Source organism: Hemitrygon akajei, chromosome 1, assembly GCF_048418815.1.
Source record: "Hemitrygon akajei chromosome 1, sHemAka1.3, whole genome shotgun sequence".
In the NCBI taxonomy this organism is placed as follows: domain Eukaryota; kingdom Metazoa; phylum Chordata; class Chondrichthyes; order Myliobatiformes; family Dasyatidae; genus Hemitrygon; species Hemitrygon akajei.
In genome coordinates, this window is record NC_133124.1 from 120,227,820 (window position 1) to 120,804,535 (window position 576,716).

Sequence of the window (576,716 nt, forward strand, 5' to 3'; positions counted from 1 at the left end):
TCTTGACCTCAGTCTTCAGTGAAATATGTAATCCTACAATGATCAAAGAATTACAATGGGCTCAATATATTTGGTATGTCATTTTGTCCCGCTTGCCTACCAATGCAAATGTAACTTTGCATAATCATTTATGAGTTTGGTCTTCGCCTAGGAATAGGGGATAAAATATATTGTTTGCAAACAAATCCATCAAACAATGATGGACTACTGTACCCCTAATGAGTATGTGGAATCATTATGCTGGGGAAATAAAGCACCGTTGAAGTAGACTATTAGTATTTCTAGGATTATTTTTATGCCTTTACCAGGGCTGAAGGAATATTTATTTATTTTTTACTTAACATACGGAAGTTATACTTACAGCTTTGTCACTTCATAATCCTTGCAGTGGCAACTGTCTGCCAATGTTTGTGGACAAAGATGAACAACATAATTAAGGAAACATATGAATATTACAGTGAGGCTTCAGATTAATTAGCTTTATGTCAACACCTCATCAATACCCGATTTACAAATGACACATCATTGAATGAAACATATTGATTTATGTACTGTGTTATAATATTGCAGTTGCTGTACTAAAGTAGGAATTTAGTAATACAAATAAGGAAAATAGTTTTATGAAGCTATTATTTTTTGCTTTGTTGAGCCAATTAATGAAATAGCTTCTCACTTCTATTAATCTGTTTTCCAATTCATCAGTGAAAAACAACCATGTGTTGGTTATGGTTAGTTTGACTGAATTGAACTTCTGACATTCCAAGGGAATTAATAATGATTCAATAATGAACTCACTAAGCAAGAAAACACAGTTAGTGATAAATACCGAAAAGTCCTTGGGTCTTGGAGGCTTTCCCCATTATTATAAATGAGTGCACCTTGACTTTAGACATGATCTTCGAAAGCACTCTCACTTCAAGGAATGAGATTGGAAATTGCAAATGTAAATACTGCTGAACTGAGGTGTGAGAGAGAAAACAAGAAATGGTAGTCTACAGTCTTTTACAGGAAAGGTGTGAATGACTAGGCACAGAGTAAGCAAGCTGATTAGGGGAGTCATCATGGATTTATAATGACCAGCTCAAAGTTTATTTAGTAATTGAATAATGTCAGGCTCAGGTGAATGTCAAATGATGTATTTGATATAGATTTTCAGGCTGCATTTCATAAGTTTCCACATAACAAACAACTGGTTAAAATCAAAGCCTAGGGAGAAAAGACATTTATGTGACATCTTCTACATTCCTTTGCTAAACACTTTTGAAATGTGATCACTGATATGGAAAACAATGTTGGAAATGCAGCAGCCCTCTTGCACAAAGCAAGTGCCCATAAAGAGCAATGTGACCAGTTATGTTAAGCGGCAAATAAATATTGGCCAGGATGGCAGGTTAGGATCTGCAGCTTTCTACTAAAATGATACTATGAATGCAGTAGGCACTTCAATTTATCATCACATCTGCAAAACAGGTCCCCTGACGCTCCCTCTGCAAGAGTCTAGAATTTTCATACTCAGGTTTCCGCAGTGGGACAGGAACCCAGAATTTTCTCTGATTTCTAGCCAAGAATAAATTTCCCAAAGAAAGGCAAGTTATTGGCCTGTTAGGAATATTGCTTCAGGGATAGATGACAAAGAGTAGAGGTGTATACAAACTGTAATGAATGCCTGGAAGAATTCCAAAATGGATCATTGCTGAAGCCATAATTAACAATATTTTTAGCAACATTGATAGAAATACAATTGTGAGCAATGAATTCAAATTTCTGATGAAACAAACTAGTGGTATTAAAAGTACAATTAGTAGAGCAATTACGAAGAGACATTTGTAAATCAGCTGACTGGGCAGAACTGTGCTGGATATATTTCAGTGAACAGGGACGTGAGGCTATTCATGGTGAACTAGAAAAGAAGTTATCTGAATATTTTAAAACATTGGTAAAAGCTGGAAGTCCAAAGATATTTGATAGTACTTGTTTATATAGTTATACTGTGGTGGTCAAGTGCAGATATAATTAGCAATAGTATTAGATAAACAAAAGTGTAGGAATATAATAATTTAACCAATGTGGCAAATGAAGAAAACAAGATGTCGTTAATAAAATGAACATTTTGACAGCAGGTAACCGAAGTATTTAATTGAAGTTATATGAAACCATTCTGCCTTTGATGCCCCTAAAATGGTCCAGCAAACCAGTTAAGTTCCAGGGCAATAAGGAACAGGAAACAAATGCTGGACCTGCCAGAAATCCCCATATCTTAAGGAAATTAATACTAACAAAAGGAATTCTACCATGAGAAGGAATCACAGAGATTACATTTGTAGTCCCTGAGAATGTCTGATTTATGCTTTTCAGATTGTGGCAGGGGTTGATATTGAGGAATAAAACTGCCCTCAGAATAATGGAAGATAATCATAAAATCATAGTCGGGCCATTCAGGGGATAAAGTAAGATTTGTACCCTCACAACAATACCGTATATTAGTACTTTGGTTAGGCTGCACATTTGAGTATTGCATGCAGTCCTGGCCACCACATTACAGGAAAGATGAGGAAGCTTTGGAGAGGGTCAGAAAAGATTCAACAGGATTAGAGGGTATGAGCAATAATGATTTGGATAAACTCGGATTATTTTCCATGGAGCGTCCATGGAGGCTAAGACGAGACCTGACAGAAGTTTATAAAATTATGAGAGCTATAGATAGGGTAGATATTCTGAGTCATTTTCTCAGGGTAGAAACATTGAAATGTAGAGGGTATAGTTGTAAAACAAAAAGGGAATAGTTTAAAAGGGATATTCAGGGCCTTTTTTTACACACAGAGTGGTAGGGGCCTGGAATGTATTGCTGGCAGTGGTAGTAGAAACAGATACAAAAATGGCACTTTGGAGGCTTTTAGATAGGTACGTGAATATGCATGGATTGGAGGGATAGAGATCATGTGCAAGCAGAAGGGATTTATTTGATTTTATATCATGCTCAGCACTAACATTGTGGGCCAATACCTCAACTGCACTGTTCTCTGTCTATAAGTGGGAAAGGAAAGGAGCTTTTTGCTACAAAAGAGCACAATTACTCAATATTAAATTTCATAGGGACTGATCGATTCTTGCTCACAGTGTATGAATGAAAATGGAGCCAAAACTGAACAGTTAATCATCAAGCTTCTGAACCAGCATGGATAACTTCACTCACCTCAGTGCTAAACGAACTCCACAACCAATAGACTCACTTTCAAGGACTCCACAATTCAGTGTTATTTATTTACTTTATTTTATTATTTGCACAATTTATCTTCTTTTGCACATTAGTTGTCCGTCTTTGTTATTTATAGTTTTTCATAAATTCTGTTGTATTTCTTTATCTTCCCACAAATGCCTGAAATAAAATGAATCACAAGCTAGGATATGGATATATATAAGCGCTTTGATGATAAATTGGCTTTGAACTTTGAATTTTGAGAGAGCCAGAAATGGGACACAAAACCAGCCACAAACTCATGAATCGTGTACTATGGCGAAAGGGCTGAACAATCACCTTCAGTTTCTATGGTGCATCTTGCACAGTCCTTTACAACTCAGGAAAGAAACAGAATAACTGAGACGTAGTAAATTATAGTTCAAACTATCCTTCAGTGAGGCCTAAATAACACAAAATTCTGCAAGGTTACAATATAAGACACATGTGATACTGTAAATTCACAGCATGCCATACATTAGGAAGGAATAAAAGTAGAAAGAAGATAAGCTGTAAAGTACTTGTACTTGAATGTAGCACCTTTCTGGATGTCAAGATATCCCAAAGGGCTTTACAGTCTTCGAAATACATCTTTCAGTGGCATCTTCCTTTGGGATTGCAGGAAATGGAAATGAGAAACATACTGTGGGGCAGTCAGCTTTGGATTAAAGATCTGCATCACATGCTTAGAGTTGTTGTTGTTGCTGTTCCTTTCCGTGTCTTGTGGTGCAATGGGCAGCAGACTAGCCATTTTTTTAGCATATTTTCTTTGGTTTTATGAGGCCAAGTTGCTCAGTCTACACTCAACCCAACACGGATGGAAAGTGTGCAAGGAAATGGCCGGATTTGAACCTGGAAACACTTACCTCGAAGTCCGGTGTGTATGCCACTACACCACCAGCCGGCAATGGTTAGGATAGCTGCTGGGATTTGATACTACGGTATGGAGAGAGATCATCAGATACCAGCTTGTGGTTCACTCTTAATCCAATGGCCGCTGCTGTTCAATCCATACACGTGGACTAATACCAAACCCAGTCGTTATTCTCCTCGTGATCACACAGCGTTCACAAAAGGGAATAGGGATAATTAATAATGGTGTAGTTAGCATAGTGGAGACACGACAATGGCAATAGATTGAACTTCCACACCACAACCCTTGAACTTGAATCAGGAACTTTGGCAGAAAAGGGGATGGAAAAAGCCACCAACTGATTCAGCAAAGAATTCCACTGTAGTCTCACAAGTTAAACCCTGCTGGTTTGAAATCACAACATGCAATATCATACATTCAAATCCCCGAATGAATTATTTACCCATCATAAAATAAACAAGTTAATGCGTGTTAAGATAGCAGTCAAAAGGATTTCACAGCCACATGCTCACATCCCTGTTGCTAATATTGCACAGCAGAAATCTTAACCACACTAATTTAGCTGCTTTGAAACACGCCTGCAGTATGAGGAGACCTCAGTGTCAAAAAGCATATCACAGCTAATTAAAATACTCGGAGTCTCCCCTACCCCCTCCTTTAGTTGGACATCTCAGAACAGTTTGAGTAAATTGTATACAGGTGGAGAAGGAGCTTAATTGGACCAGGGATCAGTGATTGACACAAACTTGTCTCGTCAATAAGACTGAGTGGCTGAAGGGGTATATTAATGACATTTCAATGAAATCTTCTGTTGCTTTCAGCGCACTCTGCAGACAGCTGATAGCAATAATAAGTTTAAATAATTTTAAAAGGCAGTACAGGGGTGAAAATATTCACTGATTGCTCTGCTGACGGGGGTGAAGAACACCATGGAGTTTGGAATGAAATGAAATGACCTGCTATCAACTCGGGTCCTCCAGATGAGAACTATCAAGCAGAAGGCATAAATTAATTCCTCAGGTTGTTCTCCTCCTCCTCCAGTAATTTCCATTCTACAGATTTATCTTCAGTCGTTGAATCACAGAGTCATACAATGCAAAAACAGGCCCTTCAGCCCGACTGGTGTATGCTGACAAAGGCAGCCATCTTTGCCAGTCAAATTAGCCTTAATTTAGCATATTCCTCTAATCTTATCCATTTCCACCTACCTGTCCAAGTGTCTATTAAATGCTGTTAACGTACCTGCCCCTGACAGCTCATTCCATATATGGACCACCTTGAGAGGTGAAAAAGCTGTCCCTTAATTTCCCATCGAGTCTCTCTCCTCTCACTCTAAACCCATAGCCCCTAGTTCTTGATAACTCTAACCCTGGGTAAAAGACTGTGTGCATTTATGCCCCTCACAATTTTATATGCCTCATTCTCCTATGCTTTAATGAATGAAGTGCCAGGCGCTCTCCATAACTCCATTCCTCCAGCCCCAATGACTGAGGTCATAATGTTGAGACACTTTTCGTTTCCTCCTTGATTTTTGTTCAACATCCTTCTTCCCGTGGAGTGGATCACGTGGCGTTGCTGAAAGGAGGTAGACAAATGACACAAACTGTCCGTCAAAGTCAATGGGGCTTCTTGTCGAGAGAGATGTTGTCTTGCACAGCTGATTCTCTACCAGTCAGGGTATTGTAAGCATTACCTAGCCTCATCTAGGAAGCAGTAACAGATGTTACGCTGTCAAAAACCCCAGCTAGATCAAAATGCAGAAATGATTCCATGCAAGTTGGAGATTCTGCAAAACCAAATTGGGAAAAAAAAAATCATGCAGAAAATTAGCTGTTCATTTTTGTTCAAAACTGTACGTTATACCCCAAAAGAATGTGGCAAAGGATCATAGAGTCAAAGAATCATGGAGAAGTACAGCACAGAAACAGGCCCTTTGGCCCATCTGCTGAACCATTTAAGCTGCCTACTCCCATCGACCAGTACCGGGACCATAGCCCTCCATACCCCTACCTTCTATGTACCTATTGTTAGGGTTAATGTTAGGGTTAATTCGAGGCTGCCACTACAGGTCAGGAAGTGGCTCACGTGATATTAGGAGACAGGAGTACAAGGGAGGGAGGAAGCGAAACTGGGGATTCCGCTACACCGAAACTGCTAGTGTCACGCGATTCAATAAACAAAAGAAACAGGTAACTCGTGAGTGAATGGCATCGGGCCAATAAGGGGGACACAAGTGCCCGATATTACCTAATATGTACAACAAAGTTCGGCCTTACCAAATATGTGTAGCGAGGGGTTGGAATGGGGAAAAGGGGTATAAATAAGAGTAGAATGTAAGGGGAAGGCGGAACGCGCCTTCTCCAGCGACTCCGTGTATTCGCTGTGCCAGTTACGATTCACCATTAAAGCCAAGTTTTGTAATATTCCGGTGTTGGTTGTCTCTCTTCCTAAACGAACACAGGGCAGAATTTCAAGCCCAACACTATTCAAACTTCTCTTAAATGTTGAAATCTGCTTGCATGTACCACTTATGCTGGCAACTTTTCCACATTCTCATGGTCTGTGCAACGTTCGCCCAATTTCTACTTTGGCTCAGCAACATTTCACTTCCAGTGATGTTGCAAATGCAGAGACTTATAAGACATAGGAACAGAATTAGGCCATTCAGCCCATCGAGTGTTCTCTGCCAGTCCACCTTGGCTGATTTATTATCCTTCTCAACCCCATTCTCCTGTCTTCTCCCTGTAACCATTGACACCCTTACTAATCAATAATCTGTCTATCTTGTCTTTATGTATGAAACTGTACCAGGTAAATATTTGGTTTTGCACTACCATTCACCTTTGAACATAGAACAGTTCAACATTGAACAGTCCTTCAGCCCATGATATCTGTGTCAAACACAATGTCAAATTAAACTATGTCTCTTCTGTCTGCACATGATCCACATCCATTCATACCCTACATATTTATTTATCTTTCTTAAAGCTTCTTAAATGCCTCTAACATATCTGATTGCAATACTACACCTAGCAATCTGATCCAGGCTCTTACCACTGTGTAAAAATAAAACTAGCCCTACAGATTTCCCTTAACTTTTCCCCCTCTCATCTTAAATGCATGATCTCTAATATTTAAAATTTCACCCTGGGAAAAAGGACAAAGGACTATTCATCTGATCTATGCATCTCATAAATTTGTAAACTTCTGTCAGATCTCCATCCTCACCGTATCCACTCTATCTAGTCTTTTCAATATTCAGTGTGTTTCAATGAGTACAGACCTAGGGTCATTAGATGTTCCTCATAAGCTAACCCTTCAATTCTCATGATCATTCTCATAAGCGTCTTCTGGATGTTCTCCAATGCCAACACATCATTTCTTAGATATGAGGCACAATACTCCAAAGTGGGTCAGACCAAAGCCTCATAAACCCTCAACATTACATCCTTGCTTTAATATTCTAGTCATCTTGAATTTAATGTTAATATTTTATTTGTCTTCCTTACTACTGACTCAACCTGCAAGTTAACCTTTAGGGAATCCTCCACTAAAACTGCTGAGTTTCTAAATTTGCTCCCCTTTAGAAAATAGTCCATGTGTTTATTCCTTCTACCAAGGTGCATTAACTCACACTTTCCTACACTGTATACCATCTGCAGCTTCTTTGCCAATTCTTCTAATCTGCCCAAGTCCTTCTGCAAGCACCCTGCTTCCTCAACACTACTTGCCTCTCCACCTATTTTTGTACTACCTACAAACCTGGCCACAAAACTATCAATTCCATCATCCAGATCATGAATGTATAGCATGGAAAGTAGTGGACCCAACACAAACCCCTGTGGAACACCACTAGTCACCGCCAACCAACTGGAAGAGGCTCCCGTTATTCACACTATTTGCCTTCTACCAGTCAGCCAAACTTCTGTCTATGCTAATATCTTTCCTTTAATATGATGGACTTGTTTAGCTGCTTCATATAAGGCACATTGTCAAAGACCTTCTAAAAATCTAAATAAAGAACATTCATTGGCTCATTTTTGTCTATCCTATCCATTATTTCTTCAAAGAATTCCAACAGATTAGTGAGGCAGATTTTCCCTTAACGAATTTGGCCTATTTTATCGTGTGCCTCCAAGTACCCTGAAACTTCATCCTTAATAATAGGCTCTAATATCTCGCCAATCACTGACGTCAGGCTAACCAGCCTATAATTTTCTACCTTTTGCCTCCCTCCCTTCCTAAAAAGTAGAGTGACATTTGCAAGTTTTGCAATTTTCTAATTCTCCGGAACCATTCCAGAAGCCAGTGATTCTTGGAAGATCATTACTAATCCTTCACAATCTCTTCAGCCAGCTCTTTTAGAACCCTGGGGTATAGTCCAGCTGGCCCAGGTGACTTATTTACCTTCAGAATATTCAGTTTCACAAACACCTTCCCCTTAGTAACAGTGACTACACTCAGTTTTGCTCTCTGACTCTCGGATTTCTGGCATACTGCTGGTGAGATCCACAGTGAAGAATGAAGCAAAATACTTAATCAGTTCATCCATTCTCTCCTTGAACCCCCCCTCCCTCCCCATTAGTATCTCTCTAGCATCGTTTTTCAATGGTGGCATATACATTCTTGCATGTCTTTTACTTTTAATGTATCTGAAAAATGTTTTTGAATCCTCCTTTACATTATTGGCTAGCTTATTTTCATATTTCACCTTTTCTCTCCTTGTTGCTTTTTTAGTTGCCCTCAGAAGGTTTTTAAAAGATTCCCTCTAACATTTGTTGTGCTCTAAGCTCTCCCTTGCTTTTATGCTGCCTTTGCCTTTCCTTGTTTGCCATGTTTGTGCCTCATCTCCCCGACTTCTTTAGGATGAACTACTCCTGCATCTTCTGAATAACTCCCAGAAACTCCAGCACTGTCATCTCTGCTAGTGTTCTCTTCCAATCTATTTAGTCCAGCTTTTCTCCAGTGGCTTTGCAATTACCTTTACCCTTCTCTCCCCTCCCCTCCTTGATTCAGTTGCTTATGCTTCCGAAAGCCCCACTCTCAGCTCCCATGAAGAAAGAGATCCAATTGAAGGGCTTGCTGGTGTGAGTTTGAAGCCAATAGTTAATGATATTATTAAGCGTGAGATAATATATGCCACCAACAAGCTGAAAAGTCCAGACGTGTGGTATTGGTATTTGTTTATTATTGTCGCTTATGCCAAGATACAGTGGTAAAGCTTAGTTTTATTAGCTATCTGTGCAAGTTATTTGAGACCAAGTTTGTATCAAGTAAAGATAAACATGCATTTTTATCAAGTAAAGTAAATGTTTACAATTTTACCAAGTAGCGCTGTTAATTGTGAAGCTACAGTGCTATTTTTGTTTGTTTGACATTTATGTTTTATTATGTGAAATATTTTAAGCCTGCCTTGTAGGTAGAGGCTGGAATATTCTAACTGCTGCTCTGCTGCCATTCAGAACAGATATTAAGCTGATGATTTATTGGCACTTCTGGTTAGGATTAAGGGACCCCTCTACGCTATTTTATGGAAGAGCAGGATGTGCTGTGCCTGGCAGTCTGGCTAATATTTTCCCTTAGCCACCATCGTCACATATATAAAAACACTGTTTGTTACCACATGGCTTATTGTGGGACTTGCTATATACAAATCTACCGTGTTTCCTACTTTCCAGAAGTATTTCATTGAGCCTGAAGACGTGAAGGTGCTTTAGGAATGCAAATCCAAAGATTGCTTTCATGGCGCATTGAGCAATGATTAATTCCCACATGCATCAAGTATATTCAGATAGCTTCACACAACAGACTATGGTGACTAGTAAAAGTTCATCATGCAATTAGGACGGAACATCCATGGCCAAACCGGCCAACAGGGGGGCCTCTAAGTTAGGGCAAGGGCTCAGGGGCAAGACATTTGCCTAAGAGCAAAATACTACAGCTATTGCTAACCTAAGATATATCAGAATAGGCTGGAAATGCTCAGCAGGACAGGCAGCAAAAGGAAACAATTCAGGTCAATAACATTTCATAAGATTAGGGTGTACAATGGCTGCATTGAGGGAGGAAGAACTAGGGTTCTGAGGGTTTGAGGGAGCGAATGATGGAAGTGGATAAAGGTGTTAATCAATCCATGACTAAAGCTGGTATTTACTCCACTTCACAGTGTAGGACAGGTCCTGATCTAAAGCCTGCCCTGGTTTTAAATATCTACCAGCAGATGTCCTGCATCATTCTGTCAGTAGAAACTGTTCCACCGGGCTTGGTTTCTAAGCCACACATGAGGGCCAGGAACTGGATTTGGCTGTCAGAGGCTATTTGAGGCACAAGCCATTGGGAGCATTTCGTAGATAGTGGGAGATTATCCCCACTACTCCCCCTCCTCCCCCACTTCTCCCACCCTCACCCCCCCCCCCCCAGCTATGACAACCTTAAAGAGCCAACTGTCTGTAATATTAATGCTGACACCACAGGCATCTGATGCTGACCCAGATGGCCCACAGCCTTGATGTTAAGTTTGAACTTGAGGTAAGCTTTGGATCACCTGTCAATCATTAAAATCACCTAATTTTTTCCGAATAGTATTGCCCACTCCGACCCCAGTCTCTGTTAGAATCATCTGCATATTTGTTAGCTGGTGACCTGACTGTTCCAACACACTCCTGACCTCCCTGTCATACTCTACGTGTCCATCAACTTTGGTCCAAAATTCTGCAGGGAGACTCCTCACTCATACTTTGTTCCGATGAGATTTTATCTGAATAATGAAGAGGAAACCATGGTGAGATTGTAAATAAGTGACCACTTAACCTTTCAATCTTCTTCCTTTGAATCTTCTTCAGAGCGCAGCCTCCAATCCCTCCCACCTCCTTTGTGTATTGGCTCTCCTCTCTTCTTTCAGTATAGATGAAAGATCTCAACCCAAGAAATTGAATGTTCTTTCCCTCCCACAGGTGCTACCTGATCCATTGAGTTCTTCCAGTGCTTCATGTGTTGTCCCACATTCCAGCATCTGAAGTCTTTTGTGTCTCCTTTTCTCTCCCTACTCCTTTCCTTTACCACCCACCCTCTTCTTGTCCCTCTTTGCTTCCCATTCCGTTTGTTGCAAATTTAGTAGCAAATTCTTGGGACTGAATATGTTTGTATGTTCTGAAGTACATTTTGATATTATTAGTTGATAATTTTGAGAATCCCGTTGGGATCTTCTTTTCATTTGCATGGTATCACTTAAAACAAGGTTTTGGTTGCTGTTTGCTGAAGAAATTGATGTATTGCTTTTCATTTCCATAAGACCATAAGATATAGGCCATTCGGCCCATTGAGTCTGCTCCACCATTCAATCATGGGCTGATCCAATTCTTCCAGTCATTCCCACTCCCCTGCCTTTTCCCCATACCCTTTGATACCCTGGCTAATCAAGAACCTATCTATCTCTGCCTTAAATGCACCCAATGACTTAACCTCCACAGCCACTTGTGGCAACAGATTCCATAAATTTATCACCATCTGACTAAAGTAATTTCTCCACATCTCTGTTCTAAATGGACGTCCTTCAATCCTGAAGTCATGCCCTCTTGTCCTAGACTCCCCTACCGTGGGAAATTAACTTTGCCGTATCTACTCTATTCAGGCCTTTTAACATTCGGAATGTTCCTATGAGATTCCCCCTCATTCTCCTAAACTCCACAGAATACAGCCCAAGAGCTACCAGATGTTCCTCATATGGTAACCCTTTCATTCTTGGAATCATTCTTGTGAATTTTCTCTGAGCCCTCTCCAATGTCGGTATAACCTTTCTAAAATGAGCCCAAAGTTGCCCGCAATACTCCCAATGTGGTCTCATGAGAACCTCAACATCGCATCCCTGTTCTTATATTCTATACCTCTAGAAATGAATGCCAACATTGCAGTCTTCTTCACCACCAACTCAGTTACTGGAGGTTAACCTTTAGGATATCCTGCGCAAGGACTCCCAAGTCCCTTTGCATCTCTGCATTTTGAATTCTCTCCCCATCTAAATAATAGTCTGCCCATTTATTTCTTCCCCCAAAGAGCATGATCATACACTTTCCAACATTGCATTTAATTTGCCACTTTTTTGCCCATTCCCCTAAACTATCTAAGTCTCTCTGCAGGCTCTCTGTTTCCTCAACACTACCTGTTCCTCTGCCTACCTTTGCATCATTGGCAAATTTAGCCACAAATCCATTAATCCCATAGTCTAAATCATTGACATACTTCGTAAAAAGCAGTGGTCCCAACACCAACCCCTGTGGAACTCCACTGGTAACGGGCAGACAGCCAGAATAGGATCCAAACACGAGGAAGTCTGCAGATGCTGGAAATTCAAACAACAACACACACAAAATGCTGGTGGAACACAGCAGACCAGGCAGCATCTACAGTGAGAAGCGCTGTCGACGTTTCGGGCCGAGACCCTTTGTCAGGACTAACCGAAAGGAAAGATAGTAAGAGATTTGAAAGTAGTGGGAGGAGGGGGAAATGCGAAATGATAGGAGAAGACTGGAGGGGGTGGGATGAAGCTAAGAGCTGGAAAGGTGATTGGTGAAAGTGATACAGAGCTGGAGAGGGGAAAGGATCATGGGACGGGAGGCCTCAGGGGAAAGAAAGGGGGGGGAGCACCAGAGGGAGATGGAGATCAGGCAAACAACTAAATATGTCAGGGATGGGGTAAGAAGGGGAGGAGGGGCATTAACGGAAGTTAGAGAAGTCAATGTTCATGCCATCAGGTTGGAGGCTACCCAGCCGGTATATAAGGTGTTATTCCTCCAACCTGAGTGTGGCTTCATCTTGATAGTAGAGGAGGCCATGGATAGACATATCAGAATGGGAATGGGATGTGGAATTAAAATGTGTGGCCACTGGGAGATCCTGCTTTTTCTGGCGGACCGAGCGTAGGTGTTCAGCGAAACGGTCTGCCAGTCTGCGTCGGGTCTCACTAATATATAAAAGGCCACACCGGGAGCACCGGACGCAGTATACCACACCAGCCGACTCACAGGTGAAGTGTTGCCTCACCTGGAAGGACTGTCTGGGGCCCTGAATGGTGGTGAGGGAGGAAGTGTAAGGGCAGGTGTAGCACTTGTTCTGTTTACAAGGATAAGTGCCAGGAGGAAGATCGGTGGGAAGGGATGGGGGGGATGAGTAGACAAGGGAGTCGCGTAGGGAGCAATCCCTGTGAAAAGCAGAAAGGGGGGGAGGGAAAAATGTGTTTGGTAGTGGGATCCCGTTGGAGGTGGCGGAAGTTACGGAGAATTATACGTTGGACCTGGAGGCTGGTGGGGTGGTAGGTAAGGACAAGGGGAACCCTATCCCGAGTGGGGTGGCGGGTGGATGGGGTGAGGGCAGATGTGCGGGAAATGGGAGAGATGCGTTTGAGAGCAGAGTTGATGGTGGACGAAGGGAAGCCCCTTTGTTTAAAAAAGGAAGCCATCTCCTTTGTCCTGGAATGAAAAGCCTCATCTTGAGAGCAGATGCGGTGGAGACGGAGGAATTGTGAGAAGGGGATAGCCTTTTTGCAAGAGACAGGGTGGGAAGAGGAATAGTCCAGGTAGCTGTGAGAGTCTGTGGGCTTATAGTAGATATCAGTAGATAGGCTGTGTCCAGGGATGGAGACAGAAAGATCAAGAAAGGGGAGGGAGGTGTCGGAAATGGACCAGGTAAATTTGAGGGCAGGGTAAAAGTTGGAGGCAAAGTTAATGAAGTCGACGAGCTCAGCATGCGTGCAAGAGGCAGTGCCAATGCAGTCGTAGGAAAAGAGGGGGATGGATACCGGTATAGACTTGGAACATGGACTGTTCCACAAAGCCAACAAAAAGGCAGGCATAACTGGGACCCATACGGGTGCCCATGGCTACACCCTTGGTTTGGAGGAAGTGGGAGGAGCCAAAGGAGAAATTATTGAGAGTAAGAACTAATTCCGCTAGACGGAGGAGAGTGGTGGTAGAGGGGAATTGGTTAGGTCTGGAATCCAAAAAAAAGCAAAGAGCTTCGAGACCATCTCGGTGGGGGATGGAGGTATATAGGGACTGGACGTCCATGGTGAAAATAAGACGGTGGGGGCCAGGGAACTTAAAATCATTGAAAAAATTCAAAGCATGAGAAGTGTCACGAACATAGGTGAGAAGAGATTGAACAAGGGGGGATAAGACAGTGTCAAGGTAAATAGAATAGGATCCCTTTATTCCCATTTGCTGTTTTCTGCCAACCAACCAATGCTCCACCCATGTTAGTAATTTCCCTGTAATTCCACGGGCTCTTATCTTGTTAAGCAGCCTCATGCATGGCACCTTGTCAAAGGCCTTTTGAAAATCCAAGTACACCACATCTGCTTCATCTGCTTGTAATTTCCTCAAACAAATTGCAGTAGGTTAGTCAGGCAGAATTTTCCTTTCCGGAAAATGTGCTGGCTTTGGCCTATCTTGTCGTGTGTCTCTAGATATTCCGTAATCTCATCCCTAACAATTGATTCCACAACTTCCCAACCACTGATGTCAGGCTAATTGGTCTATAGTTTCCTTTCTGCTCCCTCCCACCCTTCTATCTATCTAGCAGAGTAACATTTGCAATTTTCCAGTCATCCAGTACAATGCCAGAATCTATCGATTCTTTAACGATCATTGTTAATGCCTCCACAGTCTCTCAAGCTACTTCCTTCAGAACCAGAGGGTGTATTCCATTAGGTCCAGGAGATTTATCCACCCTCAAACCATTAAGCTTCCTGAGCACCTTCTCAGTCATAATTTTCACTGCACATACTTCACTTCCCTGACACTCTTGAATGTCTGGTAAACTGAAGATGTCTTCCATGGTGAAGAGTGTCTTCCACATTCAGTTCCTCTGCCATCTCTGCATCTCTCATTACAATATCTCCAGCGTCATTTTCTATTGGTCCTATATCTACCCTCAACTCTCTTTTAACCTTTATATACTTAAAAAAGCTTTTAGTATCTTCTTTGATATTAGTCAACAGCTTCCTCTCATAGTTCATCTTTTCCTTCCTAATAACCTTTTTAGTTTCCTTCTGCAAGTTTTTAAAAGCTTCCCAATCCTCTATCTTCCCGCTAGCTTTGGCTTCCTTGTCTGTCCTCTCTTTTGCTTTTACTTTGGCTCTGACTTGGCTTGTCAGCCACTGTAGTGTCCTTCTTCCATTTGAAAATTTCTTCTTAGTTGGAATATATCTGTCTTGCATTTCCCTCATTTTTCGCAGAAACTCGAGGCATTGCTGCTTTGTTGTCTTTCCTGCTAGTGTCCCTTTCCAGTCAACCTTGGCCAGTTCCCCTTTCATGCCATTGTAATTCCCTTTATTCCGCTGAAATACTGACACATTGGAATTTAGTTTCTCCTTCTCAAACTTCATAGTGAACTCGATCATTTTGTGATCACTGTTCCCTAAGGTTTCCTTAACCTTAGACTATCTTATCACCTCTAGATCATTTCATAACACCCAATCCAGCACAGCCGATACCCTAATGGGTTCTAAAACAAGCTGTTTTGAAAATTCATCCTGTTGACATTCTACAAATTCTCTCTCTTGAGGTCCAGTACTGGTTTTCCCAATCCACTTTCATGTTAAAATCCCCAACGACTATCATGGCATTACCCTTCTGAAATGCCTTTTCTATCTCCTGCTATAATTTGTAATCCACATCCCGGCTGCTGTTTGGAGGCCTGTATACAATTGCCATTAGGGTCCTTTTACCCTTGCCATTTCTTAACTCAATCCATAGAGACTACACCTTACAATCCTATGTCATCCCTTTCTAAAGATCTAATATTATTTCTTATACACAGGGCCATACCAACCCCTCTGCCTCCTAACCTATCTTTCCTATGCACCGTATATCCTTGGACGTTCAGCTCCCAAAGGCAGCCATCCTTAGCCAAGTTTCAGAGATGGCCACAACGTCATACTTGCCAATCTGTAGCTGAATTTCAAGATCATCCATTTTATTTCTCATGCTGCGTGCATTCAAATACAACACTTACAGTCCAGTATTTGTTGCTTTCTGTTTTAACTGCACCACACCTCTACTGCCCTGTAACTGATTCCACTGGCTGTGATAATGCCTGTTCTTTCTATTATCTCTGTTGCATGCTATCTTTGATTTATTTCTTTTTTCCCCTACCTCAGCCCTATCACTCTGGTTCCCATCCCCCTGCCAAATTAGTTTAAACCCTCCCTAACAGCTCTATTAAGCCTGCCTGCTAGGATATTGGACCCCTTTGGGTTCAGGTGTTACCCATCCTTTTTTACAGGTCATACGTCCCCCAAAAGATGCCCCAATGATCCAGGAACCCGAAGCCCTGCCCCCTACACCAGACTCTCAGGCACTCATTAATATGCCTAATCATGCTATTCTTGTGCTTGTTAGCACATGGCACAGGCAGCAAACACAAGATTACTACCCTGGAGGCCCTGCCTTTCAGCTTCCTACCCAACTCCCTGAATTCTCTCTTCAGGACCTCCTCTCTTTTTCTATCTATGTCATTGGTACCAACATGTACCAAGACTTCTGGCTGTTCACCCTCTCCCTTCAGAATGCTCGGCACCCTGATCCGAGATATCCCGTACCCTGGCACCTGGGAGGCAACACACCATGCGGGTATCTCTATCAGGCTGACAGAACCTCCTGTCTGTTCTTCTCACTATGGAATCCCCTATGACTACCACATTCCTCATTTTCTTCTCTCCCTTCTGCCCCACGGAACCAGATTCAGTGCCGGAGACCCGATGCCATGGTCATCCTCTGTCAGGTCACCCCCCCCCCCCCCCCACCCACAGCATCCAAAACGAGATAACGATTACTGAGGGGGATGGCCACAGGGGTGCTCTCTACTATCTGAGCTCTTCCCATCCCTTCCCTGACAGTCACCCACTTATCTAACTCCTGCAGCCTTGAGGTGACTAACTCCCTGTAGCTCCTATCTATCTCCTGCTCGCTATCCCTAATAAGCTGTAAATTATCGAGCCGCAGCTCCAGGTCCCTAACACGGTCTCTCAGGAGCTGCATCTCAGCGAAGATATGGCCATCTGGGAGACTGTAAGGTTCCCAACATTCCTACATCTGACACCCAGAGCAGAGTACTAACCCTACAGACATGCTCTTTATTCCTCTAAAAATAATCCCTACACGACAAACACTTACCGGTATATATAAATACAAACATATTTTATTTATTTCATTTTGATATACTGCATAGTAACAGGCCCTTCTGTCCCAATGAGCCTGCTCTGTCCAATTACACCCATGTGACCAATTAACCTATCAGCCTCTACGTCTTTAGGATGTAGGATGAAACCGGAGCTGATGACACGGCCATAGTGGGGTGTGTCAGGAATGGACAGGAGGAGGAGTATAGGAAACTGATACAGGACTTTGTGATATGGTGCAACTCAAACTACCTGCGTCTCAATGTCACCAAGACCAAGGAGATGGTGGTGGACTTTAGGAGATCTAGGCCTCATATGGAGCCAGTGATCATTAATGGAGAATGTGTGGAGCAGGTTAAGACCTACAAGTATCTGGGAGTACAGTTGGACGAGAAGCTAGACTGGACTGCCAACACAGATGCCTTGTGCAGGAAGGCACAGAGTCGACTGTACTTCCTTAGAAGGTTGGCGTCATTCAATGTCTGCAGTGAGATGCTGATGATGTTCTATAGGTCAGTTGTTGAGAGCGCCCTCTTCTTTGTGGTGGCGTGTTGGGGAGGAAGCATTAAGAAGAAGGACGCCTCACGTCTTAATAAGCTGATAAGGAAGGCGGGCTCTGTCGTGGGCAAAGTACTGGAGAGTTTATCATCGGTAGCTGAGCGAAGGGCGCTGAGTAGGCTACGGTCAATTATGGAAAACCCTGAACATCCTCTACATAGCACCATCCAGAGACAGAGAAGCAGTTTCAGCGACAGGTTACTGTCGATGCAATGCTCCTCAGACAGGATGAAGAGGTCAATACTCCCCAATGCCATTAGGCTTTACAATTCAACTGCCAGGACTTAAGAACTTTTTTAAAAGCTATTATTAATGCTTTTTGAGTTAGTGATTTAGATGCATATCATATTATTACTGAGTTAAGTATTGTATGTAATGAGTTTTTGCTACAACAAGTGTATGGGACATTGGAAAAAATGTTGAATTTCCCCATGGGGATGAATAAAGTATCTATCTATCTATCTATCTATCTATCTATCTATCAGCAAGACCCAATGCAGTCATGGGGAGAACAAATGTATTCCTTACAGACAGTGGTGGAATTGAACCTGGGTTAACGACAGTGTAACAACATCACGCTAACTGCTAGGCCATACCTTTACAATTATTACAGTTGCATAACACCGTCTCTTCTATTTAGTAAGCCATCATTTGATGGAACGTTGCTTTGAGTATTTTGTTACAGTAGCCAAAATAAATTGCTGATAAAATTCCAATTGCCAGCATAACACTGGGAATTAGTCTAAGTTTAGTCGGCTACAGTCTCTACTTTAGTAAATCTTGTCTTTTTGAAAATACCATGCTGCCTATCTTATTCAAATTGTTATGTTCTATTTTGTGTCTTTATGGCATTCAACATGTTATAAGTAGTCGATTTGAATAATTCATGAGAATATTGTAAATATTGTTAAGTTGGGTAATAAATTATTTACTTGGATATTTGTGGATCTACTGAAGCGGCTTTGTATTATACACTAGGTAATATGAACACAAAGGTCTTTTTCCATGAAATCACTCATTGTAAACACAGTTTACTGAAAACTGCTATGAAAAACTGTCTCAATAAATTCAAATTAACATTAATAATAAAACAATACTTGTATTTTTGCAGTTTGCAGGCACACTATTGTGAACATGTGGTAGATATACTGTTAAGTAAGAGCAATATATTCAAGTGTTTTTGTAACCTGTGAATGTTTTTGTTTTATTTTATTAGTTTCATATGTTTAACAGTTAAGGCAGATTTTTTTTTAGCCTCTCAATTCTCTCCTCTGTTCCTCCATGAAAATCATTGTCATTTTGAGATTTTGAAGACAGCTTCATTATAATCCACATGGAACCACAGTATGTCACAAAGGCAGGTCTGCTGGAGGAATTGTACAGGAGCCTAACCCTGTCCTCTTTTGGTGCCTATATGTTGAATTTGCAAAAGGAATCAGGTTTATTATCATTGTCTATTTAATGTGAACATTGTTGCTTTGCAGCAGCTGTCGAATACAAAGACATAAAATTACCACAAATTACAAAATGAATAATTACTGCCAAAAAAAGGAATGATAAGCTAGCATTCACAGGTTCATGGACCTTCTGATGGCGGAGGGGAAGATGTTCCTAAATTGTTGAGTGTGGGTTTTCATGCTCTGGAGTTTTCTTTGGAGTGTGGGTTTTCTTTGCTGATGGTAGGAATGAGAAGATGGCACGTCCTGGATGGTCAGGGTCCTTAGTGATGGATATCACTTTCTTGAGGAACCTCCTGTTGAAGATGACCTTGATGGTGGGGAGGGAACTCTTTGCAGCCTCTTGCGATGCTGTGCGTTGTAGCCTTCATAAAGCATTAAGTCTGATGCAATCAGTCAGAATGGTTTTCATTGTACATCTACAGAAATTTGCCAGAGTCTTTGGTGACATGCCATATCTCCTCAAACTCCTAGCAAAGCAGAGCCACTTTATGATTGTATTAATGTGTTGGGCCCAGGCAGGTCCTCAGAGATGTTGATGCCCAGGACTGACAGTAAGTTGACGCATGTTCTGCTGTTGTCTAGGTGCTCCAAAGCGGAGTAAGAAGAAAGCTCACCAACATCTTTACTTTATCAGAAAGCTAAAGAGAGCCTGTTGACTCTTACCAATTTTTACCGATGCGCTGCAGAAAGCATTCTGATGGATGCATAATGGCCTGGCATGGTGACTGCTCTGCACGTGACAGCAAGAAGCTGCAGAGAGTTGTGGGCACAGTTCAGCGCATCACGGAAATCAGCCTCCCCTCTATGGACTCCGTCTACACTTCTTGCTGTCCAGTAAAGCAGCCAGCATAATCGAAGACCCAAACAACCCTGGACTTTGTCTCTTCTCCCCTCTCCCATCAGCAGAAGATACAAAGCTTGAAAGCAAGTTCCACTATCCTCAAGGTCAGCTTCTATCTTACTGTAATAAGATTATTAACTGGTTTCCCAGTACAATAAGATGGACCCTTGACCTCACAATCTACTGGTTATGATCTTGCACTTTATTGTTTTCTATTGAAATTTCTCTATAGCTGCTACACTTTATTCTGCTTTGTAACTGTTCTGCCTCAATACTCTGCGCAATGATCTCATCTGTATGAATAATATACAAGACACCCTTTTCATTGTATCTTGGTAAATGTGACAATCGTAAACTAACACCAGTACATCTCATCTGAAGAATGGTACCTCTGACCCTGACCCTGCTCTGGGGTGTTTGTCTAAATTTTCCATTCAGGATTGGAGGGCTGAGTGGCCTACTCTTGTTTCTAGTTCATGAGTCTCTGGAATGGGACTGAACCTCAACCTGAGGCAGGAGGACTACCAACGGTCTGAGTACCTGGCAGGGCAGTATAATGGGAAAGAGCCAGGACACTGGGACTGTTTCAAAATCCCAACAGCTAGGGTTTGTTCCTGAAATCCAGTGTTGTCTGTGTGGAGGTTGCAAGTTCTCTCTGTGACTGTGGGTTTTCCATGGATACTCTGTTTTCTTTCCATATCACAAAGCTCGGCTTGTGGATGGTTAATTGTTTCCTGTTGGCCTGGGTGGAAAATCAGGAGGGGGATTAATGGACTGAGGGAAAGGTTACAGGAAAATGATTCAAAGGTTCGAAGTACGTTTATTATCAAAGTTTGTATGCAGTGTACAACCCTGAGATCCGTCTTCCCACAGACAGCCATGAAACAAGGAAACACCATGGACCCCATTCAAAGAAAAACATCAAACACTCGATGCACAAAAAAAAGAACAAGTTGTGCATATGACCAAAAATGAGCGAAAAGCACACAGAATATAAAACATCAAAACCACAACGTCATTGAAGCAGTTGAGGAATATTCAGTTCAGTTTAGCACTGTCGTTTGTTGCCTGCAGACTGCAGAACCAGTCCGCTCCGATCAAGATCATGCAAAATAGCAATACAAAAGAGTAAGCAGAAACCAGAAACACATATAACGCGAGCTGCAGAATCCAACCACAAAACGTGTTAAACCTTGCCCAAGACCAAACACTCCAGCACCATCCTCCAGCAGCAGCGCATGAGAGGGAGACAGGGACCGTTCAAACACAAGCACCTTCCTCTGGGAGCAGCGCGTGAGAGTGGGAGAGACAGGTCAAATGCAGGCAGATGGCACTGAGCACCCGCTTGCCTTCCGTTCTCAACCTCATTAACTTCAATCTTGCTCGATGCTTTGCAGCGAGGTCTGTGAGAAATGGAGTTGATCAATGGCTTGAGCCCTGTCTCTAAGCTCCTTGACCTCCAGGCCACACAGTCCGCTTGAAACCTCACCGAACTCCCTCGGAGGCAGCAAAGTGCCAGATCGCTCAATTGGCCTGAAACCACACCATCAAAATGTAAATCACAAGGTCCAATAGTAGCAGAATCATATTTGAAAGAAAAGGAGGTAAAAGAAATAGTTTTGTGAACTGTCTGAAGGACGTCGCTTTTGGTCACGTTGTTCGCTGGCGCCATCTTCTGTGGGATCACCGAGTATTCTCTGAGATCTGACATGGGATGACAGATCTTCTTGGGTATGTGAGAAAGAGTAGGTTAAGGGAAATAACTGAGAGCATGGAATTTAAAGGAATGCTCAGTTAACTGGCATAGACACAATGGGATGAATGGTTTCCTTCTAGTCATTGTAGATACGAACAAAAGCACAGTAGGGAACTGGATGCAGTAACTAAGGGCCAAATATCTCCATTTGATCCATTATTTTTTATGATTTGAACAAATGATTATGAACATACTTAAGTTCTTCGTTATTCACCTGCAAGGCCAAACCTGCAAACACAGATAAGATTGAAAGATATGCATATATCCCAAAGAAGAATGAGAAGGAAAACATAACTGTGGAACAAAGAAGAAAGAAAAACAATCTGATTATTTTAGAAATAGGTTTAGACAGTTAATCCTCTAATGAATGAATGGGAACTCTGTTGTAATAATGTTTGCAATAGTACTGCAAGAAGCAATGAACTTTTCATTAAAAACAGGTCTGAATCTTTCCCTCTCCCCCTATAAAAAACTCTGACATTCAGTCATTCAAAAATCAGAATCAGAACCAAGTTTATATTACTGACATATTTCATGAAATTTGTTGTTTTGTGGCAGCAGTACTTTGCAATACATAATAATAAAAACTATAAATTAAATTAATAAGTACTGTGTAACATGGAAATTAATATCCAATCCAAAAGTAACTTTTCTCTTGGAATGGTAATAATTACAGTAAGACATTTAAAAATCTCTGAAAACATTACAAACTTTAAAAGTTGCTGAAAATGCTAAGAAGTAATTTAAAAGATTGAATAAGATCAGAACAATTTAAGAAATGGAATTCCTTTTAAGACCATAAGAAATAGGAGCAGAATTAGGCCATTCAGCCCATCGAGTCTGCTCCGCCATTCTATCATGACTAATCCTGGATCCTGCTCAACCCCACACACCTGCCTTCTCACCATATCCTTTAATGCCCTGAACAATCAGGAAATGATCAGCTTCTGCCTAAAATATATGCACAGACTCGGCCTCCACTGCAGTCTGTGGCAGAGCATTCCACAGATTCACTACTCTCTGGCTCAAACAATTCCTCCTTGTCTCTGTTCTAAGGGGTCGCCCCTCAGTTCTGAGGCTGTGCCAATAAACCGGGTTCTGGATACACCCATCATAGGAAACATCCTCTCCACATCCACCCTACCTAATCCTTTCAACATTCAGTAGGTTTCAATGAGGTAACCCTGCATTCTTCTAAATTCCAGTAAGTGCAGTCCCAAAGCTACCAAACGCTCCTCATAAGTTAACCCCTTCATTCCAGCGATCATCCTCTTGAGCCTCCTCTGGACTCTCTCCAATGACTACACATCCTTTCTGAGATATGGTGCCCAAAATTGTTGACAATACTCTAAGTGCAGCCTGACTAGTGTCTTATAAAGCCTGAGCATTATCCCCTTGCTTTTATATTCTATTCCCTTTGAAATAAATGTCAACATTGCATTTGCCTTCTTTACCACAGACTCAACCTGTAAATTAACCTTCTGGGAGTCTTGCACACAGAATCCCAAGTCCTTCTGCACCTCTGATGTTTGAACCTTCTCATTTAGATAATACTCCGCACTGTTGTTCTTTTTGCCAAAATGCATTATCATACATTTTCCAACTCTAATCCATCTGCCACTTTTTTACCCATTCTTCCAACTTGTCTAAATCCTGCTGCAATCGCATTGCTTCCTCAGCATTACCTACCTTTCCACCTACCTTTGTATCATCTGTAAGTTTTGCCACAAAGTCTCTAAATCATTGACAAACAATGTGAAAAGTTGCAATCCCAATACTGACCCCTGAAGAACACCACTAATCACCGGCAGCCAACCTGAAAAGGCCCAGTTCATTCCCACTCACTGCCTCCTGCCTGTCAGCCATTCCACTATCCATGCCAGTATCTTTCCTGTAACACCATAGGATTTTATCCTGTTAAGCGACCTCATGTGAGACACCTTTTCAAATGCCTTCTGAAAATCCTAGTAAGTGACATCCGCTGCCTCTCCTTTGTCCACCCTGCTTGTTACTTCCTCAAAGAACTCTAATAGATTTGTCATTCAAGATTTCCCTTTTCAGAGCCATGCTGACTTGACTTATTTTATTATTAGTCTCCATTACCTCAAAACCTCATCTTTAATAATAGACTCCAACACCTTCCCAACCACTAAGGTTAGGCTAACTGGCCTGTAATTTCCATTCTTCTGCCTTCTTCACTTCTTAAAGACATTTGTAATCTTCCAGCCCTCTGAACCATGCCAGAATCAAGTGATTCTTGAAAGATCATGACCAATGCATCTGTTATCTCTTCTGCAGCCTCTCTCAGGACTCTGGGATGTGGTCCATCTGGCCCAGGTGACTTATCCACCTTAAGACCTTTGACTTTGTCTAGTACTTTTTTCTTTGTAATAGTAATGGCACTCACTCCTGCTTTCTGACATACATGGACCTCTTGCACACTGCTCGTGTCTTCCACAGTGATGCCAGATGCAAAATATTCATTAAGTTCATCTGCCATTTCCTTGTCCCCCAATACTACCTCACCAGCATCATTTTCCAGTGGTCCAACATCAACTCTCACCTCCCTTTTACTTTTTATAACTGAAAACTCTTTTATATTATTGGCTAGTTTGTCCTCATATTTAATCTTTTCCCTTCTTATAGCTTTTTGAGTTGCCTTTTGTTGGATTTTAAAAGCTTCCCAATCATTCAACTTCCCACTCACTTTTGCTACCTTATATGCCCTTTCCTTGACTTTTATGCAGTCCTGAACTTCCTTTGTCAGCTATGTTTGCCTACCCCTGCCATATGAAAACTTCTTTCTCAGTGGGACATATCTATCCTGCACCTTGTGAAATATTTCCAGAAACTTCAGCCACCTCTGCTCTGCCGTCATCCCCACCAGTATCCTCTTCCAATCCACCTGGGCAAGCTCCTCTCTCATGCCTCTTAATTCCCTTTATTCCATTGTGATACAGATACATGTGAGTTATACTTCTCCCTCTCAAATTGCAGTATGAATTCAATCATATTATGATCACTACCTCCTAAGTCTGTAGGTACTACCTCCTAATGTCTGTAGTGAAATGCTGAAGATGTTCTATAGGTCAGTTGTGGAGAGCGCCCTCTTCTTTGTGGTGGCGTGTTGGGGAGGAAGCATTAAGAAGAGGGACGCCTCACGTCTTAATAAGCTGGTAAGGAAGGCGGGCTCTGTCGTGGGCAAAGTACTGGAGAGTTTAACATCGGTAGCTGAGCGAAGGGCGCTGAGTAGGCTACGGTCAATTATGGAAAACTCTGAACATCCTCTACATAGCACCATCCAGAGACAGAGAAGCAGTTTCAGCGACAGGTTACTATCAATGCAATGCTCCTCAGACAGGATGAAGAGGTCAATACTCCCCAATGCCATTAGGCTTTACAATTCAACCGCCAGGACTTAAGAACTTTTTAAAAGCTATTATTAATGCTTTTTGAGATAGTGATTTAGATGCATATCATATTTTTTACTGAGTTAAGTATTGTATGTAATTAGTTTTGCTACAACAAGTGTATGGGACATTGGAAAAAAAAAGTTGAATTTCCCCATGTGGATGAATAAAGTATCTATCTATCTATCTATCTATCTATCTATCTATCTATCTATCTATCTATCTAAGTGTTCCTTTACATTAAGCTCCAATAAGATCTGGGTATTACACAACACCCAATCTGAGATAGCCTTTCTCTTCCTTTCATGCTACAATCCCTATTGGCATTAATGAGGTCTTCCCTCCTGACATCAGATCCAAGGGCTACCACCTGAGGGTAAACACTGGGACTCTCCCCTCTGATATAGTGAAAATCAAACTGTAGATGCCGGAAGATCTCTGCAGTCAGGCAACATCAGTGGAAAGGGATCACAGTTAATATTTCAGGTTAAAAGAGTTTCATCATATCCTTGGAAGGTTTGCCGAAGGGTTTTTGACTTGAAAACCCTTTTTTCTTTTCACAGGTGCTGTCTGGCTTAGTCAACTGAGTCTTAAGCATACATGAAATGAGCACTTCTGCCCTTTTAAATGTCATTGATGTTCCATCTCCTACACTTCCTCTGGTAGTTCATTCCTTCCTTATATTGACCTCAATGGGTAAAAATGTTGCCCCTCAAGTTGTTATTATATCTCTCCCCTCACACATTAAGCTGTGTATTGGTGCAGTTTCTGTTTTTAGGAACTTGAGGTAAGGTATTGCCATTGGATTACATTACATGGCAAATCTAGTACTGAAGCATGTTTGCAGATGTAACACTTTCTACTGCTCAATGAGATCAAGACAACTGCATGTGTTCAAGTTCAAATTGATCATCATGAACATTTACATAAGGCTATAAATGCCACAAAAATTAGCTTCCTGCAGTAGCAGCATAATACATTACAAAATCAACATCTACTGAAGTTACACGATTAATAAACATAAGGAGACTAGTGCAAGTTGAGAGAGATAAAAAGAAATACATAGTTCAAGGTAGTATTAGGGTTTTTCATATTGGTTCAACAACCTGATGGCAGTACGGAAGAAGCTGTGGTTGAGCTTTAAAGTGTGAGTCTTAAGGCACCTGTACCCCCTGCCTGATGGTAACAATGAAGGGCATGGCCCAGATTATGTCGGTCTCAGATAATAGGTGTTGTCTTCCTGAGTCACCATTGCCTCTTCTAGGTGCTCTTGATGGAGGGCAAAGCTGCACCCATAATGGAAATGGCTGAGTGCACCACTCTCTGTTGCCTCATTGAAGTTTCCGTATCAGCACAATGCAACCAGTCAGAATGCTTTCCACTTCACGTGTCTTCACTTGTATTCTGAACTATTTATCCACAAAATCTGGGTTACTGTTTTAAAGGTTCTGAATTTATGGGAATCAATGGTTTTCTTAGGCCACATTACTGGTTTAGATGCAATGGAGGGTTTCTGCTGTGATTTATTCCATGAGGATTAAGTTTCATCTTTCCCTGATACACTTTGCTATTTCCTTAAAGCATGTGCTTCTTCGTCATTTTATGTATTCCCATTTTAAGAAATCAAACTCTCTGTTATTGGGCCCTTTGGGGCTACTGGTGAGGACTTGTTTTTGAAGAACATGTATTTGTAGTTCCTGAGCTGTTTTAATGAGGGTGAATATTCCTGCTGTTTCTTTCTTGACCTCTGACAAGATGGCATAGGCTGATCAAAAATCTGGCAATAGTTTTTTTTTAAATACATGTCATGTTACCTTTCTAATGGCAAAGATGAGGAAAAGTTTAGTAGACAAAATGTAAAGAGAAATATTGTTTGGTAGTATTGTTGTCGGGGCATTCTGGTTCACGGTTCACTGTCGGGTCCATGTTCCTTATTCCAGGTTTTCCAGTTTTCCCCAGTTTCTGTTGAGGCAGCTGATTCTCGTTTGGGCTGGCTTCATAAAGAGCTTCAGGATTCAGCGTCTGGCAGCTGGATTGTCCTGTCCTAACCCCCTATCTGTATCCCATCCCTTCACCTTCTGCCTGGAGCCTCGCCTTGCCTGTAACCCTTGCCTTCACTGCTGTCAAGTTCAACCACCGGAGCAAGATAAGGAACTGTCTTTTGTTGTTTTGAACTGTCTCTGAGTCCACGCCTTCGCTAGGTAGGCCCGGCCGTTTGCCACTACCTAGTGTTGTGAACCGTCTTGTCGTATTCTGCATTCTGTGTAATGAGTCCCGGCCCTACGTCCTGCACCCAAGGAGGGGTCCCGGCTCTGCATTCTGTGTAATGAGTCCCGGCCCTATGTCCTGCACCCAAGGAGGGGTCCTGGCTCTGTGTTCTGTGTAATGAGTCCCAGCCCTAAGTCCTGTACCCAAGGAGGGGACCCGGCTCTGTGGTCCATGTTCCTGTCTCTTCCTCGACCAAGGCTCTGCATTCCTGTCTCTTCCTCGACCAAGTCAAGGCTTTGGGTTCTCGTCCAGTCCTAGCCATGTCCTAGAACCTTGTCCTGTCCCAGCCACAACTTTGTGTTCTCGTCTTGTCCATGTGCCTCGCCAAGCCCAGTGGTACCTTGCCCAGCCCGGTGCAGGGGTTCCCTCGTCCTGTGCTGGGGTTCCCTTGCCCTGTCCAGGAGACTCAGGTTCAGTCCTGTTGCCTCTCCTCATCCTGTAGCCACGTCCTGTTCCTCGCCTAGTTCTGGGGTCCGAGCCCGAGTCAAGACCCAGGTTCTGGGTCCTTGTCCAGTCTCTGGCTCAGAGTCCAAGCCCAGGCTCCTAGCTCCCAGTTCCATGTCCTGGTTCCGCTATCCTAGTCAAGTCCTAGCCCAGGCCTGGAATCCTTGTCTCGTCCAGGGCCTGTGTCATGTCCAGCATCCTTTCTTCCCCACTTTCTTTGCTTCCTTTTCATGCCTAATCCTGTTCCTGGTAGTTCAGTGTCTGTGTCTTCCATTTGGGTCCGCTCCCAGTACCCCCATTATGGCAGTTGTATTTAATGCTGTCTTAGTGTTCCTGAAGTCACTATGCAACTGCATTGGTCAAGCCCTTGAACACCTGGTATATTGGGACTGCCTTGTGGCAGTCTCATTGTAACCTTTTATTATTGGAATTACTGACACTGCATTTGTGGAAAAAGCTGCTTGCCTTGGCTGATCAGTCTAGAGCTGAAGAATGTGTTTATACAATTGGGACCTACACAGGACTGAATGGTATTGAAGACACTGCCGATTTCTTTTCTCACCACCAGCCCCTCTCTCAGCTGTCAGAAGTTACCATGCACTTGTGCTGAATGCATTGTGTCCCATGCCAAAAGATACCATGCAATGTTTCTGAATATATTCCTTCTCTTGCCAGATGATGCCATGCAGTGGCACTTAATACATTCTTTCTTTGTCACATGCTAGAGGATATCAAGTACTTGTGCTGAATGTGTTCTCTCTCTCTTTCATTCATTCTTTCAAAGAATGAAATTCTTTGCTCCTATGAACCTCAGAGTGACTTGTGAACATGGTAACAATAAATACAGAGACAAGTACAAAAACAACAGATTGATGCAAAGTTAGCAGTGCAATCAGAAGCAGTGCAGAGCTAAATGCGGAAGTCACAATAATAAGTAAGAGCCATGGGGTTAATGAAGCCGAGAACGTGGCAGTACCACTGGGAAGGAATGTGAAAGAGGTGATTGGTTCAGAAGCCTGATAGCAGTAAGGCTTCTAATCATTCAGGCTTCCCGGCTTCTGTATCCTATCCCAGAAGACAGAAGAGTGAAAAGGGGATGGTTGGGGTGTCAGGCACCCTTGACGGTACCGTTAGCCTTCCTGAAGCAATGAAGGTGGACTGGAGCGATGAAAGCGATGAGCCTGTAATGGATTGAACTGTGTTTACCATTCGTCGAAGCTTCTGTCAGTCCAGAGCACAACAGTTGTCATATCAAGCTGGATACTTCCTATAATTCACGCATAGAGGTTCCAGAAAATCGTCCTGGACCAGCCAAATCTTCTCCGATGCCCAAGAAATTACATACATTGTTGAGCTTTCTTGATCACTAAGACGGCCTGCCAGTGGATGCTGCCACAGCAGTGCACTGGTCGTGAATGCATCCTTTAACCGTCACAGAATATCATGCATTAGAAATCAGTGCATTTCCCCCTCGCACCTGTCAAAAGGAACTAATCACTGGTGCTAAATGCATCCTCTCCTACGAACCTGTCAAAAGAAACCCTGCACTGGCGCTCAAGGCACCTACCATCTCGCTCAGCTCTGGTGAGGATTCCACGCACTGGTGCTCGTTGGCACCTGCAGTAGAAATCATGAATTGGCGCAGACCTCCCCTATTCCTCTCTCTCTCTCTCTCATCTGTCATCGAGATCTGTCCGGTGTCTGTAACAGGATCCCTTGGTTTAGGAGAGCGGTGGCGTCACAGTTACCAAGGTGCTCAAAGCCACTGAAGTCGGCGAGGGGACCCGGGTCAAATTCTGGATCTCCAGTACACCGCCCAGGTAAGACTACAACGCTGCAACAAATGCAAGTTTGCTAATAATTTTATATTAAATATATCAGGAAGAAGAGCAGACGCAACTCCTCCCATTGTTTCGCCAAAGAAAAAGGCCCAGGTAAAACCCCAGGCTACTGGGGTTATATAGTATGAAGTGGAAAATGACGCGTGGATTCAAACCTTTCTCGGAGCGATGCACGGATATTTGCAAGTGCAGTTGTTGGACCGTGGAACTGCATTGTTGCAGCAATTTGGGGAGGGGGTTATTTGCATTATGTGGTAAATGTAGTATAAATTGCAAAATCTGGGAAATGGCTGGCGAACAATCGAGCGACTGTACAAGAAAAAAAGGGAAAACGTCTTTCCTGTGACTTCTTTCGCCTCAAGGAATTAATTTTATAATTTATTTGCATTTAAGTTGTTTTTCTAATATTTGTCAAAAATGCAACGTTGAACTGAATTTTTTAAAAAAATAGCATTCTACTCCTAGAACCCTAATAGTATTTTCTCATCGTCTTGCCAAAACAACTTCCTACATGCGAGGATTCCCGCTGTACGCACCATAGGGGTATAAAATCGTGTTTTACATTTAAACTTTTTTTAAAACAAAAAAGGAACAGATTATTGCATTTTCTTGTAAGCTGAAGAATAATTATACTTATTAAATTGTTGTTCAGCTCACTGTCAGAACTGTTCAGTGATATGGAATTGTTTAATATATGTGTTCAAAAGATATATAGAGTCCCGAACACTACAGCCGAAATATTGATCTGCCTTTGTCCTATGGACCTGCGTCTGAACTATATCCCTCCCATCCATACATCTATCCAATGTTGTAGTCGAACCCTAATCCACCACTTCCGCTGGCAGCTGGTTCCACATGCTCACCACCCCATCATGTTCCTCTTAAACATTTCACCTTTCACCCTTAACCCATGACCTCTAGTTCTTGACTCACCCGACCTCAGTGGAAATAGCCTGCTTGAACTTACCCTATATGTGCCCCTAGTAATTTTGTATACCTTTATCGAATGCCCCTTCATTCTTCAATGTACTAGCAAACAAAGTCCTTACCTATTCAATCTTTCTCTATAACTTAGGTCCTCAAGTCCCAGCAGTATCCTTGTAAATTTTCTCTGCACTCTTTCAATCTTATTTACATCTTATCTCTAGGTAGATGACCAAAACTGGATACAATACTCCAAATTAAGCCTCACCAATGTCTTACAGAATTTCAACATTACATCCCAGCTCCTGTGCTCAATACTCATCTGCCATTTTCAGCCCATTTTTCCGACTGGTCCTGATCCTACCGCAAGCTTTGACAGCCTTCCTTGTTGTCTTCTACCAGTTCTGGTGTCATTTGCAAATTTGTTGATCCAGTTTACTACATTATTGTCCAGATCATTGATATAGATGACAAACAACAATGGACCCAGCACCGATCCCTGTGGCAAACCACTTGTCACAGGCCTCCAGTCAGAGAGGCAGCCATCTGCTACTACTCTGACTGTTTATTCATTTCCATAGATGCTGCCTGACCTGCTGAGTTCCTCTAGTAGTTTGTGTGCTTTGCTTTGGATTTCAAGCATCTGCAGTCTCTCTCAAGTTTACGATTTGCTGTCCCAGTTCGTGCTTGCCAGGCCTTACTGACACCATATCAACCGGCTTTTCTCCAGTTTAGAATCTCAACCCATGGACTGGATTGAGATTCTACCTACTACCTCCCTGCACGTCCTGTGATCAAATGATCTGGAGTTCATCTCCTTAACACAGTCTGTAAGAAGCTGCAGCTGGATGTGCTTATTGCAGGTATAGTTGTCAGGGATACTGGAGGTCTTCCCACAGCCCCTGAGAGGAGCATTCCACTATCCTGCATGGCATCCACACTGATCTAACTGTGCAAAGAAAAATTAAATGAAAAAAATCTACCTATAGTCTCTGCTTCTTCTTACTGAAGCCTCATGAGCCAAAGCCTGAACTTCCAATTCTAACACTGGCCCTCTCACACAATGGCCCTTCCTATAACGTCTGTTCTATTTATACCTAACTTTTTATGTATGTTGTAAACTCAGTGACATTGTTAAAATATTTCACTAATGTATTATTATTTTTCACATGAAAGCACAGGTAGCAAAGCATTTGTAATCTATTTCCCAAGTTATAGAGTCACAGAGGAACACATGCCTTTGAACCAACTTGTCCACACTGATCAAGCTGCCCATCTAGTCTAATCCCATTTGTTCGTGTTCCACTCCTAACCCTCAAAACCTTTGCTGTCTGTGTACCTGTCCAAATATCTTTTAAATATTGTTATTGGACCTGCCTCAGCCACTTCCTCTAGCAGCTCATTCTATCTGCGTGAAGATGTTGCCCCCTCAGGTCCTTTGTTAGCAGCTCTTTGACTTTTAATGTCTCAACCATTCTATGATTACATGATTCTATAAAGAACATGCAAACCATAGAGTCATTGAGTTATTCATTAGAGAAACCAAGTCCTTCAGGCCAACTCGTCCATGCCAAATCAAGGTAGACCCAGGTACCTGCATTTAAAACATATCCCTCTACATCTTTCCTACTCTGTGTATGCGTCCAAATGTTGTAATTGTACTTGCCTCTTCCACTTCTTCTGACAGCTCATTTTATTATACATACCATATTATGCAAGAAAAAAAATTGAGGCTTTTTTTTTTATCCAGAGTGCCTCTCTTATTTGTTCTATAAGATAGAGGAATTAGTTGGTGTTTGAAACGATCATGATGGATCTTTATTATTGAAAATATATATATGCATACCCATAGTGCCTTCCCTTCAAAGACAGGCGTTCCTTGATTTACAAAACCGATGAAATTCTGAAAAACATTTTGTTAAATGAGATTATATAAATTGAAAAAGTTGTGTATTGAGTATAGAAGAATGAGAGGGGATCTCATAGAAACATTTCGAATGTTGAAAGGGTTGGACAGAATAGATGTGGAAAGGCTGTTTCCCTTGGTGGGTGAGTCCAGGACAAGAGGTCACAGTCTTAGAATTAGAGGGTACCCATTTAAAACAGAGATGAAGAGAATTTTATTTTAGCCAGAGGGTTGTGGATTTATGGAATTCGTTGCCACATACAGCTGTGGAGGCCCAATCATTGAAGGTTTTTAAGGAGGAGATTGACAGGTATCTGATTAGTCAGGGTATCAAGGGGTATGGGAAAAAAGCCGGAAATTGGAACTAGACGGGAGAATAGTTTAGCTCATGGTGGAATGGCGGAGCAGACTCGATGGGCCGAATGGCCTACTTCTGCTCCTTTGTCTTGTGATCTTGTGTAAAATGCAATATAAGTAGTTCAGTACGATGTACTCCAGTGCAGTGAATACAAAGTGTAGCTGTAAATGAAAGGTGCATACACTCAATAGTCGAGAACTTAATAGCAAAGATTCATAAGTAGAATGTTTTTCTTACATCCTCAGTTTTCTTAAGCCTGAAACTTTGAGTTTGTGTTCCTTGGATCTTGTACCATTTGTGTTTGGGAACAGCTCCCTCTGTTTACCCTGTCTAAAGCAGCCAATATCTTGTACACCTCCAATACATCTCTCTTCAACTTTCTTTATTCCACAGATTCACAGAAAACAACTTGCACCATCCCAAGGTTCTTGGTCATCTGATGTTGGTTCCCTTTCCACCTTCCGGAGTGGGACTGTTCCTCAAACATGTACTCCTGAAGTTCTGGCATTCCATGAGCTTACCAACATTTGGTTCTGCCCAGGTTCCTTGTCATTCCAATGAAATTAAATGTTTCAATTTAGATTTTCGTTGCCACCATCAAACACTACTGCCTGAAGACCTGATGATTACTGTGACTGTAAGTCTTCCTCCTCTGGCGTGTGATTCATTTGGCTCATCGTTTCCTCAGAACCTAATTCAATTGTCAGAAATATACATATCAAGAAAATTCTCTTGAACACATTTTAAAAGGCTGTCCTCTTCCAATGGAAGCAAATTTCAGTTACCGGAAGTTTATACCTCTAGAACATTTCCTAATGGATTTGCTCCTCCTCTCTCTTTCTCTGTCTCTCTCACTTTCACTGCATTTTCTTTCTCACACTTTCTCTCTTTTTCTTTTTTTCCGATTCTCTCTGACTTCTTTTCTCTCTGTCTCACTTCCTCTCATTATTTAGTGGTCTACAGAATCCCCTCTGTTCCTCTGTTGTACAGTTACCTCCTCTTTGTGTCTTGACTCTAATCAGATGGATTCAATACCTGTCCTCAAGATCATCTTGAACATATACTTCCTAATCAATACCACTGCTGCACCTTCCTCTGTTTCTCCTTTCCCTTTTTCAAATACCTTGTATCTACAAGAATTGAGTGTCCTTTTCTGGCCTTTAGGGAATATTTTGGTTTTTGCCATCACATCATAATCGTACTTGAGTATTTGCAGTTTTTGCTTACCGACCTTCCATGCATTAACATGTTCTGAACAAGTTTACTGTTAAACTAAACAGAAATGCAAATGCTGGAAATCTAATATAAAATATAAAAAATGTTGGAAGCACTCAAGAGATGAATTCTTGATCATTTGATCTACCTCGTCATCACTTTACTGTATTTATCTACCTGCACTGCAATTTCTGGTCAACTGTAACTCTACATTCAGCATTCTGTTACTGTTTACCCTTTTGTACTACCTCAATGCACTTGTGTTTGGAATGATCCCTGGAGAGCATACTTACAACAATAATACACCAATTGCATTTCAGGTAGCATCCATGGAAAGAGAGAGGTAACAAAGGAACTCAGCTTGAAATGTTAACCCCCCTTCTCTTTCCTTAGATGAGTCTTTCTGCATTTTCTGTTCATATTCCTGCTTTTCTATTCTTTGCAGTCTCTATCTTGGTCTGCTATAACGTAGTATATTACTAGTGAAATTTTTATTCACTATTCTTGCCAAGGACAGGATTAGATAATGAAACTCTTAGGGAGGATACTGACTTTTTCTCCTTTACCATGTATCAAAAAAAGTCACAGAATTTATCATGTTATACACCAAGTCTACCGTTTCTCATTTCAAAAGATGAAATTGAGTAAATCAACAAGCCTAGCAAATATACAGACAGGGAACAGATTCAATGAGACATAAAAACAGGAGATATTGGAGATGCTTGCAGGTCAGGCAGCATCTGTGGGGGGAGAAACAATTATGTTTCAGCCCTTCCCACCACTGACAACATCTACAGGAGTTATTGATTCAAGAGGTAGCATTTATTGTTAAGGACCCCCGCCCTCTTCGCCCTGCTACTGTCAGGTGGGAGGTACAGAAGCCCGAAGTCCCACACCACCAGGTTCAGGAACAAATACTTCCCTGCAAATGTCAAGTTCTTGAACCAACCCTACCTCAGCAATGGAACAGTACAGACCACCTCTTACACGACCATGGAATTGTCATTGATTGCGTCTTTTTTTGGCACTATCGTCTTGCACAGCTTTTTAATCCTCTGCCTGGTGTAATTTATATAGTCTATAATTTATGTTATGTGTGTCATCTGTGCCTGCGTATCCAAGATGCTACTGTGGGCAAGTTTTTCATTGTACCTGTACCTCACTGTAAATTCGACTTGACTGATCCTGTTGCAGGGTTTTGACCCAGCCATCAATAATTCCTTTACCTCCACAGATGCTGCTTGACCTGCAGCGTTCCTCCAGCAGATTGTGTGTCACTAATGTTTCAGTTCATTGGCCTTTCATTCAGAAGGTATGACGTTCCGGCATTTCTGATGTGCCAAAAAGCTGTATTGCACTTTTTTTGACTTTCTGCATGACTTAATTTAAATATATAGTTCAGGGGGAAAAATCTCCCTTTGAATTTTTATGGAAGCCTGCTTTGTGAAAGTATAACATCTCTTAATGGAAAATGAAGGAACAGAACATGATGGCTCTGTTACACCTTTATAAATACTAATCTATTCATTTGGCTCATTTCAATGAACAATTAACACCTCATTATTCAGTGTCTGCGAGAGTATTGCAGTGTTAATTGTCATACTCCAGTGTTTATGTTGCGGAAATTGCTTTAAATTGAAGTGGTTTTGCATTGTGCTCATGTTGTGGAATTAGAGGACCGATTATAGTTCTTGCATTCACACAGAATCAGGTTTTAAAATCCCTTGCTGTGGATAAATGGGATTGAGATTTATCTGTGGGAGGGGCCGAGCCAGTGTTAGGCACATGGGAGCACTCCTCAATTCTCCACTAAAGTAGAGGAACACTTCATATTCTACTGGGTAGTCTACAGGCCATCAGCATGAACATTAAATTCTCCAACTGCTGGTAAACTGCATCGCCTCTGTCATTTATCTCGCACCTCTTGAACAATTTAGCCCCACATCGGCATGTCTATTTACCCTACTCTATCCTTTCCATTTGCAAAACTCCCACATACTCCTCCCTACTGCTCTCATCTGCCTTTCCCTCTTCCCTGCCTGTCTGGTTCCAGGCTCCACCTTTCTCTCCTGTGAGATGCCACCATCTTCAGAACCCTGCCACTCACACCTATCACTCTGAGTTTGTGGCACAGTTCCCACTCTCCCCTTCCCATCTGCCTTTCACCCCTCTTCAACTGGATCCATCAATACCTTGCCAAATTTTCCTCCTTCCTCCTTTTTTATACTGGCTATCTCGCCTCTGTCTTCCAGTCCAGATGAAGGGTCTGAACCCAAGACATTGACTGCCCGTTTCCCCCCACAGATTCTGCCTGACTGGCTGAGTTCTTTCAGCTTCTTGTGTGAACTGATATGTTTTACAGCAGCAGTACAAGACATAAAAGTTACTATAAAGTCACGTAAATAAATAAATATTGCAAAAGGCAAATAATAAGATATTGTTCAAGGGTTCATGAACTGTTCAGAAATCTGATGGCAGAGGGGAAGGAGCTGATTCTAAAACACTGAGTGTGGTTCTACAAAGTCTTGTACCTCCTCCCCGGTGGTAATAACGAGAAGAGGGCACGTCCTGTCTGGTGAATGATTGGGTCCGCCATTTTGAGGCGTCGCATCTAGAACATGTTCTTGATCAGTGGTAATGCTCTTCACCGCGCATCTGTAGAATTTTGCAAGAGTGTCTGCTGACATTAAATCTTCTGAAACTCCTAGTGAATTACAGCCCCTGGCATTCCTTCTTCATGAATGCATCAGTACTTTGGGCATAGGATAGATACTCTGAGATATTGATGCCTAGGAACTTGAGGCTGCTCACTCTTTCTTCTGCTGACTCCTCAGTGAGGACTAGTGTGTGTTCCCCCGACTTCCCCTTTTCTGAAGTCCGCAAATCAGTTCCTGGGTCTTGCTGATGTTGAGTTGCTCTAGAATTCGGCATCTGCAGTCTCTTGTGTCTCCAGGAAACTCCTTTCTTGTGTGTCACCACTCTCATTACTCTTCATTGTTCAGTTGAGCGTTAGTCGATGCTGTACATTGGGAGCACACTCAAGATCTGGGATCAGCCATAATGGAATGGCGGAACAGACTCGATGGGCTGAATAGCTTGATTCTGCTCCGATGTCTTATGGTCTTGGGGACCTGTGTAAGTGGTAAAAGGTGTAGATCAGCTCACAGATTAAACCCCCCCACCCCACCTGCCCTGTCTGTAGAAGATCTTACAGTTCCCACATCGGCCTCACTAGTCACTTCAGGATGCACAAAACCAGAATGGAAGCAGGTCATCCTGGATTTTGAGGGACAGCCCAATAACTTCTGGAATTCTCTCCTAAATTACTTTGCCATCCCTTTAAGACTTACATTAGAAATGAACTCTTTGTGTAAGCTTTAGATCATTTGTCTTACAGGGATTTTAATCAAGTTTTTGTTACAGAACTATCAAGTTATTGCCAATCAGGCTGTTTCTCTGCACATGCTACTGGACCTGTTGAGTGTTTCCAGCATTTCCTGCTTTCTATTTGGATTTCCAACATTTGCAGTTTTGAGGCCAAAGAGACTGTTGATACTGGTACCTGGAGCAATAAACAAAAGGAGCTTGGTAGTGTAGTGGTCAGCACAACGCTTTACAGTATCAGTAACCCAGGTTCAATTCCTACTGGTGCCTGTAAGGAGGTTGTACATTCTCCCCATAACCATGTGGGTTTCCTCGTGGTGCTCCAGTTTCCTCCCACAGTCCAAACACGTATCAGTTGGTAGGTAAAATGGTCATTGTAAGTTGTGCTGTGATTAGGCTAGGGTTACATGGGGTGTTGTTGGGCAGCACAGCTCGAAAGTCTGAATGGGCCTGTTCCACGCTGTATCACAATAACTGAGAAATAACTGAACTCAGCAGGTCAGACTGCATCTGTGGAGGGAATTAGAGAGTCAATATTTTGGGTGAGATCTTTCATCTGAAGTGAAAGAGTTAAGTGGATATAGCTGGTATAAGGGAGTGCAAGAGCCGGCAAGCAATTGTGGATGCACATGAGATGGGGGTGGAGTTGATAGGCAGATGGAGGAGGAATGTGTGAAACTAGTGACAGAAGCCAAGAGGTGAAATGTGAAGGCATCAGAAAGCTGCAGGTGCGGGAATCTGATCGGAGATGAAGGTGGAGTATAGAATCAAATGAGGGCAATGGTGTGGGTAGATGGGAACAGTCGGGGAAGGGCACCCAGTGGGTGATGGGCTGATGCAGTGGAAAAAACATAGGAAAATGGAGGGCTGGGGGGTGGTGTGAGATGAACTGAGTAAATCAAGAGGAGAGAACAAAGGAACAGAGGGTGAGCAGGCATTTTAGTGGTTTTCAGTTGCTTTCAAATTATGTTTTATAATACCACATGAAAGATGTCTATGATTGCAACTAGTAATTGTGCACATTTCTCAATACCTGACTTGGATTGAGTGTGGATATGGTGGAATCATGATAAGGTATTGAGGTTGTAGTCATGAGATCTATCATGGGGTCACGACTTCAGATCTCAACAAGACAACTGGGGATATTAAATTCAGTTAACTAAACTGTGCTTGAAAACCTAGTGAATGTGAAACAACTAATTTATTACAAAAACTTAAAGTGCTGGTAATATTTGTCAGGTTAGGCGGTATCCTATATCAGATTAAACAGGGTTCATGCTTCAGTTCAATGAGTCTTCTGTTCTCTCTCCACAGATGCTAACTGACTTATTGAGTATTTCCATTCAGATTTCTGACATCTGCAGCTTACTAGTTTTTATTTTTTGTAAAAACTTGTACAGTTTGGTACACTTTTTTTGTGAAGTAAGTCTAAAAACCAAGAACACTGCAGATCCAGGCACTGGAAATCTGCTTGTTGGGTGTGGAGAGGATGTTTTCATTTGAAGGAAAGTCCATTAGAAAGACAGGAATCTAAAGGTTGAGCACGATCTGTGTATATTTCAATGCAATAAGTATTGTAGGAAAGGCAGATGAGCTCAGAGCATGGATCAGCAAATGGAATTAAGATATTGTAGCCATGAGAAAGATTTGGTTGCTGAAGGGGCAGGACTGGCAGCTCAATATTCCAGGGTTCTGTTGTTTTAGATGCAACAGAGCGGGAGGGATTAAAGGAGGAGGGGTGGCACTACTGGTGAGGGAAAATATCATGGCAATGCTCAGTCAGGACAGATTGGAGAACTCGCCTAGTGAGGCGTAATGGGTGGAAGTGAGGAATAAGAAAGGTATGAACACGTTAATAGGGTTACATTACAGATCACCCAATAGTCCACAGGATTTAGAGGAACAAATTTGCAGAGAGATCGCAGACTGTTGCAAGAAACATAAGGTTGTTATAATAAGTGATTTTAACTTTCCACACATTGACTAGGACTGCCATACTGTAAAAGGACTAAATGGGATAGAGCTTGTCAAATGTGATCCAGATGCTGGGAGAGTCCAGTACCAGAGGGCATGGTTTGAGAATAAGGGGTAGGTCATTTAGGACAGAGTTAAGGAAAAACTTCTTCTCCCAGAGAGTTGTGGGGGTCTGGAATGCACTGCCTCGGAAGGTAGTGGTGGCCAATTCTTTGGATGCTTTCAAGAAGGAGCTAGATAGGTATCTTATGGATAGGGGAATCAAGGGATATGGGGACAAGGCAGGAACCGGGTATTGATAGTAATTGATCAGCCATGATCTCAAAATGGTGGTGCAGGCTCGAAGGGCCGAATGGTCTACTTCTGCACCTATTGTCTATTGTCTATTAATCAGTACATAGAAGTCCAACAAGAGATGGTGTGATACTTGATCTGCTATTAGGGAATGAGACACAGCAGGTGACAGAAGTTTGTGTAGGCAAACACTTTGCATCCAGTGATCACAAAGCCATTAGTTTCAAAGTAAATACGGAGAAAGATAGGCCTGGTTTACTGGTTGAGATTCGAATTGGAGAAAGGCCAATTTTGATGTTATCAGAAAGGATCTGGCAAGTGTGGATTGGGACAGGCTGTTTTCTGTCAAAGGTGTACTTGGTAAGTGGGAGGCCTTCGAAAGTAAAATTTTGAAGGTACTAATTTTGTACGTGCCTTTCAGAATAAAAGGTAAAGATAATACGTTAAGGGAACCTTGGTTTTCAAGAGATATTGAGGTCCCATTTATGAAGAAAGTGTGTATAGCAGGTATAGGCAGATAGGAATAAATGAGATGCTTATGGAGTACAAGAAATGCAAGAGAACACTTAAGAAAGAAATCAGGAAGCATGAGGTTGCCCTAGCAGATAAGGTGAAGGAGAATCTTAAGAGATTCTACAGTTAAGATAAAAAGGACAGCATGGGACAAAATTGGCCCTCTGGAAGATCAGAATGGTAATCCATGCGTGGAGCCAAAAGAGATGGAGGAGATGTTAAATGGGATTTTTCAACTGTATTTACTTAGGAGGATTGGCACAGTGTCTACAGAAATGAGACTAAACAGCATTGACTTCATGGACCCTATATAGATTACAGAGGAGGAGGTATTTGCTGAGTTGAGAGGCAAATTAGGGTGGATAAATCCCCAGGGCATTACAAGATTTTTCTCGGACCCTATAGGAGGCAAGTGTAAAAATTGCAGGGGCCCTAGTAGAGATATTTAAATCACCCTTAGCAACACGTGAGGTACTGGAAGATTGGAGGATATCTAATGCTGTTCCTCTGTTTAAGAAAAATGGGGCTGCATAGTAGCATTAGCACAACATGTTACTGCATAAGCGACCCAAGTTTAATTCGCACTGCTGCCTGAAAAGTTGATGAAGGCAAGGCAGTGGATTTTGTGTAAGTGGACTTTAGCAAGGCCTCTGACAAGGTCCTGCATGGGAGGCTGGTCTAGAAGGTTCAATCCCTTGGCATTCAAGATGAGACAGCAATTTGGATTTAGACTGGAGGCCTGTGACTGGTGGAGTGCCTCTGGGATCTGTGCGGGGTCCATTGTTTGTCATCCATATCAATAATCTGGATAATAATGTGGTAAACTGGATCAGCAAATTTGCAGATGACACCAAGATTGGGGGGTGTAATGGGCAGCGAGGAAGACAATCAGAGCTTGCAGCGGGATCTGGACCAGCTGGAAAAATGGTCCGAAAAATGGCAGATGGAATTTAATGCAGGCAAGTGTGAGGTGTTGCACTTTGGGAGGACCAACCAGGGTAGATCTTACACAATGAACGGTTGAGCACTGAGGAATGTGATAGAACAAAGGGATCTGGGAATACAGGTTTGTAATTTGTTGAAAATGGCGTCACAAGTAGATAGGGTTGATAGGGCCTTCATAAATCAAAAATATTGAGTACAGGAAATTAGATGTTATGTTGAAGTTGTGTAAGATATTGGTGAGGCCTAATTTGGAGTATTGTGTGCAGTTTTGGTCACCTACTTCCAGGAAAGATGTAAGTAAGGTTAAAAGAGTACAGAGAAAACTTACAAGAATGTTGCTGGGACTGGAGGACGGGTTATAAGGAAAAATTGAATAGGTTAGGACTTTATTCCTTGGAACATATAAGTTTGAGGGGAGATTCGATAGAGGTATACAAAATTATGAGGGGTATAGATAGATGCAAGCAGGATTTTTCCACTGAGGTCATCAGAGTGGAAGGTGAAAAGCTTAAGGAGAACATGAGGGGAAACCTCTTCACTCAGGGGATCAGGAATGTGTGGAATGAGCTGCCAGTGCAAGTGGTGCGTGCGAGCTCGATTTCAGCGTTTAAGATAAGATTGGAAAGGCACATGAATGGTAGGGGTAGGGAAGGTTATGGTCACGGTGTAGGTTAGTGGAGTTGACTGTTTAACTAGTTGAGCATGAGCTTGTTTCTGTGCTGTAGTTTTCTATGATTCCATGACTCTGGAAGGATAGTCTAGGATCTGAAGGCACAGCCTCAGAATAAAGGACTATCCCTTTAAAACTGAATTGAGGATTTTCTTCAGCCAGTGGATCGTGGAGGCCAAGTCACTGAGTGTATTTCAGGTAGGGATTGTTAGGTTCTTAATTGGTAAGGAGATTAAAGCTAACAGGGAGAAGGAGGGAAAATGGGGGTGAAAAACAAGTCAGCCATGATTGAATCGTGGAGCAGACTCAATCGGTCCAGTGGCCTAATTCTGTTTATCTGTCATGTGGTCTCATTTTCTTATCTGAAACAAAATCTGGAAGTGCTGGAAGATTGTTGTAGGTCAGACAGAGTCTATGGAAAGAAGAAAAAGCTAACGTTTGAAGTCAAAAGCTCTTTGTTCAGTGTGGTGAACTACATATACCTGTCTGGACTGCTCCTGTGGCTCCTCCCACAGACCCCTGTATAAAGGCGATTGAGGCCTGATGCCCGGCCTCATTCTCCAGGATGTAGTGTTGTTCATTCTTCCAGTCAATAAAAGCCGATATCTCGCTTCTTACGTCTCAGAGTGAGTTATTGATGGTGCATCATTCAGTTTATACCTGAAATGTTAACTGTTTCATTTTCCACAGGGAGGGAAACTTGCCTTCCTAAACCAGCTTGGACTAGATGTGGCTCCAGACACTTCGTAAAATAGTTATTTTTAACTGCCTTCTTAAATAACCCAATCGATAATTAGTTGAAGGGCAAATTTAAAATAATGTAAATTTGAAATTAAAGCAGAAAATGTGGGGGAAACAGGACAAGTCGAACAGTATTTGAGGCACGAGAAACAGTTAATGGGCCTGATTTAAGAGGAATAATTTAGAGTTAGAATTGGCTGAAAATGGGAATGCAAACCAAATTTATGTAAATATGACTTTATTTCTTTCAGGTTCAATAAGTGCACTGTTTCCAATTCCAAACTAAAGGAATGGACTCCAATTTAAAGATGGAAGCTGAGGACCTTGAGTTGGTAGGTGTTGCAAGTGACTTCATGGGTTGTTAGTTTAATCCTGTGTACTTTACCTGTTAATTACAAAAAGTCATTGTTGACTTTTTTTGTTATTGAAGGTAGATATAATGGACTGACCTTGTATAATGGTAGAGTTGATATTCCCGTGACTCTTGCCTGTGAGAGTAGAATGAAACTGTAGCAAATTCCTCTTGGCGACATTAATAAAAACATAAAAAGTAGGTGCAGGAGTTGACCGTTTGCCCCCTGAGCCTGTCCCTTCATGGCTAGTCTCACCTTTGGTCACAGCTCCTCTTTCAGCCTGATCCCATGACATCTGATCAAAAAATAGGTGTGGTTTTTACAATAATAGATTCTGAAGAAAATTAAATTTATAGTACTGTCAAAATAATGCCATCTACGTTAAGAATAAGAGTGTTTGTGGTTATTGAGGCAATGTTACGGTTGTTCATTCTGTTATACTGGCTTAGTGATAGGTGATTGCTGCATTTGTCAGATGCCATTAATCTATTTATAGTTTTTTAGTATTTGTCTTTTTAATTGTACAATTCTACAACCTATGATGCATTGTGTCTTCTTTGATTGACAACACAATACTACTACACCCTTCTTCTTTCCTTGTCTTCAGAGCATGACAATGTCCTCACATCTCCTTCACTTCCACCTTGTGTTGGATCACTGCACTCTGCATTGCCTCATTTTCCTATAACAGTATTTAAATAAATGCTAGGAGTTTGAATTGTACTTCCCAATAATCCTCACAATTGACATTAAAATCAGCTTCCCATATTTGTTAGCTGCTAGCTTGACTCTTCTACTCCATCCTTGACCTGTCTTCAAATTCCCTCAAACTGCACACTCTTGCTGCTTGTTCAACCAGTTCTGTTCAAAGTTCAAAGTACCTTTCTTATAGAAGTATGCATGTATTATACAACCTTGAAATTTGTCTCCTTACGGGCAGCCAGAAAACAAAGAAACCCAAAAGAACCCATAAAGAAGGCCATCAAACACCCAATGTGCAGAGAGATTTTTAAAAATTGTACAAGCAATAAAAGAAAACAAATAGCATTCATAACAAAATGAGTCCATAGACTCATTAACCCTATGCTTGATGGCCTTGTATCTGCTTAAGCAACACATTGTTCTTAGAATTTTTGTCCTTTTTAAATGTCTGCAAGTCTTCGCCCTACACTCTTTTTGCAATCAGTCTAGCCCTTTGACTTTACAGGAAATCATTGCTACACCAATTCCCTGATCTAGATTGCTTTCAAATTTAATTGCTGGATTGTGGTGACTACAGGCTCAAAGGCTCTTCCTTATGGAATTTCATATCTAAATCTCTCTTGCTCTCTCTCCACCTCTAAGTCACTCCCTAAGACCTACCACGTAAACCAAAATTTCAGTCATCTGCAGTATATCCGGGGCGCCTATACCATGGATGACCAGAACAGAAGCTCTCCTTGAAAATGATGGAAATCATCAAATATTCTCGTTTTAGCCTGCAACAGCTGAGAACCATAACTGCATCTATGATCTGTACAGTCAGTGATGAAGTTTTAATGTGATTAAATTATCTTTTGCTACTTAAGACAGATGTTAATAGATTGGACTGTGGCTGGCACACTGCCCCTTTGAGAGGTGCAGGTGAAAGAGGGATCGATGTGCTGGTCTGATGGTGCATTTAAAGAAAAGAGGTTTTCAAATCCCAGCACCAACCTGTCTTGCTGGCAAACCTACAGTCTCTGGTAAATAAAATTGACGATCTCAGAGCTTTATCAGAGGGATGTTAAGATTGAGCGCGTCCTTTGTTTTACAGAATCTCGGTTAACCCCTTCCATGCCAGCCGCAGTGATTCGAATTGACGGGTTCACAATACATTGTCAAGATAAGTTGGTCGGATCTCTCAAAAACAGAGGTGCAGGTGTACTAAAGTGTTGGTGACGTCGCAATATGGTTCACCAGACCTAGAATACGTTGCAATTAAGTGCTGTCTATTTTATCTGCTGTGGGAGATTTCAGCGATCATTTTGGTAGCGGTGTATATTCTACCCCAGGCTAAAGTCAAGCAGGCTCTAGACGAACTGACCAATGTAATTAACAGGCATGAAACGGATTTGGGATGATGCTGCCGGTGCTTCAAAAAACCCAAATCATCGGTAGATACACTTGAAATTTTGTCATAGAGCATATCTAACACCGAGAATTGGTACAGAGGGATCAGAAATGAGGAGAATGAGAAATTTCAGGTTCCTGGGTATTGATATCTCCGAGGATGCAATATATTGATGCTGCTATAAAGAAAGCAAGACATCAGTTATATTTCGTTGGGAGTTTGAGGAGATTTGGTTTGTCACCTAAAACACTCAAAAATTTCTACAGCGTACCATTCTGACTGGCTGTATCACTGTCTGCTATTGGAGGTGAGGGGCTTCTGCACATGATTGAAATAAGTTGCAGAAAATTGTAAAATTAGTCAGCTCCATCATGGGTACTAGCCTCCATAGTATCCAAAACATCTTCAGGGAGTGGTGCCTTAGGAAGGCTGCATCCATCATTAAGGATCTCCACCACCCAGGATGTGCTCTCTTCCCACTGTTACCGTCGAGAAGGAGGTACAGAAGCTTGAAGGCACTCACTCATGATTCAGGAACAGCTTCTTCCCCTCTGCCATTTGATTTCTAAATGCACATTGAACCCATGAACACTATCTCACTACTTTTTTATTTCTGTGTTTTTTGCACGACTTACTATAACTTAAATATAATATGTGTATAGTAAAGTAAGCATGTGCTGATAATATTAAACCTGATTCTGATTATTTCCTTATTGCCAATGAGAGATTTTTTTTATTGCGCTGGTATTACATAAAATACTGCATGCTGTTACAAAGCTCAGTTATTCTCTTAAAGAATACATCAGTATGTTTCAAAGGTAAGCATTGTTGGAAGCTCAAAATGGTTTGCTCTTGTCAAGATTGATATTTTAATAATTACTCAGTAGACATTTTTGCATAAATGCAGTCCAAAGGCAATAGTTGAAAAAATTGCATTGTGTAGAAATTTTTGAGCAAACTAAAATTTCATCCAAAAATCTGATATTTATATAGTGACAGTTTTGACCTTCTCTTGGAGCCTGATCCACACACCACCAGTCTGATCTTACCTATATCTACACTTGCAGGCTTTTCCATCGAGGTTCATGGATGGAAATATCTTGGGCTGTGTGTGGTCTTTCAAGACAGACTTTGTGGTATGTGCCCCTGCCTTGCAAAAGTCTTCGCCAGGTGCACAGGTTGCAAATCCTCTCACTATGGATAGCAAGAAGGAGGCTTTACAGCCCTTTGTAACTGACCTAGCTCTTTGAATATGCAGCCATCTACCTCATTATAACCTTGCACTGAACATATTCTTCAGCTGTTACACTTTATTCTGTTTCAGTTTGTTCTACCTCATTGCACTGTGGAATGTTCAGATTTGTATGGACAGTACGCAAGACAAGCTTTTCACTGTATCTTGGTATACATGACAGTAATAAACCGATTCCAACTGCAGTTCCAAGCAGCTTGTTGTCTGTAAGCTTGTGTCTTCCTCCAAGCTGCTGGCCAATCCTCTTTAAGGTTTGTTCTCAGAATTAACTATCAATTCCCATGGAAAACACTTATGCAAAATTCAGGGGAAAAAATATAAACCTTTCTCTTTTATCTCTCATTCTCAGTCTGATATGGTCTCTAAATTGAATTTTAATTCCTGTTCCTCTCCACAGATGCTGCCTGACTTATTGAGTGTTTCCAACATTTTGTTTAGTGTCAGATTTTTAGCATCTGAAGATGTGTTTTGATGTTCAAGAGTATTCCAGATTTTAACAGCTGTCTTGTGTAAATTTAATGAAACTCCAATAATCTGTTATTTGACCATGCTGGAAATCTTAATGGTTTGACATATGGCTCACCAGGTGATGTTTGTTGTGTTCCCTTCTGACTCCAGGGGCCCAGGGTTCCCATATGCCCTATAAACTCACCACACTGTCTTCTGCCCTTCCTTTCTACTCAGTGGGGTCCAAGTTCCCATGCACCTTTCCCAACATCAGTGTCCTAGTTCCTGTGCTCCATTTCGAGCTCTGGATCCCCAATTCCTACCTGTTGTTCCACTAAGTGCCACTGTACCTGTGCAGGCTCTCTTGAAACTTACTGTGACTTTGTTTCCCACATTTCCATGAACTATCAGAGCTTTTTTGTTAACTAACAATCCCTTTAAACCTGTAAGATTCACTGGTACACTTATCATTCTACTATGACATCTTAAAAATAATGAAATTGGATGGCATAATAATATGAATAACATCCAGTAGTCTGGAGAATTTAATAGTCTGGCACCACCAAAGTTTCAAGTGTGCTGGATTAATGAAGTTTTGCTTGCTGAAGAATATCTTCATCTCCCCTCTGGACAGTCTTCAAGTGATTTAAAATACTGATGTACTCTCCAGATGGACCCGTGTCTATTCTAGGTCCTAAATACTGCATGGTTCTCCCAATAGGACAATGGTCCTGCCCTTTCCAACATTTTCTAATCAAACACCGTCCTTCTTGGGAGCTTCTTGGCAAGTCATCTTGATAGTTTTACTGTTTTCAGGTTAGATTGTCTGGGTATGCATTAATAGTTTTATAAGGTGCTTTCTGCCCTTGGTTTGCATATGGTGGGGAACCATGGTGAGGTGGAGGTGATTGTAAATGTGAGTGAGTTTACAGCTTGTCCTGCCTATGGGTTTGTAACTTGAGCTCAAGTCCTGGCGCCTCCCTTTCATCGTGCTGGCCACCGAAGGTGGGCTTGGCCAAGGAGAAGAGAGGGGGAGGGGAGCTAAAAAGTTGTGGTAGGCCAAGATCATGGGGCTTGGTGCTCCGATACCAGCACCACATTAACTGGTGAGGAAGAGGGTTAAAGCCATTCTGTGAATGGGGGAGGAAGGGTGGGTGGGGAAGGGGATTGAAGCTATTTTGTCAGGGTGGGGAGTCTGAGGTAGCCTTCAGATGGGCTTTCCCAGCAGGTTTCATTGAGATGGGTTCCTATGCCCCACATCCTTTTGGCAGATGCCTTGAGTCCTATTAACTATATGGGTATTTGTGTATTAACGAAGCTCCTGCTTATCACTGGCTTCAGGATCCAGGGGAAATGGATGAATTCTGGATCTATAGCAGAGCTGTTTTAACCATGTGTATTTAACTCTATGGGGAGGGGGTTTAGTTGAGCCCCAGTATTTGTGAACGCTGTTGTCTAGCTCCAAACAGCAGCAGCTTTAACTTGTTTGACAGTGGAATTGGCCCACGGACATTCCAAGTGAACTTATCTAAGACAACATACTTAGAGTTTCTTAAGGTGGTCCTGCCTTGATTAAATGGCACCAGGCTGCCAATCTAAGCCCTGATAGTGAGCAAAGTGGCCGTTAATTAATAGTCCCTTCCTTTCTGCCTTCTTGTCTACTTGTTTCACTCACAACGTCAGGAGTCTTTTAATCTCTGAATTACTCCCATGCCGTGTGCTAGTCAAGGCAGGAACAGGATGATAGTATAGATGAAAGAGTGGCTGAGGGACTGGTGCAGGGTTTCAGATTTCTGGATCACTGGGATCTCTTTTGGGGAAGGTGTGATCTGTATTAAAAGGACAGGTTAAACCTGAACCCAAGGAGGAATCAATATCCTTGTGGGCAGGTTTGCTAGAGCTGTTGCGGAGGATTTAAAACAAATTGGCAGGGGGATGGAAACTGGAGTGGGGTTGAGGAGGGGTCCGTTAGTATACAGGTAGGTGCCGTGTATAGTGAGATTGTGAGGAGAGACATACAGATGATAGGACAAAATTGTATTCAGTGAGATGAATTGAAGTGTAACATGGGGGAGTGTTGAAAAAAGTGATGAATACGGGACTGAAGGTGTTATATTTGACTGCATGCAGTGTAATGAATAAGGTTGATGATCATGTAGTGGAGTTAGAGATTGGCTGGTGTGAGGTTGTGGGCATCTCTGAAGATATATATTGTATTGAAAGGACTGTCAGGTAGGTGGAGGGGATGGGGTGGCTCTGTTGGTAAAAAATGAAATCAAGTTCTTAGAAAGTAGTGACATGGGATCAGAAAATGTAGGATCTTTCTGGGCAGAGTTAGGAAACTGCAGAGGTAAAAAGACACTGATCAGAATGATGTAGAGGCCTCCAAACAGTAGCCAGGATAGGGGATATAAATTACAATTGGAGATAGAAAAGGCATATAAAAAGGGCAATTTTATGATCGTCATGGAGGATTTCAGTATGTGGGTAGATTGGGGAAAATCAGGTTGGTCCTGGATCCCAAGAGAGGGAATTTGTATAATGCCTATGAGATGGCTTATTAGGGCAGCTTGTGGTTGAGCCCACTAGGGGAAAGACAGTTTTGGATTGGCTGTTGTGTAATAAACCAGATTTGATGAAGGAAATTAAAAGTAAAATAACCCTTAGGAGACAGTGATTATAATATGATAGGACTCACTCCACGGTGTGAGAAGGAAGAGATAAAGTCAGATGTATCAGCATTACAGTGGAGTAAAGGGAATTACAGAGGCATGAGAGACGAGCTTGACAAATTTGATTGGAAGTGGACACTAGCAGGGATGGTGGCAGAACAGCAATGGCTGGAGTTTCCAGGGGCAACGCGGAAGGGCAGAATAAATACATTCCAAAAATGAAGAAGTATTCTAAAGGGAGGATAAGGCAACTGTGGCAGACAAGGGAAGTCAGGCAGCGTAAAATGAAAAGAGAGGGCATATAATATAGCAAAAAATTAGTGGAAAGTTCGAGGATTTGGAAGCTTTTAAAAAGCAACAGAAGGTAACTAAAAATCCATAAGGAGGAAACAGATGAAATATGAAGTTAAGCTAGCTGGTAATATAAAAAAGTATACCAGAAGTTAAATAGTAATAGAGATGTGAGAGTGGATATCAGACCACTGGAGAATAATGCTGGAGAGGTAGTAACAGGGGACAAAGAACTTAATTTTGTATCAGTCTTCACTGTGGAAGACACTTGCAGTATATCAGAAATTCAAGAATGTTAGGGGGCCGAAGTGAGTGGAGTTGCTGTTACTAAGGACAAGGTGCTTGGGACTGAAATGACTGAAGGTGCAGTAGGTAAGTCACTTGAACTACACCCTAGGGTTCTGAAAGAGGTAACTAAAGAGATTGTGGAGGCATTAGTAATGATCTTTCACAAATCAGTACATTCTAGAATGGTTCCAGAGGATTGGAAAATTGCAAATATCACTCCACTCTTTAAGAACGGAGGGAGGCAGAAGAAAGGAAATTGTAGGCTAGTTCACCTGATTTCAGTGTTTGGAATTCATTATTAAGGATGAGGTATTGGGGTACTTGAAGGCACATGATAAAACACACAAAAGTCAGCATAGTTTCCTTAAAAGAAATCTTGCCTGACAAATCTGTTGGAATTCTCTGAGGAAATAACAGGCGGGATAGACAAAGGAGTCAGTGGATATTGTTTATTTGGATTTTCAGAAGGCCTTTGACAAGGTACCACACGTGAGGCTGCTTAACAAGATAAGAGCCCATGGTTTTACAAGAAAGGTACTTGCATGGATAGAAGATTAGCTGATTGGGAGGAAGGGTACAGTGGGAGTAAAGGAGGCCTTGTCTGGTTGGTTGCCGGTGACTATTGCTTTTTTGTAGGCATTGGTATTGGGACTGCTTCTTTTCAAATTATATGTCAGTGATTTGGATGATGGAATTGATGGTTTTGTGGCCGAGCTTGCAGACAATATGAAGATAAATAGAGGGGCAGGTAATGTTGAGGAAGCAGGGTGTCTGCAGAATGACTTAGAAACATTGGGGGAATAGGCAAAGAAGTGGCAGACAGAATATCGTGTAAGAAAGTGCATGGTCATGCATTTTGGCAGAAGGAACAAAGGTGTGGACTGTTTTCTAAATAGGGAGAAGATTCAAAAATCAGAGTGGAAAAGGGACCTGGGAGTCCTCTTGTGGGATTCCCTAAAGGTTAACTTGCAGGTTGAGTCGGTGGTAAGGAAGGCAAATGCAATGTTAGCCTTCATTTCAAGAGGACTAAAATACAAATGGAAGGACATAATGCTGAGGCTTTATAAAGCATTGCTCAGAATATTGTGGGCAGTTTTGGGCCCCTTATCTAAGAAAAGATGTGCTGGCATTGGGGAGGGTCTAGAAAAGCTTCGTGAGAATGATCCTAGGGATGAAAGGATTAAGACATGAGGATCGTTTGATAGTTCTGGGCCTGTACCTGCTGGAGTTCAGAAGAGTGAGGGGTTTTCATTGAAGTGGATGTGGAGGAATAGAGGGGCGTCCATTTAGAACAGAGACGAGGAATTTATTTAGCCAGAGGGAGGTGAATCTGTAGAATTCATTGCCTTGGACAGCTCGGGGAAGCCAAGTCAATGAGAATATTTAAAGCAGAGGTTGATAGCTTCTTGATTAGTCAGAATATTAAAGGTTATAGAGATGGCAGGAGAATGGAGTTGAGAGGAATCGGCAATGATGGATAAATCATAAATCAGCCATGATGTAACAGTGCAGCAGACACGATGGGCTGAATAGCCTAACTCTGATCCTATATCTTATGGTCTTATGGTGCTTTGGACCAATAAGGTTTTTCTACTTTGAGGAAGCTGCACTGAGCTGTGCTGTTTGGGGTGTGCGAAGCTGCTTGTAGGTGCCAGGATGTGCCTTCTAGAAGATTCTCTGATCATCTTGGCCCCAGCTGCTCCTCGGGTTCCATTCTCCCTGCTGATTTGACCCTTCCTCTGGGTATGGAGCCTACTCTGGCTCAAGGGTCATTGACTAGTAGATAAAGTGTTGATGAAGGAATATGGGATGCTTGACATCATTAGCTGGAACAGTGAATGTAAGAACGGGGAGGTCTTGTTTGTGCCATGGGTAGAGTATTTTGTGTCTGGTGTCGCCTGTCTCACTGTAGGAAGGTCGTGATTGCTCTGGAAGGGTGCAGAGGAGATTCACCAGGATGTTGTCTGGGATGGGGAGTTTTGTGTGTGAGGAAAGACTGGGTAGACTGGGCTTGCTTTTTTTTTGGAACAGAGGAGGGAGGGGGACTTCATATACAAACTATGAGTGTGGCACTTTTCCCCACTGTAGAGGTATCAGAGAGCTTTGATTTAAGTTGAAACTCAAGGTGCTGTGACACCACCCAGGGCCCCATCATTCACTGTGAATATCCTTCCCTGGTTTGACATTACAAAATGTAACACCTTCGCTGGTGGTCTTAAGAAGCTGGTACATTTATGAATCACCAAAGTATAGGAAGCTGCAGTCCAAATGCTGAGAAAGGAAATTATGAGAGATGGGTATTTGATGTTTGGCAGTAACATGATAGATTGACAGGTGTGTTTCTGTGCTGTAATGGATCAGTCTAGGGTTCACTGGCTTTGTGTAACGATCATGCAATGAGGAAGAAGGAAGTTTAACCTCATGAGCTTACCAAACAGTGTAGGGAAGATGAACAGTGAAAAAGAAATACTTTTAGAATATTAATGTCCTTGTGTTCATTCTGAGCATTCATACGACGTTTTGATTACTGATGTTGCTGCACTGCTGTTGGCTCATTATGGAGCGGCCTCATGGCCAGCTCAGTGTGAAACTGCCGGGACTCATTAAGTATGGGTCTTTTGAAAGCTGGTTCCTGGGAACTTGTTTATGCAAAGCTGCTGCTTCTATGGAGCTAGCAGTTCTGGTGCACACCATGAAACCAAGAGATGTGTCATTCGTGGGTCAGATAGGGTTGCTCTCACTTTCTAAGCCGGGAGATAGACCAAGAACATATGGCAGAATAGCACAATAGAAGAACAAGCTCTTTTGCCCACGATGTTGTACCAAGGTAATTAATGACACCTAATCCCTTTGCCCACAAAAGGTCCGTATCCCTCCATTCTCTGCACATTCCCCGGCCTGCATAAGAGTTTCAAAGCCCAATTGTGCTTTACACACACAAATCAGGGCTGATTTCCTACAGCAGGGCTCAGTATTGTAGGTCTAAAGTATTGGAAATACTCAGCAGTTTAGACTACATCTGTGGGAAGAGAAATAGAGTCAATTTTACAGGTTGAAGACCTTTGGTGAGACCATGATATCATCAGACTACATTGAGTATTAGAAATACTTCTGGGTTTCGTCCCAAAATGTTAACAATTCCATTCTACCCACAGATGTTACCACAAAACATGCTGAGTTTCTTTGGCAAATTGTTGCTACAGAAACTTGTAATTTTATTTAATGTGGTAATATAACCATTATGAAACAAAATCTGACAAGAACAGTGTGTATTATCCCCATAAGGATGTAGCTGCAGTTCCAGCATGAGGTCTTCAAGTTGAAACATTAACTCAGTTTCTCTTCCCATGAATGTCTCCTGATTGCTGAGTATTTCCAGGAGTTTGCTTTTGTTCTGAGATCCTGTCTGCCTTCTCAGGCAGACTAAAGACACTCAAAGGCTACATTTTGAAGACAAGGAGAGATTCACTTGGTTTCCTGGATAATACCCAGCCCCAGTCAAGATCACAGAAGGGTTTTTTTTCTTCTTCATGGGCAGTCCCGTGGGATTGAGGCTGACTTGCTACCACTCCATCGTTTAAGATAGCACTACTGGGGGCAGTGTTTACTTCGCTATGTGCTGAACTGAGGCTGTGGCTTTGGGCCTTGCTCCGGTTGCTCCAGGCTGAAGACTCACTCTCTTTCTAAATGCAATTTGCTTACTTTAATTGTTTGCACTATTTGTTTTTTTTCCTCTCTCTCTGCATATTGGGTGTTTGTTGTTTTTTTTATGGGTTCTTTTGGGTTTCTTGTTTTGTGGCTGCCTGTAAGGAGACCGACCTCAAGGTCGTATAATGTGTGCATACTTTTATAATAAATGTACCTTGAACTTTGTGAGAACTGTGGTGCTGATGAGACCAATGAACGTATAGCAGTCTGTTCCATGGACGTGGCTGTTGGGATGGGGTTGCATACTTTTGATACTAACACCATGCTTTTGATGCATAGATTTGAGCTTCTCAATATCATAAGACCATAAGGCAAAGGAGCAGAATTAGGCTATTTGGCCTACTGAGTCTGCTTGGTCATTCCATCATGGCTGATTTATTATCCCTCCCAATCCTATTCTCCTGCCTCCTCACCATAACCTATGATGCCCTACTAATAAAGAACCTATTAATCTCCAGCTTAAATATATCCAATGACCTGCGATGTGGCCATTCTACGTTGACAAGAGCAAGCGTAGACTAGGTGGCACCTGCACAATGGTCAACTTGAGCTTCTGGCTGTATGTCACTTCAGCTCTCTTTCCCATCGCAAGACCAACCTGCTTGTCCTCAGCCTTCTCTGCTGCAATGATGAGGCCAAGTGCAAACTAGAAGAACACCACTCCTATTCTGCTTGAATAGACTACAGTCAATTGAATATTGAAGCTTCTCATTTCTGGTAACTCACCTCCCTCCTCCCTGTGTTTCTTTTCCATTCTCACTGGTCTACCCAGCTTTTCTCTCTCCTTGTTGACCTTTTCCATGCCTTACCTCTTCATTATTAAGACTCCTCAACTAATTCCATCTGTCCTCTCCCACATAACTGTTCACGTGGGTTTCTTCTCTCTTGATTCCCCTTTCCTATTACCTCTTCCACCTAAATCCGATTGTCTTTCCTTTATCTGGTTCCACTTATCACCCACCAGCCATTGCCTCATCCCTGTATATACTGCTATCTTCCTACTATACTCTTGGTCTTGATGAGGATCTTATAGCAGTTTAATTTTTTTCCAGATTCCAGCATCTGCAGTCTCTTCTGTGTCTGTTCCCAGCAATTAATTTGGTCTTCATGTCCTGTACCCTGTGGAGAGCGTGAGCAGTTTCACGTTCCTGGGTGTCAAGATCTCTGAGGATCTAACCTCATCCCAATATATCAATGCAGTTATAAAGAAGGCAAGACAGTGACTATACTTCATTAGGAGTTTGAAGAGATTTGGTATGTCAGCAAATACACTCAAAAACTTCTATAGATGTACAGTGGAGAGCATTCTGATAGGTTGTATCACTGTCTGGTATGGGTGGGGGGGGGGGGGTCTACCGCACAGGACCGAAAGAAGCTGCAGAGGGTTGTAAATTTAATCGGCTCTGTCTTGGGTATTAGCCTACAAAGTACTCAGGACATCTTCAGGGAACGGTATCTCAGAAAGGCAGCGTCCATTGTTAAGGACTTCCAGCACCCAGGGCATGCCCTTTTCTCACTGTTACCATCAGGTAGGAGATATAGAAGCCTGAAGGCACACACTCAGCGATTCAGGAACAGCTTCTTCCCCCCTGCCATCAGATTCCGAAATGGACATTGAACCCGTGAACACTAACTCACTTTTTTTAAATATATATTATTTCTGGGTTTTTTTTGCATGATTTTTAATCTATTCTATATATATATAGAATAGACTGTATTACAATATATATACTATAATTGATTTGCTTATTTTTTTTCTTCTTCGTCTATATTATGTATGGCATTGAATTGCTGCTGCAAAGTTAACAAATTTCACAACACGTGCCGGTGACAATAAACCTGATTCTATTCTGATTCTGATTCTGTGTCTGTGGGTAACTATGTCTCTGTAAAAAATACCCTTCCCTGTAACCCCCGTTAATCATCCAAACCTCCGTACCTCTCACACATCCCTGATTTGAATTGCTCCACCTTGCCTTTAACTGCTTTGACCCTAAGCTCTGGAATTCCTCCAAAAACCCTCTCTCTTACTCAAGGCAGTTTCTTAATATCAGCCATTTTGACTAAACTGTGAACACCTACACAGATATTTCCTTGCTGAGCTTTGTGCCAAGCTTGGTTTGATATTGGACTATATTATTTTCAGGGAAGTACAATAAATAAAAGGAGATTTTTGATGTTTTTTGACTCAAGAATTACATTATATAAAAGGAAGTTCTTGATGCATTGTGATTCAAGAATTACAGTATATAAAAGGAAGCTGTGACTCAAGAATTCTCTGTGCTGGGAGGGGGAATCAGTAACATTGAGATTGACAGTGTGTTGCTTTGTGCATGAGCTTAGGTAGTTACCTGATAATATTTACTTCTGACATAGAAGGAGGCCTACAAGCCCTTCAGGTCTATAGTCTGTGGTCAGCCCATTCCCTGAACCTATATATTCTTGTGTGAACATTAAATCTGGTTGATTTTTCTATCATTCATCTACCCCAGGTGGTAAGTTAAGGTGGCCAATTAACCTCCCAACCAGCATGTCTTTTGGTTGTTGGAGGAAGCTGGAGCACCTGGAGAAAGTTACTGAGGTCACCAGGCGAATGTGCAATATGCACAGAGTACGACTGAGCCTGGGTCACTGGAGCTGTGAAACTGAATTATGCTACTGGCAATGAACTGAGCATGCCGAATGGACCAATAGAAACCTGAACTCCCCCACAATTATCCTGTCATTCCTTAATGCAATTGATTAAAGGTAATGGCTTCAAACTGACTACAAGTCAACTGGAACTGAAACACAAATATTCTGCTGGTGGGACTCAGCAGGTCAAGTAGCATCTGCGGGAGGAAAGGAATTGTTGATTTAGGATGAAACACCTCAGAAAGTCAGAGTTGCTGTCTGACCTGCTGAGTTTCTCCAGCTTTTTATTTGCTGCCTCAGACTGTGCAGTCTCTTGTGCCTTAAGTGGAACTGAAGTTATTTTGGCTGTGAAAAAGAGCTGTGGGTACCTTTGCAGCCGCAGCCTAGGAACTGTTTTATCTGTATGAACAACCTCACACCAATTCATCAAAGAAACTTGCTGAAGGAACTCCAGAGGGTCAGGCAGCATCTGTGGAATTGCTGACATTTTGTGTCAAAATCCTGCATGTTTCAGCCGAGGGGCGCACTGAGTGAAAACATTGGTTTGGAAAAATTCCTGTGTTACAGCTTGGGCTTGGTCTCCATTGAAATGAGGGTTTGTGCAATATCTGGTGGAGGGCAGGGACATTGGGGAGAGCAGGTAAGTGAAGCAAGCTGACAGGCGATCTCTTGTGGCATTTGGCATTGATTTGGAACGAGGGAGCAGAAATTGTTGATGTTTTGTGTTGAAACTCTACAGTTCCTGTCCCCTTCACAGATGCTGGCTTTGCTCAAGTTCCTCCAGCAGACAGTCTCTTGCTCCAGCATCTGATCTTTATCTTCATTAACTAAATGCTCGTTGCAGTGTGTATGATATTTCTGGAGTTATGTTCTTGAGAATGTATCTAGGACTGGACTATAGATCTGCAGGCATGAAGCTGAACCACCCAGTGGTCAGATGGGAATTTAAATTCAATAATTAATTAAATTTGGAATAACTAAGTAAGCAAGAAATCAGCAACAGTGACCCAAAGCTTTGAGGTTATTGTAAAAGCCCACCTGTTTCACTGATACTCCTTCAGCCAATTTAATCCTTATCCTGTCTGCTTATGGAAATGCTCAGTAGGCCGGGTGCATCTGTGGAAAGAGAAACAGAGTTTTCGGGTGAGAGTGTTAAAATTTTTCCAAAACATTTTTATACCAGGTTAGAAGACTGGTATGAAATAGATGCTCAGCACAAGTGCTATTTGTATGCTGGTTCTCTTCACATAGACAGAAGTCTTCAAATTCTAAGCAAACTAATTCTTCACACCAATGGAGGAGATGGTTCCAAACATTAGTGTCAGAGCAAGCAGAGCTGATAACAAAACATACATAGGCCAGCACTTAGCATAGTGTGCTTACTGTACCTAAAGGGATATGTAAATGAAGTGCTGTTGCTATCAGTCAGAATTACTTTTGTGATGGATCATTATACATGTTTATGAAGCTCCCTCGTTTTCTAATCCACGGCCTCAGCATTCCTTCACAGTTGTACAATTGAATCTGAGGAGCTTTTCCCAGATGTTTATCATCTTGCAAAGTTAAATTTCCACCTCGCTGGATTTGCAGATTTGTGCTTGTCTTCTAAACAAAGCCTCATTCCAGCCTCTTCACCAGGTGCTCCGTGCTTAATGCTGTCTCTCTCTTGGAAGGCCACTGAGCCTTGATTCTTCACTTCTCCGTGTGTTATTTAGTAACTTGCATGGGAGGAAGAGCGGTGACATCTCAGAGCTGCACCAGAATGAAGGTTCAGTGAACCCTCCAAAGTAATATAACCTTCAAGCTCAGCTTCTGCACCTGCTTACTTCGGAAGGGCTTGCAGAAGAAGAAACTGTGCTAATTATAGATCATGAAAATAAACATGATTTCACTGGCACTTAACAATGAAGATGCTGCTGTGTTTCCACTGTCTTAGTATGAAATATGAACTTAACGAATGACTTCCAGAAGAAATTTTTTATACTCCCATTTTAGTTACCCACTAACTAGCTTAGCCTCACATACATAGTGAAGAGAATATCTGAAAATAAGTCACTGACTTGCAATTACTCCCAGAATGAGTGCTTTATTCATCAAGTGTGTTGCAGGTTGAATTGGTAATTGGTTTATTATTGGCACATGTACTAAGATACAGTAAAGGTTTTGTTTGCATGCCACAGACAGATCATTCCAGACACAACTACATCGAAATATTACAAAAGGAAAACAAAACAGAATGCGGAATCACAAATCAGAGAAAACCTGCCGATGCTGGAAATCCAAGCAACGCGCACAAAATGCTGGAGGGACTCTTTTTCATGGATGATGCCGGGCCTGCTGGGTGACGAAGGGTCTGGGCCTGAAACGTCGACTGTTTATTCTTTTTTCCATGGATGCTGCCTGGCCTGCTGAGTTCCAAAAAATGTATTGCTACGTTTACAGAGAAAGTGCAGCACAGGTAGACATTTCAAATTCAAACGTTATGATGAGGAGGATTGGGAGATCAAGAGTTCATCTTTATCTTACAAGAGATCCATTCAAGAGTTAGGTCTGGCATGTTTTGAATGAATAGTATGGATCTGTACTAATTAACTAATTCTCACTAAGAGTGAACTAAAGTCTATACTAACCTATCACTAATTATCCTGCTTGTGCAAGTTTTTTGGCCTCACCAACTTACGAAAATTTTGGATTATTGATGCTTCCATCACTTCACAGGACTGAACCACCATACTAAAAAAAAAGCAATTCTGCTCAGGGGAAGATGATAAGGGGGAATTTCTGTGGTCTGGCTTTGGTTAAGACTCAAGGGTGCTGGTTGTGCGAGATTCAACCTGCATTATAATACTGCTGCACTTTTTAAGAGATGAGGAGATGTGAAGACGTACACACAGGATTGAGCACTGCCAGTAAATTGCTTACACATTTAAAGCTAATTGTGGTATAAACTCAACTTGGCATTACCCTGTCCTAACAGAAAATCCCCTCACATAATTGACCCCAATGACTTGAAGTAGAAACATAAATTGCTGAAAATTTTTGATATAGATTGTGAATAGCAGGGACTAAACATTCATTCCTGCAGCACCCCTCCATTTGCAGCCTACCTACTTGAGAAGGATGTATTTACTCCCACCTTTGGCTTTATGTCCAATAACCAATTCTCGTTCCATGCCAGTGTGCTGACTAACCTTCTATATGGGACTTATGGAAATCCAAATTCAACTGGCTATCTTTATCGTTTCCCCCTTTCCCAACTTCATTGAACTCTGTTGAGTGATTTTATTCTTTGCAAGGTATTTTGCTATTAGCTCTTCCACTATACTGTATATTCCAGCAGTTTCCCAGTGACTGATGGAGAATGGAACTGGTCACCGTGCTGGTTGAGCCACTGCCTCACAGTGCATGAGATCTGGCTTTAATCCTGTCTTCTGCTTGTGTGGAGGTTGCATGTAGTTTGTGAAAAAGAAGGTTGAGCCTTGTATTTAGATGAGCACTGCAACTAGTAAAGTAAGGCTTACTTTTCGAGTGATGGGCTGGTAATTGTTGACGTGGATTCTAACAAGATTTGTGTTTGATTGGTCTTGAACTTAGTGAGATAGTCACATTTTATGAAGTAGGCTCCACAGTTAGATGATGAAGATATACATTTTGATATGCGTTGTGACCAGTCTGTTATGGATGACTTTTAGTGACACTGGGCCTCACAGTAGTAAATTTGGTGCGAGGGGGTTCATGCTTAGTTAGATAAGGCTCACTATTTCAGGTGAATGGCCTTAAATTTATCAAGACTATCTGTGAAGTAGGTTAAGGCTCCCAGGGGGAAATTTCTGGGCTATGAATTAGGTAGCTGGAACATTGCCACTTTGACCATGTACCACTAAAATGGACTTAGTTTTCCTTTGTTCTAATTATGTTTTCATGTAAAAATTGTATATAATTTATGGTCATTTTTTGTTTTTCTGGTGAATGCTGCATATATGATGCTACAGTATGTGCCCATGGTGCTGCTGCAAGTACATTTTCCATTGCAAATTGTACATATAGGTAGCTGTGCATATAGCAGTAATCTTGACTTTGATGCCAGAATATCATGTTGAATGCTAGAGGCCATAGCTTTAAGGTTGGAGGGGAAAGGTTGTAGCTTGTAGGAGATTTGCGGAGTGAAGTTTTTTAACACTGAGGTAGATGCTTGGAACGCTCGGCCAGGGCTAGTGGCATTTAAGTGGATTTTAGATAAACACATGGAGGGATATGAATCATGTGCAGGAAGAAGCGACAGTTTAAGTTAGCATAGTATTTGATATAGACGTTGTGGGTGATGAGCTTGTTCATGTGCTGTACTATCCTGTTCTAGGTTCGCAGTGGATGCTAACAGTGACTGCTTACACAGCCATTGTTTTTTTTCAGATTTGATTGGTTTGCTGCGTACAAATTCTGGTCACTGCGTTAAGGGAAGGGTACGATTATCTGGAGAGGGTGCAGCAAATATTGACAAGGACATTGCAGGGACGTTGTTGGGACTGGAGGGCTTGAGTTATGAGGATGAGACTGGATAGGCAGGAAATGTTTTTCCTGGAGCAAAGGAGGCGGGAAAGGGGGGGGAGAGTGACCTTAAAGAGGTTTATAAAGTCATGAGAGGCATGAATAGGGTGGATAGTCATAGTCTCTCCCCCCCCCCCCCCCCCCCAGGGTAGGGGAGTCTGAAACTAGAGAGTTTAAGATGAGAGGGAATGCTGTGTGCCTGTGGTGCTGCTGCAGATAAGTTTTTCATTAAATTCATGCATACATCTTTATACAAATGACAGTAAACGACTTTGAGGGTATAAAGACGGTCTGAGGGGGCAAGTTTTTCCACACAGAGGATAGTGATTGTATGGGACAAGCTGCCAGAGGAAGTGTTAGAGGCAGGTACAATTACAATGTAGAAAATACACCGAGTCGGGTGCTTAAATAGAAAAGGTTTAGAGGGTTAATGGCCAAACTGGCAGGTAGCTCAGGGAGGGATAAGTTAGAGTCAGTGGCATGATTCACACCAGCCTTGCCCTTGTTTATGTTGGCTTTCGCATGTCCTGAATATTGCAAACCATCCCTCCCTGGCCACAGCTTCCATGAAATTGCTTCCCCTCATCCCTACCTGAGCCAATCCTATCCTCATAGCTCAAGCCCTCCAGTCCCAGAAACACCCGTATGAATCTTTCCTGCACCCTCTCTATAGTTTGATCATATCTTTCCTTTAGCACAGTGACCAGAACTGCACAATACTCCAGGTGAGATCTGACCAGCATCTTGTGCAGCTGTAACTTGGCTGTCCCTGCCTGTTTCTGCACTGCTTTGCTCTCTGACTCTAGGTGCCTACAAGTAGCCGGTTGATTGGTGTAGGTTGATAACTTGGAAGCAGTTTAAAACGGATGGTTTACTTATGTGACTGTTACCTGGAGGAACTCTGAGAAGTTCTGGCCTTCTGGAATTCGGAAGTTGGTGCCTGATGACGGTAACATGAGCATGTTATCATATGTGGAATGGGGGCATGCACCTGAATGGTGTGGCAGTGGGATCAACATGCAAATGCTCTTGGAAAAATACAACAAAAAAGTGGGATGAGATTGACTCTTCCTAGGTTAATGGCACCTTTCCTTCAGCAGGATGATCAAAACTGAACACAGTACTATCTAATGACTTGTATGCCTGTAACAAAACATCCTAACTTCTGGACTCAGTGGCCTGATTCATGATGGCCAATATGCCAAATCCCTTGATCACCACCCTGTTTACCAGTGACACTACTTTCAGCAACCATGTACATCCCTAGGTTCCTCTGATCATTTCTTTGGAGCATCAAGGGATTGAGGACTATGGGGACCTGGCACAGTAGAGGATTGGGGCTGAACAGCCGTGATTATGTTGAGTGGCAGAGCAGGCTTGAGGTGCTGTGTGGGTACCGCTGTGCCTACTTTCTTGCATCCTTGTCTGTGCTGAGTAGGGTTCACCCTGGAGTTGGTTTAGAAGAAGCCCAGTGTTTCATGCACTACGGTGCTGACTACCCCCACCACACCACTTTGATAGCCTCGGAATATTTCGATGCTGTTTGTGGGGTTTTGCCATTTACCTTGAGGAACAAGGGGAAGGAATTTCATGCGAAGTAGGGCCAGGGGGGGATGGCTAGCAAAATGTGAAATGTGTGTGGGGCCATTAGAAACAGCTTTTAATACTAGTGTGAATTGGGCCACTGTGTTTCAATGCGATCCAAAACTAGAGAGGTGGGTAACACTCAGTTGGTGTGGAAATAGGACACTGAGCCATGGGCCTTCTCTTCCCAGTTTACCCTCCAGAATGACGAAAATCATCTTGTGCCTTGCAGTGGAGGAACTTGACTTCTCGAAACAATTAAGCATCTTAACATTAATGAGGTGACGCTTACCAGGCTGGGTCAGGAGCCAAAATGTGGACGGCTCAACTGAACTAATTTTTTATGCCACTGTGAACTTACTCTTCTCTTTGACATATAATTTGCACATGGACTGCTGTCGGGAAACAGTAACTTTGCGTTTTGCTCCTAAGCTGTTGATAGGGTCTGTCTGTGTGATCTTTGTAAGGAGATAAGGGCAGTGTGGACAGCTTAAAGCAGAGCTTGTTTACAACAAGGCAGGCGAAAACAGACACAAATTAGGGCTGACGGTTTCATGAAGCACAATTGGTTGATTGCAGATTCAATGTGACTACCTTGAACTGAGCGTTGATCCGTACAGTATGCAAAACTCACTTCCTTACTGGTCTGTGCCCACCAGCCTCCAAGCAACTTTCCCAAAGCCCTCAGCCACTGCTTTGAGTGGAACCAGAACTGAACATGCCATTGTTGTCTCCAAATTCTTTTTGACAACAATCACGTTATTTTAAAAACTATATAGATTCTACTTGTCACTGGTTATAAATGAATTTTTTGCTACCAAGCAAGTATTCACCAAATTTTATTTTCAAATGCTACACTGTAACTGAAACACATATTTGCAGTTAAAACTTGTCTATTACTAGAGCCATTTAACGTTCTCTGTTTTTATTTGTAATTTTAAAACTGGCTGCAAGTTGAATATATTTATTTGCTTGTTGCATAAATCCTGGATTCTCCATAACTTTTTCTGTAAGCAGATATCCTGATATAACCATATTAGGCATGGTAGAAAAACAGCATTGCTTGTCCAAATTAGCAACCAGTGGGTGATTGATGATGAAAATTCAAGTCTCCATTTGAAATAAATGATATTTGTGCCATATGCTTATGTATAATGACTATTAGGCATGCAGTACTAATGATAGCTATTGTAGAAAATTCTAAATGATCATGACAATTATTTGCTTTAAAATTCGAACATTTTATCTGTGAAGGAAATAAAATTATTCTTGATTGTGTTTAGAGACAACACCTCAAAGCACTTTGCACGATGAATTAATTGTTTTTTGGAGCACTTTCACTGTTGCAAAGGAACGTGATATCTCATCAGACTTCAGTGAAAGTACTTTCTATAATTTCCACTCTGCAGTGAAATCCTTCAGTGGAATGTCTCTTTCTGTGAAGCACTTGATGAGCCAACAATTTATTCCTTGTGGCTCTGTATTCTTAAGTGACTGGGTAAAACATGAGTTGATCAGATTTTTTTGCCTTAATCATTGAATGATAAGCAACAAATACATGAGGGTATGTATACACAGAACAGCTTGATGCTGTGCATTGATAAACATGCTCGATTGACAACCAAGTACAAAGGACGCTTGTGGGATATATTGTGCTCCGATACAACAATCACACCTAGAATATTAACTCATCCCATTTTCTTTCACTGCATTACTGTTTGGACTAATTACTAATGAGCTTGCCTGTTCCTTTTCTCCTCTCTGTGATTAGAGTTACACTTAACATTAGACTTGAAAGAGTGTTTTAGGAATTGCCCCCAACTGGGATGAGCGGAATGGGAATACATGACAGCAATTCTCCAGACTGTTCACAGTGCAGTAAAGGAATTATCTAAAGAGCATAAAGTCAGAGAGTACAACAGAATAGAAACACACCCTTCAGCCCATCTTATCCATGATGACCAGTGTGCCAATTTAAGCTAGTCCCATTTGCCTGTGTTTGACCCATATCCTGCTAAGCCTTTCCTATTCATGTTCAGAAGTTCAAAGTAAATGTATTATCAAAGTACATATATGTCACCATATACAACCCTGAGATTCATTTTCTTTCAGGGATACACAATAAATCCAATAGCCATCATAGAATCAATGAAAGATCGTATCAACAGGGCGGACAACTAGTGTGCAAAGGACAACAACCTGTGCAAATACAGAAAGAAAAAAAGATATTATAATAATAACAGTAATAATAAATAAGCAATAAATATCAAGAACATTGATTGGAGTACTGCGCAGGCGCAGTGGAAGTACGGCGAGGAACTGTAAAAAGTAGGAAGCTTTTTCAACAGGAGTCATTCATTGGAGTACCACACAGATGCTGTAGAAGCATTCCTGAAGAACTTTAAAAACTCAATCTCCATAAAAGAGGGCTACCGTCTAGCATGGGGTTGGTGCTTGTTGGTTTGAGTCAGAGTGGTAAGGCTTTGACTCCATAGGGTTTTGGCAAGAACAGGCGGAGGCAAGGCATGTAGCCTGGGAAGCATAGGGAACTGACGAGGATAGCAGTGGTAAGAGGGGACTCTATAGTTAGGGGGACAGATAGGCGATTCTTTGGATGCGGAAAAGAAACGGAAGTGGTAGTTTTCCCCCCACGTGCCAGCTTCTGCAATGTTTCTGAATACATCCACGATATCCTGAAAAGGGGGGGTGAGCAGCCAGAAGACATGGTACATATTGGTACCAATGACATCAGTAGAAAAAGGGAGGAGGTCCTGAAAACAGAATAGAGGGAGTTGGGAAGGAAGCTGAAGGGCAGTAATCTTGGGATTGCTGCCTGTGCCACGTGACAGTGAGGATGGGAATAAAATGAGGTGGCAGATAAATGCGTGGCTGAAGAATTGGAGTGGGGGCAGGGATTCAGATTTCTGGATAATCGGGACCTCTTCTGGGGCAGGTGTGACCTGTACAAAAGGGACAGGTTGCACTTGAATCCAAGGGGAGCCATTATTCTTGTGGGCAGATTTACTAGAGCTGTTGGGAGTGGTTTAAACTAATATGGCAGGAGTATGGGAACCAGTGTGGTAGAGCTGAGGATGAGCCAGCAAGTTCACAAGTAGATAGTGGATGTAAATGAATGTAAGGAAGGACAAGCCAGTGACTGAGTACAAATGCAGACAGGGCAAAGCGTTAAATTGTACCACAGAGGTAAGATTCAGAGAACCGAAGATGCTGTATTTAAATGTGCGTAGCATTTGGAATAAGGTGGATGAACTTGTGGCACAGTTAGAGATTGATCGATATGACATTGTGGGCATCACTGAGTGGTGGCTGAAAGAAGGCCATAGTTGGGAGCTTAACATCAAAGGATATACTTTGTATTGAAAGGACAGGCAGGAAGTCTTATGCAGTGGTGTGGCTCTGTTGATAAAAGAAGGAATTACATCTTTAGAAAGAGGTGACATAGGGTCAGAGAATGTTGAATTTTTGTGAGTGGAATTCAGAAACTGCAAGGGTAAAAAAAAAACATGGGAATGATATACACCTGGCATCAGTCTTTACCCATTCCTTCACTGTGGAAGACACTAGCAGTGTGTCAGAGGTCTGTGAGTGTCAGGGAGCTGGAGTGTGTGCCTTTGCTATTACAAAGGAAAAAGTGCTAGGCAAACTCATAGGCCTTACGGGAGATAGGTCACCTGTACTTGGAGACTAATGATAAAATAAGTAAAAGACAGCGTGGTTTCTGTCAAGTGAAATCTTGCCTGACAAATCTGTTAGAATTCTTTGAGGAAGTAACAAGCAGAGTAGACAAAGGAGAGGCAGTGGATGTCACTTACCTTGGTTTTCAGAAGGCATTTGATAAGGTGCCTCACATGATTAAAATCCTATGGTGTTACAGGAAAGATACTGACATGGATAGTGGAATGGCTGACTGCCAGGTGGAAGTGGGTGGGAATAAAGGGGGCATTTTCTGGTTGGCTGCCAGTGACTTGTGTTATTCCTCAGGAGTCAGTATTGGGACTGCTGCTTTTCACATTGTTTGTCAAAGATTTGGATAATGGAATTGATAGCTTTGTGGCAAAGTTTGCAGATGAGAAGAAGATAGTTGGAGGGGTAGGTAATGCTGAGGAAGCAATGCAATTGTAGTAAGACAAACAAATTGGAAGAATGGGTAAAAAGGGCAGATAGAATATAGTGTTGGGAAATGTATATTAATCCATTTTGGTAAAAGGAACAATAGATTAGACTGTTATCTAAATGGTGAGAAGGTTCAAACATCAGAGGTGCAGAAGGACTTAGGAGTTCTAGTGCAAGACTCCCAGAAGATTAATTTACAGGTTGCGTCTGTAGTAAAGAAGGTAAATGTAATGTTGGCATTTATTTCAAGGGGTATAGAATATAAAAGCAAGGAGATAATGCTGAGCCTTTGTAAGATGCTAGTCAGGCTGCACTTGGAGTATTGTCAGAGTTTGGGGCCCCATATCTCAGAAAGGATATGTTGTCATTGGAGAGAATGGTTCACAAGATGATTCCGGGAATGAGGAGGTTAACATGTGAGGAGCCTTTGGCAGCTTTGGGCCTGTACTCACTGGAATTTAGAAGACTGTGGGAGGATCTCATTGAAAACCACCTACTGCTGAAAGGACTAGATAGGGTGGATGTGGAGAGAATGTTTCCTGTGGTGGGGGAATCCAGACTTAAAGGGAACAGCTTCAAAATTAGAACAGAGGTAAGGAGAATTTTTTTTTTCACCAGAGAATTGTAAATCTGTGGAATACTCTGCCACAGACTGCAGTGGAGGCTAAGTCTGTGGGTATATTTAAAATGGAAGTTGATTGTTTCCTGATTGGTCGATGCATCAAAGGATATGGTAAGAAGGCAAGTATATGGGGTTGAATGAGATCCGGGATCACAGAGCAGCATTGATGGGCTGAATAGCCTAATTCTGTTCCTATGACTTACAGTCTTATGAAAAGTCCTTCAAAGGTTATGGAAACAGTTTAGTGTTGGAGCAAGTGAAGTTGAGTGAAGTTATTCCATGTGGTTCAGGAGCCTGATGGTTGAGGGGTAATAACTGTTCCTGAATCTAGTGGTGTGGGTCCTAAGGACCTGTGTCTTGTTTGTGATTGCAGCAGCGAGAAGAGGGCATTACCTGGGTGGTGGGGGTCTCCGATGATGGATGCTGCTTTCCTGTGACAGTGCTCTGTGTAGGTGTGCTCAATAGTGGGGAAGGATTTACCCATGATGGATTGGGCTGTATCCATTACTTTCTATAGGATTTTCTGTTCAAGGACATTGGTGTTTTCAGGATGTGCTGCAGCTAGTCAATATATTCCCCACTACAAATCTGTAGAAGTTTTAGATGTCATGCTGAATCTTCACAAACTCCTAAGGAAGTAGAGGTGCGGCTGTGCTTTCTTCATAATTGCACTTACGTGCTGGGCCGAGGACAGGTCCTCTGAAATGATAACACTGAGGAATTTAAAGTTGCTGTCCCTCTCCACCTCTCATCTCCTGATTAGGACTGGCTTATGCACCTCTGGTTTTCTCTTTCTGAAGTTAATAATCAGCTTCTTGAACTTGCTGACATTGAGTAAGAAGTTGTTGTGGCACCACTTAGCCAGATTTTCAATCTCCCTCCTATGTGCTGATTAGTTAGCCACTTTAATTTGGCCAGAGTAGTGGTGTAATCAGTCACTTAAGTATGGTATTAGCAAGTAGAGCAGGGGGCTAAGCACACAGCCTTGTGGTGCACCTGTGCTGATGGAGGTTGTGGTGGAGATGTTGTTGCCAAGTGAGGAAATTGAGGGTCCAGTTGCACAAGGAGGTAATGAGGTCAAGGTCTTGAAGCTTGTTGATTATTTTTGAGGGGGTGATTGTTTGAATACCATGCTTGAGTGAATAAAAAGCATTCTGATGTATGCATTTTTGCTGTTATAAGGACTGAGTAAAGAGCCAAGAGCGAATGTTGTTATTATGCCTGCCTCAACCGCTTCCTCTGGCAGCTTGTTCCATATTCCTCAGGCAACTCATTTCATTGAAGAAATTGCCCCTCTGATCCCTTTAAAATCTTTCCTTTTTCACTTTAAGCCCGTGCCCTCTAGCATTTGATTCCTTTCTCTGGGATAAAAATATTTACTTATCCCTCTGTGTGCCCTCATGAGTTTATACACACTGTGAGGTCAACCTTCAGTCTCTTGCGGTCCAAGGAATAAAGTTATAACCTGTCTAACTCCTACCTGAAAATCAGGCCCTCAGGTCTTGGCAGTTGTCTTGTAAATCTCAACACACTAGTTAGAAAACAGCAATTGGAGATTCGGTCTCAGAAAGTGTAATCAGTTAACTGCATCTGCTTTGCTGTTTTACTTCCATGCACCATAGTCTTTCGCCATTAAAGCTTACCAGTTCGCCTTGGTGAGATCCTGCACCATGCAGGGTCCCTCCTTGCGAGCAGTGTACAATCGAAAGGTCTTGGATGGACCACCTCTGCAGTGGCTTTGTTGGCTGTCGAAGAATATTTGCAGATTTTAGAAGCACTGATGAATGTTAGCTATCAATGAATGTTTGCATTAAATATATATGCCTATTTGAACTAGTTTTCTATCCTCTGCCAAGGCGGATAAATCATTCAAGTGTTCTGGCTCAAGGTTAATGATCCCAAACTATCTGTAAGCAGCATCACGGGCCATATAGAGTCTGAAAGCTGCTTCTCTACAGTTTACAGATAACTTTCCAACACAAACACATTGGCAAGAAAATTAGAGCCCCATGCATTGAATTTATTGAAGGATCGCAAGCATTAACGTTTGGCCAACCGTCACTGTCATCTGGGGCTTGGCTCACAGGCTACCCAGTTTCTGTACATCTGTATGTTGACTCTATGTTTCTGAGTATAGGAAGTGATGTTGTTAATTGGTCAGAAGGCTTGAAATGAAGAACATAATCACATTAGAAAGTGTACATTTTTGGAATTTATTTTCATGTAGAAAGAAGGAGTCACAGATGTCACTGTGAAGTGGTGTCTGAAGGAAATAGTGGGATTTTCAAAGACATTCAGGGCTTTTCCAATGAATCTTGGTCCGTAATGATCAGTAGCCCGATTGAAGTATTGGTTAATTACAAATTTTAGGGTGCCACTGTTGGGTAGTGGTTAGCGTGACACTATTACAGCTCGGGATGTTCCAGTTTTTGGAGTTCAGTTCTGGTGCCATTATATAAGGAGTCTCTGTACATCCTCTTTGTGGAATGCAAGAGTTTGCCCAGGTGCACAGGTTTCCTCCCACAGTACAAAGACATACCGGTCAGGGTAATTGATCATTGTAAATTGTCCCATGATTAGGTGAGGGTTAATTGGGTTTGACATGCTCAAAGGTTTGAAAAGGCCTACTCTGCACGTGTATCGTAATAAAATAAATTCAACACAAATCAGGAAACCTTGGAGCAGTCAACTAAAATCTGATTTAGGAATACAGTTAGAAACATTTGTGGATGTTTAAATTTCAGACCTCTGACATTTATATATCTAAAAAAATACAGTGAAGAAATCTAAAGCTGTTGACCTTCATTGTATATTCAGTTTTAAGGATTTAATTATTGGGGCTATTTCTGCAATAAATTTTCCATTCCTGTTGTTCAATTACTGTTTGACCCTTCAGCAGAGATGTAAATTAAGTGACATTTCCTTGTTGTCCTGTATTTAAAATGCAATGTTAGTTGTGGATCATAAATGATGATCTTCATTCTGGAGCTAATTTATTCATTTAACAATTTCCCCCAAGAAGTTCCAGCACAAGCCTCGAAAGCAAACTGAGCAGAAGAAATCAAAGTCGGCTGAATTTCTGATGGGTGAGCTTTGCTTGATGAGTTATTGCTCATAATTTGTGTAAGGATTAATTAACTAATTACAGACAAATGGCTGTAGGCTAAATTTTCTTCTTGCATGTCAGGGCACAGTTTGTAATTATTTTAATCATTTATTTTTTTAAGCTTCAGATTTAATTTTAACCTAATTGTGTTTTGGTGCCATTCGAGAATGATGTGTTTGTCTGCATATTTGATAAAGGAATGTTAAAGGAATTACGGGGAAAATTTTCTCTGGTTGTCATATGCATGTATTTCTTGTGTGTCGTGCGATCCTGACCTTCCTGTTTTTTTGACGGTTGCAGTAAAAGACATCAGATCTGGAGCAGACGGCATTGAAAATCCTGCTTTTAACATCAGTATGAGAAATCTTTCAGCATATCATAATTCAGCAGAAAAAGAAATTAGACATGACAGACATGATAGTACCCTTGCAGCTCACCAACAAAAACTCCTGCTTCGAAACTATGATCAAGCGAGAGGTGAGGTTTCAGCCTTGATTAACCTCAAAGTGACTGACAGCAGTTTTGTTCTCGGTCTAAACATCACATTCCGGTGTCTAAACCTTACATTCCAACTTTGCGTGCTGGAGCACGTTCTTTCGAAATCCGTTCTGTGAAATGCAAAGAAAGAAAAAAAGTTAGCAAATCCATTTGGAACCAGGGATGTATTTAACATGCAAACCTGGAGAAAAAGCTCCACTGGAATAGTTGATCTTGAGTGTCTTCTCTTTACCTACTTAAACTAATTCTTTTAAAAGGGACTGTGAATAAGGTAATGAAAGTGGGCACCCTTTAAATACCTGTATGTAACTTCACACACCTTTTCAAAGGACCTTAATCACAGAGCTTACCTCAGTTTTCCTTTTATTTTCAGGCTAAATCCCTTAATTATTTTGCCAAAATGTTCACCTCTGAGTGCTAAAAAGTGCAATCATTGGATTAAACAAGCTTACAGCTTCTAAAGAAAAATATGCTGTACGCTGACAGGTTTTTTGATGGCCCAAGTAAATCTTCGGATAAGGAGTCTATCTTGCAAATGATTTTTTTTAGAGAAGGGAACCCTATAATTTCTTTTATAAATGTTGCATTTGTTTTGGTGGCTCGAACAAAACACAACACCATCATTAATGACCAAATCATGCCAATCATTTTACAGTATGCTTGTGTGACATCTCTCCCCTTTATAGAATAGTCTCTTTTAAGAACAGAGAGCGTAGCCTATTAAATTTGTCACAGTTTTACACTCTCGTTGCCCAAGTAGTCAAGATGACATGCTTTCTTGAAGATATGTGTAATGTTCATCACAGCTGTCAGTTCCAAATCATGTGCTTGCTGTTGCAGTGGAATAATATAAAGGGGCACACTTCTTTCAAAGAAAAAATAAGTACGTATAAAGTAGCAAAATACAATTCTTCAGAGGTGATATGGAAGATCTAATATTATCTGTAACAGTGATCCATGCATATTGTTCAAAGTAAATCTGTCATTTCGGAGTAACAGTGCCATGGAAATTGCCGTGTGCCTAACAGTGACAGACTTGATGTGAAGTTTGTTAATAGCTCCGGTACATTGATCTCTGAAGTAAATTATACCATATTGTGCATAACTGCTGTAATGCGTTTCTTGGTCTAGTCATTTTTTGTTCCCGCATTTGTCATTCTGTTTGAGGCCACTAATAACCCAGTTAAATAACCAATTTTCCATTCTTTTTAAGAAATGCAAATATTTTATTACACCACTGATTGTAAGTTAATAAAAAAATAACTGATGGAGTACTGGAGACCAGGACATGAGTTGAGATAAAGACCCATTTTCTTCACTTACATCTTTTGGGAAAAGAATTTAGCCACCTTTACCTAATATGTGACTCCAGCACTTCCCAAAGTAGTTGGTGCTAAATTGTCCAGTGAAATGCCCCAATATCCACTCAGTTTGATGGTAATTAGAGACGGACAGTAATCTTTTTCCTGGATTAGAGAGTATGAGCTATAAGGAGAGGTTATTTACTCTGGAGTGTCAGGGGCTGAGGGCAGACATGATAGAGGTTTATAAAGTTATGAGAGCATGGATCTGGTGCACAGTTAAAATCTAGAGCAGCATGATAGCATAGTCGTTAACGCATCGTTCTACAGCACCAGCTAGCTGCAAGATCGGATTTCAGTTCCCAGTGTTGCCTGTAAGGAGTTTGTATGTTCTTCTTGTGACCGTGTGGGTTTCCCCCGGGTGCTTCAGTTTCCTCCCACATCCCAGAAATATATGGGTTAAGGTTAGTGAGTTGCGGGCATGCTGGAAGCATGGTGCCAGTGTGGGCTGCCCTGCAGAATCCTTGCTGATTTTATTTGACACAAAATGAAGCTTTTCAATGTACATGTGATTAATAAAGCTAATTTTTCTTTCTTTCTTTCTTTTTCCTGAAGTTGATATGTAAAATCCTAGAGAACATGCATTTAACATGGGAGGGTATTTTTTTTAAAGGGATGAGATTCTTTTATACAGAGAGTGGTTGAGGCCTGGAATGGGGTGCCAGGGGTGTATGGGGTGGAAGCAGATTTGATAGTGGCATTTGAGAGATGAACAGAAGGGACATAGATGAGCAGGAAATGGAGGATATGGATAATGTGCAGGCAAAAATGATCTGGTTTGGATCATGGATGCATTGTGTTTGGCTTCATTATCATGGGCTGAAGGATTTGTTCCTGTGCTGTTCTGTTCTTTGTGGTTGGTCTCAGTGCCCTGTGATCAAACATTGCAAATGTTCTGCTATCATGGCTTAAAAAATATTTCAAGGGGCTTGACCAAAGGTAGCCCAACTATTCAGATGATACCATACCTTGGCAAAAACTTCTGGCCACCTTGATGAGTTTAAAAGAATTAAAATTGGCACTGATGCTATCACTCAGTTGGGGTTGATTTGCAAATGCATTACAACTGATTTCAGTGTGGACTTTAGGTTGACCGGAATCATCTTACAGTAGGTTTTGGCAGGAGTCTAATGTGCTTCATTTAGCCGAGAAAGTGTTTGATAAAAGTTTTATAATTGACAGTATTCAGAAGTGATGTTTATTTTAAGTAATCCAGCGTGTGTCATCATTGAGATGCGCGAAGCCCCCTTTTCACATGAGCTGCAATGTTAAGTTTTTCGTTGAATGAGCAATAGGAGATGCTCCAAACCTTGGAATGCAGGAGACCAAGCAGTGTCCTTCTGAGCTGTGTAAATTCATAGAGAGGGTCACGCACCCAGTCTTTTACCCTGGGAAAGGGAATCAAAACTTAGAGGGAATAGGTTTAAATTGAGAGGGGAAAGATTTTAAAAGGATCTGAAGGGTGACACAATGCAGGGGATGGAGTTTATATGGAATGAGCTGCCAAAGGAAGATACAGTAACAACATTTCAAAGACATTTGGATAGGGATATGGATAGGAAAGGTTTAGAGGGATATGGGCAAAGTACAGCAAATGGGACTAGTTTAGATAGGCATAGTGGTCAGCATGGATGGGTTTGACCAAGGGGGCTATGCAACTCAATGAACAAATATTATATTCTGCAAATTGTAGGTTAGGACTCAGCTAAATTAAATGGAAGGTAGAACATAAACCCAAAGAACAGCTCCTCATCTTCCACCTGCAGCCTTCTGCTTTCGATATCAAGCTATGATAAACTTCTACAGATGTAGTGTTGGAAGTATCCTGACTGGCTGCATCTTAGTCACTTTGAACGTGCAGGAATGTAAAAAGCTGCAGTGAGTAGCAGTCTGATGCTCTCAGTCTGATGCATCAGTGGGCACATCCCTCCCCACCGTGGCAAGTACCTACATGAAGTGCTGCTTCATTCTGGTTGCTGACTTCAACTGCATCATTGATGTGGCTGGACAATCCAGCAGTGACAAACAGCCAACTGGACAGCTTCTCCACATTCTTGTTGGAAAATGTTAAAGTTGCCAAGTTGCATAATGGCTTCAGCAGCCTTACAGGAAGACCTAAGCCACAACCCACCTGGTCATGATCGGACGGCTCAGCCCGGCCTTGGATCGGCTTCCTCGACACGTTGGAGCCCATTGCGGTCAGATGCACTCTGCCCACTCTACAGGAGGACCAGAAGGCAGGTGGGGGACTTGGAAGCTGAACATCAAGCTGCTGACCCCAGAGAACACTTGAGGAATTAACAAAGGAGTATGCAGGCTGGAGAACCTCGAAAGCCCTCTTTGACTCCCATGTTCATTGGCGGGAAGTGACCAAGGAGACCATTAAGAGGTTTCTCATCCACAAAAATGTTCAAGCAGCAAGGTGGGGTCAGAGGGAACTGCACAAACTCTTGACAGAGTTGCAGAAACTTCAGCTGCAGATGAGAGGGGTGGACATGAGGGAGGAGTTGCAAGTGGTGAAGAGCCAGGAATTTCCAGCTCTCCTCTGCAGAATCTACTAAGATCATCTTCCAGTCCAGCATCTGCACCATGCAACAAGATAAGATGTGCTTATGCGTCTTCCAAAAGGTTGACAGGTGGTTTTTCTTTGATCTACAGCCTTACGGAGGAGGACAGCTCAGTAGCATCCTCTCAGACAGGCATAGTGAGGATTTGCATTTTCCATCTTATCATCTAAAATAGATCAAATTGATGATCTATTTTATTTTCAGAATCAGGCTTAATATCACTGGCATACGTCGGGAAATTTTATTTAACAATACAGTGCGGACTAGGCCTTTCTTGCCCTTCAAGGCATACCGTGATTAACCTTAACCTAATCGTGGGACAATTTACAACCTGTCATGTCTTAGGACTGTGGGAGGAAGCCAGAACACCCAGGGGAACCCTGCATATTCTACGGGGAGAACGTGCGGACTCCTTATGGAACGGTGTTGGGATGCTCCGAGCTGTAATAGCATTGTGCTAATCGCCATGCTACTGTGGCGCCCAATGCCAGTTAGTACGACAAAAAGGCCACAGACAGCACAGCCTCCCAAATCTTCCTGTCCTCTATCATAGAGGTCTTAGGCAACAACATGCGAGGGAGTCCGAATCAGCCACTTATCCTGGAGGAGCTGACTGGCTCCATCCGTTCCTTCAACTTGAATAGAACTGGAAGTGATGGCTACTGGTTGAGTTATACTCGCCATTGTGGGACTGGATGGTCCTTGACCTGCTGGAAATGTACTTCTGGCTGGTAGCATGTTTGACCTTGAGGAAGGGTATTATTTCCCTCATCTACAAGCAGAAGGGGGAAAGGGAAAATATCAGGATTGAAGACCCATCTCACTGTTGAATGTAGACTACAAGATCCTGTCCAAGGCCATTGCCAACAGGATTAAGTCTGCTCTGGGATGGGTAGAGTATTGGTGCTGTACCTGGTAGGAAGATATTTGACAGCCTCACACTACCATTGCTTATGTGAATTACAGAGGGGTTGATGCCTGCCTGGTCATTTTGGACAAGGAGAAGACCTTAGACAGGATATCACACACATACATGATGAATTTGCTCTTCAAAAAGGGAATCAGAAATTGCATCTAATTGACCTACGCAGATATCAAATCAGCGGGTGGGAACGCACAACTTCCCTATTGAATCTGGAGTCAGGCAGGAGTGCCTTCTCTCCCCTGTCCTGTTTGTGTGTTGGCAAAGCCATCTGGAAGTATGACAACATAAGAGGGGTGATATTGCCAGGCAGTGGAGGCATCCAGATGAAAACCTCCCTGGACAAAGACAGCTCAAAGCCCAAAATTGGTTTGCAGATTGATCGGCATCTGCAACCAGCTTGAATTGGCCTCAGGCCAAAGTTAACTGCTCTTCAGTGACTGACCCAACCGATCTAGTGTCCCCTTCGTCGTCAGGTCTGATTTCCTGAAGGTTCTAGGTATCCGGGTATCTGGTTCAGAAGAACCATGGTGTGCAACAAGGATTGGCTGGAGCAGATTGGGAAAGTAAAACAGTAATTGGGACTGTGGGGAGGATGCTCGTTCTCAATAAGTAGAAAGAACCTGGTCATCAGGTGTGAGGTTGTACTTGGCAGCTTGGTAATCACCTGGGCCATCTTACCGTTCATCTGGAAATCCACCATGGAACAATTCAGATGGGTCATGGTGCACAAGTCCCTGGAAAATGGGGGCAAAAATGTACCCAACGTCACCCTCATCTGATGACTATTTTTGTGTGTGGCGGTGTGCAGAATCTTAACTATGTAGACACCATGCATCGCTACTTGCTGAGGTTCTATCTGTTCCCAGTGTTGTGAAGGACAGGTCTTGACTGGTTGCCGTACCAAATTCCAATCAGTTTCTGCACTACCCGTCCTTCATGGAAAAGTTCTTCCAGACCAACACCATTAACCACAAGTCCATCAGGCAGTGGTCATCATGGAATGTCCTGCAGACTCTAGAGGAGAGGACTTGATGTATATAGTGGGGTGTTCTCTGAGCAGGTTGTCCAGATCATTTGGTAGAATGCTTCATCACCAGATCTCAGCCACAAGCACCAAAATCTTGTTTGGTTGGCAGTCAGATCCTTCCTGCGTGCCCCGCGCATCACTCCCACCATGCGCTGCCTCCAAGATAACCCGTGGTGTCATGATGGTTGTGCACCTCTTTGTTGGCTGTAGGTTTGCGAAGAGCGTATGGAGGAAAATGCATGGGCCTATGTCATGGTTTGTCCTGAGCAGCTGCATGGCAGAGGACTACGTGTTGTCCCCGGCGATGGGCATCACGTGCTGCTGGAAGATCATCAGCTCAGTGAAAGGTGCCCTTTGCTCCGTCCGAAACTTGCTGGTCTGCCAGCACATCGAGATGCCCATAGAGAAATGCTACCGATTGGCACGCTCCAGGCTGCAGGAGTACGTGCTGAGGGGCGCACTGGTTTGATGCAGACTATTGCATAGTGTTCTTCCGCTACTTGACAGGCAGAGGATGAATTGGGTGAGGAAGCTGCTCAATTATTGTAATCGTGTTCCACCCCAGGGAGCCACATGAGTGGCAACAGTCTTACTGGTTGTAAACAATGTAATTTAACACTAAACACATTGTCTACAAATGTAAGAATAAAAAGGCAATACATGGTTTATTCTTGTAAATATTTTTATTATGAATATCGTTTTTTTTGGGTAAAAATAAAAGCTCCTACACTGCACAGCGATGCTGGAAGATGGTGTCCACACAAGGCTGGTGTAAAACATGCAAAAGTTAACACCTGCCAGTTTGGCTTCTCTCTACACCTTTGTTTCCATTGACCCGAGGCTGTCGACGATTTCACACATTTACGCTAATCTGCCAGGGCCTTTGGAGACACAGGAGACCGCTGTTGCTGGAATTTGGAGCAAAACATAACCTGCTGGTGGAATTCAGTGGGTCAAGCTGCGTTTTTCGGGCAGAAAGGAATCTTCCAGTCCTGATGCAGCATTTCCTTCCCCCAGCACAGATGCTGTTCGATCTGCCGAGTTCCTTCAGCAGATTGTTTGTTACTGTCAGGGTCTTTGCCGTTATTGTTACTTCTTCTTTATAGTAAATAAATTTTCTTTGGGTAAACCTAATTCTCAGGGGCAGAAATGCATTTCTGAGGGATTAGTAGCAGGTATGTCAGAGTTAGCAGTGTGCCTTGTTAAATATTGCCACAGGAAAGGTGCATTGAATACGTGCCACATCATTCCTTGGCAGTCGCAGAATGTGTTTATACATTTAGCGTTCTGGGCTTGTGAAAAGTGACAAAGCCAGTGCAGAGGCAGCTTTGATACGATTTCAGAATGGTACTCTGTAAGACCCCTTGGGCTTGACTCTTCATGGCGCTCGACTCATATACCATGTCAGGTTGAGGTTATGTAGTGCTTAGGCAGTTCACTGGTCTTCCTAGACAGTATGGGAACTTCCGTCCGACTTTGAAACGATTCTGACAAAGCAATGAAACTAATCTAGCTCCGAGATGATTTGATAGAACCCTTACACATGTAAATGTGCTGAACTCTAGGAAAAATGGGGATTCATCTCTATAGAAGCTGCACACTATTCTTTGTAACTGTCAGTCTGGAACCACAACAAAATATAGACTTGTCTCTGACCAAAACAGAGGCGAGTCGTGCACGACTGTGGTGATGTACAGGTACAATGAAGGATTTACTTGCAGCAGCATCAACTCAGAAAGGTACAACACACAAAACAATTTATACATAAGTTATACAAGACAGTGAGGAGAGAGGAAGGAGACTGTCCAAAACAAGACATTGTTGCAGAAAAAGAGACAAGGCCGTGGTAGTGCACGAGGTGGTCTGTGGTGTTCCATAGCTGAAGGAGGGGGAGGTGGGTGGTTAAATTTAAGGTTGTGCAGCTTGTTTCAGGAACCTAGTGGTTATAGAAAGGTACAAGAAGAGGGCAAGGCCCAGATGGTGGGGATCTTTGAAGACTGATGCCGCTGTCTTGAGGCTGAACGCTTGCTATCTACAGCAGTCAGTGGTGAGGAGGCTGTGCCTATCATAGACTGAGCTGATTCCATGACTCTTTGTAAACTCCTGTGCTGTTGTGGATTGGAACTGCTAAACAGGCATCTAGTATCCGTGGTGACACACACAGTGGATGGTCAATCATCTGAGTTGGGACTCTTCATCTGGACTAAAGGGAGATAACCAGTATAAAAGCACTTGTACATGATTCAGCAGCTCCACTCAACTGAACACAAGGGTCAGGATGTGGCATACAACTCTGGGTGCCTTAATGCACATACTATTGCGTAAGAATAAAACCGAGGAGGAATTAGAAAAATTCTGTTAGTACTTAATGTAGCAAACATATGACAATTAAATCAAATATTCATAAGAAATTAGGAATATATGAACATGAGAAAGTCTGCAGCTGCTGGAAATCCAAAGCAACACACACAATATTTTGAGGACCTCAATAGGCCAGCAGCATCTATGGAAAAGAGTAAACAATTGATGTTTCTGGTCGAGAGCCTTCTTCAGGACTCAAGAAGGGTTCTGAAGAAGGGTCTTTGCCCAAAATGTTGTCTGCTTATTCATTTCCATTGGAATATATGCAGCTAGAGTTATATATAAAATAGCCAAAATTATACACAACGTGAGTAAACAAAGTTTTAAAGTATGTGACAAGATTATTCTCATGTAAACATTCATTAAATTACCAAGGCCAATCAAACACTATACCAATCATCGGGAATAAACTTTTATGTAATATTAACACAAAATATTGCTCAGAAAGCATTTTCTGTTATGAACTAAGCCAATACTTGCAGATGATAACTTACGATGGCATCAAGAAAGGAAAGACAACACAGGACTGTGTAAATGTGCTTCATTCTGACTGAAAAATGCCACCAAAGCAAAATGGCTGCTCCCCTTACATGGTCCAACTGAATTTCAAATATAAAGGCGGCAGCAGCATTGGAATTAAAGTCGGCCTGGCTATATTTCAAAATAAAAGCAGGAACAGCACTCATTCTTTTAACCGCAAGAGGTGTAACATCTGCCTCTATACCTTCTTCCTTTCCATGATCCAGGGCCCTAAATGGCCCTTCCAGACTTTCATATGCATTTCCTCCAGTGTTATTCATTGCATATTGCAAAGGTGCTCCCATTGTAGCTTCTACGGTCGGTGGCGTCAGATGCAAACTGGGCAACTGATTCCCTAAGCACCTTTGTTGTCTTCCATGGCCATTTGGATCTCCTGGCTGTCAGCCATTTTAATCCTCTTCCTTGTGTTCATACTGACGTATCAGTTCACGGCCTCCTCTGTTGCCAAGTTGAGGCTAAAATCAAACTTAAGGAACAACACCTCATATTTTGTATAGGTAGTCTGTAACATGAAATTCTCTAGCTTCTGGTAACTATTCCCCCTTGTTCCTTTTCTCTTTCCTACTGGCGCCAGAATCCTATCTCTTACCCCACCTCCGCTTTCGCCATCTTCCCATCACCCACACGTTCCTCTGACCTACTGTTTCCCATCTGCCTTTTCGATCTCCCTCCCTTTATGCAATTCCCCACTTCCTCTCCTATCAAATTCCAGCATCTTCAGCTCTTTGTCACTTACACCAATCAGTTTCCAGTTTCTGGCACAATTTGCACTCTTCCCACCCCTATTTCCCTATCACCCCACTGTACCTGCCAGCTGTTGCTCCACCCATTCCCATAACCTCTTCATGCTGGCCTTGTCTCCTCTATCCTTCAGTCTAGATGAAGGGTCTCACCCAAAATCTAAATTGTCCGTTTCCCTCCACTAATCTGCTTGATCTGCTGAGTTCTGCAGCATTGTATGTGTTGCTTTGGATTCCAGTCTCTTGTGTCTCCATTAAGGGGGTGATTCAGATTATTGAGGTGTGGTAAATGGGTCGCTGCCTTGGTGGATAGCCAGCAATGTCGATCAACCTCAATGCCTGTGAAGTCACTTTCTCCTTACTGAGATCAAAGAAGATGAAACAATCTCTTCATCTGTGTGGCCTCTGTTGTATTTGTGATGCAGCAAATTAAACAATGTGGTGGGGATCTGCTGGGGTTGCTTGGAAAGATCATGCGGTGAGAATGCTGAGAGTCAGTATGGCCTTGAACATCACTGAGAGAGCAGTCCATATGGCCGTGTGTCTTCCCACAGCAGGATCTTGCTTTAGCCAGCCCTGGAAAAGCAGAGCCTGTGTACTTGTTGATCATCAGAGAGTTCTTGGTAAGCTGTGATGTCTCTGCAGATTGGGAGAGAATGCCACACAAATTGTTCCCGGCTGACCTTGACAATGCCTGCAATATCTGAGAGCCACCACTGGTGTCTCCACTGAGCCTCCCACTGAATGAGTACCAATCCAATTAAATGCTGGAGAAAACACCAGCTTTGGTTTCACCAAACTCTTTGTACTTTGGAAGCCTGTGGCATTGCTGAAGCTGCGAGTGAAGTTTCCTGATGTCAGCAGAGATAATGAGTAAGCAACGCATATGCTAAAGTTGGAACATGAGTGAGGGTGCCATAGCCCCTGCACAAGGAAGACACAGCGTTCTGTGGCAGATTGACGAACACCAGCCTCCTTCTACTGGAAAATAGCTGATGCAGAGTTTGAGAGACTATTTAGGTTGGAGATTACATCAAAGTGGATGGAAATAGGCAGGTGTGTTTATGACACTGGTGTGAGCTCTCATACAAGTGTCACTGGAACTGAAGATTGCTGGTCTAATTTAGCTCTGGTGGTAGCATATCTGAGGCAGGAAACTTTTCTTTTAAGTCCTGCCCAGACTCTGGTGCAGAGAAATCTGTGTTGAGATTGCAGTGCAGTTTGGAGTGCTGTGCTGATAGAACTACAGACGTTTTGGGCGAGATACTGAATTGGGGTTGAAGATGTCCTCTCAAGTGAGGTTAAGAAACTCCACTTTGAAGAACACACTTGTAACCAGCATTTATGTCAGATGCATCATTACTGAAGCCAATTATTTAATCATACATGGAAACAGGCTCTTCAGCCCCACTCACACAGGTCACCAAGGATGCCCATTTTAACCAGCCCCGTATGCCTGCATTGTTCTCGTATCTCTCTCGACCTCTCCTATCTGAGTGTCTTTCAATTGTTGCTTTTGTACCTGCCTTAACTGCTTCTTTTAACAACCTGTTCCAATAATGCACCACCCTCTGCATGTAAAAGTTGACCCTCAGATTCCTAGAGTCATAGAAAAGTATAGCACAGAAACAGGCCCTTTGGCCCATCTAATCCATGCTGAACTATTTAAACTGTGTACTCCCATGGACCTGCACTGCGACCGTGACCCTCCATACTCCTGCCATCCACATACCTATCCAAACTTCTCTTAAATGTTAGCACCATTAGTTTCAATGACATGGTTCATTTAGTTCCCTATTAAATCTTTTCTCTTTGACCTTTAACATATTTCCTCTGGTTCTTGATAACCCAACCCTGAAAATCATTGCAATGCCCCTTATGATTTTATGCACCTCTGTAAGATCACCTCTTAGTCTCTTACATGCCAAGGAATAAAGTTGTTGCCTGCCCAACCTTTCCCTTGAAACCTGACAACATCCTCCTAAATCTTTGCCACTCTTTTGACAATCTAATGGTGAGAAAACTGGGTATAATATTCCAAGTGTGGCCTCACTAAAGTCATGTACAACTACATAAGACCATCTATGCTCAGTCCCCTGACTCATGAGAACTAACTGCTAAATGCTTTCCTCACCACTCTGTCTCTGTGATCTTTATCGCCGTCTGAACCCATTGTGCCTAGGTGGCACACTCTTTTTTTCGGTTTCTGTAGCAGTAAAGATTTTTCAGGGTAGGGTTGCTGGCCCTACGCCCAACCCCTAACCTGGAGGACCAGGTGCTGTATTCGTCTGGCCCTTCACCTGGAACCTGCCCGGCAAGGTTGAACCTACCAGGGACCGAAATCTCAGCTGGTATAGCTCCCAGGATCATTAAGGCACAGAAACGTCCCCACCACGATAAGGAACAGCACATGGGGAAGTGATCTTTATCACAATGCTGTTATTGGGGAGTTCCTTGCCCACAAACGACGAATGGGTTTCCTGCTTTAAATATATGACTCATCGAAGCAGGCCATTTGGCCCACATTCAGCACCTTGGACACCATGGTCTCGTCGTGGTTAGTGCAACGCTATTACAGCTCGGGGTGTCGGAGTTTGTAGTTGAATTGAAGCATCCTCTGTACGCGGGGGGGGGGGGAGGTGTGTGTGTGTGTGTGTGTGTGTGTGTGTGTGTGTGTGTGTGTGTGTGTGTGTGTGTGTGTGTGTGTGTGTGTGTGTGTGTGTGTGTGTGTGTGTGTGTGTGTGTGTGTGTGTGTGTGTGTGTGTTTCTTAGAGATGCTTGGGTTTCCTTCCACTGTCCAAAGATATCCTGGTTAGTGGGTTAATTGATCATCGTAAATTGGCTCGTGATGAATAAATAAATAAATGAATGAATGAATGACTGTTTCATTTCATTGTCCTGTACTTGGCCCTTTGCCTTCTATGCCAAGGGATTTCAGTGCTCATCTGGACACTCTTTAAATGCTGTCAGTAGCCCTTTTTTCACCTCTCCCTCAGGCTGTGTGTTCCTAGTACTCATCACTGTAGGTGAAAAAGGTCACTCTCAAACTGCCGCTACTTCTTTCAGCCCTTACCCTAGATCTGTGTTCTCTAATTTTATCTGCCTCTGATCTGGATAACAGTATGCTGCAGCGAACGCTATCTATAACCTCTTATGATTTTATTGATATGAACATATCGATGCAGACACAAAGAAGGTACGACAGCAGCTATGTATCATTAGGAGTTTGAGGAGATTTGGTTTGTCACCAAAGACACTCACTAATTTCTACAGATGTGCCATGGAGAGCATTCTATCTGGCTGCATCATCTTCTGGTGTGGGTGGGTGGGGGTTTGCTACTGCCCAGGATCAAAAGAAGCTGCAGAAAGTTGTGAACCCAGTCATCTCCATCATGGGCACTAGCTTCCATAGCATCCAGGACATCTTCAAGGAGCAATGCCTCAGAAAGGTAGCATCCATCATTAAAAGCCCCCACTACCCAGGATATGCCAGGATTGCTACCATCAGGAAGGAGGTACAGGAGCCTGAAGGCAAATACTCAACAATTCAGGAACAGCTTCTTTCCCTGATTACTCCTGACTTCTGAATCTGATACACCTCAGTGATGTCTCCTTGCAATTCTGTGTAATGGCTGTACAACCTCCTCTGTGTAATGGCTGTACAACCTTCTCTGTTTAATGGCTGTACGATCTCCTCTGTGTAATGGCTGTACAACCTCCTCTGCTGTAAGGAAAGTATTGCTTACTTACTGTGGTCTTTAGCTCCCAATCAAGCATGGGCCATCGATGACCACCCGGCTCCATTGTCCTCTGAGGTTGATGGTAGGTTTGGAGTTCATCAATGCTTCTGCAATCCATTGCTTCCACTGTGCTATAGAACTTCACCAGAGTCCTATTAGCCGGCTTTACCCATTTCCACTTCTCGCGACAGGGACGTAAGGTTGGACTTTGAGAGGCTAAAATGAAAGTATAATTGTGTCTAAAGGGTTTTGGGACATTCTGAAAGAGAAAAGGAAGAGAAGTTACAAGCAAGAGAAGATCTGCAGATGCTGGAATCAGAGTAATATATGCAAAATGCTGGGGAAACGCATCAGGCCATGCAGTATCCCTGGGGAAGAGTAGACAGTTCATGTTTCAGGCCAAGACCCTTCATCAGCACTGGAGAAAAAAGCTATGAGAAGAAGAGTAAGAAGGTGGGGGGGGGGGGGAATGGTAGGTGATAGGTGAAACTGGGAAAGGGGGAGGGATGAAATAAAGAGCTGGGAAGTCGATTGGTGAAAGAGATAAAGGGCTGGAGAAGGGGAAATCTGATAAGAGACGACAGAAGACCATGAAAGAAAGAGAAGGGGAAGGAGCACCAGAGGGAGGTGATGGGATGTAAGGAGATTCGGTGAGAGAAGGTGTTGCTCCTCCAACCTGAGTGTGGTCTCATCGCAGTAGTAGAGGAGGCCATGGACTGACATGTTGGAATGGGAATGGGAAGTAGAATTGAAATGGTGATCCAGCTTTTTCTGGCAGATGGAGAGTAGGTGCTTGCAAAGTAGTCTACCAATCTACATCGGGTCTCACCGATATACAGGAGGTCACAGCGGGAGCATCGGATACAGTGACCCCAACAGACACACAGGTGAAGTTTTGTCTCGTGGAAGGACTGTCTGGGGCTCTGAATGGTAGTGAGGGAGGAGGTGTTGGGACAGGTGTAGCTCTTGTTCCGCTTGCAAGGATGTGCCAAGAGTGAGATCAGTGGGGAGGGATAAATGGACTGGGGAGTCGAGTAGGGAGCGATCCCTGTGGAAAGCAGCAAGTGGTGGGGGGCGGGGGAAGGAAAGACGTGCTTGTTGGTGGGATCCCATTGAAGATGGTGGAAGTTATGGAGAATTATGTGCAGGATGCGGAGGCTGGTGTGGTGGTAGGTGAGGAGGAACCCCATCCCTGGTGGGGTGGTGGATAGATGGGGTGAGGGCAGACATGCGTGAAATGGAAGAGATGCGGGTGAGAGCAATGTTGATGGTGGAGGAAGGAAAGCCCCTTTTTTTGGAAAAAGGAGGACATCTCAGTTCTGGCATGAAAAGCTTAATTCTGAGAGCAGATGTGGCGGAGGTGGAGAAACTGAGAGAAGGAGATGACAGTTTTACAAGTGACAGGGTGTAAAGAAGTATAGTGCAGGTAGCTGTGAGAATCAGTAGGTTTATAATAGACATCAGTAGATAAACTGTCTCCAGAGATAGAGTCAGAGAGATTAAGTAAAGGTGTCGGAAATGGACCAGCTAAATTTCAGGACGGGGTAGAAGTTGAAGGCAAAGTTGATGAAGTCGAAGAGCTTGGCGTGGTTGCAAGAAACAGCACCAGTGCATTTGTCGATGTAGTGTAGGGAAAGGTGGGGAGTGTAGGCTTGAATGTTCCATGCAGCCGACAAAAGGCAGGCATAGCCGAGACCCATGAGAGTTCCCATGGCTACACCTTTTGTTTGATGGAAATGGGAGGAGCCAAAAGAGAAATTATTGAGAGTGATAACCAGTTCTGACAGACGGAGCTAAGTGGTGGCGGAGGGGAACAGGTTGGGTCTGGTGTCCAGAAAGAAGCAGAGAGCTTTGAGGCCCTCCTGATGGGGGATGGAGATGTATAGGGACTGGACATCCATAGTGAAAATGAGATGACCAGAGCCAGGGAACTTGAAGTCATTGAAAAGATCAAGGGTGTGTGAAGTGTCACAGATGTAGGGAGGAAGGGACTGAATTAGTGGCGATAAAACAGGGTCAAACTATGAAGATATAAGTTCAGTGGGGCAGGAACAAGTGGAAACGATGGGTCTACCTGGTCAGGTAGGTCTATGGATCTTGGGTGGGAGGTACAGGTTAAGGGAACTATGAGATTGGTGGTGGTGGATGGAATTACCTAGAGTTAATAAGATCAGTGATGGTGCAGGTGATACTAGCCTGGTGCTCCTTAGTGGTCTCCTGTTCAAGGGTAGGTAAGAGGAGGTATCTGAGAGTTGTCGCCAGGCCTCAGCAAGGTAATGGCCAGTCCGCCAGACTACTAGCGCATCCCCCTTATCTGCGAGTTTGATGGTGAATGAAGACAAGTTCTTGTTATGACATTTAATTTCTCTTTGCCTTTTCATTTCCATTTCTACTCCTTCCTGCGCACTAGCTCAAAACTCGTTATTTGTAGAAATGTGAGTGCTTTTTCTCTCCCCAGAGCTACTGCCCAACTCATTGAGCGTTGCCAGTGCTTTATTTCATGTTTTCACCATCTGCAGTATTCTATCTTTGCTGTGTATTTGGATCTTGTCAGCACACTCGATATGTGGTGGTTCTTAGCTTGTTTTTTTGGATAATCTTGGGGAAGTTAGAAGAGGTGGTTTGAGTTGCTGAGAACCACATTCTGTTGTCACTTTCAGGAGAAGGAAAAGGAAGTGTCTCTTGAGCATTGCATGATACATTTGGTTGACATATAAGTCTTAAAAGTTTTCAATTTTAACTGACAGGGAAACTCCAAAGGCTTGCTTGAAAATGTCATGTTGTTTTTGTCTCTGATAAAACTCAGTCCTGAGAATAAATGTCAGTTGTGCTGAGCCAGATGCTTTTGTTTCAGGATGCTAAAAGATCAAAAAATACCAACGCTGGAAATGTAAGATAAAAGCAGAAAACGCTAAAAATACTCAGCAGGTCAGGCAGCGTCTGTGGGAAGAGAAACAAAATTAATAAAGAATCAGATGAAGAGTCTTCACCCTGAAATTTTAACTCTGTTTCTCTTCCCATAGATGCTGCCTGATCTGCTGAGTATTTAGAACATAGAACATCCAATTTCCACCTCATCTTAATACCCTCTGAGCTCCACCACGTGCTTAGGCAGTGTGTCCCAGACTGCAGTCGTCTCTGGGTGAAAGTTAGTTTCCTCAGATCTTCTCTAACCCTCTTATTTCTCACTTTAAATGTACACACCTTGGTCTCCTTTATGGGGAAAAGTTTCTCACTCAGGACTATCTGTGCCCCTTATAAATTGCATACAAGTCCTCCTCAGGTTATGGCAGGGGTTATGACCGGTGTGCAAATTGGAAAGGCGGAGACAAGCAGACGATGCCTGTAGCCCCAATAAAGCTGGCAAATCCATCCTGCTCCAGAACGCTCGCTCGGATGTGGGGCTGTACATATGTCGGTCTTTTGTAACCTGGGGTGGGCCTGTATTTTGATTGTGCCTTCCTTCAGCCTGGGTTAGGTCTTATTCCCCCGCTAGCCAGTGAGGATGACCTGTGCTGTTTAGATTTGAAACCTGTTACAGGGTAATTGTGGGAAATCACCTATCAGGGTAAGCTGGTCTCTCTCCATGGCTTTAACAGGTATTTTTAGCTCACTATGTTAGACAGCATTACAGAAATGACCATGAGAGGCATTTCAAATGATCACACGGGAGGAACCTTCTGTTGTGGTGTGCTCCTGTGTTTGTTTTATATATGCTAACTACATGCTGAGTGTTCAAGTACCACAACTCCCTTTCATTGTTATAATGACGGCCATTGTAATGATGAAGATCATCGATCTGGGCACAATCCAGCCTTTTGCATTCAATATGGAGCTCCAATAAACTTCTACAGACATACTATTGAAGGAATCCTGACTGGGTGCATCATGGTCTGCTAGGGCACTTTGCATTCACTGGAGTGTAAGCTGCAGAGAGTACTGGACTCTGTAGAGTACGTCGTGTGCACATCTCTCCCCACGTCCCGTGATACCTACAGGAGGTGCTGCTTCAGGAAGTCAACATCTCATTACAAATTCTACCTTCCACCTCACAGCTACCATCGGGCAGAAGGTACAGAAGCCTGAAGTCCCACACCGGCAGATCCAAGAACTGTTGCACCCTTCAGCTATTCGGTTCGTGAACTGGACTGCGCACCCCTAATTGTTACCTTGGTATAGCTGCACTATGACCACTTTGAGCACTTTGCTCGACAATAGGTTTTGTTTTTGTTCTAATTGTATTCTTTCTTGCATAATTTATGGTTCCATTATGAATGATGTATGTTTGGTGCTGTGTGCCCGTGATGCTGAAGTAGGTTTTTCATTACACATGTGCATAAAACTATAACCTTGTCTTTGACTTTGACTTCTGACTTCAAGTTCTCTAGTTTCAGGTAAGTTGCTCTTTGTATTTTTATTGGCACTAGCCACTTCTGTATGTCATTATTTTGGCACTGATTTTGTTTTGATACCAGTTCAGCTGACCTGCAGGGCATGTTCCTCAGCGTTGGTAATACATTACACCTAGAATCATGTAACTGACTATTGACACATTCGGTTTTGCTCTATCAGACATGTTACCTTTGTTTTACTCATCCTTTCCCTACCGCGTCTGCTATTGTTTTCCTTCTTTCATTGTCACGACAAAGGGTCTCAGATCTGACATGTTAATTGTTTATTTTACCTTGGACTTTGCCTGACCTGCTGAAGATGTTGGCAGCATTTTCTGATTTTATTTCATCTCTCCGCCACCTGCAGCAGTTTTGATCTTCAAGGAAACTCACAATGCTATTCCAGAACTGTTAGCAAGAAATGCGAATTATTTATTGTAAAGAAGTTGACACTTCTTTTAATTCTCATTTATTTTGACTCAAGGTTCACAGTGATGCTTAAAAGGTATGGAGTATTCATGTCGGGGAACCCACTCCTGCATTAACTCAGTAACACACCTAATGATGCGGACATAAGATCGCTTTTAATTGAATGCAAGCAGGGAGAACAGACAGAGGAAGGGCAGACTGTTTTGTTTTGCAGCACAGACAGCAAGGGCTATTTCCTACAGGGAGGAACAGCAGTGCTAGATGTAATAGCTTAGTGGTGTTATTACAGTACATAAGCCTTTGATTAGAACACAATCTGAAGGGGTTCCCAGCTGGATCAAGCTGCCTGGCCTCATAGTGGCACTTGTTACTCGCTGACAGATATAGAAATGAAGTTTAAAAACATTTGGATTTTCACTCTGTTTTTCTTTATTGAGCCCTGATAGCGAAGTGACTTTTACAACCCTTATTTACTGCTGTTATGTATTTTATGACTGATGTCCGGAATTCAGCTGTGCCCGATAACAGAGTTGGTGCAATTTGCCTTCAAATCTACTATTGAGCTGTGGAAAGTGGCGGTTGTTTACATCTGCCTGCTTTTGTACAATATTCGGAGGTCAGGACTTTGGAAATTATGCTTACAAAGCCTGCTTGACCCCAGCTGCTTTTCTGCTGAAAGATCCCTTTGAGAAAATGGCGACTTTATTTTAGAGCCTGTGCCCTTTCCCTTTGCAGTTCCACTCTTATCATTGGCCCATTTCAGTGCAATTGGGTATCTAGTTTGACATCCAAATTTGTCTTTGCTCTGCCCCTTCACGTCTCTAGGCAACGAGGGGACATCAGCATGATGACTTGATGTTTCGTAGTATGCAGTTTGGTGAACACTACTGTGTTCTGATCTCCACAGCAAGCTGTCAAATATCAGAGCTCTTCTCATCGGATGCGATTGTAAATCTTAACTTGGGAGTTATATTTATATACAAGACAGGCATTTATAGTGTATGAGTAATTCTGATCAGTTGTGTTTCAGGGTGTTTGATTTCAATTATATTGCTTTCACTATATAATCTGCAGTAGCATAGAATTCTTGTTTAGTCATAAAGGTCAAGATACAGTCAGTTTCAAAAATAATGGATGCGTGCAGACATGAAGCAGCTTTCTACAGTTTTAAAGTGCTTTCAAGTAGCAATTGGTACTGCTGCCTCACAGGTTCAGCCACCCAGGCTCGAACTTGACCTTGGCTGCTGCCTGTGCGGAGTTTACATGTTATCGCTGTTTCCCGAAGATGTAGTTTTTGCCAGCTGTAAGTTACTTCTCAGTGTAGATGAATGGCAAAAGAAGTCAAACTAGGGTGAATGGGCATGTGTGAAAGAGAATAAGTTGCAGGTGGACAGGGAAACAGGAAAAAAAGGAATGGGATGGATAGGATTGCTCATTCAAGGAGCACGTATGGACCCAATGGGCTGAATGGCCTCCTTCCTTGTCATTATAAATGTAGGAGAAGAAAACTCTTTGCTTTACAAAATTACTTAAAGATATAGAATAGTTAATCACATCATCTTGGTCCCTAGTTTTTTTTTAAGATTGCACACGTGCTACGATGAGGGGTTTAGGCTCACAGTCTAAGGACTGATGGTAGTTATGAAGTTAATGAAGGAATAAATTTCCTTCATCATGTACAGCAATGAAGTGCAGTAGCCAGCCAAGAGGATAAACTGTTAAAGAGTCCAAGAATCAAAAGAAAGAATTGTTTATGAAGGAAAGTGTCAGGAGAAATAACACTGAATGATTGTAATTCAAATCTAGAGTGGTTTGGGCACATATGATTCACTTTAAGGATATATTTGATATATGGATGGAGCCTCAATCATTGATGCTAGATAAATGTTAAGAATCTGCAGAAATATACTAAACCTTTGAACCCCCTTCATTTAAAGGCTTTTTCTCGAACTTCAAGTTATGATATGGTTTCAAAGATTGTCTTCTCCGACCTTTCCATTTTTGATAAGTGGGGCAGTGAATGTGTGAAAATCATTAAGTACAGAATCTAAAACTTACAAGGGAGCGGAGCTGACATGCTGTACTGGTATCAGCTTTAGAATTAACATTTTGGTTCATGTGCTTCTAATAATCAGTGACCCCTCCTTCGTGTGCTTTCCACAGGAAATGAATACTGCAGAAATTACTTTGACCTACAGATGTATGAGGGAATAGACCCAAGGCAGTATGGGATAGAGGTCGGCACAGAAGATGAGTGTGAATTAAGTATGTAATTTCTTGTCATTATATTCTCTTCAAATCGCTTTAATGAGGTGGGAATGACCGTTTTTTACTCTAGCCTACTTTTACGGTTTAGGACTATAATTTGTTTTCTTACTAAAAGCGGGACTAAATATTGTTAATACCAAAAGTGCATTTTCAAAATGTTTCTTCGGATATGTGAGACATCTGTGATTGTTCATAACCTGACATTAATATGTTAGATCAAACTTAGTGTTAGTTCCAATTCTCATTTTAAATTAGAGCGATGTCTTCATTTCCCATTTTCTTGAAGCTTATGAAACATTGCAGCAAACCGTGGTATTAAAAATGAATTAAATTGGCCCACATTTTAATTCTTGTATCAATTATCATAACATACCATTTCATTTCTCCAGTTCAGTGAAAAGCCAGTAAATTGTTGGAAAAATTTATGAGCATTAAGTAGATTTTGACTAATTTATAGGATGTAATAGGATGATTTCTATAAGCCAAACAAAAAAAGATATGCTGTTTAATGGGGCAGATAGATGTGGTTCACTGAGAAAGAAGTTTGATAGGGGAAGATGTAAGAATAATGTTTGCCCTGGCAGGGGCATCTTAAACCAAAACTTCAAACAAAAGCAAAAATACTGGAAGAACTCAGCCAGTCAAGCTACATCTGTAGAAAGAGAAACCAGTTAACCATTCGGGTCAGGGTCCTTTCTTCATAATTTTAAAGTAAAGGCTCAGCCTCTTGGGACAGAGTTGAGAATAAATGTCTTCATCCACAGATGGTTGTCCATAAGGGAACTAAAAGAGCCCAGCAAATGGATATTCTATGCAGGGATTGATAGCTTTTCGGATTTTCAGGGAGCCAGGGATATGAAGTTAGTGCAGGTAAGCTATGCTGAGGTAAGCGCTCAGCTGTAATCTCACTGAATTGCAGAACAGCAACAAGGAGAAGATTGGCTTACTTTTGCTCTGTTTTTTGACAACTTTAGCTCTTATGAGAGAAATCTTCCCCTCCTCACAGCAGCTAGGTGCACGTAACAGCATTGGTCACTGAGTATACTTACTAGCATATATTTGGTTGAGTTGACAACAAAGGACCAAATAGATTTGAGGCAAGTGCAGCACTTATGCACACAATCATGCAAGTCCCAGTAGGTAAAAAAAAAAGAATTAATTCTATAATTATGATATTCAAAGTAATCATCTACTTAACCCTTAGTATACTGTCATGGCCTTTCCGATGCAGCTGTAATTTTAAAGCATTGATTCCTGATAAAAAGTACACTGGCTTTGAAACACATAGCATGTGCTACAGTGCAACTCACATTACGGTGCAGTTCTGAATTGCATTGGTGGAGATGCTGCCATTTGGGGTGAGGTTTTAAGTTGAAGCTTCTCAGATGAAAATAACAGACTTCACGGCATTACTTTTAATGACCTCTGATGTATTGGTCCGTATTTATCCTCCAATCAACACAATAACAGCAGGTAATCTGGTCAGTTTGGCAAGAAAGCAAAGCAAACCTACTTCCTCAGAAAGATCAGGAAATCCATTATGCCGCTAGTGACGCTTATCAGTTTTTACCTATGTGCCTTTGACAGCATCACAGCTCTGCCCAGGTGCGGCAGTTGTTCTGCCCGTGACGACAAGAAGTTGCAGAGTTGTGGATGCAGCTCAGTGCATCATAAGAAGCAGCTTCCTCTTCATTCACTGTCTGCACTTTGCACTGCCTCAGGAAAGGAGCCTGCGCAACTAAAGATCCCTTCCACCCCTTCCACCCCATTCCATCAGGCTGAAGATAGAAACATGCACCACCAGGCTCAAGGAGAGCCTGTATCCACTCTTATCAGACTCCTGAATGGACCTCTTCTACATCAATGATGAACTCACAGTCTGCTTCATCACTTTCCTTTGTAGCTTATTGTCTACCTACTTCGCACTTTCTTTGTGACAGTATATTCTGCATTCTGTAACTGCTTTTCCCTTGTACTACGTAGGTGTACTTATATATTGAGATGATCTTTCAGAGCAGTTTTCACTGCATCTTGGTACATGTGACAATAATAAACTAATTCCAATTTCATTAAAATGGTTGTCCACTTAGCTTGCTGTGTCCACGTTACCTGCTGTGTTTCTCCTACCACAACTGTATACATAAAAAACATGAGAGTGAGAGCCACATGAGAGTGTGAGCAGCGAGAGCATGATATGTGTGAGGGCAGGAACCTTCGAAAGGAGCAAGTCTCGTTGCTTGTGTGTTTTAATCCGGCCAATAAAAAGATGTGAGGTTTAAACGGAGCGACAGTTGTGTGGGAGAAGGCCATTTTTGAAGTAGGACAGGGTTAGTATGGGGAACTGAGGCTTTGGTGAGAAGAGGTGGAGGCCAAGGTCCCAGAGATCATTTTGGTTCGGCCATTGCATGAGTAGTGGAGGAGTTGAAGATCTGAAGCTTTGTCTCAAAAGGCTTCAGCAAGGAGGCACAGGTGAGTAGCAGGTGAGAACAGGTAAGTTTTTTTTATATAGAAGTTAGCTAAAAGTACAGCATTACAACAGATAATTAAGTAGGGGTGCGGGATCAGGTGATGTGTTGTAGCTGTATGATGTGGCAGCTGGTTGACCCTATTGTGGTTGCTTGTGACCACGTCGACACCAAGTGATGGTTGCACCAGAAACTCAGGCTGGGAGTTGATGACCTGGCATCTGAGCTGCAAACGCTGTGATGGAGCAGGGAGGAGATCTGCTGCCTGCACATAGTCACAGCCATCAGATCTGGTCTGTGGCTCGGGGCTCGGTGGTGAGACTGGCAGGTAGGGGGAATCTCAGAAGTAGTGCTGGAGGAGCCGCAGCCCTTGAGCTTGACCAGTGGGTCTGAGATCGTCGCTGCCTCTGAGGATATGGGTGGGAGCCGCAGAAGGAAGGACAACTGAACTATGGCATTGCGGTTCAAAGAACCATTCAAGAGGGGGTAGAGACGAGAATTGTAATTAGCGATTATATAGTCAGAGATATAGACAAATTTCTGTCACAGTGATCAAGAGTCCAGAAAGCTTTATAGTCTGCCTGGTGTCTGGGTTTGGGACATCTCATCTGACCTGCAGAGGAATTTGGAGTGGGAAGGGAAAGATCCTGTCGCTGTAGTCTACGTTGTTACCAACCATGTAGGAAGAACAAGAGAAGAGGTTGTGCTGAAGGAATTTGAGCAGCAAAGTGACTAAATTAAAATGCAGAACCAATAAGGTAATCTCTGGATTGTTACTTGTAGCATATACAAGTTGGTACAGGGTTAACAAGATCAGAGCTGAATGTGTGACTTGGAAGTTTGGGGTAGGAGAAATAAGCTTGAATTCATGGGACCAGTATTGGGGAAGGAGGCAACTGTTCTGATGGGATGAGCTACATCTGAACAATGCTGGGGTGAAGGTTCTGGCAAATCACAAACCGGGCATATAGTTTTGGACTACATATTAGGGCGGTGGGGTAGGATCTGCTTGAAAAAGTGTGGATAAAGTAAATGAGGAGAGTGCAGGAGAGGTTGCAAAGTCTGTAGAATAAAGAATAAGACAAAAATCAGAAAGGGATAAGAATTTAACTTCAGTTGACAATGAGACAAAATTGGAAAGGGTGATGAATGCAGGATTGAAAATGTTATGTCTGAATGTGTGCAATGTACGTAACAAAGTAAATGATCTTCTAGTGCAGTTAGAACTAGGCAGGTATATCATTGTGGCATCACTGAGTTGAGGCTGAAAGAAGATCATGTAGTAGGTGGGAGCTTTATATTCAAGGATACGCATAGTATTGAAAGGACAAGCAGGTGGGGTAGTTCTGTTCGTAAAATTGGAGTCAAATTCTTAGAAAGGATCGACATAGGATCTGAAGTGTATAATCCTTGTGGATAGAAACTGGACCCTGGTGGATGTTAGATATATACATGTCTCTGAACAGTAGCCAGGATGTGGGTACCAGTTACAACAGGAGATAAGAAAAGGCATGTATAAGGAACCATATTATGATGGTCATGAGAAATTTCATTATGCAGGTAGATTGGAAAAATCAGATTGGTGCTGGATCCAAAGAGAAGGGATTTGTACAATGCCTACATCAAGAGCAGCGTGAGTCGAGTCCACTGGGGAAAAGGCAAATCTGGATTGGGTGTTGTGCAATGAACTAGATTTGATTTTAGAGCTTAAGGCAAAGGAACACTTAGGAGTCAGTGATCATAATTTCACCCTGCAGTTTGAGAGGGAGAAGCTGAAATTGGATGTACAATATTACAGTGGCGTGAAAGGGAACTACAGAGGCATGAGAGCAGAGCTGGCCAGAGTTGATTGTATTCATTTCGAGAAGACTAGAATATAAAAGTGAGGATGTAATGCCAAAGCTTTAAAATACATTGATCAGACCACATTTGCAGTATTGTGAGTAGTTTTGGGCTCCAATTCCAAGGATGTGTTGGTATTACAATGAGTCCAGAGGAGTTTTTTGAGAATGATCATGAAACTGAAAATGAAAACGTGAGGGGCATTTGATGGTTCTGGGCCTGTACTCTCTGGAGTTTAGAAAAATGAGGTGGGGGGGGGGGTGAATCTCATTGAAGCATACTTAATATTGAAAGATCTAGATAGAGTGGACTTGAAGAGGATGTGTTATGTCATGAGCTAGATTTGATTAGAGAGCTTAAGGTAAAGGAACATTTGGAAGTCAGTGATCGTAATATAATATATATATATATATATAAACATAATATAATATTACAGTGGAGTGAAAGGAAACTACAAAGCATGAGAGTGGAGCTGGCCAGAGTTGATTGCATTCATTTCCAGAGGACTAGAGTACAAAAGCAAGGATGTTATGCCAACGCTTTAAATGACTATCGTGAGCAGCTTTGGGCCCCATATCAAAGAAAGGATGTGCTGGTATTGGAGAGGATCTGGAGAAGTTTTACGAGAATGATTATGGAAATGAAAGGGGTAACATGTGATGGGCAATTGATGGCTCTGTACAATGCCTACATCAAGTGCAGCTCATTCAAGTTTAGAAGAATGACGGTGGAATCTCATTGAAACATACTGAATATTGAAAGGCCTAGATAAGGTGGACTTGGAGAGGATGTTTCTAAATGTGAGAGAGTCTTGAACTAAAGGGCACTGCCTCAGAATATAAGGACATCCCTTTAGAACAGAGATGAGGAGAAATTTCTTTAGCAAGAGGGTGTGAATCTCTGGAATTCAATGCCACAGACGGCTGTGGAGGTCAAGTCTTTGGGTATATTTAAAGTGGAAGTTAGTAGGTTCTTGATTCAGAAAGGTGTCAAAGGTTACAGGGAGAAGGCAGGGATTGAGAGGGAAAATAAATCAATCATGATAGAATGATGGAGCAGACTTGATGGGCCAAATGGTCTAATTCTGCTCCTATGTCTCATGGTCCAATGGTCTGACGCTCATTAGTTGGAGAGCATTATACAATGACTGAATCTCCCCATCTCTACATACCCTCATGGGGTACCTAGACAATGGAGAGGTGGAGTCATTTGTATAGATTCATGTTAGGCAGCTTTTGGAACTTGAGAGGAAGCTAATTTTCTCTTTTCCTAGTGACACCCCACCAGGATGTTTTTAGCAGGTTGCTGCATGAACTTGTTTACGGATTTCCCAAAGCCCTTCAACCATCTTTCTGGCACAGGTCAGAAGTTTAGTGGAACATGTTTCATTTCCTGTTGAAGTAGAGTACCAATGGCTCTAAAGAGCCTTGATACCACCCAGAACAAAGCAGCCCACACGACTGTAACCCCATGCTCCACCTTCATGCCCACTTCTTTCTCTCCCCAGCTGGTACGCTGTGGCTTGATTGTGAACTGTCAACTTAGACTACTCTGACAGCACCTCCCAGCCCCAGGGCCCAAGGACAAGGGCAGCAGGCTCATGAGAAAACCATCATCTGCATGTCACAATCTGACTCGGAAATACCCCAGTTTTGTTATTGTTGCTGGGTCTAAATCATGGCTTCCAACAGCATGGAGACAGCACCTTCTCAAGGACAATTAGGGATAGGCACTAAATGCTGGCCTTGCCTGTGATGCCCAGAAAGGGCATCTGAGAGCAAGTTCAGATCAAGCATCAACTTTATTCACCCTATACATGTATTAGGGATTTACTGTGGAGTGGTGGTGCTGCTTGCAACTAAAATACAACATATAACAATTATGAAGTATAAAGAATTATATAAAAATAAAATCAGAAGTATGGATATGGAATACAATGTGCATAAATACCAGCTTGTGTTTATAACATAAACAGCATTATAAAAAATGTTTTAAAGTGTTTATGTGCAATGCTGTGACTGAAATAATAGATAACGGGGGTGGGGGTGTAGTGGGATAACTGGAATAGTTGATCTGATCATCTGCCTTGGGGAAGAAACTTTTAAGATGGCGTGAAGTTTTTGTCTTAATAGCTCTTTCCATAGGGAGCTGTTGGAAAAGGCAGTTTGCTGGATGGGTAGTGTCTGTAATAATCTTTTCATTATCTTATTTAATGGCGGATCGGGTTCAAAGGGTGGACTAGACAAGACCCACTTCTATTTCTTTTATTCCTGTGGACAGGGTGTTAGAACAATAGTAGACCCCAATTACTGAGACTGTTTCATTATGCAGCACATTTGAATAATTACCAATAAATAATTGTAATAATTAGATGTGCTGCAATGTCAAGCTGCTGCCTTCTTGTTTTCTGTGTAAAGTACTTCAAAAGCATCAACGAAGGTTGTTTATTCTCCCCAGCTTTTTCATAACAGCATGTCAGTCATATTGTACTTCAGTAATGCAGAGTGCAGTGTGTTCCTGGGATTACTTTTGCAATAATCATAGCCTGTTTCACTGTTCCTGTACTCTGCTGCCAATGGGTTCTGCAAAAAGGACATGTCTTTCATTATTCCATCTCTTTTGCGATAGCATAATTTATTGCACATTTTCCAGAGGTATTAGATTTCATTAGTATATTTCCTCTGTCCATTATTAAGTACAAAAATGCCTTGAGGGTTCTTTCCCAGCCTGTCATGTCTATTAAATATTGTGCACCCACAAGTAAAAATTTACTTGAGCAAACAACAGGTTTGAAATACAAGTGTATAATTACATCATCCTGTTTTGAATATGATGATATTCTCTCATTTTAATTATGGAGCTCAAAACCCAACTTACATGTAATGACAGTCCAATTATATGAGGCTTGGTTCTATATATTTTTTCGCAATTAATGTTAAATAATGTGCTTGAATCCTGAATTTAGTTCAGTGAATAAGGTGTGAAACAAATTAATTTAACCTCATTTGAAATGCTTATATAGGAAAGAAAGATGGTACTGAGGGGTGAATTCCTCAGCAGCCTTTCACAATTCAGACTATGAAGCATGGAGCTGAGACTGGAAAATTAAAATAACCTCACTTAAATTTAAGACAAGCTGCCATTGCCATTGCAGATCAGAGATCTGCCAAAGTTTTACTCACATTTGTGATCTGGGAATTGGTTCTCTATCAGTGTGCTAAATATGGATATGTCAGAATCTGTTATACACTTGGTTCTTAAATTCAGTTTCTTTGGAGCAGAATTTCATCAATGGTAGTGTGATGTTTGACTTAATTCATGGGCAAGGCAGAGATTCAGAGTAATGAATTGGAGATGTGTATTCGATTGCCACAGTGACAATTGAGAGGACTTGTTTAAGTTAACTCAGTGCATCTGCAGTAAGAAAATAGCGCCAATATTGATCATAAAGCCATGGTTTATGATAGAAAGTTCAAGTGGCTCACTGATGCCCTATAACAAGGAAATCTGCCCATTCTGGCTTTGACTGGGATAGCCATGACTTAGATCCTCATGTGACAGGACCCACTTTTGACTCTGTGCTGTCATTTGACTCAGGGCCATCACATGACTCTGCACTCACACTAACCTGACAGGTATAAAAGCTTAAAATGCGGAGTTCACCTGTGACATGAGAAATGGTTCTAGCTCAGAACTATTCACTGTTATTGCTCCCTGAGATGCTGAGCATGTTTAGCAATTTCCCTTTTTACTTCAGATTTCCAATATCTGCAGTATTTAACCTTTGTAATATGGTTAACGACCGCAACCCCTCTTCAAAATACTCCAATTTACACAATTGCAAAAAGCAATTCTTTCTCACTGAATTAATACCGCCAACATTTACACTGCACGTTTAGCATAAGAGAATTCTTTCCCCAGTACCTTTACTTACATAATCATACTTTGACATCACCTTTGTGTTTTAAATTATTGTCCCCTTTTCAACATTTGCATCTCAGGGAACAGCCCGTGACTGAGATCTGCTTATCTCTCTCCTTTGAGAACACAGCTGGCAGAGCCATATACTTTAGGAAAATATAAAGTTGTGAAGTCATACAGCATAGAAACAGACCCTTCAGCCCACTATGTCCATGAGAATTAAGGATCTGTCTATGCTAAACTAATTATTAAAGTCCTGCAGCATTGAACTGCATAGGTGTGTCATAACAATTTTGTTGCCAAGGGCAAAAATTGACATTGGAATTCTGACAACACTCATAAATGATGTAAAATCAGACCCATGTTTAATGTGGGTGAGGGTAATGCCTGCATGAAGAAAGGGGGCATATAAAAGGAGCATATGTGATTTTGTTCTTCAGAACTTGACACCGGTGACGATATGAACTTCTATCGAAAGCTTCTGAAATTTACAGAAGAAGAGGTGGAATCCATGGATGAGAGGGATACAGGTAGGAGTTCAGAAGGTAGCTCCTGATGGTATTAACATATTTATGTTACCCTCTGTACCCTTATGTTCTGAGACTGGATCATCGCGCTGAGTGTGGGGAAACATTTCCCTTATGTTTCGAGATTGGTCCACCAAGCCATGACTCCGAAAGGAGGGGAAGTGCTGAGACTGGAAACACCTTTTGGAGATGGGGGCATGGTGGCTGAGGATGTGGGAGTGAGGAAATGGGTGTATTTATCAAAGAAGTGACTGGGAATAGACGCTGAGCCTTACTATCTCAGCTGTATGCCCCAGGTAAATGGAAGAGCACACAAATGCGGAAAATTAGAAAAAAAACCTAACCAGGAAATAAACAGAAGGAAGTTTAATGAAGAAAGTCTGTCATCTTACTGGTTGGGTGTCCAATTGGGGCTTGCTATGTTTTTATTATTTTGGAAGACACTATTATTATGCACACTTTTCTTCCCTTTACAATAACTTGCAGCACCCAAAGCTGTTCTATTGTAGGCTAGAGACAGTGATTAATACTGTCCCACAAACATAGATGTCAGTGTGGGAGGTATTTTTCCCACAATACTTTAGGAAGGATGAGGCAGACCTCATCGTGTAGTACTCCTTTAAAAAAAAGCCCAGTGTTTGTACGGGAAATATTTCAGCTAGTTAAAAATAAAGAAGCCCCAGCCCAAGTAATTCTGTTTAAGTGTACATAGGTTGATGGTAAAACCACATTCCATCACACACATGGTGTAAATTCTTGTGTAATTGGTGCGAGGATTTGCAATATTGTGGCTGACAAATCATCCATCTTTTTTTTTGATGAGGGTTGGGGGGGGGGGGGTGGGACATGTGGGGGAGGGTAGAAGGGTCGTAATCCTGTAATCTGAAAAGAAAATTATGTTTTGATATTATGCCAGATGCGTGCTGAACTAATTTCAAGGACCATCAGACTATTATTTTCTCTGGAATCCATTGCTTGGACAAGAGCAAATAATGCAACAGAAATAACAGCTTGTGTTTGACACCTCACCATATGATTGAACTTCAGATTCTGGAGACACGGTCCATAGAAGTCCATGTGAATCAAATGTATGAATACATTTGGCTAGTTTTGCTTGAGAGGTGTCACTGGGTATTTTATTAGCAAACAGTTTAAAGATCATGAATGCAGAACATTATACTGCTGTTAACAGTATGCTTTATACTGAAATAGAGAGTACACAAGCTTAAGATTTAATAAACTCATTTCCCTGCATTTACAAGAAAAAAAATGGAAATGACTATTCCAGCCGCTGTCAAAGGGCTATTCTCCAGTTTAGATATAAAACATGATATATTAAAGGCAAATTGTTTGTATTTGTCAGAGGATAAAAAAAACCCATTACTTACAGCTTCACCTTCCTTATCCAAGTTAAGACGAGGAAGGTGAAGATGAGGAATATTCTGAGGGTAATGTCAGCACATCAGAATATTTTTGTGAAATAGAAGCAGGAAATGACAGAGATAGTGCATCAGGCTATGGAGGGAGAAGGAGAGTTAACCTTTCAGGTTGAAATTTCAAGTCAGTGCTCTTCCTGTGGATATATGTCGTGGGAGCAATGGTTGCTTTCTTCCCCAGCGTTGACTCAAGTGGAAATGCTGTCAGTCTGAATAACACCTGTCTCATGTGCATAGGAAAAACCATGACAAGGTTGTTTAATTTTGTGGTTGAGAGAAAGGTGTGGATGTGTTAGTACTCTCTCCATTAGATGTACGGAATTTAATCGAAATACACTTTGGTAATCCTGAGTTTCACTTGTCTTTGATTAGGTTTCATGTAATGTAAACCTCATAACTTTGCTCAATAGCCAATAACTGCAAACACTAATTGGAATCTTACCTTGACATTCAATAAATACTGGCTGTAGTTTTTGGCAGGGCCCCCCTGCTATACATCCTGCTAGCATGCAGCCCGGTTCTTAGATTACCACTGATCCCTTTGGTGAACATTAATGGCAATTGTGCCCATGTTTCACACACTTGTAGGCCTCTGCTGCTGTGGCTGCGTGAGTAACACACTTCCCTTTCAGTTAGTGGATGACGGGCTCAAGACTCGCACAACGAAATCCCGGCTGACACTCCAACGCAGTAATGGTGTTAAACTGAGGACCTGCCTGCCCTGTAAAAGATCCCATGGCACTATTTCAAGAAACTGAAGAGTCATTTCTGGTGTCCTGGCCACTATTTATCCCTCAATATTGCTACAGTAGATTATCTGTTTGCCATCATATTGCTTCCTGTGGCTATGTTTCCTACATTATAGCAGTGACCACACTTCAAAACATATTTCCATGGCTATAAAGTACTTCATGGGGCTCTGAAAGAGATGTGAGGTGCCCCTTATAAATGCAGACCTTTATTATTGTGGTCACCCTACTGTCGATGAAGTCAACTTTATTTTAATTGTGAAGACAGAGGAAGAGATTTAACTTGTGAGACTGAAGTAATAGTAATGCCTTTTATTTGCTGTCGATTCCACTGTCCAGTCGTTAAGTTTTTAAAAATGTTCTGATAGCCCAGATCTGTCTGATTTTGGAACTATACCGAGGCAGACTATAGAGCATACTGTGTGATGGATTCGGAATTATCACGAGGGAAGCATAAATGGCTGCTTTAGATAGTTGGAGTTCTTGAGGCTACCACTTTAACTATAAAGGTCAGCCATAAGGCACCTGTAATGAACCAGGCTCAGCAGTTTTCTATATATCTGACGACAGAAACCGCTGGAGCTTGCATGAGGTGCAAAAGCGCTGGAGTATGCAATAATATACGGGGCCTGCGGCAAGAGGTGGAGAGAGAGATGATCCCTCCTTATGTCGAACAGTTCGAGACGAGTGTGCAAGATGACATGATTCTGGTTGGCAGCCTTTCACTTGAACAGGTCAGACTTCAAAACTAAACAATGCAATCTTACTCCTTTCTGTTATTGTAATGTCAACGAGCGGCCTAACAAAACCATTCTTTCTTTGTCAGAAGCTCTGCGTTGTTATAATAATCCATTAAAAATAATGCAGAAGAATGTACTTAATATGTAGTAACCAGAATTTTAATGTTGTAATTGCTATTTTTAATCACAAGTTACTAATGAAGGTCATTTACAGTTATAAATTAAGGATGTATTAATTGAAAACAAATTGAGAGAATGCTAACAGGTAGATTCGCAAATAATTTCTCTGTTTCCTTAAAAAGTACAACGATTAATTTGTAATATTGTACTGCTAAATAGCAAGTACCTTTTTGATTAATGGTACAGATTAACAAGTATATTTTTTGTATAGAGACAGCTTCCCCTACTTGAACAAAGGAATAATTATGGCTAAAAGTATTAAAAGCATTGAGTAATATAATAATTACCCTTCCATTGCAATCTATAATCTGTCATGCCTGAGTAGGCCCAAGATCAACGACGGAGATTTCGTGAAACACACATGAATTGCTGGTCGCAAGAGGAGCATCTGGTTCAACAGCAAAAGCTGTCTGTCAAAACACAGGAGGAAGACACCAAGCAACGAGTAATGGCATTTTCAAGGGAAAAAACAAAGGTATCTAGATCCCTTGCTGTGCATGTTTCAGTTGTAGTTTGTTCTAGTCTGTATCCAATTTGTTTACTAAGGTTTACCATTAATTTCTCAGCAACTTAGTGATTATTGGAGCACAATACAGCCAGAATTAAGGGCTTCTTTTAGCTCAGTTTTCTCAGACTGATGATCCTTATTTGTTCTTAGCATTATTACTCTTGTAAAACCACTGTAGAATCAATTTTTAGTGGCTTTATTGACAGTATTGTATTTGAGAGCAATTCCACTGAAAATGTAAAACCCTGAAACTGGAACTATGGATGTGTTAAGCAACCAATGTAGGCCCAGAAGTAGGGAGTTTTTGAGTTGTGTGTTTCCAGTGATTATTCCATTATGTTATTGTTTGTTTTCTGTAAATTACAAGTTAAACTCACTAGTAGTCTTTATTTCAAAGCCATTTTTCATCAAATGGATTCAAAATGTTTAGAGATATTTTATCAGAACACAAAGCTTAAATGTAATATAAGTAGATCTTATGTCTGATTGGATTTAGCAATTGTGTTATATGACTCCTTTTGACAGTTGTTTGTTTTTTTAAGGATTTAAGGATTAGCATTATTTGTCACGTGTACATTGCAACATTGAATCATACAATGACATGCATTGTTGTGTCAACGACTAACACAATCCAAGGGTATGCAAGCGTCGCCATGCTTCTGACGCCATCATAACATGCCCGAAACTGATTACTCTAATCTGTATACCTTTGGAATGGGCGAGGAAACTGGAGCACCTGGAGGAAACCCAAGCGATCATGAGAAGAACTGAACAAATTCTTCACGGACAGTGGTGGGGATTGTACCCTGATCGCCGGTGCTGTAAACATTACACTAAACATTACGCTACCATGCTACCCGGCAATGTTTATATTCTTATATAAAGGAAAGTACTGCAACTTTTTAAAATTCTACCTATTTTCCACCGTGGAGGAGCTACTACACAGCATCCAAGTGACCTTGGTCAACTCCATCACAGGCACCAGACTCCATAGTATCCAAGTCATCTTCAAGTAGTGATGCCTCAAAAAGGCGGCATCCATCTTTAAGGACCCCCATCATCCACGTTATTCCTTGTACTCATTGCAACCATCAGGAAGGAGGTACAGGAGCCTGCAGGCAGACACTCACACTCAACAATTCAGGGACAGCTTCTTCCCCTCTGCCATCTGATTTCTGAATGGACATTGAACCCACCATGAGCACTACATTATACTTTTTAATTTCTATTTTAGCCCTACTTATACTAAATGGTAAAATTAAAATTACACACACACACACACACACACACACACACACACACACACACACACACACACACACACACACACACACACACACACACACACACACACACACACTTACAGTAATTTGCTTTTTCTATTATTATTTATTTCATTATACTGCTGTTGCAAAGCCAACAAATTTCACAACATATGCAGGTGATATTAAACCTAATTCTGATTCTGATCTTTCTTAACTTCAGTTGAGTGTTTGGGTTGTCTTCTCCTTGTTTAACAGACAGTGCAGAATCATTCTAAGGAAATGTCTCTATCCACGACAGACTCTGAGCATTAATACGATTGAGCCTTAGTCATGTAGTGGTTATATTTATGGTTGGTTTGTATGTTCTTCATGCAACTGCATGGGTTTCCTTCAGGTGCTCCAGATTCCTTCCATGCCCCAAAAATGTGCAAATTGCAGATTAATTAATTGGTCACTGTAATTTGTCCATAAAGTGTGGTTGAGTGACAGAATCTGAGTGGAAGTTCACACAAATGTGGGAAGAATAAATAAAGTGAGAGTAGGATTAGTGTAAAAATGGGTGTTTGATGATTGCCATGGATATAGTGGGCCACAGGGCCTCTCTCCATTTTGTATTGCTTAATGATTGTATGAGAACCAAAGGATTGCTAATTCATATAACACTATTGAACAAGACCACATAAGGAAATATCAGGGCAGATGACCTTGATCCTGGTGACGCAAAACATCTTCAAGAGAAGTGTTGTGTATGTGGCCGTTTACACAACAATATCATTAATAAAAACGCTGGAGACTGGAGCTACGTTAACAGGGTTCTTTACTAACTAAAACCGAACTGAACACATACATACAGATCAATACGCGCCCAATAGCGCATGCTCAATAACGTGTTCCTGCGACATAAAATAGTCCCATATTTTACAGTAGGCTATATGGTACACTCCTCCCCTTTTATTTAAAAAGTGTATGAACTGTTTTTTTACGTTAAACAAATACTGTATGTGTACCCTTAATATACAAATGCCCACCCACTGTTTGGTTAATAACTTAATGATGTGAAATTATAACAAAGTAACGTAATAATAATTATAACTCAAGTCTTTGGGGGGGGGGGGGTCTTTTTGGCCTCTCCGGGTAACGTCTGCCTTGCAACGTTTTCTTTGGGGAATTAGTCTCCACAGGTACATCAGATGGGTCCTCAGCACTGATGACAGGCTCATCTGTGGGCGAGGCTGATGTGGTCACATCAGGAGTGTTTGCTTCTATGTCTGGGAAGTCAGGACAAGATGTTGTTGTGTTTTCCACCTGAACATTCAGGATTTGATCCACATGACGTCTCCACACATTCTCTCCCACCCATACTCTATACATCAGTGGCCCGTCAATGGCAGAAATTATACCTGGCTGCCACTTTTCAGTCTGGTAATCCCGTGCAAGAACTGACTGTCCCACATTGAAGCTCCGTGTGGACTTAGCATTGAAGTGTTTGAACTGTCTGTTCTCTATATCACGCTGTACATTTGGTTTGAGAAGATCCATGCGGGACCTCAGGTTCCTGTTCAGAAACATCATCGCTGGAGTCTGGTTAGTGGGTGCATGTACTTTATTATGATAGGCAAGGAGGAAGTTGTCTATCTTCTGTTGGAGTGGTCGATTTTCGCGGTCCCTTGCCTTGATGGCTTTCTTGAATGTCTGTACAAATCTTTTTGCCAAGCCATTTGTGGATGGATGGTAAGGAGCCGATGTAAAGTGCTTGATTCCATTGTTCTTCACAAAACTTTGGAATTCTTCAGAGACAGATTGACATCCATTGTCTGTGCAGATTTGCTCTGATATGCCATTCCTGGTGAACATGGTCCTCAGCACTGTAATGGTCTTTTCCAATGTGGTTGTCTTCATTTTAATGACCTATGGCCATTCAGAATGTGCATCAACGGCGATTAAAAAGATTGAATCCATGCATAGTCCAGCAAAGTCAATATGCACTCATTGCCATGGTGATGAGAACCACTCCCTCTGATGGAGAGGGGCTTGTGGTGGTGTGTTCTGGATCTTTTGACATGCAGCACAGTTCTTGATCACATCCTCAACTTGTTTATCGATTCCTGGCCACCACACATAGGCACGGGCAAGACCTTTCATGTTCACAGTACCCAGGTGCCCCTCGTGCAGTTCCTTCAGCACTCTGGTGTATAGCTTGGGAGGAATCACAACTTGTGAGCCACACATTAGTGTTTCCTGACACATTGACAACTGCTCTTTCCTCACTGAGAAGGCTGGAAACAGTATGTTACCCTGTGCTGGCCATCCCTTTACCATGATGTCATACACTTTTGACAACGTAGGGTCATTGTGTGTTTCCCTTTCAATGAGGCTGTTTGTAACTGGTATTTGTTCAACTATTGTTGTGTGAAAGATCTCTGTTGAGTCCATTTGAGTAGTTACCTCAGAAGTGGGCAATGGTAGACGTGACAAACCATCTGCATTGCCATATTGCCTGGCCCCCTTGTATTAAATGTCATACCTGTGACCTCCTAAGTAAAGGGACCATCATTGCAGCGTTTGTGCTGTCATCACTTAACGCCTTTTCTTGGGTTGAAGATTGACATGAGAGGCTGATGGTTAGTCAACAGAGTAAACTTTTGGCCATACAGGTAGTGACTGAATTTCTTGACTTCTCACACGAGGCTTAGGGCCTCTGTCAATCTGTGCATAGTTACGTTCAGCTGAAGTTAGTGTTCTTGAGGCAATGGCTGTTGGTCTTTCTGAGCCATCTGAGTCTATATTCTCCTAACCTGGTGAGCACTTGTTCAAGGTTAGAAAGATGTTCGTCGTCATCTTTGCCGGTGACAATGATGTCATCCAGGTAACACTGAGTCCCTGGAATCCCCTGCAGGACCTGATCCACTGCCCTTTGCCCGATTGCAGGAGCTGATGCTATCCCAAACACCAACCTGTTGTACTGGTAAGGTCCTTTGTGTGTATTTATTGTCGGATATTTCTTGGATGCTTCTTCGATTTCCATTTGGGGGTAAGCCTGGGTCAAACCAATTTTTGTGAAATGTTCCCCTTCTGCCAGGGAAGCAAAAATGTCCACAATATGGGGTAGGGGATACTGTACTGTGCAGAGCACTGGGTTGACAGGCACTTGAAAGTCACCACATTGCTTGGCTTTTCTGGTTTTGTACTGGAGGTTTTCTTCATTACTGGAACAATGGACGTGGCCCATTCACTCCAATCCACCTTTGACAGGACCCCAGTCTGCTCCAGAAGTTCAACTCTGCCTCTACTGTAAGATGGACTGCTTATGGCGCTAGTCTGGCTTTGTGAAATTTTGGACCTGCATTTTCCTCAATCTCAGTCCTTGCCTTCATGCCCTGAAGTGTTCCTGTTCCTTTTATGAACACTTCCTCAGAGTCAGCAAGTATTTGTGACAGTCTCTCAGATGTAGCCTTGCTGCCCTCCTTTGCTGACGCATCTAGGGCCTTGATGGTGTACCAATCCAACTGGATTTTCCTGAGCCATTCACATCCCAGCAACAGTGGTCCTCCATTTTTCAGTACATAGAGGTTCAGCGGCTGTGTTTTGTCTCCGTAGTCACTGTCACTTTAATTTTACCTTTGGGACGCACTTTCTGACATGTGTAAGTCTTTAGCAGTAATATAGTTCGTTTCAGAGGTATGTGAAAAAACAGTCGATTGTAGTCATATACAGAGATTATTGTTAAAGCTGAGCCTATGTCCAACTCCATTTTCAGTCTCACGCCTGCCACTTCTGGTGTGATCCATATTACTCTTCGATCATCTGTGTCTTTCACGGTGTGCAGTTGCAGACAAGACAATTCACTTTTGTCTGAGTAGCTTTCATCAGCATTGTTTTCTTTTATTTTGTGCACATTGTTGTTGTGTTTTCCTTCCTGGGGTTTCTTGTTTCTCTGTATTTTGTCCTTTTCCTGCTGTTTACTAGCTTTGCATACTCTGCCAGTGTGGCCCTGTTTGCCACAGTTTCTGCATTCTTTGTCTTTAAACCAACAAACATCAGGGTCATGTGACCTGTTCCCACAACGGTAACATTTCTTTCCTTCATTCCTGTGCAGTGACATTTTATTTGTAGCATATTCTGGAGACTTTTGTTGTATCAGTGAAGCACTTCGTGTGGCTGTTTCTAATGAGATTGAGATGTTTAGCGCTTTCTCGAATGTAAGGTCTTTTTCACACAGAAGCTTATTCTGTGTGGTTTCACAGTACATGCCACACACTAACCTGTCCCTCAATGCGTATGATAGACCAGCTCCAAATTGATAATGTTCTGATAATTTGCACAATTCAGCACAATATTCAGAAATGCTTTCATCTTTGCTCTGATTCCGTTTATGGAATTTAAATCTTTCAGCAATGACCAATGGTTTGGGGTTTAAATGCTGTTGGAGAGTGTCTATTATTTGCTTGAACGTTTTCTCAGTTGATTTTTCAGGGGTTAATAAGCTCCGTAGCAACCCATATGTTTTTGCACCCATTACACTAAGGCTACGTCCACACTAGACTGGATAAATCTGTAACCAAAGCTTCATTTTGATCCTCCATCAACACTGCAATGGCCTTTTTCTCCCCCAAAAACAGAGTTTTTCTAAAACATCCTCCACAGTGTGTAAATTTGAAAACGTTGCTCGGGCAGAGCAGTGTGGACAGGGTAACCAGAGATTTCTGAAATCTGTTCTGACATGCCAGAACAGATGGTGGCGGCAGCGCGGCACTTCATTGTTTTCTTGAATGCAACCCCCCACACAACCTAACAATTTCAGAACAGATGGTAACGAGACTGAAGCCAGAAGAGTTAGAAATGTACTCACCAAGTACTTTGACCCATAACTTACTGAATAAATAAGTGTACTCACTTTGCCCTGTTTTCTGTCCTTGCTTGTATGAAGGTGGTTTACCTATTTATGCAAGTACTTCTCTGACAATAGATGTGTAACAGCCTAATGTAACATTGTATGGAAATACAATGTTTTATACTTGTTTTATACTTTTATCAAGGTGCTTTGTTAATGCAACAGAGTTAGTCAGTTTTTCAATGTTCGTCATCAGCCGGGTCATACTGTCCGTGAACCCCCTGTCGGTTGCCTCCATAAGCTCCAGTATTTGTTTTTTTTAGTTTTAAGTCCTCCTGCGCGAGGGCCAACAGCTGTCTGTCATTTGGCAATTTCCTTTTAAGTTTTTCTAGTCTGTAACTGCACAAACGTGCACTTTCACAGCGAGATTCGACACCAAACATGTTGCTTGTTTTCTGTAGATGTGTCCTGCGCATGCCCAGTAGGAGGAGATTTGCCCAAATACCCACTTTAATGTGGACGGAGGTATTTTCAAAAACACTTGGTGTGGATGCCTATCGTTTTTACGCAAAATTGGCGTTTTCAATATTATCCGGTCTAGTGTGGATGTAGCCTATGTAAGACGCTGGCTTTCTTTTCTTCATTAGCATCATTAGCATCACTACATAACTCTATTCTTTCAATATAAGTTGCCCAGTCTTCAATGACACTATCAAAGGCCGTAATGGTTCCAATTAACGCCATCCTTGTTATGTTAATTTATCCTTGTTATGTGAATTTAGCCTTGGTCCCTTGTTAATTTAGCTCCGGTCCCTTGTTAATTTAGCTCCGGTCCCTTGATTTATTCTTGACTCACGTGACCTTTTTTTGTTAGCGTTGCGAGCGTACTCTGGCTAGAAGTGTGAGTTGCTCCTTTTTCTCCCTTCTGGGGCAGGCGGACCCTCAGCCCCTGAGGTCAGCGCCGGCTGGTCTTGCCTAGACGTGCTGCAGCTCTGACTGTGTCTTTCGGTCTCCCGACGTTCCCAACTCCGGCTTAACTCCTGCTTCTTTTCCAGACTCGCGGCCTCACTCTGCCTCTTCTGAGTGCTGTTAGCAATTAAAACACGGCATTCTGATACGATGGATGTTCATTAACCTCGTCGCCAATTTGTTGTGTATGTGGCCATTTACACAACAATATCATTAATAAAATGCTGGAGACTGGAGCTACGTTAACAGGGTTTTTTACTAACTAAAACCAAACTGAACACATACATACAGATCAATATGTGCCCAACAGCGCATGCTCAATAACGTGTTACTACGACATAAAATAGTCCCATATTATACAGTAGGCTATATGGTACAAGAAGGACAACCTATCAAAATGGAGAGGCTTAGAGGGAGTTTAATGCTTAAACAGTTGAAAGGAGTGCCACTGATGGTGATTAAACTTAGCAATAACAAGTAGCCAAAATTACAGAATGTGGAGGAGGTTAATAAAATTCCAGAAATGATAGGTGTAGGGAGGTGGGAGACCATGGATGAATTTGAAAACATTGGTGAGAATTTTGAAATTGAGATATTACCTAACTGGGAAACAATGTAGGTCAGGGTACATTTGGGCCATGGGTGAATGGGATTACTTTGACATCTCAAGGATAATAGCTGTAGGGATATTTGCTTCCTTCTTTCCTTTGGCAAGGTGATATTTATGGCATAGATATGGAATTCTCTGTGGAAATTTGTCCAGCTTTAAAATGAGGAAGAGGTGAATATGAACTAGGAATCAGAGGCAGAGAATGAGCCAGATGAGGTGTTCCCAATAATTTACAGGCCCTGCTAATCTCGGTGAGGAGTGGTGTGATAAATGAAGGTACTGAACTATGGGTCTACGCCTGAAGATCAGAGGATGATGATATGTATGTGCAGAGTAGGATTACAATTGGCTGTTTACCCAATGTTTGCAGTGCCTAGCTATTTCAAGCAATCACAGGACTCTATTATTATGAGAGCCAGGGTGCCAGCTGACTGGCAAACTCATCAGATGAAATGACGGAATTGGTCTGTGCAGTAAGGTCACAGGGGCACATCCTTTAATATGGTGACCTCCAAAGTGACTGTGACCCAGCTCCCTGTTTAATGTACTATGAATTCCCCTGGTGGAACCGGAGCAGTGGGCTAACGGAAGTTTGTAGGGCTGAAGTGCTTACATTTTCCTGCCAGTGGCTGTGTTGGAGGTTGCCAGTGCTGCTGCCCTGTGCTAATGTGAATGTGTAGCTGTCACCCCTCACCCCTGCAGTGAAGCCCCATCAACCACCCTACACAACACAGAGGTGGAGGCGGAGTTAAGATGGCACTAAACGGTGACTCCTTTGCTTGCATCTTCCGAAACAGCTCTATTTCCATCTTTAATATCTTTATTTTTTTCCCTTTCAGGGTTCTTTTGAAGACCCTAACCTGGAGTTATACGCTGACTTCGGTTCTTTGCGGGAATGGGACCCGTACTCGGGGTTTCAGGACTGGCTGTTGTATGGCACGCTAAGGGTTCGACCTAAGAGTCCGACTCGAATTCGGAAGCCTAAGATCTCAGGGCTTTGGAGACGGGTGGATTGAGGGTCGGTGTCACAGCAGGAGACCCATGTGTCATCGGAGGAGTCGGAATATCTACTGCTGTGGGCCCAAAGACCCAAGATCTTTGCGATCTTCAGGCACAGAGCTTGAAAAAAGCAAATTAACGGACTTTTAACATCGTAAACCAGCGAGTTGTTGTTATGTCTCCCCGCTCGCTGGGAAAATGGAGACACCTCCCTCTTCCATATTAGGGAGAGAGAACTTGTGGTATGTCAAAAGCCGGATGGAATGCAAAGTATTTGGGGTAACTGCAAGACTGTGTCTTTGCTATTGCCTTGCTCACGCTTGGCTGCTTGTTGGCAGTGCTGATTATTATTTGCCAGTGGAGGGGTGTTGTTGCTCACCACCGCTTACACGTGGGAGGGGGGAGATGGAGACTTTGGGGTTCTCACATTTAACTGTTGTTCATTCTTTGGGGCACTTCTCTGTTTTCGTGGATGTTGGTGAAGAAAAAGTATTTCAGGATGTATATTGTGTATATTTCTCTGTCATTAAATTGGACCTCTGAACCTTTGAGTGTTCCAACTCACACAGTACGTAGTTGCTGTGGTAATGATGAATTGACTGCATTTTCAGATTTTGTCTCTGGGAATTTTGGATGTACAGCAGGATCTTGGAATGTAAGTCTATAGCTCACTGAAAGTGGTGATGCAGGTGGAGAGGATAGCGAACAAGAAATTTGGTATCTTTGCTTCCAGGGGCATAATAATTGGAATGTCATGTTGCAGAGATACAAAACATTTGGAGTATTCTATACAATACTGGTTGAAACCCTGCAGGAAGGATGTGGTAGTAATAGAGAGAGTTCAGAAGAGAGGTGTTTGGAATAGAGGGCTGTACTAGAGGAACAGGTTTAGAGTTAGAGTGGAGACATTTAAAGGAGATCTGAAGCATAAGGTTTTCTACACAAGGTGCAGTGGTTATCTGGAACAAGCTGCCAGAGGAGTTGATAGGGCAGGTGCAATTATGGTATTTAAGAGTCTTCTGGACAGGTACAGAAATGGTGGCAATTAAATGGAGTAGCAGAGGCAAATGGGATTAGCGTAGATGGACATTACTGTGGCATAGACGGATTGGACCTCTTTCTGTGCTGACACCAGATCTCAGTGGATTCAACAGCATCAGGAGTTCCAGTCATGAGGCAGGGTTTCCACCCTAAATGTTATGTTGAAGTTCTACAGGACATTGGTGAGGCCTAATTTAGAGTATTACATGCAGTTTTGGTCACCCACCTATAGTAAAGATGTAAATAATGTTCAAAGAGTACAGAGAAAATTTTCAAGGATGTTGTTGGGTCTGGAGGACCTGAGTTATAAGGAAAGATTGAATAGGTTAGGAATTTATTGCTTGGAACGTAGAAGATTGAGAAGAGATGTGATAGAGGTATACAAAGTTATGAGGTGTGTGTGTGTGTGTGTGTGTGTGTGTGTGTGTGTGTGTGTGTGTGTGTGTGTGTGTGTGTGTGTGTGTGTGTGTGTGTGTGTGTGTGTGTGTATGTATGTATATATATAGTAAAGGCAAGCAGGCTTTTTCCATTGAGGTTGGGTGGGACTACAATCAGATGTCATGGGTGAAGGGTGAAAGGTGAGAAGTTTAAGGGGAACATGAGGGGAAATTTCTTCACTCAGAGGTCTGTGAGTGTGTGAGTTGCCTGCACAAGTGGTGCATTCGAGCTTAATTTAATCATTTAAGAGAGGTTTGGGTATGTACGTGGATGGTAGGGGTATGGAGAGCTGTGGTCTCAGTGTAATTCGATGGAATTAGGCAGTTTAAATGGTTCAACATGGACTAGATAAGCTGAAGTACCTATTTCTGTGCTGTAGTGTTCTATGACTCTATTACTCAATAAAATGTGGACAATTCCTTTGCTCCCATCGAGCCAAGGTGGCAGTGCGACGCAGTTTGCAGCGGCCTCTCCGCAGTTGATATCTGTTATTTGTCAAGCGGGGTGCCGTGCACAATCCTAATCTGATGAAAAACAGACGTGGGAGCACGGAGGAACATTTGGAAATCTCCAGGAAGGCCTTCTTCGTTGCTGCTGCTGCTGTGAGGTCTGGGTCTCTGCTGAGAAGAACAGGCCCCCAGTCCTTGGGGTCGTGTTGCCGGTGGCCATCGGCGGGGGTGTCTTAATACGCTCAGTAGAGGATGGTGCTCAGAGAAGCTGTGCCAGAGGCTCGGAGGTTCAACGGACTCGGAGTCCGCTGCATTTGGGGTGCTTCAGTGTGTGTTGTGTCTGTGAGGCTGAGTCAGGCAGCGCCGTGAAAGTCCATAGTGGGAGTATTTCCTTTTGTCGCCTGCGTGGGATAACAAGTCTATCGGGACCCTGAGGACTTGTGGAAACTGTGTGGTGGTTTCTTTCGAACTTATAGTCTTTTAACATCTTTGGACTATTTTTACTGTGCCCATGGTCTGTTTTTTTAAATCAATTATGGTATTGTTTGCACTGTTGTAACTATATGTTAACTATAACTATATGTAACTATGTGGTTTTGCGTAGGTCTTGTAGCTTTAGTTTTTGGTTTGTTGGGCGGTAGAGTTGGTCTCCTGACTTGGTGTGTCTGGGTAGTCTTGTTTTATCTGGTGGATTTGGAACACGCTAAGATGGTAGTGTGATATTAATACGCAGCAGCCTCTCCGGACTCTAGATTGGGGATTGCCAAACGTTATGTGGATTTTCTGGTGTAGTCTGTTTTGTCATGTGCTTTTGTGATATAATTCTGGAGGAACATTGTCTCATTTTTTAACTGCATTGCATCTGTGATTTTTAAAGGACAATAAACTGAATCTGAATCTGAATTTGAATCTGAATGCTGCTCGACCTGCTGAGATCTTTCAGCAGGTTGTATCTTGCTCCAGATTCCAGCATCTGGAGTCTCTTCTGTCTCCATTCATTCTTTGCTGTGCTTTTTGTTTATGATGCTAAGTTCCAGGGGCATGATTAAAGGCTTCTCAGTCAGCAATTAAAAAAACACTTCTTTCTCTCTTGAAATTGACCATACAAACACTGAGATCTTATTGCACAGTGCTTCAGTGAATGAATCCTTAAAAAGAGGCCTTCAAAAGATTCTTTCTTTACTACCTGTTACACTGCTGGAGCTTTGTGCAGCAATGAAGATCCTCCATCTCGGTCTGTCCTTGGCGGCAGTGCTCAGTGCTGCCTTTGTGGAGTCAGAGGCTTCCTCTCGGTTTTCACTACTGTCAGCCATGCAAGTCCCGGGTGGAGATGCAGGAATACTGTCATACACAGAAGTAGAAGAATACTTCATTGCTTTTTCCATAACTGTTCTGTTCGACCAGTCAAGGTTAGCCCTGAGCTGAACCCCCAAATCTGGAGGACCGGTGGACCATTCTTAGTCTGGCCTTTACCCTTTGACCTGTCTGGCATGGGTGACCCTACCAAGAGCCAAAGCATAAGGCCCTGACTTCAGCCAGCATAGCTCTCTGACCTATTGAGGTAAACAAGCCTCCAAACCATGACAAGATTGTGGTCCTCTTGCAGGATTCTTTCATTAGTGTGATGTGACGTGGAGTGTGATTGGTGGAGATGGGGGCTGTCTACAGTACCCTCCAGATCTTGCATACTGATGTTCAGAGTTGACAAATGCAGAAGCAGATTTTCAGTGAGGCTTGGGTCATGGTGATGGCATCTGATTGATGTCAGGGCCTCTTTGCTGTGGAGTGACCACATGTCTGCATGGAAAGTCTCAGAGTTCTTGACAAGGCTTCCGTGACCTTCAGGATACAACTGTAGTTCTGCTCTTTGCAGGGGACATGGCAGTTTGAAAGGTCACAGAAGCAGTAAGCTTGACAGCCTGTGATGGAAGTATACTCCAGATGTGGCTTCAGCAGCGTACAGATTTATGTGGCTGCTTGTTTGCAAAGTGCGCTCTCCTCCGTGAAGGTGATTTCCTGCATGTGCAACCAGGAATGTCTGACCCTGTAACGACATAATGACGGATGAAGCAGGTGCAAAGAAGGTGCCAACGTACCCGTCTGACATGTTTCCTCCGACCCTCCTTGTACGCAGCCTGTAAAAAGTAGAGAATTTCAAAGAGACTTCCTGCACAGTATGAAGACAGACCAGACCGCCTTTGGTGGTGGTTGCAAAAAGAGCTTATCATGGAAACAGAAATTTACAGCACAGATGGAGATCATGTGGAGCACTGTGTTGATCCTGGATGAGAAAGAGTTATCCAGCTTAATTCCACTTAACCAGATCTTAGCTCCCTGCAGGTTACAACACTTAAGCTTTTTTAAAAAATGAGATGCAGATATTTTCCTTAATTATCATTTGAGGCAGTGAACTCTGCACACTCAAGTCCTACCCAGTCCTTCCCCCAATCACCATCTTCTCTGGTAAGGAGAACAGATCACGCCTCCCTGTTCTATCTGGTTCATTCACAAATTTTATGCAGCTCCTTTAGATCTTCCCTCAGCTTGCTCCATCCCACATCTTGGAGAATCTATCCTGCACCCAACACATTGATGCAATCACGAAGAAGGCACGGCAGGTGGATCTACTTTGTTAGAAGATTGAGGAAATTTGTAAGGGTCACCAAAGACTGTGGAGAGCATTCTGATTGGTTGCATGGTAGCCTGGTGTGTCGGCTCCAACGCATAAGATCGCAAGGCATCGCAGAAAGTTGTCGGCATAGCCCTTCCCACCATTGAGGATATCTTCAAGAGGCAATACCTCAAGTGTATCCGTCACTGAGAACCTTCACCATTCAGGGCACCCCATCTGGGAGGAAGTACAGGAGTCTCAAGGCCCACAGTCCATAACTCAGAAACAGATTCTTCACCTCCACATTAGATTTCTGAATGGTCTATGATCCCATGAACTCTACCTTGTAGTCAAAGGTCTTGCTAAAGTCCATGTAGACAACATGCAGTGCCTTGCCTTCATCGACTTAGATAGATAGATACTTTATTCATCCCCATGGGGAAATTCAACTTTTTTTCCAATGTCCCATACACTTGTTGTAGCAAAACTAATTACATACAATACTTAACTCAGTAAAAAATATGATATGCATCTAAATCACTATCTCAAAAAGCATTAATAATAGCTTTTAAAAAGTTCTTAAGTCCTGGCGGTTGAATTGTAAAGCCTAATGGCATTGGGGAGTATTGACCTCTTCATCCTGTCTGAGGAGCATTGCATCGATAGTAACCTGTCGCTGAAACTGCTTCTCTGTCTCTGGATGGTGCTATGTAGAGGATGTTCAGAGTTTTCCATAATTGACCGTAGCCTACTCAGCGCCCTTCGCTCAGCTACCGATGTTAAACTCTCGAGTGCTTTGCCCACGACAGAGCCCGCCTTCCTTACCAGCTTATTAAGACGTGAGGCGTCCCTCTTCTTAATGCTTCCTCCCCAACACGCCACCACAAAGAAGAGGGCGCTCTCCACAACTGACCTATAGGCTGATAGGTTCAACTTGGCTGATAGGTTCTTCCAAAAACACTATAAGATTGGTTAGACACGACTTAACATGCACAAAGCCATGCTGATTATCCCTAATTATGCCTTACGTATCCAAATACTTATATACAGTGCCTATAAAAAGTGTTCACCCCCTTGGAAGTTTCATGGACTGATCATCCTATGGGTGACAAAAGTTTAAACTCAGGTTTGTATTAAATGTATTCCATCTGACCTTAAACCTATGCATCATGTTCTCGATCTCCCAAACCTGGGCAAGAGACTGTGTTCATTCATCCAATCTACAGTGTCTATAAGATATATCAACTCGCCTTTGGAAGTTTTCATTTTTATTGTTTGACAACATTGAATCACAGTGGATTTAATCTGGCTTTTTTGACACTGATCAACAGAAAAGGATGTTTTTGTGTCAAAGTGAAAACAGATCTCTACAAAGTGATCGAAAGTAATTACATATATTAACACAAAATAATTGATTGCATAAGTATTCAGCCCCCTCCCCTTTGGATATGACACACCAAATCACCACTGCTGCAGCCAATTGGTTTTAGAAGTCACATAATTAGTTAAATGGAGATCTGTTTTTGGACTCTATGTGCAGTCAAGGTGTAGCAATTGACTGTAGTAAAAATATACCTGTATCTAGGAGGTCCAGCTGCTGGTGAGTCAGTATCCTGGCAAAAACCACAGCATGAAGACAAAAGAACACACCAAGCAACTCCACAAAAAGGTTATTAAAAGCAAAACTCAGGAGCTGGATACAAGGAAATTCCCAAGTCACTGAATATCCCTTAGAATACGGTTAAGTCAATCATCAAGAAGTGGAAGGACCATATATGACACAACTGTAAATCTGCCTAGAGCAGGCTGCCCTCAAAAACTGAGTTACTGTGCAAGAAGGGGACTAGTGAGGGAGGCCACCAAGAGACCTGTGACAACTTTGGAGGTTACAAGCTTCAAGCAAGTCGAGATGTCCCTGACCCTAGTATATGGGAGGCACCATACTATCTGGGAATCTCATTCTTGTCGACAGAACCTCCATTCTGTTCCCCTAATCAATGAATCCCCTTTCACAACAACTCACCTCTTTCCCCCCTTCCCTTCTGAGCCACAGAGCCAGACCCAGTGCTAGAAAGCTGACTGCTTTGTCTGTCCTCTGCTAAATCAACCTCCCAACGGTATCCAAATCAGCATACCTGTATTCTCTCCCTCTACGCAATGCAGCATCTCCTGTTCTCATCCAGCCTTATATCTTGGTGCACCTTCCTTCTTACCATGCTCAGTTCTCATCTTTACAACACTGGCTGTCATGTCCTCACCTCCCTGGGCCCTAAGATGTAGAATTTGTACTGAAACATTTCTATCTCTCTGCATCTCTTTCCTCAATTGAGACCCCTTTTAAATCCTATCTTTTTACATCATCTGATAGGTAGGGAACCAGTAACTCACTGTAGTGTGTGAGGTCATAACCTTCAGAACTGTTTAAAGCAGTTAAATAGTTAAAATAAATGTTATTTTATTTCAATTACTTAGATCCCATAACACCCTCACTCACCCTGCACTACTTTCTGTGCCTCCACTCAGTCACAGACCATACGTGTATGTTCAAGCTCTTTTCATCAGCACGTGATAAACTCAGATTTTGACTCAACTTTTTCTCCCCAACAACCCCCCCACCTCCCTGATATTGATGTGTCAGTTATTTCTCACACCATGCTTTTCCACATTTTTATTATATTCCTTTGCTTGTCCGATGTCTCACTCTCTCTCTCAATCTCTCTCTGTCTCTCCATCTCCCTCCCCCTGCCTGCTTCATTAATCTATCTACCAGCTTATCACTGGGAAAACGCTTATCTCACACTATCACAGATATTACTTAGAATCATAGAGACATTGAAAAAGTACAGCACAGAAACAGTCCTTCGGCCTATTTAGTCCATGCCAAACCATTTAAACTGCCTACCCCCATCGACTGGCACTGCGACCATGGCCCTCCATGCCCCTACCATCCACGTACCTATCCAAACTTCTCTTAAGTGTTGAAATCAAGCTCACATACACCACGTGCTGGCAGCTCTCTACACACTCCCACAGCCCTCTGAGTGAAGAAGTTTCTCCTCATGTTCCCCTTAAACTTTTCACCTTTCGCCCTTAACCTATGACCTCTGGTTGTAGTCCCACCCAACCTCAATGGAAAAAGCTTACATGCATTCATCCTATCTATACCCCTCAATTTTTGCATGCCTCTATCAAATCCCTTCTCAATCTTTTACATTTCAAGCAATAAAATCCTAACCTATTCAACCTTTCCTTATAACACAGGTCCTACTTTTTTCCTATCTATCCCTGTTCCCCTCTCTCTGCAACCGAAAATGAAATTACTTTTCACTTCCCAGCTTTGTCGGTGTCTTTGATCTGATATGTTCTCCGTTTCTCTCTCCACAGATGCTCTTTGACCTGATGAGTGTTCCCGGCATTTCCTTTCTTTAGATTTGTGGTGTCAGCAGATTTTAGATTTCTAATAGTTGAAAAGAAAACAAATGCATTAGCTTAAACACGTTACAGTCTAGTGGAGGAAAGGGTTTCGTGAACTGCTGAATTTGTCATTGAAAGAATCTCAGCTGCCCATGAGATGAGCCAGTTCATTTTCTGTAATGCTTCAATTCATTGTTGAGCTGTCAGTGGCACCTCCTGTTGTTCTATCATATCTCAATACCATCCTCTTTCACCATCCATTCTCTGCCCTCCTTATGAGCCCAAACCATCCCCTATATGTATTAGCTCCTTGTCTCACCATCATTTTACCATCTGTTCATCTCCAACTTCTTCCAGTCCTGATGACATTTGTTAACTCGAAGCCCGCTGTTATCTCCACAGGTGTTGCTTGACCCGCTGAGTATTTTCAGCATTTTCCTTAACTTCGTAAGGCAACCCAGTGTACATTTCTGTGTCACCCTCTTGCTTTTGTTACGTTCCCCAGTAACCGGGGACTTATCAGCAAAGATAGATAGGTCCGCTGAAGCCTGATGCTACTATTTTCAAACGTTTTTATTTATAACGGGGCACAAACGTATGGTTAATACAAAACATTCAGATCATATACGTTGTCACTACTCAATCTAAAGCACAGGTATAGTAATAATCAATCAGAAATAAGCTCTATCGTTGTCTAGGGGTAATGTAGATATATATTGTTTGCTGGATATCAAAGTCTTTTGCGGTCACTGCAGTTCCACCAGCTGCCGTCGTTGTAGTGTCGCGTTGGTGCACTCTTGTTAGAAAGAGAGAGATTGAATGAAACATTTACCCGACAGGTTTTCCAACCTGTAGGAGTTCGTCGGAAGTCTCGTTGGGGAATGGACTCTCATCTGTGGCCTCCCCTATAGCTAGGCTGTTCTTCCGTGGTGAGGTCGCCAATCCCAGGCAAGGAAAAGATGCACACGAACCCCACCACCGGCTGTCGCTATCAAAACGCTGTCGCAGGATTTCTAGCGTGTCTTCTGGTGCGTCTTGGCCCCGCCTCGGCAGCCCACCTTTTATCTTCCTCACGGGATCGCCGGTGTCAATCTCTCTCTCAACCAGCCCACGTTGCCCGAGGGCTTTACATGTGGTCTTCATGAGACAATAGTCAGAGTCACTTTATTCTGCTTCCCGGGGGAACGTGGTCTTCCGCACGTCTCCCTCTCTCTCCCATTTTCCTGTGTCTATTCAGCATGTCTCTCCCCCTCTTGGGTCATTTGACCCCCCCTTGACTAGGGCTCTTGCGATTCTCACAAAGGAGGGGGCTAGGGTCATAACACTTTTTAGTTCAAAGCTGTTTAGTTCAGATGTGAGTGTTACACAAAGCCCCTATCTGCTCTCTCAAGTAGATGCTAAAGATCTCATGATGCTATTTCTTTGAAGAATAGGGGTGTTATCCCTGGTTTTGGGTTGATATTACCTAACACTAGAAAACAACACGGTACTGTTGGTGGGTGCTTGCTGTATCACATTTCTAACATTATTTTAGTGACTATCTGTCATTACTCGTAAAGCAGTTTGGGTACTGAAGTCAGGAGAGATGCAGTAGAAATGTAAATTTGACTCTTGTCTTCTTGTCACAAACAAGAGAAAACCTGCAGATGCTGGAAATCCAAGAAACACACACAAAATGTTGGAGGAACTCAGCAGGCATCAACGGAAGAGAGTAAACAGTCGATGTTTCAGGCTGAGACCCTTCATCAGATGAGTACAGGGTGGGAACAGGAGCCATGGACATGGTTTAGATAGAGGGCTGGGTACAAGGCCATCCAACTTTGTTGCAAAGACGTCTCTGGAGTTGCACAGCATAGAAATAGGTTGACACTAATCGTTGCATGAGTCTGTAGTCATCCCATGTAATGTATTAGCCATCCTTGCGTTGTTTGTCCATAGAAAGTAGAGCGACATATACCAGCAAATGACACAAGGTGCACAACATTGTACATAAAATTCACACACAAGTATTATTACCATACTGAAACTAACAAATAGTAAAATATATTTTAGATATTTGACATTTAACACAAGGTGCATTTATAATACAAGTTTAAAAGTAAACAATATAACACTCCTGATGCTTCATACGACTCAAGATCTGGGTGATGGCAGGGAGTTCATTCGTCTCACGGCCTGGGGAAGGAAGCTGTTTCCCAACCTAACAGGGCTTGTCTTAATGCCATGGTACCTGCTGCCTGATGGTAGGGCTCAATGAGATTGTAGGATGGATGGGAGAGATCCTTGTCAATGCTAAGGGCCCTGTGTGTCAGGAAATATAGATGAGGCATGACCCAAATGCATATCAGTGGAGATGATTTAGCAATCACTTTAAAATAATAAACTGCAAAATAGCAGGTCATGAAGGGTCACAAAACAAGGGGAAATGATACTTAATGTGATAAGGCAACAAGATAACTGAAGGCCAGGAGCAACTGGTTGAGGCTGGCTGGTTTGTATATATGAACAAGGGTCGTGGACGAGAGCTGGGTTTAAATAGGTTGCAGGTGATGAGGTGGAAGCAGGTGGCAGGTGACTCCTGTTAGCTGGGTGGAGGCTGGGAGGAGCTTGCTTGTGCAGGCCTGACACTGCGGATGCAGTACTCCTGATAAATACCTTGGATGGGTGGACAAGGGACCCTGCTGATCCTCTCAGCAATCCTTTGTTTGGCAGTATAGGATCTTGTGGTGACATGCATTGCTATTTCTGTACCAGATGTACTCTGAGTGGTGCTCCTGTAAAAACTGGTTAGAATGGCAGGAAGGGGGAACTTTGCTTGCTTCAACTTCCACAGGAAGTGGAGACGCTGTGATGTTTTCTTCGCTATGGAGGTGGTGGTGAGGAACCAGGTGAGATTATCTGTTATGTGCACTTCCAGTAATTTGGTGCTCTTAACTCTCTAATGAAGATGCTATTTATATGCAGTGAGGAGAGGTCAGCTTGCACCTTCCTAAAGTCTACAATCATCCCTTTAGTCTTGTCCATTTTGAATCTCAAGTTGGTGAGCTCATACCAGTCACTCTACCTCCTCTCTGTACACAACCTTCTTGTCTTGTTGATGAGACCAACCATTGTTGTATCTTCAGCAAACCTGATGATTCGCTTTGAGGTGGATCTCGCAGTGCAGTCATGCATCAGCAGAGTGAATGAACATCAGTGGACTGAGCACACTGTCCTGGGAGGTGCTGGGGCTCAGCGTGCTGGAACTAGAGACGATGCTGCCAATGCAGACTGATCGCGGTCATTCTGTTAGAGAGAGGTGTGGAGAGCTGTCCTTCAGCCAACGGTGTTTTTGCCAACTATGATGAAAATCCGATTTATCCCATCAGCCTGCATGTGATCTATATCTGTCCATTCCCTACCTGTTCATGCCTCTTTAACTTTGCTTTTTTATCTTTTTCCACCACCTTCCAGACACCTACCACTCTGTGTAAAAGAAAACTTCCTTCATTAGTCTGTATTAAATTTGTATCTGACTTTTCCACTCTGGGAAAAAGGCTCTGACTATCTACCCTATGTCTCACATAGTTTTAAACACAAGAGTTTCTGCAGATGCTGAAAATCCAGGGTAACACATACAAAATGCTGGAGGAACTCAGTCGCTCAGGCAGTATCTATGGAAAGGAATAAACAGTCGATATTTTGGGCTGAGAACCTTCATCTCAAAGTTTAAAATAAATTTATTATCAAGTACATATATGTCACCATATACAACTTTGAGATTCATTTTCTTGTGAACATACTCAGTAAATCCAAGAATCATAATGAAAGGCAGCACCCAAAAGGGCAGGCAACTAGCGTGTAAAAGACAACAAACTGTGCAAGTACAAAAGGTAAGAAAACAAGAAATAATAATAATAAAAACATGTAAATAAGCAATAAATATTGAGAGCATGAGATGAAGAGTCCATGCAGTGAGATCATATGTTGTCAGAACAGTTCAGTGAAGTTGAGTGAAGTTATCCCCTCTGGTTCAGGACTGAAAAGGGGTGGGAGAAGAAGCCAACATAAGAAGCTGGGGGGGGGGGGGGGGCGGGAAGGGAAACTGGAAGGAGTAAATAAGCTAGAAGGTGATAGGTGAAGCCAGGTGAGGCAGAAGGTAGGTGGGTGGGGGAGCGGGGATGAACTGAGAGGCTGGGAGGTAATAGTTGGAAAAGTTAAAGGACTGGAATCTGAAAGGAGAGATGACTGGACCTTGGGAGAAAGGGAGGAGAGGGGCACCAGGGGGAGTTGATAGGCAGGTGAGGAGAAGAGAAGAGGTAAGAGAGGAGCCAGAGTGTGGAGTGGAAGAAGAGGGAAAGGGGAGGGAGAAAAATTACTGGAGGTTAGAGAGGTAGATATTTATGCCATCAGATTGGAGACTACCCAGACAGAATATAAGGTGTTGCTCCTCCAAGCTGAGAATGGCCTCATTGTGGCGGAGAGGAGGCCATGGACTGACATGTCGGAATGGGAATGGAGATTGGAATTGTAATGGGAAATCCTGCTTGTTGCAGATGAAGTGAAGTTGCTTGAGAAAGTGACCTCCCCACCCCAACCCAGTCTGCTGAACGTTGGGTCTCACCAATGTAGAGGAGGCCACACTGGGAGCACCGGATACAGTAGTTGACCCTGACAGACTCTTAGGTGTAGTGTTGTCTCACCGGTTTGGGGCCCTGAGTGAAGGCAGGTGTAGCACTTCTTCCACTTGCAGGGATAAGTGCCAGGAGGGAGATCAGTGGGTAAGGACAAATGGACAAGGGAAATATGGAGTGAGTGATCCCTGTAGAAAGCAAGGAGTGGAAGGGGGAAGTAAAAATGTGTTTAATGGTAGGTTCCCAGTGAAGGTGGCAAAAGTTGTGGAGAATGATGAACTAGATGATCCAAGATGGCGGCACGACGCAGCTTGCAGCGGCCACTCCGGAGCTGATTATCTGTTACTTGTGAAGCGGGGTGCCGTGCGCAATCATAATCGGTTGAAAACGGACGTGGGAGCACGGAGGAACATCGGGAAATCTCCAGGAAGGCCTTCTTCGTTGCTGCTGCTGCTGTGAGGTCCGGGACTCTGCTGGGAAGAACAGGTCCCCAGTCCTCGGGGTTGCGTTGCCGATGGCCGTTGGTGGGGCTGTCTTAATACACTCGGCAGAGGATGGTGCTCGGAGAGGCTGTGCCGGAGGGGATGGTCGGAGGTTCAATGGACTCGGAATCCGCTGCGGTCAGGTCGCTTTCACTGTGTGCTGCGTCTGCGAGGCTGAGTCGGGCAGCGCCGTGGAAATCCATAGCGGGGGTATTCCCTTCTGCCCGGCGGCTGGCGTGGGATGACGAGTCAATCGGGACCCTGAGGACTTGTGGAAAATGTGTGGTGGTTTCTTTCGAACTTAAAGTCTTTTAACATCTTTGGACTATTTTTACCGTGCCCATGGTCTTTTGTAAAAATCAATTATGCTATTGTTTGCACTGTTGTAACTGTATGTTGTAACTATGTGGTTTTGAGCAGGTCTTGTAGCTTTAGTTTTTGGTCTTGTTTTGTCTGGTGGATTTGGAGCTCCTTTCCGGGGAATGCGCTAAGACGTGATATTAATACACAGCTGCCTCTCCGGACTCTGGATTGGGGATTGCCAAACGTTATGTGGATTTTCTGGTGTAGTCTGTTTTGTCATGTGCTTTTGTGATATCATTCTGGAGGAACGTTGTCTCATTTTTTAACTGTGTTGCATTTGTGGTTTCTAAATGACAATGAACTGAATCTGAATCTGAGCTGTGGAGGATCATGGGGTGCTCGGTAAGGACAAGAGGAACTCTATTCCTGTTAAGGTGAGGGCAGATGTTTGAGAAGTAGAGGAGATGTGGGTGAGAGCAGCATCAATGGTGGAGGAAGAGAAACACTGCTCTTTAAAGAAGGAGGATATTTCTGATGTTCTGGAAAGGACAGGGCTCGTTCTGGGAACAGATGCAGCGGAGAGTGAGGAACTGAGAAAAGCGAATGGAACTTTAAAAAGTGACAGGATGGGAAGAAGTATAGTCAAGGTAGCTGTGAGAGCCAGTAGGTTTATAGAATATTCCAGTAGACAGTATGCAGAGGTGGAGACAAAGAGCTTGAGAGGTGAGAGGTGTCAGAAATGGACCAAGTGAATCTAATGGGAGGGTAGAATTCAGAGGCAAAGTTGATGAAATTGATGAGCTCAGCATCTGTGCATTTAGCAGCACCAATGCAGTCAATGTATCACAGAATAAGTTCAGGAATGTTACTGGTGAAGGCTTGGAACATAGACTGTTCCACACAGGCAACATTAAGGTAGGCATAGGGCAAAACTTCACCTACGAGTCTGTTGGGATCATCAATGTCGACTGTACATTCCTTTTCACAGGTGCTGCCTGATTTGCTGAATTCCTCCTGTATTTTCTATGTTTTACTTGCATAATTTTATCTACTTCTGTCAGGTCACTCAAGCGTCCGATGCTTCAGCGAGAACAATTCAAGTTTGTCTAGCATCTTCTAGTATTTAATACTATCTAACCAGGTACACTCTTCTGTATCCTCTCCAACTTCTTCTGGTAATGTGGGAAACACAATTACACGCAGTATTTCAAATGTGACTAATCAAAGTTTTGTACAACTGCAATATGACTTTTCAACCTTTATCCTCAACAGCCTGGCCAACGAAGGCAAATGCATTGTGTGCTTTCTTTACCACCCTCTCGCTTGTGTTGCCACGGTCAGTGAGCCGTGAACTTGCACCCCAACATTCATCTGTATATCCTTTAAGGTCCTGCCATTTACTGTATAAAAGTGCTTGTTCAAGTTTCAAGTGCTTGTTTAGATTCTTCATAAATATGGCGAGAGTACCAGTCTCCATCACTTCCTCAGGCAGCGTGCCCGAGATTGTAGCCATTCCCTGTGTGAACTTTTCTACCAGCCTTCTTGCACCTGTCAAGGCATTCACCCAGTTGCCATTGAACTGTAACAGAGCTCCATCCATCTGCCTTCAATAGACTAAAAGGTGAATGAATTCAAAATACTTGCGGATAAAAATTTTGGGTAAATATGTTAAGGCAGTCAAAAATTTTTCCCCCAGGGTAGATGTTCAGGTACTAGAGGACATGCTTTTAAGATGAGTAGGGGAAAGTTTAAAGGAGATGTGACGGGCACGATTTTTACACAGAAAGTGGTAGTTACCTGGAATGAACTACCAGAGTGAGTGATGGAAGGAGATAAAATAGTGACGTTTAAGAGGAGATTAAACACATGAATATGCAGGGAATGGAGTGATGTTGATCATGTGCATGCACTGAGATTTAGTATAATTTGGCATTATGTTTGGCACAGACATTGTGGGCTGAAGGGCCTGTTCCTGTGCTGTACGGTTCTGTGTTTTAATATTTACTGCAGCATTCATTAAAGAAGAGAAAATAGGTTAAGAATTCATTGTGTGTCAACATGTGCATAGAAACTGTTTAACACAATAAAAACAGTCATACAAATTATGTTAAATTATCAGTATTACACCAAGTTTATTAAAACTCTGGTTTAATGATGTGTTTTATTTGCTGAAAGCAGCTTAAATATTAAGCATTTCCTTGTACTGTACAGATTTGTAGTTAAATTAAAATGTCAGGATAAAGTGTATTTACTGATTTACACATTACATTTCAGTTGCACTCTACTGCATGTGGGTGGTTTTGATTTTGCTTTTAAAAGCATTTATTAAGTATGTGCATATGTTTCCATTTTTAAGAATTGCAATGTATCATGCACCCATTTTGTCATTGTGCTTTATCCTTTTGATAAATTTGTGTTAAGGAAACTCGGTTGAAAATTGAACTAATTTCAGGATATGTCATGTTGCTTCAACTTTACAACCTAGTACTAATACAGTAACAAATCTCAGGCACATCGCCTGTCTACATATATCTTCATTTATGCATCATAGAGTTTAGTACTTTGTTTCCTTGTCAATGATGTAAGGAGAAACCCGGCTTTGAGATTCCACATTGATCTTGGGATTATTGTCCTCATTCTGTCTGATACTGCCCTGGATCAAAGACACAGCTAGTCGAGCTGCTAACTCATAGCTCCAGTGGGTCATCTGAGCTCTCAAGCTCCTGTATCTTCTCCCAGAAGGTAGGAGAGAGAAGAAGTAACAGCCAGAGTTGCAAGCATCTTCGGCAATGCTACTAGCCTTCCTGAAGCAATGCAATTCTGAGCACTGAGGAGGGAACTTGCATTGTGAGAAAAGTCATAAAACTAAAACGGAAATTTATCCCCCTTCTTCATATTCTAAAACCACTTGGCATTTGTTTCATGCAAGGCCTGGAATGGGAACAGCCAACAGAAAGAAGTCTCAATGGGCTCATTAGAATTGATTACTACCTAGCATTGGAGGTAAGAGTTTTGGGTGGGTATAACAAGCACATAACCCCAGTGGTCTGCAATTAGTAAACTATCAATAGAGTACAAAACTGGTAGACCTGACTTCACCTGCAAGTGACAGCAACCATTCCCTGTCTCCATCCTACCCATGCATAGTCCACACATTGCGCTGTGGTGGGATGCCACCATTCCTCAGTCGTGTGAGTTTTCTACCCCGCGGCACTTTGGGCAGCTGTTTCTCTTCTGTTCCAGTGGCACCTCACTCTGTACTGGTTTCTATTTTATTCAGGGTGTGAAGCCGCAGGAGATCAACTCTGAGCAGTTAGAGTTTCTACAGGCAAGTCTTCGTTCTGCCTTCCAGAAGTAAGTCCCATCATTGCGAGGCATCAGCTCTGTGTGTATATGGATGTGCGTGTATGTGTGCATGTTGCTGTGTGATTGTGTGCCTCCTATGTTACACACATTTGGGTGTGTATGAATGTCTCTGCCTGTGTCCATATGATTGTGTTTAATATATGTGTTGTGTGTATGTGAGTGTGTTGAGTATAGAATATAGAACCGTACAGCACAGTATAGACCCTTCAACCCACGATGTTGTGCCAACCTTCTAACCTACTCTAACTTCCTTCCCACAAAGCCCCCCCACCCCATATTTCTTTCAACCATTTGCCTATCTAAGAGATTCATAAATGTCTCTAATGTACTGTATCAGCCTCTCCACCACCCCTGGCAGTGCGTTCCACACACACACGACTCTAAAAATTTCCCACCTTAAATATGTAAAGATAGCAAAAGTTACAATCACCTCTTTGCTGTTGCACAGAATTTTATTGCTAAAACTTAATTAAAACAATGAACACTAAAAATAAATTATTTTCATTAATAAGTGGAAAATACTTTGCAGCCAAAGATGATTGTATCTGTTCCACTCTCTGCCTTATTGCTTGGATAATTTAATAAAGACAATTGAAATAATAATCTTGTGAAGTATTCAGGTAAGTTGTGTGCGTCCGGTGTTAATTCCACATACATTTTAGAAAGAGAACCCTTCCTGATCACATTGATTTCTAAAAATTTCTATGAAGCAATTGTATGAGAGAAGCAGCTTTCTAGTTTGGACACATACATGGTAGTACCACCCACAAAATGCAGCCCGAGTTTTCTTCAGCACCTCCAAAACCTATTGGTAATGGAGCAACAAGCTAATGTGAACACCATCATTTGCAGGGTCCTTCGAAGTTTTGATATGTCATTCCCTCAGAACTTAGGGATCAAAGGTGGTGGATCTCCAATTAATAGCATCCTGGGAGGCCTATTACTACATGGACTGCATAGTTCAAAGTTGAAAGTAAATTTATTATCAAGGTACATATATGTCACCATCTACAACTCTGAGATACATTTATTATTGTGTTGCAGTAATACAAGAAGAGAGTGATGTGCCAAATACACCTCTGAGCACTTCACTTTTGTGTCTGGAGGTGTATCCGTCTCAAAGTTTCAGCCCTCCGTCAGTCAGAGTTGACTATGGTTATTCCATCCTAGCTGTCTAGATACTTAAGCCTGGGTGGTATGATACGGAGAACAAGCTGTTGCCCATGTAGCAAGCTCCCTCTCTCCATACAACTGACAAACCCAAAGGAACAGCACAGATCTGTACAGTTTGGTACCTGCAGCATTGCAGGAGTTGTCAGTCAGCATTGAACTCAATTTAGGATTGCCTTAGGCACTCCTTCTCTGGATTTTCCCTCAGGGTTTACTCCCGAAGCCTTCACCATGAGTGGGTATAGCCGCAAGGCAGCGGAGGTTTGAGATCAGAGTTTTCCTTCTCCTAGATGAGCTGTCAAACACGGCTGATGAGCCCCATCTGCCCAAAGCGACTGGTTCTAAGGCACCAGTAACCCGCCTTTGCCCCTTCTCCTTGTCACTAGAAATGGTTCCATCGGCTAGTGGCTAAGCCACTCGTGAAGGTCAGGAGCTGGACTTGGTTGTCAGAGGCTATTTAAGGTGCAAACCAATGGGAACATATAATAGGTAGTGAGAGCCTGACCCCATTACCACCCCCAGCTGGAACAACCTTAAGGAGCCAAACTCTTATCGGGCTATTTACCCATAAACCCATAGCTTGATGGCACTCATCGGTAAGTGTTGAGTTTGTTTAACCTGGTTTCCACGTCTCAACCCTCCCCTTCTCAGTGTTCTGCAAGCCTCAGATTTATCAGTGCTTCTCCACTTCAGGGTTTTCCATTGTCACTGAAATTAATCATTCTGCCTTTGGTAGCTGTGGACCTAGGATCTAGAATTTGCTTCCACTTCTAATCCCATGCACACCTTTAAGGCGCTCATCACACTTCCTTGAGCAGTAATGTAGTTTGACGTAAATTCTTGTTTGTGAGTTGTTTCTGTGAAGCATCTTTGGATGTCCTGATCTCTCTAGTTGTACATTCCACACAATATTTATCCAACAGTTGTGGTTGAAAGCTACTTCTGGGAATGTGTCCAATTGTTACTGTCAATCACAACGAAAGGCATTTTCTCCCAAATTAACTTCTTAATGAATCTGTCATTCTAGTGAACGGAAAGGAATTGTGGATAGGCGCAGTGCAGAAGGTGGAAATGCGGCCCTTCGTTAGAGCCAACCTATGAAGTTCTGCATTTTCTGTTCTGTTCCTGCACTGTGCCAAAGTTTTCCTTTTAATAAAATATTCTGTTATTAACAATTAAATCTTCTGGTTTGAGATGGGCTAGTGAAACGCAGTGACACCTCACTGGCATCAAACAAATCTAACTGCTCTATTAATCCCACTTTTTGTGGACAACAATCACTGCAATCAATAGCTTGTAACTTCCTTTTTGGAGATGAGCTTCTGAACTGCCCGTACAACCTGGCATTTTTGCGGTGCGAAATGAAGTCTTGAAGGTTCAGGACGATTGCGGCATGACCTATATCAGCCGAATCGAGGTGGCAGGGCCCGAGTCCAAGAGCAAAGAGCTAGCTAATATTGGCCATTGCTGGAGCAGATGTGAAGCTGATATGAAGCAGCCGATCCGAGGCAAGTGGAGGCAGTGGGGCCCAGGAATGAGCCGATGTCTGACCGATTTAAGCACCCAGTCAGATTGGAAAGGTTGGATATGGCCAAATCAATCTGGTGGGGTCTGAGCCTGAGAGCGCATTGAAGTGTCAGGGCCCAGGTCATTTAAGTGCTGGGTCTGATTGAGAAGGTGAGGCTGTTGGAGCGGGAGGTGAGGGTCAGGCCAGTGTTCAGCTCACTGCTCAATGAGGTTTACTCATCTCTGTACTGAACTGAGGCTGTGGCCTGCAGCTAATAGGCTCCTGGACTGGCTGCAGCGATGACTAGCTTCGTGGCTGTGAACTCACTTTCTGAACAGTGACGTAAAATTGCATGGTCAGAGAATTTTGGGATTGTGCATTACAATTTTCTTTTTTTTTTAGTAATTGTTAGGTGGTTCCACTTGCCAACATGTCCCAGTCCTGATACAGAGCTTCAACCTGAAAGTTCCTTTCCCATTATGAATGCTGGTCTGTAGATGTTCCTCCATTGCATTGTTTATTGCTCCAGGTTCCAGCATCTTCAGTTTCTTGTGTCTTAGTCATGCCATCTTGGCTTCAATTTCCTTGGAGTATGTGAACAAGTAGTCCCTGAATTTCCTTTTTGTGGCATATGCGTGAGCTTGAGGAAGACTGCACTCAGCAGGCTAGTGATCTCTGTCCCAAGGGTTTCCTTGTTTCTCGTTTTGGATGCTGCTGTCAAGCCTCAGATCGGTGAGACCCAGCCATTACAGTGGCGTGCAAAAGCTTGGGCACTCCTGGTCAAAGTCTTTGTTACTGTGAATCGCTAAGCGAGTAAAAGAGGACCTGATTTCCAAAAGGCATAAAGTTAAAAATGGCTCATTTCTTTAATATTTTAAGCAAGATTACTTTTTTATTTCCATCTTTTACAGTTTCAAAATAACAAGAAAGGAAAAGGGCCCGAAGCAAAAGTTTGGGCACCCTGCATGGTCAATACTTAGTAACACCCCCTTTGTCAAGTATCACAGCTTGTAAACGCTTTCTGTAGCCAGCTAAGAGTCTTTCAGTTCTTGTTTGGGGGATTTTCACCTATTCTTCCTTGCAAAAGGCTTCTAGTTCTGTGAGATTCTTGGGCCGTCTTGCATGCACTGCTCTTTTGAGGTCTATCCACAGATTTTTGATGATGTTTAGGTTGGGGGTCTGTGAGGGCCATGGCAAAACCTTCAGCTTGTGGCTCTTGAGGTAGTCCATTGTGGATTTTGAGTTGTGTTTAGGATCCTTGTCCTGTTGTAGAAGCCATCCTCTTTTCATCTTCAGCTTTTTTTACAGACGGTGTGATGTTTGCTTTCGGAATTTGCTGGTATTTAATTGAATTCATTCTTCCCTCTACCAGTGAAATGTTCCCCGTGCCACTGGCTGCAACACAAGCCCAAAGCATGATCGATCCACTCCCTGCTTAACAGTTGGAGAGGTGTTCTTTTCATGAAATTCTGCACCCTTTTTAATCCAAACATACCTTTGCTCATTGCGGCCAAGAAGTTCTATTTTAACTTCATCAGTCCACAGGACTTGTTTCCAAAATGCATCAGGCTTGTTTAGATGTTCCTTTGCAAACTTCTGATGTTGAATTTTGTGGTGAGGATGCAGGAAAGGTTTTCTTCTGATAACTCTTCCATGAAGGTCATATTTATGCAGATATTGCTGCACAGTAGAACAGTGCACTACCACTCCAGAGTCTGCTAAATCTTCCTGAAGGTCTTTTGCAGTTAAATGAGGGTTTTGATTTGCTTTGCCTAGCAATCCTATGAGCAGTTCTCTCAGAAAATTTTCTTGGTCTTCCAGACCTCAACTTGACCTCCACCGTTCCTGTTAACTGCTATTTCTTAATTACATTACGAACTGAGAAAACGGCTACCTGAAAATGCTTTGCTATCTTCTTATAGCCTTCTCCTGCTTTGTGGGCATCATTTATTTTAATTTTCAGAGTGCTAGGCAGCTGCTTAGAGGAGCCCATGGCTGCTGGTTGTTGGGACAAAGTTTGAGGAGTCAGGGTATTTATAAAGCTTTGAAATTTGCATAACCTGGCCTTTCCTAATGCTGACTGTGAACAAGCCATAGCCCTAACAATCTAATGAAGGTCTGAGACGTTGGTAAAAGTTATCTGAGAGCTCAAATCTCCTGGGGTACCCAAACTTTTGCATCGTGCTCCTTTTTTATTTTCACTCTAAAATTGTACAGAACAAAAATAATACACTAATCTTGCCTAAAATGTTGAAAAGAATGTTTCATCTTTAACTTTATGACTTTTGGCGATCAGTTCATCTTCTACTCACTTAACTATTCACAGTAATAGAAATTTTGACCGGGGTGCCCAAACTTTTGCATGCCACTGTAACATCAAGCAGCAGTCACAGTAAATAAATAGTGCAGATTTCAGCAAATCAGGAAGCAACAAGATGCTTTTATTGAATTGTCTTTAGCAATAATTAGAGTGTTCCAATGTTTATGATTATAATATCCAGGTTGGATTATGGTAAAGTTGAACTGTTGGATTTTTTAAGATCCCTATTATTTTTAAATATTAATTTGAAGGAATTATAATGCACGTACAAATACAGGTGGAGGGTTAGAGAGGCAGGTCGGGGGGATAGGTATATGAAGGCAAAATGATGTCAGAAGATTGGAGGAGATAGGTAGAAATGACAAAGCTGAAATTAATGGAATCAGATAGGAGAAGATGTTGGGGGGGTGGACTAAAGGCAGAGAGGTGGGGAGGGAGAAAGGGTGGGAGAAGTATGTGGTTGAAGGGCAGATGGGAAATGGAGAGAGAGAAGGTAGGTAGGGAAGAGGGAGAGGCTGGGGGAAAGGAAAGGCATGGAGAGCTGTGGCCCAGTTAGAACAGGAGGAGGGAGAAAAAATGAAAATAGAAGAAAAGAAACAGTAGTCACTGTAAGTTTGAGAATTCAATAACAGTGTTGTTGAACAGAAGGATCTTGGGGCCCGAGTTCATATATCCCTAAAAGTGGCTATATAAATTAATAGGATGGCTGAGAAGGCAAATGACATTGCTTGTCTTTATTAGTGGAGGCACTGAGTTCAAGAGTCAAGAAGTTAAGTTGCAGCTTTATAAGACTCACGTAAGGCCACATCTGGAGTACTGCGTACAGTTCTGGTTGCCCCATTATAGGAAGGATGTTGAGGCCTTGGAGAGGGTGCAGTAGAGGTTTACCAGGATAGTTTTCTCTGGAGTGGTGGCTACCGAGGGGCGATCAGATAGAGGTTTATAAGATTATGAGAGGCATGGACAGAGTAAACAGACAATATCTTTTTCTAAGAGTTGAAATGTCTAATACCAGAGGGCATAACATCGAAGGTGAAAGGGGTAATTTCAAAGGAAAATGGGCAAATTTTTTTACACAGAGAGTGATGAATGCTTGGAAAGTGCTGCCTGGGTTGATGGTAGACGCAGAAATATTAGAGACTTTAGATAGACACATGAATGTGAGGAAAATGGAAGGATATGGACATTGGGTAGGCAGAAGGGATTAGTTGAGTTAGTTATTGTTTTGGCGTGACATTGTTGGCCGAAGGTACCTGTTCCTGTGCAGTACTGTTCTATGTTCTTTGTTCTATGTAGTCATTCTGCCCGGTTAGAGACTCTTCAAGCGGAACTTAAGTGTTGTTCTCTAGTTTTCACTTAGATTTGATCCGGCAGTGGAGGAGGCCGTGGACAGACTTGAGAGTGTGGGAATGGAAAGGGGAAATCAGGAGATCCCAGCCGAAGCAAAGGTGCTCAATCAGTGACTTCTCTGAGGGATTTTACTGGCATTCTCTTGTGTGCAAAGTGTTTTGGATGAAAGTTTACAGCACCACGGTAGCGTAGTGGTCAGTGCGATGCTAATCCAGCTCGACGTGTTCTGGAGTTCAGAGTTCAATTTTGGTGCCATCTGTATGTTCTCCCCGTGATTGCATGCATTTCCTCCTGGTGCTCCACTTTTCTCCCACAGTACTGGTTAATAGGTTAATTGGTCATTACGAATTGCCCCATGATTAGGCTTGTGTTAAATAGGTTGTTGGGTGGTGCGGCTCATTGGGCTGGAAGGGGCTGTTCCATGCTATATCTCCAAGTAAGTAAATAAATAAATATGTCTTAATATGCAGAATTTAGAAAGGTTGAAGTACATTAATGCATTTATATAATCATAGGACTAAAAGTAATTATTTAATAGCATAAAATCAGTTTCCAAAAGTTCTGGATTCAATGTGAAATGATTGTCATTGTACATTGCAGAGCAGAAAGCCAGTTACTAAAAGCTCTTGAAAGCCGCAGGGGTGAAGTGGTGACTCTGTACGGTGACCTGACTGAAGTCAAACAGCAATACAATGGCGTGCAGGGCTGTCGCTGGAAGGTAAGGGGACTACATCTAGGCTCATCTGTAGCTTTATGACACCCCTTCCCTCCGTGCAGCACTAGAGCTGGTTTGAGTGAAACCTTTCAGCAAATGAGGAGCATATCTGTCGCCTTGCAAATGAGACACGCCTGGAGATGTAATGAATCCTCCATCAACCTTTCCTACCAGGGTGACAGCTTGCTTTGAAAAAGGTTGTAAATGCAAGAGAGATTGTGGTATAATTCCTCAGACTGGCATTTCTGCCCCCCAGTCAGTATTCGATAATCTTCCAAATTGCTGTGTTTCAGAGAGATAAAGATTTTTTTATGGCTTCCCGTCTTGAAACATACAGTATAGTCAGAGAAGCAATGGCAATCTTGCCTTGCATAGCAATTCCATTGGTGAAAGACAAGATCTTCATTTATATAATTCTGAACTTAGGACAAGGGTGGGTGATGGGAAGTTGCTGGGAGTCGGGAGGGTGGTGGTGGTGGTGGGGGGGGTGAAGAAATAATATAAAATGTCATGTTTGGCATGCAAAATTATCCAAATATATTTCTGCACAAAATTTGTTGGGGGTGTTTAATTTAGAATGTGTTTAATATCTTTAGACTGCCTGCACCAGTAATCCTGCCTAGAGGTTTTAAATAAAGATTACCTCCATTTTTCATATAATGTTAATTTTGGGTTTCAGCAAGCAAAATATAAAATTTAGATTTTTTTTCTTCATTAATTAAAATTTTGCAATTAGAATGAAGGTAATTGACATGTTGCTCAGTGCTTTAAAAATGAGATTTAAGTGTACAAAAGGATCTGGGAACTGCAGACAATTTCTTGCTGAAATTTACAATTTGTAACCTTTAAAGGTGTGAAGTAATGCTGCATAAAATCCAAACCAGCTTTTGGAGACACACTTCCCACAATTTGCCCATGAAATCCTGTAAGGAAATGATGACGTAGTAAAATGATTGAGGGTGGAATTCTGGACTGGATTTACAAAGACATATGCCGTAAAGGCTATTTTTTTTTCCAAAGGAGAGCAAGTGCTTGTAACATATTTAGGATTTGATTTTGATAGTCTCTTGGCTACACTGGTTCTCTACCCTAGAGGGTTATGGAGGAGAGATCACTGGGGATATTTAAAGAGAAAATAAACGTATTTTCAAAAGATCAGGGAATTGAGTACCATGGGGAACTGGCACAGAAGAGGAGGCGAGGCCTAAGGCAGAACAGCCATGATTGGTAAGGCGGGATTGAGTGACATATTTTTGCTCCTTTTTTCTTATATTTTAATTGCTGCCCTTGCATGCTGACTTGCTACATTTTGAAGTTTGCGAAGATAAATCTTAGAAAGTGGTAGAAATGTTCAGCAGATTAGGCAGCATCTGTTACGAGAAAAGCAGAGTTCATGTGTTAGGCTGGGGAACTCTTGGAACAGGACCGGGAAAGAAGAGAGAACCCTTTAGATGGGAAAGACATGGATGGAACAAAAGGAATAACTGGGATTGGCTGAGGCCAAGGTTGCCTTGACAATAAGATGTTGATGAAACCATTGGATCGATGGTTAATGAGAGAAGCTAGAAAGAATATGGAGAAACCGGTGGAGTACAGGATTTTAAGAAATGCCCAGCTAGCAGAGAATACTGATGGATGGTCAACAGGAGAACTGACCAGTCCTGATGCAGAAAAAGTGAGCCTTTGAAGTTGTTGTGAAGTTTACCTTTATGTTAGCTTTGTGACGTTATCACATGTGGATATAACAACAGTATTCCCCTTGCTATCAGAACTGGGTTCTGCAGATAACAATGACCACACTCTCTAGGTGAAGAATCAACACTGAACATCCAGCATAGTGACAATAGAAAGAGTACAGAATATATTCTGGGTAAGGAACTTCAAATCACCAGATATCACCAGTGTTCACCACTTCATGTTCCTAAATGTAGCTTGGCCAAGTACAAACCACAAAGAATCACTGTGGCCAAGAAATTACCCCTGTACCTGTGCTTTGTCCATTGACCTTCATCAATTTTTGTGGATGCACCATGGAAAACATCTTATCCAGATGCATCACAATCTTACCAAGACAGCGAGAAATTACAGAGAACTATGAACGTAAGTCAGTCTGTTACGCAAGCCAGTATCCCCCTCCATGGATTCTATATGCACTTCCCACTGCCTTGGAAAAGCAGCCGACCCCTCCCACACTGTGCATTCTCTCTTCTCCCTCTACCAATTGGGCAGAAGGTACACAATCTTGAAAGCACATCAAGCTTAAGGACCGTTTCTATCTCACTGTTCGAAGGCTATTGAACAGATCATAAGACCATAAAACATAGCAGTAGAGTTAGGCCATTCAGCCATTGGGTCTGCTCTGCCATTCCACCATGGCTAATTTATTACCCTTCTCAACCCCATTTTTTTGCCTATTCCCTGTAACCTTTGATATCTTTACTGTTCAAGAACCTATCAACCCTGCCTGAAATATACCCAATGACAGCAGTCTGTGGCAATGATTTCCACAGATTCACCATCCTCTGGCTAAAGAAATTCCTCCTCATCTCTGTTCTAAAAGGATGTCCCTGTATTGTCCTCTGGTCCTAGACTACCCACAATAGGAAACTTCCTTGTCATGTCCACTCTGTCTAGCCCTTTCAATGTTTGATAGTTTTCAATAAGATTTCACCCCCAGCTCCACCATTCTTCTAAACTTCAGTGTGTACAAGCCCAGAACCATCAGTGGCCTCATATGTTAACCCTTTCATTCCTGGGACTATTCTTGTGAACCTCCTCTGGACCCACTCCAGTGCTAGCATATCCTTTCTCAGGTAAGGGGCTCATGATCTCAGAACTGCTCACAATACTCCAAGTGCGGTCTGACTAATGCCTTACAAGGCCTCAGCATTACATTGTTAATTTTATATTCTAGTCTGTGAAATGAAAGCTAACATTATATCTGCCTTTCTTACCACCAACTCAACCTGCAAATTAACCTCAAGGGAATCCTGCACGAGGACTCCCAAGTCCCTTTGGACCTCTGAATTCTGAATTTTCTCCCTGCTTAGAAAATTGGCTACTCTTTTATTCCTTCTACCAAAATGCACCACCATGTACAGTACTTCCCACTACTATATCGCATCTGTCACTTTTTTACCCATTCTGAGTTTCTTCTATGGACTCCCTGCTTCCGTAGCACTACTGGCTCCTCCGCTTATCTTTGTATCATACACAAATGTGGCCACAATATCACAAGTCATGTCATCCAAATTATTGACGTAGCGGGAAAAGAAGTGTTTCCGGCATCGCCCCCTGCAGAACACCATTAGTCACTGGCAGCCAAGCAGAAGAGGCCATTGTTCCCACTCTTTGTGTCCTGCCATTCAGCCAGTCTTCTACCCATGCTGGTATTTCTCCTGTAATACCATGTGCTCTAATTTTGTTCAGCAGCCTCATGTGCAGCACCTTGCTAAAGGCCTTCTGAAAATCCAAGTAAACAACATTCACTGACTCTCCTTTGTTCATTCTGCCAGATATTTCCTCAAAGAATTCCAACAGATCTGTCTGGCAAGATATCCCCTTAGGGAATCCATGCTGACTTCGGCCTATTTTATCATGTACTTCCAAGCACCCTGAAACCTCATCCTTAATAATGGACTCCAACATCTTCCAGAAAACAGATTAACTGGCCTATAGTTTGCTGTCTTTTGCCTTTTTAAAGAATGGAGTGATATTTTGATCTCTTGACCTCGCAATCTACCTCTCCATAACCCTTACTCCTTATTGTGTACTTGCACTGTACTTCCTTTATAACTATATTCTGCATGTTATTGCTTTTCTTTTGTACTACCTCAATGTACTTATTTTGTGGATAGATGGCATGCAGAACAAAGTTTTTCTCTGTGTCTTGGTAAATGTGACAATAATAAATCAATTAGCAATGACCAATTCATGCAGCCACAGGGAGAATATGCAAACACCATGCAGGCAGGGCTCAAGATCGCGTACTGACCCAGATCAGATTTCCATCTGGATTCTGCCATCTTGGCATAAGAATATCGCCTTGAAAAAAATACTGGTAAAACCAAAAGCAGGTTTTTTTTTTTGGGTACATCATAGAGTCTCTCAGCATCAAAGATTTGGTTGTCAGCTGAAAGATTTTCCCAGAGCTGAGATTTGAACCCAAACATTTGAAGCTACTTTAATGATTTATATCCCTCTTCCTTCTTGGCCCCAGAGATGGGGAGGTGCATTCTGGGTAAAAAGATTTCCCAACTCTTCTCTTTGCACAATCACTTTCACAACATGTACAGGTTTCCCCCGCTATTCGAAGGTAGAGCGTTCCTTTGAAATGGTTCGTAAGCCGGAATGTCATAAAGTGAAGAGGCAATTACCATTTATTTATATGGGAAAAATTTGTGAGAGTTTGCAGACCCAAAAAATAACCTACCAAATCATGCCAAATAACACATAAACCTAAAATTACAGTAACGTATAGTAAAAGCAGGAATGATCTGATAAATCCACAGCCTATATAAAGTAGAAATACTTTTCTGCAATTATTGTAGCACTGTCCACCGCAGCGAAAATTTCACGCAGGCGCTCTCGGCAGCACTCGTAGCAAAAACACTCGGCGCAAGCACTCCTGGCAGAAACACTCTTTCCAGTAACCTTTAAGCTATGAAGCTACCAAACAACACATAAAAGTACACAGCCTATGTAAAGTAGAAATAATGTACGTCCAGTGTAGTTTCACTTACCGTAATCGGGAAGACAGTGAGCACACTGCTGATGGTGTGTTAGGCTAAGTCGTCGGAGGTTGGGATGGTGGGAGGTAGAGGAGACTGGTGTGTCATCTCATCGTCGTCTGTTTCCATCAGGGCAGGCAGGTCACCTTCTGTATCTGCTTGCCTCGATGTCGAAGGTCGAGGTTTGTCGTCTGCTGTGGCTGATGTGGAAGGCTTGAAAAACGACAGTATGCTTGACTGCTTAGCCTCGCGCATTTTTCTATCATACAGTTCTTTGTAAGCACTCAAACCACCCTGCAAATATGCCCTAAACCTACGTACCCTTTCAAAATTGAAGTCATACTTTTCTGCAATCATTGCAGCATTGTCAATCGCAGCGAAAATCTCACGCAATTGCTTCACGTTCAGTTCCCGGACGTCTTCACTTTCGGGCCGTTCGCTTCTGCGTTCAGCTTCAATTGTTATCCTTTCCTCTTCATCAGCTCTTCATCTGTCAGTTCTTGGTCACGGGATGCCAAAACCTCTTCAACATCATCTTCGTCAACTTCCACAAACCCTTAGCCAAACTCACTATATCCTTACTTTGTTCACCACAATCGAAACGCTTTATTTTGTCTAGTTTTACGCTAAATGTAACACCCTTATGCGCTCTTCTAGGCTTTTCCGATACCTTAGAACTCATCTTGCTAACGGATGCACAAAATAAATTGACATAAAGCACAGATGCTCACAGGCACGTGTTTAAGTAATGCTGGCTAGAATGCAGTTCCGGGGGAGGAACTTGGCTGCTCGGCGCGTGCATTGCCTTTTTTCGTAACAGTGAAAACACCTTCTGTTAGCGAAAACAGGTAACTAATGTAGGTCTTTCGTAACAGCGAACGTAAAATGAACGTTCGAAAAATGGGGGACTCCTGTACCTTCTAGTTGTCTACCTTTACTCTAAGAGAAATGGATTATTCCTCTCCACTCTAAGACAATCACAAATTTATGTGTCAAAGCTTCCTCTTCTGAGGAAATTAACCCTGAAGCACTGAGTTTTACGTACAGAAGTAGGGCCACCATATCCAAGACAATCATTGTATGTACCTGTACTAATTCTATTTCCCTTTTATCTACCGGTCTATCGAATCCTTCCTCGTACCTAAAATTCTCCAATCCTCTGAGAATGATAGTGAGAAGGATTTCAGATGAAAGTGTTATGGATTTCTGAACACTGTTCTGTGCTAGTGTACTTATGCAAAGTGTTATATTTAGGTCGAGTGGTCTGGGACTCCTCAGCCAGTGCAGATCCGTCTGAAGTGCCTACGAGGTGTGAAGGACAAACTGCCTAAAGGACGGTACATCCTCAGAGTTTGCCTGCACAGCCGGCTCGGAGGCTCTCCTCTGCACTGGTCTAATTCGAAGGACCGGCACTGGGCACAGGCAACTCTACCTGTCCACCATGACGGCAACTTCTATGACGTTGAACTAAGTTTCAATCAAAGCATTGCCATGGTAAGCAACGTTCAAGTGTTTACTTTGAGGGAAATTCATCCTTTGTTAGTGGTATCCTGCACGTTCAAGACAGAGATTCATGGGTTTTTGGACGTTTAAGGGGATCAGAGGATATGTGTTAGTGGAGAAAAGGGGTTTGAGATAGCCGCTTCTGCAAGAATTTGTTACTCAGTTAAACAGTAACTGAGTAACTGAGTTTCCGCAACTTCCGCCACCTTCAACAGGACCCCACCACCCAGCACATCTTTCCCTCTCTACTCCTCTCAGCTTTTCGCAGGGATCGTTCCCTCTGCGACTGCCTGGTCCACACGTCCCTCCCCACAGAACTCCCACCCGACACTTATCCTTGTAAGCGCAAATGCTACACCTGTCCCCACACCTCCCCCCTTACCACCATTCCAGGCCCCAGACAGTCCTTCCAGGTGAGGCAACACATCACCTGCGAGTCTGCTGGAGTTGTCTATTGCATCCGGTGCTCTCGGTGCGGCCTCCTCTACACCGGCGAGACCCGACGCAGACTGGGGGACCGCTTCGTCGAGCACCTCTGCTCCGTCCGTCACAATAGACAGGACCTCCTGGTTGCTACCCACTTCAACTCTGCCTCTCATTCCCATCTAGATATGTCCATACATGGCCTCCTCTACTGCCATGATGAGGCCAAACTCAGGTTGGAGGAGCAACACCTCATCTACCGTCCGGGTAGCCTCCAGCCTGGTGGTATGAACATTGAATTCTCCAATTTCCGGTAATTCCCTCCCCCTCCCCCTTCCCCTATCCTAGGTCCCTCTCTGCCTCTCTCCCCTTTCAACTTTCTGCTCCTTTACCTCTACAGTTCTTTCATGCTTATCCCCTCCCCCCTTATCCTTCCTCTGATTGGTTCTCCACCTAGCGCCTCTAGCCCTTCCCCCTCCCCTATCTCTATTACTGTGCTTCGGCCCTCTCTTCCCCCCCCATTCCTGATGAAGGGTCTCGGCCCGAAACGTTGGCTACTCTTTTCTCACGGATGCTGCCTGACCTGCTGAGTTCTTCCAGTGTCGTGTACGTACTCTTTGATCCACAGCATCTGCAGTTGTATTTTTGTGTTCAGTTAAACAGTAGTTTTCCCTTTTTAAACCTTTTTAACTATTTCCATGAAGCTTAAACTGGGGCAGCCGCATAATTGGTCCAAAATGTACTGGTCTCGATGCAGCCCAATAAACCGGAATCCAGACGAGAAACCAAACGCTGGAAACACCCAGTAGGTCAGGTAGCGCCCACAAAGAGAGAAACAGTTGGCATTTCAGGTCTGGGAGCCTCCCGCAACCTGGGTTTGATCCTGATCTCAGGTACTTTTTTTTGTGGCGTTTTCAGGTTTTCCCTGTGACTGTGTTTTTCCTGTCTGCTTTGATTTCCTTTCACATCCAGAGGACATGTTGGGAGGATAAGTGGCTGCTGCATTTTACACGTAGAATAGGTAGGTGTCAGGAGAATTAGGGTAGTTGAGTGAATGTTATTGGGAACTAAGCAGGGGGCTGTGACTGATGCAAATATTCTGAGAACTGGCAAGGACTTGAAGGGTCAAGTTGCCTCCTTTGTAGTAAAACATGAAAGTACATGCTCTCTTTGATTAGTAGAATAGGAAATTTGGGCTTTGTTATTATGTTCTGCTGAATAAGGTGAGTTGTTTGTTTGAAGGAATTCAGTCTGCCCGGCCTCTCGTGGAGTTGTACATGCTCATGTGTCTATCAGCACTCAACTTGGATTGATTATTTTGTCAATTGAGCAGTTGGAACTGCACACTCCTTAACGTCAGTGTATGAGCGCGCCTGAGTCCCATCAGATTGATGGGTAGAGCAGCCCACTGCAGTGAGGTGAACACTGCTGAAGAAGAATTGACTAGACCAATAAAGCTCTGTAAAATCATATTGTTTTTTATGGAGTTACAGGGGAATAAATTGAGCCCCAGTCAGTAACACTAAATGCACTCTGTTGTCATAGCACCATGTCGAGATCTGCCTCTGAAATCCAGTTCAGGGGAATGGTTTTTGAGTCAGCAGGTAATACCCTGACATGCTTGTGTAGCAGGGGATGAGTTTCTAAGTGCCTGCTCTTGACTTTCTCACTGCCTACTTGTGAATGCTTCCAAGAGAACCAAAATGTTGTTATAGGATTTGGAGGCTTCTGTGCTTTGAGGACTTTATGCTTTGGCTCTTGGTAGGCTGACCCATGCCAAAAAGGTCAAAGGGTAGATGACAGACTAAGTCCACTGGTCTTCCAGGTTTGGGGGTTCATCTCAGGGCTAAACAACACTGACTGGTAAAACAAAACTGTTATGGAAACAGCAATGAAGAATCCTTCTACATCTGAGTGTGATGGTATTCCCGAGTCTGATAAAATGAATAAATGTAATTTTGTTTGTTTTCTCTACAATTTACCTAGGAATGGCAGCTTCCAATTACATTAATTGATAAGTGCTGAGCTGCTATGTTGGTGTTGCTTGTGAACTGCAGGTGATTTGAAACAGAGTGGCTGTCTTTTTATTTCTGGGGTGTCAACATAACCGACAAGGCCAGCATTTATTGCTCATCCTTGATTGTTCTTGAACTGAGTGAGTCGCCAGGTCATTTCAATGAACACTGAAAAGCAGCCACGTTGTTGTTGTGTCGATGAAGGTCAATTTCCTCCTTCTGTGCATAGACATTAGTTAACCAGATGGGTTTTACGAGCAATTCATTGAATCATGATTGTTGTTAATAATGCTAACTTTAGTTAACTTTATTAAGTAGCATAGTTTTGTTAGGGACATTTAAACTTCCATCTCTGGATCATTTGATGTGGATTGTTTCAATTGTCACAATTGACAGCATCCAAATAAACTTACTTGCACAATAATTGTATTTTCAGGAAAGCGCTGTCGATCCATGATTTTGATCTTATCCTTGCTATCTTCATGATTTCTGTGCTCCACTAATTCCAGCTTCTTGGCCATCCTGGAATTCAAGTACTCTGTAATTTTTGGCAATGTAGGTTTTCGCAAATAGAACGAAGTGAGGCGTTTTATGTGTAATGAAAACCATAAAACATTTTATTGAACTTCAAAACCTACACAACAATAGCGTGCTAAAAACCTTTTACATAATAACATTATCTCGTCAGACCAGCCTCTTAAAGCGAAAATCTGACTCAGTGTCGGTAGTTGTGAATTATGTCCATTTCTCCCAGTTACGTTACCCTACAGCAGTACCTTCAGCTGGCAAGACCTCAAACTCTGGACTACCATCCCCACACTTAATTTCTCTCTTCTCCTTTAAGATGCACCTTGGACATCTACTCTTTGACCAGGTTTTCAGTTACGTTCCCTAATTACCATCTTGGCTCTGTAAATTTGAAGATGGTTGTTAGTTGTATCCAATGATGACAGTTAGATTTGTGCAGTTCTGTTGGATGTCCGTAGATGGCTGCCTAGACCAAGTTGTGAGTGACATAGAAGTCCACAATAAGGACATGAGAACTCAGCAAGGTCTCAGAAGTAGAGACCTTCCTTCTTTGTCAAGCAGGGATTAGTACTGCTCGGCGTCTCTCCTCCAGTTAGTTGTCAGTGGTTCTAACCAAGGCTCAGCAGCCACGCTGGTTTTGCGCATTCTGTTCCAGCCATTTTGGTACAAACACGGCGTTTGCAATGTTAGTTTTCACGCAGTCCTTGAACATTTCACAAGGCTTGCTTGATACCTCTAGTCCAGCAAAAGCTCACCATATGGTAGCTGCCTGGGGATCCAGGAATCCTGCATGTGTATGACATGCCCCGTCCACTGAGGCTGTGCTTTTACAATCTTACCCTCAACACTTGTGGTCCTCGCGCTGTTGAGGACCTCTAGGTTTGTGACTCAGTCCTGCCAACGGATAACAAGGACTGACCTCGGACTATGCATATGGAATTCCTGTAACTTTTTGAGCTGTCTTCTGTACATGTCCAGGTTTCGCATCCACACAGGAGACAGCTGAGGACAACAGCTTCATACACCTTTAGCTTTGTGCACAGCCAGATGTTGTGCTGGTTCAAAACATGTGATCGCAGTTGCCCAAGGCTCTGGCTGGCCTTGCAGAGCCTGGTGCTGATTTCCCTGAGCACTGCCGAGCTACTTGAATTCATCCACTGTTCTCAGTCTTGATTGTGATAGAGAGGGGTGGTAGCAGCTGATCCAGGACCAGGTTGAAACAGGACTTCTGTCTTGTTTAGGCTGATGGTTAGACCAACGAGACACGAGGCTGTGGCAGATTTACTGACAATTAGCTGAAGGGTGGACTCAATATGAGCCATCAGAGCACAGTCGTCAACGTAGAGGGCTTCAAGGATGAGTTTCTTGACGATCTTTGTTCTGGTGCTCATAGTGCAGATTGAACGGTGATCCATCAAGTCTGTACTTCAGGTAGGCACCACATTCGAGGTCTTCGATTGCATGGTTCAGCACATATGTGAAGAACAGGTTGAGCAGCACACACCCTTGATTCACTCCATTTGAAATATTGAATTTTTCTGAGGTGTCACCAATTGTGAGGACTTAGCCGGTCATATTGTCATGAAAAAGGTGGATGAATTTGAAGGTATTGCCATGTCAATAGATCTGTACACCAGTCAAATTCCAATTATCTGGAATGTTTGGGACTTTGATTGCACCAGACTAGCAGATTTTCCAGAATATTGAATGTTATTTCTCTTAATACCCCAGCATAATTGATTTAATTAACTCCCCATTCTTCCCAATATCCTTATGTACACCAAAACCACAACACCTTAATGAGCTTAATTAAATAATTGACTTTTATTGGGTGTTACATAGTATAATAAGTTTTCGGCTGAACTAGTTAAGTTTACAGGGAACACTAGGACCAGGGCTCCGTTGAGTGGGAATTGTGTGTGGAATCCAGGGTGCCAGTCAGCAGGGAAACAGTGCAGGAACTGGGGTCTTTGCGAATGGAAAATAGTTCAGCAAATACATGCTGGTGAGTCAGGTGCTGAACCATGGGGATCTTCACATAATTGGAGTTTGACTGTAATTGGAAGATTATATGAGGCAACAGCTGTAAAACCATAACAAATCTGGAGGATACTAGATTTCTCCACAGGCAGGACCTGTGGAGAGAAACAGAATCATGCTTTTAACTCTTTGATTAGAATATTCATGCTATCAGAGCAGGACCACCAGATAGTACCATGCTAAGGATAGCTAATGTTTCTTTTGTGGAAAATAAATAGATTTATAAGAAACAACAAACACGAGGAAATCTGCAGGGGCTGGAATTTCAAACAACACACACAAAATGCTGGTGGAACACAGCAGGCCAGGCAGCATCTATAGGGAGAAGCGCTGTCGATGTTTCGGGCCGAGACCCTTCGTCAGGACTAACTGAAAGGAAAGATAGTAAGAGATTTGAAAGTAGTGGGGGGAGGGGGGAAATGCGAAATGATAGGAGAAGACCGGAGGGGGTGGGGTGAAGCTAAGAGCTGAAAAGGTGATTGGCGAAAGTGATACAGAGCTGGAGAAGGGAAAGGATCATGGGACGGGAGGCCTCAGGAGAAAGAAAGGGGGTGGGGGGAGCACCAGAGAGAGATGGAAAACAGGCAAACAACTAAATATGTCAGGGATGGGGTAAGAAGGGGAGGAGGGGCATTAACGGAAGTTAGAGAAGTCAATGTTCATGCCATCAGGTTGGAGGCTACCCAGCCGGTATATAAGGTGTTGTTCCTCCAACCTGAGTTTGGATTCATTTTGACAGTAGAGGAGGCCATGGATAGACATATCAGAATGGGAATGGGACGTGGAATTAAAATGTGTGGCCACTGGGAGATCCTGCTTTTTCTGGCGGACCGAGCGTAGGTGTTCAGCGAAACGGTCTCCCAGTCTGCATCGGGTCTCACCAATATATAAAAGGCCACACCAGGAGCACTGGATGCAGTATACCACACCAGCCGACTCACAGGTGAAGTGTCGCCTCACCTGGAAGGGCTGTCTGGGGCCCTGAATGGTAGTGAGGGAGGAAGTGTAAGGGCAGGTGTAGCACTTGTTCTGTTTACAAGGATAAGTGCCAGGAGGGAGATCGGTGGGAAGGGATGGGGGGGACGAGTGGACAAGGGAGTCGCGTAGGGAGCGATCCCTGCGAAAAGCAGAAAGGGGGAGAGGTAAAAATGTGTTTGGTAGTGGGATCCCGTTGGAGGTGGCGGAAGTTACGGAGAATTATACGTTGGACCTGGAGGCTGATGGGGTGGTAGGTAAGGACAAGGAGAACCCTATCCCGAGTGGGGTGGCGGGTGGATGGGGTGAGGGCAGATGTGCGGGAAATGGGAGAGATGCGTTTGAGGGCAGAGTTGATGGTGGACGAAGGGAAGCCCCTTTGTTTAAAAAAGGAAGACATCTCCCTTGTCCTGGAATGAAAAGCCTCATCTTGAGAGCAGATGCGGCGGAGACGGAGGAATTGTGAGAAGGGGATAGCTTTTTTGCAAGAGACAGGGTGGGAAGAGGAATAGTCCAGGTAGCTGTGAGAGTCTGTAGGCTTATAGTAGATATCAGTAGATAGGCCATCTCCAGAGATGGAGACAGAAAGATCAAGAAAGGGGAGGGAGGTGTCGGAAATGGACCAGGTAAATTTGAGGGCAGGGTGAAAGTTGGAGGCAAAATTAATGAAGTCGACGAGCTCAGCATGCATGCAAGAGGCAGCGCCAATGCAGTCGTCAATGTAGCGAAGGAAAAGAGGGGGATGGATATCGGTATAGACTTGGAACATGGACAGTTCCACAAAGCCAACAAAAATGCAGGCATAACTGGGACCCATACGGGTGCCCATGGCTACACTCTTGGTTTGGTGGAAGTGGGAGGAGCCAAAGGAGAAATTATTGAGAGTAAGAACTAATTCCGCTAGACGGAGGAGAGTGGTGGTAGAGGGGAATTGGTTAGGTCTGGAATCCAAAAAAAAGCGAAGAGCTTCGAGACCATCTCAGTGGGGGATGGCGGTATATGGGGACTGGACGTCCATGGTGAAAATAAGACGGTGGGGGCCAGGGAACTTGAAATCATTGAAAAATTCAAAGCATGAGAAGTGTCATGAACATAGGTGGGAAGAGAATGAACAAGGGGTGATAAGACAGTGTCAAGGTATGCAGAAATGAGTTCAGTGGGACAGGAGCAAGCTAAGAATAGGTCTACCTGGACAGGCAGGTTTGTGGATCTTGGGTAGGAGGTAGAAACGGGAAGTGCGGGGTGTGGGAACTATGAGGTTGGTGGCAGTGGATGGGAGATCCCCAGAGCTGATAAGGTTGGTGATGGTATAGGAGACAATGGCCTGGTGCTCCTTAGTGGGGTCATGATCAAGGGGTAAGTAAGAGAGTGTTATCAGAGAGTTGTCACTGTGCCTCGGCCAAGTAGAGGTCAGTATGCCAGACAACAACAGCTCCCCCCTTATCAGCAGGTTTTATAGTGAGGTTGAGATTGGTGCGGAGGGAGCGGAGAGCAGAGCGTTCGGAAGGAGTGAGGTTGGAATTGGAACAGGGTGTGGTGAAGTCAAGACAGTTGATGTCCCGTCGGCAATTAGCAATAAAGAGATCCAGAGCAGGCAGAAGACCAGAGCGGGGTGTCCATGAAGAGGAGGAGATTTATAAGAAAGATGCTATTAAACTGGAAAGAGTGCAGAAAAGATTTGCAAAGATATCACCATGACTTGAGGGACTGTGTTATAGTGGGGTGGCAAACCTTTATGAGAGTGTGTCCAAATTGGTGATAATTAAAAAAAAATTCAAAAATTATGAGATATAGGATCTTCTATACAATTCTCCTGCAGGTAGATTGGGAAAATCAGTTTGGTGTTGGATTCCAAGAGGGGAATTTTCTAGAATGCCTATGAGATGTTTTTTTTTAGAGCAGCTCATGGTTGAGCCCACGAGAGGATCAGCTATTCTGGATTGGGTGATGTGCAATGAACCAGAATTGATCAGAGAGCTTAAGGGACAAGAATCCTTAGGTAAAGTGATTGTGATATGATTAAATTCACCCTGCAATTTGAGAAGGAGAAGTTAAAGTCAGATGTATCAAATTACAATGGAGTAAAGGGAATTACAGAGGCGTGAGAGAGGAGTTGGCTAGAATTGATCTGTAAAGAACACTGGCAGGGATGACGGCAGAGCAGTAGTGGCTGGAATTTCTGGAAGCAATTTGGAAGTCACAGGATATATACATCCCAAAGATGAAGAAGGATTCTAAAGGATACCGTAGTTAACAAGAGAAGTCAAAGCTAATATAAAAGCCAAAGAGAGGGGATATAATAGAGCAAAAATTAGAAGGAAATTAGAGGGTTGGGAAACTTTTAAAAACCAACAAAAAAAAAATGTTCATTAAGAAGGTAAAGATGGAATACAAAAGTAAGCTAGCCAATAATATTAAAGAGGATACCAAAAGAAGATCTCAATGGTTCAGCACCTGACTCAGTGGTTGTGGAGAGGATGTCTCCTATGGTGGGATTGTCTAAAACCAGAGGTCACAACCTCAGAGTAGAGGAGTGTCCTTTTAGAATGGAGATGAGGAGGGATTTCTTTAGTCAGAGTGTGGTGAATCTATGGAATTCTTTGCCACAGGCAGCTGTGGAGGCCAAGTCTATATGTATATTTAAGCCAGAGGTTGATAGATTCTTGATTGGTCAGGGCATGAAGGGACACAGGGAGAGGGCAGGAGATTGGGGCTGACAGGACAAATGGATCAGCCATGATGAAATAGCAGAGCAGACTCAATGGGCCAGTGGCCCAATTCTCCTCCTATATCTTCTGGTCTATGCAATGGTATATGCAAAGGTGTATACATCAAGGTGTTCTTCATCGACTACAACTCGGCAGTCAATACTACCATCTGCTCAAAACTAATCAATAACTTCAAGTTCTTGGCCTCAAAGCACCTTTGTGCAATGGACCCTCGATTTCCTCACTTGCAGACACCAGTCAGTTTGGATAGGCAATACTATAGATGTGAGATGGAGAGTATATTGACTGCATCACAGTACTGTTTGTATGGAAACACCAATGCCCTTGTACAGAAAAGCTAACAAAAAGTAGTGGAGCAACACACACAAAATGCTGGAGGAACTCAGCAGATCAGGCAGCTTCTACGAAAAGTATGGGTGACATTTCAGACCGCGATCCTTCAGCAGGACTGGGGGAGAAAAAGCTGAGAAGTAGATTTAAAAGGTGGGAAGAGGGGAGAGAGAAACACAAGGTGATAGGTGAAACCTGAAGGGGGAGGGATGAAGTAAAGAGCTGGGTAGTTGATTGGTGAAAGAGATACAGGGCTGGAGAAGGGGGAGTCTGATAGAAGAGGACAGAAGACCATGGAAGAAAGAAAAGGGGGGGGGGGAAGGAGCACCAGAGGGAGGCGATAAACAAGCGAGGATGTAAGATGAGAGAGGGAAAAGGGGATGGAAATGGTGAAGGAGGGGGGCATTACCGGATGTTCGAGAAATTGATGTTCCATGCCATCAGGTTGGAGGCTACCTAGGTGGAATATATAGTGTTGTTCCTCCATTCTAAGTGTGGCCTCATCACAACAGTGGAGGAGGCCATGGATAGAGATAGCGGAATGGGAATTAGGAGTGGAAATAAAATGGCTGGCCACTGACAGATCCTGCTTTTTTCTGGTGGTTGGAGCATAGGTGCTTGCAAAATGGTCTCCCAATCTATGCTGGGTCTCACCGATATACAGGAGGCCACACGGGGAACACCAGATGCAGTATATGACCCCAACAGACTCATAGGTGAAGTGTTGCCTCACCTGGAAGGACTGTTTGAGGCCTTGAATGGTAGTTAGTGAGAAGGTATTGGGGCAGGTGTAGCATTTGTTTCACTTGTGCCAGGAGGGAGATCAGTGAGGAGGGTCGAATGGACAAGGGAGTCGCATAGGGAGCGATCCCTGTGGAAAGCAGGAAGTGTGGGGGAGGGCCCCATTCAGTTTCACTTATCACCTTGTGTTTCGCTCTCCCCTCTCCTCACCTTTTAAATCTACTCCTTAATTTTTTTTTCTCCAGTCCTGCTGGAAGGTCTTGGCCTGAAATGTCAACTGTGCTTTCTTCCATAGATGCTGCCTGGCCTGTTCAGTTCCTCCAGCATTTTGTGTGTGTTGCTTGGGTTTCCAGCATCTGCAGATTTTCTCTTGTTTGGAAAAAGTAGTGGACATAGCCCAGACCATCACGGGTAAAACCCTCCCCAACACTGAGCACATCTACATGGAGCACCATCACAGGAAAGTGGCATCCATTATCAAGGACCTCCACCATCCAGGCTATGCTCTGTTCTTGCTGCTGACATCTGGAAGGAGGTACAGGAGCCTCAGGACCAGCACCAGCAGATTCAGAGAGTTATTACGCACAACCATCAGGCTCTTGAACCAGAGGGGATAACTTCACCCACCCAATTACAGTTCCACAATCTATCGCTTTAGAGGACTCTTCATCTCATGCTCTCGATATTTATTGCTTATTTATTTATTATTATTTTATTTTCTTTTGTATTTGCACGGTTTGTTGTCTTTTACACATTGGTTGTTTGTCTGTCCTGTTGGGTGCCATCTTTCATTGATTCTATTGTGTTTCTTGGATTTACTATGTATGGCCACAAGACAATGAATTTCAGGGTTGTATATGGTGATACATATGTACATCAATACCAAATTTGCTTTGAACTTTGAACTTTTGAGGTTGGCAAATGGGACTAGCTTAGAATGGTATCTTGGCTGACATGAACCATTTGGGGCAAAGGGCCGCTTTCTACACTGAGTGGCTCTATGACTGTTTATTTTTGTTTTGCTCCATGTTCAGCAGTCTGAGATATTTGATCTTGTCACTTAAAGGTGGTTATACGTGCGATAGAATGGGTGCAGTATGAGGTGACTAGATTAATTCCAAGAATGAAGACTTAAGAATCATAAAACCATAACCCACCAACAGTCTTCTGTTTGGGGAGGTAAAATCCCACTGGTTGAAAACCTGAAGCTTTTGGGCAGCTTTGGCAAAGATAGATCAATATGGAAAATCTATAATCAGATGAGTATACAAATGACATTATTTAGAAGCAGGGAAATAACAGATCAGTATTTCAAGAAAAAAATTGCTGGAAACTTTCTGTAAAACCATATAAACCATGCATGGGATTCTGCTGAGTAAATTATTCTGAAATTAGTTTAGCTTCGCCAAGAATGGTGAATTTTAAGTGCTGATTCTAAATTTTATGCAATTGTGTATTTTGAATTAATTTTATATGCATTACAGATTATTATTTTATCCGTTTGAGCCTGAGTGAGATATATCCAATTACATTTTTATAATACCACCATGATATTGTACAACGTTAGTCACAGAGCACGTTCTCTCTGGTTTGCCACATTTAATACATTATTTCCCCAAATTATAGAATGATAAAAACAAAGGCCATTCAGCCCATTGTACCTGTGCCCACTCTTTGAAGGAACAATTCAATAGTTGCTGCAACTTTATTTTTGTTTTTCATATAGTTTTTAAATTATTTCTTTCTGCTTTCTCTCTTTTGCTTGTCCTGTTTTTGTACCCTGCCACTGCAGTGTTGGATCAAGGAGTGCAATACTGTCAAAAGCCCCGTCTTTTTGAGGAGACACTGAAGGCAAAAGATTGCATGGCACCATAGTAATGAAGGATATGTGTTTCCAGAATGGAAATCTATGAAGAAATGAGTACGTAAAATACATTAATTGGAAGCAAGAAAATACCAGACCAATATGAAACAAAAGGTTAAAATGCTGGAATCACTGAATAGGTCAGACAGAATTTATTGGGAGGGAAGTATATGGAGCATAAAAATTTAACAGTACAGCATGGGCTTCTTCTCCCTTCCTTTCCAGTCCTGATGAATGGTCTCGGCCCAAAATGTTGACTCTTTATCCTCTCCATAGATGCTGCCTGATCTGCTGAGTTTTAGTAGGAACCAGCATTTGATGTGTCTAACAGAGGAACAGGCACGTCTGCTCACGATGTCTGTGATGACCATGATGCCCACTTAAACTGTGCATCTACATGCATGTGGTCTATATCCCTCAATTTCTTGCCTGTTCATGTGTCTGTCTAAACGCCTTTTGAACAATGGTATCGTATCTGTTTCTACCACTTCCCCTGGCAGCCTGTTCCTGCTACCTACCACTCCATGTAAAACACCGCCCCATAAATCACCATTACAGTTTCCCATCCCATCTTAAAGCTCTTTCCTCTGGGTCAGGGGTTCCCAACCTTTTTTTGCCATGGACCAATACTATTAAGCAAGGGGCCCATAGACCCCAGGTTGGAAGCCCCTTTTCTAGTTTCACATCAGTGAACCCTCACTAAAATGGTGAAGAAGGGTCATTTTTGATGAAAAGTTATTGACTGGAAGAGCAGATCCAGTTTCACCATGGATGTTGAATGGCCGTGTTATTTCAAGTATCTGCAGGCTTTTGGTCCAGTTTTGGCCCCTGTTATCCTGGCCAATATTTAGCCTGTATTCATTAATCATTATGTGCTGTGTTGCATGATGGGGCAGTCATGGTCTCATGATCATGATTACTCTTGGCAACTTTAGCTACAGAAGTGGTTTGCCATTGCGTTCTTCTGAGCAGTGTCTTTACAAGACAGCTGGCCCCCCAACATTATCAATACTCTTCAGAGCCTGACTGCCACCTGGCGTCTGTGGTCGCGTAACCAGGACGTATGATATGCACCAGCTGCTCATTCAACCTTTCACCACCTGCTCCCATTGACCGGAGGTGGGTGGAGCTAAGCAGACGCTACACCTTGCCAAGGGTGACCCGCAGGCTAGCGGAGGGAAGGAATGCCTTATGCCTCCTTTGGTTGAGATCTATCTCCATCCTGCAACTCTCAAACCTCATTTAACATCTCTAAAGCAGATTATTTAGCCATTGTTGATTTCAGTTCATGGCCATTTACTCTGGTGTTTCCTGTGCTATCGCACTGATGACAAGGCTTCATTGGCTATATAGAACTTGTTATAGAGTCATACAGTACAAAAACAGACGATTCTGCCTCACTGGTGTCTACTGACCAAGAGTTCTCATTTTAATCCCAGTTAAGGTAGTCCCATTTGCTAGTATTGAATCCATATCCCTCTAAGCCTTTCTTATCCACGTATCTTTTAAAAGTTGTTAATGTATGTGGTGAACTACATATACCTGTCTGGACACCCCCCCCCCCCCCCCCCCCCCCCCCCCCCGCTGACTGCTCCTGTGGCTCCTCCCACAGACCCCGGTATAAAGGCGTTTGGAGGCACGGCTCCTCCCTCAGTCTCCAGGATGTTGTGTGGTGGTCGCTTGCTGCTTGTGCTTTCTTCCGGCCAATAAAAGCCTACCTTAACTCACGTCTCCGAGAGTTATTGATGCTGCATCAATGTACCCGCTGCAGCCACTTTCCTTGGCAGCTCGTTTCATATACTGACCATCCTCTGGGTGAAAAGTTTGCCATTTGGGTTCCTATTAATTCTCTGCTCCCTCCCCTTAAACCTATGCCTTCTAGTTCTTGATTCTCCAACTTGATGAGTAAGTGTGAATTCCCTCATAATCTTATACACTGTCCTGAACCCATGAAGACCTTTGAAGTGTCTTGAAAGGGATGTGAAAAATGATAAATGTACCAGAGAATCTTTTTGATGCCGGAATATTTTTGTTTCTGTGCCTTTAGCCATTCACTTTTTGTATGCCAAATTTGTTTAATTGGGCAGCATTCCTATAATGAGTGAGAATATTGTGAGTTCAAGTCCTACTTCAGCAATTCAAGCATAAGATGTAAATTGACACTGCAATGCATTGCTGAGAGAGTGCTCCCTTTCCAGAGGTGCCCTTTATAGCATTATATATAGCATTATAGCATTAACTTTATAGCATTAAAGTGAGGCCCTGTCTGTTCAGGTTCGGTGGACTTCCTATAAAAAAAAATTACATTTATTACATCAGTGAAAGGAAAGGCAGCATCTAGTATCCACCAACATTTACCCTTCAACCAGCATGTCTGAAAGCAGTTTCTATGTAATTACTGACATGCCTCTGTGTAGATGTGACTTCAGGATTTCGAGATATGTCAAGGCAAGTTAAGTGCAGTTCATTGTGATGTGCACAGGTACAATGAGGTGCAGATGAAAGGCTTGTTTGCAGCAGCTTCACATGCATGCAGAATATAGATGACCTATAAGACAAATTGGTGAAGACGGAGAGGAAGTAGGTTGCGTAAAAGGAAGACCTAGTGCAAAAAGCAAGGAACAACTGGAGCCAAGTCTACGATGGTGCAATCTTCCATTTGCTGAGGTTAGGCTTAAGGTTGTGCAGGTCGGCTCAAGAACGCAGTGGTTGTGGAAAGTAGCTATTATCATATGTTTCAATTAAAGTGTCGGCACCATCTTAGAGATATGCCTCCAAGCTCAGGCAAACACATGCACTTGCCTGCATGTTGCAGCTCAGCCAGTGAGGCTTGGATAACCCCGGTTCTGCAGTGCAGTCACTGCAGACTGAACAGCTGTAGGTTGAGTTTTCAGAACTAAGGGGAAGCAGACATGCACAGTGAAGAAGAAAAAAAACTTTGCATGCAAATTTAATCAATCCATCAGAAAAGACAAAAATCTATCAAAAAGCAGGTAGTGGAAGTGGCAAATAACCCAGAGACAAACCAAAAATGAAAGAAGCATTTAAGTATCCCAAAGGGCAGAAAGAAATGTCATTCTGACATAAATATTTAAGTGCACATTTAAATATTCTTATGAAAACTACATGATTTTGTATAATTACAAATATCTTATGGCACTGCTCACGGTAAGTCAATATTCTGTGAGAAGAGGTATTATGTCAAATTGTATTATGAAGAACACTGATTTATTAACGTTTCACCCCTGGTATTTTCTGACTTGTTGGGTATCCAGAATTTTAAGATCCAGGGCCCATGGCACTAGGAAAGAGTTCCCATTTTTCGGGAGAGATTGGGGGGGGGGGGGGGGGGGGTGCTGAGCATATCTCAAAATATTAGGGACGAGATATGGGAGATTATATTATAGGTTATGTTATGTCCTTGTGTTCCAGGAACTATATAAGAAACAAGGAAAAATAAGTGGGGTCCTGAAATCAGCATTCACTTAGATTTGTATCTTTCTATTCCTTGCCTATTCAAATACTCGTGTAAATGTTTCTTGAATATAGTGATTGTATTTGATCCTGCCATGAGTTCCAGGTATCAACCAGTCTCACTGTAAAAAAAAATAACTTTCCCTTTAAATCCCTTCTGAAACAATGTTGTCTCACCTTAAACCCATGCCCTCTTGTTTTTGGTGCAACCACCACCGGAAAAAGACTGTTGACAATTTATCCTACAGATGTCACTCAATAACTTATCACGTCACTCGTCAGCCTCCATCACACTGGGAAACACAAGGCCAACCTATCCAGTATCCTCTATCTCTAAAATCCTTCAATCCTGATGACTCTCTCTCTTTCTGCTCTTCCCAGAACAGCCAGATAGAGTCATCGAGTTATACATTCCTGTTGGCCCAACCTATGCCCGCTGACTGTGTTGCCCAGTGAACTAGTCTTATCCGCTTGTGCTCACATTGCAAAGGTGATTTTAAAAAAAGATCATATGCTCTATAATGGAATTCTGGATAGAGTAATAGAAGCAAATTTAAGTGTGTGTGTGTGTGTGTGTGTGTGTGTGTGTGTGTGTGTGTGTGTGTGTGTGTGTGTGTGTGTGTGTGTGTGTGTGTGTGTGTGTGTGTGTGTGTGTGTGTGTGTGTGTGTGTGTGTGTGTGTGTGTGTGTGTGTGTGTGTGTGTGTGTGTGGTGCGCCAGCAACCTGGCCACTGGCTGCAGGAGTCTATACGCTCTCCCTGTGACTATCTGCTGCTCCACTTTCCTCCCACATCCCACAGATGTGTGGTTTAGTAGGTTATTTGGTCACTTGAGTGCAATTGAGCGGCATAGGCTCCTTGGCCCAGAAGGGCTTGTTACTGTGCCGTATCTCTATTTCTCTAAATAAAGTAACATCCAAGAGAATCATATAAATCGCAGCTGCTCTGTTCTTGCAGTTTGTAACAAGCTACTCATTCTCACTGTCATCTACAGGACAAAAATGCGAACATACTTCATATTTACGCGGAACCTGCTGAGCAGTGGGAGCCTCAGGCCCATGATCCCTCAGAGGAGCAGGAGCATTTGGGTTGGTTTTGAGGACCTTGAGTGCCTGGATCAAGAGTATGATAGAAACAAGGGATGGACCGTTCCAAAACTACCCACAATTCACCCCCTCAGCAAGCCCTTTCCCATCTGTGGAAGTGTCTACAGTTCCAACATTCGCCAAAACCACCTCAGAATCAGAATGGAAGCTTGTCATTCTCGTTTCTGTGAGAGCGCATAAGAGGAAGGGGAAGCATGTCAACCATAGAACATGCTTCAGGTGAGAAATTGCAGCAAAGTTGCTGACGGTGAAATGATGGATTCAGGGAATGAGTTTGAGGACATAATTCCACTGTCAATAAGGTTATAGGTGTTGATGAAGTTGTTAACAACACATAGAATCCTTTGTTTCAGAGATGTATAGAATTGATGACCTCAAGGGTTAAGCACGGCCTGCAATACCACATTCACATGCTGTTTCACTTCCAACCTCCAGCCCTGCAGACTTGCAGATTTAAGGAGGAGTCTGCACAAATTGAATTCTTAGTCCACGCAACTCAGGACAAGACTGCAAACCTGAGGAAGTTTTGCTCAACTTTCACATAAATGGCAAATTTACAGTTCCTTAATTCATGGTATCTCATTCTATTTTCTCCTTTGGCGTGAAGAGTGGAAAACAGTTTTTCAGAGTTGGGACAAAAGAATAAGAGACTTCAGTTATCTGGAAGGACTAGAAATACCAGAAATAGTTACTTTTAGCCCAATGAAGAGTTGCAGGAGTAACAATTACGTTCTAAATCAAAAGGCATGGGGAAAAACTAGTTCTACTGACAAAAGAGTTGGTAAATCACAAACATAGATCAAAGGCATTGTATGTGGTAGTGGTGTTCAGATAACTTTAAGATAGGCACATGGATGTGTAGGGACAGAGAGATATGAATCGTGTGGACAGAAGGGACTACTTTAATTTGGTATCATGCTTGGCACAGACACCATAGGAAGAAGCACCTGTTTCTATGCTGCGCTGTTCTATGGTTAAAGAATTGGTGAGGCAAATAAAAGATTCTATGACCTATAATGGATTTTGGACAGTGTAACAGGAGCAAATTTAATTATGTTTCTGAAAAATGACGGGTTTATAGAACGGTGGGAGATAACGAGGTGAAGATTGATTGGAAATTCTAATGTTTATCCAACACAGACATGATGGGCTGAATGATTTTCTCAGTGCTATGCAGTTTTATCAAATTTAGATAAGACGGACATACTCTCAGGCGATGAGCTCGGATGAACTGTTCAGCCAGGTGAGGGGAAAGGGTCCCACCTGGATAAACCACAGCAATGTAGGTTGAACCACATGATGTTATGAGATTTTAGTGGCTGTTCCAGAGGATGAATCCATTGCTTCCGTGCTAACCATCACATATGTTTTCTTAAGTTTCTGATAAGGACCCACTGTGCATACTGAAATAATTCAGTAGGATTTTAATTAAACACAGGCATTTTAATTGTTTTAACCACATCCTGAAAACAAGCTCTGGAGTCATACTACTAATGCAATCAAACATGGAACATTTAATTAATTCAGTCTCGAAACTATATTTGAAATTTGTCAGATTAAATGATTTTCCTGTCAGGTTGATAATCCAGCTTTAATGAATTTCTGCTGTTTGTCAGAGAACAGAATAAACATAATAATTCGCTTTTTAAAACAAATGACTTAAAGCAGTTCCAGTTTCCGGTCTCTCAACGAACAATAATTTCAATTTATAGTTTTTTTTGTTTCTTGAATTTAGTTTTTGCCCTATTGGTGCAGGTCCTCCCAGGTCGTGGCAGGGCTCTCTTCTTGTGAACTGTGTTTAACCCGCCAATGGGGCCAGAAATAAAGTTTGCACATGTGAGATGATGCCAACAGCCTCACATCTGCTGGTAAATCCATTCCACTGGTCTCTCAAATGCTCCTTTATATGTATGGGATGTACTTAAGATAGGTATTTGTAACTGTGGGAAGTCTTGGAGGTGTAAATTTTGTCTCTGCAGTTGTGCGAGAAAGCAGACTTTTTTTTAACTTTCAGATCATTTCCTTGTCTGGCATGACATAAGATCATAAGACATGGGAGCCATTCAGCCCATCGATTCTGCTCCACCATTCCATCATGGCTGATTTATTATTCCTCTCAACCCCATTCTTCTGCCTTCTCACAATAGCGTTTGATGCCCTGACTAATGAAGAACCTATCAATCTTCACGTTAAATATACCCAAAGATTTGACTCCACAGCGACCTGTGGAATTGAATTCCTCAGATTCACCATTCTCTGGTTAAAGAAATTCCTCCTCATCTCTGTTCTAAATAGACATGCCTCTATTCTAAGGCTGTGCCCTCTGGTCGTAGACATCTCCACTATAGGAAATATCCCCTCCACATCCACTCTATCTGGACCTTTCAATAAGTTTCTATGAGATCCTCTATCATTCTTCTAAACTCCAGTGGGTACAGGCCCTTGGCTATCAAACTCTATGATAATTATATGCCCTCTCTTTTGTTTTTGTTACTTTATTTGCTTGTTGAAAGAAGACTCAATGCAAAGCAAGGTGCATACCAGTGACTTTTCATGTACGCTTGGTGTTTTTCTTATACCGTAACTTAAACCCAAACGTTGAAGTAATAATATTGAAAAAGTGCCTTTCAAGGTAGTTGAGAACTAAAGTAAAGGAGCTATTTTAGGCCACTTATTTTTTAAAAACATCAGGAACTGAAGCAAGAGGAGGCCACTGAACTCTTTGTGCTTTTCTGCATTTTGATGAGCTAATGGTGGATCCTTTACCTCGTTTCCACATCCTGCCCTAATTCCTTATTTTCAAAAAACTGTCATAACCACACACAGTGACTGATGTCCAAAGTTTCACTAAGCTCTGGATGATTTAATTTATTTTGTATCCCCACCCTGAATGTGTCCTTGTATTTAAGACGGCAACCCATTTCAAAGTTTGAAGTTCAAAGTAAATTTATTATCAAAGTACGTGCACTATATGTTAATATGCATTACTTTAAGGTTCAATTTCTTGCAGGCATTTGCAAGAAAAATAAACTCAGATTTACAAAAAAAACTATACATACTCGACAAAGATCGACAAACAACCTACGTGTTACTTTACTTATTTTACTTTATTGTCACCAAACAATTGATGCCAGAGCATACAATCATCACAGTGATATTTGATCCTGCGCTTTGTGCTCTCTGAAGTACAAATCAAAGTAAATATAATAAAAATTTATATTATAAATCATAATTAGAAAATAGAAAAGGAAAGTAAGGTAGTGCAAGTCAGGTCTGGATAATTGGAAGGTACGGCCCAGATCTGGGTCAGGATCGGTTCAGCAGTCTTATCACAGTTGGAAAGAAGCTGTTCCCAAATCTGGCCGTACGTATCTTCATGCTCCTGAACTTTCTCCTGGAGGGAAGAGGGACAAAAGATGTGTTGGCTGGGTGGGTCGTGTCCTTGATTATCCTGGCAGCACTGCCCCAACAGCGTGTGGTGTAAAGTGAGTACAAGTATGGAAGATTGTTTTGTGTGATGTGCTGGGCTATGTTCACGATCTTCTGCAGCTTCTTCCGGTCTTGGACAGGACGACTTCCATATCAGGTTGTAATGCACCCTAGAAGAATGCTTTCTACGGTGCACCTATAAAAATTAGTGAGGGTTTTAGGGGACAGGACAAATTTCTTCAACTTTCTCAGGAAGTAAAGGCGCTGATGGGCCTTCTTAGCAGTGGACTCTGCTTGGTTAGATCAAGTCAGGTCATTTGTGATATTCACCCCGAGGAACTTAAAGCTTTTGACCTATTCCACCTGCGCACCACCTATGTAGATGGGGTCGTGTGGTCTGTTACTCCTTCTGAAGTCAACAACCAATTCCTTCATCTTGCTGACGTTGAGGGATAGGTTATTGTCTTCGCACCATGCCACCAGGTTCTTAATTTCATCTCTGTACTCAAAAAATACAGAAAGCATGAACTGTAAACAGTCCCTAAAGGCGAGTATGTAGGTTCAGATTAGAGGGATTGTAGTTATTCCTGTTGGTTCACGAGCCTGATAGTTGTAGGGTAATAACTGTATCCGTACCTGGTGGGGCAGGACCCTAGGGCTTCTGCAGCTCCTGTTTGATGGTAGTAGTGGGAAGAGGGCATTGCCTGAGTGGTGATGATCTCTTGATGATGGATGCTGCTTTCTTGTGGTAGCACTCCATGTTTTGCCAATGCACTGGTGTGATGAAATGTTCTCATGGATTTTATGCAGATTAAAGTTTCTTACTGTACCTTGTTACTTGTAAAAATAACAAACCAATTCATCCGTTCTTCTAAACTTAAGAGAATAAATGTCTATTTATTTTATGTTCTCATTGTTGGACAACCCCACCATCCAAATAATCGATCTGCTATCCATCACAGTGATGATCTTCCTTTGAGAAAGCACACAAGATGGTGTGCTGTCATCATAACTCCATGTGAGAATACGTTTGTAGCCTTTTACACAAATCATCTTGCAGTGAAGGCCAATATACTTTTTGCCTTTCTGATGGCTTGCTGCAGCAGAATTGTCAGAGGTTTGTGGACAAAGACATTCAGATCGTCCTGAGTATCAACTTTCAATCACTTATTAAAAAAAATATCTTTGCCTTTCTATTTTTTTTCTACCGATGTTGATAACTTTCAACTTTACACTTCATATTTCATCTCATTTACTGTAGCTTGCCAATATCTTTCTGAAACCTTGCTGGGTTTTCCTCACAATCCATACTAGCACACAGTTTCTATTATCTACAAACTTAACAATAGGCCCCCTAGTAAGGGTTGGGTCAGCTTGTTGTGACTTCAGAAGAAAATGCACGACTCAAAAAATAAATGTAGTATTCACATGTCCAGGGCGATTGTATAGGAGTGTAACCTTCTCACCGTGGCCCATAATAAACCAGGCTCTTTAGCTAACTCTGGCTAACAGGCACGTGACTCAGTATTAAATGGGTACCAGTGAGAAGGCCAACTTCAATAAGCAACACAAGTCTAGGGTTGGTATGATTTAAGTTCAACCAAACAGTAAAGTTGGAATGTTCCGAAAAGTGAATGAAAATTGTGGTGAATGCTGTGTAAATACTGCCCCATGCAAAGTTGCCCTTCGGCAGGAAGTAACAAATCATGCACTGGCATAAAATAAAAGTGAAAGTATATTTACATATATTTGAACTTTAGCAAGTGGTTAATAGAAAAAGAAAAGAAAATGGGCCCATTACAGTTAAACCACTCTAACTGTGCACATAAACATTGGAGCTCATTTCTGAAGCAGTTGAGTATATCGCTTTTCTCACGGTGCTGAACCTACGTCAACCACCACAGTTCAAACTTCCCTTGAAGAATGTTATGAACTAACTGGCTAACTCAGAAGTATTGGCAATTCCTCCTTGGAACCATTCATCTGTTCAAAGCACTTCTTGCAATAGGTTCTCCCCTTCGGGCAGCGTTTTTCAAGCATCTTCCCTTGTGCTCTTCTCTGCACCCACTTCTCTTCCAAAACCTCCCAACAAAAGATACAAACCCAGACCACCATCCCTCAGAAATCTGATCCCACCCAGCTCTCTCAAATGTTCCATGGCATCCACTGAACAGAATGTCACAAAACATTAACAAGACAAACCCGATTGCCTGACACAACATTCCTAAGCTAAGCAAGAAGTTTAGCCAAAGCCGAAGCTTGACAATGCATCTGCAGAGAAACTGCTAAAATAAAATATCTAACAGCATAGCAGTAAAACATGTCCTAAAGCAGGAGTCTGCAGGTTAGATGCATGTTTTGTGTTGTGTGGTAAAGCCAGAATAGGCTGGGACTCAGGATACCAATGGTCTGGTTGGGTCAGGCATCAATATAATTGCTGCGGGTGGTAAGAAGTGGATGGGATCTGGTCAGTTTCTGGTTTTAATGTTATTACCCTGAGAATCTCTACAAAAGAGGGTAAATTTCAATTCCAGTGTGCTTTCATGTGGCAGTACACCTTGCCTGCAATGTCTTCTATATTTTTCTGTAAAGCAGTACTGCAATACTTCACATTTTGTTATAAACTTATCGTAAAGGCTTACCTTGTCCATAAATGTTCTGAGCTTTGTGCCTGAGGATGATCCTCTCAAAGCATCTTCATTACTCCTGTTCATACTCCAGAAATAAAGTAGTAATCCAAAATGAGCATGAGATCACAAGCCCAGGAAGGATATCTGAATCTGCATTTGATTAGAGAGATTAAGGTAAAGGAAACTTTAGGAGGCCATGATTATAATATGAGAGAATTCACTTGCAAATTTGGAGAGAGAAGCTGAAGTCCAATGTATCAGTACTACAGTGGAGAAATTTGATTGGAAGGAGACACTAGTAGGGATGACAGCAGAATAACAATAGCTGGAGTTCCTGGGATAATTCAGAATGTGCAGGATACAATATACACATCCCAAAGATGAAGAAGTCTTCTAAAAGGAGGATGACAAGGGAAGTCAAAGCCAACATAAAAGCAAAACTGAAGACATATAATAGGGCAGAAATGAGTAGGAAGTTAAGAGGATTGGGAAACTTTTGTAAACAAACAGAAGGCAACTAAAAAAACCATAAGGAGGGAAAAGATGAAATTGAATGTAAGCTAGGGAAAAGATAAAATTGAATGTAAGCTAGCCAATAATATCAAAGAGGATACCAAAAGTTTTTACAAATATAAATAGTAAAAGAGAGGCGAGAGTGGATATCAGACCCCTGTAAAATGACTCTGTAGAGGTAGTAATGGGGAATAAAGAAATGACGGCGGAACTTAATAAGTATTTTGCATTTGTCTTCACTGTGGACTACACTAGTAGAATACAGGAAGTTCGTGAGTGTCGGGGTAGAAGTGAGTGCAGTTGCTATTACTAGGAAGAAGGTGCTTGGACAGTTCAAAGGTCTGAAGGTAGATAAGGCACATGGTCCAGATGGATTTCACCCAGGGTTCTGAATGAAGTAGCTGAAGAAATAATGCCCTTTAAAGAATCACTAGATTCTGGCATGGCTCCGGAGGACTGGAAGATTGCAAATGTCAGTCTACTCTTTAAGAATGCAGGGAGGCAGAAGAAAGAAAATTATAGACCTGTTGGCCTTACCTCAGTGGTTGGGAAGATGTTGGAATTGATTGTTAAGGATGAGGTTTCAGGGTACTTGGAGGCACGTGGTAAAATAGGCCAAAGTCAGTATGGTTTCCTTAAAGGAAAATCTTGCCCAACAAATATGTTGGAATTCTTTGAGGAAGTAACAGGCAGGATAGACAATGGTGAATCGGTGGATGTTGTGCACTTGAATTTTCAGAAGGCCTTTGACAACGGCTGCACATGAGGCTGCTTAACAAGATAAGAGACGATAGTATTACAGATAGTAATGTGGATAGTGCCTTGGCTGATTGAAAGCAGGCAAAGAGTTGGAATAAAGGAAGCTGATTGGCTGCTGGTGACTAGTGGTGTTCTGCAGGGGTTGGTGTTCGGACTGTTTCTTTTTATGTTGTTAATCAGTGATTGGGATAACAATTGATAGATTTGTAGCCAAGTTTGCCAATGCTACGAAGATAGGCAGAGAGGCAGGTAGTTTTGAGGAAGCAGTAAGGCTGTAGAAGTATGAACAGATTAGGAGAAGGGGCAAAGAAGTGGCAGGTGGAGTACAATGTCAGGAAATGTATGGTCTTGCACTTTGGTAGGAGAAATAAAAGGGTTGACGATTTTTTAACTGGAGAGAAAATACAAAAAAAATTGACATACAAAGGGAATTGGGGGTGCTTGTGCAGGATTCCCTAAAGGTTAACTTGCAGGTTCAGTCAGTGGTGAGGAAGGCAAATGCAATGTTCACATTCATTTCAAGAAGACTAGAATATAAGAGCAAGAATGTAATGCTGAGGCTTTATCAGGCATTGCTCAGACTGCACTTGGAGTATTATGAGCAGCTTTGGGCCCCATATCAAAGAAAGGATGTGCTGACATTGGAGAGGGTTCAAAGGAAGATGATGAGAATGATTCCTGGAATGAAAGACTTATTATATGAGGAGTGTTTGATGGCTCTGGGCTTATACTCGCTGGAATTTAGAAGAATGAAGGAGATCTCATTGAAGCCTATCGAATGTTGAAAAGCCTAGTTAGAGTGGATGTGGTGAGGATGTTTCCTATAACGGGGGAGCCTCGGACCAGAGGGCACCACATCAGAACAGAGGGACACCCATTCTGAACAAGTGAGAAAGAGTTTCTTTAGCCATAGGGTGGTGAATCTGTGGAATTCGCTGCCACAGGTGGCTATGGAGGCTAAGTCATTGAGTGTATTTAAGGTGGAGGTTGATAGATTTTTGATAAGTCAGGGCATCAAAGGTTACAGGATGAAGGCCGGAGAATGGGGTTGAAGGGAAATGTATCAGTCATGATGAAATGGTGGTGCAGACTTGATGGGCTGAATTGCCTAATTCTGCTCAATGCCTTGTGTGCTTGTAGAATTGGATTTCTTCTCTTTCATTGTGCTGAGATATTGTTGCATATGGGCATGTCTTCACAATCATCCACTCGCTCCACCAAAGTACAATAGCAGTGGTTTGCACCATTTATTGCATGCCGTGCAGTAAACCACCAAGGTAACACCTTTCAATCCCACAACCTCTATCAGTTAGAAGGATAAAGGCAACAAAAATATGAGAACTCCATTACCTGGAAGTTGCTCTCTAAGCCACACACAATCCTGAAATGGAAATATATTGCCATTCTTTCACTGTCGCAGGATCAAACTCCTGGAATTCTGCCTTTAACTGCGTTTTGTATACCGCTACTCAAGGACCACAATCATTCAAGAAGGCAGCTCACAACAACCTTCTCAAAGGCATTGAGGGCTGGGCAATTAAATGTGACTCACCCTGAGAAGCCCTAATCCCTTGAATAATAAATATGTTTTAAAAAATCATGGTATTCACTGTAAAGATTACTTCCCTTTGCAGTATTTGGTTAAACTGCTGTTCAGTGAAGGGAAAGTGGAAAATTAAGTAGTAAATTTACTTGATATACACATTAAACAAAGCAAGAATTTGGATGTTAACCTGCATAACTAACATCCTTCTAATCTGATTTAGATAGTGCAGCAGGATATTCTGTGAGTGACATTCTGTGAGTGAACATGTAATAGGCCGTCAGTAAATACCTTCCCTGGGTTTGGTTATGCAACAGACTAATAAATAGATTGAAATTAAGTGGCCGTTTTCAAACAGGTGATCGGGGATTGTTAATGTCCTTGTTCTGCTTCAGAGTGGTGCTCAGAATTCATGCTGTGAGACTCACCGTTGTCTCGAATTCACTGAAAAATATCTGCGCCTGGAACAATGTGGCAGCATATATACCTTTTACACACTGTAATATTTGCTAATTACCTTTTCTTACCCAGAGTGTTCATAGAAGTTCCTAATACTCTGGACACCTTCAGAGCAAATTGCACGGCCTTTAGTTCTGGCTCCAGCCTGGACCTCAGCCATCAGCATGTCCAGGCCGAGGGTTTCCTCGCTGCTGAGTTCTCCATCCCCCATTACCACTCTCCAACCCCAGGTCTGTCAGGCTCCACCATCACTCCTTGGGTTTTTGGAGCCTCCATCTTCCTCCCACCCCCTTCCCCTTTGGCACTAGCAACTCTCCTCGCCTTACTGATCCCTGCTCTAATCCTTTCCATGTGTTCACCATTCCCTCTACACTACCCCTTTCTGAGCTGGGACCTTCTGTCCTCAGCAAGGGTCTTGCCTTTCTCCCCTTCACCCGCACCCCAGCAAGCTCCACGCCTGCCATGATGCCGAGCTCTTCTTCTGTCACCTCCTTCTCCAATCCCACTTCTTTGGCAAGAGTTCCACACCCCGGTCTGAAGACCACTTCTGCCGTCTCCAACCCCCCTCCTCTTGTTGGACACCCGCTCTGGATCTTATCATCGTCAATTGCTGACGAGACATCAACCGGCTCGATTTCAGCACTCCCCTCTGCTCCTTGAATGTTACCCGCTCTGAATGCACTGCCCTCCACTCTCACCACACCAATCACAGCCTTACCATGATAAAGTGGGTGCAGTTCTAGTGTGGCAGACTGAACTCTGTATTGCTGAGCCCAGACACCTCCTCATACCTACCCTGTGAAGAGGACCCCACTCCAGACCATCAGAAAACCACCTCTGACACTATCACTGACCTCAACAACTCTGTAGAACTCCCACCCACTGCCCCGAAACTCATAGTACCCTTACCCCACTTCTAACTCCTACCCAAGATCTACAAACCTGACTGCCCGAGTAGGCCTATTGTCTTTGCCTGCTCCTGACTTACTGAACTCGTGTCTTCTTACCTCGATTCCATTCTGCCCCCCACTGGTTCAGTCCATTCCCACCTACATCCATGATACTTTTCATGCTCTTGATCTCCTCACTAACTTTCAATTCCTGGTCCTGACTGCCTCACTTTCACCATGGACATACAGTCCCTATACACTTCTATTCCCCAACAAGAAGGCCTTAAAGCTGTCCGCTTCTTCCTCAATAAAAGAACCAACCAGTTCCTCTCCACCATCACTCTCCTCCATCTTTCAGAACTGGTTCTCACCCTCAACAAGTTTTCCTTTGGCTCCTCCCACTTTCTTCAGACTTAAGGGGTAGACATGGGCACCTGCATGGACCCCAGCTCTGCCTGCCTTGTCGTTAGCTACAGAGACCAGTCCGTGTTCCAAGCCTCCCCAACTCTTCCTCTGCTACAGTGACAACTGCATTGGTGCTGCTTCATGCACCCATGCTGTACTCATCAATTTCATCAACTTTGCCTCCTAACACCCTGCCCTTAAATTCACTTAGTTCATTTCTGACACCTCGTTTCCCTTTCTTGGTCTCTCTGTCTCTGTCTCTGGAGACAAATTGTCAACCGATATCTTTTATCAACCTGCCATTTCCCGGGGTTATCTTGACTATGCCTCTTCCCATCCTGTCTCCTGTAAAAATGCTGCTTCCCTTTCTCAGTTCCTTTGTCTCTGCTGCATCTACTCCCAGGATGTGTCTTTCCTTTCTGGGACGTCAGAGATGCCTTCCTTCAAAGAATGGGGATTCCCTTCCTCCACCATTGATGCTGCCTTCACCTGCATCACTTCCATTTCCCAGACATCCATGCTCACCCCGTCTTCCCGACACCATATTAGGGATAGAGTTCCTTTTGTCCTTACCTACTACCCCATGATCCTTTGTATTCAAGACATCTTCCTCCACAACTTCCACCATCTCGAAAAGAATCCTACTACTAAATATATCTTTTCCTCCTAACCTCTCTCTGTTTTCTGCAAGGATTGCTCCTCAGTGATTCCCTTGTTCATTCGTTCTTCCCCGCTAACCTCCCTCCCGGCACTTATCCCTGCAAGCAGCGAAAGTTCTACACCTGCCCATTCACCTCCTCCCTCACCTCCATTCAGTGCCCCAAGTATTCCTTCCAGCTGAGGCAACACTTCAGCTGCTGGCCATCTATTATGTTTGGTGCTCTCGATGCAGGCTCCTCAACGTTGATGAGAACCTTCGCAAACTGGTGAACTGCTTCGTCAAGCACCTTCACTCCGTCTGCCAAAAGCGGGACTTGCCGGTGGCCAAACATTTTAATTCCAATTCCCATTCCTGTTCTAATATGTCCGCCCATGGCCTCCTACTGTGTGATGATGAGGCCACTCACAGGGTGGAGGAGCAACACCTTATATTCTGTCTGGTAGTCTCCAACCTAATGGCATGAATATTGATTTCTCCTTCTGGTTCAAAAAATGCACACTCCCCCTCCCCTCTTCTATTCCCCATTCTGGCCTCTTACCTCTTCTCACCTGCCTATCACCTCCTCCTGGGCTGCCTTCTCCTTCTGTTTCTCCTGTGGTCCACTCTCTTATCTGATTCCTTTCTCTCTGGCACTTTACCTTTCCTACCTACCTGGCTTCCCTATCACCTTCTCGCTATCCTCCCACCACCTTTTTATTCTGTCATCTTCCCCTTCCTTTCCCGTCCTAAAGAAGGGTCTCAGTCTGAAACGTCAACTGCTTATTCATTTCCAGAGATGCTGCCGGACCTCCTGAGTTCCTCCAGCATTTTGTGTGTGTTGCTTTGGATTTCCAGCATCTGCAGATTTTCTCATGTTTATGTTGATGAAGTGTTCTGTTTCATTCCTCAAAACTGTAAATTGTTTCTGGAGAGATTTTTAAAATGTCAAAACAGAAATTGGAAACAATCTTCTCTATCCTTTCTCTATTTCTGTTTCTATTTATTCTTGTTATTCATTGGACTGCAGCGCAGTGAGAGGTGATCTTGTAGAGGGACATAGATATGATCAATGTGCACATTCTTTTTTGTAGGGTTGGAGAATTAAGTTGTCATGGTCGCGACTGAACAGCGGCAGGTATCCAAGTTTCGACACTCCAGTTCCCCGGAGTGTGGTTAGCTGCCTCTCTCCCTTTAACACTCAGAATGCCAAATATTGCCTGCCACATTCCTTCATGGGATGCCTTTACTTAAAGGCCTCGTGCCATGCAGTTGTGCTCAATTGTAGGAGTTCCATTACTAATTCTACTGTTTGTGATCTTGTTTTTGGATTTTTGTTGTGTCATCTTGTTCACTTTGAGTCTGAGTTAAGTCTAGACCTTACTCTATAGGAGTTCACATAATCAGAGGGCACAGATTTAAGATGAAAGGGGAGAGATTTAATACAAACCTGAGGGGCAACTTTTTTATCCACAGATTGATTGATATATGGAATGAGTTAACAAAGGAAGTGGTTGAGGGAGGTACCTCAAAAATAGTTAAAAGTCTCTCAGACATATGTAGTACATGGATAGGAAAAGCTTAGCGGGATAAGGACCATTCTCAGGCAAATGGACATCTTAATCTGCATGGAGCTGTTGGGCTAAGATTCCTGTTTGCTTTCTATATGACCTGATAACTCCATGACACTGATCTTTTTTTTCCTCTCACTTTATTTCTCTGTCCATCTCTCTTGACACTGAATTCATTGATTCTAATTCACTCTCTTGATCTTCCATCTATTTCTTAATCCTATTACCAAGCTTCAGCAAGGAATCAGATTGCATCATTATCAGCTTACTCATGCAAAAGAAAACTTGCTAGGCAACATGTTTTTGAAACCTAAATGTGTCCAAACATGTTTAAGTAAGGACATCTACTGCAAGGTATTGAGCCACTGTCATAACTTGACTTCACATAACTTTGTAACTTTATTAGCTCTTAGACACATCAGAGTTGATTCCTGTCAATATCTTGACATAAACCCAATAGAGTAGGTTTCCTGACTCGTACAGAAATGTATTGAAAGCAGTATAATGAAAGTACAGAGCAACAAACGACGCTACAGGAACTCAATTGATCACAAGTCTATAAAATATTGGAGAAGAATAAGGCCATTCGGCCCACTGAGTCTGCTCTGCCATTCCATCACGGCTAATTTATTATCCCTGTTAACTGACTTCTCCTACCTTCTCTCTGTAACCTTTGATGCCCTGACTAATCAAGAATCTATCAACCTCTGCTTTAAATATACCTTGACACTTAACCTACACAGCCATTTTTGGCAAAGAATTCAACAGATTCACTACCTGCTGGCTAAAGAAATTCCTCCGCATCTCTGTTATAAATGGATATCCCTCTAGCCTGAGGTTGTGCTCTCTGGTCTTAGGGTCACCCACTGTAGGAAATATCCTCCCTATATTCACTCAAAGTTCAAAGTACATTTATTATCAAAGTATGTACACTTTATACAATCTTGAGATTCATCTCCTTACAGACAGCCACAAAGCAAAGAAAATAAGTGCACATTTTTATTCTTTCTACCAATGTGCATGGTCATACTCTTCCCTGCACTATATTCCATTTGCCACTTCATTGGCCATTCTCCCAATCTGTCTAAATCTTGTTGCAGACTCTCTGCTTCCTCAACAGTACCTGTCTTCGTATCGTCGGCAAACTTGGCCACATCAATTTTGTCCTTCAAATCATTCACATATAACGTGAAAAGAAGCAGTCCCAACACAGACCTGTGTGGAACACTACTAGTCATTGGCAGCCAATCAGAAAAGGCTCCATTAATTCCCACTCTTCGCCTCCTGCCAGTTGGCCAATCTTCTATCCATGCTAGTATCTTTCCTGTAATACTATGAGCTTTTACCTTGTTAAGCAGCCTCATATGTTACACCTTGTCAAAGGCCTTGTGAAAATGCAACTAAACAACATGCATTGACTCTCCATTGTCCATCTTGGCTGTAATTTCCTCAAAGAATTGCAATTGAGTTTTCAAGCAAGATTTCCCCTTAAGGAAAGCATGTTGACTTTGGCCTATTTTATCATGTGCATCCAAGCACCCCAAACCTCATTGTTAGTAATGAACTCCAATGTCTTCCCAACCACTGATGTCAGGCTTAGATTATAATTTCTTTTCTTCTGCCTTCCCTCCCCTTCTTAAAAGTGGAGTGACAAATTTGCAATTTTCCAGGCCTCTGGAATCATTCCAGAACCTAGTAATTCTTGAAAGCTCATTACTAATGCATCCACAGTCTCTTCATCTACCTCTTTCAGAACTTTAGGGTGTAGTCCATCTAGTCCAGATGATTTATCTACCTTAAGACCTTTCATCTTCCCAAGCATCTTTTCCCTAGTAATAGCAACACCTCTCACTTCTGCTCCCTGACACTCTCAAATTTCTGGTATACCGCTAGTGACTTCCATAAGTGAAGACTGGTGCACAATTCTTATTAAGTTCCTTTGCCATTTCTTTATCCCCCATTACTACCTCTCCAACGTCATTTTCCAGTGGTCTGATATCCACTCTCACCTCTCTTTTACTCTTTCTATATTTAAAAAAGTACTTTCGTATCTTTAAATAATACTGTATTTAAATAATACTTTTACATTCTTAGCTATCTTGCCTTCATATTTGATTTTTTCTCTCTTTATGGCTTTTTAGATGCCTTCTGTTGGTCTTTAAAAGCTCCCCAATCCTCTAACTTCCCACCAATTGTTGCTATGTTGTATGCCCTGTCCTTTGTTTTTATATTGAGTTTGACTTCTCCTGTCAGCTATGGTTGCCTCAACCTCCTTTTAGAATACTTCATCTCTGGGATATTTCTATCCCACACATTCAAAATTGGCCCCTGAAACTCCAGCTATTGTTGTTTTGCCGTTATCCCTGCTAGTGTCCACTTCCAATCAACTTTGGCCAGCTCTTCTCTCATGTCTCTGTAATTCCCTTTACTCCACTATAACACTGATACATCTGACTTTATCTTCTCTCTCTCAAACTGTGTGGTGAATTCTGTCATATTATGATCACTGCTACCTAAGAGTTCCTTTACCATATGCTCCCTAATGAAATCTGGTTCATTACACAACACCCAATCCAGAATAGCTGATCCCCTATTGGGCTCATCCACCAGCTGCTCTAAAACACCATCTCATAGGCATTCTACAAATTCCCGCTTTTGTGATCCAGAACCAACCTAATTTTCCCAATTTAACTGCATATTGAAATCCCCCATGAATATTGTAACATTGCCATTTTGACATCCCTTTTCTATCTCCCATTCTATTTGTATCCCATGTCCTAGCTATTATTAGGATGCCTGTATTCAACTCCTATCCATTTCTTAACCCTTGCAATTTCTTAATTCTACCTAAAAGGATTCTAGATTGTCTGATCCTGTGTCACCTCTTTTGAAGGATGTGATTTCACTTTTACCAACAGTGTCAATCCACCACTCTGCCTACCTGCCCTGTCCTTTCAATACAGGGTGTATCATTACATGTTAAGCTCCCGACATTGATCTTCTTTTAGCTACTACTCAGTGATGCCCACAATGTCGTACCTGCCAGTTGTGCTGCAAGAGACACCTTGAGTCCTGCATTCATCCCCCTTTTCGATTTTGCCCTCACGTTACACTTCAACTCATCCCACTGACTGTAATTTTGCCTTACCATTTGCCTGTCCTTTCTCACAGTCTCTCTGCACGCTGTACCTACTTGTATACCAACTGCCCCATCCTGAGCCCTATCGTTGGAGTACCCATTCCCCCTGCCAAATCAGATTAAACCCTCCCCAACAGCTCTAACAAACCTGTCTAATCAGATTACATCTGAGGAGGGAAACAGAAAATTGACGTTTTGAGTTGAGACCCTTTGTGTGGACTGTAATGAAGTGTTGATTGCCTGTGTAATGTCTCTTCCATTGACCTACCAATGCCCTAAATGATACCATTAGCTCTCCCCTGGAAACGTGGCAGTGCCCCTTCAATCTCACTGTGACTTGGATGAGCCATGTCTTTTCTTCATCACAGCCAGGTCAAAATGCTGAAGTTTGCTCTCTAGCAGAGTGGAAGAGCATCATCACCACAAGTATTGCAGTGATTCAGAAGGCAACTCAGCACCAAGGAGAACTAGGAATGGGCCTCCAGTCTCGCTGTGATATACTTCAGGATAGGTACATCACTGACAAGATAAACTTTTGTTAGCCGTGCATAGATGATCTGGAGAAGGTGGTGGTAACCATCTCCTTGAATTGCTTCAGACCTCTGGTGAAGATACGCACATAGTACTGTTGGGGAGAAAGTAGCAGGATTTATGCCAGCAGTCATAAAGAGACAGCAATGTATTTCCAAATCAGCATTTTGTATGTGGTATATATTGTGGCCGCAGTGCACTCGTGTCAAAGGGAATGATTAAATAACCAGAGTGGTCAGGAGCTTATGTGAATCAAAACATTAACAATGGGTAGATGAGTCAAGACACAAACCCATGTAAATAACTAAGGGTGCCTTGTGCTGGATAATGCCAAGCTTCTTGAGTATTGATGGAACTACTGTCTTTCAAACAAATGCAGAGCATTCTGTCACACTTATGACTTAGGCGGGCCTTGTAAATGTGGGAAGCCTATGTTGTGTCAAAAAGTGAATCCCACACCAGAGGACACCCTGCCTGTGACCTCCTCTTGTAACCACAGGATTTACGTGGCTGGTCTTAGTTGAGTTTCTGGTCAGTGGCAACCTCCAGGATATTGAAGGCGATTGATAGTAAATAGAGGACTCTTGTTTGACACGACAGTTTTTTAATTATTAATTTTGATGTTTATTATTGGAGATGATAAGCATCTGACATTTTTGTCCCACAAATTTTGCCATTTATATGCCAATTATTGTTACTTAATTTGCTAGCTGCTTACTTTATGAGAATTCTGTCTATGTAAATCATATCAATTCTTAAATAAGCCACGTGAAGGCATCACACGCATCGCACAGGGCATTCCTTATCTTAGTTCCCAAAGAAATTATGAGCAATTATGTGTCCCATATCTAAGAAAAGATGTGCTGGTCCTGGAGTGGATCTGGAGGTTTACTAGAATGACCCTGGGAATGAAATGGTTATGCATGAGGAGCATTTGATGGTTTGTAGCCATTACTCGATGGACTTCAGAAGGATGAGGGGAGGAACATTGAAACATACCAAATACTGAAAGGCCTGGATAAAGTGAATATTTCCATTACTAGGAGAACCTAGGATCTGAGGACGCAGCCTCAGAATAAACATGGAGGAATTTCGTCAGCCACAGAGGGATGCGAAGAGCAAGCCATTGGGTGTAATCAAGGCATAGATTGATAGTTGTTTGACTGTAAGGAGGTTAAGGGATTTGAGCAGAAGGCAAGAGAGTGAATAAAAACATCAGCAATGATTGAATGGTGGAGCTGACTCGATGGGCTGAATGGCCTAATTCAGCTCCTATATCTTATGGACTTCTTGGAACATTAATCAGACTCTGATGCTATAGTTTTTTCCAAAAGTTCATTCAGTTAAAATGCATTGGCATAACAAATACAGACAAGAAACTGAACAGCATTCCTCCATCATTGTCTACAGGCATCAAGCAACTGCTGAATTATAATTCAAATATAAAAAGCATTATTTTACTAATACATTTCCTTTTCCTAAAATACTCATTTATAAGCAAAACTGTCTTATATATTCCTTGATCCAATAATTACATTCTTGTCTATGGTACTTTTATGCTGTGTGTGATTGGGAAAACTTGTGAGGTAGTGTTAAGAAATCTGCAGAAATGACATTACATATTTCACTGCATTTGTATTTCATTTTATTCATAATAAAAAATACCGTGCCCTTATAATAATGAATAATAGGTCCTGAGTGATTTATAGACAAGGATTAAATGTCAAGTTTGAAAAGTTGCTGTTTAAATCATGGTGGACCCCCTAGGGTGAATCGTGAAGTATCTAAATACAATCTAATCCTCTGCATTTGTCCAGATTCCAGATTTATATATGAAATAAATTAGAATTAGAGTGGATTTTTTTAGATTGCATTGGTATCTATTTGTGATGTTAAAGTGTGGTATTAACTAACAAGCTTAAATCATTGTAAAATACAAACTTGGACATTACACAGAGTGATTTAAAGAAATAACATTGACCACTCATTCAGCTTTCCCAGTGAGTACTGATGGTAATGATTCACATAAGGTTCTGGTCACTCTAGTTATTGCATCCCATGACATGAGCATGTCCATCTATTTCTTCCTCCTTCATCCCTATTCCAAGTTCCTCTTAAGCTCCACTGGACGTACAACTCTCACACAAAATTTGATTCATTCCAAGATTATGTCAATGGCATTCTTTACTGTTCCTCCTAGTGTCTTCAAATTGGATGGCTTCCAATTCAGAGGACATTTGAGACTGAGCCACGTTGCTGGAGGTTTAGAATCACACACAGGGCAGACCAGGTCATTCTCCTCACCTCTTTGTACTGGTTATCTCCCCTCTAGTTCAGATTAGTGGTCTTGATTAGAAATGTTGATTGTCCATTTCCCTGTACAGATGCTGCCTGATAGCTGAGTTTCTCCAGTATCTTGTTTGTATCTCCATATCCTGTTAACCAGTAATGTGTATGGGGACTTGGAGGTGGTTGTCCCCCTCCCCATTTTTTCAGTGAATGATACTGGTGTCATTTAAGGAAAGTGGTCAATGCAGGAAGCTAATGTTGTAAATCACACTACACAGTGGTGACCTGCCTCAGTTTATCACCCAGTTGCACTTACATGCACAGAGATGAAGTGTTTGAGAAGTTCATGATAAAACATATCAGCTCCTGCCTGAGAGAGGCGACCTGGATCCGTGCCAATTTGCCAACTGCAGTTGTCGTTTCATTGGCTATTCACTCAACACTGGAACATCTGGACAGCAAAGATGCATTCATCAGGATGCTCTTTATCAACTACAGCTCAGCATCCAATACCATCATCTGCTCCAAGACTTTAGACTCAGTATCCCCTTGTGCAATTGGATCCTGGACTTCCTCACTTGTAGACCCCAGTCAATTTTGATTGGCAATTACATCTCTTCCGCAATCTCCTTTAGCACAGGTGTGCCACAGGGCTGTGTGCTTAACCCCCCTGCTCTACTCTCTTTACACATATGACTCTGTGGCTGAGCACAGCTCCAGTGCCTTATTCAAATTTGCTGATGACACCACTGTCATGGGCAGAATCTTAGGTGGTGATGAATCAACATATGGGGGAGATTGAAAATCTGGTTGAGTGCTGTCATAACAACAATCTCTCACTCAATGTCAGTAAGAGTAAGGAGAGGGAAACCTGCCCTCGTCAGAGGATCAGAGGTAGAGACGGTTAGCAACTTTAAATTCCTGGGTATTACTATTCCAAAGGACCTGATCTGGACCCAGCACACAACTGCAATTGCTTCTACTTCCTCAGCAGTCTGCAGAGATTTGGCATGACATCTAAACTTTGACAAACTTCTATAGAGGAGTGGTGGAGAGCTGCCTGATATTGGCTGGCTGCATCACAGCCTAGTAAGGAAACACCAATGTCTTCGAACAGAAAATCCTACAAAAGTAGTGGATTCGACCCAGTCCATTGAGGTAAAGCCCTCCCCACCATTGAGCACATCTATATGAAACGATGTCGTAGGAAAGCAGCATCCATGATCAGAGATCCCCCGACCCAGGTCATGCTCTCTTCTCCTTGCTGCCATCAGAGAGAAGGTACAAGAGCCTTAGGACTCACACCACCAGGTTCAAGAACAGTTAATACCCCTCAACTATCAGGCTCTTCAATAAAAGTGGATATCTATACTCAACTTCACTTGCTCGATCATTAAAATGTTCCTACAACCAATGATCTCACTTTAAGGACTCCTTTTCTTATTATCTCACGTTCTCATTATTTATTGTTATTTACTTATATTTATATTTGCACAGTTTGTTGTCTTCTGTACTCTTGGTTGATCTTCTATTGACTCTGGTATAGTTACTGTTCTGTAGATTTACTGAGTCTGCCCACAGGAAGGTGAATCTCAGGGTTGTATATGGTGACATATAGGTACTTTGATAATAAAATTTATTTTGAACTTTGAATCCAGATGAAGGGTCTCAATTTGAAACGTTTTCTGTGAGTCTCCCTCCACAGATGCCGCCTGACTTGCTGAATCCCTCCAGTATATTTCTTGTTCTATATTTTAGCTCTCCAGATGAAGATTGTTGTTTCTTTTTACTAATTTACAGTTGTGAAGCAAATGTAACAATCCAGTAGCTTCACAGTTGCTAAAACAATTATTAGCTTTTAGGTGTATTGCATTGAGATCCGAATTTGTTTCTGTAGATCAGTGATATTACTAGTATAACAACCATCTCTATTAACAGGCACGGCAACACATTACAGCCCAGAAAGTGTATTGCATACTGCTTGTTTCTTCAAAGCAACATGATCTAAAATTGATCTAGCCCGAAGTGTACCTCATTGCTGATCACTTCCAGGTGAAGTGTTACGCCATTAGCAAAAGTGTAGGGGCCATTTTCCATCAAGATCCATGCCAGCTTATGTGACATTTTCAATGCATCAGGTGCACATCTTGTGACATCATTTGTGAAGAGCAGTGACTGGTGTTTATGTGTTCTATATCTGTGTTTACATGCATGTCTGCCAATTCTTGTGTATGGCAGTGTGCCTTCCACTGTGTGTGTGCATCCACATCTATCGGTCTACGTGCACTTAGTGTGACTGTGTGTGTGTCTTGTCCATGCTTGTGTACACCAGTGACGAGGCTCAATCTTGACTTTGACTTTGTTCAAAAGAAGAAATTTGAAGCCTACTAAGTGTAAACTGGGGCTTCAAGCTCCACAAAACAGCAGTCATAAAAGAACAAATTACATACATAGAACATAGAGTTCTACAACACATTACGGCCCTTCGGTCCACAGTGTTGTACCGACCATGTAACTACTCTAGAAACTGCCTAGAATTTCCCTACTGCATAGCCCTCTATTTTTCTAAGTTCTATGTACCTATCTAAGAGGCTCTTAAAAGACCCTATTGTATCAACTTCCACCACCACTGCTGGCAGTGCATTCCACGCACATCACTCTCTGTGTGAAAAACTTACCCCTGACATCCCCCGATATCTATTTCCAGATTAAAACTATGCCCCCTCGTGTCAGCCATTTCAGCTCTGGTAAAAAGCCTCTGGCTATCCACACGATCAATACCCCTCATCATCTTATACATCGCTCCAATCCCACGGTTGATAAATGCCAACACATCATACGCCTTCTTAACAACACTGTCAACCTGTTCTATAGACATGGACCCTAAGATCTCTCAGATCCTCCACATTGACAAGAGTCTTACCATTAATATTATATTCTGTCTTCAAATTTGACCTACTGAGATGAACCACTTCACACTTATCTGGGTTGAAGTCCAGCAGCCACTTCTCAGCTCAGTTCTGCATCCTCTCGATGCCTTGCTGTAACCTCTGACAACCCTCTAGACTGTCCACAGCACCCTCAACCTTCGTGCCATCAGCAAACTTACTAACCCACCCTTCTACTTCCTCACCCAGGTCATTTATAAAAATCACAAAGAGGAGGGGTCCCAGAACAAATCCTTACGGAACACCACTGGTCACAGATCTCCATGCAAAATATGAACCATCTACAACCACCCTTTGCCTCCTGCAGGCAAGCCTTGCCTGGATTCACAAAATAAGACCTTCTTGGATCCCATGCCTCCTTACTTTCTGAAGGAGCCTTACATGGGGAACCTTATCAAATGCTTTACTGAAATCCATATACACTACATCTACAGCTCTACCTTCATCAATGTATTTTGTTACTTCCTCAAAGATTTCAGTCAGGCTCATAAGGCACTACCTGCCCTTGACAAAGCCATGCTGACTATCCCTAATCAGATTATGTCTTTCCCAAGTGCTCATAAATCCTGCCTCTAAGGATCTTCTCCAACAACTTGCTCAGTACTGAAGTCAGACTCACTGGTCTATAATTTCCTTGGTTATCTCTATTCCCTTTCTTGAACAAGGGAACAACATTTGCAGCCCTCCAATCCTCCGGTACTTCTCCCATCCCTATTAATGATGCAAAGATCATAGCAAGAGGCTCAGCAATCTCCTCCTTCACTTCCCACAGTAGTCTGGGGTATATTTCTCATTTGGTCCCAGCAACTTATCTAACTTAATGCTTTTCAAAAGCTCCAGCACATCCTCTTTCTTAATATCTATATGCTCAAGCGTTTTGGTCTACTGAGAATCATCCCCACAATTGCCAAGGAATTTTTCCCTGGTGAATGCTGAAGCAAAGTATTCATTTAAGTACCTCCACTACCTCCTCCAACTCCATGCACACGTTTCCACTATCGCTCCTGATTGGTCCTATTCTCACACGGCTGATCCTCTTGCTCTTCACATACTTGTAGAATGCCTTGGGCTATCCTTAATACTGCTCACTAAGGTCTTTTCATGGCCCCTTCTGGCTCTCCTAATTCCATTTTTAATCTTCTTCCTAGCAACCTTGTAATTTTCTAGAGCTCTAACAGTACCTAGTTTCTTGAACATTTTATAAGCTTTTCTTTTCTTCTTAACTAGATTTTCTACATACTTTGTATACCATGGTTCTTTAACCCTACCATCCTTTCCCTGCCTCAATGGAACATACCTACGTAGTACCCCATGCAAATGTTCCCTGAACATTTGCCATTTTCTGCCGTGCATTTCCCTGAGATCATCTGATCCCAATTTATGCTCCCAAGTTCCTGCATCATATTTCCCCCTACCCCAATTAAATGTTTTCTCAAATTGTCAGTTCCTCTCCCTCTCCAGTGCTATGATGAAGGAGATAGAGTTATGGTCACTACCTCCAAAATGCTCTCCCACCAAGAGATCTGACACCTGACCAGGTTCATTTCCCAATACCAGATCAAGTACAGCCTCTCCTCTAGTTGGCTTACCTACATATTGTGTAAGGAAACTTTTCTTAACACACCTACCAAACTCCACCCCATCTAAGCCCCTTGCGCTAAGTGATACCAATCAATATTGGGAAAGTTAGAATGACACAACTTGATATTGTTTATTTTCAGAGGCTATTTAAACCTCAGCTGAAATGTTTAGAGATCTCCCAGATTGATCAGATGGTGCTGCAAAACTACCGAAGTTTACTTCATGGAAAAGTGCTGAGGAACTTGGTCTCAGTGAGTCTCTCCATCCATGAGGACGAGGGCCCTCTTCTCCAGCTGAGTGAGGGACCTTCCCATCTGGAAGCCCTCCTTCCTGTCCCTGCCGGATTCTGACTAGAGCTTTTTTTATTTATGGAACCTGATGGGGAACTGGAAAGGAGGGGGATTATTGGGAGTAGGGACTGGTGTGAAAGCCATAGGATTCTTGGTCTCATAGCCACATTATTATGCATCTGACTACCATAGTAGTCATATTCCCGATCGATGGTAACCTACAGGAAAAGACCAAAAGACCACAAAATATAAGAACAGAATTCATTCCGTTTGGCTTGTTGAGTCTGCTCCGCCGTTTCATCATGGCTGATTTATTACTCCTCTAATACCCATTCTCCTGCCTTCTCCCTGTAACCGTTGATGCTCTTACTAATCAATAATCTATCAACCTCCACTTCAAATATACCCAATGACTTAGCCTCCACAGTGGTCTGTGGCAAAGAATTTCACGGATTCACCACTTTCTGATAAGGAAATTCCACCTGATCTCTGTACATGAAGGGACCTCCCTCTATTCTGATGCTCTCTAGTCTTATACTCTCCCACTATCAGAAACATCCACTCCACTCTGTTGAGGCCTTTCAATATTTGATAGGTTTCAATGAGATCCTCCCTCATTCTTCTAAACTCCAGTGTGTACAGACGTACCTACATATGCATTCATAAGTTAACCCTTTAATTCCAAGAATCAGGATAGTTTGGGAACTCAGTGGTGGTAATTCCATTGAATGTCAGGGGATGCGATGTGGATGCCTGGTACATGTTTGCTTTGAATATTACTTGTTTATTTCCTGAGTGTTGAACCAAGATTAATAAGCGCAAAATCCTTGATGCTAATGAAACAGTTGATCACGGGGGAACAATATTTGATCTATAACATAATGCCTGTCATCTTGATTCCAATAGATGATTGAAGAATATGCTATAAATATTCAGTGAAAATAATCTTTATTAAAGTACTCTTTTCAGGTCTTCTCGATGAGTTATGAAAACATCAGAATATCAAATTTGCAATCAATAGTCTTGTGAGCAGCTGCTCGGACTTACCTTAGTATTCATTCTCCATTTTGCTTGGGTGAATAACTTTTTGGAGAACCTAACTAGGTGTAATTACCTCCTTTGTATATGAGCTGATCTAGAAGTTGATGTCAACAATATCTATACTCTTGACAGCAAAAGAAATTTTTTTAAAGCTTGGGAGAGAAAAGACAAAATGGAACAGGAAATGAGAGAATCCCTTTTCTAAGAAGTTGGAGTTTGAGTATAGAAAAATGGGAAAATTAGAAATAAAACATTGTTAAACCAGTGGGGCTTGGAATGCTAGTGGACTGGTAGATTTTCTCCACTGTTGGATCTTGTTCCCATTAATGCCCAACACACTTTTCTCATTTTGTTTTGAGAATTATGCATTAGCACAATACATTTTTCAATAAACCTGACAGGTTTAAAGAGAACACTGGAAAGGGGGCACTGGTGAACTAAGAGGGAGTTGGAGGAAATGGGGCCCCAGAGAGTTTAGAGCAGGGGTTGCCCAACTAGGATCCACGGACCCCTTGGGGCCCAGGGCATACCGAAAAGTTGGGGACCCCTGCTTTGGAGGGAGAACAGGAAATGGTGCCCAGGAGTGGTTAAAGGGTATGCTGGAAATGGGATCCCAGTGAATTTAAAGGGAGCACAGGAAATAGAGTCCTGGTGACTTTAAAGAGAGTGAAGGAAATTGGATTTTGATGTGTTTAAAGGCAGTATGGGAAATGGACTTTAGAAAGTTTAAAATTAATGCAGAAAATGGGGCCCAAATGAGTTTAATGGAATTGCAGGAAAAAGGGTCCTGGAGTGTTTAAAGTGAGCATGGGAAATAGGACCCTGGAAACTTAGAACAGGAACACTGGAAATAGAGTTTGCTGAACCAGGTGCTGAGGCTTTGGGATTTCCGAACAATACGATAATGGAATTTTATTATCATGCCTGCCTCACTCAACTTTAGTTGTAACATTGGGGCAAGGAGAAGGCTCTTTCTATTCACCATGTATTCTTTGTATGCACTTTTATGATATGGAGTAGCAGAAATTTGTCTCTCGCCTCACTGCATGGTTTTAATTAACCAGTCCCAGTGAGGCAAGCTCTATCCTGAACTGCTGTGTACACTTCTGTAGAATAAAGAATACAGCATGGATGGAGGCCATTCAGCCCATTTTGAGTATGTTAGAAAGAATGTTTAATGTAAACATGAATCTAAAAGATATAATATTTATCTCTCCCACTAGGTGTTACCCTCTGTGAACAATACCAAACCAGGAATGACCTTAATCTTTGATCTCTTCCTACTGCATGGAATTAGTAGCAGCGTTGACCGGGCAGTGGCATGGGGTGCATTTCCCATCTGTAACGGCAAGTTGGAGATTTTGGACGGAAAATATAAATGTCCCCTTTTGAGAGGCTGCCAGGATCTCAGAATAGATGAATTCAGAAAAATCGAGGATCTTATGTCGTCAGATATAGATCACTGGCTCTGCAACCTCTATTTTCAGGTACAGAGTTGTGAAAATGGTAATTTTGTTTGTTACCAAGCTTTAGTACAGTGAAACCACAACACTGTCACCTTTGCAAGTCTAGCAAGTAATGAGCTTCAGTCACCATTAACACCTCGGCTATTCCTTAAAGGGTTTTCTAACATTTTACTTTGATTGCTAAGTAATGTGGTGCTCTGTACATTTAGTTCCTACTGAAGCTGTGGTTATATAATAAAAGTTAACAGTAAGATAAAGTTGAAGGGATTGTGTTTCCTTGCCATCTAGTATGCTGGGAAAGTGGGAATGAGTACATGCAGCATTTCTGGCATCCCTGCAGTACTCTTCTGGGAATTTTGTGACATTCCAAGAAGAATTGTGGTCAGATTTGAACCAGGGAGGAAGAACTGGTGGAGCCCAGGTTCAAAACAACAGACTATCTACTGGAGGAATTCAGTTGGTTGAACAGCATCTGTGGTAGGAATGAAATAGTCGAGATTCTGATCCAAAATGTCGACAGTTCCCTTCCCCCACAGACGCTGCTTGACTTGCTGTGTTCCAACAGCAGATTGTTTGTTGCTCCAGATTCCTGCATCTGCGTTCTTTTGCGTCATCGATCCGCTGTTGAACCTCCTGTTTTCACAGAATTGCGGGATGGATTTTTAAGTCGCAGAATGTGGCCAGTCATCTCATTGAGTCTAATGTCTTCCCTTAGAATTCCATTAGCACCCCCCTCCCCAGCTCCATCCATGTTGTCCAGTAAATTATTCTTTCTCAACTACCTTTCTAATTTACTCTGTTCTGGTACCACACCCCAGTGAGTTCTGCATTAAAAAACAGATTTGCCCAAAATTATAAATCTCTTCCTCCCTGGCACCTGACAATCCTCTGAAAGCCAACTAACTTTGTTCCTCTTTTTAGCCAGTTTAAATTTCACTCTATTTCTCAGTGTGACTTTCCTCTGACCCTGTGTGTGTGGGTGGCAGTGTGGAGGGGCACCACAAGAGCCTGGGCACACAAGGGTGTCGGTGTGAGCATTTGCTGCCATAGGCGTGATGTGGTTCAGATTGCAAGGTCGCCGCAGGAAAAACTTTGGTAGGGGTGAGCGAGTCTTGTTAGAATCATACTAATGTTGAATGCCACTAATGAAGACCAGAGGGCTCGGGATCATTGGCACAAACTTAGAAAAGCAAAAGGCAAGAACAAGTAGAAGCTGGAAGGACTTTACTGGAGGCGTGTGGAGATGCCTGCTCCCTGTGGTTAACAGATTGGAAATGAAATGATACAGATAGTAGGAAGGGGGAGGAATAACAGTGGGGCTGGGAGTGACAGCGGGAATGGAAGGATTAGCAAAAAGGTGGAGGGAGTGACAGTCGATGTGAAGGGAGTGACAGTGGGGGGATGAAGGGAGTGACGGTGTGATGGGAGGGAGTGACAGTGGATGTGAAGGGAGTGACAGTGTGATGGGAGGGAGTGACAGTGGGGGGGGGTGAAGGGACTGGCAGTGGGAGTGGAGAGAGTGACAGTGGGGGGTGAAAGGAGTGACAGTGGATGTGAAGGGAGTGATGGGGGTGAAGGAGTAACAGTGGGGGTGAAGGGAGTGACAGTGGGGGGTGAAGGGAGTGACAGTGGATGTGAAGGGAGTGACAGTGGGGGGATGAAGGGAGTGACGGTGTGATGGGAGGGAGTGACAGTGGGGGGGGTGAAGGGACTGGCAGTGGGAGTGGAGAGTGACAGTGGGGGGTGAAAGGAGTGACAGTGGATGTGAAGGGAGTGATGGGGGTGAAGGAGTAACAGTGGGGGTGAAGGGAGTGACAGTGGGGGGTGAAGGGAGTGACAGTGGATGTGAAGGGAGTGACAGTGGGGGGATGAAGGGAGTGACGGTGTGATGGGAGGGAGTGACAGTGGGGGGGGGTGAAGGGACTGGCAGTGGGAGTGGAGAGAGTGACAGTGGGGGGTGAAAGGAGTGACAGTGGATGTGAAGGGAGTGATGGGGGTGAAGGAGTAACAGTGGGGGTGAAGGGAGTGAAGGGAGTGACAGTGGGGATGAAGGGAGTGACAGTGGAGGAGGAGGGAGTGAAGGGAGTGACAGTGAGATGGAGGGAGTGACAGTGGAGGAGGAGGGTGCAACAGTGAGATGGGAGGGGTGACAGTGGATGTGGAGAGCATGGCAGTGGGGGTAAAGGGAGTGAGCAGGGGTGGAGGAAGTGACGGAGTAGAGAGTGATTGGGGAGTGGAGAAAGAGACAGTGGGGGTGGAAGGGTGGATAGTCGGATTGGAGGGAGCAGTTGGACAGGAGTGTTGGGGAGATAAGTGTGACAGTATGTGAGTTTGGGATGACCTGTAACTAAAATCAAGGGTCTCAGCTTGAACCGTTAATTGTTTATTCTCCTCAGTAGATGCTGCCTGATTTTCTGATTGCTTCCAGTACCTTACGTGTATTGATCATTACCAACATGTTTCCCATTTAATTCACAAGCCATAATGCTGAGTTGTTAGCAAAGTACTGTCAGTTGCATGAGTTGTACTGGTTTGTTGATGATTCTCATTCTACCTCCCTTTGTCCATCTCAAGCACCATCTTGCTGTAAACTTGACCTGCCCTCTGATGATACGCTCTGTACTGAGCTTGATTCTGAATTTAATTTATTTAACTTTAGCTCTTTAAATCCATCAGGCTGAAGCAAATGGAAACCTAAGTCCTAGGGTGAAAGAACTGTAGTCTGATCCATTTTGCCATTGAGATCCACAACCATGATGATTATCATATAAAAAATGCAAGTGACACTCTCCCAAATCAATACAAATACATTTAATACGCGAGTCTTACACAAGGGACGTATAAGTTAGCCCTGGCTAGATAATTAACATTGAAGCAAAAATGTAATCTATCAACTTTATATGCTGGTAAGATTAAAGATTTTAATAATAAGAAATCAAATTAACATAACGTATTACCCTCTGTTTATCGGTGATGAAGTGTACATGCAAAAGCAAGTGTGTAGGTTTTATCCTGATAATGGTTGGCTCTGTGAATTTATGCAGAGGGACCACATGGCAAAAAATGGGCACAGATCTCATATCTTAAGGGTTTTGAGAGGGCAGTCCATGCACATTAAGTCATACTTCCATCATTTTGGCCAGCAATAGAAAGCATTAAGGTTGTGCTGACACCACCATAGTAGGCCAGATCTCAGTCGGCAATGGGATGGAGTCCAGGAGTGAGATAGAGAGCCTGGTGTACTGTACAGTAATGGCTAGCTTAATGCTCTACCGTGTCAGCAGAAGGGAGATCAGGGTTTAATTCCCATTGTTGTCTGTAAGGACTTGTACGTTCTCTGTGTGACCACCTTGGTTTCCTCTGGGTAGTCAAAGTACAAAGTTCAAAGTAAATTTATTACCAAATTTGTCGCCATATACTACCTTGTGATTCATTTGCTTGTAGGCATTCAAGGCAGAACAAAGTGTCAAAGAAAAATTGCATGCAAACAAAGACTTACAATCAACCAATGTGTAAAAGAGGACAATATGTGCAAATAAATAAATAAATAAATAAATAAATAAATAAATAAAAGGTACTGAGAACTTGAGTGTAGAGTCCTTGAAAGTTAGTCCATAGATGGTGGAATCGGTTCAGAGTTGAGGTGAGGGAAGTTATCCATGCTGGTTCAGGGGTCTGATGGTTGAAGGTTAATAGCTGTTCCTGAACCAGGTGGTGCAGGATCTAAGGCTCCTGTACCTCCTTGCTGATGGCAGCAACAGGAAGAGAGCATGGCCTATACGTTGGGGCATCCTTGATGATAGATGCTGCACTTCTTGTTGCAGCACTCCTCAGTGTGCTCAGTGGTGGCGAGGGCTTTGCCCACGATGGACTGGGCTGTACCCAATTTCTGTAAGATTTTCCATTTTAGGTCCATGGTGCAACCAGTCAGGATACTCTCTGCTGTGCACCTACAGAAGTTTGTCAAAGTTTTAGAGGTCATGCCGAATATGCGCAAACTTAAAATAAAGTAGAGGTGCTGTTGTGGCTTTGTGATGCCACCTACATGCTGGTCCCAGGACAGATCCGCTGATATGATAACATCGAAGAATTTAAAGTTACTGATCTTCTTCACCTCTGATCCAATGAGGACTGGCTCATGGACCACCAGATTTTTCTGTCTGTAGTCAGTAATCAGCTCTTTGGTCTTGCTAAAGTTGAGTAAAAGATTGTTGTTGCACCACTCAACCAGACTTTCAATCTGCCTCCTATATGCCAATTTGTCACACTCTTGACTAGGCAAAACAATAGTGGTGTCATCAACTAATGTAAATACGGCATTGAAGTTGTACTTAGCCATGCAGCCACAAAATAGGTCAGTTTCCTCCCACATTCCAAAGGCAAGTGGGTTATGGTTAGTAAATTGTGGGCATAACATGTTGGTTCCGGAGGCGTGGTAACACCTGTGGGCTGCTCCCTGCATATCCTTGGACTGTGTTGGTTGTTGATGCAAAACATCGCATTTCACCGCATGTTTTGATGTATGTGTGACAAATAAAACCGACTTTATCTTTTGTGGCATTGTGTCAAGTAAACAAACTCTCTCTCAATATCAGCAAAACAAAAGAGCTGGTCATTGAGTTTTGGAAATGGGGTGGAGCATGCACCCTTGTACATTATGTCTGAGAGTTTCAGGTTTCTAGGTGTAAAGATCACTAGTAGCTTCTTTTGGTAGACAAGAAAGCATTCCAGGCTTTCAGCATGTCCCTAATGACTCTTACCCTTTAAAAAAAATGCAGCATAGTAAATATTCTATCTGGATACATTACAGGTAGGTATGGCATTTGTCTGCCCAATACTGTAAGGAATTGCAGAGAGTTGTAAATGCAGCTCTAGTCCTGCACTTGCTGGACATTAGATGAATTGGGAGGGGGAGGTTTCTCATTGAAACCTATTAAATATTGAAAGGACTAGATAGAGTGGACATGGAGAAGAGGTTTCTTATAGTAGGGGGAATCTAGGAACAGAGGACATAGCCTCAGACTAGAAGGATGTCCCTTTAGAATAGAGATGAGAAATTTCTTTAGCCAGAGGGTGGTGAATCTGTGGAATTCTTTGCCAGAGATGGCTGTGCAGGCCAAGTCTTGGGTATATTTAAAGTGGAGGCAAATAGGTTCTTGATTAGTAAGGGTCATAGAGTCATAGAACATTGTAGCACAGAAACAGGGACTTCAGCCATCTAATCCATGCTAAACCTTTAATCTGCCTCATCCAATCAACCTGTGCCCAGATCATAGCCCTTCATATCCCTCTCATCCACGTACCAATCCAAATTTTTCTTAAATGTTGAAATCGACCCCACATTCACTGTTTACGCTGGCAGTTCGTTTCACACTCTCAACATCCTCTGAGTGAAGAGGTTCACCTCATGTTCCCCTAAAACATTTCACCTTTTGCCCTTAACCCATGACCTCTGGTTTTAGTCCCACCCAACCTCAGTAGAAAGACGCTGTTTACATTGACCCTGTCTATACCCCTCATAATTTTAATTCCTCTATCAAGTCTCCCCTTAATCATCTATGTTCTAGGGAGTAGCTAGGTGACTGTTGGGAGAAATGGAAATGTGAATAGGCAGTTAGTGCAGAGCACCGCTGTGGCCATTCCCCTCAATAATAAATATACCATGGGGAATGGCAGGGAGACCAGGTTAATAGCTCTGAGCATGGATCCGTGGTGCAGAAGGGAAAGAGGGAGAAGAGGGGAGTGGTAGTGATAGGGGACTCAATGGTCAGAGGAGCAGAGAGGAGATCTGTGGATGTGAACAGGACACCAGGATAATATGTTGCCTCCCAGGTACCAGAGTCAGGGATGTTTCGGATCGTGTTCACAGCATTTTGGAGGGGGATGGACAGCAGCCAGATGTCTTGGTACATATTGGTACCAATTACACAGGAAGAAAAAGCAATGAGGTCCTGAAGAGAAATTTTAGAAAGCTAGGCAAAAAGCTGAGAAGCAGAACCTCTAGGTTAGTAATTTCTGGATTGCTACCTGTGCCGTGCACCAGTGAGGGTAGAAACAGGGTGATTTGGCAGATAAATGTGCGGCTGAGAAGCTGGTGCAGGGGGCAGAGCTTTGATCATTGGGATCTCTTCGAGGGGAGGTATGACCTGTATAAAAGTGATGGGTTGCACCTGAACTCTGGGGAATGATATTCTTGCGGGCAGGTTTTTAAGAGCTGTTGGAGAGGGTTTAAACTAATTTGGCAGGGGGGTGGGAACCGGAGTGAAGAGACTCAGAATAGGAAGGATGGTAAAAAAGCAAAGATAGTGTACAGTCAGACTGCCAGGAAGGGTGGGCAGATGATAGGACAAAATTGCAGCCAGCAGGGTGAGTATCAGTGCCTTAGCAATGCAGAATCAAAAGGGGTAGTAAAATACTCAAAGTGTTATATCTCAATACACGGAGTATAAGAAATAAGATGGATAATTTTGTTGCACTATTACAGATTGTCAGGTATGATGTTGTGGTCATCACTGAATCATGGCTGAAGGATGGGTGTAGTTGGGAGCTGAATGTCCAAGGTTACACATTATATCAGAGGGATAGGCAGAGGGGGTGACATGACTCTGCTGGTAAAGAATGCCAATAATTAGTAGAAAGATGTGACATAGGATTGGAAAATGTTGAATCCTTGTGAGTTGAGTCAAGAAACTGCAAAGATAAAGGGACCCTGATGGCAGTTATATGCAGGTCTCCCAACAGTGGCTGGGACGTGAACCACAGATCACATTGGGAAATAGAAAAGGCTTGTCAAAAGGGCAAGGTTATGATAGTTATGGGAGATTTTGCCATATAGCTCGATTGGGAAAATCAGGTTGGAAAAGGACCTCAAGAGAGTGAGTTTGTTGAATGCCTACGAGATGGCTTTTTAGAGCAGTTTGTCGTTGAGCCTACTAGGGGATCAGCTATACTGGACTGGATGTTATGTAAGGAATCAGAGGTAATCAGGGAGCTTAGGGTAAAATAACCCTTAGGAGATAGTGATTATAATATGATTTGAGTTCAATTTGAAATTTGATAGGGAGAAGGTAAAGTCTGATGTGGCAGTATTTCATGGGAGTAAGGGAGATACAGTGGTATGAGAGGGGAGTTGGCTGAGGGAAGTTGGAAGGAGATGCTGGCAGAGATGACAGCAGAGCAGCAATGGCGTGAAAAATGAGAAAGTGTAGGATAGCTGTATTCCAAAAACAAAGAAATACTCAAATGGCCAAATAGTACAACCTTCGCTGACAAGAAAAGTCAAAGCTAATGTAAAAGCAAAAGAGAAGGCATACAACAAAGCAGAAATTAGCAGGAAGATAGAAGATTGGGAAGCTACAGAGAACAGCTAAAAAAAAAATCATTAGGAGGGAAAAGATGAAATATGAAAGCAAGCTAGTAAACAATATCAAAGTGGATAGTAAAAGCTTTTTCAAGTATGTAAAAAAATAAAAGAGACATGAGAATGGATACAGGACTTTAGAAAATGAAGCCAGAGAAATAATAATGGGGGACAAGGTGATGGCAGATGAACTAAATGAGTATTTTGCATTGGTCTTCACTGTGGAAGACACCAGCAGTGTGCCAGATGTTGAAGGGTGTGAGAGAAGAGAAGTGAGCGCAGTTACTATTACAAGGACAAAGGTACTCTAAAAGCTGAAAGACCTAAGGGTACATAAGTCACCTGGACCAAAAGAACTGCACCCCAGGGTTCTGAAAGTGTTAACGGTAGAGATTTTGGAGGCATTAGTAATGATCTTTCAAAAATCATTGGACTCTGGCATGGTGCCAGAGGACTGGAAAATTGCAAATGTCACTCCACTCTTTAAGATTAAGATTAAGATAAAACATTATTTATCCTGAAGAAAATTACTGTTTCAAGGTTGCTCAGTCAGAAAAACATATTTTAAAATACAAAATGTAAGTATTGAGGTACGGAAAAGAATGCAGAATGTGCATTAGAAAGTAATAGTGCAAAATACAGATGTGCAATGTAACCATATACTTATATACTTAAGGATGGGGAGTTGTAGAGTCTTATAGCCACAAGGAGAAATGTTCTCTTGTGGCATTCAGTGGTGCTCCTCTGTTTGTCCGGTATGTCATGGTGAGAGGGTTTGTGTAATGCTCCATACTGAGGCCATGATCACTCAGTGTCAGTTGCAGTGGCTGGGGCACGTGATAAGGATGCCCCCATGTCGGCTACCCTGCATAGTGTTATATGGCCAGCTACCTCACGGTCGAACCTCAGCTGGAGGGCGGAAGAAGCTCTATAAGGATCAGATGAAGAATGCTTTAAGGAAGTGCAAGATCAGGCCCGAGGACCTGGACGATGTTGCTGCTGACCGTAACACTTGGCAACAGCTGTGTAGGGATGGGGTTCGTATTCTGGAGATGGAAAGAACAACCAGAAGACAGCAGAAGAGAACCATGAGAAATGCAGCCATGGCTGCCATCACTACCACATATACATGTCCCACCTGCAATAGAACTTGTGGGTCCAGGATCGAACTGTGTAGTCATCAAAGATCTCACCGTTAAAGGAGTGGACATCGTCATCGGATTCCGATGGAGAAACGAAGAAGAAGAATGGTGCATAGCTTCTGCAGCATCCTCCTCCCAGTCACAACCACCAGAGAATCCATTTCCACCCCCAGAACAGAACCAGCCTTCCTGATGGACTTGTCAATCTTTCACCCTGCTGCCCCAGCATAGACTACAGTGTAGGGTAGAATGTTGGCCACCACTGAGTTGTAGGACATCTGCAGCATAGTACTGCAGACGTTGAATGAGGGGAGCCTCCTCAGGAGGTACAGTCAACTCTGTACCTTCTTGTACAGAGCCCCTGTATTTTTAGAAAAGAGGAAGACAGCAGAAAGGAAATTATAGACCAGTTAGCCCTACCTCAGTGGTTGTGAAGGTATTGGAGTCAGTTGTTAAGGGTGAGGTTATGGAGTACTTGGTGACACAGGACAAGATAGGACAAAGTTAACATGGTTTCCTTAAAGGAAAATCCTGCCTGATGAACCTGTTGGAATTCTTTGAGGAGATTACAAGTAGGATGGATGAAGGAAATGCAATGGATGTTGTATGTTTGGACTTCCAGAAGGCCTTGAAGTGGATTAAACTAATATGGCAGGGGGATGGCAACCAGTATGATAGAGCTGAGGATGAGCCAGCAGGCTTACAGGTAGATGAGGTCATATGTAATATGAATGTATGGAAGGACAAGCCGATGATGAGTACACCTGCAGACAGAGCAAAGAGTTAAGTTGTACCACAGAGGCAAAATTCATAAGGTTGAAGAATGCAGGACCGAAGGTGCTGCTAGTGAAGAACAGCTTGCACTTGAGCCTACTCAGGGAAAGGCTGTCTTACATTGGGTATTGTGTCATAACCCAGATCTTATTAGGGAGCTTAACATAAAGGAACCCATAGGAGGCAGTGATCATATTATGATTGAATTCTTACTGCAATTTGAGAGGAAGAAGCATAAGTCGATGTGTCAGTATCACAATGGAATAAAGGAGATTACAAAGGCAAGAGAGAGGAGCTTGCCCAGGTGGATTGGAGGGGGATACTGCCAGAGATGATGGCAGAGCAGAGGTGGATAAAGTTTCTGGGAATAGTTCACAGGGTGCAGGATAGATATGTCCCACAGAAGAAGTTCTCAAATGGCAGGATAGGCAACTGTGGGTGAAGTTAAGGACTGCATAAAAGCCAAGAAAAGGGCATATAAGGTAACAAAAGTGAGTAGGAAGTTGGATGATTGGGAAGCTTTTAAAATCCAACAAAAGGCAACTTAACGGCTATAAGAAGGGAAAAGATGAAACACGAGGGCAAACTAGCCGATAATATAAAGCAGGATACTAAAAGATTTTTCAGTTATACAAAGAATAAAAAGGAGTTGAGAGTTGATGTTGGACCACTGGAAAATGATGCTGGTGAGATAGTAATGGGAGACAATGAAATGGCAAATGAACTTAATAAGTTCTTTGCTTCTGTCTTTACTGTGGGGGATGCTAGCTGTATGCCAGAGGTCTATGAGTGTCAGGCAGCAGGAGTGAATGCCATTACAAAGGAAAATGTGTTAGGCAAACTGAAAGATCTTAAGGTGGATAAGTCTCCTGGACCAGATGAACTATATCCTAAAGTCCTGAAAGAGTTTACTGATGAGATAATGGATGCATTGGTTATGATCTTTCAAGAATCACTTGATTCTGGCATGGTTCCGGAGGACTGGAAGATTGCAAATGTCACTCCACTCTTTATGAAGGGAGGAAGACAAACGAAAGGAAATTATAAGCCAGTTAGCCTAACCTTAGTGTTTAGGAAAGTGTTGGAGTCCATTATTAAGGAGAGGTTTCGGGGTACTTGGAGTCTAATGATAAAATTAGTCAAAGTCAGAATGTTTTTTGTAAAGCGAAGTCTTGCCTGACAAATCTGTTAGAGTTCTTCAAGGAAGAAATAAGCAGAACAAAGGAGAGGCAGTGGATGTCATTTACTTGGATTTTCAGAAGGCATTTGAAAAGGTGCCTCACATGAGGTCGCTTAACAAGATAAAATCCTATGGTGTTACAGGAAAGATACTGGCATGGATAGAGGAATGGCTGACAGGCAGGAGGCAGCAATTGGGAATAAGGAAGGCTTTTTCTGGTTGGGTGCCATTGACTAGTGGTGTTCCTCAGGGATCGCTACTTTTCACATTGTTTGTCAATGATTTAGATAGTGGAAATGTTGGCTTTGTGAAAAAAGTTTGTGGATGATACAAAGATAGGTGGAGGAGCGGGTAGTGCTGAGGAAGCAATGCAATTGCAGCAGGACAGACAGATTGGAAGAATGGACAAAAGCATGGCAGATGGAATACAGTGTTGGGAAATGTATGATAATGCATTTGGTAAATGGAACAATAATCCAGTCTAATATCTGAAAGGGGAGAAAGTTCATATATTAGAGTTGCAAAGAGACTTAGGAGTCTTTGTCTAAGACTCCCGGAAGATTAATTCAGAGGTCGAGTCTGTGGTAAAGAAGGCAAGTGCAATGTTGGCATTTATTTCAAGGGGAATAGAATATAAAAACAAGGAGATAATGCTGAGGCTTTATAAGACACTAGTCAGGCCACACTTGGCGTATTGTCAACAGTTTTGGGCCCCTGATCTCAGGAACAATATACTGTATTGTCATTGGAGAGAGTCCAGTGGAGGATCACAATGATGATTCCAGGAATGAAGGGGTTAACATATGAAGAGCATTTGACAGCTTTAGGCCTGTACTCATTGAAAATTAGAAGAAAGCAGAGGGATTTCATTGAAATCTACTGGATGTTGAAAGGACTACATAAGGTGGATGTGGAGAGGATGTTTCCTCTGGTGGGGGTATCCAGAACTAGAGGGCACAGCCTTAAAATTAAAGGGCAGCCTTTTAGAACAGAAGTAGGGAGGATTAATTTTAGCCAGAGAGTGGTGAGTCTGTGAAATGCTCTACCACAGACTGCGGTAGATGCCAAGTCCGTGGGTATATTCCAAATGGAAGTTGATAGATTTCTGATTGGTCAGGACATCAAGGGTAATGGTGAGAGGGCAGGTATATGGCTTTGAAAGGGATCTGGGATCAGCCATGAAATGGTGGGGTAGACTCAATGGGCTGAATGGTCCAATTCTGCTCCTATGTTTTATGGCCTTTGACAAGGTGCCACACATGAGGCTGCTTACCAAATTAAGAGCCCCATGGTATTACAGGAAAGGTACTGGCATGGTTAGATCATTGGTTAATTGATAGGAGGCAGTGAGTGGGAATAAAAGGATCCTTTCCTGGTTGGTTGCCAGTGATTAGTGTTATTCTGCAGGGGTCCATGTTGGGACCACTTCTTTTTATGCTGTGTATTAATGATCTAAATGATGGAATACATGGCCTTGTTGCCAAGTTTGCAGATGGTATTAAGATTTGTGGAGGGGCAGGTAGTGTTGAGGAAACAGGTAGGCTGCAGAAGGACTCAGAGAGATTAGGAAAATAGGCAAGAGTGTGGCAAATGAAATACACTGTTGGAAAGTGTATGGTCATGCACTTTGGTAGTAGAAATAAATGTGCAGACTACTTTCTAAATGGGGAGAAAATCCAAAAATCTGAGTTTAAAGGGACTTGGGAGTCTTTGTGCAAAGCACCCTAAAGGTTAACTTGCAGATTGAGTCGATGGTGAGGAAGGCAAATGCAATATTAACATTCATTTTAAGAGGTCTACAATACAAGGGCAGGGATGTGATGCTGAGGCTTTATAAGACACTGGTGAGGCCCCACCTTGAGTATTGTGAACAGTTCTGGGCTGAAAAGATGTGCTGGCATTGGAAAGGGTTCAGACGAGGTTCATACAGATGATTCCAGGAATGAAGGAGTTATTATATGAGGATCATTTGATGGCTAAGGGTCAGTACTTACTGGAATTTAGAAGGATGAGGAGAATCTTATTGAAATCTTGTTGAAAGGCCTGACAGAGTTGAAGTGGAAAGGATATTTCACATTGTTGGGGAGTCTAGGATAAGAGGGCACAGCCTCAAGATAGAGGAGCATCCATTTAAAACAGAGATGCGGAGAGATTTTTTTAGCCAGAAGGTGGTAAATTTGTGGAATTTGTTACCACAGGCAGCTCTGGAGGCCAGGTTGTTGGGTGTATTTAAGACAGTGATTGATAAGTTCTTGATTGGACACGGCGTCAAAGGTTGCTGAGGATGTTCTACGAGGCTGTGGTGGCCAGTGCTATCATGTTTGCTGTAGTGTGCTGGGGCAGCAGGCTGAGGGTAACAGACACCAACAGAATCCACAAACTCATTCGTAAGGCCAGTGATGTTGTGGGGGTCAAACTGGACTCTCTGACGGTGGTGTCTGAAAAGAGGATGCTGTCCAAGTTACATGCCATCTTGGACAATGACTCCCATCTACTCCGTAATGTACTGGTTAGGCACAGCAGTACATTCAGCCAGAGACTCATTCCACCGAGATGTAACACTGAGCATCATAGGAAGTCATTCCTGCCTGTGGCCATCACACTTTACAACCCCTCCCTCGGAGTGTCAGACACCCTGAACCAATAGGCTGGTCCTGAACTTATTTCCACTTGGCATGATTAACTTATTATTATTTAATTATTTATGGTTTTATATTGCTATATTTCTTCACTATTCTTGGTTGGTGCGGCTGTAATGAAACCCTATTTCCCTTGGGATCAATAAAGTATGTCTGTCTGTCTGTTATGGGGAGAAGGCTGGGGAGTGGGGCTGAGGAGGGGACAAAAAAGTTCAGGCATGATTGAATGGCAGAGCAGACTTGATCTGCCAAATGACCTAATTCTGCTCCTATGTCTTATGGTCTTATAAAGTCCTAGCCTATTCAATCTCTCCCTATAAATTAGGCTCTCAAGTCCCGGCAACATCCTTTGTAATTTTTCTCTACTGTCTTTAAATCTTATTTACATTTTTCCTCTATGTAGGTACCCAAGACTGGACACAATACTCCAAATTAGACCTCAACAACATTTTATATCATTTCAACATAATATCCCAACTCCTGTACTCAGTACATTGATTTACGAAGGCTAATGTGCTGAAGCTTTCTTTATGACTCTATCTACCTGTGAAGTCTTTTTCAAGGAATTATGGATCTGTATTCCCAGATGCCTCAGTTCTACCACACCCCTCAGTGACCTACCACTCACCACGTACCTATCCTCATTGGTCTTCCCAAAGTGCAACACTTTACGCTTGTCTGTATTAAATTCTATGGATCATTTTTCCACCCATTTTTCCAGCTGGTCCAGATTCTGCTGCAAGTTTTAATAGTCTTCTTTGTTGCCCATACACCCCTAATCCTGTTGTTATCTGCAAATTTGCTGATGCAATTTACCACATAATTTTGTCCCTTTCTGTCCTTTTGCTCTTAATATATCTGTAGAAGCCCTCAGGTTTCTTCTTCACTTTTGCTAGAGCAACCTCATGTCTTCTTTTAGTCCTCTTGATTTCCTTTCCAAGTGTTCTCTTGCATGTCTTACACTCCTCAAATACCTCATTTGTTCTTGCCTGCCTATATCTGCTATGCAGCTCCTTCGTTTTCTTAACCAGGGCCTCTTGAAAACCATGCTTCCCTAAATCTGTTATTCTTGCCTTTTATTCAGACAGGAACATACAAACACTGTACTCTCAAAATTTCAGTTATGAAGGCCTCCCATTTACTAAGTGCACCTTTGCCGGGAAACAATCTATCCCAATCTACACTGGCCAGATCCTTCACCATTAAAATTGGTCTTCCTTCAAGCTAGAATCTCAACCTGAGGACCAGACCTAACATTTTCCATAATTACCTTGAAACTAATGGCGTAATGATCACTAGATGCAAACTTCTCCCCTACACAAACTTCTCTCACCAGCCCTGTCTCATTCCCTAATAGGAGATCTAGTTGCGACTTCTGTGTATTGATAAAGGAAAATTTACTGAACACATTTGACAAACTTTATCCCATCCAGCCCTTCTACAGTATGGAAGACTGCAGGATTCCAGACTGTATGATTCTACTACTGTCTGACTCCTTAAATTTCATCTTATCCTTTATGTCATTGTCCTCTCTTTTAAGTGAATTTGTCTATTCATTCTGTCTTGGCCTCCAGTTCCAAAATTTATATCTAACATTTAAGATACATTTATTAGCAGTTATCACTGTCATCATTTATTTATGTATTGAGATTCAGCGTGCAGTAAGCCCTTCTGGCCCTTTGAGCCAACCGCCCAGCTGTCCCCCAATTTAATACTAGCCGAATTATGGGACAAATTACAATGATCAATTAGCTTACCAACCAGCGTGTCTTTGGACTGTGGGGGCAAACGGGGTCACCCACCTGGTCACAGGGAGAATGAACAAACATCTTAAAGCAGCGGCAGGAATTGAACCCGGGTCACATGTACTGTAAAGCGGCGTGATAACTGCTACGCTACTGTGACACCCTACTTTTATATTCACCTTCCCCTTTCTTCTATAATGAATAAAGTAACTTAGCACTTTCAATGTCCTCATTTCTCATAGAATTGATCTCCGTAAATCTGGCTGATAATAGATTCCAGTGAAGTACTCTGGAGTTTGGAGGTTACAATTACAGCCTGACAAGCTTACAATGGCCAGTGCAGAACATGAAGACAGTTTAATGTATCAGGCACCGAAGTCTTTGACACATGTGTATTTAATACTTTCTATAGCTGCTGCCATAGAAGTGCTACAATCTGAATATACTTGTAATATGGAAGGCCATCTATCTGCATTGACAAGTAATATTTTGATTTGGAACTCATTCACAGATAATAAAGCTCCCCAGATCTCTTTTAGGACAGGAGCAATGTGCACTAGAACTGCAGCTTCCTCCGCAACTGCTCACTTCCCATGAGGGCTCTCACTCCGCAAAGCAGCTGGGGACCAGTGAGAACACAGTGGACCCTACCCATGAGCTGAAGGTTGTCTGGACCCAGCAGACTGAATTTAGAGATCTCCACCTGCTGCCTAAATGCTGCTGGCCTTCTGGTCAACCACAAGGTTAGTGACCTGAGTGACTGAGTCAATGTGGGCACTGTGTCTTTGATAGTGGTTTCACACTGGTTCTCTGTAATTGGAGCATGATGAGTTATTCATCTGGCTATTCTTTCCACCTCTCCAACAAATGATATCTTCACCTTCACAGTTAGATTTGTTCCCTCTGAAACTCTTGCATATAAGGATGGTTACTGAAAAGTACCGATAGGAACTTACCTGGCATGGTAAAGTGTCCAGATAGTTCATAATGGCTAAATAATTATGACATATGATAATTTAATTCAAATGAAAAGACTTTGTTTGATATATCCTTATCATTAAAATGGTAATGTGGGACAATTTTCAAAGGATAGACTGAAGTAATAACTGCTTTTCTTTTTGGATAATCGTGACCTGGTTTATCGAATTATAGATAATCCTTTTATTGGTCATTTTGTGAGAATGCACTTCAGCCGCAGTATGTAATTATAGTATTTTCTTGGAATTCTTGACTATCTTGTGCACAGTATCTCATGTTCTTGTTAAGCAAAAAGATGAGCACTTATGTAGTACCTGTCCATCTCAAAGCACATTATGCTTCCAGGTCTTTGATATGGGTCTTTGATCAAGGGACTTTGACATGAGTGTTACCTCTATACCTCTTTCCATGGATGTGGCATGAACTGTTGAGTATTTACACCATTTTGTTATTTTATTCTGGATTTCCAGCATCTGCACCTTTTTACAATTTCACTTGAATCGCAATGAATTGAAGGAATGTAAGAAATGTATGGCAGATACTGTAATTTTCACACAACCTACTCCCAAAACAAGTAGCATAATAATGATCAAACAAACTTTCTTAATGCTTTATGTTGAGAAATAACAGTTGATCCAGATTCCATGAATAATTCCCAGTTCATTCTCACCATGAGTGGCTATTGATTTCCCAATCCACCTCTAATGTAGTACAGGCCCTTGGTTTAGCTTCTCATTATGGAAGGGGCGTCATGGTAGCATAGTGGTTAGCACAACGCTTTACAGTCCCAGCAACCCAGGTTCAATTCCTGCCGCTGCCTGTAAGGAGTTTGTATGTTCTCTTGTGACTGAATGGGTTTCCTCCAGGTGCTCCAGTCTCCTCACACAGATTGGTCATTGTAAATTGTCACAGGATTAGGCTAGGATTAAATCGGGGGATTGCTGGGCAGCACGGCTTGAGGACCGGAACGGCCTATTCCATGCTGTAAATTAAGCGTAGTTGCTTGGTGAAGGGCCTCAAACTATCCCTTAAGGTGAGGTAACACTTCACCTGTGGGTCTTTTGGGGTCAACTACTATATCCAGTGCTCCTGGTGTGACCTTCTGTATATCAGTGAGACACAACATAGATTGGAAGACCGCCTTGCCGAGCACCTACGTTCCATCTGCCAGAAAAAGCGGGATCACCCAATAGCCAACCATTTCAATTGTACTTCCCATTCCCATTCCGATATGTCAGTCTCCTCTACTGCCACAATGAGGCCACACTCAGGCTGGAGGAGCAACACCTTATATTTCATGATGGCATGAAAATCAATTCCTCAAACTTCTGTAATTGCACTCCCCCCTTCACCATTCCCTATTCCTGTTTCCCTCTCTCGTCTTATCTCCTTACCTGCCCATCACCTCCCTCTAGTGTTCCTCCTCCTTCCCTTGTTTCCATGGTCTTTTACCCTCTCCGATCAGATTTCCCCCTTCTCCAGCCCTTTATTTCTTTCACCAATCAACTTCCCAGCACTTTACTTCACTCCCCTTCCTCTCTCCCAATTTCACTGTCACCTGCCACCGTGTACTTTTTCCTCCGCTCCCTCCACCTTCTTATTCTGACCTCTCCTCTTTCTTTCTAATCATGATGAAGGGTCTCGGCCCAAAACGTTGACTGTTTACTCTTTTCCATAGATGCTGCCTGGCCTGCAGAGTTCCTCCAGCATTTTGTGTGGGTTGCAGTGGATGGGGTACATTTAGGTTTACTGAAGCTCTTTGGTAAGATTCCACATAAGAGATTATTAAACAAAATTAGAGCACGAATATTGCGAGTAGTGTACTGGTACACATTTCTGGCTTTATAAACTGATGGAGGTTGGAGATGGCTCAGGTGTGACAGTCTAGCTGGCCCACTCTTGTTCCTATTTCTTAACTCTTGTGATTCAAAGTCTGCTACTCTATCAGTGCCAGCCTAGATTTCTGTGCTCAAGCATCCAGATCACGACTTGAACCCCATGATCTTCTAACTCAAAACAAAAACTGTTACCGAGTAATATTATGATCACTAAGAGAAAATTGGACTCGTTGGATGTGCGTATTGCATCTATTTTTACAATCGAAGGAAAAGATAAATAAAATCTGCAGTGCAAGGAAATATAAAACCAGTGAAAGGGAAAATGTTCATTGGGTTAAACAAAAGCAGCAAGAGAAAGTAATGGGATAAGTTAGGCAGATCTCCAGAAGCTACATCATCAATTGTTCATTTCCTTCTCTCAGGCACTGCCTAACCTGCTGAGTTCCTTTAGCACCTGATTGATTGTATCGGTATGCAGGAAATGGAAGAAAAATTAGACACTCTCTGGATTTAGGAATTGTACAATTTAGGTGGAAAATTGCAAATGTCAATCCATTATTTAAGGAAAGGAATTGAACAGAAGACATATTTTCAAAAGAGAATTTCATATTAGTTTGAATTACTCAGTGGATAAAGCACTTTATCTAGATTTCTGAAGAGTATGCATGTTTGATTCAGTGAGTGGAATTTCTATTTTGTGAGGACTGGTTGCAGCCGAATGAATGTTTTCAGATGGGCTGCCCCAAGACTGTTGGTAAGGTTCCTCACGAGAGACTATGAGCAAGAAGTGTGAGCCCATATAATGGGAGGTAAACTTTGGCATAGCTTACAATTGTAGGGAAGGAACAGAGCATAGTGGTAATGGGTGAATCTTCCAACTGACGCATGGTGACATGTGTTATTCTATCTGTAATGCAGCCTTAACATCGAGCCAAGAGTCCTGGAGGAAGAATTATAGCTATAGTCACAAATTTACTGAAAATAATTGGACATCATGATTTACATTTATGGGCAAATCTAAGGACATATGTAAACTCACCCATTCTGGATCTGAGAAGAACAAATCAAATGATTCCAGTAATTATGTAAGTGTAGGGTGTTATCGAAATTTGGTGTTCTTCTTTAAGGAACCTCTCAGCAGATGTTGGTCACAAAGACCCATGCTTTACTTGTCCAAGGTGGGCACCTGGATAAATATCCTGCTTACTGAGTATATAATATTTTGATTAAAGGCCTAATGCATGACTTCTCTCAGGAACTAAATCCATGGAATCAGTCTTTTGCACGGTTGGTGAATCGAGAACTAGAGGGCATAGGTTTAATGTGAAAGGAGAGGGATTTAATAGGAACTTGAGGGGCAACTTGTTTTACATGGAGGGTTGAGGTGTATGGAATGAGCTGCTAGCTGAAGTGGCTAAGACAGGTGCATTAACAACTTTTAAAAGACGTTTGGACAGGTACATGGTTAAGAAAGGTTTAGAAGTTTATTGGCCAGACGTGGGCAAAGGGAACTAGTTTAGATGGGCACTTGGTCAGAATGGACCATTTGGGCCAAAGGGCCTAGTTCAGTGCTGTATAACCCTTTGGCTCGATGACCCAGTCTGCTCTCTCACTAATTGTTGGCAGTAGACAAAACAGCCCAACACTCAGTCCCAGGTGAGGTTTCTAAATTCTGGGTTGAATCAGCAATCAAACTCTCAGGTCCTTGGAGAGCACGAGGCCTTTGTGAGGTAAACATAAGCTATTTCTGATAATTGACTAATATTATGGATAAATTTAATGATATTGCTTCCATTTTCCCTACCAAATTATCTTCTCTTGCAGATGTTTTTTAACTAAATGTACCGGCCTGAATGGGAAATGAAAATGTTAATCATGGTAATTGAATTATTTTGTTGTTGCTCGTTCTGGATTACTGGGTTTAAAAAAAAAGATTAATTTGATTAGATGGCTTTGCAGTGCTTGCTAATTGATGGTTGGTAGCTTTTCCCATGAATTGTCAATGGAAATGTTTTTTTACTTGGGTCATTGGGATGTTCATGCCATTGAGCATGGTTAATGTACTAGATAGTTATCTGAAGTAGTCATAATATAGCCTGATTTTTATGTGTTATTCTTCTGTAATGCCGTACAGAAGCGTTAAGCACAAGGCTTTTCAGTTCATAGATAGACATTCACGGCTGTTGAGATAAATGCAGTTGTCTTAGTTGCAAGTTTTTGATGATTGTTGTGCATTTGGAAGAAAGTAAATATAACATTGTCACTATAAAAGCCTTGTAATTTGCTCAAACACAAGTGAACCAATGTCAATATTCTCTGTCAGGCCTGCATCCCCTGATAAATTACAATAGCTAAACCAATTATTTGCATGCCCAATACCAGACTCCAAATAAAATCACTTTGTTCTGAGCTCTTCCTTTGAAAAAGGTGATCAGGCAGAGAGAGAGATTGATTCAGGGCTGTGCTAAGTCTCCTTGAAGAACTGCAACATCTTCTCTGACTCACGAAAATCCCAATGACCATTCAAGGTGGATGTGGAATATTTGGGATGGTGTGGATAATCTCGAGGTCAACCATCAAGAACACATGGAGGAAATGATACACCATCTCTCGAACTACCCACTTCCCTGTCCCTTTGGTAAATCTCCTACCCCAATCTGTGGCAGCGACACTGGTACTCATATTTCAGAATCCATCAAAGTAGAGTGAACATAATCATTCTCAATCCCAAGGAGCAACATTTGAGAAGGAGTGGCTACTTGAAACTAGTCATTTAATAAATTCCATTGATGTCCCTATATTTGCTGTAGACAGGTGCCAGGCCATGGTTGTTTCCACTATGGATAGATCTCACTACTTACTCTTTAACTAACATCATTGAGTGCTCCACTGACAATATCTTGAAGTTCACTATTGACCATGAAATCAATTGGACCAGTCACTTGACCTCTGCTCTGTCCTTGTGGCTACAACAACCCTCATGACTGTTGTTTGCTTCAGTTGTTTGAATGACTTGTATTTTTTTCTTTCTCTTGAGCATCAAGAGTCGGTCTTTTATTTTTATTCTTCTTTTCTTTATATTAGATTATTTCAGGTTTCTTGCTTTGTGGCTACCCGTGAGCAAACCAATCTCAAGGTTGTATAATTCATACATTCTTAAATGATAAATATACTTGAAATGAAATGAAAAGATTATGTCAAGAGATGGGGTATCTTGCAGTGAGTGACTCACCTTCTGACACTCTTTCCACCATCTACAAGACACTTGAAATACTCTCCACTTCCATGGATGGGCAGAACTTCAACAATACTCAAGAGCTTGATACCACTAAGGCAAAGCAGCCACGTGATTGTCACCTCATCAAACATACTAAACATTTATTCCATTGACCAGCAGCACACAAAGTCTGCAGTGTATACCATCCACAATACGCACTGCTGCTGCTTGCTCTGGCCATTCCAAATGCTCCTTTCGAACACATGATCCCAACCACCAAGAAGGACAAGTGCATCTGTAAACATCAGCAGCTACAGATTACCTGTCATGACTTGAAAGTATATTGGTATTCCTTCACTGTTACGTGTGATAACATAATTCTGAATCTGAATCTGAATTCTCTACCCAACATTATTTTAGGAGCATCTTATTAAGAAGGAGTGTGGGTATTCAAGAATGTTGCTCACCATCACCTTCTTAAGAACATTTGTGGTTGAGCAACAGTAACTGTCCATGCAGGAGTGATTGGAGAATGGTTCAAGTAACTACTGTATTAGGATTTTCTACCGTTTTCTGGTTTTGTATTGGTAGCAAAGCATTGTAAAATTCCAATGAACCTGGATGTGTCCTGCACAAATTTTCCAACAAATAAATCAAATGGCCTTGACATTTCACTGGAATATGAAAGGCAGCTTGGTGCCTAACTGAGACTTTTATCTGTATCAGGTTGGTGTTGAATCACAAGAGAGGGAATTTGTTGAATGTCTGTGAGATGGCTTTTTAGAGCTGCTTGTGCTTAAGTCTACTCGGGGAAAGGCTATCTTAGATTGGGTGTTGTGTAATAACCCAGATCTTATTAGGGAGCTTAATGTAAAAGAACCCTTAGGAGGCAGTGATCATAATGTGATTGAATTCATAGTGTAATTTGTGAGGGAGAAGCATGTCACATGAGTCAGTATCACAATGGAATAAAGGGAATTACAGAGGCATGAGAGAGGAGTTTGCCCAGCTGGACTGGAGGAGGATAGGAGCAGGGATGATGGCAGAGCAGAGCTAGCTAAATTTTTTGGGAATAGTTCACAAGGTGCAGGATAAATGTGCCACACAGAAGAAGTTCTCAAATGACAGGGGAATGCAACCGTGGCTGACAAGGGAAGTTAAGGCTGAATAATAGCCAAGGAGAGGGCACATAAGGTAGCAAAGGTGAGTGGGAAGCTTTTAAACTCCAACAAAAAGCAACTAAAAAAAGCTGTAAGAAGGAAAAAGATAAAATATGAGGGCAAACTAGCTAATAATATAAAGCAGGGCACTAAACATTTTTTCACTTATGTAAAGAGTAAAAGGGAGGTGAGAGTTAATATTGGACCACTGGGAAATGATGCTGGTCAGATAGAGGAATGGCTGACGGGAAGGAGGCAGTGAGTGGGAATAAAGGGGGCCTTTTCTGGTTGGCCTTTTCTAGTGGTGCTCCTCAGGGGTCAGTATTGGGACCACTACTTTTCACATTGTCAATGACTTAGATAGTAAAATTGATGCCTTTGCGGCAAAGTTTGCAGATGATATGAAGATAGGTGGAAGGGTAGGTAGTGCTGAGGAAGCGATGCGATTGCAGCAAGAGTTAGACATAATGGCAGAATAGGCAAAAAGGTGGCAAATGGATTACAGTGTTGGGAAATGTATGATAATGCATTTTGATAAAAGGGACAACAGTACGGACTATTATCTAAATGAGGAGAAGGTTTAAACATCAGAGTGTAAAAGGACTTAGGAATCCTTGTGCAGACTCTCAGGAAGTTAATTTTCGGGTTGAGTCTGTGGTAAAGAAGGCAAATACAATGTTGCAATAGAATATAAAAGCAAGGAGATAATGTTGAAGCTTTATAAGACACGATTCAGGCCACACTTGGAGTATTGTCAACGGTTTTGGGCCCCATATCTCAGAAAGGATGTGTTGTCATTGGAGAGAGTCCAGAGAGGTTCACAAGGATGATTCTGGGCATGAAGGGGTTAATATATGCGGAGCATTTGGCAGCTTCAGTAGAATTTAGAAGAATGCATGGGGATCTCATTGAAACCAACTGAATGCTGAAAGGACTAGATAAGGTGACTGTGGAAAATATGTTTCTTATGGTGGCGTTATCCAGAACTAGAGGGTATAGCCTCAAAATTGAGGGCAACCTTTTAGAACAGAGGATCTTTTTTAAGCCGGAGAGTAGTGAATCTATGGAATGCTCTGCCATAGACTGCAGTGGCGGCCAAGCCCGTGGGTATGTTTAAGGCTGAAGTTGATAGTTTCCTGATCAGTCAGGGCATCAATGGATATAGTGAGAAGGCAGGTGTATGGGGTTGAGTGGGATCTGGGATCAGCCCTGATGGAATGGCGGAACAGACTCAATGGTTTGAGTGGGCTAATATGTCTTAAGTTTTGTGTCTTATCACTTGGTAGGCTGAAGAAAGGTTAGCAAGCAGGCAATAACTTTCATGACCCCAACACATCTGAAAGCCATTGGAGTAGGTAATGAAGTGAAAACTCTCTGATGCACCACACATAGTTGCTAGTTTTCAGAATAGCAAGCTCCCATGAGTAGCGAGGGCTTATTAATTAGTCTATTTTAGCAGTGTTAACTTTACAGAATAAGTTTTGGCTGGGAGATTAGTGATGACACCTCTGTTGTTAAAGATAGAACAGGTTTGTTTGATGTCCTATTCAAAGGATAGCAGCTCTGGCTATGCCTCACATCCTTAGTACTGCTTTGGATCACCAGGTTAAGGGCTTGTGTCTGGAGTGGAACTCAAGCCTTTAATTTTCTGTTTATAAACAGAATCACAGCTGACATGAATAACCCTACCTATATCCCAAGAAGCATGTGCTTTTTTGTAGAGTGAAAGGTTAACATGGATATTCAGCTATCGCATATTGAAAGAAAAACTTATGCACTTGAATTTTTTTTCATTTAATTGATGTTGGTTAGCACACAAACATTGGATTAGTTCTTGTTTAAAAATTTTTTTTAAGTGCTGTAATGCCAAGAAATACCTCAAGTTCCTAGCTGTCTGTTGCCAAATTGATCTCTGGTGAGAGATAAATATTTTCCAGCCTCTTAGGAGACAAATGAACTCTTGCAATATTATGTGATGCAGCCAGAGAAAATAGTGGGATACATGGAGTTATAAAAATGTGATAACCATTATTGGATTACATTGTAATTGTTGTATTTGTGATGGGTTGCAAGGGAAATCTAAAATTACTGCTAGAGTACAGCTGTGCCACAGAACTTAAAGTTTTTTTAAACTCAGGACCTTTCCCAGATTAAAGCTCTTGGTGAACAGACTAGCAGTCATTTATATTAATGTGTAAGTCCACTTAGGGATCATTATGCTGCCTCTGAGGTTCAGAGGTCTATGCTAACTTGAGTAAGATCCCATTAAGATATCAACAAGGAGCCTATGATGTGTGTGGTCATTTGACATGAATATTACTTACATCCTCATCTATTGCAGTGAGGTTACCAAGTTGCTTCTGGCGGTTGGCTTTTATTCTCGAAGGACAGTTTTTCATCTTGCAGTGGAACACTTTTGTGGATCTTAAATGTAATACATTTTTAAACATGTGGTCTGAAGATATATGGAATCCTTTGATTAATTTCTTAGCAAATTATTTGAAGAAAATTATTTGAGCTGAGGTGAATTGCTTTTGTGTCCAAAATGCCTCCTTCCAATCTTTACAAGGGAAAGTCTCCTGTCTCACAGGCACAGTCATCTTGAGGATTTCACTGGTCGCCGTACAGGCAGAAACAATAGAAATGGTCTTATATTTCAGAGAAATCCATCTTCAAAGCAATCAAAGTAGAAGGTGATGTTAAAGAAAAGTTTACCAATATTTTGAGTGTCAGTTTGTGATACGTCTTGCAATCTTGAAAATTCAGATGAAGAATTTTTTTCACCTTGGTGGTCTTATCAGTCATTAAAATACTTTCTTTGCAGCACTGCTTGTTAAGTATATATTTTTTCAGCTATATCCTCTTTTAGCAAGTATTACAATTAACACGGATTCCCTTGTTTTTATTAAATAATATTTGTGTGTTTGCTACCCTAGGTTATCTGTGGGAAAACAATTCGAACATATTGTGTACATACAATTCGAACAAATCCTAACTGATTTATTGTGTATACTGTAGTGGAGGTAAAGAGGATGTTCATCCCATCATCCCAGTGCCAGCCCTTTGAAGACTATCAAATATTATCTTGCTTTTTCATTACAGCCCCACACATTTTTCCATTCAAGTGTATATGACTTGACAAGTAACAACATTCCATAGTTTATTTGTATTCTATCCAGATACCTCTCTATATAAGGCTTATATAATGTGCTAGCATAGAAAAGACTTATTCAATGCAGTTAGACTTTTTTTTACCTGAACACAATTAAGTTCCTCAGTCATCATGTTTTCCTTAACTGCTGAGTTTGGAATTTGTACAGTTAAATTTGAATTTGCACTCATTTGCACTTTGAAGTTGGTTGTACAGCAATCTACTTTATGGGACTTGTATATTTAATTTTGTTATTCTATAGCATGGGTGTTAGTAGTTTAAATTTATCACTACATGCGCCAGAGTGATGTATGGGAAATAGCAGACCAGTCTGCTCAGGGCCCCTAACCTGGGGTCCATGGACACCTTGCTTAATGGTATTGGTCCAAGGCATAAAATAGGTTGGGACCACCTGAGTCAGCTATCTGTTTACAGAGGTGGTATAAGATGAGTTGGACTATCCTATTTAAAGGAAGATTAGTACCTGACCAGGGGAAGGTTTCCATTAGTGATCTTGCGGACTCTTCTGAGCATCTTGCAAAGTTCCTGGAGAAGGGCTTGGCAGTCTCATCCAGCCTATTACTGATAAACTTTGTCTGCTTACGTCTGCACAGGGCCACATGGAATCAAACCCATGTGCTGCAGAGTGATGTTGACAGCAACAAAAAAGACATTGAAGACTACTGTCTCACATTATCAAATCCATAGGTACAAATCATGATATGTTTAAATAAGCAATTAAACATTGGAGTTGTATTAAAGTCAAGGAATGGTACAATAAAATAAACAAGCAGATTAACAATTTTAAAGTTCTCAGAAGAGTAAAGGAATGCTTAATTGGCTTCGATGAATAGCTGAGTTATGATGAGTTTTAGTTGTGCTGCATCTTGAGAAATTGTAAGCTCAAACATAGGTTATATTGCCTTCTTGCATGTAGATACAGACTGTACTAATAGGAGTCTTTCTCAAAGGAGCTCCGTCTAACATCTCCCACTATAAAATGCAAATATATGCAACAATGTATTGAATAAAATCTCCTCTCAGTGCCAAAGGAAGCAAATGGATTGATTTATATCCTGCAGTTAAATCTGATCCTTGTGCAAAAAGGAAAAATTATTTTTCTGTTTAAACAACTTTGAAAGTTTTCAAAGTTAACTTCAAGCATCATTTGCTGATATATACGGCATGTAGATTTAACCTACTAGAACAGTAAAACTTCATAACTAAATACAGCCACTCTAATTATAAATTGAATTTGACAGGCATGTTATATTATAACCTGGCCCATTTTAAAATGATATTGGCTGACAACCCCATACAGCTTTTAGAGCACAAGAACATGTGGAAAAAATTGTTCTTTTACATTTCGCAGCTTGTCACTTCCTCTCCGGGGCAACCTTTGACCCTCCCAAAGAGATCCTATCACCCACAAGGGAAGTATTCCCACTGGTGTAAAGGAAGTGGAGAGAGATTTTCATGTTGTGTGTGAGAGAGAGACGCAAAACAAGCACAAAGAGAAAGTGAAATGGTAAAAGAAAAAGATATTAAAATACCTCCATCAGGTTGGACATCTGACTTTATTTTGATGTCATAGGTATCACCACATACCTTTGGATACCAAATGAATTGTGATTAAATTAGCATTGTTTTCTTTTTGGTGAGTAGGAGCTGCAACAAGGAATGTTTTGAAAAAGTGATGTGAATTTAAGCTTTTAAGGCATAGCTAACTGTTTGGTGGACCTTGGATGTAATCATAAAACCATATTGCATAGAAATAGGCTCTTCAGCCTAGCACAATCAAGTGCAGTCATCCTATACCAACAAATAATTCTCAATAGCATTATTCTAAATGTTAACAAAGCTAAGGCTACAGAAACTGTGAGTTTCATGTCTGCTGTTGGTTTAACCAATTGCATTAAATGAATAATTTCATCCCTGTTAAGGGAGAGTTTGGCCAGATGTTTGCAGATATCGTACAGATCACCTTCTGCAGCACATAATTTAGTATTATTGCAGCAAGCCATTTATTATAAAGGCATGCATCAATTTACAGTTTAAAAAGTCTTCCTTTGTAATTTAAGTTATGACGAAATTATCCGACAGAAAATTCTCCCTAATCATCACTGTCAATTCTTGGCAGGAGAATGTTCCTGATGTGTGAATCTTATGCCTTATTCAGCTAACAGGATTTAAAATGTTGCCTCTCTGCATTGGCCTTTACAGAGCACTCATTGTCAAATATTTCACTATTTCATTTTAAGAGGATTCAAGAGGATTGCAGTTAAATACTTCTTCCAGTTATTCATGCCCCCCCCCCCCGTAACAATTGACTATTTAAGGGTTTGATTCATTTCTTTGGAATTGTAAATTGTTTGAGAAACTAACATGCATTATTCCAGTTTTTGCATTAAGTAACTGTTATGGTTAGTGAGCTTGTTTTGATTAAAGTGTGATTTTGGTAATCAGTTTTCCAGTCTGGCTTTGAGTGAAATGTTAACTCTGTTGCTCTCTTTGCAAACACTGCCTGACCTGCTGAGCATTTCCTGGTCTAACTTTAGTAATATTGGAGGCTACTTCCATGTTAAGGTAATTCGATTATGGAAATTTACCCTCACAGAATTCGTAAAACAATGCCCAAATATTTGCGAAACAGTTTGCTCCCTCAGACTTTATGTGAAACAAAGTGTAAATAAATAAATACACAAAATTTATCTTTCTTCAACTTGTTTTTCTTGACATATGCATTACAGAAAATCGCAATACAGCTTGTTTTAAAACATAGAATATGGAACATAGAACATTACAGCACATACAAACCATTTGGCCCACAATGTTGTTCTGACTATTTAGCCTACTCTGAAATTAATTTAACCCTTCCCTCCTACATAGCTTTCTTCTTAGGAAAGCTTCCTGAAATGAGAGACCACCTTAGTTAGCTGTCACAGTATATGAGTGTTGCTAGGAACACCAGAACTTATTGACCATTCCTTACTGCCTTGGAACTTCGGAGGCAGTTAAGGGCAAATCTTATTGGTGAGTCTGGACCCACTCATGGATCAGATAGGCTAAGGAGAGGGGATTTCTTTCCCAGTTTGACATGATTGACCCAGAAGTGTTATTTCAATAATTCAGTGTTTAATGAAACAATGTTTTTAATGCAGATTTATTTAATTACTTGAATTTATATTCTCCAGTTATGACAATAGGATTCAACTCACTTTTCTGACCAGTGGGACAAAACTCTGATTGCATAACTTGACTGCCATGTTTCTATTCCCAGATCACAACAGGTGTTGAACACATTTTATTCCATTCTTGAAGAAAATTTTGTTAGCTTATACAGCATGGAAATGAACCCCTTCAGCCCTTGTGGACCTTTTTGGCCAGCTGCACTAATCCTATTTGCAGGCATTAAGACTGTATCTTTTGTTCCTTATCCATTTATGCACACGGATTGGAAAGGTTTAGAAGGATATGGGTAATTGGGAATAACTTAGATGGACATCTTGGTTAGCAGGGATGAGTTAGGCCAAAGGGCCTGTTTCCATGCTGTATTACTCTACAACTATTTAACTGTAAGTTTAACCACTTGTCTGCTGGAATGTTCCAATGCAGCAAAATTCCATTGTAAGTTTGGGTGCTGAAGAAAATCTAAGTCAACAATTTACAGTTGAAATATGGGCTAGCTATGTAGAAATAATCATTGATGATAGATTTATTATTCTGGTTTGCACTCATTTGTCATGCAAAGAGGGTACTTTGTCTGAAACATGAATTGGTTGTTAAATTTGGTTTTACAATTTTTCTTTCCAAATGCAACTATCTCCAGCTGCCTGAGGAAAGGTTGTTTGCTAGTCCTGTTGAATTTGGTCCAGCTAACCAGTCTCTGTGGGTGAGCTGTTGCAGTGGATGTCCTTCAAGTATCTCTCTTCCTCTTATTTGAGAAGCTTAGTGAATACTGACCATGGCTGGGACTTCGTGTTCATTCTTTCCCTTTAGATCTTGGCTCATCAAAAGCAATGGTTCAGTCTATGGATGAGGTCTATACACCTCATAAGTATATGCACTCTTCATTTAACATGTGCATTACAGGGAAGCTTTCAAATTCGTTTCAAGAAATAAAGGCATAGATCATATAGACGATGAGAATCTTTTTTTTTGTTTCTAAGGTTGCAAGTTCAAATATTAGTGAACATACATTTAAGGTGAGAGGAGGGAAGTCTAATAGAGATGTGCATTTCATTTTATTACACGCTGAATGGGCTGCTGAAGTTGTGGTGGAACCAGATGTGATAGTGGCATTTTAGAGGCTTTTAGATGGGCACATAAAATGCACGGAATGCAGGGATATGGATCGTGTACAAGCTGAAGAGGTTTAGTTTAATTTGGCAACATGTTTGGTGCAGGCATCATGGGCCAAAACGGCTGTTCTGTTTTATATTTGATCTGTGTTCAGTAAATAATTCTGTAGAAGTGCATGGAAACAGGCCATTGAGCCCAAATCATGCATGCCATTATCTCTGCTCCAAATGAGTTTCCCCATTCGGTCCAAATGGCTCTCAATATCTCTTTATTCATTATCTCTATTCATAAGCTGAACTAATTACCTTTCAAAAGTAAATTTGCTTTAACAGTTTCCTATGGAGTTCATGTTCTTTATTCTGAATATTCTTGGACCAAAGAATTTTTCCCAGTTAGATTTTTTTCCATTAGGTGTTGCCAACTTATGAACCTTATTTTTATTTACATATTTTTGACGTTCGCCACTTCCACAGGTTTACAGTTTTAAATAATTTCTTCGCTTCTCTGGAAAAAGGGCAGTAACTGTTCAATCTGGATCCCTGTAGAGCATTAGATATTCAGGATCATGGTCCTTAAATATTACGCCCACCTTGAGTTCTCCATAAGTTCATCTTGCACTCGAACCTGCTTAAGTGCTTTCAGCATTTCAGGTTTTCAACTCCAACTTCTACAGCACTTTTGCTTTTTGGCTAAACTTCGTACATGAAGCTCGCCATTTTATTGGCAATTTGCAAATTGAGGAATTTGGGGAATAAAAACCTCCATTGGTTGCATGTGCTAAATCTGTTTAATTGTGCCTGTGCACAGCTTGTAGTGAAGTCAAAGGGGCCATATTTTGGAAATGAAAGTACAAATGCAGAAGCTGCATCAGATTATGCATTTAACAGCTCTTGATGCGGTAGAAGAGATCATGCAGCAAAGTTACTCTGTCACGCAAAGTTGAGATCTTTGGAAAATGCCACAGATAACTAAGTTTAAACTTATGTTTTGTGAATACTGCGTGTGAAATGTGATATTCATTTACTATTACACAAAGTATGTGGATGTTAACCTAAGTGCTTTAGGTCTCTTGTTGATTGTTTGCCTTTATTCCGAGTAGCTGATTATAGTAGATATATTTGAATCCTGAAGCAAAAGAAAAATTATATCGGTTTAGAATTTTCCATATTTATTATATTGCTGGGACTGACTGCAAAAAGAAATTTCTTGTATTGCAATTTTTGCATGCATCAAGCAAAGGTTTACTTAATTAGAACCTCGAGGCAATGAAGAATTCTTTTTTTACATTCTGTGGGTCTTAATATGCTAAATAATGCAAAGCTTCAACTCTTCAAGCATGAGACACACATCTGGTGGCTTAACATTTAAATTACAGAAAAAACACTTTGGTAGTAATTTTCTAGCAAGAGAAGAATGGAAGTTGTATTACAACTAAATTTAATTTCTTTTTAGATTTTTCATCTTCTTTAATTGCGAGTGTTTGACTGATTTTCCTTATATGTTTTATTCAGATCTCAGTGCAAATTATATTGAACTTCAATTTGAGGAGCTCCTTGCTGTTGTTGCGGGAGAGAAATTATTGTTATTGCGTTTTATTTAGCAAATTATTACAAGATATTTGGAGAGTAGGAGTTGAAATGAATTCAGCCAGCCAGTTTTGCAGCATTGGGTAATATTACTGAATATCAAACAAAAGGGAGAAGAAAGGAAATAATGGCAACCTTGTTAAAAAGAAATTGAACTTACTAGATTATTTTTTAATTCTATCACTGTATGCTGTGTCAGTATAAAGCCAATGCATACAAAGGAAAACTGCCCACAGAAGCAGTAATTGCTTTGCTTGTTAGTGTGCCTTGCTTTACAATGTTTTAAATAGGATGCGACACCCTCCAGTTTAAGTTTCATTAGTGTAAGATCCTACACTGGATGGGAACAATTTCACTTGAAAAGGAATAACATGTAACCTGAGAGCCAAGCGTGGTTGCCCCAAACATTTGTTATAGTCCTCTTTCTATCAAACCATAATATCTTTAACTATTTGTGTCAGCTTGTAGGTCAAAAGATACATTAAAACACTGTAAGTGAATAACTAATTATTGTTTGATTCATAGGTTTAGTATATCCTTTTGATTTAAGTGAAGCACAGTGGGATGTAATGGAGGAAGAATTAACAAAATCATAAGCCCTTTGCAAAGAATTAATTTGGATGCTACCATTATACACTGTGCAGATTTTTCTCTTAATTAAGAACGTTGGCTCACAGAGCCAGGCATAAAATGTGCAGATTTCTTCATTGAGTTCTCGTACATCTTGGGCTGTTGCATTGCCTCCGCAACTTTCAAAAAGCAAAACATTTGATGTTTGCAAATGTTGTAAAATAGCCTAAAACAAATACATGCCATGGCTCCGTGTGTGTGTGTGTGTGTGTGTGTGTGTGTGTGTGTGTGTGTGTGTGTGTGTGTGTGTGTGTGTGTGTGTGTGTGTGTGTGTGTGTGTGTGTGTGTGTGTGTGTGTGTGTGTGTGTGTGTGTGTGTGTGAGTGTGTGTGTGTGTGTGTGTGTGTGTGTTTTACAATGTTCTTGGAAATATACAATAAAAAAAACATTGGTCCTTACCCTCAGAGTGCTCCTTCTCAGATAATTTTGACTCTTCTGGTTGCCAATATCAATATTCAATGTGCTTTCTAAAACCATGTGTTTGATTCTGTAAGAATACTAAATGGGGGAAATCTGTATAACTGGGCAGAGTGACCAGAGGAATGTTTGCTCCCTTTCTCTGGAACCTCATGAAACAAAAGCGGTGAACAATCTTGTAATATTAGAATATCAGCATCCAGCTGATTTGCTTCACCCTTTTTAAAACTTTATTCATCTTTGTTTTCTTTCTTCTTCATCATTGTGTTTTTATCTCACTTTAAGCATTCTACACTGGTTTGGTTTACCAGTTAAATGCTGGTCTCTTGCATACTCTACACTCTCCAACTTTTGCCCTCTGTTTTATAGATGCGATACCTCACTTATTGCTTAGTGTTTTCAAACATTTTTCTCCAAATACCCATTGAGAAAACTTGCCAGAATTGCTTCTAATATACATTCTGGTCTCTGAATCCATTCTAAATTACTTTACCTGATTAGTTCTAGTTGTAATGGAAATCTCTTCACTTTCAGATTCTGATATAAAGGAAAAGAGAGTGTTTCATGGATGCTGGTGAATTGGACGCTGGTATTCTTCTTCTGGCAACCAGTACCATTGAGGAGAAAGGGTGTCGTTCAATAGCATATGCCAATAGTCTGGCAGTTGCTTTGCCTAAGAATACATGGAATTGTGGAGTGGTGAACACAGCCCAATCTATCATGAAAACTGTCCTCCTCTTCATTGACACAGTCTGTAGTTCTTGCTGTACCCAGGAAGCACCCAGCATAAGCAAGGAGATCTCCCACACTGGTCAATCTCTCTTCTCCTGCTCCCATTAGGCAGAACACAAAAGCCTGGGGAAACACTCCACAAGGCTCATCTCCCATTGGTACGACACTTGAATGCACCACTTCAAAGTAAATTTTTTATCAAAGTACATATATGTCACAAATGAGATTCATTTTCTTGCGGTCATGCTCAATAGTAGAATCAATGAAAGACTGCACCAACTGGATGTGCGAAAGTCAACAAACCGTATAATTAAAAAAATAAGAAAGAAATAATAATAATAAATAAATAAGCAATAAATATCGAGAACCTGATATGATGAGTGCTTGAAAGTGGTTGTGGGAACATTGATGGGACAAGTGAAGTTATGTGAAGTCAACTCCTTCTGTTCAAGAGCCTGGTGGTTGGGAGGTAATAACCGTTCCTAATCCTGGTGGAGTGAGTCCTGATGCTCCTGAACCTTCTTCCTGATGGCAGCAGCGAGAAGAGAGCATGATCTCAATGGCGGTGGTCCCTGATGTTGGATGCTGCTTTCCTGCGACAATGCTTTGTGTAGATACGTCCAGTATTGGGGAGGGCTTTACCTGTGATGGACTGGGCTGTATCCATGACTTTTTGTAGGATCTTCTGTTCAAGGGCATTGGTGTTTCTATACCAAGCTGTGATGCAGCCAGTTAATATACTCTCTACTACACATTTCTGGACGTTGGTCAAAATTTAAATGCCATGCTGAATCTTCACAAACTCTTAAGGAAGTAGAGGCACTGCTGTGCTTTCTTAGTAATTGCCCTTACATGTTGGCCCAGGATAACTCAGAGGAGTTTAAAGTTGCTAACCCCCTCCACTTCTGATACTCCAATGAGAACTGGCTCATGGTCCTGTGGTTTCCTCCTCCTGAAATCAATACTCAGCGCCTCAGCCTTGCTGACATCCAGTAAGAGGTTGTTGCTTTGGCCCCACTCAGCCAGATTTTCAGTCTCCTTCCTATATGCTGATTCGTGGCCACCTTTGATGTGGCCTACAACAGTGGTCTTGTCAGCAAACTTGAATATGGCATTGGAGCTGTGCTTATCCTCACAGTCATAAGTATAAAGTGAGTAAAGCAGAGGGCTAAACACACAGCGTTGTGGTGCATCTGTGCTGATGGAGATTGTGAAGGAGGTGTTGTTGCGAATCCAAACTGACTTGTACGATGAAGTTGAACTCTTGATCTCAGCCTATCTTGTCGTGACCCTCACCATTAATTTTCTACCAGTATAGCACTTTCTCTGTATAACTATTACTATATTCTCCATTTTGTTAATTTTTTACCCTTTAATACTACCTTGACTTTTGGAATGATCTGTCTAGATAGCATGCTAAAATGTTTTTCACTGTACCTAGGTACATGTGTCAATAATGAATCAATGACCAATTAACCCTATTTACCATTAAGAGGAAAAAACTAAAATGAATTTTATTTAGAGATACAGTGTCAAATGGGCTTGAGCCATAGCACCAGCAACCCCTGATTTAACCCTAGCCTTTTTACAATGACCAATTAACCTACCAACTGGTATATATTTGGAATGTGGGAGGAAATCGAAGCACACAGAGTAAACCCACGCGGTCATGGGCAGAATGTACAGAGGACGCTGGGATTGAACTTTGAACTCTGATGGCCCGAGGTGTGACATCGTCATGCTGACCGCTACACTACTGTGTTGCCCCGATGTCATCTTGACTACATTTTTGCTTAATTTTGCATTGCAGATCACAACACCTATGGAAGCAGCTCCAAAAGTGCAAAGAAATTTGACGAGCTAATTGGAGTCAGTGGCGAGAGCGGAGTGTTCTTGAAGGTGAGAATGCTGACTGTACACCTGCACGCATGACTGCTATTGTCAGCTTAAGATCTGTCATTTTTTTTACACCCAGCTGTTGTAGTGATCTTCAAAGGTGCATTTGATATGTTTGACAAGGTGAACAAAGTCACAGTTGGCGAAGTTGGTAATGCCAACAGTTTATTGTTAGAACATGTCTATACCAGGGCTTCAGGAAGGCTTAGCTAAAATTAACTAGTCAGTAGTTAACCTACATGTTTTTGAAGTGCTGATCATATTTTTCTCACATATATTGTTACTACATATCCTTCATGAAATTGTTGTGCAAGTGTTTTGGCTTTGACATGCCTCACTGTATAAAATGAGAAGATTGTTCATACAGAGACACAATTCTGCTTCCTGACAGTGTAGCTTCCTCAAATATTTTTCATTTCCATCTTTTCTTTAGCTGCTGTGTTTCCTTCCACTTGGACTTGATGCGTGGTATGCATATAGTGATGGAGACCTTACAGCTGGCAGCCGTCAGAAATCAGAAACGTTGTAAATGTTGTTCACCCTCATTGACGGGAGTTTCCTGTCAAATGTTGCTTCTCATAATAAATCCTGCCATGCATGGAAGACCTAGCACCCACCATGAAGGAGGAGAAATTCACCTTTCACCTCCATCATTAAATGTGCGCATACTCCTGACCTGGACGAGAAATCGCAGTACAGCCTCGGCAAAGATCTCAGAGATGCCGAGAGACAGCAGCAGTCCAAGACTGAGTTGCAGACCAGTTGCAAGTTGTGCCAGGGCCTTATGCTGTAATGGGCTACAGGACGGCATGGCCGTTTGTGCATCCCTTCCTGACGAGCTTCATGCATTCTGTGCTCATTTTGAACAGAATAGGATTGGAGCATCACTACCACCCTGAGAGCATCTAATGCACTTGAACTCACAGTCACCGTTAAGGATGTCAGATCAGTCACGCCCTGTCTATGTCCTTAGATCCTGTGTAGATCAGCTGATGGGTGTGTTTGAAGGTATTTTTAACCTCTCTCTCTGCTTCAGTCACATGATCACAGTTGCTTCAAGAAATCCACTTTCATCCAGGTACCAATGAAAAATAAGGTTGTGCCAGGTGGCTCTGACATCCCCCATCATTGTAGTTTGCCTACACTGAAAACAAGTCTACAGTGGACGCTGACTCTCTGGCCCTATACTCATCTCTAAAGCATCTGGACAGTAAAGACACTTTCATTAGACTATTGTTTACTGACAGAAGCTCCACCTTCACTACCATAACACCCAACAAGCTCATCTGCAAGCTCCTAGACCTGGTACTCAACACCTTCCTTTGCATCTGGATTCTTGACTTCTTAATCAACAGACCACAATGAATAAAAAGAGGCAGTAAAACCCTTGTCGCGATGATTTCCAACACTGGTGCCCCACAAGATGTGTCCACTGCTCCTATCCTACACATTCGTGATTGCATGGCCAGATTCTGCTCAAACTCAATCTACAAGTTTGCAGATGATACCACTGTGGTGGTCCTGGAGATACAGGGCCTAGTGTAATGGTGTCATGACAACAGCTCAATATCATCAAAGCAAATGAGTGGGTCATTGACTGCAGGAAGGCAGGAGGAGCAGTATGCATGCACCTGTTTACATCAGTGATGCTCAGGTAGAGAGAGTTGAAAGCTTCAAGTTCCTAGGAGTGAACTTCACCAAAACCCTGTCCTGGTCCAGTCACGTAGACACCATGGCCAGGAAAGCCCACCATTGCTTCTTCCGGAGGCTAAAGGAATTTCCCTTTCACTCTAATCAATTTTTATCGATGAACCTATCCAGATGCATCACGGCTTGGTAGGGCAACAGCTCTGCCCGTGACCATAAGAAAGAGCTGTGTGAAAACAGCTCAGCACATTAAAGAAACCAACCTCCTGTCTGTGGACTTCACCAGTGGTTTTTGCTGTTTCGATAATGCACCCAACACCCCCACACTCCCCAAAAGTTCTCTCTTCTCCACCTTCCCATTGGGCAAAAGATACAAAGGAAGCATGAACCACCAGCCTTAAGGAGGTTTCTGTCCTGCTCTCATAAAGATTACTGTGCAGCCCACAGTATGATAAGATCCTGACATCACAGTCTGCCTTATTATGGCCTTGCATCTTATTATCTGCCCGCACTACACTTTCTCTGTACCTGTAACACTTTATTCTGCATTCTGTAATTGTTTTTCCCTTGTATGACCTCAATACATTCTTGTAATGAAGTGATTTATATGGATGGCATACAAGTTTTTCAGTGTATCCCAGTACACTTCCCTCATGCCACCCCCCACTCCTGAGTTAAAGTTGTGGTGACTCTTCGTATTTAATGGCTTCTTTTCTCTCTCCCTATCACAACAGAAATTGCACTCTTGCTAGGTGGGTTCAGATATAAGCTTCACTTTCCAATGAATCCCACAACTGGATCCTGAAGAATCACAATGTGGGCTGTGCCCTTCCTTCTGGATGTTCATCGTCTTTCTCACTGATCCGATCCACAATCTTTTCCCCAACAGACCCTCCCAGACGTCCAAATTGCAGAAGAAGGGCTGAATGTGCATGAGAACACCTCCAGTGGCAAGTTCCACTCCAAACCACAGAACATTCAGACTTTGGCATTTATTACTGTTCCCTCATGGAGTCATACAGGCCCTTCAGCCCAACTGATCCATGTTGACCAAGATTCCCATTTAGGCTAGTCTCACTTACTTGCATTTGGATCATACCCCACAAAACTTCTCCAATCCATCTACCTATCCAAGTATTTTCTAAACATTGTCAAAGTACCTGCCTCAATCACTTCCTCTGGCAACTCATTTCATGGACTGATCCTCCTATGGGTGACAAAGTTTATCCTCAGGTTTGTATTAAATGTGTTCCATCTGACCTTAAACCTATGCATCCTGTTCTCGATCTCCCAAACCTGCGAAAAAGACTGTTCATTCACCCAATCTACAGTGCCTATAAGATGTATCCATCCGCTTTTGGAAGTTCCCATGCTTATTATTTTACAACATTGAATCACAGTGGATTTAATTAGGCTTTATTGACACTGATCAACAGTAAAATACTCTTTTGTGTCAAAGTGAAAACAGATCTCTACAAAGTGGTCTATATTAATTACAAATATAAAACACAAAAGTAATGGATTGCATAAGTATTCACCCCTCCCCTTTAATATGTCACACCAAATCATCACTGGTGCAGCCAACTGAATTTAGAAGTCACTTAATTAGTTAAATGGAAATCTGTTTTTGGAGACCTGTGTGCAGTCAAGGCATTTTGATTGATTGTAGTAAAAATACACCAGTATCTGGAAGGTCCAACTGCTGGTGAGTCAGTATCCTGGCAAAAACTACACCATGAAGACAAAAGAACTCTCCAAGCAACTTTGCAAAACAAGTTATTCAAAAGCACAGGTCTGGAAAAGGATACAAGAAAATCTCCAAGTTACTGAATATTCTTTGGAATACAGTTAAGTCAATCATAAAAGAATGGAAAGAATATGGCACTGCTGTAAATCATTTGGCAAGTTGGAAATGCAAGTACCCACCCCAAATGTTCAGTTTACAAACAGTTCCCATGAAGATAGTCCTGGCATAACCTTGGGAGGACCTGACAAAAGAGTTTGTCAAGCTAAGATTGCTAAAAATACTCAGCAGTTCATGAGGTGTCTACAGGGAAACTGGATCGATGTTTCATAGTAGGGGCGCTTTTGGTTGGAAGAAAGTTGCCCATAGATAGGCAGAGTGGGGATGATATGGAGAAAACAGAAGGGTAGTCTGTGATGGGATGCAGATGAAAGTTGTCAAGGAAACAGTAAAAAAAGCAGGCAGTTGACAGAAAGGAACGAAAAAGGAAGCAACTTGTAACATGGAGATCAAGTCAAGTCAAGTCACTTTTATTGTAATTTTGACCATAACTGCTTGTAGAGTACATAGTAAAAATGAGACAATGTTTTTTCAGGACCATGGTGTTACATGACACAGTACAAAAACTAGACTGAACTACGTAAGAGACAACACAGAAAAAAAACTACACTAGACTACAGGCCTACCTGGGACTGCATAAAGTACACAAAACAGTGCAGGCATTACAATAAATAATAAACAAGACAATAGGACGGTAAGGTGTCTGTCCAGGCTGTGGGTATTGAGGAGTCTGATAGCTTGGGGGAAGAAACTTTTACATAGTCTGGTCATGAGAGCCTGAATGCTTCGGTGCCTTTTCCCAGATGACAGGAGGGAGAAGAGTTTGTATGAGGGGTGTGTGCGGTCCTTCACAATGCTGTTTCCTTTGCGGATGCAGCGTGTAGTGTAAATGTCCGTAATGGCGGGAAGAGAGACCCCGATGATCTTCTCATTTGACCTCACTATCCGCTGCAGGGTCTTGTGATCTGAGATGGTGCAATTTCTGAACCAGGCAGTGATGCAGCTGCTCAGGATGCTCTCCCTGTAGAATGGGATGAGGATGGGGGTGGGAGATGGACTTTCCTCAGCCTTCGCAGAAAGTAGAGACGTTGTGGGCTTTCTTTGCTATGGAGCTGCCATTGAGGGACCATCTGCAGAGACAGAGAATAAGAAACAATGATTACCAAAAATTATTAAATTCATTATTAAATACTAATGACTCTGACATGTAGACCAAAGGTGAGGTGCTGTTTCTCAGACTTCTGTCAGGCAGTGTTCGTGATGTAGAAGGCTGGAGAGATTGGGATTGGGATCCAGACTTGCAGAATGTGATGCTGGGGACCACCATCTTTGCATATTAGCCATAGAGCAGATAAGAAGGAAAATCTTGATCCACAGTGAATTCCCAATTCTTTTTCCTAGTATTTTTTTTCTGATCAAATTTATATCACGTAGTACATATACACTTTGCCCAACATGATAGAATTTCTTGGCCCACAAACTGAAAACTTGTTCATTTCTGCTTAAGAGTTACAGCCTGGAGGGTGCAAGTCAGATGTGTTTGGTGCAAGGCTGAGTACTCGGCTTTTGCTGTTTGTGGGGGTTTGTGTGATCTTATCACGAGTGACACCCAGTCAATGGGGTAAAGGATTAACTTTTGCAACTGCAGCTTGCCATTTCACACTGGTCTTGAAACTATAATCATCTGATTGCATTCTTTGGAAGTAGGTACAGAGGAGATGTCAGGGGTATGTTTTTTATGCAGAGAGTGGTGAGTGCGTGGAATCGGTTGCCAGTGATGGTGCTGGAGGCTGATACAATAGGGTCTTTTAAGAAACTCTTGGAGAGGTATATGGAGCTTAGTAAAATAGAGGGCTCTGGGTAGCCCTAGGTAATTTCTAAAGTAAGTACCTGTTCGGCACAGCACTGTGGGCCGAAGGGCCTGTATTGTGCTGCAGGTTTTCTATGTTTGTATAAAATAAAGGCAAATCCAGGAGGAAAGCCTGATGCAGTCCACAAAAGAACTGTAACTTGGGAGATTTGCTTTCCATCAAGACAATGACCCTGAGCATAAAGCCAAAGCTACCAGGAATGCCTTAAAATCAACAAAGTTAATGTCCTGGAGTGGCCAAGTCAGAGTCTAGACCTCAATCCAATTGAGAATTTGTGGCTGGACTTGAAAAGGGCTGTTCAGTCATGATCCTCATGCATTCTGACAGAGCTTGAGCAGTTTTGTAAAGAAGAATGGGGAAAAATTGCAGTGTCCAGATGTGCAAAGCTGATAGAGACCGATCCACACAGACTCAAGGCTGCGATTGCTGGCAAAGGTGCATAGAGTAAATACTTACTGGAAGGGGGTGAGTAATTATGCAATCAATTATTTTGTGTTTTATATTTATATTTTATATTTTGTGTTTTAATTTAGATCACTTTGTAGAGATCTGTTTTCACTTTGACATGAAAGAGTCTTTTCTGTTGATCAGTGTCAAAAATGCCAAATTAAATCCACTTTGATTCAATGTTGTAAAACAATAAAACATGAACTTCCAAGGTGAATACTTTTTATAGGCAATATATGTCCCTCGCAATTTTGCACACCTCTATAAGATCGCCTCTAGATCTCCCATGCTCCTATGAAAAAGGTCCCAACTTGTTCAACCTTTCTCCAACTCAATTCTTCCAGCCTCAGCCAATCCTCATGAATATCCTCTTTCCAATTCAATGACATCTTTCCAAAAACAAGGTGACCACAACTGAACACACAACGTACCAAATAAACACAATATTCCACAAATTGCTTGTCAGAATGTCCAGATCCTGGAGCTCCATAAACTGTATTCAGCATTAAAAATGCAGTACATCCTGGGAATGTGTGCACAAGTTCCTCCTGTTAATGGGATTAGCATAAGCAGATGTAAGATGGCTGGTGCAGACTCAGTGGACTGTGGGGCTTTATTTATTCTCTATTTATTGAGATACGGCATGGAATAGGTCTTTCCAGCCCTTTGAGCTCCGTTGCACAGCAATACCCCGATCTAATCCTAGCCTAATCATGGAACAATTTACAATGACCAATTAGCATACCAACCATTAAGTTTTTGGACTGTGGGAGGAAATCAAAGTATGTGGAGGAAACCCATGTGTTCGCAGGGAGAACATACAAACTCCTTACAGGCAGCATTGGGAATCGCCTGTATTGTAAAGTGTTCTGCTAACCACTAGGCTACCATGCTGCCCTTGTATTATTTATTTCAATATGTGCTGTTAGAGACAGCTATTAAGTCTTAGAATTAGATGGAGATAGAGCATAGAAAGAGGCTTTTCAGCCCATCTGGTCCATGCTGGCCACTAAACACCCATTTTCTTTACACCAATCCTGCCCTAATTCTATTCTGTTATCCACGTTCTCATGAGCTGCCCTCTAGATTCTTCTGCTCACTGAAACAATAGGTACAATTCACAGAAGCCAATTAAATTTACAACCCACACATTTTTGGGATGTGGCAGGAAATCGGAGCACCTGGAGGGAATTCATATGGTCAGAGGAAGAATGTACAGCCCTTACATATAGCATCGGGGGTGAGGATTGAACCCATAATGCAGCAACTATGATGTAGTGGCACTACCAACTGCACCTCCATATTGCCCTATGGGTTTGACTGGCTAGGGTCTGGGAAGAGCCTTCATAAAGCTAGAGCTTTGTGGGGACTAAATCTTTGTTCTGCACACCAAAATCTGTTGACATTGCAGCTTGCACAATGTGCAAATTAATGGGAATATTCACTTAAACCTAATAGTCTAGAGATTACTGTTGGCAATATTAACAGAAAAACATTTAATTTGCTTTTCAGGTGGATGTTCTAATACTGATGTTAACCCTCTGCCTGACTTCCTCTGTTTCTATCAGTGTGTCCCTCCTTTTATGTCCTTGTCCTGTGACACTGTCCTGTAAATTTTACATTGCACCTCTTAACCGTTTCCTATTGTTGCTGTTGCAATATATATTGGAATGTAATGGGCCTGTTTGTAGTTGTAATAACAGCGAAATGACTATTTTCTGGATTTCTAGTCGATGCATCTTTCAATCCATCACGAAACCCCTCCATGGACTCTATCTACATTTCCTTTTCCCTCAGGAGCATAATCTAAGGCCCCAGCCACCCTGGTCTTTCTCTCTTCTCCCCCTTCCCATTGGGCGGAAGATACAAAAGAAAACACACACCACTGACCTCAAGGCCAGTTTCTCACCACTGTTGGAATACCGCTGAATGAATCTTTTGAATGATAAAGAGGAAATCTTGACCTCAGATGTCTTCTTCCATTACTTTGCAAATGTCAACTATTAGGGGACATGCAGTTGAGGTGAGATGGGGAAGAATTGAAAGTAGATGTGCAGAGCGATTTTTTTTCACATGGAGTGGTAGGTGCCTGGAATAGGCTGTTACGGAGTAGTGGTAGAAGCAACATGATATAGGCATATAAGAGGCAGATGATTGGGGTGGGTGGAATATGGATTTTATGCAGAAAGAAAAGATGATTATTTGTTCCTGTGCTTTCTATTGTATGTTCGTAATCAAGAGGGTTCAGTTATAATGATTTATTAATTAGACAGGTTTCAGTAATTCCCTCCCCCTCCCTTCCCCCATCCCAGTTTCACTCTGCCTCCTCCTCCAGCTGCCTATCACCTCCCTCATGGTTCCACCTCCTTCTACTACCCATAGTGCTTTCCCCTTACATTCCTTCTTTTCCTTTCCTGCCTATCCCCTCCCTGCTTCCTCTCCCCCACCCCTTGATCTTTCCCCTTACTGGTTTTTCACCTACCAGCCTTCTCCTTCCCACCTGCTCCCCACCTTCTTTGTAAGGCCCCTGCCCCCTCCCTCTTCAGTCCTGAACTTTGACTGTTCATTTCCATGGATGCTGCCTGACCTGCTGAGTTCCTCCAGTGTGTTGTGTGTGTTTTTTTTGGTTTTTTGGTGTATCTATGTGAGTAGACATACTGTGAGCCCATGCAGTAGCCATGTTGTGGGCCTTCTTTGTAATAACGTACATTAAAACTGCAATAATCCCTCTAACTATTCAAAATCCCTGTAGCTCCCTATCTGGGCTACAAGGTAGTATTTGCAATTTCCTTTCACCAGAGCCCCGGTATCTGCATTCCTTTTAAGCTCACCTGCTTCTGTTGGCCGCACTTCCTTGAGATTTAGCCAGTTCTGTTTCTCACACTCCCTTCAAACTAATTGGGTTTACCAAAATTTGTCTTTTAGAAAAGTGAATTAAGAATGTGTTGGATTGTTAACAAATTGCCCAAAAACCTGATGAGTCCAGTATTGCCAAAGTACCAAGCATACTGGATTATTGGATCTTTGCTCTAACACCTCAAGGTTTGAAGTCTCATTATGCACATAGTGTAAGTTTACAGCCATGGGTATAAACCAGTATCTCTTTCATTGAACATGTAGTGGCATAATGCATTGGTAAAAATATCGCAAGTAATTACAAATGTTCTTGCTGTAATATATCCAGAAAGTACGCTTTGTTACATGAAGTCTTACTGTTTTTAATGGTGCACAATGCCATAATTACAGATTGGCAAACTACTTTTTAAGTATGTTTATTTTTCATTCAAAAAACTTAAACCTTTCAAATAAAATAATTATACTTTTATCATGATATTCCATCATCTGTCTTAACCTTACTTGTTAGTGCATGACTTCCAGTGGAACTGAATTTGAAGCAGAATCATTTGGTACAAATGACTGAGGAGGAATTTTTTACTCTAGTCTATCCACTGAATAGCCTTTTGATTTTTCTGATCCCTTCCTTAGAATATTTAATTGATCACCTCAGCCTCTCTTATAGACCTAGGCTTGGTAGTTTTGCAAAGAGCTCGGTCTCTGTTGTGCTGCCTGAGCCTTTACTATGTGGCTAATGTTAGCCGTTTACAGGACTATTGAGCACAAAATAATTATTCAGCCGACTTCTGGCCCGTCTTCTCCATGCTACTGTAACTGTAGGAGCCATGTATCTGTAAAAGGATCCAGTGCTTCCCCGGTGCATTTGACAAATAAACTCTTTTCGGGCTTTCAGCTGGATACGCACGTCGATTATAATTGATGTTTCAATGACAAACTCTGCCATCTTCTTCAGGGATGATGCCTGGGCATGTCTTGCCTGGTGGTATTTATACTCCTATAGTCCATCCCTTCTGATTGGTTAGTCCTCATCCAATCAGACTTCCATTTCTCCCACCTTGTTTACAATCGAATTTCAATTCTTGGAGCGAGACCTTTATCTTCGTTAAAATTCTTGTTCTTTAGTTTTATTACCACGGCTTCTTTCACCAAGTGGTCCCAAAAGCCATTGGCAGGGCACCGTAGGTTTGTGCCCAAACAGATACATCGAGGTGCACAGGAGGTGTATCCATTTGGGTTACCCAGAGAAATCAGCGGTAGCAGAATATAGCATTCGCAATGGTCATAGGATTGACATCGGCACAAATGCTAATCCTGTCTGCCCACCTTAGACCTGTATCTCTTTATGCCATTCCTGTCCAAGTACCCGAGAATAAAAATCTGTTTAAAAGGAAATTTTAATCTGTGATTTTTTTAAAAAAGTTGAGATTGTATGTGTGGCCTACTCCGTACAGTGTTAGGTGATGGCCCAAGAGAGACACAGCAGCAGAACAAACAGTTCACCGAGTATTAATAAGCACTGTACAAACAAAAGGAAATATAATAAATGTTAGGCCAACAGGACCACCAACTAAAACTCTCAAATTTAAATCTAATGCTGTCACCATGTCTCAGAAGCAGTAACTTAATACTAAACTAATACTGCTCCTTTGCAGCATTAATCTAAATTGTAAGCTTCTTTCCTGGAACATGGACAAGGTAGACGGGGATCACTGCTGTCACTATGCTTTGGTCAAGTCTGAAACAAGAGGAAGAGTTAAAATACAAGCACAAAGGAACTCTAATAGCCTGGAACGTGCATACTCACGAGACTCCGGAGACACTGGAGACCTGTGCCCACTGGGTGAAAGGCTTGTTCAGATGTTACGAGCCAGAACACAAAAACATTCCTTTGGACCGTACCCCTTTCAATCAATGAGATACTAGACCTCGCTATGCGCTCGGTGGGATTTCAGGAGTCACCACACAAAATAGGTCAGGGACCCATCTATGAAGAGGAGAAGTTGAGGGGGGGTGGGGCGGCGAAGGGAGGAAGTCACCAGCTTGAGCTGGGAAGCATTGAACACTGGGTGAATCTTCATGGATGATGGTAGGTGCAGCCTAATGGAGGCTCCATTGATGGTCTTCTCCACAATGAATGGCCCTACGTAGCATAGGGCCAACTTGCAGCTCTCAACTTTCAAAGGTAATCACCGGATGCCAGTTACATGTTTTACCCTGGTTTTTTACCCTCACCTATCGGCGGAGCTGAGCAACTTCCCATGTATATTCTTTCCAGTGTGCAGCAGAGTAGCCCTGGCCCATCTCCAAGTGCACTTGTGGTGTTGGAACTCCCACGTCAATCTCTTGGTCAGGGAAGATTGCTGGCGGGGGTGGGGGGAGCAGGGGGGTGGTGGGGACATGCCAGAGGAGGATGTCTGGAGGTTATTGTGGATAATCTCTATGCAAACCAGTTGGGAGCTCCAGGTTGTGGGGTTGGAAGAGACAAGACAGTACAGGGTTGTCTTAGGCTCCTGATTCTCTTTCTCAGTCTAGTCTTTAGATTGGAGGTGGGGGGAACCAGATGAAAGGCTGGCTGTGGTTCCCAAAAGGGAGCAGAAAGCCTTCCAAAATCGAGACATGAACTCTGGCCCTCAATCAGTCACTTTCCTGAGGGAAGACGTGCACCCTGAACACGTGCTGAACTGTGGGGGTGGCAGTTTCCTGTGCCCTCAGGGGCGTGGGGAGAGCAATGAACTAGGCAGTCTTGGAGAACTGGTCTACAACAAACAGAATGGCAGTGTTTCCATTGGATGGAGGCAGGCCAGTGATGAAACCCACCGAGAGGTGGGACCAGAGGTGGTGAGGCACTGTCAGCAGGCAGAGCAGACTAGCAGGGAGCTGTTGTGATGTTTTGTTCAGGGCACAAATGGGACAGGCAGAGGTGGAAGTTGAGGATGTCCTGGGACATAGATAACCACCAAAATCGTCTCTATAAATTCCAGGATTTGTTGAATCCCCAGATGTGAAGAGTGACCCCACTGCAATACTCTGGGGCACACAGTGGCAGTGACAAGTGGTCAGTTGGGACAGGGGACAAACAGCCACCTGGGCCTGGATCCAACCGTTGGGCAGCCCTCACCTCTGCTTCTATTCCCCCACATCATCAGGGGAACTTTGCATGAGTGAGGAAGGATGTACTGTGGCTTGGTGTTGTCCGCAGTGATAACAAACTGGCGGGAGGGAGCTGTCTGCCAGGGTGAAATTAAACCGGCTGAAGAAGAGAGCCCAGTGGGCTTGATGGGACACCGATGCAGGAGAGGTTCTTCTGCTCTGTCTATGCCAGAAAGGGCTGCTCTGCCCCCCTCCAGTGCCCCTTGACTGCCTTGGTTCTTGCTTTCTAACATCATAGTTACACTCTGCAGGAGTCAAAGGGTGGGAAAGAAAAGCACAGGGCTGCAGCTGATTTTTCAACAGAAGTACACTGGGAGAGTGCAGCTCCAATGCCATTGTTGGTAGAACCAACATTATTGGTATGGGGGGGCTACTGCACAGGACTGAAGGAAGCTGCAGAGGATTGTAAATTTAGTCGGCTCCATCTTGGGTACTGGCCTACAAAGTACCCAGGACATCTTCAAGGAGTGGTGTCTCAGAAAGGCAGTGTCCATTACTAAGGACCCCCAGCACCCAGCACCCTTTTCTCACTGTTACATCAGGTAGGAGGTACAGAAGCCTGAAGGCACACACTCAGCGATTCAGGAACAGCTTCTTCCCGTCTGCCATCCGATTCCTAAATGGACATTGAACCCTTGGACACTGCCTCATTTTTTAAATATATAGTATTTCTGTTTTTAGCACAATTTTTTATCCGTTCAATATACATATACTGTAATTGATTTAGTTATTTATTATTATTATTATTTTTTGGTTTTTTTCTTCTGTATTATGTACTGCATTGTACCGCTGCTGCTAAGCTAACAAATTTCATGTCACACGCCGGTGATAATAAACCTGATTCTGATTCTGAACATCTGATGCATTAACTTTGCTGATGAATGGGTAGGATGGGTCCAGATGTTGCAGGACTGGGGAGGTGGTGAAGCGTCGCTTTAGTTCTGAGAAAGCTCGGTCTGCTTCACTTGTCCATCGAAATCCTGCCGAGGTCTGCTTGGTGAGTGCATTTATGGAGGCTGCAATGAAACTGGAATTTCTGATGAAGCAGTGACAAAAGTTTGCAAAGCCCATGAAACACTTCACCTGTTTGACTGTAGATGGTTTGGGCCACTCTGTGACTGCCTGAAATTTACATGAGTCCATTTGAACACTGGAAGGGGTGAGAATATAGCCCAAGAGTAACGCCTGCTCTTTGTAGAACTCACACATCTCTGGTTTGGTATACACATCTCAGGACCATGCTGGATGCATTCCTGATGAGAGCGGTAATAGATGAGAATGAAGTCCAAGTACACAAAAACAAACTGATTCAACGTGTCCTGGAGCGCGTCATTGTCCAGGGCCTGAAAAGTGCCCAGGGATTTGGCCGGATGAAATGGTATCACAAAGTACTCATAGTGGCCGGCGGAGGTGTTGAATGCTGTCTTCCACTTGTCCCCTCCTCGGATGTGAGTGAAGAGGGTAGCGATTCTTCACCATGATGTTGTTGAGGGGCTGATAATCAATGCAGGGACTGAGCTTGAAAAAGACAAAGAAGCATAGGCTCCTCCGCCAACTGTGTACTATGTAGTGAGGGAGAGGGTGAAGACTGACCATGATCTGAAAATGTAGGAGGCTTGGGGCATTCTCTCACTCTGCCATTCGGTTGCCCAGTTGTGTATTCAAATTGCCAGGTTTATCAGGTCATCCAGGCTGTCCAGTTCATCATGCACTATGGTCTAATGCAGGGCACCTTTCCTTCAGTCCTCATTGGAAAGCAATGATGAGGGATCTCTCGTTCCACCCCTTCTCAACCACAGTCGCGCATAACTGTACTGCATCGTCCCTCACTGTCCCATTCCCCTGATGTAGGTCTAGGAGTTGGTGGACAGCCTTACTGGAAGATCAGACACCCTCTTGAACTCAACTATGAATTGTTGAAAAGACTGGATTGCAGGGAAACCTTGTTCTTGTAGAGAATAAGACAGGTTGAGTGTGGGTCCATCCAAGAGATTCTCCATGTAAGCCAGTTTACACGCATCATCACCGAACCAACCTGACTGGGCGTGGAAAGTCAGCTCGCACTGGGTAATAAAGTTGCTGTAGCCTTTATGGTCACTGGAGTATCTGCCCAGTGGAGGAGTAACTTAATAATAAACTAATACCGCTCCTTTGCAGTTATAAGTTGTAATCTTCCTTCCTGGGACATGGACAAGGTGAGTAGGGAGTGTTGCCATCACTATGCTTCAGTCAGGACTGAACAAGACTGAGGTGAAAGGAAAGGAGTGAAATGCAAATGCTAAGTAACTAATTGGCTGGAACATGCTCACTCAGGGTGAAAGAATTCTTCCTCTGAGCCCTTTCAGCTCCCCGCTTGCGAGGGTGCCCAGACTCCGTGGCTGTGGCAATTTCTACTCCTGTTTTTAATTGTTCTCTATCCTGGAACCAATCTAATGAATTTTTGCTGCACTCCATCTCTGGCAAGTATATATTTTAGATATGTCCCTCTTAGAGCAAGTTGTTGACTTTCCCCAAAACATCCCCAATGGGAGGCTTTGCATCAGCTTTCTTCTGATAACGTTGAAGGGGTATCAAAATGAATGTTTTTAGTTGTGAAGCATCTGTTGCTAGTAGTGCAGCAGTTTTACAGTAATGGACATTCCTCATTTTGCCTTTTGTTTGCAGGGAAGTCGTCATAACCTGGCTGAGTTTAGTGGGAAGGACAAATGCCAGAGCCCTGTTGAACAAAGCAGATCCTCTGCAGAGTCACCATGCCTAGACGACTTGGACCAATACCGATTCTCTGTTGTGTGAGTGCTGGTTTAAGACTATCCATTCTTAAATGTAGTCAGAGCTTTGCAGTGCAATCTTCAAAAAATGTTTTCATTACCTTTATCTAGGTTATCCTTTTGGCACCTAGAACTGGGTTTAATTGGTTCCTTTCCTAATCTGCTGCATAGCTCAAAGCAGGAGGATTATGGTACCTGTTCTTTGATTGACTTCTCTATTATGAAAAGATCAGTGTTAAAAAATTGTGTTAATTAGATTAGCTAGGTACAAGAATAAAGTTAAAAGTGCCATTGTCTAAAAGAAACTAAATCTTACCTTTGAATACTGATTATGTGAGGAAAAAGTGTATGCGTGTAGTTTAACTGTGTACAAACCAGAAGAAAATACATTCTGATCTTACAAAGAGTCACACAGCATCAAAACAGTTTGTACAATCCACCGTGTGAATGCTGACCACCAAATACTTTTCTAATTCCATTCAACATCTGTAGCTTTCAATATGCTGGCCATTTAATTGCTCATCTAGATACTTATTAAATGTTATAAGACTGCATACCTTCACCACCCGCTGAGTCAAAGTATTCCACATTCCACCCACTCTCAGGGTGAAAGAATTCTTCCTCAGAATCTTTTTAAACATGTATATCGTTACCTCCCCCCTTCTACTTTCCACACTCACTCCATCTGTGATTCCCTTGTCCATTTGACCCTCCCCACTAATCTCCCTCCCAGCACTTATCCCTGAAGTGGCCTAAGTGCTATACCTGCCCAAACATCTCCTTCCTTGCCTCCATTCAGGGACCCAAACAGTCCTTCCACTCTTCACCCGCGAGTCTGCTGGGGTCTTCGCCTGTGTCCAGTGCACCTGATGCTCACTTCCTCTACATCGGTGAGACCCGTCGTAAATTGGGGAACCATTTCATTGAGCACCTCCGTACCATCCGCCACAACCTGGACTTCCTGTTGGCCAACCATTTTAATTCTGATTCCCATCCCTGGCCTCCTCTCGCGCCAAGATGGATCCACCCTCAGAGTGAAGAAGCATAACCTTGTATTCTATCTGGGTAGCCTCCAACCTGATGGCATGAATATCGATTTCTCCTTCCAGTAAGCTTACCCCCCCCCCCCCCAATCTTTCCTCTATTGCCCACTCTGACCTCTTACTTCTTCTCACCTACATATCACTTTTCCCTGGGCCCCCTCCTCCTTCCCTTTCTCCTATGGTTTACTCTCCTCTCCTATCAGATTCCGTCTTCTCCTGCCTTTCCCACCCACCTTTATTCACCTATCGCCTTCCAGCTAGCCTCTTTCTCCTCCTCCCTCACCTTTTTATTTTGGCATCTTTCCCTTATCTTCTCAATCCTGAAGAAGGGTCTCGGCCCTAAACATTGATTATCTATTCATTTCCATAGATGCTGTGTGACTTGCTGAGTTCCTCTAGCATTTGGTGTGTGTTATCTTAAATCTTATCCTGGTTTCCTATTCTCAGTCCTATCTATGCCCCTCCTAATTTTGCACTCCTCATTCGGGTACAAAATTGTCTGCACCAAGGAAAACCAAGCCAGCTTCTCCAGTCTCTCCTGATAACGGAAACACTCCATTTCAGGCCACATCTGGTGGATTTCTCCAGTGCAATCATGATCACAGTGTCTTACTGTTAACATCTAAGGGATTGACTTGCAGTACAGAATTAACAGCGAACCCCAATTGCATGTGAATATTTAGTTGCTTGGTTGTAAGTGTTCTTGTGTATCATTCGTATGGAAAGCATTCTGGGGCATGGATTACCATCCCGTGTCAAACATTGTACATTTCCTTCTGCTGCTGCCTCTTTGGTCTACATGTGCAGAATGGAAACAGTATGGACCACAAACAGAGAGGCAGGCTTTAACAAATTTGGCACAACACACAAGCTGCTGGAGGAATTCAGGCTCATTTTGAACCAAAACACTGAATGTCCATTTCCCCCCACAGATGCTGTCTTGCCCACTGAATCCCTCCATCAGTTCGTGGTTGCTCCGGATTGCAACATATGCTATCTCTCGTGTCTCCTCTTAAAGTGACCCAGCAGTAACTTGTATCTTTGATGGGGGTGCAATTAAAGTGACTACTCATAGGGTCAATTCTGAAAATCTGAAACCATCTTTTGAGTTCTATATTAGCACAAGTGCCCAAGGGTTCAGATCCTCTCTCCGATTATACAGCTTTGTTGTCATAATTTCAGGGTGGTGTTACGAACCCCGTAACTGGGTGTCTTACCAGCAAAGATAGAAGTATCCATTGGAGTCTGGTGATACTATTTTCAACAATATTTATTAGTAAAAATACACAAAAATAATATCAATGTAAATATACAGATAACATACGTCATCAATACTAAACCTAAAAGTGTGGGTATAATAATAATCAATAAGAAGTAAGCTCTATCGTTGTCTAGGGGATAATGAATTGTCAGATGGAACTGTAAAGCTCAGTTCAGTTCATGCAGGCTGCGGTAGTTGTTGGTCGCTGTGTTGCAATTGTTGGAGAGAGAGAGAGAGAGAGAGAGAGAGATAACAGTAACAGTTATTGACTTGCCAACTTTCCTTTACGATCTTGATCCATCAATGCGTTGTTGTTGTGGCCATTCACGTATGACCCCTCCGTCCTTTAGCTAGACCGTTTTTCCGTGTTGGACTCGTCACCCAGGCAAGGGTGGACACACACACAAGCCCCCCACCGGTCTCGTAGCGTCTCTCCTGGTGCGTCTGAGGGGTGTTCCCCAGACCTTACTTTTATCCCCACTCATGGGGTCTCAGGTGTCAATCAGGTTGGGATGATGCAACCCATCAAACCAGCCCACTCTGGTTGCCCCCTGAAGGGTTTCAATGAGTAGAACAGTACCTAGTACACAAACCTTCTCCAAAAGACAATAGCAGTAATCAATGGTTCCGTTCTCTTTTGCTAGCTGGAGACATTCCACCTTAGCTGTGCCTCTCTCTCTCATAAATTTGTATGAGCTGTTACCAATAACAACTGTCTTTGCAGCTTTCCTGTGTCTCTCTCATCTCCCCTGATAACAGCATCGGAATAGTAGCGATTTGCGATTCTTCAAAAGGGGGGGGGGGCATTGGCGATTCTGTACCCTTCTGCCCATCAGAGTTGTTCATCATTCGTAACAGTGGGAAACCAGCTTCTGGTATTTCTCAGCTTCAGTCCACCGAAAGACTTCTGACTCTTCCAGCATGCTACTATTCTAAGAGGTCCAGATAGTATGCCAAGTAGTGTAGTTTTGTTAGCAGCAGTGAGCAAACAAGAGGTTGTTGCTCTACCTCCTCCCCAAAAGCCTGACATGACGTGTGCTTGGAAATCTTTCTCTAGTACGCGCAGACAGTTCACTGGAGCATATCTGTGCACTGTCATCTAGTGGAGCCCCTTACCCACTATTTCAATTTATGGTGATCTAAGTGACTTTGACTGTGGAATGACTGTTGGTGTTAGATGGGGTGGTTTGAGTATCTCAAAAAGTGCTGATCTCCTGGGAGATTCACACACAGCAGTCTCTAGAGTTTACAGAGAATAGTAAAAAAAAAGTCCAGTGAGCAACAGTTCTGTGGCCGCAAATACCTTGTTAATGAGAGAGGTCAGAGGAGAATGGCCAGACTGGTACAAGCTGACAGGAGGGTGACGGTAACTCAAATAACCACATGTTACAACAGTGGAGTGCAGAAGAGCACCTCTGGATGCACAACATGTTGAACCTTGAAATGGATGGGCTACAGCAGCAGAAGACTACAAACACATACTCAAATGGCCAATTTATTAGGTACAGGCGGTACCTGAAGTGGCTGCTGAGCGTGAATCTTCTATTGTATGAAACTGAAAAATCTAAATGCTTTCTAATACTTGGAGAATCCAGTAAATTGAATCTCTGTGCTAGTTTCCTTACTCATTGACTGTAACTTTATTGAACTGTGGTTATAGTTAGTTATACAGGATTGAAAAGGGGCCCTTTGGCCCAACTTGTCCACGGTAATGAAGATTCCTAACTAAGCTGGATTCATTTGCCTGCATTTGGCCCATGTGTCTCTAAACCTTTTTAAAAAATCTATGTACATGCCTTTTAAATGCTGTAATTGTTCTCACCTCTGCAAATTCCTCTGGAAGCTTGTTCCATGTAACCCCCATCATCAAATCCTGCTCCTAAGATCACCATAAGAACATTTTCCTCTCACCTTAAACCAATACCCTGGCGTTTTTAGGTTCCCCTCCCCTGGAAAAAGATTGTGCCCATCACCGCTCATGATTTTAGAAGCATCTATAAAGAAATCCTTCATCCTCCTTCTGTTTGTGGAAAACAGTCTCTCCTCAAGCCCTCCAGTCTCTGCAGTAGCCTTATGAATTTTCACTTTACCTTCTCTGGCTTATGCGTTTCCTACTAGATCTGCTCACATTATGCCAGGTGTTGCATCACCAATGTCTCATAGAGCTGCCATATGACATCCCAGCTCCTGTGTCCATTGCAAGTATGCCATACACCTTCTTCACCTCTGTCTAACTTTGCCACCACTTCAGGGCACTATGTACAGTATTGTGCAAAAGTCTTAGGTCTAGTACTGTATTAATTTATGTATTGCACTGTACTACTGCTACAAATAACAAATAAATTTCATGACATATGTGAGTGATATAAACCCAATTCTGATATGGGTCTCTGTTGTGGACTGAGTGTGTGGTGGGGAAGGGAGCGGGGAGTGGGCTGGAAGCACCGGAGAGACATTCTGCAATGATCAGTAAACCAAGTGCTTGGAATCAGATGACCTTGCTGGAGTCTCAAGACTGGGTGCACCTGCACCCACACCACCCCCTACCCCTGACACTCCTTTTGTACTGCCAGTTCTGCACCCCTCCCACGGCACTCCGTCCTCGCCATGCCCAGCCACATTTGCTCCTGCCAGATTTACAAACCCGCTCTGATCCGCATTGACAAATAGTACCGTATTTTCAATCACTTCTAGCTCTGGATCAGAAGCAAAGGCTTCCTTTTGGTACTATGAATAGTATCATCTCTAGGCAAGTAGTGGAGCTGGTATCTTACTGACAGCATCCTGGGTTCAGCTCTGACCTCGAGTGCTGTCAGTACGGAATTTGCACGCTCTCCTTGTGACCATGTGGATTTTATCTAGGTGCTCCAGTTTCCTCCTACACTATAACACAATGATAGTTTCCCCTGGTGTGTAGATGAGTGGTAAAATCCATGGAGAGCTGATGAGAATGTGGATTGATGTAAACGGTCCATGTGGATTTGGTGGATGGAAGGACCTGTTTGCATGCGGTATCACACTGTGATTATGATTAGATACCCATGGGGGTAATCCTGCCGCACAGTGCCTGCAGGTTCAGCTGGCTGCAGTTATGAAGACTCAGGGAAAGGCCACACATCTTTCTACTCTGCGCAATCTCATCCTGATCCAAGTGGGGTTCTGGTATCTGCCCCCGTGGAGCGGATTCTAGCTGTAAATGAATAGTGATGTGCCACCCTCGAGCTGTTTGATGAGTTGATTGAGCAGAAAGATGCCACTTATAACTAGAGAGAGTCTACAATGTAGTACTACCGTAGGTTCTCGTAGAAACAAGTTGGACTCAAGAACTGGGCAGGTACCTGAAAGGACAGAAATTGCAGGGCTGTGGGAAAATGGTGAGGGAGTAGCTGGATTGCTGTAGGAACAATACTAACTTTTTGGGCAGAATAACCTTCCATGCTGTAATCATTCCATGATTCTGTGATTGATTACCAATGTCGTTCTAGACTCAAAGATGATGGGATCATCCTACCAGCAGTCAAGCACAGCTATAGTCATTCAAAACCCATATAAAAGGCACAAGGCTATGAAGGTTTAGATCCAACCATTATAAGATTTGACTTTTGTGATAATTGATTTTTTTTGTAGTTATAAATGATTCTGAGCACATGAACACTGTTCAAAGGCACCTTCCTTCAGGGGAAATAACATCATTTTGCAGAGGTAAGTGATGCTAGTGTGGCAGCTGCTGATGCCTGCTAATCGAGTGTCTCCACCCAGCCACCTATTGACTGAGTACAACCGCAGCTAAATGGTGACTGAAGAACCTGTTGTCATTTGCAGTGCCTATGTGAAGCTTGGGAGCTGTTCAAGCAGGCAATCAGTGGGTTCTGAAACTGCGCACTCAGGTCAATAAATAACATAAATAACAAGAAAATTAAGTAAAGCATCAAGATAGTGCCCTCTGCTCCTAGATGTACTGATGATACTGTTCTACTGTGATTGCAATTTGCTTTCTAAAGATTCACAGGCAGATGGAATGATTAAAAGGACTTTTGGCACACTGGCCAAATGTCATCAGTCAAGGGTCTGAGCATTGAGCATAGAAGTGGGGATGCAGTTGGGTAGGACAGTGGTGAGGCCGCGTTTGCAATATTGTGTTCAATTCTGGTCACTCTACCATCGAGTTGGAAGGAGCGCAGAAAAGATTTACGGGGATTTTCCCAAGACTTAAGAAATGAGTTTCAGGGAAAGGTTGTGCAGGATGAGGCTTCATTCCTTGGAGTGTAGGAGAATAAAGGGTGATCTTATGTATAAAATCATGAGTGTATAGATGGAATGAATGCATGTAGTCATTTTCCCAGCTTTGGAAAATCAAAACCTAGAGGGCAAAGGTTTAAGGTGAAAGGAAAGAGGTTTAATAAGAATCTGAGGGGCAACTTTTTCAACCAGATGATGGTGTGTATATGGAATAAGCTGTCAGAGGAAATGGTTGGGGCAGATATCATAACAACATTTAAAAGACACTTGGATAAGTATGTGGATAGGGAAAGATTTTGAGGCTTATGGGCCAAATTCAGGCAGATGGGACTTGTTCAAATAGGTAAGTTGGTTGGCATTGACCAGTGAACCAATGGGCCCTTTTCCATGCTGTATGACTCCGATATTTGTTGGGAAATGTGGATATGAGCATTATACACATAGTGACATCGCTATACCTGTACGTGTCCAGTTGAATTTTGCGATATGCAGGATTTCACTTGGAAATGATTGCTGGCATGATCTCCTGCAAGTCAAATGGATTTTAATGTGATTGATGCAGAAAAAGAATGTGAATTAATTGATCCAAGTTCTTGATTTCTATGTGAGGACATTGATAGCAGTATCTCACTCCAGGCAAAGGAGGCTTTGTATTCAAATTCTATCTCTGAGACTTGGCAGGACAGAACTGAGGAAGTGCTGTCTTTTGATGAGAAAATAATACAAGGGCTTCTCTAGCATCCTGGTGAATTTTATAGGTGCAATGTCACTTACTGAAAGGAGGGAAGATGTTAGACCTTGAGTCTTGCTCTGTACTTGCACTTGAAATCAATTTATCCAGTCCTAATTCCGTTGTAGGATTTTGTAAATAAACCAGCAGAGGCATTTTAAGTTTAAGGGAAACTGTAACACCTCGCTGTAATGTCGACCAAACACAAAGCATAAAGCGTGGTAACAAAAACTTCATGTCATTATATCATCATGTCAGACCAGTCCCTTAAATGAACCCCAGTTTAAGAATAGCGTTTGTGAATTATGCATATGGTTCCACCCCTACATTACCCTAAACAGGCCCCCACCAGAATTAACCAAAACCAGCATTGTGAGCCTGTCCGGATTTCGGACAAGCCGGCCGGCTTGGCTCTTGTATTCCACGGATGGAGTAACAGCAGGTGCGTCTGGTTCATCCAGAGGTTCTTTGACACACTTATGGACCTGTTGTAACGCTAAGGGCATGGTAGTGGAACCCAACTCTTGGTGGGCTGGTTTAAGGCGATCTATCGAAATACCTTCCTCTGTATGATAAATATCTTTTCTCTCCAATCCAAAACGGGCCATTGTAAGGGGGCCTAAGGGGATGCAGGTGTGTATCATGGCAGAGGAGAATGAATGAGGCGGTGTGTAGGTCAACATTGACACAAGAGTGCTGTACTCTCTGATGGGAGGTAGGAATTGAGTTTGCTGTGAGGAGGGTGGAACACTCCAGGCGGTCGTGGTGTCAGGAATAAAATCAGCTGGCACTTGTAACGACTGCCTGTATACCAACTCACCAGGAACTACTGCAGGTCCTCCTTTGAAGCCATTTAGAACCCCAGGACCTGCTGGAGGCAACATGCCAATACTCATTGTTATGGAAACCCTCAGAGCAGCCTTTAAGGAGTGGTGAAACCACACAGGACTGTGAGTGATACGCCATGGTGTAATGTAGCCTTACACCGAGGTTCTGGCCATTGCATCCCAGAGTTCTGATGTGAATTGGAGACTGCGGTCAGAAAAAATATCAGATGATGTGCCAAACTGGTCAACTGGAGTGCTGATGAACGCCTGGGCCATGGCTGTGGCTTTTGTCGATGGTAGAGGGACAACCTCTGGCACCTGGTGATGGCGTCCACCTTGGTAAGGAAGTGCATGAAATCGTGGGGTGGGGGGGGGGGGTGGAAGAGGACCAACAAGGTCCACATTTGCATGGTCAAACTATCGCTCAGGGATCTCAAAAGGAGTCAATGGTGCCCGAAGATGATGGTTAGTTTTTGACCGCTGGCGCTCAACACAGGCTGCACTCCAGTCATGCACGTCCTTTCTAAGGCTGTGCATCACAATCTTTCGTGCAGCCAGTTTCTGTGAGGCCTTTGGGCCTGGATATGAGAGGTCATGAATGGAGCCAGAAACAGTACCCCTCCAGTTTGTGGACACCATGGGGCGAGAACGACCAGTTGAGACATCGCACAGGAGAGAAACCCCAGATTCCCCAAACTTAATGTCAGCTAATGGCACGCCTGTGACTGCTGTTCGGTAAGCCTGGACCTCTGGCTCAGTAGCCTAGTCGGCTGACATACCGGCCTAGTCAACCCTTATGTGTATGGCCTCAATAGCTGGCCGTGAGAGGCAATCAGCCAGGGCATTATTTTACCCCTTGATGCCACTCGTGAACTCTGACTTGTCAGCCAGGTTGCTGCCATGCAGGCCAAGGGTCTAATATCTTGGCTATCACGTGCACGAGGGACTTGTGGTCAATCAGCACTGTCAAATGGCGACCCTATGGTAGAAAATGAAAATGGTGGACAGCCAGATAGAGTCGAGAAGCTCACGGTCAAAGGTGCTGTACTTCCTCTCGGGAGTGGGAGCTACCAGCTGGAGAAGGCGAGGAGCTGCCACACGACTCTGACTCGCTGTTCCTGCACAGCACCCACAGCTCAGCCTGAAGCATCGGTAGTAACGGCGATGGGTGCATTTGGGGAGTGGCTGTGCTTTGGACAGAGCTCGTTTGGTGTCATCAAATACTCTGGTCTTGTCCATTGACCAGTCAAGTACACGATTTAGAGCATTGCAAAGGAGCACAAGTTCAGCAGCTTGTGGAATGAAATGGTGATAGAGATTCACTATACCTAAAAACACTTGTAATTTTTTAGTAGTGCGGGGCGGTGGGAAATCCGTAATAGCGGTGACTTTTGCCGGGAGGAGTTTCTCACCTCCTGTGGAGATGTGATGGCCAAGAAAGTGAATGGTTGAGAACCGAAACTGGCAAATAGCAGGGCTAGTGATCAACCTGTGTTGGCTTAAATGCTGAAAGTGTGCGGAGATGTGATATGTGTTTGGATTTGGATGCACTGGTGACAAATATGTCCAGGTAAACAAAAGGAAAATCTTAAGTCATTACCAGCCATTGGAAAGTCTGTGCTGCAGTTTTCAGCCCAAATGGGCATGTGCTGAAAACTCAGAGGTCAAATAGGGATATCACTGCCATCTTGAGAATGTCCTCCAGAGCACACAGGCATCTGACGTTAGCCCCTGTCTAAATCAACTTTAGAAAATAATAAATTCCCAGCTAAACGTGTTGAAAAGTCTGGGATGTGTGGGACTGGGTGACAGTGAGAAGTGTGGCCTTGTTAAGCTAATCACCACATGGGCGGCAACCACCATCGGGCTTCGGGACCACGTGGAGTGGTGAAGCCCAGGGAATATTCAACCTGCGGGTACAATGCTAAGCCTTTCCACGTTGGCAAACTCAGCCTTCACGGTTGCCAGCTTTTCTGGGTCCATTCTGTGCACAGGGGCATGGAGTGGCAGACCAGTTGTGGAACTGTGGTGCTTGACCCAGGTTTTGTGACTGTAGTTGAGAATGTGGGCTTGGTAAGGTTTTGGATTTCGCCCAGCAGTCGAGTGAACTCACATGCGGTGGTGCATGTGCTTGACAGAGCCGTTGTGGGGAACTTACTGGGGGAGCAGGATAAAGACCCAAGCTCCTTGACACCTACAAGCCGGCGTTTCTTAAGGTCAACCAACAGTCCTTGGGCACACAGGAAATCTGTGTCGAGCTGAGGTCTAGCCAGGATAAAGTCTCTTGTATAATGTCATCCACTGAAGCAGAGCATCACCCGTAGTGTCCCGTAAGTCTGGATCCTGCTGCCGTTGGTGGCTTCCAGTGAGGTTTTGCGCTCTTTGCCTTCTGATCAATAGGTGATGCTGGCAGCACACTCATTTGAGCAGCCATGTCCCATAAGAAGCGTGGCCCTGAAAGGGTCTCCATAATGAACAGTAGATGACCCTGGCAGCTGGAACCCACAGTACTCACAGACCTCTGATGTCCTGACGTGCTGGAACTTTTGAAACTGTAAAAGGGTCAGCGCTTCCTGGCGTTCGTACCAAAGGGAGCGTGGTAAAAGCACAGACCTGATGTCTGTTTCACTGGTGTGGGAGTGCATGCATTGGAGTGACCTGCTGACCGAGGTAGGGAAAGGAGGAGGAATTCTGTGCATCTGCCTGGCTGAGTGTAGACTAGCAGCCATTTTAGCAAAGCTTCCTGTAGTTTCTCATGGGTGCGTTAGCGAGGGCAGTGTGAACATGATCGGGCATTAACTGCATGAAGAGTTCTTTAAAAATAAAGCAAGGATGATGATTAGCAGGAGAGACAGCACGTGGTCCATTCGCTCTGAAGGCCGAGCATCCTCAGGCAGAGAGAGGAGAGCAACTGTTAGGCGTGCCCAGATTCTGATAGTCCAAAAGTCTGTAATAGGTGAATTTTCAATGTGCCATACTTATCGCATTCAGGCCTGTTCAAGCAGATTCACCATTCTCACTGCCATGGAACTACTGAGTGACATTACTACGTAGTAATATCTGGTGTCATCTGTGGAGATTTCTCGCAGTGTGAATTGGACCTTGCTTGTGCAAACTGAACCATGGCATTTTGCTCCCAAAACTCCCAACAGTTTCAAAGTGACAGTGTTGGCTGACATGTTGAATAACTATGGAAATGTCCTAGAACATCCACATCATCAACGTAGGTTTTCCTAAATAAAACGACGCAGGTTTTTTAAGTTTAAGGGAAACCATATCAACTTATGTTATTTTCAACCAAACATAGGACATAAAGTGTGGTAAGAAATCTTAATATCAATACACCAACACGTCAGACACAGCCTCCTAAAGTGAACTCCAACTTAGTGCTGGTGGCTGTGAATGATGCGTGCATTTCCACCACTTACATTACCCTACACTGTAATGCATAAATTGGTGGTAGCATTTCTGACATTTCAGACATTACAGACTACATTTAATTGACTGTGATAAGTTTTGTAATGTCCTAAATAGGATCTGGAAGGGACTACATTAAAACACTTTGCAGCGCACACAAAATGCTGGAGGAACTCAGTTGGCTAGGCAGCTTCTATGGAAAAGAGTAAACGGTCAATGTTTCGGGCTTAACCCTTCGTCAGGTCTAGGGAAAGAAAATGAGGAGTAAGAAGATGGGGGTAGGGGAGGAAAAAGTACAAGGTGATAGGTGATAGGTGAAACTGAGGGAGGGGGTGAAGTAAAGAGCTGGGAAGTTGGTCAGTGAAAGAGATAAAGGCCTGGAGGACAGAGAATCTGATAAGACCATGGAAGAAAGGGAAGGAAGTGGAACACCAGAGGGGTGAGATGGGTAGGTAAGGAGGTAAGTTAAGAGAGAGAAATAGGAATGGGGAATGGTGAAGGAGAGTGGGTGGGGAGGGGTAGGGTAAATATTTTTACTCATTCTTTCTCCTTTAACCCTGGCATGCAAGTGTTTCCTGCCGTGGCTGTGGTTTCTTGCATTATTTCTGTAAAGCAAATTGAGTTACGTTTGCATAGCAGTAGACACTTTACAAAACATCCCTGTGTGCCACAAAAATAAGGGCAGGTTACAATTCTATATTTTCATGTATTTTATGCCCACCTTGAGAGGACCACTGGATTAATGAGATGGCGGTTTCCTTCAGGCAACTATGTTGGTTCATAACATTTAAGTGATATTTACACACCAATTTGAAAAATTACTCTGCTGTGAGGGCAAATTATCGACTAATATAATATGCTCCTGAATTCTTACTTCCTATTGCACTGAGACCTTAATGCTGCCGTTTCATTATTCCGATGCGTAAGTGCGTATCACAGTTGCAAATCTCAGTAGTAAAGATTTGCAAAGTTTCAATTGCACCATTCGACACTGATTCTGCCAAGCCACGTGCGTACGTTGCGATCGTGACACGGTTGATTGCAAAGAAGATTAAAGACACTGATTAAAAAAGCTATGAACACTTCTTTGCATATCTGGGCCTGCTAAATTACCATGGGTTTAATAAAGTAAATTAGAATGAATATCAGGTCATCTGTACTCTCCAGGCCTAGATGGTTGGACATTTGTTTGTTGGTTACATGTAGCGTTAGTAAAGATAACATGGGGAAGAGCATAGTCAGAGATCCCGTGAGTGACTTTTACACAGCTGAGGAGTCTGGACATCATTTTGTGTACTAAAGTCGTCCACATTCTTCAAGGAAGCAAAGCCTGCTAGTTTGAACATTTTTTTTGTACTTACACCAGTCATTACATGGGTCTTGGAAGGAGTATGTGGCAGACACAATGAGCATAAGAGCCGTTAAATGGCTTAGTAGAGTCACATTGTTTGATGCATGTGGTTCTCACACCCAGTCACTGGTTGTGTGTTATGTAAGCATAAAGAAAGCACAGATACATGAAGCAGGGAGCACAAGAGTCAACATATTTACTTTCTATCTGTCCCTTTTTTCATGTTTCTGTAAGATCCCTCTCTGAATTCCAGTAAGTATAGTCCCAGGTGACTCAATCCCTCCTCATAAACTAACCCTTTCTTTTCCAGAATCAACCCTGTGAACCTCCGCTGTACCACCTCCAAAGCCAGTATATCTTCCCTCAACTAAGGAGACTAGAGCTGCACGCGGTACACCAGATGTGGTCTCACCAGTACCTTGTACAGTTGCAGTTGGACGTTCCTGCTGTTAAATTCAACAATGAACACCAATGTTCTGTTTGCCTTCTTGATAATTGTTGCAGCTGCAAACAAGCATTTGAAGTTCATGCACAAGTACTCCCAAGTCCCTCTGCACAACAGCATGCTGCAGTCTTTCACCACTTAACTAATAATGATCTATTTTCCTCCCAATGTGATGAACTCTCCTTTACCAATGCTGTACTCCATTTGCCAGAACCTTGCTCACTTACTTAACCTATCTATAACTGTCTGCAGACTCTCTACATCCTCTGCACAATTTGATTTAGTGTCATTGGCACACTCAGATTCACTACACTCTGGCCCATCTTCCAAATTGTTAATGTAAATTGTGTACAGTTGCAGGCGCAGTGCCGATCCAGTTAACATTCCACCCACCACTGACCATCAACCAGAGAAACACCCATTTTTCCCAACTCTCTGCCTCATATTGGTAAACCAACCCTCTATCCATACTGATACATTGCTCCCAACTCCATGCTTATGATAAGTCTTTTATGCGCCACCTTATCAAATGCCTCTGTACTTCCTATACCTATTAATGTGGCCACTGAGTGCAAGTTCATGGTCTTCTGCTGCTGTAGCCCATCCACTTCAATGATCAATGTGCTGTGCATTCAGAAATGCTCCTCTGCATATCACATGTAACACATGATTCTTTAGGTTACTGTCACCTTCCTACCTGCTTGAACCAGTCTGGCCATTCCCCTCTGACTTCCCTAATTAACAAAACATTTTTGCCTACAGAACTGCTGCTCACTGAATGATTTTTTGTTTACTGGACCATTCTCTGTAATCTCTAGAGACCGCTGTGTGTGACAATCGCAGGAGATCAGCGGTTTCTGAAATATTCAAGCTACCCTGTCTGAAACCAACAATCATTCCACGGCCAAGGTCACTGAGATCAATTTCTTCCCCATTCTAATGTTTGCTCTGAACAACTACTGAACCTCTTGACCATGTGTGCATGCTTTTAAGCGTTGCGTTGCTGCCACATGATTGGCCGCAGATTACATATTTGCATTAACCAGCAGGTGTACCTAATAAAGTGGCCACTGAGTGTAAGTGTACAACATCCTTCTGTTCCCCTCTATCCTTTGCACTCATTGTTTCCTTCAAGATCTTCAGTAAGTTTATCAAACATAAGCCACCCTTCATGAATCCATACTGTGCCTCCCTGTGTGAATACTTCTATCCAGATGTCTCATTATTTCTTCCTTAATGATAGGTTTAAGCATTTTCCCAACACAGGCTAACATAACATAACAGGCAGCTAACATAAAAGGTGGGTAACTATAGCTAATTATGGTTACTCACCTTTTGCCTACATCCTTCTTTAAACAGTGGCATGACATTTGCTGTCTTCCAATCCGCTGGGACCTGTCCAAAGTCACCGATCACTGAATCTCCAGTCTTGATTAAAAACCTTTTGTTTTACAGCATGAAGAGTTCTTCTGGGAGGGCATGATTGTGTTCCCTGGGCCTGGTGCACCATGTTTGTCTCTGTATGCCCATAAGCTGAACAAAGGAAACTTCAAGTTCAAGTACATTTATTACAAAAGAATGTATAAATTATACAGCCTTGAGATTTGCTTGCTCACAGGTAGCCACAAAGCAAGAAACCTGAATGAACCCAATTTAAAGAAATAAAAAGAATAAAAATAAAAATAAAAGACCAACACTCGATGTGCATTTATAACAAGATCAGTTAATTAAACATCTCGTCACTGTTGGCCTTCAGACTCCGATATTGATTTAGCAATTTCAGAAATGATCCTGTTACTCCTATTTACACCTCTTCCTGATTATTCTTTTGTTTCTTTACCTCTCCCGTAACCTATCCTCAAAATTGTGCCAACACCCCTTCACGTTTTCTCTCTCCGCGTTTGTTGTGTGATGTGGAGCATTCTGTTTAATTCCTGCTGTTAATGCAGTATATGATTTTGTTCAACAGTTTGATCCTGAAATAAAATTAGCCTCTGGACAGCAATAGAATTTAGTTCCTGGACTCCTGCCAGTGGTTTAACACCAGTCTGGCAGAATGGACCAAAGTTCTAGATTCAACAGACTGGATCATAAGCTGCATTTTTTCAGTTGCTTATTGCCTTGATGTTCCCCTACATGGTCATTGAACTTCCAGGTGAAGCAACACTTTACCCGTGAATCAGCTGGGGTCACTTATTGTGCCCATGATGCGGCCTCCTCTACGTTGGGGGGAACCACTTCGTCGAACACCTCTGCACCATCCACCACAAGTGTGGTGGCTAAACAAGTCAAGTCAAGTCAAGTCCACTTCTTTTTATTAACCAGAGCCTCAATACCTCTCAAAAGCCAAGGTTGCCTTAAACTGTTATCCTTGCCTTTTATGCTGAGAGGAACACACAAACCCCGTATTCTGAAAATTCTACTTTCAAAGGCCTCCCACTTACCAAGTATACTTTTGCCAGAAAACAACCTGTCCCAATCAACACTTGATGATACCATCCTTTCTGATACCATTAAAATTGGCCTTTCTCCCATTTAGAATTTCAACCCAAGGACCAGACCTATCTTTTCCCATAATTACCTTGAAACCAATGGCATTGCGATCAGAATTTCTATAATTGTACCGTGGAGAGCATTCTGACAGGCTGCATCACTGTCTGGTATGGAGGGGCTACTGCACAGGACCGAAAGAAGCTGCAGAGGGTTGAAAACCTAGTCACCTCCATCTTGGGCACTAGCCTACAAAGTACCCAGGACATCTTTAGGGAGCAGTGTTTCATTCAGAGGAACACTTGCCTGACAAATCTGTTGGAATTCTTTGATAAAATAACAATCAGGATAAACAAAGGATAGTCGGTGGATTTTGCTTACTCAGATTTTCAGAGGGCCTTTGACAAGGTGCTGCATAACAAGCTGCTTAATAAGATAAGAGCCTGAGGTGTTACAGGGAAGAAACTACCATGCATAGAAGATCAGTTGACTGGCAGAAGGCTAAGAGTGGGATTAAGGGGCCTTTTCTGGTTGGCTGCCATTAACTAGTGGTGTTCCACCAGTGTCGCTGTTGGAACCACTTCTTCTCATGTTGCATGTCAATGATTTAGATAACAGAATTGATGTTTTTCAGGACAGATTTGCAGATGATACGAGGATAGGTGGAGGGACAGATAGTGTTAAGGGAAAGGAGGCTACCTAGAAGGTGATAGGTGAAGCCAGGTGGGTGGGAAACGTCAAGGGTTCTTCCAACCCCCTCCCCCCCAACCTTCCACTATTCCCCACTCTGATGTTTTTACCTTTTCCACCTGCCTATTACCTCCCCCTATGTCCTCTCCTCTTTCCCTTTCGCCTATGGCCCGCTCTCCTTTTGTATCCGACTCCTTCTTCTCCAACCCTTGACGTTTCCCACCCACCTGGCTTCACCTATCACCTTCTAGGTAGCCTCCTTTCCCTTAACACTATCTGTCCCTCCACCTATCCTCGTATCATCTGCAAATCTGTCCTGAAAAACATCAATTCTGTTATCTAAATCATTGACATGCAACATGAGAAGAAGTGGTTCCAACAGCGACACTGGTGGAACACCACTAGTTAATGGCAGCCAACCAGAAAAGGCCCCTTAATCCCACTCTTAGCCTTCTGCCAGTCAACTGATCTTCTATGCATGGTAGTTTCTTCCCTGTAACACCTCAGGCTCTTATCTTATTAAGCAGCTTGTTATGCAGCACCTTGTCAAAGGCCTTCTGAAAATCTGAGTAAGCAAAATCCACCGACTATCCTTTGTCTATCCTGATTGTTATTTTATCAAAGAATTCCAACAGATTTGTCAGGCAAGTGTTCCTCTGAATGAAACACTGCTCCCTAAAGATGTCCTGGGTACTTTGTAGGCTAGTGCCCAAGATGGAGCTGACTAGGTTTTCAACCCTCTGCAGCTTCTTTCGGTCCTGTGCAGTAGCCCCTCCATACCAGACAGTGATGCAGCCTGTCAGAATGCTCTCCACGGTACAATTATAGAAATTCTGATCGCAATGCCATTGGTTTCAAGGTAATTATGGGAAAAGATAGGTCTGGTCCTTGGGTTGAAATTCTAAATGGGAGAAAGGCCAATTTTAATGGTATCAGAAAGGATGGTATCAACAAGTGTTGATTGGGACGGGTTGTTTTCTGGCAAAAGTATACTTGGTAAGTGGGAGGCCTTTGAAAGTAGAATTTTCAGAATACGGAGTTTGTGTGTTCCTGTCAGAATAAAAGGCAAGGATGACAGTTTAAGGCAACCTTGGCTTTTGAGAGGTACTGAGGCTCTGGTTAATAAAAACAAGAAGTGGCATAGCAGAAAAAGGCAGGTAAGAAGAAGTGAGGTACTTGAGGTGTATAAGGAATGCAAGAGAACATTTAAGAGGGAAATCAGGAAGGTTAAAAGAAGGCAAGGAGATGAGGTGAAGGAGAATACCAAGGGCTTCTACAGATATATTAAAAGCAAAAGAATAGCAGGGGACAAAATTGGTCCTCTGGAAGATCAGAGTGGTAATCTATGTGTGGTCGAGAGAGATGGGGGAAGATCTTGAATGGATTTTTTGCATCTGTATTTACTCAGGAGATGGGCACAAAGTCCATAGAATTGAGGAAAAGCAGCAGAGAGGTCATGGTTAGAGAGCTGGAGATGTTTGCTGTCTTGAAGCAAAGTAGGGTGGATAAATCCCCAGGGCTCAGCAAAGTGTTCCATTGGACCATGTGGGAATCTAGTCCAGAATTTGTAGGGGCACTAGCAGAGATATTTAAAACATCTTTAGCCATGGCTGAGGTGCCAGATGATAGGAGGATAGATAATGTTGTCCCATTGTTTAAGAAAGACTCTAATATTAAACTAAAAATTATAGGCCAGTGAACTTTGCATCAGTAGTGAGAAAGTTATTGGAAGATATTCTAAAGGATTAGTATATAAGTATTTGGATAGACAAGGACTTAAGGGTTAGTCAACATGGCTTTGTGCTTGGTAGGTTGGGTCTAACCAATCTAATAGAGTTTTGAGGAAGCTACCAGGAAAGTTGATGAAGGCAAAGCAGTGGATGTTATCTACATGACTTCAGCAAGGCCTTTGACATGGTCCTGGGTGGGAGGTTGGTCAAGAAGGTTCAGTGCTTGGTGCTCAAAATCAGGTAGTCAATTGGATTAGACGTTGGCTTTATGAGAGAAACCAGAGAGTGGCTGTAGGTGGTTGCCTCTGTGACTAATGGTGTGCTGCAGGGATCGGTGCTGGGTCAGTGGTTCATCGTTTGTCTCAACGATCTAGATGGTAATGTGGTAAACTGGATCAGCAAATTTACAGATGATACCCAGACTGGGGCTGTAGTGAACAGTGAGGAAGACTATCAGCTTGCGGAGTGATCTGGACCACCGAGAAAAATGGGCTGAAAAATGGCAGATGAAATTTAATGCAGACAAGTAGATAGGGCCATAAAGAAAGCTTTTGGCACATTGGCCTTCATGAATCAATGCATTGGGTACAGGAGTTAGGATATTATAGTGAAGTTGTATAAGACATTGATGAGGCCTAATTTGGAGTATTGTGTACAGTGTTGGTCACCTAACTACAGGAAAGATGTAAATAAAATTGAAAGAGTGCAGAGAAAATCTGCAAAGATGTTGCTGGGACTTGAGGACCTGAACTATATGGAAAATTGAATAGTTTAGCACTTTTTTCTCTGGAACATGGAAGATTGAGGAGAGATTTGATTGGGCTATACAAAATTATGAGGGGTATAGATTGGATAAATGCAAGCAGGCCTTTTCCTCTGAGGTTGGGTGAGACTCGAACCAGAGGTCATGGGTTAAGGGTGAAAGGTGAAATGTTTAAGGGGAACATGAGGGGGAAACTTCTTCAGTCAGATGGTGGTGTGAGTATGGAACGACCTGCCAATGTAAGTAGTGGATGCGGGTTCAATTTCAACATTTAAGGGAAATTTGGATAGGTATGTGGATGTTATAGTTATGTTCCGGTTGCAGGTCCATGCGCCTAGACAGATTAATGGTTCAGTATGGACTAGATGGCCGAAGGGCCTGTTTCTGTGTTGTAGTGTTCTATGATTTTATGGGGGTGTTATGGACAGTGTAGAATGTTGTGATAGGTTATAAAGGGGCAATGAGAGGATACAGTGGGACTTAGAAGTACATGTTCTTAGTTCCCTGAAAATGGCAGTACAGGTAGATAGTGTGCTACAGAAGGCAGTTGCCATGGAGGCCTTTATCAATCAGAGCATTATGTGTTTAGACTTTGTTTATATGACCAACATTGGTAATGCCACACTTGGAGTATTGCAATAACATACGTAGCACGAGAGGAACTCAGTGTGCCAGGCAGCATCTCTGTGGGGAAATGGCCAGTTAATGTTTCATGTTGAGATTCTTCATCTGGGTGCTGTCAGACTTGCTGAGTTTCTCCAGTGCTTTGTGTGTAGCTCCAGATTCCAGCATCTGCCGTCTCCGGTGGCTCCTGGAGTTTTATACACAGTTTATGCTACCCTGTAATGGAATGGACATTCCTGAGGAGACTGAGGTCCTTTAACATCTGCCAGACGATGCTGTGGATGTTCTCTGAGTCTGTGATGGCCAGTGCTATCATATTTGCTGTTGTGTGCTGGGGCAGCAGGCTGAGGGTAGCAGACACCAACAGAATCAAAAAACTCATTCGTAAGGCCAGTGATATTGTGGGGGTGGAACTGGACTCTCAGACAGTGGTGTCTGAAAAGAGGATGCTGTCCAAGTTGCATGCCATCTTGGACAATGTCTCCCATCCACTCCATAATGTACTGGTTAGGCACAGGAGTACATTCAGCCAGAGACTCATTCCACTGAGATGAAACACTGAGCGTTATAGGAAGTCATTCCTGCCTGTGGCCATCAAACTTTACAACTCCTCCCTCGGAGTGTCAGACACACTGAGCCAATAGGCTGGTCCTGGACTTATTTCCACTTGGTATAATTTACTTACTATCATTAATTATTTCTGGTTTTATTTTGCTATATTTCTACTCTATTATTGGTTGGTGCAACTGTAACGAAACCGAATTTCCCTCAGGATCAATAAAGTATGTCTGTCTGTCTGACATCACTAAGTTGCAAAGAGTGTAAAGATGATTTACAAGAATGTTGCCAGGTGTCAAAGGCCTGAGTTATAGGGGCAGGTTGGTTGGTGAAGACTTTATTCCTTAGAACATATGAGATTGAGGAGTGATTTAAAATCCTCAGGAACATAGATAGGGTGAATGGACACAGTCTTTTTTTTCCCAGGGAAAGGGAAAGAAAAACTGGCAAAAGTTTAATGCAAGATGGGGAAGATGTAAAAGGAACTGGAAAAGAGGGTGCTAACTCTTTCATGCAGAGGATGGTACCTACCTGAAATGAACTGCCATAAGAAGTGGTTCAGGCAGATACAATGACAATATTTAAAAGTTATTTGGACAGGTGTATGCATAGGTATAGGGATAGGAATATTTTTGGCTCCATCCACCAAAAATCAGACTCCTTCTTCTCCAGCCCTTGATCTTTCCCAGCCACCTGCCTTCACCTAACACCTTCCAGATAGCCTCCTTCCCCTCCCACCACCTTTTTTTTCCCGGCATCTTCCCCCTTCCTTCTCAGTCCTGAAAAAGTGTCTCGGCCTGAAATGTCGACTGTCTATTCATCTCCATGGGTGCTGCCTGGCCTGCTGAGTTCCTTCAGCATTTTGTGTGGGTTGATATAGATTGGAAAGGTTTATAAAAGTAAAAGACAGGGAAAGATATGGGCCGTAACTGAGGAGGATGGGGCTAGCTTAGATGGGCATCTTGGTCAGCATGGATGAGTTGGGTTGAAGAGCTTGTTTTTGTGTTGTATTATTCTATAACTTGATGCTATTGTATTACACTGTGGCCTTTAGCAAATCAGTAGAGAAAGGATCTCCAGCAGTATGTTACACTATTCTTTGTGTACTCCACATAGAAATGTGTGGAAGTCACCGACTTCATGGAGAAATCCATTAGAAATTTGATCCATTTTATTCCAGCATATTTTAATTGCTAATTGATGTAGTTAGATTTTTGTATGTACTAAATAATACCAATGAACACCATGGTCTCCTGCCTATCAATGTGGTGTCAGCACGCTACAGTGCATTGTGTAGCAGAACAGCTGTGCTGAAATGGAATTTCATCTCCTTGCTGTAAAAGTGACCTCAATGTCTTGCTGTCAAGAGGCTGAGAGAGAGAAGGACTGAATCAATTCTTGATTCTGATTAGTTAAAGCTTCAAATTTTTAGTTTTCTTTTGCTTCATTTCTGGGATGCTTTGTCATTTTCTAAATGTATTTGCAAAAAATTAATTAATTTTTGTTATTAAAAATATTTCCTGAGGATCAACAATCAGGCTATTTAAAGTTCAACAATAGTTGAAACTGTTCAAATGATAACAATTACAGGTCAGTTCAGACATGACCCATGTTACTCCTTCAGCGGTAACATCAGTTTACTTTAGTGTTTTGCTGCAACTTGTTACTTTATTCCCTGTCGCCACTCACAGTGTAAGGCTTCTGGATTTTTACACCATCTATTGTTTGGTAGTCCATATGAGGATTTTCAGAAACACGTATGACGTTCATAAAGCAAAACAAATGGGCTTAATCGTACTGGATGTGGATGGGTTGTTCTCCTTGCTGCATGTGCTTTCTGGCACTTAGGTGACTGTGCTGGTGGAAGCTTCCTTCTGATCTTGCTGAAGGAATGACAAGGGCTTCAGATGACAAAACCTCAGACCTTCCTTTCAGCTCGATCTCCGAAAGTCCTTCTCACCTGTCCTTAAATGCTTCTGATGAGATATTTAACAAAGGAACTTCAACATGCTTCTGTTGATCCTCACCAGTTTTTACAGATGCATCACTGCATCACTGATTTTTACAGATACATCAGAGAAGGCATTCTACTTAGATGCACCACAGCTTGGTATGGCAACTGCTCTGTCCAAGACTACAGTATGTTGCAGAGAGTTGTGGACATGGCCCAGTCTATCATACAACCCAGCCTCCCTTCCATTGAGTCTGTCCGTATTTCTCACTATCTCAGGAAAACATCCACCCTCAACCTTTCTCTTTCTTCTCATTCCGTTAGGCAGAAGATCCAAAGGCTTGAAAACGTGAGCCACCAGGCTCAAGGGCAGCTTCTGTCCCACTGCTATAAAACTCTTGAACGTACTTCTTGCATGCTAAGTATGAACTCTTGACTTCACTGTCTATCTCATCACAGCTCTAGCACCATATTGTCTACCTGCACTGCACTTTCCTTGTAACTGTAACACAATATTCTACACCCAGTAATTGCTTTCCCTGAATCAGTTTCAGATTCAGTTTATTGTCATTTAGAAACCACAACTGCAATGCAGTTAAAAAATGAGACAATGTTCCTCCAGAATGATATCACAAAAGCACATGACAAAACAGATGACACCAGAAAATCCACATAACGTTTGGCAATCCCCAGTCCAGAGTCCGGAGAGGCTGCTGCGTATTAATATCGCGCTACCGTCTTAGCGCGTTCCCCGGAAAGGAGCTCCAAATCCACCAGACAAAACAAGACTACCCAGACACACCAAGTCAGGAGACCAACTCTACCACCCAACAAACCAAAAACTAAAGCTACAAGATCTGCACAAAACCACATAGTTACAACAGTGCAAACAATAGCATAATTGATAAAAAACAGACCATGGGCACAGTAAAAATAGTCCAAAGATGTTAAAAGACTATAAGTTCGAAAGAAACCACCATACAGTTTCCACAAGTCCTCAGGGTCCCAACAGACTCGCCATCCCACGCAGGCGGCAGAAGGGAATACCCCAGCTATGGACTTCCACAGCACCACCCGACTCAGCCTTGCAGACGCAGTACACAGTGAAAGCTTCATTGAACCCAGCCTCGCAGATGCAGCACACAGTGAAAGCGCCCCGACTGCAGCAGACTCCGAGTCCGTCGAACATCCCAGCCTCCGACCATCCCCTCCGGCACAGCTTCTCTGAGCACTATCCTCTGCCGAGCGTATTAAGATGCCCCCACCAACGGCCACCGGCAACGGGACCTCGAGGACTGGGGGCCTGTTCTTCTCAGCAGAGACCCGGACCTCACAGCAGCAGCAGCAACGATGAAGGCCTTCCTGGAGATTCCCAGATGTTCCTCTGTGCTCCTACGTCCGTTTTCAACCGATTATGATTGCGCACGGCACCCCGTTTAACAAATAACAGATAATCAGCTCTGGAGTGGCCGCTGCAATCTGCGTCATGCCGCCATCTTGGAATTACCAACAATGTACTTCTACTTTGAGATAATCTGTATGGACGGCATGCAAAACAAGGTTTTTCGTTGTATCTTGGTAGAGGTGATAATAACAAGCAAATTCCAGTTGCAATGGTTATAACAGATTTAAATTATTAAAAATATTTCAAAGCGTATTTGAGCCCAAGGTTAACTCAAGGCATTAAGGATATTTAAGGGCAACATAATGAGTACACCCACTGCCTCGGAGCATCAATGACCAAGGTTCAACCCTGACCTTTGGTACTGTTTCTATGAAGTTTGCATGTTCTCTCTGTGACCACATGGGATTCCTCTGGTTCATCCAGTTTTCTTCCACATCCCAAAGACAAGCAGGTTGGTAAGTTGATTGACCACTGTAGACTGACCTTGTGTTTTGGAAAGTGGTGGAAATCTGAGGGTGGCTTAAGAGAATGTGCGCGGTGAATAAGAAATGGAGTTGATATAGCATGAGTGTAAATGGGTTGTGGATGATTGGCACAGATTAAATGGGCTGAAGGGTCTTTATTAGTGCTGTATATCTTTGATTCTAACATTATGATGCTAATTAATTTATAAAAATACACCTACTTGCACTTGGATGGTGCTGATTCCAGTTTAGGAGTAGGAACTTGGATTCTGCTACTGTCTGTAAGGGGTATGTACATTCTCCCCGTGGCAACATGGGTTTCCTCCGGGTGCTCTGGCTTCCTCCCACGGCCCAAAGACGTACCAGTCGGTAGGTTAATTGATCATTGTAAATTTTCCTGTGTTTAGGCTAGAGGTAAATTAGGGTTTGCTGGGCAGCAGGGCTCAAAGGGCTTATTCTGCACTGCATCCCGATAAATAAATAGATAATAAAATGAATATTCTGGAATCTGATCTCCAGATAGTTCTTCACTTCCGCATTGCAATACGCAGAGCTCAGGAAAAAAGTCACACATGCTTTGTACCCTACTGGCGATTCTCTGCACAGCCGATGTGTGGTCTAGCCCTGTGAACACATATTTTCAGCAGGGTTGAATTTTACTGACGTCTTATTGGTGAATTAAAACTATGCTGTCTTGTTCAGTTTTTATTCATCTGAAGCATAAAAGAAACAAGCCACACATATAAAAAATGATGTGAATCAGGTCAATGAGAACTTGTAGTGAATGGTAGAACAACGGACCTCACCATTACCCTTGCAACTATGAAAGGTCTCTGCAGACTGAACTTCCACTGGTGAGATATCTGCTACTGTCAGGGTTTCTGGTGATCTGCAGCCGTGCCGTCATCAAACTTGCAATCACGTTAAACAACAGAAATACTCACAGAGGCAGGAAACAAAAAGCCCAATTGTTAATTATGTCATTGCCAAATTCAATCAAGGTAAGATCTTGGAAATCAACTATGAAAAAAACTAAAAATATCTTTACATTGTTTTGAAAGCCAGTCTCCCCTTTATTAACACTGTCCATACTTGGCAAAGCTGCCAGCATAATCAAAGACCCCTCCTACCTCAGTCATTCCCTCTTCTCCCCCCTTTCATCAGGCAGAAGATACAAAAGCTTGGGAAACATGTACCACCAGCCTGAAGGACGGCTTCTATCCTGCTGATATAAGGCTCTTGAAAGAATCTCTTGTGTCACAACGATGGCCCCTTGATTTCTCATTCTACCTCATTGTGTCTTTTGCAACTCATGTATCTACACGTGCCGCGTTTCCGCTGTAAATGAAACCCTAATCCTACATTCTGCATTCTGTATCTCCTGATGTACTTCTGTTTGCAATGATCTGTCTGGATAGCTCGCTAACAAAACCCTGACAGTGTGTTTCAGCTCAAGTGATAATAATGACTCAATTATCAATGACCAATTTCTATTTTGCAAAACCTGTCAGGGATTTACAATACCACTGTTGAAATTGCTATTTAGGGCCAGATAGTTTGCTGAGCAGTATTTCTGACTAACTATACTACAAGGACTCTTGACCATCATCTAATATTGAGTAAGAGTTTCAGGATATCTGAATGGGAATGTCTTTTTCAAATGAATCTGGCACTTACATACAAGAGAATATCTGCAGATGCTGGAAATCCGAAATGCTGGAGGAACTTGAATATTTTATTTGGTGGAATGTTCTAGAAAAACTGCAAAAGGTATAAGCTACAGAAGAGCATTAAGTTACTGACAGCAATTTTCAGATTTTCTGTCTTAATCCCACTTGTGATTAAATACAGAAATTGTTACTAGTTTATTGGATTAATTATCGTGAAATAAAACCAGAAACAGTCAGCAACTCATGCAGCATTTGGAGAAAGAGACAGCTAATGTTTCAGGATGAAGATCTGATAAAGAGTCTTGGACCTGAAACATTAACTCTCTTCTTCTCTCCTCAGATGCTGTCTGACCTGCTTTTATTTCAGACTTCCTGCCTCCGAAGATGTTCTTTGTCATAATAATGGAAAACACTTGGGATGTTACATCCATCATTAGGGTGAAATTTCACATTAATGATGGATGTGACATATCAAATGGCACTAGTTCTGAGTTAGGCCAAAATTAGCATGCTACTTTTGCAAAAAGCGCATTTGAATACATTTCCAAAAGAGATGTAAAATACACAACAGTGTAAGTTATTTCACCTGCTTCGTAAACTTGTTTTTAAAATATTGGACTGAATTGCTTCTTTCCTTGTTGTATGACTCCATGACTCTAAATATATTACCAATTCTTACCTTTTTAACATACAAACTACTTGAGAAATATTGGTTGAAGACTGCATCCGGGTGTTCAGTTTGACAAAACAGCACGGGATAACTTACCGTAGTTGCCACTTCTCATCATTGGTTTAATAGTAATGACCTGCTTGTGAAGTTTCAAAACCATTTGCTTAACTCTTAATCCACAAGAGTGCTTGCTCGAACCTAACAACTGTATAATTTGGTTAAATCCAAATAATCTAATTATGCAGGCCCTCCATAATGAAGCTGCTCTTACAGGCCTTTTGGCAAATCTGTGATGCATTGTTTGACAGATCAAAAGGCTGTGATTCCTTTTTCCTTTCTTCTTCAATGTTCGATTGAAGAAGTTAAGTACACTTGCTAAAAGTTTCATGAAGGAAAATTAACACATTGTTTGTGAGGTTTTGATGTTCACAATTTACATGTATTTTAAAGCAAGAAAAGACATCTGTGGGTAGTGACTGCATCTTGTCTAATCTGCATTTTGCTGCTTAGCTTTATTTGAATTCCACTGCAATTGTAATAATATCAAAACTGAAGCCAGGCCCTTTGGCGAAGGGATTAGTTATTTGTCTGCAGTGTTTGATTAATATGAGACACACTATTTTCCAGGCTGTGTTTTGCAAATGCATGAATAAATCTTATGTGCAAAGAAAATATAAGAAAATTGGTAAAGTATTGTTGGCATAATTAATTTTTTCTGCCTGTCAAGAATGTCGCACAATGTCTCTTACTCACTTATTGGTATTCATTACAACACCTTGGGGCATGCAGTTAATCCACACAGGTGTGCACCCTTTACAGAACTTGACTCATGGTTTTCAAATTTGTTTATTATACTATATTATAAATGACCAGTCTGTCGCAAAGAAGTCCACTTAATTCATAACCTCAGCTGGCATGCTCTGCTAAGACAAAGAAAGCCTTTCATTTATCCACATCTTCAAAGTGCATAAAGGACATACTGTTGAATTGTAGTCACTGATGTAGTATGGGAAATGTAGCAATCAATTTGCACACAACAAGCTCCCAGCTGCGGTGATATGAGCAAGATGAACTGGTTTGCAAGATGAAACGTAAAGGATTTAAAGGATGTAATTCTCCTTCACCTCTTCAGAAAACCTTATTTGTGTCACCCTTTGAGTGCAGTAAGGGCTTCAGCCAGCATTGCACGTGGAAGTGACGATGCAGCACTCCCTCAGTATTGGCCTCATTCTTTGTATCGGGAGTGGGACGCGAACTCTCAACCTTCAGACGTGGAGGCGAAGAAGCTACCAGATGACTGGCGATGGCTTAATAATTGTGCAATGATCACACCCTTTGTTACAGCATCATCAGCTTTAACTTTTTGATAGTTGGCCTGGTTTGAAGTTCTTAGCTTTGACAACTCAGTAGTAACTTCAGTCTGAACAAGTCTGTTGGATCGGTCTTTATTTACATTGAACTGCAGAGACAGCTCGTTCAGCCCAGTTGGTCTACAGCATTTCCAACAAAGCCTCCTCCCACCACACTTAGATCAAACCATTAGGAAATCATTATTTTCTCCTTCATCAGTTCTTGCCTGTAAATAGTCAGAGTTGTACAATACAGAAATGAATCCTTCAGCTCAACTCATCCATGTCATCTGTGTCCTCTAGTTGACTCTTCCTAACCAATCCCCACCTTTCCAAGTGAACTTATATCCTATCCCTTAGAATGTTTTTTTTCTAGTAATTTCTCTCCTATTGACATCAGGATCACTGCCCTGCAGTTTCTTGGCTTATTCCTATTGATTTTTTTTGAATAAGGGAAAACCACTGACAGTTTGCCAGTCACTGGTATCTCACCTTTGGGTAATGAAATCCGTTAGAGTCTGAGAAATGTCCTCCCTTGCTTCCCATAGCATACTGGGATTGGTCCCATCCTGCCCCAGAATTTAACCGCCTTAATAGATACCAATATCTCTCACACTTCCTTCTTCATGACATAGACATGTTCCAGAATATCAGCACATTCTCTCAATCCTCTGCATTTTTCTTCCTGTTGAATACCGTGAAAAAATACTCATTTGGGATTTCTCATGTCCCCTGGCTCCTCAGATAGATTTCCCTTTGGGTTCCTATAGGGATTGAACTCTTTCCCGAGCTACCACACTTTTTGCCCTCTTCTCATAGCAACTTCCACATTCTTACCATTCCCGAGTTGAAGAAATTTAACCTGAATTCCTTCTTGGACAACAAGTAACACCACTGATCCTGGAACTTGAAACATAAACCACTGTTGGAAGAACTCATCCAGTCAAGCAACATCTATGAAATGTGAAACCAATCGACATTTCAGGTCATCTGGTAAACCCTCCACTTTCCATGCGATCTGAGGAAGGGTCATTCACTGAAAGCATTAACTGCTTTCTCTTTCTGCAGATACAGTTTGATTGGGTGAATTCTGATTTTGTTCTTTATTGAATTTATTAGCATCTATTTAATATTTCTGACACACAGATTTGCATTTCTTTCAACTATATATACCGTGTGCATACCTGTCAACCCCTTCATAATTGCAAAGATCTTTTTTCATTTACCCTTTAACCTTCTTTGCTGTTTAATGCCAACATGTCCTTTAAAGTAATTTCTTTATAAGCTGCCTTTTATGATGGATGTTTTTTTTTGGTGATTGTATGGTATACATGCCTTCACCCAGCCCTCCTTCATTCCCAGCAGCCTCTTCCCCTGTGTGTTTCACTCATTCGGACGAGACTCTGGTGACATGCAGGAAGGTATGCTCGTGCATTTGGAACAGGACAACAACTGGTCATGGGACAGATTTCAGATGAGTGCCAGGTCCTCTGCTGTTCTCGGAGTTGTCTCATGGACTCATGGTTTTGTGTCTTGATAGTTCATTGGCCCCTCAAACCAAGCAGGGACCAGGTACACAGCACATCTGTAATTTGCACCTGAACATCTGCTGTACTTTGCCTCTCTCCTTAGCATGCAAAAGCAATCATTAAAATTAATCCTTGTGGGGAACAAATGGAATGCATACAGGGTAGATCACTTGGCAAGATATTGATGTAATCAGCAGAATTCTGAAACAATGGACTAAACTTATATACTTGGATAGAAACACTAAGGTATACAGTAGAGTTAGAGAAATCAATAGAAATCATTAGAAAGATTAAACATTATCTGCTTATACCTTTACCTCCAATTCTGACTCTAGTTAGCTATTGCACAAGTATTGATTATTCCCCATATTTAGCAGGCAGTGGTTATTGGTATTGGTTTTATTATTGCCACATGTACTAAGGTGTTTGCACTTTCGTTTGCATGCCAGTCAAATCATGCAAATACATCAAGACAGTTAAAGAAGACAAATAAACAATGCAGAAGACTGTGTTGCAGCTAGAGAGAAAGTGTAGTGCAGGTAACTAATTGAAGTGTAAGTACCACAGTGAGGTAGACTGGAAGAACAGCAGCAGGATAGAAGCTGCTCTTTGAATTATCAAAAGTTTTTAGTGACCATCGTCACTTTAAAATTAATGGATGTCTTTCTGCCGTTAATCTGACAAAAACATAGGGTCACATCGAAACTGATCGAATCTGTGACTCCACCTGCAAAGGATTTAGCTACTATTGTTCATCTTTCCACTGGTCCTGAGCATATTGTGTTAGCCAAAAGACAAGTGGTCTTTTTTACTTGGTCTGAACATGGCGAAACAAGACATATCTTCCCATGAAGAGGTATTTGAAAATGAATGACACAACCCAATCAAAGAGCCAGTTAGAAAGAAAATTAGAGTAAAGGAAACAACATGCAGACACTATTAAATCATATAAGGTTAGGAATGATGGGTGGTGTGCTTTGGTTATGAAAAGCTGGTTGAATTAACTCGGCTGGTCCTAGCTATAGTGCTGCCTATTCACTTCATTGTGAAGTAAGACAATTTATATCTGGTTGTTTCTTACCAAGTTTGGACTCAGCCCAGCCTTGGAGAATTCATTAAACAAAAATATTTTCTTCATGCCAGGACTTTTGATGTATTGCCAGGTTTCTCACTGACCTTACACAGCTTTTGGTTACGTTTGGAAGTTTCAAACTCTGATACAAGTGTCTTTTTAGTGTCCTATGGTAGATTGCTCTTCAAACTTCATTCTAGATGATCTTAGTGCCATTATTCACTTCTTATGTGGATCCCATGAACTGGAGTATGTCTTTTTCTATTCAGCATCTTATTTATGGGGTACAACTGAATGCTAAAGACAGTACACAATTGTTTTACTTTAGTTAACCTTTCAATATTGTTCTATCTTAGGCAATTAATCCAGGTAGTATGGCATGGTACTGTGTTAAAAACATAGTATTTAGCACAGTACAGGCCCTTTAGCCCACTATGTTCTGCCAACTCTTTAAGCTATTCCGAGATTAATCTAAACGTTCCCTCCCACACAGCCCTCAATTTGTCTAAGAGCATCTTAAATGTCCCTACTCTATGTGTCTCTGCACACCCCTAGCTGTGCATTATACCACTTATACCAGTCTCCATGTAAAATACCTACCTTTGGCATCTCCTCTGTACTTTACTCCAAACACTTTAAAGTTATACTTTTCTGCTCTGGCTGTCCACTCTGTCTATGCCTCTTATCATCTTGTACTCTTCTATCAAGTCACCTCTACCGCATCCTCATTCTCTCCAAGGAGAAAAGCACTAGCTCAGTTAAACTATCCTCACAAGACATACTTTCTAATCAACAGCATCCTATTAAATTTCCTCTGCATTCTCGCTAAAGCTTCCTTTCATACTGAAGTGACCAGAACAGAACACAATACTGTACTCCAAATGTGGTCTAACCAGAGTTTAATAGAACTGCAGTGTTACCTTATGAGTTTTGAACTCAGTCCCCTGACTAATGAAGACCAACACACGATACACCTTCTTAACCACCCTATCAACTATCACGGCAAATTTAAGGGATCTACAGATAAGAACCCCAAGATCCCTCTGTTCCTCCACACTGCTAAGAATCCTGCTATTAACCCTGTATTCTCCCTCTGAACTTGACCTTTCAAAGTGAATTGCTTCACACTTTTCCAGATTAAATTCTGTCTGCTACTTTTCAGCCCAGCTGAGTTCTTATTGTCTCTCTCTCTATTCTGCCATTACAATAATGTTATAAATTAAAATATTCAACTTAAGCCACATCCACAAAATACAAACCTAATGGTCAATGGGATTATGCATCAGCATTGCATTCTTCATCTCTGATAAAGCATTCACAAAAAACTTTGAGAAGTTGATGGAACTGAACGACTGGGGCATTGCAAGAGGCAAAGACAAAGTCCTCATTTGGGCCATGACTTGATCCATAATGGAAACAAGTGAGAGCAAAGTTAGAAGGGTATTTATTGAAAATAGAGAATTAATGATAATTTTAGAGAGAATGCTACTGTCTGTGTGTGGTGTATTTGAAAACATTTGGAGGAGTTAATATAATTCAAGTTCAAGTTTATTGTCATGGGCATACATATTCTCAGTATAAACATCACAGAAATTAGCTTTTTGCATCAGCAGGACAGTACATTATAAATATGACAAACATAAATTACTCAAACTTAAATTAACATAAATTATACATAACTTGCATTAAAATGCAAAAATAAACATGACAATATTATTGGAAGTTGAGGCAAATGTATTCTGAGGTCAAATTTTTGAAAATTGAGCGTTGCAGGTCAATGCAATTTGAAATCAGTGTTAATCATTGGAGTGTCACCCTTAACTTCAGAATGGTCACAAAAGTGGAGTTAAGACATTCCATGTTACAATTTTGATGGATAACTTGGGATTATCCCTGGTGTTGATGTCTGTATTTATCCCTCAGTATACATTACATCAATTAATTACTTAGTGATTAGTCCATTGCTGTTTGGAGGAACTGAATTTGTAGAAATTGTCTGCACTCTTATCTGCATTGTAGCAAAGTACTTAGATGGCCATAAAAAACCTGAGTAAGTTTTATGGAGACAAGAGGTGATTGAGCTGAAACATTACCACTGTTTCTTCTTCCAGAGCCAACTGTGTGATTTGCTGAGAATTTACTGCATTTGTTGTTTTTATTTTTTTTACTTTTACGCAGAATACAAACCTCTTAAAGTGCTAATTATGAATGTTACAGCAGGAATTAATATTTTGTCAGCATTGACAGCTTAGGCAATAACTTCAGAAAGGTGTATTATCAGGAAAAGGATGAGTGGTGCAATACAGAGTTGTCACGGAGTCAATTTACCTCCAGTTATGAACTATTTTTACATTCATAAGCCAAAGCTAAAGTTGTTAATTTATCCCCATTGGAGAACTCCTTCAGGGCCATAACCAGACAATTATATTGGATATGGTGTGGAAATTTAGAACTACAGTCCGATAAAAAGTATTCACTCCCCTTGGAAGTTTTCACATTTTACTGGTTTACAACATTGAGCCACAGTAGATTTAATTTGGCTTTTTTTAACACTCTTTCATGTCAAAGTGAAAACAGATCTTGACAAAGTGATCTAAATTAATTGCAAGTAAAAACACGATTGCATAAGTATTTACCCTCTCCCTTTAATATGACACGCCAAATCATCTCTGGTGCAGGCAAAGTCACATAATTAGTTAAATGGAGATCTGTTTTTGGAGACCTATGTGCACTCAAGGTGTTACAAATGATTGTAGTAAATATATACCTGTATCTGGAAAGTCCAACTGCTACTGAAGTCAGTATCCTGGCAAAAACTACACCATGAAAACAAAAGAATGCTCCAAGCAACTCCGCGAAAATGTTATTGAAAAGCATAAGTCCACAGACGGATACAAGAAAATTTCCAAGTCACTGAATATCCCTTGGAGTACAGTTAAACAATCATCAAGAAATGGAAAGAATATGGTACAGCTGTAAATCATTTGGCAAGTTGGAAATTCAAGTACCCACCCCAAATGTTCAGGTACCAAACAGTTCCCATGAAGGTAGCTCTGGCATAACCTTGGCAGGACCTGACAAAAGAGTTCGTCAAGCAAAGATTGCTAAAAATACTCAGCAGTTCATGAGGTGTCTATAGGGAAACTGGATCGATGTTTCATAGTAAGGGCATTTTTGGACGGAAGAAAGTTGCCTGTAAATAGGCAGTGTGGGGATGATATGGAGAAAACAGAAGGGAAGTCTGTGATGGGATGCAGATGAGAGTTGTCAAGGAAACAGTTAAAAAAGCAGGCAGTCGAAGACAGAAAGGAACAAAAAAGGAATCAACTTGTAACATGGAGATAGAGCCATTTGCAGAGAGAGAATCAGAAACAATGATTACCAAAAATTATTAAATTCATTATTAAGTACTAATGACTCTGACATCTAGACCAAAGGTGAGGTGCTGTTTCTCAGACTTCTGTCAGGCAGTGTTCGTGATGTAGAAGGCTGGAGAGAGATTGGGATTGGGATCCAGACTTGCAGAATGTGATGCTGGGGACCACTATCTTTGCATATTAGCCATAGAGCAGATAAGAAGGAAAATCTTGATGCACGGTGAATTCCCAATTCTTTTTCCTAGTATTTTTTTCTGCTCAAAATTAAATCACATTGTACATATAAACTTTGCACAACATGATAGAATTTCTTGGCCCATAAACCGAAAACTTGTTCATTTCTGCTTAAGAGTTACAGCCTCGAGGGTGCAAGTCAGATGTGTTTGGTGCAAGGCTGAGTACTCGGCTTTTGCTGTTTGTGGGGGTTTGTGTGATCTTATCACGAGTGACACCCAGTCAATGGGGTAAAGGATTAACTTTTGCAACTGCAGCTTGCCATTTCACACTGGTCTTGAAACTATAATCACCTGATTGCATTCTTTGTTGAAGCTGTAATACATTTCTTGACAACTGGAATAGTTCTGGAATATGATTTATTACTTAAGCAAACGAAATTGGTGAATTTAATGAGTTGAGTAACACTTCAGTTTGACAAGTTTTCTTGTACATGTAGTTCCCCTTAACTATTGGCAAATCTCATTAGAACTAAATAAATATTTAATTGGGAGAGAAAACAGCAGGAACTGTTGGATGCAAGGGTACGTACACTTTGGGATTTTTACTGACACGATTATTACTTTGACAGTTCTTTATTGTTGATATTAAACTTTGAATTATTTGTGGAGTTGTGCTCATTCAGAATTATATACAAATTTTCCCTCCTCCGCCACTCACAACATTCTATATTGGAAGTATCTTCTTTCCTTGTCACTGGGTCTAACTTCTGTGATCTCCTCACCAATAGCACAGTGGGAGCTCCTTCATCAGAGCTGGTCCAAAGAGATAGCTCACCACTGTCTTCTCATGCTCAATGAGGGCACTATGATGGAGTGTTGTCTCCTGATGCAGAAAATTCTGACGGAGATAGCAAATCATACTGAAGCTGGCATTCATAGACTCTCCTAGTTACAAATTTGCCACTTGGGCAGTCATTTGACCTGGATCACTGAGAGGTTGAGTTGTGTACAGTAAAAGGCACAGATACAGAGATTCCTGAGGCAGCTGCGGTTAAAGGATTGCAGTCATTAGAAGGGCTGATGTTAACTACTGCAGGGGCAATATTTGAGTGAGTTAATGCTCCATATTGGCCGCATGTTGACAATTCTGCTTGGAGCTGGAGATGGTATACAGAAAGAAGGTGGACATTGCTGAATGAAGATCAAAAATACTTTCAATGATGTCTAATAGAGACATCCCATGAAGAAATATGTTGCTATTAGGAGAAGATACTCTTCTCTTGCACAGATATTTTATGGGGTATATCAGGCTTGGCACATACATAAGTTGGGAACTATTGCAATCTCTGTAAGCTAGCGTTTCATCTTTGTGTACAAATGTTGCCCATCTGTTTGTGCTGCAAGATGGAGTTTACAGATGATGGGCAAGGAAGAGGAAAGATACCTGGACTGTTAACCCAATGGTTTGCCTGTATTTATAGGGTGTTTCAGAGTAGCAGTGGCCATGTGTGGCATATCTGTATAAGTGTGCTATATGTTTTCATTCTGCATTTGAGACTTGGACAGAGAATCCAGATATGTGTTACTGGGTGAGTGCTTTTTTTTTTGGAGAGGACAATAGACTAATGCCCCATATACTCTCTCAAGGTCCCCTGATACAACATAATCTCTTGGCCATATCGTATCACTGAATTTAGATTGCAAACAGCAGATGACCCTTGGGAGTCTGTCAAATGCATATTGGCTGGTGTGTTTTTTTTTAATCATTACAGTTATTGAACTTTAAAAGTACTTCACTGTAAAGTGATTTGGGAAGGTGTGCATAATGCACATTCATTGCCTTAATCTATATTACCTGTAATACTTAAGATATGCAAATGCAAACTCTCAACAACATAAATACCTGAATTACCTTTATCCCCTTTATTCAGAATTCAGTATTCAGAATCAGGTTTATTATCACTGGCATGTGTCGTGAAATTGGTTAACTTAGCAGCAGCAATTCAATGGAATACATAATATAGAAGAAAAATACAACACCTGTAATAATAATGATGATGATGATGATGATGATGATGATGATGATGATGATGATGATGATAATAATAATAATAAATAAGTAAATCAATTACAGTATATGTATATTGAATAGATTAAAAATCATGCTAAAACAGAATTAATACATATTAAAAAAGTGAGGTAGTGTCCAAGGTTTGAATATCCATTTAGGAATCATATGGAAGAGGGAAAGAAGCTGTTCTTGAATCGCTGACTGTGTTCCTTCAGGCTTCTGTACCTTCTACCTGATGGTAACAGTGAGAAAAGGGCATGCCCTGTGTGCTGGACATCCTTAATAATGGACACTGCCTTTCTGAGACACCGTTCCTTGAAGATGTCCTGGGTGCTTTGAAGGCTAGTACTCAAGACGGAACCAACTAAATTTACAAGCCTCTGCAGCTTCTTTTAGTCCTGTGCAGTAGCCCTCCCGCCCCCCCCGTACCCCCACAGCCATTCCGGACAGTGATGTAGCCTGCCATAATGCTCTCCAGAGTACATCTATAGAAGTTTTTGAGTGTATTTGTTGACATACCAAATCTCTTCAAACTCCTAATGATGTATGGCCACTGTCTTGCCTTCTTTATAACTGCATCGATATGTTGGGACCAGGTTAGATCCTCAGAGATCTTGACACCCAGGAACTTGAAACTGCTCACTCTCTCCACTTCTGATCCCTCTATGAAGATTGTTATGTGTTCCTTCTTCTTACCCTTCGGGAAGTCCACAATCAGCTCTTTCATCTTACTGACGTTGAGTGCTAGGTTGTTGCTGTGACGCCACTCCACTAATTGTCATATCTCGTTCCTGTACGCCCTCTCGTCACCACCTGAGATTCTACCAACAAGGGTTGTATCATCAGCAAATTTATAGATGGTATTTGAGCTATGCCTACTCACGCAGTCATGGGTAAATAGGGAGAGTAGAGCAGTGGGCTAAGGACACACCCCTCAGGTGCACCAGTGTTGATTGTTAGTGAGGAAGAGATGTTATCACCAATCTGCACAGATTATGGTATTCCGGTTAGGAAGTCAAGGATCCAGTTGCAGACAGAGGTACAGAGGCCAAGGTTCTTCAACTTCTCAATCAGGATTGTGGGAATGATGGTATTAAATGCTGAGCTATAGTCGATGAACAGCATCCTGATATAGGTGTTTGTGTTGTCCAGCTGGTCTAAGACCGTGTCAAGAGCCATTGAGATTGTGTCTGCCATTGACCTATTGTGGCGTGAAGCAAATTGCAATGGGTCCAGGTCCTTGCTGTGGCAGGAGTTCAGTCTAGTCATGACCAACCTCTCAAAGCATTTCATCACTGCAGATGTGAGTGCTACTGGGTGATAGTCATTAAGGCAATTCACATTATTCTTCTTAGGCACTGGTATAATTGTTGCCTTTTTGAAGCAAGTGGGAGCTTCCGCCCTTAGCAGTGAGAGGTTGAAAATGTCCATGAATACTCCAGCCAGTTGGTTAACACAGGTTTTCAGAACCTTACCAGGTACTCCATCAGGACCTTCACCTTGCGAGGGTTCACTCTCTTTAAAGACAGCCTAATATTGGCTTTTGAGACAGAGATCACAGGGTCATCAGGTGCGGCAGGGATCTTCACAGCTGTAGTTATATTCTCCCTTTCAAAGCGGGCATATAAGGCGTCAGTTCATCTGATAGTGAAGCATCGCTGCCATTGGGTTTTGCTATGTCGGAAGTAATGTCTTGCAGACCCTGCCAGAGTTGTTGTACATCTGATGTCACCTGCAACCTTGTTCAAATTTGTCTCTTCACTCTTGAAATAGCCCTCCACAAATCATACTTGGTTACAGTTCTGAGTCTTATTCCTATAAAGTGCGAAGGGTGGAAGGTGAAGATGGATGTTTGGGAATGAAAGAGATCATTGGTGATTATATTGAGAGGAAGATTACAATGTGGTTTATTCATCTGACAACTGCTTAAGCAAATTACCTGTTTCCAGGTTTGCACTGTTCAATTGGTGTCAGAATTTCACAGACTACTCAATTCTCCTGTGATAGCAAAAGGCAGTTATTCATATAATATTATTATTCACTACTATGCAGTCTTATGTGCTTTTTATGTTATTGCTATTTCACGAAGTGCATCTAGTATCCATGCTGCTTCATAATTATTCTTGCCAGGCGTAGCATCATGTCGTTAGGAAGAACAAACATTTTAGCTCTTAAAAGCTCTAATTCTGTTTGATTTAATGATTCTTCCAATAAAGGATTGGAAGGCCTTGAAGTAACATTGAAAGTTCTAGTGCAATAGCATATCCTAAGCAAGCTATCTGCATGGCAGAAGTGCATATATTCAGACTATTTTTCCATCTGAGGTCATTACAATGCATGCTTCAATAGGCCCAAATAAATTTAGAACACAGCATTTGTGACACCTGACCTAGACTTGCAGAATGTTTGTAATGATGCTTCTTAAAAAAATGTAGAGTTATTGTTTCAAAGTTCAGTATCATTGCCTGGTAAAAGACCGTATTTGTGTTGTAACTTCCAGCCACCTACACAATTCCCTTGCTGTTTTTTTGTAGTTAACAAAGAGATGATTGACATCTGACTAACATTAAATTGTTTAAAATTCAAATAAGAAAAAATATAAGTTGAAATTATTGAAGGAAATCGTGCCCGGGAAGCATTTTATTGATCAATTAATTAATTGAAAAACAGCACAGAATAGGCCTTTCTGGCCACTCGAACCACGTTGGACTGTGGGAGTAAACCAGAGCACCCAAGGAAAAGCCATGCATTCCACGGGGAGACTCCTTCCAGTCGGAATTGAACTGTGAACTCTGAACTCTGATGCCCCGGCTGTAATAGTGTCATACTGAGGTATACTTAAACTGAAAAAAGCAAAAACTGAAAGGATTCATGGGAATGGATGTTATGGGGTAGGTTAAGTGGAAGGGGCAGAATAGTTGTGCTGCTGTCACAGCTATAGTGATCTGGGTTTGATTCTGCCATCTTTGCATGCTATTTACATGTTTTTTGTGTGACTGCATGGGTTACCAGGTTAATTAACTACCATAAATTACCTCTATTGTAGATGTGTGTTACGAGAATGGGAAGGGCAAAGATTGCTAATGTGTGCAAAAATTGGTTCAAGGGAAATAATTGTGGCAACAAAATAGATGGGATTAAACTGAAAGATAGCACAACTTGCTGGACGATACAGTCTCCTTCTATGCCTTCAGGCGGTGTGAATGGGATCAGTTCTGAGTTAACCATGCAGCATGTATTGACGTGAAATATTGCATCAACACATGATAATAATTTGAGGGAAACAAGTTTCAGTTAAACTGCTGAGGCTTTATAAGGTATTAGTCAGACCAATTTGGAGTACTGTGAGCAGTATTGGACTCCTTATCTACGAAAGGATGTGTTGGCATTGGAGAGAGTCCAGGGGAGTTTCATGAGAATGATCCTGGGAATGCAACGGTTAATGTATGAGGAGTGTTAGATAGGTCTGGTACTTGATTGCTGGAGTTCACAGGAATGAGGGGGGATCTCATTGAAACATACCCAATATTGAAAGACCTAGATAAAGTGGACATGGAGAGGATGTTTCCAATAGTGGAAGAGTCTTGGACCAGGGACACTGCATCACAATACAAAGAGGACTCCTTTAGAAAAGAAATGAGGGAGAATTTCTTTAGCCAGAAGGTGGTGGATTTGTGGAGTTCATTACCATAGAAGGCTGTGAAAGCCAAGTCATTGGGTATATTTAAATCAGAAGTTGATAGCTTCTAGATTAGATACATAGATAGATAGATACTTTATTGATTCAAAGAGATTTGCAGTTTCGCAGTAGCATTATAAGTGCACAGATGTAAATATTAGAAGAGAAGTAGAAAGAATAAAAAATAAGTTACCTCAAACAGTCTAACAGGTGGGGATCATTATTTCCCTGACTCAATATAGAGCCTAATTGCGAAGGGTAAGAATGACCTTATATAACATTCCTTAGAGCAGTAAATATTACAGGGAGAAGACATGAGAATGGGGTTGAGAGAGATAATAAATTATGGAATGGTGGGGTAGACACGATAGGCCTAATTCTTCTCATATGTCTTCTGGTTTTACGGTTGTAATACTCTGTAGGATCTTCCCTGAGCCTCTGACACTCCCAGAAAATAACCAGAGTTTGTTCAATCTTTCCTTATAGCACATGCCCTCTAATCCAGGCAGCATCCTGGTAAAATTCTTCTACAGCCTTTCCAGTGCCTCCACATCCTTTCTACAATGGGGTAACCAGAACTGGATACAATATTCTAGACGTGTCAGCTCAGTAGACATTATGAAAATGATGGAATATAAAAAGTGCTTGGAATCAGAAGGGCAATTGAAGTGAAGTGAAACAGACCTTGGCATTTTTGCAGGAGCTTTATGAGTCAAATGTAACACTGGGTCATAAAAGGAGATAACTGTGTAGGTGGCACATTGCCTGCATGGAGAGCTGAGCTCTAAGGCTCCTTTATAGAGAGGCATGGGACGCAAAAATGTTTAAGAAAACTGTTTGACTGTTTAGGGATTGGCCAGCCCTTCGCTGCCCGTGGTAGAATGATTTAATTCAAGGATTGGAGAAGTGCATACGCATGTGGTGTGGTGATAGGGAGGGAGCGAGTCCATGGTGGGATGTGATAGCAACTTCCAAACAGAATCATTGCTTAGCCAGGCTCCAACATCAAGCAGTAAACTCAGACACGCTGAGTCTATCTTGAGCAGCCAAAGGCTCTTCAAACTAGTTTTGCCGATTAATAACCTAATAATGACTTAATGATCAACCCTTTGTCTCAGCTCAAGCTCTGTGCTCTAATCCACATTTCATTTCATGTCTGAGTATATGATGTAAGGTTATTGCAAGAACAATGGAAAACGGTGGGGGCTGAATAGAGAACATTGGGACATAAAGAATAGAAGTAGGCCACTTGAATCGGTGCTGTCATTCGTGAAGATTATGGCTGTTTCAATTTTTGATCTCAACTCCACATTGCTGTAAGATATCCATACCAATTACAGTCCAAATCTCTCTCAGCTAAGGACATGTGCAGTGACATACTCATTAACTGTTCCTCAGCTCTCTGGGAGGAGAGAAGTCCAAAGAATTACGGTCTTCTGCTTTGGAAAAAAATATATTCCTCCTCATATCACTCTTATATCGGCAAACCTCTATCCCAAGAGCCTGCCCTAGGTCTACATTGCTTCTTAAATAGAACAGCACAGGAACAGGCCCTTCAGTCCATGAAGTCTCTGCTGAATCCAGTGCCAAATTAAACTAAATCTGTTCTGCCTGTACATGATCCATATCCCCACAATCCCTGCATATTTATGAGTCCACCTAGCAGACCCCTGACATCAACATCATATTTGCTTTCACCACAACCACCTCCTCTGGCAGTCTGTTCTAGGGATCTTCACTCTGTGTAAAAATATTTGCCCTGCACATCTTCTTTAAACTTACCCCTCTCTCCCCTTAATTGCATGTCCTCTATTACTTGACATTTCTATCCTTAGGGAAACAGATTCTGTCTGCACTATTTTTGCCTTTCATAATTTAATAGATATCCATCAGGTCTCCCCTCAGCCGCTGACAATCCAGAGAAAACAAACAGAAGTTTGTATAACCTCTCCTTATCACTCATTCCCTCTAATCCAGGCAGCATCCTGCTAAATCTCTTCTGCACCCTTTCAAATTCTCCACATCCTTTCTGTAAGGGAGCAACCAAAATTGCACAGAATACTCCAAATGCAGCCCAACCAAAGTTTTAAATAGCTGCAACATGACGTATAATTAATGTTTCTACCAATGAAAGTAAGCACCTTCTTTACTGACCTATACAGGAAGCAATGGACATCGCCTGAGTATTTACCCTGTCAAGCCTTTGAAGAATCCTTTATTTTTCAATAAAGCCACTGCTTGTTCTTCTAAATGTCAGTAAACAGGCCTAACCTGCTCAATCAATTTGCATTAGATATACTCTCTGTTATTTCTGAGCCAAAGGAGACTAAAATCAAATGCAGTGTTCAAGGTGTGGTCTGACCAGTACCGGGGTAGCAAGACTAGGTATTTTTACTATTATTGCAGTAAAAGCTGTTTTTTTTGCCTCGCGTTAAATCAGAAAATGTTGGAAACAGTCAGCAGGTCAGGCAGCATCTGGAAGGAGAAGCTTCAGGTCAGAGAACTTTTGTCAGAACAAGGAAAGAGAAAACAAGTCAGCTTTGGAACTTGCTCAGTTTTGGCCAGAACCAGAAATATTAATTGTTTGTCCCTCCACAGACACTGACTGACCTGTTAATATGTCTTGCATTTACTGTCTCTGGCATTGCAATTTTAGTTTTGATCTCTCATTACAGTTGTCTTCATAATTACTTCCTGTGCCTGTACATAAACATAGCCAGCTAACTGGAAAAGTGTTATCCCAACTCAATAGTTTCTTTTGGTTAACCAATCAGCTATCCTTGTATTTAGATACCATAATCCCTCATCTTGTGGAGTAACCACTGTTAATATGTTGTAGCGCACTGAATGACAGCCTTCGTAAGAGGCCCTGAAAATGGAAAGTATTTTCCTTTTCATCACTGATGCCCTCACCTTGATCAGTACTAAAAGGAAAGTAACTCTGAGTGCAACATTGACCTGAGCATCTGCTATAACTAATTAGCCGCTAATTAACCTGAACACGGAACAGCAATTACACCTTGCTGGCTCACAGGGACAGAGCAAGTTGTACACGACTACATTGTGAGCTGTGAGGTAGAATGCTCCTGTCTTTGTGAACCAATGTGCCCTCCAACCTTCAAGGAACTTATCAGCAGCTTAAAAATTAGGCATGAGCAAGACCTTGCCCAAAATATTTCCTGCTTAATTCAAGGTGATTGTACTGGATGGCAGGGAAATAAATCAATTTTACAGTAAGGGTGCTGCAGCAATAGGCTGGAGTTTTGCTTGCCAACTTTTGTTGGATACTTTCCAAGAGGTATCTTGACCCTCCCCCCCCCCCCCCCCCCCACCTTCAGTTTCACATCACTTCTCCCAGTCAAACAGCCTTCTTTTCCCATTTTCAACATTTCTATAACTGGTCAGCAGAGATGTTCTAAAATGAGAAAAAAAGGTGCCATGCCACTTCTTTCATGCTTCGACAATTTTTTCTCTGTGGAGTTCCTGGACTCTGGAAAAACTGATGTACAAAGTGAGATTGGGTTGATAAGGCCAATATTCACCACAGTTAAAGTATAATGAAAGGGAATCTCATAAAAACCCTTAAAATTTTAACAGAACTGGACAAAGTAAATATAGAAAGATGCCCTGGGTGGCCATAAGGTCCAAGATCAGAGGTTATTAGACCTCTACAGATAAGAGCCATCTTAGACTAAGATAAGAAGTAATGTCTTCTCAAGCGGTGAACTTGTAGAACACTCTACAACAGAAAGCAGTTGCAGCCAGATATATTCACAGCGGAGTTAGATATTGTTCTTAGGGCTAGAGGGATTAAACAACATAAGGATCAAATGTGAATAATGCATAGAATTTGGATGGTCAGCTGTGATGATGTTGAATGGTAGTGTAGGCTCAAAGAGCTGAATAGCTTATTCCTGATCTCTGTTTCTGTTGATGTAGATCCTGGTGATTCCGGGACAGTCCTGGAGAGTTGGAGAACTTCTGCTCTGTGTTGGTCAAGATTGATGATGACCTCTTGCTGAGCAGAATGTGTACAAGAGAGATCTACCAGTTAAGTGCAAGGAAAAAAAACAGGCCAATGAATCCCTTGAATATTGTTGCCAATTATTCTTCTCTGCCTATGGGTTAAGGTCACAATAAGAGACATTTGTCTGTACTAATCAGGATTAAGTATTGCAAGATGGCAGCTGTTAGATGCATTCATCTTTGCAATTTGGTTCCATTGACTTCAATGTAGTCAAATGCATCCATGGCTTCACTATCACACTAGAATTTTACTATTATAGTAGACTTGTATACTGAAAGCATGCACCATCAGGCTCAAAGTCAGCTCCTATCCCAATGTTATCAGACTCTAAAACAGACGTCTTGAACGATAAGATAGACCCTTGACCCCACAGTCGACGTCATCGTGATCTTGCACTTTATTGCTTGCCTGCACAACAGTTTTCTCGGTAGACTTCACATATTATTCTGCATTGTTATTGTTACCGCACAAAGAACCACCTATACAATGAAGGCTCTTCAACCAGACATTTGTCCGCAGGTGCTGTATGACCTGCTGAGCGTTTCCAACATTTTCTGTTTCTAGATTGCCAGCATGTATTCTTTTTAAATCTTCATCCATTTACCTATGGATAAGTATTAGCATCAATATATTAGATATTTTACAACTAAGGAGAAACAGCAGTTCATTGTGAAATGATTTATAGTGTTTGTACCCTTTCAGTGATAGACTACATCATGTGGAATTTCCTTTGCAGAATTCCCCAATGACATTTCAGCAGAAGTTCTGTGGTCCTAAACTAATAAGAAGTTAATGTTATTTTCCTGCCATTGTTAAGTCAACTGACTGTGTAAGCCATCTGGGAAAATTTTAAGTGAAGCATTTTGGGAGGCATTGGGATATAAAGAACATCTTGCATTCGTTACCTGTTTATCAGCTACGTGGAACGGTCTTATGTTCCAAGCCTACACTGGTGACCGCCCTGCACTTTTCCTATGCTACATCGATGACTGCATTGGTGCTGCTTCCTGCACCCGTGCTGAACTCATTAATTTCATCCACTTTGCCTCCAACTTGCACCCAGCCCTGAAGTTCACCTGGTCCATTTCCAAAACTTCCCTTCCTCGATCTTGCTGTCTCTATCTCCGGAGACAGTTTATCCACCGATGTCCAATTATAAACAAACGGACTCTCACAACTACCTGGACTATACCTCATCCCACCTTGCTACTTATAAATCCGCCATCCCCTTCTCTCAATTCCTCCACCTCTACCGCATCTGTTCTCAGGATGAGGCTTTTCATTCTTGTATGAAGGAGATGTCCTTCTTTTTCAAAGAAAGGGGCTTCCCTTCCTCCACCATCAATGCTGCCCTCAACCACATCTCTTCCATTTCACACACACCTGCTCTTACCCCATCCTCCTGCCATGCTACCAAGGACAGGGTTCCACTTATCCTCACCTACCACCCACCAGCCTCTGCGTCCAGCATATAATTCTCTGAAACTTCTCCCACCTTCAACTGGATTCCACCACCAAACACATCTTGCCCTCCCCCGTACTTTCTGCTTTCCACGAGGATTGTTCTCAACATGACTCCCTTGTCCATTTGTCTCTCCCCACTGATCTCCCTCCTGTCACTTAACCTTGCAAGCAGAACAAGTGCTACACCTGCCCCTACACCTCCTCCCTCAGTACCATTTAGGGACCCAAACGGTCCTTCCAGGTGAGGCAACACTTCACCTGTGAGTCTCTTGGAGTCATATACTGTGCTCAAAGCTCCTGGTGTGGTCTTTTGTATATCAGTAAAATGCAACGTAGATTGGGAGACAGCTTCGCCAAGCATCTACGCTTTGTCTGCCAGAACAAGTGGGATCTCCCAGTGGCCATCCATTTTAATTCCACTTCCCATTCCCATTCCGATATGTCCATCCATGGCTTCCTCCATTGTTGGGATAAAGCCACACTTAGGTTGAAGGAACAAGACATTATATTCTGTCTGGGTAGCCTCCAACCTGCTGGCATGAACATTGATTTCTCAAACTTTCAGTAATGCCTTCACCGTGGCCCCCCCTTCACCATTTCCCATCCGCTTATCCCTCTCTCATGTTATCTCCTTGCCTGCCCATCACCTCCCTCTGGTGCTCCCCCCCCCCCCCGACTTTCTTCTTTCTTCCATGGCCTTCTGTCTCTTTCACCAATCAACTTCCTAACTCTTTGCTTAATCCCTCCCCATCCAAATTTCACCTATCGTCTGACATTTCTCTTTCCCCTCCCCTCACCTTTCAAATCTACTTTTCAGCTTTTTTTTCTCCAGTCCTGCCATAGGGTTTTGGCCTGAGATGTCGACTGTACTCTTTTCCATAGATGCTGCCTGTCCTGCTGAGCTCCCCCCTGCATTTTGTGTGTGTTGCTTGCATTTGTATAGTTCCTTGTACACCTCCCTGCCTGAAAAGTGCTAATAGGTTTAGTATTCTCACAAGTACCAAGACACAGTGAAAAGCTTTTGTATGTATGCCATCTTGACAGATCATTCAGTAAACTGAGGGAAAGCAATATGAAAATCAACAAACACAAAATGCTGGAGGAATTCAGCAGGTCAGGCAGCATCTACAGAAAAGAATAAACAGTCGACATTTTGGGCCGAGACCCTCCTTCAGGGCTGAGAAAGTAGGAAGAAGATGCCGGAATGAAAAAGTGGAGTGAGGGGAAATTGGCTAGCTGGAAGGCGATAGGTGAAGCCAGGTGGGTGGGAAAGATCAAGGGGCTGGAGAAGAAAGAATCTGATTGGAGAGGAGAGCGGACCACAGGAGAAACAGAAGTAGGAGGGGATCTAAGGGGAAGTAATAGGCAAGTGTGAAGAAGTAAAAGGTCAGAGTGGGGATTAGAGGAAGCGTGGGGGATTTGTTTACCAGAAGGAGAAATCAATATTCATGCCTTCAGATTGGAAGGAAATCAGATGGAATATAAAGTGTTGCTTCTCCACCCTGAAGGTGGCCTCATCGTGGCTCAAGAGGAGGCCATCGATAGATACAACAATGTCAAGTACCGAATATAGTGTCGCTGTTACCTGTTGAGCAGGTAGACAAATAGAGTGCAAGTGCCATGATGAGGTAGACTGAAAGAACAAGGGTTAATCTTTATTGCATTGGATCAGTTAAATAGTCTTCTAACAGCAAGGTAGAAACTTGTCCTTGAGGGTGGGAGTTCATCATTTCAAGCTTTTGTATCTTCTGCCCGATGGAAGGAGAGAGGAGCGAGAGTGACTGGGGTGGGAGAGACATTATGTTGATTGTTCCCAAGACAATAGGAAGTATAGACAGTGTCAAAGGAGGGGAGGCTTGTTTCCATGGTATATTGTCATGATATTTCTATCGATTGATTGATTTAGATACAGCATGCAGTAGGCCCTTCCAGCTGTTTGAGCCACGCCGCCCAGCAGTCCCCAATTTAATGCCAGCCTAATCACGGGACAATTTACAATGACAATTGACCCACCAACTGGTGCGTCTTTGGACTGTGGGAGGATGCAGAAAAAACCCTCACAAAGCCATGGGGACAACGTACAAAATCCTAACAGACAGTGGCAGGAATTGAACCCCTGTCACCTATACTGTAAAGCGTTGTGCTAACTACCACACAGTCGATATGTGTCTTCCTTCGGGGGAGGTCCAGCCAACCAAGGTAAGGGTAAATTCAAGTCTGGAGGCAGCATCCTTGTTATCTTTACAGCAACAGCTTTTGGCGAAGGTCAGGCAGCTGGTTGATTGGAACTGGCGTGGTTCCCGCTCTGTTCAGCAGCATTAGCAGAAGAGGGAGAGACAGGAGCCAATTTTGCCAGTCCCTATCATTAACAAATGAATAACTCAAACCAACATCCAATTGCTTTCAAGCATCTTCCCCTCACAAGTGCCACAGATTGCTCCTGTATTACGCTCACAGAGTATCCAATTTCTGTCCCAGTTTAGTTGTCTGCTGGCAGTGTGTAGGAATTGAGGTATAAAGAGATATAGGATGAAAATAGGCCTTTCAGCCCATCAACCTACTTCCTACATTAATCCTATATTTTATATTCCTCAGTTCCTCTCAGAGACTACTCCTCACATAACAGACTAAGAACAAATTTAAGGCAGCCAATTAAACTGCCAAGTGACACGGCTTATTGATGTGAGAGGAAATTGGAGTGGCCAGGAAAATCTCACAGGTCGGAGGGAGAATGGCCAAACAGAACCTGAGGTCAGGATCGAACCGGAATCTCTGCCGTCAGAGGCAGTGGCTCTACTAGCTGTGCCACTCTACCTGTGTGAGCATCTTTTGAGAGAGGTTCGGAGGGAGACTTTAACATAAGTAAATTTTACGAAGTATTCTTCTCTCTCACTGGGTCTCGGAACTGCCCACATCATTCCATCAGTTCAGGATATGCTTGAGTCATTTCAGTGCACCATATTTATGGAAAGAGGGATGCCTAATTAAAACCTAGAATTATGATTTCCATCTTAAATGCCTTGAAATGCATCCCTGTTTGTTTGCAGTAAGGGCAGCCACTAAGTACTGACAGTTGTATCGAGAGGTCCGATTGCTAATTAGCACACACACAGCCGTATCAAATAGCATGAATTTCTAGGCATGTTTTTTGACTTTATTTTGGAATACAATGTCATCGTAACTTTCCAGGTCAGATCCTTGCCCCGACAAGACCACGGAAACTCTGGCCTGGCACGCTTGGTTCGTGAGCCAGATATTCCTGGATCAGCTCAGAGCTTCGTACTGGTGTTCATCGGAGACTATGCTGCTCCTGCTGCTCGTGGCCTTGGTCTGGTTTGTGCGGCTCTACCTGCATTACTGCAGCCAGTGGATCTACCTCCAGGCGATCGGTGTCACCGTCAACAAGTGGGTCCTAATGTTTATGTATGATGCTAGGGATCTGCTTTAAGCAAACTTAGTAACTGGTTTATTGCTCTTCATCGGAGGAATCAAAATGACATGACGAATGTATTTGTGTAGAAAAAAGACACAAGGTATCAATTTTATGTATTTATTATACCACATTGACCTCTGGAAGTGTTTATTCTGAGAATTCTTATTTATTTTTGAAACATTGCTCATAACCCGCTGGGTGGCAGTTGTAGGATAAAGTTTGCAAAGTAACCACAGACCGGTTAGAATTTTAAAGTTGACAGAGACTTGCTTTTCTTGTGACAATGCCACCTAATTAATGTTCCACCATCAATCCCAGATGGTGTGCACCATTCTGCTTTCATTTAAAATTGCTTGAAAGCGTGATTTTCATCCATCAAATGCACACCTTACATCCCTTCTCTGCCTTTGCAGAATTTAGCATTCAAGACTTAGAACAGTCACTGCAAAAGGGAACTGTCTTCATGAAAAAGTGTCTTCATTTCTTTTCAAACCTATGGCATCAATCCCATTGAAATGCTACATCCCGTAACAGGCACGTGAGATTGGAACACAAATCATGCTCAGCTCATTCTGCCTCTGTGCTCTCTCTCTCGCTCTCTCTCTCCCTCCACTCTCTGTCTGTCTCCATTTCTGAAACATACTGCCACACAACAATTTCTCCTCCAATTAAAAAACAATATATATAAACAAGCTCAGAATTACACTGTGGTGTGCGACAAAGTGAATGCTTCAGACCTTCATTTGATGTTCACGTATACACTGTTTGACCAGAGCCAGTAATCTGTTTAAATTAAATAAGATAATGCCTTCATTGGGATAGTGCAGAGAGAGAGGAGCCTATGGCAAATCTTGCGCATGGTAATTTTAAGCCCTGATAGTTTACAGATTCAATTTGACTTTATGGAATGTGGACAGCCGAGATTTATTGCCTATCCCTACTTACCCTTGAGAAGGTGAAGCCTCGATGGTGTTTTATCCTTTCGATGTAGAGATTGGTACATCTGTGCACTGCCAAATCACTTCAGGTGGCACTCAAGAGCCAACCTATTGTTTCAACTCTGGAGTCAAAGTGGGTGAAGCTATTTCCTTCAAGAAAGGACATTAGTGAATCCAAAGGATTTCTTGCCAACCGTTACATTTAATTCTGAGACATTTAACTGAATTTTAAAATTCTGTGTAACTATGTTGAGGTATTTCTTGTTGTTTATTATCATATATGCCAGTGTGCAAAGGAATTCCTTGCTCACACGAAGCTCACACGGTTAACATGTTAAAATATAAATACATCAATAAATGTAGACACAAGGGCAAAACAGTAGACAGGTGCCAAGACAGTAGTGCAGGAGGCTATTCTAGGAGGAGTTGCATACAAAATATTGATGCTTTCTAATACATCAAATGCTTTTGATCACTACTTTTGAACTAATTACTGCTCTAGTGCTCTTCCTAACGCTTACGTTAAATGTAATCATCCAAAGTAGAAATGAAAATTTTTGGATTCCTTGAAATCTTTTCTAAACACAATTTATCCAATAAAAAGGAAGGAAAACATTTTGACTGGGAACCCAGCAACATTTACTGCAATGGTATACGGTATGTCTTCTCTCCTTACAGTGTAGAGGAACGTTGTTTCTGGCGAGCTCTTGCAAAATAAATGTATGGTTGTTGCTTTTCTAATGAGTTTACTGTGCTAAACATTTATATGTAAGCGGATGAAGACCTCCAGTCTGAATATAATGTTCAAACAGGTCCAAAATATAAATGCTTGCACTTTGATGGTTCCTGAAAAAAAGACTTTGTAAATGTCATTGCTTGCATTTTCAAATACTGTTCTCTGAATCCCATTTTGTAAATACAAAAAGTAAGTGTTTTTGGATATTTATAGTGTAAACAGGAGTGTTGCAAATAAATACTACTTAAAATGAACACTGCAGACACAGCAAAACTTCAGCTAAAGATTGATGAATATCTGTAATCTGAATATGCCAATACTTTACGTATTGGAATGGAGATCTGGAATTGTGTATATTGCAGGGCAGCTGACCCAGAGGCGTGTTAGAAATATAATACCAAAACCTAAAACATTTCATATAAATGGATCATTTTCATTTATATTTGTACCCAATTTTTTCTTTAACCATTTCCTCATGTCTCTCTTCCCCTGGGTTTCTCTCACTGGTGGACCATCTGCTACCAAACTACTATTAATGATGCTACATATCTGTCCTCTTGGAAATGTCAGGTGGGCTGAGGTGACTCCACCCACCCATTAAAATCTTCCTTCATGTGGAAAGATGTTGTTTTCCTGATGATGCAGCCAATTGTCCCCATGGGGACAGCGTGGCAGTGAGCTTACCTTGGCAAATCAACCATCTTGCCATTTATGAGGACTCTATAATTAACCATCAAAACAGTTAAGCTGATCATAAAGATTGTTATACATACACTCAGGGTGAATGCACGCAGTCTTTCTCCCCAGGTTCGGTAATTAAGATCTAGGGGATGTAGGTGTACTTTGAAAGGGGAAATATTTAATAGGAATCTGAGGGGCAACTTTTTCATCCAGAGGGTAGTCCATATATGCAATGAGTTGCTATGGGAAGTGGCTGGGGCAGGTACATTAAAATATTTAAGGGCAGGTATATGGATTGGACAGGTTTAGAGCAGGGGTTCCCAACCTGGGGTCCACGGACCCCTCAGCTAATAGCAGGGATCCATGGCAGTAAAAAGGTTGGGAGCTCCTTATTTGGAGGGATTTGGGCCAAAAGCCAAAGGAGGATAGCTTAGTTGAGAATCTTGTCAGCATGGACTGGTTGAGCCAAAGGGCCTGTTTCCTTGCTCTGTGAATGTACCCTTAAATTCTTGATAAATGAAATTATACACAGAGGCATAATCATATGTATTTCACTTGTCTGTTTTCTTTTTAAGATTCCACTTTTATCCACACACAGTCGAACTTAGCTACCAGAGTTCTCTGCTGGAGACATGTGCGGAGTTGACCATTGTAGCCCTGGGACCCCTGTCCTTGAACGCTATGCTGCTTATTATGGCTATAATCAGATGGGTCTGTCATCGACAATTTGGCTCATTCCCATCCTGCTTGTCAAGGTTTATCACAGCAATGGGATTTTGGACAGTGCTTGACCCCCTGGCAACATTTATTGTGGATGGTATCCTCGGGGTAAGTCAGTTAAAATAACTCCTATGTACAGACTTAAAATATATTTCTGTGTATCTCAAAAGAAAAATTGAATGCTAGCTGTACTGTGAGGAAATTGTTACAAATGATTAACATTTTATCAATAGGTGGAAGATCAACATCTCCAGGGGCTGGAAGCTCTAACCCAGATTTGGCTGTTAGATCCATACTTACTGAGACCTCTCCCCATCAACCCAACCTTCAATGATTTAGATCCTGGGTGAAACTACCCTGAAGCTGTGTATTTTGGCCATAATTAGCACACGGGCCTTGAGTGCTGTTGTCGGCTGGTGTGGGTGGACTGGAACAAGCAGCTCCCATTAAACTGCTGCGTTTTTCTATTGTGTCCAGTACACTCGATGTGGCCTCCTCTCTTTCAACAAGACCCATCGGAAATTGGGGGACCACTTCCTCAAGCATCTCTGCTCCATTGCTAAAAGCAGAACTTCCTGGTAGCCAAACATTTTAATTCCGATTCCCATTCCAGTACTGACATGTCAGTCCATGGCTTTGTCTTGTGCCAAGATGAGGCTACCCTCAGGGTGGAGGAGCAACACCTTATATTCCATCTGATTAGCCTCCAACCTGATGGCATGTATATCAATTTCTCTCCCCCACCCTCTTCCTCTGTTGCCCACTCTGGCCTTTTACCTCTTCTCACCTGCATATCACTTCCCCCTGGATCCTCTCCTCCTTCCCTTTCTCCTATGGTCCACCCTCCTCTCCTATCAGATTCCTTCTTCACCAGCCCTTTAGCTTTACCACTCAATTGCATCACCTATCACCTCCCAGCTAGCATCTGTCCCATCCCCCCACCTTTTTTTCCTGGTGTCTTCTCCCTTTCTTCTCAGTCCTGATGAAGGATCTCAGTTTGAAATGTCATTTATTTATTCATTTCCATAGATGCTGTCTGATCTGCTGGGTTCCTCCAGGATTTTGTGTGTGTTACCCTTTAAACTACTCAGGAATGCTCTGTCAGATGGCTAAGCCACACCCCACATACCTACCTCTGAAGCTGCCAAGTTTGTTCAATGCTGCTCATTTCCCTGACATTTTGAAACATTCAAAGCTATTAAAGTAAAAAAGTACAATTAGAACCATTAAAATTACTAAAAGTAGGCAAATGATTATCAATATTTTTAAAAAATTATAGCAAACACAGTTAAAATTGTAAGTTATCGTCTTTATATTGTGCCGGGCAGATCAAGTATTACTAGCTTGACTGAGTTTTTCAAGGAAGTGACTAAAGTGATTGATGAGGATAGAATGGTGGGTGTTATCTACATGGATATTACCATGACATTTGATGAGGTTCCTCATGGTTGGCTTCTCCAGGAGATTAAGATTCATGGATCCAATGTAACTTGGCCATTGGACTTGGGTTAGAGGCATTAGATTCAGAATTGGCTTGTTCTTAGAAGATAGAGGGTAGTGACCGATGGCTTTCTGGCTGGAGATCTGTGACCGTAGTGTTCTGCAAGAATCCATACAAGGACCTCTGCTGTTTGAGATATATGTAAATGACCTGGACAAAAATGTAGATGCTGAAGGGTCTTGGCCTGAAATGCCAACTGTACTCTTCTCTAAAGATGCTACCTGGCCTGCTGAGTTCCTCCAGCATTTTTTGTGTGTTGCTTGGATTTCCAGCATCTACAGATTTTCTCTTGTTTGGATGGGTTGGTAGGTTTGCAGATGATATGAAGAGTGGTGGTGTAGTGGATAACGTGGAAGACTGTCATAGGATACAGTGGGATGTAGGTCAGTTGCAGTTATAGGCAGATGGAGCTTAACCTGGCCAAATGTGTGGTGCTGCACTTCAGGAGATTAAATATTAAGGGAAAGTAATGGCAGGACTCTTGAACAACATTGGTGTACAGAGCGATCTGGTCCAAGTACATGGTCCCTAAAGGTGCTCACACAAGTCAATCGGGTGGTAAAGGCATATGGCATGCTTTCCTTTATTTATTAAGGCATTGAGTTCAAGAGTTAGGAAGTTATCTTGCAGCTTTGTAATACTTTGTTTAAACAGGATCTAGAGTATTGCATTCAATTCTGGTCACCCCATTTTCGGAAGGATATTGAGACCTTGGAGGGGGTCCAGAAGAGGTTCACCCGGATGCTGCTTGAAACAGAGAGCATTTGTTACGTGGAGAGGCTGGACAAACCATGTTTGTTTTATCTGGAGTGGTGATGGATGAGGGGACGACTGATAGAGGTTTATAACATTATGAGAAGCACAGATAGAGTAGACAGCTGGTACCTCTTCCCCAGCTTCAAAATGTCTAAAACTAAAGGGCATGCTCGGCCCGAAACGTTGACAGCGCTTCTCCCTATAGATGCTGCACCAGCATTTTGTGTGGGCATGCATTTAAGGTCAGAGGGGGAAAGATTAAAGAAGATTTGTTTTACACCGACGGCCGTGGGTGCCTGGAATGCCCTGCCAGTGGTGGCGGTGAAGGCAGAAATGTTAGAGTCATTTAGGTAGGCAGATGAATATGTAGAGAGTGGACCATAGACCATGGGCCATTTGCAGGCAAAAGAGATTAGGAATAATTAGCTCAATTTGTTTGGCACAACATTGTGGGCAAAGGGTCTCTTCCTCGGTTGTACTGTTTTATGTTCTATTTCTTGCAGCCAAACAGTGAATAGCGCAGACTGTTATCTAAATGGGGAGATGGTTCAGACATCAGAGGTGCAGAGGGACTTAGGAGTCCTCATGTAAGACTCCCAAAAGGTTAATTTACAGGTTGAGCCTCTGGTAAAGAAGGCAAATGTAATGATGGCATTTATTTCAAGGGGAGTAGAATATAAAAGCAAGGAAATAATGCTGAGACTTGTTAAGACACTAGTCAGGCCCCACGGAGTATTGTCGACAGTTTTGGGCCCCGTATCTCAGGAAGGATGTGTTGTCATTGGAGAGAATCCAGAGGAGGTTCATGAGGATAATTCCAGGAATGAAGGGGTTAACATATGAGGAGCATTTGGCATTCTTGGACCTGTACTCACTGGAATTTAGAATAATGTGTGGGGATCTCATTGAAACCTACTGAATGTTGAAAGGACTAGATAGGGTGGATGTGGAGAGGATGTTTCCTGTGGCGGGGGCATGAAGAACCAGAGGGCACAGCCTTAAAATTGAGGGGTGACCTTTTAGAATGCAGGTAAGGAGGAATTGTTTTTTCAGTCAGAGAGTGGTGAATCTGTGGAATGCTCTGCCACAGACCGCGGTGAAGGCCAAGTCCATGGGTATATTTAAAGCAGAAACTAATTGCTTCCTGATTGGTCAGAGCCTCAAGGGATATGGTGAGAAGGCAGGCATATGGGGTTGAGTGGGATCTGGGATCAGCCATGATGCAATGGCAGAACAGACTCGATGGGCTGAATGACCTAATTCTGCTTCTGCGTGTTATGGTCTCATGGTCTAATATTTAATTGGTGTATATTAAGCCCTCAAAGGAACAAAGGATCACAAGTGCTGAGGAATTTTTCCACCAGTGTGGAATCCTTTGGTGAAGGGTGAGCAGGAAGTGATCAGCGAACATAGTTGGCAGGGTGACAACTTCCCCGTTTTTTTTTGTGCAGGAGTCTCAGAAGTTGAAAGACCTGTTGTCATATCACACAATTTCTGGGCTGTTGCATTATTTGCGCGTTTCACTGAATCAGGCAATTGATCCGGAATGCTGATAGCATGCAGAGGACTGAGTCTGCAGTGTTGTCATGTTACTTGTCCTTCGGCACATCAAATCTGTGTAGTCACTCAAGAACAACAATAAAGCAAATTAGTTAAATTCCAAAGCTGGATTATAATGAGAGGTTCTAAAATATTCCTCTTGGGGCACCCTTTCTTGGAAAGAGCTAATCCAGGTAAAGCCATTGGCAATGCTTTATAATACTTATTGTTCCACCTACCTGTGCTTACCGTGATCTTCATGCCCAGTCTGTGAACTGTTCCAAACAACAGTTGGTCTCGTGTTCTTTTTATGACTGTGTGTGTTTCCTTGGATGTTCCAGTTTCCTCCCAGATCCCAAAGTTGTGCAGGCTCATGGGTTAAATGGCCACATTAAATTGCACCTAATGTGAAACAGCCTTGGGTGAATTGACAGAATGTTCTGAATCAGAGGCTGTTTTAGATCTACAGTCATTCACCAACTATCAATTGATTTCTTCATCAGACAGACAGGCCTGTTGTATTCTCCTCTTTCAATAGTCCATCAGTTATATCTCCAATTTCCTTCTGTTTGCCAGGGACACAGTATTGTTTCATGCTCTTAACTTTAATAGGTGGAGGATTTAGCAAAACATTTAACAAAGGCCCTTCTGGCCTTTGGGGATTTCTCCTTGGATAGTGCCAGAATCATCAAGAACTCCAGACCAGTTGACGTTCAAGTGGACTCCATGATGGCATTAGTCTTGTTGCTTTACAGTTTGTTAACTATTTTGCAAAATTGCTTTTCTTTTATTAAATTAATTAGAATTAATTTGTAATTCTTTAATATTCTCCCAGATATAAAACATCCTCTGAATCAAAGCATACGATGGTGAACTTTTGAAGCCAGACTGTTTTGAAATGGATAGAATTTTGTGGCTTTATGATCTTTTGTGCAAGGCTCTATGACCATGTAACACATTTGATGTAGTGCTCCCAGTGAGACCCAAAGCAAAGTTTTATTCAAGGTCAATGTCGTATGTTTTGCCTTATATTGAATCCACTCATGATGTACCTTCCAACTATTAATTACTCTGCTCGTACATCTGAAAAGAATTTAGCAATTTTTTTAAAACTGCTTAGCGTAACATCTTTCCAAATAGTCATCAGCTTGTACACAGTAGGGAGTAGAAACACTGATTGTTCATACCTAGGCACATAATATGGTATTTATCCAAAATCCAAATGGAGGTCCTTAATCCCCCATTTCACTGAGTGTCTGTAGTGTATTCTCATCCACATGATCATTACAAGTGTGTGGTAAACCATGTATATCTGTCTGGACAAGCCTCTCTGCTGACTGCTCCTGTGGCTCCTCCCACAGACCCCTGGATATAGGTGATTGTGTCACTGCTCCTCCCACAGTCCAGGGCAGTCATTCAGCATGGATGTGCTCCATTTTACTGCTAATAAAAGCCTTTCAGTATTTACTCTACTTCCAGTCTTTTGGAGTTATTGATAGTGCATCAATTTTATTAGCAGTAATTTTAAAGCATGGAACATGTTTTGAGGCCCAACAAATTGGACATTGACCCACAAACACCTGAGGCCGGCAACGCTTTCGAACTCTGGCTAGCCTACTTTGAATCATACCTGGAGGAGATTGAAGTGACCGAGTCCGCCGCGAAGCACAGAGTTCTCCTCTCCAGGGTCAGTCCAAGGGTCAACTCGATGATTAGAGACCAGCCGAGTTACGACAGCATGATGAGTGCCCTCGGAAGACAATAACTGCGGCCAGTAAACACCGTCTATGCAAGACATCGCTTAGCGACACGGCAGCAGCGGCCTGGAGAGTCGAGCGCTGAGTTCGTCCGGGCCCTACAGACACTTGTGCGAGCCTGCGATTGCCGGAGGATGACGGCCGAACGGCATGTGGAGCTCCTAGTATGAGACGCCTTCGTCACAGGGATCAGGTCAGTGTACGTGCGCCAGCGGCCACTGGAACACACCGCTCTTACCTTACATTCAGCGATTGAGCTGGCCGACACGCTGGAGGCCACTCTGCACAACGCTGACGCTCTCCAGGCTCGTGATCTCCCAACGGCCTTGTGGACGCAGCAGACCCCGCAACCCACCGGCGAATCGACCACGGCTGCTGCCAGTTGCGAGTCCGCGAAGTGTTACTTCTGTGGGCTCGAAAAGCACCCCTGAAAACTCTGCCCGGCCCGAGAAACTACCTGCTCCAGCTGCGGAAAGAAGGGCCACTTCGCCAAGGCCTGTAAGTCCAAACCGCGAGTGGGATCGAGCAGCGCCGCATGCGAGGCATGGGAGTCGCTATCTTGCCTGCCCGACACCGCGTGCGAGACATGGGGCGGCCATCTTGGTCAGCGCCACTTTGCACTGCCTACGACCCACGGGTGCTTACCGGGCACCCCACCGCGCCGGACCAAGACAGCGATTCAACTCTGGCCTCCGTGACCCTCGACTAAAGCGCTCCCCACCAGCTCGCAAGGTCAATGTTGGACGTCCTGGTGGAGGGGCACAGGACAAGCTGCCTGTTTGACATGGGCAGCTTGGAGAGTTTTATCCACCTGGACACGATGCAACGCTGCGGACTTGTGACACGGTCGGTAAGCCAGAGGGTCGCCATGGCTTCTGGGTCGCATACAACAGACATCCGGGGGGGGGTTGTGTAGCGACATTGGTGGTGCAGGGCACAGAATATCGAGACTTTACATTACTGGTCAAGCCTCAACTGTGCGCCCCTGTGCTATTGGGGCTCGACTTCCAGAGCCACCTGAAAAGTGTGACAATGGAGTATGATGGGCCCCTCCCACCAATCACTGTCAGAAATCCCCGGTTCTGTAGGAATTCGTCACATACCCCGCTACTGACCACACACACACACCGACCCGCACATCCCACCCACACCATGCCAACAGCCGCACTACTGACACCACTTGCAGCCTCTCCACCTCAAGATCCCTCCCCCACTGCTGTTCGCCAACCTGACCCCCGACTGTAAACCTGTGGCAACTAAAAGCAGGAGGTACAGCGCGGGGGACAGGGCCTTCGTTCAGTAGGAGGTGCAGCGGCTGCACAGGGAGGGGATCATTGAGCCAAGTGCAAGTCCTTGGAGGGCCCAGGTGGTTGTTGTTCGGAACGGGGAGAAAAATAGGATGGTCGTGGACTATAGTCAAACCATCAATAGGTTCACGCAGCTTGACGTGTACCCCCTACCCCGCATCGCGGATATGGTCAACCAGATAGCTCAGTACAAGGTGTACTCGACCAGAGACCTGAAATCCGCTTACCATCAGCTCCCCATCCGCCTGGAGGACCGCCCCTACACCGCCTTCGAGGCGGGTGGCAGGCTCTATCACTTCGGTGTCACGAATGGTGTATCTGTCTTCCAGAGGGAAATGGACCGGATGGTGGACCAGTGCCAGCTGAAAGCCACGTTCCTATATCTGGATAACATCACCATTTGCAGTCATGACCGGCAGGATCATGACAACACCCTCCAAAAAATTTTCCAAGCGGCCAAAGCTTTTAACCTTACCTATAACAGGGACAAGTGTGTGTTCGTAACCACCCAACTTGCTATCCTTGGGTGTATCGTGGAGAATGGAGTCATTGGCCCTGACCCCGACCATATGTACCCCCTGTTGGAACCCCCTCTTCCCAACACCCTCAGAGCCCTCAAAAGGTGCCTGGGCTTCTTTTCCTATTACGCCCAATGGGTCCCTCACTACACAGATAATGCCGCCCCTGGTCAAGTCAACCACATTTCCCCTCTCAGCCGAGGCCCACGCGGCCTTCAGCCACATTAAAGGGGACATTGCCAAAGCAGCAATGCATGCGGTGGACGAGACCATTCCCTTCCAAGTAGAGAGTGACGCCTCCGACTTCGCACCGGCTGCTACCCTCAACCAGGCGGGAAGACCAGTGGCGATCTTCTCCTGTACCCTTCAAGGCCCTGAAATTTGGCACTCTGCGGTGGAGAAAGAAGCCCAGGCCATAGTGGAAGCTATTAGGCACTGGAGGCACTATCTTGCCGGCAAAAAGTTCACCTTGCTGACCGACCAGCGCTCAGTCGCATTCACGTTTAGCAACCAACAGTGGGGCAAAATCAAAAATGATAAAATTTTGAGGTGGAGAATTGAACTCTCCACCTACAACTATGTACAGGCCTGGTAAGCTCAATGAGCCCTCCGATGCCCTATCCCGGGGAACGTGTGCCAGTGCGCAGATCGACCTGCTATATGCCCTACATGCAGATCTTTGCCACCTGGGGGTCACCTGGCTTTTCCACTTCATGAAAGCTCGGAACCTGCCTTACTCCCTTGAGGAGATCAGGATGATGACCAGGGACTGCCAAGTCTGCGCTGAGTGCAAACCGCTCTTCTACTGACCCGAAAAGGCACAACTCATCAAGGCCACCTGCCCCTTTGAGCGACTGAGTGTCGACTTTAAAGGCCCCCTTCCCTTCACCGACCGCAATGTGTACTTTCTTAACATAATCGTCGAGTACTCGCGGTTCCCCTTCGCCATCCCCTGCCCCCATACCACTGCCACGTCAGTCATAAAGGCCCTGCGCCAGCTCTTCACTCTGTTCGGATATCCCTGCTATATCCACAGTAATAGAGGGTCCTCCTTTATGAGTGACGAGCTGCGCCAGTACCTGCTGGCTAGGGGTATTGCTACTAGTAGAACCACGAGCTATAATCCCCGGGGTAATGGACAGGTGGAGAGGGAGAATGCCACAGTGTGGAAGGCCACACTCTTAGCCTTTAGGTCAAAGGGGTTGCTGGTCTCTCGCTGGCAGGAGGTCCTCCTCGACACACTCCACTCCATCCGCTCCCCGTTATGCACGTCCACCAATGCCACCCCCCATGAGCGACTCTTTTCTTTTCCCAGGAAGTCTGCCACTGGGACCACCCTACCGGCTTGGCTGACGTCCCCGGGGCCAGTGCTGCTCCAGAAACATGCGAGGAGCAATAAATACTCCCCGATGGTCGAGAGGGTTCATGCAAACCCCCAGTATGCCTACGTGGTTTTACCTGATGGGTGGGAGGACACGGGCTCCATCCGCGACCTGGCACCCGCAGGAGCACCAGACCCCTACCCCGAACAATCCACAGTGACTATGAACCCCATACCCACTGATGTATATACCCACGAGACACCGTGCACTCCAAGCCCTACACAGACACCTCACGACACTCCCATACCGGGCGCCACGGGCACGCATGAGGGATTACTGATGCCTAACGGGCTGGCACCTCAAGTCAGGCCGGAGCCAGCACAACCACCGTCACCGGTGCAATCACCACCGGTGCTACGTAGATCGCAGCGACGGACTCGACCGCCTGATAGACTTGACCTGTAAATATACTTGTCTTAAATATTGTCAGTCACTTCACCCCGCGGGACTCTCTTTTTAAAAAGGGGGCTGAATGTGGTAAACCATGTATATCTGTCTGGACACGCCCCTCTGCTGACTACTCCTGTGGCTCCTCCCACAGACCCCTGGATAAAGGTGATTGTGTCTCTGCTCCTCCCACAGTCCAGGGCAGTCATCCGGCATAGACGTGCTCCATTTTACTGCTAATAAAAGCCTTACAGTATTTACTCTACTTCCAGTCTTTTGGAGTTATTGATAGTGCATCAAAGTGAAACTTTGTATCAGCCACAAACCTGTTGATTAATCCATTCATAGAAGTCATCACTACAGAAAAACACCATAACTCGTCCAGAATTAATTCCAAACATTAGGCATGCCCCATTCGCTCATCCTGGTAAATTCATAACAACCTTGTTTGTGCATAGACTTGTTGTGAGTCTCTATCTGATAAAACTTTCTCCAGCCAAGTGCTCATGAAAACTATTATTATTCCATTTGACTGCTTGTGATTGAAATAGGTTTCTTTTTATCGTTAGTCAACCGGAATGCAAATGACATCGACAAGAGCACTCTTTCAGACAAGGTTCAATTCCAACAAACTCCTAAACTGTGTGCCCCCATTTGTTCAAGTATCCACAGATTTCAGCCATATATTCTGGAGGAGAATTGGAGGCAGGCACCACTTACCCTTCCTCTCCACCATCTTGCAGATTTAGTGTCTCAGACAAAGCCAGTGGTCTATGAGGAGCTTAATCAGATAATAAATCTATCCAGAGACACACTAAACTATACCTGCAGACCCAAATATTAAATACATGCTTGATTACCAGGGCACTAAGGCAGATCTGGTACCAGGTGCTGTAAGGTCACCAGAGACTAACCTATAGTTACATTTGTTTAAATTGGCAAAATTCAAGTTAAACTCACATTTAAATTTTATCACTTCTTTTGTAGGAAGTGAGATCGTCAATAAAGTCAGCATTTAATGTTCACCCCTAAATGTACTAATTAACTGAATTTAGGGGAGCAGAGTGGAGGGGGGGGGGGGGGGGAGTGTGTGTGTGTGTGTGTGTGTGTGTGTGTGTGTGTGTGTGTGTGTGTGTGTGTGTGTGTGTGTGTGTGTGTGTGTGTGTGTGTGTGTGTGTGTGTGTGTGTGTGTGGTCTGCACGCACTCCCTATGTCCATGTGACTTTCCTCTGCGTACTCCCATTTCTTCCCACATCCCACAGATGTGCAGGTTGGTAGATTTATTTGCAGCCGTAAATCTCCCCTTGTGTGTCGGTGAGTGATGGAATCTTGGGGGAGCTGGTGAGAACGTGCAATGGGATTAATGTTAGATTAACACAAATGATTGGTTGTCGATCAGCACAGACTTGGCAGGCTAAAAGTGCCTGTTTCTCTTTGATTCTGACTCTTAGGTTACTCAGCTGCCCTGGTAGATGTAAACTTGGGTCTTTGGACCATTCATCCAGGTTACTCTGGATTACTACTTCAGTGACGTGCCTCCTATTCCACCAAACCCAGCTTACCTTTACTTTGTCGAAGTCTAGGTTTGTGCATTCATGCTCTGTGTTCAGCAATGGACAATTTCCCATTCAGCATCCCTTATGAGATTTTTTTTGCACATCTTGTTTCTCTCTGTAATTCTGGCAGGTAAAGAATTGGCTTTGGATTTGGAAGAACACTAAAATAGGAATTGATGGCCTGTTACCCTACCTGTTCCTCCACTTGCTCCTTAAGGTTTTTAATTCAGATAAGAATACTTGGCTATGGCATGGTTTTCTGTGATTCAGAGCAAAAATGCTTTAGGGTATCTCAGACTAAAAGGAGCTACAGCGTGAGGAAAACCATCATATAACTCCAAATGGCAAGCAATATCATTATGTAGTACTGCACAAGACAAATGAATAAAAAACATGTTTCATGTTGGCCAGCTCAACATACTTTTTACTACAAAGTGATCATATGTGATTCTGAAATTTCTGAAAACACTAAATGATATATTACTGACTTCTGCATTTTGCTTCCTGGATTGTCTGAACAATTTTGGTGCAATACAAGAGATTCTGCAGGTGCTGGAAATCCAGAGCAAAACACACACAAAATGCTGGAGGAACACAGCGGGTCAGGCAGCATCTATGGAGAGGAATAAAAAGTCAACGTTTCAGGCTAAGAGCCTTTATTAGGACTGGTAAGGAAGGGGGAAAGATACCATAATAAAAAGGTGTGAGGAGTGAAAAGAGGACAAGTAGAAGGGCAAGAGGGGTGTTGCAGTAAGAAACTGGGTAATTGGAAAAGGCAAAGGGCTGGAGAAGAAGGAATCTGATAGGAGAGGGAAGTGGACTATGGGAGAAAGGGAAGAAGTAGGGGCACCAGAAGGAGGTGCTAGACAGGTAAGGAGAAGAGGTTCCAGAGTGGAAATAGAAGAGTGAAGGGGGACGGAAAAAATACCAGAAGGAGTCATCATTGTTACTGCTTTCAGATTGGAGGTTACTTAGACAGAATATCATGTGTTGCTCCTCCACCCTGAGAGTGGCCTCACTGTGGCAGAAGAGGAGGCCACAGACCAACATGTTGGAAAGGGAATAGGGATAAGATTTAAAGTGTTTGGCCACCAGGAAATCCCACTTTTTGTGGATGGAGCGGAGGTGCTCGACTGAGCGGTTCCCCAATTTATATCAGGTCTCACCAATGTAGAGGAGGCTTCATCGGGAATCACTGGATACAACAGATGACCCCAGCAGATTCGTAGGTGAGGTGTTGCCTCACCTGGAAGTACTGTTAGGGTCCCTGAATGGAGGTGAGGGAGGAAGTGAATGTTCAGGTGTAGCATTTCTGTTGCTCGCAGGGATATGTGCAAGGAGGGAGATAAGTGGGGAGAGACAAATAGACAAGGGAATATGGAGGGAGTGATCTCTGCTGAAAGCAAGGAGTGGGGGGTGGTGGCAAAACTGTTTGGCGTTGGAGTCCCTTTGAAGCTGGTAGAAGTTGTAGATAATGATATGTTGGATACGGAGTCTCATGGCCTGGTAGTTGAGGACGAGAAGAACTCTATCTCTGTTAAGGCGGTGGAAAGATGGTGTGAATGTGGATGTTCAAGAATTGGAGGAGATGCAGTTGGGGGCAGCATCCGGGAAATAGGTATGGTGAAGAGGAAGGAACTGAGAAAAGAGAATAGTGTTTCTTTAGAAGGATTATAAACTATGTTGGTAGACAGTTTGTCTCCAGAGATTGAGACAGGGGAGAGAGGTGTCAGAAATGGACCAAATGAATTTAAGAGCAGGGTGAAAGCTGGAGGCAAAATTGATGAAATTGATGAGCTCAGCATGGGTGTAGGAAGCAGCACCGATGTAGCACCAATATATTGGTCTAAGAATGCATTTCCTTTAAATGCAAAACTAATAGTATTTTTATATAAGTCTCAGCCATAACCCTTAGCAAATCAAAGTACATCAGCAATTTTTAAATAGCAAGCATTTTAAAACTTGGAAATGAACAGAGTTTAATCTCTAATAGGAAGTTTAATATCTGTCATAAGAGTAAAGAGGAAAGTGCTTGCACTTCTGCAGAACCTCCATGACAATAGTGTGCAAAGTGCATTAGAACTAGTGATGCACCATCTCCATTGTAATGCAGGAAATACAACAGCCTATCCTAGGCAGAAAGCAAACACTTGACAGAAATGGGATAAGAGATAATTAGGTGAATACAGCACAGAAGCACTTTATAACCCGGCCACTCCAAGCCCTCATGTATCCATCCTCAAGCTGCTGTCTGTCATTCACATCTTTCAGTGTCACCCTGTACCCCCTTCTCCCTTAAGCGCCTATTTTGTCTCTCATTAAACGTGTGTTTCTATCATAGGCTTCAACTATTCTATGTTGTGGTGAGTTCCATATTACTGTTCCTGTTTGGCTAAATATGTTTCCTCTAAATTCTCTTTCCCACATATGGACACATTCGCTCTGAATCCATTCATTAGAACAGGGGTCCTGGAGCTGAACTGTTAACTGTTTCTCTTACCACTCAATATATTCATGCTTTCCTGAAATGTGTACCATTGCATTTTTGGTATTACTCTTCTCTGCACCCTCTTGTTCCTCTGTGTTCTTGTTAGGTGGCAACCAGAACTCTAAGACACAAAGGACTGCAGTTGATGGCATCTGAAGCAGCACTGAAGGGTCTCAACCCGAAACGTAGACTCTCCATTTCCCTCCATAGAAGTTGCCTGGGCTCCTTCAACATCTTGTTTGCTGCTTCAAACTTTCAGCAGCACTGGTTGTGCACAGAGTTATCATAACTTCCCTACTTTTTAATGTCATTCTACTGTAGAAAAATCCTATTGGTTGATTTGCTTTATATCTTAATTTTGTTTTATTTATGTTATATGCTGATAGTGTTGTCCAGAAAAGTAGGTAGAACCTCGATGCTTGGCTCTGAAATGATGCCCTTTGGTCCATTTTGAAAGGCAAACAGGACTTTGGTTCACTATATTATCCCAAGGGCAATATTTTCTGTGATCCTCTCTTGTGTGTCTGGATTTTGTTCTCACATAAGATTTGAAATCTAACTCAGTGAGTGCTACCAAACTACCTAAAAGAGTGGTGTTCATCCTAATGTACCATTACTAAGAACTATGAAATAATTTCATGGTAACTGGTCATGAAAAATATTCTGCAGATATCATTAGATGTGATGGGGGATATTCCAGTGCAGGATCAGGAGCACAATATATTGGTTGTACATTGCCCGTTGCTTCCAAAATTTCCTGTTATCAACTGCAATCAACTTTTAGTAGAGGATAATGTGCAGCCACAACTATACTGCACAATTCTGTGAGACTTAAGAGTGAATGTTAGCACAATGCTATGCCATTGAAAATGTCAGTTCCTTTCCTTCTTAAGGGGTAAACTTGACTTAGCAAAAGTAGGGACCACTATGGGCAAGAGCAAAAGAGTGAGCGTAAATAAGAAAGTAAAAACTGTGGATCTTAAGAACCTGAAATAAAAACAGAAAGTGCGGGATGTTCTTTGCTGGTCAGACAGCATGAAGGGAGAGAAACAATGTTAACATCTTTGGTCAATTCCCCTTCATAGAATCATAAAAAGTCCAGCACAGAGCAGGCTCTTCAGCCCATCTAGTCCATTCTGAACCATTTAAACTGCTCCTGGACCATAAGCCACCGTACCACTGCCATTCATGTACCTATTCGAACTTCTCTTAGATGTTGAAATTGAGCTTGCATGCACCACTTTCACTGGCAGCTTGTTTCACACTCCTCTGAGTGAACAAGTTTCCCCTCAAGTTCCCTTTAAACTTTTCACCTTGCACCCTTAATCCATGACCTCTAGTTGCAGTCCTACCCAATCTCAGAGGAAATTGCTTGCTTGCTTGTACCTGATCAATAAACATCATAATTTTGTATACATCTATCAAATCTCTCCTTAAACTTCTACATCCCAAGGAATAAAGTCCTAACCTATTCAATCTTTCCTTATAACTTAGGTCCTCCAGTCCTAGCAACATTGTTATAAATTTTCTCTTTACTCTTTTAACCTTATTTACATCCTTCCTGTAGGTGACCACAACTGCACACAGTACTCCAAATTAGGCCTTGCCAACATCTTATACAACATCAATATAACGTCCCATCTCCTATACTCAGTATTTTGATTTATGAAGGCCAAATTGGCAAGAACTTCCTTTATGACCCCTATCTATTTATGCCACCACTTTCAATGAATTATAGATCTGTATTCCCAGATCCCTCTGTCCTACCACATTCCTCTGTGCCTTATCATTCACTGTGTAAGACCTACCCTGGTTGGTTCTACCAAAGTGCAACACCTCACACTTGTCTGTATTAAATTCCATCTGCCAATTTTCAGCTGGTCCAGATCCTGCTGCAAGTTCTGATAGTCTTCCTCGCTGTCCACTACACTCCAATCTTCTTGTCATCTGCAAACTTGCTGATCCAGTTTACCACACTATCATTCAGATAATGATATAGATGACAAACAGTAACAGACCCAGCACAATCTTGGTGGCATTCCACTAGTCACAGGCCTCCAGTCAGAGAGGCAACTATCTACTACCATTCTCTGACTTCTCCAACAAAGCCAGTGTCTAATCCAATTTACTACCTCATCTTGAATACCAAGTGACTGAACCTTCTTGATTAGCTTCCCACGCAGGACGGTTTAGATTATGAATGATGATGGATCTGAAAAATTAACCCAGTTTCTCTCCTTGGCTTGCTGACTACATCAAACACTTTTGTTTTTATTTCTTATAGATTTAAATCCAGACACTGGATGTGTGCCAACTAATGGCTGCTGTTAAATGCTGGCCATGGAAAAGAATGATTGAAATACAAAAGAGAAAGACAGGAAATAAAACACTTGCTTAAAGGTGTAAATGTTCTCAGCCCTGTAAAACATAGGCTGATTTAAAACTCAGCCAGAACTGCAACGTTGTAACTGGATAATTGTAATTTCTTTTTTGTCCTGTAGTAAGTTGCTTTCAGTAAATTTAAACTTGTCCTAACTCATACATAACTACTGAGATTGGCATACAGTAGTAATCACCCACTGTTCCAGTTTGAACTTTCAGGATACATGGACAAGAAAAAGAGTTCAGAAACTATTGTTATACATGTGAGCTTTTTGAGATATCACATGATTCAGTATCAAGTCACATGCTCCACTTCAAGAATATATCCAACCTGTGTCAGCATTCACTGAATAAGGGAGCAGTGTAGTGCATTCAGCTACTAAAACTTTTTCCACCGCTCAGTTAGATTTTGGAAGACTTATGGCTTAACTACTGTTACCCACCTTATTCAGTAATATATGCTAGTCTAATAAAAATCCACCTTCCTCAGTTTTGTAACCAGAACCAAATCTTCACTCCCAACATATTTTGAGATGGAGTGTGTTCCAGTGTTCCACATAGCCACTGATCAATATTTTAGCACAATTCCTCAATAAATTATCAGCACCAATTTATATGCTGCCTGCATGATGGCAGTTTCAGTATTAAATACAAAATAAGGCAATGTACATTTATTATTAAACAGAAGATAGTCTTCTAGCTTTACCATTACTGAATATTATAGAGTTAAGACAAACTGTTATATGTATGTCAACGTCTCCAACTCATTTCTCTGCTTGAGCCTTCTTTCATTCATCAGCTTACTCTTCCTATTTCTTTCTCCCTCACATACTTATTTAACTGTCTCTCCGAGGAAGTTGGATTGTCCTTACAGAGAGCTGGCATTAACTCAGTTGGCCAACGGCTTCCCTCCTATTGGACCTATGATTCTGTGAGCCAGTTGTACTTGTGCCAGGTTCTAAGTGGTCTACGGATAACTAGGTTACTTTCGAAAGATATTGAATTAATATTGAACTTTCTGTCAAGACTGATACAATATATACTGAATAGTTACGTCCAGCGATTTCTTGTCTCAAGGAAAACAGAAGCTTATGGCGATGCCAAGGAATTTTCAAGCCAGTTCATTACTTTCAGTTGAATCACGGTGCTATTGGTGAATTGCTATCTTATTTTGCCAAATAAAATTAACATTATGCAAAATGGACTAGGAACAATGTCAAGTACCTGCCAGTGAATTTGTTTTAGTGAGACAGATACTGAAATACATTTCACCATTCTCAGCGTGGTGTTGCAGAAAGATACTTGTCACCATTTTAGTTGATATGTATGGGACATTGATGACAGTTATCAAAAGACAAGAGCTTTCCTGTCAGTTCCTAGTTGCTCCAAGGAACTTAAAACGTAAAGAAGGAGAATCAAGACAATAATTTCACTGAAAGACCCGGAGATACAATAAAGTGGGCAGTCATTACGGTAAGGCAAAGACTCCGCAAGCTTGGATGACATTGGAGCTGACCTTGAGTGAAAGACTCCCAGGAAAAGAGCCATGGTTTCTCCAACTGCCATAGGGCGAGCTTTGTAATTGCCAATTACCTTTGGAAGTCTTTGTCATGTTGAAGCTTTTACTGAATTTGAGCCAGCTCCTCCATTCATTGTTTCCATTGCTTGTGCAAGTCACCACCTGTACCTGCTGAAATTAGACAACCTATCCATACTGGCCAGCAAGATCAGCTTTTCCATTCTCCATAAATATCTTCAATGAAAGCTTCACGTACATAGTGCCTGAGGTATTGCACAAAGACTGTGGGGATTCTATGCCACAAGCTTTATTTATGGTTGTCAAAATGTGTTTTTTTTTCCTTTTTTCTTATTTCTTTTCCAGGATCTAATTTGGAAGGCCAGTGTGTATTACTTATACCAAGATATCCTTTAGAATTTTCCACAGTGTAAGAAGATGCCCATATTGTAGCTTACTGAAACAGCTGATCTGGAAGCAGGGCTACTCCTGGAGTCATGTCACAGGATACTCAGCTACTGCTGTGCTGTAATGGCCAGAATATTTATGTAGCTGCTTCAAACTGAGGTCATTCCCAGGGGTGACACCTTGCCTGGATGATGATGAATTACTTGGCAATGGTTGAAGACCAAGGGTAGATGGTTAGACTGGCTTTTAATGGAGATGGCCACTCCCTGGCGCTTCTTTAGTATGAATGTTACTTGTTGCTTATCATACTGTGTCTGAATGTTGTTTAGGCCTTGTTTTGCAATTCACTCCCATTGACTGCAGTTTCGTCGTTGCTTCTTTATGCTATACTTGGTTAAATGCTGCTTGGATGCAACTCACACCACATGCCTCGAATTTATGTCCCTGGTCTATGTTTGGGGAAGGCTGAGGTGAAACCCTAACTGCTAGGTAGTGCTACTAGTAGCACAGTTGATGGTGTTTTGCATCACCTTGATGATTGGCCAATTAGATGGTGCTTATCCAGATTAGATAGGATTGTCCTGTTTTTCATGAAGTAGACATTCCTAAGTAATTTCCACAGAGTCTAGAAGGTGCCCAAGGCAGCTCTACTGAAAAAGCTTATCTGGAAACAAGGCTATTCCTGGAGTGCAGGCCTGAAGACCAGTCAGGGTGTGGCCTGCCTGCATAGTGCTTGCTGTAACCAGTGGCCTTTGCTACACTGTTATACCAAATAGGCTGAGTCAAACTGGCTTCAGAATTAATGGAGATCTAAGGAGAAAGCAGGAATGGCTCATCCAACTGAGTGCTTCAGTTTTGTCTGATGTGCTCTCTCTTATCAGGCTGTGAAATTGTTAAGAATGAATACTTGGAGCCTCCTGTAATTGGTGGATGAATTACCTATTATCATTCAGAATGAGATGTGGCAACATACCAGACTTCAATCTGATTCTTTTGTCATGGAATTCCATAACTCTGTCCGTTGCATTCTGTCTTTGTTGCTAAGCATGTAGCTATCCCTGCACTTCCTGTGCAGGCATCGCTGGTTTTGTTCCAGGATGGCCTTTTGGACTTTGATTCAGGTCGATCCCTTAACTGCTGTAATGATAGTGTGAGGGACATGCCTGATGTAAAGTTACAGATCGTAGTTTGTATATTCCTGCTGCTCATGGTTCATAGTAGATCATGGATACCCAGTTTCGAGCTGCTAAGTCTATCATGATGGACGGTGTCCTTGTAGTGAAGGTGGGACATTGTCTCTACCAGGACCATATAGTGGTCAATTTTACCAAAATCGTCATTAAAAGAAACATCTGATTGGTAGATTGGTGAGGATGGAAGCAAGTGTGTTCATCTTTTGAGTTGGTTTCCTCACTAATTAATTAGCACAGGCCCGATCTTCAAACTTAACAACGTACTGAGTGGTAGTGCTACAATTCACACTTAGCAATCAATATTGCAGATCCTCCCCAAGGATTTGTTATTGTTTTTTTGCCTTGTTCTACCTTAATGTACTTGTGTTTGGAATGGTCTGGATGGTGTGCAATGGTTTTCAGTGTATCTTGGTACATGTAACAATAATAAACCAATTGCATACTACTGATTTTTTTTAAGGATGACCATGTTAGGCTTATAAAAATAGAAAATGCTTGGCAGGCCAGGCAGCATCTATGGAAAAGAGTACAGACAACACATCAGGCCGAGACCCTTCATCAGGTCCCATTAAACATCAACTGTACTCTTTTCCAGAGATGCTGCCCAGCCTGCTGAGTTCCTCCAGCATTTTCTGTGTGTTGCTTGGATTTCCAGCAACTGGAGATTTTCTCTTTGTGAAACACTTAAAAGGTCAGGCAGCATGTACAAAGGAGTTAATGTTTCAGGTAGATTATCTTTCAACAGTTATTGCCTTGAAATATTAACCCTTTTGCCCTCTTCACAGATACTGCCTGTCCTCCTGAGTATTGTAGTAGAGTAGTAGATTTGTACTGTCAGCTTGAAATGTCGACTGTTTATTCTTTTCCATTGATGCTGCCTGACTTGCTGAATTCTTCCAGCATTTTGAGTGCGTTGCTTTGGATTTCCAGCACTTGCAGATTTTCTCTTGTTTATAACTAATGTTTTGAGTTTTTATTTCAGATGAACAGCATCTGCTGTCATTTGGCTTTTGCTTTACCTCTGGCTGTGACTCATCTGTGAGACAGCTCTGCCAGAATTTAGACAGTAGTCTTCAGATTTTAGCGAGAGCTTTGCAAGATTCACTAGGTTGCTTGCTGGTGGACTAGCCAGTCTTATCCTTTCTCCATTTCAGTGTAACAGTAATTATTCAATGGAGAAGCTTGCCAAACCTTTTTAGAGGGTGTTTATGAGCAAACCATTATTGGTCTGGAATCACATTATCATCTTTTTGGGATAAGGCCATCAGATTTGCTTCTCCAAAGGGTACTCTTGTGAGTCACATTGACTTAAACAACAATCCTGTGGCTTTTGGTTATCATTTTTGATGCTAAACCTTCTTTTAAGTTACGAAGAGTAAGGTGTCTCTAATAGTTCTAGCATCGTCTTTGTACTGCTCAAAGTCAAAATGCTTGTTACCTGATCTTGTCAAAGTTAAAGATGAGATTATTGCCATATGCACAAATATATGTGTGTACAGGTGGAATGAAAAATTTACTTGCAGCAGTATCACAGGCTCACGGCATCAGAGACAGAACATTCACAAGTGAAACATAAATTAAACATCAGTTTTCCCAAAGAACTTCTTCCACTCCAATCAGGCAAACAGCCAATCAACAGCATGAATGTGCCTTTACTCCTCCCAGCCCATTCACTGAAGCCCCATGGACCAATGGAGTATTTCATTTGTACACATGTGATTAAGTGCAGGTGCCAAACACCTTGCTGCCCAAACGAGTTCCTCACGCATTGAGTACACTTTGGATATTGGGTAGGTTATATGACCTAAGGAAACAACTTATAACATAACAACCAGAAAAAATGGGGCTGAAATAATGCTGCTAAAATCAGTATTGCTGGGTAATACTGCAGCATGCGTTAGTAAAACCACAAAGGAGAGGAGGTAACTGCAAGATTATTACCCACTGCCCAGGTTGTACTGTGGATGTGTCTGGAGCTCATTGTAAACAGAGGAACAGAGAGAAGTCATTGTGTTCAACACTGATTGCGTGTCTTTCTTTTCAGCGACTGACTTACAGCACAACCCGTCCAATAGGAGATGCAGCCAAGCTCTATTGGCTCTTTTACAGAACACAACATTCTGGCATCCCTGGCATACTGATTACAGTCATCTTGTACATTCTGAATTCCCTCTGCTCCCTCACTATACTGTATTTGCATTTATTAAGGTAAGAGTGTTTAAATTAAAATCTAACGATATTTAGGATGAAGTGTGTTATTGTGTTTAATTTTCTCTCATTTAGCCCACAGATTAAGGGAAGACCAGCTAAAGAAAGTATCAGCTATAGTTGGGAATCTAGACTTGAGAGTAACTTTGATTTTACTGTGATTTACACCGGTGTGTCCTGTCTTGAAGCGAGCAACCTTACTCAGGGACGGATCGCCACAGCTTTCGAGTGTCTGTTAAATCTTAAAAATATTGAGATGTTTCAGATGGGGAATTCACAAAAATGAAAGGATAAATAGAGCTCCACACTGGTTACCTGGCCATAGGAGTATGGACAGTTCCCCCAGAACTTCCAAGAAGAACTGGTCTGTAGCTTAATCTGGTGTTTATGGGTGGAGTGTATAATTTACTGAGTGAAGAACAAACACAGCTTTCATTCAAAAAGGTTGTGGACCAGTGATTTACAGAATAGCAGTATGTTTGACTTAGCACAAACATTAATATCTGTCAACGTATGTTTAAAACTCTTCTTGGAGGGTTGTGTACAAATACAGCAACATACGCTGATAATTCTACAATCTGCACTTCAACAGAAGGTTGGGTTTGCATGTGAGGGGGAAGAAGTCTGTCAAAGTGCTTTGCACTGCTTTGAGCCGAAAAGCTGTCTGGCCAATCAAGCTGGTACTTTGTGGCTTCTGTTTTACATTATTCCTTCACTGTTTCTTTTGTATCTCACTGCAGTCTTGTTCTCATTAGACAGATTGATGTTGAATTTATACCAGTTTGATTTGGAGCTCTGTACTTTATTGGAGGTCTTCTCTGATCGAAACTTGTATCACTATATTAATTTGATTGCCCGGAAAATGCATTTCTAGTTGGAAACATTAATTGGCAGTTACACTCATGTGCTCTTCATTGCTTCTGAAACTTTGTTTTATTGACTCAATGGGTAAAACATTCCGCTGCCACCATGTGGTGCACTTGGCATTGGGGTGATTTTTGAGGCTTAATGATTTTATCTTCCCCTCCTCTACTTATCATCTTAAAATGACTGACTGCATTTCATCTCATCTGGATCTAAATCCTGCGACTCTCAACCCAACATTGTTGGAGGATCACCTTCCCTTGGATGGCTTTAGCGATGAACAAAACAGAGAAAGGGGTCTTTAAGAAAAATCAGAAAAGGGAGGAAAAGAGGAAGCATAAATGAGAGATACTGACAGTTGAAAGGGACCGAAGAGAAGGGGACTATAGCCCTGGAAAGACGAAGAGCCAAGGAACGGCTTGGTGAAATGAAAGGGTTAATAGGGTTGATGTAGAGAGGATGGCTCACCACTCCCTTCTTAAGGGCAAAGAGGGACTGACACTAAACTCTGGTCTTGACAACAATGCTTACATGCCAACAAACTTATTAGAAACAAATTGTGTGTTTGCTCTAGAACAGTGGCTCCAACCTTTTTATGCCATGAACCAATCCCTCTAAGCAAAGAGTCCATGGACCCCAGGTTGGAAATCCCTATTCTAGAAGAAAGTTCCAATTGGGAGCTGGTTCTACAGTATGTTCTAACAACTGTCTGGGTAAAGAAATTTCTTCTGGTTCTACAGTATGTTCCAACAGCATACAAATTTGGAGGAACAAATTTGTAGAGAGATTGCAGACTGTTGCAAGAAACATAACGTTGGTATAGTAGGTGATTTTAAATTTCCACATATTGACTGAGACTCCCATATTGTAAGAGGATTTGATGGCATAGAGTTTGTCAAATGTGTTCAGGAACGTCTCAATCGGTACATAGAGGTCCCAATGAAAGAGCATGTGATACTTGATCTGCTGTTAGGAGTGAGTCAGGGCAGGTGACAGAAGTTTGTGTAGGGGAACACTTTGCATCTAGTGATCATAAAGTGATTAGTTTCAAAGTAAATATGGAAAGGGATGGGTCTGGTCCTCAAGCTGAGATTCTAAATTGGAGAAAGGCCAATTTTGCTGGTATCAGAAATGATCTGGCAAGTGTGGGTTCGGACAGGCTGTTTTCTGGCATAGGTGTACTTGGTAAGTGGGAGGACTTCAAAAATAAAATTTTGAGAGTTCTAATCTTGTATGTGCCTTTCAGAATAAAAGGTAAAGACAACAAGTTTAGAGAACCTTGGTTTTCACGAGATATTGAGGCACTGGTTAAGAAAAATGTGAGGTGCATTGCAAGTATTGGTAGGTAGGAATAAACTAGGTATTCCTGGAGTATAAAAAAAATCCAAGAGAACACTTAAAGAAATCAAGAAGACTCGAGATTGCCCTAGCAGACAAGGTGAAGGAGAATCGTCAGGAAGCAAAAGGATTGCAAAGGAGAAGGTTAAGGGTGAAAGGTGAAAAGTTTAAGAGTAATATGATGGGAAACTTCTTCACTCAGAGAGTCTTGAGGGTGTGGGACGAGCTGCCAGTGTAATTGGTGCATGCGACTTCGATTTAAACGTTTAAGAGAAGTCTGGGTGAGTGCATGAATAGTAGAGGTATGGATAGCTATGGTCCGGGGCAGCCCGATGGGACTAGACAGTTTAAGTGGTTCGCCATGGACTAGATGGGTCGAAGTGCCTGTTTCTATGCTGTACTTTTCTATGACTCTGACGGTCTGGGTAATGAGATTTCTGCTGGATTCAACTGAATAATAGCAGGTATCCAAGTTTTGGCACTTCAGTAACCCAGAGTATGGTTAGCAGCCACTGTCCCTTTAAGACTCAGACTGCTAATTACTGCCTGCCATATTCCTTCATGGAAAGTCTATACTTAAAGAACTCGTGCTGTTCTCTCCTTTCCAGAAGAGCTCTTGGTGATGGCTCTACATTTTGTTGTCCCCAGAGAGAAAAAGCCATGGAGGACTACATCCAAGAAGCCCTGATGCAGGGTTTATTCAACTGTCCTCCTTTTGGGGCTGGTTTTTTCTTTGTCACCAAGAAGGATTGTGGACTAAGGCCTTGCATAGACCAGTGGTCCCCAACCAATGGGCCGCGGACCTCTGCCTTCTAATTTAGACACCTTTTTCCCATGGGGTCAAACTATGACTTTGGGAATTGGGAATTGTTGGCTGTTAAACTGGCACAGGAGGAATGGAGGCATTGGTTGGAATGGTCCAAACATCCATTTGTGATATGGACCAACCACAAAAATCATGCCTTCATTGAGGATGCAAAGAGGCTGAATTCTAGACAAGTACATTGGTCCGTGATAAGGAAGATGAACCTATTATTTATTATTACTTAGCACCCAGGATTAAAAACCAGATGTCCTCTCGACAGTTTGATGCACCTAGCAGGGAAGAGAATCCTTCAACTATAATTCTCAGCTCCAGAGTGTTGGTGCCCATGTGCTGAGCCGAAGAGCAAAATGGGACAGACCTGGGTAATGGTCCTCTCAGATGTAACTTTGTTCTCAAAGCTGTTCATTTGGAGGTGCTCAACTGGGGACACACTTCAAACCTGGCTAGGCACCCAGGGGTGGCTTGCACCCTAGAGTTCATCACAGGCCATTACTGGTAGCCAGGCATGACTAAAGATGTCTGGGAATATGACTTGGTGTGTGATATCTGCACATGAAATGAAGAACCCTGAGCACAGCTTCAAAGTCTGCTTCAGCCTCTCCCCATTTCTACTCACCTTTGGCACCACAATTCTATGGACTTAGTTACAAGTTTTCAAGCATCTTGGAGTAATATAGTAATCACGGTGGTCGTAGACTAATTCTCCAAGTCTGCCGCTTCGTACCCCTTCCCAAACTGCCATCAGCTTCAATGACCGCCAAGCTCATGTTACAGCACAACTTCAGGATTCATGGTTTCCCCCAGGACATTGTCTCTGAACATGGCTCCCTGTTTGCCTCTAGGTTTTGGAAGGCCTTTTGTGAGCTTACTAGGGCCTCTGCAGGTCTGTTGTATGGATTCCTTCTGCAGACCAATGTACAAACAGAGGTCAACTGGGACCTAGATTAGAACATACACATGTCTAGCCTCAGGGACCTCTACCACCTGGAGAGGCAACCTTATCTGGGCAGAGTTTACACACAACATATTTCAACATTTGTCAATTGGGATGTCTGCTTTTGAATGCCATTTCGGGAACCATCCTCCGCTGTTCCTGGAACAAGAAGTGGAGATAGGGATTCGATCAGCAGACCAACTGGTCCAGAGAAGTCACCAGGAGTAGGTTAAGAGAGAAGTTGTTGGTCAATTTGTGGCAGCAACAACAAGACCAGGCCAACTGCTGGAGAAGGCAAGGACAAACACTTCTTCCCAGTCAGCAGGCCTGGTTCTCAACTAGAGATTTCCCAGATGAATCCAGAAAATTGGCCCTTCATTACATCTGCCCAGTCTAAAACCTGTGACACATTAACCCAGTTACTCTTGAGCACTATGTGGATTTGTCCCTCATTCTGTGTGTCCCACCTCAAGCCCTTGAGTGCCCGCCCCTTGGCTCCAGTTCCTAAGCTACCTCCATCTCCCAGAATTGTTGAGGGACAACCCGCCTACACAATCTGGCGAGTTTTGGACACTTGCCTTGTTGGATGTAAAAGGCAGTACCTCATGGATTGTGGGGGGGATATGGCCGAGAAGAAAGAAGCTGGGTTCCTGGACCCTACCTAGATAGAGTACTTCCACCAGCACCATCTTGATTGCCCTGGGCTGTCAGGAGGCAGCTGTAGGAAAGGGGTTACAATCATGGTTCTGAGTGAACAGCGGCGGGCATCCGAGTTTCAGCACCCCAATTCGCCTGAGTATCGTTAGTTACCTCTTTCCCTTTAAGACTCAGACTGCCAATTATTACTTGCCACATTCCTTCATGGAAAGTCTGTATTTAACGGCCTCGTGCTGACCACTCAGCTCAATGGTAGGAGTTCCATTCCTCTTACTACTGTTTGTGATTTTTGCCTTTGGATTTCATTTGCTTATTTCAAGTCTGAGTTAATCCTAGATCTTACTCTGTATGGGTTCACCACCATCCGTAGCTCTCTTGCTACAGAGGGATTTTAGTAATGATTATTTCACTCCTAATTTCAGTTTCATTTTCCCACCCCTCCAGCTGCACCCCATCTCTGTTCCCTTCTCCCACCTGGTTCTATCCACCCATAGGTTTTGCCCATCCACACTTTTGTTCCATCTGCCATTCACCTCTCCCCTACTGATTGCCATTATTACCTCCTTGAGTTATCGGATTCCAGCACCGGTAGCTTTTTATGTTCTTCCTTATCACACTGCAGCAGCCGTCTTAAAATTGCTCCCACCTCATTCCACCTGCCACTCATTTTATTTTTTTCTCTTTGTCTGCCTCCATGTATCATCCACCTGCCACTGTTTTCCAACCCCACCCTGACTCTCCTCCTCTATTTGGCATAAATTGCCAGTCATCTTTCACCCCTCCTCAGTCCAACCAAAAGCTCAAGCTCCTGTCTCACCCCCTCACTCACCCCCTCCCTTTATATTAGCCGTTAGGCTTCTTTACTCTCAGCCAATATATCTGGGCTTAAACAGTGGAATAACTTTTTTTTCTTGTGTTTCTATCACTTTCTAAGTGGAAGTACCTTCTCTACACCAACCTTCACTTATCTGCCATTTTTTCTTTGGTTTCATTAATAATGGCATTTTGAATAAAGTATATGCCCCATTGTCTGATAACTTGACCCATATTGGCAGTCTATTTCCTTTAAAATATTTCATGCCAAGTAGATAGTTAGTCCACTACATCCATGCAAATACTACAGGCACCCTCAATCTGATGCCAACACAGTTGTGTTGCCAGTCTTTGTAGATTGCTAGAGTCGACACATAAAGCACTGGATGAACCAAATGAGTCATACAGTATCTACAGAGGGAAATGGACAATCAATGTTTTGGGTTGAGATCGTTAATGTGGACTGCCTAATCCACTGAGTTCTTTGCACTTTTTATGTAGCTTGGTATTCCACTATTTGTAGTCTCTTGGATTGTCTTAGGGTCTTTCTAGATGAAATATTTGATTGGAATTTGCAGTCAGCAAGGAAGCATCAGGTTTTTGTTTTCCGGTGAGCTTGAAAATTAAAATCAAATAAATTTTGTTATTTTAAATTCCAGTACATTTTGTAATGTCATCACAAACAAGAGAAAATCTGTTGATGCTCCTGGGACTCAATTACAATCCACACACAAAAAGTTGTCTTGTAAGATGTAGAGAATAGTTAAAATGTGGAATCTGCTATTAGAGTATTTTTAGATTCACTTTATATTTTTGTTAATGCACATGATTGAATGATCAGTTGAATTACAATAAAGTCAGGGTATCTTACAGTAAAGCCTGTTTGTAAATAGCAAAATTCATGCTGATTTTGCTGATTTTTCCTTGATGACAATGCAGAAGTCTGCAAAGAGTTCTGTCTCTGGAGATAACTGAATCACTGACAGCAACTTTGGGATATTCATATCAATATTATATTGTTAAAAAATCCTAAAGCTTCAGACAGTTTTACAGTCTAGCAACAATGAAGGCTCGGTAGTTTCAGGGATATTAACTTTATTAACTCAAGGCAAATAATCTCCAACACGCCAAGAGACATACAGGGAAAGAGAATGGAAATTGGCCCTTCCATTTCATGCTAAGCACTAAGCACCCATTGACAATAATCCTATTTAATCGACTTTTACTGTTTCATATTCCCATTGAACCCATCACTCACTCCCCAGCCTACCATTCACCAGCACACTAGCAGCAATTTACAGTAGCCAATCAATCTTTCAGCCTGCCTTTGAGATATGGGAGGAATCTAGAGCATGCACGGCCCCACACAGTCACAGAAAGCAAATGCAAACTCCACACAGGCAGCAGTCAAGGTCAGAACTGAACTACTATGCCCCCTGATAAATGCCACTATACTGATCTGGAAAAATTAACAGGGCAATAAAATATTTACTTTTTCATCACTTTTCTTTAACACTTTTGTTTATTAATTAATAAACAGTGCCTGGCATTAAATTATTTTTTATTGATCTAATGTATTTCAAAAATTATAAGATCCTAAAGTACTTAGAACCAGGGAAATATTCTTGAATTGTCATCGCGATAATGTAGTTAATTTGTACCCGAACAAATGCTCCCTAGAAGCAAAGTGCTAAGTTATCAAACAGTCCCATTTACTCATACTGGTTAACCAGTAAGAGTATATTGATGAAGACATTCTTGGAGTGATTGTGCATGCACTTCTACATAGCAAGATGTGTTCATTTGGTTACAGCATCAAAATCTGTTCAGTTGTGGCCGGGAAGAATTACATGACCAATTTGATTTTCAAACCATTTATCTAATTATCACTGAACACTTTTTAGTTTTGACCTGACCAACAATTCTACTAAGAAATGGTAGAATCATAAAGCATAGAAACAAGCCCTTTGACCCATCTAGTCTATGCCTGAACTATTACTCTGCATAGTCCCATCAACCTGCACCTGGATCATACCCCTCCTTATCTCTCCCATCCATGTGCATATCCAAATTTCTCTTAACTATTGAAATTGAGCCTGCATCTACCACGCCTGTTCCACACTCTTGCCACCTTCTGAATGAAGAAGTCCCCCACCACCCCCCTTCAGTGTTCCCTTTAAACATTTCACCTTTCACCCTTAACACATGACCTATAATTCTAATCTCACCAAGCCTCAGTGGAAAAACGTCTGCTTTCAGTTACCCTATCTATACCCTCATAATTTTGTATACTTCTATCAATCTCCCCTTATTCTCCTACGCTCCAGGGAATAAAGTCCTAACCTACTTAACCTTTAGCCCCAGGATCTCAACCCCAGCAACATCCTTGCAAATTTTCTCTGTACTCTTATTGATATCTTTCCTATAGATAGATGACTAGAACTGCATACAATACACAAAATTAGGCCTCTTTAATGTATTATATACAGTAACTTCAACGTAACATCCCAAATTCTGTACTCAATACTTCTATTTATGAAGGCCAGTGTGCCAAAAACACACTTTATGACTTATCGATCTGTGAAGTCATTTTAATGGATCTGTATTCCCAGATCTCTTTGTTCTACCACTCTCCTCACCGCCCTACCATTCAGTGTGTGTAAATCCTATCCTGATTTGTCCTCCCAAAGTGCAACATCTCACATTTGTCTGAACTAAATTCCATCTGCCAGCCAATTTTTCTACCTCTTTCAGATTCCACTTCAAGCTTTGATTGCCTTCCACACTGTCCACTACGCCCCCAATATTGGTGTCACCCTCAAATTTGCTGATTTAGTTTACCACATTATCATTCAGATTGTTGATATAGATGACAAATATCAATGGATCCAAGATAGATTCCTGTGGCACACCACAAGTTACATGCTCCAGTCAGAGATGCGACCATCTACAACTACTCTCTGTTTATGCAGTAAAGCCATTGTCAAATCATATTTACTACTGTATTGGGTTTGCTGATTGGAAAGATATAAACTCACAAGATCTTAAGCCTTATCCAATAATGATAGGTATGAGTATCCTCACTAAGGCGAGGTTATACTGTAACTACCCAATCTTCAAAGTCTAGTTCAATTCCCTGCTTATCCTCCTTGGTGATTTTAGCAGCCAATAACCACTATTTAAATGATGGGTTCCCCCCTCCTAACCAAGGAGGAGATACCTCCAGCTAACAAAATAGTTTAAACATAGTTCATACACATTTAAATTTAGATGAAAAAACAAATTTAAAACTCTGAGGATTTTATCTTGTAAAAGATTTCTAAATTGCAAATGCTTTCTAAAGCATAAAGGATTTCCAAAACTTAGGTACAATTCCTATAAGCTAAACGGACATACCAATGAGTTGCATGTGAATGAGCTGTCCATTGTGGAAATTGAAGGCAGGGGAATGGATTCCAGTTTTCCCTGTCTTTCTGTTATTCTTGACGTTCCTTGACCATTCCTAACAACTTTGACTGCTTTCTTACATTTATACTATTTTTTTGCCACATGGGTGACTTCACACACATGATAGCTTTTTCAAATACCTTTCACATAAATAGTCTAAAAACTTTTGGGGACAGATGTCTCATATACCGCAAATTAATGCTGTGAGAGGTGGCCCCCTGAGTCCACATGTCATCCAACTGTTAATAGATCAGCTATTCGATGTGCTAAATGATAGTATCAATCTGGTCTGCAAGCTTCCCTGATCTATATACAGGCCAATTAACAGACCCTCATTGTTTTACACTTCAACTAATTCCATGCTGTGGACCAGCATTCTGTGCTCTATAGACAGTACTGTTTATTTGCAAAGCTGTCCTTTAAACTACAGATTGATTATTGCTTGTACTTACGTTAAGCACTGAAGACTGGCTCCCGTTTACAACAAGTAGCGGAACAAAGAATATTATTTGGAAGTTTAAAGAATGTTTAGTTTTCCACAAGGGTCAGATGCTATATTAGAAAGCTGAACTTGGCAAAAAGAGCCACCTGGCCCTGAACAGTGAATATTCATCACATTGCCCTAAATATCAAGTGACAAAACCTTCCTGAACAACCTGCCTTGTGGGACCTTGTCAAAGGCCTTGCTAAGGTTGCTCACTGTTGGAAAATATACAGAAAGATATTGTGGATTTGATTAGGGTATTTTATAGAAGCCTTTTTTTCTACCAATGTGAGTGATTTCATGTTATTCTCTTTCCTCACCCAATCATTCGTCAATATCCCCTTAAAATATTTCTGAATTATTTGCCATTCAATTCCTTATTATCAGTGAATTCCAGATAGTTGATTGAGATTGTAAGCAGGATGGCCCAGCAATAATCCGTGTGTGCCAGTAGAATACATTTACCTTTTTATTGTCATGAAGGGCTCACACATTTTGATGTCAGTCATAAACAATCTTTATTACATGTCCCAGGACAACTGGAAAGTACAAGAAGTAACACAATATTCATCCTACAAGCAGCAGACTGAAAACCATAATGGTCTGTGGGCTACCAAAATCTGTGTTGATTTACTAAATTTTAGTTCTTTAAAGCAGAGGAAGCGCTATGTATTTCTCTGTGGTAGCTGTTATTGCAAAATTATTCCAATAGATGCCACTTGTATCTCTGTAAAAGGCTTCCCTTAAGGACTAGTCTTGAAGTCTAAATCCAGTCTTGAGGTGATGAACGTGGATTATTTTCCTTCAATTTTTATGTGAGCTTCATTGGCAATGCCTGCATTTAATGCCAATCCATAATTGCCCATGCAAGGAAAATGGTGAACGGTAGCAGTGGTGAAGGTATTACTATACTGTTGCTGGGTAGAGAAAAGAGTTAATAGTCAATATTTCAGGCTGAGATGAAAGGTCTTGGCCTAAAATCTCAACTGTTAATTCCTCTCCCTGGATGCTGTCTGACCTCTGAGTTCCTCCAGCATATTTTGTGTGTTAGGCAATTGTGCTGCACTGTGTAGATGGCACAGAATGGTATTGCCTAAAACAATCCAAAATGCTGGAAGAACTCAGCCAGTCATGTAGAAATGGTGGAAAGAAAAGACTTAGCAATGTATAGTGTCTGTGACCCTTCAGAACTACCATGCCTGTTGACACCAGTTAATAAATATTTGATCCTGGCAGTTCTTAGATGCTGGGCAGAATGAGGCCTAGATGGAGATGACAGTGTGCTACCTAAAAGCAAGAAGCTTGGTAGATGGAAGACTCAATCATGAAGTAAAGAGTGCTGGCTTTTTTGGCTTTTGGCTGATCTGCTGCAGAAGTCCTAACAAGATTAATGTCTTCGAAGCTAAAGGAAGTGGAGGAGCCCAGCATCGGCGTGCGTATCTCCTTGAGATGCAACCACTGAAGCAAAGTTGGCATAACTGAAATCCTGTCCTACGTGTAGTCTGAATGAAGGTTGCCATATGCCCTGTGGCAGACTGTGGTAATAGGTGACACCTATTACCACAGGTGTGACGGGCACTAACTCCCTCCACACCTTCCAGCAGGTTACATCGCCCCATGACCAGCACGCCACTAAAATTGATAATCCTGTGCTGTGCAAACCCACCATTACAAGTCCACTTATCTGCCTGCTACAGGGGAGGGCTAAAAGATGTGTGTATTCTCTAAAGCCACCCGCCTTGCTCGACCACCTAGTTATCCTCTAAGACACAGGCTGGTGATTGTTAGGATCAGAGGGAGTGGTGACACAATCCCAGAAGCAATCTTCCTTTTCCTCTACTGCCTTCTAGATCTGGAAGGAATGGTGAAAGTGGTTGCTTGGTGGGGGCACTGGTTCAACACAAATATCAAGCAGTGATGAGTCAAATGAGGACAAGGACGAGTGAGGAGAGGAATGATTGGTGATTTGACCAGAACTCCTGTTGAACAATTTCTCATATTTCACTCACTGCTATGAGTCTGACTCCCCACAATCCCCCCCCCCCCACCCCCGAAAGGATTCCTACACGGATCTCCTCAGCAGATAAGAACAAAAAAGACTGTGTATCTCCCTGTCCCTTGTGCTGGGAGATGGTTCATCCCAGTGGTGTGATGGGAGACACACTACAAAGACTGTTCCTCGTTGGAAGCCTCCAGATGGATCCGGATCTTCCTCACCAGTTATTTCCAAAGCTCTGGAAGGACAAGGGCATAGATGGGAAACACTGCTGTCAGGAAACGTAGCAGAGACTTGACCCAAAAGCAGAGCAGCGGAGAGAGCTTAGCAAAAATGATAACGTACTGATAATTTGCAAAATAACAAGTCACGAGGGTCATCAAAACAAGAGAGAACAGGTACTTCACTCGACAAGGCAACTGAAGGCTAAGAGAAACTGGTTGAGGCTGGCTGGTTTAATGGGTGAACAAGGTTTGTGGATGAGAGCTGGGTTCAAATAGACTGCAGGTGATGAATGGGAAGTGAGTGACAGGTGACTTCTATTAGCTGAGTGGAGACTGGCCGGTAGTTGCCTGTGTGGTCGTGACAAATGCTACTGACCAATGCTCTAACGTGACAAGTCTGAAAGTCTTTCACCGGTCCTTCCAGCACAAATGCCAGCTTCATTTCAGGTCTGCTTTCCTCTTAAGAGGGGCATGCTGCAATGTCTGGTGTTATGTCTGACAGAAGCCCCTCGATCTATTGGATGAGCTGATCCATTTTCCAGTCAGATTCCAGCTAGTTGTTCCTGCATAAATGAAAAGGAGAAACTAAAGTTATTATTCCTGCTTATCCCATTAATTGATGATATTGAAGGTCTCCCCAAATCCCTCACTCCATTCAAATTTTAACATAAATTTTATGATTGGAAATGTAAATTTCAACTCCACATGATTCAGTTGTCAATTAAACACCTTAAAATATATTATACTTGTTACAATCATAGTCATATGCTATCAACTTATCTATTACAATTTAAATATTTTGCTTGGAATCTTATTTAATTCAGGTTTTGATACCCATCTTGTTATCCCATTCAATCAGATAAAGCAATTAATGGGTTACAGGCTGCCTCCTTGCAGTGAACATAGTGAGGAGTGATGTCTGAAGCACAAATGGAGTGTGTGATATTTAAGTTAGCATTTCTGGACTCTGTTGTGTGACCACTAATGACGATCAAAAATTTAAAAGCCACTGAAAAGCTAAAGGGGGCCTTACTTACTAATAACCCTTAACTAACATTGAAAAGCAGAATAAAAGTCCTTGAACTCTTTTTGTTCTTTGCAAGCAAGCAAGATGGTCTGTCAAAGAGAGAGAGTACGTAGACTAAACACACACACACACACACACACACACACACACACACACACACACACACACACACACACACACACACACACACACACACACACACACACACACACACACACACACACACACACACACACACACACACACACACACACACAATAAATATATATATATATGGCTTTCAGGCATCCAGAATAGCTATAGCATACCTCTGGGTTTCTGTCTTTGAATATACTCTTTCTCATTTCTTCAATATCAGTCTCGGGCATCAAAGCTGAGTCATTTCCCGATTAATATCAGAAGCACATGTTCACTGCCTAATGTCAGTTTTATCTAAGTGACCAGTGTTAAAACACAAGACAAAAATAATGGCTTTTGCCACTCACAGTGCAGTGAATTGTTGTAAATGTAGGCCACTGATGTGTCTTGACTCAGAAGCTGCCGCTTCCTATTGGCTGCTACCAGAACTTGTGACATAGTGTATGACCTATTTCTAAAAGAGAAAGGCCTCAGGCAGCATACCAAGATGGGCTGTGCTGTTATCCTGGTTTTAATTACATATTAAAGAGGTACACTGTTTTCTTGAAACATTGCACTGGTTTCATATCACATTTTTAGAAGAAAGTGAAGTTATATTTGGATGTTGGTAGAATATAGTGAAAGATGGTAGACTGGAATGTTGTCCATTCACACATGTCAAATATGCATTGTAGTAAGGTATGTAATGACAACATCCCCCCACCCCACCCCCAGCCTCCTCTGAAAATCAGCTCCATTGAGTCAGTGAAAACAAACTTAACAACTGTGGTTCAATGGTCACTCACTGTGCATCTGGCACATACATCTGAGGAAAAGTCCCAACTTTAGTAATTCACATTTTTTTTATTGTAATTTTTAATTGTTATTAAACCATAAGACATCATATCAGATATAAGCCATTTGGCCTGTCAAGTCTGCTCTGGCATTCAATAGTCCTTATGTCGTCTGACCAATGCCTTATAAAGTCTCAGCATTCCATCCTTACTTTTATATTCTAGTTCACTCAATTTGAACAGTAACATTGCATTTGTTGTATTTATTACTGAATCGAACTGCACTCGGGCTCCCATGTCCCTTAACACTTCCGATTTCTGAATTTGCTCCCTATTTAGAATATAGTCTGTGTTTTTATTCCTTCCTTTGGAAATGTTGGTGTCAATAGCAAGGCCAGCATTGTAGTTAAGAAAGTGATGTGATTTCATATCCAGCTGCTGGTTTGCATTGACAGGTAGTTGTCCTGTGGATTAAAGGACCAGAGGGGGGAGATGCACCCAGTTCATTAATATTACAGTAGTGAACACAAAATCAGATTAATCAATTTTAATCCAAAAAGCAAAGTTCTGCAGATGTTGGAAATATGAAATAAGTTGCAATAAATTTTAACACATTCCTACCTTTTCAAGCCTGCAGGCATCTGGGCAGCTGGTAGATACCTTCTATCGACTGCACTCCACTGAAGAGAGATTCTTTGTTCCTCTGGACCTGGAGCTGTCCAATCAGGAGCTGAGCCTCATAGTGAAAAGAGCCGAGCAGTGGAGGGGGATTGACGGTGAGAGAAGGAAGGTGAGTATACACATAAACAGAGCTGCTGAATGCATTAGGGTGGGTAGCAAATTAACGTTTTAGCAATGGAGAAGAACATACTGTAGCTTTATTCCATTTGCGAACAGCTGAAGCTTAGTAGGCAGTTGAAACAACACATGTGCCCATCCCCTGCTCAAGAGCCACTTCATCAGAGTACTGGAGACCGAGGATCAATCCTAATTCAACCACATGGGCTTTGAAGGAGCCCTGGTTTCCTCCGTATCCCAAAAATGGCTATTGTAATTGGCCACTGTAAATCATTCTGGAGAGTAGAAGAATCTGGATGGAGTTGATGAGAATGTGGGATCAAAGTCAAAGTTGAGTTTATTGTTGCATTGGAATGAAAAATGGGATTAATAGACAATTAGTGTAAATAATTGTGGCTTTTATTGTTGGCCTTTATTTTAATAGCTATAGAGTACAAAGTTAAGTCTTACTGTAGCTGTGCAGGTTGTTGAGATATACATGCAGACTTGGACTTTTTCAAGGGTTTGGGGTCTTTTCATTGAAGGCAATTCAGCAAAAGTTCTTGAGGTTGGGCCTCGAGAATAGGTTGGGCCTGTTTAGATTGGAGCATAGGTGAATAAGGAGCAACCTCATTGAAGCATAAAAGATCCTGAGGCATCCAATAAGATGAGAGAATAATTCCCCTCATGGAGATAATAATGAACTAGTGGTCGACCATTTAGAATTGAGAGTAGAAAGTTATGAACCTTTGGAATTCTCAATCTAGCCCAGCTGTGGAGATAGAGTCATTAAATATATTGGAACTGAGATACGCAGAGTTTTGGACTATAGGGAAATGGTAATGGGAAACAGGCAAGAGGGAGTTGAGGCTATGATCATATTGAATGGTTGAGCATTCTCGCTGGGCTGTAAGACCTACACTTGCCCTTATTTTCCATTATCTTATGAATGGTTATTCAGACCATCTTCAGAGCATCTCAGTGATCGATGGTTCACCTCCACCCAGAGGCAGGCCTATTGAAACTATGTGTTTTCTCTAGCTACAGTGTGATTTTTGGAGATACTTTGCATTTATGCTACCACTCACCTGCCAATTCCATTGACAGTGTCCAGTGCTGCCAGCTTCCAAGCAAGGCCTGCGTTTTAGAGGATGCTTTGTTTGAGCCAACATTACATTCAAGGCAGGCTACACTCACGTGTTCATCAGCAGACCCTGAGAGCCAAGCTTGCTGTGCAGGATTACATCAACAGAGTCACATCTTTACTGAGCCCCCAAATGGGCTTCTCACTATTTCCTCCCACAGTCTGTGAAGGCCAATTCCAGACTATCTTTCTCGGGTCCATTTGTTGTTGGAACTTCAGGCAGAAAAGGGTATCCAGATAGTAGATGGGACTACGTCACTGCTTGCTGTAGCAATGGCTTTTCCAAGATTGAAACAAGTTGCAAGAAGTTGTGAACGCTGCCTAGTCCATCACACAAACCAGCCACCCCTCCATTGAGTCTGCGTGCACTTTCAGCTAACACCATCAAGGATCCTTTCATTTCTGGTTATTCCCTCTCCCCCCCCCCCCCCAACACCTCCAATCAGACAAATTCCACAAAAATTCAGAGGAAGTAATGTCAAGTTAACATACAGCTTCTATGAGATGGTGGTGGACTTTAGGAGATCTAGGCCTCATATGGAGCCAGTGATCATTAATGGAGAATGTGTGGAGCAGGTTAAGACCTACAAGTATCTGGGAGTACAGTTGGACGAGAAGCTAGACTGGACTGCCAACACAGATGTCTTGTGCAGGAAGGCACAGAGTCGACTGTACTTCCTTAGAAGGTTGGCGTCATTCAATGTCTGCAGTGAGATGCTGATGATGTTCTATAGGTCAGTTGTTGAGAGCGCCCTCTTCTTTGTGGTGGCGTGTTGGGGAGGAAGCATTAAGAAGAAGGACGCCTCACGTCTTAATAAGCTGATAAGGAAGGCGGGCTCTGTCGTGGGCAAAGTACTGGAGAGTTTAACATCGGTAGCTGAGCGAAGGGCGCTGAGTAGGCTACGGTCAATTATGGAAAACCCTGAACATCCTCTACATAGCACCATCCAGAGACAGAGAAGCAGTTTCAGCGACAGGTTACTGTTGATGCAATGCTCCTCAGACAGGATGAAGAGGTCAATACTCCCCAATGCCATTAGGCTTTACAATTCAACTGCCAGGACTTAAGAACTTTTTTTTTTTTTTTTTTTTTTTTAAAAAGCTATTATTAATGCTTTTTGAGTTAGTGATTTAGATGCATATCATATTATTACTGAGTTAAGTATTGTATGTAAGGAGTTTTTGCTACAACAAGTGTATGGGACATTGGAAAAAATGTTGAATTTCCCCATGGGGATGAATAAAGTATCTATCTATCTATCTATCTATCTATCTATCTATCCTGCTGTTATAAGACTCTCAAATGGATCTAGTTTGTGATTAAAATAATCTCTTGATCTCTTGATACAGTTAACTGTATCATGGCCAGTTGCACTTTCATTTGCCTACAGGTGCTGCACTTTCTCTGTAACTCGATTCTGCATTCTATTTTCCTCTCCACTACCTCAGTGTACTTGTATATCAGAATCAGAATCAGGTTTATTATCACTGGCCGGTGACGTGAAATTTGTTAACTTAGCAGCAGCAGTTCAATGCAATGCGTAATCTAGCAGAGAGAGAGAAAAAAATAATAATACATAAAATAAAACATAATAAATAAACAAGTAAATCAGTTACATATATTGAATAGATTATTAAAAAATGTGCAAAAACAGAAATACTGTATATATTTTTTTAAAAGAGTAAGATAGTGTCCAAGGATTCAATGTCCATTTAGGAATCAGATGGCAGAGGAGAAGAAGCTGTTCCTGAATCGCTGAGTGTGTGCCTTCAGGCTTCTGTATCTCCTACCTGATGGTAACAGTGAAAAAAGGGCATGCCCTGGGTGCTGGAGGTCTATAATAATGGACACTGCCTTTCTGAGACACCACTCACTAACGATGTCTTGGCTGGTACCCAAGATGGAGCCGACTAGATTTACAACCCTCTGCAGCTTCTTTCTGTCCTGTGCAGTGCCCACCCCCCACCCCCCATACCAGACAATGATGCAGCCTGTCAGAATGCTCTCCACGGTACAACTATAGAAATTTTTGAGTGTATTTGTTGACTTGCCAAACCACTTCAAACTCCTAATAAAGTATAGCCGCTGTCTTGCCTTTTTCATGACTACATCAGTGCGTTGGGACCAGGTTAGATCCTCAGAGATCTTGACACCCAGGAACTTGAAGCTGCTCACCCTTTCCACTTCTGATCCCTCTATGAGGATTGGTATGTGTTCCTTCATCTTACCCTTCCTGAAGTCCACAATCAGCTCTTCCATCCTTACTGACATTGAGTGCCAGGTTGTTGCTGCAGCACCATTCCACTAGTTGGCATATCTCACTCCTGTATGCCCTCTCATCACCACCTGAGATTCTACCAAGGATGGTTGTATCGTCAACAAATTTATAGATGGTATTTGAGCTATGCCTAGCCACACAGTCATGTGTATACAGAGAGTAGAGCAGTGGGCTAAGCACACACCCTTGAGGTGTGCCAGTGTTGATCGTCAGCAAGGAGGATATGTTATCACCAATCCACACAGATTGTGGTCTTCCGGTTAGGAAGTCGATGATCCATTTGCAGAGGGAGGTACAGAGGCCCAGGTTCTGCAACTTCTCAATTAGGATTGTAGGAATGATGGTATATGGAATAATCTATATTGAGGGCATGCAAATGAAAGTTCAAAGTTCAGAGTAAATTTATTATCAAAGTACATGTACGTCACCATATACAACCCTGAGATTCATTTTCTTGTGGGCATTCACAGTAAGTACAAGAAACAATATGGAGCCAATGCATCCAACAGGACAGACAGACAACTAATGTACAAAAGACAACAAACTGCAAATACAAAAATATAAATAATAATAATAATAATTACAATAAATAAATAAACAATAAATATCGAGAACATGAGTTGAAGAGTCCCTGAAAGTGAGTCCTTAGGTTGTGGGAACACTACAGTGATGGGGTGAGAGAAGTTGACTGAAGTTATTCCTTCCGGTTCAACAGCTTTTCACTGTACCTCAGTATACACCATGTGATAATTATAAATAAGTTAATAATTTAAGAGGTAGAGTTAAGCCATGATGGGAAGTTATTTGAGATGTGGGGAGTAGAACAGAATTAATGTCAGGGCTGAAACTCACTGGCCTCCCATGATTCACAAAAATTCACCATTACAGAGGGAAGCTATTTTCCCTGCTAGTCAAGAAGATGCATGGTAGCAGTAGATGACAGTGGCAGGACTGCAAGTAAAATATAAATCCATTTAAAATTCCAATTTACACATGATTTGGCTGTTGTTTTGACCACAGTTTAAAACCCATTTAATATTTCTCAGGTTACAGAAACATCACTGTTTCAATGGTTATAAAGTGCTTTGGGATGTCCTCAAAGGGGAAGTAAAAGTTCCAAGAGAAATGCAAGTCTTTTTTAAAAAAAAAACTCAGTGTATTTCTTAAAATTAGAAAGAAGCTTGTTCATTTGATTCTAGTGATACTGAGCATGTTTAAAAATAAAATTGGAGCATCATCTGCTTGCAAGGACGACACAGTCTAGAACTCAGTAAAAAGGAGAAAATTCAGTCCACGGTACTGGAATTGAGTACTTCTATCCTTTTGCTACTTCCCCGTGTAATAAAGACAGACTTGAGTTCAGTGCTGTAGTAATAGTCTTAACATTTTTGTTTTTTGAGGCATTTGTGGATATCCTTTCCAAAGATCAGCGTGGCATTGCTTAAATTGTTGTGTTCATGTGGTGAGATAAAACACGGCACCCAATTAAACTTTCAGATCAAACCAGAGCAGCTCGACATAGCCAGTTTTCTGTATTATTGCAGCAAATTAATTTTTGGTAACAATTTAGACTTCACAGGGAGTTCAGGAAACCTGATTGTTTTTGTTTTCTCTCTGTAGGCTTTTACCACTAGTTTACCAGACTGCTACCTGTATTCTGAGTACATTTCCTTAAGCAGAGATGAGCAAATTTTATCGTAGAATTTAACAACTTGTGCAAAAATAACTTGAAATGTGAAACACAGGCGTGTAACAGTTGAGCTTTGACAGCATTAGCTTTAATTAAGAAAAGTAACAAAATTGGGGAAAAAACAACCCAGGATTTGCTCAGTTTAATAATATCTACTAAATAAAATTTTCCGTCTAATCCACGTTAACTTATGTTTCAAAAAGTATGATCCAGTGTTTGAGATTTAATTATGATAGCTTGTCAATAATCTTGGACCTGCATTAAAAATAACTCTTCCTAGTTGTGGAAGTGATTTGCTTTTTTTTAATCATCACTGCCATTCCTCAAATAAGTGTTCCCCTATTACCACTCTGGCCTGTCAAACTGTAATGTGATATCTTCTTGAAGGCAGTGTGTTACTGCTTTCTGCTGCCTCGCTGCACAATATCACTATTCTTCCCATCTGCCAGTGACTTCTGTGTGTTTTACTTTCAGTAACACTGAGTTGTGAATACAACAAGGTGCCTCTGTAACTGGCAGATTTCAAGGGGGAGCTTTTGCAAATCTGATCTCATCATTTGATATGACATGTGCTGATTTAGCAGGGAAAATATCTCTCCTTGAAGGTGGATAGTATCAAAAGTGGAAGGAAATGCACTGGAAAATGTTGAAAAGGCTAGATTGGAATTCAAAGTAAAAACAGCAAAATCCATATTTTGAAATGGGTGAATTTGATGTTATTTGGAAGCTATTAATGGCTACACTTACGCTAAAATGAGTTTAGCAAAATGTGGTTCAAGTGGCTTGATGGTATTTGGATAATTCGTGACATTATTTCTACAGTTGCACTGTTTTTTAACTTCTAGAATATTAACATTTCCTGTCAGTCCACAATATAACAGCTAATAAATTGCAGATGTTCATGTGGAAAATATCAGAGCATGGAGACGCTTTCAAAATACACTTTGAAGCAAGGGAGATACAACCTTTTTGGTGACTTTAAAGATACTTTCTGTGTTCTATTTTGCCCGCGCATCATGGAAAAGAGGGGTACTCTCAGTTTGTTCAAATGGTATAGGGCCTGGCAGCATATTCACATCAGAATTGTTCGTTAGAATGCCTCAAAGTTGTATGGGAATTCATCCTTTTAGGGGCTGATTGTGGAGGAATAAAACCTCAGATGCAAATTCAGAGGAGTCATGGGCTGCATTGTCACCCTTGCTCCTGAATGAGTGGGTTAATTTAACCACAGGAGCTTTCCTGTGTGCCTTAACGTGGAGAAGTGAAGGAGATAGCGAAGTAGTTTGCTCTTTCTCCTATGTCAGAAAAAGAAGAAAGACATCCAGCAATTAGGGGAGTGCTTCGTTCAGCTGGCATGTTTAATAATGAACTTATAGTTACACAGTGCCTTTTAAGATTTGGCCCCATTTTAATTTTATAAAGATTCACAAACCAGCATTCAAATTAAAGTTGCATTAGAGATGGCGTGGCTTTAAAGCACACAGCGTTTATTTTAGGAAACAAAATGAAATGCATTAAAGCCAAACCATGGTCTTTTACTTTGCAAGACCCCCTGGGGCTGATGGTATATCCTCAGCAAAAACAGAATCCGACTCTACTTATAATGCATGCAGGTTTCCGACAGCGCAATGCACAAAGAACAAAATATAATTTGCTTGGACTTTTAAATGTTCTCTTCTGTTTGATTCAGCTTGAAGAGTATAAATTATGAAGTCAAATATTTTTGGCAATAGATTTCTTAAAGCCATTTAAATTTTAGCATTAGAGGGATACTGATTGGGCAATTCATTCAACACCATTGCAATAATTCCTATAGCAACTTGTAAAATCTCTGCTTACCCATCTACAGAGATGTGAATGGTGCATTGTCATAACATGTTGTGTTTTAGCATAAGTTTGCTGCCAGCAGCCTACTAAAACATATTAGAATTTAAGTACTTTTGGCATCATGATGAAAATGCTTATTTGTTTCACTTCAGTCTCTTACACTAGGTTGAGGTGTGGTATTGTTCAAGACATCTGCCTTCTGTTTATAGTTTTTTTTATTCCTTTGCCCAGAATAAGGTCACTTTCTTCAGTCAAACAAGTCATCCTCCTATTAAACTAATTTGCCTACATGCAAATTTTGTCATTTTTACCTCATTAACTATTTATCATGGAATAAAAAAATTTATATTCATGAAGGAGAAGCCAGCAGCTTGATGGAGCGGGAACTAATATTTTGCAACTGTAATGATTTTTGCATCCTTAATTAGGTGGAATAAGGTTGATATGATTAGGTCAGGATGTAGTATTTTTCATTAAAAATACATTTCAGGCTCTGTATTCATAATATGTCCTTGCAATTAAAATAAAAGAGCAAATGTGATTCATTCTTTGCTCCTTGATTAATGCCAGAACTGTGTTGTTTCATTTCCAGCCTCTGCACAATACAGGTGTAGTCGTGAATATTTTGTTTCAGGTAAAGAACTCCAATCAATTCAAGTTCATAATGAACAGATTAATTATTTACAAGCAGCCAAGCTGAGGGATCTAATTAATTGTCTCATGTCACCCTTGTGATTATTGTTTCGGCTTTATTGAGGAGAGGAATAAGATTGTTGGTGGAGAGAATAGCAAATTTCCATAATGTTTCTGTAGATTTACAAACTGTTTTGTAGACTTTGTGGACAACGAGGGAAAGGCTATCTGTAATCTCTGTTGCAATTTATATGAAAGTTTGCTGACATGTGTTAATAGTAGCTGATTGCCCTCAAGATGTTTTCACAACAGAAATTTGTAAGTGCTACATCAAAGTTTCTTCAGTCAAATAGTTTTTTTCTCACATCCAGATAATTTGTGACCACAGGCAAATATTTGAAAATAAGGTGGATTGCGTTATTTTTTTGGACAAATCTACCATCAGTTAGATGGTCATAGATTGGCTTCCTAATGAAGAGTAAGCACTCCAGCTTCTTGCAATTTATATGCAAGAAATTCTTTCTTCATGATATGAAGAAGTTATTATATTCAGATCTATTCCATCCCGTGAAATCTGTCTTCCAGCAGAGCCTTTCCCCTGCATCCACTGAGGTTGCGATGATTCCGGAAAGAAACAAGAGCATGATTGTTGAGTCATTGTGCTTTCTCCAGTGTTGCACCCAACAGGCAACAGCTTCAGGTGGGTTGCCTGTTTTCCGAAAAATAGACAATGATTGCCAAGTTATTTCTTGCATAACAACTAATTTTAGTTCAGAATTATGCAATGATTCATGTTGTTGGAAATGACTTTAAATGCCTGTCACAATGTTGGATAGGTCAACAAATTCTATGAACAGCTAGCATTTTAAGAAAGCAATTTAATTGAAAACTAGCCTTAATTGAAATAATGATCCATGGATTTGGAATATGAATTAGTATATCCTGTAAATCCAGTTTATCAGGTAAATTTACTTGAAACAAAGCTAATGTTTACATTGCTTCCTTTCTCTGGGTGAGTTTCATTTTGAATTGGCACTGTCTTGTATGTAAGTGATTCTTCACTGTTCAGTAAACAATCCATCCTAGAAATAGAAGGAACATCTCTGGAAATAAAGCATTATCATTAGTGCTGTCCTTTTAAAATTCATCATGTTGACCTACATGGAACAGAATTTTGAAGGCAGTGCACAGTGTGCTGACACTATTTTCTGATGCCTTTAACAGTATTGTAGCAGGATGAACTTTTGAGTAGCCTTGCGTTGTTTATTGATGTAGTCTTCTATCCCTCATTTTCTCTGTGTTGCAGGGGAATGGGGAGCAAAACAGATAAATTCAGCTTTCTTTTGCAGAAGTTTTAAATGAAAACTGATTGAGATGAGAGTAAAGGTTATCAAACAGTGTAATAATGAGGGGGCAAGCTATCTTCTAGAAATGTAGCACAACGAACTAAATTTTAAAAAAAGAATAAAAAGTGTACACTGAGTTACTGACTTCCTTCTATATAAACTATTTCCAGTACAACATAATGCAGTGAAGCATATCATTGGGATGTAATAACAGAGGAACAGGTCAACCAACTCTCAGCTATTGTTACTGATTATGTGTCTCTTCACCCAATTCAATGAAGTTTAATCTTCGTTGTAAACTGTTCTGGTCGCAGAATAAATGCTATATTTCGACGTGTTTCTAAATCTGATATTTATCTATAATTTCTTTTTCAGTTTTTCATCTTGAATTTTCACTTTCCTGTTTTTGTTTCAGTGCTGCAGCCCCATTGCATGTTATAAAACGCCGTCCAAATGCATTTTTGTCTCATCATATTACCTCGAGAGCCAGCCCAGCGTACTGAAATGATGCTTCCCTCTCCGCATTTCCTGAAACTCGTTTCTCGTTCAACAGGCTTCAAGCAAATGCTTATTTTTTTTTTAGCAGAAAATAATGAACCATGAGAACCAGCAGCTGAACAGGCGTCCAAATGTGTTAAATTGAAATATACAATATTGGTGACTAGTGATGCCTGTCTAAATATCTACTGGTTACTTTGGAATGGTGTTGTCATTCATATAAAATCAAGGCAGAGTCTCCTAAGTGTTGCTGCACTGTTTCCCTTTCAACATTCGAATGATTAGGTATGTTTGACTGTGCTTTATTTTAAACGCTCTTCAAAAAAAATATTTTCCTTTCCAGTCACAGGCATGTGAGGCAACGTTTAATTTTAAATGCGCCGGGCATCCAAGCTGGAAATATTTCTCAAATGTGGCCGACTCTCAAGCTATTTTTTTTTGTTGCAGCAACAGCTCCTGCCTGGGATATGCTTTTCTTTACTCCAAGTCAAGACTGGAGCCGGCAGGGGGAATACTGAGAGCCCTGGCGTTGTTTGTAGTGAGCTTGTTCTCTCTTTTTTTGCAGTAAAGTACATTTGAGCAGGCTGACGGGCCTCAAAACCAGAGGATTAGTTGCAGAATTTAATGTGGGTGAAGCCTGCTGTCCATCTTGAAGGCCAGGCCACTCTATAAGAATGACACATAAATAACCTATTATGTCCCCCACCCATGGAAATTCAAATGCACCTGTCAAATTGATAAAGCACTCGCCCAGAGGGAAGCATTGTTTACATTTTCACTCTAGTCTTCTGAAAAGTGAGATCCTAATTATTTTTTCTTCCCTCAGAAATTAATGCCGGGTGCGACTGAAGTGCAAAAAAAAAGCCTGTAACCTATGTTTACACTGCACACTCATTACTTTCTTAATATGCAGTTCATTGACTACAAAAGGAAGGGTTAAAGGAAAGAGATTGTGTTGTGCCTTTATATGTCATAGATGAATTCAGAAATAGATCTACATAAAACTTACCCGCACTTACGTACAGCAATACATCTACATATGTGTCATAAACTGTATTTATATATGCATAAGATATAGACTGAGAAACAATTGAAAGGATGATAATATATTATGTGTGTGTTTGCATCCTGATTTTTACTCTCATCTTACAAATGGTGATTAACCCTCAACAACAAAAGAGGATTTCTCTCCTGAAGTTTCAGAATCTATTAATTTCTTCTCCCCCTGTGTCTTTCAGTCAAATTCACTTGTCTTTTGAAACTTCCTGCCTTCATCCATCATCTGTTACATGGAGGATTGAAAAGGGAAGGGCAGTGTGAGGGGAATTCACACTCAACCTAGGTCTCAGTCTGGGTGCTGCTTCTCATCCATAAAGACATTTATATGTCTCATTCAGGCTTGGGAAACAAAACCGGGCTGAGTTCATTATCTTCCTGTATTTCTTCTTCATGGTTCCTCTCTGGAGGGGCAAGAGGTGTCAGTATTGAGATTTGCAAAGTCAGCAAATGGCAGTGTTGGCAGGGTAACTCCCACTGCAGTTTTCTAAAAGAGGATCTCCCGCGGGTCTGCTCATGGCAAATTGGATGAAACTTTCATCTCAGGTGACAGGAAAATGATACTGTGGGTTACTCTGCTGCTGAAGTGCCGATGGGCCCAAACAGGCCGGTTAGTTTAGACAGTGAGGTCTAGTTCCTGCATGGCAGAATTCAGTTCCGGCTTGATGAGGAAGATTAGGGGACTGATAAAAAAAAACCCATAGAAAACCTAGAGTAAATACAGGCTCTTCTGCCCACGATGCTGTGCCGAATATGTACTTACTTTCAAAGTTACCTAGGGTTACCCATAGCCCTCTATTTTTCTAAGCTCCACGAATCTATTCCGAAAGCTACAAATAACTCCGAAAGGTAAGAAAGGTTGAGTGTAGTGGCTTAAGCTGTGTGGGCAAATGTGGCTAGAGAATAAGCAGCAGGAAACAGTGGGCCTATGAATGGCCAGGTGCTTTTTCTTCCTAAAGTTCGAGCGTAGGACCAGGAGAAATCTTTACTTCTTCTGAAGCCTGTCCTATTCGTATTGGCTGTTCCTTATCTCACTCAATGTATCTGCCTTAATTCCACTCTAATTCATCTTTACTTAGAAGAAGTCTATCAAACTCACCGCAAGAGACCCTTCAACCTGTTGAGTCAGTGCTAGCTACAAGTAGTTCAATCCTGTCAGACCCTTTCTCCTGCCCTTTGTCTGTGGTTCCCTCTCAAGTGTACGTCGTCTTCTTATTTGAAAGCACAGTGTTTAATAGATGCATGAATATTCAGAGATTGGAGGGATATGGAACCTGTGCAGGCAGAAGGGATTAGGTGTCATTTGTTTAATTATTTTTACACAACATTGCGGGCTGAATGGCCTGTTCCTCTGCTGTTCTTTGATTCTCTTCCCACTGTCCTTACAGACAGTGACTACAAAACTCAGCTACCTTCTAGTAAAAATGTTCTTGCCCTTTTGGCCCAACTGGCTGATTCAGTCTTGGAGCCTCTTACCTCTGCATCCTCTTGATTCCCACCACACTTTGTGTGAAAAGCATTGATTTAGGTCTCGAAACTCATAATCCACCATGTGACATGATATGGCCAAATCTTCCTTCACTTGTACTATCTAACATTGTCAAAGAGATTGTAGAAGTTCACTTTGTCGTTGCTTTGCATTTGATTTTCTGCTAGAGCCAGTAGTATGTTTGTATTTGTCAAGTTCCTTAACTACTTTACAATATTAGAACATAGAACTGAAAACACAGGATTAGGCTCTTCTATATCTGCACCAAACATGATGTGAATCTAAGTAATCCCATCCACATGTACGTGGTCTATATTCCTCCATCCCTTGACTGTTCATGTGTCTGTATAAATGCCTCCTAAACGTTGCTATCGTATGTGCTTCCACCACCTCCTTTGGCTGCACGTTCCAGGTAACTACCACTCTTGTGTGAAACAAAAGCCTATTGGCACATAGAACACTACAGCACAGTACAGGCCCTTCAGCCCTCCATGTTGTGCTGACCCATATAATCCTTAAAAAAAGTACTAAACCCACTCAACCCCATAACCCTTCATTTTTCTTTCATCCATTTGCCTGTCCAAGAGGCTCTTAAATACCCCTAATGTTTTAGCCTCCACCACCATCCCTGGCAAGTCATTCCAGGCACTCACAACCCTCTGTGTAAAAAAAACTTACCCCTGATGTCTCCCCTAAACTTCTCTCCCTTAATTTTGTACATATACCCTCTGGTGTTTGCTATTGGTGCCCTGGGAAACAGGTACTGACTATCCACCCTATCTATGCCTCTCATAATCTTGTAGACCTCTATCAAGTCCCCACTCATTCTTCTGCACTCCAAAGAGAAAAGTCCCAGCTCAGCTAACCTTGCTTCATATGACTTGTTCTCCAAACCAGGCAACATCCTGGTAAATCTCCTCTGCACCCTCTCCATAGCTTCCACATCCTTCCTATAATGAGGTGACCAGAATTGAACACAATACTCTAAGTGCGGTTTCACCAGAGATTTGTAGAGTTGCAACATGACCTCTCTACTCTTGAACTCAATCCCCCTGTTTATGAAGCCTAGCATCCCATAGGCCTTCTTAACTACCCTATCAACCTGCGCAGCGACCCTGAGGGATGTATGGATTTGAACCCCAAGGTCCCTTTGTTCATCCACACTCTTAACTAACTGACCATTAATCCTGTACTCAGTCTTCTGGTTGGTCCTTCCAAAATGCATCACCTCACACTTGTCCAGATTGAACTCCATCTGCCATTTTTCTGCCCAACTCTGTCTATATCCTCTTGTAACCTTTGACAACCTACAGCTCCATCCACAACTCCTCCAATCTTCGTGTCATCTGCAAACTTACTCACCCATCCTTCCGCCTGTACATCCAGGTCATTTATAAAAATCACAAATAGCTGGGGTCCCAGGACAGATCCCTGCGGCATTCCACTAGTCACCGACCTCCAGGCAGAATACTTTCCTTCCACAACTACCCTCTGCTTTCTTCCTTTAAGCGAATTTTTTATCTAAACAACCAAGGTTCCACTTACCCCATGCCTCATGACTTTCTGGATGAGTCTCTCATGAGGGACCTTGTCAAATGCTTTGCTAAAGTCCATGTAGATCACATCCACTGCCCTACCCTCATCAATTTCTTTTGTTAACTCTTCAAAAAATTCAATCAGGCTCGTGAGGCACGATCTTCCCTTCACAAAGCCATGTTGACTATCCATGAGTAGACTGTACTTCTCCAGATGCTCGTAGATCCTATCCTTAAGAATCCTTTCCAGTAGTTTGCATACCATCGACGTAAGACTCAACAGTCTATAGTTCCCAGGTTTCTCCCTATTACCTTTTTTAAACAAGGGAACTACATTTGCTATTCTCCAGTCCTCCGTCACTTCCCCTGCAGCCAGAGGATTCAAAGATCATAGCTAATGCTCCTGTGATCTCTTCTCTCAATTCCCACAACAACCTGGGGTGTATCATATCTGGCCCTGGGGATTTATCAATCTTAATGTTTTTAAGAAGATCCAGCATTTCTTCCTTAATCTCCACATTGTCCAGCACACAGGCCTGCTCTACTTCGACCTCATCCTGATCAAGATCCTTTTCGCTTGTGAATACTGAAGCAAAGTATTCATTTAGGACCTCCCCAACCTCCTCCGCTTCCAGGCCCATGTTGCCCTCTTTATCCTTTAGCGGTCCCACCTTCGTTCTCGTCATCCTCCTATTCTTCAGATACACATAGAACGCCTTGGGGTTCTCCTTAATCCTACATGCCAAGGCCTTCTCATGCCCCCTTCGAGCTCTCCTAAGTCCTTTCTTAAGCTCCTTCCTGGCTACCCTATATTTCCCATAAGCCCCTCCTACTTCCTGCTTCTTATATCTTCATATGTTCATATGCTTCCTTTATCCTCTTGACGAGCTGCCTCACATGTTTCATCAGCCACGGTTCCCTTTTCCTACCATTTTTTGCCTCAGTGGGACAAACCTATCCTGAACCCAGCTCAAGTGGTCCCTAAACTTCTGTGCTTTTCCCTTTGAACATCTGTTTCCAATTTAATCTCGCTAGTTCCTGCCTCATCCCTTCAAAGTTAGCCCTTCCCCAGTTAAGCACTTTACCATTTTGTCTGATATTATCCCTTTCCATAGCTATGCTGAAGCTAAGGGAGTTGTGGTCACTCTCACCAAAATGCTCCCCCACCAAGAGGTCTGTCACCTGACCAGGTTCATTACCTAGAACTAGATCCAGTATAGCCTCTCCTCTCGTCGGCCGGTCCACATACTGTGTCAGGAATCCCTCTTGAACACACCTGACAAATTCAGCCCCATCTATCCCCCTTGCACTCAGGTGGTGCCAATCAATATGAGGGAAGTTGAAATCTCCCAAAACTATTACCCTGTATTTCCTGCACCATTCTAAAATCTGCCTGCTTATCTGCTCCTCGGTGTCCCGAGGGCTATTTGGGGGCCTATAGACTACTCCCAGCACAGTGATTGATCCCTTCCTATTCCTGACTTCCACCCAGACTGACTCCGTGGACACTCCTTCTGCAGCGTCCTCCCTTTCTATAGCCGTGATACTATCCCTGACCAGCAATGCCACTCCCTCCCTTTTCTACCCCCCATCCTATTCCTCTTAAAACACCTGAACCCCAGGACCTGCATCATCCAATCCTGCCCTTCATCCAACCATGTTTCAGTCATGGCCACAACATCATAATTCCACGTACTAATCCATGCTTTAAGTTCATCCTCCTTGTTTCTAATACTCCTAGCGTTGAAATAGACACATTTCAACCCCTTTAACTGGCTACAATTATGTTCTGTCCCCTGCCCGTCCTTCCTCATCAACTCGGAACTCTTAGCATCATGCCCTTGTCCTTCTACCTTAATCCCTGCACTCACATTCTGATTCCCACCCCCCTGCCAAACTAGTTTAAACCCTCCCCAACAGCTCAATCAAATGCCAGGATATTGGTCCCCCTGGGATTCAAGTGCAACCCGTCCTTTTTGTACCGGTCACACCCGCCCCAAAAGGGGTCCCAATGATCCAGACATCTGAACCCCTGCCCCTTGCTCCAATCCCTCAGCCACGCATTTATCCTCCACCTCATTCTATTCTTATTCTCACTGTCGCATGGCACAGGCAGTAATCCCGAGATTACTACCTTTGAGGTCCTGCTTTTCAACTTCCTTCCTAACTCCCTGTAGTCTTCTTTCAGGACCTCTTCCCTTTTCCTACCTATGACATTGGTACCAATATGTACCACGACCTCTAGCTATTCTCCCTCCCACCGCAGGATATCTTGGACGCGATCAGAAACATCCCGGACCCTGGCACCTGGGAGGCAAACTACCATCTGAGTTTCTTTGCTGCGTCCACAGAATCGCCTGTCTGAACCCCAGACTATAGAGTCCCCTACCACTATGGCCTTCCTCTTCCTTTCCCTACCCTTCTGAGCCACAGGGGCTGGACTCTGTGCCAGAGGCACGACCACTGTTGCTTCCCCCAGATAGGCTGTCCCCCCCAACAGTACTCAAACAGGAGTACTTATTGTCAAGGGGTACAGCCACAGGGGTACGCTCTAGTACCGGACTCTTCCCCTTCCCCCTCCTGACTGTGACGCATTTCTCTGTCCCCCGTGGCCCCGGAGTGACAACCTGTCTGTAGCTCCTCTCTATCGCCTCCTCTCTCTCCCTGACCAGACGAAGGTCATCAAGCTGCAGCTCCAGTTCCCTAACACGGTCCCTTAGCAGTTGCATCTCGATGCACTGGGTGCAGATGTGGCCGTCCGGGACGCCGGGAGACTCCAGGACCTCCCACATCTGACACCGACCACAGAAAACTGGCCTCACATACATAATACCTCCTTTTGCAATCGACAACTGCTTCACCTCGTCCTGTTACCACCGAAGCCCATGGAGCCAAAGCCCTTTCACTCTGCTGCCTGCTCCCAACGCTGCCCACTGGATATGGCTTTTTTAAAAAACTGTTCACACTCAACTGGCTGACGTCACACGCCTGCGTAGCCTGGCCTCTCTCACCCCCAAGAACTCAAAATGTCTTCCTGCTGGAAATCCTTATGTGCTCTCCCGCTGCCTTCTTGTTCTGAATAAAACATCTCTCATCTTATCACTGTTCCTTCTTGTATCTGACCTTACTGGTCTGGAAAAAAGGCTATCTATCCCATTATGCCTCTAATAATTTTATATACCTCTGTCAACCAGAAACATTTTGATCAGTTTTAAAACTCTGGGGAATGAAAGCTACTTGTGTATACCCCTTATGTACACTGACATCTTTATGCAATGTTGTTCAACCCTTTCCAAGGTTATTACATCAAAATGTAGTACCCTACATGGGATCTGCTACTCTAGAATAGAGCAGTGACTTCCTCCCTTCTGTGTTTCAGCTTCCCTGAGTTAAAAGCTATTCAATACGCTGAGTAACGTTTACCCTGTGTCCACCATCTCATATTAATTTCTATAAATGGGCACCTGAATCTTACTGCTTTTTATAGCTTAATTCTTATTGAGTGACAGTGTAACTGTAAAGAGGATGCTCCTGCCATGTTACTCCAGATCAGGGATTACCTTGATTCATTTTCAATTCTGTTTTGGGATCTTGGCATCCTTGTCAAATCCAAAATTTACATGCATGTCTCTTCATTTGCTACTGAGCAGCTTGATGGGCCACTGAGAAATTAAAAGACCATCCACTTGGGGTGGAGACCTGACCATGCAAGGGCAGATTTCTTCCTCTGCCTTTGCCACAAGGCGTCACAAGGATTTTATGACAAAATGCTAGTTTCATAGTCTATTTTTTACTCTACTTGGCGTTTTCTTTTTGGTTCCAAATTCCAAAGTTTCCATGAAGGAATCTGAACACGGGTCTCAGAGTTGGAAGTGGAGGCCCTCCAATTTCCACACTGGTGGTTTAGCTACTGCATCAACACTATACTCATGATATATTTATGAGGTACTCAATCAATGGACTATTAGGAAGGCAGAGGTTTGTTCAATGTGGAAGTCAGTTCTCCGATGGTAGATGTATTAGTTACCTAAAGCGGTTAAGCTGAGTGATCCATTTGAGCAAATGGCCAAACTAACACCCCTCTTGATTTGGGACAACACCATTCATTTAGACAACACACACAAAATGCTGGAGGAACTCAACAGCCAGGCAGCATCTATAGAAAAGAGTTCAGTTGATGTTTCAACGGGCCCTGATGAAGGATCTCAGCCAGAAACATCAGCTGTACTCTTTTCCATAGTAGCTGCCTGGCCTGCTGAGTTCCTCCAGCATTTTGTGTGTGTTGTTTGGATCTCCAGCATCTGCAGATTTTCTCTTGCTTACCATTCACTTAGAGTAACCTGTTTGCTTTCACATTGGCTACATGTTACTTGATGTAAATAAACTTTTTTTAACATACAAATTTTAATCAAGAATGTGAATGCTAGGAGATGTGATGCATTTTATTGTGAAAGTGAGCTTGGATACAGGGGCTTCAATTTCACCTTTCTGTATGTCATTAATGTAGTCTTTTGACCCAATAAGTCAATGACGTTTCTCGGAGCATTCCCATCAATCTCATTCCCTAATCTTTTTATAACCTCCTCCCTTTCATGTGCTTCTCAACCTCCCCCAACCTATGTTGAGATCACTTACAATAACTAATCAACTCATCTGTTAGCATGTATTTGGGATGTGGAGGAAAGTTGGAACACTCATGCATTCTGAAGGAGAGCATGCAAACTAACAACAGCAGGGTCGAAGGTCAGTATTGAACCAGGGTTACTAGAGCTATGAGGCAGCATCTGTACTTTGTGCACCATTCCTTTCATGTCGTGTTGTGTCATGTTAAAGCATTGAGTTGGTTGCCACCCAAAATGATAACAATTAAGTTCCTCCCTCAGATACCCTTTGAACTGCTGTGTTTCTCCAGCAGGTTGTTTGTTGCTTCAGGTTTCAGCATCTACAGTCACGTGTCTGTCGATTGCACTGACTGTACACAACTCCCTTAGTACTGAACTGGAGTATAGTTATGGTCCTTCAAGTTTATTGTCGTAAGGGGACATAGCTGCAAATTAAGGGGCCAGTCATTTAAAACTGAGATGTGTCAAAATTTCCTTGAGAGTAGGAACTCTATAGAATTGTCTGCCCCGGATGGTGGTAGAATCCAATTCATTGGATACACAGTGAATTCCTGTAAATTGGGCCATCCGTGAAAATGAAATGATTTCACAACTTCAACAAGTCAGAAACTATGAAGAATTTGAAAGTATCTGCAATCAAATTGAATGTTACAATGAAAATGAAGATGTGGAGGATGCAGTCATTGACAGCATTGTACGAAAGCAGTCCATTATGTGCAGCTGCACTGATTCTGTTCACTTACAGTCAAAAGAACATGACATGGATACATTCCTCTATTGATAAGTATTAGGAACTAATACATAGTTTTATAGTACTGCAGTAGTATTGATTGTGTTCTAATTTTCTGTATTTCATTTAAGTACATAATTTATTACTCTTTTTGTCTATTTTATACCTTTTTAACTATCTCCATGAAACTCAGGCATCCACTTAATTGGGCCAAAATGTACTGGTCCCGATGTGTCCCAGTGAACCAGATCGACTATATTTAGGTGGAGGTAGTTAAATATTTGAAAGACCAAGGAATTAAGGGTCATGGAAACTGGTACAGAAGAAGTGTTGAGGCCAGTATAGATCAGCCATGATGGTGTTGAAGGTAGAGCAGGCTTGAGGAGCTTGATGGCTTACTGCTCCTCTGTTCTTGTGTTCTCGTTTTATTTTTAATCTCAGCACTAGTAAGTAACTTGCAGTTCACCGTGCCACACATGGAAAGTTTTGTTTTTAATGATCAGATCCAATTTCGGATTTTCAACTCTGAAAGTTATCCACTAGCCACCAAAATTATGTATCATTCTTTAAACCAATCTAAATTAACAGTACTGGCATCACTAACCTCTGAAATCATCATAAGGTTTATCACTTACCAGTGTGACATTGTAATCCCAGCTTTCACAATTTGTTAGCATCTTCTACATTGTCATCGAATCTAGGGCTTTAGGGCTTTTCTCTTTAGAGCAAAGGAGGATGAGAGGAGACTTGATTTAAAGATAAGGGTATACAAGATGATAAGAGGCATAGATAAAGTGGACAGTCAGTGCCTTTTTCCCAGGGCAACAATGGCTAATGGGAGCAGGCATTTCATTTTAAGGTGATCAACTGATTTTGGAGGAAAGTATATGGGGGATGTAGAGGTAGTTTTTTTTAACGCAGAGAGTGGTATGTGCATGAAATCCGCTGCCATAAGTGATGGTAGAGGCAGATACATTAGGATATCTAAGGGACTCCTAGATAGGCACATGGATGAAAGGAAAATGGAGGGTTACATGGAAGAAGGAGTTATATTGACCTCGTAGTAGGTTAAAGTGTTGGCACACGTTGTGGGCGGAAGGGCCTGTACTGTTCTATGTAGCAATAAAAATAGAAACTGCTCCAAATACTCAGCAGGGCAAGCTGCATCTGTGGGAACAGAAACAGTGCTGATGTTCCAGATCAAAGATTTCATTTAAATTTTGATAGCAATTTTTATTTGATTTGCAAGAAAGTGTTACTGATTTTTTCCCATTGATTTGTAATAAAGCTTAATTAATGAATTAATTAATCAGTAAATATAAAAGCAGTTAGTTTTTCGTTAATATCTTTCAGTAATTTCATTAAGCTCATGGTGATGCGGAAATGATCTTTGAAATTTTCAACTTCCTGTTATCAGTGTGAGTGTTTTTATGATTTTAATTCTCTGTTGTGGCCTGCCACCATAAATTAAATCACGATTGGGGTTTAATTAGAATATTGTTGCATGCAGCTTATCCTTGTTACACTGCCAAGGGCAAGCAAGGACATGGACATCCATAATAACAACTTGAAAAGAATGTGATGAGTGTGCACGTTTACCCTGTAACATCAAGAATACATACTCGTAGCTGCTCAGGAGATAGCAAGCTTAGATTCCAACCTACCCATTCATTCCCTAGAATCAGTGATACATAGCTTAGAATACTACACATCTGCTAACCAGCTATAAAATGGGTTCCACAAGCTATTCTCAAAGTTTTATTTATGGAGAAAACTGAGATTTCGAAAGCTGTTTAAACTCTGACTCTTATATTTTCCCCAACAGGGTAGAAGGAAGAAAATATGTTTCTAACTTTGCAGAGATGAAACTACTTTCCCACACATTACTGCAAATATATGTTGTCAATAAAGATAAAAATTATTTTCTAAACAGCCTTGGATAGAAATGTATCTGGCTTTGCAAGTACTAAATGTGCCTATTGGTATAAATGACAGTAAACCTACTGCTAATGAGATGACGAAAGAGTCATTGCAGGTAATGGGCACACAGACAATATTTGTGTTTATTTAGTTAGCTAAAAGGTTCTCTAATATGGCATTAATGACAACAAGGTGGAGCAACTGATAGAATTGCTACTTCATAGCTCCAGTGATCTAGTTCAATCCTAACTTCCTCTGTAGCCTGTTCCTCCTGTTACCCAAGGGTTTCCCTTGGGTGCTCTGGTTTCTGCCCCGCCCCCATAACTCAGACTTGTTGGTTGTTAGATTAAACTGACTACTTTAATTGTCCCTAGTGTGTGTGGATAAATGGCAGAATGTGATGGGAATACAGGGGTAATAAATTGGAATAATGCAGGATTAGTGTAAATGGGTGGGATTTAGTGGATTGAAGAGCTTGATTCTGTGCTGCGACTCTTAAGCAAACATTTGAAACCTAGCCAGGTAAGATATGAGGAGAGATGATCTGAGGCTTGGTCAGTGAGATAGTTTGTAAGGAGCACCTGATGGAAGGGGAGAGAGTGGGAGAGGTCCATTGCCTCAGGCCCAAGCAGCTGTTGGTTGACATCATCAATCTACCTCATAAGATATCTGTAAGTAGATGGATGGATAGATAGATAAACTGACAGACAGTTGTAAAAGGATATTTTCCTGAAGGGGGAGGAGGGGCAAAGTAGAGAAATCTGTAACTTCTTATAGTTGTACTTTAGATTTAAACAATCAGGAACGGATCTATACTAATAGAAATCTTGTGGGGGAGGGAAGAAGAAAACTAAAACTTTATTGACGAGATAGTTTAGAGGGAGCAAGTTCATCTATGCTTAGTAACCCTATAGTAATGGGTCTCCAGTGAACACAATGATGACTTTGTATTGTTATATGATGCATAATGAAAACACTTAAAAGAAATTACATTAAAATGTTCTAATAAATACTATTTTATCTCCTGTACACCTATCTATTTCCCATATCAATAGGTTTAGGTTTGCAATTTATAGCTTGCTAAATCATTGTATTCTAGTTCGTTTCTTCCCCTTAGTTCCTGTTGAAATACAGAACACTGTACTCATTTTCTTCATGGATTCTAGGAGTTAGAGAAATACTTTAGACAGAACTGAGGCTGGTGGAGTTATGGAGGAAGGGCGGGGTGCACGCATAATATTAGAGTAAGCAAAATCCTGCATATGACTGCTGGTTCCTGGACAGTGACTCAGAAAGGACGTGACTGCATTAAAGGAGTATATAATGAAAACCAATTCTGACAATTTGTTTTTAATGATGAAAACGTTGGGAAGTTGCATTTGTGAGAACTGTAATATTGTGCAGTTAACGAGCTAATACACAGAACTATTCAACTCAGCTTTGATCTTTTGCCTGTGGGAACATGCTATACTAATGCGGTGAAAACTATGCCCTGGATGTTCACATGCGTGCATTGTTATATCATCACAAGTTTTGAGTGAGTAGTTTCCAACGTCATTCATTTGTTCATTCATTCATCAACTAGGATCATATGACTGTCAGAACTTACAGTGGGGCATTGATAGGATGCAAAACTGGGCTGAGAAGTGGCAGATGGAGTTCAACCCAGATAGTTGTGAGGTGGGTCGTTTTGATACGTCAAATATGATGACAGAATATAATATTAATGGTAAGACTCTTGGCAGTGTGGAGGATCAGAGGGGTCTTGGGGGCTGAGTCCATAGGATACTCGAAGCTGCTACGCAGGCTGACTCTGTGGTTAAGAAGGCATATGGTGCATTGGCCTTCATCAATCGTGGGTTTGAGTTTCAGAACCGAGAGGTAATGTTGCAGCTATATAGGACCCTGGTCAGACCCCACTTGGAGTACTGTGTTCAGTTTTGATCACCTCACTACATGACGGATGTGGAAACCATAGAAAGGATGTAGAGGAGATTTACAAGGATGTTGCCTGGATTGGGGAGCATGTCTTATGAGAACAGGTTGAGTGAACTCAGCCTTCTCTCCTTGGAGCGACAGAGGATGAGAGGTGACCTGATAGAGGTGTATAAGATGATGAGAGGCATTGATAGTGTGGATAGTCAGAGGCTTTCTCCCAGGGCTAAAATGGCTAGCACAAGAGGGCACAGTTTTAAGGTGCTGGGGAGTAGGTACAGAGGAGATGTCAGGGGTAAGTTTTTTTACACTGAGAGTGGTGAGTGCGTGGAATGGGCTGCCGGCAATTGGTGGTGGAGGCGGATACGATAGGGCCTTTTAAGGGACTCCTGGATAGATATACGGAGCTTAGAAAATTAAAAGGCTATGGGTATTCCTCGGTAATTTCTATAGTAAGGACATGTTTGGCACAGCTTTGTGGGCTGAAGAGCCTGTATTGTGCTGTAGACTTTCTATGTTCCTATGGAGCTGAGAAGTGGTCAATTGATCTAAGGATCACAATATACTGCACACAAGTAGGACTTGTAATGCTGTGACAAGGAAAATGTTGGTATGTCTCCTGTGACTGTCACCAGTTTTTACAGATACATCGTAGAAAGCATCCTATCCAGATGTACCACAGCTTGGTGTGGAACTGCTCTGTCCTATTTCTCAAGGAAGTTAGAGTTGTGAATACTGCCCAGTCTATCATGGAAAGCAGCCTTCCATCTGTTGACATTGTCGACACTTCTCCGACTTCAGGAAGAGAGCTGACACAATCAAAGACCCCTCCCAATCCAGTCATTCTCTCTTCTTCCCCCCCCCACCCCATTAGGCACAAGTTGCGAAAGACTGAAAGCACGTATCACCAGGCTCAAGGACAGCTTCTATCCAGCTGTTAAAAGACTCTTGAAGAGACCTCTTGTATGATAAAGATAAGCTTCTGATCTCCCAATCTACCTTGTCATGACCCTTTCACCTTATTTGCCTAACTACGCTGTACTTTTTCTGTAATTGTAACTCCATATTCTGCATTCTGTTACTGTTTTTCATTTTTACTGCCTTAATGTAATTATGTTTGGAATGATCTCTCTAGACGGCATGCAGACGAAAGCTTTTGACTGGATCTTGGTAGATGCAACAATAACTTATCAATTACCCACTAACTAAGTGGAGTTTCGGCCGTAATCAAAAAGATACATAAATTTCCCAGGGTTTGCTTAAAAACAAATAACATTTTTGGATTTTGAGTACAATCTTGCATGTTAGGATCTGGGTGTGGAAATTGCAAAGCTATAAAAGCAGGGAAAATAAGAAAACAGTAGAAGTGGGCCATTCGGCCCTTTAAGCCTGCTAACCCATTCAACGCCATCATGGCTGATCATCCGCTTCAGTATCCTGTTCCCACCTTCTCCCCATATCCTTTGGAACTTCTAGCATTAAGAAATACAGTACAAACACCTTCTTCTTGAATGAACTTGGCTTCCACTACCACCTTTGGTGGAGAATTCCATTGATTCCTCAGCCTGGGTGAAGAAATTTTACCTGATCTTGAGGATGTGATCCCTGGACTCTCCCTTCATCTGCTCTGTTCACACTGTTAAAACTTTATACTGTAGGTCTTTTTGACGCTACCTGTTGTTATTCCTACTCCAGTGAATATCAGTTCACTCCAAGAATCTCTTGTCACCCCAAGAATCTGTCTGGTAATCACATGCCAGTTCTGAGAAAACATCTTTTCTCCAATAAGATCAAAACTGCATGCAAAACTCCAGATGTGTTTGGAAATAAAAGCTGCAAAACTTGTAGCCTTCTGGGAGTTTTTATTCTAGATGTGATCTCCCATGGTTCTATCTAGCTGCATCAAGTCATCTTTGCTCGTGTACTCAAATCCTCTTGTAGTGGGGGTCAATATAACCTGAATACTTGCTTTGAGCATCAGTTGTCCAAAGACTCCAGTGTCTTGTTCCACTATTAACTGCATCTACACTTTGCGCCGAGATATGACAATGCTCATGCAGACCATTATTTGCTGCCCGCTCCCTCCTCCATATTTGTCTGTGGTGTTAAAAATTAGGGCAAATCTTATTGGCCCAATGCACACCACCATCCACTGGCAGTGCATCAACAAGGTACTACTGCCAGAACATCTCTGACAGCTTTAGACACTTGGCAAAGCCACACATCCAGCTGTACCAACCAGAAGCATTTTAATACTGACATTTCCCTTGTGTCCTCATCGTTTAACCTGTGATCTCCACTGAAAATGGTAAGGTCTCACATTGTGAACTAGATTTGACAGGCACCAGATCCAGGGTTTTCATTCTGCATCTTTTCAATGTACCAGTACTTTTTTTTACCCAAGGTCGATGACAGCATTGAAGAAATGTCTAGATGGACACCTGACTCACCTTGGTATAGAAGGCTATAGCCCCAAGTGCAGGTGGATGGAATTATTATGGTGGTTGTCCATTGGTCAGCAGAGAGAAGGTGTACCAAGTGACCTATTTCATGCTCAATGAGTAAATACTCTCTGTTCCATTTAGAATTAGCCAGTGAAACTTTAACCACTTTCAAGGACTCTTCATTTCATGTTCTTAATATTTATTAATATTATTAATTTATATTTGTTAATTATTATTTCTTTTTTTGCACAGTTTGTTGTCTTTTTCACCTTGGTTGGGTGTGTTCTTTCATTGATACTATTATGGTTATTGAATTTATTGAGTATGCCCGCAAGAAAACAAATCTCAAGGTTATATATAGTGACATATGTACTTTGATAATAAATGTACTTTGAACTTTGAAATCTGACACAGAGTTACTGTGGCCTTTTCTTATTCTGCTCAACCACATGGCCTAATTATCCAGGGAAGGTAGCAAACACATTTTTAAAACTCGATCAAGATATTCTATCTGAAATTTATGAGTCCAGGGAACAGTCTTATTTTGAAACACCAGTCTTTACAAAGACAAGGATTCAAATCAAAGTTTAACCTGTCTTTTCAGCATTTTATTTATTTAAGCGGTTTTGTCATTGGTGAAGTTAAATGAATTTATCCCACTTTCCGTTCGTTCGCAGTGTTCACGTTAGTGGAGACTTAGAGGGATGCAAAATGGAAACAGGCCTTTCAGCCCAACTCATCCATGCTGGCCAAGATATCCACCTAAGCTGATTCTATTTTCCCCCTGTTAAGTCATGATCCCTCTGAATTTTTCCTATCAATGAACTTCTCCAGCTACCTGTTAGGTGTTGTACCTGTCTCAACCACTTCCAAATATGCTCCGCCCACTGTGTAAGAAGTTGCCCCTCAGGCCCCTTTTAAATCTTTCCCTTATGCCCGCTAGATTTTGATTCCTTTTTCCAGGGAAGAAGACTGCATGGATTAACCTTAACTATCCCCCTCAATGATTTTTCACACGTCTATAATGTCACCCCTCAGTCTCCTATGCTCCAGGGCGTAAAGTCCTGCCTTGCTTAACCTTTTCCTATAACTCAGGCCCTTGTGTCCTGGCAACATTCCCGTAAATCTTCCCGGCACTCTTTCCATTACGAAGGACTTGGACACTCCTTGCACTTGTGCAGAAAATGCAACATCAGGCACTTCAACAGACCCCCTGTGAAGGGCTAACAAACCCCTGCAAATACACCGAATTTGAAATGGGGGGGGGGAGGAAGCAGACAAGTAGTACCCTTCAGAGCATATCACTGAACATGTTTATAGAATTGCAGTGCATTCCAAGAAACCCGACTTGGAATTTTGGAAGCCAGGACTACATCAAACATCTTGCAAAATACTAACCTGTTATTACTTGCCTTCACTGTCAGATTTTTTATATTTATTTTAACAGTGGAAGGATGACTTTTCAATGGCTTGTCAACATTCATTTAGAAAATATTTTTGTGGTTTCTCACTAACTGCAGTGATGCGTCCTGGCCATGTGAATGCCAAGTTCTCAGAAGTTCTTTGACCACATCTCTTAATTGGGGGAAGGGTTCATTAATTATGCTCTTGCTTAAAAGCTGTCAAGTGCTGCATTTCCACTGGGCTTGGGAATCACTGACTTGCAACATGCTTTTGAAAAGCCATTGAACTCAGCATCTCCCCACTTCCTTATTTTACATAACTACATGGAATGCATGCCAAGTGCTTTAAGCTGTCTTGCCTGATGTAAAATATTAAATGATAATAATCTGATTCAAATACATGCTGCAACTTAACTAGGATTTTCTATGAGCTTAGATGTGCCTATGAACAGTGACTAATCAAGCACATATGGGTGGGGGTGGGGTTTGTGGGTGATTTGGGGGGGGTCTTCTTTATCTCACTAGGTGGCAGTGTATGATTACGTCTGCAATGATGAGCTCACTGAACGACTGTCCCGTGCCTGTGGACCCCAGGAGCACAATCAAGCCCCTGGATCGGACCCTAGCCAGGAAGACATCACCACTCACGTGTCCATCTACACCTTACACCTCAGCGGCCTACAAGAGCTGTACAGGCATTTCCTTCGGCTGCGAACTGGTGCCATTGTCGAGGTATTTAACCAAAGTATACAGATTTTATAATCTTATTCAAATGCTGTTTGAAACTGAAGTGGTTACGCTTCAAACCAATTGCCTGTGCTTCCACATACAATTTTAACCCTTATTTTCTCTCCTCTTTACACTCAGTATCTTGTTGAAAACACAATTTGTGGGAAAATGGCCTGGTTGTTAAGTGACACAAATAACTCTGTCTTTTAGACTTAAAAATAATGTTTTTGTTGTAGTTCCTCACCAGTTTATCTCGACTCTCTTTACTGGAGTAGGGTGTTTAGAATGATTCTCCACTGTAAGTTGTTACAGTTCTTGTGTACCGCTTTCACCTCATTGAAATGCACTCCACCCAGCCCAGCAGAGTACAATGCTTATTATTGGCAGTAAATAGCAAGTAATCTGCTGACACAGACTTCCATACATTCAAATATTTCTTTATAGTTGCTCAGTCCAGAAGAGGGAATCAGGGCTCCTAACGCGGTAGCTTTGTGAGGCAGAAGAAACTGAAAGGGAGTAGTTTAGTAGGTTCTAGCTGAGTGTGAACAGCCTTCCCACCCAATGCTGCTTAAGAAGGCAAAACAACTTAGTGGTGGTTTCCCTGGCCACAGCCTGTCCCTATAACTAATGGAGGGTGGTCCTTATTGTAATGTAGAAAATATATGTAGCAGGCTCCCATGAGTTGTAATCATAGAATAGGGCACTCTGGTTTAGTATAATTTCCTGGATTTTGCATGGTGTGCTTTGATTTCTGTCACTCTGGATCCCAAGGGGTTTATTATCTCCTTTTAGAGATAGAGCTACAAACAAGACATGCTTTATTGGAGGAAATGACAAGTACTGCCTGCATACAAAATTGAATATTTGTGCACAAACATGTCTCAATTTCTATCTCCTTAAAACATCATCTTTCCTCATTTTCCCTGTCTTATTTTTCTCTGTGTGGAACTTCCTGCTTCCACTCCTCCCTTATCTTCTCTTGAAGTCCATTCCTCTCTCCCCCACTCTTCACAGCATTTGAAGTTTTGTGTCATCTGTGTGTGTGGCCTCCGTCGGTTGTGGTCGACCATGGGTAGGTTCTGCACCTCTGGTAGTCACTGGTTTGTCGGGCAGCGTCGACTGTGGCTATTGAGGCCGATTCTGGAATGGTAGGCTCTGCCACAGTTGCTGTAAATGTTAATAAGTTTGATTGAGAGTTAAATATTAGTCAGAGCAAAAGGGATCTTGAAATAGTGCCATGGATTTATTTTTGTGTCCACTTGAGAATGTAGGTGGAGTCTCAATTCAGCTTCTTATCGAGATGCTGATAGTTCAGCTCTCTCTCATCCTGTGTTGTGTGGTAGGCTTTGATGTCTGAGTCTCCTGTGTGAAACTTGGACTCACAAACCTCTGAGTCAGAGGCAAAAGCACTAAGCAGCAGCTGATTGACAACATGATGAGATTTGCCAAAGAAAAGTGAATTGGGGTTAACAACCCACTGTAGACCAGGAAGTGTCTTAACATGGAAGATTCATGGGTATTGCTAACTCAAACTGATCCGACACATAAGCCTAGATTTTGCGGTGGATGATGAGTCAGCAGTGTCCTTGATTCATATCAATAAAAGTCACATGTTTTACCTTCAGTAATCTTCACAACTTGAACCATTGCACAAAACACTGGAAGACTGACCACACCCTCTCCAAATGCAGTAAGGTGATGCAGTTAGAGACATGAGAAACTTCAAATGCTGGAATCTGGTGCAGCAGACAAGTTACTGGAGGGACTTTGCAGGTCAGGCAGCGTCTGTGAAGTGAAATAGACAGTCGGTCTTTCAGGTTGAGGCTCTTTGTTTGGACAGAAATATAGAGGGGAGGTAGGCAGCATAAAGAGGTGAGGGGAACGGGATAGAGCTGGTAGGTGATAGGTGGATCCAGTTGAGGAGGGGTGATAGGCGGGGAGGGGGAATGGGAGAGTGGAAATAATGACAGAGGCTGGGAGGTGATAGATGAGGCACCAATGAGCTGAAGATGATGAATATGATTAGAGAGGAAGATGGAGCACGGAATCAAATGAGGGAGGTAGGATGGAGCAATGGGAAAAGTGAGGGGAGGAGTATGTGTGCGAAAGGAAGATGGAGTGGGAGGAAAAGGGGAATCAAGGTGATGGGGGACTGGGTAGATCAGAAGAAGAGTGAAAAGGCATGGGGAAGCAGTTAACCTGAAACTGGGGAATTCAGTGCCCAAGCCATCCGACTGTAGACAAAACAGATGATGGTGTATTTAGTAGAGCTCCTGCCTCACAGTTCCAGGGAGCTAGGTGTGATCCGGACCTGTGTACGTTTCCTCCTGGTGCCCGGGTTTTCTGTATCCCAGCGGCACGCAGCATCGCGGATGAATTGTCCTCTCTAGTTTGCCCCTAGTGTTTAGGAGGGTGGTAGAATCTGGGAGGGAATTGTTGGGAACGTGGGGAGATTAAGGGCAGCACGGCAGCGTAATGCTCAGCAGGGTGGTTTAGTGGTTCAATTGCCGCTGCTGCCTGTGAGGAGTTTGTACGCTCTCCCCATGGTCGCGTGGGTTTCCTCACACAGTCCAAAGACGTACAGGTTGGTAGGTTGATTGGTCATTATCAATTGTCCTATGACTAGGCTAGAGTTGAAATGGAGATTGCTGGATGGCGCGGCTAGAAGGGCCTATTGCGCACTGTATCTCAATAAATAAGTCTTTAAATCGGAACAGTGTATATAGGCATTTGATGGTCAGCCAGAGGACTTGTTTCCATGATTTTAAACGTGACATCACACGGTTGAGCCCCACACAGTCAATTGTCCAGAAGACTAGTGGACTTGGTGTGAATAGCGTAGGAATATTGAAGCTTACTTAAAACATTTTAAAACTCTCAAAAAACGTGGAAGCATTTGTAAACACGTCAGCCTTCTATTGTATTAAAATCTCCTTCCCAGATATTTTTTAGTGCATTCTTAGAACTGGTGCAAAATCATTGGTTGTGTTTTCATTGATTTCAACTTCAAAGCCTCCAGAACTGCATCAGATTACTGGCAATGGCACTGCATTGGACCATGCAAATTCTGAAAAGTGGCAGTCACCGCCGATTCTGCCTGGTCACGATAGCAAATGCTGTCATTTCAATTGCATGGTTCAGGTCACTTACTTTACACTGTTCTTCCACCCAAGTGACTGAGTAACTTCCTCACTGATATCATCAAACTAAGAGGAAAGACTTGTGCATCTCCCAGGAGATAGGTGGGGTGTAGGAAGCATTGGGATTCTGTGAAAATTGGCTGGATCTGCCTGTTTTAAAAATTCGAACAAACTGCAGAGGGTAAGATAGCCTTAAAGTTAGAAGACATATTGAGGAGATCTGAAACACCAAGAATTCTAGCATTAATAAGTCAGAGTGCACCTGATTTAACAACAGTCTTGGCAAATTAAAGGGCAGCTGCATGTTATACTGTCTTTTATACAAGCTTCATAGTATGCTACACAGTCTTGTGGAACTATTGTGCTGCTGACCTTGGAAGATAAACCTGATCAAGTCAAGTCAAGTCGCTTTTATTGTCATTTCAACCATAACTGCTGGTACAGTACGCAGTAAAAACGAAACAACGTTCCTCCAGGACCATGGTGCTATATGAAACAACACAAAACTACACTAGACTTCAGACCTACATGGGACTACATAAAGTGCACAAAACAGTGCAAGACAGTACAATAATTAATAAACAAGACAATAGACAGTAAAGGGCAAATTACAGTATAATAATGATGTAAATGTAAATAATGTTTTAGCAGGAATTGAGAAAGAAATGAGCAAAAATTGCAAAGGGAGTGGAGTGGTGTTCAGTTGAGTGTGTGTGTGTAAGTTGGTGACTCTGGGTATTGAGGAGTCTGATGGCTTGGGGAAGAAACTGTTGCACAGTCTGGTCGTGAGAGCCCGAATGCTTCGGTACCTTTTGCCAGATGGCAGGAGGGAGAAGAGTTTGTATGAGGGGTGCGTGGGATCCTTCATAATGCTGTTAGCTTTGCAAGTGCAGCGTGTGAGGTAAATGGCCGTGATGATGGGAAGAGCGACCCCGATGATCTTCTCAGCTGACCTCACTATCCACTGCAGGGTCTTGCGATCCGAGACAGTGCCATTTCCGAACCAGGCAGTGATGCAGCTGCTCAGGATGCTCTCGATACATCCTCTGTAGAATGTGGCGAGGATGGGGGGTGGGGTGGGGGGGGGGGGGTGGTCTGCTCCTAATTGTGCAATATAATTATAATGCTTTAATACTGGACCAAATCAGAAAAACAGTTACTTTGTCCTGCTTAATAGGCAGAGTGGAGAAGGCTTTTTGTTCCCTCAATCTTGAACTTGATATTGGGTATGGATCCCCTGTACACAGGGATGAGCATTTGGGAGACTAGTGGGATGGATGAGGCTGAATTTGCCAGGTGGGAATGGGGTACCTCACCCCATCTCCAAGTGTAATAATCAGAGGCTGGGGAAGCTCTGACACACTCACCGAGTCAGTGAGAGCATCTGGCAGCTGACTCCTCGCACCTGTCAGAGCTATTTCTAGCTTACAAGCAGGTCATGGGCGTGGAACCCTGTCATAACTTGGGGACTTACTGTAAGTTAAAGGCTGGCCACCATCCACTCAGATCAATAGTTGATCTTTTTCCTACTGCAAACCCAAAGCATCAACAATTCCTTTTCTCCCACAGATGCTGCTCGACCAGCTGAGTTCTACCAGCAAATTGTTTGTTGCTCCAGATTCCAGCAGTCTTTTGTGTCTCCGGCCATTTATGCCGGCCCTTAACATTGTTAACTAAGATAAAGCTGTCAAACTCAGGTTAAAATGATTAGAATACATTTCCACAAATAGGTGTCACCGATTCCGAATTTCAGCATGATTTCAAAAGCCCTAAATCTGAGCAACACTTCCCTTGCAAGCAACAAACTTCTGGAAGAGTTTCGTGAGGTAGGCAGAATCTGTGGATAGAGGCACATGGACAGTGAATGACTCAGGTCAAGAATCTTTGTCTAAATTTGCTCGGACTAGTTTATCTATTTCCCTACACAGATAATGCTTGACTCACTGAGTTCTTCCAGCAGTTTCTTTCTCGCTGTCAATTCCAGCATCGGCAATCTCTTGTGTCTCCTTTTTCTTGCAAGATTTGACTTAATAGTAAGTGTGTTGATTAAAACTTCTGGAGAATTCAGAGGCAAAACAAAATCATGATTTCCTTGGAACCAGAAACATATTTTTTTCTTTTTACCAGAATCAGATTTATTGTAATAAAAACTGGTGTGTGATAGGGAAATTTCATGGTGATTTTCATGACCAGCAGCCCAAAATCCATAAGATACACCCAAAAGTATTCAGGAAGTCAAGATATTGTTATCCAGTGTTATCGCTGAGACGTGATGTGGAATTTGTTATTTTGCAGCAACAGTAAGGTGTAAAAATATAAAGATCTATAAATTACAGAAATAAATTAATAAATATAAAAACTCTCATAAATAAATACATAAATTGCAATAAAAGAATAATGAGATATTTTATTATTCAGCTCCAAGATATAGGAGCATCACCGGCAAAGCTAGCATTACTTGTCCATGTCTGCCTTTGGGGATGATGGGTCATCTTCCTGGAGGCATCCTATACTTGCGTACTGGGAGGGGGGTGTCACTTGCAACCCTTTTCCCTTCATTGGGTGTGTATTTGATAGTTTGTTATTGTCACATGTACCAATATACCTACATGCCATCCAGATAGATCATTCCATACATAAGTATATTGAGGTAGTCCCAAAGGCAAAAGTATGCAAAATATCCAAAATACCCAGGTCATGCTCTGTTCTTGCCACTTCCATTGGGCAGGAGATAGAGAAGCCTTAGGTCCCACACACTGGGTTCAGGAGCAGTTATTACCCTCTGAGCCAGTGTGGATAACTTCAACGTCATTACTCAGAATTGATTCTGTGACCTGTAGACTTTCTTTACAAGGTCTCTTCTCAGTATCTGTACAGTCTTTTTTTGCACATTGACTGTCAATCTGTCTGTTCTTTGTAAAATTTCATTGTCTTTTCCTGTAAATGCCTGCAAGAAAATGAATCTCAAGGTAGTTTATGGTAACGTATATGTACTTTGATAATAAATTTACTTTGGACTTTGAATATAGTGTTGCAGTTGCTGAAGAAGGGCAGTGCAAAGACTATGATGAGGTAGACTGAGAGATCAAAAGGTCATCATTATAATATGTCCTTTCAATAATAGGAGCTGTCCTTGAGCCTGATGTTATGTGTTCTCAACCTTTTGTGTCTTCTTCCAAATGCAAGGGAGAAGAAAGAATTTGCCAGAGTGGGAGGAGTCCTTGATGATGTCAGCTGCTTTTGCATTGCCGAGGTAGCAGGGTGTGGAGGAGGCTGGTTTGTGTGATGGACTTGGCTGCATTTACAATTCTGCAATTTCTTGCAGTCTTGGGCAAAGCAATTGCCATAACAAGCTGTGATTCATCTGGATAGAATCCTCTCCATGGGAAGTTATGTCAAAGAAACATTTACTTTACCTGTACATAGAGAAAAACCTCTGCCGTTTTATGCTAAACATCCATTGAGCCATCTGTTTCATTGGACCTCCCGGGAACAGATGTCAATGGAAAACGCTCTGATTTTCCAGTTTTGTTTGCTCTGTTTTTCTAAAATAGACAAATTCTCAAGAGGTTATCGATAATAAAACTTGGAATCACTCAGAGAAGTTGACAAGATGAGGGGGTAAAACTAACAGAGACATACAAAATGACAAGCTTGCCCAAGCTTAGTCAGGATAAATGGCTTTCTACTGACCCTAATTCACTGCTTCAACATGGTTAGATATTGCAGCTCCTCCCCGTACTTATAAAGATAGAAGTCGATTCAACATGCAGAGATAGAAATCACCCTGCACTTCCAACTTCACTGGGTAGGGTGGCAACAATGATTTTAAAATGTAGTCATCTTCTTCTTCAAGGAAAAAGGCTCCTTAAGACTAACAAGTGCAGCTGTTTTTTGCCTGAGAAAGACCATTGTCTCCTGTATCAGCAGCAGGGAGCCTGAGTATGTTGATTAGACTCTGACACTGATGTGGGTTTCTAGATCTGAGTATGGAGAAAATGGTCACGCCCCCTTTCTGTCCTTCACTTCCTGTTGAGTGCAAGCATTGATCAACACAACCTGCGGGTCCTTTATGCTGTCAGGTTAGCAAAGGCCATGACCCATAGAAATAGGCCCTTTGGCCCATCAAGTCTAAGCTGATCATTGTGCCTGTCTGACTAATTCCACTTGCCTGCGTTAATTCCATATCCCTCTGTGTCCTGCTCATTCAAGTACTTGTTCAGACACCTCTTAAATATTGTACTGTGCCTGCCTCCATCATCTCCTCCAGTAGGTCATTCCTGATGCCAGCTTTTTTTTTATTCATTAAAGGGACGTTGGCTTCACAGGCTGAGCTGGCATTTAATTGCCGCCTCACTCCCAGACCAACTAAATGTTTTTTTATGCTCGATTCGAGGTTGATAAAACTGAACCCCTGAGGAGAGCCGCCGACGAGACCTTCTCCTTGGTCACCTCCAAGGCTGAGGTACGTAGGACATTCCAATGTGTCAACAACTGCAAGGCATCCCAGGGCGGGTCCTCAAAGTGTGTGCTGAACAGCTGGCCGGTGTGTTTACGGACATTTTTAATCTCTTCTTCTCCCACTATGTCGTGCCTTCCTATTTCAAATTGTCTGTCGTTGTCCAAGGTAGCATGCCTGAACAATTGGGTGCCCTGTCACACTCACTTCAATTATAATCATGCTATCTCCCACACTGGACCCCCTATAATTCGCCTACCAATGGAACCGGTCTACTGATGACCTCATAACCACAGCACTACACCACATCCTCACTCACTCAGAGAAGAGGGATGCATGCATTAGAATACTATTCCTGTACTACAGTTCAGCATTCAACCACCATAATTCCCACCAGACTTGACAGGAAACTCAGAGACCGTGGCCTGCACCCTGCCTTCTGCCGCTGGATCCTAGACTTCCTATCGGATTGCCGACAGGTGGTAAGGATGGGCTTCCTCACCTCTCCGTCTCTCGTGGGTGGTATTCATGGTCAGCTGGCTTCCCAGTGCCACTAACATAACAACTGGCGAACGAGATGACAAGCCCTCGCGTGACATTTATTGTTTCGTTCCCTTCGGCGGGAGAAGTCTGTGTGCAATGCTGGCGGCATACCGCTGTGTGATATGGGCGAGCAAACAGAAGCGTGGTGAGCGAAGAATCCAAGGGGAGAGAATGAGAAAGGGATGGTTAAATAAAGCAAATAAGAGAGGGAGAGAGAGAGGCGGATAAGAGTAGATAACTTTTCTAGAATGTGAAATTTGTGTTTGAAAATGGTGTCAATGTTTGGAAGTATTGGGCCATGTGATGAAAAGGCAGAGCGATGTAGTTCTGAAAGATTTGAATGTTTCAGATGATATTCATGTTCCAGTCTTCTGACTGTGTTGGGTGCAAAAACATTTAACTAATTACAGTCTAGTGCAACCTGCTAAGCCTGGTGATAACCTTTGTGAGGACATAGTGAACATGTTAAAGGACCACAAAGCCTTTGATTACTGCTGACAGATTTAGATCTCATGAAAGGGATCGAGAGGAAGGTGAGTCTGTTATATACTTTGTGGCAGTGCTGAAGCAATTGTCTAAACATTGTGATTTTGGGTAGTCTCTAAATGTCATGTTACATGATAGATGTGTATGTGGTCTGCAAGGTGAGGCAATTCAGAGAAGTTTGCTTACAGAAGACAAACCAACATTACAGAAGGCATTTCAGATTAGTACATCTATGGAGATGGCAGCTAAAGAAGCGCAGCTATTAAGCACATTTTCCCAAGTTCATAAAGTTTCTACTGACTTTAAGAATAAGACAACTATTGGCCATCAGTGTTACTGTTGTGACAAAACTGAGCACTCAGCAAAAGAATGCCGTTATAAGAATTTGGATTGCTGAAGCTGTAGCAAAAAATAACATACTGAACTAGTTTGTAAATGTAAAGAGACACTGTCAACCAAAAACACTGTAATAAAGAAAAATTACTAGGAAAAAACAGTAAAGAAACATGAGAACAAGATGGAGCATACTGAGGACGGACTGTGTGACTCTCATTCTGCGGCTGAAGAAGCTTTGCATGTTTTATCTGTTTCGGGACAAAAAGACAGCTTTTCGGTGACCTTGATTATGTCAGCTGCTTTCCTGAGGCAGCAGGTCTATTTGTCTGTTGGTAGAATCCAATGGCCAGTGTTGGCTAATGGGAGGTTTGGCATACTGTTCAATGGTCATGTTTCCCTTTACTGTCATAATTGTCCTTGCTTCCTCAACTACAAAGAAGCTAAGCTATCACTTTGACGAAGGGTCTCGGTCTGAAACGTCGACAGTGCTTCTCCCTGTAGATGCTGCCTGGCCTGCTGCGTTCCACCAGCATTTTGTGTGTGTTGCTTGAATTTTCAGCATCTGCAGATTTCCTCGTGTAAGCTATCACTTTGATGTGATTGTGGATAATATAGAATGCAGGAGAGGTAGATTAACTAAATGATTTTTTAGTCTCCACTCTCACATTCTATTCCGTCTGTCCTAGATCCTCTGCAGAGATAAAATTAGGATGAGGTTAGTATATCATTAGACATCCCATGAGAAACTTAGGGCCGGATCAAATTAAGGGGATTACCTGAGTTCCTTTGGAGGTCTATGTTGGAAAGTGGTAGTACAATTGTAACAAGCTTATTTGGAGTGCCACTATGTATTATTTTATATGAGGTGAACTCATTCATGTATGAAAGTAAAAGTGGGCCGAGATTTGGCCACAAGCAAGAGATTACAAAGGGCATTTTTGCATCTGGAATCTCTTTGTTGTGGTAGTTTTGTTTCAAGTATTAGTTGCAAACAGAATAGGTTTTGTGTGGAATCTGGGTGCAGTCACTTACCTGAACCAATATTATGTGACTAGCAGCAGTACTGAGATGTGAATATGAAGTACAAGAGGATGGGAATTGGGCTCCTCACCCCCTCTGCAAAAGCAATAACAACCTACATCTCACACACACACACACACACACACACACACACACACACACACACACACACACACACACACACACACACACACACACACACACACACACACACACACACACACACACACACACTCTGCCAGCCAATCTCTTACTTTCTCCTTCTCTGTCTATGTCTCTTAATCTCTTCTTGCACAAATACTTCATGAGCGCCTATTCCTGACTCAGACCTGACACTTGGTTTGGATCAGGTACGGAGGCTGTAGCAGACTGATTAAGTCAGAGGAGAAAGAGTGACTGGAACTTGCTGCAAGTTAAGCTACAGGCAGCGGTCAGGTTTGCTCAAGGTGCGAGATACGAAGCTGATCCAGGTATCCAATTCTGACTGTACAGCAGTAAGCAGTATGAGCCAATGAGAAGCAGCAAGAAGAACGGGCAGTCAAAAGTCATTAGGTATGTGCTACCGGCATGCAATTTTTTTTTTGTGCACATAGTATAGCTAGTGGTAGTGAATTGGCAGTGTATCAGGCAGTAAGTGGTAACAAGAGCATTAACGTATGGTAAATAGGAGGCAGTTTGAAGCATTGAAATTCGATATGTAGATCAGATAATGTACTTACATGGATTTGAAAGTTAATTGAAAGTGACACACAGAGAATGAATTCAGAAAAAAACAGGAAGATATTAACTGCATAAATGAACTAAAATTATCTGTGATAAATTATATCGAGCAATTGAAACATTGCAATGAACTGCAGGTTAAACCACATGGTGATTAAACCATTTAAGCTTACATTGTGCCCTAAATTTGCTTTAAAATAGAGGAAATTTGTTAAGGATGGAACCAATTTGTTCAAATTGACCCAAGGAATAATTTTTGTAATGACAAGTATAATGATTGACAAGAAGTTACAGACTAGCATTATACCATTAATGCTTGAAATATTGTTTCAAGTCATTGCTCTTAAAAATAACTAATGCTTGTAATAACATCTTCATGAGACATTTGAAATATTACTGATGCTAAAATGTTCCACAATTAAATTGTATAATTAATTTGAATAACCACTTACATGTACTGTATTAAGGCAACTTGGCATTTTCTTTCTGTAAGTTGTGAGTAACCCTCCTGAGTAGCTGTGACAGGTTGCATGCTGTGGTGTGACGAAATGTCTCATTTTAAGCAGGGTAGCTTGTGTGGAGGCCAAACTAATTTGGCACGGGATGGGAGCCAGACTGATGGGACTGAGGATGGGGTAATTGATATACAAGTTGATGCTTTGTGCGAGGAAAGACAGACAGATGACAGTGCAAAATTGGTAGCAGTGGGATGAGTTGAAGTGTAAAATAAGGGCAAAATCATAAAGGAAGATGAATACAGGACCGAAAGTATTATATTTGAATGCATACAGTACACAGAATAAGGTAGATGGTCTTGTAGCGCAGTTAGAGATTGACAGGTATAACGTTGTGGGCATCACTGTGTCATGGTTGAAACAAGATCATAGAACATATATTGTATTAAAAGGACAGGCAAGTAGGCAGAGGGGATGGGTGGTATTGTTGGTAAAAAATGAAATCAATTCCTTAGGAAGAAGTGACATGGGATCAGAAGATGTAGAACCCTTGTTGGTAGAGTTAAGAAACTGCAAAAGTAAAAAGACCTTGATGGGAGTTATATACATGCTGCTGAACAGCAGCCAGGCTGTGGGTTACAAATTACAACAGCAGATAGAAAAGCCATGAAGTAAGGCAATGTTACAACAGTCATGGGAGATTTCAGTGTGCTGGAAGATTAGTGAAATCAGCTTGGTGCTGGGTCCCAAGAGGGGGAATTTGTAGAATTCCATCTTCTTCATCATTCTTCATTCTTTGTCTGTTAAAGCCAAAATCCCACAACAGCTCCTTTTGTAAATCTCTCCTTTCCCGAACTGCGTGCGGTCTCCTCTGCAAATTCGACTGCGACACCAAACAAAAAGCCGATTTTAAACAGCTCACTTCGATTGTAGCTAAAATAGGACATTAAGCACAATTGCACCAAGTAGTCTACTTAATCATTTCTCTCCATTTCGTGATTTGAAATGAAATTCCTGACTTAGGAAATTAAGATGTAATAATCAATGTATTCCTGATGACCTGAGTTTCAGAATGACGTGTGATATTTCTCATTACTAATGTTGCTAAGTGGTGATGAGGAATCTCAAGACAAGGGTCTGCCATATTTCTAATTTTTTCTTACATTTTGTCCATCAAGTCTGAGAGAAATCTTCTATCATTTAATTCACATTAAATGTTGGAGGAACTCAGCAGGTCAGGCAGTACCTATAGAGAGGAATAAGCAGTTGATATTTTGGGCTAAGGTCCTTCATCAGGACTGAAGTAGCTGTGCTAAGCTTTCCTGACTGTCTGACTTTCGATGGCATTCAAATCCTTGATTATTCCCTTAAGTTGTACAAATATTTGATCTGGTTTATAAAGAATAGTTTCATAATTTAATCACTGATAGTACACTGGGAAAAAGCAATGTGTGTCACAAACACCATAAAATTGCATCACCACTGATGAGGAGTCCTGATCCAAAACATCAAATGTTTATTCCTCTCCATAGACACTGCTTGACTTGCTGAGTTGCTCCAACATTGTGTGTGTGTGTGTGTGTGTGTGTGTGTGTGTGTGTGTGTGTGTTACTCTAGATTTATAGCATCTGCAGGATCTTTTTGTGTTCTCTCACTTATTTCCCAGTGACCTGTTCTCTATCATATGCTTGTCAACTCCACCTTGATTCTCCTACCATACACCTCCTTAACCAGTATGTCAACTGGATGTGGGAGGAAACTGGAGCATTCAAGGAAAACTCAAGGAGAATATGCAATCTCCACAGAGAGAGAACCTGAGGTCAGAAACAAACCTAGGCCTTGTTGCAATTTTATGGTGTTTGTGACACACATTCCTTTTCCCAGTGCACTATCAGTGATTAAATTATGAAGCTATTCTTTATAAACCAGATCAAATATTTGTATAATTGAGAATTTGAAAGCCATCCAACGTTGTTGGAAAACCTCAGTCAGTAGGGGAAAGTTAGCTCAGCTACTTCAGTCTTGACTCAACAGTGTTCGTATCTGCAGATTAGCGTTTGTGCACTTACTGTGTTAGCGGTTCCCGTAATGCATCGGATAATCACTCAGTTAGTTAATACTAATTATTTATGGATTTGTGCTCCAGACACACTTAGTAGCTTTGCTGTAAAATTTTGAACAAAAATAAGTCCTCAACATATGAAGATGCATGCAAGCCTATCTGGGATACTAAATAGGAGCCAATACGCTGAGTGACACTTAAAGGAATAAAACTGCAGCTCCAACCCATTGTCAGAAGTGAACCTGACATTTCTGTTTTATTATTACTGAGAGGCATCCAATGTTTTGGTGTTATGAGACAATGCTTTCTTTTCTTTACATATTTAATACAGTTTCATAGAAAAAAAAACCCTTGTTTTATTTATAGAGGTTTGTCGAACTATAAGGAACTGACAATCTCTACAGTAGAATAAATCTTCAGAAAGCTTATTGAAGGTGGATTCCCATTAGATTTAAATACTGCTCGGAAGGTAACGTAAAGGTGAGGGTGCCAGAAAATGTGGCAGAGCCTGGATCCTTTATGTATGTGGTTCAATATTACTTGGGGTTCGACGACATTGAGCATTGCTGTTCATGCCATGTTATCAGCTGCTCAGGGGCTTCAGCAGACAGTAAATGACTTAGAGTACAGAGACAGCTACGAGTCCTGCTCGTACACTGTGATACAATGAGGATGGTGGAGCCACAGCTATGGACTGAGTGCCATTTTCACTCACATCATGAATACTCTCCAGGAGAGGTCAACAGAATTTTCCTCTGCTACTTTTTTTAAAAGATCAATGGGACTAAATGCAGGTTGTAAAGGAAGCACGAGGCATCTCTTAAGGAATGAAAAGTTCTACAAAATTTTATAAGGGATATTTTTCTTTCTGGTCAATATCACAAACCATTATAAGTTATTCTGGAATCAAAATCAGTGTTTGCAACCTGGCGGCATCCAGAATGTTGAGGTAGGTAATTTTGCTGTCGCGATATGATGGGATCTTTGAACATTGCTCTTCCCTGCAAACTGTAAACACTGAAGAAAGCAGTGAGATCAAATAGATTTAATGTACAACATGTGGGCAGAAACTTTCTAATCACAGCTACAGAGACACAATTCAACGAGATGTAGACATAATACTTCATTAAGCATCATACCTGTTTGAATTCCTCTGAGGATGAAGTGGACTAATTCATATAAGTGTCCAAATGTTGGTATGGTAGCGTAGTGACTAGCACAATGCTTTACAGTGCAGGTGACCCGGGTTCAATTCTTGTTGCTGCCTGTAAGGACTTTGTACGTTCTGCTTGTGATCACCTGGATTTCCTCCTGTCACTCTGGTTTCCTCCCACAGTCTAAAGATGTACCGGTTGGTAGCTTAATTAGTCATTGTAAATTATCCTGTGATTAGGCTCGGATTAAATCAGCGGATTGCTGGTCAGTTTGTCTCAAGGAGCCTATTCCACACTGTATCACAATAAACAAATAAATAAATATGTGTATATGCAACAGAAGATACATTTTGCCAGTTATTTAAGGATAATTTTCGAGCAGTCATAGAACACCAGTCCTGAGGACGTGCATCTTATACTCTGAACATACTCACATGATGTGTATGAAACTATTGCCTGAAGCTTTGCATATTGTGAAGGTATAGAAGATCTTGTGTGAACATAAATAATATTGTAACAATGCAGAAATATATCAACTAGGACAACATCCAAGACATGAGTATTTCAGATATATTCTATAAGGTCTTTGTCAGAAGGACAATGGCAGATTTCTAGTTGCTATCATTGCATATTCTAGAAGATAGAAACTGAACTTGTTGGATCTTGCTTTATAATGGAACATTCAGTTGACGATTTGAAACGAGGTTTTAGATCTCCTGGCGTACTTGTAGAATTGGTGTCAGATGACACACCTCAGTTAACATCATATCTGTTAGAGTTTCCTCCTGAGAATGAATGATATTAAAGATATTTTCCTTCCCCATTCCAGATGGCCTGTGGTGGAGACAAAAGTTCTGGCTGTGTTTTCAAAGAAGGCTTAAGGGGCAAGTTTACCAAGTTTGTTTGAGTTTCGCTATGAATCATTATCTGGCCAACTTTCTGTTTATGTATCAGGCAACACCGCAGGATTTGCCTCAGCAAAGCTGTCAATGCGTGGCACATATTGAACGCTAGAATTTAATGCAGCCTAGCCTGGAGGAGGGAGTGTGCAGGGACAGCAGTCAAAAGAAAAGCAAGCTTGGAATAATAATAACTCTTTGGCAATAGGTAAAGAGAAGCACTTCAAGTTACAGTATACGACAAGGGAAGTGAGACCAGCAAACCAGTGTAACTCAGTAGAGCTGGGTATTGGTGAAAATACACAGTCTACATTCTGAAAATATATTTAGTACCCATTAGAGAAACAATCAGTCATCTCCTTGTCTACCAAATGTATGCAGTCCTGGAGGTACCAGGAGATGGTGGAGAATTTGGTGATGAAATATTTATTCCAGGCTTGAACCAGCACTGAAGAATTAAGAGCAAGATTAGTAGGGATGCCTCACTGGAACTTGTCACAGGCCCGAGACCCAACCCCCGAGTCTCAATGTTGAAGGGAAATCAGTTAATAGACTGCCATCGTATAAATATCGGGAAAACACATCTCAAGGAAAGAAAGCCGTACGGTGTGTTTGTGTGTACATATGTAAATGAGGCACATGTATGTTACATTAAGATGTGATTCTACATGTGATGTAAGCATACAGTTTAGTGGTTAGGTGGCACCAATGGCATTAGCAGATGTTCTGAAGGGTTCTTTGTCTTCTGGAGTTATTGACAGGAGTTCAGATTTGTTTCTGCTGTGATATCAACACCTCCTTGCAATATCATTCAAGAAAACAAAGGAAAAATAAGAGCAGGAGATGGTCTGAGAGCTCATCAAACCTGATTTATCATACCATGTGATCATGGCTGATCACGGCCTCAATTCCTTTTTCCTGCCTGTTCCTCATAATCGTTGACTCTCTTATTGTACATTACATTTCAGATTTTGACCCATTCAGCATTCCAGCGCCGTCGTTGACTTATTCTAGTTACAGAGGTCTCCCTGAGCTTACCCTCTGTGCTAGATAGGTGTCCTGTGAGGTGTAGTGGACTCAGCGAGTAGGCCTTTGGATTTATATTTAAATGTCTCTGATACTCAAAAACACGATCCAACGCACTCATCAGATATCCCCACCATGCTCTCGTCTCACTGCTGCCATCAGGTAGAATTTACAAGAGCTGTAAGACGCACACCATTAGGTTCAAGAACAATTACAACCCCTGAACCATCTTGAACAAAAGGGGATAACTACATTCAGTTGCCCATCATTGAGATGTTCCCACAACCAACGATCTCACTTTAAGGACTTATTATCTTATTATCTCATGTTCTTGTTACTTATAGCTATTTATTCATATTTGCATTTGCACAGTTTGTCTTCTGTACTTTGATCTTTCATTTTTCCTGTTATAGTTACTGTTCTATTGACTTGCTGAGTATGCCCACAAGAAAATGAATCTCAGGTTTATATATGGTGACATACATATACTTCGATAATGAAATTGACTTTGACTTTGGCTTCATATTTCAGGTTCCTGTGTAGTCAAATGTATATACCAATCTCAATTTTGCATTTGGTGAAATATTTCAATTTATAACTAAAGGTAGTGCCCTTTCTTCTCTGGTTTGTTGTCTGTGGCTGCTGGGTGTCAGGCATCCCTTTAAACAGATGTTTCAGTGCAGCTGGGCAAGTCACTCCTGGTTTAGTTACACTGTGGTCACTCTGCCATTGGCCGAGTCTTCCTGGCCGTTGTTGCTGTCCTTTGCATCAGACTCTTGCTGCTCCTGGATGGACTCCAACATACTTGCAATTAAAACCACATCAGGATACGCAGAAAATTGCTTGCGAGTAGCCCCGTATCTAACTGTTCCTTCTAGGAGACAAGAGCAGAACAAGCTGGGGTAAAGTAGAGCTACTTCCATGGCTCTCAATCATTCTCCAATAATCAATACCCATTGAGCTGTATCAATTCCATCTGACCAATAGGAAAGTGATAGGTATTAGCTGCATCAGTCCCATCTGGCCAATAGGCATGTAGTAAGCATAGTAATGTCATGAGTGAAATCAATGAGGGTATTGATTTCACCGGTGACATTACTATGCTTAGTACATACCTCAGAACCTGTAAACTGAATGCAGAGGAGAGATTGTGTTGATGCACATTTCCTCAAGGTCAGCCAAATCAGTGGAATTAGCAAGCGTTAATCCAGTTTAGATGCTGGTTTTAAGACGTGTTTGTATTGAATGAATATGGATCTATGTTGGTGTTAGCTCCAGTGCGCTATCTGATTGTTGTAATGCATCACTGACACCATTCTATGTAGAAATCACATGTTGTACGATAGTATCTGAAAATAAACACAATGCAATCCACAGATCTCAGTGTTAGAAACAGCTCAGGGAACAAGGAGACATGAAAACCACACTGTGAGATAGCCACACGCAAACATTGGCAACCACTTTCGAAGTTTAGCTGTTAAATGCTATTTAAATTCAGGTATACTTGCAAAAAAGTAAAATTTCAGTTCTTCACTGGTGATCCTTTGATTAAAAAGGCTAATATTCTTGATTAAAGCCATTTTCATTTATACAAATCTGACTGTGCCAGTTTGCCTCTCGTACAGGGATTATTTCGCAGTGCCAAAAATAACTATGTTCTAAAACGCTGCCTGATTGTGGTGGCTCATGGAAGATTTTATATTTGATGTTTATGCAAATAAGCTTGCTGGAGCTTGAGTGAAAGTTTTCTTCTAAGGAAACTGGTAGAACTTTGTGGGTAATTTACTCTTGGATTATTGACTGTCTCCTGAGGGAAACTCCCAAACCTGATCTCAGCTGAATTATCAAGGAAACGTGCATTCCTGATTCATAGCTAGCCCAAATATGTTGAGAGAACAGTTCTTCTGCATTGATGCCCATTCCAGTAATTTGTCCCACCAATTCTGCTGTTCTCCAATGGTACTGGTGGTGGCAGAGAGGAAGAAGCATAGAAAGTATTGAGAGCAAGAAGCAGATGGTTTTCTTTTGAAAGGCAGATCTTGTGTCTTTTGAGAGGCTTTTTAGAAGGGTGTGCAAAATTAAACTAGGACCACACTATACTGCTTTGATTACTAAATGCTGTAAAACAGATGTTCTTGAAAAATGAAAAGGAAATATGAATCTGATGTCGACAAACACAAACATATTTGTGCAATTCCCAGTTCCTTTTTGTTGTCTCTGTCAGCTTCAAACCAGGGACTAGGAGGCAGAGTATGGAGCGTAGTTATCTCATTTTCCCATTACCACAGGCACAGAGCTATAAGGAAATTAAGCTGATTATTAAGAGAGTTGAGAAGAAGGTAAATTATCAAGTTTATGAATGAGAGATGGGGGTCAAAAGGAGATAAATGCAAGAAGGTGGTTGCCCTATTTTAAAAGTTAACAGTATCAGTCATATTGCTGCACAAGGACACAGTGGTATTGGTTTATTATTCATCAAGATACAGTGAAAAGCTTTTGTTTGTGTGCTAGCCAGGCAGATCGTGCTATACATAAATACGTCAAGGCAGTAAAAAGAAAAGTAGAATGTTTTAGCTGCAGAGAAAATACAAAAGCGACAGTGAGGTAGACTGTGAGATTAAGAGTTAATTTTAGTACGGACCAGGGTTAAATTAGCAGCGCTGAACAAAAACAGCAATACTGGAAGAACTCGCCCAGTCAAACAGCATCTGTGGAAAGAGAAACCAACAATGTTTCAGATTGAAGACCCTTCAATGGAACCAAGAAGGAGAAGAAGTGAAATGGAGGTGCAAGACATGGCAGATGCTGGAATCTACTGGCATCTATTTGGAACACTTTATTCCTTCATAGTGCTTGCACCAAGGCTGGAGGAAGCAGACAGCATCAATGGAGGGAAATGGACAGTCCTGGTGAAGTGTTTTAGCCCGAAGTGCTGACTATTTATTTCCATAGATGCTGCCTAACCTGCTGCATTCCTCCAGCATTTTGTATGTGTGTGTATTGCTCTAGATTTCCAGCATCTGCAGAATCTCTTGTGTTTAGAAAATGGGCAGTCAATAATTTGGGCCAAAGACTTGGAGACATCTCTTCATAGATGCTGTCAAACTTATAGAGTTGCTCCAGCTGTTTGTGTATGGAATAAGAAACAAGTTGGTCCAGGTAGCAAAGAGGGTAGAGATGTGCAGTGGGTGAACAAAGGGAGTGTCTGTAATAGGGTGAAATGATATAGCCAGTGAATGGATGTGTATGCAATATGTTGCTAGTGTATTGAAATCTGTTGCTTAATCCAGTCTACTGGGATGTACTAAGTAGACCAAAATATTTAAAACAAGGTTAGGTAGATTTTTGCATAGTAAGGGAATTAAAGGTTATGGGGAAAAGGAAAGTTGGTGGGGATGAATCCATGGCCAGATCAACCATGATCTTATTGAATGGCAGATCAGGCTCGACAGGCTAGATGGCCTACTCCTGCTCATATTTCTTATGTTCTTATACAAATGAAATAAAGAATAGCCAGTCTAGTTACAAGCAGAAAGAAAGAGCAAACTTGCTGAAGCTAGCACTGATAGCGTCTTGACATTGGACTCTGTCTCGAGGCTCAATGGACTCTATTCTTTATCATCGAAGAGGACCATTCAAAAGTCTTATATCTGCTTGATAGAGGCTGTCCTTGAGCTGAATGGTCGGGGTTCTCAAGTTTTTGTATTTTCTGCCCAAAGGAAGAGGGGGAATGAGAGAATGACTTGGGGGGGGGGGGGGGGGGAGTCTTTGATTATGTAAGCTGCTTTCCTGAGCTGTTGCAGATAAAGGTAGATGAAGCTAGAGGAAATAGATTTGGTGTGAGGGGAAAGCAGATTTTGAGGAGAGAGTGATAGATACCTGGAATGCACAGCCAGAAAGTGTGGTTGAAACTGGGTCACTGACAGCATAAAGTGACCAGATGAGTAATTGAATTGCGTATACATGGAGGGCCATGGACCAAGTACTGGGAGCTGGGATTAATACAGAAAGATGCACTCTGGTCACTCTGACTGAGATGGGCTGAGTGGCCTGCTTCCATTCTGTTCAATTCCATGATTCTTTGTCTTTGCCAACAGAAACAGAATTAATGTTTCACGGCCGAGACCCTCTGTCACTCTTCTACCTTCTCAGTGTTTTCAGCATTTTCTACTTTATTTCAGATTTCCAGTGACTATTTTTAATTTTCCAGTTCTTTTGTCAGTTTTTCATACTTGAAGCCAGTGCCAGACATCTTCTTTCCAAGAATATTCTTCCCTTAACACAATGTTCAATTACACACTCATCACCCAGTTTCTGTCAATGCTTTCCTGATTTCATTGCAAAAATCTGTTCTTCTCACTCGAGCCTATAAAACTCCAGTGCCAACAGACCTCAGATATGGGTTTACTTGCCAGAGAATCATAAAAAAACCATCTGATTCATTAATGTCCTCCAGTAAAAGAAATGTCTAGCCAGTTGTCACTGGTAATCTCGACTGTGAGTCCTATATAGTTTTAGAGACAGTATTGCCGTTTTGGTGCTGTTGTTTGTTAGGCTAACATGCTGCATCAAAGTTTTGAACAGACCTCTCATACTCTGGAGATGAACTCCTGATTTCCCAGTCTGCCTTGTCATGACCCTTGCACAGTATTTACCTCTTTCTATATAGCTGCTACACTATGTTCTACATTCTGTATTCTTTTACTACTTCGATGTACTTACGTCTGGCATAATCTGCCCGAATGTCACACAGGCAAAAGCTTTTGATTGTATCTTGTTACGCATGACAATTATAAACCAATAATAAATCAAAAATAGTAAGCCACAGGTCCGTTTGATTATGATCACCTTATTTGAGAGAGAATTTACTGGCAGTGGATGCAGTCCAAAAGCTAATTCCTGGGATGAGGGAGTTGTTTATTTCATAAACAGCTGAAGAAATTACTTCTATATATTTGGAATGGAGAAGACTGAGGGGTGATCTTATTGAAGTATATAAGATCCTGGTGGAATATGACAGGGCAGATGTTAAGATGTTTCTGCAAGTGGGAAATGAGAGCACGTAGTTAGAAGATTAGGGGACTGTCACTTAAAACTAAGATGCAATGGAAAGTCTTGTAGAGGTCGGTGAATCTCTAATTTTCTCTACACAGAAGGAGGCTGTTAGTGGTATTTAAAGAGAAAGTAGAAAGAGTTTTGAAGGATCAGGGAATGGTGATATTTAGGGAACTGCACAGTGGAGGAGATGAGGGCTGGGGAAATTAAGCCACAACATATTGAATTGCGGGGTAGGCTTGGGGGGCCAAGTGGTCTTCTCCTGCTCCTATTTTGTTGCATTTGGATGGGCGTTCAATAATACTATTGGATGAGTGTGTTGAGAGTAATATACCTCTGGCATTCTTCCCCTCAACAATACCTCTAAGAACAAATTATTGCTTATTTCAGATCCTTTAGTAGATCTTGCTCTGCACCAAACCAGCTACAATTCAACAGGGTAGATTTTGCAAATCCGTGCCAGAGCATAAACTCGTCCTGGTTCATTTCCAAGAGCAGTGCGAGCTCACGGTAAACAGTCAGCAAGCGGCTCAGGTGCCAATCCATTGCCAGTGCACGGACTGATTGTTTTGGTGTCCACGCGTTTCAGCAGAAGGGCTGCGAGCCCTGGGCTTGATGTGAGTGAAGTATGCCACTCGCAGCGTTGCATTCAAATTAAAACAAAACTAAAAGGCAGGCAACAGGGGATGCTGCCTGTTCTGATTTATCACCTCAGAAGCAACATAAACAAAGACACACTTCCCATAAGTTTATCACACAACAGAACATAAGGACAGAGCAATGAATTACTCATGTTGTGATAAATATTACAGACTGTTCAGTTCTGTAGCCTCACAATATCAATAAGGGACATATCTGGATCCCGATCTCGGATCTGTCTCCAGTGAATGATAGTTGCCTATCACTAACGAGGACAACTTCCATTTAAATGGTGCCTTTTCACTGCAAAAAAGTAAATGTGCAAAATAATTTCATGGACTCAAAAGGCACGGGCACATGGTCTCAACCAGTATGAATGCTGCAACAGAGCTCCAGTGTCACCTGTGCAGAGAATGCACGGTCTTCCTGTTGCTGTGTGGCTTTCCCCCAACTCTTCTGGTTTCCTCCCACAGTCCAAACACACGTGAGTAGGTAGATGAATTGGTCTCGGTAACTGGTAGAACCTGAGGGGTGGGGTGGGGGGCAGTTGAAGGCTATGCAGGGAGAATAAAATGGGATTAGTGTAGGATTGGTGTAAGTGAGTGCTTGATGGCTGACAGATTCAGAGGTGCCAAAAGGACTGTATCATAACATCTTGGCCCAAAACATCAACTGCTTATTCACTTCCATCAATGCTCCCTAACCTGCCGAATTCCTCCAGCACTCTGTGCGTGCTGCTTTGTATTTCCAGCATCTACAGACTTTCTCATGTGTATATTAAGAATTCTTCTGGTAAAGGTGTTCCTGTAAAGCTGATGGTAGGGAGTTCCCGGATCTGCTGTAGATCCAACCATGGAAGAATGGGGATATATTTCCAAATTAGCATGCTCCATGACTTGAAGAGGAACTTATAGATGGTGGTAGTTCCCACATTACCCCCCCCTCCCCAAGTTGCAGAGCTCACAGGGAGAGCTGTTTTCAAAATACCAGAGCAGCAAATGCAGTGCATTTCATAGGTTGTACTGTGCAGCCCCGGTGTGCCTGTGGAGGAATGTATAAATGTTGGAGCAGTGAATGGATATAAATCAAGTGGGCTGGTTTGTCTTGGTTGGTCACCTTTCTTGATTGTTGTTGGACATGCACTCAGCCAGGCAAGTACAGAGTGTTCTCCCACACTCCCAACGCATGCTTTTGAGATGCTGGAAAGCTGTCTATGACGGGCGCTCGGCACAGGATACCCACCCTCTGACTCATCCTCATAACCACAGTATTTATATTGACAGCAGGATCCGATGTCTAGTGTGTTTTTAGAAAGCTAGATTCTTCCCAAAAGGCCACAGAAAATGGCAGTGCAGAATGGAATTGGACTGGTAGTGATCTGGAGCACATTCTCACAAATCATTAAAAATATTATAAGAGGAATTCATAAGCTATTGTTAGGAAAGGGAACACATTTTGTAAAGGAAGTTCTGCTACAGGTCAGTCATGATTAGTTTAACGATTGGACAGGTGAAAGGGGCTGAGTGGCCTTTTGTTTCCCCTGCTGAATTAAACAAAACCCCTCTTCAACACCTATGAAGCCACCTGGCAGGAAGATTGTGATTGGATGTAATACACTTTGACGCTGTTGACAAATTATTCCACCAATGTACCATTGCACCTTACACCCCAAAGGTAGCATCTCTGGTGAAGGGGTAGCTCCCTCACCTTTGGGCCCCGCTGGTCAGCCAGCTCTCACCTGTGGCTCCAAGTAGCTGTTTGCATGCCACACCCAGTACCCAGACAAGCTAAACCAGGTGAGGGTAGTTTGCAGCCTCATACCATGGTGAAATGGGGACGTGCCTTTCCTAACGTGCAAAGTCAGATACAGTGGACTGGGCGGGTGAGATCTACAGTGAGATCCAATGTCCAGGAAGGCAGCAACACTCTGTGGCATGACAAGGGGCAGAACCCCTCATGATTATCTACTGCAGCCAAGGAAGACCCCAGTTTGTGATGTTTGTTCGTACCATTGGACCCAGACTTCTAAGGTTGAGAGAGTGGAACGACCCCAGTGCAATCGCTTTCCCACTTTAAAAACTCTCGCGCACAAGTCAGAAATGATGGACAAGCACCATCCCACCTTGGACTCACTATGAAAGATGGATCTTTGCAGTTAAGATGGAGCTCAGGTACCAATGCACCTGGGAGTCAATTTCACTGAACCTAGCAAGTGAGCAATGACAAGGTCGCTATGACAATAAAGTTAAATTGACTTGAAGAGAGGGGGTCTAATACCACTTCACATCAGGGCCTTAATCTTGGGACAGGGACAGTGAGGAGAGGAACGGTGGCCCCATTCATTTAATGTTATTCAAAAGAATGAATAATGGTTTGAAACCATTATTGTCATCAGATCATTCTGATTCTATGTCTGTTACTTGAGAGTTTTCTATTTTAAAATGTGGAAACATTCTGTGTCTATTTCAGCTTGATCTTCAGCTGACAAGCAGCAGGAAGTGCCTGACTTATTTTACCTGAAATATTGACTTTAAAATGTGTTTTTAGTGGATTGGGGCTATGGAGAGACTGGAGAAACTTGGCAAACATGAGGAAATCTGCAGATGCTGGAAATTCAAACAACACACACAAAATGCTGATGGAACACAGCAGGCCAGGCAGCATCTATAGTGAGAAGTGCTGTCGACGTTTCGGGCCGAGACCCTTCGTCAGGACTAACCGAAAGGAAAGATAGTAAGAGATTTGAAAGTAGTGGGGGGAGGGGGAAATGCGAAATGATAGGAGAAGACCGGAGGGGGTGGGGTGAAGCTAAGAGCTGGAAAGGTGATTGGCGAAAGTGATACAGAGCTGGAGAAGGGAAAGGATCATGGGACGGGAGGCCTTGGGAGAAAGAAAAGAGGGGTGGGGGGGGAAGCACCAGAGGGAGATGGAGAACAGGCAAACAACTAAATATGTCAGGGATGGGGTAAGAAGGGGAGGAGGGACATTAACGGAAGTTAGAGAAGTCAATGTTCATGCCATCAGGTTGGAGACTACCCAGCTGGTATATAAGGTGTTGTTCTTCCAACCTGAGTTTGGATTCATTTTGACAGTAGAGGAAGACATGGATAGACATATCAGAATGGGAATGGGACGTGGAATTAAAATGTGTGGCCACTGGGAGGTCCTGCTTTTTCTGGCGGACCGAGCGTAGGTGTTCAGCGAAACGATCTCCCAGTCTGCGTCGGGTCTCACTAATATATAAAAGGCCACACCGGGAGCACCAGACGCAGTATACCACACCAGCTGACTCACAGGTGAAGTGTCGCCTCACCTGGAAGGACTGTCTGGGGCCCTGAATGGTGGTGAGGGAGGAAGTGTAAGGGCAGGTGTAGCACTTGTTCCGTTTACAAGGATAAGTGCCAGGAGGGAGATCGGTGGGAAGGGATGGGGGGTACGAGTGGACAAGGGAGTCGCGTAGGGAGCGATCCCTGCAAAAAGCAGAAAGGTGGGGAGGGAAAAATGTGTTTGGTAGTGGGATCCCGTTAGAGGTGGCGGAAGTTACGGAGAATTATATGTTGGACCTGGAGGCTGGTGGGGTGGTAGGTGAGGACAAGAGGAACCCTTTCCCAAGTGGGGTGGCAGGTGGATGGGGTGAGGGCAGATGTGCGGGGAATGGGAGAGATGCGTTTGAGAGCAGAGTTGATGGTGGACGAAGGGAAGCCCCTTTGTTTAAAAAAGGAAGACATCTCCTTCGTCCTGGAATGAAAAGCCTCATCCTGAGAGCAGATGCGGCGGAGACGGAGGAATTGTGAGAAGGGGATAGCATTTTTGCAAGAGACAGGGTGGGAAGAGGAATAGTCCAGGTAGCTGTAAGAGTCTGTAGGCTTATAGTAGATATCAGTAGATAGGCCGTCTCCAGAGATGGAGACCGAAAGATCAAGAAAGGGGAGGGAGGTGTCGGAAATGGACCAGGTAAATTTGAGGGCAGGGTTAAAGTTGGAGGCAAAGTTAATGAAGTCGACGAGCTCAGCACGTGTGCAGGAGGCAGCGCCAATGCAGTCATCGATGTAGCAAAGGAAAAGAGGGGGACGGATACCCGTATAGACTTGGAACATGGACTGTTCCACAAAGCCAACAAAAAGGCAGGCATAACTGGGACTCATACGGGTGCCCATGGCTACACCCTTGGTTTGGAGGAAGTGGCTGCCTTCCGTTAATGCCCCTCCTCCCCTTCTTACCCCATCCCTGACATATTTAGTTGTTTGCCTGTTCTTCATCTCCCTCTGGTGTTCCCCCCCCCCCTTTCTTTCTCCCGAGGCCTCCCGTCCCATGATCCTTTCCCTTCTCCAGCTCTGTATCACTTTCGCCAATCACCTTTCCAGCTCTTAGCTTCACCCCACCCCCTCCGGTCTTCTCCTACCATTTCACATTTCCCCCTCCCCCAACTACTTTCAAATCTCTTACTATCTTTCCTTTCAGTTAGTCCTGACGAAGGGTCTTGGCCTGAAACGTCGACAGCGCTTCTCACTATAGATGCTGCCTGGCCTGCTGTGTTCCACCAGCATTTTGTGTGTGTTGTTGGAGAAACTTGGGTTGTTTTCTCTGGAGTGTCAGAGGCTAAGAGATCTGACAGAAGTTTATAGAATTAGGAGAGGCATAGATAAAATTGACAGCCAGAATCTTTTTCCCAGGGTAGAAATGTAAAATAGTAGAGGACATGCTTTTGAGGTGAAAGGGGAATTTTTAAGGGAGATATGTAGAACAGGTTTTTTACACAGAGAATGGTGGTATTGGAACGAGATACAATAGTTTAGCTATAGTGGCACAAGAAGCTTTCAGATAGACATATGAATATGCAGGGAATGGAGAGATGTGGATCTTGTGCAGGCAGAAGAAATTTAGTTTAATATTTCAGTAACTCAGTCATTCCATTTAATATCAGTGAATGTATATAATATACAACCTGAAGTTCCTGCTCTTCGCAGTCATCCACGAAAACAGAAGAGTGCTTCGAAGAATGAGTGAAAACGTTAGAACCCCAAAGCCCCCCCAGCTCTGCCCTTCTCAACACACAAACAGCAGCAAAGCATTGGCCCTCTCCCTCCCCGCTTGCTACAGCAGAAAGCATTAGCACCCTCCACCCACCAAACAAGCAAAAGCAAAACCCTCCAAGAGAGACCATCGTCTGCAGTACAACAAAAACTAATCATTCATCCGACAGTTCTCTCTCTGTCCCTAATAAAGGGACAGAGAGGTGTCACTCAGTGAGCAGGGAGACAAAAACACACTCGCTGATTTATGGTGTTAGTCTGCCGCATCACTTTCTTTCTGAGACATCTGCCTCAAGAATCGACAATAAACTCTCCCCCAACAATATGAGAGAGAGAGAGAGAGAGATATCTCTGAGTACAGAGGCCCTGGCAGCTGATCTGTCATTCCCAATATCCTGTTGTCTCCGGCAGTCGGTGCTTCAGTCGGTGGCACCAGCTTAGAATCGGCTTGTCCCCAGGGCCACAAAGCCTCAGAACCCCGCAAGTGCGCTGGTCTTTGGGATATTGAAAAACAGCCATTCCGTGAATCCCAAGAGTGGGAACCAACATCGTAAAGACTAAGGTTTGAGTGGAGCTGGAGTTCAGGGTCTTCGACAGAACCACATCCACCTTGAAAATGAAAAAGAGGAACATTAAATGTAGAAATTAAGCTGGTTCTGCAGTTGAGCTTGAAGAAGTCACTCTAGCGCCATCATAGCTTTGGCATAATTTGGCATCATATTCAGCGTAGGCATCATAGGCCAAAGGCCTGTTTCTGTATTGTACTGTGCTATGTTCTTAGACAGACAGACATACTTTATTGATCCCGAGGGAAATTGGGTTTCGTTACAGTCGCACCAACCAAGAATAGTGTAGAAATATAGCAATATAAAACCATAAATAATGAAATAATAATAAGTAAATTATTCCAAGTGGAAAAAAGTCCAGGACCAGCCTATTGGCTCAGGGTGTCTGACAGTCCGAGGGAGGAGCTGTAAAGTTTGATGGCCCCAGGCAGGAATGACTTCCTATGATGCTCAGTGTTGCATCTCGGTGGAATGAGTCTCTGACTGAAAGTACTCCTGTGCCTAACCAGTACATTATGGAGTGGATGGGAGACATTGTCCAAGATGGCATGCAACTTGGACAGCATCCTCTTTTCAGACACCACCGTCAGAGAGTCCAGTTCCACCCCCACAACATCACTGGCGTTACAAATGAGTTTGTTGATCCTGTTGGTGTCTGCTACCCTCAGCCTGCTGCCCCAGCACACATCAGCAAACATGATAGCACTGGCCACCACAGACTCATAGGACATCCTCAGCATCGTCTGGCAGATGTTAAAGGACCTCAGTCTCCTCAGGAAATAGAGACGGCTCTGACCCTTCTTGTACACAGCCTCAGTGTTCTTTGACCAGTCCAGTTTATTGTCAATTCATATCCCCAGGTATTTGTAATCCTCCACCATGTCCACACTGACCCCTTGAATGGAAACAGGGGTCACCGGTGCCTTAGCCCTCCTCAGGTCCACCACCAGCTCCTGAGTCTTTTTCACATTAAGCTGCAGATGATTCTGCTCACACCATGTGACAAAGTTTCCCACCGTAGCCCTGTACTCAGCCTCATCTCCCTTGCTGATGCATCCAACTATGGCAGAGTCATCAGAAAACTTCTGAAGATGGCAAGACTCATTAAACTGATTGTATTTTATAAAATATTTTAAATCTTATTTTAGGAAATTATTTGAATCTATTTAAATAGTTTTTTATACAACTCATTGAACTACTTAAAAAAATCTTTGAAAAAGTACCATGGCCTCAAGAGAGGCATTAAAGGCCTTAAACTGATTCTGACTGTGAATCCAGGTTCGAAATTTTCTTGCCACTCTGAGCCTACTCCAGTCATACAGAGGGTCAGTTCATCCAGCCTTACGCATCTGGAAAATTTGTATAGCGCTCGGCTTGAAGAAACTGTGGATGGGGAATCTGGATAACAGTAAGATCCAAGAAGAACAGGCCACTTAAGTCTGTGACCCAACAAAGAGGGAAGTAAATATTTTTTCTTCTTTCTTGAAGTGTGTTCAAAACAAATTTTTAAATTTCAGCTTAAAATAAAATTATAAACAAAAGAGAACTCTTTCCATGTAGTTAATAATCTTTTATTTGGAAGAAATCACTTCAGATAAGAGTGGTTTGGGACACTCTTGTCAACAATAATAGTTTGAAGCCTTGTTATTTTGCAATGTACTTTTAGTAAAATGAACCAAAGCTTGTTTCTCTGAATAATAGATTACCTGTTGCTGTTAGGCAAAAATAAATTTTAGAATTTTCTTTAAAATGTGATTGGAACATCAAATGCACTGAAAATTCAGTTCAAGTCCTGCGGTGTACAGTGAAAAACTCATTTCTAATTAAAGTTATGAGACATGGCATTGTTTGTTATGCTAAAAGTTCCCTCCCCAGTAATAATGGATAATTACTGTGGAAGGAAGTTTAAAGATAAATAATAAATTGCGACAGATTTTATCTCCCTAATTGAGAAAAAACCTCTGTGTGGCATGCTGGTGGTTCAGACGATATGGGTGTCCAGGACCAAGAGAGTTAGTATTTCCCAAATGTATCAAGGGGAGAGTCCAAGCATTTGATCACAGGAACATGATAGCCCTCCCTCACTGCCAATTAATCCTTCTCCATTTAGCTTTTGCCTTAGACATGCTTTCTCTCCTTTCACTCTCTCTTCCTCTTTCTTTCTCTAATAATGAAACATTGCCCATCCTACATACCCTCCCCCTGCCCAGACCTTTATTTTTTTCTCTGTGTAGCTTTTTGGCGGTTTGTTTGTTATCTCTGTCCTTGCTTGTTCTAAAACCTTTTCACTTTCAGCTTTCTCTTTCTCTCACAAACGCAAATGCAGACACACGTGCATACACACACAGACATGTGCACTCTCTCACACACACACACACACACACACACTTACTCTTTAAATCTCCCTCTCATTCCTTCTTTCCCTCATTCTCTCTTTTTCTTTCTCTTTCTGCCACCCCTGAGCCTGTTTTCCTCTGGTCCCGTCACTATGTCACTGAGCAGAGCATTTCTGCGTCAAGATTCTAAGTGCAACCGAAGTTGAGTAATTAGTGATTCAAAGTCAAAGTTGAGCTTATTGTCATACGCACAAGTACATGCGTACAGAGGAGAAATTAAAAACTTATATTCAATAGCTGTGGAACTTCAAACCTCTACCTCTGCCCAATAGTAGTTGTGAAGAGATAGCACGTCCTGATGGTGGGGATCTTTGATAATATACGTTGACTTCTTGAGTCAGTGTCTCCTGTGATCTTCAAAACTTGGGCCTCTGTACTTGCCTCTGCAGCTAGATCCTTGACTTCCTGATTGGGAGGCCACAGCCAATGTCCCCGCTGACAGTCGACACAGGCTGGTTGCATGCACTTCAAGGATGCATGCTTAGGCACTGCTGTACTCTATCTACCCTCATGACACTCATGTGTTGGTGCGTGGCCAAGTGGTTAAGGCTTTGGGCTAGCGATCTGAAGGTCGTTAGTTCGAGCCTCAGCGAGGCAGCATGTGTGTCCTTGAGCAAGGCACTTAACCGCACACTGCTCCTGCACGTTTACCACCCAGTGGCGGCGGGTGGTGCAGTATGGACAAAAGTATGGCAACAGTATGGCTAGGCACTGCTCAAACACCATCTAGAAATTTGCCAATGACGTAACTGTTGTTGGCAGAATTTCAGATGGTGATGAGAAGTCTACAGGAGTGAGATAGATCAGTCGGTTGAGTGGTGTCACACTCAAGACCAAATAATTGAAGGGGCAGGGGAAGTTGGAGAACACACACCAGTCCTCAGTGGGCCTGGTGGAAAGGGTGAACAGCTTCAGTTTCTTGGGCATCAACCTCAGAGAATCTATCCTGAAGAAATCAACAAAGAAGGCACGCCTATGGCTATACTTCATGAGGAGATTGAGAAGATTTAATATGTTACTGAAAACTCTAGCAAATCTCTGCAAATGTGCTGTGGAGTACATTCTGACCTGTTGCATCGCGGTCTGGTATGAAGGCTCCGATGCACAGGATTGAAGTTGCAAAGTCATCCAGCTCCATCATGGGCGCTAGCCTCTCCACCATTGAGGACATCTTCAGAAGATGGTCATTCAAGAAAGCGACATCCATCTTCTTAAGGACACTCTCCATTCTGGACATGACCTCTTCTTATTACTACCATTAGGAAGGAGGTACAGGTGTCCAAAGACGCACATTCAACATCTTAGGATTAGCTTCTTCCTCCCCGCCATCAGATTTCCGAACGGTCCATGAGCCTCACTATTTTACTCTTTTCTTGTGTTATTTGTTTATATTTCTTCTTGTAACTTGTAATGATTGTTTTAGTATTGCACTGCATTGCTGCTGCAAAACAATAGACTTCACGACATGCATCAGTGATAGTAAACCTGTTTCTGATTCTGGTTCTGTAGATTCTACCTGTGGTGGGGAGGGATGCACCCATGATGTACCTGGCAGAGTCCATTATTCTCTGCAGCTTCTTACATTCCTGCACAGTCGAATTGCCACAGCAGAGCACGATGCAGCCAGTCAGCATGCTTTGAACACAACACCTATAGAAGTTTGTTAGAAAGTTCAATGGTAATCTGAGCCTTCTTAACCTTTTACGAAAGTAAAGGCATTGGCACACTATCCTTATAGTTGCATCTACAGTATGCACTGGGTCAGGGTCACGTCATCCTATACATTGCTATCTAAAACTATAAACCTCGTTCCAGCTCTGAGATAGAAAATATTGCAGCATATAAGAGAGAGAGAGAGATTGAAAATCTGGTTGAATGATGCCACAACTGCAACCCCTCAGTCAACGTCAGCAAAATCAAAATCAATAATTATTGACTACGGGAGGAGGAAACCAGTGAACAACGAGCCAGTGTCACCAGGGGATCGGAGTTGAAGAGGGTCTGCAACTTGAAATTTCTTGGTGTTATCATCTCAGAGCATCTGTCCTGGGACCAGCATGAAAGCGCCATTACAAAGAAGGCCCAGCAACACCTCTACTTTCTTTGAAGTCTGCGCAGATTCAGCATATCATGTAAAACTTTGACAAACTTCTATGGAAGCATGGTTGACAGTATCCTGCTGGTTGATTGTGGGCTGGTATGGAAACCAATGTCCATGAACAGAAAAGCCTACAAAAGTTAGTGGATACAGTCTACGTTATCACAGGAAAAGCCCTCCCCACCATTGCACACATCTACAGGGAGTGCTGCCACAAGAAAGCAGCATCCATCATCAAAGACCCCATTATCCAAGTCATGTTGTCTTCTCGCTGCTGCCATTGGGAAGGAGGTAGAGGAGCCTTATGTCCCTCACCACCAGGTTCAGGAACAATTATTAGACTTCAACCATCAGGCTCCTGAACCAGCGTGGACAACTTCATTCACCTCAACACTGAACTGGTTTCACAACCTATGGATTCACTTTCAAGAAAACAATTCATGTTCTCAATATTATTTATTACTTATTAACTTATTATTATTATTTGTACTGGAACAGTCTGTGTTCTTCTGCACATTGATTGCTTGTTCGTGTTTGTGTGTAGTTTTTCATTGATTCTGTCGTGTTTATTCTACTGTGAATGCCCGCAAGAAAATGAATCTCAGGGTAGTATATGGTGACATTTGCGTACTTTGATAATAAGTTTACCTTGAGCTTTGTACTTTGAACATGGCCTAGTGCATGTTCACCCTGATTCCCCTTCTGCAAGTCAAAAACCAACTCTTCAGTTTTGCTGACACTGAATGAGAGTTTGTTTTTGTAGCACCACTCAACCAGGTGATTTATCTTGCTCAGGTACGTATGCTGGCTCTTTGCCACCTGTGATTCATACAACGGCAGCAGTATTATCTGCAAATTAGTCACATAGTCATGAGTATATGGAGAGTAGAGCAAGAAGCTAAGCATACAGCCTTGGGCATGTACCTGTGTTGATGGACAGGAAGGAGATGTTATTACTAGTCCTCACTGATAGACTTCTATTGATGAGGGAGTCAGATATCCAGTTGCAGGGTGAGGTACTGAGGTCCAGGTCTTGAAACTTGATGACTTTGGAAGAGATAACTTTGTCGAATGCTGAGTTGTAGTCTGTCCACATATCCATGAATCTCATGTTGCTCTGATATAAGTGGCAAATAGACTATTCTATACCTAGAAAAGTCCATGATCCAAATTCTCTATTTCCTAATTGTGAATTGTTTCAGTAGAAATACAAAATGTCATATTGGAAAAATATCTGTATATAACATTTCATATTCTATTTCTTTAGAGCAGAGGTATAAGAATCTTTGAAACATAGAAAATTCTTTGGGCACTTATTGGGTTAGGTGCAGGCAGGATGTTTCCTCTGGCTGAGGAGTCCAGAACCAGAGGTCACAGTCTCAAAATAAAATGAGGAAAAGTTTGTTAGCTCAAAATGAGATGAAGCTTCAGAATTATTTATCCCAGAAAGACTGCAGTGGTGACATTACTCCATAATATTTAGGAATTATCCAGTTGAAGACTTGAATTGCCAAGATATATAAGTGGGAAATCTACTCAGTGTACATGGAACATAGAAGATTGGCATGGGCAGGGTTGAGACAAAGAGTTTGCTTTGTTCTGTATGACTGTGACTAAGGCAAGGTGACCAATCCTCATCTACCTCAGACATAGTATACTTGTCCGCTGTTTTCAACCCCAGTTTTGAAAGGAATTAACCCTTGTGTTATCTGAAGATCAGTCCTTTCATTGACATGTAGAGGAAAAAGATGGGTGAGTGGCTTTCATGACCTCAGGATATAACATTAGATTTTACAGGCAGAGAATGTGGTTACTGTTATAATACGACATCAGCATGATCCCACACGTCACTATGAAAGTGATTGGTTATCTTTTCTCACTGCTGCTATCATCAGGTAGTTAGGTACAAGTGTCTCAGGACTCGCATCACAAAGTTCAGGAACAGTTACTACCCAATAGCCATCACGATCTTGAAAAAAGGGGATAACTGCACTCACTTGTGCATCCATTAAGATATTCCTACATCCAATAATCTCACCTTAAGGACTCTTTATTTTGTTATCTCATGCTCTTGTTACATATTGCTATTTATTTGCTGAGTGTACGTGCTGGAAAATGAATCTCAGGGTTGTGTATGGTGAGATATATGTACTTTAATAATAAAACTTACTTTGAACTTTGAACTGTTTGTAGTAATAGAACATAGAAACATAGAAAATGTACAGCACAATGCAGGCCCTTCAGGCCAGAAAGTTGTGCCAAACATGTCCTTAACTTAGAAATTACCTAGGCTTACCCATAGCCCGTTATTTTTCTAAGCTCCACGTACCTACCCAGGAGTCTCCTAAAAGACCCTATCGTTTCTGCCTCCACCACAATCGCCGGCAGCCCATTCCACACACTCACCACTCTCTGCGTGAAAAAAACCTACCTCTGACATCTCCTCTGTACCTACTTCCACGGGCCTTAAAACTGCCCTCTCGTGCTAGCCATTTCAGCTCTGGGAAAAAGCCTCTGACTATCCGCACAATCAGTGCCTTTCATCATTTTGTACACCTATGTTAATCAATGGGTTACTTCTCCAATGGCTCTGCAGAATAGTATTTGGGGTCTCTCGTAACAATGTGAAGAGCAGTCGGCTGCTCCACTTAGCAGTCGATACAAAGCATCCCACCTCCTGGGAATAAACTGGAATATCAGCCCGAATTCTTGAGTGTCCATTGACCCAGAAGTTGGAAGAAGAAGAAATGACTATTCCTTTAGTATCATATTTCAACAGGACATGGGATTTATTAACATGTTCTAGTCTAGTGGAAGCTATGATAACAAACATTACTTTACTGCCGTTGTAAATAGGCCCTTATGCTTGGTCACCAGGAATTTTTTGCAATCCATTAATGCCTGGTGGGATGACACTATCTGACTCATTGTAAGAGATAAAAGCTACTGATGTCACTGGAAGATGTAAACAGAGATCCCCAGTGTCAGCAGAGAGATTTAGTTTGGCAAAATAAATTGCAAGTGCGATACAAGAGCAAGCATGACTTCAGTATAAAGGCTGGCTGTGTAACTTCGCTCGATAAAGAAGCCAGAATGACATCTCAAATGAACTTAGATTCATTAAGGCATCATGACTGGAAGCCCAAAGTCATTTCTTTGATTGCTATTATTGAATTAATTTCCCAACCATATCAATAAATTTCTCTTTAGCTCTTTAATCTTAGTTAACAGCATCTTATGAAGAGCTGCATTGAATGTCTAGAAGTCCACATGCATGGCAGTCTCCATGGCATTCCACTGATAGAGTATTTGCTGTTTAGAAACAGAAACAGGAAAAGGCGATTATTGTCCCTTGAGCTTGCTGAGCCATTCTGTAACACCTTGGCAGATCTCCTCCCTTGTCAATTTTCCTGCTAGTTTCCGTTTCCTTGTTTCCCTTGAATTCAACTCGTTTTTCTTGATCTCACAATCTGTTGATAAAACTCAATGGGCAATCAGCATCTGTGGAAGGAAACAAATCATCAATGTTTCAGATCAAAACACTCTATCAGGACTGTCAATATTTTCTGATCGCAACCCTGCATCAGCACCATTCCTCCTATGCATCCTTTCCCCTCACGGACGTCGTTTAACCTGCTGAGTTCTTCCAGCAGATGATTTGTTGCTCAAGCTTTCAGCACCTGCAGTCTTTTGTGCCTCTTTCCTTTTAGATCTCAGCCTTGGATATATCCACAGTTCCATGTGGTGAACTTCCAAGCTTTCATAATCCAAGTGAAAAATTCCTTCTCACAGAATGGTGGGCAGACGCCTTTGCTGGCACGGATGTTACTCTACTTCCATTAACTTTAGTGAGTCCCAACCCTAGTTCAATATTTCTGCGGGAGACCATTATTTTCAAATGAACACAAAATAATTGTTCAACAGATAACTTCATTTACAATGTCATTTGTAAATAACAACATGTAATAATTATTTAATTAACAGTATGTGTGGTAACTGCCTAAACTATAACTGTGCTTGAAGTGAGTGACTTGCTTGTCCAGTTATGAGGGCAGTTAACTGTCAAGCACATTAATGTGGTCAGGGGCCATAAATAATCCAAATAAGTATATTCATTTTTTTATGACAATCCAATACTTTCATGGTCTCCATTGCTGATGTTAACTTTTTATTGCATTTTTATTTTACTAATTAATTAAAGTTCTCTTCTTGTCATAATAGTTTGAATTCATATTTTCAATCACTCTGAGTCCTGGAATTTAAATGCTTCACTACCGTAATCAATAAACACTCCTTATAGGGACATATAATCAAGCTTCTGAATTGGTGTACATGATATAGCTCTGATGGCTATGAATTTCTTTCCTTGCTGCTGCCATCAGGTAAAAGGTACAGGAGCCTCAGGACTCGCACCACCAGGTTCAAGAACAGTTACCACCCCTCAACCATCAAATGTTGTCTTCTATGCTCTACTTGATCTTTCACTGATCCTGTTGTAGCTGCTATTCTATAGATTTGCTGAGCATGACCGTGGGAAGATAAATCTCAGGTTTTTATGTCATGACATGTATGACCTCTGGTAATAAAATTTACTTTAAACGTTGAACTTTTTTGAATTTACCATATCTGACACAAAATCTTATCATTGGTTCTACTTGTTAAAGTAGTGGCGCCCAGTGTTAAATTGGTTTATTATAGCCACATGTACTAAGGTGCACTGAAGAACTTTTGTTTTATTTGCCATAACAGTAAGAGAATGCGGTATACAGTTACAGAGGAAGTGCCGTGCAGGCAGACAGTAGTGCAAGAGCCTGACATGATCACTTGTGAAGTGAAGAGTCCATTTTATTGTACATGGGACAATGCTTTAATCGTCTTACAACAGTGGGATAGAAACTGTCCTGGTGGTACATGTTTTCAGGCTTTTGTATTTTCTACTGATGGAAGAGTGGAGAAGAGAGAATATTCAGGGTGGATAGGGTCTATGATTTTGTTGGCTGCTTTACTGAAACAGAAAATTGAGCTGGTAGACATAGAGTCATGAAAGAGTATAGAACAGAAACAGGCACTTCCGTCCATCTACTCCACGCTGAAACCATTTAAACTGCCTATTCTCATTGACTTGCACCAAGCCCATAGCACTTCGTACCCCTACTATCCATGTACTTATCCAAACTTCACTTAAATGTTGAAATTGAGCTCGCATGCACAACTTGTGCTGGTAGCCCATTCCACACTCTCACGACCCTCTTGAGTGAAGAAGTTTCACTTCATGTTCCCTTTAAGCTTTTCACCTTTCACCCTTAACCCATGACCTCTAGTTGTAGTTCCACCCATCCTCAGTGGAAAAAGCCTGTCTATACCCCTCATAATTTTGTAAACTCTATCAAATGTCTTCTCAATCTTCTACATTCTGTACTTTCTCTGTACTTTTTCAACCATATTTGCATCTTTCCTGTAGATAGGTGACCAAAATTGCACACAATACTCCAAACTAGTCCTCACCAATGTCTTACACAAGTTCAACATAACATCCCATCTCCTGTACTCAGTATTTTGATTTGTGAAGGTTAACGTGCCTAAAGGTTTCTTGATGATCCTGTCTACCTGTGATGCTGCTTTCAATGATTTATGGAACTATTCCCAGATCCCTCAGTTCTACCACACTCCTCAGTGCCCTACCGTTCAGTGTATGAGGTCTAGGCTAGTTGGTCCCACTGAAGTGCAATGCCTCGCACTTGTCTGCATTAAGTTCCATCTGCTAGTTTTTAGCCCATTTCTCCAGCTGATCTGGATACCTCTGCAAGCCATGATAGCCTTCCTTGCTGCCCACTCCATCCCCAATCTTGGTTTCATCTACAAAATTTGCTGATCCCGTTAACCCATTATCATCCAGATTGTTGATATAGATGACATACAACAATGGACCCAGCACTGATCCCTGCGGCACACCACTCCAGTCAAAGAGGCAACCATATACTACTACTCTCTGGCTGTTCCAACAAAGCCAGTGTCTAAACCAGTTTGCTAACTCATCTTGAATGCCAGGCGACTGAACCTCCTTAACCAACCTCCCATGTAGGTTCTTGTCAGATGCTTTGCTAAAGCCCATGTAGACAACAGGCACTGCCTTGCTTTTATTCACTTTCCTGGTAACTTCCTGGAAAAACACTATAAGATTGGTTAGATATGACCTACCAGGCATTAAGACATACTGACTGTCCTGAATCAGACCATGTATATTCAAATACTTATGTATCTGGTCCCTTAGAATGCCTTCCAATAACTTTCCCAAAACTGATGTCAGACTCACTGACATATAATTTCCTGGTTTATGCTTAGAGCTTTTCTTTAACAGTGGAACAATATTGGCTATCCTCCATTCCTTTGGTACCTATCCTGTCACGAAGGATGTTTAAAATATCTCTGTAAGGGCCTGTGCAATTTCTGCTTCCTGTAGGGTCCGAGGGAACATCTTCTCAGGCCCTGGAGGTTTATCCACCCTAATTTGCCTCAGGACAAAAAACACCTTCTCCTCTGTAATCTGTATAGGGTTCATGAAGTTCATCCCGCTTTGCCTCACTTCTGTAGACTCCGTGTCCATCTCCCGAGTATATATAGATGCTAAAGAAATATTTGAGATCTCTTCCATCTGTTTTCACTCCACACATAGATTACCATTCTGAGCTTCCAAAGGACCAATTTTGACCCTTGTAATCCTCTTGCTCTTAACATATCTGTAGAATCCCATAGGATTCTCCTTCATCTTGTCTACTAGAGCAACTTCATGCCTTCTTTTAACCCTCCTGATTTCTTTCTTAAATGGTCTCTGGCATTTCTTATAGTCCTTAAGTATCTCATTTGTTCCTACCTGCCTTTACCTGCTATGCTCCTCCTTTTTCTCTTAAGCAGGGTTTCAATACACTTGTCATCTTTACCTTTTATTCTGACAGAAACATACAAGCTCTGTATTCCCAAAATTTCACTTTTGAAGTCCTTCCACTTATCAAGTACACCTTTGCCAGAAAACAGCCTGGCCCAGTCTGCACTTCCCAGATCATTTCTGATACCATCAAAATTGGCCTTTCTCCAATTTAGAATCTCAACCCTTGGATCAGACCTATCTTTTTCCATATTTACTTTGAAACTAATGGCATTGTGGTCACCAGATGCAAAGTGTTTCCTTACTTAAAATGGACTTGTATACACTGGAATTTAGAAGGATGAGAGGGGATCTGACTGAAACATATAAGATTATTAAGGGATTGGGCATGCTAGAGGCAGGAAACACATTCCTGATGTTGGGGGAGTCCAGAACCAGAGGACACAGTTTAAGAATAAGGGGTAGGCCATTTAGAACAGAGTTGAGGAAAATTTTTTCACCCAGAGAGTTGTGGATCTGTGGAATATTCTGCCTCAGAGGCAGTGGAGGCCAATTCTCTGGATGCTTTCAAGAAAGAGTTAGATAGAGCTCTTAACGATAGCAGAGTCAAGGGATGTGGGGAGAAGGCAGGAACGGGGTACTGATTGTGAATGATTAGTAATGATCACAGTGAATGGTGGTGCTGGCTTGAAGGGCCGAATAGCCTACTCCTGCACCTATTGTCTATTAAACTGCTGTCACCAGCTCTGTGTCATTCCCTAATAGCAGATCAAGTATTGCACAAACTCTTATTGGGACTTCTATGCACTGATAAGGAAACTTTCCTGAACACACTTTACAAACTCCTTTCCATCTAGTCCTTTTACAGTATGGGAGTCCCAGTCAATATGTGGGAAGTTAAAATCATCTACTATAACAACCTTATGTTTCTTGCACCACTCTGCAATCTCTCTATAAGTTTGTTCCTCTAAATCCCTTGGACTGTTGGGTGGTCTGTAATATAGCCCTATTCATGTGATCATCCATTTATTATTTCTCTATTCCACCCATAATGCCTCACTAGATATTGAAATATGCACAGCTCCAGACACTAGTCAACACACATCCTGATCTTGAGGTCTTACCAACATCTGTCTCCACAATCACAACCAACTGTTCTAGCATGCTGGCTCCCATCCACCCACAACTCTAGTTTAAATCCCACCGTGCAGCATTATGAAACCTTCCCATTAGGAAAAGTTTGGTAATTAGTCCCCTTCTAGTTCAGATGCAAAAAATCTCTTCTATACAGGTCCCACCTTCCCTGGAAGAGAGCCCAATGATCCAAAATCTTATGCCTCCCCTCCTACACCAACTTCTTATTCATGTGTTGAACTGTATAATCTTCTTATTCTGGTCTCATTAGCACACAGCACAGGTAGCAATCCTGGGATCACAATCTGGGAGGTCCTGCTGTTTAACTTAGCACCTAACCCCTGAACTCCCTTTGGAGAACCTGGTCACTCATCTTACTCAAGACATTGGCACCTACATGGATCATGACCTCTGGCTGTTCACCCTCCTACTTAAGAATGCTGAGGACTCAATCCAATATGTCCCAGACCCTGGCAACCAGGAGGCAACTTACCATCCAGGAATCTCGATCTTGTCCACAGAACCTCCTTTTTGAATATGTTGGAACATAAACCTAAACAGACCACTAATACAATAATTATCTTTGCCAACTCACCAATTTGAAAACACTTTGAAATGAAATTGATGTGTTTTTAAGAGGTGCCATTCAAGTATGGTTTAACGTTCTGCTGCATCACATCTGAGAGCAACACCTGTTTCTACCAATCTATTTCTCATTGTCTTTCTCCAAAATACAGTTTGGCAGACAGGGAAATAACATTGCTTGCCTGAACATGCTTTTTGTCAATTGAAATCTAGCTGGAAAGATTTAACAGCAAGATTAATGAGTTGGCTTTAGTTGAACGAGTTATATTTTAAATGTCTATTTTCTCTTTAGTGTTTTAAACCTTTAAACAAATGGTAGCGTCTGCACATTCAGTTCTTATTTGTTATAATTCTGTGGTTTTATGGTACATAAATTCTGGTCTTTATAAATGTAGATTATTTTCTTTTTAAATAATTTTCTTCCTGTCCTAGGTAGGTTCTTGGTTTGAGGATGACCTGTTTCCACTCTGTTGGTTCTAAGGTTACTGTGGGATTTGCAGAGTCAACCATAGGTGATGTATGAAGTACTTTATAGGACAGGCAAGTGGGTGATTTAGGAGGTACCACATTCTATGTTAGACCTGTGGGTACCCAACCAAGGGGTTTGAAGTCCTCAATGCCATCCTGAATAACCCTTCCCCATTTTGAGTGATTTCCAGGGGATTTCCAGGAATAGGTGGGGATTTTACAGATATTCAACAAGGCGTTGAGAAGAACTTTGAATTGTTTCCTTTATCTTTTTGCTAATTTATTGCCTGGCAAAAGTTGGAAGAGAATGCCTGTTTTGGGAGACTGCCCATATCAACGAGAGCCTGTTGAGCATGATCAGAGCTTCAACATTGGATTTGTTGGCTGAGTTTGACTTACTTAACCTGTCAGTAGATTTGGAGAATTTTGTGGGAACAGTTTTGAGAAGCCTACTGTAAATATAGCATGTCTTTAAAATGCTGGGGCAGCAAGACAAACCATGACCTTTGAAGCAGGTTTGAAGTCTTGAATCTTCTAATACCCTTTTCCTCAAGTAGTTAGGAAAGGGAGCATTTAAGAGGCACCTGGAGAATGGGCAAGTTACAGAGAAAGATAGAACTGATGCAAGCAAGTAGGTTTAGAATTAGATAGATGTGATGGTTGCCATTTGGAGCGAGGGCCTGTTTCTGTACTGTGCAGCTCTATAACTCTGTCTCAAATAAAGCAATATTGATGGATTTCACCATCAATAGCCTTTGCTGTGCTGTGGCTCCTGGGATATGTATTAGAACATTGAACGTAGAACAATACAGCACAGTACAGGCCCTTCAGCCCACAATGTTGTGCTGACCCTTAAACCCTGCGTCCCATATAACCCCCCACCTTAAATTCCTCCATATACCCTTAAAGTAGTCTCTTAAATTTCACTAGTGTGTCTGCCTCCACCACTGACTCAGGCAGTGCATTCCACACACCAAACACTCTCTGAGTAAAAAGCCTTCCTCTAATATCCCCCTTGAACTTCCCACCCCTTACCTTAAAGCCATGTCCTCTTGTATTGAGCAGTGGTGCCCTGGGGAAGAGGCGCTGCCTGTCCACTCTATCTATTCCTCTTCATATCTTGTATACCTCTATCATGTCTCCTCTCATCCTCCTTCTCTCCAAAGAGTAAAGCCCTAGCTCCCTTAATCTCTGATCATAATCCATACTCTCTAGACCAGGCAGCATCCTGGTAAATCTCCTCTGTACCCTTTCCAATGCTTCCACATCCTTCCTATAGTGAGGCGACCGGAACTGGACACAGAGTTTTATAGAGCTGCATCATTACCCCGCGATTCAGGATTCATTGAGGACTTCGCTCACTTCCACAGTCTCCAGGCACATCTTCCCACCTTTATCTCTAATCGGTCCAACCTTCACTCCTGTGAACCTTTTGTTCTTCACATAATTGAAGAATGCTTTGGAGTTTTCCTTTACCCTGCTCGCCAAGGCCTTCTCATGCCCCCTCCTTGCTCTCCTCAGCCCCTTCTTAAGCTCCTTTCTTGCTACCCTGTATTCCTCAATAGACCCATCTGATCCTTGCTTCCTAAACCTCACGTATGCTGCCTTCTTCCTCCTGACTAGATTCTCCACCTCACTTGTCACCCATGGTTCCTTCACCCTACCATTCTTTACCTTCCTCACCGGGACAAATCTGTCCCTAACATATTGCAAGATATCCCTAAACATCAACCACATGTCCATAGTACATTTCCCTGCAAAAACATCATCCCAATTCACACCCGCAAGTTCTAGCCTTATAGCCTCATAATTTGCCCTTCCCCAATTAAAAATTTTCCAGTCCTCTCTGATTCTATCCTTTTCCATGATAATGCTAAAGGCCAGGGAGCGGTGATCACTGTCCCCCAGATGCTCACCCACTGAGAGATCTGTGACCTGACCCGGTTTGTTACCTAATACTAGATCCAGCATGGCATTCCCCCTAGTAAGTCTGTCAACATACTGTGACAGGAATCCATCCTGGACACACTTAACAAACTCTGCCCCGTCTAAACCATTGGAACTAATCAGGTGCCAATCAATATTAGGGAAATTAAAGTCACCCATGATAACAACCCTGTTATTTTTGTACCTTTCCAAAATCTGCCTCCCAATCTGTTCCTCGGTATCTCTGCTGCTACCTGGGGCCTATAGAATACTCCCAATAGAGTAACTGCTCCCTTCCTGTTTCTGACTTCTACCCATACTGACTCAAAAGAGGATCCTGCTACATTACCCACCCATTCTGTAGCTGTAATAGTATCCCTGACCAGTAATGCCACCCCTCCTCCCTTTCCCACCCTCTCTATCCCTTTTAAAGCACTGAAATCCAGGAATATTGAGAATCCATTCCTGCTCTGGTGCCAGCCAAGTCTCTGTAATGGCCACTACATCATAATTCCATGTATGTATCCAAGCGCTCAGTTCATCTCCTTTGTTCCTGATGCTTCTTGCATTGAAGTACACGCACTTTAGCCCTTCTACCTTACTACCTTTACACCGTTTATTCTGTTTCTCTTTCTCCAAAGCCTCGTTGAAGAAAGAGAAACTTTGCCATAGGGCAATGTTGCTCAGCTAGAACCTTTGATTGCGGACTGTTACTTTAAACTCTTCTGGAGATTCCAACCGGGTAATTGATTATAACTGACGTTTCGATGTCAAACTCTGCCATCTTCTTCAAGGATGATGCCAAAGTTTGAAGATGGCAGGGTTTGTTATCGAAACGTCGGTTATAATCAATACCTGTACCCAGCTGGAAGCCTGAGAAGAGTTTGTTTTTCATATATGCCGGGAAAGAACTAGATCCTTTTGTTGACTGTTATTTTGCTAAACATAAGGCTCATTCCCTTGAAGGGTTCAGTTGACAAGTTGATGATGATTTGTACTCTGGGATATGTGCACCCACAGCAATGTCTGTGCACTGCAGCCGGGTGACTGAGTTTCCTGTGACCTGAGAGGCAACAATGGTTGAGTAGGTTCCCTTTTAGTAGATTAGTTCCATTCTAGAGGGAAGCATGTTGGAGGTGATGTGCAATGTTTTTGCAAGGAAGTTTGACTGAATTTGGGCCGATGATACAGATTTTCATGGTGCTGCTCTGCAGTGAGATGGGGCCTGGTAGAGACTCATTGGTTAAGATCATGTCATGCATGCCATCATGCAGCAAGTGGAAGATGGAGGGAGATTTTTGAAGACAGTCCAACTTTAGAAGGATTTTCCATTGTCTCCATTAGTCCTCTGAAAGGATATTATTAGCAAGGATGGAAGAGGATAATGTATTCCAAAGAAGCCCTCCTTTTCACAAACAGCTTGTAACTTGATATTGTCAAAAGTTGAGCTTATTGTCATATGCTCAAGAATGCATGGTTGTAATGAAAAATTAGTTGCAGCAGCATCACCAATACATGACATCTGATACACAACATTCACAAGAAAAGTATAAATTATACAAAAGTATGAAAGAATAAACACAGCTAGAACAAAATAATCATTGTAGTTGAGAGTAATCAAGGTGATCACAATGTTGCTATACTGAGGTAGTGATTAGGGTTATGCCGGTTGGTACAAGAACCAGATGGTTGAAAGCCAGTAGCTGTTCCTGAACCAGATGGTTGGTTTTGGACTTTAGGCTTCTATACCTCCTGCCTGATGATAGCTGTGAGAAGATGGCATGGCCTGGAGGCTGGAGCTCTTTGATGATGATGTTGCCCTTCTTGAAGCAGCACCGCATGTAAAAACTACTGATCATGGAGAAGAATATGCCATGATATACAGGGTTGAGTCCGCTACTGTCTGATGTTCTTGCACATTTGAGCATCCTACCAGACCATATTGCAGCTTTCAAACAGTACATCTGTTGAAGATGACATGCTAAACCTCCTTAACCTTCTAAGAAAGTAGAGATGCTGGTGTGATTACATCTATGTATGGATGCAGAACAGCTCATCCACTATGTTACCGCCCAAGAATTTAAAGCTGCTGACCTTCTCCATCGCTGATCCACCACTGTCAAGTGGCACACATTTGCTCTTCTTTCTCTTCATGAAGTCAACAATCAGCTCTTTATTTTTACTGCCACTCAGCAAGAGATTGGTCTCATTGCAGTGCCACTCAACCTAGTACCCTATCTCGTACCTTTACCCTGACTCTGATTTGTGCAGTAAGAGTGATGTTGTCACTGAGTTTGTATATGGCATTGCATCCATATGTGTGTATAGTGGGTAGAGCAGCGTGTTAAACATGCGGTCTTGAAGTGCACCCATGTTGATGGTCAACAAGGAGGTGTTGTAACCAATCCTCGTTGATTGAGGTCGCCAATGGGAAAGTCAAGGGTCCAGTTGTAGATCACCAACACCGGGTGCTACAAGAGAGCTAGACACATCATTTGATGGGGACATTTCTAATCCACATCACCCATATTTTATCAAGTTGTAATGACCATTGACTAACAACTCTACATCTCCATCAATGAACAATCTAATGGGGAACTCAACAGGTCAAGTATTATCAATAAAGGATAGGAACTTTTCACTTTGAAACCCTGTACCTCCATCAGCTTGCCCCATCACAACTGCTGCCAGAAGGAAATCAATGTTGAAGGCCTTATAAATACTGTAAAGAAACCTTTTCTCAGCAGTGCCTCACAAATGACCTGAGGATTCCCAAACTATTGGAGCTGCAGAGTGTCAACTGCTTCTGAACGGCTCTGGTGTCAGCTATAATTAGCAGCTGCAAACAAACCCTTTGCTTCTCTCTGAGAATCTACCTGTATTGGTTTGATGAGACTGACAGGCTAGCCATGAACAAGAAAACATTTTTGCACTAGAAGCTCCACCGTGCCTGGAGAACATGTTCCACAGAAGCGTCAAGGCCACGACCAGCAGAAAGCTGATAGCACAAAGGGCAGGTGGATAGATGGAATATGGAAAAAAAAGCACAACTTAAAGATAACTATAGTATGTGGGGTCATTTCAGTGCTGTCAAGACTATCAATGACTCATATGCCCAGGGGCTTAGCCTGCTGAGAGACATGAATCCATTTGGGTATATTTATAGTGGAGGTTGATAGTTTCTTATTTAGTAAGGGCATTAAACGTTATGGGGGAAGGCAAGAGAATACTTTTGCGGGGAAAATAAATCAGCCATAATCCAATGATGGAGCAGACTTGATAGGCTGAATGGCCTGATTCTGCTCTTGTCTTATAGTCTTATATCCCACTAAACTTTTTCATTTCATGAACCAGTCCAAATTACTCTTAAATATTGTAGTTGTACCTGCTGCCTCTACCACCTGCTCAGGCAGCTCATTCCATTTATGCACTGTATAGAGAGTTATTCCTCACTCAAAGTCGTTCATCTGATGGTTTTCACACTGTTGTTTCAGGGAGGTTGCTGTGCACAGTTTACATTCATTGTTGTGTGCATTACGAGAGTGAATGTGCTTTAGAACTGGCCATGAGTGGCAGGAAAATATCAGGAAGTTTGGCCCTATTTCAATATGACATTGGACGAAATAACAGTTCTAGATTTTCCAGTTTTCCCACAAAACACTGGCTGATGTATCCCAGTCATATACATGCAGTTTCAAATCCTTGAGCCCAACCCTGTTTCAGAGTATTGAACATATTAATATTTGAATACAAATAACCTTTTTAAATAAGATACAAAATTGCTGGAAGCTACAGTGATTGGCAGAAAATGTATAAATTATTTGTGGCTATATTATTTACCCTTTAATTATGCACATCAGTGACATGGAAAGAAAACCTCAATATATATTTCATTAACTGTAAGGTCATTAGAAAATTATGCTGTGCAGAAAATCCATATCACACTGTACTTTGGAGAACTTGTGAGCATGTTTTATTAAATACAATTGATCATGTTGAATTACTAAATTACATACTGGTTGCTGCCCATTTTGTGGGGAGGGGGGTGTAAGGTGAACTCCACCATTTCATCAATATTGTTTAATTTATTTGATTTATTAAATCAGCACGTCAGAGCCCTTGAATGGAAGTTAATCAGAAGAATCAAATGGATCGCTTTTGTTTAATCAAGTTTGCAATGTCCCCCAAGAATAGGAAGCTTGCATGTATATCAGAGTTAGAAATACTAGGCGATGCTCCTGTGTAGGTTCCCTAAGGTGACACCATTGATAGTGGAAGCCAAAGTTGTACTGAGATTTGGGAAAATAGTTTTCTCTTTTGAGCCTCTGCTCAAAATTTATTCACATTTCATAAAGCGCACTATTTGCAACACTCATTCTAATAGGACAGCATGTCATTTTTCACTTGAAGAAAGGTATTGGCTTAAAAGTTAGCCATGGACATACACTCAGTGTCCACTTTATCAGATACATTTATACCCCTGTTCATTAATGCAAATATCTAATCAGCTAATCGTGTGGCAGCAACTCAATGCATGAGAGTATGTGGACATGGTCAAGAGGTTAAATTTCTCATCACACCAAGCATCAAAATGGGGAGGAAATGTGATCTAAGTGACTTTGACTGTGGAGTGATTAGTAGTTTGAGTAACTCATAAGCTGTTGGCCTCCTGGATTCTCACACACAACAATATCTAGAGTTCACATAGAATAGTGCGGAAAATGGAAAACATCCAGAGAGCGGCAGTTCACCTTATTAATGAGAGCGATTAGAGAATGGCCAGACTGGTTCAAGCTGAAACGAAGGCAACGGTAACTCAAATAGTGCAACAGTGGTGTGCCGAGGAGCAATTCGAAATGCACGCTTTGAATCTTGAAGTGGATGAGCTACAGCAGCAGCAGCAGACCACATAGGAATCCACAGGAGATACCAAATAGAGAGGCCACTGAGTGTACTCAAGAGAGGGGATTTAATGGAATTTAAATAATACTATTGAAAGTAGATCTATGGTAAAAATAGTGTTTTATAATTACAGTGATTAGATAAATGGAGCAATGGGGAGTCTCAGCAAGACTTGGTTTTCTCTGCAAGTCTGAGATTTCCAAATTCATTGGCCCATTTGGGTAAGTCCTGTACTTCTTCTGATTGATCCAACAAGAACCAACCATTGTGGGTAGAATCTCAGAAGGAGATGGGTTATACCAGCTAGTGGAGTGGTGTTGCGCAACAACTTTGCACTCAAAGTCAGTGAGATGAAAGAGCTGATTGTCGACTTAAGGAAGGGTAAGATGAGGGAACACGAACCTATCCTCTTAGAAGGATCAGAAGTGGAGAGAGTGAGCAATTTCAAATTCCTGGACGTCAAGATCTCTGAGAATCTAACCTGGACCAAACATATCGATGTGGTTATAAAGAAGGCAAGACAACACCTATGTTTCATTAGGAGTTTGAAAACTTTTATAAATGTACCATGGGGAGCACTCTTGATGCATCACTGTCTCGTACTGAGTTGGGGGGGGGGGGCATGGGTTGCTACTGCACAGGACCAAAAGAAGCTACAGATAGTTGTAAAATTAGTTAACTTCATCTTGAGTAATAGCCTCCGTAATATCCAAGACATCATCAAGGAGTGGTGCCTCAAAAAGGTGGCGTCCATTAGTAAGGACCTCCATCAGCCAGGACATGCCCTCATGCCCTTACGGTTATTTATGTCTATATTTATCACGTATTGCATTGTTCAGCTGCCGCTACGTTAACAAATTTCATGACACATGCCGGTGATAATAAACTTGGTTCTGATTCTGTATCATGGGATCTCCTTGCTAATTATTTCCTTCTGAGCTGGCTACACCAGCTCAATAAATACCACTGTTGTTTCTCTATGTCCGATGTCTGTGGGTGCCTATCCCAATTTGTAGACGTTTGTACAGTTTTGAAACTGGTCCTTACTGCAGGGTTCCCTGAAGCTTTTGTTATTCGGCAACCCCTACTACCTTCTATCAGCCAGCAAGACCAAACTCTGCTTCCCCTGGTCTCTGTCCTATCACAGACCTTTCCTTTAATTTTCACTGCCTCTCCCTGCCCTTCATCTGCAACTTAAAAAAATTAACTTTTAATTTTTTTGAATTTTATAAGTTAATTTAAAAATTTAAGGACTCTTTTAACATTTCCCAGTTCTGAAGAGCGTTGTTTTTCGCTCTCTACAGATGTTACCTCACTTGCTGAGTTTTTCCAGCATATTCTAGTCTGATGTTAATGGTATACTTGTCTTATCTATAGCACTGAAAAGCAAATAGATTATAAATTATTAATTAATTGCTAGGAATATTATAGTATCTATAATCAGTTTTCTTATTGTAATAAAGTACATTCAATGCTTTAAAACCTGCTTTTCCATCCAACAAACCGGTGTTTGTAAATTCTGCACATCAGCACACTAGTATAAAGTTCAAATAGTGTTAAAACATTGCAAACAGAAGCAGGGGTCATCAAGTTATACAGCATAGAAATGGGTTGTTCGACTCAATTGATCCATGCTGAGCAAGATGTCTTGATAAGCAGGTCATATTTTCCAGATAAAAATGGCCCACATTTCTCCAAAATTTTACTACTGATGTCCTTGCCCAAATGTCTTTTAAGTGCTGGAATTGTACTTGTCTCTAGCACTTCTTCTGGAAAACTGTCAATGTACCCACCATCTTCTGTTGAAAATCTTGCCCCTTGGATCCCTTTTAAATCATTCCCCATGCATCTGAAACACATGTCAACATAGAAACATAGAAAATAGGTGGGCAGGTGTAGGCCATTCAGCCCTTCGAGCCTGCACCGCCATTCGGTATGATCATGGCTGATCAACCAACTCAGAACCCTGTACCTGCTTTCTCTCCATACCCCCGATCCCTTTAGCCACAAGGGCCATATCTAACTTCCTCTTAGATATAGCCAATGAACCGGCCTCAACTGTTTCCTGTGGCAGAGAATTCCACAGATTCACCACTCTCTGTGTGAAGAAGTTTTTCCTCATCTCGGTCCTAAAAGGCTTCTTCTTTATCCTTAAACTGTGACCCCTTGTTCTGGACTTCCCCAACATCAGAAACAATCTTCCTGCATCTAGCCTGTCCAATCCCTTTAGAATTTTATACGTTTCAATAAGATCCCCCCTCAGTCTTCTAAATTCCAGTGAGGATAAGCCTAGTTGATCCAGTCTTTCTTCATATGAAAGTCCTGTCATCCCAGGAATCAATCTGGTGAACCTTCTCTGTACTCCCTGTATGTCAAGAATGTCTTTCCTCAGATTAGGGGACCAAAACTGCACACAATATTCTAGGTGCGGTCTCACCAAGGCCTTGTACAACTGGAGTAGAACCTCCCTGCTCCTGTACTCAAATCCTTTTGCTATGAATGCCAACATACCATTTCCCTTTTTCACCGCCTGCTGTACCTGCATGCCCACCTTCAATGACTGGTGTACAATGACACCCAGGTCTCGTTGCATCTCCCCTTTTCCTAATCTGCCACCCTTCAGATAATAATCTGTTTTCCTGTGCTTGCAACCAAAGTGGATAACCTCACATTTATCCACATTAAATTGCATCTGCCATGAATTTGCCCACTCACCTAACCTACCCAAGTCACCCTGCATCCTCTTAGCATCCTCCTCACAGCTAACACCGCTGCCCAGCTTCGTGTCATCCGCAAACTTGGAGATGCTGCATTTAATTCCCTCGTCTAAATCATTAATATATATTGTAAACAACTGGGGTCCCAGCACTGAGCCTTGCGGTACCCCACTAGTCACTGCCTGCCATTCTGAAAAGGTCGCGTTTACTCCCACTCTTTGCTTCCTGTCTGCCAGCCAATTCTCTATCCACATCACTTCCATACCCCCAATACCGTGTGCTTTAAGTTTGCACACTAATCTCCTGTGTGGGACCTTGTCAAAAGCCTTTTGAAAATCTAAATATACCACATCCACTGGCTCTCCCCTATCCACTCTATTAGTTACATCTTCAAAAAATTCTATAAGATTCGTCAGGCATGATTTTCCTTTCACAAATCCATGCTGACTTTGTCCGATGATTTCACCTCTTTCCAAATGTGCTGTTATCACATCTTTGATAACCGACTCTAGCATTTTCCCCACCACCGATGTCAGACTAACCGGTCTATAATTCCCCGGTTTCTCTCTCCCTCCTTTTTTAAAAAGTGGGGTTACATTAGCCACCCTCCAATCCTCAAGAACTAATCCAGAATCTAAGGAGTTTTGAAAAATCATCACTAATGCATCCACTATTTCTTGGGCTACTTCCTTAAGCACTCTGGGATGCAGACCATCTGGCCCTGGGGATTTATCTGCCTTTAATCCCTTCAATTTACCTAACACCACTTCCCTACTAACATGTATTTTCCTCAGTTCCTCCATCTCACTAGACCCTCGGTCTACTATTTCCTTACTATTTCCGGAAGATTATTTATGTCCTCCTTAGTGAAGACAGAACCAAAGTAGTTATTCAATTGATCTGCCATGTCTTTGTTCCCTATGATCAATTCACCTGTTTCTGACTGTAAAAGACTTACATTTGTCTTGACCAATCTTTTTCTCGTATCTATAAAAGCTTTTACAGTCAGTTTTTATGTTCCCTGCCAGCTTTCTCTCATAATCTTTTTTCCCTTTCCTAATTAAGCCCTTTGTCCTCCTCTGCTGGTCTCTGAATTTCTCCCAGTCCTCAGGTGTGCCGTTTTTTTTTGCTAATTTATATGTTTCTTCTTTGGACTTGATACTATCCCTAATTTCCCTTGTCAGCCACAGGTGCACTACCTTCCCTGGTTTATTCTTTTGCCAAACTGGGATGAACAATTGTTGTAGTTCATCCATGCAATCTTTAAATGCTTGCCATTGCATATCCACCGTCAACCCTTTAAGTATCATTTGCCAGTCTATCTTAGCTAATTCACGTCTCATACCTTCAAAGTTACCCTTCTTTAAGTTCAGAACCTTTGTTTCTGAATTAACTATGGCACTCTCCATCTTAATGAAGAATTCCACCATATTATGGTCACTCTTACCCAAGGGGCCTCGCACGACAAGATTGCTAACTAACCCTTCCTCATTGCTCAATACCCAATCCAGAATGGCCTGCTCTCTAGTTGGTTCCTCGACATGTTGGTTCAGAAAACCATCCCACATACATTCCAAGAAATCCTCTTCCTCAGCACCCTTATCAATTTGGTTCACCCAATCTATATGTAGATTGAAGTCACCCATTATAACTACTGTTCCTTTATTGCACGCATTTCTAATTTCCTGTTTAATGCCATCCCCAACCTCACTACTACTGTTAGGTGGCCTGTACACAACTCCCACCCGCATTTTCTGCCCCTTAGTGTTATGCAGCTCTACCCATATCGAATCCATATCCTCCAGGCTAATGTCCTTCCTTTCTATTGCGTTAATCTCCTCTCTAACCAGCAATGCTACCCCACCTCCTTTTCTTTCCTGTCTATCGCTCCTGAATATTGAATATCCCTGGATGTTGAGCTCCCATCCTTGGTCACCCTGGAGCCATGTCTCTGTGATCCCAACTATATCATATTCATTAATAACTATCTGCACATTCAATTCATCCACCTTGTTACGAATGCTCCTCGCATTGACACACAAAGCCTTCAGGCTTGTTTTTACAACACTCTTAGCCCTTATACAATTATGTTGAAAAGTGGATCTTTTTGCTTTTTGCCCTGGATTTGCCTGCCTGCCACTTTTACTTTTCACCTGACTACTTTTTGCTTCTACCCTCATTTTACACCCCTCTGTCTCTCCGCACTTGTTCCCATCCCCCTGCCACATTAGTTTAAAGCCTCCTGATCAGCAGTAGCAATTATGTCCCTGTGCTTTAGCCTCTTATATCCTGGGGAAAAGACTGTGGCAGTCCACATTATCTACATCTCTTATTACTTTATCAACCTCTTTAAGTCCTCTCTCCATCTCACCTGGGAAAACAGTCCCTATCTATCCAGTTTCTCCTTGTAACTCAGCCTTTCCTGTCCCAACAACATATTTTTGAATTTCTGAACCTTGTCTAGTTCAATCAAATCCTTCCTGTAACATGGTGAACAGACCTACTCGCAATACTCTTAAGAGTGGTCTTAACACCATAAGACCATAAGCTATAGGAGTAGATTTGGGCAATTTGGCTCATCGAACCTGCTCCACCATTCCTTCAGGCTGGTCCATTTTCCCTCTCAGCCCCAATCTCCAGCTTTCTTCCCGTATCCTTTCATACCTGCCAAATCAAGAACCTATCAACCTCTGCCATAAATGTACCTTATGACTTGGCTTCCACAGTTGCCTGTGGCAACAAATTCCACAGAAGTCTGCAGTACTTTGCTTTCCTACTTGCTTCATGTCAGACTTTCCAACGAGACAATATATAAAGGCCCTTTTCCCACTCTCGGCTTTCAGCAGACCACCAAACACATCTTTCCCTCCCCCTCCCCAACACTCTCCACTTTCTACAGGGATCGCTCTCTCCATGATTCCCTTGTCCATTTATCCTTCCCCACTAATCTTCCCCCTGGTACTTATCCCTGCAAGCAGGAAATGTGCTGTACCTGCCCATTCACTTCCGTTCAGGGCCCCGAACAGTCCTTCCAGGTGAGTCTTCATCGGAGAATCTATTGGGGTCACCTACTGTCTCCTGTGCTGCTGATGAAGCCTTCTCAACATAGACTGAGGAAGTGCTTTGACGAGCATCTCCACTCCATCCACAAAAAAACAGAATTTCCCGGTGGCCAACCATGTTAATTCCAATCCCCATTCCTATTCTGACGTGCCAGTCCATGGTTTCCTCTACCGCCACGACGAGGCTACTCTCAGGTTGGAGGAGCAATGCCTTATAAGTAGCCTTCAGCTTGATGCTATGAACATCATTTTCTCCAGCTTCTGCTGATTTATCCCCTTCCCCTCCTCTCTTCTTCAGTTCCACATTCTGCCCCTCTCTCACCACTTATCTTCTCCTCAAATGCCTGTCACCTCCTCCTGGTGCCCTTTCTGCCTCCCTTTCTTTCATGGTCCATTCTCCTCTCCTTTCATATTCCTTCTTCTCTAGCCCTTTACCTTTTCCTCTTTTCATCTCCTACTTTATCCCACCCTCCGTCACGCAGTTGGCTTCACCTATCACCTTCTTTGTGTTGCTCTGGATTTCCAGCATCTGAAGAATCTCTGGTGTTTTCCCCCTTCATGCTGTCTAAAAAGAGCCCAATGATTGCGCTGGAGAAGAACAGCAAGGTCCTACTTAAGGTCCATATCCTACTTAATCCTAATGTCTCTAGCAATATCCTGAAGTAGCAACACACACAAAATGCTGTTTGAATGCTGCAGGCCAGGCAGCATCCATAGGAAGAACCACTGTCGACGTTTTGGTCCGAGATCCTTCATCAGGACTAACTGAAAGAAAAGATAGTAAAAGATTTGAAAGTAGGAGGGGGAGGGGGAAATGCGAAATGATAGGAGAAGACCGGAGGGGGTGGCATGAAGCTAAGAGCTGGAAAGGTGATTGGCAAAAGGGTTACAGGGCTGGAGAAGGGAAAGGATCATGGGACGGGAGGCCTAGGGAGAAAGAAAGTGGGAGGGGAGCACCAGAGGGAGATGGAGAACAGGCAGAGTGATGGGCAGAGAGAGAAAGAAAAAAAAGGGAGGGGGAAAAAATACTAAATATATCAGGGATGGGGTAAGAAGGGGAGGAGGGGCATTAACGGAAGTTAGAGAAGTCAATGTTCATGCCATCAGGTTGGAGGCTACCCAGATGGTATATAAGGTGTTGTTCCTCCAACCTGAGTGTGGCTTCATCTTGACAGTAGAGGAGGCCGTGGATAGACATACCAGAATGGGAATGGGACATGGAATTAAAATGTGTGGCCATTGGGAGATCCTGCTTTCCCTGGCGGACCAAGCATAGGTGTTCAGCGAAACAGTCTCCCAGTCTGCATCCTATCATTTTCCATTTCCCCCTCCCCCTCCTACTTTCAAATCTCTTACTATCTTTTCTTTCAGTTAGTCCTGACGAAGGGTCTCGGCCCGAAACGCGTTAGTGCTTCTCCCTATGGATGCTGCCTGGCCTGCTGTGTTCCACCAGCATTTTGTGTGTGTTGCTTGAATTTCCAGCATCTGCAGATTTCCTCGTGTTTGCTTTTTTAAATCCTGAAGCGGATTGGTTGTTTATTATGGCAATACTTTTGTGGGAGCTTGCTGTGTGCAAATTGACTTCCGCATTTCTCCATTTACAATCATTCAATAATCAGGCATTTTGGAGCATTTTGGAAGGAATGATAGAAATGTAAATCTTTCTCACTAGTATAACGGCAGAGTCAATGACCTTAAAAAGCTCAGAAGAGTAGCCTGGGATAAACTTTCACAATGCTGGCATGCTAGAACAATGCTTCCAGTCCAGGACCTTCTAATCTTGTGACAAGCTTTAACTAGATTGCTGAGAAGAGATGAATACTTATGTATCATTAGCGAAAGTAAGAAAATAGAAGCATTCTGATAAATATTTAACTTTTTATTTTATTGAGAAAAAGCACGGAGTAGGCCCTTCCAGCCCTTCAATCCACACCACTCAACAATTTAACACTAGTCTAATCCCAGGACAGTTTACAATGAACAATTAACCTAGTGACCCGGTGCGCCTTTGGACTTGTGGGAGGAAACTGGAGCATCCGGAGGAAACCCACACGGTCATAGGGAGAACATACAAACTCCTTACAGGCAGTGTTGGGAATATATAACATTAGGTCACTTACTCACCTCACAGAACTAAATGTTATTCTGTGCAAAAAGAGGATTATTGAGAGTGGCATTCAGTAATCAATGGTTTGTTAATGGTAAATTTATGGAACTGCATAGTTAGAATTACTAAATGTTAAATCTGTGTTCAGTGTGTGTCTTTTTGCCAGTTAAATCAATATAGCCAAACAAGGCAGTTAATAATATTGGCTCATGCAAAAAGATTTTTGCAATGTTTTACAATTTATATAGCAATCAATATCTGATAATAGCCCTCCTTTTGGGAAACAAGCTTTATTAGAGAAACCAACTGTTATGTTTCTATTTTATATGAAATGCTGTGCCAACATCAATATAACATCAGAATCTATCCTAGGGACCAAATCCACTGCAGAATTCCTGATGGTTCCATGTAGAACTGCTGGAATTAACCTCTTCAGCTGCACAAATGCCTGGAATTCATGCAATTTGTGTGATTTTTTTCCCTAGCATTCTCTGACTTTGGAGAGAGAACAATAAGCAAAAGGACAGTAGAATTTTTCTTTCTATAAGATAGGCAACTGAACAGCTCATCTACTGAGGTTATTTGGGAGGAACTGAGGAATAAGAAAAGAATGAGCACATTAAAAGGATTATATTATAAACCTAATAATCTGCAGGATTTAGAGAAGCAAATTTGTAGAGAGATGGCAGACTGCTATAAGAAACATAATGTTGTGATAGGTGATTTTAACTTCCCACATATTGACTGGGATTCCAATACTGTAAAAGGACTGGCTGGATGGGATAGCATTTGTCAAATGTGTTCAGGACAGTTTCCTTAATCAGTTCATAGAGGTTTCAACTAGAGAGATACTAGGTCTCCTATTAGGGAATGAGACTTGGCAGGTGACAGAAATTTGTGTAGAGAACATTTCTAGTGATAATAATGCCATTAGTTTCAATATAATTACTGGAGAAGGTCACTTAGGTCTGGTCCACAGGTTGAAATTCTAAATTGGAGAAAGGCCAAATTTGATGGTATCAGAAAGGATCTGCAAGTGTGGATTGGGACAGGTTTTTTCAGGCAAAGGTGTGCTTAGTAAGTGGGCGGCCTTTAAAAGTGAAATTTTGAGAGTACAGAGTTTCCCTGTTTAAGAAGAAGGAAGAGATACATAGCAGGTATACAAAAGGCAGGAACAAATGAGGTACTTGAGGAATACAAGAAATAAAAGGGAATGTATAAGAAGGAAATCAGGAAGCCTAAAAGTTGTTCTAGCAGACAAGATGAGTAAGAATCCTTAGGTCCTCTACAGATATATTAAGCACTCACTTTTCAATGATGAAATGCTTTGAGAGGTTGGTCATGACTAGACTGAACCCCTGCCTCAGCAAGGACCTGAACCCATTGCAATTTGTCTATCACCACAATAGGTAAACGGCAGATGCAATCTCAATGGCTCTTCACACGGCTTTAGACCACCTGGACAGCACACACATCTATGTCAGGATGCTGTTCATCAACTATAGCTCAGCATTTAATACCATCATTCCCACAATCCTGATTGAGAAGTTGGAGAACCTGGGCCTCTGTATCTCCCTCTGCAATTGGATCCTCGACTTCCTAACTGGAACACCACATTCTGTGCAGATTGCTGATAACACCTCCTCCTCACTGACAATCAACACTGGTGCATCTCAGGGATGTGTGCTTAGCCCACTGCTCTACTCTCTATATTACCCATGACTGTGTGGCTAGGCATAGCTCAAACGCCATCCATAAACTTGCTGATGATACAGCCATTGTTAGTAGAATCTCAGATGGAGATGAGAGTGTGTACAGGAATGAGATATGCTAACTAGTGGAGTGGTGTTGCAGCAACAACATGGCACTCAATGTCAGTAAGACAAAAGAGCTGATTGTGGACTTCCAGAAGGGTAAGACGAAGGAACACATACAAATCCTCACAGAGGGATCCGAAGTAGGGAGAGTGAGCACTTTCAATCTCCTGGGTGTCCAGATCTCTGGGGATCTAACCTGGTCCCAACATATCGATGTAGTTATGAAGAGGGCAAGACAGTGGCTATACTTCATTAGGAGTTTGAAGAGATTTGGTATGCCAACAAAAACACACAAAAACTTCTATAGATGTACCGTGGTGAGCATTCTGACGGGCTGCATCACTGTCTGGTATGGGGCGGGGGGGGGGGGGGGGGGAGTGGGTAGGCTACGACACAGGATCCAAAGAGGCTGCAGAAGGTTGTAAATTTATTCAGCTCCATCTTGGGTACTAGCCTACAAAGTACCCAAGATATCTTCAAAGAGCGGTGTCTCAGAAAGGCAGTGTCCATTATTAAGGACCTCCAGCACCCAGGGGATGCCCTTTTCTCACTGTTACCATCAGGTAGGAGGTACAGAAGCCTGAAGACAGATACTCAGCGATTCAGGTACAGCTTCTTCCCCTCTGCCATCCAATTCCTAAAGGGACATTGAACCCTTGGACAGTATCTCACTTTTTAAATATGTAGTATTTCTGTTTTTTGCACAATTTTTAATCTATTCAATATATGTATACTGTAATTGATTTAGTTATTTCTTTCAAGAATCGATAGATTCTGGCATTCTACCAGATGACTGGAAAATTGCAAATGTCACTCCGCCATTTAAGAAAGGTGGGAGGTAGCAGAAAGGAAACTATAGACCTGATGACCTGATATCAGTGGTTGGGAAGTTGTTGGAATTGATTGTTAGGGATGAGATTACGGAGTACCTGGAGGCACATGAGCCAAAGCCAGCATGGTTTCCTGAAAGGAAAATCCTGCCTGACTAACCTACTGCACTGTTGAGGAAATTACAAGCAGGGTAGACAAAGGAGATGTAGTAGATGTGGTGTACCTGGATTTTCAGAAGGCCTTTGGCAAGGTGCTGCACATGAGGCTGCTTAGCAATATAAGAGCCCACGGAATTACAGGGAAGTTACTAGCATGGGAGGAGCATTGGCTGATCAGCAGAAAACAAAGAGTGGGAATAAAGCGATCCTATTCTGACTGCCTGCTGGTTACTAGTGGAGTTCCACAGGTGTCGGTGTTGCGACCACTGCTTTTCATGATGTATGTCAATGATTTGAACTATGGGATTATGGATTTGTGGCTAAATTTGCCGATGATACAAAGATAGGTGGAGAAGCGGGTAGTGTTGAGGAAACAGAGAGACTTAGAAAGTTTAGAGGAATGGACATCGATGTGGCAAATGAAATACAATGTTGGAAAGTGTATGGTCATGCACTTTGGTGGAAGAAATAAACAGACAGACTATTATTTAGATGGGGAGAGAATTCAAAATGCAAAGATTCAAAGGGGCTTGGATGTCCTTGTGCAGGATACCCTAAAGGTTAACCTCCAGGTTGAGTTGGTGGTGAAGAAGGCGAATGCAATGTTGGCATTCATTTCTAGAGTATAGAATATAGGAGCAGGGATGTGATGTTGAGGCTCTATAAGGCACTCGTGAGACCACACTTGGATATACTGATATTGGAGCGTGTTCAGAGAGGTTTCATGAGAATGATTCTGGGAATGAAAGGGTTACTATATGAGGAACGTCTGGCAGCTCTTGGTCTGTATTCCCTGGAGTTTAGAAGAATGAGAGGGGAATCTCATAGAAACATTCCAAATGTTAAAAGGTTTGAACAGATTAGATATGGCAAAGTTATTTCCCATGGTAGGGGAATCTAGGACAAGAGGGCACGACTTCAGGATTGAAGGACGTCCATTTAGAACAGAGATGCGGAGAAATTACTTTAGTCAGAGGGTGGAAAATCTGTGGAATTTGTTGCCACAAGCAGCTGTGGAGGCCAAGTCATTGGGTGCACCTGATTCTGTATGTTCCTGTCAGAATAAAAGGCAAGGAACATTGGATTTTGAGAGATATTAAGGCCCTGGTTAAGAAGAAGAAGGAGATACAAAGCAAGTATACGAAGGCAGGAAGAAATGAGGTACTTGAGGAGTACAAAAAAATGAAAGGGAACACATAAGGAGGAAATCGGGAAGGCTAAAAGTTGCTCTAGCAGATGATTAATACAAATATATTAAGAGCAGAAGGATCACAAGGACAAAGTAGCCCCTCTGGAAGATCAGAATGGTCATCTATGATCTTAGAACTATATAGATTCCAGAGGAATAAGGAGCTGCCAACAGAAGTGCCTTGAGGAAAATTAGGGTGGATAAATCCCCAGGACCTGACACAATGTTCCCTTGAACCTTGTAGGAGGCTAGTGCAGAAACTGTATAGGGCCTAGCAGAGATATTTAGAATGTCCTTAGCAACAGGTTAGGTGCTAGAGAATTGGAGGATAGTTAATGTTGTTCCTTTGTTGAAGAAAGGGTCTAAAAATTAGTGCGGAAATTATTGGCCAGTGAGCCCGACATCAATCATGGGTAGGTTATTGGAAGGTATTCAAAGGGACCAGAAATATAAGTATTTGGATAGACTGGGAGAGATTAGGGATAGTCAACCTGGATTTGTACATGATAGGTCATGTCTAACCATCCTTTTTTCGAAGAAGTTACCAGGAAAGTTGAAGAAGGCAAGGTAGTGGATGTTTGTCTACGTGCACTTTAGGAAGGCCCTTTTCAAGGTCCAACATAGGAGGTTGGTTGAGAAGGTTCAGTCACTTGGTATTCAGGATGCAGTAGTAAATTGGATTAGACATTGGTTTCACAAGAGAAACTAGAGAGTGGTAGTAAACAATTGGCCCTCTGACTGGAGGCCTGTGACTTTTAGTCTACCATTGTGATCAGTGCAGGGTCTGTTACTGTTTGCCATCTCCATCAACGACCCGGATGATAATGTAGTAAACTGTATCAGCAAATTTGCAGATGACACCAAGGTTGGGGGTGTAGTGGACAGTGAGGAAGGCTATCAAAGCATGTAGCGGGACCTGGACCAGCTGGAAGAATGGGTAAAAAATGACAGATGGAATTTAATGCAGACAACTGGGAGTTGTTATACTTTTGGAGGACAAACCAGGATAGAACTTACATGGTGAGTGATAGGGCACTGATGAGTGCTGTAGAACAGAGGGAGCTAGGAACAGTGGCGTATCTAAGGTATAGCAGGTATGGCATGTGTCCTGGGTGCCACTTGAAGGGGGCGCCACTGAGCAGTTTCTATTAAAGTCAGACAAGCCATCCTTGGATAGTGAAAGAAGAATTTTCTTCAGATGTATGATCTGTCTGTGATTATCATGGGTGAGAAGCACTAGGATGGCCTTATTTCAGAGCATTGTGTAAGAAGACCATGAAACGTTTCTTCACAAAGAAGAAGGAAAGTGCAGCTGAAGGACAGAAGAGACAAAAGCTGGAGGAGGAGGAAGCCAAGAAGTCGAGCAAGTTCTTAATGCCCTTCTTTGAAAAGCCCGGAACAAGTAGTTCAACACGTTCCATGGAGTCACCTGCACCTGCTACAAGTTTGTTAGAATCCGAAGGTGGATCAAGTACAAATGTGTCACAAGCTGAAGAGGAAGTCAAGTCAGATAAATCCAAGTATGACGAGATTGAGGCTGCCACAGAGAACGTGGACATGACAGGAGGGGAAGACAATGGTGATGGTGGTGATACTGAGTTTATTGACGAGATTGAACCTGATGACACTGAACCTAGTGATCTGTATGGTGTCAAAGAGCCTCAAACTGTCATACCAGAAGTGATTGAAAAGCATGACACTGGACTTCTGAAGTTTGACAAGGATACTGGAAAAGCAATTCTGCCTGACACGTTGAAAACTGAAATAATAAAGCTGGGTTTGAAGTATTTCCAGAACAGTGAGGGGCCTTTCCTACCAACAAATAACCACTCAATGAACGAAACTTGGTTCAAGAGGAAATTGGGAAATGGTCGTGGTGAGGAAGTGACTCGCTCATGGCTGGTCTATTGCCCTTCTAAAATGTCTGCATTTTGTATCTGTTGTCTTCTCTATTCCCGATCAGATCATCAGTCCTCATTGGCGCAGGAAAGTGGATTCAACCAGTGGAAAGCACCTGAAAGGATTAGTGTTCATGAAAATGCCAAGAATCATCAGGAATGTTTCACACTGTGGAAACTTAGAAACATAGAAAATAGGTGCAGGAGTAGGCCATTCGGCCCTTTGAGCCTGCACCGCCATTCAGTATGATCATGGCTGATCATCCAACTCAGAACCCTGTATCTGCTTTCTCTCCATACCCCCTGATCCTTTAGCCACAAGGGCCATATCTAACTTCCTCTTAAATATAGCCAATGAACCGGCCTCAACTGTTTCCTGTGGCAGAGAATTCCACAGATTCACCACTCTCTGTGTGAAGAAGTTTTTCCTCATCTCGGTCCGAAAAGGCTTCCCCTTTATCCTTAAACTGTGACCCCTCGTTCTGGACTTCCCCAACATCGGAAACAATCTTCCTGCATCTAGCCTGTCCAATGCCTTTAGAATTTTATACGTTTCAATAAGATCCCCCCTCAATCTTCTAAATTCCAGTGAGTATAAGCCTAGTTGATCCAGTCTTTCTTCATATGAAAGTCCTGCCATCCCAGGAATCAATCTGATGAACCTTCTCTGTACTCCCTCTATGGCAAGTCACTTCTCAGGCAGGAGTTTCAAGTTTCACCACCCACCACTCAAAACACTTCATCACTGTTGATTTAACTGCTACTGGGCAATAATCATTGAAAACAGCAGCAAGTTTTTCAACAGGTGTCGGTGATCGGAGTACTGCGCAGATTGCAACAGAAGCGTGCCAACGCAGGTCTGGCGAAGAGCTTTAAAAACTCAGTCTCTATGGAGCTACCGTCTAACTGAATAGTCATCGTGGGAGCGGTCATCATTGGAATTGTCTGAGGCAGAAATTTGGCTGGAAACAGAGGAGTTATTGACGTGGTATTTCAGTCACAGATTGAGAAGGAAAAGCAGAAGTGGCATAACATCTTGACGAGAATCCTTCACTGTGTAAAATTCCTTGCAACTCAGAACCTGGCTTTGCGAGGACACGGGGAGTCACTTCAGCTAGACAATGACTCCAATGTGGGAAATTTCCTTGGCTTACTGAAACTACTGGCCATCTTTGACCTGTCATAAAAGAACACCTCACTCATTTGGAAAGGCATCCTGGATCCATGTCTTATCTTTCACCGGGTGTCCAGAGCGACTTCATCCACATGATGGGATCCACTGTTCACCAGAGTTTACTGAGAAGCATTCATAAAGCCAAGTACTATGGTCTCATGTTCGACTCGACTCCTGATCAGGCATACCGTGAGCAGATGTCAGAAATAGTGAGGTATGTGGAAGTTGATTTTGAGAGGAAAACAGTCCGTGTTAGAGAGTCCTTCCTTGGTTTTATCCAAATAGGCCAGAGCTTGGTTAAAGACATTTTGAAACAGCTAGAGAAGGACAAAATGGAGCTACAAGATTGTCAGTCACAGTGCTATGACAACGCTGCTGTGATGGCTGGACACAGAAGTGGTGTTCATCAAAGAATAAGTGAGAAAAACAACCTGGCAGTGTTTGTGAATTGTGGCAGTCACTCACTCAACTTGGTGGGTGTACATGCAGCCAAGCAGGATACAATGATGGTCACATTTTTTGGAACCATTGTAGCTCTCTACATGTTTTTCTCTTGTTCAACACAGCGCTGGGAAAAACTCAAAAACGCCGTGCCTGTGGTTGTTAAGTCGGAGTCCAAAACCAGGTGGAGTGCAAGGACAGAAGCTGTGAAGCCCGTCAACAAGTACCTTGAGGAGATGCTTCAAGTTCTCCAGGACATGATAGACAATGAAAACAAGACCACTGAAACAAGAAGTGATGCAAGGCAGCTGTACAACTGCATGATGAGTGACAATATTCTGATTTTGCTGGGATTTTGGAACAAAGTGCTCATTCGTATTAACCATATTCAAAAGAGGCTGCAGGATCCTAGCATGAACTTCCATGATGCTGCCCTGGATTTGAAAGCCCTCCGAGATCATTTTTGTGATGAAAGAGAAAAATTGGTTAGTGAGTCACTCGAAGAAGGAGTCAATCTCTGTCAAGAATGGAATATTGAAGTTGAAAGATGTCAGAGACAAAAGAAACGAATGGCTGATGAGAACTTGAGAGACGCTGGGTTAACAGCTAAGGAGAAAATGGAAAGAGTCATGAACGGAACACTTGACTGTCTTCACAGAGAAATAGATGATAGGTTCATTCGTTTGCACAGCACTGACATCAAGTTTGGGTTCCTTCTCGATGGCGAGGGACTGTGTTACAGTGCTGACAGTAACGACCTAAAGAAGAAGTGCAAAAATGTGGGCGAATGGTACAGCTCTGAAGTTGATGGACAGCAGCTATATGAAGAAATTTCGGATTGCAGAATGTTGCTATCAAGGCGGGTCAACATGAAAATATCAAGACCTGAAGAGCTTCTTGAATTTATTGTTCAGTATGGAGGTGAGAGCGTCTTCCCCAATCTTCACATTGCTATTCAGATCATGCTAACCATCGCAGTTTCCATTGCCAGCTGTGAGAGATCATTCAGCAAGTTAAAACTAATAATTTTGTATTTGAGAGCCTCCATGGTCAAGGCAGACTCTGTGATCTTGCTCTGCTGAGTGAAGAAACTGAAAAAACTGACTTTGATCACATCATAGACCAACTTGCATCAGTGAAAGCAAGGAGGGTGCAGTTATAATTTTCATGTAGTGCCATAATTTGTTAATTAAAAGATTAACGAGCTTGAGTTGTATTTTCGAGCTGATATTATGGTAAAGTTATCTAAAAGATGGGTGTCAGATGTTTGGACAGGGGCGCAATTTCAGTGCTTGCCATAGGCACTATTTTCTGTAGATACGCTCCTGGCTGGGAATACTGATCCGTAATTCCTTGAAAGTGGTGTCACACGTAGATAGGGTCATAAAGAGAGCCTTTGGCTTCATAGTATTGTGCACTGAGTAAAATCAAATTATTGAACACAGGAGTAGGGATGTTATGTTGAAGTATATAAGATGTTGATGAGGCATAATTTGGAGTATTGTGTGCCCTATCTGGTCATCTACCTACAGGAAAGATATTAATAAGTTTGAAAATTTACCAGGATGCCGCCAGGACTTGAGGACCTGAGTTATAGGGAAAGGTTGAATAGGATAGGATAGAAGGGCATAGGAGTATGATGGGAGATTTGACAGAGGTATCCAAAATAATGAAGGGTATAGATAGGGTAAATGCAAGTAGGCTTTTTCTACTGAGGTTGGGTGAGAGTAGAACTAGGGATCATGTTTTAGGGGTAAAAGGTGGGGCAGGTCCACCATCATGACTGTGAACCTGTAGCAAATTCTGGAGTTCTGCACATGCGCAGTTTGACAAAGAGCTCCCAGAGGCGCTGTATTAGTGATTTGACATTCCTGCACAGTCTGTACAACCTTTGCCACTGCAATGAAGTCAGTTAAAGTAAAACAAACAATGTATCAATGAGCTCGTCTTTCTTAAAAATACACGGAAAATCTCATTTAATAGCTTACTGAGCCATAATTATCATTCAATAAGTTGCATGACTCTTAAAGCAACTATATTTGTTGATTGTAGTTTCCATAGACAAATATTTTCAACAAACAATGTATTTTAAAGTATAAACACGAGGAAATCTGCAGATGCTGGGAATTTAAACATCACACACAAAATGCTGGTGGAACACAGCAGGCCAGGCAGCATCTATAAGGAGAAGCACTGTTAACTTTTCGGGTCAAAACTAAGGGTCTCGACCCGAAACGTTGACAGTGCTTCTCCTTATAGATGCTGCCTGGCCTGCTGTGTTCCACCAGCATTTTGTGTATTTTAAAGTATTATCGTTAGAAAAATATGTGGTATTTAAGCTTCTGTTTTAGCTGTAATATGCCAGTTTCAGACTGTACCTCATTGTCTGTAGGGTGTAAGAAGATGCCATCTGTTATGAATCCTTCAGCCAGTTTGATGTTTCTACAAGTCTATTCCAGGTTTTAAATTGCTGTAGATAAATTAGTGTGTCGTACAAAGGACAAATGGGTTCTATGAGGAGTTGGAAGAGTTGGACTTATTCTCCATTCCAAGCAAAAGTTAAAAGAAGGTTTAGAGCTATTGCATGATAGAGCAGGAAAACAGAGCCTGCAACCCTCTGAGTCCACACGGATGACCAACCAGTCTAATTTATAGTGATCCTACTTTTGTCCTCCCCACACTCTCATTAACTTCCTCCACGTTCTACCACAGCTACACACGAGGGGCAATTTACAACAGCCAATTAACCAATCAGCCTCATGTCTTTGGGATGTGGGATGAAACCAGAGCACCTGGAGTGAACACCTACAGTCCTAGGGAGTCCATGCAAAACAGGGGAAATGTGCAAACTGCACACACACAGCACACAGGTCAGGCGTGAACATGGGTCGCTGGCACTGTGAGGCAGTGGCTCTACTAGCAATGCCTTTTGTTAAAGATCGAAGCAGTTTTCAAAGAAAACAAGTCTAAAAATCGTGTTTCCAGCCGCAGGAAAGTCATTAAGCAGAGGAAGCAGATTTAAGGTAATCGGCAGAAGACACTAGGAGAAGACATGCGGCAAGCTCCAGAATGGGTGGTGGAAACAGGTGGAAAAGTGTTTTTCCAACATGCCTCAGCAGTATTCCAGTTTAAGTCCCAACTTCAAAGAAGTATTATGCATCGAACTGTGTGACAGTTCCGTTCCCCACACGTTGTAATCAGAGTTGATACCTAAAAGATATTTTTAGCATTTTCCTTCTTCATCATGGGCTTCATCCATACTTACTTAGCATAAGTATTGCATAATATTGCCTTCAGCACTGTGGAAATAGCTGACAAGGTGCATTTGTGTGGCACATCTAATAATGCCTCTGCATTGAGACATTCTCAGATCATTTCTCCAGACCGCAAATGCATAGTCTTCCAGTCAATATCAAGGGGAGGCTACAGGTACCTAAGGGTGGAATGTGGTTACTGGATCCATCTTATGCATCAGAATCTTGTTTAAACCTGATGCCAGTTTTCCCACTGAACCAGCCACGTAAGTACTCTGGCCAAAACAGTAAGAGAAAATCGAGTTTGAGTTTACTGTCACACGTACAAGTACCTTTGCGCACAGGTGCAATTTAAACCTTACCCGCAACCGCAACAGAGACTGTGTGTATTGAATTGCGTGCGCTGCTTCCTGACACATCCCAGCCTCTCCACCGTGCTTCAGGGGAGGAGTGCAGCCCTGACTGCTCTCAGGAAGCTTGCCATCATCCAGGACGAAGCAACCCTCTTGATGGACTGCCCGTCCCCATTGTAAACCTTCATTCCCTTCACCACCAGTGCATAGTGGCTGTAAGCGTGCACCAGCAAAAAAATGCACTGCAGTTCCTCACCCAGGCTTCTCCCAAGTAACCAGACAAGCCCATGAACTCTATCACTGACAAGGACGAGAGTAGCAGATGCATAAGGACAGATTCCACTCCGAATTGGACGCCATCGTGATTTGGAAATATTAGAAATTGGTAATTGCTTTATTATTATCGCATGTACCACAGTAGAGTGAAAAACTTTGATTTGCATGACATCCATTCAGATCATTTCATCACATCAGTACATTGAAGTGGTGCAAGACAAGAGCACTAACAGAATGCAGAATATAATGTTAGACCTACAGAAAAAGTGCAGCGCAGACAGACAACAAGGTGCAATGCTATGACAAGGTAGATTATGTGGTCAAGAATCCATCTTATCAAACGAAAGGACATTCATTTTCATTGCTGGAACAGTTACTACTCCACAACCATCCGGCTCTTGAACAAAAGGGGAGAACTACACTTACTTGCCCATCCATTGACCTGTTCCTACAACCAATTAATTCACTTTAAGGACTCTATCTTGTTATTTCATATTCTTGTTATTTGTTGCTATTTATTTATATTTGTATTTGCACAGATTGTTGTCTTCTGCACTCTGGCTGATCTTGTTATAGTTACTATTCTATAGATTTGCTGAGAATGGCTGTAGGAAAATAAATCTCAGGTTGTATTTGGTGACATGTACTGTATGTACTCTGATAATAACATTTACCTTGAATTTTGATCTACATCCTGGAATTTGTTCCTCAACAGTGCTGTAGGACGACATTCACCTGAGGGCCAACAGAGGTTCAGGAAAGTGCTGAGCATCACCTTCTCTGCAGTAATTAGCAACGGGCAATAAATAAGTGGTGACTTTGACAGATATGCTCAGATTCCATAAAATGAGCAACAATTTCAGCTAATTGGGTGAGGAAGGTGTGAAAATGCACGAGGGAGCTGATTCAGAGACGCCAAAGCTCTAGTGTGAAGCTCAAACCCAAGGAACACCTCTGCCAATGCAACCTGGCAAATAATTTCACAGTGATAACCTTCCCTCTTTCAAGGTTTGGGCTTTACCAGGTGTATTATACTGTTTGACAGTAGGGAGCTGGGAACAATATGAACAAAAATAAGGCATTCATAGTGACTAGCAGCCACCTGATAGTCATTTGACAAGGGACCTAATACAAATGTAACATGTACAATGGGTGGCATGGGGACAGGGGGCTGAATGGCCTACTTCAGTGCTACTTGACTCTATAATTCCATGTTCCACCTGCTTCTTCTCCGTTTCTCCCTCTTCCTCTCATGCTTCTGTTTATGCCAGCTGTGGTGGGTTTACGGTGGTGTGGAGCTGGTAGAGGTGATAAGGTCAACCTCATCCTTTCAAAGGTTAAATGGCTTTCTCCTTCTTCCTTCTGTAACCCTCTTAGGTATTCGGTGCTGAGAACAATGCACATTTTGTGCAAAAGCAAGTGAGCAGGCGAGACACGGGAAAGCAGCCCTCTACACCCTCTGAGCTCCGAGAGAGGCAGAAGAAAATGTGAGTATTATCATGCAGCATTTTGGAACAGTGAAATGCCCCAATATATTTCATGGACTCTACCATCAGGAGACTATGGATTGATATCGATTGTTACTTAATGTCACCATAGAAGGCCCTGTTTCTGTGCAGTATGAGCCGAAGGCCCTGTTCCTGTGCAGTATGAGCTGAAGGCCCTGTTCCTGTGCAGTATGAGCTGAAGGCCCTGTTCCTGTGCAGTATGAGCTGAAGGCCTGTTTCTGTGCAGTACGACCCGAAGGCCTGTTTCTGTGCAGTATGAGCTGAAGGCCCTGTTTCTGTGCAGTATGACCTGAAGGCCCTGTTCCTGTGCAGTATGAGCCGAAGGCCTGTTTCTGTGCAGTACGACCCGAAGGCTTTGTTTCTGTGCAGTATGAACTGAAGGCCCTGTTTCTGTGCAGTACGACCTGAAGGCCCTGTTCCTGTGCAGTACGACCCGAAGGCCTGTTTCTGTGCAGTACAAGCTGAAGGCCCTGTTTCTGTGCAGTACGACCTGAAGGCCCTGTTCCTGTGCAGTACGACCCGAAGGCCTGTTTCTGTGCAGTACAAGCTGAAGGCCTGTTCCTGTGCAGTATGAGCCAAAGGCCTGTTTCTGTGCAGTACAAGCTGAAGGCCTGTTTCTGTGCAGTATGAGCTGAAGGCCCTGTTTCTGTGCAGTACGACCCGAAGGCCCTGTTTCTGTGCAGTATGACTCGAAGGCCCTGTTCCTGTGCAGTATGAGCTGAAGGCCTGTTTCTGTGCAGTACGACCCGAAGGCTCTGTTTCTGTGCAGTATGAGCCGAAGGCCCTGTTCCTGTGCAGTATGAGCTGAAGGCCCTGTTTCTGTGCAGTACAAGCTGAAGGCCTGTTTCTGTGCAGTATGAGCTGAAGGCCCTGTTTCTGTGCAGTACGACCCGAAGGCTCTGTTTCTGTGCAGTATGAGCTGAAGGCCCTGTTTCTGTGCAGTATGAGCCGAAGGCCCTGTTCCTGTGCAGTACGACCCGAAGGCCTGTTTCTGTGCAGTATGAGCTGAAGGCCCTGTTTCTGTGCAGTACGACCTGAAGGCCCTGTTCCTGTGCAGTACGACCCGAAGGCCTGTTTCTGTGCAGTACAAGCTGAAGGCCCTGTTTCTGTGCAGTACGACCTGAAGGCCCTGTTCCTGTGCAGTACGACCCGAAGACCTGTTTCTGTGCAGTATGAGCTGAAGGCCCTGTTTCTGTGCAGTACGACCTGAAGGCCCTGTTTCTGTGCAGTATGACTTGAAGGCCCTGTTCCTGTGCAGTACAAGCCGAAGGCCTGTTTCTGTGCAGTACGACCCGAAGGCCCTGTTTCTGTGCAGTACGACTCGAAGGCCCTGTTCCTGTGCAGTATTAGCTGAAGGCCCTGTTTCTGTGCAGTATGAGCTGAAGGCCCTGTTCCTGTGCAGTACGACCCGAAGGCTCTGTTTCTGTGCAGTATGAGCTGAAGGCCTGTTTCTGTGCAGTATGAGCCGAAGGCCCTGTTCCTGTGCAGTACGACCCGAAGGCCTGTTTCTGTGCAGTACAAGCTGAAGGCCTGTTCCTGTGCAGTATGAGCTGAAGGCCCTGTTCCTGTGCAGTACGACCCGAAGGCCCTGTTTCTGTGCAGTACGAGCCGAAGGCCCTGTTTCTGTGCAGTATGAGCCGAAGTCCCTGTTCCTGTGGCAGTATGAGCTGAAGGCCCTGTTCCTGTGCAGTACGACCCGAAGGCCCTGTTCCTGTGCAGTATGAGCTGAAGGCCCTGTTTCTGTGCAGTATGAGCCGAAGGCCCTGTTCCTGTGCAGTATGAGCTGAAGGCACTGTTTCTGTGCAGTACAAGCCAAAGGCCTGTTTCTGTGCAGTACGACCCGAAGGCCCTGTTCCTGTGCAGTATGAGCTGAAGGCCCTGTTTCTGTGCAGTACAAGCCGAAGGCCCTGTTCCTGTGCAGTACGAGCTGAAGGCCCTGTTTCTGTGCAGTATGAGCCGAAGGCCCTGTTCCTGTGCAGTATGAGCTGAAGGCCCTGTTTCTGTGCAGTACGACCTGAAGGCCCTGTTCCTGTGCAGTACGACCCGAAGGCCCTGTTTCTGTGCAGTATGAGCCGAAGGCCCTGTTTCTGTGCAGTATGAGCCGAAGGCCCTGTTCCTGTGCAGTATGAGCTGAAGGCCCTGTTTCTGTGCAGTATGAGCCGAAGGCCCTGTTCCTGTGCAGTATGAGCTGAAGGCCCTGTTTCTGTGCAGTACGACCCGAAGGCCCTGTTTCTGTGCAGTATGAGCCGAAGGTCCTGTTCCTGTGCAGTATGAGCTGAAGGCCCTGTTCCTGTGCAGTACAAGCCTGATGCACCATCAATAACTCACGCTGAGACGTAGGAAGCGAGGTATCAGCTTTTATTGACTGGAAGAATAAACAACACTACATCCTGGGGAATGAGGCAGAGCAACAGGCCACAGACGCCTTTATACAGGGGTCTGTGGGAGGAGCCACAGGAGCAGTCAGCAGGGGTCTGTGGGAGGAGCCACAGGAGCAGTCAGCAGGGGTCTGTGGGAGGAGCTACAGGAGCAGTCCAGACAGGTATATCTAGTTCACCACATTCACCACCCCTTTGTTTTAAAAAGAGTCCCCAAGTATATTTACAGGTTAAGTCTATCAGGTGGTCGAATCTTTCGCTGCGATCTACGTAGCTCCGGCTGCAATTACACAGGTGCCGGAGGTGGTGATTGCACCGGAGACGGAGAGTGGGCTGGTTCTGTCCCAACTGGAGGTGTCAGGGATCCCTCACGTGTGTGCGAGGCACCCGGAATAGACGTGTACGAGATGCCCGGTACATGAGCGTCGTGAGGAGTCTGGGTGTGGCACGGTGTGCGCGGTGTCACCTCGGGTACAGGGTTCATAGTTACCGTGGAGTGTACGGGGTAGTGGTCTGCTGATCCGGCGGGCGCCAGGTCGCGGACAGAGACCGTGTCCTCCCGCCCATCAGGCAAGACCACGTAGGCATACTGGGGATTAGCATGCAGGAGGTGAACCCTCTCGACCAGCGGGGAGTATTTATTACTCCTCACATGTTTACGTAGCAGCACTGGCCCCGGGGATGTCAGCCAAACTGGTAGGGTGGTCCCAGTGACAGACTTCCTGGGAAAAGAGAATAGGCGTTCGTGAGGGGTGGCATTAGTGGACGTACACAACAGGGAGCGGATAGAGTGGAGTGCCTCAGGGAGGACCTCCTGCCATCGGGAGACCGGCAACCCTTTTGACTTAAGGGCTAAAAGTGTGGCCTTCCACACTGTGGCATTCTCCCTCTCCACCTGGCCATTCCCCCGGGGATTATAACTCGTGGTTCGACTAGTAGCAATGCCCCTAGCTAGCAGGAACCGGCGCAACTCGTCACTCATAAAGGAGGACCCTCTATCATTGTGGACATAGCAGGGATATCCGAACAGTGTGAAGAGCTGGCGCAGGGCTTTTATGACCGACGTGGTAGTAGTGGTTGGGCAGGGAACGGCAAAGGGGAATCGCGAGTACTCGTCAATAATACTGAGAAAATAGACATTGCGGTCGGTGGAGGGAAGGGGCCCTTAAAGTCAACACTCAGTCGCTGAAAAGGGCGAGTGGCCTTGACAAGCTGCGCAGTGTCAGGACGGTAGAAGTGCGGTTTGCACTCAGCGCAGATCTGGCAGTCCCTGGTCATCGTCCTGATGTCCTCCAGGGAGTACGGCAGGTTCCGGGCTTTAATGAAATGGTAAAATCGGGTGACCCCCGGATGGCAAAGATGGGCATGAAGGGCATACAGCTGGTCGAGCTGTGCACTAGCACACGTTCCCCGGGATAGGGCATCAGAGGGTTCATTGAGCCTGCCAGGCCGGTACAGGATATCATAATTGTAGGTGGAGAGTTCTATTCTCCATCGCAAAATTTTATCATTTTTGATTTTGCCCCGCTGTTGGTTGCTGAACATGAACGCCACCGAGCGCTGGTCGGTCAGCAAGGTGAACCTTTTGCCGGCGAGATAGTACCTCCAGTGCCTAATAGCTTCCACTATGGCCTGGGCTTCTTTCTCCACCGCGGAGTGCCAAAGTTCAGAGCCTTGAAGGGTAAGAGAAAAAAACGCCACTGGTCTGCCTTCCTGATTGAGGGTAGCAGCCAGCGCGACGTCAGAGGCGTCACTCTCTACTTGGAAGGGAATGGTCTCGTCCACCGCATGCATCGTTGCTTTGGCAATGTCCCCTTTAATGCAGCTGAAGGCCGCGCGGGCCTCGGCAGAGAGGGGAAAAGTGGTAGACCTGACCAGGGGGCGGGCCTTGTCCAGGCACCGCCGGAGGGCCTTGAGAGTGGTGGGAAGAGGGAGTTCTAACAGGGGGCGCATACGGTCGGGGTCAGGGCCAATGACCCCGTTCTCCACGACATACCCAAGGATAGCGAGTCGTGTGGTTCTGAACACACACTTGTCCTTGTTATAAGTGAGGTTCAAAGCTTCGGCCATTTGGAAAAATCGTTGGAGGTTGGCGTCGTGATCCGACCAGTCGCGACCACAGATGGTGATGTTATCTAGGTAGGGAAATGTGGCCTTCAGTTTGTACTGGTCCACCATCTGGTCCATCTCCCTCTGGAAGACTGAGACCCCATTTGTGACACCAAATGGGACGCGCAGGAAGTGATAGAGCCAGCCACCCGCCTCGAAGGCGGTGTAGGGGCGGTCCTCTGGGCGGATGGGGAGCTGGTGATAAGCGGATTTCAGATCTATTGTCGAGTACACCTTATACTGAGCTATCTGGTTGACCATATCCGCGATGCGGGGTAGGGGGTACGCGTCAAGCTGCGTGAATCTATTGATGGTCTGGCTATAGTCCACAACCATCCTATTTTTCTGCCCAGTCCGAACAACAACCACCTGGGACCGCCATGGGCTTGTGCTCGGCTCAATGATCCCCTCCCCGAGCAGCCGCTGCACCTCTGAATGAATAAAGGCCCTGTCCCCTGCGCTGTACCTCCTGCTTTTAGTCACCACCGGTTTACAGTCGGGGGTCAGGTTGGTGAACAACGATGGGGGAGGGATCTTGAGGGTGGAGAGGTTGCAAATAGTGTCAGCAGCACAGCTATCGGCATGGTGCTGGGCGGGATGTGTGGTTCGGCGTGTATGTGCGTGTGGTAACGGAGTATATGGCGAAGTCCCACCAAACTGAGGATTCCTGACAGTGAGTGGTGGGAGGGGCCCGTCATATGCCATAGTCACACTTTTGAGATGGCTCTGGAAGTCGAGCCCCAACAGCACAGGTGCGCACAGTCGAGGCATGACCAGGAACGCAAAGTTCTGATATTCTGTGCCCTGCACCACCAATGTCGCTACACAACCCACCCGGATGTCTGTGGAATGCGACCCAGAAGCCAAGGTGATCTTCTGACGTGCCGGCCGTGTCACGAGTCCACAGCGTTGCACTGTGGCCGGGTCAATAAAACTCTCAGTGCTGCCCGTGTCAAACAGGCAGCTAGTCCTGTGTCCCTGCACCAGGATGTCCATCATCGACCTTGCGAGCTGGTGCGGAGCGCTTTGATCGAGGGTCACGGTAGCCAGCGTTGAACGGGGCGAGTCGGGGGCGGGGCCTGGTGACGCCGGCAAAGATGGCCGCTCACATCCGGGCATGCAAGATGGCGGCTTCCAGGTCGCACACGGGTAGGTAGGGGCGGGGCAAGGTGACGTCGGCAAAGATGGTTGTCCACATCCGGGCATGCAAAATGGCGGCCCCCAGGTCTCAGACGCAGCGCTGCTCGACCCCAGGTGCGGTTTAGATTTACAGACCTTGGCGAAATGGCCCTTCTTCCCGCAGCTGGAACAAGTCACTTCGCGAGCCGGGCAGCTGTTTCTGGAATGTTTCTGAAGCCCACAAAAGTAACAGAGTTTTATGCCTGGCGAATTCGAGGAGTTCGTGATACCGCGACTGGCAGCGGCGTTGGCGAATTCGCTCGGAACCGGGGAATCGCGCGGCTGGACCGCCTCGGCATACAGCTGTGCAGCCTCCAACGTATCAGCCGTCTCTATCGCTGAGCGTAAGGTAAGATCAGCTTTTTCCAGCAGCCGCTGGCGCAAATACACTGACCTGACTCCAGTCACAAAAGCGTCTTGGACCAAGAGTTCCGCATGCTGTTCCGCTGTGAGCGTTTGGCAGTCACAAGTCCGCACGAGTGCCTGTAGAGCTCGGAGAAATTCAGCAGTCGACTCCGTAGGCCGCTGTTTTCGTGTTGCCAAGTGATGCCGGGCATAAACTGCGTTCACCGGCCGCAGGTACTGTCTTTTGAGGGCGTCAAGCGCCCCCTCGTAGGTCAAGAGGTCCCTGATGAATGAATAAACTTTTGGGGCGACCCTCGAGAGGAGAAGTCTGAGCCTAACAGCTGAGTCGGTGGCACGAACCTCCTCCAAGTATGATTGGAAGCATACAAGCCAGTGTTCAAAGGCAAGAGCTGCTTCAGGGTCTTGGGGGTCCAAATCTAAGCGTTCTGGGCATAAAACGGTTTCCATGTTTTAACTTCCAGTCAATAAAATTGATGCACCATCAATAACTCACGCTGAGACTTAGGAAACAAGATATCAGCTTTTATTGACTGGAAGAATAAACAACACTACATCCTGGGGAAAATGAGGGAGAGCAGCAGCCCACAGTCGCCTTTATACAGGGGTCTGTGGGAGGAGCCACAGGAGCAGTCAGCAGGGTCTGTGGGAGGAGCCACAGGAGCAGTCAGACAGGTATATCTAGTTCACCACAGTGCAGTATGACCCGAAGGCCCTGTTCCTGTGCAGTATGAGCCGAAGGCCCTGTTCCTGTGCAGTATGAGCTGAAGGCCCTGTTCCTGTGCAGTATGACTCGAAGGCCCTGTTCCTGTGCAGTACGACCCGAAGGCCCTGTTTCTGTGCAGTACGACCCGAAGGCCCTGTTTCTGTGCAGTACAAGCCGAAGGCCCTGTTTCTGTGCAGTACAAGCCGAAGGCCTGTTCCTGTGCAGTATGAGCTGAAGGCCCTGTTTCTGTGCAGTATGAGCTGAAGGCCCTGTTTCTGTGCAGTACAAGCCGAAGGCCTGTTCCTGTGCAGTATGAGCTGAAGGCCCTGTTTCTGTGCAGTATGAGCTGAAGGCCCTGTTTCTGTGCAGTACAAGCCGAAGGCCTGTTCCTGTGCAGTATGAGCCGAAGGCCTGTTCCTGTGCAGTATGAACTGAAGGCCTGTTCCTGTGCAGTATGAGCCGAAGGCCTGTTTCTGTGCAGTATGAGCTGAAGGCCTGTTTCTGTGCAGTATGAGCCGAAGGCCTGTTTCTGCGCAGTACGAGCTGAAGGCCTGTTTCTGCGCAGTACGAGCTGAAGGCCTGTTCCTGTGCAGTATGATTCTATGAAGTACAAAATAAGGAATAAAGCAAAATAAGAAATGATTAAACTGACAACACCTTCTCACTCGCTGCTGTTGAGGGAAGGTCCTTGCATTTGAGTGATCTCTCTCTCCCTCAGTGCTGTCGGAGGATGGTACCGGAGCAAGATTTAATAGGGATTTGTGGATTTGGATTCCAATTCAGCTTTACGCTGTGTTTAAGGTCTGGTCACTCCATTTTTTGTTGCTACTTTTGGGTGATTTTTGAGTCAGGGCAGCCTACAGATAATGAACACTGAGCTGAACTGAAATATGACTTTTGATTTTCTGTTTTATATTCTGTGCTGGCCCTCATTTTTTTTTATTGCTGTTTGCATGATCTTTGTGTGTGGGGGGACAGTGGGGGGTTGATGTTTTTCTTTGAATGGGCTGGTTCCATGCATCTTTGTTTCTTGGCTGTCTATGTGGAGGACGAATTTCAGGGTTATATACTGCATACGTACTTTGATAATAAATGTGATTTGAATATTTGAGTCGCTGAACAATGGCGCTGTCAGTAATGCTGCTGCCTTGCGGCACCAACAGACCTGACCTCCAGTGCTACCTGTGTGGAGTATGCATGCTGTTGCTGTGAGGACTTCTTTCAGGTAGTCTGGTCACTCCCACAACCTTAACACATATGGGTTGGTAGTTTAAGCAACACACACAAAATGCTGGTGGAACACAGCAGGCCAGGCAGCATCTATAGGGAGAAGCACTGTCGATGTTTTGGGCCAAGACCCTTCGTCAGGACTAACTGAAAGGAAAGATAGCAAGAGAGTTGAAAGTAGGAGGGGGAGGGGAAAATGTGAAATGATAAGAGAAGACTGGAGGGGGTGGGGTGAAACTGAGAGCTGGAAAAGTGATTGGCAAAAGGGACTCAGAACTGGAGAAGGATCATGGGATGGGAGGCCTAGGGAGAAAGAAAGGGGGAGGGGAGCACCAGAGGGAGATGGAGAACAGGGGGTATATAAGGTGTTGTTCCTCCAACCTGAGTGTGGCTTCATCTTGACAGTAGACAAGATGACAGATAGACATATCAGAATGGGAATGGGACGTGGAATTAAAATGTGTGGCCACTGGGAGATCCTGCTTTCTCTGGCGGACAGAGCGTAGGTATTCAGTGAAATGGTCTCCCTGTCTGGTAGTTTAATTGTCTGCTGAAATATGCTCTTTGTAGATAGGTAAATGGTAGAAATAAGCATGGGCTGTTGAAAATGTGAAGAGAATAGGCAGCAGGGAGAAGTTAGGAAATGGAATTTCTCTAGGTGCAGTTACTGCTGAACTGGGTCCACTTTCCAGGGTCTCTTAGAAATAATTAAATACTAAATTAGCTTAAAATAATTAAAGTAGAATTTACTATTGTATCAGGTTTATGTAGGGTAACCCTGGCAAGATTGTCCGAATGCACCATTACAGTGAGTCCTTATCAATTCAAATGTTGGAATGTCAGCGATTCTCTTCAGAACCATCTGCCATGGCTAGCGTGGCTCTCTATAGTAAATTTACAAACTTAACAGCAATGTGATTAAATTCATCCTCTGATATGTCTTTTGCATTACTTAATGGCTTCACTAAATGCAGAAAGCTCACCAGAACAAACCTCAATTACACTCAAAGAAAGTTTCTCAATAGAACTTCACAAAGTTAGATGGTAGCGGTTCTTAGAAGGTGCTCTAATTGATTTGCTCATGATTAAATGAAATAAGAACATTGCCAAATAAGAAACTGCAAGACAACAAAAAATTATACAATATTTACAAAATGTCTTCAATAATAATTAAATAGCCTTTGGTGCTTTTCTGGAGCATTTTCCAATATCTAAGAAGTTGTAAGGACAGGTGACCAACGCCTTGGTCAATGAATTGGTCTTAACAAGCATCTTAAAGGAGCGTAAAGAGGTAGAGGTCAAGATGTTGAGAGAGAAGTTCAAAAAATTAGGCAACTGAAGAGATGGCAGTGGTGGAGCAGTGAAAATCGAGGACATGACGGAAGTAACAAGGTATCATAGAAACATGCAGCACAGAAGTAGGGTCTTCACCCACCTTCTCCATACTGAGCATCAAAGACCCAACAAGAACAACTAAGGATTGACAACTAAATGGTGGCTTAGTTTCTGAAGACCACACACTTTGAATGGGTACAAAACAAAATCTCTAGAACATAGAACAGTACAACACAGTTACAGGCCTTTTGGTCCAGGAGGTTGTGCCAGACTTTTAATCTACTCCAAGATTAATCTAACTCTTCCCTCCGACATATCCCTCCAGCTTTCTTTCACCCATGAGTCTATCTAAGGGTGTTTTTAAATGGCCCTCTTGTATTGGCCTCTACCACCACTTCTGGCAGTGTGTTCCCTGTACTCACCACTCTCTGCATAGAACACCCACCCTATGCTTTCCTCCAATCACGTTAAAAGTGTGTCTTTTTGTATTAGCCATTGTACTCAGAAAATTTGATGACTGTCCACTCTACCTATGCTTCTTATCATCTTGTACACCTCCGTCAAGTCACCTCTCATCTTCCGTTGCTCCAAAGAGAAAAGTTCTAGCACGCTGAGCCTTGCGTCATAAGACATGCTCATTCATCCAGGTAGCTTCTGGCAACTCGTCACTTCAGTCTCTCTAAACCTTCCACATCATTCCTATATCAAATTTCAAAGTAAATTCGAGGTAAATAATGACCAGAACTGAACGCAATTCTCCAAGTGAAATCTAACTGGAGTTTTGTAGCCTCATCCCCTGATATTTTAAACAACCTTTATGTACGCTTTGAGGCATGTAACATCACTCCAACCATGAAAGCTACCCACCTCCCAGGTGAGCAGCCACTGTCTGTAACAAGAGCAGATGTAAGAAGGACTCTGCAGAGAGTCAAGCGCCCCTTGGGCGGCTGGGCCAGACAACATCCCAGGCCAAGTACTCAGGAAGTGTGCATACCATCTCACTGATGACTTCACACTCACTTTCAGCACTTCACTTATCCAGGCTCCTATCCCCACATGCTTCATGGTCACTATTGTCCCTGTACCAAAGAACACTAAACCTTCAGAACTAAATGACTACCACCCGGTGGCACTGACAACAATCAGCATGTAGTGCTTTGAACGGCTGGTAATAGCCATATCAAAAACTGCATTTCCGCCACACCGGACAGTCACCAATATGCCTTCCGACAGAATCTTTCATGGGGTCCCAGAACACGTTCTACACAATCACGAAAGCTCACCAATGTCTCTACTTTGTAAGGAGGCTGCAAAGATGAGATGAGAGAAGATCTTATAGAAACATATAGAATTATGAAAGAGGTAGATAAGATAGAGACAGGAAAGTTATTTCCACTGGTAGGTGAGACTAGAACTAGAGGACATACCCTCAAGATTCAGGGGAGTAAATTTAAGACAGAGATGAGGAGGAACTGCTTTTCCCAGAGGGTGGTGAATCTGTGGAATTCTCTGTCCAATGAAGCTGTGGAAGCTACCTCAGTAAATATATTTAAGACGTGGAATAGATTTTTGCTTAGTAGGGGAATTAAGGTTTATGGGGAAAAGGCAGGTAGGTGGAGATGAGTCCATGGTTAGATCAGCCATGATCTTATTGAATGTTGGAGCTGTCTCAATGGGCCAGATGGCCTACTCCGGCTCCTGTTTCTTATGTTCTTATGTAAAGAGCTGGACTATGTACAGCTATACTTAGGTCCTTCTGTAGGAGAGCATCCTAACATACTGCAGAGTATGGGAACTTCACAGCAGCAGACAGGAAGGCTCCAGAACAGGTAGTGAAAACTGCCCAACACATCACTGGCACCAGCCATCAAGGATGTATATACAGAAAGGTGCCGCCAGAAAAAGTTCAGCAATATCATGAAGGATCCCACCCACCCTGCTCATGGACTCTTTATCCCACTACGTAGCACCTATGCAAGGACCACCAGTCTCAAAAACAGTTACTTTCTCCAAGCAGTAAGGCTGATCCACACCTCCACCCACAAACCCCCACCACAACCACTACTTTATCATTTCCTGTCAGAGCCACCTTAATGTACAGACACTCCTGTACCTAATGTCACCTTATGGATATACAAACAATCAATCTTTGTATATAAGCTATCTTATGTATTTATTTTTTATTATTGTGTTCTTTATCAATCATATTTTTTGTGCTGCATCCATTTGGGGATTTCATTCTCCTTTACACTTTTGTACTGGAAATGACATGAATCAATCTTTATTCTTGAATCTACAGCTGCAGCATTACCTTGCAGAGCTTGAACTCAACCCCCCCCCCCCCCCCCAATTAACGAAAGAACACCTTATTTACCACCCTGTCAATTTTTGCAGCAACTTTAAGGAACAGTGGACTTGGACTCCAAGATCCCTATGTTTCAACACACCGCTAAGAAACATGCATTCTTTGCACTGTACCGCTAAGTGTGACCTACTAAAGTGAATCACTTCACACTTTTCTGTATTGAATTCCACCTGCCACCACTAATCCTACTTTTTTTTCTCCCTGTGTTTTCATAAACTCCTCCCATACTTTACCTCTCCCCAACATTCCAGAGACAATGTACAATAATGAATTAACCAACCAATCTTCACGTCTTTGGGATGAGGGAGGAAACCATAGCACCCAAACAGGGCAAATGTGCCATGGAGGAGCTTGTAATCAGTGGAAAGTGTGTGTGAACAGAAGTTATACTGATTGAGAGCTAATGATGTTTCCTCTCAGTGGAGAATTCTAGCTCCAGAAGGCATAGTTTCAGCAGGAGAGAAGGTGGAAATGAGATTTTCTTTTCTCTCTGATAGTCATGATTTCATAGGATACTCTACCCTGAGAGCAGCGAAGCCAAAACTTTGAAACTATTCAAGTCCAAAGTAGATTATTGGACTGAAAAGTTTCAAAACTGAATAGAGCCAAGAGTGTGTGGAGTAATCAAGTGGTGTTGGGGCCATAATTAGATCAGCCCTGACCTTAATGAATGGTAGTGCATCCTTGAGGGGCCATATGGCCTATTCTAGCTAACATTTCTTTGGCTCTTAAATAACAAATGCAAATTTGTTAAAATGACAGATTAACTTAAATATATGTTTTGTCACAAATATTTTTAGCTTTTTGAGTCATGGAATATTTTCCTTTGGTTGTATGCTTTATTTTGAACAACCTTAGCTTTTATAAATGTCAGCACTACCCTGTTTGTGGCATCTTTGAGGGTAAAGAAAGCCCATGGCAATTCCAACTGCTGGCTTCCATCTTACATTAGTGCCGCTAGGAATGTGAATGACTCTCTAATTTTATTTCATTCCTTGTAAAATTATGTTATTAGCCAAGGCAAATGCATAAATGAAAGCATAGCAAAAGGGAGTAATTAGATTCTAAACATTACCGCATCCATAAAAGCCTATAGCATTCACATTGACAGTAGACAACCTGTAAATGGTGAACTGTGGTTTTATGCTGCATGAGACAATTATTAACATAAGAAGATAGGAGCATAAGAAATAGAAGTAACAACAGGGCTTTCAGAAGGGTATATCTGATCCTTTACCTCAGCACCATTTTCAAATATGGACCCCCATATTCCTTGGAAATATAATGTTGTTGGTCAGGTACACGGGTAGGAAAGGTTTAAATATGAGCCAAATGCGGGTAGATGGGACTAGCTTAGGTGGGAATATTGCTTAGCAGGGACCATTTTGGCTGAAGGGCCTGTTCATGTGCTGTATGACTCTACTACTCTGATTTCCTTATTTTCTAAAAATCTATTGATCTCTGTTTTAAATACTTAATAACTAGATCTCCATAGCATTCATAGACAGAGCCAAAAGATTCACTGACTTCTGCATAAGGAACTTCCTCCCATCTGCATTTTGAATCATGCCTTTTTTGCTATGACTCGTATCCCTGGTTTGCAATACCACGTCCAGAGGGAACATCATCCCTGCGATTGCCTTGATAAGTCTTGGAGGAGTTTTGTATGCATCCCGACATGTTGAAGGAGAAACTAGATCTGGTTGCTTGTACGTTACCAGCATGAAACGAATGCTTAGATGATGTAGGCGGGTCTTAGAGACCAAGTTCTTAGCTCACTGAAAGTGGCCACACAAGTCGAGGAAGAAAGTAAAGAAAGCATGCTTGCCTACGTTGGTTGGGCTATTGAGTATGAGTCAGGAAGTCATGTTGTAGCTATATAAAACTTTGATTAGGTTGTACTTGGAGTATTGTGTGCAATTCTGGTCACTCAGCATCTGAGCTACAAGGAGAGATTGGACAAATTGTTTTATCTGAAGCATTGGATGCCAAGGAGAGGCCTGGTAGAAGCTTATAAGATTATGAGAGGCATAAATAGAGTGGGCAGTCAGCATCTTATTCCCAGGAAAGAAATGTGAAGTACTGGGCTACGTACATTTGAAATGAAAGGGGAAAAGTTTAAAGAAGATGTGCAGGAGAAGTTTTTATACAGAGTTGTAGGAAACTGGAATGGGGAGAATGGTGGCATGTAAGAGGCTGTTGAATAGACACATGAATATGCTGGAAGTAAAAGTATATGGATCTTGTAGAGATAGAAGAGAATTAGTTTAACTTACCATCGATGCAGATATCATGGAACAGTGGGCCCATTAATCTGATGTACTCTTCTATATGTTCGATGAATGCAATGCTAATCAAATTGTATGACCCAAAGACTGATAATGAGCGAGCCATTATTTCCGATATCCACTGCGGTCACCTAAAACGAATGTTAGTCTCCTTTGCGTGAAACAAAATCTTTCAATTCTGTTGGAGACAATTCCTTGGGACTGATAAGGTAGAGCTGAGATAGCTTGTACAAAAGAAGTGAGAGTGGGGGCAAGTTATGAGCTGCCAGATGATAGGTGGAACCAAGTGAGGAGAGATTGATTGGGTCATGTGGGGGAGGAAAGAGTAGAAATAGCAACAGACACTGGGAGGTGATAGGTGGAAGCATCAAAGAGCTGCAGATAATGGAATTCTATAGGATAGAAAGGTAGAGCAAGAAATCAAATAAGAGTAATCAGGAGAGCAGACGGGAGCAGTAGATCTAGTGTGAGCAGTGTGTGTGGAGATGCATACTCCATTCTCTATCTTCTGTCTTCAGAGGACACTAGTTCACAAGACTCTCATTGTGTCCTGCTGGTGGTATCACAGCATCATAGTATTAATCACTTCACATTCTGACTGCCAACTAGTCTATTGTCTCAGTAACAAAACTCACAGCAATTTACAATTACTTCAAATCTGATTTTCTTATATTGTGAAAGCTTGCAAATACAGTGTCCACCTGCGTCACTTATGTGTCAGAATAACCATTAAATAAAACTAGACTTGTTAAAATGTGATATTAATTTACTTGCTGTTGCCGATATGAAGTAATGCTTTTTCACGTTACTTCAAGTAATGAAAATGTGAAATATAACACAGTTTTTGAGGAAAAGCTGGACGTATTTTAAACCAAGAAAGCCTTTATCCTAATATTAAAGTCCCCAAAAAGAGGAGGTGAGTTAGAAGCCAGGGCACTTTATACACTAATGTGACAATATTGTTGCTAAACACAATAATGTCAGACAGCATAGATCTTTTGAATTGCCTCTTTGCTCTTGTGATTCTTTTCTTTCAAGGTTTTAATTTTTTTTCACGAATCTAAGGCACTGAAATATGTTGGATTGTTTCCCTTCGGAACGTATGAGGCCAAGCAAAGGAGCAGGCTTACTTGTAACTAAATATTTCTTGATTAAAATTTCAATGGCATAAATTATAGTTGACTTGGAGTGTGAAGTATGAGAAAAATTATCTCATCTTTTTCTCTTTCATTAACTAAATGATGAAACTTCAAGCCTCTGTTCCTCTGCTTCAAGCCAGAGAACACGCTCTCAAACGTAGCAAAAAACACAGCGGTTATTCTGAAGGATAATTATGGCTGGGTCCCTTAGGCCCTAGTACTAACTGGCTAGGGATACCAAACAGGCTATTAGCAATGATCTATACAGCAATGATCTCAATGCAAAGGCATTTAATACTTGATCCACTATAATGCCTTCTTGCATTTAAAGACGGTACATGTAGGAAGACTGATCTTTCAATCTTTTAAGCTAATCAAGTTCTATAATTAGAAGTAATCGAGTCTGCTTCCCCATTCTGGGAACGTGCTGGAGTTTCGTCAAACTCTGGAAAAGAATGGAATGGAGAAATGCAGATGTCCCAGACGATTCACAATACTCTCACAGGCTTTGATATTCCCCTGAGACACCGGTGTGGCCCTGTTGCATCATAATGTGAATAGATCAATGGGCAAATGTTCTCTTGTTGATAGAAAATGAAATACAAATCACTATAGTGGCCGTGCCAACCAAACTGAACCACATACTAAACCACCTCAGTCATTGCTTCAGTGGAGAAGAAGCAAAAAGACAAAATCTCTCTCCTGCACTTCTGTGGCTAATGGTCCATGACCATGCAGTCAATTCTTGGTTACACTATTATATACTGAAAAGGAGAAAATGACATCCTTTTACACAGAGAACAGCGTATTGTTAGGAGAGGTGGCGGAAGCAGATATGATGGCAACATTTAAGAGGTTTAGACAGGTGTATGAACAGGCAAGGTACAGAGGGATACAGACCTCGTGCAGGCAAATGTGTAGTTTAAATTAGTATCATGTTCAGCACAAGCACTATGAGCTGAAGGGCTATATTTAAAAGCATTTAGACAAAAATTCAGTAGGCAAGGTATGAGAGTATACAGTCCCAATGTGGACAAGTGAGATTAATGCAAATGGGCATAAAAGGCTGGCATTGACCGTATAGCCTATCTCAATGCTGTAGATCTCTGAATCTGAAATCCATGACTCCGAAGTCCCTTATTCCTGGAATTATTTTAACACTTCTCACATTTTCTGAAGTGCCACAAACCTTAGGAAGCATCTTTCCCAAAGTCTGGTGCCCAGAAATGAACATTATATTCCAGCTGTTTCAGAACCAGCCTTTTATAAAATTAATTGTGACTTCCTTCTCAGGTATTTCATGCTTCTACTTATAAAGGTCAGAATCCCTTGTGTGTGTATGTTTTTTTTAAACCATTTTCTCAGCTGACACTCCCTTTCAGCAAACTACTGTGCATATGCTCATAGATCTCTTTGTTAGATCCCTTTAGAATCGTTCATTTTAGTTCACGCTGTCACTTCAGCACATAATTTCTTCTCCTTCACAGGCAGTCCCTCAAAATCAAGGATGACCTGCTTCCAGGACAATGCTCTCAGGTGACTGATGAGGTCAATGGAGTAACTCTTGTACAGGTTGGGCGGAAGGTGCCTAATGGGATGAGAAGGCAGTTTGTCACCTGGTGCAGCCCCTTTGCCACACCCTCAGTGCCTCGTTCTGCATGTGATGTGTGGTCTGACAATTCATTACATCATCCCAAATGCTTGTTCTCCACTTGGAATGGTCATGGGCCAGATTCCCAGGAGTCAGTGGGGATAATGCATTTCTTGAAGGAGCACACTTTTTCCTCTATCTACTGGGTAATCAGTCTCCGTGACAGCACTCCGAATAGAATGTCAGCTGCAACGGTTTGGCTTAGAGTGTGTGCAAGGGATTGAGTGGAGTGTACTTATACTGACTGAATTGCCAGCGAGATGCTTGTGGTGTGTTCAGTGCTTGACATGGTACACATTTCTATTCAGCTGCTCAGGTTTCCTGTCACCCTACTCTGATGCATCACGGCTTGACCTGGCAACTATCACAGGAACTTGCAGAGAACATAGTCCAGTCTACCACACAAAACCAGATTCCCCTCCATTGACTTTGTCTACACCTCTCGCTGCCTTGTGAAAGCAGACAGCATAATCAAGGGCCCCTGCCACCGGGCTCGTTCTCTTTTGCCCTTCTCTCATCGAGCAGAAGATACAAAAACTTGAGAGCAGGTACCATCGGACTCGAGGGAAACTTCGATCCCACTGTTACAGGGTTGGACACTGAATGATGAGCTCTTGATCTCCTAATCTACCTTGTCGTGGCCCTTGCACTTTATTTGTCTAACTGCACTGCACTTTCTCTGTAATTGTAATGCATTCATACTACCTTGACATATTTATATACGGCATGATCTATCTAGATGATATGCAAACAAAATCTTTGCATTGTATCTCAATACATGCAGCAATAATAAACCCATACCAATATTCTCTTCAAAATATTATCTGCATCCTGAAATATCTTCTTTCAGCTGCATATAAACTCCAAATGCCATTTTGTGCCTAGTCGTATCCTCACGTGATCTTGTTGGAATAAAGGTCAGACTGCAAAGTCGAGAGGAGGCTGTGAAGGAGTCGTGAATGTGGGAGCCTGGCACTGCCATCTTCTGAATGCAGGCAAAGCAATAGCATCTGCTTCTCAGAGTTAGTAACAACCTCCAGTTTGCAGCCAACTTGCTTTCCCCTTTTTCACCAGACTCTGCAACTCGTGTGAAGGAAAGTGCAGCCCGAATGTGTTGATTTGCATGCTAATGGTGCTTGCTTGTAACACAGGGCAGGTGTAACGCAGAGCTGTATCTCATCAGGACAGTTCAAGCTGTGCAGTGTTGTTGGGTGATGCCATAATTTGACGCACACGACGCCAGGACCAGTGTCTCTTGGAGAACCTACTGCTTTCTCACAGATTAAAAACAGATGAGCTAGAGGAGATTTTTTTTTCTCTCTGAAGCAGCTTCTGTTCCTTTATTTTCAACTTCCCTTCACAAAGTGTATTAAATTCTCCCTCCTTGCCAGATGACAATTCACCACACAAAGAGTTAAGTATCCTTCCTAAAGAACAATGAATTGTAAACACAAGTGATTGTGCAGATGCTGGAAATCCAGAGCAAGACAGACAAAATGCTGGACGAACTCAGCAGGTCAGGCAACATCTATCGAAATGAATAAACAGTTGACGTTTCGGGCTGGAGCCCTTCTTCAGGACTGGAAAGGAAGGGAAAAGACATGAGAATAAAGAGGTGGGGGGAGGGGAAAGAGGACCAGCTAGAGAGTGATACGTGAAGCCAGGTGGGTGGGAAAGGTAAAGGGCTGGTGAGGAAGAAATCGGATAGGAGAGGAGAATGGATTAGGGGAGAAAGGGGAGAAAGGGAAGAAGGGGGGGACCAGGGGCAGTTGGTAGGCAGGTGAGGAGAAGCAGTAAGAGGCCAGAGTGAAGAATAGAAGAAGAGGGAAGGAAGGAAGAAGGAAAAAAATTACCAGAAGGAGAAATCAATGTTCATGCTTTCAGGTTGTGTTTGGTGGAAGGATCCCGCTGAAGGTGGTAAAAGTTGCAGAGAATGATGGGTTGGATGTGAAGGCTCCTGATGTGGTAGATGAGGAGAAGAGGAACTCTGTCCCTGTGAAGGCAGTGGGAAGATGGGGGGACGGAGATGCAGGTGAGGACAGCATCTATGGAGGAGGAAAGGAAGACCTGTTCTTAGAAGAAGGAGGACATCTCTGAATCAGTTGGATTATAAAAGACGTCGGTAGACATTTGTCTCCAGACATGGAGACAGAGTGATCAAAAAGGGGAGACAGAAATGGACCAAGTGAATTTAAGAGCAAGCTGTAAGTTGGAGACAATGAAGCAGCACCAATATTGTCATCAGTGTGGTACAGGAAGAGTTGGGGAGCATAACCAAGGAATGAATGAATTACTAGGAACAATGAATTGTGCTGGAATTGTAATTTCCTTTCCTATTTCACCCTAGATTTTTGCCTTTCTTTTAATCCTACACATCCTTAGTGTTCTGAATTCTGGGTTTTCCTCTCCAAACCTCATTTCCTTCAAGCTTCTCAAAACTTACCACTTCATCCAAACTTTGTTCTTCTCTGCTGCTACCTCCTTATGTGGCTGAAGATCAACTTAATGTTCTATGACAATGTCCAGAGTATTTTTCTTCATAAGGGGTAATATATCAATGTAACTTATTGTTGCTTTAGTTATTCAATTTATGTCCAATGTCAATAAGAAATTAACAGGATAGCTTCTTTGCTTTATTTATTTCCTGGTTATGAGACAACAGGAGGGATTATGTACAGTGTATAGCATTAGATAAGCAGCATTCACAAGAAAAACATAAACGAAACACAAATTGTACACACTTATAGAAGAAAGAACACAATTAGAACAGTAACAGTGCATTCTAGTGCAAAGTGATCAAAGTGCTGCAAAATTTGTAACACTTGGTTCAAGATCTGAATGGCTGAGGGGAAGTAACTAATCTTGAATTGGATCGTGTGGACCTTCAAACTTCTGTACCTCCTGCCTGCTGGTCGCTGCAAGAGATGGTATGGCCCATGTGGTGTTCTTTGTTGGTGGATGTTGCCTTCTTGAGGCAGTACTTCCAGTAGATATGACTGATCATGGCAGAGGATATGCCCATGACGCATTGAGCAGAGTCCACTGCTCTCTGCAGCTTCTTACATTCTTGTGCATTTGAACTGCTGTACCAGACATGATGTAGCAGTCAGGGTACTTTCAACAACAGTTCTGTAGAAATTTGTTGCAATGTTCAGTGACAATCTCCTAAGAGCATAAGGACTCTAGTACACCTTCCTTATGGTTGTATTTGTGTACTGGACCAAGGACAGGTCATCTGATGTGTTAATGCTGCTGACTCTTTCCATCAATGCAGACTGGTCCATGCTCACACTCCTTCTTGTTGAAGTATAAATACATTAAGAAGGATTTATATTTTAGTTTTAGGGCAAGTGGGATGAAAGGATGTAGGAAGAAAGTTGAAACAAGTTCCTGAGTTTGGATAAGCAGCCATGATTGTAATGAACGATGGAGTAGACTCAAAAGGCTCTTATTTTATGTTTCTACAACAAGCCATCATTCTATTGCTGAGTGAAAGTGGCGATTTGTGCTATTTTTTTTTTTCTGTAAGCTGAGAGATTTGGGACAGGCCATTTGATAATATTCACAACTCTTGCTGCTCTGTGCAAGTTAATTAATACAACGTGATGGCCCACAGTTCCAGTCCTCACAGAGAAACAAAATAGCCCAAGCATGAGCCGTACTAATGGATTTCTGTAACCAAAAGAGATTAGAGCATGTCACGTACTCCATCACAGCAAGAACTGAGCAAATTTAAACTACCTTCAGGAAGTTAAATTATTTACTTATAATTTAGCAATGCAATACTTTAATTTGCCAACAAATCAGTTTTAAATGCTGAGCGCAGCTTAATTCAATTACATTCAATGGTTTTATCCTTGCTTTTGGGTAATAAATTGTTGGATTCCAATGCAAGAAAAACTCACAAAGTGTATTAATGGTTAATGAAGTGCAATTGATGGGGTTGTTCATTTATAACCAGGAAGGGCTCTATGGAACACGGTGGGAATATATTCAAGGTATGGCAAATTCATAGTTAACACATCAGCTACATAAGTATATATCATAGGCAGCTTACTATCAACCATCATTTTTAGTAACTGTTTATGCTTTTACTTTGATTGTTTTGAAACGTAAATCAGGGCAGAACAGTGGCACAGTTGATGGAACTGCCTCTGCACAGCTTCAGCAACTCAGGTTCAATATTGACTTTTGGCGCTGTTTGTGTAGAGTTTGCATGCTCTCCTTGTGACCACCTAGGTTTCCTTTGATGCTCCAGCTACCTCCCACATCCTAAAGATGTTCAGGTTGGTGAGTTAATTGGCTACTGTAAAGTTTCCCCACACATGTAGATGAATGATAGAAGCTAGAGCAACTTGATGGGAATATGGAGAGAATAAAATTGACCAGTATGAATGGGTGCTTGATGATTGGTGTTTACTCAATGGGCCAGAGGATCTGTTTACAGAATATGACTGTGTTTCCATGCACAATGACTATTACAGTGGCAAAAACATCCATTTATATATCTCACTGAGTATAAAAAAATCCAAAGGCATTCCACACAATATTTAATAGATGGAGAGATTTATGGAGGGAATACAATGTACCTTTACAGGATGAGCATTGTCCCATGGGCTAAATGTTCAGAAACAGTCAAGTGTGAGCTAGCATCTACTCATTTCTCTATGACATCTACTGGAAAACTCGGAGATAGTTATGTAACTTGAGATGGGAATCCAGATCAAAGCATTCAATGTCAGTGAGCCTCCTCCACCAGTCTTGCTCAATTGTAGCGTGCAGAATAGCTGCTTGGATCGTGTAAATTTGATCATGCAACTCCATTGTTTGTGTGTTGGACATGGAAATGTGCCATCATTCCTGAGTTGTCAATGTCTTTTGTATTTTTCAGATTTGATGCCATAGGATCTTGAAGCCCAAATGAATAAGACAGAAAATCATTTGCATCATCTGGATTTATCTTAAAAATATCATGTACATCTCTGAACTCAACTTGAAGCATTATGTCAAGCTACAAATTGTTTTAATAAAGTGTACTGGGGAACTATTTTTCTACCATTCCATTTCGAATGCTTCAAGTTCAAGTTCCGGTTCAACTTTAATTATCATCAACCCTACATGAGTACCTATGAATACAGCCAAAGGAAACAGACTTCACTGGAGCCAAGATGCAAAACATAGTCATAACACAGTACAAGGCATGTATAGCACATATAAGATATCAGTAAAACATACAGTCACAGTAAAAATATATATTATAACCCATATCCCTGAGTGACATGTCCTATAAATTCGTGGTGTTTGGGTGCAATTGGCAAGAGCAAGCAGTTCTTAGCATTCTGCAGACAAGTGTAAACATGCACGCACACACATAATCCATCTTGTCATTCCACTGATTAAACACTGGAAGGCTGCAATAACAGAAGGGGCCAGCCTCCAGCCCAGCATGGATGCCGCTCTGCACCGTGTCTGGCGTCTCCTCTCCTGGACTGGTGCAACAGGCAAGCCCGACATTTGAGGCCTAGACCTCGATATGACTGAGGCCACGCAGCTCCCATGCTGCCTGTCTCACCAACGAACAAGGGAAACAGGCTAGCAGCATTTTATATTATCAATGTCTAACAAGGTCTTCAGATCGCAAGAGAAACATCCAAGAACATCTAAGACAATAACGTGCTGTTAGACAGCCAACCGCCTTTGTGCATGGTGTCCGGTGCGACTTGCAGCAGGCAGTGATATGGTCTGCACCAAGTCCAACTCCTCTGCCAAAAAGCAGCTCACTGATGGAGAAGACCTGCAGTGCCTGAAGTTCTTAATGTCCAGCTTTGTCCTGTGATTGTAAAAAAGATGATTAAAAAAGACAGAAACACCTTCAGTTAGCCTCTGAGAGGCCACTGCATCCAAACGTGCCACCATCTTCCCATCAAGATTGGAAATTTGTCAGTCAATGTAGCTGATTGGGTGATACACTCAAAGAGCTATTACCAGAGAAGGTGATGATGAACTACTTGGTTGAGCCTTCTGATACATGTTGGGTGGGGAGTTCTTGGATTTAGGTCCCATGATGAGGAATGAAAAGCGGTGTATTTTCAAGTCAGAACAATGTGCAACCTGCTGCCCATTTCATTTTAAAGTAACATTAGTCTCTGCTGTCCGGCTGGTGGTATAGTGGAATCAGCTTTGGTTTTATTTCCATTTTGCCATAGCAAGCATCACATTTAGTAGTCAGCTGCCTCACCTGCTCCCATAATCCGGTATCAATCCGAACATCTGGTGCTGATGTGTGTCGTTTGCATCTTTTTCTTGTGACTTATTTCAAGTACTCATTCCCTCCTGCAGCCTGAAGACATGTAAGTGGGTAAATTGGCTGCTGTAAATTGCTCCCACTGTGTAGGTGAGTGCAAGAATCTGTGGGAAGGTGATAGGAATGCAAGAAGAATAACATGGGATTAGTGTAGAATTGACATTATCAACGTTTAATCATCAGCATGGACACAATGGCCTGTTGCTGTACAGAGTTGTGTCTGTCTTAAACTCCAGCTTGGAAGATCAGTTCAATACTGCCTCAGTGCTCTACCTGAGATGGGCTTATGTTTGAAAATAAAGTCAGTCAAAGCTAAAGTCAAGTTTATTGGTATATACACAAGTACCTGTATACACAGGTGCAATGAAAAACTGACTTGCAGCAGTATCACAGGCCCATGGCATCAGATGCATGCTATTCACATGAAAAAACAGAAAATAAACATAAATTATAAGACCAAAGACCATAAGACAAAGGAGCGGAATTGGGCCATTCAGTCCATCGAGGTCTGTTCCACCTTTCTATCATGGCTGATTTATGATCCCTCTCAACCCCATTTTCCCGCCTTCTCCCCGTACCCTTTAACATCCTGACTAATCAAGAAATCATCATCCTCCACTTCAAACATTTCCAATGACCTGGTCTCCATAGCTGTCTGTTGCAATGAATTCCACAAATACATTGCCATCTGGCTAAAGAAATTCCTCTTTAGCTCTGTTTTAAATGAACATCTCCCTATTCCGAGCCTGGTCCTAGACTCTCCCAATGCAGAAAATGTTCTCTCCACAAACATGCTCTCTAGGCCCTTTAATTTTGTCATCCAAATTATTGACATATAACATGAAAAAAGTGGTCCAGACACTGACTCCTGAGAAACACCACTATTCACCATCAGCTAACTAGAAAAATGCACCCTTTATTCCCATTTTTTGCCTCCTGCCAGTCAGACAGTCTTCTACCCATGCTAGCATCTTTTCTGTGATACCATGGGCTCTTATCTTTTTAAACAGCCTCATGTATGGCATCTTGTCAATGAGCTTCTGAAAATCCAAGTAAACAACTTCCACTGACTCTCCTTTGTCTATCCTGCTCATTAGTCCCTTAAAGAATTCCAACAGATTTGTCAGGCAAGATTTTCCCTTGTGGGAACCACACTGACTTTAGCCTGTTTTAGTATGTCCCTCCAACAGCCCCGAGACCTCATCCTTAATAATGGATGTCCAACATCTTCCCAACAACTGGGGTCATGCTAACTGATCTATAATTTCTTTCGCCTCCTTCCCTCCTTGTAGAGTGTAGTGATATTTTCAATTTTCTAGTCCTCCAGAGCCATTGCAGAATCTAGTGATACTTGAAAGATCATTATCAATACCTCCACAATCTCTTCAGCTACCTCTTTCAGAAGCCTGAGATGTAGTCCATTTGGTCCAAGTGACTATCTACCTTCAGACCTTTCAGCATTCCAAACATCTTGGCCTTAGAAATAGCAGCTGCATTCACTAATGCCCCCTGACACTCTCAGATTTCTGGCTTTTTTCTACTGTCTTTCATAGTGAAGACTGATGCAAAATGCCTATTAAGTTCATCTGCCATTTCTTTGTCTCCCATCATTACCACTCCAGCTTCATTTTCCAGTGGTCCAATATCCAGGCTCATCTTTCTGTTACTCTTTATATATCTGCAAAACCATTGGTATGCACTTCGATATTTTTGGATGGCCTGTTTTAGGTTTTCTGTCCTTATGGCTTTTTTAATTATTTTCTGTTGGTTTTTAAAAGCTTTGCTTATGAAAGGTTCAGAGCTAGATAATGTTAGAAGGTTATAAGGCTAACAGGAAGGAACTTAAGAAGGAAATTAGGAGAGCCAGAAGGGGCCATGAGAAGCCCTTGGCAGGCAGGATTAAGGAAAACCCTAAGGCATTCTACAAGTATGTGAAGAGCAAGAGGATAAGACGTGAAAGAGTAGGACCTGTCAAGTGAGAAAGTGTGTATGGAACTGGAGGAAATAGCAGAGGTACTTAATGGATGCTTTACTTCAGTATTCACTATGGAAAATGACCTTGGTGATTGCAATGATAACTTGCAGTGGACTGAAAAGCTTGAGAATGTAGATATTAAGAAAGAGGATGCGCTGGAACTTTTGGAAAGCATCAAGTTGGATGAGTCACCGGGACTGGAAGAGATGTATCCCAGTCTACTGTGGGAGATGAGGGAGGAGATTGCTGAGCCCCTGGCGATGATCTTTGATTCATCAATGGGAATGGAAGAGGTTCCGGAGGATTGGAGGGTTGTGGATGTTGTTTCCTTATTCAAGAAAGGGAGTAGAGATAGCCCAGGAAATTATAGACCAGTGAGTCTTACTTCAGTGGTTAGTAAGTTGATGAAGAAGATCCTGAGAGGCAGGATTTATGAACATTTGGAGAGGTATAATATGATTAGGAATAGTCAGCATGGCTTTGTCAAGGGTAGGTTGTGCCTTACGAGCCTGATTGAATTTTTTGAGGATGTGACTAAACACATTGATGAAGGTAGAGCTGTAGATGTAGAGTATATGGATTTCAGCAAGGCATTTGATAAGGTACCCTATGCAAGGCTTATTGAGAAAGTAATGAAGCATGGGATCCAAGGGGACATTGCTTTGTGGATCCAGAACTGGCTTGCCCACAGAAGGCAGAGAGTGGTTGCAGATGGGTCATACTCTGCATGGAGGCTGGTGACCAGTGGTGTGCCTCAGGGATCTGTTCTGGGACCCTTACTCTTCATGATTTTTATAAATGAGCTGGATGAGGAACTGGAGGGATGGGTTAGTATATTTACTGATGATACAAAGGTTGGGGGTGTTGTGGATAGTGTGAAGGGCTGTCAGAGGTTACAGAGGGACATTGATAGGATGCAAAACTGGGCTGAGAAGTGGAAGATGGAGTTCAACCCAGATAAGTGTGAGGTGGTTCATTTTGGTAGGTCAAATATGATGGTAGAATATAGTATTAATACTAAGACTCTTGGCAGTGTGGAGGATCAGAGGGATCTTGGTGTCTGAGTCCATTGGATGCTCAAAGCAGCTGCACAGATTGACTCTGTGGGTAAGAAGGCATATGGTGTAGTGGAGATCATCAATCATGGAATTGAATTTAGGAGCCAAGAGGAAATGTTGCAGCTATATAGGGCCCTGGTCAGACCCCACTTGGAGTACTGTGCTCAGTTCTGGTCGCCTCACTACAAGAAGGATGTGGAAACCATAGAAAGGTTGCAGAGGAGATTTATAAGGATGTTGCCTGGATTGGGGAGCATGCCTTATGAAAACAGGTTGAGTGAACTTGGCCTTTTCACCTTGGAGCGATGGAAGATGAGAGATGACCTGATAGAGGTGTCTAAGATGATGAGAAGCGTTGATCGTGTGGATAGTCAGAGGCTTTTTCCTAGGGCTAAAATGGCTGCAACGATAGGGCACAGGTTTAAGGTGCTGGGGAGTAGATACAGAGGAGATGTCAGGGGTAAGTTTTTTACTCAGAGAGTGGTGAGTGCATGGAATGGGCTGCTGGCAATGGTGGTGGAGGCAGATACGATAAGATCTTTTAAGAGACTTTTGGATAGGTACATGGAGCTTAGAAAAATAGAGGGCTATGGGTAACCCTAGTAATTTCTAAGGTAGCGACATGTTGGCACAGCTTTGTGGGCCGAAGGGCCTGTATTATGCTGTAGGTTTTCTATGTTTCTATGTAAAAGCTTCCCAATATTCTAATTTCCCACTAATTTTTGTTATATTGTATGCCCTCTCTTTTGCTTTTATGCTGTCTTTGACTTCCCTTGTCAGCCATGGTTGCATCACCTTCCCTTTAGAATACTTCTTTGGGATGCATCTATCCTTTGCCTCTAAAATGCTCCCAGAAGCACTAGCCATTGCTGTTCTGTTATCATCCCTGCTACTGTCCCCTTCCAATGAGCTTCAGCCAGCTCCTCTCTCGTACCTGTGTCATTCTCCTTATTCCACTCTAATACTGATAAATCTGACTTCACCCCCTCTGCCTACCTGCCTATGGATCTGATTTGAGCAATCTCTGACCCTGGCATCTGGGAGGCAACATGTCATCTGGGTATCTATTTCACATCCACAGGACCTCCTGTCAGCTTTTGATACAATGTGTATCCTTTGATATTAAGCTCCCGACAATGATCTTCTTTCAATCTTGACTCACTGATGCCCACAACATCATACCTGCCAGTCTCTAACTGCGCTAAAATATCATCTACCTTACTCCCTTAATTAGCTGCATTCTAAAGTAACAGCTTCAGTCCCATGTTCATCACCCTTTTCAGTTTTACTCCCATGTTACACTTCAACTCATCCCAATGACTACAGTTTTGCCCTATCATCTACCTGTCCTTCCTTACAGTCTCACTACACACTGTATCTATATAACCACATATTGTGGCGACCCACTTACTGCGCAGGCGAACCGGCTCAGAAATAGCCAGCACGCAGGGGGAGACTTCAGCAAGCACCTACGACCACCCGAACTCAAGTACAGTGCTTTCGACCAGGAGCTGTTGGCACTGTATCTGGCAATCCGGCATTTCAGGTACTTCTTAGAAGGCAGGCCGTTCACCGCGTTCACGGACCACAAACCGTTGACCTTCGCATTCACGAAGGTGTCCGATCTCTGGTCAGCTTGCCAGCAGCAACATCTGTCCTACATCTCTGAGTACACGACGGACATCCAGCATGTCTCAGGAAAGGACAACGTCGTGGCGGACGCACTCTCCAGACCAGCTGTCCAGGCCCTGTCCCTGGGGGTGGACTATGCAGCACTGGCGGAGGCGCAGCAGGCAGACGACGAGATGCCCAGCTACAGGACCGCAGTCTCGGGTTTGCAGCTGTAGGACTTTCTCGTAGGCCCAGGTGATAGGACCCTCCTGTGCGACATGGCTACTGGCCAACCTCGCCCCATCGTCCCGGCAGCCTGGAGGCGGCGAGTTTTCGACTCCATACACGGTTTGGCGCACCCATCTATCAGGACAACCATCTGGCTGGTCTCCAGCAAGTTCGCGTGGCACAGACTTCACAAGCAGGTCAGTGAATGGGCCAGAACGTGAACACAGTGCCAAACAGCCAACAGCGGCACACTAAAGCCCCGCCGCAGCAGTTTGAACCCACCCACCGGAGGTTCGACCACATTCATGTGGATATTGTGGGCCCACTATCAGTGTCCCGAGGAGCGTGGTACCTCCTAACTATGTAGACCGGTTCACGAGGTGGCCAGAGGCAGTCCCGCTCACCGACGCTTCTGCCGATTCCTGCGCCCGAGCACTGATTGCAACCTGGGTAGCATGCTTCGGGGTACCGGCCCACATTACCTCTGACAGAGGTGCCCAGTTCACCTCCAGCCTGTGGTCGGCTGTGGCCAGCCTGTTGGGAACACAGCTACACCACAGTACTGCCTACCACCCACAGTCGAACGGACTAGTGGAATGCTTCCACCGTCACTTGAAGTCAGCTCTCATGGCCCACCTGAGAGGACCTAACTGGGTGGAAGAGCTTCCCTGGGTCCTGCTTGGAATTCGTACAGCACCCAAAGAGGATCTGTACACCTCGTCGGCTGAGTTGGTGTATGGCGCACCCCTGGCCGTCCCGGGAAAGTTCATACCAGCCCCAAGGGGGCAAGAGGAAGAACCTGCACCAGTCCTGGACAGACTACGCGAAAGGCTCGGCAACCTGGACCTCGTACCGACTTCACAGCACGGACGGACCCCAACTCATGTACCCAAAGACCTGCAGAACTGTAAGTTTGTGTTTGTACGAAGGGGCGGACACCAGGCACCGCTACAGTGGCCGTACGAGGGGCCATTCAAGGTGATCAATAACAACGGGTCCACGTGCATTCTGGACATTGGGGGGAGAGAGGCGGTTTTCACGGTGGACCGACTCAAACCAGCCCATGTGGACTTGGCGCAGCCGGTCGAGGTTCAGGCACCGCGGTGCAGAGGCAGACCTCCCAAACAGAGGCTGATCCAGACTGTGGACATTGGGGGGTGTATCGCCGGTTCTGGGGGGGGGGGGGGTTACGTGGCGACCCACTTTCTGCGCAGGCGAACCGGCTCACAAATAGCCAGCGCGCGGGGGGAGACTTTGGTAATACACCTCTGACATCATTTCTGCCCGGAGAGAGCGGGTGCTAGGGATTAAATGCCAGCGCCGCGAAGTTTGAATAAACTAGTCTCAAAATGACTTACCGACTGCGTGTCATTATTTCAGCGCTGTGTGTAGCACATGGCTACAATATAACCATATTACAATTACAGCACAGAAACAGGCCAGGTCAGCCCTTCTAGTCCATGCCAAACACTTACTCTCACCTGATACCACCGACCTGCACTCAGCCCATAACCCTCCATTCCTTTCCTGTCCATATACCTATCCAATTTTTTTTAAATGACAATATCAAAACTGCCTCTTCCACTTCTACTGGAAGCTCGTTCCACACAGCTACCACACTCTGAGTAAAGAAATTCCCCTTCGTGTTACCCTTAAACTTTTGCCCCTTAACTCTCAACTCATGTCCTCTTGTTTGAATCTCCCTTACTCTCAATGGAAAAAGCCTATCCATGTCAACTCACAGTTATCACCTGGTTGATATGCACGAAATGTTGTCACAGGCAAGCATCAGGGAACCCCACCACACAGGACATGCTGTCTTCTCATCACTTCCATCAGGATGAAGATACAGGAGCCTCAGGACCCACACCACCAGGTTCAGATATAGATATTATCCCTCAACCTTCAAGGTCTTGATCCAAACTTCACTCAACTTCTCTAGCACCATCATTGAAATGCTCTCATAACCTTTGGACTCACTTTCAAGGACTCTTCATCTCATGCTCTCAATATTTATTACTAATTTATTTATTATGATGTTCTTTTTTTTGCATTTGCAGTTTGTTGTGTTTTTCACACTGGCTGAATACCCAAATCGGTGTGGTCTTACATTGGTTATATTGTGGTTATTATTCTATTATGGATTTGTTGAGTATGCTTACAAGAAAACGAATCTCAGGGTTGTATATGGTGTCATATATGTACTTTGATAATAAATTTACTTTGACTATGTTTTGCTAATGGGAGCTCGCTATGTACAAATTGCCATATTTCAGAAATTAAAACACTGCATTAGCTATAATACATATTGAGGGAGGTTTTAACCAGTGCTACTGAATATAAATATAAATTGCTTCTTGGTGAAAAATCTGAATGGGAAGTTCAAGATTTTGTGGCTCACTTTCAACTAGGTTCAACTAAATACAACACAGTTCAAAGAGAAGGAGAGAAACTAACAGAAGAGAGGGAATTTAGTTGTTTATTCAGTGTCACCAATCATCATTCTTCATAATTAAAAAAACTCACAAAGTTTAGAATTAACAAAACCTAATGCAAGGTCATTAAAATTGCTTCTGAATAAGCAGAACTTGTTTTTGCAGCATTCTATTACATTTATTCAGTCATAGAGTCATAGAACACCATAGCACAGAAACACGCCCTTTGGCCCATCTTAGTCCATGCTGAACTATTATTCTGCCTAGTCCTGTCTGCCTGCACCCGGACCTTAGCCCTTCATACCCCTGCCATCCATGTACCTATCCAAGTTTCTATTAAATTTTGAGTTGAATCTGCATCCACCACTTCCATTGGCATCTCATTCCATGCTGTCACCACCCTCTGAGTGAAAAAGTTCTTCCTCATGTTTTCTTTAAAGATTTCACCTTTCACCCTTAACCCATGATCTCTAGTTCTAGTTTCACCCAATATCAGTGGAGAAGCCTACTTGCATTTACCCAATCTATCAAATCTCCCTTTATTCTTCTACACTCTAGAGAATAAAGTCCTGAACTATTCAACCTTTCCCTATACGTCAGATTCTTAAGTCCTGGGAACATCCCTGAAAATTTTCTCTGCACTTTTTCAATCTTATTGACATCTTTTCTGTAGTTAGGAGACCGAAACTGCACACAATACTCCAAATTAGGCCTTACTAATATACAACTTCAACATAACATCACAATATAAGATTCCTTCATCTCCTGTACTCGGTACTTTGATTTATGAAGGCCAATGTGCCAAAAGCTTTTTTATAACTCCTCCTACCTGTGATGCCACTTTCAAGGAATTATGGATCTGTATTCCTAGATCCCTCTGTTCTGCTGCACTCCACAGTGCCCTACCACTCATCCTGAATGTCCTACCTGGCATATGAAGTGCAACACCTCACACTTGTCTACAATAAATTCCGTCTGCCATTTTTCAGCTCATTCTGAGAAAATTTCAGAATGCAGTGCTTAAAGTGAGATATCTTTGATGCACATTTAGTTTGAGAATTTTTGGAGCTATTGTGTGGAGACCAAGGTTGCACAAACAGCTGAGGTTGTAACGACTGTCTGTCTTTGATGGTTTTGGCTTTACTGAGGGAGGACATTGGCAGAGGGATTGTGACTGTCTCTCTAAACAAAAGGAAGTGAGGTCCAGGTTTTGGGAGGCCAATTCCTCCAACTTGCTCAAGATTCGGTATGGCAACTTTACAAAATTAAATCCAACATGATTTTTATCATCTCCTTTTTCCAGATTTTCAAAATGTTTATTTTATGGTTGAAGACTTCAGGAAACTCTTACAGCAGATATATATTTATGTGAAACAAATTCAGCATTTGAGTAATAAAGCATAACGCAATTAATGAAGAGTTAATTGTATGTATGTCATGAAGCCTGATTTAATTTTGAAAACTCTAGTCAGGAAATAATCATAGCACTTTCAATAATTTCCTACATAACACTTCAATATGCTTCATTGGGTGTCAGGTGCTTTGGGACAATCTAAGGTTATGAATGATGCTTCAGAAATGCAAGGCATCCTTTTTAATCTACAATTAGAATGGCACTGTTATTTCTTAATATTAAAGTTTGTATATTATTATGTATTCTAATTATTACAGACTAAGAAAGGGTCAGTAGATTAGCACTGAACCTTTGAGACCATGGATGGAGAACCAAATCAATCATTTCATGACAAGCAGCATCTTTAAAATTTAAAATAAAATTTGACATGCTTGATGCAGCCAGGTCATTGCCCTTGACTGAGGAATCTAGGGCCAAGGGAAGCAGTTTGAAAATAAATGGTGGGTTGTTCCCATATGAAATGAGGATGGTAAAAATTGTAACTTTACACCCTTGAGAGCCATGGAAGCTCAGTCATATACATAAATAGATTCTCGATATTGAGGGAATAGTACCGGAAAGTTACATTGAAGTAGAACAGTCATTATCTTCAAGAATGATGGAGCAGCTTGAAGGGTCTGCTCCTCTTCCCTAGCTGACAGAAAGAAAGTTTTCCAAAACCACCAAGTTTGAGTCAGGACAATCGTAGTACTGAATACATTTGAAACTGACTGCCTGATTGATATTGTGCGCTAGAGTTCAATCTAAGGAAATATTCAAATTGTGGTTTAATGTGAATAATGCTCATCTATGTGAATGAAGTGGTGGAAGTTTTATAGATAGCCTTGCTTGTTAAATTGGTCCTCTGAAGCCGTCACTTAATAGTATCTTTCACCAATATTGCTTATGGCTTTGAAATGGAGCAGAGTTGTGCAGGTGTGACCTTATTGATTAACGTTGTGTTGTACAGCACCATTATGGCTCATAATGAACGATGCTATCCACCTTATTGGTCCTTATTGGAGAAATGCTGCTCACTATTTTGATGTGAACATCTCTGAACAATTGTATGAAACAGGGGGATTGAAGTGGCAGTCCATAGTGTACATGTCCTGATATTCCTTTCATGGCTCTAAATGTAAATTAAAACTCATAGAGGATCATAATGTAGGCTGATGATTAGCTATCAGCCTTTTGTCCAGTATTCACTTGTTTGAATGATTCCTGGAAATGATTTGAAGGGTGATTTCTTAGATTTAAATTCAGCCTTCGCTGATGAAGCAACCCCACCACTCCATCATCTTCTTACCCTCTTTGTTGGCTCTGAGCTTCTTGTCAAGCCTGGAGGGAATTATGGTGTTGAATGCTGAACTGTAGTCGAGGAACAGCATTCTCACATAAGCGTCCCTCTTCTCCAGTTGTTTAAGGATGGTGTGTAGAGCAGTGGCTATTACGTCGTCTCTCGATCTGTAGTGTCGTTAGGCAGATTGTAGGGGTCCAGTGTGGGTGGTAGCAGCACGCTGCAGATGTAGCCCTAGATCAGCCTCTGAAAGCATTTGCTTATTATTGAGGTGAGTGACAGGACACCAGCTGGTCACATCATCTGCAGGTCTCCTCAGGAGCTCGGTATTGGTGACATCGAGTCGAGCGAAAAAAGGATTTAGCTAATCTGTGAGAGAGGCATTGATGTTGGAGACTCCATTGCGTTTAGCTTTGAAGTCTGCAATGGTGGGCAGACCTTGCCATTAAGTAAGTAAGTGTGTGTGTGTGTGTGTGTGTGTGTGTGTGTGTGTGTGTGTGTGTGTGTGTGTGTGTGTGTGTGTGTGTGTGTGTGTGTGTGTGTGTGTGTGTGTGTGTGTGTGTGTGTGTGTGTGTGTGTGTGTGTGTAGATTAGCAAATCTATAGAACAGATTTGTAAACTCAGGAACTGTAACTGTAAACAAACTGAGCAAATGCAGATAGAAGTAAGTGAGAAAATACAGTGAGAAAAGAGCATGGCCTGGGTGGTGAGGATCTTTGATGGTGTTTGCGGCTTTTCTACAGTAACATTTCATTTAGATGTTCTCAATGGTTGGGAAGGTTTTACCCATGACGTACTGGGCCAAATCCATCACCTTTTGTAAGATTTTCTGCTCAAAGGCATCGGTATTCCCATACCAGGCTGTAATGCAACCAGTCAGCATGCTTTCCACCACACAAATATAGAAGTTTGCCAAGGCTTTTGTGCTTTCATCGTAATAATATTTATATGATGTGTCCAGGACAGGTCCACTGAGATAGTGATACTCAGGAATTTAAAATTACTGATCCTCTCCACCTCTGATCTTCCAATGATTACAGCCACACAGACCTCTGGTTTCCCTCTTCTGAAGTCTACCATCAGTTCCTTGGTCTTAGTGACATTGAGTGAGAGATTGTTGTAATGACACCACTCAGTGTTCAATCTCCCTCCTGTATGCTGATTCATCACCCCCTTTCATACAATACAATCACAATAATTGTGAGTTAGCTATCAGGAGCACACAGCATGCTGTACATTTTTTTTAGTTTACTGAGATTTCTATCAAAATTAGTTCAATATCATTAGAACCTCATGAATACCCTGTAATCTTCTGATTACTTCACAGCTGCTGCCTCTTGAGTTGGTCTCACACACTCGCTTGGGAACCCATGAGCAGTGTGGTATAATGTGAGAAGCACTCACCTGCTTGAAGTACCTGCTGTGTAGAATAGAAGAACATAGAACATAGAATAGTATAGCACATTACAAGCCCTTCGGCCCACAATGTTGTGCTGACCCTCAAACCCTGCCTCCTATATAACCCCACACCTTAAATTCCTCCATATACCTGTCTAGTAGTCTTTTAAACTTTACTAGTGTATCTGCTTCCACCACTGACTCAGGCAGTGCATTCCACACACCAACCACTCTCTGAGTGAAAAACCTTCATCTAATATCCCCCCTTGAACTTTCCTCCCCTTACCTTAAAGCCATGTCCTCTTGTACTGAGCAGTGGTGTCCTGGGGAAGAGGCGCTGGCTGTCCACTCCGTCCACTCTGTCTATTCCTCTTAATATCTTGTACACCTCTATCATGTCTCCTCTCATCCTCCTTCTCTCCAAAGAGTAAAGCCCTAGCTCCCTTGATCTCTGATCATAATGCATACTCTCTAAACCAGGCAGCATCCTGGTAAATCTCCTCTGTACCCTATCCAATGCTTCCACATCCTTCCTATAGTGAGGCGACCAGAACTGGACACAGTACTCCAAGTGTGGCCTAAATAGAGTTTTAATAAATAGCAATAAATGCTGCTATCTCCCCCAAAGAGCTGAACAAACAGATACACTTGCTTTATACTCTTTATGTAACACACTGATCTAGAGAATATGGCTTTAAATTGGACCATGGTAATTTGAGAATTCAGTATTTAAAATGGTGTAAGTAAGTAGCTACTATCTGCAGAAGTGGTGGCACACTTGTTTAAATGGGATACCACTGCTTTGGTCCTCGAAGACAAGGCTCTGTCTCGGGTTAGATGTATGTAACTCCAATGCTTCATTCCCTTGGTGACTACTGACTCTCCTCTGAGACTCACAGTCCGCTCAGTTGTGTCAATCCCAACACCTGAAAAGAAACCTGAGTTCTATGTTGCTACAGGCTGCACACAGTTGCCACTCAGTAGAAATTGCAGCCATATTCAACTGGACAAATCCTGTAATTTATTTAGAAAATCTCTTTCAGGGAGGCACCATTTACAGGTCTAAAACAGCATCTAATGTCACACAGTATGTATGGACTGCAAATTACAATGCTTTGTTTTATCTTTCATCAGCTCTTGTACTTTAACTAAATACAAGGAACTGACATGAAGCACAATGACAGAAATGTTGACAGTCACGTTTGCTACAATAAACTGTTAAGGAAGCATTAATGCCATATTTATACAGGAAAAATACAACCTGCCTATGTTGCTAAAAATTCTGGTTAGCATTCTTTCAACAACTTGTCCATTTTATTGGGTAAGGCATTGACTGATTTGCATGATCCCTGCTAATTTATGAGCAAATACAAGTGCTCACACAGCCATTTGTTAATCACAAAAGAAGCTTGTCAATTTCATCAACTTTGCCTCCAAGTTCCACCCTGCCCTTACATTCATTTGGTTTATTTCTGACACCTCTCCTGTCTCAATCTCCCTTTCTCCATCTCAGGAGACAAACTGTCTATCAACAGTTTTAAAAATCTGCCGATTCCCAGGGTTATCAAGACTAAACCTCTTTCTACCCTGTCTCCTGTAAAAATGCTTTTCCCATTTCTTTGTCTGCACTGCATCTGTTCCCAGGATGAGGCTTTCCTTTCCCAAAAATCAGAGATGTCCTCCTTCTTCAAAGAACGGGGTTTCCCTTCCTCCAATATTGATGCTGCTCTCACCCATATTTCTTCCATGTCTTGGATAAATGCCCTCACCCTATCTTCCCATTGCCTTTATAGTGATAGAATTCCTCTTGTCCTTACCTAACACCCTATGAGCCTCTGCGTCCAATCATTATTCTCTGTAACTTCTGACCATCTTAAATGGCTTCCTACCACCAACCATACCTTTGCCTCCCCCCGTCTCCGCTTTCCGCAGGGATCATTCCCTCTGTGATGGATCTTGTCCATTCATCTCTCCCCACTAATCTCCCTCCTGTAAGTGACAAAAATGCTATACCTGCCTGCTCACCTCCTCCCTTACCTCCATTAAGGGTCCCAAACAGTTCTTCCGGGTGAGACCAACACTTCACCTGCAAATCTATTGAGGATGTCTACTATATTCAGTGCTCCCATTGTGGCCTTCTCTGTGTTGATGAAACCTGACATAAATTAGAGGACTGCTTTGTCAAGCATATTGCTCTATCCACCAAAACCAGATTTCCCTGGTGGCAACCATTTTAATTCTTAGCCCCATTCCTATTCTGACATATCGGTCCATGGCCTTCTCTTTGGCCATGATGAGACCACTCTCAGGGTGGAAGGGCACATCTCATATTCAGTCTGGGTAGCCTCCAACGTGATGGCATGAACATCGATTTCTTCTTCGAGTATCTTCCCCTCTTTCTTCCCTCTTCTTCTATTCCCCACTCTGGCCTCTGACCTCTTCTCTTCACCTGCCTATCACCTCCCCTGCTAGGCCTTCCTTCTTCGCTTTCTCCCATCATTCGCTCTCCTTTCCTATCAGCTTCCTTTCTCTCCAGCCCAACAACACACACAAAATGCTGGTGGAACACAGCAGGCCAGGCAGCATCCTGACGAAGGGTCTCGGCCCAAAACGTTGACAGTGCTTCTCCTATAGATGCTGCCTGGCCTGCTGTGTTCCACCAGCATTTTGTGTGTGTTGTTGTTTGAATTTCCAGCATCTGCAGATTTCCTTGTGTTTATCTCCACCCCTTTACCTTTTCCTCCCACCTGGCTTCACCTATCACCTTCTAGCTTGTCCCCTTTCCTTTTCCATTTCCTTTCCAATCCTGATGAAGGGTCTCAGCCTGAAGTATCGACTGTTCATTCATTTTCATAGATGCTGCCTGACCTGAGTTGTTCCAGCTTTTTGTGTGTGTTTAAAATAAAAGCACATTTGCTGTGTTACTCACATGTATACGTCACTTAGAAAGTACAAGAACATAATGTGAGATTATCAGGAATTAATGAATTTAGTTTTTTTTCAGGGAAGTGGGGTGGAAAGCAGTTTAAGAGGTGATGCACTCCTTCTTCCATTTTGTTTACGATTCTGTGTTCCTAACATTGGGATTCAATGCTTTTGGTAGTGCTTAAGCATCCTTTCTCCATTTTAAACAATTATTGCAACTCACCAGAGCTGACTGAGTGCAATTGGGACATCTAAGCTGATGAAAGATCATTGAGCTGAAATGCTAGCTCTGTTTCACTCTCTACAGATGCTGCGTGAGCTGTTGAGTAATTTCTGTTTTTATCTCAGTCCTGGAGGTGATGGCTTGGGAGAGGATACTGATGTTTGCTTTTCTTGCCAGCAGATTTTGCAGAGGTAACAGTGTTGTACTTTCCCAGTGTTTTGAAGGGCCTGTTGTTAATAGTCCATGGTTCTGAAGCATGCAAATAGATTGGGAGCTGTGTGTCAAGTTTGAAGTCTTTATAACTGCACAGTTGTACAGTTGTATAGCGCAGAAGCAAGCCCATCAGCCCACCACATTCATACTAACCCTTTTGCCTGTCTACACTAATCTAATTTACCTGCATCTTTGAGCACTTTTCCTGGTAGGACCAAATACGAAGATGAAGGCAATGGTGTATTTCATCATCGGTCACTGAGAGGTGGCTCCCAAGCTGTGAGAGAATCGGTTCAGGGTCTCTTCATAGAACTTTATGTCAGGGGTGATGTTGTGGAGTAGAGACTGATTTGTTTCTAATTTTGCCAGTGCTTTCTCATACACTGCTGGTGTGTTGAAGCTCAGCTTCTGTAAACGGGCAGCAACAAAAAAAAAACAAGAGACAGATTGATGTTCAAGAGATAGATGCCACTGTTGGAAAGGTTCAGGCAGTGGAAACAGCTGCATGATTAAAAAAATACATTTGAATTAAATACTGATCTGGGAACTAGAGAGCTTTTTATTTTCTAAAGCTATGGATTACAATTAATTTTAAGTGCGCAGACATTCGGAGCTATCATGAGGCTGTAGTTTTCACAGCTATATAGATGATTAAAAAGACATTTTCTCAAATGTTCTCACTGGAGTTTTTTGGAAGAAAAACATTTAATTGCAGCTATAAAGCACATATGCTTTCTGCACAAAATTGTAATCTGTATGGTGGTGTCACATAGTGTGTCATATTTCAATTCACATAATTCCCAATTGTACTTACACAGTGCTATCATTATTGGCTACTGATTGGAAAGGGAAGACAACGATTTATCACTTCTTAATGCATCAAATCAAAATCACAAGTCACCATCTCTTAAGGAGGTTTTGAGGCCTCCAGGACTTTTAATTAGGAAGACCAGCATGATAAGAAGGTATTCTCAGTGTTGCTCCCTCAATAGCTGGAAGCTGCTTCTAAGGGAAGAAGATATCCATCCCTTTCCACCCAGTGATGCTGCTTCATTCACTGAGATCCACCAATAGATAGTTTGTGTCTCGAACAATATGTCAGGCTGCAGGAGTACATGCTGAGGGAGGCATTGACGATTGATGCAGGCAATACAAGGGCTGTGGGGTAAGACCACAGTCTAGGGCCTTTCTGCTACTGGGCCTTGAGGAGCTGGGTTTGGTGGGGAGGCAATGGAGGTTTATTACCCCAAGGAGCCACATGATTGCCAATGATGCTATGTTAATACTACTGAATACATTGACCAAACAACACCCAGAATGTAAGGTTTTGTACTGTCCTTTTGTTTTTATTTAATGAATAAAGGTTATATTTGAAATTAAAATTCTGATGGAAAGAAGTTGTAATATTTCCAGTCAAAAAGGTACACACTTTACTCTGGAAAGTAGTGATGCAATATTCCTTTCTTCTATTGTTCTAATAATTTCTCTGAATGAGCAAACTTCTGTCTAATTACTGTGCATGGCAAAATAATTTAAAATTTTCCAATGAAACAGGCTTTATTACAGGCAATTTTACTGGAATTCACAAGGAGAGGAAGTATTCCTGCTGTGTTATGGTATCATTAACATTCAGCATATAAACCAAATCTTCTTTCCTTCGTAATTACTATTGAATCGACAATAGTATTGTGAGGGACGCAATTAGGACACGTGCATAGCATTGAAATGCAGAATGGCTGTACACATTAAGGTAGTATAATTTTAGATGCTGTTGGACTAGTAGCATTGAGGTGTCACAACCACTGATTTGGTAGCGCAGCAGATACGGTAATATGCAAATGTCAGCTAATTATTTCATTGTGATTGTATTTAACTCCATTCATTCCGTCGTAGTATTTGTTGGGACACAGACACAGCAACACTTCGCTGCCTGCTTGCATTCCGCCTTGCCTGAGAAATGGGACTGTCGAGTCACCTGACTCTGAAGATCAGCAGTGTTCATTTTATTCTTAGTTGTTCTTTTCAGCCGCAGTGTAGGCTTCGTCTTCCATTTGAGAGTTTTAGCTAACAGCCCTGTTTGGCCTAGTGCTTATTGTTTCCTTTTCCCTATAGCACTGCTTGCATTAAAGTCTGTGAAATTTCAACCCACTTCAGAGTCTCTCACTCCACACTTGGGCCATATCCAAACTTTGCTGGCATGAGGCTTAGAGGTGCGAGTCCAAATCCAACTACAGCAGCTATAGAACTTAATTAATTAATTAAATCTGATAGTTAGCCAGCAAAAAACACCTGAAGTTCACCATTGTTTTTAAAGAATGCAAGTCTGCCATTTCATCTCTGGCTAAGTGGCTAATTGTCATTCAGTTCAAGGGTATTTAGGGATGAGTGCTAAATGCTGGCACACGAGACTACAGATACATGAATCTGGAGCATCTTTCAAAAAGCTGGAGGAACTCAATGGGTAGGGCAGCATCTGTGAAGTGAAAAAGACAGGCAACTTTTCAGACAACACACACAAAATGCTGGTGGAACACAGCAGGCCAGGCAGTATCTATAGATGCTGCCTGGCCTGCTGTGTTCCTCCTGCATTTTGTGTGTGTTGTTTGAATTTCCAGCATCTGCATATTTCCTTGTGTTTGTAGGCAACTTTTCAGGTCTGGACTGATAAAGCATCTTAAACCAAAATGTTAACTGCCTATTCCACTCCACAGATACTGCCGAGCCATTGAAATAGAACATAGAAGATAGAACAGTACAGCACTGTACAGGCCCTTTGGCCCACAATGTTATAACAACCTTTTAACCTACTTTTAAGATCAATCTAACTCTTCCCTCCCACATAGTCCTCCATTTTACTTTCATCCATGTGCCTATCTATGAGTCTCTTAAATGTCCTTAATGTATCTGCTTCTACCAAAACCTTTGGCAGCACGTTTCACATACCTACCACTCTCTGTGTGAAAAACCTACCTCTGACATCCCCCCTATACTTTCCTCTAATCACCCTAAAATGATAACACGAGGAAATCTGAGCAACACACACAAAATGCTGGTGGAACGCAGCAGCCCAGGCAGCATCTATAGGAAGAAGTACAGCTGATGTTCCGGGCCGAGACCCTTCGCCAGGATGGCCCAGAACGTCGACTGTACTTCTTCCTTTAGATGCTGCCTGGCCTGCTGTATTCCACCAGCATTTTGTGCACCTTAAAATTATGTCTCCTCGTGCATGTGTATATAAGGACAAATGAAAGTATTTAAGCTGATCTAACCAAATCAAATGGAGAACTCTTCTTGTTCTTCCTCCAGCAGCCAATGTCTCCCATTGACCTTAATGGTATTTCTCTACTGCCCTAGAATTGACTCAGAATGACTAAGCAATTTACCTGACTGATAAATGGCAAATCTTGGGAAGCTAGCACTACACCAGTCCCCCAGGGATTCTATCTTTAGAACACATGGCTGACTGATAGCTCACTCTTGGGAATGGCTTTGTTATGGCCTTATCTGCAAGCAATTCTAGTCAGATCTTAGTGAAAGATCTTCCCCAAATTAAATTTGATTAACCCTGTGCAGTCGATGCCTTGGCACTTACATAGCATAGAAAGGTGCTTTGGGGGCAAAATCTAATCATGGGTTTCAGTAAACAGAGAGAAATGCCAAAAGAACATCCTTTTTGATGGCTAACTCTCAACCTCTGGTAGTTCCTGGTACAACAATGTATCTAAAGTTATAGTACACGCTACTCTCAGTTCTTAGTTTTCAATGTAATGCTGCCATCATGTTTTATGGCAACTATGTCCTGTGCGTTCATGCCCATCACGATAAAGGTCAACTTGAACTTGAACACAAGATTGAAAGATGCTAAAACTACCATGAAGAACCAAAATGGGGTTGAATTTTATCCAAAGTACCTTTTGTTTCCTGTACTTTTTGATTCTGAAGTCAATAAAATGATATTAAGCCAAGTTGAGGGACTTCTCCTTTATCACCCATTTTAAACTAGCTCTTAAGGTCAAGATTATCCCTCTATAAATGAGAGAACATTCCAAAATAAAACCTGACCATTTGTGCATGAGACAAAATGACAAAAGATTCAAAAAGATCACAAGAGGTGAGACTAATTCACTATGGCATGCTCAAAGAGGACTGGAAGATGATCTGAGGGGGAGAGAGTTACCAAAATGGTACCCTCAGTGAGGAGAGAAACGAGGAAGTTTAAAGAGTTAATGAGATGATGTCATTGAGAAGGAGAGGGGAGAGTCAGAGAGCTTACAATTAAAGTGGATAAAGAGGCATAATTGGAAATGCCCTCTATGTGAGATGTTTGCAGGCTTCAGGGCTGTGACCTGGGTTAATGATCAGGGAATGTGAGTTTCAATGCAGAGGATTAAAGCAACTTGTAGTGAAAAGTCATGAATCAACAGTAATGACATAAACCCACCTGGTTCACCAGCATTCTTTGGGAATGGGAATCTTGCATTGGCTTCTGACCACAATAGTTCAGTTGGTCTATTGTGTCCTATAGAGGTGGACATTTAATATCAATCTTGCCTGTGACATTCACATCACATGAATGATCAGAAAAGATTCATAGAAGGAAACTAATTGACTTGAGGGCAGCTGCCTTATATTGATTATGCTATTTCATCGATTCACCCAGCACAGAAACAGGACATGAGATCCAACACACCCATATGACAATCACATGTTTCAGCATTGTTCTGTAACCTTTTATGTATTTCTTAATCAAGCGCTCATCTAGATACTTCGTAAATTTCTGAAAGTGTCCGTCTCCATCATCCATGCAGGCAGTGTGTTCCAGATTCTAACCACCTGCAGGGTTAAATGGGTTTTTTCTCAGATACCGACTAAACTTTCTATGCCTTATTCTAAACCTATGCCCTCTAGTGTTAGACATATTTGTTGTGACGAAACATTTGTAAGCTTGGCATTCTAATATCTTCAATGGGGCCTCCAGCCTAAATTGACAAATAAGAGTGTTATTTTAAAAGAATAGTATACTTCAGCTTAGTGTCTTTATTGTATTTCAATGTGATCGCAATCATTTTTGTTTTCTAAATTTTTAAGGAGTACCAACATAATTGTTCAAATTTTTGCAACATCACAGTTGTTTTCCCAGGGATGTGGAGTCTAAAACTATAGCGGTCTCGGATTTAAGCTGAGAGGGAAAGTATTTTAAAAGGGCCTGTGGAGCAACTTTTCCACCAAGAAGGTGGAAATTTTTTTGGTTCAAGTAGCTAGAAGAGGTGGTAGAGGTGAGTGAAATTACAATGCTTAAAAGACATTTGGACAGGAACATGGACAGGAAAAGTTTAGAGGGACATGGTCCAAATGTGGGCAAACTGGATGAGGTCAGGTAGACACCATTGTCAGCATGGGTAAGTTGGACAGAAGGGCCTAACTCCATATTAGAACTCTATAACCTGAGCTATGTAACATCGCTGGATGGATTTTAACAGGATATGAGACCATGCCTCCGGTTTTGTCAGCTACCAAAAGCGAATCTTGTTCTTTGTGGGTGGTCCCTGGCCGGGCTCTGACTGTTTCCTGACTATCAAGTGCAGAGGCCACACTGATTGGTTCTTGAGTCTGGCCTGGTAAGTGATAGTGAATGTGAAATCCATCCAGGTCCAATGCAATCGGCTGCCTGATTGCCTCAGTCTGTGGCACTGCATTTGAAGGGCGCCCCACTGAAGTCGCTGAATGGTGAAAGAGAGGATGAGTGAGCCCACCCCTGCTCAGAATGCACAATTAACACTTGCTCAGAACTCGGAGCCCCTGTCGCAAAACATTTACTGGTTTTTCTTTCCACAGATGCTGCTTGACCTGCTGAGTTCTTCCAGTACTTTCTGTTTTTGCAACTGATTCCAGCATCTGAAATTTTATTTCTTTTCCAGCCCCAATCCCAAATCAAGCAGTGAAGGTAGGTAAACCACTTCCAAAAGAACATCAATACCTATGAAGTATCACAGTGATTTTACACCACAGACCGTCCCTGTATGTTTCTCTTTCTGTGCTTTTGCTCCATTATTTGTGTTGAACATTTTCACACTGACCAGCAGTTAATTACAACTTCACAGTTCTTTATTGTCAGACAGTTACAATTTGATGCACACCAACCTGGCAAAGTGGACGCAGTTTAAACAATAACCTCTGAAAGGGAAGAAATAGCAGAAGAGCTGGTTGGTGAGCATAACTACTGGGAGACTTGCAAAGGGATAGCATGGTGAGAATGGGCTGAATGGCTTCTGTGCTGGACCCTACAAGAAGGCTACCCAGCAGAAAAAGAGAGACAGCTGTAGGTGATGCTTCAGTTCTTTGCAAAGAATGACAAGTGAAATTCCTGAGATATTTCAGCTCCAACATACCTACTTAATATAAGCACATATAAAGCAATTAAGCTGTTCATTTTGGGAGCCTGTCACATCAGTCAGTGGTTGAAAACATAAGATAAACCGACAGAGAGATAGATTGATTAGATAGCCAGGCAGAATGGCAGAGACAAAGAGAACTGTAGACAATAGCTTGTGAAGAATGAAGTTACCTGTTGGTTTGTATTTTTTGATTGATGGCCACCGACGACAGTGAAAACTTTAAACTGAAAATGCAAAGGCAAATCCATAAGATTAAAAGATGCAACTGAGATATCTGCTGCGTGTCTGCGCAACCTTTACAAGTGGTTTCTTATGAACAAGCAGACGTGTGAAACAGGAGTGGGAGTTAGCTTTTTTTTGGTCCACAAGTCTTTTCTGCTATTTAATAAACTCATGACAAATCAGACTGACCATGGAGCTCTGCACTCCGACCTGTCCCTCTGTGCTTATGAAGAATCTATAACAGCAGCATAACAACATTTAAAAGACAAATAGAAACATTTAAAAGCTATTTGGATAAAAACAAAGATAGGAGGGGTTTAGATGGATATGGGCCAAATGCGAGCAAATGGGACAAGCTTACTGGGCACAGTGGTCAGCGTTGAAGCTTTGGGCCAAACTACCTGCTTCCATGCTGTATTACTCAAAGACGCAAAATATATCTTTCCTTAAACTGCCAGCCTTTGAGAAAGTGCATTCCACGACACTTTGAGAGAGTATATTTTTGCTCATCTCTTAAGTAGGGCGATCCCTTATTTTTAAGCAGTGATCTTTATAGCTTGCTCATTGATCAGATTTCATTCATGTTAAATGTTATCATATGGGACAGAATAAACCTTTGGTTGTGATTCACATTGTCCGATGCACAATGTTAAACTCTTTAATGGGCTTTTGTAATTAAATACAATATCTGCAGTCATAACACGTAGTCCTGATCACCAGTAGATACGGTCTTCTACAACATCAAAAAGGAAGCAGCCCTATTTTATTCTGCCTGTGGATAGCACACGTCATTTTAATGAAGTACTGTTCATGGTGGTTCTAATTTCAGCTTTTTTTCCCCGAACCTCTTACCTATTTGCATTTCAGCGAAGAAGCACAAACATTCATCATGGTATAACCGAGAGCTAGTTGGATCTAAATTACCCTAATCTGGCACCACTCCAATACACTCTAAATGGAGTAATTGTCCTTGACTATAAAATTTGCATTTTTTGTCTTTAATTGCTATCATTAAATTTTTGTAATTCTATTAATTTACCCTATGAGAAATTTTGCATTTAATACTGTGAATTTGCATAGAGAAATGTTGGCTTCAGCACTGATTTTCACGTTGTGTTTGATTTCTACTGTTGCATGAACATTTCTTGACTATAATGCAGTGAAGCTACAATTAATCAGAAGAACAACCCTACACACCCCTTTGAACTACATTTCCTGCTTCAGAGCCGACACTGCATTTTCCTGCTCAGTTTTATTTTATTTATGTGCACATTTGTGGCTTTTATTGCTTCTCTGTACTTCAAATCAGCACTAAGCATTATTAGGTCAGTGACAATAGTTGGCCCAGTTCCCTCCTGAATGCAGCCTCAGTCATTAAATGAGTAACATCTGCTGCTGTGAGTCCTCCATTTATTAAACCCAGATCCTCTCTAAGTGGGAATTTTGTCAAATAAGGAGCTGGACTCTGGTCTAGAAGGCGGCTTGCTGGAGCTCTTAGACTGACTGAAATTGAGACTGCCGGAGCTGTTTTTACATTGGAGCAATCAGAGCCTTCGGTGGGAGTTGCACTTAACCCCTTATTTGAGCAGCTGAGTATAAGAGATGGAGGATATTGTGTCTTTGGGAACTTTCTGCATTCAAGGCAAGCAGCTGAATCATAAGACACCCCCAGTGCATTGATGCGGGAAGTGTTGGTGGTATGACGTTTAGCTGCTGATCCTGCAGGTAAGGTAAATACCAAGGAGTAGCCCAGGGTAAGGCAAGGAGATTGAGACTTCTCATGTGAAAACTGAAAGACTTGCATTTATATAGCAGCCTTTGCATCTTTGCAGAATTTTCCAAGACACTCGTAGCCAATTAGGTTTTTTTGTGTGATGTGGCCAGATTGTTACACAGGATGTGCTAAAGCCAACAATATCATAGAGACTAGATGATCTGTTGTATTTATATCGGGGGTGAATATTAGTCAGGGCAATGGCGATACATCAGAAGAAAAAGTACTGCAGATGACAGAAATCTGAAATAAAAGTAGAAACACCAGAAATGTTCCTCAAGTCTGGTAGCATCTGTGGACTTCTGATCTGAAACATTAACTTTGTTGTCCTCTCCACAGATGCTGCCTGACTTGCAGAGCATTTTCAGCATTTATATATATATATATATGTGGTGCTAACTCCCCTGATCATCCTCAGAATAAGCCATGAGATCCTTTATATGCACCAGAATGGCTGGACAAGAAACAATCTGCTGGAGAAACTCAGCAGGTCAGGTAGTATCTGTGTAGGGAAATAAATGGTCAGTCAATGTTTTGGGTTGAGACCCTTCACCTGGACTGAAAAAGTAGCTGATATAAAGAGGAAAGGGCAAAAGTGGGAAGGGATATGTGGGTACAGATGATTAGGGGTTGATTAGCAGGTGGAATCAGGTGATAGAGGGTAAAGGGTGGGAGCTGGTAATTGGAGGCAACAAAGGGCTGCAGATGAAGGAATTGGATAGGAGAGGAAGGCTGAGCACGGAGCCAAATAGAAAGGTGGGAGAACTGATGGGAACAGAAGGGGAAAGGGACCTACTGGGGAGAATTGAATGGTGATTGGCAGATTGAGTGGGGGAAGGGAAAGAACCTGGTGATAGGGTCAATTGAGGTATGAAGGTGGAGCAGGATAGATAAGGAGAAGAGGAAAAGGGGCAGTGGAGGGGAAATGGGCTACCTGAAGAGACCTCAGTTTAACACCCTGTGGTACCCCTTACAGAGCAGCACAGTAGTGGTGCTCCAGCCTGCGTTTTCATACTGCAAGCTCTGAAGCTATATGAATTTAAGGAGAGCTGAGATATTTTAACTGAGCACCACTCATAGGTGAATTGACAAATAATCTGTACAACTGTCCACATGTCATTAGAACCTGTCCTGGGATTTTCCTATTGCTCTCTGATCAGCACAATGCTCTCCTTTAAGGTGATAGTGACAGGTGAGAACAGTATCCTCACATCTCCATACATTATGATTGTAGAATGGAATAACCCCCAATTCCAGTCGCCTGGGTTTGATCCTTATCTCCCATGCCTCCTGTGTTTGTGTTTGTTCTGTGATCACATGGCTCTTCTTCTGAATGCTCCAAGTTCCTCCCATATCCAAAACACATTTGGAACCACAAGAGACTGCTGGGGCTGGGACTTGGAGCAAAAGAAAATTGTTAGAGAAGCTCAGTGGATCAGGCGTCACTTGTGAAGGGAAAGGGCTCGTTAACATTTTGGGTCAAGAACCCTGCATCAAAACTAAAGGTCAACAAGGGGCAAAGGGCTGGGAGGTAGTGTCCAAGAGTAAGAGGAGTGATGGAAATGGGAGAAAGGGTCATCAGTGGGGAGTAGGGACTCCTGGCCAAGGAAGAAAGAATGGAGGCAAAGAAGAGTTTGACATCATGACAGTCTGGCCCTCTTATAGAGCCTCTGCTTGCCTTTGTATCTAAAAAATGCATGGGCTGGTAGTGGTGGATCCTGTGAATTGTCACCAGTGTGTAGTTGAATGGAGCTAATGGAAATGTGGGGTGATTAAAATGGGACTAGTGAAGGATTACTGTAACTAGGTGTGAACTCGAATGACTGAAGGACCAGCTTCTGTGACTCTTAATTAATGGCAAAACATCATTTCACCTTGTGAGCACCAACACAGCCGACTTAAGCACACAGCAAAGGCACACAGATATCAAGGTTAATGCAATCTTCTCACAGATACCATTGGGCAAGAGGTACAGTAGTCTGAAGACCCACATCACCAGGTTCAAGAACAGAAATTTCTCTTCAACCATTCGCTTCTTGAACCAACCTGCACAACTCTAATCATTACATCAGTACAGCAACTTTATGCGCACTTGGATCAGTTTGCAATTTTGTTTTGTTCTTGTGTTCTTTCTTGTAAAAACTGTATAATTTATGTTTTATTTTTGTAAATGCAGCTTATCTGTGATGCCTTGCACCTTTATTTGGCGTAGGATAATAAACTTGACTTTGACGTTGAATTAACCTGTTGTAGTGACGTTAGTCAAGCAGTGATTGTTGACCATGACTTTGGAAGAAATCTCTGCTCTTTTTTGACGCTGTACAAACCCAAGATGAACTAAATTTAATATCTATTTAAAAGAGAATAGCTGGGACATGCCTCAGGATCAATGCAGAGAGATGGTATGGGAAGTCAGGTGGGTGAAAGAGAAGAACAGGCTGATTAGACTGGGGAGGGAAGGAGCACTGCACCTTGAGTCGGGAGGGGCACTGGGGGGATGGTGTAATGCCTAGTTTTGAATATATGCTCAGTTCAATGAGGCTTAAATAATCAAAAGATATTAAAGTTTATTTAGTAGAGTAACAATTTTAATTAAACAACCTAAAATATTTGGGAATTAATTAAGAAAAGGCTAAATAAAGAAAAAGTAAATTAGCCAATTCCTGACTGTTCTTTACTTCAGGTTGCCATCTAAAATGCTCACCATCACCACTCAGTAAGAGACAACACTGGCATATTGATATCTTAAATTTGTAGATCTTGCAACTCCTGAGAGAACAACACTGTATGCTGACCCTTGTTTGAAATGATATGAATGTGGTTTGTGTACATGGTACCAAGCAGTCATTACATAGAACCGGACTATCCAAAGTGCCAGCACTCATTGCTCATTCGGAACTCTTCCTATTCTTCTTCATGTAGTCCCTTTAATAAACCCCTTTCATTCCTATCACCCCCATGTCCAGCTGCCACTTAAACACATCTCTGTCCATCACCTCAGTGAGCTCCGCATTCAAATCACAGTCCGGATAAAGAATATTCTTTTGACTTCATTATTAGATTTGTGACCCTTGGTTTAATCCCACGAGTTTTAAATGTATTTTCTTCATCAGGCCTACCAGATTCTTATGTTGTCTTAAATATCTCTTGTAGCTCACCTCTCAGTCTTTTGTTTCCTAGACACAATAACCTCAACCTGTACAGCTTTTTCTAACACTTCTCAGTATTGGTATAATCTTTTGTAAACCTTTCACCATCTCTGCTATACTACTTTGAAAATGGCCAATTCTTCCTTGTGACCTTGTCAATATCTGTCCATCAATCAATCAACATCACTGAAAGAGTTGAACACGTCATTGTCCCACTTCTGTGTCTGTCAACTCGCTGCAGATAAATAGCATTCTTCCCAATTTACCACTGCAAAAAGACTTCAAGTACCGTTCTTAGAGGATTGTTGGGATATCAGGAATTATCAAAGAGAAAGCACTTTCTTCTATTTATTTATTACACACTAACAATTTAATTCCTAATTCCTATTCAATACATGTCCCTAAATGCCAATTAAAAATCAGTAGTTTTGTAACATTGTAGGTCCAACAATGCGGCTTCATTCTATAAATGAGTGAGTGCAGGGTAGGTTGGTGACTATGAAAGCCAAACTGATTTTGATAATGATAGTATTTAAAAAAAATATTGTACTGACAGCGCCAAGTTCAGCTGATGAAATTATCCAGGCTTCACAGCTTTGAACACAGAAATACATTAGCTGTCGTTTTACATGTCTATCTGACCTTTAATGCATTATTCTCCAATTATGTTGCTAAATGCTGCAAATGTGCCAAAATGTATTAATCTCATTAATGTCTTCAGCTCATTTAAAGGGAAATAATAGGGTATATGTTAGATAGTGTCAAGCCCTAACCATGTGAATAAATGTCGGGATGGGGGGAGGTGTGAGATACTAGAAATGTCAGGTTGAACAAAACCTTTTTTTTTACTTAAATCTGATATTTAACTTAATGAAATGACGCAAAAGGTTTAGAGGGGTACCTATTCCTGTTGGACCTGGATAAGTTGTGGCTATATCCTTTGATGGGTTTGTATCTATCGGAATCAAAATTTATTTCCTGCATATCTGAAGTACTAGAAATGTTTTACTGATGCTGTTGGAATGAAGCATTGCTTTTCAAATGTATTATTGTGTGGATTGCAAATTGTAGGCTTCAGCCCATATCTTTCCCACTAGTATCTATCACAACTCATCGGGTAGCATTCTAGCCTCTCAGTTGGAATGTTCTGGGTTCAAATACCCCACGTTGGAGGACTGAAAAATAGGATTAATGAACGATTTGTGCAATTTGGTGATTTGTTGGGACGGGACAAAGGTCATATTTTCATGCTGTGACTCTCTATGATTCTATGGCTCTAAGAGCAGGGGAGATATCATAGAAACACGAGAAAAGGAGCAGTGTCTTCAGTGTTTTTCACTCTCTTCACTCCAGATATTTAAAATCTAATTTCAGTAAATAGTAAATTGCTTCTGCATTCTGAAAATCTAATTTTTAGGTGTCTTTTTCTTTCTGTCTCAATTAAATCTTTTAATTTCCCTTTCCACCCCAGATGTGACACAGATTCACCTGACACCCATTTTTCCCTTTTCTTCGATCATTCGGATTGAAATGAGAAACTTTTAGAAGTTCAGCAAAGTCAGTTCAGGGGTGTTATTTCCCCAGACTAGGGTGTCCAGAAAAAACATAGAGCCTCAAAATCAGTTCTCCTCTTTCCGTACCTCTCTGATCAGCTCAACAAAAGATGCAGGGTCTTTTGAGACTTTCGGAGACCCCACAAAATCAGGTCATGGGGCTGGGTGCCCCTGGCTATCTGGTCCATTCTTAACTCATTTGTTCACCCAGAAGTTACTGGAATACTTTGCCCAGGACACTGGGCAGGCAGGGTCAGTCTCTAGCTATAGTCAGGACAAATGATGATAATTATTTGCATGTTAATCAGATGAAGGGATAGAGGGTTAGTGCTCCTTGCAAAGCTTTATCCTTGTTCCACTGTATGAATCTCACATTTTGAATTTTCTCCATCGAATGAACAATGTATATGGAATTCAGAAAAAAATCCAATAATTTATTTAAAAAGATCTCTTTTCGCATATTAGCTGTTGTCATTAATTATAAATTGTAAAGAATGTTTGGAGGACTGAGGGAAAATGTCTCCAGATGGGAGTAAATGAATAGACCTACAGGTACCCAAGCAATATTGATCTTTCCCATTCCAATTCCGACATGTCAATTCCCACTCTTGTTCCAGCATGTTGGTCCATGGCCTTCTCTTGTGCTAAGATGTGGTCATCTCAGGGTGGAAGAACAGCACCTTATATTCCATCTGGGTAGCCTTTAATCTGACAGCATGAATATTGATTTCTCCTTCTGGTTAAAATAAATTTCCCCTCGCCCTCTCCCTTCCTCTGTTCACCACTCTGGCCTCTTACCTCATCTCACCTGCCCATCACCTCTCACTAGGTCCCCTCCTCTTTTCCTTTCTCCTATGGTCCACTCTCCTTTCCTACCAGATTCCCTCCTCTCCAGTCCTGTATCTTTCCTAACTACCCGGCTTCACTTATCACCTTCTAGCTACCCTCCTTCCCCTCCCCACACTATTTTATTCTGATGTCTTCCCCCTTACTTTTCAGTGCTGAAGAAGGGTCTCAGCCCGAAACGTCGATTGTTTATTAATTTCCATAGATGCTGCCCGACCTGCTGAGTTCCTCCAGCATTTTGTATGTGTTGCTTTCTTTTTTTAGCATCTACAAACTTTCTCAAGTTTATGATCTTTTTCCCTAGTTGGTTGATCTGTTGACAAAATGTGTGAACTAGTTCCTAATATTGGTTCACCAAGGACATATTAAATCTGTATTGTCCCATTATCCGCTGTCTTAGTTTACTCCATGTGTTTTCTGTTTTTACAATTTATTTCTCTCTCTTCAAACTCTGCTCAGCCAAAATACATTCAAACAGCGGAACCCACTAATAGTTCTAAATGGCTTCTTGAGTTTAAATTAACCAATGACAAATTGAACTGTTTTGACTTCCAAAATTCCCTTATTCCCAGAATGTCTCTGTAAATCAGATTGAGATCCACACTGTGCTTTTCATTTTTAAAGAGCTTGAATTCCAAAAATTCTGAGGTTAATGTTCTTACAAGTATTACTGTCACAACCTGATAATATTGAACCACAAAAGCAATTTGAACATTTTGGCATACCAAATATACATTTTAGGGATGAAGATGGCAGAGTTTGTCATCAAAATATCAGTTGAATTTGATACCTATACGTGGCTGGAAGTCGGAGAAAAGTTTATTTGTCGTATATTTTGATACGAGTACTGACTTACCCGTGCTGAACACAGATTTGTCAATCTGTCCAGTATACCCTTTGCTCATTTCCAGTTGAGAGAACTTAGAGAAATAGTGTGATACAGGGACAGAAGCAGGTCCTTCAGTCCATTCTCACTAATTTATTCTAATTCCGCATTAATTTCCTGAAATTCTATCTCTCACCTACACACCGTAACAGTTTACAGCTGCCAATTAATTCAACCATCAGCATATCTTCTAAATAAACATTTTGGAAGGCAGCCCGTGCCCTCACAGGGAGAATGTGCAAACTCCACACAGACAGCAACTTGAAAGGTTGAACCTTTGGGTGTCTGATTCTGTGATGCAGCAGCCCAACCAGCTGCACCACCCACAATGACCTTGACGTAAGTGATGGTCACTGTTCTGCTGTACGTACCGTGCGTAAGTTGTGCTGCTGGAAATGGAAGAAGAGGGGAGGGTGTGTTTCACCAATGGAACTGTTGAACTATATTGACAGCCAGTTTACCTCACTGCCAAAGTTTTCAAATGACTTTGATATTTTTGAATGTTTTGGAGATTCAAAACATGCAAAAGTACTTTTTCTTTCCTCAAAAGTGAGTCAAATTTTAAAATTGTTAAAAGTGAGAAAAAAACAAATATTCAATTATAGAATTAATTCCAAAATTGATTCCAAAATACTGGCATGTTGCCTTAATGGTTCATGCTATTTCCCCACTACCTCCACCCAAACCTTTGCACCTCCACCCATCCTTCTCTACTAACACACCCCAACCATCACTCTCAGCCGCTCTCCGCCACCAGTTCTTTCCAATATACCCCATCCATCCTTCTCCACCTACTCTATCAACCCTGCCCATTTCTCCCTCCCACTCATACCCCTCCAGCACCTCCCCACACACCATTCTCCAACATAAACCATACCTCCTTCGCAACCCCTCTCCCACAATCACTCCTCTTCAATAATCCCTATTTATCCCTCATCCCCACTCATCCCTCCAACAATCCCTCTCTTCTGTTTTGCACCACCCAGCACTCTGGGAGATGGTGTAAGAGCTGGAGGCCTGGAGTAACTTTCTGTTACTCCAGTGACTTTGTGATAAAAATTATCAGTGGGCGATTGGCAGGGAGTTCAAGAATTCTGCTTTTGCAGGCCAGGTACAGGAGTCTTAAACATGAAGCACTCCTTGAAGAATGTCAGCTGTTCCTCCCCTATAAGCATTGCATAAGGAGCATTTTGAAGGATATAATACTGATGGCAGAGATTGGTGAAAATGCAGGAGAGTTTTCAACAGCGGTGCTTGGGTATCCCTTCAATTGAACAATCTTTGCTTTCTTTCAATAACATGGCATGTGCACACCTATCTTTGTCTTTCAATACCAACCCTTCTCAACAGCTCTGCAATAATAAACATATGTCTAAAGGTCAGCACTAATTTTCAGGTTCACTAACACTGCAGGGTCTCCAATAATCATAATATTCCTTACCCTGACAAGTGACTGATGCAGAAGTAGCTGTGCGTGGTCACCTGTTCCGTGGCATATTGTAATCCCTGGGGTCTTTTTGTAGTTATTCCAGGTATCCTTGTTTATCTCTCACTTAACATCATAAATCGGATTACGTTGTTGTTTGTGGGAGCATGCTATGCACAAATAAGCTCCTATCTTTCAAACACTGCAGTGGCACCTTTAGCTGTCAAGGGCTAAGGGATTATCAGAGGTGCTATATGAATGCATGTCGTTTATGCATCTTGCTATGGAAACCATGTGCACTTATACAGTATCTGGAAATGGCTGCATGTCTTAGAGTTGTGAGGGTTCAACGTGAGTCACCACAGAACAGACAGAAGATATCACAGTCTCTTGCAGAGCCATTCCACGTTAAGTCGCTCTTACAATCACTGAACTAAACAAAGATTTTTTTTAAAGCATCAAAACCTCAAAATTGAGAGTCCACCTTTTTTATGCATGTTAATATTTCAACTCTCTGGAGACACAGAGTGCAGATGCTGGAATCTGAAGCAACAATCTGCTGGAGGAACTCAGCGGATCGAGAAGCATTTGCTCAGGGAATGGAGCCCTGATGCAGGCTTTCGACCCAAAGCAGTGACAATTCCTTTACCCCTGCAGATTATTGAAATCTTCGTGATGTGCTGTACTAGGAAGTCCTGACTCTGCTTGGAACGGGAGAAGGCTCTTTAGACCCTCAAGCCTGTTCTACCATTTTGGCTTCACTTGTTTTTTATAAACTCAGTCTTACATGATGTAACACACCATCTGCAACATACTCTGAGCCAATTCAGTCTTGGAAAATTGGTTAAATTTTAGTTCTCGATGTTATTATTTATTCATTGATTTCAATAACTATGTAACACCATAGACTGTTGATTCAGCAGAGGGAGTCTGTGCATGTTACACCAGTCAGTTAACTGTGATGAAGATGCTGTATGCCTTTGTTAGTTTTTAAGTCTAAAATCTAAAGTTGAGTCTATTATCATATGCACAAGTACATGGTAGGTGCAAGAAAAATCTTAACTTACAGCAGCATCACAGGTGTATTACATCAGATACACAACATTCACAGAAAAAAACATAAAATAAATTATGCAAGAAAGAACAGAACAAAACTGAACAAAAAATGTCCATTGCAGTACACTAATGCATGTACACAGGGTTTGGTTCAGGTTGGCATTGACTGTGCTCTGTTGACAGTGATGAGAAAGAACAGCCTAAGTCGTCACACGCTTTACAGAGAACGAGAATGCTTCGTCCCTTACACTCGATTGTCACAATCGCATTACAAATCTTAGTCTTCATTGTGCATCTGCATGCTGCAGGGCAGAAAGCCAACCTGTTCAGTATACATTATATACAGTGGCAAGCAGTTGGTGCTGAGTGTGAAACTGCAATTCAATCACGGGTCGATCTGCTGATGTTTCTAACCTGTTTGAGCTTTGCCCTGGTGGTTTATGATCTGATCAGAACCCATTGATTGAATTAGAGGCTTGCAAAGGCCCCACAAACTATCCATTATCCAATGTGTAATTTATTGAGAGGAGTCAGCGGGGGGTCACATTAGCGGTAAGGAGTTGCATTATGCTGCATTTGAAAAGCAGTGGAGAGCCCCTATTGCTCTGCTTGTGACAACAGACACTCTAATAGCAGTTTCCTTTTGTGTGGGAGATGAACTCAGCTGAATAAATGATGACCAGGATTATACTTAAATATAGGGTCGAGGTTCAAGTCTTCCAATGCTTGGGTCTGATCATTTGTGGCATCAAAAGAAGAGCCTATACTTATTTCTTCAGGGAGTTGGTTAGAGCTGCCTGTTTGGATATGGCCGGGAATGTTGAGACCCCATTTGAGTGACAAGTAGTCAATAACGACGATTCATCTCCCAAAGATCTGGCAGATGATCATCATTTGCAAAACATTACTTTGTACAGCTGATTATGTGCATAACCCCAAAATATTTATTCTGTTCATGCAATGTCAATTACTTTTGTTCAAATTTCAAGAATGGCCTTCATATACTGTATGGAAGAGGAAGGAGATTAAAATGAAGGCAATTCTGAGAAAATGTGCTCCCTTGGATATTAGAAGACAACTTGGAGACTCCTCCTGCACCCAACCCTCCATTCCTGGTGTATTGCTGGTTCCAAATGCAAAATCTATCATCTAAAGTCCCCAGCTTCTGGGCCATGCCTTTTTCTCACAGCTACCATTGGGTATTAGGTACACATGCCTGAAGTCCCACTTCAAGAACAGCTTTTTCCGTCAACCATTTAGCTCTTGAGCCAAATGGCACAACACTAATCATTACTTCCATTTAGCAACACTTTGACCACCTTGCACTACAGTGGACGTTGTTAGTTCTTGTTCTAATTGTATGCTTTCTTGTATAATGTTGTTTAATTTTTTTTGTGAATTTGTGTATCTGATGCTATGTGGCTATGACACAGCAGCTGGTAAGATTTTCATTGTACCTATGTGTACATACATGCATTAGAGCACAGGACAATAAACTCATCATTGACTTTTGACTTTGACTTTGAAGTGTTTCACTGTTAGTGAGCATGCCCTCAGATACCCAGCACTGAATTTGGGAGTTCCCTCCCAAAGCCTCGTCCCTTTATTCTCCTCATTTTTATATTCCAGAGGGAAGAATCCTAAGGTTATGTTACTGGATGAAAGGATACCTTTACCTGAAAACGTATACTGATGTATTGTGCAAACACGAGGAAATCTGCAGATGCTGAAAATTCAAACAACACACACAAAATGCTGGTGGAACACAGCAGGCCAGGCAGCATCTATGAGGAGAAGTACTGTCGACGTTTCGGGCCGAGACCCTTAGTCAGGACTAACTGAAAGGAAAGATAGTAAGAAATCTCTTACTATCTTTTCTTTCAGTTAGTCCTGACTAAGGGTCTCGGCCCGAAACGTCGACAGTGTTTCTCCTCATAGATGCTGTGTTTACTGATTTATTGTGTTTGGGACAACAGGAAAAAAGACAATGGTGGAAAATGCAATTTTTTCCTAGTATTAACATAGTCACATACTCCAAAATGGATCACTGAAGCATTATCAGGCAAAAACTGGCACTGATTCAAATGAAGAGGCTTCTTAATGTGACTAATTGTGACATTAAGGAGTGTTATAAAGGAGCTAAAATGGCAGAGAGGTTTAGGGAGAGAGATCCAGAGCTTAGGGATTCTGTAGCTGAAGGACATACTGTATACTAATGGTGGAGTGAATGAAAGTGGCATTGCCTAAGACAGAGCTGGAGATGGGGGAATGGGTGGGCAGTGACCTTAAAGATACATTGGAGTGTTCAGCAGAGCATGTCTGTGCTTCCTGACAAAGTATTTTTGATGGTATTCCCTGCTGAGGGGTCCTTGGGAAGGTGATACTCAACTCTTGCAGTAAAAATAACCTTGTAACATTGATGACATCAGAAGACCATAAGACCATCATGATCACCGTAAGACACAGGAGCGGATTTAGGCCGTTTTGCCATTCAAGAGTGCTGTGCTATGTGATCATGGCTGATCCATTTCCCTCTCAACCATGTTCTCCTACTTTCTCCCCATAACCTATCAACTGACTTATCAAGAATCTAGTGACTTCCACCTTAAATACATCCAATGATATGGCCTCCACAGCCACCTATGGCAGCAAGTTCCACAGATTCACCACTCTCTGACGAAAGAAATTCCTCTTTATCTCCATTTTAAATTGTGTACAGTTCTGGTCACCGAGTTATAGGAAAGGTGTCAACAAAATAGGGAGAGTGCAGAGGAGATTTACTAGAATGTTATCTGGGTTTCAGCACCTAAGTTACAAAGAAAGGTTGAACAGGTTAGGTCTTTATTCCTTAGAGCATAGAAGGTCGAGAGGGGACTTGATAGAGGTATTAAAATTATGAGGGGGATAGATAGAGTTGAAGTGGATAGGCTTGTTCCATTGAGAGTAGGGGAGATTCAAACAAGAGGACATGAGTTGAGAGTTAAGGGGCTAAAGTTTAGGGGTAACACGAGGGGGAACTTCTTTACTCAGAGAGTGGTAGCTGTGTGGAACGAGCTTCCAGTAGAAGTGGTAGAGGCAGGTTCGATATTGTCATTAAAAAAAAAATTGGATAGGTATATGGACAAGAAAGGAATGGAGGGTTATGGGTTGAGTGCAGGTTGGTGGGACTAGGTGAGAGTAAGCGTTCGGCATGGACTAGAAGGGCTGAGGTGGCCTGTTTCCATGCTGTAATTGTTAGATGGTTATATGGTTAACCATCTATGATAAGGTTATTGGATATCCAACTATTTTGAAGTTGTGTCCTCTTGTGCTGGGCTCCCCTAGTGTAGGAAACATCCTCTCCATGTCCACTCTATCTAGACCTTTTGCTATTTGATAGGTTTGAATTAGATCTCCCATTGTTTTTCTAAATTCCAGTGAGTAGAGGCCCAGAACCATAAAACACTCCTCATATGATAAGCCCTTCACAATCATTTTTCTGTGCCTCCTTTGAATCCTCTTCAGTTTCAGCACATCCTTTCTAAGCTAAGGGGCCCAAAACTACTCATAATACTCCAAGTGAGACTTCACCAGTTCCTTACAAAGCCTCAGCATTACAGCCTTGTTTATACTTTATATTCCAATCCTCTCAAAATGAATGCTAACATGTATTTGCCTTCCTCAGCACCAACTGAACCTGCTAGTTAACCTTCGGGGAATCCAGCACAAGAATTCCCAAGTCCCTTTGCAGTTCTGACTTTTGATTTTTTTTTCCCATTTAGGAAATAGTATACACTTTTATTCCTTCTACCAAAGTACATGGTCATCGTCAGGCTCTTATGAATTAGGTTCCCAGCTGTCAACAACTGGTAGTCCTCCCATGCTCACTTTGAGGCAAGGTAAGACGGCAGAGGACCAGGAGATATGCTGTCCAGGGAAAGCTGGAATCATTCAGAGGCTGGAAGAACATTTTACAGCCAGTATCCATAACTGTAACAATATGTTCTGCATCACACATAGAAAATGGTGGAGGAACTCAGCAGGCCGGGCAACATCTATGGAAAAGAGTACATAGATGGGCCGAGACCCTTCAGCAGGACCATCTGAAGAGTCTCGGCCTGAAACGTCAACTATACTCTTTTCCATAGACGCTGCCTGGCCTGCTGAGTTCCTCCACCATTTTCTGTTTGTTGCTTGGATTTCCACATCTGCAGAATTTCTCTTGTTTGTGATTTAATGTATTCTGCATTCTGAATATTTTTTTTCCTTTTGTACTACCTCATGTATGGAATAATCTGTCTGGGTGGCATGTAAACAAAAGTTTTTCACTGTATCTCAGTGTACCATTTCCTCCAGAAATTGGGCACCGAAAGCTAGCCTAACAATTCGCTGTAATACAGGTGAGAATGATTCACTACCACAGGGATTTTTGTAAAGGATTTTAAACCAAGACCCTGTTACTTTGTCAGATTTTGTAAAAGGTTCTGTACACTATTCCAGAATATGGCCCTGGAGTCCTAACCAATACTTATCCGACCTTGAACAGGGTCTCCATTCTTCTTTGAGCTACCTTGTGATACAGGCAAATTGGCTATGCAATTCCTTATATAGATTCAATGACTTAATGGCTTTGGGATGTTCTGGAAGAGCTGTAAAAGGCATTATCTAAGTCTTGCTTTCTACTCAAAAGAAGATCCTGTCAATGAACAGAAAGATGCTGTGAAGAGTTGTCTGCAGCAGTGGGCAGTAACACTGAGGTGTTTGACATACATCAGCCAGATTTCAGCACCAGTGTGACCCCACACAGCCTACTTTGTTTTGGACCCTGATTTGTCAAGCACCTTTACTCCATCTATCAGAAAAGCCAAGCTTTCCCGATGACGATCCATTTTAATTCTACTTACCCATTCCTATTCCAAAATGTCAGTCCACGGCCTCCTCTACTACCACAATAAGACCACTCTCTGTCTGGGTAGCCTCCAACCTAATGGCTGAACATCAATTTCTCCAACTTCTGGTAATTGCTCCCCCTTTCCCTTCTCTCTTTTTCCATTCCCCATTTTGGTTCCCCTCTTACCATTTCCCTTCTCCCCAAAGGCTCATCATGTCCCTCTTGAGTCCCTCCATCTTCCCTTTTCCCCATGATCCACTCTCCTTCCTCATCAGATTTCATTTTTGTCAGCCCTTTACTTTTTCCATCTATCGCCTCCCAGCTTTTTAGTTCATTTCCCCTCACCCATCCACCTACATTCCTACAGCTACCTGGACTATTCCTCTTCCCACCCTGTCTCTTGCAAAACTGCCATCCCCTTCTCGCAATTCCTCCATCTCCGCCACATCTGCTCTCAGGATGAGGCTTTTCATTCCAGGACGAAGGAGATGTCTTCCTTTTTTAAAGAAAGGTGCTTCCCTTCCTCCACCATCAACTCTGCTCTCAAACGCATCTCTCATTTCATGCACATCTGCCCTCACCCCATCCGCCCACCACCCCACTCGGGATAGGGTTCCCCTTGTCCTCACCTACCACCCCACCAGACTCCAGGTCCAAAATATAACTCTCCGTAACTTCCACCACCCGCAATGGGATCCCACCAACAAGCTCATCTTTCCCTCCCCCTCTCATTCTGCTTTCCGTAGGGATTGCTCCCTACGTGACTCCCTTGTCCACTCGTCCCCCCCATCCCTTCCCACTGATCTCCCTCCCGGCACTTTACCTTATAAGAGGAACAAGTGCTACACCTGCCCTTACACTTCCTCCCTCAGCACCATTCAGGGCCCCAGACAGTCCTTCCAGGTGAGGCGACACTTCACCTGTGAGTCGGCTGGTGTGGTATACTGCGTCCGGTGCTCCCAGTGCAGCCTTTTATATATTGGTGAGACCTGACGCAGACTGGGAGACCATTTCGCTGAACACCTACACTTTGTCCGCCAGAGAAAGCAGGATCTCCCAGTGGCCACACATTTTAATTCCACGTCCCATTCCCATCCTGATATGTCTATCCACGGCCTCCTCTACTGTCAATATGAAGCCACACTCAGGTTGGAGGAACAACAACGTATATTCCATCTGGGTAGCCTCCAACCTGATGGCATGAACATTGACTTCTCTAAATTCCGTTAATGCCCCCCTCCCCTTCTTACACCATCCCTTATTAATTTATTAATTTATTAATTATTTTCGCCTTTTTTCTCTCTCTGTCCCTCTCACAATCACTCCTTGCCTGTTCTCCATCTCCCTCTGGTGCTCCCCTCTCCCTTTCTTTCTCCCTAGGCCTCCCGTCCCATGATCCTCTCCCTTCTCCAACTCTGTACCCCTTTTGCTAATCAACTTTCCAGCTCTTAGCTTCATCCCTCCCCCTCTGGTCTTCTCCTATCATTTCGGATCTCCTCCTCTCCCTCCCACTTTCAAATTTCTTACTATCTCTTCTTTCAGTTAGTCCTGACGAAGGGTCTCGGCCCGAAACGTCGACAGTGCTTCTTCCTATAGATGCCGCCTGGCCTGCTGCGTTCCACCAGCATTTTGTGTGTGTTGTTTGAATTTCCAGCATCTGCAGATTTCCTTGTGTTTACATTCCCCCTCTCCTGGTTTCATCTATCACTAGTGAGCTTGTACTCCTTCCCTTCCTCCACCTTCTTAATTTGTCTTCTTCCCCCTTTCTTTCCCATCACTATGAGGGGCTGGAGCATGAACCATCAGCAGTTTTTTCCTCTCCTTGGATGCTGCTTTCCCTGCTTCATTTTTCCAACCTTTTCTGTTTGTTTCTTTTAGACTCTGTCTGGTAAAGCAGGGCATGTTGCTTCCAGAGGACTTTTGGAATACTGGTTCCTCTAGTCGTAACTACATGGGATGAAAACTCACCAGAGCTGAGATACCAACAGGATCAGCCTTAACTTTACTAAATGGTGGAGTAAGTGCAAGGACCAGAGTGGGCAGCAATCCCAGTCCGGGCGTGTGCTTATCTCCTTCTCCAGCCTCGAGCAAGGTCATTCCTTGGAACCTCTCCTGTTCTTGGTCGTGCTGCAGATTCAGTGGAGTTACATCTGATGTTCCCATGCCACCTGTGCTTTCAGCCATCAGCACTAATTGCACAGTCCAGTTGAACACAGGTTTATGAAGCAGGTCCATGCAGAAAACCTCGGAGAAAGTGTGGGCAGAGATCAGGATTGCAAGTGCGTTTAAGGAAACAGGGTTTTAAACCCCCCGTAACCGACTATCTTGCTGGTGAACGTGCAGTCTCTGCTGAATAAAATCAATGATATCAGAGCCAGCGTGCTGAATCAGAGGGACATTAGGACCGGTGTGTCCTTTGTTTCACAGAATCCTGGTTAACTCCTTCCGTACCGGTTGCAGTGATTCAGATCGACAGGTTTACTATACACCATCAGGATAGATCGATGGATTCTCTCAAAAGCAGAGGTGGAGGAGTATGCCTCATTATCAACTCTTCTTGGTGCACAAATGTATCAGTGCTGTCCCAATCCTGCTCACCAGACCTGGAATATCTAGCAGTAAAGTGTCGTCATTTTTACTTACCACGGGAATTCTCTGGAGTCATTCTGGTGGCAGTTTACATTCCACCTCAGGCCAATATCAAGCAGGCTTTAGATGATCTGAGCAATGAGATCAACGTGCACAGAACAGTGCGCCCTAAATACGTTTTAGGAGATTTTACCCAGGCCAGTCTGAAAAAATCACGAAGCAACTACCATCAACAGATCACTTGCAATACCAGAGGAAGCAACACATTGGACCATTGCTACACCACTATCAAGAATGCCTACCATGCTATTCCACGCCCTCACTTCAGGAAGTCTGACCACATGGTTATACTTCTACTCCCTGAGTATAGGCAGAGACTGAAGACTGCAGCACCAGTAGTGAGAACAAGAAGGTTTGGACAAGGGAAGCACAGGAGCGCCTACAGGACTGCTTTGAATCAGTGGACTGGACTGTATTCAGGGATTCATCTTTGAATCTGGTTGAGTATGCTGCAGTTGTTACCGACTTCATTAAAACCTGTGTGGATGAGTGTTTGCCTACAAAGACTTACTGTACATTCCCAAACCAAAAGCCATGGATGAACCGGGGGAACGTCATCTGCTGAAGGCTAGATCTGTGGCATTTAAGTCTGGAAACTCAGGCCTGTACCAGAAAACCAGGTATGATTTGCAGAGGGCTATTTCAAGGGCGAAAGGACAATTACAAATGAAGTTGGAGGTCACATCAGATGCACGACAACTCTGGCAGGGTCTGCAAGACATCACGTCCTACAAAGCAAAACCCAATAGTATGAATGGCAGCGATGTTTCACTACCAGATGAACTCAATGCCTTCTATGCATGCTTTGAAAGGGAGAACACATCTACAGCTGTGAAGATCCCTGCTGTGCCTCATGACCCTGTGACCTCTGTCTCAGAGGCTGATGTTAGACTGTCTTTAAAGAGAGTGAACCCTCGCAAGGTGGAAGGCCCCGATGGAGTACCTGGTAAGGCTCTGAAAACCTGTGCCAACCAACTAGCGGGAGTATTCAAGGACATTTTCAACCTCTCACTGCTATGGGTAGAAGTTCCCACTTGCTTTAAAAAAGCAACAATTATACCAGTGCCAAAGAAGAATAATGTGAGCTGCCTTAACGACTATCGCCCAGTAGCACTCACATTGAGAGTGATGAAATGCTTTGAGAGGTTGGTTATGACTAGACTGAACTCCTGCCCCAACAGGGACCTGGACCCATTGCAATTTGCCTATCATCACAATAGGTCAACGGCAGATACAGTCTCCATGGCTCTTCACACGGCTTTAGACCACCTAGACAACACAAATACCTACGTCAGGATGCTGTTCATCAACAATAGCTCAGCATATATATGGTATATATAATTATCTGGATAGACGGGGTCTGATTAGGAGCAGTCAACATGGATTTGTGCATGGAAGGTCATGTTTGACAAATCTTATTGAATTTTTTGAAGCGGTTACTAGGAAAGTTGACGAGGGTAAAGCAGTGGATGTTGTCTATATGGACTTCAGTAAGGCCTTTGACAAGGTTCCGCATGGAAGGTTAGTTAGGAAGGTTCAATCGTTAGGTATTAATATTGAAATAGTAAAATGGATTCAACAGTGGCTGGATGGGAGATGCCAGAGAGTAGTGGTGGATAACTGTTTGTCAGGTTGGAGGCCGGTGACTAGTGGTGTGCCTCAGGGATCTGTACTGGGTCCAATGTTGTTTGTCATATACATTAATGATCTGGATGATGGGGTGGTAAATTGGATTAGTAAGTATGCAGATGATACTAAGGTAGGTGGTGTTGTGGATAATGAAGTAGGTTTTCAAAGTTTGCAGAGAGATTTAGGCCAGTTAGAAGAGTGGGCTGAGTGATGGCAGATGGAGTTTATTGCTGATATGTGTGAGGTGCTACATTTTGATAGGAATAATCCAAATAGGACATACATGGTAAATGGTAGGGCATTGAGGAATGCAGTAGAACAGAGTGATCTAGGAATAATGGTGCATAGTTCCCTGAAGGTGGAATCTCATGTGGATAGGGTGGTGAAGAAAGCTTTTGGTATGCTGGCCTTTATAAATCAGAGCATTGCGTATAGGAGTTGGGATGTAATGTTAAAATTGTACAAGGCATTGGTTAGGCCAAATTAGGAGTATTGTGTACATTTCTGGTCACCGAATTATAGGAAAGATGTCAACAAATTAGAGAGAGTACAGAGGAGATTTACTAGAATATTACCTGGTTTTCAGCACCTAAGTTACAGAGAAAGGTTGAACAAGTTAGGTCTTTATTATTTGGAGCGTAGAAGGTTGATAGAGGTATTTAAAATTATGAGGGGGATAGATAGAGTTGATGTGGACAGGCTTTTTCCATTGAGAGTAGGGGAGATTCAAACAAGAGGACATGAGTTGAGAGTTAAGGGGCAAAAGATTAGGGATAACACGAGGGGGAACTTCTTTACTCAGAGAGTGGTAGCTCTGTGGAACGAGCTTCCAGTAAAGCAGTAGAGGCAGGTTTGATTTTGTCATTTAAAAAAAAATTGGATAGGTATATGGACAGGAAAGGAATGGAGGGTTATGGGCTGAGTGCAGGTAGGTGAGACTAGGTGAGAGTAAGCATTTGGCACGGACTAGAAGGGCTGAGATGGCCTGTTTCCATGCTGTAATTGTTAGATGGTTATATATGGTTATATTTAATACCATCATTCCCACAATCCTAATTAAGAAGTTATAGAACCTGGGCTTCTGTAGCTCCCTCTGTAATTGGATCCTTGACTTCCTAACCAGAAGGCCACAATCTGTACGGATTGGTGTTAACATCTCCTCCTTGCTGATGATCAACACTGGTGCACCTCAGGGGGGTGTGCTTAGCCCACTGCTCGACTCTCTATATACACATGACTGTGTGGCTAGGCATAGCTCAAATACCATCTACAAATTTGCTGATGATACAACCATTGTTCGTACAATCTCAGATGGTGACGAGAGGACGTACAGGAGTAAGATATGCCAACTAGTGGAGTGGTGCCACAGCAACAACCTGGCACTCAACGTCAGTAAGACGAAAGAGCTGATTGTGGACTTCAGGAAGGGTAAGATGAAGGATCACATACCAATCCTCATAGAGGGATCAGAAGTGGAGAGAGTGAGCAGTTTCAAGTTCCTCGGTGTCAAGATCTCTGAGGATCTAACCTGGTCCCAGCATATCGATGTAGTCATAAAGAAGGCAAGACAGCAGCTATACTTTATTAGGGGTTTGAAGAGATTTGGCATGTCAACAAATACACTCAAAAACTTCTAAAGTTGTACCGTGGAGAGCATTCTGACAGGCTGCATCACTGTCTGGTATGGAGGGGCTACTGCACAGGACTGAAAGAAGCTGCAGAAGGTTGTAATTCTAGTCAGCTCCATCTTGGGTATTAGCCTACAAAGTATCCAGGACATCTTTAAGAAGCAGTGTCTCAGAAAGGCAGCGTCCATTATTAAAGGCCTCCAGCACCCAGGCCATGCCCTTTTCTCACTGTTACCATCAGGTAGGAGATACTGAAGCCTGAACGCACACAGTCAGTGATTCAGGAACAGCTTTTTCCCCTCTGCCATCCCATTCCTAAATGGACTTTGAAGCCTTGTTCTTCTTCCTATAGCTGCTGCCTGGCCTGCTGCATTCCACCAGCATTTTGTGCGTGTTGCTTGATTTACTTGTTTATTTATTATGTTTTATTTTATTTATTATTTTTTCTCACTCTCCGAGATTATGTATTGCATTGAACTGCTGCTGTTAAGTTAACAAATTTCACGTCACATGCTGGTGATAATAAACCTGATTCTGATTCTGATAGGTTGCTAGGACTTGAGGGACTGAATTATAGAGAGAGGATGAACAGGCTAGGACTTTATTCATTGGAGCACTGGAGACTGAAGGACGACCTTATAGAGGTGTGTGATATCAGGAAGGGCACTTAAAGCGTAACTGTACATAGACATTTCCCCAGATTAGGGGAATCAAACTAGAGAACATAAGTTTATGGTGAGAGTGAGAAATTTAAATAGGAACCTGAATGGCAAATTTTTCATTTAGAGGGTGATCAGTGTATGGAATGAGCTACCAGAGGAAGTGGTTGAGGCAGCACTGTATCTTTTATTAGTTAAAGATAATATAATACACACAGCCTCAGAATAGAGAGATGACCATTTAAAATTGAGATGAGGAACTGTTTCTTTAGCCAGAAGGTGATGAATCTGTGGAATTCTTTACCACAGGTGGCTGTGGAAGGCAGGCCATTGGGTGTATTTAAGGCGGAGGTTGTAAGGTTCTTGATTAGTCAGAGCATGCAAGGTTCTGGAGAGATGGGAGGAGAGTGGGACTAAGAGGGAAAATGGATCAGTCATGATGAAATGGCGAATAAGACTCGATGGGCTGAATAGACAAATTCAGCTCCTATGTCTTATGGTCTGAAAGCAACTTTTGTGTGGAAACATGAATTCTTTCTGTTGCGATATGGAGAAACTCAGATGTAAAATGAATGAGCAAACATCTTGTATGGCTCTTTCCATCGAGGACGGTAACAGCGACTCTGTTTTGCAGCCGAGATGTCAAAATAACACAGATTGCATGGTCTATTTTGGCCTTGTCAATGCCACAGAGATTCTGGATGAGATACAGCAGCAATAAAGGGTGGCAGAACATCAGAAAATTCAATAGATTCACTCAGCAACATTGCAAACACTTGTATTGGCACTGAGCAGCTGATCAATTTGGGGAAGAGGGGAGGAGGCAAATTGATTTTAAGTTTTGATTGTGGTGATTTGAAACTGCATAGTGAGATAGAAGATGTTCCTCCAAACATTTAGAGAAAATGTATTTCTTGGGAAAATGCATGGGAGGTTATCTTCCATATCTTCTGAGGATGTTGGATACTGAGAACGCAGCTGTGGCACTGTGGAAAATATGGAGACACGATTGCAAGAGCAGCCACAGATTAGCAAGAAGCGTCAGGAAGCAGTGCTCCTGTGCTGAAATGTCCGTGTGATGACAGATTGGTGTGGAGTGACTCTGCCAGGGTGCCTGTGAGAGAGAGGTGCAGGTGGATGTGGTGGACTGTGTTGATGGACTGTCTCTCCATCAGGAAGCTGAGATCTTTCTCGCAGCCGTGGCAAAGAGAGAAAAATAATGGGCTTGAAAGAGCGGTTTCAGACCCAGATCAGAATGTATTGGGGGTTGATGCTGCTGCACTCAGTCAGAAATGTACAAGGACATCAGGCACGGCTCCAGAACTATTATCACATTGCAGTGGGTGCTAAGAAAGAGCTATTAAAACACATCAGTACACCTTCTGTCTGACAGACGCCACATTTTGCCTTCGTACCCTTCCAATTGGCAGAGTGAATGAATTAGACTGACTTGTGAAAGTAGTTCAGTGAGCTCGGATATGGAAAATGGCAGTGAGAGAGCTGGGTGGGGGAGGGTGCCACCGAGTTTAACATCAGATGGGCTGGTAAAACAGAATGAGATTTATACCTTGTTTCTCTGTGCCTGGGCTTTGTTTGAGCTTTGTCCAGTGCTGTTACCACAGGATCAGGCATTGGTTTCAGCCAGGGCATTTCAGTTATCAATGGTCCCACAGAGGCGTGGAGGTTGAAATGATAGGAGCGAATTTTAGTAAGACCATTGGGTATCGGAGTGAGATTAAGGTAATTCGCTCACTAAGTCTGCTTTGCCTTTCAGTCATGGTTGTTTTGTTTTCTCTTTTTCGACCCTTAACTCCCTTACCAATCAAGAACCTATGAATCTCCTCTCTCTGCCAGAAGACTCCTTTTACAATCCATTTCGATCATAAAATGCTTACAGGAAAAGATCTGTGTCGTTCCACCCCTCCAAGTTGTTCTGTTATTCATTAAGAATATGATAGATTTGATGTTGCCTGTTCCTCTTAATCCTGTAGACCAAAAATCTGACTATTGATCATGTCACCTTAATCACTCAGGCACCAAAGTGCCTGGTAGAGAAGTTCAAAGATTCCCAGTACTCCTCATCTCTTCTTGTTCTGAATCTGTACCCTTTTCTATATTACCTCAGAGGGTAAACATGCTCTCAACATTGACACAGAGGAATGACATTGGCCAGTGTGTGAAAACAGTAATCCACCATTCTCAAAGATTCCTGGACAGCTGGTTGGATTTCGAATTTCTCCGTTACATATGAAGCGAGGACTGTCCTTCTTCTTCCATGCATTTTCCTTCACCTCTCAACACCAATAAAAAATCAGCACGTTTGATCCAGGCAAGTGAAACACTGAATTTCCAGAACCTTGTTCTATATTAAATTTGCAGCTCATATGCAGACAGGTTTGGATCCAAGATTTCATTCACCAGTACTTTGAATCCATTTTACCAGTGGTGTGAATTCCCAGATTGGGTCTTGTGAGGTGCTTGGTCCCATGTGTTTGCTGTAGTAATAAAAGGACTGACTTGAACAATTGCCATTGTTCAAGTCAGCCAACAAGCTATCTCTTGGTCACTTATGCCTCCTGTACCCTTAAGTCAACCACCTTGCTTTCTTTGAACACCCATTTTGAGCCTAACTGTGTACATCCTTTGCATCACATGTCTTCCATAAAAGATCTGCGCAAATGTAGCACATGGCTTCAGGACAATTCCAGTGGCCTCCCCTCTATTGACTCTGTCTACATGTCCAGTTACCTTGAGAAAGCACCCATCATAATCAAGTACCCATACCATTCTGATCATTCTCTCTTCTTCCCTGTTCCATTGGGCAGAAGAGAACATGTATCACCAGTCTCGGGAAACCTTCTAGCCTTCTGTGATTACCCTTTAGGAAGGACAACTTATACAATGAGGATGAACTCTTGATCTCTCAGTGCACCTCATCAAGATCATTATTTGTCCACCTGCACTGTACTTTCTCAGTAACTGTAGCATAATATTCTACATTCAGTTTTGTTTTCCTTTTGTACTGCTCAATGTATGGTTTAATCTATCTGGATGATATGCAGTCAAAAGCTTTTCACTATATATCTAATAGTAATTAACCAATTAGCAATTATCGAAGCACCTTACAATCAATGAAGCACTTTAAAGTGTAGTCACAGTTATAATTTAGGAAACGTGACAGTCCTCACCCTCATGCAAAATAAAATAAGAAGCTGCAATGAATCAGGAAAGATACGGCAACATCTTTCGAAAGAGAAACACAGATAACAATTCACATCAAAGAGCCCAGCCCTGATAAAGGATTATCACTCTGTGGCGTTAACAATTTCTCTTTCCACAGACACTGCCTGACATGATGAGTGTTTTCACCACTTCCTGTTTTTATTTTGGATTTCCAGAATCTTCATTTTCATTTGGTGACCTGTTATATTACTGCTGCCTGAGAGAACTCTCTCCCTTTGAAATAGTTTCTGCCATCTTGTTGGTCCAGCTGAGAGCATAACTTTAATATCATTTCTGAAAACATGGCACTGGTTGTTGACTAGTCCCATAGAATTACAGTCAGGTTTGGGCCTGGAGCTTTACGCTTAATTCTCTAAAGTAGGACTTCAGTCTCTACTCAGGAGCTGGAAGAGCTAGCAAGTGAGCTGGAAAAGCATCAGTGGTATCAAGTTGATGGCACATCAGTGCGTCAGTTGCTTCTTTGTGATTGGGTCCAACCAACCCAAGGCAAAGACCCATCAAAGTGAAGGAAGCAGAGTGGTACAATTAATTAAGCTGCTGCCACACAGTTCCAGTGACCCGGCTTCAACCCTGACCTTTGGCATTTCTGGATGGAGTTCGTACGTTCTCCATGCGTACTATTGGATTCCTATGGAAGCATATTACCCAAAGATGTGAGGATTGGTAGATTAATTGGCTGTTGCACGTCGTGCCTGATGTGGTGATAAGTGATAAGATCTGGGGAGTTGATGGGAAACCTCCAGCAAATAAAATCGATCAGAGCAGGATTAATGTAAGTGGGTCCTTAATGGTCAGTGTGGGCTCAGAACATAGACCAGAAAAGCACGGAAACAGACTCTTCAGTCCACAGTGTTGAACACAATGAAAAATGAATTTCAATTTCTTCTGCCTGCACATGATCCACTTTGCTCCATTCCCACATGTTCTGTCCATCTAAAAGCCTATTCAATGCAACTATCATATTTGCTTCTGTCACTACTCTGGTATCTGCCACTGTGTTTAAAAAAAAATGCCCTGCTCATCTTTGTTAAATCTTTCTCCTCACCTTAAATGCAGGCCTTCCAGTACTTGACATACTACTCTGGGATAAAGGTTCTGACTCTCTACGCTATCTATGCTTCTTATAACATTATCAGTTTTTCTGGGCTGAAGACCTGTTTCCCGACCAGCATTACCCTATGATTCTTCAGTATTTAACATCTCCCTCTTCTCCCTTGGGCAATTTGAATAGACGGATTAAAAGATAGGGTCACAAAGAAAGCTGCTGGCACTTTGGCCTTCATAAATCAAAATATTTAGTACAGAAGATGGGATGTTATATTGATGTTGTATAAGACATCGGTAAGGTCTAATTTGGAGTATTGTGTGCAGTTTTGCTTACCTACCCTACAGGAATTGTGTAAATAAGTTTGAAAGAATACCGAGAAAATTTATAAGGATATTGCCGGGACTTGAGGACCTTAGCTATAAGGAAAGGTTGAATAGGTTAGGACTTTATTTCTTGGAAAGTGGAAGACTGGGAGGAGATTTGATAGAGGTATACAAAATTATGAGCGGTATAGATGGGATAAATGCAAGCAGGCTTTTCCCACTGAGGTTGGGTGGGACTTTATGGGTTAAGAGTAAAAGGTGAAAAGTTTAAGGGAACATGAGGGGGAGCTTCTTCAGTCAAAGGATTTTAAGCAATGTTCCCTTTAATTTGTAATGGCCAATGTGCGCAAAAATCTTGTGCAGTGCATTTTCTTGCCCAGTGACAACAATGTGTGTGCACTGAATAATTTCTTAAATGAAAACAGTATAAATGAGCCAGTTCTAAAATCTGCAGACAGATCATTGCAAACTCCATGTTGTCAATACTGACTGCTTCAGAAAGCAGAAAAGGAAATGTGATTGTGTATGATTGTGAAGTATACTTAACAAGCCAGCGAGGCAGAGGGTGCTGACCTTTTGTGTTCTGGTAAAAAAACACACACACACACACACACACACACACACACACACACACACACACACACACACACACACACACACACACACACACACACACACACACACACACACACACACACACACACACACACACACACACACACACACACACTTGGTGCATGGAGCTCAATTTCAACAATTTGGAGAGGTACATTAGTGGTAGAGGTTTGGAGGGCTGTGGTCTATAGTCCCGGTGCAGTTTGATGGGACTAGGCAGATTAATAGTTCAGTTTGGACTAGATAGGCTGAAAGGCCTGTTTCTGTGGTGTGTTTTTCTATGACTCTATCACACTATAATCTTCCTGCTACCCAATTCCTTGTGAAATTAAAATGTTTGATTAACTTATCATAAGAAATACTGCACCCACTCTTTTAATTTATAATTCATTTACAGGATCTAGATATCACTGACAGTTGGTAATTGGTTTATTATTGTCACATATATTGCGGTACCTTGAAAAACTGTTCTACAATCAATCAATAATGCGGATACGATAGGGTCTTTTAGGAGACTTCTGGACGGGTATATGGAGCTCAAAAAAATAGAGGGTATGGGTAACCCTAGGTAATTTCTCAGGTAGGGACAGTTTGGCACAGCTTTGTGGGCTAAAGGGCCTGTATTGTGCTGTAGGCTTTCAATGTTTCTATGTTTCTAATGCATCCTCCGCCTATTCATCACATCAGTACATCAAAGCAGTTCAAGGGAAAAACAATAACAGATGCAGAATATAGGGTTACAGTTACTGAGAAAGTGTAGTGTAGTTAGACAATAAGGTTCAGGAGCCATGATGAGGAGATTATGAGGTCAAGATTCCATCTTATTGCAGAAGAACTAATTTCAAGAGCCTTCTAACATCGGGATAGAAGCTGTCCACTCCTAGTCATATGGGCATTCAGGATTTTGTATTTTCTTCCCAATGAGGTGGTGGGAGGGCAGAACAGAGACTATTCAGGCTGGGAGGGACCATGCCAGCATTTATTAATCCATCCCTCATCCTTTGAGTGGAGTTGCTTGATGGTCCACTTCTGAAGGCAATTAAAAGTCAACTATGTTGCTGTGGGTCAGGAGTCACATAAAGACCAGAGCAAGTAAGGTCAGCATATTTCTTTCCCAAAGGACATCAAGTATGACAAACCGAAAGTCAACTTTACCAAGGGTAGTTTTTCATTCTAGTTATTGATGAATAAGTCCGCCAGCTGCCTATATTATGTGTGATATTGAATTTCCAAATTACTAGTCTAGATCGTTCAATTACTAGTTAATAACTCCACCATAAATCTACAGAACTAGAATCCTTACATAAGTAGGGTTTTGATTTCATATTAACCTGATACCAAAGCCAACGGACGTGCCATCATTCCAAACCAGAGCTAAAATTTAGGGATACAACAAATAATACAAATTTGCATACTGCAGCTTCACAGAAAGACCTCAGATGCTGGAATCTGGAGCAAAATACAGACTTATGGAGGGATTCAGCAGATCGATCAGAGGGAAACGGGCAGTCGAAGTTTTGGATTGAGACCTTGCACAGCATTGGCTTCTGCTGATGGGTGACACTGGAGAGGAAATGCTGAAAGAGATGGCATGGTCGCCGTTACCTGGACAAGCAGAACCCTGCACCACGACTTGTTTACTAATTGTGGTTCTGACTGAATTAGATACCTTTAAAGCAAGCACAGACTAATTCAGGCAGAGCAAAGCTTGATGTAACGTAATACAATGCAGCATAGTTGGTTAGACTGAAAATATGCCAAGACTAATGTTGAAATTAGATGTTTGATTTGGCAAGGCTGCATAGTAGCACAGTCTCAGTGTAAAGTGGTGTCAAATGGTGCATGTGCTCATTAGAAGCAACTCTCAGATTTGGAAGTATTTTTGTTCAGTGCATCCAGTTTTCACTCACAAACACCTGCTGTTATTAATGTATTACTTGGTTTTGCACACAAATTATGAGTGCAGAAAATATAGATAATTTCAAACAAAGAGGATCACTAATCTGATAACAATAAGCTGTTGAAGCTGAGCTGATCTTGCTTAAAGACTGGAGAGTCATAGATTTGAGTGACTGTGATGCAGGAATATTTAACAGAAAACAGATTATGACAGTGAGAGACCCATTCCTTGTCAATGCTGTTCATAATCGAGGCTTGGAACCCTCAATAACGTTTGAATAATTTTGCTTCATTTTAAATGATCAATAATACAAATATTGTGGTAATCCATTGGGTCAGTTAGTAAATGAATTCCCAAATTATTGCTCATCAGGTTAAACATTTCCAAAGAAGGAGCCTGTCATCTGTTGCTTTGAACTTTGAAAACAATAAATCATTGTGCTTTGACACAAGTTGACAGGCTAACATCAACCAAAATGTTTGCTTCAGACTGAAGCATAAATTACGATTGAGAAAATATCAGTGCTTTAGGAGTTATTAACCTCATTAAAATACTTTAATATATCCATGTGTAATCATTATTACTTAAAAAAAAGATGTGTACACCAAATTAAATGTTGCTTTTGAACGAGCCATTTTGCATTATTAGGGTAGACCATCCCATGCTCTAATGCCTGAACCTGCGACACGTATACATTGCTCTCACAGGGAGATCTGCTCCAAGTGCTTTGCCACAACCCAGCTCTGAACAGAGGCTGTCCCCGCGCCAATAGTTAGCTGCTCTCATTGGAGGACTTTAATAGCTGGTAGAGGTCCACCTCTCTTTACCTGCCAGCCATTAGCGCTGCCAGTGTTAGTGACGTTTTGACATTCACAAGTATTTTGTACCTGTTACAAAAAACACGTTAAAAAATAAATTTATTCGCTTTACATTTGCAACACTGAAAAGCACACATAAACATTTTACTTAAACACAAAACAAACTGCTGGAGAAACACAGCAATGAGGAGGGAAATGGACAGCTGAAATTTCAGGTCACAACTCTTCATAGATGCTGAGTTCATCCAGCAGTTTGTTTTTGTTCCAAGTTCCAGCATCTTATATGCTCACGGTTTACTGAAAATGAAGGACATCTTATTGGCCAAATCTTTCAGAGAGGAATATTATTTAAAATAAAGAACCATGTAGCTATTGAGACTTCAAAGAAAGACTGTGAATGTTCTGAAGAAAAAGGGGTAAGAAAGAATTGATAGGACGTCATACAAGATGTGAGAGGAGAGAACAGACTGTTTCAGAAATGAAGGCAATGAAATGTCAATCAAATTTTGTTTCATTTTTTACACTCATTTTGTGGAAGATTGTATTGGTACAATGAATAAAATAATGTTATTTCAAAAGGAAATAGGTTACCCACCAAGTCATAATGAGGGGGAGCAGGAGTTCTCAAGGCAGTTTATTGCCGTGTGTACAAGTCCAGTGAGGTACAGGTACAATGAAAAATTTGCTTGATGCTGCATCACAGGCATGTGGATTCAGACAACACACAGAATGTAAATTATATGTAAATTGAACAAGACAGTGAAGAAAAAATCTTTTACATGACAAGACTGTTAAAAAAGATCAGAGATTAAGTCCATGGCAGTGCAAGAGGTGGTGCATAGTGTTCCATTGCTAAGTTACGACTAGGGTTCTGCAGGACGGTTCAAGAACCTGACGGTTGTAGGAAAGTAGCTGTTCTTGAACCTGGTGGTGTGGGACTGACCAAAAATAGCCGTGAGAAGATGGCATGACCTGGAGGGTGGGGATCCTTTATGAGGGATGTCACCTTCCCGTGGGGATCTTCTTTCTTTCCTCTGCTCTGGAATTGCCCTACCATGTTGTTCTGCAGATGGACTCTGTGACCTTTACAAACCAGCACATCTTCTGCTCTTTATATTATTTGCAATAAAGTCACATCAGTAAACTAAAGCTTTGCTCTCGACTTAATACCAAAAAATGAAGACATAATAAAGCAAATAAATTGAATCTGAGCATTAACTGAAAAGTATTTTGCTTTAAAGAAAGCACATACTTTATAGACTTTTTTTCAATAAAAGACATCAACAATCCGTTAAATTTCATTTAGTCTAAATGTCATGAATGAAAGGTACTTTCTCAGGAGCTGGCTAAATTCTGTCATCAGCTCCCGACCCTGGATACCAATTTAAATTACTTTTAAGCTGTTAAATTCTTGTAAGTGAAGTGAAGAATAACTGAATTCCAAATAGTCAGTGTGGGAAGATTACCTCTTTCAGTTCCTTTTATAGATGGTGACAGGAGAATCAAGAGAGAAAGGAAAGCTGGGAGACAAGTAAAAAAGAAATCAGCTAAGAGCTAGTGTGTTTGAAAAAAAGGCACAGAGGTTGATACAGAAAGGAAGGAGTACTTTGGTTCTCATCAGGATGGCTAATGTTGTTCCATTGTTCAAGAAAGGTGCCAAGGACAGACCAGGACTCTACAGGCCAGTGCACCTGACCTCAGTTGTAGGGAAGTTAGTGGAGGAAATTCTAAGGTACAAGATCTACCATCACTTATTATTAAGGCATGATCAGGAATACTCAGCATGGATTTCTGTAATGAAAGAAATTATTGTGGACTTCAGAAACCACAGGTTGATCATTCACAATTGCCCATCAATGGCTCTGCCATGGAGAGAGTGAAGAGCACAAAGTTCCTTGGTGCGCACATAACCTGGACCCTCGATCCCTCCTCATTAGTCAAGAAGGCACAGCAGTGTCTACACTTTCTGAGAAGACTGAGGCGTGCAAGGCTCCCCACCCCCATTCTAACAATCTTCTACAAGAGTATCATTAAGAGCATCTTGTCTGGCAGCATCACTGCGTGGCATGGAGCTGCAAGGTAGGAGACCAAGAGGATCACTCGGGTCTCCCTTCCCCCTGTTTGTGACATGTACCAGAAGCGTTGTAGACAAAGGGCCTGAAATACTGTTGAGGATCCTACCACCCATCCCACAATCTCTTTGACCCATTACCATCAGGAAGGAGCATCAGGGCTAGGACGGCCAGACTGGGTACTAGCTTCTTCCCTCAGGATGTGAGATTAATGAACACCCAGCCACCACCCAGATCTTGCCACTAGGACAGCGACTGATGACAGTCTGTTGTACTGTTTGCTGTTTACATGTACTGTGCATAGTATGCATATTTGTGTCCTGACGAAGGGTCTCGGCCTGAAACGCCGACAGTGCTTCTCCTTATAGATGCTGCCTGGCCTGCTGTGTTCCACCAGCATTTTGGGTGTGCACAGTATGCATATTTGAATTATGTTTTATTAACTTATTTACGGTAATATTTTGTTTTATGTGCTGTGTGTGATGTATGTTTTGTGGTGCAACTGGTGCATATCATAAGTCCTGGTTATGTGACCGCTGATGCCAAGTAGACAATCTCCGACGAGTACTGATAATGGTGAAGGGGTCACCATTTTATAACACGCTGCCCAGAAGAAGGCAATGGCAGACCACTTGTGTAGAAAAATTTGCCAAGAACAATCATTGTAATAGAAAGACCATGATTGTCCATGTCATACATATGGGCATATAACGAACGAGTATGATAGGATGGACTCTTGATCTTACGATCTACATCCTTATAATCTTGCACTTTATTGTTTACCTACACTACACTTTGTCTGTAACTGTTACGCATTATTCTGCCTGTTATTGTTTTACCTTGATGCACAATGTAATGATCTATATGAAGAGTATACAAGGCCAGTTTTCGCCGTATCTCGGTACATATGACAACAGTAAGCCATTTGCAATTCCAATTGCATCACATTTTATACTTAAAAGGCTTAAAATTGACTTTAAAAAGTAAGGGAAAAGTTTGAAAAGCTTCCTTCCAATATTTTTCAAGATTCGGACAAGTCCAAAACATATGAATTAATGAAGCTTCTCCATTATTACACCTGTCACAGTAGGGAGATACATCTGAATAAAAATAAGAAAGTTTATCATAGAACTATAGAACCATTGAACATTACAGCACAGAAACTGGCCTTTTGGCCTTTCTTGGCTGTGCCAAACCATTTTTCTGCCTAGACCCACTGACCTATAGAATCCTTAGTTATATGAGCTCTATGTACCACCTTAAATTGTATGAGGGAATGACGAGCACATAGCGATGAAGTATTAACCAGTTTAAAAATTTTATTCCAAGTTTCCTCAGATATTGATGTCTGTAAATTTTGTTCCCAGAGATTCTTAATTTTGTCTAAAGGAACATTCCAGTAACATACCATAAATATTAGATATTGAACCATTATGAAAAGGTGTCAAACTAAAAATTACGTCTAAAAATTAAGCTTATCTGAGATTATAGGAAATGTGCATAATAGAGATCTTAAAAAGTCTCTGATTTGTAAATATCTAAAAAAGTGAGTTTTGGGTAAGCTATATTTAGCTGACAATTGCTCAAATGAAAAAAGGTTTCCTCCAACAAACAGATCCCAAAAACATTTAATACCCAACATGTCCCTAAATCAGTCATGGAGGTTAAGTTTTTTTATACAAAGGTTATGGGTATATGGAATGGTGGTGGAGGCAGATATGACAGAGGCATTTAAGACGCTCTTTGATTGGCATATGGACATGCAGAAAATAGAGGGATATGGATGCTGTGTAGGCAGAAGGGATTAGTTTAATGAGGTACTATTGTAGATTTTCACAAATGAAACAGTGGAAGTGTTTTATGTTTCAGAAACCAAAAAAAATTGAACACAAAGCGCAGTAAAAGTCCTTTACATAATGACCTCATCATGTCAGACCCCGCACTTAAAGTGAATCCTAACCCAAGGTTGGTGGTTTTGAATTCAGTACATTTCCACTAGTTACATTAACGACACAGGCCTCCTCCAGAATTCACTAAGCCCAGCATTGTGAGCTTGATGGAGCTCAGGAAAGCAGCCCATTTTGGGTCCTATGTTCCATGGGTGGACCAACAGCAGGTGCCTCTGGCTCATCTATAGGTGCGTTGACATGGTCATGCCATGACAGCAGAGGCATGGTAGCAGAATCCTCCAAATCTTGGTGGGCCTGTTTGACCAAAACACATTTAGGTTTACCCCTATTATCTATGATAAAAGTCTTTTCTCTCCATTCCAAAATGCGAAATGGGCTAAGGGGATGTTGGTGCGCATAATGGCCGACAAAAAAAAACGAGGCTGAATGTAGGTCAACAGGATCTCAGGAGTGTTGTACACCTTGATCGGAGGTAGGAATAGGTACAAAGGAATTGAATTTACTGAGGAAGGTAGAATGCTGTTGAGAGGCCCACCAGGCGGTCGTGACAGAAAGAATAAAATCACTTGGCACTCATAATGGCTACCCTTTTACCATTTCAGTCGTGGACAACTGCAGGTCCTCTTTTGAAGCTGTTCTGATCCCCAGTGGGACCCATGGGGGACAATTATGCCAGTACTCATCCAAGAGGGAAGCTTTCAGAGCAGCCATTAAGGAGCGGTGAAGCTGCTCACGCAGGCCATTGGACTGTGGCGATATGCTGTGATGTGATGTCGCCTAACACCGAGGTTCTGGGCCATCACAGCCCAGAGGTCTGATGTGAATTGGGGACCGCGGTAAGAGGAAATATCAGATGGGGTGAAAAACTGAACAACACAGATGCTGAAGAATGCCTGAGCCATATCTGCAGCCATCATCAATGCTAGAGGAATGACCTTTGGCTACCTGCTGGTATGGTCCACCATGGTGAGGTGTATGGGAGGGGGGAAGAGGAACAACAAGATCCACATTGACATGGTCAAACCTTCGCTCAGGGACCTCAAAAGGTGCCAATGACGCCTGGACACGACGGTTAATATTTGCTCACTGGCACTCCACACAGGCTGCAGTCCTCTCACACACGTCCTTTCTAAGGCCGTGCCACATAAACTTTAGTGCAATCAGTGTCTGTGAGTCTTTGCGGTCCAGATGCGAGAGAGCACATACGGAGTCAAAAACAGTCCTCCTCCGGTTTGCAGGCACTATGGGGCTAGGGCAACCGGTTGAGACGTCGCACAGGAAAGAAACCCCAGCTTCCCTGAATTTAATGTCAGCTGACCGCAGGCCCATGAGTGCTGTTCGGTAAGTCTGGACCTCTGGGCCAGAAGCTTGGTCTGCTACCATGCCAGTAAAGTCACCCCCTACGTGTATGGCCTTAACAGTGACTGTAAGAGACAATCAGCAACAGCATTATTTTTCCCCCTTGGTATGTTGTATATCAGTTGTAAACTCGGATATGCAGGGCAGTTGGCGTTGCTGCCATGCAAAGCAAAGGTCTGATATCTTGGCCATCACATGCATGAAGGTTTTGTGGTCAACGAATGCTGTGAAATGCGACCTTCTAGAAGAAAGCAAAAATGGTGGAAAGCAGATAGTGACGGAGAAGCTCATGGTCAAACGTGATGCACTGTACTTCCTTTCAGGGGGTGGAGCTGCCAGCTGAAGAAGGCGAGCAGATGCCACGCTCCTCTGATCAGCTGTTTGTGCACAGCACCCACAGCAAGGTCTGAATGGGTCAGTACTAATGGTGTGTTGGCAAGTAGGGTCACGTTGGAAAGAGCTTCTTTCATGTTTTCAAATGCTCTGGTCAAGTCCGCTGACCAATCAAACACATGATTAGGGGCATTAGCTTTAAGCACACTATACAGGAGGACCCTAAGTTCGTGGAATGAAGCGATGATCAAAATTCACCACGCCTTTTTAGTAGTGCGAGGCAGTGGGAAATCTGTATTAGTGGATACTTTTAATGGGAGGGGTTTCACACCTTCTGCAGACCTACGATGGCCGAGAAGGTCGATGATTGACAACCCAAACCGGCATTTAGTAGGGTTAATAATCAACATGTGTCAGCTTACGAGCTTGAAATTGTGTGGAGATCTGAGATATTGGATGCATTGTTGACAAGTATTTTAGCCGGGTGAACAAAAAGAAAATCTAGGTCTTTGTATAGAGTCCAGTAGCTGTTGGAAAGTCTGTGAGGGATTTTTCAGCCCAAATGGCATGTGCAAAAACTCAAAGCAGCCAAACAAGGTTATCACAGCTATTTCAGGAGTATCCTCAGAGCTCAAAGGATATTCCCAAAACAGCCATGATAACCCCATTTGGTAGCCCCTAACTAGATCGACCTTGGAAAAAATTAACTTTCTTGCTAAACTTGCCGAAAAGCCTTGGACGTGTGGGATTGGGTAATGCTTGGGGTGGGGAGGAAGGGTGAACTCATTAAGGCATCGGTAATTGCCACAGGGGCAACAACCACCATTGGACTTAGGGACCATATGGAAGGGCAAAGCCTGGAGGCTCTTTTACTGGCATACAATGCTAAGTCTTACAATGTTGGAAAACTCAGCCTTCATGGTTACCAGCTTTGCTGAGTGCAGTCTACCTGCGCGGGCATGGACTGGCAGGTCAGTTGTGGGAATGCGGTGCTTGACCCCATGTTTTGTGACTGTCGTGGAGATTGTGGGTTTAGTGAGGATTGGGAATTTGCCCAGCAGTCGACTAAATTTGCCATTAGGAGGTAGTGATCACAATATGATAAGCTTTTATCTGCAATTTGAGAAGGATAAGGGCAGCTCGGAGGTGTCAGTGTTGCAGATGAACAGGGGGAACTATGGAGCCATGAGGGAGGAGCTGGCCAAAGTTGACTGGATGGATAGCCTAGCAGAAAAGACAGTGGAACAGCAATGGCAGGTATTCTTAGGAATAATGCACAAGGTGCAAAATCAGTTCATTCCCCAGAGAAGGAAGGATTCAAAGGGGGGAAAGGGGCCACAGTGGTTGACAAAGGAAGTCAGAGATTGCATAGCAATAAAAAAAAGGAAATATGACAGAGCTAAGGTGAGTGGGAGGACAGACGATTGGGAAGTTTTTAAGGAACAACAAAACTTAACTAAAAAGACAATACGGGGAGAAAAAATGAGGTACAAACGCAAGCTAGCCAGGAATATAAAGGAAGCTAGCAAAAGCTTTTTTAGGTATATGAAGAGAAAGAAGATAGTTAGGAACAATGTTGGGCCCTTGAAGAATGAATTGGGTGAAATTGTTATGGGAAACAGAGAAATGGCAGAAGAATTTAATGAGTACTTTAGATCTGTTTTCACTAAGGAAGACACAAGCAATCTCCCAGATGTATGGATGGGCCAAGGACATAGGGTAACAGAGGGAATGAAACAGATTGACATTAGGAAGGAAACGGTGATGAGAAGACTGATGGGACTGAAGGCTAACAAATCCCCAGGTCCAGATGGTCTGCACCCTAGGGTGCTAAAGGAGGTGGCCCTGGAAATTGCGGATGCATTGGTAATCATTTTCCAATGTTCCTTAGATTCAGGATCAGTTCCTGAGGATTGGAGAATGGCCAATGTTATCCCACTTTTTAAGAAAGGAGGGAGGGAGAAAACAGAGAACTATCGACCTGTCAGCCTGACATCGGTGGTGGGAAAGATGCTAGAGTCCATTATTAAGGATGAAATAGTGGCATATCTAGATAGCAGTGATAGGATTGGGCCGAGCCAGCATGGATTTACCAAGGGTAAATCATGCTTGACTAATCTGTTGGAGTTTTTCGAGGATGTAACCAGGAAGTTAGACGGGGGAGACCCAGTGGATGTAGTGTACCTCGATTTTCAGAAGGCATTTGATAAGGTCCCACATAGAAGATTGGTGGGTAAAATCAAAGCTCAGGGCATCGGGGGGAAGGCATTGACGTGGATAGAAAACTGGTTGGCAGATAGAAAGCAAAGGGTAGCGGTGAATGGGTGTTTCTCGGAATGGCAGGTGGTGACTAGTGGGGTGCCACAGGGCTCGGTATTGGGACCACAGCTGTTTACCATTTACGTTAACGATTTGGATGAAGGCATAGAAAATAACATCAGCAAATTTGCTGATGATACTAAGCTGGGTGGCAGTGTGACATATGATGAGGATGTTAGGAGAATTCAGGGTGACTCGGATAGGCTGGGTGAGTGGGCAGATACTTGGCAGATGGCGTTTAATGTGAATAAGTGTGAGGTTATCCACTTTGGGAGTAAGAGCAGGAAGGCAGATTATTATCTGAACGGTGTAGAGTTGGGTAAGGGAGAAATACAAAGAGATCTCGGAGTCCTTGTTCATCAGTCACTGAAGGTGAATGAGCAAGTGCAGCAGGCAGTGAAGAAGGCTAATGGAATGTTGGCCTTTATTACAAAGGGAATTGAGTACAAGAGCAAGAAAATCCTCTTGCATTTGTACAGAGCCCTGGTGAGACCACACCTGGAGTATTGTGTACAGTTTTGGTCTCCAGGGTTAAGGAAGGACATCCTGGCTGTAGAGGAAGTGCAGCGTAGATTCAGGAGGTTAATTCCTGGGATGTCTGGACTGTCTTACGCAGAGAGGTTAGAGAGACTGGGCTTGTACACGCTGGAATTAAGGAGATTGAGGGGGATCTGATTGAATCATATAAGATTATTAAGGGATTGGACAAGATAGAGGCAGGAAATATGTTCCAGATGCTGGGAGAGTCCAGTACCAGAGAGCATGGTTTGAGAATAAGGGGTAGGTCATTTAGGACAGAGTTAAGGAAAAACTTCTTCTCCCAGAGAGTTGTGGGGGTCTGGAATGCACTGCCTCGGAAGGTAGTGGAGGCCAATTCTCTGGATGCTTTCAAGAAGGAGCTAGATAGGTATCTTATGGATAGGGGAATCAAGGGATATGGGGACAAGGCAGGAACCGGGTATTGATAGTAATTGATCAGCCATGATCTCAAAATGGCGGTGCAGGCTCGAAGGGCCGAATGGTCTACTTCTGCACCTATTGTCTATTGTCTATTGTCTAAACCCACATGCGGTGGTGCATGCGCTTGTCAGAGTCATTGTGGGGAACTTACTGGAGGAGCAGAGTAACGACCCAAAGCCCTTGATATCCACAAACTGGCAGTTCTTAAGATTGTCTAATAGTCCTTGGGGACACAGGAAGATCTGCATTGAGCAGAGGTCTAGGCATTTAGGCAGGACAAAGTCCCATGTGTAACGTCACCCACTAAAGCAGAGAATCGCCCGTTCTATCCTGTAGTCTTGAATCCTGCTGCTCTTAATCGCTTCGAGTGAGGTTTCATTGCTCTTTGCTTTCTCATCCATAGGTGATGCTGGCAGTACACTCACTTGAGCACCCATGTCACAAAGGAAGCATTGCCCTGAAAGTGTGTCTGTAATGAACAGTAGATGACCCTAGCAGCTGAAACCCACTATGTTCACAGACCTCGGATGTTCTGATGTGCTAGCACTGTTGAAGCTGCAAAGCAGTTAGCACTTCTTAGCGTTTGTACCAAAGCAAGTGTGGTAAAAGCACAGTCCTGGCGGTGTCTGTTTCACAACCGTGGGTGTCTTTATGTTGAGGTCCTTGCTAACTGGGCTTATTGAGGTAGAAAAGGGAGGAGGATTGATGCACCAATGCCTAGCTGAGTGTAGACCATCAGCCATTTTAGCAAGCTCCCTGCAATACTTCACAGGTGCATTAGTGAGGGCTATGTGAACTTGATCAGGCATTTGCTGTATGAATAGTTCTTCAGAAATAAAACAAGAATAGTGATTTCCCAGGAGAGTCAGAATATGGCTCATTAGCTGTGATGGCTTAGCATTACCGAGGCCAGACAAGGAGAGCAACTGCTTGGCGCGCTTGGATTCTGATAGTCCAAAAGTCTGGAAAAGGTGAGTTTTCAGCGATCAATATTTATCATGTTCATTCAGGTGTTCTAGTAGACTCACCTGTCTTACAGCTTTGGAATTACTGAGCAACGCTAACCATATAGAAATATTTGGTGTTTATGGCAGTGATTTCTTGCAGCGTGAATTGGACCTCGGCTTGGACAAACCAAGTGATGACATTTTGCTCCCAAAACTCCAGCAGTTTCAAAGCAACTGCATTGGCCGACAGGTTTCAATAACTCTGGAACTGTCCTAGAGCATCGGAGTCACCAATGTAGGTTTACACAAATGAAATGGCAGAGGCATTTTATGTTTAGGAAAATCTGTAGCAACTCATATTTTGAACACCAAGAAACTGAATACAAAGCACGGCAAAAGTCCTTTACATAATTATTTCATCATGTCAGAGCAGCCTCTTAATCTGAACCCCAACCCACTGTCAGTGCTTGTGAATTCTGTATGTTTCTACCAATTACATTACCTTACATTATTAGTTTAGTTAGTTCAAAGATTTATTATCAAAGTACGTATTCAGCATAAAACCATGAGATTTGCCCTCCACACAGACAGCCATGAAACAAAGAACCATGGAACCCCAACCCGTTCACAGAAAAATATTAAATCCTCCCACACACAAAAAAGTCACTCAAAGAGCAACAAAAAAAAAGAAGCAATCAGAACTAGAACACATCATAAACCTGAATTAGAGTCCAAACTGCAACCGTGGGTGATTAAACCTTACACTATCCGCTGACAGCATCAAGGGAGAGAGAGAGAGAGAGAGAGAGAGAGAGAGAGAGAGAGAGAGAGAGAGAGAGAGAGAGAGAGAGAGAGAGCACTTGAACCCAAGGACTTTCCCTGGAGAGCAGTGAGCAAGAGGGAGAGAGCGAGACCACCACACACAGATACTTTCCTCCGGCAGCCGTGAGTGAGAGGCTGGCAGATGGCACTGAACACTTGCTCGCCCTCTGCACATACACGGGATGAATAGCTTGTTCCTGTTCTATTCAAGTCACAGTTTCTGCTTCAACTCATTCAAAAGCAGTCAAATAATTCTCAATTCCCTGCTACTTTTCATATCTGCCTCCAAATCTTTTTCCTCTGGTTAGCACTCAATTCCCTTTTGAGGGTTATCAGCCTTTTTGACAGTATATTCAAATTCTAGACACTGGAGCCATGCAGATGGTGCTTGTTTATTTGCAAACTGAGCCCTTTGGTTAGCAGTCATTTAAAATAGTTATCTTTATTTTACCCTATCATAATTATTCATGAATCAACTCACCATTCAGACTTATCTGATGCAAGGCAGTTGTATTTTCTCCTGCTTATTCATTGTAATGTCCATCATTCTTCCCTGGAACCATTCAGGTTATTCCCTCTGTATTAAGAATACCACTTTTTACTGGCCAAGATATTCCACTTATTTATAGTATTCACTTCTTCTGCCACCCTTACTCTGTTATTCAGTGCAATCTACAAAAATATCAGCTCCACACTTCTGAAAAGACTTGATGTGGTTTTAGCTGATAAAATAATAGCAGGCAACTGTGCAAAGAACAATTAAGATCTTTTAGTGGCAGCAGGAATCATCCCTACACAGTTTGACTAATCACTAGAGTTGGTACCCTGTTTTATGGATATCCATCAACATTTTTTAATCCAGCACAGTAACGGACTTGGGTGGATCCCTAAGATGATAAGTGAAACAAGTTTGCTATTCTGAAACTGAAGTTATTGTGTGTGTGTGTGTGTGTGTGTGTGTGTGTGTGTGTGTGTGTGTGTGTGTGTGTGTGTGTGTGTGTGTGTGTGTGTGTGTGTGTGTGTGTGTGTGTGTGTGTGTGTGTGTGTGTGTGTGTAATAAAATTAATTCTGAGTCTCTGCTTTCTAGCCTGCAGCGACCAATGTGGAATCATTCTCGTATGTATAATAGATCACAAGAGTTGTTCATGAATAATACAAATGCTTTGGGTATATACACCAGTGTGAGAAGATGTTTATCATTGTGTGGAATCAAAGCAAACATGTAATATTCCAATCATAAGTTTTGATGAATTCAGTGGGAACTTCTCTTTGCGATTGTCTACTAATTTCATGAGAAAGGTCTGCACAATAATTGGATTTCCAATGATGTTATGATTATTCCAACATCATAATTTAATTGCAGCTGTTTTTTTAATATTGTACTGTATAATTGTAAATTTGCTATTATAATACATCAACATGCAGATTTTTCCCCTGCTACTTCAGACACATCGGTAACTCAATTTTCAATGTTTTTTCTTTCATCTATTCATTGTTGTGCAACTTTACACATCAAAGGTGTTTGAGTTTAAGATTATTTCACACTTTATTTCCAAAGAGTAAAGCATCTCTTCATGCCTGAGAAGAAATGAAAAATAGATCCTCACACTATCCTAATAGCTCTATCAATAGTCACAAGCATAAAGATTTGTGTTGTGGTACCTATCACCTTGAAGCTAACCTTCTTCCCATCCCCCCACTTTTCTGGCATCTTCCCCCTTCTTTTCCAGTCTGGAAGAAGGGCCTCGGCCCGAAACGTCGACTATTGTTCATTTCCATGGATGCTGCCTGACCTGCTGAGTTCCTCCAACCTTTTCTGTATGTCGCTTCAGATTTCCAGCATCTGCAGGATTTCTTATGTTGTGGTATGTTTATGTAAAGGCTCTAGCTAATTGAGACATAGTTAGTCAGTATTGATTGCATTGACATTGATAATCTACTTCCTCTGAACTTGCTGCCATGTCAAGAGAAACAATAAAAGGTGGCCCTGATAGATCAATGTATATCTATTATTGAGTAAACTGTTAGATTCCCAGAAATAAATGGTTCAATTGTGTGCATTTTTAATGGTAAAATTGGAAAGATAGAGTGGTATAAAACTCATTCAGAAAGCATGGTTAGGCTTCTATACAACTGTTCAAGAATTATTATAGACAAAAAAATTATCATTATGCTTGTCTAGTGCATGGCAATCTTACCTCTGATTGGAGTGTTCTAAATTTGCTCTGTAGACCTAAGCACAAACTCTGGTTGTTGCCATAGTAGAATTCTTGGGCGATACTGGAAGGTCAGTCTAAGTTTTTGTACAGAGTCCTGAGTAGGTTGTAGAAAGAATGCATCTGCTCAAGATCACTGGGCACCTGCCTCATTGGCCACCCCTTGTCCCATCTGTGGTACAGCCTTTTTGGCCTCTTGGCTGCTTTTGAACCCAAGCAACTAGAGTGAAATTAAATCAATCTTTTTCCGTAAGGAGCGCTGAAGGAGAATTGCACCGAGACAGTTGCTGTGCTTCAGATGAAGTGATGAGCCATACATACAGAGTCAAAGACTCACAGCAAGATACAATATAACAACTGGCCTCCAACCTACCAAACAACCAAGCAGCTATTTTCACACTTACCATACCCTAATCTATTTTACTCCGATATTCTTATCAATTCCCTCCAAGTTTCTAGCACTCATATATAGGATAAGAGGAATTTACGGTGGACTATTAACTCCGGTGGGCAACTCTGGCTGGGTTTGCGAGACATTACTTCCTTCAAAGCAAAACCCAATAGCATGAATGGCAGCGATGCTTCACTACCAGATGAATTCAATGCTTTCTATGCACGCTTTGAAAGGGAGAACACAACTACAGCTGTGAAGATCCCTGCTGCACCTGATGACCCTGAGATCTCTGTCTCAGAGGCCGATGTTAGACTGTCTTTAAAGAGAGTGAACCCTTGCAAGTTGGAAGGCCCTTCGGGTACTGATGGAGTACCTAGTAAGGCTCTGGACACCTGTGGCAACCAATTGGTGGGAGTATTCAAGGACATTATCAACCTCTCACTGCTACGGACAGAAGTTCCCACTTTCTTCAAAAAGGCAACAATTATACCAGTGCCTAAGAAGAATAATGTGGGCTGCCTTAATGACTATTGCCCGGTAGCACTCACATCCACAGTGATGAGATGGTTTGAGAGGTTAGTTATGACTAGACTGAACTCCTGACTCAGCAAGGACCTGGACCCATTGCGATTTGCCTATCGCCACAATAGGTCAATAGCTCTCCACATGGCTTTAGACCACCTGGACAACAGAAATACCTACTTCAGGATACTGTTCATCGACTATAGCTCATTCCCACAATCCTGATCAAGAAGTTGCAGAACCTGGGCCTCTGTACCTCCCTCTGCAATTGGATCCTCAACTTCCTAACCGGAAGACCACAATCTGTGCGGATTGGTGATAACATCTCCTCCTCACTGATGATCAACACTGGTGCAACTCAGGGGTGTGTGCTTAGCCCACTGCTCGACTCTCTATATGTCCATGACTGTGTGGCTAGGCATAGCTCAAATACCATCTATTTGCTGACAATACAACCACTGTTGGTAGAATCGCAGGTGGTGATGAGAGGGCGTACAGGAGTGAGATATGCCAACTAGTGGAGTGGTGTTGCAGCAACAACCTGGCACTCAACGTTAGTAAGATGTAAGAGCTGATTGTGGACTTCAGGAAGGGTAAGATGAAGGAGCACATACCAATCCTCATAGAGGGATCAGAAGTGGAGAGGGTGAGCAGTTTCAAGTTCCTAGGTGTCAAGATCTCTGAGGATCTAACCTGGTCCTAAAATATCGATGTAGTTATAAAAAGGCAAGACAGTGGCTATACTTCATTTGGAGTTTGAAGAGATTTGGCACGTCAACAAGTGCACTCAAAAACTTCCATTGTTGTACTGTGGAGAGCATTCTGACAGGCTGCATCACTGTCTGGTATGGGGGGATGGGGTGACTACTGCACAGGACTTGAAGAAGCTGCAGAGCGATGTAAATCAAGTCAGCTCCATCTTGGGTACTAGCCTACAAAGTACACAGGACATTTTCAGGGAGCAGTGTCTCAGAAAGGCAACGCCCATTATTAAGGACCTCCAGCACTCAGCACCCTTTTCTCACTGTTACCATCAGGTGGGAGGTACAGAAGCCTGAAGGCACACACTCAGCGATTCAGGAACAGCTTCTTCCCGTCTGCCATCCGATTCCTAAATGGACATTGAACCCTTGGACACTAACTCACTTTTTTTTTGATATGCAGTATTTCTGTTTTTTGCATGTTTTAAAATATATATATATATACACTGTAATCTATTAATTAATTATTATTATTATTTTTATTTTATTTATATATTTTTTTTCTGTTCTATATTAAGCATTGCATTGAACTGCTGCTCCTAAGTTAACAAATTTCACGTCACACGCCGGTGATAATAAACCTGATTCTGATTCTGATTCTGATTCTGATAATCTATCAGTCTGCACATTTTTTGGGATGTTTGTGGAAACCCATATGGTCATAGGGAGAAAAGGCAAATTCAACACCAATAGCACTGGAGGTCAAGACTGAACCCCAGGTCACAGGAGCTATGAGGGACCTGCTGAGAGTCGCAGTTTCATGCAGAAGTCCTGATTTGCTCTCCTCTGTCAATTTCTAAACTGCTCACCAGCATTAGACATCTTTTGGAATACAGTGGCTGAGCATGAATGTATAATACTTACTGTGGGGTTAAAGTGCATCAAGTTAGAACAGGTTAGACCAGTTGTAGGAACAGCAGATCATTTCAATACAAACAACAAGGACAAGTGAGAGGTAATTTATATGTCTTTGAGGCAAGTGATTTGCTTTCCACTGAATGTTTAAAACTGTTTCGTTTTATAAATATTGATATTTTAGCTGTATGTAATGTTATTAAATTGTTTCACTGAATGTTTAAAGTTCAAAGTTCAAAGTAAATTTATTGTCTAAGTACACATATGTCATCATTAACAACTCTGAGATATGTTTTCTTGTGAGCATGCACAGTAAATCCAAGGAACACAATAAAATCAATGAAAGACTGCACCAACAGGATGGACAAAAAAAAAATGTACCTAAGAGAACAAACCGTGCAAATCCAAAAGAAAGAAAAAACACAATAAATATTGAGAACACAAGATGAAGAGTCCTTGAAAGTGTGTCCATAGGTTATGGGAACATTTCGGTGATGGAGTGAGTGAAGCTGAGTGAAGTTATCTCCTCTGGTTCAAGAACCTGATGGTTGAGGGGTAATAACTATACCTGAACTTGGCGGTGTGAATCCCGAGGCTCCTGTACCTTCTTCCTGATGGCATCAGTGAGAAGAAATGGATTTTGAATATATATTTCTGGGCTTTAACGGATGATCTGATTTGGCTCTAGCACATAGATGCAATCATCAGTAAAGAACATCAACATATTTACCTTCATAGGAGGTTAATGAGATTTGAATTGTCACCAAACACTCGAACAAGTTTCATGAAAGTTTGTGCAGTTTGTACTGCTAGAAAGCACCCTGACTGGTTGCAACATTGTTTGGCGTGGCAATTGGAAAGTACAGGCATCTAAGAAACTGCAGAGAGTCTGCCCAATATACAATGGGCACATCCCACCCCACCATTAGTGACATCTATAATAACTTGGTACTGCTTTAAGAAGGCAGCATACATGATCAAAGATTTGCCACCATCTTAATGCAGCTACCATAGTGCTCACCAGCTGCAGCAAAGGATGGCTCATCAGAAGAAAGTTCTCACTCTCCCACACAGTTTAATTGAAAAACCAGGTAAATTAACACAGTGAATTTTATCCCTGAATGAAGATCACTGAAAATAGATGAACTCATCTTAACTGCTGTTTAAAGGATATTGCAAAGTAATAGTTGGCTCATACATTTTTCATATTAATCAAATGACTACACTTCAATAAAATTCTTAATCGGTGGCAAATCACTTTGCGGGATCCTGAAAGGGGTTTAAAAGATACCACACAAATGCAAGACATTATAAAATTGGGATCAGATTGTGAAATTTAGTGGGGCATGAACGTTATTTTCAATCATTCAGTGCAATGCTATTCATTCACTTCTTAATACTCATATTTTAAAAACACCACTGGGACTTCAGTTAATAGTATGATACTGTATTTTGGTTGAAGTAAAAAGAAACTAATACAGTTAAATAGCACCTGTCAAAATTCAGGAGTAAAATGAACAGCCCATTTGATTGACATCATCTCCATTTTAAGGATTCACATCTTCCATCACCAGCACTGTGGCATTTAGACGCTGTAAGATAGTAAGTCACCTTGACCAGATGGATTACACTGCAGAGTTCCAAAAGAGGTACCTGAAGAGATTGTGGGGGCATTAATAATGATCTTGTAGGAATCACCAGAAAATTGCAAATGTCATTCCACTCTTAAAGAAGGGAGGGATGTAGAAGTAAGGAAGTTATAGGCCAGGTAGTCTGATCTCAGTGGATGGAAGATGCTGGAGTCCATTATTGACGATGAGATTTCAGGGGTACTTGGAGGCACATGATTAAATATACAAAAGTCAGTATGGTTTCCTTAAGGGGAAGTCTTGCCTGACAAATCATTTGGTATGCTTTGAGGAAATAACAAGCAGTATAGACAAAGGAGAGTCAGTGGATGTTGTTCATTTGGATGTTCAGAAGGCCTTTGACGTTGCCACAGATGAGGCTGCTTAACAAGCTAGGAGCCCATGGTATTACATGAAAGATACTAGCGTGGATAGGAGATTGGCTGACTGGCAGGAGGTGAAGAGTGGAAATAAAGGGGCCTTTCCTGGATGGCTGCTGGTGACTAATGGTGTTGGGATCGCTTCTCTTCACCTTATATGTCAATGATTTGGATGAAGGAATTGATGATTCAGTGGCCAAGTTTACAGATGATGAAGATAGGTGGAGGGGAAGATGGTGTTGAGAATCTGGGAGTCTGCAGAAGGACCCAGACAAATTGGGAAAATAGGCAAAGAAGAAGCAGGTGGAATGTAGTGCAGGGAAGTGTATGGTCATGCATTTTGGCAGAAGGAATAAAGGTGTGGGCTATCTTCTAAATGGCAAGTCATTTCAAAAAGCAGAGGTGCAAAGGAATTTGGGAACCCTCGTGCGGGATTCCCTAAAACTTAACTTGCAGGTTGAGTTGGTGCTAAGGAAGGCAAATGGAGTGTTAGCATTCATTTCGAGAGGATTAGAATATATTAAAAAAAAACAAGGAAGTAATGCAAAGGCTTTATAAGGCATTCTTCAGACTGTACTTGAATTATTCTGAGTGGTTTGGGCCCAATATCTAAGATAACACGTTGGCATTGCAGAGGAGGTTCACAAGACTGATTCCAGGAATGAAAGGGTTAATGTATGAGGATCGCTTGATGGCTCTGGGCCTGTACTCGATGGAGTTTAGAAGAATGAGAGGGGGACCTCATTGAAATGTATCAAATATTGAAAGGCCTAGACAGAAGGAATGTGGAGAGAATATTGCGTACAGTTGGTGAGTGTAGAACCAGAGAGCACAGTCACAGAATAGAGGAGCGTCCTTTTAGAAAAGAGAGAAGAACAGAAGATGCTGCAAAAACTCCACAAGGCAGATGAAACCTACCTATTCCTTCCCAGCACCTACCTATCTGCCAGAGGAAGCTGTTGAGGCAGATACAATAATGATATTTATGTCTTCTGGATAGATACAGTACATGGATACAAATGGTTTAGTGAAATATAGGCCAAATGTGGGCAAATAGACTAGCTTATATGGGCATCTTGGTCACAATGGAAGAACTGGACTAAAAGCCTGTTTCCACTCTTTAACTCAATACTAACTTGTTTCTCTTTTGCCTAGTTTTGTTGAAAGTCCCACATTTGAAACATTAAGTGTTTCTCTCTACACAGACACTGCCTGATCTGCTGAATCTTTCCAGCCTTTTCTGTTTTTAATTCAAATTTTCAGCAATTACGTTTTTTTAAAAAAGTATTTCATTTACTGAATATTTATCTCATGTAAGGCATTTTACCAGAGAAGATGATCATTATTCCATGTCCACTTCATGCTGCACTTGTGGAATCTGTTGTAAATCAAGGTTTAAAATTCTTTAATCTGATCTCCACCGAACACATTGACACTACTTGCAGTTCAAATACCTGCTTTTCTTTCTTCATTTGCTGGTGTCAATTTATTACCGATATTCCCTCTCTTGCACAATTTCTATGTATTGTGACCTATGCTAATTTGTTATGCCCGCACTGTACTGCTGCCACAAACCCAACAAATTTCACAACTAATACCAGTGACAATAAGCCTGATTCTGATTCTTATTCTGATTTCATTGCGTGCATAGCTTGCTTAAAATAGTTTCAGCAGTGTCCCAGTTAGTAGGATTTTTGCTTCAGAGTTAGAAAGTTCTGAGTTCGAATCCCACTCCGGAGATTTGTGCACAGACTAGTGCAGTTGATACAGATGTGCACTCTGACAGAGCTGCTTTTAGGGTAAACGCAAGATCTTTCTTTCCATCCCAGAGGAGTGTAAGAGTCCTGATGGTAACATTTATGAAGAAGAGCTGTCCTGGCTAATGCTTACTGATTACAGTTAGTCCCCGAGTTACGAACGTCCAACTTACAGACAACTCGTACTTACGAATCGAGGAAGGAGAACGCCGTCCGCCATTTTAAGTCGGATTGCGATGCCGTCTGCCAGTTTAAGTCGTTGTCGTTGACACTGTGTTGAGTGTGTAACTTTGTATTTGGCTTAAATTTTTCTGTAATCTGTAGCTTGATAAGGTAAGTATCTGGTTTCTGTTTGAAAGAAGTTGTGCTTAAAATGGCCTTAATATTACCTACAATATAGCACTTTTTAAATTTGTCACCGAAAAGGACAGCATGTAATGCTGATACTTGTTTTCCCAATAGGATACTGAGACACCTCCCATTGTTGCATTCTTTCCTTTGAAAGTATTCCAAAAAGGTGATTGAGGAGATTGTTCCAGAAAGTAGAACCATCAACAATATTGCCTTTCTGAGCGAGGATAGTATCTGACATGGAGCGGATGGTGTTCCAAAGTGCTTCAAACCTTGACCGTCTTGGTGACAGAGGTTCAGGACAGGGAGATGCTGCTGGAGGAGCCAAAGCAATGAGTTTCACTATATGTGTAAGTGTGGCACATTGCAGCCTCTATGCACAGGTGATGAAGGGGATAAACGTTTAGGATGGGAGATGGCCTACCAGTTAAATGGATTGCTCTGTTCTGCATTATTTTGATCACCTTGAGCATTATTGGAACTACAATCATCCAGTCTAGTGGAGAATATTTAATCAGATTGCTGACTTGTGTGTGAAGACATGTTAGCATATCAGGACTGAGTAATGCACCACAGGATGCCCAGTCTCTGTCCTGCTTCACTGTCCACAATATTTATGTGCCTGGTCCAGATGAGTTTCTGAACAATGCTGACCCCATGGATGTTATTGGTGGGGAATTTAATGATGGCTATACCATTAAACGTCAAGGTAACCCGTTTTCGCTCTCTCTTGTTGAAGATGGCCATTGTCCAGAACTTCTGTGGCACAAGTGTTACTTGACACATCTCAGCCAATTCCTGAACGTCTTCTGGGTATTGCTGTACACAGTCTTGAGCTACATCATTTGCTGAGGAGTTGTGAGTGCAATTGAATATTGTGCAATGATTAGTGTACACCTCCATTTTAACTTGTGATGGAAAGGAGCACATTGATGAATAGATCTGGGACACTGCTGTTGGGTTGTGCTGGGCTTGGAGTGATTGACCTCCAACAATGGCAACCTTTTCCTCTAAGTGAGATACAGCCACAAACACTGGGATGCTCAGTTGCTGATCTTCCACACATCTTCTACATGGAATGAAATATAAAACCATAAGACATAAGAGCAGTTGAGTCTGCTCCGTCATTCAATCACGGCTGATACCTTTTTCCCCCTCCTCAGTTGCCCTCTCCATCCTTCTCCCCGTAACCTTTGATGCCATGTCTAATCAAGAACCTATGAAGCTCTGCCTTAAATACACCCAATGACCTGGCCTCCACAGCTGCCTGTGGTAATAAATTCCACAAATTCACCACCATCTGGTTAAAGAAATTTCTCTGCACCTGTTTTAAATGGATGTCTCTCTATCCTGAGGCTGTGCCCTCTTGTCCTAGACTCCCCCACCATAGGACACATCCTTTCCGCATCTACTCTGTCTCGGCCTTTCAACATTCAGAAGGATTCAATAAGATTCCCCCCCCCACCCCCATCCTTCGAAATTTCAGTGAATACAGACCCAGAGGTATCAAACGTTCCTTGTACGATAACCCTTTCATTCTCTGAATCATCCTTGTGAACCTCCCCTGAACCATCTCCAAGACCAGCACATCTTTTCTTAGATGAGGAGCCCAAAACCGTGCACAATACTCAAGGTGCCTTATAAAGCCAAAGCATTTTTTGCATTACACAGTCCATTTCATAACCTCAGAATATCCCAGCGCACTTTACAACTAAGCAAATGATATTGTGGTACAGCCATTGTTGTAACACAGGAAAGATGTATTGGTTGTCCATCATATCCAACAATGACAGGAGACCTATGCAGGAGAGTCTTTAAAGTGGAAAAGCTATTGTAATGGGAGAGTTCCACTCTCTCGACCTTAGAGTTCTGGGTCCCAGTGCTACAAGAAGTCTTCACAAAGTAGGTTATTGCTTGGTTACAGTAGATGACAATGGCTTCTTCTACGCCTTATCATGCCCCTCGTTCTCCACGTAACGTTGCAGGACTGCTTTTCGGGCTGTTGGAACTCACTGTTGATCTCATCCACCCAGTCCGCCAGAGCTGACCACATGCTAGGGTAGGAATGTCCCCACCACACCGGGGAATGAGGTCCACTGGCCACCCTCATCTAGTTTAGCCTGCCTGTCGAAGCTGTGTACCGGATCGTGGCCGGTGCCACCTGCGAACAGCTACTTGGAGCCACAGGTGAGAATTGAATGTTTGGTAGGGACCAAAGGTGAGTGAGCTGTTCTGGAGTGGACATGACAAGCTCCTTCACCAGAGGTGGTACCCCTCCCTGGACACCCCATCACAGGAAAAATAGTAGACAAGGCCACAGAAGAGGCTAGGTGACAATGAACAACGAAACATTGGTTTGCCATGATGTTGTAAAGTCATTGAATTAAACTAACTGATTTAAAACCATTCAAGTTACAAAAAAAATCTAATATTGTGAATTTGTATATCAATTGGTTGAGTTTACACAACCCTTTTGTAAAATAATAGAGGGAATGCGTTTATGAATTACACTCCTCTGGCACTGCAGTAAAAGGCCAGGCTAGATTTTGACTGTATGACTTGGAATTTGCAGCCAGTGGTGAAGCAAACCTGCTTACTCCTGACCTCAAAGTAAACTTCCCACAAACATATAACAAGCTCTGTCAAGGCGTCAGTTCAAGGGTATCATTGGTATCTAACAGCTATGATGTCATCGAGCTAGTTGAACAGCTAATAATCATATTCGCACAAACATTCTGGAAGCAAAAAGGAAAAAAAATTATCAGCTAACTTTAAGACATTGGAACATACTTGTGTAATTAAATTGAAAAAAAAATTACTATTTAATGATATTTTTGAGGCAACTTCAATATACAAATATTAATTTAGGCATTTTTCAAGCTGAAAAGTTTTTTGAAATTTAAGTACCACTTCACTATTGGAAACTTGCTTACACCCTTTAAAATGTGGCATAAACCTTTTAGACTACCTTACAGTGGGACCACTTTGTAAGTAGCATAATATTCACATCAATGCTTTCTCTGTCCCTTGGTTTTGCAAACATTTCAGCCTGTGGAGGTGGACTATATCATTAACATCAAACTGGGTTTGGCTGTGTTAGACTACATGTGGAGATCACAAGCTTGTGTTAGACCCATGAGTAATGTTGAGCAACTGCAGTGATAATGATGTGAAAGGTATAATGGTAATAGCTTAACGTCCTTTCAAAGTTTCATGGATAAGAGAGAATCAAGAAGTAATGATTCACTGGTGTGAACTGTGGAAGCAATTAGTTACTGGATAATTTATATCAGGAATAAAAAATGTCCACATTACCCCAACAGCACTGTTTCCTACTTAAGCATGTGTGCTGAACTATGTCTTGTAAAACCTGCAGAAATGGTAAATTAATTATCATTGGTTGAGTTTTTCAATGTATCGTTCAAAGGAAATTAGGAAAATATTTTATACAAAAGAAATGCAAAATTACCTCCATTACATTTAAACTCTTTAAAGTGAGATATGATTTTTAATAGTCTGAAATTAACACATTTTAACACAATCCCAATTATTGCAAACCTGCATTGTAATAAAATCCAAATTATAATTGCAATACTACACAAGTTTCAAGTTATGTACTAAATTATGATCCAGTTCAGAATCAAAATATCAGCTTGAATTATAAAACACTTCAGGATCCAAATTGCAATTTGAGTTATAATCCATATCTGCATTTAAAGTACAATCTAAATTAGACCTTAAGATGTAGGAACAGAAATGGGACTTTCAGCCCATCAAGTATGTTCTGCCATTTCATCATGGCTGATCAAAATTAGACAAATTATAATCCACAATAAAATCTAATTATCAGTCTGATTTAGTATCACATTAGAATCAAAGTTACAAACTGATTTATAATCTAAATTAGAATCCAAATCATGCCTGATTTTAAAATGTGGTAGAATGCAAATTATAAAACAAATTCAGTCTGAAAGTAATATCAAAATACCAGTCCTAAATTTTAAAACACATGCAAAACCAAACTGCAGTTTGAAACATAGTCTACCTCAAAATCCATTTACAATCTGAGCCACTATAGATTTCAGAATCCAATTTGCAGTCTGAATTAAAATGTGAATCTTAATTCCATCTGAAATCTGATTTATGATATATATCTAAATCCAAATTATGATAGGAATTATCATGCACATATGAATGATCGAAATAATCTGAATTTAATTAACATAAATTTCCAAAATATAAATGGAATTATATTTAAATCAATTATGTCCAGATCAATATCCAAATTTTAGTTTTAATTATGCTTCAAATCAGATTGCAAAAAGTAGAATAATGGCAATTTGATACTGGATTCCAGTTTGAAAATTCAAGGTGTATTGTCATTCAGGGATTGGATTCTGTTGCAAATTATATTTCAGACAGTAAAGTAACTCTATGTTAGGGTATTTTCCCTGAACCTGACTATCTCTTTTTCCCTAAAGGAAGAAAACACCTAAGAAAAGCACCCAGCAAATTGATCATTTCTAAATAATGTCATATCTTTCTCTCATTATCACTCTTGTGGTCGGAATTAAGCTAATCATTTTAGAATGAAGCATGAATTAACAATTCCCTATATATTACAAATGATTATGTGCATGGACTAAGAACATACACAAAACATATGAATAGTTTGTAATACATAAGGAATCCTTAAATTCATGCATCATTCCAGAATGAATAACTTAACCCTACCCCAACAAGAACGATAATAACACTATGTGAGATGTGTACATAATAGCACTATGTATGGAAAAGTGAAAACAGTTGGAAATTGCCTTATAATGTAATATTACAAGTTGAAGTATTGTTTCTAAATCCAGGCTTTGGTTATACAGCAATGCAATAGAAGGCACAAATGAGCAAGGGGCAAGTTAAGGAAATCCATTTGTACCATACACTAGTATACAGTGTGTATTACCATTTTCAAATCTTATTGTACTTGAGCCTTACTGGTGACTGGAGCCGTTGAAAGGCCCCCGAATCTCTGTTCCTGTAAAGATAGGCTGCTATAAGAGAAATAATCCTGCCAGATATAAACTGTACCCAGTTTATAATCAGGAAAACAAAACCACACAATGAAACACATTTGAGAGAGGAAACTCAGCGGATATTCCCCCCCCCCCCCCCCGCTTTACTGGTGCAATCCATCTCTTCTCTATTGATTTACTGCGTGATCACTCCGTTTACATGCTAATTACATGTGACTCCAGTGAATTTGTTAGTGGTGACACGTTGAGGCACAGTGGGACTACAACTCATTATATGGTGATGTCCAGATACATCAGATATTATTAACTGTCATTAATCTGCCATACCGGCACTGAATGCACAAGTATAGCAGGCAAGAAATAAAATGTGCAAATGATGACTAATAGCACCTTGACCCAGGAGGTTGAAGGTCACAACAGGCAGGGAGCAAAAAAATGCTTTTAAAAGACAAATCTAGTTGTTGGAACTCTCTGGAAAGGATGTAAGTAAATGGAGACATCCAGTCAGAGTCTGTGAGCCTCATTAATACAAGGTTCAGGTGAAATGATTGTTGTTTGATGAACCCTTGAGCTCCCACTGGTTCAATGTGGATATTGAATGAAATGGAGTAAATGGTATAATTACTATGATCTTTCTTTAAAATCAATGTGGAGCCTTTTGGGTATGGTGCTCAGCAAATTGAGTTCCTTTTGTGCCAATTGAATGAGGTTTGTATAAACTCTGGGGGTGCCTTTCAGTTCTCTCCTAAGCAAGAATGGCAAAGGGGGAGGAGAGGTCAACCTGTTTCCCTTTGTTGTAAGCAATGAATAGAGGGGGAACAGCAGACTACAAGGAACGATCGGTGGGACAGACTGAACCTTCTAATCCACAGCCTATTCTGCGTGTTTTCTTTCTTTTAAGAAAGAAAGGCAAATACTGGCTCCAAATGAACGCAAGGCAGCTTGCCTGTGTATCCGACTGTGTTGAACCTATCAAGAAATGAAATATACACTATCCTTCCTTTCATATACCTCAGGATTTTCTTACAATTTCCTCCACAGTTTATATGCATTTAATCTTCAAAAGGTGATGGCACCATCAATTATTACTGAAATGTTGCCGGCCATCTTTTCCCTCTGGGACCTGAAAAATTACCTCGGAATCAAAAGGAGAAAAAAGAAAACCTCCTTTCCAATACATTTTCAGACAAGCACAAAAAAATAAGGGCTGGTGTACAGAGTATTTTATGTCTAATGTTCAGTCACAAAATAATGTCTTAGGAGGTCGAACTATATGAATAGTGAATGCTATTGAAGGCTCATTTGAATAAAGCCCCCAATATATTTTATTATGCTATGATTCCCATTAATGGAGTCATTACATGGAACATCCAAGGCAAGTTTGTCTGTTTTTAATCATCCCACATTTTTCATGCAAGATGAATAAATACTGATTTATATTCCACATTCATATTGCAAGAATTAATTAACTTGCCTAGATAATAATTAAGCTGTAAACTACAACTACTTGCTGTGACCCTTGCTTATGTTATGAGTCAGTGACAAAATGTGAAAATATTGCACAAATTTACAATAGAAACTATTTAAATATAGTTAATTTAAAGGCTAGTGTTTAGGCTAAAATATCATGGTTTACCTCTAGATTCTTAAATCTACATCTATTAATTTCTTTTTTACTCTCATTGTGCGACATAATTATTTCATGATTTTTTTTGCTATTTTCTTTGGTTTTCTGCTGGTGTACATATTAACACATCAACCTCTATTGTTTAACAATGAATACAATTGAAAGATCTTTTGTATTGCTGTGGAGATAACCAAATATTGATGATTTTTTATACAAGTCAGTTGTACTATTTTAGGGACAGACAAGTTCACTGCAAGGATTTGTAGATCTGCATCAGGGATTACAGATCACATGGTCTCTTTCAAACTTACGATGATCATTATTCAAAAAGTTGTAGATGATGTAAATCTGAAGGAAAAATTCAAAAATTAAAAAATAAAAAAAACAGGAAATCTTGCATGTCAGGCGACATCGATAGAGAGAGAAATGCAGATCTTGCATCAGAAATGGAAAAGCATCGGAATTAATTACAAACACAAGAAAGCCTGCAGATGTTGGAAATCCAAAGCAGCATACGCAAAATGCTAGAGGAACTCAGCATCTATAGAAAAGAATAGGAAGTCGATGTTTAGGGCCAAGACCCTTCTTCAGGACTGAGAAGGAAGGGGGAAGATGCCAGAATAAAAAGGTGGGGGGAGTGGAAAGAGGCTAGCTGGAAGGCGATAGGTGAAGCTAGAGTGGGAAAGGTCAATGCTGCTTTAAGAGTGCTTCCCCTTTTCTACAATCTAAAAATCCTTTGATTCCTTACTTTTCCTTAGTAGGATATAAGGTTATTGAACTATATTGTAATGTTAACTTTGTTTCTCACTCCACAAATGCTGCTTGACCCGTTGAGTACTTTTTAGTATATTCTGTTTTTATTTCATTATGAACATGTTGTATCATATTTTTAAAAAAGAACACTATCTAGATATGTAACCATACAACACTACATGTATTGAAAATCAGTCCCAATGCATTGGATTAGAACCATGCAAGGAAGTCTTCTCATTATCATTTACCATCCTCTCTCAGTGTCCCTATTGAACGCTGCTTGAAAGAGGTCCTGAAAGGTAACAGTGCGTAGATGTACTCTGGATGGGGGTGTCAATATTCATCAAGTGCAGTTTGATAGCTGACATGACCTTTATCTTCATTAGTCTTTCTGTGGCAGATGTAGTTAGACATTGCAGTATGATGTCCACACAGTGCTTGTGCAGAATACATCATAAAGCCTCCTCTATTGTTAGCTGATAGAGCATGATAGATGGAGTACAGCATGGAAAGAGGCCCTCCAGTCAACAAACAAGCCCTTTGGCCCACCAGATGTTGCTGGCTCTATCAGTATTACCAGGCTGGGGTGAATAGGGTGTCAGGGAGGGGTAGAATCTCTGGTGTGAAGACCTGTTGTACCTTCCGAGGTAGGTCCTCCACCTTTGGTCCTCACCTGGCACTCAGCTCGCACCTGTGGCTCCAAGTAAGCTGTTTGCACGTGTCAGTGGCCTCATCCTGGACAACTGCTTAGATAGGCCGGCCAAACCAGGTGAGCATAGTCGTTGGGGTTTATTTTTGAACTCTTGGTTACTTTGGGGCTGTCTACCCAAAGCAGGTGAAAACTGGATTTGGCGGACTGCGTGGAGAAAACTACCAGCTGGTTCAACAGGCAGAAGGGCATTTCCCAGCATGCGATGTGGGGCACAAAGAGCACAGCAAGACACGTAGATCTCCCTGGTCATCCACTGTATCCTGACCTATTTCTAGTCCTCTTGACTTTTGTCTTGCCACTGGATCCAGATAGACTAGACAAGAGACTGAGGTTGACAAACTGCACAACTTTCCCTCACTTTAATCAAACTCATGCACAAGTCACGACATCACAAACACACCCACCCAAGGATGTCCGTGGTCCTCATTGCTTGTCATGGACAAACACACTACCAACCTAAATGGGGAAGACGCAGGACCAATAGAGCAAATGAAAATAGAATATCAAGAAATACTGAGACCATCAGCAGCAGATTTACATTCCACCACTGTCTGTATCCCAGTATCTGCCACTCTGGCATTATGATCAAACCAGATACAATACTGGTTTAATAAGTCCAGAAAAGTAGGCATGCAGCAGTAAGTAGCAGGGGCATGCTGAAAGTGGTAACATACAGTGAAGGATTACCTGCTGATTTGATTGGGAATGGAATGAGAAGTCCAGAGACAACAGTGAACCCTCAAGTTTTGAAGAATTAAAGCTTTGCAGTCATACTAAGGAGCCAATGTGAGGAGGAGGTTTCATCACTATCCCTACCTCAATATCTGGGGCAGGGGTGTGTCCAGGATCTGAGTGGAAAAGATGATGCCGAAACATCTCCTATCATTCTAAACCAGCAGAGCCAATTCCAGGATCCATTTCAGCCCTCCTTTTGACTCACCCACCAATTCAATTCATCCCATGTGTAAACAAGAAAAGGCGAAGGACAGTTTGGCAGGACTACATCCAGACCTGGCCAAGCCACTCAAGTACAGATTCAATACTGTGATCCATCCAGCAATGAGAATTTTTGAGTTACATCATGACCATGGACAGCAGAACAGGTTTAGTCTATTACCACCATGTCAGTTTGAACTAACCATCAGTAGGTACCATTGACAGCTGTAGCCTCCTCACCAAAAATGTGTGCATTGATGCTCAGTTTGAGGGCTTCAGTCCTCTTTGGAATTTTCCTCTAAACACAAACCAAAGGGTGAATTCCAGAGGTAAGGTCAAGGTGCCTGGCATTGATATTAGTGCAATAATTGATAGAGTGTAGCATCAAGGAGTCTTGGTAAGATTGAGATCAAGAAAAAACAGTCCACTGGCTGGGATTATGCCTTACACAAAAGAAGGTGGTTGTGGGTGAGCCTCTATCTTGGGATTTGCTGTAGAACTTCATCAGATCAGCATTACATTTTCAAACATCTCCCACTGCTTCACTGATAGCATGCTTTCCATCCTATTGTTAGGAGAGAGGTTGCTTGGTGACGATTGCACAATATTCTATTGCTATATTTCTTCATTATTCTTGGTTGGTGCAGCTGTAACGAAACCCAATTTCCCTCGGGATCAATAAAGTATGCCTGTCTGTCTGTCTGTCTGTCTGTCTATTCGATTCCCATTCTAATTAGCATGTAATCCTTTAGCATACCATTGCCATTTTCAGCATACGCCAGCTACTGCCCTGCATATGGCAAAACATAGAAGACATCTGGACTTAGGTTTACATGTGGCAAGCAGTGCTCGTGGAATATGAGTTATTGACTCCAAGTATCTCCCTTTTATATTCATTGGCCTAGCCATCTCTTCGGGATCCCATCAGTAACAGCTTCGAAGTCACCATTAATCAAAAACCATGAACCAAACACTTTCGCTGACCAACCACATAAATACTGTAGTTATAGGAGTGGATGAGAAGCTGAATATTCTTTCTTGGTGAGTGTCTCCCCTTCTGATATGCCAAAGCACTTCATTGACAAGGCACAAGTCAGAGTGTTCAGGGTTACCTTCCACTTACCAGGATAAGTCCCATGATGACACTCAAGAAGTTCAACACTATCTATTCTACAACAGTTAATTTGTTTGGCTCCCTATCCATTTCAATGTATTTATTCCCTTCAGCAGTGGATTCCATGTATGCTGTGCCAGCTCCCCAGGATTTCTTTGATGATACCATACAAAACTACAACATCTTACCTCCTAGTAGGTCAGGAATACAACCATCCAAAACTTCCCCTTCAATGCCGAAAGGTCATGGAAGGGCAATTCTTTCCTGGATTAAGCATCCTGTCCCATTTATCCAATGGTTCTTCACCAGAAGGACTGCAGCACTTCAAGAAGTTGGCCAATGTAACCTACCAGAGACTGATGGATAAACAATACTGTATATCTTTGCCTTGCCTATAACCAGAGATGTCATAAAATAATAAAAAAAAACAAAGTTCTTTTTTTTTCTCCTTATGTACCCTGCCATTTATACCATTAAGATTTGACATATTTGTCAGGAAACATTTTTCTTTCAATCCGTGTGGGCCCTGCATTTACTTTCTGATCAGTAGCTTGCCACCTGTGCTTGTTATTGATCAATGTACTAAATCCACACATACTCACTGTTCAGTGGCAACATAAGCTTGCTGGACAAAGGCATCAAATTGCTAATAGCCAGGTTCTAAGTAACAAAGGGCCCAATAACACAACTGAGACATCAGAATGGGGCAGTTTAGACCAATGTTTGCCCATGAAATATCTGAGAAAACATTGGCTGTCTAATTCACGCCCAAGGCTTCACCAGCTGCCAAATCTGTTAAAAGCTATGAATGTTTCTGAAAGTTTGATACAAACTGAAAGAAACTGTTTGATTTTCAAAAAAGAAACAGTTAAACATTTATTAAGTGATTATTTTGTTTTAAAAAAAAATCTTAAAATCCAAAATTATGAAAAATACTAATTTAAATTAAATGAATTAAAGAGTCTGTAAACTAATAATGAATTTGTTGTCCCCAAACCAGGTAGAACATGACAGAGGTTTAATGGGTAGATTTCACTGTGTAATCACAGAGGACCTCATACTCCACTGAGTTGACTGTCAAAAGGTCAGAATAGCTTCAGGAAAATGAGCAGCAAATTGGGAATGTGTGTACTGGAATAGAGACATAGAGAAACCAGCCATTTTTTGCAACTAGTCCATGATAAACAAGATTCCTGTCCACTTCCATTTGCATTCACGTATCTACCTATTCATCTTTTTTAAAATGTTGTTAATGCAGCAACCTCAATCACTCCTCGAGCAGGAGTGATTCATTCCATATACTGGCTATCCTCTGGGTGAAAAAATTGCCCCCCCAAGTCCTATTAGATCTCCTCCCTCTCAAATTAAACCTATGCCCTCTAGTTCTTGATTCCACAATCCTGGGAAATATTCCGTGTGCAACAGCTATATCAATGTCCCCTCATAATTTTCTATGCCCCGATAAGATGACCCACCATTCTCATGAAAAAATGTCTCAACCTGCACAACCTCTCTCCATAACTTAGTCCCTTAAGGACCACTAACATCTTTGTAAATCTTCCCGGCACTCTTTCCTGCTTAGTGATATTCCTTCTATAGCAGGGTGACCAAAACCAGTACAATGTTCCATTTACAGCCTCACCAGCATCTTTTACAGTATAACATAACATCCCAACTTCTACTCAGTGCCCTGAATGATAAAAGCCAGTGTGCCTTCTGCTGAAGCATTTTGGCCCGAAACGTCGAATGTACTTTATTTCCATTGATGCTGCCTAGCCTGCAGAGTTCCTCCAGCATTATGTGTGTGTTGCTCCTTCTTTACTATACTGTCCATTTGTGACATTATTTTCAGCACTGTAGCCCTCCCCAGGGCCCTCTTGTTCAATATGAAAGTCCTACCCTGTTTTGTCTTTGCAAAGTATAACTCTTCATATGTATCCAAATTAAACTTCATTCTGGGATTCCTGAACTTCGTGATCATTCACCACAATATCCAAGCCAATGAGATTTCCCAAGGGATTTGCTGTCATCTCCTAACAGTAGACAGAATATAAGACATAAGACATAGGAGCAGAATTAGACCATTCAGCCCATCAAGTCTACTATACCATTCCATCATGGCTGATATATTACCTCTCCGAACCCCATTCTCCCCATAAGCTTTGATTTTCTGACTAATCAAAAACCAGTCAAACTCTGCTTTAAATATACTCAATGACTTGGCCTCCACAGCCATCTGTGCCAGTGAATTCCACAGATTCTCTGCCCTCTGGCTAAAAAAATTCCTCCTCATCTCTATTCTAAATGGACGTCCCTTCATTCTGAGGCTGTGCCCTCTGCTCCTAGACCCACTGTAGGAAACATCCTCTCCACTTGCATTCTATCCAGGCCTTCCAATATACAAGGGTTTCAATGAGATCCCCCTCCCACCATTCTTCTAAACTCCAGCCATCAAATGCTCCTCATATGTTAACCCTGTAATTCCCAGACTCATTCTTGTGAGTCTCCTCTGGACCCTTTCTCATCCTTTCTTAGATAAGATACGAAGATGTTATTAATTAAGAATGGCAGGTTAACTGCCCCTGCATTCACCCTCTTACTATCATTTCATTCATGCGGATTGCTTTAGAATCCAGGGAACTCTGAAAGATCTAAACCGATGAACCCAATTTGTTCTCCCCTTCTTTGAAAGCTTTCAGCCACCTGACAGGATTTATCAGCTTTCACAGCAGTCCACAAAAGCACAGAGAAAATAAGTAGCATCCAGCTTGCACCATCCTTCAGTAAGGTTGGTTTACATCAGTGGCTGTTTGAATAAATGGTGTTGACTATTACACCGCAAGTAGTGATTTGCTTTCAGTGAAATACAAAATAGTTATGTCACTGCACACGGTGAAAACATTATATTCTTTCCTATCCTGCCACACTGCCTGTTTCGATACAAAGTGAGCATATATAAATCAGCTGATGGATTGCCTATGCAAGTCGATATCTTAGCCACTTCTTCATGAGCAGCACACAGCATTTCAACATTTTTACACTTTAAACCATGCTTTTGGAAAACGTAATTGATGTGAATCATGCTAGCTTTGAGTTGGAGCTCCTACACAAGGCCCACTGTAAGTCCAGGACAAGCTGAGTGACAGATGTTGCTGCATCTGTCACTCTGCTCCATCAATGGACTCCACATGGAGCCCTTATTTGACAGGATCCCCTGGATTTGAACTGGGAATACAGCATTTCAATCCCATATCAAACAGGTTTCGTGTAGGGTCAGAGACTTCATTCATCTCAATGCAGTTTATAGGGAGAAGGTCCTTTCTTAAATTAGTTTGCCTTAATAGTTTATTGATTAATGCATGCCTTTTCTTTCTTTATATTTTTAACTTTTTAAATTTATTTCGAAAATTGTTTTGTGAGTTCCCGGTGTGTTTGAAAACTGACAAACAGCTGTATAGGTTTTGACAGGGGGGGCTGTCAAAAGGGGTCAATGTATTCTTGACATAGAGCTTCATCTGTAGCCCATCTAAGGACCACTCACTACTGAGGTCTGATTAATTGACAATTAGCTTATTATTGTCATATGTTGTACAGTGAAAAATTTTGTCTTGCATGTCTTCCTATGGATTATACTACAAACCCCATTTCCAGAAAAGTTGGGATATTTTCCATAATGCAATAAAAACAAAAATCTGTGATATGTTAATTCATGTGAACCTTTATTTAACTGACAAAAGTACAAAGAAAAGATTTTCAATAGTTTTACTGACCAACTTAATTGTATTTTGTAAATATACACAAAATTAGAATTTGATGGCTGCAACACACTCAACAAAAGTTGGGACAGAGGCATGTTTACCATTGTGTTACATCACCTTTCCTTTTAATAGCACTTTTTAATCATTTTGGAACTGAGGATACTAATTGTAGTAGATTTGCAATTGGAAATTTTGTCCATTCTTGCTTGATATAAGACTTTCAGCTGCTCAACAGTCCGTGGTCTCCGTTGTCTGATTCTCCTCTTCATGATGCGCCATACATTTTCAATAGGAGATAGATCTGGACTGGCAGCAGGCCAGTCAAGCACACGCACTCTGTGTCTACAAAGCCACGCTGTTGTAGCCCGTGCAGAATGTGGTCTGGCATTGTCCTGCTGAAGTAAGCATGGACGTCCCGGGAAGAGACGTCGCCTTGATGACAACATATGTCTCTCTAAAATCCTAATATACGCCTCAGAGTCAATGGTACCTTCACATACATGCAACTCACCCATGCCGTGGGCACTGATGCACCCCCATACCATCAGAGATGCTGGCTTTTGCAGCTTTCACTGATAACAATCAGGATGGTCGTTTTCATCTTTGGCACGGAGAACTCAACCCCCGTTTTTTCGAAAACTAGCTGAAATGTGGACTCATCTGACCACAGCACATGGTTCCACAGTCTTTTGGACCATCTGAGATGAGCTCGGGCCCAGAGAACTCGCCGGCGTTTCTGCATAGAGTTGATATATGGCTTCCTCCTTGCGTAATACAGTTTCAAGTTGCATTTCTGGATGCAGTGACGGACTGTGTTACGTGACAATGGTTTTCCGAAGTACTCCCGAGCCCAGGTGGCTATAATTGTCACAGTAGCATGACGGTTTCTTAGGCAGTGCCGCCTGAGGGCTCGAAGATCACGCGCATTCAACAGTGGTTTCCGACCTCGCCCTTTACGCACTGAGATGTCTCTGAATTCTCTGAATCTTTTCACAATATTATGTACTGTAGATGTTGAAAGACCTAAATTCTCTGCAATCCTGCATTGAGAAATGTTCCTTTTGAACTGACTAACAATTCTCTCACGAATTTTGGCACAAAGGGGTGAGCCACGACCCATCCTTGCAAAGACTGAGCCTTTGATGGACGCTACTTTTATACCCAGTCATGATACCTCACCTGCTACCAATTAGCCTGCTTAATGTGGAGTCTTCCAAACCAATGTTACTTGAATAGTTTGTGCACTTTTCAATCTTATTTTAACTCTGGCCCAACTTTTGTTGAGTGTGTTGTAGCCACCAAATTCTAAATCTGTGTATATTTACAAAATACAATTAAGTTGATCAGTAAAACTATTGAAAATCTTTTCTTTGTATTTTTGTCAGTTAAGTAAAGGTTCACATGAATTAACATATCACAGATTTTTGTTTTTATTGCATTTTGGAAAATATCCCAACTTTTCCGGAAATGGGGTTTGTACTGTGAAGTAGTACAAAAGAAAAGCAAAACAGAGAAAGAGCAGTGCAGGCAGACAATAAACTGCAAGGACATAATGCAGTAGATTGCAAGGTCAAGAGGCCATCTTATCGTATAAGTGGTCCACTCAATCATCTTATAAGAGTGGGACAGAAGCTGTCTTTGAGCCTGGTGGCATGTGTTTTCAGGCTTTTGCATTTTCTACCCAATGGAAAGGGTGAAAAGAGAGAATATCTCAAGTGGGAGAGGTCTTTGATTATGTTGGCTGCTTTACCAAAGCAGAGCTGAGTCCATGGAAGAGAGGCTGGTTCTTGTAATGTGCTGAGCCACGTGCACAGCTTTCTTGCAGCCTTGGACAGAGCACTTTCCATATCAAGCAGTGATGCATCCAGATAGGATTCTCTATAAAAATTGGAGATGGTCAATTGGCATGTGCCAAATTTCTGTCATCTTCAGAGGAAGTAGCGATGTTTTGTATCAACACCCAACTTCCAGTTGCAGAAGTACAGTGGGTAGGCTCCAAAACCTTTTATGGTGTGGGTTGTGAAATCAAGAGCAGGACATTCCCATCAGATCCCACAACACTCTACCACTCACTAACACACTAGAGGCAACTTCCAAGGCTCAGTTAACCTAACAATGAGCACGCCTTTAGGACCTGGGGATCTATGCAGTCACAGGGAGAATGTGCAATTTTCTCTGTGAAATTCCTTATAGTTGGGATCTATCTGAAACCAAAACCTAAAGAGAATGCTGTGTCAGTTGTAAAGCCAGAAAGAAGCAGATTAGGTAGACAGCAGGAAAAAAGAAACAGAATAGTGAAACTTTGATATATCTCATCCTTCAATGTTATGAGTACCCTATATACTGTACATTCAATAGCCTCTTTATTAGGTACCCTCCTATACATAATAAAGGGGCCACCAAGTGTATGTTCATGGCGTTCTGCAGCTGTAGCCCATCCACTTCAAGGTTCAATATGTTATTCATTCAAAGATACTCTTCTGCACACCACTATTGTAATGCCTGGTTATTTGAGTTACTGTTGCCTTCCTGTCAGCTTGAGCCAGTTTGGCCATTCTCCTCTGACCTCTCTTATTAACAAGGCATTTTCACCCACAAAAGTTCATCTCATTGGGTGAATTTTGCTTCTTGCACCATTCTCTGTAAACTCTGGAGACTGCTATGCATAAAAATCCCAGGAGATCGGCAGTTTCTGAGATACTCAAACCACCCTGTCTGGCACCAATAATCATTCCACAGTCAAAGTTACTTAAAGAAGAACAGAAGGGATTAGATATGCCTTTTACATTGAAAGAGGTCGAAGAAGCTCTAGGATCACTTCAAAGTAATAAATCTCCAGGAGAAGATGGTTTTCCGCCGGAATTTTATAAAAAGTTCAAAGATTTATTAATTCCTCCTTTTATGGAGTTAATACATCAAGCGGAAAGAACGCATAAACTTCCAGAATCTTTTTCTATTTTAATAGTATTGCCAAAAAAAGATAGAGATCTTTTAAAGCCAGCATCATATAGACCTATTTCTTTATTAAACACTGATTATAAAATAATAGCAAAAATCTTATCTAACAGATTATCTAAATACTTACCAAAATTAGTACATATGGATCAAACAGGATTTATTAAAAATAGACAATTGGCAGATAATATAACTCGGTTATTTAGTATAATTCATTTGGCGCAAAAGAGGGAGGAAATGAGTGTGGCAGTTGCTTTAGATGCAGAAAAAGCATTTGATAGATTGGAATGGGATTTTTTATTTAAGGTATTGGAAAATTATGGATTAGGAGTATCTTTTATAAAATGGATTAAAACCTTAAATACTAATCCCAAAGCTAAAGTAGTGACAAATGGTCAAATTTCAACACCATTTCAGTTAACAAGGTCAACTAGGCAAGGTTGTCCATTATCACCTGCTTTATTTGTGTTGGCGATAGAATCATTAGCTGAATTAATTAGAATGGACCCAGATATTAAGGGTTTCAGAGTTAATCAGGAAGAATACAAGATTAACTTATTTGCTGATGATGTTCTGCTTTATTTAACAAACCCATTGCACTCATTGCGTAAATTATCCTATAGATTAGAAGAATATGGGAATATATCAGGTTACAAAATAAATTGGGATAAAAGTGAAATTTTACCTCTTACTAAAGGAGATTATAGTCAATGTTGATTAATAACTCAATTTAGATGGCCGGCAAATGGTATAAAATATTTAGGTATAAGAGTTGATAATGATATAAATAACTTATATACGGTAAATTAAATTACTTACCATTATTGAAAAAAATTCAAGAAGATCTTGATAAATGGATGGTATTACCAATAACATTAGTAGGTAGAGTAAATAACATAAAAATGAATATATTCCCTAGACTATAATACTTATTTCAATCACTACCAATACAACTACCCCAGAAATGTTTTCAAGAGTTAAACAAATATGTGAGGAAGTTTCTTTGGAAAGGTAAGATGTCAAGGATATCGTTGGAAAAATTGACATGGAAATTTGATCTAGGAGGGTTACAACTTCCAAATTTTAAGAATTATTATAAAGCAAATCAACTTAGATTTATTGCATCTTTTTTTGAGAAAGATAGACCGGCATGGACTAGAATAGAACTAGATAAAATAGGAGAAAATACACCAGAAGATTTTATATATACGGGAATGTATATGGATACGGGAAAAGAAAGAATCTCCTATATTAAAACATTTGATTGACTTATGGAATAAGATAAATGTTGATGATAAGACAAAGAAATCTTTATTAGCAAAGAGATCTTTAATTCAAAATAGACATTCCTTTTACAATGGATAATCAACTTTTATATAATTGGTTTCAAAAAGGGATTAGATATATAGGAGATTGTTTTGAAGGAGGTATATTAATGTCATTTGACCAATTAAAGAATAAATATAAAGTATCAAACAACACTCTTTTTTGTTACTTCCAACTAAGGGCTTATTTAAGAGAAAAATTAGGTCAAACAATGTTATTGCCGAAATCTAATGAAATAGAAACTTTAATTCAAAAAGGAAAGATTAAAAAAATTATTTCTTGTATGTATAACTTGATTCAAAAACAGTCAATTAAACAAGGAGTCCATAAGTCAAGACAAAAATGGGAAAATGACTTGAATATTAAAACTTAAGAAACAAATTGGTCAAGACTATGTCTTGATAGTATGACAAATACAATAAATGTCCGGTTAAGATTAGTGCAATATAATTTTTTACATCAATTATATATTACACCACAAAAAATAAATAAATTAAACCCAAATTTATCCGATCAGTGTTTCCGATGTAACCAAGAAATCGGTACTTTTTTACATTCTACTTGGTCTTGTTCTAAAATTCAACCTTTTTGGACAAATTTAAGAGTTTTATTGGAACACAACTTCCACATAATCCAATATTATTTTTACTAGGCGATATTGAAGGGATAAAACCGAAACCCAAATTGAATAAATATCAGAAAGAATTTATAAAAATTGCACTGGCAGTAGCCAAAAAAGCTATTGCAGTTACTTGGATATTTAAGTATAGATCATTGGAAGAAGGAAATTTATAGCTGTATTCCATTTGAAAAAATTACTTATAATTTAAGAGATAAATATGAAACATTTTTGAAAATTTGGCGCCCTTATTTACAAAAGACAGGATTAAATATATATATGTGCTCCGAAGATGAAATAATTGGTTATTTGGGGAAAGAAATATATATACTGAAGTTATTACGAACTCCATGGAGCATGTGGGGATCTTCCGATATCCAGGCACTCTTTCCTTTTTTTCTTTCTTTCTTTCTTTCTTTTTTCTATAGGGGTGTTAGGGGGGAGGGGTTAAGGGGAGGGGGGAAGGGTATATACATTTTTTTCATATATTTTATTTTATTTCTGTAATTATTTGAAAACTCAATAAAAAAAGTTTATTAAAAAAAAGTTACTTAAATCACATTCCTTCCCCATTCTGATGTTTGGTCTGAAAAGCAGCTGAACCTCTTCTCTGTGTTTGCATTGTGTTGCTGCTTTACGATTGGCTGTTTAGATATTTGTGTTAACGAGCAGGTTTATAAGTGTGCCTGGTAAATAAACCATTGAATGTATGTGAGTGTAACTCGGGAGTGCAAATCCATTCTTTGCGTTTGTTGTTGATTAACCTACACTTAATGGCGAATGTTATTTGATGTTACTGCAAAATTTAGTGCTCAGATTATTACCTTACTTGATCAAGGTTCTAACTCAGCTTTGAACATTCAGAATTCAGATATTCAGAGGCATTACTTACCATCATAAGGAGGTGGTGATGACCTGTCTGATGGCTGTCCCTCAATCCCCTAACACTGTCAGAGAGCCAGGAAGTTGGCCCAGTGATGATGAAAAGATGGGGGCAATCAGGGATGGACAATAAATTCCAGTGTCACCAGTGACATCTGAACCCTGTAATAAAACACAAGGTGGTGGCAAGCAGAGGCATTGGCATCCAAAACCAAAATGGACAATGTGAGCTTACAGTCCTATGCACCCCATAATATTACAGACACATCCGCATACCTCTTTGCAATCCGGCAAATTTAAATTAATTTCACTTGTCTTTGCAGACTTGTGCAAAGGACATCCATATTCTGAACTGCTTCAGACAAGACACAGATCTGTTTCTGGCTGCAACAGAAATCCTTTGGAGGGTAAGCTGGCCACTGAGAAGCATATATTGATGTTGGTAATGAAAGGACACAGAGTTAAGTTAACAAATACAAAGTCAGAGGTGAGACACATATCCATTGCCTTGTGTTGTTATGCTCAGTATTCAAATGAGTGGTGAGAGCAGATTCAAGAAGGAATTGGATAAGAGATTTACACAACTCTGGAAAAAGAGCAGGGGACTCAAAGCAATTGGACATCTTCAAAGTTCACAGGCTGGAATTTCTGGAAACAACTTTGAAGACACAGGATATATACATCCCAAAGAGGAAGAAGTATTCCAAAGGAAAGATGACACAACTGTAGTTAACAAGAGAAGTCAAAACAAACATAAAAGCTAAAGAGAGGGCATATAATACAGCAAAAATTGGTGGCAAGTTAGAGGATTGGGAAGCTTTAAAAAACCAACAGAGGACATCTAAAAAAAGTCATTAAGAAGGTAAAGATGGAATAAGAAAGTAAGCTAGCCAGTAATATTAAAGACGGTACCAAAAGTTTCTTCAGATACATAAAGTGTAAACGAAAAGCAAGAGTAGATATGAGACCCATTGGAAAATGATTCTGGAGAAGTAGTAATGGAGGCCAACAAAATGGCAGGCAAACTGAACAAATATTTTACACCATTCTTCATTGTGGAAGACACTAGCAGTATGGTGGAAGTTCCAGGTGTCGGGTCATGAAGTGTGTGAAGTTATCATAACTAGAGAGAAGGATCTTGGGAAACTGAAAGGTCTGAAGATAGGTAAGTCACCTGGACCAGATAGTGTACACCCCAGGATTCTGAAAGAGGTTGCTGAAGAGATTGTGGAGGCATTACTAATGATCTTTCAAGATTCATTAGATTCTGGAATGGTTCCAGATGACAGAAAAATTTCAAAAGTAACTCCACTCTCAGGAAGGGAGAGAGACAGAAGAAAGGAAACTATGAGAAAGCTAGTCTGACCTCAGTGGTTGGGATGATGTTGGAGTTGATTATTAAGGATGAAGTCTCAGGGTACTTGGAGATACATGATAAATTAGGCCTTAGTCAGCAAGGGAAAATCCTGCCTGACAAATCTGGTGGAGTTCTTCGCAGAAATAACAAACAGGGTTGACAAAAGTGCCTCAGTTAATGTTGTGTACTTGGATTTTCAGAAGGCCTTTGACAAGGTGCCACACTTGAGGCTGCTTAACAAGCTACAAGCCCGTGGTATTACAAGAAAGATTCCAGCACGGATAAAGCAGTGGCTGATTGGCAGGAGGTAAAGAGTGGGAATAAAGGAAGCCTTTCGAGTGGTGTTCCACGGAGGGCTTTTTACATTATATGTCAGTGATTTGAATGATGGAATTGATTACTTTGTTGCAAAGTTTGCAGACGATATGAAGATAGGTGGAGGGGCAGGTAGATTTGAGGAAGTACAGAGGCTACAGAAGGACCTAGAGAGGTTTGAAGCGTGGGCAAAGAAATTTCAGATGGAATACAGTGTCGGGAAGTGTATGGTCCTGCACTTTGATATAAGGAGTGAAAGAGTTGACTATTTTCCAAATGGAGAGAAAATACAAAAAACTGAGATGCAAAAGGACTTGTGAATCCTTGTGCAGGATTCCCTAAAGGTTAATTTGCAGTTTGAGTCTGTGGTGAGGAAGGCAAGTGCAATGTTAACATTCATTTCAAGAGGACTAGAATATAAAAGCAAACATGTAATATTGAGAATTTATAAAGCACTGCTTGAGGTCTCATTTGGAGTATTGTGGGCAGTTTTGGGCCCCCTTATCTGAGAAAGGATGTGCAGAAACTGGAGAGGGTTTAGAGGAAGTTCACAAAAATGATTCCAGGATTGAATAGCTTGTCACATATAGAGTGTCTGATGGCTTTGGGCCTTTATTCATTAGAATTCAGATGAATGAGGGGTGACCTCATTGAAACCAATGAAATGGTGAAAGGTCTTGATAGCGTGGGTGTGGGGGAAGTCTGAGACCAGAGGACACAGCTTCAGAATAGAGGGACATCCTTTTAGAACGAAGACGATGAGGAATTTCTTTAGCCAGAGAGTCGTAAATCTGTTGAATTCTTTGCCACAGGTAGCTGTGAAGGCCAAATCTTTATGTATATTTAAGGCAGAGGTTGATAGGTTCTTGATTAGTCAGGACCTGAAGGGATAGGGGAAAAGGCAGGAGGTTGGGGCTAAGAGGAAAATTGGGTCAGCCATGATGAAATGGCAGAGTAGACTTAAATGGCCAGTTGGCCTAATTCTGCTCCTATATCTTATGGTCTTTTGGTCTTATGGTCTTATGATGGATGTATGGTCTTCTTCTATACATTAATGGATAATTAATTAATGATAGATTTATCATTTTGATGTATATGGAGAAACAATGAAACGCTTTTGTTTGCATGCTGTCCATACAGATCATGCTATACGTAAGTACATTGAGGTAGTACAAAAATAAATATGGAAGTTCAGAATGTAGCATTACAGTTACAGAGCATGTACAGGGCTATTAAGCAAATAAAGTGCAAATGACATGATGAGATCGGTTGGGAGATGGAAGAGATCATCTTTAGTGTATAAAAAATCTGCTCAAGAGTCTGAAAGCAGTGGTACAGAAGCTGCCATTGAACTCAGTGGTATGTGTTCTTAAGCTTTTGTACTTTCTGCCTGTTAGGAGGAGGAGATAACAGAATGACCGAGCTCCTTGAGTAAGTTGGCTCTTCTCCCGAGGAAATATAAAAGTGTAGGCAGCGTCAATAGATAGGAGACTGAATTATGTGAAGAAATGGGCTGTGTTCACACCTTTCTGCAATATCTTGCTGTCTTGAGCAGAGCTCTTGCCTTATCAAGCTGTGATGCATCTAGATAGGATGCTTTCTATGGTATATCTGTAAAAAAACTCAGTGAGGGGCATTGGAGTCATGTCAAATTTCCTTAGACTTCTGAGGAAGTATTGGCACTGCTGTGCTTTCTTGGCCACAGTGTCCACATGGCAGGACCAGTTCAGACTGTTGGTGTTATTTGCACTTAAGAACCAGCATCCTATGCTGATAACATCTAATGCCAAAATTAATGGCTGCTAACTCACAGCAAAGTTTCAAGCATTGCTCAGTTCACCACTGATCCCTGGAGACAAATTACTTCTCAGATAAGAGTTTCTGAATCATATTGTTCTATTGATCTGTGACCATAAAGAGAAGAGCCAGGCAAACGGGAGCAACAGATTATTTACATCTAAGCTATGCAGCTGGCTGAAGTCCAGCCCTCTGTTGCAGCCTCTCATAAGCTAGTTCATAATAAGCCATTAATTGGACAGACAAGCCACTAAGTGTGAGGGTCATAAACATTTCAAGAGTTATAAAACTTTCATTAAGTTCTCACGATAACACGCCAGATGCTGACCTTTCCTATACTAGGAGTGCAAAAATAAAAGGGGACCTATTTAAGACATGAACAAATAGGCTCTTTGTGCAACGACATCATTACAAAATTATCACAGCCTCTTGACTTGGCCTAAGACTGAGATCTCCACAGTGTAAAATGGTAATACAAAGACTCACTTTAATTTCTTTTATTCAAACAAGTTTGAGGGTTTGGAGGAGATAGTATTGTATGCAAGGCCTGTTAATGCTGACCTCTGGAATGGAAACTGGGGGCTCCATTTAGTGGAGTGCCCCTTTGATTTTCAGGGCAAATATTTCACATTGTCAATTTAACAACATTCACAGCCATTTAGCCTTGTATTAAATGCAGATCCCAAGTACTTCACTGCATAATCAATCACACAAGATTGCAAAGTGGTCAAGAGCAGTTCTGCTTTAGAAGGGTAAACATTTATAAGATAAATTTGATCTCTTTAGGATCATAAAGTACTATTAAAGGAGGAAGTCCCCTTCACTGATCACTTCTGTTGCTAGTTGACCTACAGCAGACCCCAGACAGACATTTTATTTTAGAAGTTCAAATCTGTCCATAGCCTTGTCCTTCCTAATTTTTCCTTCTACCTGCCTTTAGCTCCCTGCTCTCCTTCACTTATGAATTCCCAATTTTCATCATTCCACTTTGACAGCCTTCCATAATCGTAGTCCTGATCATAAGAATTCCTTTCTTCTATCCCATTTATAGAATTCCTTAAAACTTTTCCCTTTGTCATCTTTTGGTCCCTTCTGTATCATGGTGCTTATCGTTTTCTTGATGGTATTCATATAGCCTGCCCTTCATTATTTTCCTGAGTCAACAATGTGATATGAATGCTGTTTATTTTTATTGTAAGGATCTTGAGCTTCCAGTGGTCTAATTTTCAGATATTTATTTAAGAAATCAACTAGGCTTGTAATACCTACCGAGCAGAGCTGACTAAAAGGGAAATCTTTGTATTTTTAAATGTTATTTGTGATTATTGGAGTCACTTAGAACACAGTGAAAGTAGAAAGTTATTATTCTACCCAATTCAGCAAATGATAATTGCCAATTTAGGTTATGTTAAAATGTAAATAACATGTAATTGATGAAAACCGTTGCACGCACAAAGTATCGCCAGTGCTGCCTGTGGCTAAAACCAAGGTTCATTTGCTTTTAATCTGATGTTGGAAAAATAACAGTTTCTGTAAAGTCATTAGATTCATGTTAGTCTTACAGAAGGCTGTGAGTTAAAGCTTCCGGATCTTGCAGCACAAAGGCATTGAGGTGAGAAGACATCAGGCTAGTTCCTGCTTTTGTGCTGTGTGAGCTGAATCCAGTGGACTATCAGTGATTTAGGGCTTAGCTGGGGGATGGGAGGGAGGGTGCACAAAGATAAGTGGAGTCAACACCATGGGTGCAGGACTGAAGCACCAAATGGCTTCTTCCTACTCTGTACGACTAAATTTGAAGAGATAGTTTTTGTGCAAAGCGATCCAAAGTCTGCCACTATTGGCTCATTGACCCATCTGGAAGTATCACTTCAAGTTGCTCAGGTAATGTAGGGTCACAAGCAAAGGAGCAGGGAGGTGTTGAATGCTTGTGTGAATGTGAGTGTGAGGGAGTGTGGGCAAGGGATTAGAGTGACATGGGTCTGTTACTGTTACTGAAATTCTTCCCTGGCAAATTTTAGATCTTCAATAGGGATCTTCTCCAAAGCCCTGTTATTTATTGTTGGCATATGGACTTCTCAACTATTTATAAGTTATGGGCTAGGCTGGGCTGGGTAGTTTATTCTGGTATGGAGTCAAAGCACTCATGGCAAGAGAGTCACAGTATTCTTTCCAGCAGTGTTCTGTGCCAAAAGTAATTTTACCTCCCATTTTGGCTCTCATTAGGGTGGTTTGAAGGATGTTTGGGCCATGAGTAACCTTGATAGCAGTAGAGACTCCTTACAACTTGTGTTTATCAATGAGTTTCAGTACTTCTGTGTTCCCTCCTCCTGTCACCTGTTCTCTGTGTCATGAGCTCTCTGTTTGATCTTGGCCTTCAAATGTTTGTTTCTTTTCTGTTCAGGTTTGGTGGGGTCATCAATGCCTAACTGATGTGGATTATTGTCCGTGGATCTCCTGGTCATTCTCATCAGTCTAATGTTGTTGTTGGGTTGAAAGGACCTTCTACAAATATTTAATTATGGACTTCAGAGCAGTTCAGACACAGTAGCTCGTGTTTGTTGGATTGTATATGACGCAATTCTGGGGGTAGCTTTCTTTATGACATCATTGAAGCCTTCAGTATTAATTTTCTTGAGGCCTGATGTCTGTTACTACCTTTGACTTGGGGCCAAGTAGATGAAGATAACAGAGCTGTTTAGACAGTGGCCAATGTTCATTGGTGTTTGAGTGTGAAAGCCTTTGTGTAAGTAAAAGAGTTTGTATGATTGAGTGCATGAGTGTGTGGGAGCGTTTGTGTGGGATAATGCACAAATTTACATTTCTGTGAATTTACATACGCGAGTGTGTGAGAGGGAGTACGTGCGGGAGAGGTTCTGTGTTAGAATACATACAAGGTTGTATGTTACTTTTATGTGTGTCTGAGTGTGTGTATATGCATGAGTGTCTGGGAGAGTGCGTGAGAGACTATGGGTGGAAGAGTGGGTGAGAGAGTATCGGTTCGAGAGTGTGTTTTGTAGAGACTGTAAAAGTGTATTGTGGGGCTGAGAATATATAAGATGTGCTTTAGGCTGTATGCAATTGGGCACTAAGTTTGACATGGATGTGGTGGGCCACACAGTTCCTTTTTTGTGCTGTACAAGGGTTTGTGACTCTAAAACTGCCAGTGCTGCTAGATGTAGGACTTCAGTCAAATTTCTCTGGGGACATAAGACATTAGATCAGAATTAGGCCATTTAGCCATTGGGTCAGCTTCACCATTCCATCATGGCTGATTTATTACCCCTCTCAACCCCATTCTCCTGCCTTCTCACCATAGCCTTTATTAATCAGGAACCTATCATTATCTGCTTTAAGTATCCCCAATGGCTTGGGCTCCACAGCCATTTGTGTGAAATTTTTTCACAGATTCACCATCATCTGGCTCCTCATCTCTTTTGTAAAGGGAAATGCTTGTATTCTAAGGCTGTATTCTCTGGTCCTAGACTCCCTCACTATAGGAAACATCTTCTCCCTGTCCACTCTATCTAGGCTTTTCAATATTCAATAGGTTTCAATGAGATTCCCACCACCCCCAACTCATTCTTCAGAACTCCAGCAAGTACATGCCGGGAGCCATCAAATAGATGGATAGATAGATAGATAGATACTTTATTCATCCCCATGGGGAAATTCAACTTTTTTCCAATGTCCCATACACTTGTTGTAGCAAAACTAATTACATACAATACTTAACTCAGTAAAAAAAAAATGATATGCATCTAAATCACCATCTCAAAAAGCATTAATAATAGCTTTAAAAAGTTCTTAAGTCCTGGCGGTAGAATTGTAAAGCCTAATGGCATTGGGGAGTATTGACCTCTTCATCCTGTCTGAGGAGCATTGCATCGATAGTAACCTGTCGCTGAAACTGCTTCTCTGTCTCTGGATGGTGCTATGTAGAGGATGTTCAGATACTCCTCATATATTAACCCTTTTGTTCCTGGGATCATTCTCGTGAAATTCCCAATGTCAGAACAAACTTTCTTAGATAAGGGGCTCACATGGATCTGGCAATAGCTAAATAAACGACACCACACTCAGGTTTAATGCTTTGGAGGGGTTATGTCAGATTACCACATTGACATAGACAGAGTAAATCAACAGTGTATCTGTGGATAACTGAATGATTCTGGCTTTTGCAGTGGTTGTTTTAACAAATGGAAGATCTTTTCTGGCTAAAAAAGAAAGAGAATGAATTCCCTCATCAAAATCTCAAGATGCATGGTGAGCTTTACTTATCACACAGGACGTTCGGAGAAAGAAACAGATTTTTTGTGTACTCTCAGTGTGCAGAAGAATGACAGGCAATCTCATAATGTTCTTATGTATCAGCAAAACTATATAGCTCTATAACTGTAAAATGTCAGAAGCTGGTAAGAAAGTAAGCAGACAGTTTCAGGGACAGATATGCTGGGCTCGTAAAATGGTGAGAATTAATGACGATGAAATGATGAGATTTAAACCAATCCATAAAATAAATGATAATCATGAAGGAAATTGGAAAATGAAGCAGACAGATATCCCTGCTCTTTAGGAGTGTGCAGAGACTCCCTAGCACAATGTCCAGTCAAGTTTAGTGCTTTGATCAATTCCTACTTTCACACTATGAAAAGAAGAATTGCTTTTCCAGTAGCTTCCACAACCTTAGTATATCCCAAAGCACTCCACAACCAAAGCAGTACTTTTGAACAGCAGTCACTGCTGTAGAGGAAAATTGGTAAGTTGGTAAATTGATTTGTTATTGCCAAATATGCCAAGATCCAGACAAAATCTTTCTTTTGCCTTCCACTTGTACAGTTCATTTCATCACATCAGTGCAGCGAGGTGATAAAAGGGGAAAGCAACAACAGAATGCAGAATAAAGTGTTACAGTAAGAGAGAAAGTACAGTGCTGGCACACAATAAGGTGCAAGGCCATGCCAAGGTAGATTGTGAGGACAACAGCCCATCTTATCGTACAAGGGGACAGTTCAATAGTCTTACAACAGTGCGATAAATGCAGTTGCCAATTTGTGCACAGCAAGCCCACAATTGGCATTATGATTATAACAGGTAATAACTTGACAATGTCATTTGGAAGACAGATACTGGGTCAGACAACACTGCAAAGATCACTCTCCTGCTCTTCTTCAAATAATGTACAGGCCATCCCCAGGTTATGAAGACCCAAATTATAGACGCCCCTTCATAGGGGCAAGATCTCATAATACTCTGTTCGAAAGTCTGATAAGCATAACTTCATTCCAACAAATGGCAGATCTCTCTGTTCCTGCTTTAATAGTAATGTTTTCTTATTTATCGTATGTGTGTTTGATAAAATACTATAGAGGTATGGTTACCATATCAAAAGATTTTTGTGTATTTTCCTGTTTACAGACAAAACAGACTTACCCGGGAGGCCTATACCTCGACACTTGTTTCCATTTAAGAGGTTGTAGTGACAGTGTAATGTTTAATATGAATAATGCCACCTCCAAACGTGAGATGCAATGTAACTCACACGTTTGATTTCAAGTGTCGGACTGAATGTTCCGATTGAGGTGCAAGAGTACCTACTCTAGTCACCTAGTAACAGCACTCAAGTCAAATTAAATAGGGCACAATTATCACTAAGTTACCCCACCATTTATATCCGGGGGGGGGGGGGTCATAATTGACCAGAAACTGAACTGGACTAACCACATAGATCGCATGACTTTAAGAGTAGGTCAGATTTGGATACCCTGTGGTGAGTAACTCAGCTTCTGTTGCCTCAGACCTCATTCACCGTCCACAATACAAAAGTTAGAAGTGTAAGGGAATATTCCTCACTTGCTTAAATGAATATTACTCCTACAGCACCAGAGAACCTCTGCACCATCCTATTTTACTGTACTCCATCCATCACAGTAGCTGCAAGCTGTGCCATCCACAGATCTTGCCCAGGCTACACCAGCATATTGAAGAAAATATAAAGAAGACACACATTCTGTTATTATTTTTATACTTCTGTGATGTACCTATTCATGGAATGATCTGTCTTGATGCCATGCAAACAAAAGCTCGTCACTGTATCTCAGTCCATGGGAAAACAACCAGCAAGACTATGAAATGGGAGCTAAACTGTGTTGATAGGCTATTCTTGCTGGCATGGTTGAATGGGCGTAATTCCCCGCCACCATTTTTTTATTATTCCATGACGGAACAATAAAATACTTTCCCTGTAATACTACTTCAAATGAGCAATGCGTAGTCAGTAGTACAGCTTCAGTAGAATCAGCGGGCTGTGGGTGTTTGATGGGGCTGCCGTTGAAGGAATCATTCACAGAAGAGCCCTCTCTTTGATGCAATACAGTTGATATGTTAATTGGGAAAGTAATCCTTTTACCTGGTAGACATACTTTGCTTTGATCTGAAAATTATAATGCCATTGTCATTGTTGTTTCTTTGCCATTGGTGATGTTATGCAACTTCTGCCTTGCAAACGGCAGCAATGGTGTTGCAGCTGACTTATTTTTTTTGCATACAAGAGAACGTTTTTAAAATTGTGTAATACCATTTAAGCTGGCCAATTGGCTTCACAACACTGTGAAAAAGACAGCAAAATGGCAGCTCATTGTATCCAGGTGCAGGAAGCTTTTTGTCTGACAGGAGTCTGCCTACATCTGCCAGATAATATGACGTGAAAGAGGATTTGACTCCCACTGTGCTCCTACAAGGAGCTCTATTCAGAATGTTGTGTGCGGTTTGTCATTTCTGCTGCCTCTACTCAGGAGATTGGCTCTGTTTCAGATGGCAGAATGATCTGTCTCTGTTTAACTCAAACTTATGTTAGCTCTGGCTGAACCTGTGGAGTGAGGGACTCGCCCAGATACGTCGACTGTACTCTTTTCCATAGACGCTGCCTGGCCTGCTGAGTTCCTCCAGCACTTTGTGTGAGTTGCTTGGATCGCTAGCACCCGAAGATTTTCTCATGTTTGTGAGTGAGGGTATGGGATGAAGTTCCACAGGGTTGTCCACACGTGTTGAGACTGACTCTTCCATCACAAGAGAAAGATAATCTCATTCAGATCATCTCTATAAATCAAGGGAGAGTTAAAATACCTGGTGGTTCCACTTCCAATTCTTCCCTTTGGTCCTTGCTAATATTCTTTCACAATCAAGATTGTGAAGGCACAAACTACTGCGCTCCCATCAGATTGGATGTATCTGAATGCCAGGCTTGCTACAGGATGGCTTTAATCTCTTCATCCAGAGGGTGGTAAATCTGTCGAGTTCATTACCATAGATGACTGTGAAGGCCGAGTCATTGGCTAGATTTAGAGTGGAGGTTGATACGACCTTGATTAATAAGGGCATCAAAGGTTATAGCGAGAAGGTAAGAGAATGAGGTTGAGAGGGATAATAAATCAGCCATGATGGAATGGTGGAGCAGACTTGCGGGTCTGAATGACCTTATTCTGCTTCCATGTCTTTTGGTCTGATGGTCTTATGGCACAAATACAGAGTGGCCGCTGCCTCCCAGCTCCAGATATCTGGGTTCCGCAGGAGTTGCATGTTCTTCCTGTGATAGCATGTGTTACTTCCTGGTGCCATTGTTCCCATCTACATCACAGGTTAATTGGCTACTTAATTAATTCTCAGAATGTAAGTAAGAGGTAAAAGTATCAAAAGGAAGTAGATGGGCATGTGATAGTAAATAAACTGAAGGATTACAGTGAAATAAGGGCATGGAAATAAGACTAACAAGAGAAAATCTGCAGATGCTGGAAATCTGAGCAACACACACAAAATGCTGGAGGAACTCAGCAGGCCAGGCGGCATCTATGGAAAAGTGTACAGTGGACGTTTCGGGCTGAAACCCTTCAGCAGAACTGGAGAAAAAAATCTGAGGAGAAGATTTAAAAGGAGAGGGGAGCGGAGAGAGAACCACCAGGTGATAGTTGAAACCTGGAGGGGGAGGGATGAAGTAAAGAGCTGGGAATCTGACTGGTGAACAAGATGGAAGGCCTTGGAAGAAAGTAACGGGGTGAAGAGCACCAGACGGAGGTGATGGGTGCGCAAGGAATAAGGGGAGAGAGGGAAAAGGGGATGGGAAATGGTGAAGGAGGGGGGTTGGGGGACTTTCCCAGAAGTTTGAGAAATCGATGTTCATCCCATCAGGTTGCAGGCTACCCAAATGGAATGTAAGCTAAATGTGGCCTCATCATGGCAGGTGTAGGAGGCCATGGATGGACTTATCAGAATAGGAATGGGAATTGGAATTAAAATAGGTGGCCACTGGGAAATCCCGCATTTTCAGGCAGACAGACCATAGGTGCTCGGCAAAGCAGTCTCCCAATCAACGTTGGGTCTCACCCATATACAGGAGGTTACATTGGGAGCACCAGATACAGTATGTGACCCCAGCAGGCTCACAGGTGAAGTGTCGCCTCACCTGGAAGGACTGTTTAGGGCCCTGAATGGTAGTGAGGGGGGAGATGTAGGGGCAGATATAGAACTTGTTCCACTTGCAAGGATAAATGCCAGGAGGAAGAACAGTGGGGAGGGATGAAGGAGAAAGGAGTCACATAGGGAGCGATCCCCACGGAAAGCAGAAAGTGGGGGGGAGGGAAAGATGTACTTGGTGGTGGGATCCTGTTGGAGGTGGTGGAAGTTTCGGAGAATTACGTGCTGGACATGGAGGAAGATGGGGTTGTAGGTGAGGACAAGAGGAACCCTATCCCTTGTATGGTGGCGGGAGGATGGGGTAAGAGCAGACATGCGTGAAATGGAAGAAATGTGGTTGAAGGCAGCGTTGATGGCGGAGGAAGGGAAGCCCCTTTCTTTGAAAAAAGAGAACATATCCTTCATTCTAGAATGAGAGGCCTCATCCTGAGCATAGTTACAGCAGAGACACAGGAATTGAGAGAATCGGATGGCGTTTTTACAAGTAACAGGTAGGAGAAGGTATAGTCCAGGTAGCCATGAGAGTCCATGGGTTTATAATAGACATCGGTGGATAAGCTGTTTCCAGAAATAGAGACAGTGAGATTGAGAAAGGCAAAGGAGGTGTTGGAAATGGACCAGGTAAATTTGAGGGAAGTTGGAGGCAAGGTAGATGAAGTCGACAAGTTCAGCATCGGTGCAGGAAGCAGCACCAATGCAGTCGTTGACGTAGCGTAGGAAGAGTGCAGAACAGTCACCAGTGTAGGCTTGGTACATGGACTGTTCCATGTAGCCAACAAACAGGCAGGCAAAACTGGGACCCATGCAAGTGCCCATGGCTACACCCTTTGTTTGAAGGAAGTGGGAGGAGCCAAAGGAGAAGTTATTGAGAATGAGGACAACTTCCGCTGGACGGAGGAGAGTGGTTAGGTTTTCTTCTTCGTAGAAGAAAACGAAGAGCTTTGAGGCCTTCCTGGTGGGGGATAGAGGTGTATAGGGACTGGATGTCCATAGTAAAAAATAAGATGATGGTGGCCAAGGAACCTGAAAACTTTGAAAAGATCCAGAGCGTGTGAAGAGTCATGGATGTAGGTAGGAAGGGACTGAACTGGGGAGATAAAACAGAGTGAAGGTATGCAGATTTGAGTTCAGTAGGGCAGGAACAAGCTGAAGCAATGGGTCTACTTGGACAAGTGAGTTTATGAATCTTGGGTAGGATGTGGAAATATGACTGACAGGTGTTGGTATGGAGCTGAAATCCTTCTTTCAGTCTTTTGCTGAGTGATCATAAGTAAGTGGAATTGGGATGTTGGGAAATGACAATTATACATGTAAATCCAACTCTTGATTGTTGAACAACTTCCCTGGATCTGCCAATTAGCTTTGATTTTTGATTTTCATGTATCTCCCTCTGCAACTGGATCCTGGGCCTCCTCATCTGGAGACCACAGTCAGTGCAGATCTGTAATAATATATCCTTCTCCTCCAATTAATACAGACACACCTCAAGGATACATGCTTAGCCACTGCTCTTCTCCCTCTACACCATCAAACACAGACCAAAAACCATCCATAAATATGCCAATGACACCATTGTTGTTGGCTGAATTTCAGATGTACAGTTCACAACAATAACCTTGCAGTTGACGTCAGCAAGATGAAGGAATTGATTGTGAACTTTGGGAAGGGGAAACCGAGCAAACATACACAATCGTTTTTGAGGAGGTCAGCTGTTAAAAGCATGAGCAGTTTCAAGTTCCAGGGTATCAGCATCTCAGACGATCTATACTGGACTCAAGATATTGATACAATCACAATGAAGGGAGGCCAACCACTCTACCTCATTAGAAGTTTCAGGAGATTTGGTATGTTACCAAAGGCTCTAGAAAATTTCTACAGATGTACCATGCAGAGCATTCTGACTGGTGTAATCACAGCCTGCTTTGGAGGCTCCAATGTACAGGATCGAAAGAGGGTGCAGAGGGTTGTAGACTCAGTCTCTGCACCATCGAGGCCATCTTCAAAATGCATCATCGTTATTACGACTCTGACTATCTAGAACATGTCCCCTTCTCATGATAATAAACCTGATACTGATTCTAGGGGCAGTCTCCAATCTGATTTCCTAGCACTGGCAGGTGTGGAGCTATGTGAATTGATACTGAAATCCTGCATAAAAATTTTTTGTTGGTGATTGTTGGAAGTGATACTGGCAACATTTTCCCAATATTAAGGGTTTGAACCTCCGTTATTCCAATTAAAATCAATGAAGATTGGATTATAGAGTGAAACTCCCTCACTCTTCCCTGTCTCTGTAATATCCAACCTGATAAACCTTCAAAATTCCTGTAATTCTGTTCAGATCCTTAATTGGCTCCAATCTACTATAAAGCATACAGCAAAAGTTCCAGCTGGCATCAAGTCAGAACCCATTACATGAGGAAAAGCACCATCACCCACACGTGACATGAGGAAGAGCATTGTCACTCTCACCTATAGGCACAAAGGGAAGGAGGAGGAGATTAGAAATTTGTGACACATCTCACTGTTAAATATGGATTGTCAGATTCTGTTCAAAGGCATTGCTGAATGAGTCAAGTTTGCTCTGGGGAAAGTGATACTAGGAAACCAGAAAAGCACAATACTTGCGTGAAATTCATCTGACAGCCTGATAGACAATGTGTAGAGCAGGACTGTGGAGACTTAACTGATGATCTTAAACTAGGCCATAAGACCAAAAGATATAGGAGCAGAATTGAGCCATTCAGCCCATCGAGTATGCTCCGACATTTCATCATGGTTGATCTATTTTCCTTCTCAAACCTAACCTCCTGCCTTTTTTCCCATATCCCTTCATGCCCTGACTACTCAAAAGTCTACCAACCTCTGCCTTAAATATACCCAATGAGTTGCTCTCCATAGCTGCCTGTGGCAACAAATTCCACAGATTCATCACTCTCTGGTTAAAGAAATTCCTCATCTCCATTCTAAAAGGACTCCCCTCTATTCTGAGGCTGTGTCCTCTGGCCTAAGATTCTGCCACCATAGGAAACATCCTTTCCACATCCTCTGTAACAGGACCTTTCAACATTGTATAGGTTTCAATAGGGTCACCCCTCATTCTACTGAATTCCAGTGAGTAGAGGCCCAGTGCCATCAAACAGTCTTCATATGACAAGCCTTTCAATCCCAGAATCATTTTCATAAACTTCCTTTGAACCCTCTTCAATGTCAGCACATCCTTTGTTAGGTAAGGGGACCAAAACTGATCATAATACTCCAAGTGAGATCTCACCAGTGCTTCATAAAACCTCAACATTACATCCTAGTTTTTATATTCCAGTCCTAGGACATGAACTTTGATGAAAACTGCATGCTTCCACTATGAACCTGCTCTCCAAAATCAGGTTTGAGGAGGGGATTTGTAATTGTATGCTACTTTTCCACACAGACAGCAGCACAGTCTGATTCAATGGATGAGAAATAGACAACAAATCTGGAGTAGGGCTTGTTTTCTGTCATGTTCACGTGTTGTATGGAATCTTTTGTCAGATCATCAGGAGGGACATGGAGAACAACACAATTTCAAGCAGCTGAGGTACTCAGATCAGACACCCTGCACATGGGTTACACGATTATCTCCTGCTCAGATTCACGGTTGGTTCGCAGATTAATTGGTATCTGAGTCTGGTTTGAACTGGCCTTGGGGGCCAAAGTCAATCACAGCAAAAGCAATGTCATGTTCTTCTGTAACTAGCTTAACCAACTCTCTGTTTCTTTCAGTGTCAATTCTAATTTCCTGAAATGTGCTGGGAATCTGGCTCAGAGGAGCAAGATATGTGGTGAGGATCGACTGGAGTGGATTGCCAAACTGAAATGGAAACTGGGAATATGGGAACTGTGTTCCTTTGGTGCTGTTGTACACTGTACTGGTGTGGCTCATGAACACTCCTGTGGAAGGACATCCACCCAAGTCATCTTCCATTTCATCTGGATCTACAAATATATGGTATTCATGGTGATATGATGTAGAAATCCCTCAAGAGAGAGAGAAATTTTTGCCCTCATCCTCGTGTGAGTATGACTGCATTACCTTGCGCATAGTGCTTGGATATGTAAACGCCAGATGTCACTAGGTCAAAACATGAAAAAACAGAAGGAAATCAGCAGATCACGCAGCATCTGTGGAGGGGAATAAACAGTGACATTCCTGGCCAAGGCCTAGGACAGATGAAAGGTCTCAGCCTGGAATATCATATTTGTTCCCCTCCATAGAATTTTCCTGACCTGCTGAGTTCCTTCAACATTTGTGTGTGTTGCTCAAGATTTCCAGCAAATGTAGAATCCCTTGCATCTAATGTCACTAGATTCTAAGGTACTACCTACCCCTAGTGTTATTAAACATGAGTCTGGTCAAGTCATCCCAGAGTGTTCCCCTTAGCTGGGCCATGTCACACTTCTAGTTCCTCATAAAATGGTTTGTACTAAGGAACTTCAAAGGTTATGCATGTGAAAGAAAATGGGATAGTGGGAATAAGTAGTATTGATGGCGTTAGTCAGTGAGCTGGCCTTGACTCAATGATTCCCTCTCTGAAACTGGGCAACTTGAGAATGAGAAACACAAGTCTATCAGCCCAGCAAGAAAAGGGAAAATTGGAATTGGAACTGTTTTATTACTATCACATATACCAAGACACAGTGAAAAGCAATAGTTTTGTATGCCATCCATACAGATCATATCAAATCATAAGTACAATAAGGGATACATGGAAAAAGTAATAGCAGAGTACAAAGTACAGTGTTACAGTTTTAGTTACAAAAGAAGGTCAGTGCAGGAAGACAATAAAGTACAAAAGCTTTGGCAAGGTAGACTGTAAGTTCAAAAGGTGATCTATACCATACAAATAGGACATTCAAAAATCTGATATCAGCAGCATAGAAGCTGTCCTTGATGCATGTTTTCAAGGTTTTGTATCTCAATGGGAGAGCAGAGATCTGAAAATGTCTGGGCTGGGAAGTGTCTTTGATTATGCTGGCTGGTTTTCTGAGGCACGGAGTAGTATAGGCACAGTCCCTGGAGGGAAGTCTGTATTTTATGATGGATTGAGTTGTGCCCCCAGCTCTCTGATCTTCTTGTGGACTTGGGCAGGACAGCTGCTGTGACCCATCCAGATACATTAATCATGCATCTATAAAAACTGATAGAAGTCAATGGTGACATACTGAATTTACTTAGCCTTCTGAGGAAGTAGAGGTCTGGGGTGGATCCAGTTCCCAAAGCAGATTATCAAGGTCATTAGGCAGAATTCTTCATAACCAGAAGTTTTGAACAAGCACCAAACCTTGCTTAGCTGGTGCTGATAAAAGCCCTTGTGTAGTTGGGGTCTTGATCTCATTGCACATAGTTCTTGGAATGAAAGCTGTCTTTGCCAGGCAGGCCTGGGAAAGAATGCAACAGTATTTGTCCCAGCCGCACATTATATGGCACCTTGTGTTCTCTGGGTTATTCCTAGGGACGCATTCTGAAACAGAGAGCTGAAACGTAATCACTTTGATGAAAGGTACACATTGGCCTACTTCAACTTGCTGCTTTTAGAGTTCAGGAAACTATCGACAACTGAAGCTGCCCTCTTGGATTCTCCAAGATGTTGGAATGCATTTTGAAGGATGCACTGTAACTTGGTGCAACAATCACAAAGGCTACTGAACAGGGCGATTCGCCACTGGACCCCTGAGGACAAGATTCCTCTATAATAACCTTACAGACTTAGCATTAATGGAATGAGAAATTGATGGCCTATGGAGATAATATAAATATTGTATGCAAATGTAATCATGATGCTGATGTAAACATCAACTGGAAGATCATCATCTTAGCACAATGTGAATCGATAAATATTCTGCGTCGTATAATTTTTGAAACTTCATGAAATAGATATTTTGTGAATCTATTTAGCTTAATGGTTAAATGGACAGCCACGTTTTGGGCTGCCAAAAAGCTCTCAGCTCTGGAAGTCCCTTCACAAGAAACTGCAGAGAGTTGTGATCACAACAAAAGCAGCCTCCTCTCCAAGGACTCTATCCACACTTCCTGCTACCTCAGGAACGCAGACAACTTAAGCAAGGACCACTCCACCCTGGTTATTCTCTCTTCTTCCATCAGACAGAAGATGGAAAGACATGAGAGCATGTACCATCAGATTTAAGGACAGCTTCTATACCACTGCCATCAGACCCTTGAATGGATCTCTAATAAGTTAAAGGTTTAAAATGAATCCTTGATCTCTCAGTCTACCTCATCAAGGCTCTTGTATGCTATCAATCTATCTGGACAGCACTTTCTCTGTAGTTGCAATGCTATATTTTGCATTCAGTTTTTTTTACTACCTCAATATAATTGTGATATCTCTGGATAGCATGTAAAATAAAAGCTATCTCACTAGCTATGATGATAGAAACTAATACCCATCCAGTTAGAATTATTGTCTCAAATTTTGACTTAAAGACACTCTGATGGAAATTTGCAGTTTCTAAAGGTGTCAATTTTGTTACAGGTGTCCTATAAATTGAAGTTATTGTTATGAAGTGAAAGCTCTAGCATCTATGTAGAATTTATAGAATGGATGGGAGCACTGGAAAAATTTGCTTTGTGGGGAATTTGTTTTATACCAAACAATTCAGAATCAGAATCAGAATAAGGCATAATATCACTGACATTAGTCATGAAATTTGATAACTTACCAGCAACAGTACAAGGCAATACATGATAATATAGAACTCTATATTCAGAGCGGGCAGCGGAATGGGAGGTAGCAGAGTGATAGGGCCTTGGCCCAACAGGCTTAGGCGGTAACGAGGCGAGATAGGTTTACCTGTGTTAATTGTGGAAAGGAAAGGAAGTGCTTGGTGTCAGATGTAGGAAATCCTGGAGTCTCCCAGTCTTCCGGACGGCCATATCTGCACCTGGTGCATCGAGCTATAGCTCCTGAGGGACTGCTTTAGGGAACTGGAGATGCAGCTTGATGACCTTCGTCTGGTCAGGGAGAGCGAGGAGATGATAGAGAGGAGTTATAGGTAGGTGGTCACACTGGGGCCATGGGAGACAGACTAGTGGGTAACAGTCAGGAGAGAAAAGGGGAAGAGTCAGGTACTACAGAGTACTCCTGTTTGAGTACTGTTGGGGTGGAACAGCCTACCTGATACAGAGTCCAGCCCTATGGCTCAGAAGAGTAGGGAAAGGAAGAGGAAGGCAGTAGTGATAGGGGACTCTATAGTTAGGGGGACAGACAGGAGATTCTGTGGACGCAGGAAAGAAACTTGGATGGTAGGTTGCCTCCGAAGTGCCAGGGTCCGGGATGTTTCTGATCGCGTCCATGATATCTTGAAGTGGGAAGGAGAACAGACTAAGATCGTGGTACATACTGGTACCAACGACATAAGTAGGAAAAAAGAAGAGGTCCTGTAAAAAGACTACAGAGAGTTAGGAAGGAAGTTTAGAAGCAGGACCTCAAAGGTAATAATCTCGGGATTACTGCCTGTGCCACATAGCAGTGGGTACAGGAATAGAATGAGGTGGAGGATAAATGCATGGCTGAGGGATTGGAGCGGGGGAAAGGATTCAGATTTCTGGATCACTGGGACCTCTTTTGGGGCTGGTGTGACCTATAAAAAGTGACAGGTTGCACTTGAATCCCAGGGAGACCAATATCCTGGTGGGGAGGTTTGCTAAGGCTACTGGGGAGAGTTTAAACTAGAATTGGGGGGTGGGAATTGAACTGAAGAGACTGGGGAAGAAGTGGTTAGCTCACAAATGGAAAAAGCTTGGAGACAGTGTGTGAGGGAGGATAGGCAGGTGATAGAGAAGGGACGCGCTCAGACCGACAGTTTGCGATGTGTTTATTTTAATGCAAGGAGTACTGTTAACAAAGCGGGTGAGCTTAGAGCATGGATCAGCACTTGGAGCTATAATGTGGTGGCCATTACAGAGACTTGGAGGGCTCAGGGACAGGAATAGTTAATTCAAGTGCCAGGTTTTAGATGTTTCAAAAAGAACAGGGAGGGAGGCTAAAGGGGTGGGGGAGTGGCACTGTTGATCAGAGATAGTATCATGGCTGCAGAAAAGGTGGATGCCATGGAGGGATTGTCTACAGAGTCTCTGTGGGTGGAGGTTAGGAACAGGAAGGAGTCAATAACTTTACTGGGTGTTTTTTATAGGCCGCCCAAAAGTAACAGGGATATCGAGGAGCAGATAGGGAAACAGATCCTGGAAAGGTGTAATAATAACAGAGCTGTCGTATTGGGAGATTTTAATTTCTCAAATATTGATTGGCATCTCCCTGGAGCAAGGGGTTTAGATGGGGTGCAGTTTGTTAGGTGTGTTCAGAAAGGTTTCTTGACACAATATATAGATAAGCTGACAAGAGGAGAGGCTGTACTTGATTTGGTATTGGGAAATGAACCTGGTCAGATGTCAGATCTCTCTGTGGAAGAGCATTTTGGAGATAGTGATCATAATTCTATCTCCTTTACAATAGCATTGGACAGAGATAGGAACAGATAACTTAGAAAAGTGTTTAATAGGAATAAGGGGAAAGAAGAAGCTATCAGGCAGGAAATTGGAAGCTTAAATTTGGAACAGATGTTCTTAGGGAAAAGTACGGAAGAAATGTGGCAAATGTTCAGTGGATATTTGTGTGGAGTTCTGCATAGGTATGTTCTAATGAGACAGGGAAGTTATGGTAGAGTACAGGAACCGTGGTGTACAAAGGTTGTAATAAATCTAGTCAAGAAGAAAAGAAAAGCTTACCAAAGGATCTGAGAGCTAGGTATTGTTAGAGATCTAGAAGGTTATAAGGCTAACAGGAAGGAGCTTAAGAAGGAAATTAGGAGAGACGGAAGGGGCCATGAGAAGGCCTTGGTGGACAGGATTAAGGAAAACACCAAGGCATTCTACAAGTATGTGCAGAGCAAGAGGATAAGACGTGAAAGAATAGGACCTATCAAGTGTGACAGTGGGAAAGTGTGTATGGAACCGGAGGAAATAGCAGAGGTATTTAATGAATACTTTACTTCAGTATTCACTAGGGAAAAGGATCTTGTTGATTGTAGTGATGACTTGCAGTGGACTGGAAAGCTTAAGCATGTAGATATTAAGAAAAATGATATGCTGTAGGTTTTGGAAAGCATGAAGCTGGATAAGTCACCGGGACCGGATGAGATGTACCCCAGGCTACTGTGGGAAGCAAGGAAAGAGATTGCTGAGCCTCTGGTGATGATCTTTGTATCATCAATGGGGACGGAGATGTTCTGGAGGATTGAAGGGTTGTGGATGTTGTTCCTTTATTCAAGAAAGGGAGTAGAGATAGCCCAGGAAATTATAGACCAGTGAGTCTTACTTCAGTGGCTGGTAAGTTGATGGAGAAGATCATTTGATATTTGGAGAGGTATAATATGATTAGAAATAGTCAGGGCAGGTCATGCCTTACGAGCTTCATTGAGTTTTCTGATGATGTGACTAAACACATTGATGAAGGAAGAGTAGTAGATGTAGAGTATATGGATTTCAGCAAGGCATTTGATAAGGTACCCCATGCAAGGCTTATTGAGAAAGTAAGGAGGCATGGGATCCAAGGGGACATTGCAAGGAGTGGTTGTAGACCGGTCATGTTCTGTATGGAGGTCAGTGACCAGTGGTGTGCCTCAAGGATTTGTTCTGAGACCCTTACTCTTCGTGATTTTTATAAATGACCTGGATGAGGAAGTGGAAGGATGGGTTAGTAAGTTTGCTGATGACACAAATGTTGGAGGTGTGGATAGTGTGGAGGGCTGTCGGAGGTTACAGAGGAACATTGATAGGATGCAAAACTGGGCTGAGAAGTGACAGATGGAGTTCAACCCAGATAAGTGTGAAGTAGTTGATTTTGATAGGTCAAATGTGATGACAGAATATAGTATTAATGGTAAGACTCTTGGCAGTGTGGAGGGTCAGAGGGATCTTGGGGTCTGAGTCCATAGGACGCTCAAAGCAACTGTGGAGGATGACTCTGTGGTTAAGAAGGAATATGGTGTATTGGCCTTCATCAATCGTGAAATTGAATTTAGGAGCCAAGAGGTAATGTTGCAGCTATATAGGACCCTGGTCAGACCCCACTTGGAGTACTGTGCTCATTTCTGGTTGCTTCACTACAGGAAGGATGTGGAAACCATAGAAAGGGTGCAGAGGATATTTACAAGGATGTTGCCTGGATTGGGGAGCATGCCCTATGAGAATAGGCTGAGCGAACTTGACCTTTTCTCCTTGGAGCGACGGAGGATGAGAGGCGACCTGATAGAGGTGTAATAAGATGATGAGAGGCATTGATCGTGTGGATAGTCAGAGGTTTTTTCCCAGGGCTGAAATGGTTGCCACAAGAGGACACAGGTTTAAGGTGCTGGGGAGTAGGTACAGAGGAGATTTTAGGGGTAAGTTTTTTACGCAGAGAGTGGTGAGTGCATGGAATGGGCTGCTAGCAACGGTGGTGGAGGTGTTTAAGATAGGGTCTTTTAAGAGACTTTTGGATAGGTACATGGGACTTAGAAAAATAGGGGACTATGGGTAAGCCTAGTATTTTCTAAGGGAGGGACAAGTTCAGCACAACTTAGTGTGCCAAAGGGCCTGTATTGTGCTGTAGGTTTTCTATGTTTCTATGTAAAAATATAAGTAATTCAATTTGTGTAAGTATGTATATGTATGTTAAATAGTTAAATTAAAAATAGTGTGTAACTCTCACTTCGGCTAGCAGCTTAATATAGGGGATGATAGCCCCCCTGGCCTGGCCAAACTTAAGAAATTTCATTTAGGTGGATTCTGCACAATGTGTCCCCTGTTACAAGTCAGTACCCCAAAATAACAAACAGTACACAATACGCAAATAAACAATTGAGCTTTATAATTCTTAATTTGACTGTATGGTTAGTAGAGAAAACCAGAAAAAGAAAAAGGGCCTATATTCATGAAACAGTCTGATGCGCAATGTTGGAGATCACTGATAGGGCTGTTGATCTCCTCTGATTGTCGCTGACCTTCAGACCCTCACTCCAAGTCCACTCCAGCCGAGGTCTACCAACTCTCTCCATTCATGTCTTCTCTCCTCATCTCTCCCCAGCAAAAGACCGTGAATTCCCAGCTCCCAGACACACAAGAAAGAACAACATCCCGCTCATTGGCTAACATACCCCATTATCTCTAGTCATAACCCAAACATCGCTGCTACAGAGAAACCATTACCTCAGCAGTGGAACATTACAGAGAAGCCATTACATTAGTAGTGAAACCTTACAGCATGTAACAAGTGCACAAACAGAAATAATCTGTATAAAAAAGTGAGGTAGTTGTAAAGGGGACTTCTTCTTTTTCTTTGTTACTGTGTATGTAATCAAAATGGCTTCTTTGTTTTGTTAAAAGTAGGAATGCTTCTTTGTTGTGAGAGAGTGCTGGAAGCTTGTTTGGGTTAAAATTTACTGATAACGAGAATTGTATTCCTTTGTAAACCAATTGGGATTAATGTTGTTCTTTCTTCTGAGTCTGTGAGCTATTGTTGGCGGGCTTTTGGGGAGTCGGTGCGAGGCGGTGAGAGAGAGAGGACGCGATGCTGTAAACTGGGCAAGGAATGGACCCCAAGCGGGGGTCCAAGGCCAGGAGGTACCCCGAGGAGAGGAGATGAAGATAGATGTGCTTGGTTGACCACTTCGGGTGGTCCTGAGCTGTGAGTCGAGGAGTTCGGAGGGGATCGAATGGTGGCCAGAAGACTTCAGTAATTGAGCTCCAATGGTTGTGCACGAAGTGGTTTGGACTTTGATAAGTTTGACGCCTTTTCTTTTTTTTTCCTTCATATATACTGTATCGTTATTAATCACTTAGTTATAGTAACCTTTATAAATTTTACTCATTTAAGCACATATGGTGTACTATCTGTTTTTTGGGTGAGGCGGGGACATCACACAGCATCCACACCAGCTGATTACCCAGTCTGGCGGGGCGAAGGCTGCTCCCCCTAGACGAGAATGAGCTGAGCGAGCCTGAGGCGACCGAGGGGGTTACATTGTGGGGGCTCATCCGGGATTGATTTCTGTGGAAGCTGTGTGATCGCCCTCTTTAAATTATGTCTGCGGCGAAGAGCTGGTGTGCCTTTGCGGGTGTGCGATTGCTGGTTATCTCTGCATGTGTGTTGAGTGGCGTGGCTGTTGGTGCCCCGGAGGGCATTGTTCGTGTTCCGACTAGCGTTGACAAAATGGTGGTGGGGCCATGGGCTGTCCATGCTGTTAAGAGAGCAGGGAAGGACTGGTGGGTATGTTCCAGCTATGGTGGGCTCCGCCTGGTTGTTGGAATAATATCCAGCCCTAAAGGGGTGGAGGCGTGGGCGGAGCGGACTTCTCAGTTGTTGGGTGAGTGGCAGTGCTTGGCTGAGGGAAAGCGACAGGGATTGGTTGAAAGTTTGAGTAGGCGGGCTGGTGACGTTTTTAGAACTGTCGGGTGCAATTACCTCAAAGTGACAGCTGCCAGTTCTGGGAAAGGGTGGGAAAATGCGTTTGGTTCGACTGGAAGTCAAATGCCACAGCTGGGGCGCTTACCACAACTGTGGCAGGAGATTGGTGGAAAGTTTTTAGGGTATCCCTTTTGGCTAGGGGGGCAGATAAATTGCTTGCAGTTCCAGGGTGATCTGTCAAGGGGATCAGCTCCTCCCTCAGTAGTTCAGTTGATTCGAGAGGTGTCGGGAAACTTAGAGGAGGCCCAGTGGGGGAACGGCTTGGGGTCTCTGGGGGAGCACGTTCCCAGCAATGTACCAAGGAACTCCCGAAAGGAACAGACCCTATTCCTGAAGGCTTAGAGGGACCACGCACTCAGGTGTTGTTACGGATGGATGGAAGACAAGTTAAAGCCATCCTCAGCACCGGGGCGCTGGTTAAGTTGCTGTACAGTTTGTTTTATAACCGTTATTGGAAGCATTTACCCTTGATGACATTGAGGGCACTGGAGATTTGGGGTACCAATGCCGGTGATTATCCAGACGACGATTGTTGGTCAGTGAAAATGGAGTTCTTAGAGGCAAATATGGAGGTGACTGAGATTCGTGAATCGTTAATGCTGATGTGTCCGGACACTGTTGAGACGGGCAGCGTTTCGATTCTGCAGAGAACCAATATCCTGCTGGTGCGCTTGGGGGCCTGCCCAGAGGAGGCGGGTGAGCGCTGTTTGGAGGCATTGTCGATGCACCCAGAGTTTCGAGTTGCTTGTGCGGACGTGTGTAGCAGCACTGGGCCGATACCGAACTCAAACAAGGGCCGGTGGTGGTATGGCCTGGGGGAAGTATCTGAGGGTGAGACCCTCTTAGTGGATGCTGCGAAATACCACAAGGGAGGGGAGTTGACCGCTGAAGACACCTCGGAGAGAGAGAGGTTGCGGCGACTGGCCCCTGAAGCCATGGAAGACGTAGGCAGCGTATGTGTGGATTATATTGCGCTGAAGAGGTGCACTGTCAGTGACCAGAATACGGCCCTGAGGGCCGAAGAGGCGATGGCCTATCTGAGTGGTGCGAAGTGGTTTAAGGTACTGGATCTGAGGAGAGGATGTTGCCAGATCCCGATGAGTGAGGCCGACAAGGAGAAGACGGCCGTTATAAGTTCCCAAGGAGTCTTCCAGTCCGAAAAGATGCCACAGGGCATATCCGGAGCCCTTGCAACCTTCCCGCAGGACATGTGGAAGACCATGGGGGATGTGGAGACGTTTGGAGTTTTGGCGTATGTGGATGACCTCCTGGTATTTGGATTTTCCTCGGGAGAATATGAAGTGAGGTCGTTGCAGGAGCGGCTGAGAAGTACAGAGTTAAAGTGTTCTCTGGACACGTGCCAGGTCTGGCGAAGGTCACAGCTCGTGAGTGACTGTCTCTACGGAATCAAGTTTGAAATGAAGACGGAGAGACTGGAGAAAGTTGATCTGGAAGAAGTCATGAGGAAGAAAAAGCTGGAGAGAAGTGCAGTGAATACTGAACTGGAGGCTACCAATCTTTAACTGCTGCTTTTCAGGTCGGGGTGGAAGAAGCTGTTGGAGTAACTGCGTCCCAGATTGAGATGGCCGGGATGCGTGTGTCAGAACTGCTGAGCCTGTGGCGAGAGTTGCAGGGGCCAGAGAAGAAGCTAATATCTCCATTGCAGGAGGCTGCAGAGGCTGCAGGAGCAGTGCAGGCCACGTGTTTCCGTTTGGAGAAGATCAAACAGCAGCTACCAATCGCAGAAATGAGGAAGAATACAGATTCGAAGAGTGATGTGCTGGATGTGTGGTACATGCTGCCTTTTGCTGACTTTCCCTCGACTGAGGAAGAGACCTTTGGCCCTTCTCCCACTGAGTCAGGTGTAGTGGGGAGGGTTAGCTGTGTGCAGTGGGGGGCATGAGTGAGAGGTTGAGAGAGGAGTTGGTAGCGGGCCCGAGGTATCCCCAGTTGTGTCCGAGCCTGAAGGGTTTAGGTGAGGAGGTACGGAGGTCTCAGAAGGGTTAGGGAACTCGCAGATAGTTGGCCTATGTAGCGCCTGAGGAACAGGGCGTGAGGTTTACTGTGTGGGGAGGGGATGTCACTGTTTGTGCTTGGGTTAGGGTGTGCTGGCAGGAAAAGTGGCGAGTTATTTAATAGTCATGAGGACATGACTTTTATTTGGTGAGGGGAGAGTGTAAAGGGGATTTCTTCTTTTTCTTTGTTACTGTGTATGTAATCAAAATGGCTTCTTTGTTTTGTTAAAAGTGGGAATGCTTCTTTGTTGTGAGAGAGTGCTGGAAGCTTGTTTGGGTTAAAATTTACTGATAATGAGAATTGTATTCCTTTGTAAACCAATTGGGATTAATGTTGTTCTTTCTTCTGAGTCTGTGAGCTATTGTTGGCGGGCTTTTGGGGAGATCGGCGCGAGGCGGTGAGAGAGAGAGGATGCGATGCTGTAAACTGGGCGAGGAACGGACCCCAAGCGGGGGTCCGAGGCCAGGAGGTACCCCGAGGAGAGGAGATGAAGATAGATGTGCTTGGTTGACCACTTCGGGTGGTCCTGAGCTGTGAGTCGAGGAGTTCGGAGGGGATTGAATGGGGGCCAGAAGACTTCAGTAATTGAGCTCCAATGGTTGTGCACGGTGATTTGGACTTTGATAAGTTTGGCGCCTTTTCTTTATTTTTTTTCCTTCATATATACTGTATTGTTATTAATCACTTAGTTATAGTAACCTTTATAAATAGTACTCATTTAATCGCATATGGTGTACTGTCTGTTTTTGGGTGAGGCAGGGACATCACACAGCATCCACACCAGCTGATTACCCAGTTTGGCGGGGCCGAAGGCTGCTCCCCCTAGACGAGAACGAGCTGAGCGAGCCTGAGGCGACCCAGGGGGTTACATAGTGTTCATGGGTTCAATGGATCTGGTGGAGGATTGAAAGCATGGGTCCGGTGGAGGAACCTGCTACTCCACCAGCCTCCACATCCAGCACATAATTCTCCGAAACTTCCGTCACCTCCAATGGGATCCCACCACCAAGCACATCTTTCCCACCCCCCCCCCGACTTTCTGCTTTCCGCAGGGATCGCTCACTTGTCCATTCATCCCTCCCCACTAATATCCCTCCTGCACTTATCCTTGCAAGCCGAATAAGTGCTACACCTGCTCTTACACCTCCTCCCTCACTACCATCCACAACTCTAACCAGTCCTTCCAGGTGAGGCAACACTTCACCTGTGAGTCTGCTGGGGTCATTTATTGTGTTCGGTGCTCCTGGTCTGGCCTCCTGTACATTGGTGAGACTTGACATAGATTGGGAGACCGCTTCGCTGAGCACTTCTACACTGTCCACCAGAACAAGCAGGGTCTCCCAGTTCCCATTCCCAATTCTAATATGTCCATCCATGGCCTCCTCCACTGTCATGATGAGACCACATTTAGGCTGGAGGAACAACACTTTATATTCTGTGTGGGTAGCTTCCAACCTATTGGCATGAACATCGATTTCTCAAACTTCCGATAATACCCCCACCCCCTCCCTTCTCCATTTCCCATCCACTTTTCCCTCTCTCACCTCATCTTACCAATCAACTTCCCAGCTCTTTATTTCATTCCTCCCCCTCCAGGTTTCACCTATCACCTGGTGGATTTCTCTCCCCTCGCCCCACCTTTTAAATCTACTCCTCAGCTTTTCCTCTCCAGTACTGCCGAAGAGTTTCAGCCCAAAATGTTGAATGTACTTTTTTTCCATAGATCTTGCCTAGCCTGCTGAGTACCTCCAGTATTTTGTGTGTGTTCATGGGTTCAGTGTCCATTTAGGAGTCGGATGACAGAGGTGAAGAAGCTGTTCCCCTCTAAACTAAGCTTTATGGGATGCAAACAAGGATGAGGCACACCGCCTACCAATCCCTCAATTTAATCCTAGCCTAATCACGGGACAGTTTTCAATGACCAAATAACCTACCAATTGGTATGTCTTTAGACTGTGGGAGGAACTGTAGCACCTGGAGGAAACCCATGTGGTCACGGGGAGAACGTACAAACTCCTTACGGGCAGCGGTGGGAACCTTCCCGCATTGATAAGACATATGAGTTAGGGTTAGTAAGTTGTGGGCATGCTATTTTGGTGCTGGAAGCCTGGCAAAACTCTGGGCTGCCCCCAGCACATCCTCGGACTATACTGGTCATTAATGCAATCGGCACATTTCACTAATGTTTCAATATACATGTGATAAATAAAGCTAATCTCTAGTTGTTAAAAGAATATGACACAGCAACTCTCAAATTGCGCTTCTACAAGAGCATAAGTGTAATTGACCAACACTGACCATATGGGTGATTGCAGAGTTATAGACGATCCAGAACTCAGAAGGGAACAGACGTTACAAATGGCTGTAGAGCTTCCTTCTGAATGAAGGAAAGAAGAAAAAAAGTGGGATGAGGGAGAAGAGGCTGAAAAAGAGAGAGAATAATAGCAAGAGGAGTAAAAGCAACAATGGAAGACACAACATTGACAATCATGTAGCCAGTAGATCCATCGTCAAAGCAATGGCATCCCAGGTTAGATCCTGAACTTTTGTCCTACTCATGTGCTCCCGCATTCTCAGCAATTTAAAACCAACTGGTTTTTGCTCTTTCCCACTCTGCTGAAGGGGCTCTGACCTCAGACATTAACTCTGTTTCCCTATCCACAGATGCTGCCTGACCTACCGGGTACTTCTAACATTTTCTGTTTTAGTTTTGGATGTCCAGTAACTGCAGTATTTGTGTTTCATTTTCATTTATAATTAGCAATGGACTTGCTTTTTGTACCAAAATGTAATAAAGTTATAAATTTATGAAAGAAGAGAAAACTGACATTTCTAAAACAGTTTCACAGCTGCTGGAATCACTTTACAGCTAAAGAAGTACTTATGGTGTGTGGCTACTGGTTTGACGTCAATCAATTTGTGCACAATTAGCTCCCATAAGAAGAATTAATAAGCAGATTATCTGTTTCTTTGCATTGATGTGGAATAACTCCCCCACGCTTCTTCAAAGTTACATCCTTGGATGATTCAGAAGCAGCTAATATCGCATCTAAAGACATCATCCTCTGACGCTTCAGCTCTTCCTTGGAGCTGCAGTGGAGCATCTCAATGGACCGCTGTGCATGGGCCTACTAGAGTGGGTCTTGAACTCGCAGCCTTCTGACTGAAAGACAAGAGTGTTTCTTACTGATGCCCAGCTGACATTGCAAATTGTCAATTGCAATGCTGTGCTTTGCTTTTTTTCCCCCCTTTCCCTCCCCTCTCTCCCTCCCAAGTGACCCACAGCAGCTGCACAGCAACCTGCTCCCGACTGGCATAATCAGAACATATGCCCTCTCCGTCTCTGGAGAGGCTTGTTCCAGCCTCCCAACACAATGGAAAGTAATATCTTATCAAAAGCAGCAAGGAAAGGCTTAAACACTTCCATTGTATTAAATATGAATGAGTATTTATTGTTGAGCACAGTATGAGAGGATACATGATGATGTCGATTAGCCACATGATTAAGCAGATGACACGATATGGCTGCTAAGGTAAATAAAGCAAGCCTTCTGTCACTTCCTCCCTGGGGCCTCGGGAACATTTTGTTTGGTAACTTTGCCTGTGGAAGCAAATTGACTGGAAAGGAAAAGTGACTGTGCTATAAACTCGGGGGATCGTGATTTTCGTCCTTGCAAATATCTTTCTCTTCCCCCATACCTTCCTTCCTTTGCCCAGGCATGCCAGTTAAAATGAGGTTAAGAGTGATAGTGATGGATTAACTGTGACACTGGATGCTCCTGACCCTTGTTGTTGAATAGATATAAAATGGAGTGTTCGATCTTCTGCCCAGGCATCGGTTCTTCTGTCAGACTTGCCCCATGTTTTCCTGGAAGTATTTTTGTTCGCTGAAATCTGGAACAAGGAAAGAAAACAATGCTTGTAACACTCAGCAGGTCAAGCAGCATCTGTGGAGGCAAAAGGTGTAAGCTGCCCTCTCAAGCTGAGACTCCACCTCAGAACTGAGAGCGTGGAGCAAACGTCACCAGTATACAGCAGAGAAATAGGGAGGGAGATAAAGGCTGGACAGTGATAGGCTGAACCAGGTAGGGAGGAGAGGATAGGCAGATGGAACCAGGTTGAGGAGTGAGGGCTATAGGAAAGCTGAATAAAAAGAGAATAAAAAAGGTGGACACGTAAGTGTGTGTTGAAGGAAAACTCTGTGGGGGAGGGGAAGGGTGTTACATGGTCGCCGTAAGAACTGTCAGCTTACACCATTACCTCAGAAGATGCTGCTTGACCCATTGAGTTCTTTCAGAATTCTGGTTTTTTTGTCCCTTGTTCAGTGCTAGTGTGGTTTAAAACCAGCAGTGACTTCCTCTGCCCTGGAGTACAATGAGAAAGCAGAGATTTTCACAGAGATTCCTGCTCTTACAGGGGCAATCTGTTCTCTGGGTAAACCTACCACAAGTTCGGCAGCCTCCATGATATTGATGGGGGAGAAAAAAACGGTTGCCAAGAGAATGGCAAGTTGGCCTTCTCGATTTGCTTAAACAGCAACAATTACCTTTGAGTGTTTTATTGTGTTTTCATTTTTTTTGAAATTTTATAATATTATTTTCTATGTTTTCAAACTTGCCAGGTGCTTTTGAATGCATGTCACATTCAGTGTTGCTGATAGCCTTGACAGCTGGTGAAGTTGGAGGTGGGGCCTCACCAGCTGTCAAAATCTTTCTAGGAGAGCAGCCAACCTCTTGTACTCAAACAGGCCCTACACCTCACAGTGCTGGTGGAGATGGATGTGTTGAGAGCTGGCATCACACTGGAAGACTGGCATCCTACTGGAAGAAAGGGTATGGCTCATGTGCAGGCACTAAACGACTCCCGGGGTCAGTGAATGATCTCCCTGTTCTGTTTATCAGCTTTGATTAACAGATTCATGTATGAGAAGTCATGCGTAACCTGAATGCATTTGATTTCATTTGCATCCTGGTTTAACCAAGTTAAAAAAGGTTCCAATGCTTCATTGTTGTTAAATTAGTATCTGGAGACACAAGAGACGAAATATGCTGGAATCTGGAGCAACAAACCAGTTAGTGGAGGAACTCAGTGGGTCAGGCAGCATCTGTTGAGGAACACGTACAGGTCAAAATCCTTAATCCAGACTGAAGGAAGGATGGGGGGAGAGTTAGTGGAGAAGGATGAAGGGAAGGGTGTAGCATGAACTGGCAGGTGATGGGTTGATCCAGATGAGGAGCGATGATTCGCAGATAGAGAAAGGGAGAGTGGAAATTGGGACAGAGACTGGAAGATGGTAGAGGCAGCAAATGACAACAGGTGCCAGAACTGGTTGAATGGTTGAAATGTGGTTAGGTGTGACCAATCTAAAACTGCACTGAAAAGCAGACTTCAGAGAGAAAGAATGACTTCTATTTAAATGTTGCCATTCATGAAATTGAAAAATATTTTATGACCATTAAAAGAGTTTGTGAAGTCAGGGATGTGTGTATGTGTGTGTGTGGCTGGGAAGTGGCAGGATTGGTAGAGATGCTTCCAACAATTGTATGAAAAAATACATCTTATGTGAGTTCTTGCTGGTGAATATACATAGCATACAAACAAAAGTTTTTCACTGTATTTTATTGCAAGTGACAATCGTAAACTAGTTACCAAGCTCCCCTCATGATATTAAGGACACATGGATGAGTTCTGCCAAACTGAAGGTTTGCTTAAGCCTCTGAAGTGTGGTCACAGTTGGAATGTGTGCATTATCTGAATGCACCTTGGCTTGGTATGGTAACAGCTCCACCCGTGACTGCAAGAAACTGCAGTGTTGCGGGCACAGCTCAGCACGTCACAGAAACCAGCCTCTCCTCTGCAGACTCTGTCTACACTTCTTACTATATCTTTAAAGCACCCAGTGTAATCAAAAACCCCACCCACCCTCGACATTCTGTCCTCCCACTTCCATCAGGCAGAAGATACAAAAGCCTGAAAGCACACACTACCAGGCACAAGGACAGTTTCTATTCCATTGTTATATGACTATTGAGTGGTCCCTTAGTACAGTAAGATAGACTCTTGACCTCAGGGTCTACCTTTATTGCCCATCTGCACTGCACTTTCTCTGTAATTGTAACACTTTATTCTGCATTTTGTTATTGTTTTACGTTGTGTTACCTCAGTGTGATGTTGCTATGAATTGGCCTGTATTCTAAACAGGTTCTTTTTTAAACTGTACCTCAGAAAATATGACAATGATAAATCAATCTATCAATTTCCCAGTGTAAGGCAGAGTGGACAGCTGGTTTCAACAAACTGATTTATTCAGCCTTTCTTACAGATGCAGCAATATTTTCTGCAATCCCATTCCACCCTAGAGCCATAACAGAGGCAGAAAAGCCTAATTAGAGCATCCAGATCTGTTTGGGAAAACAAAAAGCTAGGAAATTAGGGCATTGAGTATAGAAGTTGGGAGGCTATGTTGCAGTTGTACAAGATGTTTATGAAGCCATATTTGTTTTCAGCTTTGGCTGATGTTACTAGGACTTGAATGACTGAGCTATGAAGGGAGGTTGAGCAGCTTGGGGCTTCTTTCATTGGAAGGTAGGAGAATTAGGGGTGATCTTATAGAGTGTAAAACAGTCTGAGGGGTGACCTTATGGAGTATCATGAGGGGCATTGATGGGATCAATGTGCACAGTCTATTTTTTCCCCCAAGGCTGGGGAATCAAGAATTAGAGAGTATGAGTTCAAGGTGAGAGAAGAGAAATTAAGTAGGAACCTGAGGGGTAAAGTTTTCACCCGGGGTGACCAGTATCTAGAATGACCTGTCAGAAGACGTGGTTGAGGCATACATGTTAACAGTATTTAAAATGTACTTGGAACGGTACAAGGATAGAAAAGGTTTAAAGGGACATTGGCCAAGTAAGGCAAATGGGACAAATTTGGATGGTAGTCTTGGTTGGCATGAGCTGGTTGGGCTGAAGTATCTGTTCTCGTGTTGTATGACTCTAAAGCCTCTCTAACCCCTTTGTCAATGAAAACTTGTTCAAACCCAGGCTAACATCTACCTACTTTCAGTTCAATTTATGCCCAATGCAGCAGATGCTCTTCACTCAACCCGGGAACTCCTGATCAGCAAAGATGCGTACATCAGGATGCTTTTTATTGGTTACAGCTCGGCACTCAATATTATTACCTCTTCAAAATTAATCATAAGCTTCAAGACCTTGGCCTCAGTTCTTATTTGTGCAATTGGATCCTCGATTTCTTCACCTGCAAATCCCAGTTAGTTCAGATTAACAACAAAATGTCCTCCACAATCTCCATTAGCACAGATGCACCGCAAGGCTGTGTGCTTACCCCCTGTTCTACTCACTCTATACTTATAACTGTGAGCTTAAGCACAGCTTCCATGCCATATTTAAGTTTTCAGACGACACCACTGTTGTTGGCCAAATCATAGGTGGTGATGATTCAGCCTAAGTGAGGGAGATTGAAAATCTGGCTGTGCAGTACCACAACAACAACCTCTTACTCAAATTCAACAAGACCGAGGAGCCGATTATTGACTTCAGGAGGAGGAAACCGGAAGTCTATGAGCCAGTCCTCATTGGGGGAATCAGAGGAGGGGAGTGACAGCAACTTTAAATTCCTCAGTGTTATCATTTCAGGGGATTTTTCCTCGCCCATCGAGTAAGTGCAATTACAAAGAAAGCATGGCAGCACCTCTACCTCCATGGAGGCTTGTGAAGATTCAGAATGACAATAAATTTACTTTGAACTTTAGAACTGCCTGCAGCGCTCTGTCTTTTTTTTAAAAACAGAAGTAACTGCTGTAAGACAGGGGAGGTCCACCCCTTTCCAAAGTATAGGTGGTAGCACAGTGAGGGGGCCTGCCCCTGTAGGTTCTGCAAGGTCACCTATTAACACCATGTTTCAGTCAATGAAATCTGGACAAAACATTTGGATTAAATGGCATCAAGAAGTCATTGACCTGAAATTTGTTTCTCTCTCCAACTTGCTGAACGTTTCCATCATTGTCTGTTCATATCTTGTAAATTCAATTTTTAAGAGAGCTCTCGGTGATTGGAGGGGAGTTCAGGAAATGCCATGTAAACTTAAATCCTGTGCTCCTAAGCACCCTACAATTGTCACATAGATTCCTCACCACTGCATAAATTAATTAAAGACAACAAGATTAACAAGGATAAAGAGTCAAAATAATAGTCACTAAACAATGCTTCCACAGTACAATAAAATATTCCCCTAATCTAGTAGCATTGACCAGGATGTACATGTAAATTCCTGATTTCCTGAGCACATCTGTTTACGGTTACGCTGGTTGTAATCTAGATCGTGCCTCCATTCACAAGGTCTCAGGACATTCAGGTAACCAATCTGCCTTTGAATGTGTCTCTGAGGAAACTGTCCTAATTAGTATTTGAATTTACTGCCTTCAGTTTTATTGACTTGTCCCACTTCTTGATAATTAACTAACGAGTAAAGTAATGAGCTATGTCAGTCAGTCCTGCTGTTCAATTAAAGCTGGGAATCAATTATTGAAAATAGTTGCAGATAGTTCCAATGTCGGGAGGTGTGTGTGCATGTTAAATATGGAAGCAATTACGTCCCAGTGTTCAAGTAAGGCAAATAATGGGGAGAGTAAAGGGGAGAGCAATAATCATTGTGCTGGCATACAGCAGTTCTGTACTCAGTACATATATTAATGAGATGCAAAGCATTGTTATTAATCCCAATAAGTACCATTTAACATTAATTGAAGCAAAGAGATTGCATGGCCTCTTAAATTATTTACTTTGCAGCTACTAAATTGACCTTGTTTTTTTTCCCTTTTTCTCTCAGCAGTTGATGCTTGGTGATACAATAAAAATCACCCGTAGTGCTTCTGACTCATCTAATCCACCAGAATGTCGGTAAACACTTCACTCTAACACTTGGGAGCTTGCTGCAGTTAACTTTTTGACTTACTGCGCACAGACCCTTTAACGTGTTGCAAGGTTATTATCAGTACACAATCTCCTGATGCACTCCTGAGAAACTCCTCATTTGGCTGATTTTCTGGGGACTGTGGTCAGTTTATTTTAAACAGGTTGGTGAGGGATATTGAACAGAGTAAAGAAAGGGCTTACTTATACCTGCACTAGGTTTTACTGATTTAGTATCACTTTAGCCTCAAAGCTTGCCCTTTTACTTAAAAAATACCATTGGGAATAGCTTATTGTACCCTTTCCCCCCTGAAATTTGACAATGAAAAAGGAAGAGTATTCCCACAGACTGACATCAAGCAGTCCAGCTATCATTACTCTAATGTCATCGCTATCTTCTCACAGACAGGAGATTCATATTAATCAGAAGTCATTGTTATCTGTTACTTGTCTCCAAATGACTGATATAAGATTAATCATAAACAGCATATTCCCCCCTGCAAAGCCTAATGTTCTTCCTGACTCAAATGCCCTTTAAAAAACAGATTACCAAACGGCATGCCACGTGTGGCTGTGTCATCTCTGCTTCTTAATGTGGCACACACTTTATTGGCTCATAAGAAAATGTAAAAGACCTGAAGTCTAATGGCCATAAAACTGATAACTAATTACCACATTAAACATTCCTATATTTAACTTAATTATTAATTAATTTAAAGAGAGGGTGAGGTTATAAAACTACTAATTAAACTATTCTGTAAAACTGAAGTGGATGATTGAGAACGTCTGAGGATTTACTAAATGATAAATCCCCAAATGATTCTGTTGCTATCATTATTCTATTAATACACAGTATGCTAGTGGTCTTGGATACTCTGCCTCTCACAGTTAAGAGGATGTGACAAGCATATAAAGTACCAAGAATGAAGGACATAAAATGCAAAATGACAACAGCCTTGGAGATGATGTAAGCGTAGTCTTCCCATATGACAGATATCTACTTTAGTTCCATGTTATTTCCACAAGCCTTTAATGCTTTTGGATATTATTGCCTTATTCATACTGTCAGTTATTGCAGCTTACCTCTGTATTTTTTTAATTATCACAGCCAATGAAGCAGGGAACGGAGCCCAAAATTGCATCATCTACATGCATTAGTGCAATTTCTTGTGCAAATAGGGCTTTCGTAGCTACTTATCCCAGACTAGAATAATCAAGATTAATCTCCATAGTTATGACACGCACTGTTCTCCAAAGAACACACAGAACAATTGCTCAGGGCAAGCTTCATTAGTAAATCTGATAAAATTTGTAAAACTGATTATATTTCAAAACTTAGCAGCGGCATTAAATGTAATTTGGGAGCTTTCATTAAGGCAATTTGACTCGTAGCAAAAAATCAGCGCAGTAATCTTGTGAAAGATGAATACCCTAAACACAGAGATTCTGGCAGATCAAGTATGGTGTAGACTTTGCACAAAAAAAATTATCTGTGGTCCGTTAAAATCGGAGAAGTAAGTTTGTATTTCAGGTACCTGAAGAGGAAGGCTGGTTGGGGATCTGGTGAAAATAGCAACAATACTCTAAAGTCTGATTCTTCCACCTAATTTCCTTAAGGACATTGTCTTCAGAGTCCTGATACAACTGACGCCAGACCAGCAGAGCATGTTGTGCTGAAACTGACAATGTTAATTTCAACGTTGTGCTACTCTGGGAAATCAACAACTCTTGAAAACCTCGAAATTAAAATTCTTGCTATTTGCAAAACTTTTACAAGGTAACTTAGCCTTGACCGAAAGGGAGCTGAAGCTTTTCCGTTGCCGTAGAGTCTTAGAGTCGAAATGAGACTCAGATTTGAAGAGAATCATCAAAATTTTACTGATAAATCTGGAATTAGTGTTACACAAGCTACAGTAAAAACAGAAAAGGCTGGAAATACTCAACAGCTCAGGGCACATCTGTGAGGAGAGAATCGGAACCACACAAACCAGGCGGTATGCTGGAAAGCCTTTAGATTGTCCTGGTCCAACCATATCAATGCCATGGCCAAGAAAGCATAGCAGTGCCTCTACTTCTTCAGGAGACTAAGGGAATTCAACATGACTGCATTGACCTTCGTGAATTTTTATAAAGACATCACAGAAAGCTTCCTATCCTGGTACAAGTGTGCTACCGGAGACCACAAAAAACTTCAGACTGCTGAGCTCAGCACATCATGAAAACTAGCCTTCCCTTTCTGGAATTTGCCTATACTTCTCACAGACCCAGAAAAGCAGCTGATGTAATCAAATAACCCTCACACCCCTGGCATCCTACCTTTCCCCCCACTCCCATGAACTGAAGATATAAAAGCCTGAAAGCACATACCACCAAACTCAAGGACGGCTTTAATCCCACTGCTACAAGATTATAAAACAGAATCTTGCACAATATGAAGGAGTCTTGACCTTTGCTTTGTCATGGTCTTACATTTTATTGTCTACCTGCTTTGCACTTTAGCAAACAAATCAAAGTTTTTCACTGTACGTCAGTACATGTGATATTAAACACTTGCCAATTGTCAAATTGTACATCCACTTCAAACTAGAGAAAGAAAAGAATGTTTGCCTTGGGTAAAGTGACTGGACTGTTGTTTAAAATCCTGGACTATTGACGTAAAGTCATGATTTCAGATCCTATCTATACCCCTCATGATTTTACACACTTCTATAAGGTCACACCTCAATTTCTCATATTCCAGGGAGTAAGGTTTTAGTCTCTCCAATCTCTATATAATCCAGACCTTCAAGTCCTGGCAGCATCCTTGTAAACCTTCTCTGTAGTCTTTCCAGCTTAATGATGTCTTTCCTATAACAAGGCGACCAAAACTGTAAAGAACGTTCCAAGTGTGGTCTTACCAATGTCTTGTACAGTACATTGTAGATTGTGTTGTGGTTTATGATGTGCCATGGGCCCAGAATGAGCTTCCATTACAGGATCACAGCAAGTCAATCATATTCCCATCAGTGTGTTAAAGACCTTCATTTTGTGAGTGTCCCTCTGACAGTGCATATTCAAAAATAAATTGAGCACTTCTAAGTGCTGCCCCGGTGCTGCAGTACTATTTCCCACATCTGGAAGATGTAATAGAATCTGGAAAAGGAATGCCAATCCAACAATGGGGATCTATGTGATGCGGTGGAGGTTGAATGGGAAGGAGTGGGGGAGACAATGGGGAAATCTGTTCAAAGTGTGAGTGTGCATTGTACTATATCTTCAAGCATAAAGAAAGATTATTCCCGAACTAGGTAAATATTAGTTTTGCTTCTTATGTGGGTCGTTTCTATTGTGTCTGCCACAGTTGTCCCCTAACATCTGTTACAGTGTAGTTACACTGTATATGCTGTTAATGCAAAGCAGATATTTAATCAAAGTATTCAGTCAGAAATATTGAAAAATGGTTGTCTGGACAATTAACTTTGATCACCTCCAACTAGGGAGTTTACCCACAATATTTTGACATTCAGTGATTTTGCATATCAACTGGATCAGACACAGAAGTACAGTGGCTACAAAGGAAGGTTAAAGCATGGCAAGTGATTCATCTCTGGATGCCTCACACTCTCTCTGTTAAGGCACATCTGGAGTGTGAGAGAAAAATCCCCACTTGTCTGGATGAGTGCAAGGCCGGTCACACTCAAAGTTCAACATCATCCATGACGAAGCAGCTCATTAGATTGGCATCCCATTCACCATCCTAATCACTTACTGCATTTCCTCCACTGTGACTGCAGTGATGCATGCAGTTACCTAGGCCACTCAAACATCACCTCCCAAAGCTTGCAAGGAAGGTTAAGGGCAACAAGTATAGGGAATCACCCCAGTGCACAGGTTTCCTTCACCATCCTGTCTCGGAAATACAATAGATTCCCTCAGTGCTGTGAGTCAAAATCATGGAACTTTTCCAAATGCAGCACTGGAGCACCTTGTCAGTCGGACTGACTGGTCATGCAAATATCTCACCACAATCTTCTCAAGGTTAGTTCGGGGTAGACAGTAAATGATAGCCTTTCAAGTGGGGCACAGATCCAGAAAAAAGAGCATAAAGAAAACACTGCAAACCATTGCCAAGTCAGATATCCATCCAACTGTTCTTTAAATATTTCCAGTCTACCTATATATTCATCTCCTGTTCCACTCTCAGCAACAAGATTTGACGCTTCACTTTTAACTTGATCCAACATCATTACTCCCATAAGCCCTATTTTCCTGTTATCAAGTATACCATTGGTCAGCTTGAAACCCATTTGAATTACCAGACATATCAGATATGCTCTAATAGTATAACTATAATAATGTGAACAAATTAAACCAAACTGCGGAACATATTCCTGGGAATCTAAAGTATCCATTGCACCTCCCGTTAACAATTTATTATAGGAGATTCAGAAAACTGACTCAGACACTCAGTATTTTATTCTCTGTTGAATATGCATTATGTTGTTTTACTGTTTATCCAATGATTTTTTATAGGTCATGATATTCATGCAGCCAATTCTTGTCTGGTGTTAATGCAGATCTTTATCCATCTGTCCACATATCATCTGCGCCGTGTATTAAATCTTCCATAAACACATGAATGTCAGCTTCTGTACCAGGCATGTTATTTTGTTGTGACATATCCTTGAATATCTTTCACAAAAGACTAATAATAAACTATAAATTGAGCTGGTAAACACTTTGCAAGGAAAAATATTCTCGCTTGACTCTTAAAGCCAAAATGCTGAATTCAAGAGCATTTCTTTGCCATTGTCACAGGCATGATGGTCTGCGTGAACAGCACCACAGTTTGATTTTGGAAGAATGTCCCTTATCTCCTGGCTAGTTGTTAAACAACATTAAAAGTATAAATTACAATGTCTGCTTTGCAAATGTGGACCTAGATCTTCCTCATGTATAGTTATTTCAAATATTGTGCTATAAAGTGCAATAATATTTGCATGTACCATTACTTTTACAACAGACAGTAATAAAATTAATTTCAAGTTTCAAATATCTCCAACCTAAATTGAAGCTCCACAAGATGCCCATGCTGCAACATAAAGAGCTTTATGGATGGAATTTAAAATGGACTGCAAGTAACAACCGATTTTTGTTTTAATCATCTATATAAAATAATACAGATTAGTTCAAAGTGTGTTTTCATTGATTTTGACCTGGATCACTTGTAATTTCAAAAGGCTCAGCAATGTGGTTATTTCTGAATTGCCCATTGCAATAAAATTCATTCAGAAAAGATAATGAATAATGGGCTTGCTGCTCGTACCCACACTTCATGACAGAAATGGGCACATTCTGTGACGGTAAGAATCAAGAGAGTATTATCCTTAATTCATAAACCATTCTTTCATTTGAGTTTTTAACTGATGTAATGCATTCAGAAAACTAACAGATATTTTTATAAACTTGACGTAAAGGAATTGGGAGGATAACTGATGCCTAAAGAAATTAAAATGAATTCTCGTCTATTTTTCATGAACATTTTGATTGTTCAATTGTATATCCTGTCTGAGATGAAAAACTATTGGTTCAAAGATTACCCAACAGTATATATTTCTGAACTTATTAAAGAGTTTTCTCAGGGCTTGCAGTAAATGACATTGGCAGATTACAATGCATTTAAATAATGGTCCAAACATGCAGTTAGCAATGAACCATCCACACTTGCTTCTGGCCAACAAATAATGTTTAGATTTAACCAGGATAATACCCTTTAGCCTGAACTTGCTTTCTGGTGCCATCTCTTTGTAGCAGAGAGTCTTCAGAGGTGTAATGGACTAGTTTGGACTATTCTTATATGCTTATATTTCTTTACAAAATAGGCAAAGCCTATTCAACCCAAAAAGTTTACGGTGGCTCTCAGGGTAATCATATTAATCCCAGAAACTCCCGAAAAACTCCTAGATTTAGTTGTATCCTGCACAATTAAGAGGAATAGATAGAGTGGACAGCCAGCGCCTCTTTCCCAAGCCACCACTGCTCAATACAAGAGGACGTGGTTTAAGGTAAGGCGTGGGAAGTTCAAGGGGGATATTAGATGAAGGTTTTTCACTCAGAGAGTGGTTGGTGCGTGGAATGCACTGCCTGAGTCAGTGGTGGAGGCAGATACACTAGTGAAATTTAAGAGACTACTAGACAGGTATATGGAGGAATTTAAGGTAGGGGTTATATGGGAGGCAGGGTTTAAGGGTCGGCGCAACATTGTGGGTTGAAGGGCCTGTACTGTGCTATACTATTTTATGTTCTATGTTCTAACCCACACTTTCCCTGTAACCTATTCTCTCACACGTGCTCATCAAAAACCCTGAATTTCCTGTTATCTACCTACATGGGTGACAATATTCATTCTGCTAGCCTGAAGGCCTTAGGGGTGTGCGTGGAAACTGGAGTACCGGGGAAAACACAATGTTTGTTCGTCCATCATGCAACAATGACTAGTCATCCGCAGTTTGTAGGGGCTGGACTCTCTAGCATTTTGCTGCTAGAGAGCTGGACTGGTCTATGGGTCTGCAGGTTGCTGGAGGGGCCAAACCATGCTCGAGAAGTTCTTTAGCAGCAGGGACAAAAGACGGCAGCCACTTTGGTTTAGGGGTCGCTGCCTCAAGCTTTCCTACACACACACAAAGCACTGGAGGAACTCAGCAGACCAGGCATTATCTATGGAAAAGAGGAAACATTTGCTGTTTTGGGCCAAGACCCTTCATCGGGACTGGAAAGGAAGAGACTCCTCTTGATGAAGGGAGTCTGCCCAATCAAGTCCTGATGAAGGGTCTCAGCCTGAAATGTTGACTGTACTCTTTTCCGTAGATGCTGCCTAGCCTGCTGAGTTCCTCCAGCATTTTGTCTGTATTGCTTAGGATTTCCAGCACCTGCAGATTTTCTTGTGTGGTCATAGAACTGTTGGATTCTCTTTTGCTTGTACAGATGGATGACGGATGCATCATTAAATTCCTGTGGAACTGTCTCTTGCTGTCACATGAGTTGGAAGAGCTGATGCACCTCCTTCCTGTAGCCCTCAGCCTGTATTGTGTCTGATCCCAGCATTTTGCTGCTAGAGAGCTGATGGAATGCTTTCTGGGTCCCGGCAAAGGTTGGTGGAACATCCAGTGCTTCATTGACAGGTACTTGGGGCAAGCAATCGATATCTTCATCATTTCTAGTCAAAGGATGTTTTAGAATGTTGGTAAAGTGCTCAGCCCGCCTATGAAGTATATTTTTTCTCTTTGTCCTTGATCAACGTGTTCCTCTGAAGAGGGGATGACCTGATGATGTGGGGCCATGGACACTTTTGAGTGCAGTGTAGAAGTTCTTTAACTCAAAACTATTTGCATATGCTTGGATCTCATGGCTTTATTGCTCAGACAGGAATCCTCTATCTGGGTAGTTTGTGTTGTATGGACTTTCGTATGCTAGTGAAGGCATCCTTCTTTAAGATGGATTTAGGATCGCTAAGAAAAACTTCTTGAAGATGATGCTTTTCATCCAGAGGTTGTTTGATGTCAACTCAGTTTTCACCAAACCAGTGCATCAGGGAAAACACTTCCAGTTCTCGGAAGGATATACAGTCTCTAAACAGATAACACGTGAGGCCCAGATGAACACAGGTAAATTAAATTTAACCAGGAAACTGTTCTTTTCTAAATACGAGGTTTATGGATTTAAAGTAAGTTAATTTATTTTTTGTGTTCTTTGGGAGGTGAGTGATCTTTGAACCTGGGTCACTGGAGCAGTGAGGTGTTATCAATACCTACTATCATGGGACACCATGAGATGTCCTGGGTTTGGGGTGGACAGGAAGGAAAGGAAAGGAAAAAACACCCTCCAACAAAAATAGAAAATAACAGTAGTAGCTGACTAGGTCATACGTCTGTCCTGGATGGCTGTCAAAGATGTCAAAATTATAAACACAAGGTGTTCTGTAAATCTTGGAAATCTTGAGCAACACGCATAAAGTGCTGGAGGAATTCAGCAAGTCTGGCAGCATCTATAAACAGTCAACAGCTTGGGCCAAGTGCCTATATCAGGACTGGAAAGGAATCCAGAATTAGAAGGTTGAGGGAGGGGAAGGAGTACAAACTGGCAGGTAATCAGCAAAACCAGGTGAGGGGGAAGGGGGATGGGTGGTGAAGGAGAAATTAAAAAAGAAGCTGGAAGCCAATAGGTTTAAGAGGTGAAGGGCTGAAGAAGGAAGAATCTGATGGGAGAGCACATAATTTTCCATAGCTTCCACCATCTACAATGGGATCCTATTACAGAACAGTTCTTTCCCTCATCCACACTCTCTGCATGGCCCCCATGTCCACTCATTCATCCCCACTGATCTCCCTCCAGGTACTTATCCCTGGAAGTGGGACAGGTGCCACACATGCCCCTACACCACCTCCCTCAGCACCATTTGGAATCCTAAACAGTCCTTCCAGGTGAGACAATACTTCAGCTGTGGGTCTGTCAGGGTTATCTACTGTACCTGGTGCTCCTGCAGAGGTGAGCTCTACATTGGTGAGACCCAAAGTAAATTAGTGGACTGCTTTGTCAGGCATCTTTGCTCTGTCGACCACAAAAGGTGAGATTTCCTGTTGGCCACCCATTTCAATTTGTCGTTCCATTCCCATTCCCAACTTTTTTATCCATAGCCTCCTCTACTGCCATGATGAGACCATAATCAGGTTGGAGGAGCAACACCTCAGATTTTGTCTAGTTAGCCGCCAATCTGATGGCACGAACATTGATTTCTCTAATTTCCAGTAACTTCCATTGCCTCTCCCTCCTCTCTTTTCCCACTCCCCATTCTGGTTCCCCTCGCACCCCTTCTCTTCTCGTCACTTTCCCATCACCACCCCCAGGAGCTCCATGGTCCCCTGTCCTCTCAGATTCCTTCTTCCTTAGCTCTTCACTTCTTCAACCTATAATCTCCCAGCTTCTTACTTCACCCTATTTTTCTGTCCATTGTGGAAGTAGCCATTGTTGGAGAGGGCTAGTGTTAGGCTTTGGCTAGAACAGGCGGAGGCAAAAGGTGCTGAGTCATTTGTTAACATTAATTTTGATTGTGGAACTTGGGCTGGAGAAGTTGGAGCCAAAGGTATAACAAGCTCAGTGAGAAGAGGCTGAGTAAGTGACCTAGTAGGTGATTGCAAAACTCAAAGGTTTCAGCGAGAAGCCACAGGTAAGAAGAGGTAAGCTTTTTTTATTGTCTGTAAATCCTTAGCCCTCAAATCTGTGTGGGCAACATAGTTAAGGCAGTGGAATGCTTTTCCTTTCAGATGTGGGTTTTCAGATCACCTGGCAGTCTCCCTGATGACTACATCTACAGGAGGTGCACCCTACTTCAGCTTCAGACAGACAAGGTCAAGGAACTGGAACTGGGAAGATGAAAACCTCATATATGAAACTTTAACTGGGGTGGTAATAAGAGTGACCACCAGGAGAAGTAAAGAGAATAAGCAGTTAATGCAGGTTTCCTCTATGGCTATTCCCCTCAGCAACAAGAATTCCCATTGGTTACTGCTGGAGGAGGATGACCAGGCTTCAGCAGCAACAGCCGGCCTAGTGGCACTGTGGCCGGCTCGGGGGGGTTCAGCAGTGAAGGGTAAAGTCAGGCAGGGGAGTAGGAGACTCGATAGTTAGGGGGATGGACAGGCAGGATGCCTTGCTGCCTTCCACTGTGCTGGGGTCCAGGATGCCTCAGAGCAGCTGCAGAATATTCTCAAGGGGGAGGGTGAGAAGCCAGAGGTCATGATGCACAATGACATTAATAACATGGGTAGAAAGGGGGAAGAGGTCCTGTGCAGAGTACATGAAATTAGGAAAGAAGCTGAAGAGCAGGGCCTCCAAGGTGGTAACCTCCGGGTTACTCCTGGTCAGGGTAGGAATAGGATGATATCACAGATGAATGAGTGGCTGAGGAGCTGGTGAAGGGATATGGTTTCAGATTCTTCGATCATTTTCTGGGGCAGGGGTAACCAGTACAAGAAGGATGGGTTGCACCTAAACTGGAGGTGAACCAATATCCTGGCCAGGAGGTTCACTAGTCCGACTCCAGAGTGTTTAAAGCAGTTTGGCAGGGGTTTGGGGTGGGGGGGGGGAGGTGGATCAGAACACCAGGTCAAAAAGTGGAGGGATGGAGAGGAAGGTAGATGTCAGGGCCAGTGAAAACAGGCAGGAGGAAAATAATAGATACGATATGATGGATAGTTTGAAGTGTGTGTATTTTAATCCTACAAGTTTTATGGGTAAAGGAGATGAACTTAGAGCATGGATCAGAGGATGGAACTATGATGTTGTGGCCATTACAGATTTTTGGTTGTGAGAGGGACAGGAATGAGTGCTTATTTTCCCAGGATATTAATGTTTTAGAAAAGATAGAGAGTGAGGTAAAAGGGGGTTGGGGGGGGGGGGGAGTTGCACTACTAATTAGCAGCAATATCACAGCTGCACTCAGAAGAGACATAATGGAGGGCTCACTCACTGAATCTATTTGGGTAGAATTCAAAAATAGGAAGGATGCAGTCACTCTGATGGGATTATACTACAGACCTGATACCCACCGGGACATGAGGAACAGATATGCAGGCAAATTAAGGAAAGGTGTAAAAACAATAGGGTCATTGTCATGGGGGACTTCAACTTGCCT

The 576,716-nt window shown here is 42.3% G+C and overlaps 2 protein-coding genes across 2 annotated transcripts; both read left to right on the top strand.

Annotated features, from left to right (window-relative positions):
* Positions 1-29,790: 29,790 nt before the first annotated feature.
* LOC140713579 (uncharacterized) lies at positions 29,791-184,712 on the top strand. The gene is made up of 13 exons (XM_073024262.1): positions 29,791-29,840; positions 43,037-43,117; positions 70,427-70,493; positions 70,814-70,990; positions 91,256-91,357; positions 100,029-100,118; positions 102,871-103,034; positions 103,546-103,695; positions 129,034-129,107; positions 136,067-136,184; positions 142,166-142,405; positions 184,516-184,643; positions 184,688-184,712. The coding sequence occupies exons 2-13, from the start codon at positions 43,076-43,078 to the stop codon at positions 184,710-184,712; spliced, it is 1,377 nt and encodes a 458-aa protein (XP_072880363.1). The 5' UTR covers positions 29,791-29,840; positions 43,037-43,075.
* On the top strand, positions 184,615-438,736 carry ofcc1 (orofacial cleft 1 candidate 1). Its single transcript, XM_073050909.1, has 11 exons — positions 184,615-184,779; positions 200,110-200,341; positions 219,419-219,507; positions 233,944-234,068; positions 282,309-282,524; positions 285,483-285,735; positions 306,362-306,525; positions 320,677-320,836; positions 347,900-348,106; positions 416,743-416,852; positions 438,505-438,736. The coding sequence occupies exons 1-11, from the start codon at positions 184,735-184,737 to the stop codon at positions 438,524-438,526; spliced, it is 1,623 nt and encodes a 540-aa protein (XP_072907010.1). The 5' UTR covers positions 184,615-184,734; the 3' UTR covers positions 438,527-438,736.
* Positions 438,737-576,716: the final 137,980 nt, after the last annotated feature.

Excerpts from the sequence above, each read along its gene's own strand:
- ofcc1 (XM_073050909.1), top strand. The coding sequence starts at position 184,735 with ATGTCGTCAGATATAGATCACTGGCTCTGCAACCTCTATTTTCAG. Across the intron at positions 184,780-200,109 it reads TCTGCAACCTCTATTTTCAG|ATAATAAAGCTCCCCAGATC; the intron begins GTACAGAGTTGT and ends ACTCATTCACAG. Across the intron at positions 416,853-438,504 it reads CGAGAGAGGCAGAAGAAAAT|ATTTGATGCCATAGGATCTT; the intron begins GTGAGTATTATC and ends TGTATTTTTCAG.
- LOC140713579 (XM_073024262.1), top strand. The coding sequence starts at position 43,076 with ATGGACTCCAATTTAAAGATGGAAGCTGAGGACCTTGAGTTG. Across the intron at positions 43,118-70,426 it reads AAGCTGAGGACCTTGAGTTG|AAGTTCCAGCACAAGCCTCG; the intron begins GTAGGTGTTGCA and ends ATTTCCCCCAAG. Across the intron at positions 103,035-103,545 it reads GCAGCCTTTCACTTGAACAG|GCCCAAGATCAACGACGGAG; the intron begins GTCAGACTTCAA and ends ATGCCTGAGTAG.